The 527500-nt window shown below is 50.4% G+C and overlaps 7 long non-coding RNA genes, 1 pseudogene and 9 gene segments (V, D, J or C); 15 read left to right on the top strand and 2 right to left on the bottom strand.

Moving 5' to 3' along the window:
- Positions 1–28332: 28332 nt before the first annotated feature.
- Positions 28333–28787, top strand: LOC138423859 (uncharacterized). Its single transcript, XR_011250479.1, has 2 exons — positions 28333–28405; positions 28488–28787. It is a non-coding gene; the product is annotated as an uncharacterized lncRNA (long non-coding RNA).
- A 20992-nt stretch (positions 28788–49779) lies between these two features.
- Positions 49780–50275, top strand: LOC138423858 (uncharacterized). Its single transcript, XR_011250478.1, has 2 exons — positions 49780–49893; positions 49976–50275. It is a non-coding gene; the product is annotated as an uncharacterized lncRNA (long non-coding RNA).
- A 1645-nt stretch (positions 50276–51920) lies between these two features.
- Positions 51921–58524, top strand: LOC138423436 (histone H3.3A-like; annotated as a pseudogene).
- A 33411-nt stretch (positions 58525–91935) lies between these two features.
- Positions 91936–92408, top strand: LOC138423857 (uncharacterized). Its single transcript, XR_011250477.1, has 2 exons — positions 91936–92026; positions 92109–92408. It is a non-coding gene; the product is annotated as an uncharacterized lncRNA (long non-coding RNA).
- A 68012-nt stretch (positions 92409–160420) lies between these two features.
- LOC138423853 (uncharacterized) lies at positions 160421–160905 on the top strand. Its single transcript, XR_011250473.1, has 2 exons — positions 160421–160523; positions 160606–160905. It is a non-coding gene; the product is annotated as an uncharacterized lncRNA (long non-coding RNA).
- A 30593-nt stretch (positions 160906–191498) lies between these two features.
- On the top strand, positions 191499–426757 carry LOC138423845 (Ig gamma chain C region-like). The segment is given in 6 exon segments: positions 191499–191607; positions 191690–192013; positions 425024–425401; positions 425689–425733; positions 425858–426187; positions 426271–426757. Coding segments are annotated over 6 exon segments (1452 nt in total).
- Positions 259997–372658, top strand: LOC138423844 (Ig mu chain C region membrane-bound form-like). The segment is given in 9 exon segments: positions 259997–260106; positions 260189–260482; positions 362532–362600; positions 368442–368765; positions 368842–369174; positions 369427–369741; positions 369878–370210; positions 372185–372300; positions 372386–372658. Coding segments are annotated over 9 exon segments (1839 nt in total).
- On the top strand, positions 298639–460435 carry LOC138423846 (immunoglobulin gamma-1 heavy chain-like). The segment is given in 7 exon segments: positions 298639–298729; positions 298812–299133; positions 361613–361686; positions 458972–459265; positions 459384–459425; positions 459549–459878; positions 459962–460435. Coding segments are annotated over 4 exon segments (900 nt in total).
- LOC138423856 (uncharacterized) lies at positions 302399–326424 on the bottom strand. Its single transcript, XR_011250476.1, has 3 exons — positions 325888–326424; positions 325577–325787; positions 302399–304640 (listed from the first exon to the last, which is right to left on the bottom strand). It is a non-coding gene; the product is annotated as an uncharacterized lncRNA (long non-coding RNA).
- On the bottom strand, positions 328609–334710 carry LOC138423855 (uncharacterized). Its single transcript, XR_011250475.1, has 2 exons — positions 334604–334710; positions 328609–331987 (listed from the first exon to the last, which is right to left on the bottom strand). It is a non-coding gene; the product is annotated as an uncharacterized lncRNA (long non-coding RNA).
- On the top strand, positions 375283–386696 carry LOC138423848 (immunoglobulin heavy constant delta-like). The segment is given in 8 exon segments: positions 375283–375430; positions 378995–379315; positions 379443–379538; positions 381026–381091; positions 381335–381658; positions 381763–382083; positions 386047–386189; positions 386406–386696. Coding segments are annotated over 8 exon segments (1326 nt in total).
- Positions 427936–429565, top strand: LOC138423850 (immunoglobulin heavy constant gamma 1-like). The segment is given in 2 exon segments: positions 427936–428281; positions 428438–429565. Coding segments are annotated over 2 exon segments (333 nt in total).
- Positions 460436–460485: 50 nt separating the features above from the next.
- LOC138423849 (immunoglobulin heavy constant gamma 1-like) lies at positions 460486–464198 on the top strand. The segment is given in 2 exon segments: positions 460486–461959; positions 463048–464198. Coding segments are annotated over 2 exon segments (333 nt in total).
- Positions 464199–465175: 977 nt separating this feature from the next.
- Positions 465176–482607, top strand: LOC138423847 (Ig gamma chain C region-like). The segment is given in 5 exon segments: positions 465176–465207; positions 480806–481229; positions 481557–481595; positions 481730–482050; positions 482134–482607. Coding segments are annotated over 4 exon segments (1098 nt in total).
- Positions 482608–483525: 918 nt separating this feature from the next.
- On the top strand, positions 483526–485587 carry LOC138423851 (immunoglobulin heavy constant gamma 1-like). The segment is given in 2 exon segments: positions 483526–484133; positions 484401–485587. Coding segments are annotated over 2 exon segments (333 nt in total).
- A 13579-nt stretch (positions 485588–499166) lies between these two features.
- LOC138423852 (immunoglobulin heavy constant epsilon-like) lies at positions 499167–508227 on the top strand. The segment is given in 7 exon segments: positions 499167–499375; positions 502666–502956; positions 503075–503398; positions 503486–503809; positions 503882–504211; positions 507118–507251; positions 507344–508227. Coding segments are annotated over 7 exon segments (1695 nt in total).
- Positions 508228–520318: 12091 nt separating this feature from the next.
- Positions 520319–522564, top strand: LOC138423854 (uncharacterized). Its single transcript, XR_011250474.1, has 2 exons — positions 520319–522137; positions 522444–522564. It is a non-coding gene; the product is annotated as an uncharacterized lncRNA (long non-coding RNA).
- Positions 522565–527500: the final 4936 nt, after the last annotated feature.

The following is a 527500-nucleotide window of genomic DNA, read 5'->3' as shown; positions in this document are numbered from 1 at the left end:
TGCAAGTGTCAGACAGTTGTTATCTGTCACTTCCGAGGCAGGAGGAAACAAGCTGTTATCTTTTTTCCCCTTCTCGATACAAATTTAAAAAGAGGTTTTCTCTTACAATTCTGTGTTGCTATAATGATACCTGGTTCCACCTGAACTTAACTTTTCCCATACTTTGAGCTGACCAAGGCATTTTTCTTATGGAAATGTTTGCCGTAAGCTATGTGAATGTACTATGTATTTACCCTAGACTCTGCCTTCAAGTAGATTCTGCGTAAAGGCTCAGAACTGACTTGACAAACCAATATGCTTTACTCATGCATGGCTCTCCTGATCTATGTGAATGAAGCTATCCATTTGCTCATATCAATCATTTTATGGCCCAGGATGACTCACCTGGTGCCACGGTCATCTCCATATATCTTGTGGGTGAGGGGTCTGCTGCCATTCCTTTCTCTAATGAGTAGATTGCTAGTAGCTAGATAACATCCAGCCAAAGATGAGTAGGGTGCACTCTTTCTGCCCCCTTCTGATGTCTATGTCAGAAGCTTTCTCTCTTTTATACTTTAATAAAACGTTGGGACACAAAAGCTCTGACTGATCAAGCCTCATCACTGGCCCTGGGTTGAATTCTTCCTCTAAGGAGCCCAAGAATTCAAGCATCTTTCATGGTTAGACAACAACCTTTCCAAACAATGGTCTTTTCAAAAAAAATGATGATAAGTGATGAGTATGCATATGTCTACGAATGAAATGGGACCTATATGTCAAACCACATAAAAATATATCTTCCCTCAACATACATATAACACAACCAGGCCTTCATATGCATCAATTCTCCAACTATCAAGTCATACAAAGATGGATGTAAAATATCACAATACATTCCAAAGTTTAAAAGTGATGGATATTGACTTTCGCCCGCTGGTGCTTCTTTTTATGTCATCTCCATTATATTAGCTATGACAACGAATCATGTGCTGTGCGAAGTCACTTACATTGTGTCCAACTCCTTGGGATCATATGGACTAGGCCCCACCAGGCTCCTCTCTCCATGAGATTCTCTAGGCAAAGATACTGGAGTGGGTTGCCATGCTCTCCCTCAGGAGATCTTCCTGCCCCAGGGATGGAATCCATACCTCCCATGTCTCCTGCATGGGTATGTTCTGCATGTTCTTTACCACTAGAACCACCTGGGAAGCCCCAAGACACATGAACATCAGTGGATTTGGGGATCCACGGGGTATATACAGAACCATTCCTCCAACAAAACTGAAGAATGACTTTAAAATCTCAAACAAAACATGAGTATATGTGTTCACAAACTTCATGGAGCAAGGGTTTCTTCGATCTGAAAACTGGCGTCGATGAAGGACTGTGTGAAGAATACTTCAAAGTCTATTTGGCAAACACAGCCTACGCTGGCTATATTTAGTCCTCAGTTGAATGGAATGTCATGAGTACTGGTCATTTCAAATAAGTAGCCTGTGAAGCTGTTTACACTTATTGGGATGCGTGGTATACCACATTCACACATGTCAGTAGCATTGGTGCAAAAACGATACATTTCTCAGGGGAAGCTTCTACATGGACTCTTGGGATCAGAGCTCTAACTCATATACACATGTACTTTTCCTTTTAAAATGATTCTGCATGATAAGCAAACAAAACACTGGATGAACACCTAGACGGTGAGCTCTGTACTAAATGATTTTAAAGCCAGTAGATGGAATGAGCTGATGAGGAAGACTACAAACAAGTCATCTTCTTCAACTTGGTCAAACTGCTCATAGTCACACAAGTGAATGAAAAGTTGAGCCTGTTGTCATTAAATCTGTTTAAAAGAAATAGAATAATAAAACAAATTAGTAAATCTTATTTTCTTAATAAACGTTGTATTATTTCGGCACAGCTTTGTTACTGGCATAAATAGAATATCTACAATAATAACTTGTCACAGTGAAATGGATTCACGTTCAATATCGATTCACATCTATAATTGATGCCATAGCTGTTTGATACTATTGCTTGAATGAATGCAACTTATGTGACTTCAGAAACTACAAACACGACTAACATAATAGGTATTAAAAAACCTTGAGTGACATGAGCGTGAAGACTTAGTAGAGTTGCTCTCAAGAATAATGATACTATTATCCACTCTAGCCATAGTACTGGAATCTGTACATTAACAACCCTGCAAAAGAAACGGAAAGGATAGAATAAAAATAAAGGAACTTCATAACTATATTCCTACTGTAAACATTCAACACTATGTTTTCTTTTAAACTGACTTTCATATTTGGTCTACTGTAACCTCTTCTGTGTTCATTTTATGCTAAACTTATTGCTAACAGTAAAATTACCATAGGAGCTCTACTTAATTTTCTTTTTTTACTTGCAAAGCTAGTGACAGAGCCAGAGGCCAATATCCACATCAGACAGGAGAAACGCAATGGAAACTGTACAAAAGGTTGTGATTTTTCTGAATGTTTATTTCAGAAACTTGGAAGTGGATGACTGCAAACAATAAAACTAATAAAATATTGATACATAATATTAATAATATACAGTAGGTCATTCTTTTTTCTATGGTACCACAGCTAACTGACTGGAAGTCAGTTGTAGTAACTACTACTAACATAAGACCCTCACCGATAAGTGAAGATATATAGGAAAATCCATAATAGATCTAAAACCCATCAAAGATAAATGGTAATAAAAAAATACAGTGACAGTTTAGCTGGTATAAAAAACAGGATGATTATGAAAGCAAAGCCAACAATCATGGATAGGCCATGGAAGCCCGTGGCTGTCACGAGTGTTGACTTGTATCCTTCATCTGAGGTTGTTAAAAGTGCGTGGTAAAATCCAGAGGTTTGAAGCAGTGGTAACCTCCTGAGCAGACTGAAATAAAAAGGGTTTCCAGAATATCCTGACCATTTCCATCTACTAAGCTGTGGTGAGCTCAAGCAATACATACTCCAGAGGACAGAAGACAGACAGGTTGGGAACATGCCTACTGCACTGAGGGAGAAAGGGAATGTTGCTGCTCAGCCTAGTACAAGTGTAGAAGCAACACCTCGGTGATTCGACCTTTAAAGACTCGATACATATGAGAACGACTGGTATGAATAATCCTTCAGAAGTGCCTTCTCAGACCTCCTCCCATCATAAGCACAAACATAATGAAAACACTGAGTTTTCATGGTCTCACCCAAAATTAGACTCACTTATGACTTTGCTTTGAGAAGAGTTGAACTACTCATTGTTTAAGAGAAATGACCCTTTCTTCTCTGAAGATTTGTGACTCATTCATAGGGTGTGGTGAATAAACTGCTTAAGGATCTAATACATAAAAATGCAATAGGCTAAGCACAGAGATGTTTTTCTCCCTTTCTCAAAGGATGGAACATTTTGTATTTGCACTGACTTTATGTCTTGACTTCATGTACAATTATATATTGATTTTTTTAGTTGACATACAATAGGACTAAAAATATTGATATAATACTAATAACTCATGTTGGTATGTGTGGTTGTCACATAGGATTCACAGGAGATTTAAATACTCATAAGGGTACTCATAGGAAGTACTCATAAGTCAAGGAACTGTTATACTGGGTACTCTCATTATTACTGGGACAAGTCAGTTCCTCCGATGATGACGGGTATAACTGAAAAATTATTACAAATGCATGGGATGCGATGTCCACATGATAAATGTGTTCCCCTTACACTATTGCTTCAGGGATGCCTACTTCCGCATGAAGGACTTGCACTACAAGGGATGCCCGCTATTCCAGCTCAAGCAACAGACAGTGAAGTGCAGATCATTGTCCTTTGTTGAAAATAATCAGCACTTTGTCAACACAGGGAACATGCCGGAGGAACCCTTGGGATGGAACTCTAAAAACAGGTTGGGCCCTCTTTTTGCCAAGCCCTGCGATAAAATACAAATCAGAAAAAGAAAAACAGCATCAGTTTTGTCAGGACTTCCTGATCTTTTCTTTCTTGGTAGCAGGAAGCAGACACTGAGGCCAGAGGACTGCAGGATTTCATTGTGAACTAACGTTGGGTGGGGTGGAAGCTCATCGATCTAGTAAGAATGTGGCTCAATAAAATGGAATTTCATTCACTTCATGGACATAGAGTTCTATAATCCTTCATTAAGGAATTCAATAAGTTATACTTCCTTACACCTACACAATCTCTTGGTTTACAAGAATGTCAATTGCTAGTCCAGCACTTATACAATGAGTGTCACAGGTAGTGTTAGTGTATAAATGATGATGAGCAATGACAGGAAGTTTATTTACTCTCTGTTTGAATTCTTGATTTTTTTATGTAATTTTTTTATCTTATACTTACAGATGTGAATATTTTAGTGGCATGTATAGATACATGTTGAGTAGCGCTATGATAACTCATAGTGTTGGCACAATAATTATCACAGTTACTATGTCTTTTTCATATATTCCTTTTGAGATTCTCTTCCATTATACATTATGATAAGATATTCAGTAGTTTCCTAAACTGTACAGTAGGTCCTTGTGGCTTCTTTCATATATAGTAATGAATTTGTTAATAATTCAAACTGAAACTGGTACACAAATATTCATAGTGACATTCAAGTGTCCGTTGGTGGGAGACTGAATATGCAACACAAGGTATATTCAGAAGCTTGAACGGTATTCCACCATACAGAAAAGTACATTAAATGGTGCTGCCACTCTGCGAGACATTACAGAAATGACTCCAAAACGAACACGTGGAATAAATACATAGTTTGATTCCAATTCATGCTATGTACCCAAAAGGATTGGGAAAGGGAGCTGAAAAAATGGATACTTCTTCCGTCATACTCACAACAGCATGATTCACACTGGCAAACAAACAGAAGCAATCTAAGTGTCCGTGGCAGCCAATTCCATAAACAAACTGTGGTATACACACAATGGAATCTGATTCGGCCCTTCAAAGTCAGTAATTCTGACAATGCGACAATGTGGACAAACCTTATGGTCATTAGATTAAGTGAAATAAACCAGACCAAGAAAAGACAAACGTGCTGTGATTCCACTCATATGAGATATCCAAACAAGTCAAATCTGTCAGAAATAGCAGAGAGTGATTCCGACCGATCGAAAAGAGTTCATGTTTCATGGACCTCAGTTTCCCTTGGAAAAACTGACTTCCCGTGATATCTCCAAAACCAATTAGACAAATAATTGGAAGCTATATCCAATCAAATGAATGTAGACATAATGTTACAGTGTACACCAAACTCACTCAAACTTCTCAACAGACAAAATGCAAAACTGTATCTATGATACCTCAGCTTTGCTTAAAACTGTATCTACAGTACCTCAGTTTTGCTTACAAAATTTAACAACAGCACACTAAAGTCTATCCAAAAAAGGATATAAAGCATATATAACATCCACTTTAAAAAATTAGAAACTTAGACTGTGAAAAACCTTATTCACAAAACTTAAACACAAGCCACAGAAAAATATATTTATCAAATACATATCTGATAAAGGGTTGTACTCCAACCATACCAAAACATCTAGAACAGTCTCATAAAAAATGTATAAACCTAAACACCTGGCCTACAAAAATATAAAGATAGTAAATAAGCCTATCAAAAATACTCAAACTGGTGGAACCAGGCTCTCTATGGAGCTCTGGGGGAGGTCCCTTCCTTGTTTTTTCCAGCTGCTCATGGTCCCAAGCATCCCTGGTCTTGTGAGCATCTTTCCAGTCTCTGCTGTCTTCTCGTGGTCATCTTCCCACTACATCTGGTTCCAGATTTCTCCACTCCTGTAAGGACATCACTCACACTGGACTAACGGTCCACCTTACTCCAGTATAACTTCATATCACCAGTTGCATCTTCAGCGGCCCTGTATCCAAATAATGGCCTATAACCCAATGATCCTGTAACCAGACTCTGAAGTTCTTCAGGTTAGGGACTTAACACATCTTTGGGGGGAACAATTTCACTCATAATAAGTGAATGTAAGTGTGTCATGCTCAGTTGTGCTTGACTCTGTGTGACCCTATGGACTGTAACCCGCCAGGCTCCTCGGTCCATGGGGTTTCCCAGGCAAGAATACTAGAGTAGGTTGCCATTTCCTTCTCCAGGGGATGTTCCCCCCAGGGATTGAAATCATGTCTCTTGCCTTGCAGATGATTCTTTGCTGCTGAGCCATTGGGGAAACCCCAGTAATCCCATGGGATTTTCCAGGCAAGAGCACTGGAGTGGGGAGCCATTGCCTCCTCCACTAATAAGTAAGGACAGTCAAAGACGTGCTGGCTCCAATGCCTGGTGACAACACACCTTATCTACACCTGCAAGCACAGTGCCAAAAAAAGTAGCTGAGATTTCCTAAGCTTAAGAAAGAGACTTGTAAGTACCTAAAAAGGCTAACAAAATGGCCTAGATGACGGGTCAAAAGGGGTCCAAAACCAGATAGTGTGACAACTGGAGTCTGAAAGGTCATAACAAGCCCAAGGACTCATCAAGTAGTTAGGACAAAGGGATGCATAACCTAATATCTAATACAGATCAGAAGCTTGAGTTTTTCTCCTTCTGGTTAAGACAGAAGATAAGATGCCCTTCTCTCAATATCAGAATGGTTTCTGAAGAGACTTGATCATTCTCAGGTAAAAATTGTCCTAGTGAGTGGTAAGATGCAGAGGTGAAGTGCCAAGGGTACGTTTATGGAAAGTATTGTGCGAGCAAACACAGCACTAGAGCCAAGCGAGCTCCCAGGATGCAGTGACTTAATGATTTATTCCTCTCTCAGGCAGCAGTGTGAGTTAAGGGGTTTGGGAAAGGCAATGAGACCCTCAATATGTGGTTTCCATCTTTGTCTAAAAAGTGACCATTTCAGTGGCAACATTTTCAAGTGGGAAGGAAGAGGGAAAAAAAGTCGATATCTAATGGCTTTAACATAGAGAAGGTGATATTTAGGTTTCAGGCACCACTTTCTAGTGATGGCTCATTGCCAAGACTTGACAACATTATGTATCCCACTGGCAACGGGCAATGGGAACAGTGATGAATCGCTCTGGATGACAAATGTTTTACAAATAAAATAAAACATAAAATAGTGGACACTGAGGAATATGTCTGCCATAAGGATCACAGAAAATGTGATCTTAAAGGGTCAAGTTATAATGATCTCTGTCAGTACGATTGTTTCTTGAGCAGCCTATCGTTTCCTACTTGACACCAACTTGTTAGAAGAAAACTTGGGTGATTTGAAAACATCAAAAAAAAAAAACTTTGTTAATGTAGTTTCCAATACTAACCAAATAGTACTCTTTCTTCCTGCTCAGAACCTAAAGTTATGAAAAGGAGCTCTCCTCCCACCATCTGCTTTTTCTCAGAACCAGTCTGAGGGAGGAATGTGGCTTGTAGGCAATTAGTAAATTAGCCTGAGTAACAACAATACTTTCTGTGCTTAAATGAATCCATCTTTCCAGTGATACTACCTCGAGTAAATGTTACTCCTCAGAGTCTTTCTACACATGTTCAACTGTGCACCCCTTTTAATTGGATTAGCCCTTAAACAAGAATAAACTCATTCATGAGAAATTACTTCTGCTTCTGATTTGCTTCTATGCTGTTATTATTAACAAGCGTTAACAAGGACAAAAAATGTATCCCACTTACAGTAAGAATGAAGGTAGATTAAGTGGACACCAGCCAACATAAATTGAATTGTAAACGTGTAATAGTCAGACACGACTGAGCAACTGAACTGAACTGAACTGAATCAGATCCCAATGGATACCAGGTTGAGCTGGGCTGGTCACATTTTAACACATGTCTAGTGCAATGACATTTGGTTTTACACAGATTCTTATCTGGTTAATCCACTCTAGTTATTAAAAGCTTGACTTAAGGAGTTAAATACAGACCTAAGAATGTAATGTTAGTGACAAGAATTTGGAATCAAACAATACCTTCATCATAGCAATCAAATGTTTAACAGGACATTCTTCTGATCAAAAGTTAGATTTTAAATGACAAAAATCCATATTGCTTCATTTTTTTAAACTATGGGAAGGACATGATAGGCTTTACTCATAAATTGTTCACCTATTTAAATTAATGAAGAGAAAAACAACTAGCCAAAATCCAAACCGAAGAGTAGAATTGCAGTGAGTCAGCAGAGTGTTTGAAACACAAATAGTGTTAATTATAGAGCAATACATACTGAGAGCTAACCTTCTGATTGATTCATGACACTAGTTGAAGATTCTGAATCCATTTTTGGATTCTGAATCCATGCATGTATGAAAGTTATTGAAAGGTTTTTTTGGTAAATGAAGATCCACCAACTTTTATATTCATGGAAAAGTGATGAAGTCTTAATTTTTTATCATGAAATTATATATTACTTATAAAACAAGTGAAAAGCAATTATATATAGAAAATATCCTAAGAAAGCATATTCAACTCTTACAAAGATACCTCCAAATTAACATGTGCTTGTCCAAATGTATTCGAGTTATCCGATGACTACACTTAGCACAATTTTACATACACTGTGACTAACATAATAGGTCAGGGTTAGTATGTTTGCATATGTAGATAGAGGAGGCTTAGTCCAGAGAGTCCATTCATGGGGTAAACCATCGCTGTGTTAGACTGGACCTCTTAGTATATGTAAGTGTTGCCTGTATGCAGTCTATTGTAAACAGGGTTATTTATGTGCCTGGACATTCGTAGCAGGAAGCGGCACACACGGAATTGTGTACTGCAGGCCCACTGCCTCAGGTTTGCCTTGACGATTGCCTTGTTGACCGCCTCTTTCACATCTTTGTTCCTCAAACTGTAGATCATGGGATTCGGCATGGGAACCACTGCGGTGTAAAACCCAGCCACCACCCTCCCCTGCTCCACAGACTCTTCAGGGGGCCTCCTGAGATACATGAAGCAGAGAATCCCATAAAACATGGTAACAGCTGTCAGGTGGGACCCACACGTGGAGAATGCCTTCCTCCTGCCATCAGGAGAGTGCATGTGCAGCACGGCCGCTATGATGAGGGTACAGGAAATGAGAACCACAGAGAGGGAATATGTGAAATTAATCCCAGCAATAACAATCATGGTGCATTCTTTACTGTGGACCCTTCCACAGGCAATCTTGATAAAAGCAGGGTCAGCACAATTAGGGTTAGGTATTTAACAACACAGACTGTATCAGTTTAACAGTTATCTCAGAAAAGTAAACTGCAAGTGGTTCAATCACCATATCAAAATTATATCAATAAATAAATTCTATATACATATAAAATAAAATTCAGGTGCCATGCTTTTAAAATTATTGTCTTATTTCAGATTCTACTGCTTTTCAGCAAAAATCTATTATATGTATAATTATTTATTTTCAAATGCAATGTCATTACAATTAAAATGTCCACAAGGAATGTTTTCTCTGTTTAATACACTTCCCCAGATAAGTCTTCTGAGAAGTAAACTGCTCTGAGTACTTAGGGATGCATCTGTAGGATTAATATCATCTCGGGAATTTAAGATCCCCATAATAATATTGCTTGAAGGGAATATTATGATATAAAATGGGCTGTAGTTATAATTGCTTATAATCATTTACAAACATCAAAACCAATGTCACACAAATATCTTCGCTACATCTCTTATTCATCGCAGCACATCTAGAAGTAGCCTGGCTTCTGTAACATAAACCTGAGCAAGCCGCACGAGACTTTGGTTTGCCTCATAACTGATTCTTTTTGAAAAAGAGTGAATGAAAAATACAGAAAAATACAATTTAGGGAATGGAGCTGCTGTGAGATGAAAACGGAGCCTGCTGATAAACACAGAAATGAGACAATTTAGGGAATGGAGCTACTGTGAGATGAAAACGGAGCATCTGATAAACACAGAAATGAGAAGAGGCAGGCTGCACAGAGAGTGGTCAAAGATCTGAGGAGGTGACTTTTCAGCTATGGGCAAGTAGCCAGTTATGTAAAAACATTGAGGAAAATGAAAATACAGAAAGTTAGAAGAGGAGCTATTTTTAAAAGTGTATAAACTCTACGATTGTATCATGGCTCCCTCCAACTAGTAGCAACTCACAATTTGGAAGTTGATTAATCTCACTAAGCACTCTTCCTACCCCTGAAATTACTCAACACAGCATCATTTGTGGGAAAGATATAAAAGTCCTTTTAAAAAATTAGCATATCTTTCTGAAAAATAAGGAAACTGAAGCACTGACAGACTGAGAGGCCCTCCTTGGGTCGGACATCTGCAAACTGGCCGGACGGGAATGCAGACCAGCTAACTGAGCTCTAGGGGTGCACTCAGCAACCTTATCTCACTACTGCCTCTTTGCTAACTTTTTCTAATATTCTATTTCCCTACATTTAAAATGCAGTTTGATTATTGTCCAAAAAAGGGGGAAAGTTATCCTTTTGATAATTCATGCTTGATGAACCAGAAGAGCTTGACATGGCTATAGAGCCTGAAAAACAGAGTTCTTAGACCACCTCTATGCCTCTCTAGGTTAGGTGATCCCAAGTCCTAGGGCCAGATGACCGAAGTCACTTCTCACAGAGAGCCACTTTATTAGATAACTGTGCATCAGCTTTTTAAGCAATTAAGCATATAGAATGCATAATTTAGAAATTTTTAAAAATCACTTTCATTAACTTTGCAGGAATTTTACACACACACACACACGATACAGCAAAGGTATAATTATTTCTTCAATATAGTGGAAGACAGGGAAGCATGGCATGCTGCAGTCCATGGGATGGCAAAGAGGAGGACACAACTGAGTGACTGAACTGGGAATAACAATCATTCCCAATGACACAATACTTTCAATTCCACTCAGATACATTTTAAAACACGTGAAAATCACTGGTCTTTGTAGAGAAGACATAAAAAGCAAAACCTAAAGAGCAAAAATTCTTGTAAGTCCCTATGATAGCAAGATATTCTTATGAATTTTTATATCAACTATTAATATAGATAGTAATATTTCCCAAGTATGTAATTACAGACAATAAAACACTGGTAACAAATAAGTCCACATGTAAGGTCTTAGTCTCGTCTTCAAAACAGGGCTAAAAACTAAAGATGTGACTGCATTCATCTCTATTGCAAAGAGTATGAAATTTGCAGACCTGCCTTCAGCAGCAACAAAAAAATGATAATTCCTCATTATTTATAACAGAATCTTGAACACTGCACACATTAAGAGCATCTCCCCAAGGAACTATCCAGATAATGATGAAACACATTATAATTAAAATTATAGAAACATCTCAGGAGTAAGGGAAGTTAAGGAGGGTTAATCAGAAGAATGTTTTCTGATAACATTATGTGACCAGCATCCATAATATCATGGGTATAATCTCTCCCATCTTCACATGGTATAATAGCTGCCTCAGGAAAGCACCCTGCACCTCAGGAAAACATTCTTGGTTTGCATTATACAATGTTGCTCAGTCACTTTTTTTCTATTGTGCTTTAGTTCTAATAAGCATTATCTTCCCGGCCAAACACAGCAATGCACACCCTGTGCATCTCATGGCTGTTGAAGAGATCCCAGGTGCCTCAACAGTGCAGATCACATAGAAACATCTAGGGAGAATGAGCACAAGTAGAGGTCACTGGTGGAGAAGCTGATTGTAGTAGAACAATTTATCAGTGAACTTAGGCTTTTTTTGAAGTTAGTAGAACATCAACTTCGATGGCAGTTAGAACAGAAATAAAATCTTAACTCTGCACCATAATTAACTGCCTGTCTTTGGAAAAGTAAGGATTCTCAGTTTCAAAGTTCATCTGTAGAAAAAGGAAACTGCTGTCTCACAGTGAGGTATGAGGATTGCAAACAACATTGGGAAATTCTTAGCATAATGCCTATCTCTGATGAAGCAGTCAAAAAATTGAAATGATCTGTGAATTTTCACCTATTAACAGTTCACAAGATCTCACCACCTATTTGTAATTCTGATCAGTATTATCTCTGTGTTGAAGGGTAAAATATAAAAAACAAACAAATAAAAAAACTGTGTAAAATAATTCTGAGGCTCAGTTTCTCCACAAAATATGGATAGTAGGGGCTTCCCTGGTGGCTCAGACTGAAAAGAGTTTGCCTATAATGCAGGAGACCCACGTTTGATCCTAGAGTCCTGAAGATCCTCTGGAAAAAGGAATGGCTATCCACTCCAGTATTCTTGGTGCTTCTCTGGTGGCTCAGACATTAAAGACAGCCAGCAGATTGAAGAATCTGAATGGAAACCAAGATTGTTCATAAACTCCCATTTGTACTACCTCAGTTTTGCTGGAAAATCATGGACAGAATAATACTAGGGCAAAGTTTTCCTCTTCAGTGCCCAAGGATCCCAGACTCCTCCTTAGTTCTGTTATGCCCATCGCAAAACCTCCCAGCGACCACCTGGGAACCGATATCTGATGCAAAAGCAAGAGAGTTTTTATTACCAAGCTCGGGCTGTGGCTCCCACCATAACCGACGCAGCAGCAATAGGAAGGAGCCCTGGGTTTGGGATTACATTGCTTATATAGGGAATATACATGGGAAAAAAAGGATTTTTAGGTAGGGGAATGTCTGATTGGTCACTTTCTTTCGAAGGGTTGTGTGTTGGTTCCTGATTGGTCCCTATTGTCTAGGTAGACCACAAGTTCCTGAGCGTTAAGTCAGGAGATTTTGGTCTGGGGTCTGATTGGCTCGTAGGCGGTGGGATTTCCAAAGGCTCTTGGATTTCCAAAGGCTCTTTTCCTGAATCCTTACAAAATGGAGTTTTTCTGTTAACAAAATGGAGTAGCTTAGGTCCTTCAGTTCCTTCTCACCTTTTATGGAGATGCTACATAAGGCAAATTCATTGGCACTAGATTATTATAACTTAACTTGCACTCCCTCAAGAAAAAGAGAATTTAAAACAAGAAAGCATTGTGTGTGTGAATGTGTCTGTATGTATGTGCATGTGTTAAAGAGGGAGTGAGCAAGGAAGAGAGTCAAGGTTAAATACATTTTATACTAGAGATGCTTAACTATAAAAAAATTGATAGATATATAAATGAATGGCATCCATTTTTTAAAGTGCTTTACAGAACTATCCTGAATTTTCTGGAAATAGCAAAATTGCTTTAAATTCTCCAGAAGAATCAAGATTTGGGGAGATTATGAGCCAGAAGTGATCTTGGAGGTCAGATACTTCATCCTAAAAGTTAACTGGATGAATGACACAAAATGAGTGGTTCAGTGTTACCCACAAATTATTTTGAAAATTGGAAACTAAAACCAGGAACATGACACAACCAAGAACCTTGACATCATCGTCCTTCATGCAACACCGAAGCAAATCTCAAAAGAGTAGAGACAGTGGTTCACTTAAAAAAGAGAGAGATGACAAATATTATCCAAGTCCACCTGCCAAATCCACCTGCTAAACTCAGCCTTAAATGGAGAAAGTAGCGGCAACCACTAGACCATTCAGCTATGACCTAAGTCAATTGCCTTACAATCATACAGATTCAAGGGATTAGATCTGATAGACAGAGTTGAAAGGTTGTTGTTGAATCACGACGCAGGGATTCTTGGTCCCCGGAGGAGAAGAATTCAATCTGGGGCCAGAGACAAGGCTTGATCGCTCAGAGCTTTTGTGTAATAAAGTTTTATTAAAGTATAAAGGAGATAGAGAAAGCTTCTGACATAGGCGTCAGAAGGGAGCAGAAAGAGTGCTCCTCTCCCCTGCTAGTCTTCAGCTGGGTGTTATATAGTCACCAGCAGTCTGTTAATGAAAGAAAGGAATGTCTCAAAACTTAGAATGGCACCACTCCCCTCACCCATAAGATGTATTTTGGGATAATCTTGTCTCCAAATGGTTCATCTTGGGCCATTAATGGATTAACTTGAATCTTGAAGAAGGGCAGAGCACCATACAAATAGTGTTATTTACATAGATTAGAGAAACAATATCAGAGTATAATATACTGGTTTATCAAGTAGGTTCTGAGCCAAAAGGCGGAACCAACTTGAAGACAGAGTTTGGGGTAAATGGATAGTACATCAGCATAGCTTAAGATAAACATTTCCATAAGAAAAAGGCATTGGTTACCTTCACGTGAAACCAGATGTCACGGCAACACAGAATTTTAAGAGAAACCGCCTTTTAAATTTGTATAGAGAAGGAAAAAAAATATCACTAGTTTTTTCCCTCCTGCCGCTTAAGGGAGATAAAAATGTCTGACACTTGCAGGCTATTTCCTCCGTTTGGAGACCCCTGGCCTTCCTGCCTGTTACCCTCTCAGATTGCCTAAAGAAGTATGCATGGAGGTTCATGACATTGTACAGAAGGCAGGGATCAAGATGATACCTAAGAAAAAGAAGTGCAAAAACACAAAATGATTGTTTGAGAAGGCCTCACAAATAGCTGAGAAAAGAAGAGAGGTGAAAAATCAAAGGAGAAAAGGAAAGATATACCCATTCAAATGCAGAGTTCCAAACAGCAGCAAGGAGAGATAAGAAAACCTTCCTCTGCAATCAGAAAAAAAGCCTTCCTTGGCAAAGAAATGGAGGAAAAAAATAGAATGGGAAAGACTAGAGATCACTTCAAGAAAATTAGAGATACCAAGAAAATATTTCATGCAAAGAGGAGCATGATAAAGGACAGAAGTGGTATGGACCTAACAGAAGCAGAAGATATAGAGAAAAGGTGGCAAGAATACACAGAAGAGCTATACAAGAAAGATCTTCATGACCCAGACAACCACGATGGTGTGATCACTCACCTAGAACCAGATAACCTGGAAGGCGAAGTCAAGTGGGCCTTAGGAAGAGTCACTGCAAACAAAGCTAGTGGAGGCGATGGAATTCCAGCTGCGCTATTTCAAATCTTAAAAGATGATGCTGTGAAAGTGCTGCACTCAGTATGCCAGCAAATTTAGAAAACTCAGCAGTGGCCATGGGACTGGAAAATGTCAGTTTTCATTCCAATCACAAAGAAAGGCAATGCCTAAGAATGCTCAAACTACCGCACAATTGCACTCATCTCATATGTGAGTTAAATAATGCTCAAAATTCTCCAAGCCAGCCTTCAGCAATATATGAGCCATGAACTTCCAGATGTTCAAGTTGGTTTTAGAACAAGCAGAGGAACCAGAAATCAAATTGCCAACATCTGTTGGGAAAAAAACATTGAAAAAACAAGAGAGTTCCAGAAAAAAACATCTATTTCTGCTTTAATGACTATGCCAAAGACTTTTGACTGTGTGGATCACAAGAAACTGTGGAAAATTCTGAAAGAGATGGGAATACCAGACCACTCGGCCTGCCTCTTGAGAAAAATTTATATGTAGGTCAGAAAGCAACAGTTAGAACAACAGACTGGTTCAAAATAGGAAAAGGAGTACCTCAAGGCTGTATCTTGTCACCCTGCTTATTTAACTTATATGCAGAGTACATCATGAGAAACACCAGGCTGGATGAAGCACAAGCTGGAATCAAGATTGCTGGGAGGAATATCAATATCCTCAGATATGCAAATGACACCACCCTTATGGCAGAAACTGAACAACTAAAGAGCCTCTTGATGAAAGAGAAAGAGGAGAGTGAGAAGGTTGGCTTAAAGCTCAACATTCAGAAAACTAATGTCAGGTCATCTGATCCCATCACTTCATAGCAAAAAGATGAGGAAACAGTGGAAACAGTGATAGACTTTATTTTTGGAGCTTCAGAATCACTGCAGATGGTGACTGTAGCCCTGAATTTAAAAGACACTTACCCTTTGGAAGGAAAGTTATTACCAACCTAGACAGCATATTCAAAAGCAGAGACATTACTTTTCCAGCAAAGGTCCATCTAGTCGAGGCTATCATTTTTCTGTAGTCATGTATGGATGTGAGAGTTGGACTATAAAGAAAGCTGAGCACTGAAGAACTGTTGCATTTGAACTGTGGTGTTGGAGAAGACTCTTGAGAGTCCCTTGGACAGAAAGGAGATCCAACCAGTCCATCCTAAAGGAAATCAATCCTGAACATTCATTGGAAGGGCTAATGTTGAAGCTGAAACTCCAATCCTTTGGCCACCTAACGCGAAGAACTGGCTCATTTGCAAAGACCCTGATGCTGGGAAAGATTGAAGGTGGGAGGAGAAGGTCACGACAGAGGATGAAATGGTTGGATGGCATCACCAGCTCAGTGGACATGAGTTTGAGTGAACTCCAGGAGTTGGTGATGAACACGGAGGCCTGACATGCTGCAGTCCATGGGTTGCAAAGTGTCAGCCACGACTGAGTGACTGAACTGAACTGAACTGAACTGAGTAGAATTTACTGGTAAAAACATGGGTTATGGAGTCAACTTGTTGAATTCCCATTCTGGCTTTAACAATTTTGATCCATGCACTCTGGACAATATTTCTTTATATTTCTGGGCTTCATCATTTTTTGTGTTTTTTTTGTGTGTTTTTTTTTTTTTTTTTTTGGTCAAAATGGATTCCTTACATGGGTAGGTTTATTTTGAGGATTATGCAACAGAAAGTAGGCACTATGGAACATACTGTTCTCCATACATGTCTGTGTGTGTGTGTGTGCATGCTCAGTCATTTCTGACACTTTGTACATCCATGGACTGGGTGCTGCTAAGTCACTTCAGTCGTGTCCGACTCTGTGCGACCCCATAGATGGCAGCCCACCAGGCTCCCCCTTCCCTGGAATTCTCCAGGCAAGAACACTGGAGTGGGTTGCCATTTCCTTCTCCAATGCATGACAGTGAAAAGTGAAAGTGAAGTCGCTCAGTCGTGTCCAACTCTTAGAGACCCCATGGACTGCAGCCTACCAGGCTCCTCCGTCCATGGGATTTTCCAGGCGAGAGTACTGGAGTGGGGTGCCGCTGCCTTCTCCAGTGGACTGGGTAGTCATCAATAAATGGTAGCTATGAGTCACTAAGTAAAGAATCATAGAGAATGGCACTCAGTATATCCCTTATCATCCACCTAAATGACTCAATGGATTATGTAAGTAATAGTGCCTAAAACAGTAACACCCACACTTTTCTGGTCGCTGGTATCTCCCTCTTCTTTCTTGTCTTTTATGAATCATAAGTCTAGGTTTGGCACATGATTGCCCAAATAAGGAAGCAGAGTTTTGATGGTTGTAAATAAATGTATAATGCAGAGGTCTACATACCTCTGAAGGAAGAGCCATTTTAGAAAGAGCATCAGTGTCACGACTCTTCTGCTGAATAATGCAGGCAGGATTTATATTATTTATAGATTGATGCCGTTTCCTTAAGAGATTACACATATAGGTAAGTATTGAGTAATTGCTTTGTTAGGCAGTATTTTGCACTAAATGAGTTCTCTGGAGAAATAACAATTGGGTTCAGTGCAGCTTTGCCATGGGGCCCAACTGGTTTCTAGTGCTTTTCTCTTTTAGATTCAGTGTCAATATTTTCCCTCATACACTGGGAAGTCTACATCATAATATGGACGTCTGCCATCGATACTCACGCCATATTCTGTTACCCGTAATATTTGTCTAATCCAATTTAACACAATTTCTTCCACACAATTATCACAACTTTGTGCTACAGCCTATTACCATCTCACTTTGGGTTATGGGTTGAAAAGCTTATTTAATATCCGTATATCAAAATCTTGACTCCCAGTACTTCTGAATATGACTGAATTTGTAGATAAAGTTTTTAAAGAGGAAATTGAATTGTAATAGGTTCAAATAGTGCATCCTAACCCAAAATGACTGGTATCTTTTTTAAGAAAGGAGATTAGAACACAAAAATGCACACAGGAAAGACGGTGAGAGACACAGGAGGTGATGGCTGTCTATAAGCCAGACAGAGGCTTCAGAACGAAACCAACCCTACTAACCTTTTGATCTTGAATTACTATCCTCCGAACTGGAAGGAAATCAGTCTCTTCTGTTTAAGCCACCCCAGTCTGTGGTTCTTAGTTACAGCAGCCCTCGCAAACTAGTATGCTCTGCCTTCAGTAGACAAAGAGACTGCTTTCATATTCAAGGGGAACTTTGCTTCTTTGAGGAGTAGTATCATTTTTAATATATTTCAAACGTTTATAGTACACATTCAAAATGTGCACAAAACATAAGTTTACAATTTATTGAATTTTTTCTAAGTAAAAATGCCTTTATGACCAAACTTCTAAACCAAGTAGAAGACCAACACTACATCAGACAAACTTCTCATCTTCTTTCTGAGTCCATATTCCTCAAGTTAGACGAAACTTTATTTTTAGCACTCTGCATAGTTTGTGTCTTTTCCTGAATCTCACACAAGTGGAATAAAACGGAACACATTCTTTCACGTATAGTCTCTGGTGAAAACTCTGTTGACATCTGAACATTATGTTGATGACTGTTTTAGCTTGCTTTAACTGCTATAGTAATTATAACATAAGCATTTATTTATCACTGTTCTGAAACCTGGAAGTCTAAGATTGGCTTGGGTTCTGATGAAAGCATTCTTCCTGGTTTGTAGATGGCTGTCCTTTTGCTGTGCCCACACATCACATGGGGCAAGGGAGTGCCTTGGGCTCTTTTATGAGGGCACTAATCCAATTCATGGGCTTCCCTAGTAGCTCAGAAAGTAAAGAATATTCCTGCAATGCAGGAGTCCTGAGTTTGATCCTTGTGTTGGGAATGTTCCCTGGATCAGGAAATGGCAACCCACTCCAGTATTCTTGCCTGGAGAACCACATGGACAGAGGAGCCTGGTGGGCTACAGTCCATGGGGTCACAGAGTCGGACACGACCAAGCATGAGCAGGCACTAATTCAGTTCATGAGGGCAAAGCAAAGCCTTCATGACCTAATGACTTCCCTGAAGCCCCCGCATTCTAAAAAGCAATGGTTCTTTTATTACTGTAAGTGTAGAGATCAAGTTGACAAGATTCATTGAATCATGGAGGAAGCAAAAGTGTTCCAAAAAAACATCTATTTCTAGATTGTACTCCAACTATACCAAAAAATCTGGAATGAACAACCTCATTAAAAATGCATAAATCTGAACACCTGGCCAAAGAAAATATAAAGATAGTAAGCCAGCATATCAAAAAGACTCAAAATCACATACATTAGGGAATCGCAGACTAAAGCAACAGTGAAGCGGCACTGCACACCTGTCAGACCCAGTGAGCTCAGAAAGGGCGCGGGGGCGGGGCTTCTCTGTGGCTCAGCGGTGAAGGGTCTGCCTGACAACGCAAGACACTCAAGTTCCTTCCCTTACCCAGGAAGATCCCACATGCCACGGAGAAACACAGCTGGATCTTTCCTCAGCTAAACAAGGCTCACCTGTGACCTTAACACTACACGTCTAGCACTTAGTAAACAGCTTTGAAAAGGTGTCCAGACAAAAATTATCACACAGTTATACACAGGAGCTCTACTTCTAATAGCTAAAAACTTTCAAATACCAGGATGTCTTTGGTAGATGACTGTGTAAGCAAATTGGGATACATCCAAAGTGAAGGGGAGCAAATGCTACCCCAAAATATACCCCTTCAGCATGAGAATTAGTTGCACTTAATTAACTTTTTTTTTAAGAGGACACATGATCATCTCTGAAACCCAAGTTCAAGATGGCTCTTCTGTGAGTCACATTTACCAGAGAAATCTCATTTCAAAGGAATTCCCTGTATATATCAGATAGAAGGATGACAGTCTTGTGAAACTCTTTTTTTTTTTTTTATCAATAGGGAAAGCTAAGATGTAAATCTGTACAACAACCATACCTTTCCTTTCCTTTAGTTCTATTTTTTAATATATATTTTTTTTATTTGGCTGCAACAGGTTGACCTTCATTGAGGCAAGCCAGAAATGTAGCTACAGCATGCCGTTGTGGCATGGGAGATCTAGTTCTCGGATCAGGGATGGAACCTGGCCTCCTTCTTAAGGAGTGTCCAGTTGTAGCCACTGGACCACCAGGAAGCCCCTGTTTTGTTTTTAGGTGAAGACGGTATCTAAGGTGATATCTTGGGCCATTTCAGTCACTGACTCAGTTTCCCGAGTTTCTCCAAAGCACACACAAGGTGCACATTATCAAACTGGTCCGCAAAACAAGTAAAGGTAGTTCATACTCCAACACTGTATGCTTACAAATATGTAAATGGTAAATATCAGGTTATTTATTTCTAATTACTATGGGGGGAAAGAATGTAGTATTGATACATGTTACAACATGAATAAACATTACAAACAACTTTAGTGAGAAAATCCATACAGAAAAGGCCACCCGGGTCCCACATTCACCATGTCTGCTTCACACCCACCAAGTCTGTCCCATGTCTGAAAATCTCAGTAATGGTCTAAAGCAAAATTGGATGAGGATGGGGAAAAAGACACATTCATACAATTGGACAGTTGCCGAAAGTGGAAGTGGAGCTATGGATTACGTTACAATGTAGAAACCATATGAGTTCCTGATTTGGGAGATTACGTGCTGGTTCCACAGGAGAATGCACCCGTTTTGGATGAAACGCGTGGAGTATTTCAGGTGATGTGGCAGATGTGAGTATTTTTTTTACCATTATTAAGAGTTTCCTGTACATTTTAAGTTACTGAAAAGTAAATTATTTTTCAAAAAACCATTCAATACCACAAAAGAAAATCAGATCAGACAGGCTTGAAACTTTCTTATAGAGGCCAAGACTTACCCAGACGAAATTCAGGGGAAGTTGTGATGCTCATTGCCCTTGAAGGAGTCCACATGGAATTTACTAATAAAATTTCCCACATAACTTCACAAACAGTTGTTAGGATACATTCAGTAAAGTTGAATAATTTGGGATCAATTTACAATCATATAAAATACTACAATTTACAATCTGAATCAATATATGAAAATCAGTTGTGTTTCTATACACTAAAAACAGTCAGAAACAAAAATTAAGAAAACACTTAACCAAGGGCATAAAAGACCAGTAGTCAGAAAACTAGAAAGCACTGATAAAGAAACCAAAGAAAACAAATATTCCATGCTCATGCACTGGAAGAATGAATTATTAAAATGTCCATTCCAACAAAAGCCATCAACAAATGCACTGCAATCAAAATATAATATCTAATGGCATTTTTCATAGAAACATTCAAAGAATATTCCTAATAATATTCTACAACAACTGACGACCCTGAACAGCCAGAAAGGCTCTGAGAAAGAATGAACCTGGAGGCATCTTCCTCTCTGACTTCAAACTACGTCACGGAGCTGCAGTGACCACAGCAGTGAGGGCCTGGCACAAACACAGGCACAGGGGCTCGAGGAGAGAACAGGCAGCCCAGGAATAAAGCCACGTGTATGCGGACAGTTCATGAAAATCAAGCCACGAACGTGTGAAGAGGAAAGGACAGTCCTTTCAAGAAACAGTGGCAGGAAAACTGGCCACCTGCATGGAAGAACACCACTGGCCATCCTCTAGATCACACAGAAATCTAACTAAAAACCCACCGTTTTGCACATGGAGCTCTTTCCCCCCGAGTCTTCTGAGATGGATCTCCAGTCAGCACTCAGCTGGACACAGGAAACGTCTACTCCGTCCTCATTTTTCCCTCTTGCAGCGCCTCCCTGCTGGTGGGCACTGAGGCAAACCCTGCTCCTCTCAGCCTGGACGCAGCGCCATTATCCAGGAGCCCGAGCCTTGAGGGCCTTGAGGAGACAAAGCTCCCGCCAGCTGGTCACCGAGCCCAGTCTGAAGGCAAAGCGTCCTGCGCCCGCGGGTCAGAGGTGGGGTTGGCGCCCCCTGCGGGCCACTAGAGAAGAGCGGGCAGCCCCGCGCTCACAGACCTCAGAGGGCTCACCCAGAAGCAGCTCTGCGGCGAGCACTCAGACTGGAAGCCCAAACTGAAACAGACCCCAAAATCTCCATGACACTGCTCAACACACGGCCAGGGAACAACTGATTAAAAACCATACGGAATGAAAAGAACATAAACACAAACTTTGCAACTGACACCACATTTCAATTAAAAACTATAAACATTTTAGAAAACAACTAAAGATCTACATGGCCTTGAGTCTGGTGATGAGTTCTGAAACACAACAAAAAAGCCAATATACAAAATGTTTTAAATAAATTAATTAAAACACTGTATACAGTGTAAGTGAAGTGTATGTGTTTTTGTGAAGTTATACATTTAAAAATGTATACATTCACTCCCTTACTCAAGAAAACCAAAGGACAAAGTGTTAGGGGAGCCACTAACCAAAACCACCTGCCCGTCCTTGCCAGGCACCAGAGAAACCACTTGCAGGAGTCATCTTACAACAGGAGGTCCTGGGTAAGAACAAGGAACTAACAAGCTACCACCAACCAGGAAAGGAAAGGTCAAAGGAGACAGGAGACTCCAATCCGTAGGTCTTACCAGCCTCCCAGGGTCCTCCTTGCCAGAATCCACCTTGGATGAGTGATGTATATGCCACCAGGAAGGACCCCAATTCAGAAAGACTGGCCAGAGACAGACCAGAAACGAACCCAATGCCCGTAAAACCTGAGACTGCGAGCCACGTGGCAGAGCAGTTCTCTCAGCTTCCCTCACCCTCCCGCCCTCCGCCCAGGCAGCCCTTCCCAATAAAATCTCTTGCTCTGGCAGCACACGTCTCCTCAGACAATTCATTCCAAGTATCAGACAAGAGCCTGCTCTCAGGCCGTGGAAGGCACCCCCCCTTCCTGCATCAAAACCACAAACCAGGAAAAAATATCTTCCAAATGTGTATCTGTGCAGAAGGAAATGGCACCCACTGCAGTATTCTTGTCTGGGCAATCCCATGCACAGAGGAGCCTGGCGGGCTACAGTCCAACCACAGGGCACTTCTGAAGAGAGCAAACAGTCCAGGAAAGTTGAGGCGCTCACCAGAGGCCCCGAAGCTTTCAATGGCACACCCAGAACTATGGCTGGGCACCCCCAGCTCCCAGGCCTCTTGGTCCTGGCCTCTCTCACCAGATACGGGTGTGGGAACCAGGCCTCTCGATACTGGCCTCTCTCACCAGAGACGGGTGTGGAAACTAGAGTCTAAGGCACAGCTGAAGGCTTCCCTGGTGGCTGAGTATTAGAGAATCTTCCTGCCAATGCAGGGGACGCAGGGTGATCCCTGTCCATGCTGTGGAGCAGCTAAGCCCAGGCACCGCAACCACTGAGCCTGTGCTCTAGATCCTGGAAGCTGCAACTACTGAGCCCATGAGCCCCAGAGCCTGTGTCCCACAACAACAGGAGCCACCCACGAGAAGCCTACACCACAACTAGTGTGGCCCCTGCTCAACACAACTAGACAAAAGCCACACAACACAGACCCACAACAACAGGAGCCACTAGTGAGAAGCCCATGCACCACAACTAGCGCAGCCCCTTCTCGCCACAACTAGGCAAAAGTCACACAACACAGACCCACAACAACAGGAGCCACTAGTGAGAAGCCCACACCACAACTAGTGTGGCCCCTGCTCAACACAACTAGACAAAGGTCACACAACACAGACCCACAACAACAGGCGCCACCAGTGAGAAGCCCACACACCACAACTAGCGCAGCCCCTTCTCGCCACAACTAGACAAAAGTTACACAATGCAGACCCACAACAACAGGCGCCACCAGTGAGAAGCCCATGCACCACAACTAGCATGGGCCCTGCTCGGCACAACTAGACAAAAGCCACACAACAAAGACTCACAACAACAGGAGCCATCACAGTGAGAAGCCCACACCACAACTAGCGCAGCCCCTGCTTGTCACAACTAGACAAAAGTCACACAACAAAGATTCACAACAAAGGAGCCATCACTGAGAAGCCCACACATCACAACTAGTGTGGCCCCTACTCGCCACAACTAGACCAAAGCCACACAAGAAAGACCCACAACAACAGGAGCCACCAGTGAGAAGCCCACACACCACAACTAGCACAGCCCCTGCTCGCCATAACTAGACACAGGCCCACACAACACAGACCCACAGCAACAGGAGCCACAGGTGAGAAGCCCACACCACAACTATCATGGCCCCTGCTCAACATAACTAGACAAAAGCCGCACAACGCAGACCACAACAACAGGAGCCACCAGCGAGAAGCCCATGCACCAAAATGAGTGTAGACCCCACTCACCACAACTAGACAAAAGCACAGACAACGAAGACCCAGCACAGCCAACATTAATAATTTTTAAAAGATGCATGTCTGATAAAGAATTTGCACTCAAATTATACCAAGAAGGCTAGAGCAGACAAGCATGTTAGTACTTAGCACAGACTGAAACAGACTCCTGCTCAGAGAGGGCGCACTGCGAGTGAACAGCCATAAGAGACACCTGGCCACAGAGGGCAGTCTGAGAAGAAACAACCAAGGAAACATCTGGCCACAAGGGTAAAAAACCATGGGAAGCACCTGGCCCCAGAGAGTAATCTGATGTGAACAGCCATAAGAAACACCTGGCCACAGAGGGTAATCTGGCAGTAAAAGCCATGGGAAACACCTGGCCACAAGGGTGCGCTGACAGTAAACAACCATGGGAAACACCTGGCCACAGAGGGTGCACTGAGAGTAAATAACCATTGGAAACAGCTGGTCAGAGAGGGTACTCTGAGAATAAACAACCATGAGAGACAACTGGACACAGAGGGTACTCTGAAAGTAAATAACCATGGGAAACGGCTGGCCACAGAGTAAATAACCATGGGAAAAACCTAGCGACAGAGGGTACTCTGGCAGTAAACAACCATCAAAAACACCTGGCCACAGAGGGTACACTGAGAGTAAATAACCATTGGAAACAGCTGGTCAGAGAGGGTACTCTGAGAATAAACAACCATGAGAGACAACTGGACACAGAGGGTACTCTGAGAATAAGCTACCATCAGAGACACCAGGCAACAGAGGATAATCTGAGAGTAAAAAGCCATGGGAAACACCTGGCCACAGAGTAAACAACCATGGGTAACACCTAGCCACAGAGGGTACTCTGGCACTAAACAACCATCAGAAACACCTGGCCACAGAGGGTACACTGAGAGTAAAGAACCATGGGAAACATCTGGCCACAGAGGGCACTCTGGCAGTAACAATCATGGGAAACACCTGGGCACAAGGGTGTGCTGACAGTAAATAACCATAAGGGAAACTTGTCCACAAAGGGTACAGAGAGTAACAACCATGGGAAGCACCTGGCCACAGAGGGTGCTCTGAGAGAATACAAGTCTAAGACACCTGGCCACAGAGGGTACACTGACAGTGAACAGCCAAGGGAAACACCTCGCCACAGAGGGTAAGCAGGCAGTAAACAACCATGGGAAGCACCTGGCCACAGAGGGTACACTGGCAGCAAATAACCATGGGAAATCCTGGTCACAGAGGGTGTACTGAGAGGAAACAACCATGGAAAACTTGAAATAAGAGTACACTGACAGTAAACAACCATAAGTGAACCTGGCCACAAAGGGCACACTGAGAGTAAAAAATAATGGGAAACACCCGGCCACACAGTAAACAACCATGGGAAACACCTTGCCACAGAGTGTACTCTGAGAGTAAACGACCATAAGAGACACCTGGCCACAGAGGGTACACTGACAGTAAATAACCATGGGAAACAGCTAGTCACAGAGGGTACTCTGGCAGTAAACAACCATGTGAAACACCTCACCACAGAGGGTACTCTGGCAGTAAACATCCATGGGAAACAGCTGGCCACAGGGGGTACACTGACAGTAAACAGCCAAGGGAAACACCTCACCACAGAGGGTACGTTGGCAGTAAACAACCATGGGAAACATGTGGCCACAGAGGGTACACTGGCAGTAAATAACCATGGGAAATCCTGGTCACAGAGGGTGTACTAAGAGGAACAACCATGGAAAACATCTGGAAACAAGGGTACACTTACTGTGAACAACCATAAGAGAACCTGGCCACAAAGGGCACACTGAGAGTAAACAACAATGGGAAACACCCAGCCACACAGTAGACAGCCATGGGAAACACCTTGCCACAGAGTGTACTCTGAGAGTAAACGACCATAAGAGACACCTGGCCACAGAGGGTACTCTGACAGTAAAGATCCATTTTAAATACCTGGCAATAGAAGATATTCTGTGAGTAAACAACCATAAGAGATACCTGTCCACAGAGGGTACACTGACAGTTACCTAGCAACAGAGGGTACTCTGAAAGGAAACAACCATGGGAAACACCTGGGCACAGAGGGTACACTGACAGTAAAGAACCATAAGAGACACCTGGAGTTACCTAGGCACAGAGGGTACTCTGAGATTAAACAACCATGGAAGTTACCCAGCCACAGAGGGTACATTGGCAGTAAATAACCATGGGAAACAGCTGGTCACAGAGGGTACTCTGAGAATAAACAACCATGGAAACACCTGGCCATAGAGGATACTCTGAGAGTAAAAAACCATAAGAGACACCTGGCCACAGAGGGTATTCTGGCAGTAAACAACCATGGGAAACACCTGGCCACAGAGGGTACTCTAGAAAACCTAGAGGCAATGCGGTAAATTCTATTTCCTCCTATAATTTTCCTTCCATACATTTCCTTCTATAAATTTGTAATTATATCTCCATCTATAAAAGGACTCTTTCCATGAAACAGAATGGAGGAAAGGGCTTTTCATAGACAGCACGTTCCACATCAGTTGATACACAGGTGAGATCCCTGGGCTGAGGGAGAGCTGACCTTTCCTGAAGCTGCAGTGTTGATATCTCAGGACGGAGTGGACCAGGGTCACATGGACAGGATGTCAGTCAGAGATGGGGACACACACTGGTCTTTTCAGGCTCCGGGAGAGATAACACCACTGATGACAGCACTCACCTCCGCTGGGAAACCCGCTGTAAAGTGCACACACGCTGTGATGGTCCTCATCCCCAATCTACATCCTCACAGACGGAAATGCAGGTGTGAGGCCACAGCCTCAGGGCCACAGGGAGAGGGGGAAAGCTGTGCTCTGCTCCTCCGCTCTGCTCACTCAGAGGACCTCAGGCTCAGTCCAGGGCACGGAGACCCAGGACCTGAGAAAGCTGCTCTCAGGGGGGTTTTCAGGGGAACCTGCTTGCTGATAAGGAAATGGCAACCCACTCCAGTACTCTCGCCTGGAGAATCCCACGGACAGAGGAGCTTGGTGGGCTACAGTCCATGGGGTCGCAAAGGGTCAGACATGACTGAGCGACTTCACTTCTCTTTCACTTTCTGTTTCCTGAGGAGGGCCTTTCCTCTGACCGTGCCGCCCTCACACTCTGCACGCTGTTCACTGTGAACATTTACCCCCAAGAACCATGCGTGTCCTCTCACCACTGTGCTGGGGACTGTGCCCCCTGAGCTCCCATCTCACTGGCAGGGAAGCAGAGAGGAAGAAATAAGCCCCTGGAGGACGAGGGAGCCTGCGCGCAGTGCCAGGACAGCTGCAGCATGTCGGAGCACCGAGGAGCTCCCAGGAGCTGCCTGTCCTCAGTCCTCAGCAGCCTTGGGCCCGCAGTGTCCACCCTCAGGGAGGGGATGCTGAGCTTCACGAGTTCCTGCAGACACTCAGCCATGCACAGGGCAATGCAGGACAGGCCACTGGGAAAGTCACCATGCTGGGAAGACATCTCAGCAGAAATGTCTGCTTTGTCCACAAAAGTAATGTTTTGCTTAATTATTATTATCGATAATTACATAATAAGCATTATTAATGCTGTGTAAATTATAATCCCGTGTTTAATTAGGAAAAAAATCTCTAGAGTGATTCTTGAGGATATTTAAGCTGTTTCAGATGAATAAATAGTCACACAAGCTAAAGGAAATATAAATGTTTTGGGGAATTCTGATGAACATTTAATTGTACCCACATCCATTTGAATTCAGCAATTATTACATGTATATTTTCCCCAAAATTTTGAATATGGAGTAAGTAAACATAAGCGAATCAGAAAAGAAAACAAATAACACATCTACGTGGTCCCTGAATGTGTGGTGGGCATTTGAAGAGTAAAGGTAGGCTGCTCCATGGGATTAAACTCTCTTCCCAAAATCTGCCATTGTTCCCTGAAAGCATCTTTTTCCCTGCCAGCCCTTGTCATCATTTCATTCCTCAAAAAACCATCTGCCTGGTCTGGGGAGGGGGACCCCAGGAACGGCTTGATTTCTCAGAGGGCACAGTCAGCACCCCTTCACAGGGAGAGCCCCATAGAAAAGACCTCCATTCACTGCTTTCTGCTTTTTATACAGAGGTCCCTCCCGTATGCAAATATCCACTCAGGTCACAGGGAAGAAACAGCACCAGCTCACTTAAATTCAGGTTCCTCCTCAGGCTTGAAGAGATCTCCAGGAGTGGTGACTCTCATCTGCTCCAAGATGAACCCTCCTCTTTGTGCTCTCAGCCCCCAGAGGTGAGAGCCTCTGGATCAGACATGGGCACGTGGGAAAGCTGCCTCTGAGCCCATGGGTCACCGTGCTTCTCTCTGTCCACAGGGGTCCTGTCCCAGGTGCAGCTGCAGGAGTCGGGACCCAGCCTGGTGAAGCCCTCACAGACCCTCTCCCTCACCTGCACGGTCTCTGGATTCTCATTAACCAGCAAGGCTGTAGGCTGCGTCCGCCAGCCTCCAGGAAAGGCACCGGAGTGGGTTGGTGGTATAGATAATGATGGAGACACAGGCTATAACCCAGCCCTTAAGTCCCGGCTCAGCATCACCAGGGACACCTCCAAGAGCCAAGTCTCCCTGTCACTGAGCAGCGTGACAACTGAGGACACGGCCGTGTACTACTGTGCAAGAGACAAAGTGAGGGGAAGTCAGTGTGAGCCCAGACAAAAACCTCCCTGCATAGGGGCCCGTGCCCACCAGGGGCCGCTCAGGACTCAGTACAGAGTTGTGCCCCGGAGCAGGTTCAGAAGAAGTGTTGGACAGTGGGGGGTCTGGGGGGGATTCTCCTAGAGATTCTCTTTCCTCCTCATGCCCAGGAACTGCACCATAGACCCTCTTCTATGTCCTGGTATTTCATTGGTGTGGTTTATGTCACTCTCAGACAACTGTCTGTGTGTATATATATATATATATATATTTTTTAATATAAATTAATTTATTTTAGTTGGAGGCTAATTACTTTACCATATTGTATTGGTTTTGCCATACATCAACATGAATCCGCCACAGGCATATACGTGTTCCCCATCCTGAACCCCTCACCCTCCTCCCTCTGCGTACTATCCCTCTGGGTTGTCCCAGAGCACCAGCCCCAAGCACCCTGTATCCTGCATTGAACGTGGACTGGTGATTCATTTCATATATGATATTATACATGTTTCAATGCCATTCCCCCAAATCATCCCACCCTCTCCCTCTCCCACAGAGTCCAAAAGCCTGTTCTATACATCTGTGTCTCTTTCGCTGTCTCGCATACAGGGTTACCATTACCATCTTTCTTAATTCCATATATATGCTTTAATATACTGTATTGGTGTTTTTCTTTCTGGCTTACTTCACTTTGTATAATAGGCTCCAGTTTCATCCACCTCATTAGAATTGATGCAAATGTATTCTTTTTAATAGCTGAGTAATATTCTGTTGTGTATATGTACCACAGCTTTCTTATCCATTCATGTGCTGATGGACATCTAGGTTGCTTCCATGTCCTGGCTATTATAAACAGTGCTGCAATGAACATTGGGGTACATGTGTCTCTTTCAATTCTGGTTTTCTCAGTGTGTATGCCCAGCAGTGGGATTGCTGGGTCATAAGGCAGTTCTATTTCCAGTTTTTTAAGGAATCTCCACACTGTTCTCCATAGTGGCTGTATAAGTTTGCATTCCCACCAACAATGGGAACAATCCCTTTTCTCCACACCCTCTCCAGCATTTATTGCTTGTAGACTTTTCAATCGCAGCCATTCTGACTGGTGTGAAATGGTACCTCATTGTGGTTTTGATTTGCATTTCTCTGATAATGAGTGATGTTGAACATCTTTTCATGTCTTTGTTAGCTATCCATATGTCTTCTTTGGATAAATGTCTATTTAGTTCTTTGGCCCATTTTTTGATTGGGTCGTATATTTTTCTGGAATTGAGCTGCAGGAGTTGCTTGTATATTTTTGACATTAGTTGTTTGTCAGTTGCTTCATTTGCTATTATTTTCTCCCATCTAAAGGCTGTCTTTTCAGCTTGCTTATAGTTTCCTTTGTTGTGCAGAAGCTTTTAAGTTTTATATATATTTTAATTTTTACTTGAGGTAAGGATAGTCTTACAGAAACACACACACACACAATACTCGGCAGCAGAAATCAACCCTGGGATTTCTTTGGAAGGAATGATGCTTAAGCTGAAACTCCAGTACTTTGGCCACCTCATGAGAAGAGTTGACTCATTGGAAAAGACTCTGATGCTGGGAGGGATTGGAGACAGGAGGAGAAGGGGATGACAGAGGATGAGATGGCAGGATGGCATCACTGACTCGATGGACGTGAGTCTGAGTGAACTCCGGGAGATGGTGATGGACAGGGAGGCCTGGCATGCTGTGATTCATGGGGTCACAAAGAGTCGGACACTGCTAAGAGACTGAACTGAACTGAAGACTTTTTCTGCGCCATTCTTCTTCTGTCTAAGGAACTCAGTAAAACACTGGACTCTCATGTTAATTTCAAAACTGTTAACAAACCTGAAGGAAACATGAGATATTTAAGCATTTTTAACCTTTGTTTTGTTTTTGTACATGAAGAAGGAAGACACTCAACTTCCTTCTTCGTGTGAAACTGCACGCTTAGAATCTGGAGCGAGCGGTGTCAAAGGCTCTGGTGTCAGAAGTCTCCATGCTGCATATGCGATGATTCTCATCATTCACAGATTCTGTACCGCAAAGTCACCTACACGCTCGCTTTCATTACCGTCTTAACATAAACACTGTTACCTTGTGTCCTTATACAGACATTGACAGTATGGCCGGTTCACTGAGTCACTCAACACACACATTCCCGGTGAGGGCAATCAGGGTGACGCCATCTCGCCTCAACCTCTCTGAAGTCCACACCCATTCTGAGCTTATGTCTGGATCATTCATAAGGGGAGATACAGAGGTCCTCAGGAGGATTTGCCCCTGGGGTCAACGTGGAGCCCACCACCATGTGTCCTCTCTCCCATCACAGTGACCGTCACTGGCACAGGGACAGGAAGCAGGAGCTGTGCTGGGCTCAGCCCTGAGGAAAGACCCAAGGACTGAGAGGCCGAGGGGCTGAGCTGAGATCAGCAAGGGGAAGGAGGTGGGGGCAGGAGGTGGGGGCATTCAGGACAGGGATCCTGGGTTCTGAAAGGTGGACCTGCCCTGGGATCTGGTTCCAAGCCTCTGGTAGACACACTGCTTTCCCTCCCTTGCTCGCCAACCATGAAAATTCAGAAGGCGCCCATGGGGATCCCGGGGTGACCAGGGTGAGTGTGACCACAGCCTCTCTGGACTCACAGGGAAAGAGCTCCTCAGTGCACATGCCTCTTCAAGCTCCAGGGTAAAACCCACCCCCGGGCTGTGGGAGCTCAGCCCTCTCTGCTCACACAGGATGGAGGCCTCAGTGAAGGCAGAGCTGCTGTGTAGACGGTGAGGCTTTGGGATCTTTTCTCTGCCTGGTGGCAGTTCCCCAAAGGGGAGGCCTCGGGCATCAGACACCCATCTGTGGGGGTAATTGTGGCAGCAGGTGACTGACTGGGTTTGAGTCTTCCTGTCCCCGGGTGTCCTGTCCCAGGTGAAGGTGCAGGAGTCGGGCCCTGACCTGCTGAAGCCCTCACAGACCGTCTCCCTCACATGTGCTGCCTCTGGTTACTCCATCACGTGGTTATGGAGGGAGCTGGATCCACCAGGCCCCAGGGAAGGGGCTAGAGTGGATGGGAAGCATATATTATAATGGTGACACTCACGACCGCCCCTCCATCAAGAGCCACACTTCCATCTCCAGGGACACGTCCAAGATCCAGTTCTCCCTGCAGCCGAGCTCTGTGACCTCTGTGGACACAGCTGTGTATTACTGTGCAAGAGACACAGTGAGGGGTGTCCGTGTGAGCCCAGACACTAGCCACCCTCCGGGGGGCCCGAGACCACCAGGGGGTTTGTGGGACACACGAGCACAAGGCTGATCCCAGGAACAGGTGCCCCGGGGCTGGAGGGGATTCCTGGGAGAGACTGTGCACTCCTGTTCCTGCCCAGGAGCCCACCAGAGACCCTCCTCTGTGTCCTAATGTCTCACTGCTGGCCTTTATGTCACACTCGGCATAATGAGGGAATCTGCTTGTGTTTCTGCAGTTTTAATTTTCTGTTGAAGTAGGATGGATTTTATACATACACATTTAATACTCAAGAATTCAGGATAACTTCTGGGTTTACTTTTCTTCTCCTCAAACGATCTCAGCATACCCCAGAGGCCCATCCCCATTTCCCTGGTGAGTCTGAATCTTGAAATTTATGAATGTTCTGAAGAGACACAAGAGATTTTCAGTTGGTACAACTTTTGTTGTTTTTTGCCGGGGTCCAGCCCCAGCGGATCCAGGGTGATTCGAAGGTGGGCCGGAGTCGGCGTCCTGGAAAAAAGTTATTTAATTACAGATATAGAGGGAGATTAGAAACAGATAGTGTAGTAGGAGAATTAGTGGAGGAAGGAGGCTGAACACCTGGTTTACACAGAATACCAATCACCACCTACGTAGGCCACAGGCGTCTTTCCATTCTCCCAAAGGAGGGGAGGCACTGAGGCCTCCCCGGTCCGATCTCAGAAGCCCAGGCAGAATTAGCAGGCTTGGTGAGTACCCACATTTCAGATGGGAATTCAGCCAGGAAAACGGGGAACAAGAAAGAAATGACACGGGGGAATCAGTCTTTCCAGAAACTGATCCAATTTCTTTATTTTTCAGGTTTGTTTATACACCTTTTTGTTATACATAGGGATGAATACAGAGTCACGTGGGGGTGAGCAGACCTGACCCTTGTCACAATCAGGTGCTTCATATAAAACTATACAAAGGTCTTATGAGTTTCATCATCTTTTAGCCATGAGGTCTGCTGACATTTTACCGTCCTGTCTGATACTGGTCAGTTAACCAGAAAACTTATTTTTCCAGGGGTGATTTTTTCTTAAATCAGGCGCCACCCTCCAAATAAAGTTGCATTCCTATAGGGTGAGGGTGTAGTGAGTTACAATCAAGAAAGGAATTTACTTAACCTAAGGTTTAACATGATTAATCTTAAAGGTTAATACTTATTTCTCCTATATGCTAGTTATATTCATTATAAGGGCAGGAATATGGAGATTTAGCAGCAAATATTGGCTCAACAAATGTAAACCCTTCACCAATGTTCCCCTTAAGATCTATTTAGTCTTAAGATAGTGATAAAGTTACATTTTTACATAGCATAGTGATTTATAGTGATTTATAACAAAGTACAGTGGTCTATAATAAAAGGGAGAATTCATTAACTCAAAAAGTCTAGTATTGCTAACATCAAAAACTACTATATTTCCTTTCCTATATTCCAAATACATTGACTAATATATTCCCAGGTGCCTAAGGATATGGAGGCCTGATGGCAATCATTGACTCATCAGTGAAAAAAGCCCTATGCTAATATTCCAAACTCTCTGTGCTGTTTATGGTTGAGAGGTTGTCACACACACGAGCTAGTCTGTCAGCAGAGAGGTTTGACCTGAGACATCCTTGTCACACCCAGGGCAGGGAATTAGCAGTAATTATTGGCAGGACAAATGAAAAAACCCTTCATCAATATAATTCCTAATCAACCTACTAATGCTATACTAATAATCTTCTAACTTCTCAAAAGAGTCTGTATTTAGAAAGTTTTAAATCATCCAGTGCCTCTCACAGTTGGGAGGCTGTAAACAATCACATGCGGCCGGACGAGCCTGATGAGGCAGGCCAGAGAACCTCCAGAGTTCGTAAGCTGAAACGCTCTTGTCATGCCCAGGAATTTTTATTAACTGGAGCTGCAAGTTAACTCCTTCTCTGAGAGAAATGGTTATGGGGGAGAGCTCCCCATAAAGTACTCTGGTTTTGGGGGTAGATGCTCGGGAACAGGGGGTTTCCTGAGGCTTGATCAAGCCTTTGCGTATGCCAAGCTTCCTTCCTCATGACCTTTGCCATGGGCGGAGATCCTCACGCTGGCTCCCAACAGTTTTTGTACATGTGGAAGGAAGAGACTCACTCTCCTTCTTTCAGTGAAACTATAAAAACAGGTAGAATTCTGCAGTGTCCAGTGTTATAGGTGCTGGTGCAGAGAGACCCAATACTGCGTATTCAAACATCCTCAGTATTCAGACACCGCATTTGTAAGTTCACCTACTTTTTAGCTATTATTAGCATCATGAGACATACACCATCATTTCACGGTCATTATGGACATTTGCAATGTGGACTGTCTTTAAATCATCCAACACATGCATATTTCTACTTGAGGGCAGTCAAGTCCATCCCCTCATGTTTCATCCAATCATGTAAATCAGTCTCCTTCATGTTCACTTTACTGACATATTTTCACATCTTAGTGCTCCTTAGTTGACAATTTCCCCCTTTAAAATGACCCCGTGTGTAGTCCTCAAGCACAGGCTAGTGTCTCTAAGCACCCATTGCTGCAAGGTAACTTTACATAGAAAATATCTTTCTCACAAAGTTTCATTCAGGCACGAATGGTACTTCTGGGCATGTGACCTTGACATTGATGACTCAAATATAAATATTATTTTTTTAAATGGGATTCAGATCTCAATTTATGTTATTGGAGGTAGCCTTGGAAACTTGGTTCAGTTCCAAATACAGATGGGTATATGGAGATTTATGAACAAGAAGGAGATTGACTGGATGGAAAATGACCATGAGGAGACTTCAAGTTCAGGGGTCCTGGCTAGACTGTCTCCCAAGGATTCTTGATCCATAGACATCAGGGTGATCAGAAGCACCTGGGAGACAGCAGGTTTAATGAAATGACTCCAACATTGAGAGTGATCAGAGGTCAAGGGTAAGCGTGCTCAGTAATCTGACTTCGGTGTCTTGATAAAACTAGGAAAGGATGGACAGAGAAGCCCACAGGCCAAGACCTCGTTGAGTAACAAACTTCAGGAAGCCAGAGGGAAATGGGTCGAGGCATCCTTGGAACCTTGGGAGCCAGCCTTCTTGTCTTCATCGACCTAGTTCTCTGAAAGTCAGCTTTAATCCAAAGGAAGATGAAATCTGTCTGGTCCTTCCCCCTCCTGCTGGCATCTCTGAGCTGCGAGCACCCCGCGGGTCTGAGGAAGGTGGAGTGATGTAGTGACCTCTGTGAAGAGGGCGTCTCATGGTTTCTCCTGCCCGGGTGTCCTGTCCCAGGTGCTGGTGTGGGAGTCAGAGCAGGAGTATTGGAGGCCCTCTCCCCACCTGGTCTGTCTGTGGATTCTGCATCACACAGAGTGCTGCCTGCTGGGGCTGGATCCAATCAGTCTGAAGAGTCAGAGCTGCAGTGACGGGGTGCTTTGGTTCCAGGAACAGCACAGCATAGCGCGTATCTCTCCAGAAACCACTCTCCATCCACAGAGGCACGTCCGTCTAGCTCCATGAGGACCTAGGACACAACCCTGTGATGCTGTCCCAGGAGGTCCAGGGAGAAGTCAGACCCAACACACATAACCCTGCCTTCAGGGGCTACTCCAAGCACCAGGGGGCACTTGTGTTCATCAGGAAACAAGAGGACACTTTTCAAGGCAGGAGACAGAACGTCATGATGGGGCTTTCTCTCAGAAGCTGGGGTCTCTCCGCTGGAACATTCCCTCCCCTGCAGGCTCCTTCCACTGTCGCCCCAGAGAGCTTTCTTGTTTCTGAACCTGGGACATGATTTCATGGGGTCAGGCTGGTCTGTCTCTCCCCATCTCTCTTCGGACAGGCCTCCCAGATATATTTCCTCAGGGGGCATCTTAGGTCACTGCTTTCTGTCCCTGCTGTCAGCTTTTTCAGCATTAATTCTTCTGCTTAACACCCCGTCAGATGGATTTCCAAATCCTCTCAGGCTGAAACTCTCCCCAGCTCTATTAGATTCTGTGTCTTTCATCTGAATAGTGAGCGGTGTTTGAAGTTGGCAATTGATGTCATAGATCACTGGAGTCACTTTTTCCCCAGAAGACACTTGAAACTGTCTGGACACCAGTGAGGCTGTATGCTAACGGGTGTATTGTAGGTGGCTAGTTATGCATTTAGTAGACAGATAAATGAGAGATGAAATCCAAATGAAGATAAAAGGAAACAACGCAAACAACTGTATCCTAACAACATGGTTCACTTCAGTCTCTCAGTCGTGTCCGACTCTTCACGACCCCATGAATCACAGCAAGCCGGGCCTCCCTGTCCATCACCAACTCCCGGAGACTGTTCAAACTCCATCAAGTTGGTGATGCCATCCAGCCATCTCATCCTCTATCGTCCCCTGCTCCTCCTGTCCCCAAGCCTCCCAGCATCAGAATTTTTCCAGTGATTCAACTCTTCCCATGAGGTCGCCAATGTATTGGAGTTTCAGCTTTAGCATCAGTCCTTCCAATGAACACCCAGGACTGATCTCCTTTAAAATGGACTGGATGGATCTCCTCAAGGTCCAAGGGACTCTCAAAAGACTTCTCTAACACCACAGTTTAAAAGCATCAATTCTTTGGCACTCAGCTTTCTTCACAGTCCAGATCTCACATCCATACCTGACCACTGGAAAAACCATAGCCTTGACTAGACGGACCTTTGTTGGCAAAGTACTGTCTCTGCTTTTTAATATGTTATGTAGTTTGGTCATAACCTTAAATAACCATAAAAATTTAGTCTAATAACTCAGCGAGTAGTAAAAGCTCAGAAGTGTAAAGGTGATACGTGCATGTATAGGAAGATGTTTGAAAAAACACAAATATTCAAATAATTGCTAAATACGTTTGTAGCCCACTCGTCAGTCATCTGGTGATTCTCTGTTTTCTCTGTATGAAATCATCATGTACGTTCCCAGGTGGCTGCCATTTCCACTCCTTCCAGCTAGTGGACGAGCGACCTTTGTTTGACATCATCCCCAGCATTTGATCGCTTTAGTTGGTGATGAACAGGGAGGCCTGGCATGCTGCGATTCATGGGGTCGCAAAGAGTCAGACACGACTGACTGACTGAACTGAACTGAAAGGTGTGTAACAGTATCTCATCCTCCTGTTAGTTCATGTTTCCTAAGTGGTCAAACAGGAGATGACGAGAGGGAACATCGACATTCTAGGAATCAGCGAACCAAGATGGACTGGAGTGGGTGGGCTTAACCCAGATGACCTTTATATCTACTACTGCGGGCAAGAATCCCTCAGAAGAAATGGAGTAGCCATCACAGTCAACAAGAGTTGGTAATGCAGTACTTGGATGCAGTGTCCAAAACGACAGAATGATCTCTGTTCGTTTCCGAGGCAAACCATTCAATATCATGGTAATCCAGGTGTATGCCCCGACCAGTAATGCTGAAGAAGCTAAAGTTGAGCGGTTCTATGAAGACCTAAGGACCTTCTGGAATTAACATCCAAAAAAGATGTCCTGTTCATTACAGGGGACTGGAATGCAAAAGTAGGAAGTCAAGAAACGCCCGGAGTAACAGGCAAATTTGGCCTTGGAGGACACAATGAAGCAGGGCAAAGGCTAGTAGATTCTGCCAAGGGAACGCACTGGACATAGCAAACGCCCTCTTCCAACAACAGAAGAGAAGACTCTACACATGGACGTCACCAGATGGCCAACACCAAAATCACATTGATTGTATTCTTTGCAGCCAAAGATGGAGAAGCTCTCTACAGTCAGCAAAAACAAGACCAGGAGCTGACTGTGGCTCAGATCATGAACACCTTATTGCCAAATTCAGGCTTAACTTGAAGAAACTAGGGAAAACCACTAGACCATTCAGGCATGACCTAAATCAAATCCCTTAGGATTATACAGTGGAAGTGAGAAATAGATTTAAGGGGCTAGATCTGCTCGAGTGCCTGATGGACAATGGACGGAGGTTTGTGACAAAGTACAGGAGACAGGGAGCAACACCATCCCCAAGAAAAATAAATGAAAAAAGCGAAATGGCTGTCTGACCAGACCTTACAAATGGCTGTGAAAGGCAGAGATGGAAAAAGCAAAGGAGAAAAGGAAAGATATACCCACTTGAAGGCAGAGTTTCAAAGAATAGCAAGGAGAGATAAAGCCTTCCCCAGCGATCAATGCAAAGAATTAGAGGAAAACAACACAATGGGAAAGACTAGAGATTTGTTCAAGAAAATTAGCGCTACCAAGATGAGCTCAAGAAAGGACAGAATGGTATGGACCTAACACAAGCAGAAGAGGTGGCAAGAATACAAAGGGCTCTACCAAAAAGATCTTCCTGACCCAGATAATCATGATGATGTGGTCACTCACCTAGAGCCAGACATCCTGGCATGTAAACTCAAGTGGGCCTTAGGAAGTATCACTATGAACAAAGTTAGTGGAGGTGATGGAATTCCAGTTGAGCTAATTCAAATCCTAGAAGATGATGCTGTGAAAGTTTGCACTCAAGATGACAGCAAATTTGGAAACTTCAGCAGGGGCCACAGGGCTGGAAACGTCTGTTTTCATTCCAATCCATAAGAGGGGCAATGCCAAACAATGATCAGAACACCACACAGTAGCATTCATCTCAAACACTAGCAAAGTAATGCTCAAATCCTCTAAGTAGGCTTGAAAAATATGTGAACTGAGAACTTTCAGATCATCAAGCTGATTTTAGAAATGGCAGAGGAACCAGAGATCAAATTGCCAACATCTGCTGGATCATCAAAAAAGCAAGAGAGTTCCAGAAAAACATCTATTTCTGCTTTATTGACTATGCCAAAGCCTTTAACGGTGTGGATCACAATAAATGTGGAAAATTCTTTAAGAGATGGCAATACCAGACCACCTGACCTGCCTCTTGAGAACTCTGTATGCAGGTCAGAAAGCAACAGTTAGAACTGCACATGGAACAGACTCGTTTCAAATAGGAAAAGGAGTGCATCAAGGCTGTATATTGTCACCCTGCTTATTTAACTTATATACAGAGGACATCATGAGAAATGCTGGGCTGGATGAAGCACAAGATGGAATCAAGTTTGTGGGGAGAAATATTGATAGCTTCAGATATGCAGATGACACCACACTTTTGGCAGAAAGTGAAGAAGAACTAAAAAGCCTCTTGATGAAAGTGAAAGAGGAGATTGGAAAAGTTGGCTTCAAACTCAACATTCAGAAAACTAAGGTCATGGCATCTGGCCCCATCACTTCATGGCAAACAGACGGGGAAACAGTGGAAGCAGGGAGAGACGTTATCTTGGGGGTTCCAAACCCAAGGCAGATGGTGACTGCATCCCTGAAATAAAAAGACGCTTACTCCTTGGAAGAAAAGTTATGACCAAACAAGACAGCATTTTAAACGACGGTCCATCTAGTCAAGGCTATGGTGTTTCCAGTAGCCATGTGTGGATGTGAGCGTTGGACTGCAGAGAAATCGGAGCCCCGAAGAAATGATGCTTTTGAACTGTGATGTTGGAGAAGACTCTTGAGAGTCCCTTGAACTGCAAAAGGATCCACCTAGTCCATCCTGAAGGAAATCAATCCTGAATATTCATTGGAAGGACTGAAGTTGAAGCTGAAACTCCAATACTTTGGCCACCTGATGCTAAGAGCTGACTCATTTCAAGAGACCCTGAGGCTGGGAAAGATTGAAGGTGAGAGGAGAAAGCGACGACAGAGGATGAGATGGTTGGATGGCATCAGTGACTCCATGCGCTTGAGTTTGGGTAAACCCCAGGAGCTGCTGATGTGACGTTGGTGACGCCAGGGAGGCCTGGCGTGCTGTGGTCCATGGGGTTGCAAAGAGTCCGACACGACTGAGTGACAGAACTGAACTGAAATATTCACATGATAAAATAATATCTGTATGAAAAGACAGGGCCTTCCTGTAATGTGTCTTCAGTCCTCTCCCTAGATGAAGTGATGTCAGTGGAGCTCATAAACCAAGTGCTCCCCGAACCAAATTCTAACACTGAGTGAGCTGAAGGGAAGAGACTTCACAGGGGCCCAGAGAGACCACAGGGATGGTGGCCACACTCCATCCCCCACTTACAAGGACAGGGCTAGTCCACATGGAAATTCCTCCTCCTGCTCCAGGGTACAGTCCACCCCTGGGTTGAGGGAGCTCACATCCCTCCTCCCACAGGGCTGAGGTGTCAGGGAAGGCAGGGTTGTGGTGCAGAAGATGGGGCTGTGGGTCTTCTCTTCTGCCTGGGGACAGCTCCCCAGGGAGAGGGGCTCAGTGCAGACCTGGGTCTGTGGGGATGGCTGTGACTGCGGGTCACTGACAGGGACTGACACTCCTTCCCAGGTGTCCAGTCCCAGTTGCACAGCAGGGCCAGTGAACGAGCTAGCCAGCGGTCAGCAGCGTAAGTGCATGCTGGACTCAGACCACAGAGGTGTATAAACACAGAGCCAGGGAAGAAACCCCTCGGTGGTGATAACTGAACTGACACCTGTCTCACAGCATCAGCCATAGTCCTCTCCATGGAGACGCAGCGGGACCTCCATGCCAGCCTGATAGAAGCTGAGTCTGCTGACACCACGCAGAGACACAGGAAGATGGAAAGTTTGTGTCGTCTGTGTTCCTGCATCTATGTCTGTGGTGTCCTCAGACTCAGCTTCGACGTCAACCTGGGGCGGGGGTCCCACTGAATTTCCCGGAGAAAACTATGAATAACGCCGAGTGTGCAGTCAGCGCTCTGAGCACCACGAGGGGCATTCCTCCCCTCACTAACTCACAGGCTCTCGTAGGTGCAGTAGCTTCTGTCATTTGGGTGGTTTTACGTCAGATAGACGACACATACTAAAGGAAGGCTTCTGCTCTATAAGCAATTCCTACTTGACATCCTCAGCTCTTTTCAAGGTATGAGCCACCAGAGGTTATAAGAGGACAAGTCTTTCAAAGAGAGAGCACAATACATCTACGGAATACACAGAATATCCCTGATGAATAAAGAAGCCATCGTGAGCACCGTCTTGGTGTTCAGCCATGCCTCCTGACTGTCTCAGGGAACAAACACTACCTTTAGCTCATGGAACTTAGTGATTTTAAATCACTTTTGTCCTAAGGTATGCATGCCAGTCACTTCACTGGTCTGAGAAAGTGAAAGCTGCTCAGTTGTATCCAACTCTTTGTGGCCCCGTGGACGATACAGTCCATGGGATTCTCCAAGGAAGAATACCGGAGTGAGTAGCATTTCCCTTCTCCGGGGGATCTTCCCAACCCAGGGATCAAACCCAGGTCTCCCAAACTGCAGGCAGATTCTTCACCAGCTGAGCCACAACGGAAGCCCAAGTGTACTGGAGTGGGTAGCCTATCCCTTCTCCAGCAGATCTTCCAATCCCAGGAATCAACTCCTACATTGCAGGATGATTCTTTACCACTGACCTATGAGTTCAGTCGCTCGATAATGGCTGACGCTTCACAACCCCACGGACTGCAGCATGCCAGACTTCCTGGTCCATCTCCAACTCCCAGAACTTGCTCAAGCTTATGACCATGAGTCATACTACCATCTCATCCTCTGTCATCCCCTTTTCTTTCTTTTTTTCATCTTTCCCAGCATCAGGGTCTTTTCCAATGAGCCAGTTCTTCAAATGAGATGGCAGAAGTATTGGAGCTTCAGCTTCAACATCAGTCCTTCCAATGAATATTCAGGACTGATTTCCTTTAGGATGGACTGGTTGGAGTCGCAGTCCAAGAGACTCTCAAAAGTTTTCTCCAACACCACAGTTCAAAAGCATCAATACTTCAGTGCTCAGCACTCTTCATGGGCCAATTCTCACATCCATACATGACTACTGGAAAAACCACCACTTTACTAGATGGAATTTGGCCAGCAAATAAAGTCTCTGCTTTATAATACGCTCTCTAGGTTGATCATAGCTTTTCTTCCAAGGAGCATGCTATCAGAGAAGCTTGAACTGATCTATGGGGGAAGCCCAAACAATGAAAAAAATCACAAGCTAATGAAACAAGGAGCCCAGAGGTGGGTGGTCCCAGATTTGGGGAAGTCAGCAGTTCATGTACCGGAGAGAATGAACAACCTTCCACATGGCACACCCACATGCCAGCCCCTCCCCCAGCTGAACCATCTCATGCATGGACGTGATGACTGCATTCCCTGGTCACATGGGGACATGGAAAGGGGCTGACAGAAGAGGGACTGCTCCTCTGAAATTACCTCAGGAACCAGGAATCCCCGTGAGGTGCTTTGTCCTGCCTTCTGACTAAAACTGGGTCACCAGGATGTAGTAATCTCCTCACCACGGTGCTTTCTGAATTCCAGCCTCTTGGAAGAGCTTTGGAATCTGAGCCTAAAATAGTGCCTGCTGCGCCCTGCATCCCTGTCTCTCTATGTTAGTCGAGTCTGCCAGGCTCCTCTGACTCTTAGCGACATTCGATTCCTCCTTCAACTCACAGGTCAAGGACAACCTCAGCTGGTACCTGCTGGCTTTGCATCAAAAGGTAGTGTGTGTGGGAACTGTCATTTCCATCATTAAAGCAAGGAAATTCTAAATGCCAAAAGGTTCCCTGGACCTAACAGAGTCCTAACAGTGCAGGGCAATCCCCAGCACAAAACCAGAGAGGTGGACAACCACAGTCCAGCTGAGACCTCCCCATGGATGCGAAGCTTCTGGAGAATCACCTTCAGGGTAATTAAAACCAATTCCTGCAGGACCAGCAATAACCAGTGTGAGGATGAGAGATCCTGGGGCCACACTCCACAGCTGGTGGGATATAACTCCAGAAATATCCAGGTCTTCAAGGTGAATAATCACATTTATCCCTTCAGGACACCTGACGGACGAGGGGGAGGCCAACGCTGAGAAATGTTAACACTTACCCAGAAGTTTCATCAGGGAGACCCTCCATGGAAGAGCTCTTCCCCCAGCTCCTCCTGGGAGGTGAACAGAAACTCTTGTCTACTGCAGACCTACGGAGGGGGCAGACCTCATGGCTAAGAGAGGGGTCTGGACCAGCACACTGCAGCCCCGGAGGGAGTAGAAGGAGGGTGTGCCAATGAGGGAGACCCTGGCGATGCTCACAGCCCAGACCCAGCTCCCCTGAGTCATGGGTGTTCAGCCTCAACAATGCAGGAAGCCCCTAACCACAGGTGACCCCCAGGGACCTGGCAGAGCTTCAGTGTGCAGCCTCTTTGAGGAGGAGAAGCTAGTGTGCAGAGACCACAGCCAGACAACATCCAGGAGGCAGGGCGCTGAGGCTCTGGTACCCACGGCTGGAGACCAGGCTTGGAGCCCCTCACTGCTGGCCTCAGACCCGCTCTCTCCTGCCTGACAGACTTGGCCAGAATCCCCGTCCTGCTCTTGGGTATCTGACGTGCTCAGGAATATTTACGAAGTTTCCATCAGAGACTCAGAACAGGGGTATGCAGGTTTGTCACAGGGTCCTGCTGCAGGAGGCGTGGCTGACTCTGCAGTGGGTCTGTCTCCCCACTGACGCCAGGTCCTGAGGTCCTCGCGCAGGTGGTCAGGAGGGACGGTGAGGAGCAGGATGGAGTCTGAGGATGGATGCACCCCGAGGCCGTCCTGCTGAAGAGATGTCCTGCCAGGGGCCACGCACACGGCTGGCCCAACTTCTCTGCAGGGTGCTGTTGGGACAACCCACTCCAGTGTTCCTGCCCGGAGAATCCCATGGACAGAGGAGTCTGGTGGGCTACAGTCCGTGGGGTCTCAAAACATCAGACACAACTGAGGTGACTGAGCATGCTCACCGCCCATTCCCTGAGTGAGCACTCCCTCAGGACAGCCTCACCTGAGTCAGCTGACAAGGCCTCTGCCTTATCCTCCCCCGACATCTCAGGTGTCTCCTCTCACAGGTGGGGGCACTAGGAGCCCCTCAGGCATTGATGCTTTGAGGTGTCAGGGGCGACTGCACTGGTTTCCCACAAGAGGGCTCGTCTGGACCTTCCTGTGGGGCCCCTGCAAGGTCCAGGTGCTGCAAGAACAGGTGAGCCCAGGAGTGAATGGTAGGTGGTTGGGCATCGAGCCCCATGCTTCTGCGTGCCGCTATCCTGTGACATGATGTGAGCCCACGGGACTCCAGGAGGTGAAGGCGCCCCACGTCCTCGAGAGCCTCTGGACTCACTGTGAGTGTCAACTGCATCAGTGCACCTGCAGCCCCAGGGAGGCGACGTCCAGGTGTTCTCACAAGCTCCTTCCTTGGGGTCTCTCTACAGAGTGTGTGTGTTTATTGAGGCTATTTCTAGAGATGGTTAAAAGAACATGCTGTCTCTAGAAGAACACTCTGAAGGTAGAAACAGCCACTTGATACCAGACTAGAAACACTGCTAGGATCTCCCTGTGCGCCCAGGCAGGGGCTGCCCAGGACCCCAGTGCAGGGCTGCTGCCCAGGAGCATGTGGGGAGGGGGCTGGGGAGACCCAGAGAGGGAGTCTTTTCTTTCCACTGAAAACCATAACTGGCAGGACAAGGACTGGTGACGTTTAATATTGGGGCCTGTTGGGAATACACAGCTCAGTGAGGCCATGAGAAGCACATGTGTGTATGCCTGTGAGTGTGTGTGCGAGTGTGAGTCAGTGTGCATGTGAGTGTGTGGGTGCATATGTGTGTGCATGTCCGTGTGTGTATATATGAGTGAGTGTGGGTGTGTGTGCATGTGAGTGTGTATGTAAGTATGAGGCTGTGTATGTGTTTATCTGAGTGTGTGAATGGGTGTGGCTGGGTTTGTGTGTTTATTTGTTATTGTGAAAGTGTGTGTGAGTGTTTGTGTCTGTATATCTGTGTGACAGGGGGGTGTGTGTGACAGGTGTGTGTTTGACATGTATGTGTGTGTCTGTATGCCTGTGTGACATTGTTGGTGTGCTAGGTGTGTGTGTGTGACAGCTGAGTGTGTGCATGAAACGTGTGTGTGTAATGTGTGTGTGTGAGACACGTGTGTGCGTGACAGGTGGGTATGTGTGACTGGTGTATATGTGTATGTGTATCATAGCTGTGTGCGTGTGTGAGAGGTATGTGTGTAACAGGTGTGTGTGCGTGAGACAGGTGTGTGTGTAACAGCTGTGTGTGTGTAACCAGTGTGTGTGTTTGTTACAGGTGTGTGTGTGACAAGTGTGTGTGTGTGTGTGACATTTGTGTGTGTGACTGGTGCGTGGTATGTGTCACAGGTTGTATGTGTGTTGTGACAGGTGTTTGTGTATGTTTGTGTGACAGGTGTGTGTTAGTGTAACACTTTTGTGTGTGTGACAGGTGTGTCTGTGTGTGTGTGACAGGTGTGTGTGTGTGTAACAGGTGTGTATGAGTATATGTGTGACAGGCGTGTGTAATGGGTGTGTGTGAGAGAGGTGTGTGTGTGTAACGGGTGTGTGTGAGAGAGATGTGTGTGTGTGACCAGTGTGTGTGTGTGACAAGTGTGTGTGTTTGTGTGTGTGTGTGAAAGGTGTGTGTGTGAGAGAGGTGTGTGTTTGTGTGTGTGTGTGTGTGTGTGTGTATGAGGTGTGTATCTGTGAATACGCAGTGGTGGCTGACTTTGGGAAACCTACTGATTAGAGGTGAAGATGTCTCTGTGGCACTAAAGGCTGGTTCATGATGGGGACTGTGTCCTGTGGGACGCACCCCTCAGTGGAAGAGATCTGTGTACACAGGGGTCAGGGACCTGGCAGGCACACACGTCCTGAAACAAGGATGAGGACACAGACACCCGCCCACTGAGCGTGGCCATGGGTCACAAGACCCCTCCTTCCTGATATCGCCCATGTATTGACTGTAAAGTCTTCAGCCTCTAGAACATGCAGATGACCTGAGGTGTCCTGGGATAAATACAGATATTCTGAGCCCGGGAACATCACCGCCAGCAACACCGGCTCTGCACAGCAGTTCTGGGAGCACAGCCCTGTCCAGGGACTGGAGCTGGAGAGCCCTCCTCCTGGTGGCTTTGGCTCCAGATCGGGGTCCTCCTGGTTCTGGGGTGAAGGAAGGGACAGGGTCCAGTCGAGCGGGTTCAGGCACTACTGTCCCCTGTCCACAGGTGTGCACTCCAGGTGCAGCTGGTGCTCTTGGGGCTGAGCTGAGGAAGCCTGGGGATCAGTGAAGGGGTCCTGCGAGGCTTCTGATACACCTTCACCGACTACTACAGGCACTGGGTGCGACAAGCCCCTCAACAAGGGCTTGAATGGATGGACAGATGGACAGCAAGGATGGTGGAACAAAGTATGCACAGCAGTTCCAGAGCAGAGTCACGCTGGCTGCAGACACGTCCACCGGCACCGCCTACATGGAGCTGAGCAGTCCGAGGTCTGAGGACACGGCTGTTTATTACTGTGTGAGACACACAGTGTGAAAACCCACATCCCGAGGGTGTCAGAAACCCTGAGGGGCAGGGCGGCTGTGCTGGGAGAGGAGAGAGAGAAATGATGGTTTTCCTGACTTCTCGTCACCAAGAGTCTGGAATCTGAGAGATCAGATCATGCTCTCCTGGGACACTGGTGCTTTTGAGCAAGATCTCAAGATAACAAATATATGAAAGAAAGATGCGAGGTAAAGAGTTCCCTCCAAAGGGCTAGGGATTTTTATCCCTTTCTTAGCAGGGGTATTGAGAACTTCATTGTTCTTGGGAATGTTAGGTGAGGCATTATCTGGGAATACCTGGTTAATGTCAAGGATGGGATTCTTGTTCTGTAGAGTCTCCTGGCAAGTCCTCTGGCTCATTCTTCAGTTTTCAAAGTGGCATCGTCCTTGGGGGATCCCAAGGGTGAGTTTCTATTTCCCAGTCTCTGCCAAGCAGCCCACACATAGCATCTGGTCAGACAGCCACGAGCAGGGCTACAGAGTCGGGGTCGACAGGCACACAGGCCCCTCAGTCTGTGGCGGCACATGGTTCCTCCCAGGGACCGCGGCCTGCAGTGCCCTGTCCCCAGGGGCAGTGCTTGTGGTCACCGCATATAGGGAGCCCTGTGGGAGACACTGGCTGCTGTGAGGCTCACGTCCTAGCTGGTATCACTCTGCGGGTCATGGTGTCAACTTCCCACACGTGTGTGGCTCAAATCAACGCACACACATTCCCTTTCCAGCCACAGTTCAGAGTCTGATATCAGTTTCACTGGATTGGAATCCAGATGCGGCAGGACCACAGTCCCAAGGCTCTCAGGGTCTGAATGGATCTGAGCTCCCAGAATTCAGGTTTGGAATTCCTGTGCACCTAGGATAATGAGGTGAGCATCGCGGTCTTTGGCAGATGCTTAGATCATGAGAGGAGAGTCCTCATAATTTGGGTTGGAGTCTTTTTAAGAGTCCCCAGAGAACACGCTTGTCTCTGTCCACCAGGTAAGGACCCAGCAGGAAGGTGGTGATGTGAGCCCTGAGGGGAGCCTCATCAGAAGGCAGCCTCACTGGTGTCCTGACCTGGGGCTACCAGCCACTAGGACTGTGGGAAATAAAGGGTTGCTTACAGACCAACCACCTGAGCGCCTGTTATGCACTCTGAGAGGATACAGTCAGGGACAATCTGCTTCTTTGCCCTGTCCAGTCTAGGGCTTCACACCCGCATCCCTGGCTCTCAGCCACTTCCTTCATCTGCACAGCCCAGCAAAGCACCTTCCATCCGTGGTCACTTCTCCCAGGGCTGATGCCCTTGGCCTCCCTCTGATGAACACATTTGCGGTTTCAACTGGAGCCACATGATAATCCAGGAAAATCAGACCTCTAAATTAGTCACATTCTCCAAAGTCCCTTATGCTATGTCAGATGACATTCAGAGACTCAATGAATGATTCACACAAACACAGTCCACCTTCAGCCCTGCAAATACATCCTTCCTACAGGTCCAGTACACTTAGCAAATCCCAGAAAACCTCCAAACTGTCAACCTGCGAATTCACACTAAATCATAAGGTCAGTTATAATAAAGATTATAGAGCAAAGTTGGCCTAAATACCATCACCTCCAAGTCCCAAATCTAGTCCTATAACTCAGCTATGCATGAGGATTTGTGTTCTAAAATACAACGCTAAGGCAGGCATATCTCAGCTGCAAGGAGCTTCATTCCGTGTGAGTCAGAAAGGACCCTGGTCCCAGGTGCACGCGTGCGCAGGGCTACAGCTGTGTCTGACTCTTTGCGACCCTGTGGACTATAGCCGGCCAAGCTCCTTCTCCATGGGCTTCTCCAGGCCAAGAATACTGGAGTGGGTCGGTATTTCCTCCTCCAGGGGATCTTCCCGACCCAGGGACTGAACCCAAATCTCCTGCATTTCTTTCACTGCAAGCAGGTTCTTCACTGCTGAGCCACCAGGGAGGCCCCCTGGCCCCGACAGTGTTTAAACCCATCCATGCGAACCTACTAAGTGCAAGGTCTGGGAATAGTCTTCTCCGGCTCCTCTTGCAGCCTCTTGACCACGTTGCAGAGCATCAGGGACAAGGGACCCCACACACTCTGAGGCAGAGTGAGGTGGGGCCTCTGCCCAGAGCACTTTCAGGGGTCGGGAAACTGGATCTGGCACAGAAGACATGCTGGTGCGCAACTGCTGGGGCCAAAGCCAGACCGGGAAGGGCTTTTCATAGACAGTAGGTTCTAACTCAGTCAGTGTACAGGTCAGCTCCCCGTGCCGAGGAAGAGCTGACCTGCGCCAGACCCGAAGGGGTGACGTCTCAGGGCAGGAGAAGCCCAGGGTCACAGGGACAGGGCGTCAGTCAGAGTGGGGACACACACTGGTCTTTTCTGGCTCCAGGAGCCAGAAACAGAGCTGATGACACTGACGACAGCACTCTCCTCCCCAGGAAACCCGCTGTAAATCCACACACGCTGTGACGGTCGTCAGCCCCAGTCTACATCCTCACACCCAGAAATGCAGGTGTGAGGCCACAGCCTCAGGTCACAGGGAGACGGGGGAGCGGAGCTCTAAGGGGCTCCAGGAGCTGCCTGTCCTCAGTCCTCAGTCCTCAGGAGACTTGGGGTCCTCAGTGTCCACCCTCAGGGAGAGATGCTGGGCGTCACGAGTTCCTGCAGACACTTAGCTGTGCACAGGAAAATGCAGGCTGCCGGGCAAGTCAGCGGTGCTGGGAAGACGAGCAGGTCAGCAGAAATGTCTACTTCGTCCACAAAATTAATGCTGTTTTTAATTACTATGAACTAACCTCCCCTAGAGTGATTCTTGAGGTTATTTAAGCTACTCAAGATGAACAAATAGTCAAGAAACCAAAGGAAAATATACATGCTTTGGTAATTCTGATAGACATTAAATGTTACTCAACTCCATTTGAATTCAATGTGATTATTATATGTATATTTTTCTCTGAGTTTGCATAGAGTAAGTAAACACCAGCTAATCAGAAAATAAAAAACTAAAATAAAATAAGTGTTTGTGTCTAACAAATGGCTGGTACCTGAATGTGTGCTGGGCATTTTTTGAGTAAAGGCAAACAGGTTCATGAGATTAAAGTCTCTTCCCCAAATCTGCCTTTGTTCCCCGAAAGCATTATTTTCCTGACCAGCCCTCCATCATCATTTCATCCCACAACAGTCTTCTTGTCATGGGGATAGGGACCCGAGGAGGGGCTGAGTTCTCTGAGGGCACAGTCAGCACCCCCCTCACAGGGGAGCCCCAGAGGCAGGACCTCTATTCACTGCTTTCTGCTTTTTATACAGAGGTCCCTCCCATATGCAAATATCCACTCAGGTCACAGCGTAGAAACAAAGCACCAGCTCACTTAAATTCAGGTTCCTCCTCAGGCTTGAAGAGATCTCCAGGAGTGGTGACTCTCATCTGCTCCAAAATGAACCCACTGTGGACCCTCCTCTTTGTGCTCTCAGCCCCCAGAGGTGAGTGTCTCTGGATCAGACATGGGCACGTGGGGAAGCTGCATCTGAGCCCATGGGTCACCGTGCTTCTCTCTGTCCACAGGGGTCCTGTCCCAGGTGCGGCTGCAGGAGTCGGGACCCAGCCTGGTGAAGCCCTCACAGACCCTCTCCCTCACCTGCACGGTCTCTGGATTCTCATTAACCAGCTATGGTGTAGGCTGGGTCCGCCAGGCTCCAGGAAAGGCGCTGGAGTGGCTTGGTATCATAAATAGTGGTAAAAGTACATACTATAACCCGGCCCTGAAATCCCGGCTCAGCATCACCAGGGACACCTCCAAGAGCCAAGTCTCCCTGTCACTGAGCAGCGTGACAACTGAGGACACGGCCGTGTACTACTGTGCAAGAGACACAGTGAGGGGAAGTCAGTGTGAGCCCAGACAAAAACCTCCCTGCATAGGGGCCCGTGCCCACCAGGGGGCGCTCAGGACTCAGTACAGAGCAGCGCCCAGGAGCAGGTGCAGAAGAAGCCTTGGGTGGTGGGAGGCCTGCGGGGGGGGGGGGGGGGGGGAGGGAATTCTCCTAGAGATTCTCTTTCCTCCTCATGCCCAGCAGCTGCACCAAGACCCTCTTCTGTGTCCTGGTGTTTCATTGTTATGGTTTAAGTCACTCTCAGACAACTGTGTGTTTATATCTATTTAAAATTTTCCTTGAATCAAAAGACAGCTTTATGCAAACACACACACACACACACACACACGATACTCAACAGCTAAAATTTTTTCTCCTTTATTTTTCTTCAATCTAAGGAACTCAGTAAAACACTTGACTCTCGTTAATTTCAAAACGGTTAACTCCTGAAGGAAATATAAGATATTAAAACGTTTTATTCTTTGTTTCCTTTTTGTACATGAGGAAGGAAGAGACCCAACCTCCTTCTGCCTGTGCAACTGCACACTTAGAATCTGGAGCGAGCAGTGTGAAAGGCTCTGGCGTCAGAGGTCCCAGTGCTGCACATGCGATGATTCTCGTCATTCACAGATTCTGTACTGCAAACTCACCTACACGCTCGCTTTCATTAGCGTCTTAACATAAACACTGTCACCTTGTGTCCTTATACAGACATTGACAGTATGGCCGGTTCACTGAGTCACTCAACACACACATTCCCGGTGAGGGCAATCAGGGTGATGCCATCTCGCCTCAACCTCTCTGAAGTCCACACTCATTCTGAGCTTATGTCTGGATCATTCATAAGGGGAGATACAGAGGTCCTCAGGTGGATTTGTCCGTGGGGTCAACGTGGAGCCCACCACCACGTGTCCTCTCTCCCATCACAGTGACCATCACTGGCACAGGGACAGGAAGCAGGAGCTGTGCTGGGCTCAGCCCTGAGGAAAGACCCAAGGACTGAGAGGGCGAGGGGCTGAGCTGACATGGGCACGGGGCAGGGGAGGGGCCATCAGGACGGGGACCCTGGGCTCAGAAAGGGGGACCTGCCTGGGATCTGGTTCCAAGCCTCTGGTAGACACACTGCTTTCCCTCCCTTGCTCACCACCATGAACATTCAGAAGGCGCCCATGGGGATCCTGGGGTGACCAGGGTGAGTGTGACCACAGCCTCTCTGGACTCACAGGGAAAGAGCTCCTCAGTGCACATGCCTCTTCAAGCTCCAGGGTAAAACCCACCCCTGGGCTGTGGGAGCTCAGCCCTCTCTGCTCACACAGGATGGAGGCCTCACTGAAGGCAGAGCTGCTGTGTAGAAGCTGGGGCTGTGGGGTCTTCTCCTCTGCCTGGTGCAAGTTCCCCAAGGGGAAGGGCTCAGGCATCAGACACTCATCTGTGGGGATTATTGTGCCAGCTGGTGACTGACTGGGTTTGAGTCTTCCTGTCCCCGGGTGTCCTGTCCCAGGTGAAGGTGCAGGAGTCGGGCCCTGACCTGCTGAAGCCCTCACAGACCGTCTCCCTCACATGTGCTGCCTCTGGTTACTCCATCACGTGGTTATGGAGGGAGCTGGATCCACCAGGCCCCAGGGAAGGGGCTAGAGTGGATGGGAAGCATATATTATAATGGTGACACTCACAACAGCCCCTCCATCAAGAGCCACACCTCCATCTCCAGGGACACGTCCAAGATCCAGTTCTCCCTGCAGCTGAGCTCTGTGACCTCTGTGGACACAGTTGTGTATTACTGTGCAAGAGACAGTGAGGGGTGTCAGTGTGAGCTCAGACACTAGCCACCCTCCGTGGGGCCCGGCAACCACCAGGGGGCTTGTGGACACACGAGCATAGGGCTGGGCCCAGGAGCAGGTGCCCCGGGGCTGGAGGGGATTCCTGGGAGAGCCTGTGCTTCCCTCTTCCTGCCCAGGAGCCCACCAGAGACCCTCCTCTGTGTCCTAACGTCTCACTGCTGGCCTTTATGTCACACTCGACATACTGAGGGAACCTACATGTGTTTTGCAGTTTTGATTTTCTGTTGAAGTAGGATGGATATTTACATGCATATTTAATACTCAAGATTTAAGGATAATTTCTGGGTTTATGTTTCTTCTCCTCAATGGATCTCAGCATACCCCTGAGGCCCATCCCCATTTTCTTGGTGAGTCTGATTCTTGAAATGTATGAATGTTCTGAGAAGACACAGGAGATTTTCAGTTGCTGCAATTTTTCTTGTTTTTTTTGTACATGTGGAAGGAAGAGACTCCCTCTCCTTCTTTCAGTGAAACTGCACAAACAGGTAGAATTCTGCAGTGTCCAGTGTTATAGGTGCTGGTGCAGAGAGACCCAATACTGCGTATTCAAACATCCTCAGTATTCAGATTCCTCATTTGCTAGTTCACCTTCTTTTTAGCTATTATTAGCATCATGAGACATACACCATCATTTCACGGTCATTATGGACATTTGCAATGTGGACTGTCTTTAAATCATCCAACACACGCATATTTCTACTTGAGGGCAGTCAAGTCCATTCCCTCATGTTTCATCCAATCATGTAAATCAGTCTCCTTCACGTTCACTTTACTGACATAGTTTCACATTTTAGTGCTCCTTAGTTGACAATGTTCCCCTTTAAAACGACCCCGTGTGTAGTCCTCAAGCACAGGCTAGTGTCTCTAAGCACCCATTGCTGCAAGCTAACTTTAAATAGGAAATATCTTTCTCACAAAGTTTCATTCAGGCAAGATTGGTACTTCTGGGCATGTGACCTTGACGTTGATGTCTCAAATATAAATACTATTTTTCAAAGTGGGATTCAGATCTCAATTTTTGTTACTGGAGGTAGCCTTGGAAACTTGGTTCACTTCCAAATACAGATGGTAAAATGGAGATTTATGGAGATTTATAAAGTCTGGCACTGTTTCCACTGTTTCCCCATCTATTTCCCATGAAGTGATGGGACCGGATACCATTCAGGCATGACTTAAATCCCTTACAATTATGCAGTGGAAGTGAGAAATAGATTTAAGGGACTAGATCCGACAGACAGAGTGCCTGATGAACTATGGACTGAGATTTGTGACATTGTAAGGGGACAGGGAGCAACACCATCCCCAAGAAAAAATAAATGCAAGAAAGCAAAATGGTTGTCTGAGGAGGCCTTACAAATAGCTGTGAAAAGAAGAGATGCCAAAGCAAAGGGAAATGGGAAGATATCCCCATTTGAATGCAGAGTTTCAAGGAATAGCAAGGAGAGAGAAGAAAGCTTTCCTCAGAGATCAATGCAAAGAATTAGAGGAAAACAGTAGAATGGGAAAGACTAGAGATCTGTTCAAGAAAACTAGTGATACCAAGGGAACATTCCATGCAAAGATGGGCTCAAGAAGGACAGAAATGATATTAAGAAGCAAAAGATATTAAGAAGAGGTGGCAAGAATACAAAGAACTGTACAAAAAAGGTCTTCACGACCCAGATAATCACGATGGTATAATCACTCATCTAGAGCCAGACATCCTAGAAAGGGAAGTCAAGCGGGCCTTAGGAAGCATCACTAGGAACAAAGCTGGTGGAGGTGATGGAATTCCAGCTGAGCTATTTCAAATCCTAAAAGATGGTGCTGTGAAAGTTTGCACTCAAGATGACAGCAAATTTGGAAAATTCAGCAGGGGCCACAGGACTGGAAAACTCAGTTTTCATTCCAGTCCCCAAGAAAGGCAAAGAATGTCAAAGAATGCCAAAGAATGCATTCATCTCAAATGCTAGCAAAGTAATGCTCAAAATTCTCCAAGTAGGCTTGAACAATACGTGAACCGAGATTTTCCAGATCTTCAAGTTGGTTTTAGAAAAGGCAGAGGACCAGAGATCAAATTGCCAACATCTGCTGGATCATCAAAAAAGCAAGAGAGATCCAGAAAAAATCTATTTCTGCTTTATTGACTATGCCAAAGCCTTTAACTGTGTGGGTCACAATAAACTGTGGAAAATTCTGAAAGAGATGGGAATACCAGACCACCTGTCCTGTCTCTTGAGAAATCTGTATGAAGGTCAGAAAGCAACAGTTAGAACTGGACATGGAACATACTGGTTCCAAATAGGGAAAGGAGGCCGTCAAGGCTGTATATTGTCACCCTGCTTATTTAACTTATACAGAGGACATCATGAGAAACACTGGGCTGGATGAAGCACAAGCTGGAATCAAGATTGCCGAAAGAAATATTGATAACCACAGATATGCAGATGACACAACCCTTACGGCAGAAAGTGAAGAAGAACTAAGAAGCCTCTTGATGAAAGTGAAAGAGGAGAGTGAAAAGTTGGCATAAAACTCAATAATCAGAAAACTAAGGTCATGGCATCTGGACCCATCACTTCATGGCAAATAAATGGGGAAACAGGGGAAGCAGTGAGAGACTTTATTCTGGGGGCTCCAAACCCACTGCAGATGGTGACTGCATCCATGAAATAAAAAGACGCTTCCCCCTTGGAAGAAAAGTTATGACCGCGGGGCGGTCCTAAGATGGCGGAGGAATAGGACGGGGAGCCCACTTTCTCCCTCACAAATTCATGAAAAGAACATTTCAACGCTGAGTAAATTCCACAGAACAACTTCTTAATGCTGGCAGAGGACATCAGGCACCCAGAAAAGCAGATGATTGTCTTCAAAAACAGGTAGGAAAAAATATAAAAGATGAAAAAAGAGACAAAGGAGGTAGGGAGGGAGCTCCGTCCCGGGAAGGGAGTCCTGTCCCAGGAAGGGAGTCTTAAGAAGAGAGAAGTTTCCAAACACCAGGAAACACTCTCGCTGCCAAGTCTGTGGCGAGCCTTGGAAGCACAGTGGGTCACATAACTGGGAAGAAAAATCAATAAATAATTAAAACCAACAGATTATGAGCCCAACGGTAACTCCCCCAGTGGAGAAGCAGCGCAGACGCCTGCATCCACCACTAGCAAGCGGGGGCTGGGCAGGGAGGCTCGGGCTGAAGTGCTTTTTAAGAATCGGGCCGGAATGCCGCGAGCATAACCAGAGCGAACTAACTTGGGCGAGCAAACCAGACTGTGGGATAGCTACCACATGAAAAGCTCTAAGATAAGACACCACCAGGACCGCGCACAGAACAAAGGACGGAACAGAAACAGCCGGCTGCAGACCATCCCCCTCTGGTGACAGGCAGCCAGAGCCGTAAGGGCTGGAAGGGGACAATCACAACCCTAGAGAGACATCATCTACCAAACTGCAAGCAGGCTTTTCTGCTAACTAAGACTTCTTGGGGTTCTGGACAGTCACCATCTGCCTGAGAAGGGACGCCAGCGGTACACCCAGAAAACTGAGCAGCAGGGCCGGGAAAGGTGATAAGTCGCAGGGACCGTGCTCACCAAACACCTGAGCTACTCGATCCTGGGAAGGGCACAAAACGCAGGCCCAACCAAATCTGCGCCTCTGAGGGCTACCTGAGAGCCCAGCCTGAGCGGCTTAGACCAGGGAGGTGCATGCAGCCTTGGGCCAGCCTCAGACGGTTCCCGGCAGAGCAACGCAGAGCCTGAGCGGTGTGCGCCGTGTGCAGGGGCAGGCCCAGCGGGGCTGAGACACTGCGATCACACGCCAGGCTTATTTGTGTGCAGCATCCCTCCCTCCCCACAGCCCGACTCAACAAGTGAGCCCTACAACAACAACAAAAAAGTGTCCACCACCGCCCCCTTGTGTCAGGGTGGATATCAGACACTGAAGAGACCAGCAAACAGAAGAAGCTAAACAGAGGGAACTGCCTTGGACGGGACCCCACACTGCCCACAACACCAGAGAAACTCCCAGATAGATCTTTACCATTTTTACGACCATTCTCTTTTTTCTTTTTCGTTGATGTTGTTTGATTGTTTTTTCTTTTCTTTTTCTTCTTCTTTTTTTTTAACTTTTTAAATTTTTAGGTCCTCTGTTTCTCCTTTAATTTTAATTTTTATAACCTACTATTACTTTTCAAAAAAAAGACCTTACTTCTAAGGCAAACACTGTTTATATACATTTTTTGTGGTTGGTGTTGTGTTTTAATAATTCTCATGACTTTCTTTTTCTGTCTTCTTCTTCTTCTTCTTTTCTTTAATATTGTATTTTTGAAAAACCAACCTCTACTCTAGATTTTTCATCTTTGCTTTTTGGTATTTGTTGTCAATTTTGTACATTTAAAAACCCAATCTTCAGTACCCAATTTTACCTGAGAGTGAGATTACTGGCTTGACCATCTCTCCTCCTTTGGACTCTCCTTTTTCTCCACCAGGAGGCCTCTGTCTCCTCCCTCCCCCTTCTCTTCTCTACCCAACTCTGTGAATCTCTGTGTGTTCCAGATGGTAGAGAACACTTAAGGAACTGGTTACTGGCCGGATCGCTCTCTCTCCTTTTCATTCCCCTCTTTTACCCTCCTGGCCACCTCTGTCTACTTCCTCCCTCTCCTCTTCCCTGTATAACTCCGTGAACATCTCTGAGCGGTCCAGACTGTGGAGCACCCATACGGACGTGATTACTGGCTAGCTTGCTCTCTCCTCTTTTGATCCCACCTCATCTCATTCCAGTCACCTCTAACTATCTCCTCCCTCTTCTCTTCTCCATGTAACTCAGTGAACCTCTCTGGGTGTCCCTCAATGTGGAGAAACTTTTCATCTTTAACCTAGATGTTTTATCATCAGTGCTGTATAGATGGAGAAGTCTTGAGGCTACTGTAAAAATAAAACTGAAAGCCAGAAGCAGGAGGCTTAAGTCCAAATCCTGAGAACATCAGAGAACTCCTGACTCCAGGGAACATTAATCGATAGGAGCTCATCAAACACCTCCATACCTACACTGAAACCAAGCACCACCCAAGGGCCAACAAGTTCCAGAGCAAGACATACCACGCAAATTCTCCAGCAACACAGGAACACACCCCTGAGCTTCAATATACAGGCAGCTCTAAGTTACTCCAAAACCATTGATGTCTCATAACTCATTACTGGACACTTCATTGCACTCCAGAGAGAAGAATCCAGCTCCTCCCACCAGAACTCTGACACAAGCTTCCCTAACCAAAAAACCTTGAAAAACCACGGATACAACCCTACCCGCAGTGAGGAAACTCCATAATAAAGAGAACTCCACAAATTCCCAGAATCCAGAAAGGCCACCCCAAACGCAGCAATATAACCAAGACGAAGAGACAGAGGAATACCCAGGAGGAAAAGGAACAGGAGAAATGCCCACCAAACCAAACAAAAGAGGAGGAGATAGGGAATCTAGCTGAGAAAGAATTCCAAGTAATGATAGTGAAAATGATCCAAAACCTTGAAATCAAAACGGAATAACAGTGTTCGCAGCCGCCGCCGCGCCGCCGTCGCTCTCCAACGCCAGCGCCGCCTCTAGCTCGCCAAGCTCCAGCCGAAGGAGAACGGGGGTAAGTAAGGAGGTCTCTATACCAAGGCTCGTACAAAGCAGACTGCCCGCAAATCGACCGGTGGTAAAGCACCGAGGAAGCAACTCGCTACAAAAGCCACTCGCAAGAGTGCGCCCTCTACTGGAGGGGTGAAGAAACCTCATCGTTACAGGCCTGGTACTGTGGCACTCCGTGAAATTAGACTTTATCAGAAGTCCACTGAACTTCTGATTCGCAAACTTCCCTTCCAGCGTCTGGTGCGGGAAATTGCTCAGGACTTCAAAACCGATCTGCGCTTCCAGAGTGCAGCTACTGGTGCTTTGCAGGAGGCAAGTGAGGCCTATCTGGTTGGCCTTTTTGAAGACACCAGCCTGTGTGCTATCCATGCCAAACGTGTAACAATTATGCCAAAAGACATCCAGCTAGCACGCTGCATACGTGGAGAACGTGTTTAAGAATCCACTATGATGGGAAACATTTCATTCTTTAAAAAAAAAAATCTCTTCTTCCTGTTATTGGTAGTTCTGAACGCTAGATATTTTTTTTTCCATGGGGTCAAAAGGTACCTAAGTATATGATTGCAAGTGGAAAATAGGGGACAGAAATCAGGTATTGGCAGTTTTTCCATTTTCATTTGTGTGTGAATTTTTAATATAAATGCGGGGACATGAAGCATTAGTGAAAGTCAAAATGTTTCAGTGAACAAGTTTCAGCAGTTTAACTTTAAAAAATTATAAATAAACCTGTTAAATTTTTCTGGACAATGCCAGCATTTGGATTTTTTTAAAACAAGTAAATTTCTTATTGACTGCAACTAAATGGTGTTTGTAGCATTTTGATCATGCGGTAGATTCCATCCATTCACTTTTCTAACTGAGTTGTCCTATATGCAAGCACATGTTTTTAATGTTGTCTGTCTTCTGTGCTATTCCTGTAAGTTTTCTATTAAAATACATTAAACTTAAAAAAAAAACGGAATAACAGATAAATAGCCTGGAGACAAGGATTGAGAAGATGCAAGAAAGGTTTAACAAGGTCCTAGAAGAAATTTAAAAGAGAATCAATATATAATGAATAATGCAAAAAATGAGATCAGAAACACTCTGGGGGCAACAAACAGTAGAATAATGGAGGCAGAAGATAGGATTAGTGAAATAGAAGATAGAATGGTAGAAATAAATGAATCAGAGAGGAAAAACGAAAAATGAATTAAAAGAAATGAGGACAATCTCAGAGACCTCCAGGACAATATGAAACCCTCCAACTTTCGAATCATAGGATTCCCAGAAGAAGACAGAAAGAAAGGCCATGAGAAAATACTTGAGGAGATAATAGTTGAAAACTTCCCTAAAATGGGGAAGGAAATAATCACCCAAATCCAGGAAACCCAGAGAGTCCCAAACAGGATAAACCCAAGGCGAAACACCCCAAGACACATATTATTCAAATTAACAAAGAGCAAACACAAAGAACCAATATTAAGAGCAGCAAGGGAAAAACACTAATAGCACACAAGGGGATTCCCATAAGGATAACAGCTGATCTTTCCATAGAAATGCTTCAGGCCAGGAGGGAATGGCAAGACATATTCAAGTGATGAAAAAAATTAACCTACAGCCCAGATGACTGTACCCAGCAAGGATCTCATTCAAATATGAAGGAGAAATCAAGAGCTTTACAGACAAGCAAAAGCTGAGAGAATTCAGCACCACCAAACCAGCTCTACAACGAATGCTAAAGGATCTTCTCTAGACAGGAAACACAGAAAGGGTGTATAAACTCTAACCCAAAACAATAAAGTAAATGGCAATGGGATCATACTTATCAATAATTACCTCAAATGTAAGTGGGTTGAGTGCCCCAACCAAAAGGCAAAGACTGGCTGAATGGATACAAAAACAAGATCCCTATATATGCTGCCTACAAGAGACCCACCTCAAAACAAGGGACACACAGACTGAAAGTGAAGGGCTGGAAAAAGATATTCCACGCAAATAGAGACCAAAAGAAAGCAGGAGTAGCAATACTCATATCCTATTAAAATAGACTTTAAGACAAAGGCTGTGAGATGAGACAAAGAAGGCCACTGCATAATGATCAAAGGATCAATCCAAGAAGAAGATATAACAATTATAAATATATATGCACCCAACATAGGAGCACCACAATATGTAAGACCAATGCTAACAAGTATGAAAGGGGAAATTAACAATAACACAACAATAGTGGGAGACCTTAATACCCCACTCACACACATGGACAGATCAACTAAACAGAAAATTAACAAGGAAACACAAACTTTAAATGATACAATAGACCAGTTAGGCCTAATTGATATCTATAGGACATTTCGCCCCAAAACAATGAATTTCACCTTTTTCTCAAGTGCTCACAGAACCTTTTCCAGGATAGATCACATCCTGGGCCATAAATCTAACCTTGATAAATTCAAAAGAATCGAAATCATTCCAAGCATCTTTTCTGACCATAATGCATTAAGATTAGATCTCAATTACAGGAGAAAAACTATTAAAAATTACAAGATATGGAAGCTGAACAACACACTTCTGAATAACCAACAAATCACAGAAGAAATCAAAATATGCATAGAAATGAAGGAAAATGAAAACACAACAACCCAAAACCTGTGGGACACTATGTAAGCAGTGCTAAGAGGAAAGTTCATAGCAATACAGGCATACCTCAAGAAACAAGAAAAAAGTCAAATAAATAACCTAACTCTACACCTAAAGCAACTAGAAAAGGAAGAAATGGAGAACCCCAGAGTTAGTAGAAGGAAAGAAATCTTAAAAATTAGGGCAGAAATAAATGCAAAAGAAACAAAAGAGACCATAGCAAAAATCAACAAAGCCAAAAGCTGGTTCTTTGAAAGGATAAATAAAATTGACAAACCATTAGCCAGACTCATCAAGAAACAAAGAGAGAAAAATCAGATCAATAAAATTAGAAATGAAAATGGAGAGATCACAACAGATAACACAGAAATACAAAGGATCATAAGAGACTACTATCAGCAGTTCTATGCCAATAAAATGGACAACGTGGAAGAAAAGGACAAATTCTTAGAAAAGTACAACTTTCCACAACTGAACCAGGAAGAAATAGAAAATCTTAACAGACCCATCACAAGCACAGAAGTTGAAAGTGTAATCAAAACTCTTCCAGCAAACAAAGGCCCAGGTCCAGACGGCTTCACAGCTGAATGCTACCGAAAATTTAGAGAAGAGCTAACACCTATCCTACTCAAACTCTTCCAGAAAATTGCAGAGGAAGGTAAACTTTCAAACTCATTCTATGAGGCCTCCATCACCCTAATACCAAAACCTGACAAAGATGCCACAAAAAAAGAAAACTACAGGCCAATATCACTGATGAACATAGATGCAAAAATCCTTAACAAAATCCTAGCAATCAGAATCCAACAACACATTAAAAAGATCATACACCATGACCAAGTGGGCTTTATCCCAGGGATGCAAGGATTCTTCAGTATCCGCAAATCAGTCAATGTAATTCACCACATTAACAAATTGAAAAATAAAAGCCATATGATTATCTCAACAGATGCAGAGAAGGCCTTTGACAAAATTCAACATCCATTTATGATTTAAACTCTCCAGAAGGCAGGAAGAGAAGGAACATACCTCAACATAATAAAAGCTATATATGACAAACCCACAGCAAACATTATCCTCAATGGTGAAAAATTGAAAGCATTTCCCCTAAAGTCAGGAACAAGACGAGGGTGCCCACTTCCACTGCTACTATTCAACATAGTTCTGGAAGTTTTGGCCACAGCAATCAGAGCAGAAAAAGAAATGAAAGGAATCCAGATTGGAAAAGAAGAAGTAAAACTCTCACTGTTTGCAGATGACATGATCCTCTACATAGAAAACCCTAAAGACTCCACCAGAAAATTACTAGAGCTAATCAATGAATATAGTAAACATGCAGGATATAAAATCAACACACAGAAATCCCTTGCATTCCTATACACTAATAATGACAAAGAAGAAAAAGAAATTAAAGAAACAATTCCATTCACCATTGCCACGAAAAGAATAAAATACTTAGGAATATATCTACCTAAAGAAACTAAAGACCTCCATATAGAAAACTATAAAACACTGATGAAAGAAATCAAAGAGGACACTAAGAGATGGAGAAATATACCATGTTCATGGATCAGAAGAATCTGTATAGTGAAAATGAATATACTACCCAAAGCAATCTACGGATTCAATGCTATCCCTATCAAGCTACCAGTGGTATTTTTCACAGAGCTAGAACAAATAATTTCAAGATTTGTATGGAAATACAAAAAACCTCGAATAGCCAAAGCAATCTTGAGAAAGAAGAATGGAACTGGAGGAATCAACCTGCCTGACTTCAGGCTCTACTACAAAGCCACAGTCATCAAGACAGTATGGTACTGGCTCAAAGACAGAAATACAGATCAATGGAACAAAGTAGAAAGCCCAAAGATAAACCCACACAACTATGGACACCTTATCTTCGACAAAGGAGGCAAGAATATACAATGGATTAAAGACAATCTCTTTAACAAGTGGTGCTGGGAAAACTGGTCAACCACTTGTAAAAGAATGAAACTAGAACACTTTCTAATACCATACACAAAAATAAACTCAAAATGGATTAAAGATCTAAACATAAGACCAGAAACTATAAAACTCCTACAGGAGAACATAGGCAAAACACTCTCCGACATAAATTGCACTCTCTGACATAAATCTATGATCCACCTCTCAGAAAACTGGAAATAAAAGCTAAAATGAACAAATGGCATCTAAGGAACATTAAAAGCTTCTGCACAACAAAGGAAACTATAAGCAAGGTGAAAAGACAGCCTTCTGAATGGGAGAAAATAATAACAAATGAAGCAACTGACAAACAACTAATCTCAAAAATATACAAGCAACTTATGCAGCTCAATTCCAGAAAAATAAACGACCCAATCAAACAAAGGGCCAAAGAACTAAATAGACGTTTCTACAAAGAAGACATATGGATGGCTAACAAACACATGAAAAGATGCTCACCATCACTCATTATCAGAGAAATGCAAATCAAGACCACAATGAGGTAGCATTTCACACCAGTCAGAATGGCTGCGATCCAAAAGTCTACAAGCTATAAATGCTGGAGAGGGTGTGGAGAAAAGGGAACCCTCTTACACTGTTGGTGGGAATGCAAACTAGTAGAGCCACTATGGAGAACAGTGTGGAGATTCCTTAGAAAATTGCAAAGAGAACTGCCTTATGACCAAGCACGGAGAAGGCAATGGCATCCCACTCCAGTACTCTTGCCTGGAAAATCCCATGGACGGAGGAGCCTGGTAGGCTGCAGTCCATGGAGTCACTAAGGGTTGGACTCGACTGAGCAACATCACTTTCACTTTTCACTTTCATGCATTGGAGAAGGAAATGGCAACCCACTCCACTGTTCTTGCCTGGAGAAACCCAGGGATCGGGGAGCCTGGTGGGCTGCCATCTATGGCGTCCCACAGTCGGACACGACTGAAGCGACTTAGCAGCAGCAGCAGCAGCATGACCCAGCAATCCCACTGCTGGGCATACACACTGAGGAAATCAGAATTGAAAGAGACACGTGTACCCCAATGTTCATCACAGCACTGTTTATCATAGCCAGGACATGGAAACAACCTAGATGTCCATCAGCAGATGAATGGATAAAAAAGCTGTGGTACATATACACAATGAAGTATTACTCAGCCATTAAAAAGAATACATTTGAATCAGTTCTAATGAGGTGGATGAAATTAGAGTCCATTATACAGAGTGAAGCAAGCCAGAAAGAAAAACACCAATACAGTATACTGACACATATATATGGAATTTAGAAAGATGGTAATGGTAACCCTGTATACGAGACAGCAAAAGAAACACAGACGTATAGAATGGACTTTCGGACTCTGAGGGAGAGGGAGAGGGTGGGATGATTTGGGAGAATGGCATTGAAACATGTATACTATCATGTAAGAAACGAATTGCCAGTCTATGTTTGATACAGGATACAAGATGCTTGGGGCTGGTGCACGGGGATGATCCAGAGAGATGATATGGGGAGGGAGGTGGCAGGGGGGTTCAGGATTGGGAACTCATGTACACCCGTGGCGGATTGATGTCAATGTATGGCAAACCCAATACAGTATTCTAAAGTAAAATAAAGTAAAAATAAAAATTAAAAAAGAGAAAAGTTATGACCAATCTAGACAGCATATTAAAAAGCAGAGACATTACTTTGCCAATAAAGGTCTGTCTAGTCAAGGCTATGGTGTTTCCAGTAGCCATGTATAGATGTGAGAGTTGGACTGCAGAGAAATCCGAGCCCCAAAGAAATGATGCTTTTGAACTGTGGTGTTGGAGAAGACTCTTGAGAGTCCCTTGAACTGCAAGGGGATCCACCTAGTCCATCCTAAAGGAAATCAATCCTGAATATCCATTGGAAGGACTGAAGTTGAAGCTGAAACTCCAATACTTTGGCCAACTGATGCTAAGAGCTGACTCATTTCAAGAGATCCTGAGGCTGGGAAAGATTGAAGGTGAGAGGAGAAAGCGACGACCGAGGATGAGATGGTTGGATGGCATCAGTGACTCCATGCAGTTGAGTTTGGGTAAACCCCAGGAGTTGCTGATGTGACGTTGGTGACGCCAGGGAGGCCTGGCGTGCTGTGGTCCATGGGGTTGCAAAGAGTCCGACACGACTGAGTGACAGAACTGAACTGAAATATTCACATGATAAAATAATATCTGTATGAAAAGACAGGGCCTTCCTGTAATGTGTCTTCAGTCCTCTCCCTAGATGAAGTGATGTCAGTGGAGCTCATAAACCAAGTGCTCCCCGAACCAAATTCTAACACTGAGTGAGCTGAAGGGAAGAGACTTCACAGGGGCCCAGAGAGACCACAGGGATGGTGGCCACACTCCATCCCCCACTTACAAGGACAGGGCTAGTCCACATGGAAATTCCTCCTCCTGCTCCAGGGTACAGTCCACCCCTGGGTTGAGGGAGCTCACATCCCTCCTCCCACAGGGCTGAGGTGTCAGGGAAGGCAGGGTTGTGGTGCAGAAGATGGGGCTGTGGGTCTTCTCTTCTGCCTGGGGACAGCTCCCCAGGGAGAGGGGCTCAGTGCAGACCTGGGTCTGTGGGGATGGCTGTGACTGCGGGTCACTGACAGGGACTGACCCTCCTTCCCAGGTGTCCAGTCCCAGATGCACTGCAGCAGTCGGGCCCAGAGCTGGTGAAGCCCTCACTGACCCTCTCCTCACGTGCGCTGTCTCTGCTTACTCCATCACGTGCTTATAGTGGGAACTGGATTCGCCAGGCCCCAGGGACGGGGCTAGAGCAGACGGCATGCATCACCGATGATGGTGACACTTACTACACCCCCTCCATCAAGAGCCACGCCTCCATCTGCAGAGACACCCAAGAACCAGTTCTCCCTGCAGCTGAGCTCTGTGACCACTGAGGACACGGCCGTGTGTTGCTGGGCAAGAGACACAGTGAGGGGAAGGCAGTGTGAGCCCAGACACCAGCCACCCTCCGGGGGCTCCATGACCACCGGCTGGTGCTGCGGGCACACAGTTGTGTGTTGCGGGAGCAGGTGCAGATGGTGATTGACAGCTGGTCCCCTGTCAGGAGGCTTCCTCTCCTTGTAGCAGGTTATCTGGGAACTTCTCTGCATTCCTGACTCTGGAGTACCCCCTCAGTCCCTGAGGCAGAATGGTGTGCTGGGATAGGGGACCATATCCTCACTGCACGAGAGGCACAGTCTCTTAGGGTTGCTTCCTCTTGTCACTTAGGCCCGTTCTCGGGACATTTGGTGTAAGCTCACTAAGTCCACAGGAGAGGCTCTGTGTGACTCAGCTGTGGGGCTCAGCACAGCAGGGCCAGTGAACGAGCTAGCCAGCGGTCAGCAGCGTAAGTGCACGCTGGACTCAGACCACAGAGGTGTATAAACCCAGAGCCAGGGAAGAACCCATCTCGGTGGTGATAACTGAACTGACACCTGTCTCACAGCATCAGCCATAGTCCTCTCCATGGAGACTCAGCGGGACCTCCACGCCAGCCTGATAGAAGCTGAGTCTGCTGACACCACGCAGAGACGCAGGAAGATGGAAAGGTTGTGTCGTCTGTGTTCCTGCATCTATGTCTGTGGTGTCCTCAGACTCAGCTTCGACATCACCCTGGGGCGGGGGTCCCACTGAATTTCCATGGAGAAATCTATGAATAACGCCGAGTGTGGAGTCAGTGCTCTGAGCACCGCGAGGGGCATTCCTCCCCTCATAACTCACAGGCTCTCGTAGGTGCAGTAGCTTCTGTCATTTGGGTGGTTTTACGTCAGATAGAGGACACATACTAAAGGAAGGCTTCTACTCTATAAGCAATTCCTACTTGACATCCTCAGCTTTCTTTTTAAGGTATGAACCACCAGAGGTTTATACGAGGACAGGTCTTTCAACAAGACAGCACAATACATCTATGGAATATACGGAATATTCCTGATGAATAAAGAAGCCATTGTGAGCACCGTCTTGGTGTTCAGCCATGCCTCCTGACTGTCTCAGGGAACAAACACTACCTTTAGCTCATGGAACTTAGTGATTTTAAATCAATCACTTTTGTCCTAAGGTATGCATGCCAGTCACTTCACTGGTCTGAGAAAGTGAAAGCTGCTCAGTTGTATCCACCTCTTTGTGGCCCTGTGGACGATACAGTCCATGGGATTCTCCAAGGAAGAATACCAGAGTGAGTAGCATTTCCCTTCTCCAGGGGATCTTCCCAACCAAGGGATCAAACCCAGGTCTCCCAAACTGCAGGCAGATTCTTCACCAGCTGAGCCACAAGGGAAGCCCAAGTGTACTGGAGTGGGTAGCCTATCCCTTCTCCAGCAGATCTTCCAGTCCCAGGAATTGAATCCTATATTGCAGGATGATTCTTTACCACTGACCTATGAGTTCAGTCGCTCGACAATGGATGACTCTTCACAACCCCATGGACTGCAGCATGCCAGGCTTCCCTGTCCATCTCCAACTCCCAGAATTTTCTCAAGCTTATTATGTCCATACAGTCGGTGATGCCATCCAAAAACGGCATCCTCTGGCCTCCCCTTTTCCTCCTGTTTTCCGTCTTTCCCAGTTCAGGGCCTTTTCCAATGAGTCAGTTCTTCAAATCAGGTGGCCAAATATTGGAGCTTCGGCTTCAACATCAGTCCTTCCAATGACTATTCAGGACAGATTTCTTTTAGGATAGACTGGTTTGATCTCCTTGCAATCCAAGGGCTCTTAACAGTCTACTCCAACACAGCAGTTCAAGAGCATCAATACTTCAGTGCTCAGCTTTCTTTATGGCTCAACTCTCATAAACATACACGACTACTGGAAAAACCATAGCTTTACTAGACGGAATTTGGCAGCAAACTAAAGTCTCTGCTTTATAATGTGCTCTCTAGGATGGTCATAGCTTTTCTTCATGAGCATGCTATCAGGGAAGCCTGAACTGATCTATGGGGGAAGCCCAAACAATGAGAAAAATCACAAGCCAAAGAAACAAGGAGCCCAATGTGGGTGGTCCCAGATTTGGGGAAGTCAGCAGTTCAGGTACCTGGAGAGAATGAACAACCTTCCACATGGCACACCCACATGTCAGCCCCTCCCTCAGGTGACCCACTTCACGTATGGACGTGATGACTGCATTCCCTGGTCACATGGGGACATGGAAAAGGGCTGGGAGAAGGGGGACAGCATCTCTGAAATTACCTCAGAAACCGGGTTCCCCGTGAGGTGCTTTGTCCTGCCTTCTGACTAGAACTGGGTCACCAGGATGTAACAATCTCCTCACCACGGTGCTTTCTGAATTCTAGCATTTTGGAAGAGCTTTGGAATCTGAGCCTAAAATAGTGCCTGCTGCGCCCTGCATCCCTGTCTCTCTATGTTAGTCGAGTCTGCCAGGCTCCTCTGACTCTTAGTGACATTCGATTCCTCCTTCAACTCACAGGTCAAGGACAACCTCAGCTGGTACCTGCTGGCTTTGCATCAAGAGGTAGTGTGTGTGGGAACTGTCATTTCCATCATTAAAGCAAGGAAATTCTAAACACCAAAACTTTCCCTGGACCTAACAGAGTCCTAACAGTGCAGGGCATTCCCCGGCGCAAAACCAGAGAGATGGGCAACCACAGTCCAGCTGAGACTACCCCATGGATGCGAAGCTTCAGGAGGAGCACCTTCAGGGCAATTACTACCAATTCCTGCAGGACCAGCAATTACCAGTGTGAGGATGAGAGGTCCTGGGGGCCACACTCCACGGCTTGTGGGATATAACTCCAGAAACATCCAGGTCTTCAAGGTGAGTGTTCATATTTATCCCTTCAGGACACCTGACGGACGAGGGGGAGGGCAACACTGAGAAATGTTAACACTTACCCAGAAGTTTCATCAGGGAGACCCTCCATGGAAGAGCTCTTCCCCCAGCTCCTCCTGGGAGGTGAACAGAAACTCTTGTCTACTGCAGACCTACAGAGGGGGCAGACCTCACGGCTAAGAGAGGGGTCTGGACCAGCACACTGCAGCCCCGGAGGGAGTAGAAGGAGGGTGTGCCAATGAGGGAGACCCTGGCGACGCTCACAGCCCGGACCCAGCTCCCCTGAGTCATGGGTGTTCAGCCTCAACAATGCAGGAAGCCCCTACCCACACGTGACCCCCAGGGACCTGGCAGAGCTACGATGTGCAGCCTCTTTGAGGAGGAGAAGCTAGTGTGCAGAGACCACAGCCAGACAACATCCAGGAGGCAGGGCGCTGAGGCTCTGGTACCCACGGCTGGAGACCAGGCTTGGAGCCCCTCACTGCTGGCCTCAGACCCGCTCTCTCCTGCCTGACAGACTTGGCCAGAATCCCCGTCCTGCTCTTGGGTATCTGACGTGCTCAGGAATATTTACGAAGTTTCCATCAGAGACTCAGAACAGGGGTATGCAGGTTTGTCACAGGGTCCTGCTGCAGGAGGCGTGGCTGACTCTGCAGTGGGTCTGTCTCCCCACTGACGCCAGGTCCTGAGGTCCTCGCGCAGGTGGTCAGGAGGGACGGTGAGGAGCAGGATGGAGTCTGAGGATGGATGCACCCCGAGGCCGTCCTGCTGAAGAGATGTCCTGCCAGGGGCCACGCACACGGCTGGCCCAACTTCTCTGCAGGGTGCTGTTGGGACAACCCACTCCAGTGTTCCTGCCCGGAGAATCCCATGGACAGAGGAGTCTGGTGGGCTACAGTCCGTGGGGTCTCAAAACATCAGACACAACTGAGGTGACTGAGCATGCTCACCGCCCATTCCCTGGGTGAGCACTCCCTCAGGACAGCCTCACCTGAGTCAGCTGACAAGGCCTCTGCCTCATCCTCCCCTGATGTCTCAGGTGTCTCCTCTCACAGGTGGGGGCACTAGGGGCCCCTCAGGCATTGATGCTTTGAGGTGTCAGGGGGAATGCACTGGTTTCCGACAGGGGGGCTTGTCTGGACCTTCCTGTGGAGCCCCTGCAAGGTCCAGGTGCTGCAAGAACAGGTGAGCCCAGGAGTGAATGGTAGGTGGTTGGGCATCGAGCCCCATGCTTCTGCGTGCCGCTATCCTGTGACATGATGTGAGCCCACGGGACTCCAGGAGGTGAAGGCGCCCCACGTCCTCGAGAGCCTCTGGACTCACTGTGAGTGTCAACTGCATCAGTGCACCTGCAGCCCCAGGGAGGCGACGTCCAGGTGTTCTCACAAGCTCCTTCCTTGGGGTCTCTCTACAGAGTGTGTGTGTTTATTGAGGCTATTTCTAGAGATGGTTAAAAGAACATGCTGTCTCTAGAAGAACACTCTGAAGGTAGAAACAGCCACTCGATAGCAGACTAGAAACACTGCTAGGACTGCCCTGTGCACCCAGGCAGGGGCTGCCCAGGACCCCAGTGCAGGGCTGCTGCCCAGGAGCATGTGGGGAGGGCCCCGGGGAGACTCAGAGAGTCTTCTCTTTTCACTGAAAACCATAACTGGCAGGACAAGGACTGGTGATGTTTAATATTGGGGCCTGTTGGGAATACACAGCTCAGTGAGGCCATGAGAAGTACTTGTGTATATGCCTGTGAGTGTGTGTGAGAGTATGAATCAGTGTGCATGTGAGTGTGTGGGTGCGTACGTGTGTGCATGTTTGTGGGTGTGTATACGTGAGTGTGTGTGTGCATGTGAGTGTGTATATGTAAATATGAGTGTGTGATTGGGTGTGTGTGTGTATATTTGAGTGAGTATGTGTGTGTGTGCATGTGAGTGTGTATATGTAAGTATGAAGGTGTTTATGTGTGCATCTGAGTGTGTGAATGTGTGTGATTGGGTGTGTGTGTATATATGAGTGAGTGTGTGTGCGCGTGTGAGTGTGTATATGTAACTAGGAGGGTGTGAATGTGTGTAGTTGTGTGTGTGTGTGTGAGTATGAAAGTGTGTCTGTGTATCTGTATGTCTGTGTGACAGGTGTGTGTGTGTGTGACAGGTGTGTATGTTCCCTGTCAGAGAGGTGTGTTCACTGTCAGAAGGGTGTGTTCTCTGTTACAGGAATGTTTTCCATACAATACTCTCTCAGAGGAGTGTGTTCCATACAGTAAACATTCTGTAAGCGAAATATCAACACTGGGGTCAAGCGTCGGTGTGCTCTACAGACATGAGCCCCTGTGAGGTCTCTGTGTGGACCCGAGTCTTTGCCTCAGAGCCACGGCGCCATCCCGCATGAAGTCCAGCTTCACCTCCGTGCAGATGTGTTAAGACGTCTGCAGGTGGTTGAGCCTTTTGCAGCCCCGCCCAGGAGTGAACACCCCTTTTGCTCTATGTCATTGCCAGGACCTGGTGTGTTGTGTTCTGGGTTCCAACCATTCTAACCGTGCAGTGGTGCCTCACGGTCCTTTAAGCATGCAGTCCCTGATGGCTTGTGATGCGGAAGGTCTTTCCAAGTGCTCGTGTGTCAGCTGTCCATCTTTGGGGGCATGTTCAGACTTCACCCATTCTTCACTGGGCTGCTCACCTTCTGCTGTTCAGTGATGAGTGTCCACGTCGAGTCATCCCCTTGCAGCCGGGGGCTGGCGAAACGCTGGGGTCAGTGCCTGTAGCCCTTTGAAGCCCCCGTGTGGTTTTGTGTCTTGGAAGACTCCGTAGGCTGCAGGACTGCACACAGACTGCCCCAGCGTTGGCTTGCATGCTCCCTCTCCCAGCCCTGGAATTAGCCATTTCTCTGAGCAATTCTCTTTCTTCAGGTGTGAGAAGTTATCAGAAACCAGGAGTTTAGGGATAGTTGTTCTCATGCAACTGGGCTGACTCTGGCTGCTTGGCAGCAGAGCAAGGAAACGTGCGACAGTGTCCTGCACCAGCCACACTCGGGTCGAGCAGGGTTTCTGGATCTGGTCTTCTCTGCAGGCATTAGACCGAACTGTCAAACATACTGGCGCACCCACCGCCACCCCAGAGCTTCACGGGCCTCTCTCGCCTTCCTTCCTGGCATCTGGAACTGCCCACGCAACACCGAGAAACTTGGTCCCCATCACGTGCCACCTGGCACCTAGGGCTCGGGTCCCAGTATGCACATGCAGTGTTCTGAGCGCTCAGCACTGTCTACGTGGACACGTGGTCATTGTCGAGGCTCAGCCCCAGGGAGCACTCCTCCACCCTCGCCCTAACAGACCCCACATGTTGGGAAATTTCCCACAGGTCCCACCACATTCAGTATGCTCTTGTAAGCGGTTTGATGTCAGCAGGCATTTTTTACAGTCTATACGTCATCCTGAGATTCAGGGCCTCCTAAATGATGTTTTACATGTGTGCACTGAGTTTCATCCTTTATGCCATCAAGCTCCGCCATTTTTGACAAGGGCATAATATCGCGGGTCCACCATCCCAGGTCATACTGGACAGCGTCACCAGCCCTGAGAGTCACCCAGGCTTCATCTGCTCAGTGCCCTCCCTTGAATTCCTGGATCTGCTGACAGGTCTGTCCTGTGTGTGTGTGTGTGTGTGTGTGTGTGTGTGTGTGTGTGTGTGTGTGTGCTCAGTTGGGTCTGACCCATTCAGTCCCCATGGACTGCAGCCCACCAGGCTTCTCTGTCTGTGGGAGTTTCCAGGCAAGAGCACTGGAGTGGGTTGCCATTTCCTCCCTCAGAGGGTCTTTCCCACCCAGCGACCGGCCCCGTGTTTCCCGCGCCTCTTGTGTCTCTTACAATGGCGAGCAGATTCTTTACCCCTGCACCACCTGGCAAGCCCTGTCCTAACGACAGATTTCCCCTTTCCCGAACGGCCTAGAAACGAAGCCACACAATATGTAGGCCTTTCAGACTGCTTTCTTTCACTTTGCCATATGCATTTAAGGCTCATTCACACCAGCCATGGACAGTCCAGAAAGGAAATTGAGGAAGTGTTTCGTTTAAAACTGCATCTAAAAGAACTAACTGCCTAGCAGTAAATTTCACCAAGGAGATGAGAGACATGTGCACAGAAAACTGCAAAACCCGAGACCAAACGTAAAGCACGGGAAGGAATGAGACGCCATGCGTGTCCAGCTGTAGCTGACTCTCTGAGACCCCCTGACTGCAGCCTGCCAGGCTTCTCTCTCCGTGGAATTTTCCAGGCAAGAACACTGGAGTGGGTTGCCATTTCCTCGGGCAGGGCGTCTCCCCGACCCAGGGACCCTATTTCTCCCGACAGTCTTGACTGCAGCTGGGGCCCCGTGGAGCCCTCCCCTCCTGCGCCTCCGGTACTGACAGGTGGGGTCTTTGCCGCGCAGGCCACCTGGTGCACAGACATCTGAGCTCACAGATGGAACGGCTTCTCCACATCGTGGGACAGCAAGGCTTCCCCAAGCCACTAACATGACCAGTGAGGAGCAGGAAGCCACTGAGTGAGAGGGCAGGGTTTCCCTTAGGGCTGATGGGAGCCTTCAGGACCCGGAGCGAGGAGGTGGCTGCTCAACTGCTCGGTGTCACATGGTTAGTGTCAAGACAGGTGAAGTTCCCATCCACTAAAAACAAAAGATTCCTAGGCGACCCTTCAGGGCTCCGTAGCTCGTTCTTCTATTCTTCCCGTGCGTGTGTGGACCGCAGGCGGCCCACTCTCTCTGGGAAAGGACGCCGTGCTTGCCCCCAGCTCCAGCAGTCATGGGTGAAGCTACCTCAGCCGTTCCTGTGCGGCGCTGTGTGGACGCACTGCAGTTCACTCGGAAAGACACCTAGAAGCACGCTTGCCGATCTCAGGAGAAAGCTGCTGATGTCGCTCAGTCGCTAAGTCAGCTCGGTGAACTGCAGCACGCCAGGCCGCTTGTCCTCCACTGCTACTGCTAAATCACTTCCGTCGTGTCCGACTCTGTGCGACCCCACAGACGGCAGCACACCAGGCTCCCCCGTCCCTGGGATTCTCCAGGCAAGAACACAGGAGTGGGTAGCCAATTCCTTCTCCAATGCATGAAAGTGAAAAGTGAAACTGAAGTCACTCAGTCATGTCCGACTCTTAGCGACCCCATGGACTGAAGCCCACCAGGCTCCTCCATCCATGGGATTTTCCAGGCAAGAGTACTGGAGTGGGTTGCCATTGCTTTCTCCAAATACCTCCTAGAGTTTGCTCAAACTCATGTCCATTGAGTTGGTGATACTATCTAACCAGCTCATTCTCTGCCGCCCCCTTCTCCTTCTGGCCTCAATCTTTCTCAGGATCCGGGTCTTTTCCAATGAGTCAGCTCTTCACATTAGGCGGCTAAAGTATCACCTGAAGTTTCAGCATCATTCCTTCCAATGAATATCCTGGGTTGATTTCCTTTAGGATTGACTGGTTTGATATCCCTGCTGTCCAAGAGACTCTCAAGAGTCTTCTCCAGCAGCACAGTTCGAAAGCATCCATTCTTAGGTGCTCAGCCTTCTTTATGGAAAATGGTAACCCACTCCAGGGTTCTTGCCACGAGAACCTCACAAATGGGATGAAAAGGGTAAAGCTGTGTTACCTTTCTTCAAAACTGCCACCCTGCCTGCCGAGGTGCCTGGACCAACCTTCTTTCCACCAACAGTGACGAGCTTCTCCATTGTCCTCCTCACTGCTCAGCAGTGGGCACTGCAGGGCTGGTGGGTTCCAGCCACTCTAACAGTTGGCTAAACAGCGGCCCTGCGGGTGAGGAGAGCTCTCAGGGAGGGTCTGGATTTTCTCTGGTCCTGATGCTCTCAGACACGTCCCCTCCATACCTGTGGGGACGGACCCTCACTCTCCTGAAAGTCAACTGCACTGTGACCTTCACAGAAGGGGAGTGGTCCCACAGAGAGCACAGGTCTCGTTTCAGGCACGGGGTTCCAGACTCCCAGCCGAACACAGAAGCTCTGTCTCACACACTACAGTGGGCCGAGAGGCCCTCCCCACCCCAATGGCCCCTCCGCGATGCTCACAGGTCATTCTGTCACCTCAATAGCAGCCCGGGTGGTAGGACGACGGAAGGATGACGAAGGCCCTCTGCCTTCGGAAATGCATCTGGTGCAACACACAAGTGTCTCTCTTCCCAGTGTGCTGTCCTGGGGAAGCTGGGAAGAGTCTAAGCTACTCCATCTTGTTAACAGAAAAACTCCATTTTGTAAGGTTCTTGGAAAAGAGCCTTTGGAAATCCAAGAGCCTTTGGAAATCCCCTGACCTCACCTCACTGCGCACGAGCCAATCGGACCGCAGTCCGAAATCTCCTGACTGAACGCTCAGGAACTTGTGGTCTACCTCGACAACAGGGACCAATCAAGAACCAACACACAACCCTTCGAAAGAAAGTGACCAATCAGGCGTTCCCCTACCTAGAAATCCTTTTTTTCCATGTATACTCCCTATATAAGCAATGTAATCCAAGACCCGGGGCTCCTCCCTATAGCCGCTGCCTTGGTATCGGTGGGAGCCCCAGCTCGAGCTTGGTAATAAAAATTCTCTTGCTTTTGCATCGGATATCAGCTCTCTGGTGGTCACTGGGAGATTTCGTGACTTGGGCATAACAGCTGGAGGGGCCAGCTCAGGGTGGGGGTGTGAGACGCACCCTAAGAGACCCCGCCCTCTTCCGCTCCGGCTCTGGCCGTGTCAGCGGGGGGCGGAACGGCCTGGCCAGTCCCACCTGGCAGAGGCGGTGGCCGCAGGAGTCCTGGCACAACGTCCACCTCTTGGAAATGTCCCATCACCCACTCCCCTTGTCCATCAGGCAGCGGGCAGGCCGCTCTGCGGACACCCCCGCGTCCGTGCCTCGATGGGCCAGGCCAGGATCCCCACGAGGCCACCCCGGAACCTGTGCACTTCCCACACTGCCTCTGCTCCAGCAGACACCTCTGCTCCCTGCCGACGCCTCACACACAGCGTCTCTGCTCAGGCGGCAGGTGACCGGGGGCAAGCCCTCTGGGCCAGCACTTCGGTCTTGCAGGTCAGGAGCACCCTCTCGATCACCCCCGCAGGGGAGGGGACCAGCTCCCTTGTACAGCATTCCCTCCAGCCAAAGAAAGGATCTGCAGGACTATTCCCCCCACCCGACCTCACCCCAGCAACCCCAGCTTCTGCATAATGACAGCTTCTGTAAACCACGTGTGCAGGGAACAAAGGAGCTGGTGATGCACTGGGTGGCCACAAGTGTGTGCTCCACGTGCTCTCCACACCACGCCCTTGAGAGGGTAACAGGCAGGAAGGCCAGGGCTCTCCAAATGGAGGAAATAGCCTGCAAGTGTCAGACATTTTGTCTCCCTTAAGCGGCAGGAGGAAACAAACTAGCGATATTTCTTTTCCTTCTCTATACACATTTAAAAGGCTGTTTCTCTTAAAATTCTGTGTTGCCGTGACACCTGGTTTCGCCTGAATTAGCCAATGCCTTTTTCTTATGGAAATGTTTATCTTAAGCTATGCTAATGCACTATGTATTTACCCCAAACTCTGTCTTCAAGTTGGCTCTGCCTTTTGGGCTCAGAACCTTCTTGATAAACCAGTATGTTATACTCAGATATTGTTCTTCTAATCTATGTAAACGACACGATTCGTATGGTGCTCTGCTCTTCTTCAAGATTCAAGTTAATCTTTTTATGGCCCAAGATGAACCATTTGGAGCCAAGATTATCCCAAAATGCATCCTATGGGTGAGGGGCCTGGTGCCATTCTGAGTTTTGAGACACTCCTTTCTTTCATTAACCAGCAGTCTGTGCTTTCCTCCATTTGGAGATCCCTGGCCTTCCTGCCTGTTACCCTCTCAAGACTCGTCTCTGTCCCCAGATTGAATTCTTCTCCGGGATCCAAGAATCCCGGCATCATAATTCAACAACGACCTTTCACCCTGAGGTCCCCACTCTTTCTGCGGGGCCCACACTGCCAGGGGGACGGGGACCCTGTGTATGGCAACTGCAGGCCTGGCTTAGCGGCTGCCCTGCTGTGGGCCCCTTCACAAATCCCAGGGGCCTGGGCCTTGGCCTTTGCTGGCTCTCCCGCCACCTGTGGGCAAGTGATGTTTGCCTCTTTCTAAGGTTATGCCTGTTTCCTCCCCAGCCCACACTCAGGAGGCTGACATGGCCTCAGGAGACCCATGGAGCCAACTGGGCTGCTCAATACGGCCAGAATGGACACCGATCCTTTTCCCACTCAAACGAGAGCTGCCCTTGTCCCTGGTGGAGACAACTGGTCAGCAGGTGTCCTCCCTCACTCTGAAGAAGACAGGGTGTACACAGAAGGGTGGAAATAGTGGCCGGGTACGTCACATCTGAGCCGAGTGAACCTCCTGAGACTCCTGTCTTCTCGTGTTGTCTCTGCGGCTCATGCTCCGCATGAAGGACCAGCCAGGTGGGGAAGATGGAGACACGGTGGACAGTAGGAGCCAGGCTCCACGGCATCGGCAGCCGCTTTTCCATTGCCAGCTCATCTCAATGGCACGTCTCAGGGACTCAGAATACCGCAGGGCTGCCAAAGCACCGTTGCCCCAGATGTCACCACATAACTTCCAGGGGCACACTGCCTGCCAGAGCCGGAACAACATACACCCTGTGTTCCTGCAGCCAAAACCCCCAGGCCCGGAAATCAGAGACGCACCTTCCCGGGACATGGTCCCTGGCACGCGCCTCCCCGGCAACAGCCGCTGCTGCACAGGCCTGAAGGCAGATGCAGTGCTCCGTCCTCTACAGGGTCCAGCAGGTAGCAGGAAACACCTTTCCCGCCCGCAGGAAGTACTCCCTCTGACTGTTTCTGCAAACGGTGAAGAGGACCTGAAGGAGTCTGTAACTCCCCCAGGATGACAGCAGGCAGTGAACACAGAGCCAAGAGGAAGGGGCAGGGCTGCCGAGCAGCAGGGCCCAGAGACTTCCCGGAGCCCAGGCTCCTCCCATCAGCTCGCCTCACAGCAGGCCGATCCGCCGAGGGCCAGGAGTCGGGAACGAGCAGCGGCCTCACTGGCAGAGCCAGCAGACGAGCAGAGGGCCGACGAGAGTCCTCCCGAACCCTCAGGCCTGGGGTTTGACTCCTGTGTCTCTTACGGTGCAGAGACTGGGAGGTGAGGGGCCGACTTCTAAAGTGCTAAAGGCCACAGGCTGCTGCAGACGCTTCCTGCTTCCAGCCGGACTCTGCATGGACGGCTCAGGAGCTCATCCCCTGCAGCCATGCCCCGCGGGCTTGGCCACGGGTCTCCTGAGAGCTGGCACTCGGGCAAGGGGGCAGGGCTCAGGAGCCAGCCACTCCGTACACCGTGGGCCTCCTCCCTGTAGCGAGCGGCTTGCAGACAAGGCAACAGAACACAGACGTGAAACGGAAGGAGCCAGATCGGCCTGAGTCAGACGTGTGCTCTCCCGAGACAAGAAGGCAGAAAGCAAAACGGACAACGAGCAAAATGCTGCAGAGGGCACCCTCTGTTGGTGCAGATTCTCATGTTACGGATGGAAGCAGAATCTTGCTTTTAATTCTGCCCTGTGAGTGAGTCTCTGTCCTCTGTGGATGGCTACAAAGTTGTGTAAAAATGCCTGAAAACTTCCTCGCTCCCCTTGGGTACCAGCAGGCCCCCTGGGCCCACAGAGGCACAGGCGAGAACCATCTCCTGCCGAGAGAGCCACACAGAAGGACAAGAAGGGAACCCGGGGGCTTGTAGTCAGGCCTGGTTTCTGGTCTCACCAGCCAGGGTCAGCAAGAATGACAGAGAGCGTCCCAGAGAAGAGTGGGGAGCTTGCTCCTCAGGGGGCCTAAACGAAGCTTCCAAGCGAAAACCAAGAGGAACACGCGGTTTGCAGGTGACCTACCTGCTAACCAGAATGAGACACACGCAATCATGAACTTTTAAAACATTTTCAACTCCCGGGATGTTAAGTGACATGAGCAAGTCTGCTTCCAGTCGCCAAAGTAGAAGGAAGTGGAGCTCGCAGGGAGGAAAGAGGCCTGTGCAGGAGGGGGCCTGGCAGCCCCCACGGGCAGAGCAGGGGGCCGTGAGCCGTGTTGCAGGTGAACGTCGGCCATGCAGACCGCAGGAAGAAGGGCTGGACGTGTGGAGTGGAGACAGGCCTCTGCTCCCCTCCCCTGCCCCTCCCATGCCACCCTCGTGGACTCGGCCCTCCCCCCGCCCCTCGCCAGCCCCGCTGAACTGATGGCCAGGCTAGCCCAGGGCCTCGCCCTGTGACTGTGACTCAGTCTCTGCAGATGACCCGCGCAGGGCTGGGCACGGCCACCCAGGCACCCTCTGTTCTCTGCCAGTGTCTCCTCGGATGGCAGCGGCCTCAGCACGCGGCTCAGACCTGGCTTCCCTGCGGGGCCTCGCCTTCTCTGTCCTCACTGGCAGACATCCCTGAACAGCGCCCCCATGCTGGCGGAGGGCCGGGTCACCCTGAGGGCAGCCCTCTGGCTGCTCGGGCTCTGGGCAGTGCTGGCCCCTGCCCAGTGCTCTCGGGACCGTCCCTCATGGCGCTACATCTCCACGGAGGTGGTGATTCCCAGGAAGGAGCTGCACCAAGGCAAGGGCGCCCAGGGGCTGGGCTGGCTCTCCTACAGCCTGCGCTTCGGGGGGCAGAGGCACGTCATCCACATGCGCCGCAAGAGGCTCTTTTGGCCCGGACACCTGATGGTGACTCAGGATGACCAAGGGGTCCTGCGGGCCGACCACCCCTTCGTCCCTGAAGACTGTTACTACTTTGGCTACCTGGAGGAGGTCCCTTTCTCCATGGTCACCATAAACACGTGCTATGGGGGCCTCCAGGGCTACATGAAGTTGGATGACCTTACCTACGAAGTCAGCCCCCTCAAGCATTCTCCAGAGTTCGAGCACACTGTTTCTCAGATGGTGGCAGACGCCAGCGCAATGGGACTGATGCGCAGACCGGGCTATGAGGAGGAAAGGGGCCCTCTGCTCCCTCCAGCAAACACCACTGAAGCCCCCAGATTGTCTAGTAAGCTGTATACCTTCCATGAAGCACATATGAAAGGAGCATTGCAGTCTACTAATGCATTTTACCGAACTACAAACAACGTGTCAAAAACTGTTCAGTCCATGCTGGAGATGAGCAGTATCATTGATGCTGTTTATCGTGGTCTTCAGACAAGGTTTTATATTAGCGTCATACACGTTTATGATGTTAGAGACCCAGTCAGCACTGCGTCTCTCAGACCAGGGAGTGCATATTTCCAGTTCTATTCAAGAACCATATATTCTGTTTTTAGACCACATACAGCCGTAATCTTTAGTACAGTTGAACCCCCTGATGGTGCCTATGTTCCAAACTTACATACTTTCTGCCATGAAGGTAATTTGTTACCAATTGCTACATCGGGGAAAAATACCCTAACAACGGCTCTCTATGCGTGCTTTCTACTGGGCAGAAGCATTGGACTGTATTACGACAGTGAAGACTGTGTTTGCCAGAGAAGGACCACCTGCATTATGAATGGCTACCAGTCGCTGACAGACGCTTTCAGCAACTGCTCTTACGAGAATTTACAAAATGACCTTAGGAATGGATTAAACACTTGTATGTTTCAGACTGACATGGCATATTACAACAGATCGCTGACACGCGATCGCTGTGGAAACAGAGAAGTGGAAACTGGGGAGCAATGCGACTGCGGCTCCTTCAAGGAGTGCTATGGCAACCCGTGCTGCGACCACCTCTGTTCCTTCACTGCTGCAAGCACTTGTGACACAGAGACATGCTGCACGAACTGCACATTCTCCAAGCCCGGGACGCTCTGCAGACCCATCCGGAGCGTGTGCGACCTTCCTGAGTACTGCCGCGGGATGAGCAAGGCCTGCCCTAGAGATGTGTTTATGCAACAGGGGACCCCTTGTGGTGAAGAGGGGTACTGCTTTAACGGAAGTTGCACAGACCGCACTGTGCATTGCAAAGAAATCTTCGGCAGAGGGGCTTTGAGTGGTCCGTCTCATTGCTATAATGTAAACACAAAAGGCTTCCGATATGGATTCTGTAAAAGAATAACTTGGTCTGCTGGCTTTATAGCTTGTACACGGGAGGATATGCTTTGCGGAAGGCTGCAGTGCGCCAATGTCAGTTTTCTCCCTCCGCTGCAGGAACACGTTGGATTTCATCAAGAACATACGACACTGGGCTTGTGTTTTGGGCTGGACCAACACCGTGGGCAAGGAACAGTTGATTATGGCCATGTGAGAGATGGTACCCTCTGTGCTCCTGGAACGTACTGTTTTGACAACTACTGCAACGGTTCTCTTAGTAGAATAAACTATACGTGTCTCCCTCAGAAATGCAGCTCCAGAGGCGTTTGCAACAGTGAAGGCAACTGCCATTGCCACTTGGGCTGGGCACCTCCGCTTTGCGAAACCACGGGTGACGGGGGGAGTGAAGACAGTGGACCCCCTCCAAAAGTATTTCGATCGGTACAGCATGATGAAACAATTTTAGTCTATGTGAGACTGGTGTTCGGTCGCCTGTATGCCCTTACAGCTGCAGTCCTATTTGGTGTGGCCACAAATGTAAAAATTATCCGTACCAGTAAAATTAAGGAGCAGACAGTGAATCCTGTGTAAACCAGCCTCCTGACCCCTGCACAACTGCAGGGGAGGGAGGAGGAAGTTCTGAGAAGGAATCAGTGATAGACAGCAAAGCTGAAGTCTGCGGCAGTCAGGGGTGGGGGCAGGTATCAGGAGGGTCAGCATTCTCACACCGGGTCTCTTCGATAGGCCGCTGACCAGCACTCTGAAATAAAGCTTGAAAGCCATACATAGGTGTCCTCTAGCATTTTGTATTCCTAAGAGCCCAAACTGAGCCTGAGACTGGTCAGGAGAGACCTGAGTCAGCGGCTGGGTCTTGACCCAGAGGTGCTGGCCCCGGGGTTAACAACCCCTGTAGGGGCCACTTTACCGGGGGTTTCTCCAAATCAGTGCTCTTGAGCACTGAGGTTTTCCTCGTCTCCTAGGCACCTTCTCGTTTGAAGGACTACTCCCAGTCGAGGCCTGCTCACGCGGGCTGTGGGTTAATGGGGTGGTCTGCCACGTGTGGCAGCCCCACTGTCCTCTGGCAGCTGGGCAGGGTGGGCACCTCCCACGCCCCACCTCAGGACAGAGCAGAGACCCAGACAGTCATTTCTCACCTTTGGGTGACCTCTGGCTTTTTCTGAGGTGAACGTCATGCGTGTGTGTGCAAGAGTGAGTGTGCTCAAGTGCTGGGTGTGTCTGGCCCTGGGAGGACGTGCCCCGGGTGCCCAGCCTGGTGCCCATGGCCCCCAGGCTCTGCAGACTCAGCGCTAGAATCTAGGTGGGCTCTCCTCTTTCCCCACCATTCTTGGGTAAAGGCTTTAAACTCCTCAAACTCAAACTGGGTTCCAATACTCAGAGGTGGCAGGTTCTGGAAACCCTCTCCCGGGCCTCACAATGGCTCCGGAAGCAGGAGCCCAGGGGCCACTGGGTCTGCTGGGGAGACGCACTGCCAGCACTCATGTGTGAAGACCCTCCCGACCGCCCCAGGGTCCTCCCCGCTCCCACTGACCCCTGCCTGCAGAGCCTGGTGCAGGCGGAAGAGGTGCCCCCCACCCTGTCCAGGGGCAGGACTGTTCCCCCTTCTCCTGGTCGGGGCTGGCAGAGAGCCTGGTTTAGGTGCTTTCAACACTGGGGCACCTGCTCAGAACGTTGACAAAGCCTCCTTTGGCCCACCTGCTCCCTCCCGTACCTGAGGAAGCGAGAGGGCCAGAGACAGCTCCCTAAGGTGAAAGGCCACTCTTCCACCAAGCCCATGGGAGACAAGGTTCTTCTCCTTCCAGCGGTTCTTCCCCCATGTGGGAGGAGAAGCTGGAGAAGGCGGGCTGCGGTGGGTGAGGCATTGCAAAGTCCCACTGAGCACAGTCAGCGGCTTCGGGTCCACCCAGGGCTTTGGAAGGAGGGAGAGGACGCAGAGGCAGTCTTGTCATGTTTCCTGACCTGAAGCAGCCCAGGGGAAAGACACGTATTTGCTATTAGTTGATTCTGAAACGGAAAGCAGAAATAGAGTCCAAAATAGAAGATACCTTCCCCTGTCTCTGGGGAAGAACCAAAGAAACCTGACCAAGCAGCACGTATCAAAGAGGGTGACGGATGATGGTGATGGTGAGTGAGCCCTGGAGCCCTGGACCGGCTGGGGGGGCTCGTAGGTGAAGGTTGGGCCCACCCGGGAGGAGGTGCCCCCTAGGCCTCCCACCCCCCTCCCCCCCAGAGCCGAGCCTTCCTGACCAGCCAGGCCTCAGTGCCTCCCTGGTGGAGAAGACTCTGGAGAGTCTCTTGGACTGCAAGGATATCCAACCAGTCCATCCTAAAAGAAATCAGTCCTGAATTTTCACTGGAAGGGCTGATGCTGAAGCTGAAGCTCCAATACTTTGACCACCTGATGTGAAGAACTAACTCCTTGGAAAAGACCCTGATGCTGGGAAAAATGAAGGCGAGAGGAGACAAGGATGACAGAGGATGAGATGGTTGGATGGCATCACCGACTCGATGGACATGAGTTTGAGCAAGCTCCAGGGGATGGTGATGGACAGGGAGGCCTGGTGAGCAGCCGTCCATGGGGTGGCAGAGTCGGACACGACTGAGCGAGTGAACTGACTGACCTGAGGCCTCCCACCACCCCCCAGAGCCGCGCCTTCCCACCTCAGCACCGCCTCCTGCTCTCACCTGTCCTTGCTCATGGACGCCCGCTGGCCCCCCTGCAGGGGACAGCACTGCAGTCCCTGTGGGCCGGGGGTTGCTAGCAGCCTCAGAAGGAAAGCCCCCATGCATGGAGCCCCCAGGACTGGCCACAACACCAGTCCAGGCTAAGCAGGTAGGCGTGGACACTGGTAAGGGCCTCAGCAAGCAGCCACAGCTGCCCAGCACAGCTGCAGCCCCACGAGAGCACACGCTGGGGGCGCTCGGCTCCAGGGGCCATGCTGGCCACCTGGGGCTCCAGGGGTGACCTGGAGGGGACGAGGGGAGACATGTCCTCTGCCTGGAGCCGTGTGCGGGTGCCCACGGGAAGCCTAGGGCAGTGGCCAGGTGCTCCTGTTGTCCACAGAGGCGAGATATCAGCCTCAGAATGCAGGGCTTGGCGAGTCCTCTGTCCAGACCCAGCAGAGTGTGCGTTGTCCACTCAGCCTGAGCTCACTGTGGACCTGCCCTGGACTCCGTGCCTCTGTGCCATCCTCCCCAGAAGCCAGAGCCCTTCGCCACCTTTGGGGTCCAGCCCCGGTGGATCCAGGGAATTTGAATCGGGGACAGCATTGGCGTGAGAAAAACTTTTTATTTGTTTATTGATATAAGATTAGATTAAGAAACAATAGTGTAGTAGGAAGATTAAGTGGAGAGAAGAGGCTGATTAACTTGGGTTACGTAGAAAACCAATCAAGCTCCAGACAAGGAGCTTGCACCGTCTATGTTAGGCCGCTGGCGCCCGTTTGAATATCGGACGGAGAGTGCCCCGCCTTGGGCTCTCTCTTATGGATCTTAAAGGCCGGGACAAGTAAGTAGACATAGTGAGCCTCCACGTCCCAGATGGGAATTCAGCCTGAAATCAGAGTAAAGAGGAGACACGGGGGAAACCAGTCCAGCGACTGGCTCTCCTTCTATTGTCCTTCAAGGCCTTTTATACTTTTGATTATACATAGAGATCGATGGGTAATACAAAATTATGTAGCGTTCGCAGCCCAGAGTCTTTCTGTATATCTTTTTGTATACAAAAGGTCTCAGGTGATTTACATTATCCTCTGGCCAAGAGGCTTGTTAACACTTTTTGGCTCTCCTCCTTAATGAATGTTAATTTCATTTCCCCTAAGCGTTTTGCTTTAATCTGCATCTGCTTAAAGCGCTAAAGTTACATCTCTATAGAACAAAGGCGCAGTGGGTTATAACAAAGAAGGTACTTAACTCAAAGATCTAATGTTGCTAATACCAGGTCTACTACTTGTTTTTCTATATACCAACTATATCTAAAAATAAAGGATATGACAATTTGGCAGCAAGTATTGGCTCAACAAATGAAACCTTTAATCAGTCCTATTCTAGTGATTTTGACTCCTCGGAAGCCCCTACATTCCTAGGATGTTTTAAGCTTCCTGTGCCTCCTGTGGTCAGGAGGCCTCAAACAATCACACGCGCAGCTGTACCAGTCCTGCAGGCAGGCTAGAAAGCCATCAGAGGGGTTTTTGGATTGAAACACTCTTTCAAATGCAGAAGACTAAAGCCCTGAATTGACTTTTTCCAGAGAATGTCAGAAGAGTGGAAAAGCAGGCCGATGCTTATTTTTGGAGGGTGGATGCTCAGGAAATTCCAGGGGGAAAACCTGAGGTCTGATTAGCCTTGCCATCAGAGCTCTGCCGCATGACCTTGTCACGGGAGGAATTCCTCACGCTGGCTCCCAACACCCACCCCAGAACCAACCCTACCCACCCACCCCCAGCGCCGTCTTCTCATCAGAGCCTCTGTTCTTGTGTGGAGATCTGGCTCCACCAGCAGCTGGCAGGCAACGGTGCCTGAGCCCCTTGAGGCCCGAGTGCAGCCTGTGGAGTAATTAATCATCACAGTCGCCACGGGCTCCCTGGGCTTCATGGTGAGGACCCAGCGAGTGACGTGTGGGCACTGGGCGGGCTGCCCGGGCCACACCAAGCACTCAGTCCTCCAGGATCTTCACCAGCTCCTACCACTCTGTTCCTGCAGCCTGAGTGCCCCCCCCACCCCGAACCTGTGGCAGCTGACACACCTGCCCCGCCCGCAGCTCCGGAAAGTGTGCGCCCGCCCCCAGCGTGGCCGTGTCTGTGGAGCCAAAGCCCAGCCGTGGGATTCACTCCAGTGGCCCTGGCCCTCGGGCAGAGCACGACACACCCTCAACCTGGAGGCCACTGTCCAAGCGGGCAGTGCTCGCAGGCAGCCCGGCCGTCCAGCCGTGTTTGCAGCAGTGCTCTCTGTCCCTGCCCCACTCCAGGGGCTCTCCCTGCCCCGCACCACCTGCTCCCCCTAAAGGCTCTGCTCCTCTGCCCTGGACACAGTGCAGGCTGGGAGGTCGAGCAGGTCCAGAGCACAAGGGTTAGCACAGCATGCCAACAAAGTCCATGCCGTCACCCAGGACGTTCCTTTTCTAGCCACAGAACTGGCTGAGGAAGAAGTAGGAATCGAATTAGGAGGCCAATCCTCAAGAAAACGCTGAGGTTACCGAGTCTGTAACCGTCTGCACAGGCGAGTCCGGGCCCTGGTGGATTTGGGCAAGCTTTCAGACATCTGCAAAACTGGTCATGCCCGAGTGTAGGGATCCTGCCCTGACGCCCCGTGGCCGTGTGTGGGCCAAAAGGAGAAGCTCAGGCTGGATGATGTGGCAGCAAACAGCCAGACGTCATGAGTGAAACTCTTATTCTTGCTTGTTGTGGCTTAGACGCTAAGTCGTGTCCAACTCTTCACAACCCCATGACTGTATAGCCCACCAGGTTCCTCTGGCCATGGGATTTCCCAGGCAAGAATAATGGCGTCTGTTGCCATTTCCTTCTCCAGGGGAGCTTCCTGACCCAGGATCAAACCAGCATCTCCTGCATGGGCAGGAGACTTCTTTACCAGTTAGCCACCAGGGAGGTCCAGATGAAATTCTAGGAAGCCAAACTCTGTCCAGTTCACTGCACAGACTCGAACCAGAACCTCAGAACTCTGTACAGCTCACCCAGGGATCTCCCCCATGGGAAGCAAAGACTCACTCTATTAAGCCACCGCAAGCCCATGTGGACGCCAAGGGGGCGCCCCTGCCCCCTCCACACCTGCAGTCACCCTGAAAGGTGGTGAGACGGCTTTTCTATTTCAGGCAGGACAGGCCCTCCGTGTAGGGTGCCCCCGCCCCATGCTGGGCCTTCCTGGCACCTGTGCTTCTGTGGCACAGCTCAGCCGGTGCTCCTCAGTCATCGGAGGGCCTGCCGCAAGGGAAAGGGCACATTTTTCTCTCTTCTGACACCGACTGCATAACTTCCTAAAGATCAGCACACTCTCCCAGCTCTGGAGGGGTCTCGGCACACCTCTGCCCACTTTAAACGACTTACCTGCTGTGCACCTTTCTGTGAAATACCCTCACGTCCTTCCGATGGATGTGCTCGTGTTTCTGTCTGAAAAACATTCATGACTGTGCCTTCGACTCCCAGTAGGCAGAGAGACTTCCAAGAATCCACTGCCCTCCTGGGGCTAGAATCCTGTTTGGCTTGAATAAAATCTCCCTTCTTCTTCTTTCCTTTGAGAAATCGAGTACTTCCTGCCATATCAGTAAACAAGGATGCCACAGTCATCCCAGATGCCAGCCCTCCAAAGGTGAATTTCTGAGCGCTGAGGGCCCCCAAGGACGTGAACCATACCTACCGTCCAGCAGCCCCGGGGCTGCAGCCACTCCCCTCAGTGAGCCCTGAGGAAACTCAGGATGTGAAAACGCGGGACACTGGCCCAGACAGCGGAGGTGCTTGTGAAATGAATGCTTTCAGGGAGCCCAGACTCTCGCACCTTCCCACTCACAGCAAAGCACTAGCTCCTGAGCTTGGGTTATCCGGCTTTCTTTAGTTAGCAATACCCTTTGCACGTTCCAGCTACCTTCCCTTTGTTGCAAAGCTTCTATATCACTGGCTCCCCCACCGCCCTCTCACCCAGACATGAGGCCCCGGCTCCCTGGCAGTCTCACAGCACACCTAATGCACTCCCAGCAACCACCTCTCAGGCTCCAAAATCACTGCAGATGGTGATTCCGGCCATGAAATGAAAAGATGCTTGCTCCTTGGAAGAAGACCTATGACCAACCTAGACAGCATATTAAAAAGCAGAGACATTACTTTGCCAACATGCGTCCATATAGTCAAAGCTATGGTTTGCCAGTAGCCATGTATGGATGTGGGAGTTGGATCATAAAGAAGGCTGAGCACTGAGGAATTGGTGCTTTTGAACCATGGTGTTGGGGAGACTCGTGTGCTTTTGAACCATGGTGTTGGGGAGACTCGTAGAGTCCCGAGGACTGCAAGGAGATAAAACAAATCAATCTCAAAGGAAATCAATCCTGAATATTCATTGGAAGTACTAATGCTGAATCTGAAGCTCCAGCGCTTTGGCGACCTGATGCAAAGAGCTGACTCATTAGAAAAAATCTCTGATGCTGGGAAAGCTTGAGGGCAGGAGGAGAAGGGGATGATAGAGGATGAGAAGCTTGGCTGGCATCAGCAACTGAATGGACATGTGTCTGAGCAAGCTCTGGGAGATGGTGAAGACAGAGAAGCCTGGCGTGCTGCCAGCCATGGGGTCTCAGAGAGTCGCCCATAACTGAGTGAACAGAAACAAAACTTGATGAGATTCTAATCATGTGTAAATTGCCTATTTTCAGGGAGTTTTGGTTTAAAAAAAAATCAAAAAGAGAAACAATTTTCAGCTCCTCGCTCTCTATCACTCCAAGAGGATAGCCTCTTTCTTGTAACGCCCAGAAACTGGAAACAATTCCCATTTCAAAGATCGGCTTAATGAATGCAGCAGCACTGCCATGATCATCCTTGGAAACCTCACCTGTCACTGACGCCCATGATTCTGGTATACACAGAGGAAGCTGGCATTCACAAGTAGTCATGCTCAGTGAAACAGGACGTTCCAGGAAAAATGCAGACCACATGATTTTATTTTATAAATTCTAGAAAGTGAAAAGTAATCTGAAGTAATCCTCAAGTAGTCCTGGAGAAAAGATCAAGATTACATGGGGACAGGGACGAAGAAGAGAAGGGACAGGAAAGAGGAAAACCAGAAGCTCCTGAAAATAATGAAAGGAATTGATTTGTTCTCTCTTGATGATGGTCATGCCTACATCAGTATTTATCAGAGTGCACGTGGGTTATTGTATCAAGTACCACATTAAAGCTGTTAGAAATGCAAAGATGGATGACTTGGCATTTAGGGGTGAAAGAAAGATAATGAAATGTTAGACTTTTGAAATTACTTATAATGGGCCCTACTGTCTCCAAGTATTTTATGTAAATACAGGAAGAGAACAAAGTTCTCATGCTCAGGTAACAGAAGGGGCTCTCCAACCTCCCACAGCATCTCTGTCCTGAAGTAGTTCAGGGGGCAGCCAGGCCCAGGGCACAGATGTGGACACTGGGTCTAAGAGTCACCCAGTGTTTATCCTTGGATGCTCCAAAAGCCCTCTGCAGTCCCAGGTGCAGTGTATCTCTCCAATACGAGGGTTACAAGGCCACCTGCCTCACAGGGCTGTGTGCATGAGAAAAATGACCTGTGAGAGTTATTGCTCTGGAAGAAAACTGTATTTTCTAAATACCTTCAACACCACAAAATCCAAGACACTGGCTTGTTCTCCTGAACTCTGTCCTTTCTGCTCTCTTTCGATGACATAACTTCTTATATACTAGCAGGTCATGCAAATAGGGCCCTCCATCTGCTGAAGCTCCAATACTTTGGCCACCTGATACGAAGAGCTTATTCATTGGAAATGACCCTGATGCTGGGAAAGATTGGAGGCAAAGGGGGTGACAGACGATGAGATGGTTGGATGGCACCACTGACTCAAAGGACAGGAATTTGAGCAAACTCCAGAGATCCTGGAGGACAGAGGAGCTTGGTGTGTTGCAGTCCACGGGGCCTGAGCAAGGCAGACATGTCTGAGCACCTTTATCCATTTCGTATTGATTCTTTGTCTGAGCTCTTGTGCAAAAATGTGTAAGAGTATTTTGACATATTTAATTTTAATTACAAACAACTTTCCAAACTGAATTGTATTCAATGAAATAAGATCATTTTAAAATGTCTCACATTTAAATAACTGAGGAGTGAGGTCCCGTCTTCCTGTGACTCACTGAGCCCACAGATGCTTGTTCTGACACAGCACGCCTGTGCACAGAGGGGCCTTCCCCAGCCCTGTGTGGCCCTGAAACCTGAAGACCGGTTACATTTCCTTCCACACGAACAGGAATCGGTATGGTCTCCTCCAGACCTCCAGCTCATCAAGGCAAACCCAGGCCAGATGCTGGGCATGTGCTTGAAGGCTGTCACTGATTGCACCTGGTAAATATCAAGCTCACCTGGTTCCAGGTGTTGGATGGCACTCCTCCCCTCCCCGGCCCCACAGCGCCTGCTCACTTTTCAGGTCCAGACCAGAGGGTGCAGATGTGTGCTCTGATTCTTACTCATCCCGCTTTAGCCGAGTGTCTTATTATCTACACACAGGGAGGTCTTTCCTTATTTAATTTACTCTACTACTATTATTCAAAATCTAGAGGTAATGTGATAAATTCTATTTCCTCCTATAATTTTCCTTCCATACATTTCCTTCTATAAATTTGTAATTATATCTCCATCTATAAAAGGACTCTTTCCATGAAACAGAATGGAGGAAAGGGCTTTTCATAGACAGCACGTTCCACATCAGTTGATACACAGGTGAGATCCCTGGGCTGAGGGAGAGCTGACCTTTCCTGAAGCTGCAGTGTTGATATCTCAGGAAGGAGCGGACCAGGGTCACATGGACAGGATGTCAGTCAGAGATGGGGACACACACTGGTCTTTTCAGGCTCCGGGAGAGATAACACCACTGATGACAGCACTCACCTCCGCTGGGAAACCCGCTGTAAAGTGCACACACGCTGTGATGGTCCTCATCCCCAATCTACATCCTCACAGACGGAAATGCAGGTGTGAGGCCACAGCCTCAGGGCCACAGGGAGAGGGGGAAAGCTGTGCTCTGCTCCTCCGCTCTGCTCACTCAGAGGACCTCAGGCTCAGTCCAGGGCACAGAGACCCAGGACTCGGGAAAGCTGCTCTCAGGGGGGTTTTCAGGGGAACCTGCTTGCTGATAAGGAAATGGCAACCCACTCCGATACTCTCGCCTGGAGAATCCCACGGACAGAGGAGCTTGGTGGGCTACAGTCCATGGGGTGGCAAAGAGTCGGACACGACTCTTTCACTTTCTGTTTCCTGAGGAGGGCCTTTCCTCTGACCGTGCCGCCCTCACACTCTGCACGCTGTTCACTGTGAACATTTACCCCCAAGAACCATGCGTGTCCTCTCACCACTGTGCTGGGGACTGTGCCCCCTGAGCTCCCATCTCACTGGCAGGGAAGCAGAGAGGAAGAAATAAGCCCCTGGAGGACGAGGGAGCCTGCGCACAGTGCCAGGACAGCTGCAGCATGTCGGAGCACCGAGGAGCTCCCAGGAGCTGCCTGTCCTCAGTCCTCAGCAGCCTTGGGCCCGCAGTGTCCACCCTCAGGGAGGGGATGCTGAGCTTCACGAGTTCCTGCAGACACTCAGCCGTGCACAGGGCAATGTAGGACAGGCCACTGGGAAAGTCACCACGCTGGGAAGACATCTCAGCAGAAATGTCTGCTTTGTCCACAAAAGTAATGATGTGTTTTATTATTATTATTATTATGGATAATTAAATAATAAGCACTATTAATGCTGTGTTAATTATAATCCTGTGTTTAATTAGAACAAACCATCTCTAGAGTGATTGAGGATATTTAAGCTGTTTCAGGTGAATAAATAGTCACACAAGCTAAAGGAAATACAAATGCTTTGGGAATTCTGATGAGCATTTATTGTACCCAACTCCATTTGAATTCAGTGATTCACTGCTGGGCATACACACCGAGGAAACCAGAACTGAAAGAGACACGTGTACCCCAATGTTCATCACAGCACTGTTTATGATAGCCAGGACATGGAAGCAACCTAGATGTCCATCAGCACATGAATGGATAAGAAAGCTGTGGTACATATACACAATGGAGTATTACTCAGCCATTAACAAGAATACATTTGAATCAGTTCTAATGAGGTGGATGAAACTGGAGCCGATTATACAGAGTGAAGTAAGCCAGAAAGAAAAACATCAATACAGTATACTAACGCATATATATGGAATTTAGAAAGGTGGTAATGATAACCCTGTATGCGAGACAGCAAAAGAGACACAGATGTGTAGAGCAGTCTTTTGGACTCTGTGGGAGAGGGAGATGGTGGGATGATTTGGGAGACTGGCATTGAAACATGTATACTATCATATAAGTAATGAATCCCCAGTCTAGGTTTGATGCAGGATACAGGGTGCTTGCGGCTGGGGCACTGGGATGACCCAGAGGGATGGTATGGGGAGGGAGGTGGGAGGGGGGTTCAGATTGGGAGCACGTGTACACCCGTGGCAGACTCATGTTGATGGATGGCAAAACCAACACAATATTGTAAAGTAAAAGAATAAAAATAAATAACACACTAAAAAAAGATAAAAAAAGAATTCAGTGATTCTTACATTTATGTTTTCCTCAAATTTTAAAATATGGAGTAAATAAACATAAGCTAATCAGAAAAGAAAACAAATAAGACTTTGTGTCTGACATCTACGTGGTCCCTGAATGTGTGGTGGGCATTTGAAGAGTAAAGGTAAGCAGCTCCATGGGATTAAAGTCTCTTCCCAAAATCTGCCATTGTTCCCTGACAGCATCTTTTTCCCTGACCAGCCTCCATCATCATTTCATTCCTCAAAAAACAGTCTGCCTGGTCTGGGGAGGGGGACCACAGGAGGGGCCTGAGTTCTCTAAAGGCACAGTCAGCACCCCCCTCACAGGGGAGCCCCATAGACAAGACCTCCATTCACTGCTTTCTGCTTTTTATACAGAGGTCCCTCCCGTATGCAAATATCCACTCAGGTCACAGCGTAGAAACAAAGCACCAGCTCACTTAAATTCAGGTTCCTCCTCAGGCTTGAAGAGATCTCCAGGAGTGGTGACTCTCATCTGCTCCAAGATGAACCCACTGTGGACCCTCCTCTTTGTGCTCTCAGCCCCCAGAGGTGAGTGTCTCTGGATCAGACATGGGCACGTGGGGAAGCTGCATCTGAGCCCATGGGTCACCGTGCTTCTCTCTGTCCACAGGGGTCCTGTCCCAGGTGCAGCTGCAGGAGTCGGGACCCAGCCTGGTGAAGCCCTCACAGACCCTCTCCCTCACCTGCACGGTCTCTGGATTCTCATTAACCAGCTATCGTGCAGGCTGGGTCCGCCAGGCTCCAGGAAAGGCGCTGGAGTGGCTTGGTATCATAAATAGTGGTAAAAGTACATACTATAACCCGGCCCTGAAATCCCGGCTCAGCATCACCAGGGACACCTCCAAGAGCCAAGTTTCCCTGTCACTGAGCAGCGTGACAACTGAGGACACGGCCGTGTACTACTGTGCAAGAGACACAGTGAGGGGAAGTCAGTGTGAGCCCAGACAAAAACCTCCCTGCATAGGGGCCCGTGCCCACCAGGGGGCGCTCAGGACTCAGTACAGAGCAGCGCCCAGGAGCAGGTGCAGAAGCAGCCATGGGCGGTGGGAGGCATGGCGGGGCGGGCGGGATTCTCCTAGAGATTCTCTTTCCTCCTCCTGCCCAGGAGCTGCACCATAGACCCTCTTCTGTGTCCTGGTGTTTCATTGCTGTGGTTTAAGTCACTCTCAGACAACTGTGTGTATATATTTTAATTTTCCTTGAAGCAAAGATAGCTTTATGGAAACACATACACACACACACACACACACACACACACAATACTCACAGCTAAAATTTTTACTCCTTCATTTTCTTTTTCAAAGGAACTCAGTAAAACACTTGACTCTCATTAATTTCAAAACTGTTAACTATCCTGAAGGAAACATGAGATACTTAAACATTTAATCTTTGTTCTGTTTTTGTACATGAGGAGGGAAGAGTCCCAACCTCCCTCTTTCTGTCAAAAGGCACAGTTAGAATCTGGAGCGAGCAGTGTCAAAGGCTCTGGTGTCAGAAGTCCCCATGCTGCATATGCGATGATTCTCGTCATTCACAGATTCTGTACCGCAAACTCACCTACACACTCACTTTCATTAGCGTCTTAACATAAACACTGTCACCTTGTGTCCTTATACAGACATTGACAGTATGGCCGGTTTACTGAGTCACTCAACACACACACATTCCCGGTGAGGGCAATCAGGGTGACGCCATCTCGCCTCAACCTCTCTGAAGTCCACACCCATTCTGAGCTTATGTCTGGATCATTCATAAGGGGAGATACAGAGGTCCTCAGGTGGATTTGTCCGTGGGGTCAACGTGGAGCCCACCACCACGTGTCCTCTCTCCCATCACAGTGACCGTCACTGGCACAGGGACAGGAAGCAGGAGCTGTGCTGGGCTCAGCCCTGAGGAAAGACCCAAGGACTGAGAGGGCGAGGGGCTGAGCTGACATGGGCACGGGGCAGGGGAGGGGCCATCAGGACGGGGACCCTGGGCTCAGAAAGGGGGACCTGTCCTGGGATCTGGTTCCGAGCCTCTGGTAGACACACTGCTCTCCCTCCCTTGCTCACCACCATGAACATTCAGAAGGCGCCCATGGGGATCCCGGGGTGACCAGGGTGAGTGTGACCACAGCCTCTCTGGACTCACAGGGAAAGAGCTCCTCAGTGCACATGCCTCTTCAAGCTCCAGGGTAAAACCCACCCCTGGGCTGTGGGAGCTCAGCCCTCTCTGCTCACACAGGATGGAGGCCTCAGTGAAGGCAGAGCTGCTGTGTAGAAGCTGAGGCTTTGGGGTCTTCTCCTCTGCCTGGTGGCAGCTCCCCAATATGAGGGTCTCAGGTGCAGACACGGGTCTGTGGGAGTTATTGTGCCAGCAGGTTGCCAGGAGCCAGCACGAGGAATCCCACCCATGACAAAGGTCGTGAGGAAGAGGCTTGACAGGAAGGGTGAGTCAGGTCTCAAGGGGCCTCTGCCCGAGCATCTACCCCGAAACCAAAATCTGTCTGTTTACTGTTTGCCAAACTATGCTCTTCTGACATTAACGGGGGGCTATCCCCGACCACCTTTCTCTAAAGAACATTAACTTAGAGCTCTAGTAAATAGATTCCTGGGCATAAAAGGAGTGTCGCAGCTCAAACCCCTCTGATAGCTTTCTAACTTGCCTGACTGGTCTGTCTGGATTTTTGCAACTGTGCATGTGATTGTTTACAGCCTCCCAACCGTGAGAGGCACAAAATGCTTAAAAAATTCTAGGAAAAATCATCAGAATAGAACTGATTAAGGGTGTCATTGTGGAGCCAATACTCTCTGTCAAGCTTTAATATCCTTTGTTTGTTGTGTACCCAGGAGTGCGTTAACTGATAAAGTTGGTATATAGAAAAAACAAGTAGCAACATAGATCTTTGAGTTAAGTACTTTCTTTGTTAGAACCCACTGCACCTTTGTTCTACAGGGATGCAACTTTATTTAGTGCTTTGAGGGAGATGCAGATTAAAGAAAAACACTTCAGGGGAAATGAGATTAACATTCATTAAGGAAGAGAGCCATAAAGTGTTAACAGGCCTCTTGGCCAGAAGATAATGTAAATCACCTGAGACCTTTTGTATCCGGAAAGATATGCAGAAAGAAAGCCTGGTCTCAATAAGGGTCAGGACTGCTGCCCCTGCATGACTCTGCATCTTCCATTATGCAAAACTTAGGGTATATAAGCACCTTTTGAAAATAAAGTTATGGGGTTTTTGCACAAGCTTGGCCACCCCCATGTCAACTCTCTCTCCCTTTCTCCCTCTCCCTCCCTCTATTTTTCAGGCTGATCCCTTGAAACACAGAGGCTTGCCCTGTCTACTTATTTGCCCAGGCTTCTAAGACCCACGCGAGAGGGAGCCCAGGCGGGGCTATTCAAGTGGGCATCTGTGGCCTACGTAGAGGGTGCAAGTTTCCTGTCTTCAGACGTAATTAGCTTTCCATGTAAACCAAGGAATATCAGCCTCTTTTTTCCTCTGTTTTTACTACATTATTCTTCTCCAATTTCACTTTAAATTTCTAATTAATCTCTCATTAATCGCCGACTATGTACCTGCTTCGCATTCCCTGGGTCCACCGGGGATGGACCCCGGCAGCAGGTGACTGGGTTTGAATTTTCCTGTCCCCGGGTGTCCTGTCCCAGGTGAAGGTGCAGGAGTCGGGCCCTGGCCTGCTGAAGCCCTCACAGACCGTCTCCCTTACATGTGCTGCCTCTGGTTACTCCATCAGGTGGTTATGGTGGGAGCTGGATCCACCAGGCTCCAGGGAAGGGGCTAGAGTGGATGGGAAGCATATATTATAATGGTGACACTCACGACCGCCCCTCCATCAAGAGCCACACCTCCATCTCCAGGGACACGTCCAAGATCCAGTTCTCCCTGCAGCTGAGCTCTGTGACCTCTGTGGACACAGCTGTGTATTACTGTGCAAGAGACACAGTGATGGGTGTCCATGTGAGCCCAGACAGTAGCCACCCTCCGGGGGACCCCAACCCACCAGGGGCTTGTGGGACACACGAGCACAGGGCTGAGCCCAGGAGCAGGTGCCCTGGGCTGGAGGGAATTCCTGGGAGAACCTGTGCACTCCTGTTCCTGCCCAGGAGCCCACCAGAGACCCTCCTCTGTGTCCTAACATCTCACTGCTGGCCTTTATGTCACACTCGGCATACTGTGGGAATATCCATGTTTCTGCAGTTTTAATTTTCTGTTGCAGTAAGATGGATATTATACATGCACATTTAATACTGCAGAATTAAGGATACTTTCTGGATTTACTTTTCTTCTCCTCAAAGGATCTCAGAATACCCCTGAGGCCCATCCCCATTTTCCTGGTGAGTCTGAATCTTGAAATTTATGAATGTTCTGAGAAGACACAGGAGATTTTCAGTTGCTATAATTTCTGTTGTTTTTGTACATGTGGAAGGAAGAGACTTACTCTCCTTCTTTCAGTGAAACTGCACACACAGGTAGAATTCTGCAGTGTCCAGTGTTATAGGTGCTGGTGCAGAGAGACCCAATACTGCGTATTCAAACATCCTCGGTATTCAGATTCCTCATTTGCAAGTTCACCTACTTTTTAGCTGTTAGTAGCATCATGAGACATACACCATCATTTCACGGTCATTATGGACGTTTGCAATGTGGACTGTCTTTAAATCATCCAACACACGCATATTTCTACTTGAGGGTAGTCAAGTCCATCCCCTCATGTTTCATCCAATCATGTAAATCAGTCTCCTTCACATTCAGTTTACTGACATATTTTCACATTTTAGTACTCCTTAGTTGACAATTTTCCTCTCTAAAATGACCCCGTGTGTAGTTCTCAAGCACAGGCTAGTGTCTCTAAGCACCCATTGTTGCAAGGTAACTTTAAATAGAAAATATCTTTCTCAGAAAGTTTCATTCAGGCACGATGGTACTTCTGGGCATGTGACCTTGACGTTGATGTCTCAAATATAAATATTATTTTTTAAAATGGGTTTCAGATCTCAATTTTGGTTATTGGAGGTAGCCTTGGAAACTGGGTTCAGTTCCAAATACAGATGGTAAAAGGGAGATTTATGAACAACAGGAGATTGACTGGATGGAAAATGACCATGAGGAGGCTACAAGTTCAGGGGTCCTGGCTAGACTGTCTCCCAAGGATTCTTGATCCATAAACATCAGGGTGATCAGAAGCACCTGGGAGACAGCAGGTTTAGTGAAATGACTCCAACATTGACAGGGATCAGAGGTCAAGGGTAAGCGTGCTCAGTAATCTGACTTCGGTGTCTTGATAAAACTAGGAAAGGATGGACAGAGAAACCCACAGGCCAAGACCTCGTTGAGAAACAAATATCAGGAGGCCAGAGGGAAATGGGTCAAGGCATCCTTGTCACATTGGGAGTCAGCGTTCCTATCTTCATCGACCTAGTTCTCTGAAAGTCAGCTTTAATCCAAAGGAAGATGAAATCTGTCTGGTCCTTCCCCCTCCTGCTGGCATCTCTGAGCTGCGAGCACCCCGCGGGTCTGAGGAATGTGGAGTGATGTAGTGACCTCTGTGAAGAGGGCGTCTCATGGTTTCTCCTGCCCGGGTGTCCTGTCCCAGGTGCTGGTGCGGGAGTCGGAGCAGGACTATTGGAGGCCCTCTCCCCACCTGGTCTGTCTGTGGATTCTGCATCACACAGAGTGCTGCCTGCTGGGGCTGGATCCAATCAGTCTGAAGAGTCAGAGCTGCAGTGACGGGGTGCTTTGGTTCCAGGAACAGCACAGCATAGCGCATATCTCTCCAGAAACCACTCTCCATCCACAGAGGCACGTCCGTCTAGCTCCATGAGGACCTAGGACACAACCCTGTGATGCTGTCCCAGGAGGTCCAGGGAGAAGTCAGACCCAACACACATAACCCTGCCCTCAGGGGCTACTCCAAGCACCAGGGGGCGCTTGTGTTCATCAGGAAACAGGAGGACACTTTTCAAGGCAGGAGACAGAACGTCATGATGGGGCTTTCTCTCAGAAGCTGGGGTCTCTCTGCTGGAACATTCCCTCCGCTGCAGGCTCCTTCCACTGTCGCCCCAGAGAGCTTTCCTGTTTCTGAACCTGGAACGTGATTTCATGGGGTCAGGCTGGTCTGTCTCTCCCCATCTCTCTTCGGACAGGCCACCCAGAAATGTTTCCTCAGGGGGCATCTTAGGTCACTGCCTTCTGTCCCTGCTGTCAGCTTTTTCAGCATTAATTCTTCTGCTTAACACCCCGTCAGATGGATTTCCAAATCCTCTCAGGCTGAAACTCTCCCCAGCTCTATTAGATTCTGTGTCTTTCATCTGAATAGTGAGCGGTGTTTGAAGTTGGCAATTGATGTCATAGACCACTGGAGTCATTCTTTCCCCCAGAGGACACTTGAAACTGTCTGGATACCAGTTAGGCTGTATCCTAAGGGGTGTATTGTAGGTGGCTAGTTATGCATTTGGTAGACAGATAAATGATGGATGAAACAGAAATGAAAGTAAAAGGAATCAACACAAACAACTGTATCCTAACAACATGGTTCAGTTCCGTCGGTCAGTCGTGTCCGACTCTTCACGACCCCATGTATCACAGCAGGCCAGGCCTCCCTGTCTATCACCAACTCCCAGAGTCTGCTCAAACTCATGTCCATCGAGTCGGTGATGCCATCCAGCCATCTCATCCTCTGTCGTCCCCTGCTCCTCCTGTCCCCAAGCCTCCCAGCATCAGAGATTTTTCCAATGAGTCAGCTCTTCCCATGAGGTCGCCAATGTATTGGAGTTTCAGCTTTAGCATCAGTCCTTCCAATGAACACCCAGGACTGATCTCCTTTAAAATGAACTGGATGGTTCTTCTCATGGTCCAAGGGACTCTCAAAAGACTTCTCTAACACCACAGTTCAAAAGCATCAATTCTTTGGCGCTCAGCTTTCTTCACAGTCCAGATCTCACATCCATACCTGACCACTGGAAAAACCATAGCCTTGACTAGACGGACCTTTGTTGGCAAAGTACTGTCTCTGCTTTTTAATATGTTATGTAGTTTGGTCATAACCTTAAATAACCATAAAAATTTAGTCTAATAACTCAGAGAGTAGTAAAGGCTCAGAAGTGTAAAGGTGATACGTGAATGTATATGAAGATGTTTGAAAAAACACAAATATTCAAGTAATTGGTAAATACGTTTGTAGCCCACTCGTCAGTCATCTGGTGATTCTCTGTTTTCTCTCTATGAAATCATCACGTACATTCCCAGGTGGCTGCCATTTCCACTCCTTCCAGCTAGTAGACGAGCGACCTTTGTTTGACATCATCCCCAGCATTTGATCGCTTTAGTTGGTGATGAACAGGGAGGCCTGGCGTGCTGCGATTCATGGGGTCGCAAAGAGTCAGACACGACTGACTGACTGAACTGAACTGAAAGGTGTGTAACAGTATCTCCTCCTCCTGTTAGTTCATGTTTCCTAAGTGGTCAAACAGGAGATGACGAGAGGGAACATCGACATTCTAGGAATCAGCGAACCAAGATGGACTGGAGTGGGTGGGCTTAACGCAGATGACCTTATATCTACTACTGCGGGCAAGAATCCCTCAGAAGAAATGGAGTAGCCATCACAGTCAACAAGAGTTGGTAATGCAGTACTTGGATGCAGTGTCCAAAACGACAGGATGATCTCTGTTCGTTTCCGAGGCAAACCATTCAATATCATGGTAATCCAGGTGTATGCCCCGACCAGTAATGCTGAAGAAGCTAAAGTTGAATGGTTCAATGAAGACCTAAGGACCTTCTGGAATTAACATCCAAAAAAGATGTCCTGTTCATTACAGGGGACTGGAATGCAAAAGTAGGAAGTCAAGAAACGCCCGGAGTAACAGGCAAATTTGGCCTTGGAGGACACAATGAAGCAGGGCAAAGGCTAGTAGATTCTGCCAAGGGAACGCACTGGACATAGCAAACGCCCTCTTCCAACAACAGAAGAGAAGACTCTACACATGGACGTCACCAGATGGCCAACACCAAAATCACATTGATTGTATTCTTTGCAGCCAAAGATGGAGAAGCTCTCTACAGTCAGCAAAAACAAGACCAGGAGCTGACTGTGGCTCAGATCATGAACACCTTATTGCCAAATTCAGGCTTAACTTGAAGAAACTAGGGAAAACCACTAGACCATTCAGGCATGACCTAAATCAAATCCCTTAGGATTATACAGTGGAAGTGAGAAATAGATTTAAGGGGCTAGATCTGCTCGAGTGCCTGATGGACAATGGATGGAGGTTTGTGACAAAGTACAAGAGACAGGGAGCAACATCATCCCCAAGAAAAATAAATGAAAAAAGCGAAATGGCTGTCTGACCAGACCTTACAAATGGCTGTGAAAGGCAGAGATGGGAAAAGCAAAGGAGAAAAGGAAAGATATACCCATTTGAAGGCAGAGTTTCAAAGAATAGCAAGGAGAGATAAGAAAGCCTTCCCCAGCGATCAATGCAAAGAATTAGAGGAAAACAACACAATGGGAAAGACTAGAGATTTGTTCAAGAACATTAGCGATACCAAGATGAGCTCAAGAAACGACAGAATGGTATGGACCTAACACAAGCAGAAGAGGTGGCAAGAATACAAAGGGCTCTACCAAAAAGATCTTCCTGACCCAGATAATCATGATGATGTGGTCACCCACCTAGAGCCAGACATCCTGGCATGTAAACTCAAGTGGGCCTTAGGAAGCATCACTATGAACAAAGCTAGTGGAGGTGATGGAATTCCAGTTGAGCTAATTCAAATCCTAGAAGATGATGCTGTGAAAGTTTGCACTCAAGATGACAGCAAATTTGGAAACTTCAGCAGGGGCCACAGGACTGGAAAAGTCAGTTTTCATTCCTATCCGTAAGAAAGGCAATGCCAAACAATGTTCAGAACACCACACAATAGCATTCATCTCAAACACTAGCAAAGTAATGCTCAAATTCTCTAAGAAGGCTTGAACGATATGTGAACTGAGAACTTTCAGATCATCAAGCTGATTTTAGAAAAGGCAGAGGAACCAGAGATCAAATTGCCAACATCTGCTGGATCATCAAAAAAGCAAGAGAGTTCCAGAAAAACACCTATTTCTGCTTTATTGACTATGCCAAAGCCTTTAACGGTGTGGATCACAATAAATGTGGAAAATTCTTAAAGAGATGGCAATACCAGACCACCTGACCTGCCTCTTGAGAAATCTGTATGCAGGTCAGAAAGCAACAGCTAGAACTGGACATGAAGAGACTCGTTTCAAATAGGAAAAGGAGTGCATCAAGGCTGTATATTGTCACCCTGCTTATTTAACTTATATACAGAGGACATCATGAGAAATGCTGGGCTGGATGAAGCACAAGATGGAATCAAGTTTGTGGGGAGAAATATTGATAGCTTCAGATATGCAGATGACACCACACTTTTGGCAGAAAGTGAAGAAGAACTAAAAAGCCTCTTGATGAAAGTGAAAGAGGAGATTGAAAAAGTTGGCTTCAAACTCAACATTCAGAAAACTAAGGTCATGGCATCTGGCCCCATCACTTCACGGCAAATAGACGGGGAAACAGTGGAAGCAGGGAGAGACGTTATCTTGGGGGTTCCAAACCCACTGCAGATGGTGACTGCATCCCTGAAATAAAAAGACGCTTACTCCTTGGAAGAAAAGTTATGACCAAACAAGACAGCATTTTAAACGACGGTCCATCTAGTCAAGGCTACGGTGTTTCCAGTAGCCATGTATGGATGTGAGCGTTGGACTGCAGAGAAATCCGAGCCCCGAAGACATGATGCTTTTGAACTGTGGTGTTGGAGAAGACTCTTGAGAGTCCCTTGAACTGCAAGGGGATCCACCTAGTCCATCCTAAAGGAAATCAATCCTGAATATCCATTGGAAGGACTGAAGTTGAAGCTGAAACTCCAATACTTTGGCCACCTGATGCTAAGAGCTGACTCATTTCAAGAGACCCTGAGGCTGGGAAAGATTGAAGGTGAGAGGAGACAGCGACGACCGAGGATGAGATGGTTGGATGGCATCAGTGACTCCATGCAGTTGAGTTTGGGTAAACCCCAGGAGCTGCTGATGTGACGTTGGTGACGCCAGGGAGGCCTGGCGTGCTGTGGTCCATGGGGTTGCAAAGAGTCCGACACGACTGAGTGACAGAACTGAACTGAAATATTCACATGATAAAATAATATCTGTATGAAAAGACAGGGCCTTCCTGTAATGTGTCTTCAGTCCTCTCCCTAGATGAAGTGATGTCAGTGGAGCTCATAAACCAAGTGCTCCCCGAACCAAATTCTAACACTGAGTGAGCTGAAGGGAAGAGACTTCACAGGGGCCCAGAGAGACCACAGGGATGGTGGCCACACTCCATCCCCCACTTACAAGGACAGGGCTAGTCCACATGGAAATTCCTCCTCCTGCTCCAGGGTACAGTCCACCCCTGGGTTGAGGGAGCTCACATCCCTCCTCCCACAGGGCTGAGGTGTCAGGGAAGGCAGGATTGTGGTGCAGAAGATGGGGCTGTGGGTCTTCTCTTCTGCCTGGGGACAGCTCCCCAGGGAGAGGGGCTCAGTGCAGACCTGGGTCTGTGGGGATGGCTGTGACTGCGGGTCACTGACAGGGACTGACCCTCCTTCCCAGGTGTCCAGTCCCAGATGCACAGCAGGGCCAGTGAACGAGCTAGCCAGCGGTCAGCAGCGTAAGTGCATGCTGGACTCAGACCACAGAGGTGTATAAACACAGAGCCAGGGAAGAAACTCCTCGGTGGTAATAACTGAACTGACACCTGTCTCACAGCATCAGCCATAGTCCTCTCCATGGAGACGCAGCAGGACCTCCACGCCAGCCTGACAGAAGCTGAGTCTGCTGACACCACGCAGAGACGCAGGAAGATGGAAAGTTTGTGTCGTCTGTGTTCCTGCATCTATGTCTGTGGTGTCCTCAGACTCAGCTTCGACGTCAACCTGGGGCGGGGGTCCCACTGAATTTCCATGGAGAAATCTATGAATAACGCTGAGTGTGGAGTCAGTGCTCTGAGCACCGCGAGGGGCATTCCTCCCCTCATAACTCACAGGCTCTCGTAGGTGCAGTAGCTTCTGTCATTTGGGTGGTTTTACGTCAGATAGAGGACACATACTAAAGGAAGGCTTTTACTCTATAAGCAATTCCTACTTGACATCCTCAGCTCTCTTTTCAAGGTATGAGCCACCAGAGGTTATAAGAGGACAAGTCTTTCAAAGAGAGAGCACAATACATCTACGGAATACACAGAATATCCCTGATGAATAAAGAAGCCATCGTGAGCACCATCTTGGTGTTCAGCCATGCCTCCTGACTGTCTCAGGGAACAAACACTACCTTTAGCTCATGGAACTTAGTGATTTTAAATCACTTTTGTCCTAAGGTATGCATGCCAGTCACTTCACTGGTCTGAGAAAGTGAAAGCTGCTCAGTTGTATCCACCTCTTTGTGGCCCCGTGGACGATACAGTCCATGGGATTCTCCAAGGAAGAATACCGGAGTGAGTAGCATTTCCCTTCTCCAGGGGATCTTCCCAACCCAGGGATCAAACCCAGGTCTCCCAAACTGCAGGCAGATTCTTCACCAGCTGAGCCACAACGGAAGCCCAAGTGTACTGGAGTGGGTAGCCTATCCCTTCTCTAGCAGATCTTCCAGTCCCAGGAATCGACTCCTACATTGCAGGATGATTCTTTACCACTGACCTATGAGTTCAGTCGCTCGATAATGGCTGACGCTTCACAACCCCACGGACTGCAGCATGCCAGACTTCCCGGTCCATCTCCAACTCCCAGAACTTGCTCAAGCTTATGACCATGAGTCATACTACCATCTCATCCTCTGTCATCCCCCTTTCTTTCTTTTTTCCATCTTTCCCAGCATCAGGGTCTTTTCCAATGAGCCAGTTCTTCAAATGAGATGGCAGAAGTATTGGAGCTTCAGCTTCAACATCAGTCCTTCCAATGAATATTCAGGACTGATTTCCTTTAGGATGGACTGGTTGGAACTCTTGCAGTCTAAGGCACTCTCAAAAGTTTTCTCCAACACCACAGTTCAAAAGCATCAATACTTCAGTGCTCAGCACTCTTCATGGGCCAATTCTCACATCCATACATGACTACTGGAAAAACCATCACTTTACTAGATGGAATTTGGCCAGCAAATAAAGTCTCTGCTTTATAATACGCTCTCTAGGTTGATCATAGCTTTTCTTCCAAGGAGCATGCCATCAGGGAAGCTTGAACTGACTATCAGGGAAGCCCAAACAATGAGAAAAATCACAAGCTAATGAAACAAGGAGCCCAGATGTGGGTGGTCCGAGATTTGGGGAAGTCAGCAGTTCATGTACCGGAGAGAATGAACAACCTTCCACATGGCACACCCACATGTCAGCCCCTCCCCCAGGTGACCCACCTCATGCACGGACCTGATGACTGCATTCCCTGGTCACATGGGGACATGGAAAGGGGCTGACAGAAGGGGGACGGCTCCTCTGAAATTACCTCTGGAACCAGGAATCCCCGTGAGGTGCTTTGTCCTGCCTTCTGACTAGAACTGGGTCACCAGGATGTAACAATCTCACCACGGGGCTTTCTGAATTCCAGCCTCTTGGAAGAGCTTTGGAATCTGAGCCGAAAATAGTGTCTGCTGTGCCCTTCATCCCTGTCTCTCTATGTTAGTCGAGTCTGCCAGGCTCCTCTGACTCTTAGTGACATTCGATTCCTCCTTCAACACACAGGTCAAGGACAACCTCAGCTGGTACCTGCTGGCTTTGCATCAAAAGGTAGTGTGTGTGGGAACTGTCATTTCCATCATTAAAGCAAGGAAATTCTAAATGCCAAAAGGTTCCCTGGACCTAACAGAGTCCTAACAGTGCAGGGCAATCCCCAGCACAAAACCAGAGAGGTGGGCAACCACAGTCCAGCTGAGACTACCCCATGGATGCGAAGCTTCTGGAGAATCACCTTCAGGGTAATTAAAACCAATTCCTGCAGGACCAGCAATAACCAGTGTGAGGATGAGAGATCCTGGGGGCCACACTCCACAGCTGGTGGGATATAACTCCAGAAACATCCAGGTCTTCAAGGTGAGTGTTCACATTTATCCCTTCAGGACACCTGATGGACGAGGGGGAGGGCAACGCTGAGAAATGTTAACACTTACCCAGAAGTTTCATCAGGGAGACCCTCCATGGAAGAGCTCTTCCCCCAGCTCCTCCTGGGAGGTGAACAGAAACTCTTGTCTACTGCAGACCTACGGAGGGGGCAGACCTCACGGCTAAGAGAGGGGACTGGACCAGCACACTGCAGCCCCGGAGGGAGTAGAAGGAGGGTGTGCCAATGAGGGAGACCCTGGCAACGCTCACAGCCCAGACCCAGCTCCCCTGAGTCATGGGTGTTCAGCCTCAACAATGCAGGAAGCCCCTACCCACACGTAACCCCCAGGGACCTGGCAGAGCTTCAGTGTGCAGCCTCTTTGAGGAGGGGAGCTAGTGTGCAGAGACCACAGCCAGACAACATCCAGGAGGCAGGGCGCTGAGGCTCTGGTACCCATGGCTGGAGACCAGGCTTGGAGCCCCTCACTGCTGGCCTCAGACCTGCTCGCTCCTGCCTGACAGACTTGGCCAGAATCCCTGTCCTGCTCTTGGGTATCTGATGTGCTCAGGAATATTTACGAAGTTTCCATCAGAGACTCAGAACAGGGGTATGCAGGTTTGTCACAGGGTCCTGCTGCAGGAGACGTGGCTGACTCTGCAGTGGGTCTGTCTCCCCACTGACGCCAGGTCCTGAGGTCCTCGTGCAGGTGGTCAGGAGGGACGATGAGGAGCAGGATGGAGTCTGAGGATGGATGCACCCCGAGGCCGTCCTGCTGAAGAGATGTCCTGCCAGGGGCCATGCACATGGCTGGCCCAACTTCTCTGCAGGGTGCTGTTGAGACAACCCACTCCAGTGTTCCTGCCTGGAGAATCCCATGGACAGAGGAGTCTGGTGGGCTACAGTCCATGGGGTCTCAAAACATCAGACACAACTGAGGTGACTGGGCATGCTCACCGCCCATTCCCTGGGTGAGCACTCCCTCAGGACAGCCTCACCTGAGTCAGCTGACAAGGCCTCTGCCTCATCCTCCCCTGATGTCTCAGGTGTCTCCTCTCACAGGTGGGGGCACTAGGGGCCCATCAGGCATTGATGCTGTGAGGTGTCAGGGGGAATGCACTGGTTTCCGACAGGGGGGCTTGTCAGGACCTTCCTGTGGAGCCCCTGCAAGGTCCAGGTGCTGCAAGAACAGGTGAGCCCAGGAGTGAATGGTAGGTGGTTGGGCATCGAGCCCCATGCTTCTGCGTGCCGCTATCCTGTGACATGATGTGAGCCCACGGGGCTCCAGGGGTTGAAGGCGCCCCACGTCCTCGAGAGCCTCTGGACTCACTGTGAGTGCCAACTGCATCAGTGCACCTGCAGCCCCAGGGAGGCGACGTCCAGGTGTTCTCACAAGCTCCTTCCTTGGGGTCTCTCTACAGAGTGTGTGTGTTTATTGAGGCTATTTCTAGAGATGGTTAAAAGAACATGCTGTCTCTAGAAGAACACTCTGAAGGTAGAAACAGCCACTTGATACCAGACTAGAAACACTGCTAGGACTGCCCTGTGCGCCCAGGCAGGGGCTGCCCAGGACCCCAGTGCAGGGCTGCTGCCCAGGAGCATGTGGGGAGGGGGCCGGGGAGACCCAGAGAGGGAGTCTTTTCTTTCCACTGAAAACCATAACTGGCAGGACAAGGACTGGTGACGTTTAATATTGGGGCCTGTTGGGAATACACAGCTCAGTGAGGCCATGAGAAGCACATGTGTGTATGCCTGTGAGTGTGTGTGTGAGTGTGAGTCAGTGTGCATGTGAGTGTGTGGGTGCATATGTGTGTGCATGTCCGTGTGTGTATATATGAGTGAGTGTGGGTGTGTGTGCATGTGAGTGTGTGTATGTAAGTATGAGGCTGTGTATGTGTTTATCTGAGTGTGTGAATGGGTGTGGCTGGGTTTGTGTGTTTATTTGTTATTGTGAAAGTGTGTGTGAGTGTTTGTGTCTGTATATCTGTGTGACAGGGGGGTGTGTGTGACAGGTGTGTGTTTGACATGTATGTGTGTGTCTGTATGCCTGTGTGACATTGTTGGTGTGCTAGGTGTGTGTGTGTGACAGCTGAGTGTGTGCATGAAACGTGTGTGTGTGTAATGTGTGTGAGAGACACGTGTGTGCGTGACAGGTGGGTATGTGTGACTGGTGTATGTGTGTATGTGTATCATAGCTGTGTGCGTGTGTGAGAGGTATGTGTGTAACAGGTGTGTGTGCGTGAGACAGGTGTGTGTGTAACAGCTGTGTGTAACCAGTGTGTGTGTTTGTTACAGGTGTGTGTGTGTAACAGGTGTGTGTGTGTGACAGGTGTGTGTGTGACAGTTTGTGTGTGCCACTGGTGCCTGGTATGTGTCACAGGTTGTATGTGTGTTGTGACAGGTGTGTGTTTGTGTCTGTTTGTGTGACAGGTTTGTGTTAGTGTAACACTTTTGTGTGTGTATGACAGGTGTGTCTGTGTGTGTGACCAGTGTGTGTGTGTGACAAGTGTGTGTGTTTGTGTGTGTGTGTGAAAGGTGTGTGTGTGAGAGAGGTGTGTGTTTGTGTGTGTGTGTGTGTGTATGAGGTGTGTATCTGTGAATACCCAGTGGTGGCTGACTTTGGGAAACCTACTGATTAGAGGTGAAGATGTCTCTGTGGCACTAAAGGCTGGTTCATGATGGGGACTGTGTCCTGTGGGATGCATCCCTCAGTGGAAGAGCTCTGTGTACACAGAGGTCAGGGACCTGGCAGGCACACACGTCCTGAAACAAGGATGAGGACACGGATACGCACCCACTGAGCGTGGCCATGGGTCACAAGACCCCTCCTTCCTGATATCGCCCATGTATTGACTGTAAAGTTTTCAGCCTCTAGAACATGCAGATGACCTGAGGTGTCCTGGGATAAATACGGATATTCTGAGCCCGGGAACATCACCGCCAGCAACACCGGCTCTGCACAGCAGTCCTGGGAGCACAGCCCTCTCCAGGGACTGGAGCTGGAGAGCCCTCCTCCTGGTGGCTTTGGCTCCAGATCGGGGTCCTCTCGGTTCTGGGGTGAAGGAAGGGACAGGGTCCAGTCGAGCAGGTTCAGGCAGTACTGTCCCCTGTCCACAGGTGTGCACTCCAGGTGCAGCTGGTGCTCTTGGGGCTGAGCTGAGGAAGCCTGGGGATCAGTGAAGGGGTCCTGCGAGGCTTCTGATACACCTTCACCGACTACTACAGGCACTGGGTGCGACAGGCCCCTCAACAAGGGCTTGAACGGATGGACAGATGGACAGCAAGGATGGTGGAACAAAGTATGCACAGCAGTTCCAGAGCAGAGTCACGCTGGCTGCAGACACGTCCACCGGCACCGCCTACATGGAGCTGAGCAGTCCGAGGTCTGAGGACACGGCTGTTTATTACTGTGTGAGACACACAGTGTGAAAACCCACATCCCGAGGGTGTCAGAAACCCTGAGGGGCAGGGCGGCTGTGCTGGGAGAGGAGAGAGAGAAATGATGGTTTTCCTGACTTCTCGTCACCAAGAGTCTGGAATCTGAGAGATCAGATCATGCTCTCCTGGGACACTGGTGTTTTTGAGCAAGATCTCAAGATAACAAATATATGAAAGAAAGATGCGAGGTAAAGAGTTCCCTCCAAAGGGCTAGGGATTTTTATTCCTTTCTTAGCAGGGATATTGAGAGCCTCATTGCTCTTGGGAATGTTAGGTGAGGCATTATCTGGGAATATCTGGTTAATATCAAGGATGGGATTCTTGTTCTGTAGAGTCTCCTGGCAAGTCCTCTGGCTCATTCTTCCATTTTTAAAGTGGCATCGTCCTTGGGGGATCCCAAGGGTGAGTTTCTATTTCCCAGTCTCTGCCAAGCAGCCCACACGTGGCATCTGGTCAGACAGCCACGAGCAGGGCTACAGAGTCGGGGTCGACAGGCGCACAGGCCCCTCAGTCTGTGGCGGCACATGGTTCCTCCCAGGGACCGTGGCCTGCAGTGCCCTGTCCCCAGGGGCAGTGCTTGTGGTCACACACAGATTTTTCTGGCTCCAGGAGAGATAACACCACTGATGACACTGACGACAGCACTCACCTCCCCAGGAAACCCGCTGTAAATCCACACACGCTGTGACGGTCGTCAGCCCCAGTCTACATCCTCACACCCAGAAATGCAGGTGTGAGGCCACAGCCTCAGGCCACAGGGAGACGGGGGAGCGGAGCTCTAAGGGGCTCCAGGAGCTGCCTGTCCTCAGTCCTCAGTCCTCAGGAGACTTGGGGTCCTCAGTGTCCACCCTCAGGGAGGAGACGCTGAGCGTCACGAGTTCCTGCAGACACGCAGTTGTGCACAGGAAAATGCAGGCTGCCGGGCAAGTCAGCGGTGCTGGGAAGAGGAGCATCTCAGCAGAAATGTCTACTTCGTCCACAAAATTAACGCTGTCTTTAATTACTGTGAACAAACCTCCTCTAGAGAGATTCTTGAGGTTATTTAAGATATTCAAGATGAACAAATAGTCAAGAAAGTGAAGGAAAATATACATGCTTTGGGAATTCTGATAGACATTAAATTGTACTCAGCTCCATTTGAACTGAATGTGATTGTTACATGTATATTTTCTCTGATGTTTGCATATGGAGTAAGAAAACATCAGCTAATCAGGAAAGAAACAAATAAATAAAATAAGAGTTTCCATCTAACATATGGCTGGTACCTGAATGTGTGGTGGGCAATTTTTGAGTAATGGCAAACATGTTCATGAGATTAAAGTCTCCTCCCCAAATGTGCCATTGCCCTTTGAAAGCATTTTTTTCTGACCAGCCCTCCATCATCATTTCATTCCGCAACACTCTTGTTGTCGTGGGGAGGGAGACCCCAGGAGGGGCTGAGTTTTCTGAGAGCACAGTCAGCACCCCCCTCACAGGGGACGCCCCATAGACAAGACCTCCATTCACTGCTTTCTGCTTTTTATACAGAGGTCCCTCCCGTATGCAAATATCCACTCAGGTCACAGCGTAGAAACAAAGCACCAGCTCACTTAAATTCAGGTTCCTCCTCAGGCTTGAAGAGATCTCCAGGAGTGGTGACTCTCATCTGCTCCAAGATGAACCCACTGTGGACCCTCCTCTTTGTGCTCTCAGCCCCCAGAGGTGAGTGTCTCTGGATCAGACATGGGCACGTGGGGAAGCTGCATCTGAGCCCATGGGTCACCGTGCTTCTCTCTGTCCACAGGGGTCCTGTCCCAGGTGCAGCTGCAGGAGTCGGGACCCAGCCTGGTGAAGCCCTCACAGACCCTCTCCCTCACCTGCACGGTCTCTGGATTCTCATTAACCGGCAAGGGTGTAGGCTGGGTCCGCCAGGCTCCAGGAAAGGTGCCGGAGTGGCTTGGTGGTATAAGCAGTGGTGGAAGCACATACTATAACCCGGCCCTGAAATCCCGGCTCAGCATCACCAGGGACACCTCCAAGAGCCAAGTCTCCCTGTCACTGAGCAGCGTGACAACTGAGGACACGGCCGTGTACTACTGTGCAAGAGACACAGCGAGGGGAAGTCAGTGTGAGCCCAGACAAAAACCTCCCTGCATAGGGGCCCGTGCCCACCAGGGGGCGCTCAGGACTCAGTACAGAGCAGCGCCCAGGAGCAGGTGCAGAAGCAGCGCTGGGCTGTGGGAGGCCTGGGGGGGCGGATCCTCCTAGAGATTCTCGTTCCTCCTCCTGCCCAGGAGCTGCACCATAGACCCTCTTCTGCGTCCTGGTGTTTCATTGATATGGTTTATGTCACTCTCAGAAAACTGTGTGTGTATATCTATTTTAATTTTTCCTTGAATCAAAGACAGCTTTATGCAAACACACACACACACACACACACACACACACAATACTCAAGGGCTAAAATTTTTTCTCCTATATTTTCCTTCAATCTAAGGAACTGAGTAAAACACTTGACTCTCGTTAATTTCAAAACAGTTAACTCCTGAAGGAAATATAAGATATTAAAACATTTTAATCTTTGTTTCATTTTTGTACATGAGGAAGGAAGAGACCCAACCTCCTTCTGCCTGTGAAACTGCACACTTACAATCTGGAGCGAGCAGTGTGTAAGGCTCTGGCGTCAGAGGTCCCAGTGCTGCACATGTGATGATTCTCGTCATTCACAGATTCTGTACTGTAGTCACCTACACGCTCGCTTTCATTAGCGTCTTAACATTAACACTGTTACCTTGTGTCCTTGTATAGACATTGACAGTATGGCCGGTTTACTGAGTCACTCAACACACACACATTCCAGGTGAAGGCAATCAGGGTGACGCCATCTCGCCTCAACCTCTCTGAAGTCCACACTCATTCTGAGCTTATGTCTGGATCATTCATAAGGGGAGATACAGAGGTCCTCAGGTGGATTTGTCCGTGGGGTCAACGTGGAGCCCACCACCACGTGTCCTCTCTCCCATCACAGTGACCGTCACTGGCACAGGGACAGGAAGCAGGAGCTGTGCTGGGCTCAGCCCTGAGGAAAGACCCAAGGACTGAGAGGGCGAGGGGCTGAGCTGACATGGGCACGGGGCAGGGGAGGGGCCATCAGGACGGGGACCCTGGGCTCAGAAAGGGGGACCTGCCCTGGGATCTGGTTCCGAGCCTCTGGTAGACACACTGCTTTCCCTCCCTTGCTCACCAACCATGAAAATTCAGAAGGCGCCCATGGGGATCCTGGGGTGACCAGGCTGAGTGTGACCACAGCCTCTCTGGACTCACAGGGAAAGAGCTCCTCAGTGCACATGCCTCTTCAAGCTCCAGGGTAAAACCCACCCCCGGGCTGTGGGAGCTCAGCCCTCTCTGCTCACACAGGATGGAGGCCTCAGTGAAGGCAGAGCTGCTGTGTAGAAGCTGGGGCTGTGGGGTCTTCTCCTCTGCCTGGTGGCAGTTCCCCAAGGGGGAGGCCTCGGGCATCAGACACACATCTGTGGGGATTATTGTGGCAGCAGGTGACTGACTGGGTTTGAGTCTTCCTGTCCCCGGGTGTCCTGTCCCAGGTGAAGGTGCAGGAGTCGGGCCCTCACCTGCTGAAGCCCTCACAGACCGTCTCCCTCACATCTGCTGCCTCTGGTTACTCCATCACGTGGTTATGGAGGGAGCTGGATCCACCAGGCCCCAGGGAAGGGGCTAGAGTGGATGGGAAGCATATATTATAATGGTGACACTCACGACAGCCCCTCCATCAAGAGCCACACCTCCATCTCCAGGGACTCGTCCAAGAACCAGTTCTCTCTGCAGCTGAGCTCTGTGACCTCTGTGGACACAGCTGTGTATTACTGTGCAAGAGACAGTGAGGGGTGTCAGTGTGAGCTCAGACACAAGCCACCCCCCTGGGGGCCCGGCAACAACCAGGGGGCTTTGGACACACGAGCACAGGGCTGAGCCCAGGAGCAGGTGCCCCGGGGCTGGAGGGGATTCCTGGGAGAGCCTGTGCTTCCCTCTTACTGCCCAGGAGCCCACCAGAGACCCTCCTCTGTGTCCTAACGTCTCACTGCTGGCCTTTATGTCGCACTCGACATGCTGAGGGAACCTACATGTGTTTTGCAGTTTTGATAATCTGTTGAAGTAGGATGGATATTTACATGCACATTTAATACTGAAGATTTAAGGATAATTTCTGGGTTCATGTTTCTTCTCCTCAATGGATCTCAGCATACCCCTGAGGCCCATCCCCATTTTCTTGGTGAGTCTGAATCTTGAAATGTATGAATGTTCTGAGAAGACACAGGAGATTTTCAGTTGCTGCAGTTTTTGTTGTTTTTGTACATGTGGAAGGAAGAGACTCACTCTCCTTCTTTCAGTGAAACTGCACACACAGGTAGGATTCTGCAGTGTCCAGTGTTATAGGTGCTGGTGCAGAGAGACCCAATACTGCGTATTCAAACATCCTCGGTATCCAGATTCCACATTTGCAAGATCACCTACTTTTTAGCTATTATTAGCATCATGAGACATACACCATCATTTCACGGTCATTATGGACAATTGCAATGTGGACTGTCTTTAAATCATCCAACACACGCATATTTCTACTTGAGGGCAGTCAAGTCCATTCCCTCATGTTTCATCCAATCATGTAAATCAGTCTCCTTCACGTTCACTTTACTGACATAGTTTCACATTTTAGTGCTCCTTAGTTGACAATGTTCCCCTTTAAAACCACCCCGTGTGTAGTCCTCAAGCACAGGCTAGTGTCTCTAAGCACCCATTGCTGCAAGCTAACTTTAAATAGGAAATATCTTTCTCACAAAGTTTCATTCAGGCAAGATTGGTACTTCTGGGCATGTGACCTTGACATTGATGTCTCAAATATAAATACTATTTTTCAAAGTGGGATTCAGATCTCAATTTTTGTTACTAGAGGTAGCCTTGGAAACTTGGTTCAGTTCCAAATACAGATGGTAAAATGGAGATTTATGGAGATTTATAAAGTCTGGCACTGTTTCCACTGTTTCCCCATCTATTTCCCATGAAGTGATGGGACCGGATACCATTCAGGCATGACTTAAATCCCTTACAATTATACAGTGGACGTGAGAAATAGATTTAAGGGACTAGATCCGACTGGCAGAGTGCCTGATGAACTATGGACTGAGATTTGTGACATTGTAAGGGGACAGGGAGCAACACCATCCCCAAGAAAAAATAAATGCAAGAAAGCAAATGGTTGTCTGAGGAGGCCTTACAAATAGCTGTGAAAAGAAGAGATGCCAAAGCAAAGGACAAAAGGAAAGATATTCCCATTTGAATGCAGAGTTTCAAGGAATAGCAAGGAGAGAGAAGAAAGCTTTCCTCAGCGATCAATGCAAAGAATTAGAGGAAAACAGTAGAATGGGAAAGACTAGAGATCTGTTCAAGAAAACTAGCGATACCAAGGGAACATTCCACGCAAAGATGGGCTCAAGAAGGACAGAAATGATATTAAGAAGCAAAAGATATTAAGAAGAGGTGGCAAGAATACAAAGAACTGTACAAAAACGGTCTTCACGACCCAGATAATCACGATGGTATAATCACTCATCTAGAGCCAGACATCCTAGAATGTGAAGTCAAGTGGGCCTTAGGAAGCATCACTAGGAACAAAGCTACTGGAGGTGATGGAATTCCAGCTGAGCTATTTCAAATCCTAAAAGATGGTGCTGTGAAAGTTTGCACTCAAGATGACAGCAAATTTGGAAAATTCAGCAGGGGCCACAGGACTGGAAAACTCAGTTTTCATTCCAGTCCCCAAGAAAGGCAAAGAATGTCAAAGAATGCCAAAGAATGCATTCATCTCAAATGCCAGCAAAGTAATGCTCAAAATTCTCCAAGTAGGCTTGAACAATACGTGAACCGAGATTTTCCAGATCATCAAGTTGGTTTTAGAAAAGGCAGAGGAACCAGAGATCAAATTGCCAACATCTGCTGGATCATCAAAAAAGCAAGAGAGATCCAGAAAAAATCTATTACTTCTTTATTGACTATGCCAAAGCCTTTAATTGTGTGGGTCACAATAAACTGTGGAAAATTCTGAAAGAGATGGGAATACCAGACCACCTGTCCTGTCTCTTGAGAAATCTGTATGAAGGTCAGAAAGCAACAGTTAGAACTGGGCATGGAACATACTGGTTCCAAATAGGGAAAGGAGGCCGTCAAGGCTGTATATTGTCACCCTGCTTATTTAACTTATACAGAGGACATCATGAGAAACGCTGGGCTGGATGAAGCACAAGCTGGAATCAAGATTGCCGAAAGAAATATTGATAACCACAGATATGCAGATGACACAACCCTTATGGCAGAAAGTGAAGAAGAACTAAAAAGCCTCTTGATGAAAGTGAAAGAGGAGAGTGAAAAGTTGGCATAAAACTCAATAATCAGAAAACTAAGGTCATGGCATCTGGACCCATCACTTCATGGCAAATAGATGGGGAAACAGGGGAAGCAGTGAGAGACTTTATTCTGGGGGCTCCAAACCCACTGCAGATGGTGACTGCATCCATGAAATAAAAAGACGCTTCCTCCTTGGAAGAAAAGTTATGACCGCGGGGCGGTCCTGAAATAGTGGAAGAATAGGACGGGGAGCCCGCTGCCGAGTCTGTGACGAGCCGTGGAAGCACAGAGGGTCACATAACTGGGAAGAAAAATAAATGAATATTTAAAACCTACCTATTATGAGCCCAACAGTAACTCCCCCAGCGGAGAAGCAGCACAGACGCCTGCATCCACCACCAGCAAGCGGGGGCTGGGCAGGGAGGCTCGGGCTGAAGTGCTTTTTAAGAATCGGGCCGGAATGCCGCGAGCATAACCAGAGCGAACTAACTTGGGCTAGCAAACCAGACTGTGGGATAGTTACCGCCCGAAAAGCTCTAAGATAAGACACCACCAGGACCGCGCACAGAACAAAGGACGGAACAGAAACAGCCGGCTGCAGACCATCCCCCTCTGGTGACAGGCAGCCAGAGCCATAAGGGCTGGAAGGGGACAATCACAACCCTAGAGAGACATTATCTACCAAACTGCAAGCAGGCTTTTCTGCTAACTAAGACTTCTTGGGGTTCTGGACAGTCACCATCTGCCTGAGAAGGGACGCCAGCGGTACACCCAGAAAACTGAGCAGCAGGGCCGGGAACGGTGATAAGTCGCAGAGACTGTGCTCACCAAACACCTGAGCTACTCGATCCTGGGAAGGGCACAAAACGCAGGCCCAACCAAATCTGCGCCTCTGAGGGCTACCTGAGAGCCAAGCCTGAGTGGCTTAGACCAGGGAGGTGCATGCAGCCTTGGGCCAGCTTCAGACGGTTCCCGGCAGAGCAACACAGAGCCTGAGCGGTGTGCGCTGTGTGCAGGGGCAGGCCCAGTGGGGCTGAGACACTGGGATCACACGCCAGGCTTATTTGTGTGCAGCATCCCTTCCTCCCCACAGCGCAACTCAACAAGTGAGCCTAACAACAACAACAAAAAAGTATCCACCACCACCCCCTTGTGTCAGGCTGGAAATCAGACACTGAAGAGACCAGCAAACAGAAGAAGCTAAACAGAGGGAACCGCCTTGGACGGGACCCCACACTGCCCACAACACCAGAGAAACTCCCAGTTATATCTTTACCATTTTTACGACCATTCTCTTTTTCCTTTTTAGTTGAGGTTGTTCTTTGATTGCTTTTTCTTCTTTTCTTTTTTTTCTTTTTTTTAACTTTTTAAAATTTTTAAGTCCTCTATTTCTCCTTTAATTTTAATTTTTATAACCTAATATTACTTTTCAAAAAAAACAAGACCCTATTTTTAAAGCAAACGCTGTATATATTTTTTTGTGGTTGTTGTTGTGTTTTAATTATTCTTGTGGCTTTTTGTTTTCCTCTTCCTCTTCTTCTTCTTCTTCTTCTTCTTCTTCTTCTTCTTCTTCTTCTTCTTCTTCTTCTTCTTCTTTTCCTTAATATTGTATTTTTGAAAATCCAACCTCTACCCCAGATTTTTAATCTTTGCTTTTTGGTATTTGTTGTCAATTTTGTACATTTAAAAACCCAATCTTCAGTACCCAATTTTACCTGAGAGTGAGATTACTGGCTTGACCACTCTCTCCTCCTTTGGACTCTCCTTTTTTTTCTCCACCAGGTGGCCTCTGTCTCCTCCCTCCCCCTTCTCTTCTCTATCCAACTCTGTGAATCTCTGTGTGTTCCAGATGGTGGAGAACACTCAGGGAACTGGTTACTGGCCGGATCTGTCTCTCTCCCTGTCATTCCCCTCTTTTACCCTCCTGGCCACCTCTGTCTACTTCCTCCCTCTCCTCTTCCCTGTATAACTCCGTGAACATCTCTGAGCGGTCCAGACGGTAGAGCGCCCATAAGGAAGTGACTACTGGCTAGCTTGCTCTCTCCTCTTTTGATCCCACCTCATCTCATTCCAGTCACCTCTAACTATACCCTCCCTCTTCTCTTCTCCATGTAACTCAGTGAACCTCTCTGGGTGTCCCTCAATGTGGGGAAACTTTTCATCTTTAACCTAGGTGTTTTATCATCGGTGCTGTATAGATGGAGAAGTCTTGAGGCTACTGTAAAAATAAAACTGAAAGCCAGAAGCAGGAGGCTTAAGTCCAAATCCCGAGAACATCAGAGAACTGACTCCAGGGAACATTAATCGATTGGAGCCCATCCAATGCCTTCATACCTACACTGAAACCAAGCACCACCCAAGGGCCAACAAGTTCCAGAGCAAGACATACCACGCAAATTCTCCAGCAACACAGGAACACACCCCTGAGCTTCAGTATACAGGCAGCTCAAGTTACTCCAAAACCATAGACATCTCATAACTCATTACTGGACACTTCATTGCACTCCAGAGAGAAGAAATCCAGCTCCTCCCACCAGAACTCCGACACAAGCTTCTCTAACCAAGAAACCTTGACAAGCCACTGATACAACCCCACCCACAGCGAGGAACCTCCATAATAAAGAGAACTCCACAAATTCCCAGAATCCAGAAAGGCCACCCCAAACGCAGCAATATAACCAAGACGAAGAGACAGAGGAATACCCAGGCGGAAAGGGAACAGGAGAAATGCCCACCAAACCAAACAAAAGAGGAAGAGGTAGGGAATCTACCTGAGAAAGAATTCAAAATAATGATAGTGAAAATGATCCAAAACCTTGAAATAAAAATGGAATCACAGATAAATAGCCTGGAGAAGATGCAAGAAAGTTTTAACAAGGACCTAGAAGAAATTTAAAAGAGTCAATATATAATGAATAATGCAATAAGTGAGATCAGAAACACTCTGGAGGCAACAGATAGTAGAATATCAGAGGCAGAAGATAGGATTAGTGAAATAGAAGATAGAATGGTAGAAATAAATGAATCAGAGAGGAAAAAAGAAAAACGAATTAAAAGAAATGAGGACAATCTCAGAGACCTCCAGGACAACATGAAACGCTCCAACATTGGAATCATAGGAGTCCCAGAAGAAGACAAAAAGAAAGACCATCAGAAAATACTTAAGGAGATAATAGTTGAAAACTTCCCTAAAATGGGGAAGGAAATAATCACCCAAGTCCAAGAAACCCAGAGAGTCCCAAACAGGATAAACCCAAGGCGAAACACCCCAAGACACATATTAATCAAGTTAACAAAGATCAAACACAAAGAACCAATATTAAAAGCAGCAAGGGAAAAACAACAAATAACACACAAGGAGATTCCCATAAGGATAACAGCTGATCTTTCAATAGAAACTCTTCAGACCAGGGGGTAATGGCAGGACATACTTAAAGTGCTGAAAGAGAAAAACCTACAGTCCAGATTACTGTAACCAACAAGGATCGCATTCAAATATGAAAGAGAATTCAAAAGCTTTACAGACAAGCAAAAGCTGAGAGAATTCAGCACCACCAAACCAGCTCTCCAACAAATGCTAAAGGATCTTCTCTAGACAGCAAACACAAAAAGAACAAAAACAACCCGAACCCAAAACAATAAAGTAAATGGCAACGGGATCATATTTATCAATAATTACCTAAAACGTACATAGGTTGAATGCCCCAACCAAAAGGCAAAGACTGGCTGAATGGGTACAAAAACAAGATCCCTATATATGCTGCCTACAAGAGACCCACGTCAAAACAAGGGACACATACAGACTGAAAGTGAAAGGCTGGAAAAAGATTATATATTGCACGCAAATAGAGACCAAAAGAAAGCAGGAGTAGCAATACTCATATCCGATAAAATAGACTTTAAGACAAAGGCTGTGAGAAGAGATAAACAAGGCCACTACATAATGATTAAAGGATCAATCCAAGAAGAAGATATAACAATTATAAATATATATGCACCCAACATAGGAGCACCGCAATATGTAAGACAAATGCTAACAAGTATGAAAGGGGAAATCAACAATAACACAATAACAGTGGGAGACCTGAATACCCCACTCACACCTATGGACAGATCAACTAAACAGAAAATTAACAAAGAAACACAAACTTTAAATGATACATTAGACCAGTTAGACCTAATTGATATCTATAGGATATTTCACCCCAAAACAATGAATTGCACCTTTTTCTCAAGTGCTCATGGAAGCTTCTCCAGGATAGATCACACCCAGGGCGATAAATCTAACCTTGATAAATTAAAAAAAAAAAAAGAAATCATTCCAAGCATCTTTTCTGACCATAATGCATTAAGATTAGATCTCAATTACAGGAGAAAAACTATCACACATTCCAACATATGGAGGCTGAACAACACGCTTCTGAATAACCAACAAATCACAGAAGAAATCAAAACAGAAATCAAAATATGCATAGAAACAAATGAAAATGAAAACACAACAACCCAAAACCTGTGGGACACTATAAAAGCAGTGCTAAGAGGAAAGTTCATAGCAATACAGGCGTACCTCAAGAAACAAGAAAAAAGTTAAACAAATAACCTAACTCTACACCTAAAGCAACTACAAAAGGAAGAAATGGAGAACCCCAGAGTTAGTAGAAGGAAAGAAATCTTAAAAATTAAGGCAGAAATAAACGCAAAAGAAACAAAAGAGACCATAGCAAAAATCAACAAAGCCAAAAGCTGGTTCTTTGAAAGGATAAATAAAATTGACAAACCATTAGCCAGACTCATCAAGAAACAAACAGAGAAAAATCAAATCAATAAAATTAGAAATGAAAATGGAGAGATCACAACAGACAACACAGAAATACAAAGGATCATAAGAGACTACTATCAGCAATTCTATGCCAATAAAATGGACAATGTGGAAGAAATGGACAAATTCTTAGAAAAGTACAACTTTCCACAACTGAACCAGGAAGAAATAGAAAATCTTAACAGACCCATCACAAGCACGGAAATGGAAACTGTAATCAGAACTCTTCCAGCAAACAAAGGCCCAGGTCCAGACGGCCTCACAGCTGAATTCTACCAAAAATTTAGAGAAGAGCTAACACGTATCCTACTCAAACTCTTCCAGAAAATTGCAGAGGAAGGTAAACTTCCAAACTCATTCTATGAGGCCACCATCACCAAAATACCAAAACCTGACAAAGATGCCACAAAAAAAGAAAACTACAGGCCAATATCACTGATGAACATAGATGCAAAAATCCTTAACAAAATCCTAGCAATCAGAATCCAACAACACATTAAAATGATCATACACTATGACCAAGTGGGCTTTATCCCAGGGATGCAAGGATTCTTCAGTATCCGCAAATCAGTCAATGTAATTCACCACATTAACAAATTGAAAAATAAAAGCCATATGATTATCTCAACAGATGCAGAGAAGGCCTTTGACAAAATTCAACATCCATTTATGATTTAAACTCTCCAGAAGGCAGGAATAGAAGGAACATACCTCAACATAATAAAAGCTATATATGACAAACCCACAGCAAACATTATCCTCAATGGTGAAAAATTGAAAGCATTTCCCCTAAAGTCAGGAACAAGACGAGGGTGCCCACTTTCACCGCTACTATTCAACATAGTTCTGGAAGTTTTGGCCACAGCAATCAGAGCAGAAAAAGAAATAAAAGGAATCCAGATTGGAAAAGAAGAAGTAAAACTCTCACTGTTTGCAGATGACATGATCCTCTACATAGAAAACCCTAAAGACTCCACCAGAAAATTACTAGAGCTAATCAATGAATATAGTAAACATGCAGGATATAAAATCAACACACAGAAATCCCTTGCATTCCTATACACTAATAATGACAAAGAAGAAAAAGAAATGAAGGAAACAATTCCATTCACCATTGCAACGAAAAGAATAAAATACTTAGGAAGATATCTACCTAAAAACTTCCCTGGTGGCTCAGAGGTTAAAGCGTCTACCTGCCATGCAGGAGACCTGGGTTTGATCCCTGGGTACGGAAGATCCCCTGGAGAAGGAAATGGCAGCCCATTCCAGTATTCTTGCTTGGAGAATCCCATGGACAGAGGAGCCTGGTGGGCTACCGTCCACTGGGTCGCAGAGAGTCAGACATGACTAAGCGACTTCACTTTCACTTTCAAAGAAACTAAAGACCTATATATAGAAAATTACAAAACGCTGATGAAAGAAATCAAAGAGGACACTAATAGATGGAGAAATATACCAAGTTCATGGATTGGAAGACTCAATATAGTGAAAATGAGTATACTACCCAAAGCAATCTACACATTCAATACAATCCCTATCAAGCTACCAGCAGTATTTTTCACAGAGCTAGAACAAATAATTCCACAGATTGTATGGAAATACAAAAAACCTCGAATAGCCAAAGCAATCTTGAGAAAGAAGAATGGAACTGGAGGAATCAGCCTGCCTGACTTCATGCTCTACTACAAAGCCATAGTCATCAAGACAGTATGGTTCTGGCACAAAGACAGAAATATAGATCACTGGAACAAAATAGAAAGCCCAGAGATAAACCCACACACCTATGGACACCTTACCTTTGACAAAGGAGGCAAAAATATACAATGGAGAAAAGACAATCTCTTTAACAAGTGGTGCTGGGAAAACTGGTCAACCCAGTAAAAGAATGAAACGAGATCACTTTCTAATACCATACACAAAAATAAACTCAAAATGGATTAAAGATCTAAATGTAAGACCAGAAACTATAAAACTCCTAAAGGAGAACATAGGCAAAACACTCTCTGACATAAATCACAGCAGGATCCCCTATGACCCACCTCCCACAGTAATGGAAATAAAAGCTAAAATAAACAAACGGGATCTATTTAAAATTAAAAATTCTTCTGCACAACAAAGGAAACTATAAGCAAGGTGAAAAGACAGCCTTCTGAATGGGAGAAAATAATAGCAAATGAAGCAACTGACAAACAACTAATCTCAAAAATGTACAAGCAACTTATGCAGCTCAACTCCAGAAAAATAAATGACCCAATCAAAAATGGGCCAAAGAACTAAATAGACATTTCTCCAAAGAAGACATATTGATGGCTAACAAACACATGAAAAGATGCTCACCATCACTCATTATCAGCGAAATGCAAATCAAGACCACAATGAGGTACCATTTCACACCAGTCAGAATGGCTGCGATCCAAAAGTCTACAAGCAATAAGTGCTGGAGAGGGTGTGGAGAAAAGGGAACCCTCTTACACTGTTGGTGGGAATGCAAACTAGTACAGCCACTATGGAGAACAGTGTGGAGATTCCTTAAAAAATTGCAAATAGAACTGCCTTATGACCCTGCATCCCACTGCTGGGCATACATACCGAGGAAACCAGAACTGAAAGAGACATGCGTACCCCAATGTCATCGCAGCACTCTTTATAATAGCCAGGACGTGGAAGCAACCTAGATGTCCATCAGCACATGAATGGATAAGAAAGCTGTGGTACATATACACAGTGCAGTATTACTCAGCCATTAGAAAGAATACATTTGAATCAGTTCTAATGAGGTGGATGAAACTGGAGCTGATTATACAGAGTGAAATAAGCCAAAAAGAAAAACACCAATACAGTGTACTAACACATATATATGGAATTTAGGAAGATGGTAATGATAACCCTGTATGTGAGACAGCAAAAGAGACACAGATGTTTAGAAAGGACTTTTGGGCTCTGAGGGAGATGGAGAGGGTGGGATGATTCGGGAGAAAGACATTGAAACATGTATACTATCAGGTAAGAAACGAATCGCCAGTCTATGCTTGATACAGGATACAGGATGCTTGGCGCTGGTGCACGAGGATGATCCAGAGAGACGACATGGGGTGGGAGGTGGGAGAGGGGTTCAGGATTGGGAACTCATGTACACCCGTGGCTGATTCATGTCAAAGTATGGCAAAACCAATACAGTATTGTAAACCCAAATAAACTAAAAATAAAACATTCTTTTAAAAACTAATACAATATTGTGAAGTAAAAAAGAATAATAATAAATAACAAAATAAAAAAAGACTTAAAAAAATTCAGTGATTATTACATGTATATTTTCCTCAAATTTTAGAATATGGAGTGAGTAAACATTAGCTAATCAGAAAAGAAAACAAATACGACTTTGTGTCTGACATCTACGTGGTCCCTGATGGGTGGTGGGCATTTGAAGAGTAAAGGTAAGCAGCTCCATGGGATTAAAGTCTCTTCCCAAAATCTGCCATTGTTCCCTGACAGCATCTTTTTCCCTGCCAGCCCTTGTCATCATTTCATTCCTCAAATGACAGTCTGCCTGGTCTGGGGAGGGGGACCCCAAGAGGGGCCTGAGTTCTCTGAGGGCACAGTCAGCACCCCCTCACAGGGGGAGCCCCATAGACAAGACCTCTATTCACTGCTTTCTGCATTTTATACAGAGGTCCCTCCCGTATGCAAATATCCACTCAGGTCACAGCATAGAAACAAAGCACCAGCTCACTTAAATTCAGGTTCCTCCTCAGGCTTGAAGAGATCTCCAGGAGTGGTGACTCTCATCTGCTCCAAGATGAACCCACTGTGGACCCTCCTCTTTGTGCTCTCAGCCCCCAGAGGTGAGTGTCTCTGGATCAGACATGGGCACGTGGGGAAGCTGCCTCTGAGCCCATGGGTCACCGTGCTTCTCTCTGTCCACAGGGGTCCTGTCCCAGGTGCGGCTGCAGGAGTCGGGACCCAGCCTGGTGAAGCCCTCACAGACCCTCTCCCTCACCTGCACGGTCTCTGGATTCTCATTAACCAGCTATGGTGTAGGCTGGGTCCGCCAGGCTCCAGGAAAGGCGCTGGAGTGGGTTGGTGGTATAAGCAGTGGTGGAAGCACAGGCTATAACCCGGCCCTGAAATCCCGGCTCAGCATCACCAGGGACACCTCCAAGAGCCAAGTCTCCCTGTCACTGAGCAGCGTGACAACTGAGGACACGGCCGTGTACTACTGTGCAAGAGACACAGCGAGGGGAAGTCAGTGTGAGCCCAGACAAAAACCTCCCTGCATAGAGGCCCGTGCCCACCAGGGGGCGCTCAGGACTCAGTACAGAGCAGCGCCCAGGAGCAGGTGCAGAAGCAGCGCTGAGCTTGGGAGGCCTGGGGGGATTCTCCTAGAGATTCTCTTTCCTCCTCTTGCCCAGGAGCTGCACCATAGACCCTCTTCTGTGTCCTGGTGTTTCAGTGTTATGCTTTATGTCACTCTCAGACAACTGTGTGTATATATATATTTAATTTATCCTGAAGCAAGGGTAGCTTTAGCCAAACACTCACACACACATACACACACAACACTCAGCAGCTAAAAGTTTTACTCCTTCATTTTCTTTTTCAAAGGAACTCAGTAAAACACTTGACTCTCATTAATTTCAAAACTGTTAACTATCCTGAAAGGCAACATAAGATATTCAAACATTTTAATCTTTGTTTCGTTTTTGTACATGAGGAAGGAAGAGACCCAATCTCCTTCTGCCTGTGAAACTGCACACTTAGAATCTGGAGCGAGCAGTGTGAAAGGCTCTGGCGTCAGAGGTCCCAGTGCTGCACATGTGATGATTCTCGTCATTCACAGATTCTGTACTGTAGTCACCTACACGCTCGCTTTCATTAGCGTCTTAATATAAACACTGTCACCTTGTGTCCAGGTATAGACATTGACAGTATGGCCGGTTTACTGAGTCACTCAACACACACACATTCCCGGTGAGGGCAATCAGGGTGATGTCATCTCGCCTCAACCTCTCTGAAGTCCACACCCATTCTGAGCTTATGTCTGGATCATTCATAAGGGGAGATACAGAGGTCCTCAGGTGGATTTGTCGATGGGGTCAACGTGGAGCCCACCACCACGTGTCCTCTCTCCCATCACAGTGACCGTCACTGGCACAGGGACAGGAAGCAGGAGCTGTGCTGGGCTCAGCCCTGAGGAAAGACCCAAGGACTGAGAGGGCGAGGGGCTGAGCTGACATGGGCACGGGGCAGGGGAGGGGCCATCAGGACGGGGACCCTGGGCTCAGAAAGGGGGACCTGCCTGGGATCTGGTTCCGAGCCTCTGGTAGACACACTGCTTTCCCTCCCTTGCTCACCAACCATGAAAATTCAGAAGGCGCCCATGGGGGTCCCGGGGTGACCAGGGTGAGTGTGACCACAGCCTCTCTGGACTCACAGGGAAAGAGCTCCTCAGTGCACATGCCTCTTCAAGCTCCAGGGTAAAACCCACCCCCGGGCTGTGGGAGCTCAGCCCTCTCTGCTCACACAGGATGGAGGCCTCAGTGAAGGCAGAGCTGCTGTGTAGAAGCGGAGGCTTTGGGGTCTTCTCCTCTGCCTGGTGGCAGTTCCCCAAGGGGGAGGCCTCGGGCATCAGACACGCATCTGTGGGGGGTAATTGTGGCAGCAGGTGACTGACTGGGTTTGAGTCTTCCTGTCCCCGGGTGTCCTGTCCCAGGTGAAGGTGCAGGAGTCGGGCCCTCACCTGCTGAAGCCCTCACAGACCATCTCCCTCACATCTGCTGCCTCTGGTTACTCCATCACGTGGTTATGGTGGGAGCTGGATCCACCAGGCCCCAGGGAAGGGGCTAGAGTGGATGGGAAGCATATATTATAATGGTGACACTCACGACAGCCCCTCCATCAAGAGCCACACCTCCATCTCCAGGGACACGTCCAAGGACCAGTTCTCCCTGCAGCTGAGCTCTGTGACCTCTGTGGACACAGCTGTGTATTACTGTGCAAGAGACAGTGAGGGGTGTCAGTGTGAGCTCAGACACTAGCCACCCTCCGGGGGGCCCCACGACCACCAGCGGCTTGTGGGACACACGAGCACAGGGCTGAGCCCAGGAGCAGGTGCCTGGGGCTGGAGGGGATTCCTGGGAGAGCCTGTGCTTCCCTCTCCCTGCCCAGGAGCCCACCAGAGACCCTCGTCTGTGTCCTAATGTCTCACTGCTGGTCTTTTTGTCACACTCGGCACACTGTGGGAATATGCATATGTTTTTGCAGTTTTAATTTTCTGTTGAAGTAAGATTAATTTTTTACGTGCACGTAATACTCAGGAATTATGGATAATTTCTGGGTTTACTTTTCTTCTCCTCAAAGGATCTCAGCATACACCTGAGGCCCATCCCCATTTTCCTGGTGAGTCTGAATCTTGAAATGTATGAATGTTCTGAGAAGACACAGGAGATTTTCAGTTGCTATAATTTCTGTTGTTTTTTTGTACATGTGGAAGGAAGAGACTCACTCTCCTTCTTTCAGTGTAACTGCACACACAGGTAGAATTCTGCAGTGTCCAGTGTTATAGGTGCTGCTGCAGAGAGACCCAATACTGCATATTCAAACATCCTCAGTATTCAGATTCCTCATTTGCAAGTTCACCTACTTTTTAGCTATTATTGGCATCATGAGACATACACCATCATTTCACAGTCATTATGGACATTTGCAATGTGGACTCTTTAAATCATCCAACACACGCATATTTCTACTTGAGGGCAGTCAAGTCCATTCCCTCATGTTTCATCCAATCATGTAAATCAGTCTCCTTCACGTTCACTTTACTGACATAGTTTCACATTTTAGTGCTCCTTAGTTGACAATTTGCCTCTTTAAAATGACCCTGTGCGTGGTCCTCAAGCACAGGCTAGTGTCTCTAAGCACCCATTGCTGCAAGCTAACTTTAAATAGAAAATTTCTTTTTCACAATGTTTCATTCAGGCAAGATTGGTACTTCTGGGCATGTGACCTTGACATTGATGTCTCAAATATAAATATTATTTTTTGAAATGGGATTCGGATCTCAGTTTTTCTTATTTGAGGTAGCCTTGGAAACTTGGTTCAGTTCCAAATACACATGGTGAAATGGAGATTTATGGACTGTTGGGGTCCAGCCCTGGTGGATCCAGGGAATTCAAAGTGGGAATGGAGTCAGCAAGGAGAGACTTATTTATTAGAGATATAAAGAGATATTAGGAAAGAATAGTGTACTAGGAAAAGTAGTGGAGAAAAGATGCTGAATAACTTGGTTTACGCAGAAAACCAATAAAACTCCGAGAGAAGGAGTTTGCACCACCTACGTAGGCTGCAGGCATCTTCCCGGTCTCCCGAAGGAGTGGAGACACAAAGTGCCCCCTCGTTCAGATCTTAGAAGCCCAGGCAAAATTAGTAGGCTTGGCGAGCCTCCATGCTCCAGATGGAAATTCAGCCTGAAAAGGGAGAAAAGAACGACACGGGGGAGCCAAGCATTGGTGTCAGACCCACAACTTTATTTTCAAAAGCAGCTTATGTACCCCAAGTGGTACATAAAAAATAATGGAATATGCAGAGTTATGCAGGGGCAGCAGTCCTGACCCTTATTGAGACCAGGCTTTCTTTTTGCATATCTTTCCGTATACAAAAGGTTTCAGGTGATTTACATTATCTTCTGGCCAAGAGGCCTGTTGACACTTTATGGCTCTCTTCCTTAATGAATGTTAATCTCATTTTCCCTGAAGTGTTTTTCTTTAATCTCCATCACCCTCAAAGCACTAAATAAAGTTACATCCCTGTAGAACAAAGGTGCAGTGGGTTATAACAAAGAGAGTACTTAACTCAAAGGTCTAATGTTGCTAATGCCAGGGCTACTGCCTGTTTTTTCTACATACCAACTATATCAACAAACAAAAGAGATGAAAACTTGGCAGCAAGTATTGGCTCAACAATGGAACCCTTAATCAGTCCTATTCCAATGATTTTGACTCCTCGGAAGCCCCTACATTCCTAGGATGTTTAAACTTCCTGTGCCTCTCGGGTCGGGGAGGCCCCAAACAATCACACGCCCAGCTGTAAGAGTCCAGACAAACCTGTCAGGCAGGCTGGAAAGCCATCAGAGGGGTTTCTTATTACGCCAGGAGACTTATGACCTAAAAGCTCTGAATTAGCTTTTCCCAGAAAAAGGGGGTGGGGGACAGCCCCCTGTTAATGAAGAAGAGTAGGTGGAAAGCATAACACAGAAAGCAGGCAGACTCTGGTTTGGGGGGTAGATGCTCGAGAAAATACAAGGGACCCGTGAGGCCTGATCCCAACTTTGCATTTTGTCAGACCCCTTTCCTCATGACCTATGCCACGGGCAGGATTGCCCATGATGGCTCCCAGCAATGGACAAGAAGGAGATTGACTGGCCGGAAAATGACCATGAGGAGGCTACAAGTTCAGGGGTCCTGGCTAGACTGTCTCCCAAGGATTCTTGATCCATAGACATCAGGGTAATCAGAAGCACCTGGGAGACAGCGGGGTTAGTGAAATGACTCCAACATTGACAGGGATCAGAGGTCAAGGTTAAGCGTGCTCAGTAATCTGACTTAGGTGTCTTGATAAAACTAGGAAAGGATGGACAGAGAAACCCACAGGCCAAGACCTCGTTGAGAAACAAATATCAAGAGGCCAGAGGGAAATGGGTCAAGGCATCCTTGTCACATTGGGAGTCAGCGTTCCTATCTTCATCAACCTCGTTCTCTGAAAGTCAGCTTTAATCCAAAGGAAGATGAAATCTGTCTGGTCCTTCCCCCTCCTGCTGGCATCTCTGAGCTGCGAGCATCCCGCGGGTCTGAGGAAGGTGCAGTGATGTAGTGACCTCTGTGAAGAGGGCATCTCATGGTTTCTCCTGCCCAGGTGTCCTGTCCCAGGTGCTGGTGCGGGAGTCGGAGCAAGACTATTGGAGGCCCTCTCCCCACCTGGTCTGTCTGTGGATTCTGCATCACACAGAGTGCTGCCTGCTGGGGCTGGATCCAATCAGTCTGAAGAGTCAGAGCTGCAGTGACGGGGTGCTTTGGTCCCAGGAACAGCGCAGCATAGAGCATGTCTCTCCAGAAACCACTCTCCATCCACAGAGACATGTCCGTCTACCTCCATGAGGACCTAGGACACAACCCTGTGATGCTGTCCCAGGAGGTCCAGGGAGAAGTCAGACCCAACACACATAACCCTGCCTTCAGGGGCTACTCCAAGCACCAGGGGGCACCCAGGTTCACCAGGAAACAAGAGGACACTTTTCAAGGCAGGAGAGAAAAGGTCATGATGGGGCTTTATCTCAGAAGCTGGGGTCTCTCCACTGGAATATTCCCTCCCCTGCAGGCTCCTTCCACTGTCACTCCAGAGAGCTTTCTTGTTTCTGAACCTGGGACGTGATTTCATGGGGTCAGGCTGGTCTGTCTTTCCCCATCTGTCTTCGGACAGGCCGCCCAGAAATGTTTCCTCAGGGGGCATCTTAGGTCACTGCCTTCTGTCCCTGCTGTCAGCTTTTTCAGCAATAATTCTTCTGCTTAACACCCCGTCAGATGGATTTCCAAATCCTCTCAGGCTGAAACTCTCCCCAGCTCTATTAGATTCTGTGTCTTTCATCTGAATAGTGAGCGGTGTTTGAAGTTGGCAATTGATGTCATAGATCACTGGAGTCACTTTTTCCCCAGAGGACACTTGAAAATGTCTGGACACCAGTGAGGCTGTATCCTAAGGGGTTATTGTAGGTGGTTAGTTATGCAATTGGTAGACAGATAAATGAGAGATGAAATAGAAATGAAGATAAAAGGAATCAACACAAACAATTGTATCCTAACAACATGGTAAATAACCATACACATTTAGTCTATAAATTCAGCAAATAGCAAAAGTTCAGAATTGCAAAGTGATACGGGCATGTATATGAAGATGTTTGTAAAAACATAAATATCCAAATAATTGGTAAATACTTTTCCAGCCCACTCCTCAGTCACGTGGTGGTTCTCTGTTTTCTCTCTATGAAATCATCAAATACATTACCAGTTGGCTGCCATTTCCACTCCTTCCAGCTAGTGGATGAGCGACATTTATATTACTTCATCCCCAGCATTTGATCGCTTTAGTATTTTGTACTTTAGCTTCTCTAAAGGTGTGTAACAGTATCTCATCCTCCTGTTATTTCATGTTTCCTAAGTGGTCAAACAGGAGATGACAAAAGGGAACATCAATATTCTAAGAATCAGCGACCTAAGATGGACTAGAATGGGTGAATTTAACTCAGATGACCATTGTATCTACTACTACGGGCAAGATTCCCTTAGAAGACATGGAATGGACATCATAGTCAACGAAAGAGTCTGAAATGCAGTACTTGGATGCGCTGTCCAAAACGACAGAATGATCTCTGTTCGTTTCCAAGGCAAACCAGTCAATATCATGGTAATCCAAGAGTATGCCCTGACCAGTAATGCTGAAGATGCTAAAGTTGAACGGTTCTATGAAGACCTACAGGACTTTCTAGAACTAACATCCAAAAAAGATGTCCTTTTCATTATAGGGGACTAGAATGCAAAAGTAGGAAGTCAAGAAATGCCTGGAGTAACAGGCAAATATGGCCTTGGATACAGGATGAAGCAGGGCAAAGGCTAATAGAGTTTTGTCAAGAGAACGCACTGGTCATGGCAAACACCCTCTCGCAACAACACAGGAGAAGACTCTACACATGGACGTCACCAGATGGCCAACACCGAATTCACATTGATTGCATTTTTTGCAGCCAAAGATGGAGAAGCTCTATACAGTCAACAAAACAAGACCAGGAGCAGACTATGGCTCAGATCATGAACTCCTTCTTGCCAAATTCAGACTTAAATTGAAGAACCTAGGGAAAACCACTAGACCATTGAGTTCAGTTCAGTTGCTCGGTCGTGTCCGACTCTTTGTCACCCCATGAATCTCAGCATGCCAGGCCTCCCTGTCCATCACCAACTCCCGGAGTTCACTCAGATTCAGGTCCATCGAGTCAGTGATGCCATCCAGCCATCTCATCCTCTGTCGTGCCCTTCTCCTCCTGCCCCCAACCGCTCCCAGCGTCAGAGTATTTTCCAATGAGTCAACTCTTCACATGAGGTGGCCAAGTACTGGAGTTTCAGCTTCAGCATCATTCCTTCCAAAGACATCCCAGGGCTGGTCTCCTTCAGAATGGACTGGTTGGATCTCCTTGCAGTCCAAGGGACTCTCAAGAGTCTTCTCCAACACCACAGTTCAAACACATCAATTCTTCGGCACTCAGCCTTCTTCACAGTCCAAATCTTACATCCATACATGACCACAGGAAAAACCATAGCCTTGACTAGACAGACCTTAGTCAGCAAAGTAATATCTCTGCATTTGAATATGCTATCTAGGTTGGTCATAACTTTTCTTCCAAGGAGTAAGCGTCTTTTAGTTTCATGGCTGCAGTCACCATCTGCAGCGATTTTGGAGCCCCCAAAAATAAAGTCTGACACTGCTTCCACTGTTTCCCCATTTATTTCCCTTGAAGTGATGGGACCAGATGCCATTCAGGCATGACTTAATCAAATCCCTTATGAATATACATGGAAGTGAGAAATAGATTTAAGGGACTAGATCTGACAGACAAAGTGCCTGATGAACTATGGACTGAGATTTGTGACATTGTACAGGGGACAGGACGCAACACCATCCCCAGAAAAATAAATGCAAAAAAGAAAAATGGCTGTCTGAGGAGGCCTTACAAATAGCTGTGAAAAGAAGAGATGCCAAAGCAAAGGACAAAAGGAAAGATATTCCCATTTGAAGGCAGAGTTTCAAAGAATAGCAAGGAGAGAGAAGAAAGCTTCCCTCAGCGATCAATGCAAAGAATTAGAGGAAAACAGTAGAATGGGAAAGACTAGACATCTGTTCAAGAAAATTAGTGATACAAAGGAAACATTTCACGCAAAAATGGGCTCAAGAAAGGACAGCAATGATATTAAGAAGCAAAAGATATTAAGAAGAGGTGGCAAGAATACAAAGAACTGTACAAAAAAGGTCTTCACGACCCAGATAATCACGATGGTGTGATCACTCATCTAGAGCCAGACATTCTGGAATGTGAAGTCAAGTGGGCCTTAGGAAGCATCACTAGGAACAAAGCTACTGGAGGTGATGGAATTCCAGCTGAGCTATTTCAAATCCTAAAAGATGGTGCTGTGAAAGTTTGCACTCAAGATGACAGCAAATTTGGAAAATTCAGCAGGGGCCACAGGACTGGAAAACTCAGTTTTCATTCCAGTCCCCAAGAATGGCAAAGTATGTCAAAGAATGCCAAAGAATGCATTCATCTCAAACGCGAGCAAAGTAATGCTCAAAATTCTCCAAGTAGGCTTGAACAATACATGAACTGAGAATTTTCAGATCTTTAACTTGGTTTTAGAAAGGGCAGAAGAACCAGAGATCAAATTGCCAACATCTGCTGGATCATCAAAATAGCAAGAGAGTTCCAGAAAAATAACATCTATTTCTTCTTTATTGGCTATGCCAAAGCCTTTAATTGTGTGGATCACAATAAACTGTGGAAAATTCTGAAAGAGATGGCAATACCAGACCACCTGACCTGTCGTTTGAGAAATCTGTATGAAGGTCAGAAAGCAACAGTTAGAACTGGGCATGGAACATACTGGTTCCAAATAGGGAAAGGAGTACGTCAAGGCTATATGTTGTCACCCTGGTTATTTAACTTATACAGAGGACATCATGAGAAACGCTGGGCTGGATGAAGCACAAGCTGGAATCAAGGTTGCCGAAAGAAATATTGATAACCACAGATATGCAGATGACACAACCCTTATGGCAGAAAGTGAAGAAGAACTAAAAAGCCTCTTGAAGAAAGTGAAAGAGGAGAGCAACAAAGTTGGCATAAAACTCAACAATCAGAAAACTAAGGTCATGGCGTCTGGTCCCATCACTTCATGGCAAATAGATGGGGAAACAGTAGAAGCAGTGAGACTTTATTCTGGGGGCTCCAAACCCACTGCAGATGGTGACTGCATCCATGAAATAAAAAGACGCTTCCTCCTTGGAAGAAAAGTTATGACTAGGGGGCGGTCCTAAGACGGTGGAGGAATAGGACAGGGAGCCCGCTTTCTCCCTCACAAATTCATCAAAAGAACATTTCAACGCTGAGTAAATTCCAGAAAACAACTTCTGAATGATGGCAGAGGACATCAGGCACCCAGAAAAGCAGATGATTGTCTTCAAAAACAGGTAGGAAAAAAATATAAAAGACAAAAAAAAAAAAAAAAACAGACAAAGGAGGTAGGGAGGAAGCTCCACCCAGGAAGGGAGTCTTAAGAAGAGAGAAGTTTCCAAACACCAGGAAACTCTCCTGCTGCCGAGTCTGTGATGAGCCTTGGAAGCACAGAGGGCAACATAACAGGGAAGAAAAATAAATAAATAATTAAAACCCACAGATTACGAGCCCAACGGTAACTCCCCCAGCGGAGAAGCAGCGCAGACACCTGCATCCACTACTAGCAATGAGGACAATTTCAGAGACCTCCAGGACAATATGAAATGCCCCAACATTCAAATTATAGGAGTCCCAGAAGAAGACAAAAAGAAAGACAATCAGAAAATACTTGAGGGGATAATAGTTGAAAACTTCCCTAAAATGGGGAAGGAAATAATCACCCAAGTCTAAGAAACCCAGAGAGTTCCAAACAGGATAAACCAAGGCGAAACACCACAAGACATATATTAATCAAATTAACTAAGATCAAACACAAAGAACAAATACCAAAAGCAGCAAGGGAAAAACAACAAATAACACACAAGGGGATTCCCATAAGGATAACAGCTGATCTTTCAATAGAAACTCTTCAGGCCAGGAGGGAATGGCAAGACATGCTTAAAGTGATGAAAGAAAATAACCTACAGCCAGATTACTGTACCCAGCAAGGATCTCACTCAAATATGAAGGAGAAATCAAAAGCTTTACAGACAAGCAAAAGCTGAGAGAATTCAGCACCACCAAACCAGCTCTCCAACAAATGCTAAAGGATCTTCTCTAGACAGGAAACACAAAAAGGGTGTATAAACCCGAACCCAAAACAATAAAGTAAATGGAAACGGGATCATACTTATCAATAATTACCTTAAATGTAAAGGGGTTGAATGCCCCAATCAAAAGGCAAAGACTGGCTGAATGGATACAAAAACAAGATCCCTATATATGCTGCCTAAAAGAGACCCACGTCAAAACAAGGGACACATACAGACTGAAAGTGAAGGGCTGGAAAAAGATATTCCACGCAAATAGAGACCAAAAGAAAGCAGGAGTAGCAATACTGTAGGCCACTACATAATGATCAAAGGATCAATCCAAGAAGAAGATATAACAATTATAAATATATATGCACCCAACATAGGAGCACCGCAATATGTAAGACAAATGCTAATAAGTAAGAAAGGGGAAATTAACAATAACACAACAATAGTGGGAGACTTTAATACCCAACTCACATCTGTGGACAGATCAACTAAACCGAAAATTAACAAGGAAATGCAAACTTTAAATGATACAGTAGACCAGTAGGACCTAATTGATATCTATAGGACATTTCACCCCAAACAATGAATTTCACCTTTTTCTCAAGTGCTCACAGAAACTTCGCCAGGATAGATCACATCCTGGGCCATAAATCTAACCTTGATATATTCAAAAAAAAAAAAGAAAGAAATCAATCCATCCAAGCATCTTTTCTGACCATAATGCATTAAGATTAGATCTCAATTACAGGAGAAAAACTATCACACATTCCAACATATGGAGGCTGAACAACACGCTTCTGAATAACCAACAAATCACAGAAGAAATCAAAAAAGAAATCAAAATATGCATAGAAACGAATGAAAATGAAAACACAACAACCCAAAACCTGTGGGACACCATAAAAGCAGTGCTAAGAGGAAAGTTCATAGCAATACAGGCGTACCTCAAGAAACAAGAAAAAAGTCAAATAAATAACCTAACTCTACACCTAAAGCAACTAGAAAAGGAAGAAATGGAGAACCCCATGTTGGTTACTACGAGTGAAATGACACAGAACATACAAGACACACAAGAGACAGACAGGACACCACTCTGGCCAGAGGAACAGAACTGGGCAAACTAATTGCCGTTTATTGTTATAAAGCCCTCCTTAGGCAGAGTTCCAGACTGTGAGAGTAAGCCTTTTCAGCACAGTGCAGGTGCATACATGTTATCGTGCAGCAAAGGGGAGTGAAGTCTCTGTCTACTGCAGAGTCTGCACAAAGCCCTCATCTCCCTCTTATCCCAAGAAGGGAATGCTCCCTCGTTTGCAAGGGACCATTAAACTCAAGGCTGTATCCAGACTCTTTGGCAGAACGCCTCGTATGCAAGGACGCTCAGCCTGAGCAGAGAGACCCGTTTGCAGGCACATCTCTGCTACCCTATTAACCCTTCACCCCAGAGTTAGTAGAAGGAAAGAAATCTTAAAAATTAGGGCAGAAATAAATGCAAAAGAAACAAAAGAGACCATAGCAAAAATCAACAAAGCCAAAAGCTGGTTCTTTGAAAGGATAAATAAAATTGACAAACCATTAGCCAGACTCATCAAGAAACAAACAGAGAAAAATCAAATCAATAAAATTAGAAATGAAAATGGAGAGATCACAACAGACAACACAGAAATACAAAGGATCATAAGAGACTACTATCTGCAATTCTATGCCAATAAATGGACAATGTGGAAGAAATGGACAAATTCTTAGAAAAGTACAACTTTCCACAACTGAACCAGGAAGAAATAGAAAATCTTAACAGACCCATCACAAGCACGGAAATGGAAACTGTAATCAGAACAAAGGCCCAGGTCCAGACGGCCTCACAGCTGAATTCTACCAAAAATTTAGAGAAGAGCTAACACGTATCCTACTCAAACTCTTCCAGAAAATTGCAGAGGAAGGTAAACTTCCAAACTCATTCTATGAGGCCACCATCACCAAAATACCAAAACCTGACATAGATGCCACAAAAAAAGAAAACTACAGGCCAATATCACTGATGAACATAGATGCAAAAATCCTTAACAAAATCCTAGCAATCAGAATCCAACAACACATTAAAAAGATCATACACCATGACCAAGTGGGCTTTATCCCAGGGATGCAAGGATTCTTCAATATCCGCAAATCAGTCAATGTAATTCACCACAGTAACAAATTGAAAAATATAAGCCATATGATTATCTCAACAGATGCAGAGAAGGCCTTTGACAAAATTCAACATCCATTTATGATTAAAACTCTCCAGAAGGCAGGAATAGAAGGAACATACCTCAACATAATAAAAGCTATATATGACAAACCCACAGCAAACATTATCCTCAATGGTGAAAAATTGAAAGCATTTCCCCTAAAGTCAGGAACAAGACGAGGGTGCCCACTTTCACTGCTACTATTCAACATAGTTCTGGAAGTTTTGGCCACAGCAATCAGAGCAGAAAAAGAAATAAAAGGAATCCAGATTGGAAAAGAAGAAGTAAAACTCTCACTGTTTGCAGATGACATGATCCTCTACATAGAAAACCCTAAAGACTCCACCAGAAAATTACTAGAGCTAATCAATGAATATAGTAAACATGCAGGATATAAAATCAACACACAGAAATCCCTTGCCTTCCTATACACTAATAATGCAAAAGTAGAAAAAGAAATTAAGGGAACAATTCCATTCACCATTGCAATGAAAAGAATAAAATACTTAGGAATATATCTACCTAAAGAAACAAAAGACCTATATATAGAAAACTATAAAACTTGATGAAAGAAATCATAGAGGACACTAATAGATGGAGAAACATACCATGTTCGTGGATCAGAAGAATCAGTATAGTGAAAATGAGTATGCTACCCAAAGCAATCTACAGATTCAATGCAATCCCTATCAAGCTACCAGCCGTATTCTTCAGAGCTAGAACAAATGATTTCACAAATTGTATGGAAATACGAAAAACCTTGAATAGTCAAAGCAATCTTGAGAAAGAAGAATGGAACTGGAGGAATCAACCTGCCTGACTTCAGGCTCTACTACAAAGCCACAGTCATCAGGACAGTATGGTACTGGCACAAAGACAGAAATATAGATCAATGGAACAAAACAGAAAACCCAGAGATAAATCCACACAACTATGGACACCTTATATTCGATAAAGGAGGAAAGAATATAAAATGGAGTAAAGACAATCTCTTTAACAAGTGGTGCTGGGAAAACTGGTTAACTACTTGTAAAAGAATGAAACTAGATCACTTTCTAACACCATACACAAAAATAAACTCAAAATGGATTAAAGATCTAAATGTAAGACCAGAAACTATAAAACTCCTAGAGGAGAACATAGGCAAAACACTCTCTGACATAAATCACAGCAGGATCCTCTATGATCCACCTCCCAGAATACTGGAAATAAAAGCAAAAGTAAACAAATGGGATCTAATTAAAATTAAAAGCTTCTGCACAACAAAGGAAACTATAAGCAAGGTGAATAGACAGCCTTCTGAGTGGGAGAAAATGATAGCAAATAAAGCAACTGACAAACAACTAATCTCAAAAATATATAAGCAACTTATGCAGCTCAACTCCAGAAAAATAAATGACCCAATCAAAAAATGGGCCAAAGAACTAAATAGACATTTCTCCAAAGAAGACATACGGATAGCTAACAAACACATGAAAAGATGCTCACCATCACTCATTATCAGCAAAATGCAAATCAAGACCACAATGAGGTACCATTTCACACCAGTCAGAATGGCTGTGATCCAAAAGTCTACAAGCGATAAATGCTGGAGAGGGTGTGGAGAAAAGGGAACCCTCTTACACTGTTGGTGGGAATGCAAACTAGTACAGCCACTATGGAGAACAGTGTGGAGATTCCTTAGAAAATTGGAAATAGAACTGCCTTATGACCCAGCATGGAGAAGGCAATGGCACCCCACTCCAGTACTCTTGCCTGGAAAATCCCATGGATGGAGGAGCCTGGTAGGCTGCAGTCCACGGGGTCACTAAGAGTCGGACTCGACTGAGCAACATCACTTTCACTTTTCACTTCCATGCATTGGAGAAGGAAATGGCAACCCACTCCACTGTTCTTGCCTGGAGAATCCCAGGGACGGGGGTGCCTGGTGGGCTGCCATCTATGGGGTCATGCCGGGGTCCAGCCCCGGTGGATCCAGGGTGATTCGAAGGTGGGGACGGAGTCGGCGTCTTTGGAAAAATACATATTTAATCACAGATATAGAGAGATTAGAACTGGATAGTGTAGTAGGAAGATTAGTGGAGAAAAGGAGGCTGAATAACTTGGATTACGTGGAATAGCATCCACGCTCCAGATGGGAATTCAGCCAGAAAAACGGGAGCAAGAAAGAAGCGACATGGGGGAATCAGTCTTTCCGGAAACTGATCCGATTTCTTTATTTTGGGGTTTGCTTATATACCTTTCGTTACACATACGGATGAATACAGAGTCAAGTGGGAGTCAGCAGTCCTGACCTTTGTCAAAATCAGGTGCTTCACATAAATGTATAAAAAAAAGGTCTTAGGAATATTACATCATCTTCTGGCCATGAGTGAGACCTGCTGACATTTTATGATCCTTTCTTTCTGATAACCAAAAAACTTATTTCTTCCAAGGGTGTTTTTTCTTAAACCAGGCACCACCCTCCAAATAAAGTTACATTCCTATAGGGTGAGGGTGTAGTGAGTTACAATCAAGAAAGGAATTTATTTAACCCAAGGTTAACATGATTAGTCTTAAAGGTTAATACTTATTTCTCCTATATGCTTAAAGGTTAATACTTATTTCTCCTATATGTTAGTTATATTCATTATAAGGGCAGGGAATATGGAGATTTAGCAGCAAACATCAGCCCAACAAATGAAAATCCTTTCACCAATGCTCCCCTTAAGATCTATTTAGCCTTAAGATATGATAAAGTTACATTCTTACATAGCAAGGACACAGTGATTTATAACAAAGTACAGTGATCTATTACAAAAGAGAAAATTCATTCACTCAAAAAGTCTAGTATTGCTAACCTTAAAAACTACTATATTTCCTTTGCTATATTCCAGATACATTGATTAATATGTTCCCAGGTGCCTAAGGATATAGAAGCCTGGTGGCAATCATTGACTCAACAAGAAGAAAAAGTCCTATGCTAATTAAGACTCTCAAAATACTCCAAAACTCTCTGTGCTGTTTATGGTTGAGAGGTAGTAAACAATCATGTGCCTAGTGGCAGCAGTATGGATAATCCTGTCACACAAGCTAGTCTGTCAGCAGAGAGGTTTGACCTGAGACATCCTTGTCCCACCCAGAGCAGGGAATTAGCAGCAATTATTGACACAACAAATGAAAAATCCTTCACCAATATAATTCCTAACCAACCCATTATACTAATAATTTCTAACTCCCCAAAAGAATTTGCCTCTAGTAAGTCTAAAACATCTCATGCCTCTCAGGTTGGAAGGCTGTAAACAATCACATGTGGCCGGAGGAACCTATACAGGCGGGCTAGATAACCTTCAGAGGAGTCCGTAAGCTGAAACACTCCTGTCACGCGCAAGAATTTTTATCGCCTTGGAGCTGCAGGTTTACTCCTTCTCCGAGAGAAACGGTTATGGGGGAGAGCCCCCCGAAAAGTCAGAGGTGTAGGTGAGAGCATAAAACAGACTCTGGTTTTGGGGTAGATGCTCAGGAACAGGGGGTTTCCTGAGGCTTGATCACACCTTTGCGTATGCCAAGCCTCCTTCCCCATGACCTTTGCCATGGGCGGAGCTCCTCACACTGGCCCCCGGCAGGGTCGCACAGAGTGGGACACGACTGAAGCGACGCAGCAGCAGCAGCAGCAGCAGCAGCAGCAGCAGCATGACCCAGCAATCCCACTGCTGGGCATACATACCGAGGAAACCAGAACTAAAAGAGACACGTGTACCCCAATGTTCATTGCAGCATTGTTTATAATAGCCAGGACATGGAAACAACCTAGATGTCCATCAGCAGATGAATGGAGAAGAAAGCTGTGGTACGTATACACAACGGAGTATTACTCAGACATTAGAAAGGATACGTTTGAATCAGTTCTAATGAGGTGGATGAAACTGGAGTCGATTATACAGAGTGAAGTAAGCCAGAAAGAAAAACACCAATACAGTATACTAACACATATATATGGAATTTAGAAAGATGGTAATGGTAACCCTGTATGCGAGACAGCAAAAGAGACACATATGTATACAATGGACTTTTGGACTCTGAGGGAGACGGAGAGGGTGGGATGATTTGGGAGAATGGCATTGAAACATGTATACTATCATGTGAAAAACGAATCACCAGTCTATGTTCGATACAGGATACAAGATGCTTGGGGCTGGTGCACGGGGATGATCCAGAGAGATGATATGGGGTGGGAGGGGGGTTCAGGATTGGGAACTCATGTACACCCGTAGCAGATTCATGTCAATGTATGGCAAAACCAATACAGTATTGTAAAGTAAAATAAAGTAAAAATAAAAATTTTAAAATGAAAAGTTATGACCAATCTAGACAGCATATTAAAAAGCAGAGACATTACTTTGCCAATAAAGGTCTGTCTAGTCAAGGCTACGGTGTTTCCAGTAGCCATGTATGGATGTGAGATTTGGACTGCAGAGAAATCGGAGCCCCCAAGAAATGATGCTTTTGAACTGTGGTGTTGGAGAAGCCTCTTGAGAGTCCCTTGAACTGCAAAAGGATCCACCTAGTCCATCCTAAAGGAAATCAATCCTGAATATTCATTGGAAGGACTGAAGTTGAAGCTGAAACTCCAATACTTTGGCCACCTGATGCTAAGAGCTGACTCATTTCAAGAGACCCTGAGGCTGGGAAAGATTGAAGGTGAGAGGAGACAGCGACGACCGAGGATGAGATGGTTGGATGGCATCAGTGACTCCATGCGCTTGAGTTTGGGTAAACCCCAGGAGCTGCTGATGTGACGTTGGTGACGCCAGGGAGGCCTGGCGTGCTGTGGTCCATGGGGTTGCAAAGAGTCCGACACGACTGAGTGACAGAACTGAACTGAAATATTCACATGATAAAATAATATCTGTATGAAAAGACAGGGCCTTCCTGTAATGTGTCTTCAGTCCTCTCCCTAGATGAAGTGATGTCAGTGGAGCTCATAAACCAAGTGCTCCCCGAACCAAATTCTAACACTGAGTGAGCTGAAGGGAAGAGACTTCGCAGGGACGCAGAGAGACCACAGGGATGGTGGCCACACTCCATCCCCCACTTACAAGGACAGGGCTAGTCCACATGGAAATTCCTCCTCCTGCTCCAGGGTACAGTCCACCCCTGGGTTGAGGGAGCTCACATCCCTCCTCCCACAGGGCTGAGGTGTCAGGGAAGGCAGGGTTGTGGTGCAGAAGATGGGGCTGTGGATCTTCTCTTCTGCCTGGGGACAGCTCCCCAGGGGGAGGGGCTCAGTGCAGACCTGGGTCTGTGGGGATGGCTGTGACTGCGGGTCACTGACAGGGACTGACCCTCCTTCCCAGGTGTCCAGTCCCAGATGCACTGCAGGGCAGGGGGCCAGCATGAGGAACTCCGCCCATGGCAAAGGTCATGAGGAAGGAGGCTGGGCATACGCAAAGGCATGATCAAGCCTCAGGAAACCCCCTGTTCCTGAGCATCTACCCCCAAACCAGAGTCTGTTTTATGCTCTCCCCCATAACCGTTTCTCTCGGAGGAGTAAACCTGCAGCTCCAAGGCAATAAAAATTCCTGGGCGTGACAAGAGTGTTTCAGCTTAGGACTCCTCTGAAGGTTATCTAGCCCGCCTGTATAGGTTCCTCCGGCCACATGTGATTGTTTACAGCCTCCCAACCTGAGAGGCAAAGAGATGTTTTAGACTTACTAAAGGCAAATTCTTTGGGGGAGTTAGAAAGTATTAGTATAGTGGGTTGGTTAAGAATTATATTGGTGAAGGGTTTTTCATTTGTTGTGTCAATAATTGCTGCTAATTCCCTGCTCTGGGTGGGACAAGGATGTCTCAGGTCAAACCTCTCTGCTGACAGACTAGCTTGTGTGACAGGATTATCCATACTGCTGCCACTAGGCACATGATTGTTTACTACCTCTCAACCATAAACAGCACAGAGAGTTTTGGAGTATTTTGAGAGTCTTAATTAGCATAGGACTTTTTCTTCTTGTTGAGTCAATGATTGTCGCCAGGCCTCCATGTCCTTAGCCACCTGGGAATATATTAATCAATGTATCTGGAATATAGCAAAGGAAATATAGTAGTTTTTAAGGTTAGCAATACTAGACTTTTTGAGTGAATGAATTTTCTCTTTTGTAATAGATCACTGTACTTTGTTATAAATTACTGTGTCCTTGCTATGTGAAAATGTAACTTTATCACTATCTTAAGACTAAATAGATCTTAAGGGGAACATTGGTGAAAGGATTTTTATTTGTTGGGCTGATGTTTGCTGCTAAATCTCCATATTCCCTGCCCTTATAATGAATATAACTAACATATAGGAGAAATAAGTATTAACCTTTAAGCATATAGGAGAAATAAGTATTTACCTTTAAGATTAATCATGTTAATCTTAGGTTAAATAAATTCCTTTCTTGATTGTAACTCACTACACCCTCACCCTATAGGAATGTAACTTTATTTGGAGGGTGGTGCCTGGTTTAAGAAAAAACACCCTTGGAAAAAATAAGTTTTCGGTTATCAGCAAGAAAGGATCATAAAATCCCTAAGACCTTTTTATGTGAAGCACCTGATTTTGATAAAGGTCAGGACCGCTGACCCCCACGACTCTGTATTGATCCCCATGCGTAACAAAAGGTATATAAGCAAACCCAAAAATAAAGAAATAGGATCAGTTTCCAGAAAGACTGATCCCCCCTGTCGTTTCTTTCTTGCTCCCTGTTTTTCTGGCTGAATTCCCATCTGGAGCATGGATGCTATTCCACGTAATCCAAGTGATTCAGCCTCTTTTTCTCCACTAATCTTCCTACTACACTATCCGTTTCTAATCTCTCTATATATCTGTAATTAAATATGTATTTTTCCAAGGACGCCGACGCCATCCCCACCTTCAAATTCCCTGGATCCACTGGGGCTGAACCCTGGCACTGCAGCAGTCGGGCCCAGAGCTGGTGAAGCCCTCACTGACCCTCTCCTCACGTGCGCTGTCTCTGCTTACTCCATCACGTGCTTATAGTGGGAACTGGATTCGCCAGGCCCCAGGGACGGGGCTAGAGCAGACGGCATGCATCACCGATGATGGTGACACTTACTACACCCCCTCCATCAAGAGCCACGCCTCCATCTGCAGAGACACCCAAGAACCAGTTCTCCCTGCAGCTGAGCTCTGTGACCACTGAGGACACGGCCGTGTGTTGCTGGGCAAGAGACACAGTGAGGGGAAGGCAGTGTGAGCCCAGACACCAGCCACCCTCCGGGGGCTCCATGACCACCGGCTGGTGCTGCGGGCACACAGTTGTGTGTTGCGGGAGCAGGTGCAGATGGTGATTGACAGCTGGTCCCCTGTCAGGAGGCTTCCTCTCCTTGTAGCAGGTTATCTGGGAACTTCTCTGCATTCCTGACTCTGGAGTACCCCCTCAGTCCCTGAGGCAGAATGGTGTGCTGGGATAGGGGACCATATCCTCACTGCACGAGAGGCACAGTCTCTTAGGGTTGCTTCCTCTTGTCACTTAGGCCCGTTCTCGGGACATTTGGTGTAAGCTCGCTAAGTCCACAGGAGAGGCTCTGTGTGACTCAGCTGTGGGGCTCGACACAGCAGGCCCAGTGAACGAGCTAGCCAGCGGTCAGCAGCGTAAGTGCACGCTGGACTCAGACCACAGAGGTGTATAAACCCAGAGCCAGGGAAGAAGCCCCCTCGGTGGTGATAACTGAACTGACACCTGTCTCACAGCATCAGCCATAGTCCTCTCCATGGAGACGCAGCGGGACCTCCACGCCAGCCTGATAGAAGCTGAGTCTGCTGACACCACGCAGAGACGCAGGAAGATGGAAAGGTTGTGTCGTCTGTGTTCCTGCATCTATGTCTGTGGTGTCCTCAGACTCAGCTTCGACGTCAACCTGGGGCGGGGGTCCCACTGAATTTCCATGGAGAAATCTATGAATAACGCCGAGTGTGGAGTCAGCGCTCTGAGCACCGCGAGGGGCATTCCTCCCCTCATAACTCACAGGCTCTCGTAGGTGCAGTAGCTTCTGTCATTTGGGTGGTTTTACGTCAGATAGAGGACACATACTAAAGGAAGGCTTCTACTCTATAAGCAATTCCTACTTGACATCCTCAGCTCTCTTGTCAAGGTATGAGCCACAAGAAATATATATGAGAACAAGTCTTTCAACTAGAGAGCACAATACATCTACGGAATATGCAGAATATTCCTGAAGAATAAAGAAGCCATCGTGAGCACCGTCTTGGTGTTCAGCCATGCCTCCTGACTGTCTCAGGGAACAAACACTACCTTTAGCTCATGGAACTTAGTGATTTTAAATCACTTCTGTCCTAAGGCATGCATGCCAGCCACCAGTTATGTCCGACTCTATACCACCCATGGACTGTAGCCCATTAGGCGCCTCTGTCCATGAAGTTTTCCAGGCAAGAGTACTGGAGCGGGTTGCCATGTGCTCCTCCAGGGCATCTCCCTGACCCAGGGATGGATCCTGTGTCTCTTACATCTGCTGTATTGGTAGGCGGGATCTTTATCACTAGCGCCACCTTCCAATAATTATGTGACTCTCATTCAGCAGAAATCACACAAAGATAAGTGAACAGAGTAAACGATGAGAAAGTGAAAGCTGCTCAGTTGTATCCACCTCTTTGCGGCCCCGTGGACCAGACACGCCACACTGCCTCTGCTCCCTGCCGACGCCTCACACACAGCGTCTCTGCTCAGGGGGCAGGTGACCGGGGGCAAGCCCTCCGGGCCAGCACTTTGGTCTTGTAGGTCAGCAGCACCCTCTCGATCACCCCCGCGGGGGAGGGGACCAGCTCCCTTGTACAGCATTCCCTCCAGCCAACGAAAGGATCTGCAGGACTATTCCCCCCACCCAACCTCACCCCAGCAACCCCAGCTTCTGCATAATGACAGCTTCTGTAAACCACGTGTGCAGGGAACAAAGGAGCTGGTGATGCCCCCAGTGGCCACAAGTGTGTGCTCCACATGCTCTCCACACCACGCCCTGAGGTCCCCACTCTTCCTGCGGGGCCCACACTGCCAGGGGGACGGGGACCCTGTGTATGGCAACTGCAGGCCTGGCTTAGCAGCTGCCCTGCTGTGGGCCCCTTCACAAATCCCAGGGCTCCCTGGCTTTGCTGGCTCTCCCGCCACCTGTGGGCATGTGACGTTTGCCTCCTTCTAAATTTATGCCTGTTTCCTCCCCAGCCCACACTCAGGAGGCTGACATGGCCTCAGGAGACCCATGCAGCCAACTGGGCGGCTAAATACAGCCAGAATGGATACCGATACTTTTCCCACTAAAACGAGAGCTGCCCTTGTCCCTGGAGGAGAGAATTGGTCAGCAGGTGTCCTCCCTCACTCTGAAGAAGACAGGGTGTACACAGAAGGGTGGAAATAGTGGCCGGGTACGTCACATCTGAGCCGAGTGAACCTCCTGAGACTCCTGTCTCGTGTTGTCTCTGGGGCTCATGCTCCGCACGGAGGACCATCCAGATGGGAAGATGGAGACACTGTGGACAGTAGGAGCCAGGCTCCACGGCATCGGCAGCCGCTTTTCCATTGCCAGCTGATCACAATGGCAAGTCTCAGGGACTCAGAATACCGCAGGGCTGCCAAAGCAACGTTGCCCCAGATATCACCACATAACTTCCAGGGGCACACTGCCTGCCAGAGCCGGAACAACATACACCCTGTGTTCCTGCAGCCAAAACCCCCAGGCCCGGAAATCAGAGACGCACCTTCCCGGGACATGGTCCCTGGCACGCGCCTCCCCGGCAACAGCCACTGCTGCACAGGCCTGAAGGCAGATGCAGTGCTCCGTCCTCTACAGGGTCCAGCAGGTAGCAGGAAACACCTTTCCCACCCGCAGGAAGTACTCCCTCTGACCGTTTCTGCAAACGGTGAAGAGGACCTGAAGGAGTCTGTAACTCCCCCAGGATGACAGCAGGCACTGAATACAGAGCCAAGAGGAAGGGGCAGGGCTGCCGAGCAGCAGGGCCCAGAGACTTCCCAGAGCCCAGGCTCCTCCCATCAGCTCGCCTCACAGCAGGCCGATCCGCCGAGGGCCAGGAGTCGGGAACGAGCAGCGGCCTCACTGGCAGAGCCAGCAGACGAGCAGAGGGCCGACGAGAGTCCTCCTGAACCCTCAGGCCTGGGGTTTGACTCCTGTGTCTCTTACGGTGCAGAGACTGGGAGGTGAGGGGCCGACTTCTAAAGTGCTAAAGGCCACAGGCTGCTGCAGACGCTTCCTGCTTCCAGCCGGACTCTGCATGGACGGCTCAGGGGCTCATCCCCTGCAGCCATGCCCCGCGGGCTTGGCCATGGGTCTCCTGAGAGCTGGCACTCGGGCAAGGGGGCAGGGCTCAGGAGCCAGCCACTCCGTACACCGTGGGCCTCCTCCCTGTAGCGAGCGGCTTGCAGACAAGGCAACAGAACACAGACGTGAAACGGAAGGAGCCAGATCGGCCTGAGTCAGACGTGTGCTCTCCCGAGACAAGAAGGCAGAAAGCAAAACGGACAACGAGCAAAATGCTGCAGAGGGCACCCTCTGTTGGTGCAGATTCTCATGTTACGGATGGAAGCGGAATCTTGCTTTTAATTCTGCCCTGTGAGTGAGTCTCTGTCCTCTGTGGATGGCTACAAAGTTGTGTAAAAATGCCTGAAAACTTCCTCGCTCCCCTTGGGTACCAGCAGGCCCCCTGGGCCCACAGAGGCACAGGCGAGAACCATCTCCTGCCGAGAGAGCCACACAGAAGGACAAGAAGGGAACCCGGGGGCTTGTAGTCAGGCCTGGTTTCTGGTCTCACCAGCCAGGGTCAGCAAGAATGACAGAGAGCGTCCCAGAGAAGAGTGGGGAGCTTGCTCCTCAGGGGGCCTAAACGAAGCTTCCAAGCAAAAACCAAGAGGAACACGCGGTTTGCAGGTGACCTACCTGCTAACCAGAATGACACACACGCAATCATGAACTTTTAAAACATTTTCAACTCCCGGGATGTTAAGTGACATGAGCAAGTCTGCTTCCAGTCGCCAAAGTAGAAGGAAGTGGAGCTCGCAGGGAGGAAAGAGGCCTGGGCAGGAGGGGGCCTGGCAGCCCCCACGGGCAGAGCAGGGGGCCGTGAGCCGTGTTGCAGGTGAACGTCGGCCATGCAGACCGCAGGAAGAAGGGCTGGACGTGTGGAGTGGAGACAGGCCTCTGCTCCCCTCCCCTGCCCCTCCCATGCCACCCTCGTGGACTCGGCCCTCCCCCCGCCCCTCGCCAGCCCCGCTGAACTGATGGCCAGGCTAGCCCAGGGCCTCGCCCTGTGACTGTGACTCAGTCTCTGCAGATGACCCGCGCAGGGCTGGGCACGGCCACCCAGGCACCCTCTGTTCTCTGCCAGTGTCTCCTCGGATGGCAGCGGCCTCAGCACGCGGCTCAGACCTGGCTTCCCTGCGGGGCCTCGCCTTCTCTGTCCTCACTGGCAGACATCCCTGAACAGCGCCCCCATGCTGGCGGAGGGCCGGGTCACCCTGAGGGCAGCCCTCTGGCTGCTCGGGCTCTGGGCAGTGCTGGCCCCTGCCCAGTGCTCTCGGGACCGTCCCTCATGGCGCTACATCTCCACGGAGGTGGTGATTCCCAGGAAGGAGCTGCACCAAGGCAAGGGCGCCCAGGGGCTGGGCTGGCTCTCCTACAGCCTGCGCTTCGGGGGGCAGAGGCACGTCATCCACATGCGCCGCAAGAGGCTCTTTTGGCCCGGACACCTGATGGTGACTCAGGATGACCAAGGGGTCCTGCGGGCCGACCACCCCTTCGCCCCTGAAGACTGTTACTACTTTGGCTACCTGGAGGAGGTCCCTTTCTCCATGGTCACCATAAACACGTGCTATGGGGGTCTCCAGGGCTACGTGAAGTTGGATGACCTTACCTACGAAGTCAGCCCCCTCAAGCATTCTCCAGAGTTCGAGCACACTGTTTCTCAGATGGTGGCAGACGCCAGCGCAATGGGACTGATGCGCAGACCGGGCTATGAGGAGGAAAGGGGCCCTCTGCTCCCTCCAGCAAACACCACTGAAGCCCCCAGATTGTCTAGTAAGCTGTATACCTTCCATGAAGCACATATGAAAGGAGCATTGCAGTCTACTAATGCATTTTACCGAACTACAAACAACGTGTCAAAAACTGTTCAGTCCATGCTGGAGATGAGCAGTATCATTGATGCTGTTTATCGTGGTCTTCAGACAAGGTTTTATATTAGCGTCATACACGTTTATGATGTTAGAGACCCAGTCAGCACTGCGTCTCTCAGACCAGGGAGTGCATATTTCCAGTTCTATTCAAGAACCATATATTCTGTTTTTAGACCACATACAGCCGTAATCTTTAGTACAGTTGAACCCCCTGATGGTGCCTATGTTCCAAACTTACATACTTTCTGCCATGAAGGTAATTTGTTACCAATTGCTACATCGGGGAAAAATACCCTAACAACGGCTCTCTATGCGTGCTTTCTACTGGGCAGAAGCATTGGACTGTCTTACGACAGTGAAGACTGTGTTTGCCAGAGAAGGACCACCTGCATTATGAATGGCTACCCGTCGCTGACAGACGCTTTCAGCAACTGCTCTTACGAGAATTTACAAAATGACCTTAGGAATGGATTAAACACTTGTATGTTTCAGACTGACATGGCATATTACAACAGATCGCTGACACGCGATCGCTGTGGAAACAGAGAAGTGGAAACTGGGGAGCAATGCGACTGCGGCTCCTTCAAGGAGTGCTATGGCAACCCGTGCTGCGACCACCTCTGTTCCTTCACTGCTGCAAGCACTTGTGACACAGAGACATGCTGCACGAACTGCACATTCTCCAAGCCCGGGACGCTCTGCAGACCCATCCGGAGCGTGTGCGACCTTCCTGAGTACTGCCGCGGGATGAGCAAGGCCTGCCCTAGAGATGTGTTTATGCAACAGGGGACCCCTTGTGGTGAAGAGGGGTACTGCTTTAACGGAAGTTGCACAGACCGCACTGTGCATTGCAAAGAAATCTTCGGCAGAGGGGCTTTGAGTGGTCCGTCTCATTGCTATAATGTAAACACAAAAGGCTTCCGATATGGATTCTGTAAAAGAATAACTTGGTCTGCTGGCTTTATAGCTTGTACACGGGAGGATATGCTTTGCGGAAGGCTGCAGTGCGCCAATGTCAGTTTTCTCCTTCCGCTGCAGGAACACGTTGGATTTCATCAAGAACATACGACACTGGGCTTGTGTTTTGGGCTGGACCAACACCGTGGGCAAGGAACAGTTGATTATGGCCATGTGAGAGATGGTACCCTCTGTGCTCCTGGAACGTACTGTTCCGACAACTACTGCAACGGTTCTCTTAGTAGAATAAACTATACGTGTCTCCCTCAGAAATGCAGCTCCAGAGGCGTTTGCAACAGTGAAGGCAACTGCCATTGCCACTTGGGCTGGGCACCTCCGCTTTGCGAAACCACGGGTGACGGGGGGAGTGAAGACAGTGGACCCCCTCCAAAAGTATTTCGATCGGTACAGCATGATGAAACAATTTTAGTCTATGTGAGACTGGTGTTCGGTCGCCTGTATGCCCTTACAGCTGCAGTCCTATTTGGTGTGGCCACAAATGTAAAAACTATCCGTACCAGTAAAATTAAGGAACAGACAGTGAATCCTGTGTAAACCAGCCTCCTGACCCCTGCACAACTGCAGGGGAGGGAGGAGGAAGTTCTGAGAAGGAATCAGTGATAGACAGCAAAGCTGAAGTCTGCGGCAGTCAGGGGTGGGGGCAGGTATCAGGAGGGTCAGCATTCTCACACCGGGTCTCTTCGATAGGCCGCTGACCAGCACTCTGAAATAAAGCTTGAAAGCCATACATAGGTGTCCTCTAGCATTTTGTATTCCTAAGAGCCCAAACTGAGCCTGAGACTGGTCAGGAGAGACCTGAGTCAGCGGCTGGGTCTTGACCCAGAGGTGCTGGCCCCGGGGTTAACAACCCCTGTAGGGGCCACTTTACCGGGGGTTTCTCCAAATCAGTGCTCTTGAGCACTGAGGTTTTCCTCGTCTCCTAGGCACCTTCTCGTTTGAAGGACTACTCCCAGTCGAGGCCTGCTCACGCGGGCTGTGGGTTAATGGGGTGGTCTGCCACGTGTGGCAGCCCCACTGTCCTCTGGCAGCTGGGCAGGGTGGGCACCTCCCACGCCCCACCTCAGGACAGAGCAGAGACCCAGACAGTCATTTCTCACCTTTGGGTGACCTCTGGCTTTTTCTGAGGTGAACGTCATGCGTGTGTGTGCAAGAGTGAGTGTGCTCAAGTGCTGGGTGTGTCTGGCCCTGGGAGGACGTGCCCCGGGTGCCCAGCCTGGTGCCCATGGCCCCCAGGCTCTGCAGACTCAGCGCTAGAATCTAGGTGGGCTCTCCTCTTTCCCCACCATTCTTGGGTAAAGGCTTTAAACTCCTCAAACTCAAACTGGGTTCCAATACTCAGAGGTGGCAGGTTCTGGAAACCCTCTCCCGGGCCTCACAATGGCTCCGGAAGCAGGAGCCCAGGGGCCACTGGGTCTGCTGGGGAGACGCACTGCCAGCACTCATGTGTGAAGACCCTCCCGACCGCCCCAGGGTCCTCCCCGCTCCCACTGACCCCTGCCTGCAGAGCCTGGTGCAGGCGGAAGAGGTGCCCCCCACCCTGTCCAGGGGCAGGACTGTTCCCCCTTCTCCTGGTCGGGGCTGGCAGAGAGCCTGGTTTAGGTGCTTTCAACACTGGGGCACCTGCTCAGAACGTTGACAAAGCCTCCTTTGGCCCACCTGCTCCCTCCCGTACCTGAGGAAGCGAGAGGGCCAGAGACAGCTCCCTAAGGTGAAAGGCCACTCTTCCACCAAGCCCATGGGAGACAAGGTTCTTCTCCTTCCAGCGGTTCTTCCCCCATGTGGGAGGAGAAGCTGGAGAAGGCGGGCTGCGGTGGGTGAGGCATTGCAAAGTCCCACTGAGCACAGTCAGCGGCTTCGGGTCCACCCAGGGCTTTGGAAGGAGGGAGAGGACGCAGAGGCAGTCTTGTCATGTTTCCTGACCTGAAGCAGCCCAGGGGAAAGACACGTATTTGCTATTAGTTGATTCTGAAACGGAAAGCAGAAATAGAGTCCAAAATAGAAGATACCTTCCCCTGTCTCTGGGGAAGAACCAAAGAAACCTGACCAAGCAGCACGCATCAAAGAGGGTGACGGATGATGGTGATGGTGAGTGAGCCCTGGAGCCCTGGACCGGCTGGGGGGGCTCGTAGGTGAAGGTTGGGCCCACCCGGGAGGAGGTGCCCCCTAGGCCTCCCACCCCCCTCCCCCCCAGAGCCGAGCCTTCCTGACCAGCCAGGCCTCAGTGCCTCCCTGGTGGAGAAGACTCTGGAGAGTCTCTTGGACTGCAAGGATATCCAACCAGTCCATCCTAAAAGAAATCAGTCCTGAATTTTCACTGGAAGGGCTGATGCTGAAGCTGAAGCTCCAATACTTTGACCACCTGATGTGAAGAACTAACTCCTTGGAAAAGACCCTGATGCTGGGAAAAATGAAGGCGAGAGGAGACAAGGATGACAGAGGATGAGATGGTTGGATGGCATCACCGACTCGATGGACATGAGTTTGAGCAAGCTCCAGGGGATGGTGATGGACAGGGAGGCCTGGTGAGCAGCCGTCCATGGGGTGGCAGAGTCGGACACGACTGAGCGAGTGAACTGACTGACCTGAGGCCTCCCACCACCCCCCAGAGCCGCGCCTTCCCACCTCAGCACCGCCTCCTGCTCTCACCTGTCCTTGCTCATGGACGCCCGCTGGCCCCCCTGCAGGGGACAGCACTGCAGTCCCTGTGGGCCGGGGGTTGCTAGCAGCCTCAGAAGGAAAGCCCCCATGCATGGAGCCCCCAGGACTGGCCACAACACCAGTCCAGGCTAAGCAGGTAGGCGTGGACACTGGTAAGGGCCTCAGCAAGCAGCCACAGCTGCCCAGCACAGCTGCAGCCCCACGAGAGCACACGCTGGGGGCGCTCGGCTCCAGGGGCCATGCTGGCCACCTGGGGCTCCAGGGGTGACCTGGAGGGGACGAGGGGAGACATGTCCTCTGCCTGGAGCCGTGTGCGGGTGCCCACGGGAAGCCTAGGGCAGTGGCCAGGTGCTCCTGTTGTCCACAGAGGCGAGATATCAGCCTCAGAATGCAGGGCTTGGCGAGTCCTCTGTCCAGACCCAGCAGAGTGTGCGTTGTCCACTCAGCCTGAGCTCACTGTGGACCTGCCCTGGACTCCGTGCCTCTGTGCCATCCTCCCCAGAAGCCAGAGCCCTTCGCCACCTTTGGGGTCCAGCCCCGGTGGATCCAGGGAATTTGAATCGGGGACAGCATTGGCGTGAGAAAAACTTTTTATTTGTTTATTGATATAAGATTAGATTAAGAAACAATAGTGTAGTAGGAAGATTAAGTGGAGAGAAGAGGCTGATTAACTTGGGTTACGTAGAAAACCAATCAAGCTCCAGACAAGGAGCTTGCACCGTCTACGTTAGGCCGCTGGCGCCCGTTTGAATATCGGACGGAGAGTGCCCCGCCTTGGGCTCTCTCTTATGGATCTTAAAGGCCGGGACAAGTAAGTAGACATAGTGAGCCTCCACGTCCCAGATGGGAATTCAGCCTGAAATCAGAGTAAAGAGGAGACACGGGGGAAACCAGTCCAGCGACTGGCTCTCCTTCTATTGTCCTTCAAGGCCTTTTATACTTTTGATTATACATAGAGATCGATGGGTAATACAAAATTATGTAGCGTTCGCAGCCCAGAGTCTTTCTGTATATCTTTTTGTATACAAAAGGTCTCAGGTGATTTACATTATCCTCTGGCCAAGAGGCTTGTTAACACTTTTTGGCTCTCCTCCTTAATGAATGTTAATTTCATTTCCCCTAAGCGTTTTGCTTTAATCTGCATCTGCTTAAAGCGCTAAAGTTACATCTCTATAGAACAAAGGCGCAGTGGGTTATAACAAAGAAGGTACTTAACTCAAAGATCTAATGTTGCTAATACCAGGTCTACTACTTGTTTTTCTATATACCAACTATATCTAAAAATAAAGGATATGACAATTTGGCAGCAAGTATTGGCTCAACAAATGAAACCTTTAATCAGTCCTATTCTAGTGATTTTGACTCCTCGGAAGCCCCTACATTCCTAGGATGTTTTAAGCTTCCTGTGCCTCCTGTGGTCAGGAGGCCTCAAACAATCACACGCGCAGCTGTACCAGTCCTGCAGGCAGGCTAGAAAGCCATCAGAGGGGTTTTTGGATTGAAACACTCTTTCAAATGCAGAAGACTAAAGCCCTGAATTGACTTTTTCCAGAGAATGTCAGAAGAGTGGAAAAGCAGGCCGATGCTTATTTTTGGAGGGTGGATGCTCAGGAAATTCCAGGGGGAAAACCTGAGGTCTGATTAGCCTTGCCATCAGAGCTCTGCCGCATGACCTTGTCACGGGAGGAATTCCTCACGCTGGCTCCCAACACCCACCCCAGAACCAACCCTACCCACCCACCCCCAGCGCCGTCTTCTCATCAGAGCCTCTGTTCTTGTGTGGAGATCTGGCTCCACCAGCAGCTGGCAGGCAACGGTGCCTGAGCCCCTTGAGGCCCGAGTGCAGCCTGTGGAGTAATTAATCATCACAGTCGCCACGGGCTCCCTGGGCTTCATGGTGAGGACCCAGCGAGTGACGTGTGGGCACTGGGCGGGCTGCCCGGGCCACACCAAGCACTCAGTCCTCCAGGATCTTCACCAGCTCCTACCACTCTGTTCCTGCAGCCTGAGTGCCCCCCCCACCCCGAACCTGTGGCAGCTGACACACCTGCCCCGCCCGCAGCTCCGGAAAGTGTGCGCCCGCCCCCAGCGTGGCCGTGTCTGTGGAGCCAAAGCCCAGCCGTGGGATTCACTCCAGTGGCCCTGGCCCTCGGGCAGAGCACGACACACCCTCAACCTGGAGGCCACTGTCCAAGCGGGCAGTGCTCGCAGGCAGCCCGGCCGTCCAGCCGTGTTTGCAGCAGTGCTCTCTGTCCCTGCCCCACTCCAGGGGCTCTCCCTGCCCCGCACCACCTGCTCCCCCTAAAGGCTCTGCTCCTCTGCCCTGGACACAGTGCAGGCTGGGAGGTCGAGCAGGTCCAGAGCACAAGGGTTAGCACAGCATGCCAACAAAGTCCATGCCGTCACCCAGGACGTTCCTTTTCTAGCCACAGAACTGGCTGAGGAAGAAGTAGGAATCGAATTAGGAGGCCAATCCTCAAGAAAACGCTGAGGTTACCGAGTCTGTAACCGTCTGCACAGGCGAGTCCGGGCCCTGGTGGATTTGGGCAAGCTTTCAGACATCTGCAAAACTGGTCATGCCCGAGTGTAGGGATCCTGCCCTGACGCCCCGTGGCCGTGTGTGGGCCAAAAGGAGAAGCTCAGGCTGGATGATGTGGCAGCAAACAGCCAGACGTCATGAGTGAAACTCTTATTCTTGCTTGTTGTGGCTTAGACGCTAAGTCGTGTCCAACTCTTCACAACCCCATGACTGTATAGCCCACCAGGTTCCTCTGGCCATGGGATTTCCCAGGCAAGAATAATGGCGTCTGTTGCCATTTCCTTCTCCAGGGGAGCTTCCTGACCCAGGATCAAACCAGCATCTCCTGCATGGGCAGGAGACTTCTTTACCAGTTAGCCACCAGGGAGGTCCAGATGAAATTCTAGGAAGCCAAACTCTGTCCAGTTCACTGCACAGACTCGAACCAGAACCTCAGAACTCTGTACAGCTCACCCAGGGATCTCCCCCATGGGAAGCAAAGACTCACTCTATTAAGCCACCGCAAGCCCATGTGGACGCCAAGGGGGCGCCCCTGCCCCCTCCACACCTGCAGTCACCCTGAAAGGTGGTGAGACGGCTTTTCTATTTCAGGCAGGACAGGCCCTCCGTGTAGGGTGCCCCCGCCCCATGCTGGGCCTTCCTGGCACCTGTGCTTCTGTGGCACAGCTCAGCCGGTGCTCCTCAGTCATCGGAGGGCCTGCCGCAAGGGAAAGGGCACATTTTTCTCTCTTCTGACACCGACTGCATAACTTCCTAAAGATCAGCACACTCTCCCAGCTCTGGAGGGGTCTCGGCACACCTCTGCCCACTTTAAACGACTTACCTGCTGTGCACCTTTCTGTGAAATACCCTCACGTCCTTCCGATGGATGTGCTCGTGTTTCTGTCTGAAAAACATTCATGACTGTGCCTTCGACTCCCAGTAGGCAGAGAGACTTCCAAGAATCCACTGCCCTCCTGGGGCTAGAATCCTGTTTGGCTTGAATAAAATCTCCCTTCTTCTTCTTTCCTTTGAGAAATCGAGTACTTCCTGCCATATCAGTAAACAAGGATGCCACAGTCATCCCAGATGCCAGCCCTCCAAAGGTGAATTTCTGAGCGCTGAGGGCCCCCAAGGACGTGAACCATACCTACCGTCCAGCAGCCCCGGGGCTGCAGCCACTCCCCTCAGTGAGCCCTGAGGAAACTCAGGATGTGAAAACGCGGGACACTGGCCCAGACAGCGGAGGTGCTTGTGAAATGAATGCTTTCAGGGAGCCCAGACTCTCGCACCTTCCCACTCACAGCAAAGCACTAGCTCCTGAGCTTGGGTTATCCGGCTTTCTTTAGTTAGCAATACCCTTTGCACGTTCCAGCTACCTTCCCTTTGTTGCAAAGCTTCTATATCACTGGCTCCCCCACCGCCCTCTCACCCAGACATGAGGCCCCGGCTCCCTGGCAGTCTCACAGCACACCTAATGCACTCCCAGCAACCACCTCTCAGGCTCCAAAATCACTGCAGATGGTGATTCCGGCCATGAAATGAAAAGATGCTTGCTCCTTGGAAGAAGACCTATGACCAACCTAGACAGCATATTAAAAAGCAGAGACATTACTTTGCCAACATGCGTCCATATAGTCAAAGCTATGGTTTGCCAGTAGCCATGTATGGATGTGGGAGTTGGATCATAAAGAAGGCTGAGCACTGAGGAATTGGTGCTTTTGAACCATGGTGTTGGGGAGACTCGTGTGCTTTTGAACCATGGTGTTGGGGAGACTCGTAGAGTCCCGAGGACTGCAAGGAGATAAAACAAATCAATCTCAAAGGAAATCAATCCTGAATATTCATTGGAAGTACTAATGCTGAATCTGAAGCTCCAGCGCTTTGGCGACCTGATGCAAAGAGCTGACTCATTAGAAAAAATCTCTGATGCTGGGAAAGCTTGAGGGCAGGAGGAGAAGGGGATGATAGAGGATGAGAAGCTTGGCTGGCATCAGCAACTGAATGGACATGTGTCTGAGCAAGCTCTGGGAGATGGTGAAGACAGAGAAGCCTGGCGTGCTGCCAGCCATGGGGTCTCAGAGAGTCGCCCATAACTGAGTGAACAGAAACAAAACTTGATGAGATTCTAATCATGTGTAAATTGCCTATTTTCAGGGAGTTTTGGTTTAAAAAAAAATCAAAAAGAGAAACAATTTTCAGCTCCTCGCTCTCTATCACTCCAAGAGGATAGCCTCTTTCTTGTAACGCCCAGAAACTGGAAACAATTCCCATTTCAAAGATCGGCTTAATGAATGCAGCAGCACTGCCATGATCATCCTTGGAAACCTCACCTGTCACTGACGCCCATGATTCTGGTATACACAGAGGAAGCTGGCATTCACAAGTAGTCATGCTCAGTGAAACAGGACGTTCCAGGAAAAATGCAGACCACATGATTTTATTTTATAAATTCTAGAAAGTGAAAAGTAATCTGAAGTAATCCTCAAGTAGTCCTGGAGAAAAGATCAAGATTACATGGGGACAGGGACGAAGAAGAGAAGGGACAGGAAAGAGGAAAACCAGAAGCTCCTGAAAATAATGAAAGGAATTGATTTGTTCTCTCTTGATGATGGTCATGCCTACATCAGTATTTATCAGAGTGCACGTGGGTTATTGTATCAAGTACCACATTAAAGCTGTTAGAAATGCAAAGATGGATGACTTGGCATTTAGGGGTGAAAGAAAGATAATGAAATGTTAGACTTTTGAAATTACTTATAATGGGCCCTACTGTCTCCAAGTATTTTATGTAAATACAGGAAGAGAACAAAGTTCTCATGCTCAGGTAACAGAAGGGGCTCTCCAACCTCCCACAGCATCTCTGTCCTGAAGTAGTTCAGGGGGCAGCCAGGCCCAGGGCACAGATGTGGACACTGGGTCTAAGAGTCACCCAGTGTTTATCCTTGGATGCTCCAAAAGCCCTCTGCAGTCCCAGGTGCAGTGTATCTCTCCAATACGAGGGTTACAAGGCCACCTGCCTCACAGGGCTGTGTGCATGAGAAAAATGACCTGTGAGAGTTATTGCTCTGGAAGAAAACTGTATTTTCTAAATACCTTCAACACCACAAAATCCAAGACACTGGCTTGTTCTCCTGAACTCTGTCCTTTCTGCTCTCTTTCGATGACATAACTTCTTATATACTAGCAGGTCATGCAAATAGGGCCCTCCATCTGCTGAAGCTCCAATACTTTGGCCGCCTGATACGAAGAGCTTATTCATTGGAAATGACCCTGATGCTGGGAAAGATTGGAGGCAAAGGGGGTGACAGACGATGAGATGGTTGGATGGCACCACTGACTCAAAGGACAGGAATTTGAGCAAACTCCAGAGATCCTGGAGGACAGAGGAGCTTGGTGTGTTGCAGTCCACGGGGCCTGAGCAAGGCAGACATGTCTGAGCACCTTTATCCATTTCGTATTGATTCTTTGTCTGAGCTCTTGTGCAAAAATGTGTAAGAGTATTTTGACATATTTAATTTTAATTACAAACAACTTTCCAAACTGAATTGTATTCAATGAAATAAGATCATTTTAAAATGTCTCACATTTAAATAACTGAGGAGTGAGGTCCCGTCTTCCTGTGACTCACTGAGCCCACAGATGCTTGTTCTGACACAGCACGCCTGTGCACAGAGGGGCCTTCCCCAGCCCTGTGTGGCCCTGAAACCTGAAGACCGGTTACATTTCCTTCCACACGAACAGGAATCGGTATGGTCTCCTCCAGACCTCCAGCTCATCAAGGCAAACCCAGGCCAGATGCTGGGCATGTGCTTGAAGGCTGTCACTGATTGCACCTGGTAAATATCAAGCTCACCTGGTTCCAGGTGTTGGATGGCACTCCTCCCCTCCCCGGCCCCACAGCGCCTGCTCACTTTTCAGGTCCAGACCAGAGGGTGCAGATGTGTGCTCTGATTCTTACTCATCCCGCTTTAGCCGAGTGTCTTATTATCTACACACAGGGAGGTCTTTCCTTATTTAATTTACTCTACTACTATTATTCAAAATCTAGAGGTAATGTGATAAATTCTATTTCCTCCTATAATTTTCCTTCCATACATTTCCTTCTATAAATTTGTAATTATATCTCCATCTATAAAAGGACTCTTTCCATGAAACAGAATGGAGGAAAGGGCTTTTCATAGACAGCACGTTCCACATCAGTTGATACACAGGTGAGATCCCTGGGCTGAGGGAGAGCTGACCTTTCCTGAAGCTGCAGTGTTGATATCTCAGGAAGGAGCGGACCAGGGTCACATGGACAGGATGTCAGTCAGAGATGGGGACACACACTGGTCTTTTCAGGCTCCGGGAGAGATAACACCACTGATGACAGCACTCACCTCCGCTGGGAAACCCGCTGTAAAGTGCACACACGCTGTGATGGTCCTCATCCCCAATCTACATCCTCACAGACGGAAATGCAGGTGTGAGGCCACAGCCTCAGGGCCACAGGGAGAGGGGGAAAGCTGTGCTCTGCTCCTCCGCTCTGCTCACTCAGAGGACCTCAGGCTCAGTCCAGGGCACAGAGACCCAGGACTCGGGAAAGCTGCTCTCAGGGGGGTTTTCAGGGGAACCTGCTTGCTGATAAGGAAATGGCAACCCACTCCGATACTCTCGCCTGGAGAATCCCACGGACAGAGGAGCTTGGTGGGCTACAGTCCATGGGGTGGCAAAGAGTCGGACACGACTCTTTCACTTTCTGTTTCCTGAGGAGGGCCTTTCCTCTGACCGTGCCGCCCTCACACTCTGCACGCTGTTCACTGTGAACATTTACCCCCAAGAACCATGCGTGTCCTCTCACCACTGTGCTGGGGACTGTGCCCCCTGAGCTCCCATCTCACTGGCAGGGAAGCAGAGAGGAAGAAATAAGCCCCTGGAGGACGAGGGAGCCTGCGCACAGTGCCAGGACAGCTGCAGCATGTCGGAGCACCGAGGAGCTCCCAGGAGCTGCCTGTCCTCAGTCCTCAGCAGCCTTGGGCCCGCAGTGTCCACCCTCAGGGAGGGGATGCTGAGCTTCACGAGTTCCTGCAGACACTCAGCCGTGCACAGGGCAATGTAGGACAGGCCACTGGGAAAGTCACCACGCTGGGAAGACATCTCAGCAGAAATGTCTGCTTTGTCCACAAAAGTAATGATGTGTTTTATTATTATTATTATTATGGATAATTAAATAATAAGCACTATTAATGCTGTGTTAATTATAATCCTGTGTTTAATTAGAACAAACCATCTCTAGAGTGATTGAGGATATTTAAGCTGTTTCAGGTGAATAAATAGTCACACAAGCTAAAGGAAATACAAATGCTTTGGGAATTCTGATGAGCATTTATTGTACCCAACTCCATTTGAATTCAGTGATTCACTGCTGGGCATACACACCGAGGAAACCAGAACTGAAAGAGACACGTGTACCCCAATGTTCATCACAGCACTGTTTATGATAGCCAGGACATGGAAGCAACCTAGATGTCCATCAGCACATGAATGGATAAGAAAGCTGTGGTACATATACACAATGGAGTATTACTCAGCCATTAACAAGAATACATTTGAATCAGTTCTAATGAGGTGGATGAAACTGGAGCCGATTATACAGAGTGAAGTAAGCCAGAAAGAAAAACATCAATACAGTATACTAACGCATATATATGGAATTTAGAAAGGTGGTAATGATAACCCTGTATGCGAGACAGCAAAAGAGACACAGATGTGTAGAGCAGTCTTTTGGACTCTGTGGGAGAGGGAGATGGTGGGATGATTTGGGAGACTGGCATTGAAACATGTATACTATCATATAAGTAATGAATCCCCAGTCTAGGTTTGATGCAGGATACAGGGTGCTTGCGGCTGGGGCACTGGGATGACCCAGAGGGATGGTATGGGGAGGGAGGTGGGAGGGGGGTTCAGATTGGGAGCACGTGTACACCCGTGGCAGACTCATGTTGATGGATGGCAAAACCAACACAATATTGTAAAGTAAAAGAATAAAAATAAATAACACACTAAAAAAAGATAAAAAAAGAATTCAGTGATTCTTACATTTATGTTTTCCTCAAATTTTAAAATATGGAGTAAATAAACATAAGCTAATCAGAAAAGAAAACAAATAAGACTTTGTGTCTGACATCTACGTGGTCCCTGAATGTGTGGTGGGCATTTGAAGAGTAAAGGTAAGCAGCTCCATGGGATTAAAGTCTCTTCCCAAAATCTGCCATTGTTCCCTGACAGCATCTTTTTCCCTGACCAGCCTCCATCATCATTTCATTCCTCAAAAAACAGTCTGCCTGGTCTGGGGAGGGGGACCACAGGAGGGGCCTGAGTTCTCTAAAGGCACAGTCAGCACCCCCCTCACAGGGGAGCCCCATAGACAAGACCTCCATTCACTGCTTTCTGCTTTTTATACAGAGGTCCCTCCCGTATGCAAATATCCACTCAGGTCACAGCGTAGAAACAAAGCACCAGCTCACTTAAATTCAGGTTCCTCCTCAGGCTTGAAGAGATCTCCAGGAGTGGTGACTCTCATCTGCTCCAAGATGAACCCACTGTGGACCCTCCTCTTTGTGCTCTCAGCCCCCAGAGGTGAGTGTCTCTGGATCAGACATGGGCACGTGGGGAAGCTGCATCTGAGCCCATGGGTCACCGTGCTTCTCTCTGTCCACAGGGGTCCTGTCCCAGGTGCAGCTGCAGGAGTCGGGACCCAGCCTGGTGAAGCCCTCACAGACCCTCTCCCTCACCTGCACGGTCTCTGGATTCTCATTAACCAGCTATCGTGCAGGCTGGGTCCGCCAGGCTCCAGGAAAGGCGCTGGAGTGGCTTGGTATCATAAATAGTGGTAAAAGTACATACTATAACCCGGCCCTGAAATCCCGGCTCAGCATCACCAGGGACACCTCCAAGAGCCAAGTTTCCCTGTCACTGAGCAGCGTGACAACTGAGGACACGGCCGTGTACTACTGTGCAAGAGACACAGTGAGGGGAAGTCAGTGTGAGCCCAGACAAAAACCTCCCTGCATAGGGGCCCGTGCCCACCAGGGGGCGCTCAGGACTCAGTACAGAGCAGCGCCCAGGAGCAGGTGCAGAAGCAGCCATGGGCGGTGGGAGGCATGGCGGGGCGGGCGGGATTCTCCTAGAGATTCTCTTTCCTCCTCCTGCCCAGGAGCTGCACCATAGACCCTCTTCTGTGTCCTGGTGTTTCATTGCTGTGGTTTAAGTCACTCTCAGACAACTGTGTGTATATATTTTAATTTTCCTTGAAGCAAAGATAGCTTTATGGAAACACATACACACACACACACACACACACACACAATACTCACAGCTAAAATTTTTACTCCTTCATTTTCTTTTTCAAAGGAACTCAGTAAAACACTTGACTCTCATTAATTTCAAAACTGTTAACTATCCTGAAGGAAACATGAGATACTTAAACATTTAATCTTTGTTCTGTTTTTGTACATGAGGAGGGAAGAGTCCCAACCTCCCTCTTTCTGTCAAAAGGCACAGTTAGAATCTGGAGCGAGCAGTGTCAAAGGCTCTGGTGTCAGAAGTCCCCATGCTGCATATGCGATGATTCTCGTCATTCACAGATTCTGTACCGCAAACTCACCTACACACTCACTTTCATTAGCGTCTTAACATAAACACTGTCACCTTGTGTCCTTATACAGACATTGACAGTATGGCCGGTTTACTGAGTCACTCAACACACACACATTCCCGGTGAGGGCAATCAGGGTGACGCCATCTCGCCTCAACCTCTCTGAAGTCCACACCCATTCTGAGCTTATGTCTGGATCATTCATAAGGGGAGATACAGAGGTCCTCAGGTGGATTTGTCCGTGGGGTCAACGTGGAGCCCACCACCACGTGTCCTCTCTCCCATCACAGTGACCGTCACTGGCACAGGGACAGGAAGCAGGAGCTGTGCTGGGCTCAGCCCTGAGGAAAGACCCAAGGACTGAGAGGGCGAGGGGCTGAGCTGACATGGGCACGGGGCAGGGGAGGGGCCATCAGGACGGGGACCCTGGGCTCAGAAAGGGGGACCTGTCCTGGGATCTGGTTCCGAGCCTCTGGTAGACACACTGCTCTCCCTCCCTTGCTCACCACCATGAACATTCAGAAGGCGCCCATGGGGATCCCGGGGTGACCAGGGTGAGTGTGACCACAGCCTCTCTGGACTCACAGGGAAAGAGCTCCTCAGTGCACATGCCTCTTCAAGCTCCAGGGTAAAACCCACCCCTGGGCTGTGGGAGCTCAGCCCTCTCTGCTCACACAGGATGGAGGCCTCAGTGAAGGCAGAGCTGCTGTGTAGAAGCTGAGGCTTTGGGGTCTTCTCCTCTGCCTGGTGGCAGCTCCCCAATATGAGGGTCTCAGGTGCAGACACGGGTCTGTGGGAGTTATTGTGCCAGCAGGTTGCCAGGAGCCAGCACGAGGAATCCCACCCATGACAAAGGTCGTGAGGAAGAGGCTTGACAGGAAGGGTGAGTCAGGTCTCAAGGGGCCTCTGCCCGAGCATCTACCCCGAAACCAAAATCTGTCTGTTTACTGTTTGCCAAACTATGCTCTTCTGACATTAACGGGGGGCTATCCCCGACCACCTTTCTCTAAAGAACATTAACTTAGAGCTCTAGTAAATAGATTCCTGGGCATAAAAGGAGTGTCGCAGCTCAAACCCCTCTGATAGCTTTCTAACTTGCCTGACTGGTCTGTCTGGATTTTTGCAACTGTGCATGTGATTGTTTACAGCCTCCCAACCGTGAGAGGCACAAAATGCTTAAAAAATTCTAGGAAAAATCATCAGAATAGAACTGATTAAGGGTGTCATTGTGGAGCCAATACTCTCTGTCAAGCTTTAATATCCTTTGTTTGTTGTGTACCCAGGAGTGCGTTAACTGATAAAGTTGGTATATAGAAAAAACAAGTAGCAACATAGATCTTTGAGTTAAGTACTTTCTTTGTTAGAACCCACTGCACCTTTGTTCTACAGGGATGCAACTTTATTTAGTGCTTTGAGGGAGATGCAGATTAAAGAAAAACACTTCAGGGGAAATGAGATTAACATTCATTAAGGAAGAGAGCCATAAAGTGTTAACAGGCCTCTTGGCCAGAAGATAATGTAAATCACCTGAGACCTTTTGTATCCGGAAAGATATGCAGAAAGAAAGCCTGGTCTCAATAAGGGTCAGGACTGCTGCCCCTGCATGACTCTGCATCTTCCATTATGCAAAACTTAGGGTATATAAGCACCTTTTGAAAATAAAGTTATGGGGTTTTTGCACAAGCTTGGCCACCCCCATGTCAACTCTCTCTCCCTTTCTCCCTCTCCCTCCCTCTATTTTTCAGGCTGATCCCTTGAAACACAGAGGCTTGCCCTGTCTACTTATTTGCCCCGGCTTCTAAGACCCACGCGAGAGGGAGCCCAGGCGGGGCTATTCAAGTGGGCATCTGTGGCCTACGTAGAGGGTGCAAGTTTCCTGTCTTCAGACGTAATTAGCTTTCCATGTAAACCAAGGAATATCAGCCTCTTTTTTCCTCTGTTTTTACTACATTATTCTTCTCCAATTTCACTTTAAATTTCTAATTAATCTCTCATTAATCGCCGACTATGTACCTGCTTCGCATTCCCTGGGTCCACCGGGGATGGACCCCGGCAGCAGGTGACTGGGTTTGAATTTTCCTGTCCCCGGGTGTCCTGTCCCAGGTGAAGGTGCAGGAGTCGGGCCCTGGCCTGCTGAAGCCCTCACAGACCGTCTCCCTTACATGTGCTGCCTCTGGTTACTCCATCAGGTGGTTATGGTGGGAGCTGGATCCACCAGGCTCCAGGGAAGGGGCTAGAGTGGATGGGAAGCATATATTATAATGGTGACACTCACGACCGCCCCTCCATCAAGAGCCACACCTCCATCTCCAGGGACACGTCCAAGATCCAGTTCTCCCTGCAGCTGAGCTCTGTGACCTCTGTGGACACAGCTGTGTATTACTGTGCAAGAGACACAGTGATGGGTGTCCATGTGAGCCCAGACAGTAGCCACCCTCCGGGGGACCCCAACCCACCAGGGGCTTGTGGGACACACGAGCACAGGGCTGAGCCCAGGAGCAGGTGCCCTGGGCTGGAGGGAATTCCTGGGAGAACCTGTGCACTCCTGTTCCTGCCCAGGAGCCCACCAGAGACCCTCCTCTGTGTCCTAACATCTCACTGCTGGCCTTTATGTCACACTCGGCATACTGTGGGAATATCCATGTTTCTGCAGTTTTAATTTTCTGTTGCAGTAAGATGGATATTATACATGCACATTTAATACTGCAGAATTAAGGATACTTTCTGGATTTACTTTTCTTCTCCTCAAAGGATCTCAGAATACCCCTGAGGCCCATCCCCATTTTCCTGGTGAGTCTGAATCTTGAAATTTATGAATGTTCTGAGAAGACACAGGAGATTTTCAGTTGCTATAATTTCTGTTGTTTTTGTACATGTGGAAGGAAGAGACTTACTCTCCTTCTTTCAGTGAAACTGCACACACAGGTAGAATTCTGCAGTGTCCAGTGTTATAGGTGCTGGTGCAGAGAGACCCAATACTGCGTATTCAAACATCCTCGGTATTCAGATTCCTCATTTGCAAGTTCACCTACTTTTTAGCTGTTAGTAGCATCATGAGACATACACCATCATTTCACGGTCATTATGGACGTTTGCAATGTGGACTGTCTTTAAATCATCCAACACACGCATATTTCTACTTGAGGGTAGTCAAGTCCATCCCCTCATGTTTCATCCAATCATGTAAATCAGTCTCCTTCACATTCAGTTTACTGACATATTTTCACATTTTAGTACTCCTTAGTTGACAATTTTCCTCTCTAAAATGACCCCGTGTGTAGTTCTCAAGCACAGGCTAGTGTCTCTAAGCACCCATTGTTGCAAGGTAACTTTAAATAGAAAATATCTTTCTCAGAAAGTTTCATTCAGGCACGATGGTACTTCTGGGCATGTGACCTTGACGTTGATGTCTCAAATATAAATATTATTTTTTAAAATGGGTTTCAGATCTCAATTTTGGTTATTGGAGGTAGCCTTGGAAACTGGGTTCAGTTCCAAATACAGATGGTAAAAGGGAGATTTATGAACAACAGGAGATTGACTGGATGGAAAATGACCATGAGGAGGCTACAAGTTCAGGGGTCCTGGCTAGACTGTCTCCCAAGGATTCTTGATCCATAAACATCAGGGTGATCAGAAGCACCTGGGAGACAGCAGGTTTAGTGAAATGACTCCAACATTGACAGGGATCAGAGGTCAAGGGTAAGCGTGCTCAGTAATCTGACTTCGGTGTCTTGATAAAACTAGGAAAGGATGGACAGAGAAACCCACAGGCCAAGACCTCGTTGAGAAACAAATATCAGGAGGCCAGAGGGAAATGGGTCAAGGCATCCTTGTCACATTGGGAGTCAGCGTTCCTATCTTCATCGACCTAGTTCTCTGAAAGTCAGCTTTAATCCAAAGGAAGATGAAATCTGTCTGGTCCTTCCCCCTCCTGCTGGCATCTCTGAGCTGCGAGCACCCCGCGGGTCTGAGGAATGTGGAGTGATGTAGTGACCTCTGTGAAGAGGGCGTCTCATGGTTTCTCCTGCCCGGGTGTCCTGTCCCAGGTGCTGGTGCGGGAGTCGGAGCAGGACTATTGGAGGCCCTCTCCCCACCTGGTCTGTCTGTGGATTCTGCATCACACAGAGTGCTGCCTGCTGGGGCTGGATCCAATCAGTCTGAAGAGTCAGAGCTGCAGTGACGGGGTGCTTTGGTTCCAGGAACAGCACAGCATAGCGCATATCTCTCCAGAAACCACTCTCCATCCACAGAGGCACGTCCGTCTAGCTCCATGAGGACCTAGGACACAACCCTGTGATGCTGTCCCAGGAGGTCCAGGGAGAAGTCAGACCCAACACACATAACCCTGCCCTCAGGGGCTACTCCAAGCACCAGGGGGCGCTTGTGTTCATCAGGAAACAGGAGGACACTTTTCAAGGCAGGAGACAGAACGTCATGATGGGGCTTTCTCTCAGAAGCTGGGGTCTCTCTGCTGGAACATTCCCTCCGCTGCAGGCTCCTTCCACTGTCGCCCCAGAGAGCTTTCCTGTTTCTGAACCTGGAACGTGATTTCATGGGGTCAGGCTGGTCTGTCTCTCCCCATCTCTCTTCGGACAGGCCACCCAGAAATGTTTCCTCAGGGGGCATCTTAGGTCACTGCCTTCTGTCCCTGCTGTCAGCTTTTTCAGCATTAATTCTTCTGCTTAACACCCCGTCAGATGGATTTCCAAATCCTCTCAGGCTGAAACTCTCCCCAGCTCTATTAGATTCTGTGTCTTTCATCTGAATAGTGAGCGGTGTTTGAAGTTGGCAATTGATGTCATAGACCACTGGAGTCATTCTTTCCCCCAGAGGACACTTGAAACTGTCTGGATACCAGTTAGGCTGTATCCTAAGGGGTGTATTGTAGGTGGCTAGTTATGCATTTGGTAGACAGATAAATGATGGATGAAACAGAAATGAAAGTAAAAGGAATCAACACAAACAACTGTATCCTAACAACATGGTTCAGTTCCGTCGGTCAGTCGTGTCCGACTCTTCACGACCCCATGTATCACAGCAGGCCAGGCCTCCCTGTCTATCACCAACTCCCAGAGTCTGCTCAAACTCATGTCCATCGAGTCGGTGATGCCATCCAGCCATCTCATCCTCTGTCGTCCCCTGCTCCTCCTGTCCCCAAGCCTCCCAGCATCAGAGATTTTTCCAATGAGTCAGCTCTTCCCATGAGGTCGCCAATGTATTGGAGTTTCAGCTTTAGCATCAGTCCTTCCAATGAACACCCAGGACTGATCTCCTTTAAAATGAACTGGATGGTTCTTCTCATGGTCCAAGGGACTCTCAAAAGACTTCTCTAACACCACAGTTCAAAAGCATCAATTCTTTGGCGCTCAGCTTTCTTCACAGTCCAGATCTCACATCCATACCTGACCACTGGAAAAACCATAGCCTTGACTAGACGGACCTTTGTTGGCAAAGTACTGTCTCTGCTTTTTAATATGTTATGTAGTTTGGTCATAACCTTAAATAACCATAAAAATTTAGTCTAATAACTCAGAGAGTAGTAAAGGCTCAGAAGTGTAAAGGTGATACGTGAATGTATATGAAGATGTTTGAAAAAACACAAATATTCAAGTAATTGGTAAATACGTTTGTAGCCCACTCGTCAGTCATCTGGTGATTCTCTGTTTTCTCTCTATGAAATCATCACGTACATTCCCAGGTGGCTGCCATTTCCACTCCTTCCAGCTAGTAGACGAGCGACCTTTGTTTGACATCATCCCCAGCATTTGATCGCTTTAGTTGGTGATGAACAGGGAGGCCTGGCGTGCTGCGATTCATGGGGTCGCAAAGAGTCAGACACGACTGACTGACTGAACTGAACTGAAAGGTGTGTAACAGTATCTCCTCCTCCTGTTAGTTCATGTTTCCTAAGTGGTCAAACAGGAGATGACGAGAGGGAACATCGACATTCTAGGAATCAGCGAACCAAGATGGACTGGAGTGGGTGGGCTTAACGCAGATGACCTTATATCTACTACTGCGGGCAAGAATCCCTCAGAAGAAATGGAGTAGCCATCACAGTCAACAAGAGTTGGTAATGCAGTACTTGGATGCAGTGTCCAAAACGACAGGATGATCTCTGTTCGTTTCCGAGGCAAACCATTCAATATCATGGTAATCCAGGTGTATGCCCCGACCAGTAATGCTGAAGAAGCTAAAGTTGAATGGTTCAATGAAGACCTAAGGACCTTCTGGAATTAACATCCAAAAAAGATGTCCTATTCATTACAGGGGACTGGAATGCAAAAGTAGGAAGTCAAGAAACGCCCGGAGTAACAGGCAAATTTGGCCTTGGAGGACACAATGAAGCAGGGCAAAGGCTAGTAGAATTCTGCCAAGGGAACGCACTGGACATAGCAAACGCCCTCTTCCAACAACAGAAGAGAAGACTCTACACATGGACGTCACCAGATGGTCAACACCAAAATCACATTGATTGTATTCTTTGCAGCCAAAGATGGAGAAGCTCTCTACAGTCAGCAAAAACAAGACCAGGAGCTGACTGTGGCTCAGATCATGAACACCTTATTGCCAAATTCAGGCTTAACTTGAAGAAACTAGGGAAAACCACTAGACCATTCAGGCATGACCTAAATCAAATCCCTTAGGATTATACAGTGGAAGTGAGAAATAGATTTAAGGGGCTAGATCTGCTCGAGTGCCTGATGGACAATGGATGGAGGTTTGTGACAAAGTACAAGAGACAGGGAGCAACATCATCCCCAAGAAAAATAAATGAAAAAAGCGAAATGGCTGTCTGACCAGACCTTACAAATGGCTGTGAAAGGCAGAGATGGGAAAAGCAAAGGAGAAAAGGAAAGATATACCCATTTGAAGGCAGAGTTTCAAAGAATAGCAAGGAGAGATAAGAAAGCCTTCCCCAGCGATCAATGCAAAGAATTAGAGGAAAACAACACAATGGGAAAGACTAGAGATTTGTTCAAGAACATTAGCGATACCAAGATGAGCTCAAGAAACGACAGAATGGTATGGACCTAACACAAGCAGAAGAGGTGGCAAGAATACAAAGGGCTCTACCAAAAAGATCTTCCTGACCCAGATAATCATGATGATGTGGTCACCCACCTAGAGCCAGACATCCTGGCATGTAAACTCAAGTGGGCCTTAGGAAGCATCACTATGAACAAAGCTAGTGGAGGTGATGGAATTCCAGTTGAGCTAATTCAAATCCTAGAAGATGATGCTGTGAAAGTTTGCACTCAAGATGACAGCAAATTTGGAAACTTCAGCAGGGGCCACAGGACTGGAAAAGTCAGTTTTCATTCCTATCCGTAAGAAAGGCAATGCCAAACAATGTTCAGAACACCACACAATAGCATTCATCTCAAACACTAGCAAAGTAATGCTCAAATTCTCTAAGAAGGCTTGAACGATATGTGAACTGAGAACTTTCAGATCATCAAGCTGATTTTAGAAAAGGCAGAGGAACCAGAGATCAAATTGCCAACATCTGCTGGATCATCAAAAAAGCAAGAGAGTTCCAGAAAAACACCTATTTCTGCTTTATTGACTATGCCAAAGCCTTTAACGGTGTGGATCACAATAAATGTGGAAAATTCTTAAAGAGATGGCAATACCAGACCACCTGACCTGCCTCTTGAGAAATCTGTATGCAGGTCAGAAAGCAACAGCTAGAACTGGACATGAAGAGACTCGTTTCAAATAGGAAAAGGAGTGCATCAAGGCTGTATATTGTCACCCTGCTTATTTAACTTATATACAGAGGACATCATGAGAAATGCTGGGCTGGATGAAGCACAAGATGGAATCAAGTTTGTGGGGAGAAATATTGATAGCTTCAGATATGCAGATGACACCACACTTTTGGCAGAAAGTGAAGAAGAACTAAAAAGCCTCTTGATGAAAGTGAAAGAGGAGATTGAAAAAGTTGGCTTCAAACTCAACATTCAGAAAACTAAGGTCATGGCATCTGGCCCCATCACTTCACGGCAAATAGACGGGGAAACAGTGGAAGCAGGGAGAGACGTTATCTTGGGGGTTCCAAACCCACTGCAGATGGTGACTGCATCCCTGAAATAAAAAGACGCTTACTCCTTGGAAGAAAAGTTATGGCCAAACAAGACAGCATTTTAAACGACGGTCCATCTAGTCAAGGCTACGGTGTTTCCAGTAGCCATGTATGGATGTGAGCGTTGGACTGCAGAGAAATCCGAGCCCCGAAGACATGATGCTTTTGAACTGTGGTGTTGGAGAAGACTCTTGAGAGTCCCTTGAACTGCAAGGGGATCCACCTAGTCCATCCTAAAGGAAATCAATCCTGAATATCCATTGGAAGGACTGAAGTTGAAGCTGAAACTCCAATACTTTGGCCACCTGATGCTAAGAGCTGACTCATTTCAAGAGACCCTGAGGCTGGGAAAGATTGAAGGTGAGAGGAGACAGCGACGACCGAGGATGAGATGGTTGGATGGCATCAGTGACTCCATGCAGTTGAGTTTGGGTAAACCCCAGGAGCTGCTGATGTGACGTTGGTGACGCCAGGGAGGCCTGGCGTGCTGTGGTCCATGGGGTTGCAAAGAGTCCGACATGACTGAGTGACAGAACTGAACTGAAATATTCACATGATAAAATAATATCTGTATGAAAAGACAGGGCCTTCCTGTAATGTGTCTTCAGTCCTCTCCCTAGATGAAGTGATGTCAGTGGAGCTCATAAACCAAGTGCTCCCCGAACCAAATTCTAACACTGAGTGAGCTGAAGGGAAGAGACTTCACAGGGGCCCAGAGAGACCACAGGGATGGTGGCCACACTCCATCCCCCACTTACAAGGACAGGGCTAGTCCACATGGAAATTCCTCCTCCTGCTCCAGGGTACAGTCCACCCCTGGGTTGAGGGAGCTCACATCCCTCCTCCCACAGGGCTGAGGTGTCAGGGAAGGCAGGATTGTGGTGCAGAAGATGGGGCTGTGGGTCTTCTCTTCTGCCTGGGGACAGCTCCCCAGGGAGAGGGGCTCAGTGCAGACCTGGGTCTGTGGGGATGGCTGTGACTGCGGGTCACTGACAGGGACTGACCCTCCTTCCCAGGTGTCCAGTCCCAGATGCACAGCAGGGCCAGTGAACGAGCTAGCCAGCGGTCAGCAGCGTAAGTGCATGCTGGACTCAGACCACAGAGGTGTATAAACACAGAGCCAGGGAAGAAACTCCTCGGTGGTAATAACTGAACTGACACCTGTCTCACAGCATCAGCCATAGTCCTCTCCATGGAGACGCAGCAGGACCTCCACGCCAGCCTGACAGAAGCTGAGTCTGCTGACACCACGCAGAGACGCAGGAAGATGGAAAGTTTGTGTCGTCTGTGTTCCTGCATCTATGTCTGTGGTGTCCTCAGACTCAGCTTCGACGTCAACCTGGGGCGGGGGTCCCACTGAATTTCCATGGAGAAATCTATGAATAACGCTGAGTGTGGAGTCAGTGCTCTGAGCACCGCGAGGGGCATTCCTCCCCTCATAACTCACAGGCTCTCGTAGGTGCAGTAGCTTCTGTCATTTGGGTGGTTTTACGTCAGATAGAGGACACATACTAAAGGAAGGCTTTTACTCTATAAGCAATTCCTACTTGACATCCTCAGGTCTCTTTTCAAGGTATGAGCCACCAGAGGTTATAAGAGGACAAGTCTTTCAAAGAGAGAGCACAATACATCTACGGAATACACAGAATATCCCTGATGAATAAAGAAGCCATCGTGAGCACCATCTTGGTGTTCAGCCATGCCTCCTGACTGTCTCAGGGAACAAACACTACCTTTAGCTCATGGAACTTAGTGATTTTAAATCACTTTTGTCCTAAGGTATGCATGCCAGTCACTTCACTGGTCTGAGAAAGTGAAAGCTGCTCAGTTGTATCCACCTCTTTGTGGCCCCGTGGACGATACAGTCCATGGGATTCTCCAAGGAAGAATACCGGAGTGAGTAGCATTTCCCTTCTCCAGGGGATCTTCCCAACCCAGGGATCAAACCCAGGTCTCCCAAACTGCAGGCAGATTCTTCACCAGCTGAGCCACAACGGAAGCCCAAGTGTACTGGAGTGGGTAGCCTATCCCTTCTCTAGCAGATCTTCCAGTCCCAGGAATCGACTCCTACATTGCAGGATGATTCTTTACCACTGACCTATGAGTTCAGTCGCTCGATAATGGCTGACGCTTCACAACCCCACGGACTGCAGCATGCCAGACTTCCCGGTCCATCTCCAACTCCCAGAACTTGCTCAAGCTTATGACCATGAGTCATACTACCATCTCATCCTCTGTCATCCCCCTTTCTTTCTTTTTTCCATCTTTCCCAGCATCAGGGTCTTTTCCAATGAGCCAGTTCTTCAAATGAGATGGCAGAAGTATTGGAGCTTCAGCTTCAACATCAGTCCTTCCAATGAATATTCAGGACTGATTTCCTTTAGGATGGACTGGTTGGAACTCTTGCAGTCTAAGGCACTCTCAAAAGTTTTCTCCAACACCACAGTTCAAAAGCATCAATACTTCAGTGCTCAGCACTCTTCATGGGCCAATTCTCACATCCATACATGACTACTGGAAAAACCATCACTTTACTAGATGGAATTTGGCCAGCAAATAAAGTCTCTGCTTTATAATACGCTCTCTAGGTTGATCATAGCTTTTCTTCCAAGGAGCATGCCATCAGGGAAGCTTGAACTGACTATCAGGGAAGCCCAAACAATGAGAAAAATCACAAGCTAATGAAACAAGGAGCCCAGATGTGGGTGGTCCGAGATTTGGGGAAGTCAGCAGTTCATGTACCGGAGAGAATGAACAACCTTCCACATGGCACACCCACATGTCAGCCCCTCCCCCAGGTGACCCACCTCATGCACGGACCTGATGACTGCATTCCCTGGTCACATGGGGACATGGAAAGGGGCTGACAGAAGGGGGACGGCTCCTCTGAAATTACCTCTGGAACCAGGAATCCCCGTGAGGTGCTTTGTCCTGCCTTCTGACTAGAACTGGGTCACCAGGATGTAACAATCTCACCACGGGGCTTTCTGAATTCCAGCCTCTTGGAAGAGCTTTGGAATCTGAGCCGAAAATAGTGTCTGCTGTGCCCTTCATCCCTGTCTCTCTATGTTAGTCGAGTCTGCCAGGCTCCTCTGACTCTTAGTGACATTCGATTCCTCCTTCAACACACAGGTCAAGGACAACCTCAGCTGGTACCTGCTGGCTTTGCATCAAAAGGTAGTGTGTGTGGGAACTGTCATTTCCATCATTAAAGCAAGGAAATTCTAAATGCCAAAAGGTTCCCTGGACCTAACAGAGTCCTAACAGTGCAGGGCAATCCCCAGCACAAAACCAGAGAGGTGGGCAACCACAGTCCAGCTGAGACTACCCCATGGATGCGAAGCTTCTGGAGAATCACCTTCAGGGTAATTAAAACCAATTCCTGCAGGACCAGCAATAACCAGTGTGAGGATGAGAGATCCTGGGGGCCACACTCCACAGCTGGTGGGATATAACTCCAGAAACATCCAGGTCTTCAAGGTGAGTGTTCACATTTATCCCTTCAGGACACCTGATGGACGAGGGGGAGGGCAACGCTGAGAAATGTTAACACTTACCCAGAAGTTTCATCAGGGAGACCCTCCATGGAAGAGCTCTTCCCCCAGCTCCTCCTGGGAGGTGAACAGAAACTCTTGTCTACTGCAGACCTACGGAGGGGGCAGACCTCACGGCTAAGAGAGGGGACTGGACCAGCACACTGCAGCCCCGGAGGGAGTAGAAGGAGGGTGTGCCAATGAGGGAGACCCTGGCGACGCTCACAGCCCAGACCCAGCTCCCCTGAGTCATGGGTGTTCAGCCTCAACAATGCAGGAAGCCCCTACCCACACGTCCCCTACCCAGGGACCTGGCAGAGCTTCAGTGTGCAGCCTCTTTGAGGAGGGGAGCTAGTGTGCAGAGACCACAGCCAGACAACATCCAGGAGGCAGGGCGCTGAGGCTCTGGTACCCATGGCTGGAGACCAGGCTTGGAGCCCCTCACTGCTGGCCTCAGACCTGCTCGCTCCTGCCTGACAGACTTGGCCAGAATCCCTGTCCTGCTCTTGGGTATCTGATGTGCTCAGGAATATTTACGAAGTTTCCATCAGAGACTCAGAACAGGGGTATGCAGGTTTGTCACAGGGTCCTGCTGCAGGAGACGTGGCTGACTCTGCAGTGGGTCTGTCTCCCCACTGACGCCAGGTCCTGAGGTCCTCGTGCAGGTGGTCAGGAGGGACGATGAGGAGCAGGATGGAGTCTGAGGATGGATGCACCCCGAGGCCGTCCTGCTGAAGAGATGTCCTGCCAGGGGCCATGCACACGGCTGGCCCAACTTCTCTGCAGGGTGCTGTTGAGACAACCCACTCCAGTGTTCCTGCCTGGAGAATCCCATGGACAGAGGAGTCTGGTGGGCTACAGTCCATGGGGTCTCAAAACATCAGACACAACTGAGGTGACTGGGCATGCTCACCGCCCATTCCCTGGGTGAGCACTCCCTCAGGACAGCCTCACCTGAGTCAGCTGACAAGGCCTCTGCCTCATCCTCCCCTGATGTCTCAGGTGTCTCCTCTCACAGGTGGGGGCACTAGGGGCCCCTCAGGCATTGATGCTTTGAGGTGTCAGGGGGAATGCACTGGTTTCCCACAAGAGGGCTCGTCTGGACCTTCCTGTGGAGCCCCTGCAGGGTCCAGGTGCTGCAAGAACAGGTGAGCCCAGGAGTGAATGGTAGGTGGTTGGGCATCGAGCCCCATGCTTCTGCGTGCCGCTATCCTGTGACATGATGTGAGCCCACGGGACTCCAGGAGGTGAAGGCGCCCCACGTCCTCGAGAGCCTCTGGACTCACTGTGAGTGCCAACTGCATCAGTGCACCTGCAGCCCCAGGGAGGCGACGTCCAGGTGTTCTCACAAGCTCCTTCCTTGGGGTCTCTCTACAGAGTGTGTGTGTTTATTGAGGCTATTTCTAGAGATGGTTAAAAGAACATGCTGTCTCTAGAAGAACACTCTGAAGGTAGAAACAGCCACTTGATACCAGACTAGAAACACTGCTAGGACTGCCCTGTGCGCCCAGGCAGGGGCTGCCCAGGACCCCAGTGCAGGGCTGCTGCCCAGGAGCATGTGGGGAGGGGGCCGGGGAGACCCAGAGAGGGAGTCTTTTCTTTCCACTGAAAACCATAACTGGCAGGACAAGGACTGGTGACGTTTAATATTGGGGCCTGTTGGGAATACACAGCTCAGTGAGGCCATGAGAAGCACATGTGTGTATGCCTGTGAGTGTGTGTGTGAGTGTGAGTCAGTGTGCATGTGAGTGTGTGGGTGCATATGTGTGTGCATGTCCGTGTGTGTATATATGAGTGAGTGTGGGTGTGTGTGCATGTGAGTGTGTGTATGTAAGTATGAGGCTGTGTATGTGTTTATCTGAGTGTGTGAATGGGTGTGGCTGGGTTTGTGTGTTTATTTGTTATTGTGAAAGTGTGTGTGAGTGTTTGTGTCTGTATATCTGTGTGACAGGGGGGTGTGTGTGACAGGTGTGTGTTTGACATGTATGTGTGTGTCTGTATGCCTGTGTGACATTGTTGGTGTGCTAGGTGTGTGTGTGTGACAGCTGAGTGTGTGCATGAAACGTGTGTGTGTGTAATGTGTGTGAGAGACACGTGTGTGCGTGACAGGTGGGTATGTGTGACTGGTGTATGTGTGTATGTGTATCATAGCTGTGTGCGTGTGTGAGAGGTATGTGTGTAACAGGTGTGTGTGCGTGAGACAGGTGTGTGTGTAACAGCTGTGTGTAACCAGTGTGTGTGTTTGTTACAGGTGTGTGTGTGTAACAGGTGTGTGTGTGTGACAGGTGTGTGTGTGACAGTTTGTGTGTGCCACTGGTGCCTGGTATGTGTCACAGGTTGTATGTGTGTTGTGACAGGTGTGTGTTTGTGTCTGTTTGTGTGACAGGTTTGTGTTAGTGTAACACTTTTGTGTGTGTATGACAGGTGTGTCTGTGTGTGTGACCAGTGTGTGTGTGTGACAAGTGTGTGTGTTTGTGTGTGTGTGTGAAAGGTGTGTGTGTGAGAGAGGTGTGTGTTTGTGTGTGTGTGTGTGTGTATGAGGTGTGTATCTGTGAATACCCAGTGGTGGCTGACTTTGGGAAACCTACTGATTAGAGGTGAAGATGTCTCTGTGGCACTAAAGGCTGGTTCATGATGGGGACTGTGTCCTGTGGGATGCATCCCTCAGTGGAAGAGCTCTGTGTACACAGAGGTCAGGGACCTGGCAGGCACACACGTCCTGAAACAAGGATGAGGACACGGATACGCACCCACTGAGCGTGGCCATGGGTCACAAGACCCCTCCTTCCTGATATCGCCCATGTATTGACTGTAAAGTTTTCAGCCTCTAGAACATGCAGATGACCTGAGGTGTCCTGGGATAAATACGGATATTCTGAGCCCGGGAACATCACCGCCAGCAACACCGGCTCTGCACAGCAGTCCTGGGAGCACAGCCCTCTCCAGGGACTGGAGCTGGAGAGCCCTCCTCCTGGTGGCTTTGGCTCCAGATCGGGGTCCTCTCGGTTCTGGGGTGAAGGAAGGGACAGGGTCCAGTCGAGCAGGTTCAGGCAGTACTGTCCCCTGTCCACAGGTGTGCACTCCAGGTGCAGCTGGTGCTCTTGGGGCTGAGCTGAGGAAGCCTGGGGATCAGTGAAGGGGTCCTGCGAGGCTTCTGATACACCTTCACCGACTACTACAGGCACTGGGTGCGACAGGCCCCTCAACAAGGGCTTGAACGGATGGACAGATGGACAGCAAGGATGGTGGAACAAAGTATGCACAGCAGTTCCAGAGCAGAGTCACGCTGGCTGCAGACACGTCCACCGGCACCGCCTACATGGAGCTGAGCAGTCCGAGGTCTGAGGACACGGCTGTTTATTACTGTGTGAGACACACAGTGTGAAAACCCACATCCCGAGGGTGTCAGAAACCCTGAGGGGCAGGGCGGCTGTGCTGGGAGAGGAGAGAGAGAAATGATGGTTTTCCTGACTTCTCGTCACCAAGAGTCTGGAATCTGAGAGATCAGATCATGCTCTCCTGGGACACTGGTGTTTTTGAGCAAGATCTCAAGATAACAAATATATGAAAGAAAGATGCGAGGTAAAGAGTTCCCTCCAAAGGGCTAGGGATTTTTATTCCTTTCTTAGCAGGGATATTGAGAGCCTCATTGCTCTTGGGAATGTTAGGTGAGGCATTATCTGGGAATATCTGGTTAATATCAAGGATGGGATTCTTGTTCTGTAGAGTCTCCTGGCAAGTCCTCTGGCTCATTCTTCCATTTTTAAAGTGGCATCGTCCTTGGGGGATCCCAAGGGTGAGTTTCTATTTCCCAGTCTCTGCCAAGCAGCCCACACGTGGCATCTGGTCAGACAGCCACGAGCAGGGCTACAGAGTCGGGGTCGACAGGCGCACAGGCCCCTCAGTCTGTGGCGGCACATGGTTCCTCCCAGGGACCGTGGCCTGCAGTGCCCTGTCCCCAGGGGCAGTGCTTGTGGTCACACACAGATTTTTCTGGCTCCAGGAGAGATAACACCACTGATGACACTGACGACAGCACTCACCTCCCCAGGAAACCCGCTGTAAATCCACACACGCTGTGACGGTCGTCAGCCCCAGTCTACATCCTCACACCCAGAAATGCAGGTGTGAGGCCACAGCCTCAGGCCACAGGGAGACGGGGGAGCGGAGCTCTAAGGGGCTCCAGGAGCTGCCTGTCCTCAGTCCTCAGTCCTCAGGAGACTTGGGGTCCTCAGTGTCCACCCTCAGGGAGGAGACGCTGAGCGTCACGAGTTCCTGCAGACACGCAGTTGTGCACAGGAAAATGCAGGCTGCCGGGCAAGTCAGCGGTGCTGGGAAGAGGAGCATCTCAGCAGAAATGTCTACTTCGTCCACAAAATTAACGCTGTCTTTAATTACTGTGAACAAACCTCCTCTAGAGAGATTCTTGAGGTTATTTAAGATATTCAAGATGAACAAATAGTCAAGAAAGTGAAGGAAAATATACATGCTTTGGGAATTCTGATAGACATTAAATTGTACTCAGCTCCATTTGAACTGAATGTGATTGTTACATGTATATTTTCTCTGATGTTTGCATATGGAGTAAGAAAACATCAGCTAATCAGGAAAGAAACAAATAAATAAAATAAGAGTTTCCATCTAACATATGGCTGGTACCTGAATGTGTGGTGGGCAATTTTTGAGTAATGGCAAACATGTTCATGAGATTAAAGTCTCCTCCCCAAATGTGCCATTGCCCTTTGAAAGCATTTTTTTCTGACCAGCCCTCCATCATCATTTCATTCCGCAACACTCTTGTTGTCGTGGGGAGGGAGACCCCAGGAGGGGCTGAGTTCTCTGAGAGCACAGTCAGCACCCCCCTCACAGGGGACGCCCCATAGACAAGACCTCCATTCACTGCTTTCTGCTTTTTATACAGAGGTCCCTCCCGTATGCAAATATCCACTCAGGTCACAGCGTAGAAACAAAGCACCAGCTCACTTAAATTCAGGTTCCTCCTCAGGCTTGAAGAGATCTCCAGGAGTGGTGACTCTCATCTGCTCCAAGATGAACCCACTGTGGACCCTCCTCTTTGTGCTCTCAGCCCCCAGAGGTGAGTGTCTCTGGATCAGACATGGGCACGTGGGGAAGCTGCATCTGAGCCCATGGGTCACCGTGCTTCTCTCTGTCCACAGGGGTCCTGTCCCAGGTGCAGCTGCAGGAGTCGGGACCCAGCCTGGTGAAGCCCTCACAGACCCTCTCCCTCACCTGCACGGTCTCTGGATTCTCATTAACCAGCAAGGGTGTAGGCTGGGTCCGCCAGGCTCCAGGAAAGGTGCCGGAGTGGCTTGGTGGTATAAGCAGTGGTGGAAGCACATACTATAACCCGGCCCTGAAATCCCGGCTCAGCATCACCAGGGACACCTCCAAGAGCCAAGTCTCCCTGTCACTGAGCAGCGTGACAACTGAGGACACGGCCGTGTACTACTGTGCAAGAGACACAGCGAGGGGAAGTCAGTGTGAGCCCAGACAAAAACCTCCCTGCATAGGGGCCCGTGCCCACCAGGGGGCGCTCAGGACTCAGTACAGAGCAGCGCCCAGGAGCAGGTGCAGAAGCAGCGCTGGGCTGTGGGAGGCCTGGGGGGGCGGATCCTCCTAGAGATTCTCGTTCCTCCTCCTGCCCAGGAGCTGCACCATAGACCCTCTTCTGCGTCCTGGTGTTTCATTGATATGGTTTATGTCACTCTCAGAAAACTGTGTGTGTATATCTATTTTAATTTTTCCTTGAATCAAAGACAGCTTTATGCAAACACACACACACACACACACACACACACACACAATACTCAAGGGCTAAAATTTTTTCTCCTATATTTTCCTTCAATCTAAGGAACTGAGTAAAACACTTGACTCTCGTTAATTTCAAAACAGTTAACTCCTGAAGGAAATATAAGATATTAAAACATTTTAATCTTTGTTTCATTTTTGTACATGAGGAAGGAAGAGACCCAACCTCCTTCTGCCTGTGAAACTGCACACTTACAATATGGAGCGAGCAGTGTGTAAGGCTCTGGCGTCAGAGGTCCCAGTGCTGCACATGTGATGATTCTCGTCATTCACAGATTCTGTACTGTAGTCACCTACACGCTCGCTTTCATTAGCGTCTTAACATTAACAGTGTTACTTTGTGTCCTTGTATAGACATTGACAGTATGGCCGGTTTACTGAGTCACTCAACACACACACATTCCCGGTGAGGGCAATCAGGGTGATGCCATCTCGCCTCAACCTCTCTGAAGTCCACACTCATTCTGAGCTTATGTCTGGATCATTCATAAGGGGAGATACAGAGGTCCTCAGGTGGATTTGTCGATGGGGTCAACGTGGAGCCCACCACCACGTGTCCTCTCTCCCATCACAGTGACCGTCACTGGCACAGGGACAGGAAGCAGGAGCTGTGCTGGGCTCAGCCCTGAGGAAAGACCCAAGGACTGAGAGGGCGAGGGGCTGAGCTGACATGGGCACGGGGCAGGGGAGGGGCCATCAGGACGGGGACCCTGGGCTCAGAAAGGGGGACCTGCCCTGGGATCTGGTTCCGAGCCTCTGGTAGACACACTGCTTTCCCTCCCTTGCTCGCCAACCATGAAAATTCAGAAGGCGCCCATGGGGATCCTGGGGTGACCAGGCTGAGTGTGACCACAGCCTCTCTGGACTCACAGGGAAAGAGCTCCTCAGTGCACATGCCTCTTCAAGCTCCAGAGTAAAACCCACCCCTGGGCTGTGGGAGCTCAGCCCTCTCTGCTCACACAGGATGGAGGCCTCAGTGAAGGCAGAGCTGCTGTGTAGAAGCTGGGGCTGTGGGGTCTTCTCCTCTGCCTGGTGGCAGTTCCCCAAGGGGGAGGCCTCGGGCATCAGACACGCATCTGTGGGGATTATTGTGCCAGCAGGTGACTGACTGGGTTTGAGTCTTCCTGTCCCCGGGTGTCCTGTCCCAGGTGAAGGTGCAGGAGTCGGGCCCTCACCTGCTGAAGCCCTCACAGACCGTCTCCCTCACATCTGCTGCCTCTGGTTACTCCATCACGTGGTTATGGAGGGAGCTGGATCCACCAGGCCCCAGGGAAGGGGCTAGAGTGGATGGGAAGCATATATTATAATGGTGACACTCACGACAGCCCCTCCATCAAGAGCCACACCTCCATCTCCAGGGACTCGTCCAAGAACCAGTTCTCTCTGCAGCTGAGCTCTGTGACCTCTGTGGACACAGCTGTGTATTACTGTGCAAGAGACAGTGAGGGGTGTCAGTGTGAGCTCAGACACAAGCCACCCCCCTGGGGGCCCGGCAACAACCAGGGGGCTTTGGACACACGAGCACAGGGCTGAGCCCAGGAGCAGGTGCCCCGGGGCTGGAGGGGATTCCTGGGAGAGCCTGTGCTTCCCTCTTACTGCCCAGGAGCCCACCAGAGACCCTCCTCTGTGTCCTAACGTCTCACTGCTGGCCTTTATGTCGCACTCGACATGCTGAGGGAACCTACATGTGTTTTGCAGTTTTGATAATCTGTTGAAGTAGGATGGATATTTACATGCACATTTAATACTGAAGATTTAAGGATAATTTCTGGGTTCATGTTTCTTCTCCTCAATGGATCTCAGCATACCCCTGAGGCCCATCCCCATTTTCTTGGTGAGTCTGAATCTTGAAATGTATGAATGTTCTGAGAAGACACAGGAGATTTTCAGTTGCTGCAGTTTTTGTTGTTTTTGTACATGTGGAAGGAAGAGACTCACTCTCCTTCTTTCAGTGAAACTGCACACACAGGTAGGATTCTGCAGTGTCCAGTGTTATAGGTGCTGGTGCAGAGAGACCCAATACTGCGTATTCAAACATCCTCGGTATCCAGATTCCACATTTGCAAGATCACCTACTTTTTAGCTATTATTAGCATCATGAGACATACACCATCATTTCACGGTCATTATGGACAATTGCAATGTGGACTGTCTTTAAATCATCCAACACACGCATATTTCTACTTGAGGGCAGTCAAGTCCATTCCCTCATGTTTCATCCAATCATGTAAATCAGTCTCCTTCACGTTCACTTTACTGACATAGTTTCACATTTTAGTGCTCCTTAGTTGACAATGTTCCCCTTTAAAACGACCCCGTGTGTAGTCCTCAAGCACAGGCTAGTGTCTCTAAGCACCCATTGCTGCAAGCTAACTTTAAATAGGAAATATCTTTCTCACAAAGTTTCATTCAGGCAAGATTGGTACTTCTGGGCATGTCACCTTGACATTGATGTCTCAAATATAAATACTATTTTTCAAAGTGGGATTCAGATCTCAATTTTTGTTACTAGAGGTAGCCTTGGAAACTTGGTTCAGTTCCAAATACAGATGGTAAAATGGAGATTTATGGAGATTTATAAAGTCTGGCACTGTTTCCACTGTTTCCCCATCTATTTCCCATGAAGTGATGGGACCGGATACCATTCAGGCATGACTTAAATCCCTTACAATTATACAGTGGACGTGAGAAATAGATTTAAGGGACTAGATCCGACTGGCAGAGTGCCTGATGAACTATGGACTGAGATTTGTGACATTGTAAGGGGACAGGGAGCAACACCATCCCCAAGAAAAAATAAATGCAAGAAAGCAAATGGTTGTCTGAGGAGGCCTTACAAATAGCTGTGAAAAGAAGAGATGCCAAAGCAAAGGACAAAAGGAAAGATATTCCCATTTGAATGCAGAGTTTCAAGGAATAGCAAGGAGAGAGAAGAAAGCTTTCCTCAGCGATCAATGCAAAGAATTAGAGGAAAACAGTAGAATGGGAAAGACTAGAGATCTGTTCAAGAAAACTAGCGATACCAAGGGAACATTCCACGCAAAGATGGGCTCAAGAAGGACAGAAATGATATTAAGAAGCAAAAGATATTAAGAAGAGGTGGCAAGAATACAAAGAACTGTACAAAAACGGTCTTCACGACCCAGATAATCACGATGGTATAATCACTCATCTAGAGCCAGACATCCTAGAATGTGAAGTCAAGTGGGCCTTAGGAAGCATCACTAGGAACAAAGCTACTGGAGGTGATGGAATTCCAGCTGAGCTATTTCAAATCCTAAAAGATGGTGCTGTGAAAGTTTGCACTCAAGATGACAGCAAATTTGGAAAATTCAGCAGGGGCCACAGGACTGGAAAACTCAGTTTTCATTCCAGTCCCCAAGAAAGGCAAAGAATGTCAAAGAATGCCAAAGAATGCATTCATCTCAAATGCCAGCAAAGTAATGCTCAAAATTCTCCAAGTAGGCTTGAACAATACGTGAACCGAGATTTTCCAGATCATCAAGTTGGTTTTAGAAAAGGCAGAGGAACCAGAGATCAAATTGCCAACATCTGCTGGATCATCAAAAAAGCAAGAGAGATCCAGAAAAAATCTATTACTTCTTTATTGACTATGCCAAAGCCTTTAATTGTGTGGGTCACAATAAACTGTGGAAAATTCTGAAAGAGATGGGAATACCAGACCACCTGTCCTGTCTCTTGAGAAATCTGTATGAAGGTCAGAAAGCAACAGTTAGAACTGGGCATGGAACATACTGGTTCCAAATAGGGAAAGGAGGCCGTCAAGGCTGTATATTGTCACCCTGCTTATTTAACTTATACAGAGGACATCATGAGAAACGCTGGGCTGGATGAAGCACAAGCTGGAATCAAGATTGCCGAAAGAAATATTGATAACCACAGATATGCAGATGACACAACCCTTATGGCAGAAAGTGAAGAAGAACTAAAAAGCCTCTTGATGAAAGTGAAAGAGGAGAGTGAAAAGTTGGCATAAAACTCAATAATCAGAAAACTAAGGTCATGGCATCTGGACCCATCACTTCATGGCAAATAGATGGGGAAACAGGGGAAGCAGTGAGAGACTTTATTCTGGGGGCTCCAAACCCACTGCAGATGGTGACTGCATCCATGAAATAAAAAGACGCTTCCTCCTTGGAAGAAAAGTTATGACCGCGGGGCGGTCCTGAAATGGTGGAAGAATAGGACGGGGAGCCCGCTGCCGAGTCTGTGACGAGCCGTGGAAGCACAGAGGGTCACATAACTGGGAAGAAAAATAAATGAATATTTAAAACCTACCTATTATGAGCCCAACAGTAACTCCCCCAGCGGAGAAGCAGCACAGACGCCTGCATCCACCACTAGCAAGCGGGGGCTGGGCAGGGAGGCTCGGGCTGAAGTGCTTTTTAAGAATCGGGCCGGAATGCCGCGAGCATAACCAGAGCGAACTAACTTGGGCTAGCAAACCAGACTGTGGGATAGTTACCGCCCGAAAAGCTCTAAGATAAGACACCACCAGGACCGCGCACAGAACAAAGGACGGAACAGAAACAGCCGGCTGCAGACCATCCCCCTCTGGTGACAGGCAGCCAGAGCCGTAAGGGCTGGAAGGGGACAATCACAACCCTAGAGAGACATTATCTACCAAACTGCAAGCAGGCTTTTCTGCTAACTAAGACTTCTTGGGGTTCTGGACAGTCACCATCTGCCTGAGAAGGGACGCCAGCGGTACACCCAGAAAACTGAGCAGCAGGGCCGGGAACGGTGATAAGTCGCAGAGACTGTGCTCACCAAACACCTGAGCTACTCGATCCTGGGAAGGGCACAAAACGCAGGCCCAACCAAATCTGCGCCTCTGAGGGCTACCTGAGAGCCAAGCCTGAGTGGCTTAGACCAGGGAGGTGCATGCAGCCTTGGGCCAGCTTCAGACGGTTCCCGGCAGAGCAACACAGAGCCTGAGCGGTGTGCGCTGTGTGCAGGGGCAGGCCCAGTGGGGCTGAGACACTGGGATCACACGCCAGGCTTATTTGTGTGCAGCATCCCTTCCTCCCCACAGCGCAACTCAACAAGTGAGCCTAACAACAACAACAAAAAAGTATCCACCACCACCCCCTTGTGTCAGGCTGGAAATCAGACACTGAAGAGACCAGCAAACAGAAGAAGCTAAACAGAGGGAACCGCCTTGGACGGGACCCCACACTGCCCACAACACCAGAGAAACTCCCAGTTATATCTTTACCATTTTTACGACCATTCTCTTTTTCCTTTTTAGTTGAGGTTGTTCTTTGATTGCTTTTTCTTCTTTTCTTTTTTTTCTTTTTTTTAACTTTTTAAAATTTTTAAGTCCTCTATTTCTCCTTTAATTTTAATTTTTATAACCTAATATTACTTTTCAAAAAAAACAAGACCCTATTTTTAAAGCAAACGCTGTATATATTTTTTTGTGGTTGTTGTTGTGTTTTAATTATTCTTGTGGCTTTTTGTTTTCCTCTTCCTCTTCTTCTTCTTCTTCTTCTTCTTCTTCTTCTTCTTCTTCTTCTTCTTCTTTTCCTTAATATTGTATTTTTGAAAATCCAACCTCTACCCCAGATTTTTAATCTTTGCTTTTTGGTATTTGTTGTCAATTTTGTACATTTAAAAACCCAATCTTCAGTACCCAATTTTACCTGAGAGTGAGATTACTGGCTTGACCACTCTCTCCTCCTTTGGACTCTCCTTTTTTTTCTCCACCAGGTGGCCTCTGTCTCCTCCCTCCCCCTTCTCTTCTCTATCCAACTCTGTGAATCTCTGTGTGTTCCAGATGGTGGAGAACACTCAGGGAACTGGTTACTGGCCGGATCTGTCTCTCTCCCTGTCATTCCCCTCTTTTACCCTCCTGGCCACCTCTGTCTATTTCCTCCCTCTCCTCTTCCCTGTATAACTCCGTGAACATCTCTGAGCGGTCCAGACGGTAGAGCGCCCATAAGGAAGTGACTACTGGCTAGCTTGCTCTCTCCTCTTTTGATCCCACCTCATCTCATTCCAGTCACCTCTAACTATACCCTCCCTCTTCTCTTCTCCATGTAACTCAGTGAACCTCTCTGGGTGTCCCTCAATGTGGGGAAACTTTTCATCTTTAACCTAGGTGTTTTATCATCGGTGCTGTATAGATGGAGAAGTCTTGAGGCTACTGTAAAAATAAAACTGAAAGCCAGAAGCAGGAGGCTTAAGTCCAAATCCCGAGAACATCAGAGAACTGACTCCAGGGAACATTAATCGATTGGAGCCCATCCAATGCCTTCATACCTACACTGAAACCAAGCACCACCCAAGGGCCAACAAGTTCCAGAGCAAGACATACCACGCAAATTCTCCAGCAACACAGGAACACACCCCTGAGCTTCAGTATACAGGCAGCTCAAGTTACTCCAAAACCATAGACATCTCATAACTCATTACTGGACACTTCATTGCACTCCAGAGAGAAGAAATCCAGCTCCTCCCACCAGAACTCCGACACAAGCTTCTCTAACCAAGAAACCTTGACAAGCCACTGATACAACCCCACCCACAGCGAGGAACCTCCATAATAAAGAGAACTCCACAAATTCCCAGAATCCAGAAAGGCCACCCCAAACGCAGCAATATAACCAAGACGAAGAGACAGAGGAATACCCAGGCGGAAAGGGAACAGGAGAAATGCCCACCAAACCAAACAAAAGAGGAAGAGGTAGGGAATCTACCTGAGAAAGAATTCAAAATAATGATAGTGAAAATGATCCAAAACCTTGAAATAAAAATGGAATCACAGATAAATAGCCTGGAGAAGATGCAAGAAAGTTTTAACAAGGACCTAGAAGAAATTTAAAAGAGTCAATATATAATGAATAATGCAATAAGTGAGATCAGAAACACTCTGGAGGCAACAGATAGTAGAATATCAGAGGCAGAAGATAGGATTAGTGAAATAGAAGATAGAATGGTAGAAATAAATGAATCAGAGAGGAAAAAAGAAAAACGAATTAAAAGAAATGAGGACAATCTCAGAGACCTCCAGGACAACATGAAACGCTCCAACATTGGAATCATAGGAGTCCCAGAAGAAGACAAAAAGAAAGACCATCAGAAAATACTTAAGGAGATAATAGTTGAAAACTTCCCTAAAATGGGGAAGGAAATAATCACCCAAGTCCAAGAAACCCAGAGAGTCCCAAACAGGATAAACCCAAGGCGAAACACCCCAAGACACATATTAATCAAGTTAACAAAGATCAAACACAAAGAACCAATATTAAAAGCAGCAAGGGAAAAACAACAAATAACACACAAGGAGATTCCCATAAGGATAACAGCTGATCTTTCAATAGAAACTCTTCAGACCAGGGGGTAATGGCAGGACATACTTAAAGTGCTGAAAGAGAAAAACCTACAGTCCAGATTACTGTAACCAACAAGGATCGCATTCAAATATGAAAGAGAATTCAAAAGCTTTACAGACAAGCAAAAGCTGAGAGAATTCAGCACCACCAAACCAGCTCTCCAACAAATGCTAAAGGATCTTCTCTAGACAGCAAACACAAAAAGAACAAAAACAACCCGAACCCAAAACAATAAAGTAAATGGCAACGGGATCATATTTATCAATAATTACCTAAAACGTACATAGGTTGAATGCCCCAACCAAAAGGCAAAGACTGGCTGAATGGGTACAAAAACAAGATCCCTATATATGCTGCCTACAAGAGACCCACGTCAAAACAAGGGACACATACAGACTGAAAGTGAAAGGCTGGAAAAAGATTATATATTGCACGCAAATAGAGACCAAAAGAAAGCAGGAGTAGCAATACTCATATCCGATAAAATAGACTTTAAGACAAAGGCTGTGAGAAGAGATAAACAAGGCCACTACATAATGATTAAAGGATCAATCCAAGAAGAAGATATAACAATTATAAATATATATGCACCCAACATAGGAGCACCGCAATATGTAAGACAAATGCTAACAAGTATGAAAGGGGAAATCAACAATAACACAATAACAGTGGGAGACCTGAATACCCCACTCACACCTATGGACAGATCAACTAAACAGAAAATTAACAAAGAAACACAAACTTTAAATGATACATTAGACCAGTTAGACCTAATTGATATCTATAGGATATTTCACCCCAAAACAATGAATTGCACCTTTTTCTCAAGTGCTCATGGAAGCTTCTCCAGGATAGATCACACCCAGGGCGATAAATCTAACCTTGATAAATTAAAAAAAAAAAAAGAAATCATTCCAAGCATCTTTTCTGACCATAATGCATTAAGATTAGATCTCAATTACAGGAGAAAAACTATCACACATTCCAACATATGGAGGCTGAACAACACGCTTCTGAATAACCAACAAATCACAGAAGAAATCAAAACAGAAATCAAAATATGCATAGAAACAAATGAAAATGAAAACACAACAACCCAAAACCTGTGGGACACTATAAAAGCAGTGCTAAGAGGAAAGTTCATAGCAATACAGGCGTACCTCAAGAAACAAGAAAAAAGTTAAACAAATAACCTAACTCTACACCTAAAGCAACTACAAAAGGAAGAAATGGAGAACCCCAGAGTTAGTAGAAGGAAAGAAATCTTAAAAATTAAGGCAGAAATAAACGCAAAAGAAACAAAAGAGACCATAGCAAAAATCAACAAAGCCAAAAGCTGGTTCTTTGAAAGGATAAATAAAATTGACAAACCATTAGCCAGACTCATCAAGAAACAAACAGAGAAAAATCAAATCAATAAAATTAGAAATGAAAATGGAGAGATCACAACAGACAACACAGAAATACAAAGGATCATAAGAGACTACTATCAGCAATTCTATGCCAATAAAATGGACAATGTGGAAGAAATGGACAAATTCTTAGAAAAGTACAACTTTCCACAACTGAACCAGGAAGAAATAGAAAATCTTAACAGACCCATCACAAGCACGGAAATGGAAACTGTAATCAGAACTCTTCCAGCAAACAAAGGCCCAGGTCCAGACGGCCTCACAGCTGAATTCTACCAAAAATTTAGAGAAGAGCTAACACGTATCCTACTCAAACTCTTCCAGAAAATTGCAGAGGAAGGTAAACTTCCAAACTCATTCTATGAGGCCACCATCACCAAAATACCAAAACCTGACAAAGATGCCACAAAAAAAGAAAACTACAGGCCAATATCACTGATGAACATAGATGCAAAAATCCTTAACAAAATCCTAGCAATCAGAATCCAACAACACATTAAAATGATCATACACTATGACCAAGTGGGCTTTATCCCAGGGATGCAAGGATTCTTCAGTATCCGCAAATCAGTCAATGTAATTCACCACATTAACAAATTGAAAAATAAAAGCCATATGATTATCTCAACAGATGCAGAGAAGGCCTTTGACAAAATTCAACATCCATTTATGATTTAAACTCTCCAGAAGGCAGGAATAGAAGGAACATACCTCAACATAATAAAAGCTATATATGACAAACCCACAGCAAACATTATCCTCAATGGTGAAAAATTGAAAGCATTTCCCCTAAAGTCAGGAACAAGACGAGGGTGCCCACTTTCACCGCTACTATTCAACATAGTTCTGGAAGTTTTGGCCACAGCAATCAGAGCAGAAAAAGAAATAAAAGGAATCCAGATTGGAAAAGAAGAAGTAAAACTCTCACTGTTTGCAGATGACATGATCCTCTACATAGAAAACCCTAAAGACTCCACCAGAAAATTACTAGAGCTAATCAATGAATATAGTAAACATGCAGGATATAAAATCAACACACAGAAATCCCTTGCCTTCCTATACACTAATAATGACAAAGAAGAAAAAGAAATGAAGGAAACAATTCCATTCACCATTGCAACGAAAAGAATAAAATACTTAGGAAGATATCTACCTAAAAACTTCCCTGGTGGCTCAGAGGTTAAAGCGTCTACCTGCCATGCAGGAGACCTGGGTTTGATCCCTGGGTACGGAAGATCCCCTGGAGAAGGAAATGGCAGCCCATTCCAGTATTCTTGCTTGGAGAATCCCATGGACAGAGGAGCCTGGTGGGCTACCGTCCACTGGGTCGCAGAGAGTCAGACATGACTAAGCGACTTCACTTTCACTTTCAAAGAAACTAAAGACCTATATATAGAAAATTACAAAACGCTGATGAAAGAAATCAAAGAGGACACTAATAGATGGAGAAATATACCAAGTTCATGGATTGGAAGACTCAATATAGTGAAAATGAGTATACTACCCAAAGCAATCTACACATTCAATACAATCCCTATCAAGCTACCAGCAGTATTTTTCACAGAGCTAGAACAAATAATTCCACAGATTGTATGGAAATACAAAAAACCTCGAATAGCCAAAGCAATCTTGAGAAAGAAGAATGGAACTGGAGGAATCAGCCTGCCTGACTTCATGCTCTACTACAAAGCCATAGTCATCAAGACAGTATGGTTCTGGCACAAAGACAGAAATATAGATCACTGGAACAAAATAGAAAGCCCAGAGATAAACCCACACACCTATGGACACCTTACCTTTGACAAAGGAGGCAAAAATATACAATGGAGAAAAGACAATCTCTTTAACAAATGGTGCTGGGAAAACTGGTCAACCCAGTAAAAGAATGAAACGAGATCACTTTCTAATACCATACACAAAAATAAACTCAAAATGGATTAAAGATCTAAATGTAAGACCAGAAACTATAAAACTCCTAAAGGAGAACATAGGCAAAACACTCTCTGACATAAATCACAGCAGGATCCCCTATGACCCACCTCCCACAGTAATGGAAATAAAAGCTAAAATAAACAAACGGGATCTATTTAAAATTAAAAATTCTTCTGCACAACAAAGGAAACTATAAGCAAGGTGAAAAGACAGCCTTCTGAATGGGAGAAAATAATAGCAAATGAAGCAACTGACAAACAACTAATCTCAAAAATGTACAAGCAACTTATGCAGCTCAACTCCAGAAAAATAAATGACCCAATCAAAAATGGGCCAAAGAACTAAATAGACATTTCTCCAAAGAAGACATATTGATGGCTAACAAACACATGAAAAGATGCTCACCATCACTCATTATCAGCGAAATGCAAATCAAGACCACAATGAGGTACCATTTCACACCAGTCAGAATGGCTGCGATCCAAAAGTCTACAAGCAATAAGTGCTGGAGAGGGTGTGGAGAAAAGGGAACCCTCTTACACTGTTGGTGGGAATGCAAACTAGTACAGCCACTATGGAGAACAGTGTGGAGATTCCTTAAAAAATTGCAAATAGAACTGCCTTATGACCCTGCATCCCACTGCTGGGCATACATACCGAGGAAACCAGAACTGAAAGAGACATGCGTACCCCAATGTCATCGCAGCACTCTTTATAATAGCCAGGACGTGGAAGCAACCTAGATGTCCATCAGCACATGAATGGATAAGAAAGCTGTGGTACATATACACAGTGCAGTATTACTCAGCCATTAGAAAGAATACATTTGAATCAGTTCTAATGAGGTGGATGAAACTGGAGCTGATTATACAGAGTGAAATAAGCCAAAAAGAAAAACACCAATACAGTGTACTAACACATATATATGGAATTTAGGAAGATGGTAATGATAACCCTGTATGTGAGACAGCAAAAGAGACACAGATGTTTAGAACGGACTTTTGGGCTCTGAGGGAGATGGAGAGGGTGGGATGATTCGGGAGAAAGACATTGAAACATGTATACTATCAGGTAAGAAACGAATCGCCAGTCTATGCTTGATACAGGATACAGGATGCTTGGCGCTGGTGCACGAGGATGATCCAGAGAGACGACATGGGGTGGGAGGTGGGAGAGGGGTTCAGGATTGGGAACTCATGTACACCCGTGGCTGATTCATGTCAAAGTATGGCAAAACCAATACAGTATTGTAAACCCAAATAAACTAAAAATAAAACATTCTTTTAAAAACTAATACAATATTGTGAAGTAAAAAAGAATAATAATAAATAACAAAATAAAAAAAGACTTAAAAAAATACAGTGATTATTACATGTATATTTTCCTCAAATTTTAGAATATGGAGTGAGTAAACATTAGCTAATCAGAAAAGGAAACAAATACGACTTTGTGTCTGACATCTACGTGGTCCCTGATGGGTGGTGGGCATTTGAAGAGTAAAGGTAAGCAGCTCCATGGGATTAAAGTCTCTTCCCAAAATCTGCCATTGTTCCCTGACAGCATCTTTTTCCCTGCCAGCCCTTGTCATCATTTCATTCCTCAAATGACAGTCTGCCTGGTCTGGGGAGGGGGACCCCAAGAGGGGCCTGAGTTCTCTGAGGGCACAGTCAGCACCCCCTCACAGGGGGAGCCCCATAGACAAGACCGCTATTCACTGCTTTCTGCATTTTATACAGAGGTCCCTCCCGTATGCAAATATCCACTCAGGTCACAGCATAGAAACAAAGCACCAGCTCACTTAAATTCAGGTTCCTCCTCAGGCTTGAAGAGATCTCCAGGAGTGGTGACTCTCATCTGCTCCAAGATGAACCCACTGTGGACCCTCCTCTTTGTGCTGTCAGCCCCCAGAGGTGAGTGTCTCTGGATCAGACATGGGCACGTGGGGAAGCTGCCTCTGAGCCCATGGGTCACCGTGCTTCTCTCTGTCCACAGGGGTCCTGTCCCAGGTGCAGCTGCAGGAGTCAGGACCCAGCCTGGTGAAGCCCTCACAGACCCTCTCCCTCACCTGCACGGTCTCTGGATTCTCATTAACCAGCAATGCTGTAGGCTGGGTCCGCCAGGCTCCAGGAAAGGCGCTGGAGTGGCTTGGTAACATATATAGTGGTGGAAGTACATACTATAACCCGGCCCTGAAATCCCGGCTCAGCATCACCAGGGACACCTCCAAGAGCCAAGTCTCCCTGTCACTGAGCAGCGTGACAACTGAGGACACGGCCGTGTACTACTGTGCAAGAGACACAGCGAGGGGAAGTCAGTGTGAGCCCAGACAAAAACCTCCCTGCATAGGGGCCCGTGCCCACCAGGGGGCGCTCAGGACTCAGTACAGAGCAGCGCCCAGGAGCAGGTGCAGAAGCAGCGCTGAGCTTGGGAGGCCTGGGGGGATTCTCCTAGAGATTCTCTTTCCTCCTCTTGCCCAGGAGCTGCACCATAGACCCTCTTCTGTGTCCTGGTGTTTCAGTGTTATGCTTTATGTCACTCTCAGACAACTGTGTGTATATATATATTTAATTTATCCTGAAGCAAGGGTAGCTTTAGCCAAACACTCACACACACATACACACACAACACTCAGCAGCTAAAAGTTTTACTCCTTCATTTTCTTTTTCAAAGGAACTCAGTAAAACACTTGACTCTCATTAATTTCAAAACTGTTAACTATCCTGAAAGGCAACATAAGATATTCAAACATTTTAATCTTTGTTTCGTTTTTGTACATGAGGAAGGAAGAGACCCAATCTCCTTCTGCCTGTGAAACTGCACACTTAGAATCTGGAGCGAGCAGTGTGAAAGGCTCTGGCGTCAGAGGTCCCAGTGCTGCACATGTGATGATTCTCGTCATTCACAGATTCTGTACTGTAGTCACCTACACGCTCGCTTTCATTAGCGTCTTAACATAAACACTGTCACCTTGTGTCCAGGTATAGACATTGACAGTATGGCCGGTTTACTGAGTCACTCAACACACACACATTCCCGGTGAGGGCAATCAGGGTGATGTCATCTCGCCTCAACCTCTCTGAAGTCCACACCCATTCTGAGCTTATGTCTGGATCATTCATAAGGGGAGATACAGAGGTCCTCAGGTGGATTTGTCGATGGGGTCAACGTGGAGCCCACCACCACGTGTCCTCTCTCCCATCACAGTGACCGTCACTGGCACAGGGACAGGAAGCAGGAGCTGTGCTGGGCTCAGCCCTGAGGAAAGACCCAAGGACTGAGAGGGCGAGGGGCTGAGCTGACATGGGCATGGGGCAGGGGAGGGGCCATCAGGACGGGGACCCTGGGCTCAGAAAGGGGGACCTGCCTGGGATCTGGTTCCGAGCCTCTGGTAGACACACTGCTCTCCCTCCCTTGCTCACCACCATGAACATTCAGAAGGCGCCCATGGGGATCCCGGGGTGACCAGGGTGAGTGTGACCACAGCCTCTCTGGACTCACAGGGAAAGAGCTCCTCAGTGCACATGCCTCTTCAAGCTCCAGAGTAAAACCCACCCCTGGGCTGTGGGAGCTCAGCCCTCTCTGCTCACACAGGATGGAGGCCTCAGTGAAGGCAGAGCTGCTGTGTAGAAGCGGAGGCTTTGGGGTCTTCTCCTCTGCCTGGTGGCAGTTCCCCAAGGGGGAGGCCTCGGGCATCAGACACGCATCTGTGGGGGGTAATTGTGGCAGCAGGTGACTGACTGGGTTTGAGTCTTCCTGTCCCCGGGTGTCCTGTCCCAGGTGAAGGTGCAGGAGTCGGGCCCTCACCTGCTGAAGCCCTCACAGACCATCTCCCTCACATCTGCTGCCTCTGGTTACTCCATCACGTGGTTATGGTGGGAGCTGGATCCACCAGGCCCCAGGGAAGGGGCTAGAGTGGATGGGAAGCATATATTATAATGGTGACACTCACGACAGCCCCTCCATCAAGAGCCACACCTCCATCTCCAGGGACACTTCCAAGGACCAGTTCTCCCTGCAGCTGAGCTCTGTGACCTCTGTGGACACAGCTGTGTATTACTGTGCAAGAGACAGTGAGGGGTGTCAGTGTGAGCTCAGACACTAGCCACCCTCCGGGGGGCCCCACGACCACCAGCGGCTTGTGGGACACACGAGCACAGGGCTGAGCCCAGGAGCAGGTGCCTGGGGCTGGAGGGGATTCCTGGGAGAGCCTGTGCTTCCCTCTCCCTGCCCAGGAGCCCACCAGAGACCCTCGTCTGTGTCCTAATGTCTCACTGCTGGTCTTTTTGTCACACTCGGCACACTGTGGGAATATGCATATGTTTTTGCAGTTTTAATTTTCTGTTGAAGTAAGATTAATTTTTTACGTGCACGTAATACTCAGGAATTATGGATAATTTCTGGGTTTACTTTTCTTCTCCTCAAAGGATCTCAGCATACACCTGAGGCCCATCCCCATTTGCCTGGTGAGTCTGAATCTTGAAATGTATGAATGTTCTGAGAAGACACAGGAGATTTTCAGTTGCTATAATTTCTGTTGTTTTTTTGTACATGTGGAAGGAAGAGACTCACTCTCCTTCTTTCAGTGTAACTGCACACACAGGTAGAATTCTGCAGTGTCCAGTGTTATAGGTGCTGCTGCAGAGAGACCCAATACTGCATATTCAAACATCCTCAGTATTCACATTCCTCATTTGCAAGTTCACCTACTTTTTAGCTATTATTGGCATCATGAGACATACACCATCATTTCACAGTCATTATGGACATTTGCAATGTGGACTCTTTAAATCATCCAACACACGCATATTTCTACTTGAGGGCAGTCAAGTCCATTCCCTCATGTTTCATCCAATCATGTAAATCAGTCTCCTTCACGTTCACTTTACTGACATAGTTTCACATTTTAGTGCTCCTTAGTTGACAATTTGCCTCTTTAAAATGACCCTGTGCGTGGTCCTCAAGCACAGGCTAGTGTCTCTAAGCACCCATTGGTGCAAGCTAACTTTAAATAGAAAATTTCTTTTTCACAATGTTTCATTCAGGCAAGATTGGTACTTCTGGGCATGTGACCTTGACATTGATGTCTCAAATATAAATATTATTTTTTGAAATGGGATTCGGATCTCAGTTTTTCTTATTTGAGGTAGCCTTGGAAACTTGGTTCAGTTCCAAATACACATGGTGAAATGGAGATTTATGGACTGTTGGGGTCCAGCCCTGGTGGATCCAGGGAATTCAAAGTGGGAATGGAGTCAGCAAGGAGAGACTTATTTATTAGAGATATAAAGAGATATTAGGAAAGAATAGTGTACTAGGAAAAGTAGTGGAGAAAAGATGCTGAATAACTTGGTTTACGCAGAAAACCAATAAAACTCCGAGAGAAGGAGTTTGCACCACCTACGTAGGCTGCAGGCATCTTCCCGGTCTCCCGAAGGAGTGGAGACACAAAGTGCCCCCTCGTTCAGATCTTAGAAGCCCAGGCAAAATTAGTAGGCTTGGCGAGCCTCCATGCTCCAGATGGAAATTCAGCCTGAAAAGGGAGAAAAGAACGACACGGGGGAGCCAAGCATTGGTGTCAGACCCACAACTTTATTTTCAAAAGCAGCTTATGTACCCCAAGTGGTACATAAAAAATAATGGAATATGCAGAGTTATGCAGGGGCAGCAGTCCTGACCCTTATTGAGACCAGGCTTTCTTTTTGCATATCTTTCCGTATACAAAAGGTTTCAGGTGATTTACATTATCTTCTGGCCAAGAGGCCTGTTGACACTTTATGGCTCTCTTCCTTAATGAATGTTAATCTCATTTTCCCTGAAGTGTTTTTCTTTAATCTCCATCACCCTCAAAGCACTAAATAAAGTTACATCCCTGTAGAACAAAGGTGCAGTGGGTTATAACAAAGAGAGTACTTAACTCAAAGGTCTAATGTTGCTAATGCCAGGGCTACTGCCTGTTTTTTCTACATACCAACTATATCAACAAACAAAAGAGATGAAAACTTGGCAGCAAGTATTGGCTCAACAATGGAACCCTTAATCAGTCCTATTCCAATGATTTTGACTCCTCGGAAGCCCCTACATTCCTAGGATGTTTAAACTTCCTGTGCCTCTCGGGTCGGGGAGGCCCCAAACAATCACACGCCCAGCTGTAAGAGTCCAGACAAACCTGTCAGGCAGGCTGGAAAGCCATCAGAGGGGTTTCTTATTACGCCAGGAGACTTATGACCTAAAAGCTCTGAATTAGCTTTTCCCAGAAAAAGGGGGTGGGGGACAGCCCCCTGTTAATGAAGAAGAGTAGGTGGAAAGCATAACACAGAAAGCAGGCAGACTCTGGTTTGGGGGGTAGATGCTCGAGAAAATACAAGGGACCCGTGAGGCCTGATCCCAACTTTGCATTTTGTCAGACCCCTTTCCTCATGACCTATGCCACGGGCAGGATTGCCCATGATGGCTCCCAGCAATGGACAAGAAGGAGATTGACTGGCCGGAAAATGACCATGAGGAGGCTACAAGTTCAGGGGTCCTGGCTAGACTGTCTCCCAAGGATTCTTGATCCATAGACATCAGGGTAATCAGAAGCACCTGGGAGACAGCAGGGTTAGTGAAATGACTCCAACATTGACAGGGATCAGAGGTCAAGGTTAAGCGTGCTCAGTAATCTGACTTAGGTGTCTTGATAAAACTAGGAAAGGATGGACAGAGAAACCCACAGGCCAAGACCTCGTTGAGAAACAAATATCAAGAGGCCAGAGGGAAATGGGTCAAGGCATCCTTGTCACATTGGGAGTCAGCGTTCCTATCTTCATCGACCTCGTTCTCTGAAAGTCAGTTTTAATCCAAAGGAAGATGAAATCTGTCTGGTCCTTCCCCCTCCTGCTGGCATCTCTGAGCTGCGAGCATCCCGCGGGTCTGAGGAAGGTGCAGTGATGTAGTGACCTCTGTGAAGAGGGCGTCTCATGGTTTCTCCTGCCCAGGTGTCCTGTCCCAGGTGCTGGTGCAGGAGTCGGAGCAGGACTATTGGAGGCCCTCTCCCCACCTGGTCTGTCTGTGGATTCTGCATCACACAGAGTGCTGCCTGCTGGGGCTGGATCCAATCAGTCTGAAGAGTCAGAGCTGCAGTGACGGGGTGCTTTGGTCCCAGGAACAGCGCAGCATAGAGCATGTCTCTCCAGAAACCACTCTCCATCCACAGAGACATGTCCGTCTACCTCCATGAGGACCTAGGACACAACCCTGTGATGCTGTCCCAGGAGGTCCAGGGAGAAGTCAGACCCAACACACATAACCCTGCCTTCAGGGGCTACTCCAAGCACCAGGGGGCACCCAGGTTCACCAGGAAACAAGAGGACACTTTTCAAGGCAGGAGAGAAAAGGTCATGATGGGGCTTTATCTCAGAAGCTGGGGTCTCTCCACTGGAATATTCCCTCCCCTGCAGGCTCCTTCCACTGTCACTCCAGAGAGCTTTCTTGTTTCTGAACCTGGGACGTGATTTCATGGGGTCAGGCTGGTCTGTCTTTCCCCATCTGTCTTCGGACAGGCCGCCCAGAAATGTTTCCTCAGGGGGCATCTTAGGTCACTGCCTTCTGTCCCTGCTGTCAGCTTTTTCAGCAATAATTCTTCTGCTTAACACCCCGTCAGATGGATTTCCAAATCCTCTCAGGCTGAAACTCTCCCCAGCTCTATTAGATTCTGTGTCTTTCATCTGAATAGTGAGCGGTGTTTGAAGTTGGCAATTGATGTCATAGATCACTGGAGTCACTTTTTCCCCAGAGGACACTTGAAAATGTCTGGACACCAGTGAGGCTGTATCCTAAGGGGTTATTGTAGGTGGTTAGTTATGCAATTGGTAGACAGATAAATGAGAGATGAAATAGAAATGAAGATAAAAGGAATCAACACAAACAATTGTATCCTAACAACATGGTAAATAACCATACACATTTAGTCTATAAATTCAGCAAATAGCAAAAGTTCAGAATTGCAAAGTGATACGGGCATGTATATGAAGATGTTTGTAAAAACATAAATATCCAAATAATTGGTAAATACTTTTCCAGCCCACTCCTCAGTCACGTGGTGGTTCTCTGTTTTCTCTCTATGAAATCATCAAATACATTACCAGTTGGCTGCCATTTCCACTCCTTCCAGCTAGTGGATGAGCGACATTTATATTACTTCATCCCCAGCATTTGATCGCTTTAGTATTTTGTACTTTAGCTTCTCTAAAGGTGTGTAACAGTATCTCATCCTCCTGTTATTTCATGTTTCCTAAGTGGTCAAACAGGAGATGACAAAAGGGAACATCAATATTCTAAGAATCAGCGACCTAAGATGGACTAGAATGGGTGAATTTAACTCAGATGACCATTGTATCTACTACTACGGGCAAGATTCCCTTAGAAGACATGGAATGGACATCATAGTCAACGAAAGAGTCTGAAATGCAGTACTTGGATGCGCTGTCCAAAACGACAGAATGATCTCTGTTCGTTTCCAAGGCAAACCAGTCAATATCATGGTAATCCAAGAGTATGCCCTGACCAGTAATGCTGAAGATGCTAAAGTTGAACGGTTCTATGAAGACCTACAGGACTTTCTAGAACTAACATCCAAAAAAGATGTCCTTTTCATTATAGGGGACTAGAATGCAAAAGTAGGAAGTCAAGAAATGCCTGGAGTAACAGGCAAATATGGCCTTGGATACAGGATGAAGCAGGGCAAAGGCTAATAGAGTTTTGTCAAGAGAACGCACTGGTCATGGCAAACACCCTCTCACAACAACACAGGAGAAGACTCTACACATGGACGTCACCAGATGGCCAACACCGAATTCACATTGATTGCATTTTTTGCAGCCAAAGATGGAGAAGCTCTATACAGTCAACAAAACAAGACCAGGAGCAGACTATGGCTCAGATCATGAACTCCTTCTTGCCAAATTCAGACTTAAATTGAAGAACCTAGGGAAAACCACTAGACCATTGAGTTCAGTTCAGTTGCTCGGTCGTGTCCGACTCTTTGTCACCCCATGAATCTCAGCATGCCAGGCCTCCCTGTCCATCACCAACTCCCGGAGTTCACTCAGATTCAGGTCCATCGAGTCAGTGATGCCATCCAGCCATCTCATCCTCTGTCGTGCCCTTCTCCTCCTGCCCCCAACCGCTCCCAGCGTCAGAGTATTTTCCAATGAGTCAACTCTTCACATGAGGTGGCCAAGTACTGGAGTTTCAGCTTCAGCATCATTCCTTCCAAAGACATCCCAGGGCTGGTCTCCTTCAGAATGGACTGGTTGGATCTCCTTGCAGTCCAAGGGACTCTCAAGAGTCTTCTCCAACACCACAGTTCAAACACATCAATTCTTCGGCACTCAGCCTTCTTCACAGTCCAAATCTTACATCCATACATGACCACAGGAAAAACCATAGCCTTGACTAGACAGACCTTAGTCAGCAAAGTAATATCTCTGCGTTTGAATATGCTATCTAGGTTGGTCATAACTTTTCTTCCAAGGAGTAAGCGTCTTTTAGTTTCATGGCTGCAGTCACCATCTGCAGCGATTTTGGAGCCCCCAAAAATAAAGTCTGACACTGCTTCCACTGTTTCCCCATTTATTTCCCTTGAAGTGATGGGACCAGATGCCATTCAGGCATGACTTAATCAAATCCCTTATGAATATACATGGAAGTGAGAAATAGATTTAAGGGACTAGATCTGACAGACAAAGTGCCTGATGAACTATGGACTGAGATTTGTGACATTGTACAGGGGACAGGACGCAACACCATCCCCAGAAAAATAAATGCAAAAAAGAAAAATGGCTGTCTGAGGAGGCCTTACAAATAGCTGTGAAAAGAAGAGATGCCAAAGCAAAGGACAAAAGGAAAGATATTCCCATTTGAAGGCAGAGTTTCAAAGAATAGCAAGGAGAGAGAAGAAAGCTTCCCTCAGCGATCAATGCAAAGAATTAGAGGAAAACAGTAGAATGGGAAAGACTAGACATCTGTTCAAGAAAATTAGTGATACAAAGGAAACATTTCACGCAAAAATGGGCTCAAGAAAGGACAGCAATGATATTAAGAAGCAAAAGATATTAAGAAGAGGTGGCAAGAATACAAAGAACTGTACAAAAAAGGTCTTCACGACCCAGATAATCACGATGGTGTGATCACTCATCTAGAGCCAGACATTCTGGAATGTGAAGTCAAGTGGGCCTTAGGAAGCATCACTAGGAACAAAGCTACTGGAGGTGATGGAATTCCAGCTGAGCTATTTCAAATCCTAAAAGATGGTGCTGTGAAAGTTTGCACTCAAGATGACAGCAAATTTGGAAAGTTCAGCAGGGGCCACAGGACTGGAAAACTCAGTTTTCATTCCAGTCCCCAAGAATGGCAAAGTATGTCAAAGAATGCCAAAGAATGCATTCATCTCAAACGCGAGCAAAGTAATGCTCAAAATTCTCCAAGTAGGCTTGAACAATACATGAACTGAGAATTTTCAGATCTTTAACTTGGTTTTAGAAAGGGCAGAAGAACCAGAGATCAAATTGCCAACATCTGCTGGATCATCAAAATAGCAAGAGAGTTCCAGAAAAATAACATCTATTTCTTCTTTATTGGCTATGCCAAAGCCTTTAATTGTGTGGATCACAATAAACTGTGGAAAATTCTGAAAGAGATGGCAATACCAGACCACCTGACCTGTCGTTTGAGAAATCTGTATGAAGGTCAGAAAGCAACAGTTAGAACTGGGCATGGAACATACTGGTTCCAAATAGGGAAAGGAGTACGTCAAGGCTATATGTTGTCACCCTGGTTATTTAACTTATACAGAGGACATCATGAGAAACGCTGGGCTGGATGAAGCACAAGCTGGAATCAAGGTTGCCGAAAGAAATATTGATAACCACAGATATGCAGATGACACAACCCTTATGGCAGAAAGTGAAGAAGAACTAAAAAGCCTCTTGAAGAAAGTGAAAGAGGAGAGCAACAAAGTTGGCATAAAACTCAACAATCAGAAAACTAAGGTCATGGCGTCTGGTCCCATCACTTCATGGCAAATAGATGGGGAAACAGTAGAAGCAGTGAGACTTTATTCTGGGGGCTCCAAACCCACTGCAGATGGTGACTGCATCCATGAAATAAAAAGACGCTTCCTCCTTGGAAGAAAAGTTATGACTAGGGGGCGGTCCTAAGACGGTGGAGGAATAGGACAGGGAGCCCGCTTTCTCCCTCACAAATTCATCAAAAGAACATTTCAACGCTGAGTAAATTCCAGAAAACAACTTCTGAATGATGGCAGAGGACATCAGGCACCCAGAAAAGCAGATGATTGTCTTCAAAAACAGGTAGGAAAAAATATAAAAGACAAAAAAAAAAAAAAAAAAACAGACAAAGGAGGTAGGGAGGAAGCTCCACCCAGGAAGGGAGTCTTAAGAAGAGAGAAGTTTCCAAACACCAGGAAACTCTCCTGCTGCCGAGTCTGTGATGAGCCTTGGAAGCACAGAGGGCAACATAACAGGGAAGAAAAATAAATAAATAATTAAAACCCACAGATTACGAGCCCAACGGTAACTCCCCCAGCGGAGAAGCAGCGCAGACACCTGCATCCACTACTAGCAATGAGGACAATTTCAGAGACCTCCAGGACAATATGAAATGCCCCAACATTCAAATTATAGGAGTCCCAGAAGAAGACAAAAAGAAAGACAATCAGAAAATACTTGAGGGGATAATAGTTGAAAACTTCCCTAAAATGGGGAAGGAAATAATCACCCAAGTCTAAGAAACCCAGAGAGTTCCAAACAGGATAAACCAAGGCGAAACACCACAAGACATATATTAATCAAATTAACTAAGATCAAACACAAAGAACAAATACCAAAAGCAGCAAGGGAAAAACAACAAATAACACACAAGGGGATTCCCATAAGGATAACAGCTGATCTTTCAATAGAAACTCTTCAGGCCAGGAGGGAATGGCAAGACATGCTTAAAGTGATGAAAGAAAATAACCTACAGCCAGATTACTGTACCCAGCAAGGATCTCACTCAAATATGAAGGAGAAATCAAAAGCTTTACAGACAAGCAAAAGCTGAGAGAATTCAGCACCACCAAACCAGCTCTCCAACAAATGCTAAAGGATCTTCTCTAGACAGGAAACACAAAAAGGGTGTATAAACCCGAACCCAAAACAATAAAGTAAATGGAAACGGGATCATACTTATCAATAATTACCTTAAATGTAAAGGGGTTGAATGCCCCAATCAAAAGGCAAAGACTGGCTGAATGGATACAAAAACAAGATCCCTATATATGCTGCCTAAAAGAGACCCACGTCAAAACAAGGGACACATACAGACTGAAAGTGAAGGGCTGGAAAAAGATATTCCACGCAAATAGAGACCAAAAGAAAGCAGGAGTAGCAATACTGTAGGCCACTACATAATGATCAAAGGATCAATCCAAGAAGAAGATATAACAATTACAAATATATATGCACCCAACATAGGAGCACCGCAATATGTAAGACAAATGCTAATAAGTAAGAAAGGGGAAATTAACAATAACACAACAATAGTGGGAGACTTTAATACCCAACTCACATCTGTGGACAGATCAACTAAACCGAAAATTAACAAGGAAATGCAAACTTTAAATGATACAGTAGACCAGTAGGACCTAATTGATATCTATAGGACATTTCACCCCAAACAATGAATTTCACCTTTTTCTCAAGTGCTCACAGAAACTTCGCCAGGATAGATCACATCCTGGGCCATAAATCTAACCTTGATATATTCAAAAAAAAAAAAAAAAGAAATCAATCCAAGCATCTTTTCTGACCATAATGCATTAAGATTAGATCTCAATTACAGGAGAAAAACTATCAAACATTCCAACATATGGAGGCTGAACAACACGCTTCTGAATAACCAACAAATCACAGAAGAAATCAAAAAAGAAATCAAAATATGCATAGAAACGAATGAAAATGAAAACACAACAACCCAAAACCTGTGGGACACCATAAAAGCAGTGCTAAGAGGAAAGTTCATAGCAATACAGGCGTACCTCAAGAAACAAGAAAAAAGTCAAATAAATAACCTAACTCTACACCTAAAGCAACTAGAAAAGGAAGAAATGGAGAACCCCATGTTGGTTACTACGAGTGAAATGACACAGAACATACAAGACACACAAGAGACAGACAGGACACCACTCTGGCCAGAGGAACAGAACTGGGCAAACTAATTGCCGTTTATTGTTATAAAGCCCTCCTTAGGCAGAGTTCCAGACTGTGAGAGTAAGCCTTTTCAGCACAGTGCAGGTGCATACATGTTATCGTGCAGCAAAGGGGAGTGAAGTCTCTGTCTACTGCAGAGTCTGCACAAAGCCCTCATCTCCCTCTTATCCCAAGAAGGGAATGCTCCCTCGTTTGCAAGGGACCATTAAACTCAAGGCTGTATCCAGACTCTTTGGCAGAACGCCTCGTATGCAAGGACTCTCAGCCTGAGCAGAGAGACCCGTTTGCAGGCACATCTCTGCTACCCTATTAACCCTTCACCCCAGAGTTAGTAGAAGGAAAGAAATCTTAAAAATTAGGGCAGAAATAAATGCAAAAGAAACAAAAGAGACCATAGCAAAAATCAACAAAGCCAAAAGCTGGTTCTTTGAAAGGATAAATAAAATTGACAAACCATTAGCCAGACTCATCAAGAAACAAACAGAGAAAAATCAAATCAATAAAATTAGAAATGAAAATGGAGAGATCACAACAGACAACACAGAAATACAAAGGATCATAAGAGACTACTATCTGCAATTCTATGCCAATAAATGGACAATGTGGAAGAAATGGACAAATTCTTAGAAAAGTACAACTTTCCACAACTGAACCAGGAAGAAATAGAAAATCTTAACAGACCCATCACAAGCACGGAAATGGAAACTGTAATCAGAACAAAGGCCCAGGTCCAGACGGCCTCACAGCTGAATTCTACCAAAAATTTAGAGAAGAGCTAACACGTATCCTACTCAAACTCTTCCAGAAAATTGCAGAGGAAGGTAAACTTCCAAACTCATTCTATGAGGCCACCATCACCAAAATACCAAAACCTGACATAGATGCCACAAAAAAAGAAAACTACAGGCCAATATCACTGATGAACATAGATGCAAAAATCCTTAACAAAATCCTAGCAATCAGAATCCAACAACACATTAAAAAGATCATACACCATGACCAAGTGGGCTTTATCCCAGGGATGCAAGGATTCTTCAATATCCGCAAATCAGTCAATGTAATTCACCACAGTAACAAATTGAAAAATATAAGCCATATGATTATCTCAACAGATGCAGAGAAGGCCTTTGACAAAATTCAACATCCATTTATGATTAAAACTCTCCAGAAGGCAGGAATAGAAGGAACATACCTCAACATAATAAAAGCTATATATGACAAACCCACAGCAAACATTATCCTCAATGGTGAAAAATTGAAAGCATTTCCCCTAAAGTCAGGAACAAGACGAGGGTGCCCACTTTCACCGCTACTATTCAACATAGTTCTGGAAGTTTTGGCCACAGCAATCAGAGCAGAAAAAGAAATAAAAGGAATCCAGATTGGAAAAGAAGAAGTAAAACTCTCACTGTTTGCAGATGACATGATCCTCTACATAGAAAACCCTAAAGACTCCACCAGAAAATTACTAGAGCTAATCAATGAATATAGTAAACATGCAGGATATAAAATCAACACACAGAAATCCCTTGCCTTCCTATACACTAATAATGCAAAAGTAGAAAAAGAAATTAAGGGAACAATTCCATTCACCATTGCAATGAAAAGAATAAAATACTTAGGAATATATCTACCTAAAGAAACAAAAGACCTATATATAGAAAACTATAAAACTTGATGAAAGAAATCATAGAGGACACTAATAGATGGAGAAACATACCATGTTCGTGGATCAGAAGAATCAATATAGTGAAAATGAGTATGCTACCCAAAGCAATCTACAGATTCAATGCAATCCCTATCAAGCTACCAGCCGTATTCTTCAGAGCTAGAACAAATGATTTCACAAATTGTATGGAAATACGAAAAACCTTGAATAGTCAAAGCAATCTTGAGAAAGAAGAATGGAACTGGAGGAATCAACCTGCCTGACTTCAGGCTCTACTACAAAGCCACAGTCATCAGGACAGTATGGTACTGGCACAAAGACAGAAATATAGATCAATGGAACAAAACAGAAAACCCAGAGATAAATCCACACAACTATGGACACCTTATATTCGATAAAGGAGGAAAGAATATAAAATGGAGTAAAGACAATCTCTTTAACAAGTGGTGCTGGGAAAACTGGTTAACTACTTGTAAAAGAATGAAACTAGATCACTTTCTAACACCATACACAAAAATAAACTCAAAATGGATTAAAGATCTAAATGTAAGACCAGAAACTATAAAACTCCTAGAGGAGAACATAGGCAAAACACTCTCTGACATAAATCACAGCAGGATCCTCTATGATCCACCTCCCAGAATACTGGAAATAAAAGCAAAAGTAAACAAATGGGATCTAATTAAAATTAAAAGCTTCTGCACAACAAAGGAAACTATAAGCAAGGTGAATAGACAGCCTTCTGAGTGGGAGAAAATGATAGCAAATAAAGCAACTGACAAACAACTAATCTCAAAAATATATAAGCAACTTATGCAGCTCAACTCCAGAAAAATAAATGACCCAATCAAAAAATGGGCCAAAGAACTAAATAGACATTTCTCCAAAGAAGACATACGGATAGCTAACAAACACATGAAAAGATGCTCACCATCACTCATTATCAGCGAAATGCAAATCAAGACCACAATGAGGTACCATTTCACACCAGTCAGAATGGCTGTGATCCAAAAGTCTACAAGCGATAAATGCTGGAGAGGGTGTGGAGAAAAGGGAACCCTCTTACACTGTTGGTGGGAATGCAAACTAGTACAGCCACTATGGAGAACAGTGTGGAGATTCCTTAGAAAATTGGAAATAGAACTGCCTTATGACCCAGCATGGAGAAGGCAATGGCACCCCACTCCAGTACTCTTGCCTGGAAAATCCCATGGATGGAGGAGCCTGGTAGGCTGCAGTCCACGGGGTCACTAAGAGTCGGACTCGACTGAGCAACATCACTTTCACTTTTCACTTCCATGCATTGGAGAAGGAAATGGCAACCCACTCCACTGTTCTTGCCTGGAGAATCCCAGGGACGGGGGTGCCTGGTGGGCTGCCATCTATGGGGTCATGCCGGGGTCCAGCCCCGGTGGATCCAGGGTGATTCGAAGGTGGGGACGGAGTCGGCGTCTTTGGAAAAATACATATTTAATCACAGATATAGAGAGATTAGAACTGGATAGTGTAGTAGGAAGATTAGTGGAGAAAAGGAGGCTGAATAACTTGGATTACGTGGAATAGCATCCACGCTCCAGATGGGAATTCAGCCAGAAAAACGGGAGCAAGAAAGAAGCGACATGGGGGAATCAGTCTTTCCGGAAACTGATCCGATTTCTTTATTTTGGGGTTTGCTTATATACCTTTCGTTACACATACGGATGAATACAGAGTCAAGTGGGAGTCAGCAGTCCTGACCTTTGTCAAAATCAGGTGCTTCACATAAATGTATAAAAAAAAGGTCTTAGGAATATTACATCATCTTCTGGCCATGAGTGAGACCTGCTGACATTTTATGATCCTTTCTTTCTGATAACCAAAAAACTTATTTCTTCCAAGGGTGTTTTTTCTTAAACCAGGCACCACCCTCCAAATAAAGTTACATTCCTATAGGGTGAGGGTGTAGTGAGTTACAATCAAGAAAGGAATTTATTTAACCCAAGGTTAACATGATTAGTCTTAAAGGTTAATACTTATTTCTCCTATATGCTTAAAGGTTAATACTTATTTCTCCTATATGTTAGTTATATTCATTATAAGGGCAGGGAATATGGAGATTTAGCAGCAAACATCAGCCCAACAAATGAAAATCCTTTCACCAATGCTCCCCTTAAGATCTATTTAGCCTTAAGATATGATAAAGTTACATTCTTACATAGCAAGGACACAGTGATTTATAACAAAGTACAGTGATCTATTACAAAAGAGAAAATCCATTAACTCAAAAAGTCTAGTATTGCTAACCTTAAAAACTACTATATTTCCTTTGCTATATTCCAGATACATTGATTAATATGTTCCCAGGTGCCTAAGGATATAGAAGCCTGGTGGCAATCATTGACTCAACAAGAAGAAAAAGTCCTATGCTAATTAAGACTCTCAAAATACTCCAAAACTCTCTGTGCTGTTTATGGTTGAGAGGTAGTAAACAATCATGTGCCTAGTGGCAGCAGTATGGATAATCCTGTCACACAAGCTAGTCTGTCAGCAGAGAGGTTTGACCTGAGACATCCTTGTCCCACCCAGAGCAGGGAATTAGCAGCAATTATTGACACAACAAATGAAAAATCCTTCACCAATATAATTCCTAACCAACCCATTATACTAATAATTTCTAACTCCCCAAAAGAATTTGCCTCTAGTAAGTCTAAAACATCTCATGCCTCTCAGGTTGGAAGGCTGTAAACAATCACATGTGGCCGGAGGAACCTATACAGGCGGGCTAGATAACCTTCAGAGGAGTCCGTAAGCTGAAACACTCCTGTCACGCCCAAGAATTTTTATTGCCTTGGAGCTGCAGGTTTACTCCTTCTCCGAGAGAAACGGTTATGGGGGAGAGCCCCCCGAAAAGTCAGAGGTGTAGGTGAGAGCATAAAACAGACTCTGGTTTTGGGGTAGATGCTCAGGAACAGGGGGTTTCCTGAGGCTTGATCACACCTTTGCGTATGCCAAGCCTCCTTCCCCATGACCTTTGCCACGGGCGGAGCTCCTCACGCTGGCCCCCGGCAGGGTCGCACAGAGTGGGACACGACTGAAGCGACGCAGCAGCAGCAGCAGCAGCAGCAGCAGCAGCAGCAGCATGACCCAGCAATCCCACTGCTGGGCATACATACCGAGGAAACCAGAACTAAAAGAGACACGTGTACCCCAATGTTCATTGCAGCATTGTTTATAATAGCCAGGACATGGAAACAACCTAGATGTCCATCAGCAGATGAATGGAGAAGAAAGCTGTGGTACGTATACACAACGGAGTATTACTCAGACATTAGAAAGGATACGTTTGAATCAGTTCTAATGAGGTGGATGAAACTGGAGTCGATTATACAGAGTGAAGTAAGCCAGAAAGAAAAACACCAATACAGTATACTAACACATATATATGGAATTTAGAAAGATGGTAATGGTAACCCTGTATGCGAGACAGCAAAAGAGACACATATGTATACAATGGACTTTTGGACTCTGAGGGAGACGGAGAGGGTGGGATGATTTGGGAGAATGGCATTGAAACATGTATACTATCATGTGAAAAACGAATCACCAGTCTATGTTCGATACAGGATACAAGATGCTTGGGGCTGGTGCACGGGGATGATCCAGAGAGATGATATGGGGTGGGAGGGGGGTTCAGGATTGGGAACTCATGTACACCCGTAGCAGATTCATGTCAATGTATGGCAAAACCAATACAGTATTGTAAAGTAAAATAAAGTAAAAATAAAAATTTTAAAATGAAAAGTTATGACCAATCTAGACAGCATATTAAAAAGCAGAGACATTACTTTGCCAATAAAGGTCTGTCTAGTCAAGGCTACGGTGTTTCCAGTAGCCATGTATGGATGTGAGATTTGGACTGCAGAGAAATCGGAGCCCCCAAGAAATGATGCTTTTGAACTGTGGTGTTGGAGAAGCCTCTTGAGAGTCCCTTGAACTGCAAAAGGATCCACCTAGTCCATCCTAAAGGAAATCAATCCTGAATATTCATTGGAAGGACTGAAGTTGAAGCTGAAACTCCAATACTTTGGCCACCTGATGCTAAGAGCTGACTCATTTCAAGAGACCCTGAGGCTGGGAAAGATTGAAGGTGAGAGGAGACAGCGACGACCGAGGATGAGATGGTTGGATGGCATCAGTGACTCCATGCGCTTGAGTTTGGGTAAACCCCAGGAGCTGCTGATGTGACGTTGGTGACGCCAGGGAGGCCTGGCGTGCTGTGGTCCATGGGGTTGCAAAGAGTCCGACACGACTGAGTGACAGAACTGAACTGAAATATTCACATGATAAAATAATATCTGTATGAAAAGACAGGGCCTTCCTGTAATGTGTCTTCAGTCCTCTCCCTAGATGAAGTGATGTCAGTGGAGCTCATAAACCAAGTGCTCCCCGAACCAAATTCTAACACTGAGTGAGCTGAAGGGAAGAGACTTCGCAGGGACGCAGAGAGACCACAGGGATGGTGGCCACACTCCATCCCCCACTTACAAGGACAGGGCTAGTCCACATGGAAATTCCTCCTCCTGCTCCAGGGTACAGTCCACCCCTGGGTTGAGGGAGCTCACATCCCTCCTCCCACAGGGCTGAGGTGTCAGGGAAGGCAGGGTTGTGGTGCAGAAGATGGGGCTGTGGATCTTCTCTTCTGCCTGGGGACAGCTCCCCAGGGGGAGGGGCTCAGTGCAGACCTGGGTCTGTGGGGATGGCTGTGACTGCGGGTCACTGACAGGGACTGACCCTCCTTCCCAGGTGTCCAGTCCCAGATGCACTGCAGGGCAGGGGGCCAGCATGAGGAACTCCGCCCATGGCAAAGGTCATGAGGAAGGAGGCTGGGCATACGCAAAGGCATGATCAAGCCTCAGGAAACCCCCTGTTCCTGAGCATCTACCCCCAAACCAGAGTCTGTTTTATGCTCTCCCCCATAACCGTTTCTCTCGGAGGAGTAAACCTGCAGCTCCAAGGCAATAAAAATTCCTGGGCGTGACAAGAGTGTTTCAGCTTAGGACTCCTCTGAAGGTTATCTAGCCCGCCTGTATAGGTTCCTCCGGCCACATGTGATTGTTTACAGCCTCCCAACCTGAGAGGCAAAGAGATGTTTTAGACTTACTAAAGGCAAATTCTTTGGGGGAGTTAGAAAGTATTAGTATAGTGGGTTGGTTAAGAATTATATTGGTGAAGGGTTTTTCATTTGTTGTGTCAATAATTGCTGCTAATTCCCTGCTCTGGGTGGGACAAGGATGTCTCAGGTCAAACCTCTCTGCTGACAGACTAGCTTGTGTGACAGGATTATCCATACTGCTGCCACTAGGCACATGATTGTTTACTACCTCTCAACCATAAACAGCACAGAGAGTTTTGGAGTATTTTGAGAGTCTTAATTAGCATAGGACTTTTTCTTCTTGTTGAGTCAATGATTGTCGCCAGGCCTCCATGTCCTTAGCCACCTGGGAATATATTAATCAATGTATTTGGAATATAGCAAAGGAAATATAGTAGTTTTTAAGGTTAGCAATACTAGACTTTTTGAGTGAATGAATTTTCTCTTTTGTAATAGATCACTGTACTTTCTTATAAATTACTGTGTCCTTGCTATGTGAAAATGTAACTTTATCACTATCTTAAGACTAAATAGATCTTAAGGGGAACATTGGTGAAAGGATTTTTATTTGTTGGGCTGATGTTTGCTGCTAAATCTCCATATTCCCTGCCCTTATAATGAATATAACTAACATATAGGAGAAATAAGTATTAACCTTTAAGCATATAGGAGAAATAAGTATTTACCTTTAAGATTAATCATGTTAATCTTAGGTTAAATAAATTCCTTTCTTGATTGTAACTCACTACACCCTCACCCTATAGGAATGTAACTTTATTTGGAGGGTGGTGCCTGGTTTAAGAAAAAACACCCTTGGAAAAAATAAGTTTTCGGTTATCAGAAAGAAAGGATCATAAAATCCCTAAGACCTTTTTATGTGAAGCACCTGATTTTGATAAAGGTCAGGACCGCTGACCCCCACGACTCTGTATTGATCCCCATGCGTAACAAAAGGTATATAAGCAAACCCAAAAATAAAGAAATAGGATCAGTTTCCAGAAAGACTGATCCCCCCTGTCGTTTCTTTCTTGCTCCCTGTTTTTCTGGCTGAATTCCCATCTGGAGCATGGATGCTATTCCACGTAATCCAAGTGATTCAGCCTCTTTTTCTCCACTAATCTTCCTACTACACTATCCGTTTCTAATCTCTCTATATATCTGTAATTAAATATGTATTTTTCCAAGGACGCCGACGCCATCCCCACCTTCAAATTCCCTGGATCCACTGGGGCTGAACCCTGGCACTGCAGCAGTCGGGCCCAGAGCTGGTGAAGCCCTCACTGACCCTCTCCTCACGTGCGCTGTCTCTGCTTACTCCATCACGTGCTTATAGTGGGAACTGGATTCGCCAGGCCCCAGGGACGGGGCTAGAGCAGACGGCATGCATCACCGATGATGGTGACACTTACTACACCCCCTCCATCAAGAGCCACGCCTCCATCTGCAGAGACACCCAAGAACCAGTTCTCCCTGCAGCTGAGCTCTGTGACCACTGAGGACACGGCCGTGTGTTGCTGGGCAAGAGACACAGTGAGGGGAAGGCAGTGTGAGCCCAGACACCAGCCACCCTCCGGGGGCTCCATGACCACCGGCTGGTGCTGCGGGCACACAGTTGTGTGTTGCGGGAGCAGGTGCAGATGGTGATTGACAGCTGGTCTCCGGTCAGGAGGCTTCCTCTCCTTGTAGCAGGTTATCTGGGAACTTCTCTGCATTCCTGACTCTGGAGTACCCCCTCAGTCCCTGAGGCAGAATGGTGTGCTGGGATAGGGGACCATATCCTCACTGCACGAGAGGCACAGTCTCTTAGGGTTGCTTCCTCTTGTCACTTAGGCCCGTTCTCGGGACATTTGGTGTAAGCTCGCTAAGTCCACAGGAGAGGCTCTGTGTGACTCAGCTGTGGGGCTCGACACAGCAGGCCCAGTGAACGAGCTAGCCAGCGGTCAGCAGCGTAAGTGCACGCTGGACTCAGACCACAGAGGTGTATAAACCCAGAGCCAGGGAAGAAGCCCCCTCGGTGGTGATAACTGAACTGACACCTGTCTCACAGCATCAGCCATAGTCCTCTCCATGGAGACGCAGCGGGACCTCCACGCCAGCCTGATAGAAGCTGAGTCTGCTGACACCACGCAGAGACGCAGGAAGATGGAAAGGTTGTGTCGTCTGTGTTCCTGCATCTATGTCTGTGGTGTCCTCAGACTCAGCTTCGACGTCAACCTGGGGCGGGGGTCCCACTGAATTTCCATGGAGAAATCTATGAATAACGCCGAGTGTGGAGTCAGCGCTCTGAGCACCGCGAGGGGCATTCCTCCCCTCATAACTCACAGGCTCTCGTAGGTGCAGTAGCTTCTGTCATTTGGGTGGTTTTACGTCAGATAGAGGACACATACTAAAGGAAGGCTTCTACTCTATAAGCAATTCCTACTTGACATCCTCAGCTCTCTTGTCAAGGTATGAGCCACAAGAAATATATATGAGAACAAGTCTTTCAACTAGAGAGCACAATACATCTACGGAATATGCAGAATATTCCTGAAGAATAAAGAAGCCATCGTGAGCACCGTCTTGGTGTTCAGCCATGCCTCCTGACTGTCTCAGGGAACAAACACTACCTTTAGCTCATGGAACTTAGTGATTTTAAATCACTTCTGTCCTAAGGCATGCATGCCAGCCACCAGTTATGTCCGACTCTATACCACCCATGGACTGTAGCCCATTAGGCGCCTCTGTCCATGAAGTTTTCCAGGCAAGAGTACTGGAGCGGGTTGCCATGTGCTCCTCCAGGGCATCTCCCTGACCCAGGGATGGATCCTGTGTCTCTTACATCTGCTGTATTGGTAGGCGGGATCTTTATCACTAGCGCCACCTTCCAATAAGCATGTGAGTCTCATTCAGCAGAAATCACACAAAGATAAGTGAACAGAGTAAACGATGAGAAAGTGAAAGCTGCTCAGTTGTATCCACCTCTTTGCGGCCCCGTGGACCAGACACGCCACACTGCCTCTGCTCCCTGCCGACGCCTCACACACAGCGTCTCTGCTCAGGGGGCAGGTGACCGGGGGCAAGCCCTCCGGGCCAGCACTTTGGTCTTGTAGGTCAGCAGCACCCTCTCGATCACCCCCGCGGGGGAGGGGACCAGCTCCCTTGTACAGCATTCCCTCCAGCCAACGAAAGGATCTGCAGGACTATTCCCCCCACCCAACCTCACCCCAGCAACCCCAGCTTCTGCATAATGACAGCTTCTGTAAACCACGTGTGCAGGGAACAAAGGAGCTGGTGATGCCCCCAGTGGCCACAAGTGTGTGCTCCACATGCTCTCCACACCACGCCCTGAGGTCCCCACTCTTCCTGCGGGGCCCACACTGCCAGGGGGACGGGGACCCTGTGTATGGCAACTGCAGGCCTGGCTTAGCAGCTGCCCTGCTGTGGGCCCCTTCACAAATCCCAGGGCTCCCTGGCTTTGCTGGCTCTCCCGCCACCTGTGGGCATGTGACGTTTGCCTCCTTCTAAATTTATGCCTGTTTCCTCCCCAGCCCACACTCAGGAGGCTGACATGGCCTCAGGAGACCCATGCAGCCAACTGGGCGGCTAAATACAGCCAGAATGGATACCGATCCTTTTCCCACTAAAACGAGAGCTGCCCTTGTCCCTGGAGGAGAGAATTGGTCAGCAGGTGTCCTCCCTCACTCTGAAGAAGACAGGGTGTACACAGAAGGGTGGAAATAGTGGCCGGGTACGTCACATCTGAGCCGAGTGAACCTCCTGAGACTCCTGTCTCGTGTTGTCTCTGGGGCTCATGCTCCGCACGGAGGACCATCCAGATGGGAAGATGGAGACACTGTGGACAGTAGGAGCCAGGCTCCACGGCATCGGCAGCCGCTTTTCCATTGCCAGCTGATCACAATGGCAAGTCTCAGGGACTCAGAATACCGCAGGGCTGCCAAAGCAACGTTGCCCCAGATATCACCACATAACTTCCAGGGGCACACTGCCTGCCAGAGCCGGAACAACATACACCCTGTGTTCCTGCAGCCAAAACCCCCAGGCCCGGAAATCAGAGACGCACCTTCCCGGGACATGGTCCCTGGCACGCGCCTCCCCGGCAACAGCCACTGCTGCACAGGCCTGAAGGCAGATGCAGTGCTCCGTCCTCTACAGGGTCCAGCAGGTAGCAGGAAACACCTTTCCCACCCGCAGGAAGTACTCCCTCTGACCGTTTCTGCAAACGGTGAAGAGGACCTGAAGGAGTCTGTAACTCCCCCAGGATGACAGCAGGCACTGAATACAGAGCCAAGAGGAAGGGGCAGGGCTGCCGAGCAGCAGGGCCCAGAGACTTCCCAGAGCCCAGGCTCCTCCCATCAGCTCGCCTCACAGCAGGCCGATCCGCCGAGGGCCAGGAGTCGGGAACGAGCAGCGGCCTCACTGGCAGAGCCAGCAGACGAGCAGAGGGCCGACGAGAGTCCTCCTGAACCCTCAGGCCTGGGGTTTGACTCCTGTGTCTCTTACGGTGCAGAGACTGGGAGGTGAGGGGCCGACTTCTAAAGTGCTAAAGGCCACAGGCTGCTGCAGACGCTTCCTGCTTCCAGCCGGACTCTGCATGGACGGCTCAGGGGCTCATCCCCTGCAGCCATGCCCCGCGGGCTTGGCCACGGGTCTCCTGAGAGCTGGCACTCGGGCAAGGGGGCAGGGCTCAGGAGCCAGCCACTCCGTACACCGTGGGCCTCCTCCCTGTAGCGAGCGGCTTGCAGACAAGGCAACAGAACACAGACGTGAAACGGAAGGAGCCAGATCGGCCTGAGTCAGACGTGTGCTCTCCCGAGACAAGAAGGCAGAAAGCAAAACGGACAACGAGCAAAATGCTGCAGAGGGCACCCTCTGTTGGGGCAGATTCTCATGTTACGGATGGAAGCGGAATCTTGCTTTTAATTCTGCCCTGTGAGTGAGTCTCTGTCCTCTGTGGATGGCTACAAAGTTGTGTAAAAATGCCTGAAAACTTCCTCGCTCCCCTTGGGTACCAGCAGGCCCCCTGGGCCCACAGAGGCACAGGCGAGAACCATCTCCTGCCGAGAGAGCCACACAGAAGGACAAGAAGGGAACCCGGGGGCTTGTAGTCAGGCCTGGTTTCTGGTCTCACCAGCCAGGGTCAGCAAGAATGACAGAGAGCGTCCCAGAGAAGAGTGGGGAGCTTGCTCCTCAGGGGGCCTAAACGAAGCTTCCAAGCAAAAACCAAGAGGAACACGCGGTTTGCAGGTGACCTACCTGCTAACCAGAATGACACACACGCAATCATGAACTTTTAAAACATTTTCAACTCCCGGGATGTTAAGTGACATGAGCAAGTCTGCTTCCAGTCGCCAAAGTAGAAGGAAGTGGAGCTCGCAGGGAGGAAAGAGGCCTGGGCAGGAGGGGGCCTGGCAGCCCCCACGGGCAGAGCAGGGGGCCGTGAGCCGTGTTGCAGGTGAACGTCGGCCATGCAGACCGCAGGAAGAAGGGCTGGACGTGTGGAGTGGAGACAGGCCTCTGCTCCCCTCCCCTGCCCCTCCCATGCCACCCTCGTGGACTCAGCCCTCCCCCCGCCCCTCGCCAGCCCCGCTGAACTGATGGCCAGGCTCGCCCAGGGCCTCGCCCTGTGACTGTGACTCAGTCTCTGCAGATGACCCGCGCAGGGCTGGGCACGGCCACCCAGGCACCCTCTGTTCTCTGCCAGTGTCTCCTCGGATGGCAGCGGCCTCAGCACGCGGCTCAGACCTGGCTTCCCTGCGGGGCCTCGCCTTCTCTGTCCTCACTGGCAGACATCCCTGAACAGCGCCCCCATGCTGGCGGAGGGCCGGGTCACCCTGAGGGCAGCCCTCTGGCTGCTCGGGCTCTGGGCAGTGCTGGCCCCTGCCCAGTGCTCTCGGGACCGTCCCTCATGGCGCTACATCTCCACGGAGGTGGTGATTCCCAGGAAGGAGCTGCACCAAGGCAAGGGCGCCCAGGGGCTGGGCTGGCTCTCCTACAGCCTGCGCTTCGGGGGGCAGAGGCACGTCATCCACATGCGCCGCAAGAGGCTCTTTTGGCCCGGACACCTGATGGTGACTCAGGATGACCAAGGGGTCCTGCGGGCCGACCACCCCTTCGCCCCTGAAGACTGTTACTACTTTGGCTACCTGGAGGAGGTCCCTTTCTCCATGGTCACCATAAACACGTGCTATGGGGGTCTCCAGGGCTACGTGAAGTTGGATGACCTTACCTACGAAGTCAGCCCCCTCAAGCATTCTCCAGAGTTCGAGCACACTGTTTCTCAGATGGTGGCAGACGCCAGCGCAATGGGACTGATGCGCAGACCGGGCTATGAGGAGGAAAGGGGCCCTCTGCTCCCTCCAGCAAACACCACTGAAGCCCCCAGATTGTCTAGTAAGCTGTATACCTTCCATGAAGCACATATGAAAGGAGCATTGCAGTCTACTAATGCATTTTACCGAACTACAAACAACGTGTCAAAAACTGTTCAGTCCATGCTGGAGATGAGCAGTATCATTGATGCTGTTTATCGTGGTCTTCAGACAAGGTTTTATATTAGCGTCATACACGTTTATGATGTTAGAGACCCAGTCAGCACTGCGTCTCTCAGACCAGGGAGTGCATATTTCCAGTTCTATTCAAGAACCATATATTCTGTTTTTAGACCACATACAGCCGTAATCTTTAGTACAGTTGAACCCCCTGATGGTGCCTATGTTCCAAACTTACATACTTTCTGCCATGAAGGTAATTTGTTACCAATTGCTACATCGGGGAAAAATACCCTAACAACGGCTCTCTATGCGTGCTTTCTACTGGGCAGAAGCATTGGACTGTCTTACGACAGTGAAGACTGTGTTTGCCAGAGAAGGACCACCTGCATTATGAATGGCTACCCGTCGCTGACAGACGCTTTCAGCAACTGCTCTTACGAGAATTTACAAAATGACCTTAGGAATGGATTAAACACTTGTATGTTTCAGACTGACATGGCATATTACAACAGATCGCTGACACGCGATCGCTGTGGAAACAGAGAAGTGGAAACTGGGGAGCAATGCGACTGCGGCTCCTTCAAGGAGTGCTATGGCAACCCGTGCTGCGACCACCTCTGTTCCTTCACTGCTGCAAGCACTTGTGACACAGAGACATGCTGCACGAACTGCACATTCTCCAAGCCCGGGACGCTCTGCAGACCCATCCGGAGCGTGTGCGACCTTCCTGAGTACTGCCGCGGGATGAGCAAGGCCTGCCCTAGAGATGTGTTTATGCAACAGGGGACCCCTTGTGGTGAAGAGGGGTACTGCTTTAACGGAAGTTGCACAGACCGCACTGTGCATTGCAAAGAAATCTTCGGCAGAGGGGCTTTGAGTGGTCCGTCTCATTGCTATAATGTAAACACAAAAGGCTTCCGATATGGATTCTGTAAAAGAATAACTTGGTCTGCTGGCTTTATAGCTTGTACACGGGAGGATATGCTTTGCGGAAGGCTGCAGTGCGCCAATGTCAGTTTTCTCCTTCCGCTGCAGGAACACGTTGGATTTCATCAAGAACATACGACACTGGGCTTGTGTTTTGGGCTGGACCAACACCGTGGGCAAGGAACAGTTGATTATGGCCATGTGAGAGATGGTACCCTCTGTGCTCCTGGAACGTACTGTTCCGACAACTACTGCAACGGTTCTCTTAGTAGAATAAACTATACGTGTCTCCCTCAGAAATGCAGCTCCAGAGGCGTTTGCAACAGTGAAGGCAACTGCCATTGCCACTTGGGCTGGGCACCTCCGCTTTGCGAAACCACGGGTGACGGGGGGAGTGAAGACAGTGGACCCCCTCCAAAAGTATTTCGATCGGTACAGCATGATGAAACAATTTTAGTCTATGTGAGACTGGTGTTCGGTCGCCTGTATGCCCTTACAGCTGCAGTCCTATTTGGTGTGGCCACAAATGTAAAAACTATCCGTACCAGTAAAATTAAGGAACAGACAGTGAATCCTGTGTAAACCAGCCTCCTGACCCCTGCACAACTGCAGGGGAGGGAGGAGGAAGTTCTGAGAAGGAATCAGTGATAGACAGCAAAGCTGAAGTCTGCGGCAGTCAGGGGTGGGGGCAGGTATCAGGAGGGTCAGCATTCTCACACCGGGTCTCTTCGATAGGCCGCTGACCAGCACTCTGAAATAAAGCTTGAAAGCCATACATAGGTGTCCTCTAGCATTTTGTATTCCTAAGAGCCCAAACTGAGCCTGAGACTGGTCAGGAGAGACCTGAGTCAGCGGCTGGGTCTTGACCCAGAGGTGCTGGCCCCGGGGTTAACAACCCCTGTAGGGGCCACTTTACCGGGGGTTTCTCCAAATCAGTGCTCTTGAGCACTGAGGTTTTCCTCGTCTCCTAGGCACCTTCTCGTTTGAAGGACTACTCCCAGTCGAGGCCTGCTCACGCGGGCTGTGGGTTAATGGGGTGGTCTGCCACGTGTGGCAGCCCCACTGTCCTCTGGCAGCTGGGCAGGGTGGGCACCTCCCACGCCCCACCTCAGGACAGAGCAGAGACCCAGACAGTCATTTCTCACCTTTGGGTGACCTCTGGCTTTTTCTGAGGTGAACGTCATGCGTGTGTGTGCAAGAGTGAGTGTGCTCAAGTGCTGGGTGTGTCTGGCCCTGGGAGGACGTGCCCCGGGTGCCCAGCCTGGTGCCCATGGCCCCCAGGCTCTGCAGACTCAGCGCTAGAATCTAGGTGGGCTCTCCTCTTTCCCCACCATTCTTGGGTAAAGGCTTTAAACTCCTCAAACTCAAACTGGGTTCCAATACTCAGAGGTGGCAGGTTCTGGAAACCCTCTCCCGGGCCTCACAATGGCTCCGGAAGCAGGAGCCCAGGGGCCACTGGGTCTGCTGGGGAGACGCACTGCCAGCACTCATGTGTGAAGACCCTCCCGACCGCCCCAGGGTCCTCCCCGCTCCCACTGACCCCTGCCTGCAGAGCCTGGTGCAGGCGGAAGAGGTGCCCCCCACCCTGTCCAGGGGCAGGACTGTTCCCCCTTCTCCTGGTCGGGGCTGGCAGAGAGCCTGGTTTAGGTGCTTTCAACACTGGGGCACCTGCTCAGAACGTTGACAAAGCCTCCTTTGGCCCACCTGCTCCCTCCCGTACCTGAGGAAGCGAGAGGGCCAGAGACAGCTCCCTAAGGTGAAAGGCCACTCTTCCACCAAGCCCGTGGGAGACAAGGTTCTTCTCCTTCCAGCGGTTCTTCCCCCATGTGGGAGGAGAAGCTGGAGAAGGCGGGCTGCGGTGGGTGAGGCATTGCAAAGTCCCACTGAGCACAGTCAGCGGCTTCGGGTCCACCCAGGGCTTTGGAAGGAGGGAGAGGACGCAGAGGCAGTCTTGTCATGTTTCCTGACCTGAAGCAGCCCAGGGGAAAGACACGTATTTGCTATTAGTTGATTCTGAAACGGAAAGCAGAAATAGAGTCCAAAATAGAAGATACCTTCCCCTGTCTCTGGGGAAGAACCGAAGAAACCTGACCAAGCAGCACGTATCAAAGAGGGTGACGGATGATGGTGATGGTGAGTGAGCCCTGGAGCCCTGGACCGGCTGGGGGGGCTCGTAGGTGAAGGTTGGGCCCACCCGGGAGGAGGTGCCCCCTAGGCCTCCCACCCCCCTCCCCCCCAGAGCCGAGCCTTCCTGACCAGCCAGGCCTCAGTGCCTCCCTGGTGGAGAAGACTCTGGAGAGTCTCTTGGACTGCAAGGATATCCAACCAGTCCATCCTAAAAGAAATCAGTCCTGAATTTTCACTGGAAGGGCTGATGCTGAAGCTGAAGCTCCAATACTTTGACCACCTGATGTGAAGAACTAACTCCTTGGAAAAGACCCTGATGCTGGGAAAAATGAAGGCGAGAGGAGACAAGGATGACAGAGGATGAGATGGTTGGATGGCATCACCGACTCGATGGACATGAGTTTGAGCAAGCTCCAGGGGATGGTGATGGACAGGGAGGCCTGGTGAGCAGCCGTCCATGGGGTGGCAGAGTCGGACACGACTGAGCGAGTGAACTGACTGACCTGAGGCCTCCCACCACCCCCCAGAGCCGCGCCTTCCCACCTCAGCGCCGCCTCCTGCTCTCAGCTGTCCTTGCTCATGGACGCCCGCTGGCCCCCCTGCAGGGGACAGCACTGCAGTCCCTGTGGGCCGGGGGTTGCTAGCAGCCTCAGAAGGAAAGCCCCCATGCATGGAGCCCCCAGGACTGGCCACAACACCAGTCCAGGCTAAGCAGGTAGGCGTGGACACTGGTAAGGGCCTCAGCAAGCAGCCACAGCTGCCCAGCACAGCTGCAGCCCCACGAGAGCACACGCTGGGGGCGCTCGGCTCCAGGGGCCATGCTGGCCACCTGGGGCTCCAGGGGTGACCTGGAGGGGACGAGGGGAGACATGTCCTCTGCCTGGAGCCGTGTGCGGGTGCCCACGGGAAGCCTAGGGCAGTGGCCAGGTGCTCCTGTTGTCCACAGAGGCGAGATATCAGCCTCAGAATGCAGGGCTTGGCGAGTCCTCTGTCCAGACCCAGCAGAGTGTGCGTTGTCCACTCAGCCTGAGCTCACTGTGGACCTGCCCTGGACTCCGTGCCTCTGTGCCATCCTCCCCAGAAGCCAGAGCCCTTCGCCACCTTTGGGGTCCAGCCCCGGTGGATCCAGGGAATTTGAATCGGGGACAGCATTGGCGTGAGAAAAACTTTTTATTTGTTTATTGATATAAGATTAGATTAAGAAACAATAGTGTAGTAGGAAGATTAAGTGGAGAGAAGAGGCTGATTAACTTGGGTTACGTAGAAAACCAATCAAGCTCCAGACAAGGAGCTTGCACCGTCTATGTTAGGCCGCTGGCGCCCGTTTGAATATCGGACGGAGAGTGCCCCGCCTTGGGCTCTCTCTTATGGATCTTAAAGGCCGGGACAAGTAAGTAGACATAGTGAGCCTCCACGTCCCAGATGGGAATTCAGCCTGAAATCAGAGTAAAGAGGAGACACGGGGGAAACCAGTCCAGCGACTGGCTCTCCTTCTATTGTCCTTCAAGGCCTTTTATACTTTTGATTATACATAGAGATCGATGGGTAATACAAAATTATGTAGCGTTCGCAGCCCAGAGTCTTTCTGTATATCTTTTTGTATACAAAAGGTCTCAGGTGATTTACATTATCCTCTGGCCAAGAGGCTTGTTAACACTTTTTGGCTCTCCTCCTTAATGAATGTTAATTTCATTTCCCCTAAGCGTTTTGCTTTAATCTGCATCTGCTTAAAGCGCTAAAGTTACATCTCTATAGAACAAAGGCGCAGTGGGTTATAACAAAGAAGGTACTTAACTCAAAGATCTAATGTTGCTAATACCAGGTCTACTACTTGTTTTTCTATATACCAACTATATCTAAAAATAAAGGATATGACAATTTGGCAGCAAGTATTGGCTCAACAAATGAAACCTTTAATCAGTCCTATTCTAGTGATTTTGACTCCTCGGAAGCCCCTACATTCCTAGGATGTTTTAAGCTTCCTGTGCCTCCTGTGGTCAGGAGGCCTCAAACAATCACACGCGCAGCTGTACCAGTCCTGCAGGCAGGCTAGAAAGCCATCAGAGGGGTTTTTGGATTGAAACACTCTTTCAAATGCAGAAGACTAAAGCCCTGAATTGACTTTTTCCAGAGAATGTCAGAAGAGTGGAAAAGCAGGCCGATGCTTATTTTTGGAGGGTGGATGCTCAGGAAATTCCAGGGGGAAAACCTGAGGTCTGATTAGCCTTGCCATCAGAGCTCTGCCGCATGACCTTGTCACGGGAGGAATTCCTCACGCTGGCTCCCAACACCCACCCCAGAACCAACCCTACCCACCCACCCCCAGCGCCGTCTTCTCATCAGAGCCTCTGTTCTTGTGTGGAGATCTGGCTCCACCAGCAGCTGGCAGGCAACGGTGCCTGAGCCCCTTGAGGCCCGAGTGCAGCCTGTGGAGTAATTAATCATCACAGTCGCCACGGGCTCCCTGGGCTTCATGGTGAGGACCCAGCGAGTGACGTGTGGGCACTGGGCGGGCTGCCCGGGCCACACCAAGCACTCAGTCCTCCAGGATCTTCACCAGCTCCTGCCACTCTGTTCCTGCAGCCTGAGTGCCCCCCCCACCCCGAACCTGTGGCAGCTGACACACCTGCCCCGCCCGCAGCTCCGGAAAGTGTGCGCCCGCCCCCAGCGTGGCCGTGTCTGTGGAGCCAAAGCCCAGCCGTGGGATTCACTCCAGTGGCCCTGGCCCTCGGGCAGAGCACGACACACCCTCAACCTGGAGGCCACTGTCCAAGCGGGCAGTGCTCGCAGGCAGCCCGGCCGTCCAGCCGTGTTTGCAGCAGTGCTCTCTGTCCCTGCCCCACTCCAGGGGCTCTCCCTGCCCCGCACCACCTGCTCCCCCTAAAGGCTCTGCTCCTCTGCCCTGGACACAGTGCAGGCTGGGAGGTCGAGCAGGTCCAGAGCACAAGGGTTAGCACAGCATGCCAACAAAGTCCATGCCGTCACCCAGGACGTTCCTTTTCTAGCCACAGAACTGGCTGAGGAAGAAGTAGGAATCGAATTAGGAGGCCAATCCTCAAGAAAACGCTGAGGTTACCGAGTCTGTAACCGTCTGCACAGGCGAGTCCGGGCCCTGGTGGATTTGGGCAAGCTTTCAGACATCTGCAAAACTGGTCATGCCCGAGTGTAGGGATCCTGCCCTGACGCCCCGTGGCCGTGTGTGGGCCAAAAGGAGAAGCTCAGGCTGGATGATGTGGCAGCAAACAGCCAGACGTCATGAGTGAAACTCTTATTCTTGCTTGTTGTGGCTTAGACGCTAAGTCGTGTCCAACTCTTCACAACCCCATGACTGTATAGCCCACCAGGTTCCTCTGGCCATGGGATTTCCCAGGCAAGAATAATGGCGTCTGTTGCCATTTCCTTCTCCAGGGGAGCTTCCTGACCCAGGATCAAACCAGCATCTCCTGCATGGGCAGGAGACTTCTTTACCAGTTAGCCACCAGGGAGGTCCAGATGAAATTCTAGGAAGCCAAACTCTGTCCAGTTCACTGCACAGACTCGAACCAGAACCTCAGAACTCTGTACAGCTCACCCAGGGATCTCCCCCATGGGAAGCAAAGACTCACTCTATTAAGCCACCGCAAGCCCATGTGGACGCCAAGGGGGCGCCCCTGCCCCCTCCACACCTGCAGTCACCCTGAAAGGTGGTGAGACGGCTTTTCTATTTCAGGCAGGACAGGCCCTCCGTGTAGGGTGCCCCCGCCCCATGCTGGGCCTTCCTGGCACCTGTGCTTCTGTGGCACAGCTCAGCCGGTGCTCCTCAGTCATCGGAGGGCCTGCCGCAAGGGAAAGGGCACATTTTTCTCTCTTCTGACACCGACTGCATAACTTCCTAAAGATCAGCACACTCTCCCAGCTCTGGAGGGGTCTCGGCACACCTCTGCCCACTTTAAACGACTTACCTGCTGTGCACCTTTCTGTGAAATACCCTCACGTCCTTCCGATGGATGTGCTCGTGTTTCTGTCTGAAAAACATTCATGACTGTGCCTTCGACTCCCAGTAGGCAGAGAGACTTCCAAGAATCCACTGCCCTCCTGGGGCTAGAATCCTGTTTGGCTTGAATAAAATCTCCCTTCTTCTTCTTTCCTTTGAGAAATCGAGTACTTCCTGCCATATCAGTAAACAAGGATGCCACAGTCATCCCAGATGCCAGCCCTCCAAAGGTGAATTTCTGAGCGCTGAGGGCCCCCAAGGACGTGAACCATACCTACCGTCCAGCAGCCCCGGGGCTGCAGCCACTCCCCTCAGTGAGCCCTGAGGAAACTCAGGATGTGAAAACGCGGGACACTGGCCCAGACAGCGGAGGTGCTTGTGAAATGAATGCTTTCAGGGAGCCCAGACTCTCGCACCTTCCCACTCACAGCAAAGCACTAGCTCCTGAGCTTGGGTTATCCGGCTTTCTTTAGTTAGCAATACCCTTTGCACGTTCCAGCTACCTTCCCTTTGTTGCAAAGCTTCTATATCACTGGCTCCCCCACCGCCCTCTCACCCAGACATGAGGCCCCGGCTCCCTGGCAGTCTCACAGCACACCTAATGCACTCCCAGCAACCACCTCTCAGGCTCCAAAATCACTGCAGATGGTGATTCCGGCCATGAAATGAAAAGATGCTTGCTCCTTGGAAGAAGACCTATGACCAACCTAGACAGCATATTAAAAAGCAGAGACATTACTTTGCCAACATGCGTCCATATAGTCAAAGCTATGGTTTGCCAGTAGCCATGTATGGATGTGGGAGTTGGATCATAAAGAAGGCTGAGCACTGAGGAATTGGTGCTTTTGAACCATGGTGTTGGGGAGACTCGTGTGCTTTTGAACCATGGTGTTGGGGAGACTCGTAGAGTCCCGAGGACTGCAAGGAGATAAAACAAATCAATCTCAAAGGAAATCAATCCTGAATATTCATTGGAAGTACTAATGCTGAATCTGAAGCTCCAGCGCTTTGGCGACCTGATGCAAAGAGCTGACTCATTAGAAAAAATCTCTGATGCTGGGAAAGCTTGAGGGCAGGAGGAGAAGGGGATGATAGAGGATGAGAAGCTTGGCTGGCATCAGCAACTGAATGGACATGTGTCTGAGCAAGCTCTGGGAGATGGTGAAGACAGAGAAGCCTGGCGTGCTGCCAGCCATGGGGTCTCAGAGAGTCGCCCATAACTGAGTGAACAGAAACAAAACTTGATGAGATTCTAATCATGTGTAAATTGCCTATTTTCAGGGAGTTTTGGTTTAAAAAAAAATCAAAAAGAGAAACAATTTTCAGCTCCTCGCTCTCTATCACTCCAAGAGGATAGCCTCTTTCTTGTAACGCCCAGAAACTGGAAACAATTCCCATTTCAAAGATCGGCTTAATGAATGCAGCAGCACTGCCATGATCATCCTTGGAAACCTCACCTGTCACTGACGCCCATGATTCTGGTATACACAGAGGAAGCTGGCATTCACAAGTAGTCATGCTCAGTGAAACAGGACGTTCCAGGAAAAATGCAGACCACATGATTTTATTTTATAAATTCTAGAAAGTGAAAAGTAATCTGAAGTAATCCTCAAGTAGTCCTGGAGAAAAGATCAAGATTACATGGGGACAGGGACGAAGAAGAGAAGGGACAGGAAAGAGGAAAACCAGAAGCTCCTGAAAATAATGAAAGGAATTGATTTGTTCTCTCTTGATGATGGTCATGCCTACATCAGTATTTATCAGAGTGCACGTGGGTTATTGTATCAAGTACCACATTAAAGCTGTTAGAAATGCAAAGATGGATGACTTGGCATTTAGGGGTGAAAGAAAGATAATGAAATGTTAGACTTTTGAAATTACTTATAATGGGCCCTACTGTCTCCAAGTATTTTATGTAAATACAGGAAGAGAACAAAGTTCTCATGCTCAGGTAACAGAAGGGGCTCTCCAACCTCCCACAGCATCTCTGTCCTGAAGTAGTTCAGGGGGCAGCCAGGCCCAGGGCACAGATGTGGACACTGGGTCTAAGAGTCACCCAGTGTTTATCCTTGGATGCTCCAAAAGCCCTCTGCAGTCCCAGGTGCAGTGTATCTCTCCAATACGAGGGTTACAAGGCCACCTGCCTCACAGGGCTGTGTGCATGAGAAAAATGACCTGTGAGAGTTATTGCTCTGGAAGAAAACTGTATTTTCTAAATACCTTCAACACCACAAAATCCAAGACACTGGCTTGTTCTCCTGAACTCTGTCCTTTCTGCTCTCTTTCGATGACATAACTTCTTATATACTAGCAGGTCATGCAAATAGGGCCCTCCATCTGCTGAAGCTCCAATACTTTGGCCGCCTGATACGAAGAGCTTATTCATTGGAAATGACCCTGATGCTGGGAAAGATTGGAGGCAAAGGGGGTGACAGACGATGAGATGGTTGGATGGCACCACTGACTCAAAGGACAGGAATTTGAGCAAACTCCAGAGATCCTGGAGGACAGAGGAGCTTGGTGTGTTGCAGTCCACGGGGCCTGAGCAAGGCAGACATGTCTGAGCACCTTTATCCATTTCGTATTGATTCTTTGTCTGAGCTCTTGTGCAAAAATGTGTAAGAGTATTTTGACATATTTAATTTTAATTACAAACAACTTTCCAAACTGAATTGTATTCAATGAAATAAGATCATTTTAAAATGTCTCACATTTAAATAACTGAGGAGTGAGGTCCCGTCTTCCTGTGACTCACTGAGCCCACAGATGCTTGTTCTGACACAGCACGCCTGTGCACAGAGGGGCCTTCCCCAGCCCTGTGTGGCCCTGAAACCTGAAGACCGGTTACATTTCCTTCCACACGAACAGGAATCGGTATGGTCTCCTCCAGACCTCCAGCTCATCAAGGCAAACCCAGGCCAGATGCTGGGCATGTGCTTGAAGGCTGTCACTGATTGCACCTGGTAAATATCAAGCTCACCTGGTTCCAGGTGTTGGATGGCACTCCTCCCCTCCCCGGCCCCACAGCGCCTGCTCACTTTTCAGGTCCAGACCAGAGGGTGCAGATGTGTGCTCTGATTCTTACTCATCCCGCTTTAGCCGAGTGTCTTATTATCTACACACAGGGAGGTCTTTCCTTATTTAATTTACTCTACTACTATTATTCAAAATCTAGAGGTAATGTGATAAATTCTATTTCCTCCTATAATTTTCCTTCCATACATTTCCTTCTATAAATTTGTAATTATATCTCCATCTATAAAAGGACTCTTTCCATGAAACAGAATGGAGGAAAGGGCTTTTCATAGACAGCACGTTCCACATCAGTTGATACACAGGTGAGATCCCTGGGCTGAGGGAGAGCTGACCTTTCCTGAAGCTGCAGTGTTGATATCTCAGGAAGGAGTGGACCAGGGTCACATGGACAGGATGTCAGTCAGAGATGGGGACACACACTGGTCTTTTCAGGCTCCGGGAGAGATAACACCACTGATGACAGCACTCACCTCCGCTGGGAAACCCGCTGTAAAGTGCACACACGCTGTGATGGTCCTCATCCCCAATCTACATCCTCACAGACGGAAATGCAGGTGTGAGGCCACAGCCTCAGGGCCACAGGGAGAGGGGGAAAGCTGTGCTCTGCTCCTCCGCTCTGCTCACTCAGAGGACCTCAGGCTCAGTCCAGGGCACAGAGACCCAGGACTCGGGAAAGCTGCTCTCAGGGGGGTTTTCAGGGGAACCTGCTTGCTGATAAGGAAATGGCAACCCACTCCGATACTCTCGCCTGGAGAATCCCACGGACAGAGGAGCTTGGTGGGCTACAGTCCATGGGGTGGCAAAGAGTCGGACACGACTCTTTCACTTTCTGTTTCCTGAGGAGGGCCTTTCCTCTGACCGTGCCGCCCTCACACTCTGCACGCTGTTCACTGTGAACATTTACCCCCAAGAACCATGCGTGTCCTCTCACCACTGTGCTGGGGACTGTGCCCCCTGAGCTCCCATCTCACTGGCAGGGAAGCAGAGAGGAAGAAATAAGCCCCTGGAGGACGAGGGAGCCTGCGCACAGTGCCAGGACAGCTGCAGCATGTCGGAGCACCGAGGAGCTCCCAGGAGCTGCCTGTCCTCAGTCCTCAGCAGCCTTGGGCCCGCAGTGTCCACCCTCAGGGAGGGGATGCTGAGCTTCACGAGTTCCTGCAGACACTCAGCCGTGCACAGGGCAATGTAGGACAGGCCACTGGGAAAGTCACCACGCTGGGAAGACATCTCAGCAGAAATGTCTGCTTTGTCCACAAAAGTAATGATGTGTTTTATTATTATTATTATGGATAATTAAATAATAAGCACTATTAATGCTGTGTTAATTATAATCCTGTGTTTAATTAGAACAAACCATCTCTAGAGTGATTGAGGATATTTAAGCTGTTTCAGGTGAATAAATAGTCACACAAGCTAAAGGAAATACAAATGCTTTGGGAATTCTGATGAGCATTTATTGTACCCAACTCCATTTGAATTCAGTGATTCACTGCTGGGCATACACACCGAGGAAACCAGAACTGAAAGAGACACGTGTACCCCAATGTTCATCACAGCACTGTTTATGATAGCCAGGACATGGAAGCAACCTAGATGTCCATCAGCACATGAATGGATAAGAAAGCTGTGGTACATATACACAATGGAGTATTACTCAGCCATTAACAAGAATACATTTGAATCAGTTCTAATGAGGTGGATGAAACTGGAGCCGATTATACAGAGTGAAGTAAGCCAGAAAGAAAAACATCAATACAGTATACTAACGCATATATATGGAATTTAGAAAGGTGGTAATGATAACCCTGTATGCGAGACAGCAAAAGAGACACAGATGTGTAGAGCAGTCTTTTGGACTCTGTGGGAGAGGGAGATGGTGGGATGATTTGGGAGACTGGCATTGAAACATGTATACTATCATATAAGTAATGAATCCCCAGTCTAGGTTTGATGCAGGATACAGGGTGCTTGCGGCTGGGGCACTGGGATGACCCAGAGGGATGGTATGGGGAGGGAGGTGGGAGGGGGGTTCAGATTGGGAGCACGTGTACACCCGTGGCAGACTCATGTTGATGGATGGCAAAACCAACACAATATTGTAAAGTAAAAGAATAAAAATAAATAACACACTAAAAAAAGATAAAAAAAGAATTCAGTGATTCTTACATTTATGTTTTCCTCAAATTTTAAAATATGGAGTAAATAAACATAAGCTAATCAGAAAAGAAAACAAATAAGACTTTGTGTCTGACATCTACGTGGTCCCTGAATGTGTGGTGGGCATTTGAAGAGTAAAGGTAAGCAGCTCCATGGGATTAAAGTCTCTTCCCAAAATCTGCCATTGTTCCCTGACAGCATCTTTTTCCCTGACCAGCCTCCATCATCATTTCATTCCTCAAAAAACAGTCTGCCTGGTCTGGGGAGGGGGACCACAGGAGGGGCCTGAGTTCTCTAAAGGCACAGTCAGCACCCCCCTCACAGGGGAGCCCCATAGACAAGACCTCCATTCACTGCTTTCTGCTTTTTATACAGAGGTCCCTCCCGTATGCAAATATCCACTCAGGTCACAGCGTAGAAACAAAGCACCAGCTCACTTAAATTCAGGTTCCTCCTCAGGCTTGAAGAGATCTCCAGGAGTGGTGACTCTCATCTGCTCCAAGATGAACCCACTGTGGACCCTCCTCTTTGTGCTCTCAGCCCCCAGAGGTGAGTGTCTCTGGATCAGACATGGGCACGTGGGGAAGCTGCATCTGAGCCCATGGGTCACCGTGCTTCTCTCTGTCCACAGGGGTCCTGTCCCAGGTGCAGCTGCAGGAGTCGGGACCCAGCCTGGTGAAGCCCTCACAGACCCTCTCCCTCACCTGCACGGTCTCTGGATTCTCATTAACCAGCTATCGTGCAGGCTGGGTCCGCCAGGCTCCAGGAAAGGCGCTGGAGTGGCTTGGTATCATAAATAGTGGTAAAAGTACATACTATAACCCGGCCCTGAAATCCCGGCTCAGCATCACCAGGGACACCTCCAAGAGCCAAGTTTCCCTGTCACTGAGCAGCGTGACAACTGAGGACACGGCCGTGTACTACTGTGCAAGAGACACAGTGAGGGGAAGTCAGTGTGAGCCCAGACAAAAACCTCCCTGCATAGGGGCCCGTGCCCACCAGGGGGCGCTCAGGACTCAGTACAGAGCAGCGCCCAGGAGCAGGTGCAGAAGCAGCCATGGGCGGTGGGAGGCATGGCGGGGCGGGCGGGATTCTCCTAGAGATTCTCTTTCCTCCTCCTGCCCAGGAGCTGCACCATAGACCCTCTTCTGTGTCCTGGTGTTTCATTGCTGTGGTTTAAGTCACTCTCAGACAACTGTGTGTATATATTTTAATTTTCCTTGAAGCAAAGATAGCTTTATGGAAACACATACACACACACACACACACACACACAATACTCACAGCTAAAATTTTTACTCCTTCATTTTCTTTTTCAAAGGAACTCAGTAAAACACTTGACTCTCATTAATTTCAAAACTGTTAACTATCCTGAAGGAAACATGAGATACTTAAACATTTAATCTTTGTTCTGTTTTTGTACATGAGGAGGGAAGAGTCCCAACCTCCCTCTTTCTGTCAAAAGGCACAGTTAGAATCTGGAGCGAGCAGTGTGAAAGGCTCTGGCGTCAGAGGTCCCAGTGCTGCACATGCGATGATTCTCGTCATTCACAGATTCTGTACCGCAAACTCACCTACACGCTCGCTTTCATTAGCGTCTTAACATAAACACTGTCACCTTGTGTCCTTATACAGACATTGACAGTATGGCCGGTTTACTGAGTCACTCAACACACACACATTCCCGGTGAGGGCAATCAGGGTGATGCCATCTCGCCTCAATCTCTCTGAAGTCCACACCCATTCTGAGCTTATGTCTGGATCATTCATAAGGGGAGATACAGAGGTCCTCAGGTGGATTTGTCGATGGGGTCAACGTGGAGCCCACCACCACGTGTCCTCTCTCCCATCACAGTGACCGTCACTGGCACAGGGACAGGAAGCAGGAGCTGTGCTGGGCTCAGCCCTGAGGAAAGACCCAAGGACTGAGAGGGCGAGGGGCTGAGCTGACATGGGCACGGGGCAGGGGAGGGGCCATCAGGACGGGGACCCTGGGCTCAGAAAGGGGGACCTGTCCTGGGATCCGGTTCCGAGCCTCTGGTAGACACACTGCTTTCCCTCCCTTGCTCGCCAACCATGAAAATTCAGAAGGCGCCCATGGGGATCCCGGGGTGACCAGGGTGAGTGTGACCACAGCCTCTCTGGACTCACAGGGAAAGAGCTCCTCAGTGCACATGCCTCTTCAAGCTCCAGGGTAAAACCCACCCCCGGGCTGTGGGAGCTCAGCCCTCTCTGCTCACACAGGATGGAGGCCTCAGTGAAGGCAGAGCTGCTGTGTAGAAGCTGAGGCTTTGGGGTCTTCTCCTCTGCCTGGTGGCAGCTCCCCAATATGAGGGTCTCAGGTGCAGACACGGGTCTGTGGGAGTTATTGTGCCAGCAGGTTGCCAGGAGCCAGCACGAGGAATCCCACCCATGACAAAGGTCATGAGGAAGAGGCTTGACAGGAAGGGTGAGTCAGGTCTCAAGGGGCCTCTGCCCGAGCATCTACCCCGAAACCAAAATCTGTCTGTTTACTGTTTGCCAAACTATGCTCTTCTGACATTAACGGGGGGCTATACCCGACCACCTTTCTCTAAAGAACATTAACTTAGAGCTCTAGTAAATAGATTCCTGGGCATAAAAGGAGTGTCGCAGCTCAAACCCCTCTGATAGCTTTCTAACTTGCCTGACTGGTCTGTCTGGATTTTTGCAACTGTGCATGTGATTGTTTACAGCCTCCCAACCGTGAGAGGCACAAAATGCTTAAAAAATTCTAGGAAAAATCATCAGAATAGAACTGATTAAGGGTGTCATTGTGGAGCCAATACTCTCTGTCAAGCTTTAATATCCTTTGTTTGTTGTGTACCCAGGAGTGCGTTAACTGATAAAGTTGGTATATAGAAAAAACAAGTAGCAACATAGATCTTTGAGTTAAGTACTTTCTTTGTTAGAACCCACTGCACCTTTGTTCTACAGGGATGCAACTTTATTTAGTGCTTTGAGGGAGATGCAGATTAAAGAAAAACACTTCAGGGGAAATGAGATTAACATTCATTAAGGAAGAGAGCCATAAAGTGTTAACAGGCCTCTTGGCCAGAAGATAATGTAAATCACCTGAGACCTTTTGTATCCGGAAAGATATGCAGAAAGAAAGCCTGGTCTCAATAAGGGTCAGGACTGCTGCCCCTGCATGACTCTGCATCTTCCATTATGCAAAACTTAGGGTATATAAGCACCTTTTGAAAATAAAGTTATGGGGTTTTTGCACAAGCTTGGCCACCCCCATGTCAACTCTCTCTCCCTTTCTCCCTCTCCCTCCCTCTATTTTTCAGGCTGATCCCTTGAAACACAGAGGCTTGCCCTGTCTACTTATTTGCCCAGGCTTCTAAGACCCACGCGAGAGGGAGCCCAGGCGGGGCTATTCAAGTGGGCATCTGTGGCCTACGTAGAGGGTGCAAGTTTCCTGTCTTCAGACGTAATTAGCTTTCCATGTAAACCAAGGAATATCAGCCTCTTTTTTCCTCTGTTTTTACTACATTATTCTTCTCCAATTTCACTTTAAATTTCTAATTAATCTCTCATTAATCGCCGACTATGTACCTGCTTCGCATTCCCTGGGTCCACCGGGGATGGACCCCGGCAGCAGGTGACTGGGTTTGAATTTTCCTGTCCCCGGGTGTCCTGTCCCAGGTGAAGGTGCAGGAGTCGGGCCCTGGCCTGCTGAAGCCCTCACAGACCGTCTCCCTTACATGTGCTGCCTCTGGTTACTCCATCAGGTGGTTATGGTGGGAGCTGGATCCACCAGGCTCCAGGGAAGGGGCTAGAGTGGATGGGAAGCATATATTATAATGGTGACACTCACGACCGCCCCTCCATCAAGAGCCACACCTCCATCTCCAGGGACACGTCCAAGATCCAGTTCTCCCTGCAGCTGAGCTCTGTGACCTCTGTGGACACAGCTGTGTATTACTGTGCAAGAGACACAGTGATGGGTGTCCATGTGAGCCCAGACAGTAGCCACCCTCCGGGGGACCCCAACCCACCAGGGGCTTGTGGGACACACGAGCACAGGGCTGAGCCCAGGAGCAGGTGCCCTGGGCTGGAGGGAATTCCTGGGAGAACCTGTGCACTCCTGTTCCTGCCCAGGAGCCCACCAGAGACCCTCCTCTGTGTCCTAACATCTCACTGCTGGCCTTTATGTCACACTCGGCATACTGTGGGAATATCCATGTTTCTGCACTTTTAATTTTCTGTTGCAGTAAGATGGATATTATACATGCACATTTAATACTGCAGAATTAAGGATACTTTCTGGATTTACTTTTCTTCTCCTCAAAGGATCTCAGAATACCCCTGAGGCCCATCCCCATTTTCCTGGTGAGTCTGAATCTTGAAATTTATGAATGTTCTGAGAAGACACAGGAGATTTTCAGTTGCTATAATTTCTGTTGTTTTTGTACATGTGGAAGGAAGAGACTTACTCTCCTTCTTTCAGTGAAACTGCACACACAGGTAGAATTCTGCAGTGTCCAGTGTTATAGGTGCTGGTGCAGAGAGACCCAATACTGCGTATTCAAACATCCTCGGTATTCAGATTCCTCATTTGCAAGTTCACCTACTTTTTAGCTGTTAGTAGCATCATGAGACATACACCATCATTTCACGGTCATTATGGACGTTTGCAATGTGGACTGTCTTTAAATCATCCAACACACGCATATTTCTACTTGAGGGTAGTCAAGTCCATCCCCTCATGTTTCATCCAATCATGTAAATCAGTCTCCTTCACATTCAGTTTACTGACATATTTTCACATTTTAGTACTCCTTAGTTGACAATTTTCCTCTCTAAAATGACCCCGTGTGTAGTTCTCAAGCACAGGCTAGTGTCTCTAAGCACCCATTGTTGCAAGGTAACTTTAAATAGAAAATATCTTTCTCAGAAAGTTTCATTCAGGCACGATGGTACTTCTGGGCATGTGACCTTGACGTTGATGTCTCAAATATAAATATTATTTTTTAAAATGGGTTTCAGATCTCAATTTTGGTTATTGGAGGTAGCCTTGGAAACTGGGTTCAGTTCCAAATACAGATGGTAAAAGGGAGATTTATGAACAACAGGAGATTGACTGGATGGAAAATGACCATGAGGAGGCTACAAGTTCAGGGGTCCTGGCTAGACTGTCTCCCAAGGATTCTTGATCCATAAACATCAGGGTGATCAGAAGCACCTGGGAGACAGCAGGTTTAGTGAAATGACTCCAACATTGACAGGGATCAGAGGTCAAGGGTAAGCGTGCTCAGTAATCTGACTTCGGTGTCTTGATAAAACTAGGAAAGGATGGACAGAGAAACCCACAGGCCAAGACCTCGTTGAGAAACAAATATCAGGAGGCCAGAGGGAAATGGGTCAAGGCATCCTTGTCACATTGGGAGTCAGCGTTCCTATCTTCATCGACCTCGTTCTCTGAAAGTCAGCTTTAATCCAAAGGAAGATGAAATCTGTCTGGTCCTTCCCCCTCCTGCTGGCATCTCTGAGCTGCGAGCACCCCGCGGGTCTGAGGAATGTGGAGTGATGTAGTGACCTCTGTGAAGAGGGCGTCTCATGGTTTCTCCTGCCCGGGTGTCCTGTCCCAGGTGCTGGTGCGGGAGTCGGAGCAGGACTATTGGAGGCCCTCTCCCCACCTGGTCTGTCTGTGGATTCTGCATCACACAGAGTGCTGCCTGCTGGGGCTGGATCCAATCAGTCTAAAGAGTCAGAGCTGCAGTGACGGGGTGCTTTGGTTCCAGGAACAGCACAGCATAGCGCATATCTCTCCAGAAACCACTCTCCATCCACAGAGGCACGTCCGTCTAGCTCCATGAGGACCTAGGACACAACCCTGTGATGCTGTCCCAGGAGGTCCAGGGAGAAGTCAGACCCAACACACATAACCCTGCCCTCAGGGGCTACTCCAAGCACCAGGGGGCGCTTGTGTTCATCAGGAAACAGGAGGACACTTTTCAAGGCAGGAGACAGAACGTCATGATGGGGCTTTCTCTCAGAAGCTGGGGTCTCTCCGCTGGAACATTCCCTCCGCTGCAGGCTCCTTCCACTGTCGCCCCAGAGAGCTTTCCTGTTTCTGAACCTGGAACGTGATTTCATGGGGTCAGGCTGGTCTGTCTCTCCCCATCTCTCTTCGGACAGGCCACCCAGAAATGTTTCCTCAGGGGGCATCTTAGGTCACTGCCTTCTGTCCCTGCTGTCAGCTTTTTCAGCATTAATTCTTCTGCTTAACACCCCGTCAGATGGATTTCCAAATCCTCTCAGGCTGAAACTCTCCCCAGCTCTATTAGATTCTGTGTCTTTCATCTGAATAGTGAGCGGTGTTTGAAGTTGGCAATTGATGTCATAGACCACTGGAGTCATTCTTTCCCCCAGAGGACACTTGAAACTGTCTGGATACCAGTTAGGCTGTATCCTAAGGGGTGTATTGTAGGTGGCTAGTTATGCATTTGGTAGACAGATAAATGATGGATGAAACAGAAATGAAAGTAAAAGGAATCAACACAAACAACTGTATCCTAACAACATGGTTCAGTTCCGTCGGTCAGTCGTGTCCGACTCTTCACGACCCCATGTATCACAGCAGGCCAGGCCTCCCTGTCTATCACCAACTCCCAGAGTCTGCTCAAACTCATGTCCATCGAGTCGGTGATGCCATCCAGCCATCTCATCCTCTGTCGTCCCCTGCTCCTCCTGTCCCCAAGCCTCCCAGCATCAGAGATTTTTCCAATGAGTCAGCTCTTCCCATGAGGTCGCCAATGTATTGGAGTTTCAGCTTTAGCATCAGTCCTTCCAATGAACACCCAGGACTGATCTCCTTTAAAATGAACTGGATGGTTCTTCTCATGGTCCAAGGGACTCTCAAAAGACTTCTCTAACACCACAGTTCAAAAGCATCAATTCTTTGGCGCTCAGCTTTCTTCACAGTCCAGATCTCACATCCATACCTGACCACTGGAAAAACCATAGCCTTGACTAGACGGACCTTTGTTGGCAAAGTACTGTCTCTGCTTTTTAATATGTTATGTAGTTTGGTCATAACCTTAATAACCATAAAAATTTAGTCTAATAACTCAGAGAGTAGTAAAGGCTCAGAAGTGTAAAGGTGATACGTGAATGTATATGAAGATGTTTGAAAAAACACAAATATTCAAGTAATTGGTAAATACGTTTGTAGCCCACTCGTCAGTCATCTGGTGATTCTCTGTTTTCTCTCTATGAAATCATCACGTACATTCCCAGGTGGCTGCCATTTCCACTCCTTCCAGCTAGTAGACGAGCGACCTTTGTTTGACATCATCCCCAGCATTTGATCGCTTTAGTTGGTGATGAACAGGGAGGCCTGGCGTGCTGCGATTCATGGGGTCGCAAAGAGTCAGACACGACTGACTGACTGAACTGAACTGAAAGGTGTGTAACAGTATCTCCTCCTCCTGTTAGTTCATGTTTCCTAAGTGGTCAAACAGGAGATGACGAGAGGGAACATCGACATTCTAGGAATCAGCGAACCAAGATGGACTGGAGTGGGTGGGCTTAATGCAGATGACCTTATATCTACTACTGCGGGCAAGAATCCCTCAGAAGAAATGGAGTAGCCATCACAGTCAACAAGAGTTGGTAATGCAGTACTTGGATGCAGTGTCCAAAACGACAGAATGATCTCTGTTCGTTTCCGAGGCAAACCATTCAATATCATGGTAATCCAGGTGTATGCCCCGACCAGTAATGCTGAAGAAGCTAAAGTTGAATGGTTCAATGAAGACCTAAGGACCTTCTGGAATTAACATCCAAAAAAGATGTCCTATTCATTACAGGGGACTGGAATGCAAAAGTAGGAAGTCAAGAAACGCCCGGAGTAACAGGCAAATTTGGCCTTGGAGGACACAATGAAGCAGGGCAAAGGCTAGTAGATTCTGCCAAGGGAACGCACTGGACATAGCAAACGCCCTCTTCCAACAACAGAAGAGAAGACTCTACACATGGACGTCACCAGATGGTCAACACCAGAATCACATTGATTGTATTCTTTGCAGCCAAAGATGGAGAAGCTCTCTACAGTCAGCAAAAACAAGACCAGGAGCTGACTGTGGCTCAGATCATGAACACCTTATTGCCAAATTCAGGCTTAACTTGAAGAAACTAGGGAAAACCACTAGACCATTCAGGCATGACCTAAATCAAATCCCTTAGGATTATACAGTGGAAGTGAGAAATAGATTTAAGGGGCTAGATCTGCTCGAGTGCCTGATGGACAATGGATGGAGGTTTGTGACAAAGTACAAGAGACAGGGAGCAACATCATCCCCAAGAAAAATAAATGAAAAAAGCGAAATGGCTGTCTGACCAGACCTTACAAATGGCTGTGAAAGGCAGAGATGGGAAAAGCAAAGGAGAAAAGGAAAGATATACCCATTTGAAGGCAGAGTTTCAAAGAATAGCAAGGAGAGATAAGAAAGCCTTCCCCAGCGATCAATGCAAAGAATTAGAGGAAAACAACACAATGGGAAAGACTAGAGATTTGTTCAAGAACATTAGCGATACCAAGATGAGCTCAAGAAACGACAGAATGGTATGGACCTAACACAAGCAGAAGAGGTGGCAAGAATACAAAGGGCTCTACCAAAAAGATCTTCCTGACCCAGATAATCATGATGATGTGGTCACCCACCTAGAGCCAGACATCCTGGCATGTAAACTCAAGTGGGCCTTAGGAAGCATCACTATGAACAAAGCTAGTGGAGGTGATGGAATTCCAGTTGAGCTAATTCAAATCCTAGAAGATGATGCTGTGAAAGTTTGCACTCAAGATGACAGCAAATTTGGAAACTTCAGCAGGGGCCACAGGACTGGAAAAGTCAGTTTTCATTCCTATCCGTAAGAAAGGCAATGCCAAACAATGTTCAGAACACCACACAATAGCATTCATCTCAAACACTAGCAAAGTAATGCTCAAATTCTCTAAGAAGGCTTGAACGATATGTGAACTGAGAACTTTCAGATCATCAAGCTGATTTTAGAAAAGGCAGAGGAACCAGAGATCAAATTGCCAACATCTGCTGGATCATCAAAAAAGCAAGAGAGTTCCAGAAAAACACCTATTTCTGCTTTATTGACTATGCCAAAGCCTTTAACGGTGTGGATCACAATAAATGTGGAAAATTCTTAAAGAGATGGCAATACCAGACCACCTGACCTGCCTCTTGAGAACTCTGTATGCAGGTCAGAAAGCAACAGTTAGAACTGCACATGGAACAGACTCGTTTCAAATAGGAAAAGGAGTGCATCAAGGCTGTATATTGTCACCCTGCTTATTTAACTTATATACAGAGGACATCATGAGAAATGCTGGGCTGGATGAAGCACAAGATGGAATCAAGTTTGTGGGGAGAAATATTGATAGCTTCAGATATGCAGATGACACCACACTTTTGGCAGAAAGTGAAGAAGAACTAAAAAGCCTCTTGATGAAAGTGAAAGAGGAGATTGAAAAAGTTGGCTTCAAACTCAACATTCAGAAAACTAAGGTCATGGCATCTGGCCCCATCACTTCACGGCAAATAGACGGGGAAACAGTGGAAGCAGGGAGAGACGTTATCTTGGGGGTTCCAAACCCACTGCAGATGGTGACTGCATCCCTGAAATAAAAAGACGCTTACTCCTTGGAAGAAAAGTTATGGCCAAACAAGACAGCATTTTAAACGACGGTCCATCTAGTCAAGGCTACGGTGTTTCCAGTAGCCATGTATGGATGTGAGCGTTGGACTGCAGAGAAATCCGAGCCCCGAAGACATGATGCTTTTGAACTGTGGTGTTGGAGAAGACTCTTGAGAGTCCCTTGAACTGCAAGGGGATCCACCTAGTCCATCCTAAAGGAAATCAATCCTGAATATCCATTGGAAGGACTGAAGTTGAAGCTGAAACTCCAATACTTTGGCCACCTGATGCTAAGAGCTGACTCATTTCAAGAGACCCTGAGGCTGGGAAAGATTGAAGGTGAGAGGAGACAGCGACGACCGAGGATGAGATGGTTGGATGGCATCAGTGACTCCATGCAGTTGAGTTTGGGTAAACCCCAGGAGCTGCTGATGTGACGTTGGTGACGCCAGGGAGGCCTGGCGTGCTGTGGTCCATGGGGTTGCAAAGAGTCCGACACGACTGAGTGACAGAACTGAACTGAAATATTCACATGATAAAATAATATCTGTATGAAAAGACAGGGCCTTCCTGTAATGTGTCTTCAGTCCTCTCCCTAGATGAAGTGATGTCAGTGGAGCTCATAAACCAAGTGCTCCCCGAACCAAATTCTAACACTGAGTGAGCTGAAGGGAAGAGACTTCACAGGGGCCCAGAGAGACCACAGGGATGGTGGCCACACTCCATCCCCCACTTACAAGGACAGGGCTAGTCCACATGGAAATTCCTCCTCCTGCTCCAGGGTACAGTCCACCCCTGGGTTGAGGGAGCTCACATCCCTCCTCCCACAGGGCTGAGGTGTCAGGGAAGGCAGGATTGTGGTGCAGAAGATGGGGCTGTGGGTCTTCTCTTCTGCCTGGGGACAGCTCCCCAGGGAGAGGGGCTCAGTGCAGACCTGGGTCTGTGGGGATGGCTGTGACTGCGGGTCACTGACAGGGACTGACCCTCCTTCCCAGGTGTCCAGTCCCAGATGCACAGCAGGGCCAGTGAACGAGCTAGCCAGCGGTCAGCAGCGTAAGTGCATGCTGGACTCAGACCACAGAGGTGTATAAACACAGAGCCAGGGAAGAAACTCCTCGGTGGTAATAACTGAACTGACACCTGTCTCACAGCATCAGCCATAGTCCTCTCCATGGAGACGCAGCAGGACCTCCACGCCAGCCTGACAGAAGCTGAGTCTGCTGACACCACGCAGAGACGCAGGAAGATGGAAAGTTTGTGTCGTCTGTGTTCCTGCATCTATGTCTGTGGTGTCCTCAGACTCAGCTTCGACGTCAACCTGGGGCGGGGGTCCCACTGAATTTCCATGGAGAAATCTATGAATAACGCTGAGTGTGGAGTCAGTGCTCTGAGCACCGCGAGGGGCATTCCTCCCCTCATAACTCACAGGCTCTCGTAGGTGCAGTAGCTTCTGTCATTTGGGTGGTTTTACGTCAGATAGAGGACACATACTAAAGGAAGGCTTTTACTCTATAAGCAATTCCTACTTGACATCCTCAGGTCTCTTTTCAAGGTATGAGCCACCTGAGGTTATAAGAGGACAAGTCTTTCAAAGAGAGAGCACAATACATCTACGGAATACACAGAATATCCCTGATGAATAAAGAAGCCATCGTGAGCACCATCTTGGTGTTCAGCCATGCCTCCTGACTGTCTCAGGGAACAAACACTACCTTTAGCTCATGGAACTTAGTGATTTTAAATCACTTTTGTCCTAAGGTATGCATGCCAGTCACTTCACTGGTCTGAGAAAGTGAAAGCTGCTCAGTTGTATCCACCTCTTTGTGGCCCCGTGGACGATACAGTCCATGGGATTCTCCAAGGAAGAATACCGGAGTGAGTAGCATTTCCCTTCTCCAGGGGATCTTCCCAACCCAGGGATCAAACCCAGGTCTCCCAAACTGCAGGCAGATTCTTCACCAGCTGAGCCACAACGGAAGCCCAAGTGTACTGGAGTGGGTAGCCTATCCCTTCTCTAGCAGATCTTCCAGTCCCAGGAATCGACTCCTACATTGCAGGATGATTCTTTACCACTGACCTATGAGTTCAGTCGCTCGATAATGGCTGACGCTTCACAACCCCACGGACTGCAGCATGCCAGACTTCCCGGTCCATCTCCAACTCCCAGAACTTGCTCAAGCTTATGACCATGAGTCATACTACCATCTCATCCTCTGTCATCCCCCTTTCTTTCTTTTTTCCATCTTTCCCAGCATCAGGGTCTTTTCCAATGAGCCAGTTCTTCAAATGAGATGGCAGAAGTATTGGAGCTTCAGCTTCAACATCAGTCCTTCCAATGAATATTCAGGACTGATTTCCTTTAGGATGGACTGGTTGGAACTCTTGCAGTCTAAGGCACTCTCAAAAGTTTTCTCCAACACCACAGTTCAAAAGCATCAATACTTCAGTGCTCAGCACTCTTCATGGGCCAATTCTCACATCCATACATGACTACTGGAAAAACCATCACTTTACTAGATGGAATTTGGCCAGCAAATAAAGTCTCTGCTTTATAATACGCTCTCTAGGTTGATCATAGCTTTTCTTCCAAGGAGCATGCCATCAGGGAAGCTTGAACTGACTATCAGGGAAGCCCAAACAATGAGAAAAATCACAAGCTAATGAAACAAGGAGCCCAGATGTGGGTGGTCCGAGATTTGGGGAAGTCAGCAGTTCATGTACCGGAGAGAATGAACAACCTTCCACATGGCACACCCACATGTCAGCCCCTCCCCCAGGTGACCCACCTCATGCACGGACCTGATGACTGCATTCCCTGGTCACATGGGGACATGGAAAGGGGCTGACAGAAGGGGGACGGCTCCTCTGAAATTACCTCTGGAACCAGGAATCCCCGTGAGGTGCTTTGTCCTGCCTTCTGACTAGAACTGGGTCACCAGGATGTAACAATCTCACCACGGGGCTTTCTGAATTCCAGCCTCTTGGAAGAGCTTTGGAATCTGAGCCGAAAATAGTGTCTGCTGTGCCCTTCATCCCTGTCTCTCTATGTTAGTCGAGTCTGCCAGGCTCCTCTGACTCTTAGTGACATTCGATTCCTCCTTCAACACACAGGTCAAGGACAACCTCAGCTGGTACCTGCTGGCTTTGCATCAAAAGGTAGTGTGTGTGGGAACTGTCATTTCCATCATTAAAGCAAGGAAATTCTAAATGCCAAAAGGTTCCCTGGACCTAACAGAGTCCTAACAGTGCAGGGCAATCCCCAGCACAAAACCAGAGAGGTGGGCAACCACAGTCCAGCTGAGACTACCCCATGGATGCGAAGCTTCTGGAGAATCACCTTCAGGGTAATTAAAACCAATTCCTGCAGGACCAGCAGGAGTGAGGATGAGAGATCCTGGGGGCCACACTCCACAGCTGGTGGGATATAACTCCAGAAACATCCAGGTCTTCAAGGTGAGTGTTCACATTTATCCCTTCAGGACACCTGATGGACGAGGGGGAGGGCAACGCTGAGAAATGTTAACACTTACCCAGAAGTTTCATCAGGGAGACCCTCCATGGAAGAGCTCTTCCCCCAGCTCCTCCTGGGAGGTGAACAGAAACTCTTGTCTACTGCAGACCTACGGAGGGGGCAGACCTCACGGCTAAGAGAGGGGACTGGACCAGCACACTGCAGCCCCGGAGGGAGTAGAAGGAGGGTGTGCCAATGAGGGAGACCCTGGCGACGATCACAGCCCAGACCCAGCTCCCCTGAGTCATGGGTGTTCAGCCTCAACAATGCAGGAAGCCCCTACCCACACGTAACCCCCAGGGACCTGGCAGAGCTTCAGTGTGCAGCCTCTTTGAGGAGGGGAGCTAGTGTGCAGAGACCACAGCCAGACAACATCCAGGAGGCAGGGCGCTGAGGCTCTGGTACCCATGGCTGGAGACCAGGCTTGGAGCCCCTCACTGCTGGCCTCAGACCTGCTCGCTCCTGCCTGACAGACTTGGCCAGAATCCCTGTCCTGCTCTTGGGTATCTGATGTGCTCAGGAATATTTACGAAGTTTCCATCAGAGACTCAGAACAGGGGTATGCAGGTTTGTCACAGGGTCCTGCTGCAGGAGACGTGGCTGACTCTGCAGTGGGTCTGTCTCCCCACTGACGCCAGGTCCTGAGGTCCTCGTGCAGGTGGTCAGGAGGGACGGTGAGGAGCAGGATGGAGTCTGAGGATGGATGCACCCCGAGGCCGTCCTGCTGAAGAGATGTCCTGCCAGGGGCCACGCACACGGCTGGCCCAACTTCTCTGCAGGGTGCTGTTGGGACAACCCACTCCAGTGTTCCTGCCCGGAGAATCCCATGGACAGAGGAGTCTGGTGGGCTACAGTCCGTGGGGTCTCAAAACATCAGACACAACTGAGGTGACTGAGCATGCTCACCGCCCATTCCCTGAGTGAGCACTCCCTCAGGACAGCCTCACCTGAGTCAGCTGACAAGGCCTCTGCCTTATCCTCCCCCGACATCTCAGGTGTCTCCTCTCACAGGTGGGGGCACTAGGAGCCCCTCAGGCATTGATGCTTTGAGGTGTCAGGGGCGACTGCACTGGTTTCCCACAAGAGGGCTCGTCTGGACCTTCCTGTGGGGCCCCTGCAAGGTCCAGGTGCTGCAAGAACAGGTGAGCCCAGGAGTGAATGGTAGGTGGTTGGGCATCGAGCCCCATGCTTCTGCGTGCCGCTATCCTGTGACATGATGTGAGCCCACGGGACTCCAGGAGGTGAAGGCGCCCCACGTCCTCGAGAGCCTCTGGACTCACTGTGAGTGCCAACTGCATCAGTGCACCTGCAGCCCCAGGGAGGCGACGTCCAGGTGTTCTCACAAGCTCCTTCCTTGGGGTCTCTCTACAGAGTGTGTGTGTTTATTGAGGCTATTTCTAGAGATGGTTAAAAGAACATGCTGTCTCTAGAAGAACACTCTGAAGGTAGAAACAGCCACTCGATAGCAGACTAGAAACACTGCTAGGACTGCCCTGTGCGCCCAGGCAGGGGCTGCCCAGGACCCCAGTGCAGGGCTGCTGCCCAGGAGCATGTGGGGAGGGGGCCGGGGAGACCCAGAGAGGGAGTCTTTTCTTTCCACTGAAAACCATAACTGGCAGGACAAGGACTGGTGACGTTTAATATTGGGGCCTGTTGGGAATACACAGCTCAGTGAGGCCATGAGAAGCACATGTGTGTATGCCTGTGAGTGTGTGTGTGAGTGTGAGTCAGTGTGCATGTGAGTGTGTGGGTGCATATGTGTGTGCATGTCCGTGTGTGTATATATGAGTGAGTGTGGGTGTGTGTGCATGTGAGTGTGTGTATGTAAGTATGAGGCTGTGTATGTGTTTATCTGAGTGTGTGAATGGGTGTGGCTGGGTTTGTGTGTTTATTTGTTATTGTGAAAGTGTGTGTGAGTGTTTGTGTCTGTATATCTGTGTGACAGGGGGGTGTGTGTGACAGGTGTGTGTTTGACATGTATGTGTGTGTCTGTATGCCTGTGTGACATTGTTGGTGTGCTAGGTGTGTGTGTGTGACAGCTGAGTGTGTGCATGAAACGTGTGTGTGTGTAATGTGTGTGAGAGACACGTGTGTGCGTGACAGGTGGGTATGTGTGACTGGTGTATGTGTGTATGTGTATCATAGCTGTGTGCGTGTGTGAGAGGTATGTGTGTAACAGGTGTGTGTGCGTGAGACAGGTGTGTGTGTAACAGCTGTGTGTAACCAGTGTGTGTGTTTGTTACAGGTGTGTGTGTGTAACAGGTGTGTGTGTGTGACAGGTGTGTGTGTGACAGTTTGTGTGTGCCACTGGTGCCTGGTATGTGTCACAGGTTGTATGTGTGTTGTGACAGGTGTGTGTTTGTGTCTGTGTGACAGGTTTGTGTTAGTGTAACACTTTTGTGTGTGTATGACAGGTGTGTCTGTGTGTGTGACCAGTGTGTGTGTGTGACAAGTGTGTGTGTTTGTGTGTGTGTGTGAAAGGTGTGTGTGTGAGAGAGGTGTGTGTTTGTGTGTGTGTGTGTGTGTATGAGGTGTGTATCTGTGAATACCCAGTGGTGGCTGACTTTGGGAAACCTACTGATTAGAGGTGAAGATGTCTCTGTGGCACTAAAGGCTGGTTCATGATGGGGACTGTGTCCTGTGGGACGCATCCCTCAGTGGAAGAGCTCTGTGTACACAGAGGTCAGGGACCTGGCAGGCACACACGTCCTGAAACAAGGATGAGGACACGGATACGCACCCACTGAGCGTGGCCATGGGTCACAAGACCCCTCCTTCCTGATATCGCCCATGTATTGACTGTAAAGTTTTCAGCCTCTAGAACATGCAGATGACCTGAGGTGTCCTGGGATAAATACGGATATTCTGAGCCCGGGAACATCACCGCCAGCAACACCGGCTCTGCACAGCAGTCCTGGGAGCACAGCCCTCTCCAGGGACTGGAGCTGGAGAGCCCTCCTCCTGGTGGCTTTGGCTCCAGATCGGGGTCCTCTCGGTTCTGGGGTGAAGGAAGGGACAGGGTCCAGTCGAGCAGGTTCAGGCAGTACTGTCCCCTGTCCACAGGTGTGCACTCCAGGTGCAGCTGGTGCTCTTGGGGCTGAGCTGAGGAAGCCTGGGGATCAGTGAAGGGGTCCTGCGAGGCTTCTGATACACCTTCACCGACTACTACAGGCACTGGGTGCGACAGGCCCCTCAACAAGGGCTTGAACGGATGGACAGATGGACAGCAAGGATGGTGGAACAAAGTATGCACAGCAGTTCCAGAGCAGAGTCACGCTGGCTGCAGACACATCCACCGGCACCGCCTACATGGAGCTGAGCAGTCCGAGGTCTGAGGACACGGCTGTTTATTACTGTGTGAGACACACAGTGTGAAAACCCACATCCCGAGGGTGTCAGAAACCCTGAGGGGCAGGGCGGCTGTGCTGGGAGAGGAGAGAGAGAAATGATGGTTTTCCTGACTTCTCGTCACCAAGAGTCTGGAATCTGAGAGATCAGATCATGCTCTCCTGGGACACTGGTGTTTTTGAGCAAGATCTCAAGATAACAAATATATGAAAGAAAGATGCGAGGTAAAGAGTTCCCTCCAAAGGGCTAGGGATTTTTATTCCTTTCTTAGCAGGGATATTGAGAGCCTCATTGCTCTTGGGAATGTTAGGTGAGGCATTATCTGGGAATATCTGGTTAATATCAAGGATGGGATTCTTGTTCTGTAGAGTCTCCTGGCAAGTCCTCTGGCTCATTCTTCCATTTTTAAAGTGGCATCGTCCTTGGGGGATCCCAAGGGTGAGTTTCTATTTCCCAGTCTCTGCCAAGCAGCCCACACGTGGCATCTGGTCAGACAGCCACGAGCAGGGCTACAGAGTCGGGGTCGACAGGCGCACAGGCCCCTCAGTCTGTGGCGGCACATGGTTCCTCCCAGGGACCGTGGCCTGCAGTGCCCTGTCCCCAGGGGCAGTGCTTGTGGTCACACACAGATTTTTCTGGCTCCAGGAGAGATAACACCACTGATGACACTGACGACAGCACTCACCTCCCCAGGAAACCCGCTGTAAATCCACACACGCTGTGACGGTCGTCAGCCCCAGTCTACATCCTCACACCCAGAAATGCAGGTGTGAGGCCACAGCCTCAGGCCACAGGGAGACGGGGGAGCGGAGCTCTAAGGGGCTCCAGGAGCTGCCTGTCCTCAGTCCTCAGTCCTCAGGAGACTTGGGGTCCTCAGTGTCCACCCTCAGGGAGGAGACGCTGAGCGTCACGAGTTCCTGCAGACACGCAGTTGTGCACAGGAAAATGCAGGCTGCCGGGCAAGTCAGCGGTGCTGGGAAGAGGAGCATCTCAGCAGAAATGTCTACTTCGTCCACAAAATTAACGCTGTCTTTAATTACTGTGAACAAACCTCCTCTAGAGAGATTCTTGAGGTTATTTAAGATATTCAAGATGAACAAATAGTCAAGAAAGTGAAGGAAAATATACATGCTTTGGGAATTCTGATAGACATTAAATTGTACTCAGCTCCATTTGAACTGAATGTGATTGTTACATGTATATTTTCTCTGATGTTTGCATATGGAGTAAGAAAACATCAGCTAATCAGGAAAGAAACAAATAAATAAAATAAGAGTTTGCATCTAACATATGGCTGGTACCTGAATGTGTGGTGGGCAATTTTTGAGTAATGGCAAACATGTTCATGAGATTAAAGTCTCCTCCCCAAATGTGCCATTGCCCTTTGAAAGCATTTTTTTCTGACCAGCCCTCCATCATCATTTCATTCCGCAACACTCTTGTTGTCGTGGGGAGGGAGACCCCAGGAGGGGCTGAGTTCTCTGAGAGCACAGTCAGCACCCCCCTCACAGGGGACGCCCCATAGACAAGACCTCCATTCACTGCTTTCTGCTTTTTATACAGAGGTCCCTCCCGTATGCAAATATCCACTCAGGTCACAGCGTAGAAACAAAGCACCAGCTCACTTAAATTCAGGTTCCTCCTCAGGCTTGAAGAGATCTCCAGGAGTGGTGACTCTCATCTGCTCCAAGATGAACCCACTGTGGACCCTCCTCTTTGTGCTCTCAGCCCCCAGAGGTGAGTGTCTCTGGATCAGACATGGGCACGTGGGGAAGCTGCATCTGAGCCCATGGGTCACCGTGCTTCTCTCTGTCCACAGGGGTCCTGTCCCAGGTGCAGCTGCAGGAGTCGGGACCCAGCCTGGTGAAGCCCTCACAGACCCTCTCCCTCACCTGCACGGTCTCTGGATTCTCATTAACCAGCAAGGGTGTAGGCTGGGTCCGCCAGGCTCCAGGAAAGGTGCCGGAGTGGCTTGGTGGTATAAGCAGTGGTGGAAGCACATACTATAACCCGGCCCTGAAATCCCGGCTCAGCATCACCAGGGACACCTCCAAGAGCCAAGTTTCCCTGTCACTGAGCAGCGTGACAACTGAGGACACGGCCGTGTACTACTGTGCAAGAGACACAGCGAGGGGAAGTCAGTGTGAGCCCAGACAAAAACCTCCCTGCATAGGGGCCCGTGCCCACCAGGGGGCGCTCAGGACTCAGTACAGAGCAGCGCCCAGGAGCAGGTGCAGAAGCAGCGCTGGGCTGTGGGAGGCCTGGGGGGGCGGATCCTCCTAGAGATTCTCGTTCCTCCTCCTGCCCAGGAGCTGCACCATAGACCCTCTTCTGCGTCCTGGTGTTTCATTGATATGGTTTACGTCACTCTCAGAAAACTGTGTGTGTATATCTATTTTAATTTTTCCTTGAATCAAAGACAGCTTTATGCAAACACACACACACACACACACACACACACACACACACAATACTCAAGGGCTAAAATTTTTTCTCCTATATTTTCCTTCAATCTAAGGAACTGAGTAAAACACTTGACTCTCGTTAATTTCAAAACAGTTAACTCCTGAAGGAAATATAAGATATTAAAACATTTTAATCTTTGTTTCATTTTTGTACATGAGGAAGGAAGAGACCCAACCTCCTTCTGCCTGTGAAACTGCACACTTACAATCTGGAGCGAGCAGTGTGTAAGGCTCTGGCGTCAGAGGTCCCAGTGCTGCACATGTGATGATTCTCGTCATTCACAGATTCTGTACTGTAGTCACCTACACGCTCGCTTTCATTAGCGTCTTAACATTAACACTGTTACCTTGTGTCCTTGTATAGACATTGACAGTATGGCCGGTTTACTGAGTCACTCAACACACACACATTCCAGGTGAAGGCAATCAGGGTGACGCCATCTCGCCTCAACCTCTCTGAAGTCCACACTCATTCTGAGCTTATGTCTGGATCATTCATAAGGGGAGATACAGAGGTCCTCAGGTGGATTTGTCGATGGGGTCAACGTGGAGCCCACCACCACGTGTCCTCTCTCCCATCACAGTGACCGTCACTGGCACAGGGACAGGAAGCAGGAGCTGTGCTGGGCTCAGCCCTGAGGAAAGACCCAAGGACTGAGAGGGCGAGGGGCTGAGCTGACATGGGCACGGGGCAGGGGAGGGGCCATCAGGACGGGGACCCTGGGCTCAGAAAGGGGGACCTGCCCTGGGATCCGGTTCCGAGCCTCTGGTAGACACACTGCTTTCCCTCCCTTGCTCACCAACCATGAAAATTCAGAAGGCGCCCATGCGGATCCCGGGGTGACCAGGGTGAGTGTGACCACAGCCTCTCTGGACTCACAGGGAAAGAGCTCCTCAGTGCACATGCCTCTTCAAGCTCCAGGGTAAAACCCACCCCTGGGCTGTGGGAGCTCAGCCCTCTCTGCTCACACAGGATGGAGGCCTCAGTGAAGGCAGAGCTGCTGTGTAGAAGCTGGGGCTGTGGGGTCTTCTCCTCTGCCTGGTGGCAGTTCCCCAAGGGGGAGGCCTCGGGCATCAGACACACATCTGTGGGGATTATTGTGCCAGCAGGTGACTGACTGGGTTTGAGTCTTCCTGTCCCCGGGTGTCCTGTCCCAGGTGAAGGTGCAGGAGTCGGGCCCTCACCTGCTGAAGCCCTCACAGACCGTCTCCCTCACATCTGCTGCCTCTGGTTACTCCATCACGTGGTTATGGAGGGAGCTGGATCCACCAGGCCCCAGGGAAGGGGCTAGAGTGGATGGGAAGCATATATTATAATGGTGACACTCACAACAGCCCCTCCATCAAGAGCCACACCTCCATCTCCAGGGACTCGTCCAAGAACCAGTTCTCTCTGCAGCTGAGCTCTGTGACCTCTGTGGACACAGCTGTGTATTACTGTGCAAGAGACAGTGAGGGGTGTCCGTGTGAGCTCAGACACAAGCCACCCCCCTGGGGGCCCGGCAACAACCAGGGGGCTTTGGACACACGAGCACAGGGCTGAGCCCAGGAGCAGGTGCCCCGGGGCTGGAGGGGATTCCTGGGAGAGCCTGTGCTTCCCTCTTACTGCCCAGGAGCCCACCAGAGACCCTCCTCTGTGTCCTAACGTCTCACTGCTGGCCTTTATGTCGCACTCGACATGCTGAGGGAACCTACATGTGTTTTGCAGTTTTGATAATCTGTTGAAGTAGGATGGATATTTACATGCACATTTAATACTGAAGATTTAAGGATAATTTCTGGGTTCATGTTTCTTCTCCTCAATGGATCTCAGCATACCCCTGAGGCCCATCCCCATTTTCTTGGTGAGTCTGATTCTTGAAATGTATGAATGTTCTGAGAAGACACAGGAGATTTTCAGTTGCTGCAGTTTTTGTTGTTTTTGTACATGTGGAAGGAAGAGACTCCCTCTCCTTCTTTCAGTGAAACTGCACACACAGGTAGGATTCTGCAGTGTCCAGTGTTATAGGTGCTGGTGCAGAGAGACCCAATACTGCGTATTCAAACATCCTCGGTATCCAGATTCCACATTTGCAAGATCACCTACTTTTTAGCTATTATTAGCATCATGAGACATACACCATCATTTCACGGTCATTATGGACAATTGCAATGTGGACTGTCTTTAAATCATCCAACACACGCATATTTCTACTTGAGGGCAGTCAAGTCCATTCCCTCATGTTTCATCCAATCATGTAAATCAGTCTCCTTCACGTTCACTTTACTGACATAGTTTCACATTTTAGTGCTCCTTAGTTGACAATGTTCCCCTTTAAAACGACCCCGTGTGTAGTCCTCAAGCACAGGCTAGTGTCTCTAAGCACCCATTGCTGCAAGCTAACTTTAAATAGGAAATATCTTTCTCACAAAGTTTCATTCAGGCAAGATTGGTACTTCTGGGCATGTCACCTTGACATTGATGTCTCAAATATAAATACTATTTTTCAAAGTGGGATTCAGATCTCAATTTTTGTTACTAGAGGTAGCCTTGGAAACTTGGTTCAGTTCCAAATACAGATGGTAAAATGGAGATTTATGGAGATTTATAAAGTCTGGCACTGTTTCCACTGTTTCCCCATCTATTTCCCATGAAGTGATGGGACCGGATACCATTCAGGCATGACTTAAATCCCTTACAATTATACAGTGGACGTGAGAAATAGATTTAAGGGACTAGATCCGACTGGCAGAGTGCCTGATGAACTATGGACTGAGATTTGTGACATTGTAAGGGGACAGGGAGCAACACCATCCCCAAGAAAAAATAAATGCAAGAAAGCAAATGGTTGTCTGAGGAGGCCTTACAAATAGCTGTGAAAAGAAGAGATGCCAAAGCAAAGGACAAAAGGAAAGATATTCCCATTTGAATGCAGAGTTTCAAGGAATAGCAAGGAGAGAGAAGAAAGCTTTCCTCAGCGGTCAATGCAAAGAATTAGAGGAAAACAGTAGAATGGGAAAGACTAGAGATCTGTTCAAGAAAACTAGCGATACCAAGGGAACATTCCACGCAAAGATGGGCTCAAGAAGGACAGAAATGATATTAAGAAGCAAAAGATATTAAGAAGAGGTGGCAAGAATACAAAGAACTGTACAAAAACGGTCTTCACGACCCAGATAATCACGATGGTATAATCACTCATCTAGAGCCAGACATCCTAGAATGTGAAGTCAAGTGGGCCTTAGGAAGCATCACTAGGAACAAAGCTACTGGAGGTGATGGAATTCCAGCTGAGCTATTTCAAATCCTAAAAGATGGTGCTGTGAAAGTTTGCACTCCAGATGACAGCAAATTTGGAAAATTCAGCAGGGGCCACAGGACTGGAAAACTCAGTTTTCATTCCAGTCCCCAAGAAAGGCAAAGAATGTCAAAGAATGCCAAAGAATGCATTCATCTCAAATGCCAGCAAAGTAATGCTCAAAATTCTCCAAGTAGGCTTGAACAATACGTGAACCGAGATTTTCCAGATCATCAAGTTGGTTTTAGAAAAGGCAGAGGAACCAGAGATCAAATTGCCAACATCTGCTGGATCATCAAAAAAGCAAGAGAGATCCAGAAAAAATCTATTACTTCTTTATTGACTATGCCAAAGCCTTTAATTGTGTGGGTCACAATAAACTGTGGAAAATTCTGAAAGAGATGGGAATACCAGACCACCTGTCCTGTCTCTTGAGAAATCTGTATGAAGGTCAGAAAGCAACAGTTAGAACTGGGCATGGAACATACTGGTTCCAAATAGGGAAAGGAGGCCGTCAAGGCTGTATATTGTCACCCTGCTTATTTAACTTATACAGAGGACATCATGAGAAACGCTGGGCTGGATGAAGCACAAGCTGGAATCAAGATTGCCGAAAGAAATATTGATAACCACAGATATGCAGATGACACAACCCTTATGGCAGAAAGTGAAGAAGAACTAAAAAGCCTCTTGATGAAAGTGAAAGAGGAGAGTGAAAAGTTGGCATAAAACTCAATAATCAGAAAACTAAGGTCATGGCATCTGGACCCATCACTTCATGGCAAATAGATGGGGAAACAGGGGAAGCAGTGAGAGACTTTATTCTGGGGGCTCCAAACCCACTGCAGATGGTGACTGCATCCATGAAATAAAAAGACGCTTCCTCCTTGGAAGAAAAGTTATGACCGCGGGGCGGTCCTGAAATGGTGGAAGAATAGGACGGGGAGCCCGCTGCCGAGTCTGTGACGAGCCGTGGAAGCACAGAGGGTCACATAACTGGGAAGAAAAATAAATGAATATTTAAAACCTACCTATTATGAGCCCAACAGTAACTCCCCCAGCGGAGAAGCAGCACAGACGCCTGCATCCACCACTAGCAAGCGGGGGCTGGGCAGGGAGGCTCGGGCTGAAGTGCTTTTTAAGAATCGGGCCGGAATGCCGCGAGCATAACCAGAGCGAACTAACTTGGGCTAGCAAACCAGACTGTGGGATAGTTACCGCCCGAAAAGCTCTAAGATAAGACACCACCAGGACCGCGCACAGAACAAAGGACGGAACAGAAACAGCCGGCTGCAGACCATCCCCCTCTGGTGACAGGCAGCCAGAGCCGTAAGGGCTGGAAGGGGACAATCACAACCCTAGAGAGACATTATCTACCAAACTGCAAGCAGGCTTTTCTGCTAACTAAGACTTCTTGGGGTTCTGGACAGTCACCATCTGCCTGAGAAGGGACGCCAGCGGTACACCCAGAAAACTGAGCAGCAGGGCCGGGAACGGTGATAAGTCGCAGAGACTGTGCTCACCAAACACCTGAGCTACTCGATCCTGGGAAGGGCACAAAACGCAGGCCCAACCAAATCTGCGCCTCTGAGGGCTACCTGAGAGCCAAGCCTGAGTGGCTTAGACCAGGGAGGTGCATGCAGCCTTGGGCCAGCTTCAGACGGTTCCCGGCAGAGCAACACAGAGCCTGAGCGGTGTGCGCTGTGTGCAGGGGCAGGCCCAGTGGGGCTGAGACACTGGGATCACACGCCAGGCTTATTTGTGTGCAGCATCCCTTCCTCCCCACAGCGCAACTCAACAAGTGAGCCTAACAACAACAACAAAAAAGTATCCACCACCACCCCCTTGTGTCAGGCTGGAAATCAGACACTGAAGAGACCAGCAAACAGAAGAAGCTAAACAGAGGGAACCGCCTTGGACGGGACCCCACACTGCCCACAACACCAGAGAAACTCCCAGTTATATCTTTACCATTTTTACGACCATTCTCTTTTTCCTTTTTAGTTGAGGTTGTTCTTTGATTGCTTTTTCTTCTTTTCTTTTTTTTCTTTTTTTTAACTTTTTAAAATTTTTAAGTCCTCTATTTCTCCTTTAATTTTAATTTTTATAACCTAATATTACTTTTCAAAAAAAACAAGACCCTATTTTTAAAGCAAACGCTGTATATATTTTTTTGTGGTTGTTGTTGTGTTTTAATTATTCTTGTGGCTTTTTGTTTTCCTCTTCCTCTTCTTCTTCTTCTTCTTCTTCTTCTTCTTCTTCTTCTTCTTCTTCTTCTTCTTCTTCTTCTTCTTCTTCTTCTTTTCCTTAATATTGTATTTTTGAAAATCCAACCTCTACCCCAGATTTTTAATCTTTGCTTTTTGGTATTTGTTGTCAATTTTGTACATTTAAAAACCCAATCTTCAGTACCCAATTTTACCTGAGAGTGAGATTACTGGCTTGACCACTCTCTCCTCCTTTGGACTCTCCTTTTTTTTCTCCACCAGGTGGCCTCTGTCTCCTCCCTCCCCCTTCTCTTCTCTATCCAACTCTGTGAATCTCTGTGTGTTCCAGATGGTGGAGAACACTCAGGGAACTGGTTACTGGCCGGATCTGTCTCTCTCCCTGTCATTCCCCTCTTTTACCCTCCTGGCCACCTCTGTCTACTTCCTCCCTCTCCTCTTCCCTGTATAACTCCGTGAACATCTCTGAGCGGTCCAGACGGTAGAGCGCCCATAAGGAAGTGACTACTGGCTAGCTTGCTCTCTCCTCTTTTGATCCCACCTCATCTCATTCCAGTCACCTCTAACTATACCCTCCCTCTTCTCTTCTCCATGTAACTCAGTGAACCTCTCTGGGTGTCCCTCAATGTGGGGAAACTTTTCATCTTTAACCTAGGTGTTTTATCATCGGTGCTGTATAGATGGAGAAGTCTTGAGGCTACTGTAAAAATAAAACTGAAAGCCAGAAGCAGGAGGCTTAAGTCCAAATCCCGAGAACATCAGAGAACTGACTCCAGGGAACATTAATCGATTGGAGCCCATCCAATGCCTTCATACCTACACTGAAACCAAGCACCACCCAAGGGCCAACAAGTTCCAGAGCAAGACATACCACGCAAATTCTCCAGCAACACAGGAACACACCCCTGAGCTTCAGTATACAGGCAGCTCAAGTTACTCCAAAACCATAGACATCTCATAACTCATTACTGGACACTTCATTGCACTCCAGAGAGAAGAAATCCAGCTCCTCCCACCAGAACTCCGACACAAGCTTCTCTAACCAAGAAACCTTGACAAGCCACTGATACAACCCCACCCACAGCGAGGAACCTCCATAATAAAGAGAACTCCACAAATTCCCAGAATCCAGAAAGGCCACCCCAAACGCAGCAATATAACCAAGACGAAGAGACAGAGGAATACCCAGGCGGAAAGGGAACAGGAGAAATGCCCACCAAACCAAACAAAAGAGGAAGAGGTAGGGAATCTACCTGAGAAAGAATTCAAAATAATGATAGTGAAAATGATCCAAAACCTTGAAATAAAAATGGAATCACAGATAAATAGCCTGGAGAAGATGCAAGAAAGTTTTAACAAGGACCTAGAAGAAATTTAAAAGAGTCAATATATAATGAATAATGCAATAAGTGAGATCAGAAACACTCTGGAGGCAACAGATAGTAGAATATCAGAGGCAGAAGATAGGATTAGTGAAATAGAAGATAGAATGGTAGAAATAAATGAATCAGAGAGGAAAAAAGAAAAACGAATTAAAAGAAATGAGGACAATCTCAGAGACCTCCAGGACAACATGAAACGCTCCAACATTGGAATCATAGGAGTCCCAGAAGAAGACAAAAAGAAAGACCATCAGAAAATACTTAAGGAGATAATAGTTGAAAACTTCCCTAAAATGGGGAAGGAAATAATCACCCAAGTCCAAGAAACCCAGAGAGTCCCAAACAGGATAAACCCAAGGCGAAACACCCCAAGACACATATTAATCAAGTTAACAAAGATCAAACACAAAGAACCAATATTAAAAGCAGCAAGGGAAAAACAACAAATAACACACAAGGAGATTCCCATAAGGATAACAGCTGATCTTTCAATAGAAACTCTTCAGACCAGGGGGTAATGGCAGGACATACTTAAAGTGCTGAAAGAGAAAAACCTACAGTCCAGATTACTGTAACCAACAAGGATCGCATTCAAATATGAAAGAGAATTCAAAAGCTTTACAGACAAGCAAAAGCTGAGAGAATTCAGCACCACCAAACCAGCTCTCCAACAAATGCTAAAGGATCTTCTCTAGACAGCAAACACAAAAAGAACAAAAACAACCCGAACCCAAAACAATAAAGTAAATGGCAACGGGATCATATTTATCAATAATTACCTAAAACGTACATAGGTTGAATGCCCCAACCAAAAGGCAAAGACTGGCTGAATGGGTACAAAAACAAGATCCCTATATATGCTGCCTACAAGAGACCCACGTCAAAACAAGGGACACATACAGACTGAAAGTGAAAGGCTGGAAAAAGATTATATATTGCACGCAAATAGAGACCAAAAGAAAGCAGGAGTAGCAATACTCATATCCGATAAAATAGACTTTAAGACAAAGGCTGTGAGAAGAGATAAACAAGGCCACTACATAATGATTAAAGGATCAATCCAAGAAGAAGATATAACAATTATAAATATATATGCACCCAACATAGGAGCACCGCAATATGTAAGACAAATGCTAACAAGTATGAAAGGGGAAATCAACAATAACACAATAACAGTGGGAGACCTGAATACCCCACTCACACCTATGGACAGATCAACTAAACAGAAAATTAACAAAGAAACACAAACTTTAAATGATACATTAGACCAGTTAGACCTAACTGATATCTATAGGATATTTCACCCCAAAACAATGAATTGCACCTTTTTCTCAAGTGCTCATGGAAGCTTCTCCAGGATAGATCACACCCAGGGCGATAAATCTAACCTTGATAAATTAAAAAAAAAAAAAAGAAATCATTCCAAGCATCTTTTCTGACCATAATGCATTAAGATTAGATCTCAATTACAGGAGAAAAACTATCACACATTCCAACATATGGAGGCTGAACAACACGCTTCTGAATAACCAACAAATCACAGAAGAAATCAAAACAGAAATCAAAATATGCATAGAAACAAATGAAAATGAAAACACAACAACCCAAAACCTGTGGGACACTATAAAAGCAGTGCTAAGAGGAAAGTTCATAGCAATACAGGCGTACCTCAAGAAACAAGAAAAAAGTTAAACAAATAACCTAACTCTACACCTAAAGCAACTACAAAAGGAAGAAATGGAGAACCCCAGAGTTAGTAGAAGGAAAGAAATCTTAAAAATTAAGGCAGAAATAAACGCAAAAGAAACAAAAGAGACCATAGCAAAAATCAACAAAGCCAAAAGCTGGTTCTTTGAAAGGATAAATAAAATTGACAAACCATTAGCCAGACTCATCAAGAAACAAACAGAGAAAAATCAAATCAATAAAATTAGAAATGAAAATGGAGAGATCACAACAGACAACACAGAAATACAAAGGATCATAAGAGACTACTATCAGCAATTCTATGCCAATAAAATGGACAATGTGGAAGAAATGGACAAATTCTTAGAAAAGTACAACTTTCCACAACTGAACCAGGAAGAAATAGAAAATCTTAACAGACCCATCACAAGCACGGAAATGGAAACTGTAATCAGAACTCTTCCAGCAAACAAAGGCCCAGGTCCAGACGGCCTCACAGCTGAATTCTACCAAAAATTTAGAGAAGAGCTAACACGTATCCTACTCAAACTCTTCCAGAAAATTGCAGAGGAAGGTAAACTTCCAAACTCATTCTATGAGGCCACCATCACCAAAATACCAAAACCTGACAAAGATGCCACAAAAAAAGAAAACTACAGGCCAATATCACTGATGAACATAGATGCAAAAATCCTTAACAAAATCCTAGCAATCAGAATCCAACAACACATTAAAATGATCATACACTATGACCAAGTGGGCTTTATCCCAGGGATGCAAGGATTCTTCAGTATCCGCAAATCAGTCAATGTAATTCACCACATTAACAAATTGAAAAATAAAAGCCATATGATTATCTCAACAGATGCAGAGAAGGCCTTTGACAAAATTCAACATCCATTTATGATTAAAACTCTCCAGAAGGCAGGAATAGAAGGAACATACCTCAACATAATAAAAGCTATATATGACAAACCCACAGCAAACATTATCCTCAATGGTGAAAAATTGAAAGCATTTCCCCTAAAGTCAGGAACAAGACGAGGGTGCCCACTTTCACCGCTACTATTCAACATAGTTCTGGAAGTTTTGGCCACAGCAATCAGAGCAGAAAAAGAAATAAAAGGAATCCAGATTGGAAAAGAAGAAGTAAAACTCTCACTGTTTGCAGATGACATGATCCTCTACATAGAAAACCCTAAAGACTCCACCAGAAAATTACTAGAGCTAATCAATGAATATAGTAAACATGCAGGATATAAAATCAACACACAGAAATCCCTTGCCTTCCTATACACTAATAATGACAAAGAAGAAAAAGAAATGAAGGAAACAATTCCATTCACCATTGCAACGAAAAGAATAAAATACTTAGGAAGATATCTACCTAAAAACTTCCCTGGTGGCTCAGAGGTTAAAGCGTCTACCTGCCATGCAGGAGACCTGGGTTTGATCCCTGGGTACGGAAGATCCCCTGGAGAAGGAAATGGCAGCCCATTCCAGTATTCTTGCTTGGAGAATCCCATGGACAGAGGAGCCTGGTGGGCTACCGTCCACTGGGTCGCAGAGAGTCAGACATGACTAAGCGACTTCACTTTCACTTTCAAAGAAACTAAAGACCTATATATAGAAAATTACAAAACGCTGATGAAAGAAATCAAAGAGGACACTAATAGATGGAGAAATATACCAAGTTCATGGATTGGAAGACTCAATATAGTGAAAATGAGTATACTACCCAAAGCAATCTACACATTCAATACAATCCCTATCAAGCTACCAGCAGTATTTTTCACAGAGCTAGAACAAATAATTCCACAGATTGTATGGAAATACAAAAAACCTCGAATAGCCAAAGCAATCTTGAGAAAGAAGAATGGAACTGGAGGAATCAGCCTGCCTGACTTCATGCTCTACTACAAAGCCATAGTCATCAAGACAGTATGGTTCTGGCACAAAGACAGAAATATAGATCACTGGAACAAAATAGAAAGCCCAGAGATAAACCCACACACCTATGGACACCTTACCTTTGACAAAGGAGGCAAAAATATACAATGGAGAAAAGACAATCTCTTTAACAAATGGTGCTGGGAAAACTGGTCAACCCAGTAAAAGAATGAAACGAGATCACTTTCTAATACCATACACAAAAATAAACTCAAAATGGATTAAAGATCTAAATGTAAGACCAGAAACTATAAAACTCCTAAAGGAGAACATAGGCAAAACACTCTCTGACATAAATCACAGCAGGATCCCCTATGACCCACCTCCCACAGTAATGGAAATAAAAGCTAAAATAAACAAACGGGATCTATTTAAAATTAAAAATTCTTCTGCACAACAAAGGAAACTATAAGCAAGGTGAAAAGACAGCCTTCTGAATGGGAGAAAATAATAGCAAATGAAGCAACTGACAAACAACTAATCTCAAAAATGTACAAGCAACTTATGCAGCTCAACTCCAGAAAAATAAATGACCCAATCAAAAAATGGGCCAAAGAACTAAATAGACATTTCTCCAAAGAAGACATATGGATGGCTAACAAACACATGAAAAGATGCTCACCATCACTCATTATCAGCGAAATGCAAATCAAGACCACAATGAGGTACCATTTCACACCAGTCAGAATGGCTGCGATCCAAAAGTCTACAAGCAATAAGTGCTGGAGAGGGTGTGGAGAAAAGGGAACCCTCTTACACTGTTGGTGGGAATGCAAACTAGTACAGCCACTATGGAGAACAGTGTGGAGATTCCTTAAAAAATTGCAAATAGAACTGCCTTATGACCCTGCATCCCACTGCTGGGCATACATACCGAGGAAACCAGAACTGAAAGAGACATGTGTACCCCAATGTCATCGCAGCACTCTTTATAATAGCCAGGACGTGGAAGCAACCTAGATGTCCATCAGCACATGAATGGATAAGAAAGCTGTGGTACATATACACAGTGCAGTATTACTCAGCCATTAGAAAGAATACATTTGAATCAGTTCTAATGAGGTGGATGAAACTGGAGCTGATTATACAGAGTGAAATAAGCCAAAAAGAAAAACACCAATACAGTGTACTAACACATATATATGGAATTTAGGAAGATGGTAATGATAACCCTGTATGTGAGACAGCAAAAGAGACACAGATGTTTAGAACGGACTTTTGGGCTCTGAGGGAGATGGAGAGGGTGCGATGATTCGGGAGAAAGACATTGAAACATGTATACTATCAGGTAAGAAACGAATCACCAGTCTATGCTTGATACAGGATACAGGATGCTTGGCGCTGGTGCACGAGGATGATCCAGAGAGACGACATGGGGTGGGAGGTGGGAGAGGGGTTCAGGATTGGGAACTCATGTACACCCGTGGCTGATTCATGTCAAAGTATGGCAAAACCAATACAGTATTGTAAACCCAAATAAACTAAAAATAAAACATTTTTAAAAACCAATACGATATTGTAAAGTAAAAAAGAAGAAGAATAAATAACAAAATAAAAAAAGACTTAAAAAAATTCAGTGATTATTACATGTATATTTTCCTCAAATTTTAGAATATGGAGTGAGTAAACATTAGCTAATCAGAAAAGAAAACAAATACGACTTTGTGTCTGACATCTACGTGGTCCCTGATGGGTGGTGGGCATTTGAAGAGTAAGGGTAAGCAGCTCCATGGGATTAAAGTCTCTTCCCAAAATCTGCCATTGTTCCCTGACAGCATCTTTTTCCCTGCCAGCCCTTGTCATCATTTCATTCCTCAAATGACAGTCTGCCTGGTCTGGGGAGGGGGACCCCAAGAGGGGCCTGAGTTCTCTGAGGGCACAGTCAGCACCCCCTCACAGGGGGAGCCCCATAGACAAGACCGCTATTCACTGCTTTCTGCATTTTATACAGAGGTCCCTCCCATATGCAAATATCCACTCAGGTCACAGCATAGAAACAAAGCACCAGCTCACTTAAATTCAGGTTCCTCCTCAGGCTTGAAGAGATCTCCAGGAGTGGTGACTCTCATCTGCTCCAAGATGAACCCACTGTGGACCCTCCTCTTTGTGCTCTCAGCCCCCAGAGGTGAGTGTCTCTGGATCAGACATGGGCACGTGGGGAAGCTGCCTCTGAGCCCATGGGTCACCGTGCTTCTCTCTGTCCACAGGGGTCCTGTCCCAGGTGCAGCTGCAGGAGTCAGGACCCAGCCTGGTGAAGCCCTCACAGACCCTCTCCCTCACCTGCACGGTCTCTGGATTCTCATTAACCAGCAATGGTGTAGGCTGGGTCCGCCAGGCTCCAGGAAAGGCGCTGGAGTGGCTTGGTAACATATATAGTGGTGGAAGTACATACTATAACCCGGCCCTGAAATCCCGGCTCAGCATCACCAGGGACACCTCCAAGAGCCAAGTCTCCCTGTCACTGAGCAGCGTGACAACTGAGGACACGGCCGTGTACTACTGTGCAAGAGACACAGCGAGGGGAAGTCAGTGTGAGCCCAGACAAAAACCTCCCTGCATAGAGGCCCGTGCCCACCAGGGGGCGCTCAGGACTCAGTACAGAGCAGCGCCCAGGAGCAGGTGCAGAAGCAGCGCTGAGCTTGGGAGGCCTGGGGTGGGGCGGATTCTCCTAGAGATTCTCTTTCCTACTCCTGCCCAGGAGCTGCACCATAGACCCTCTTCTGTGTCCTGGTGTTTCAGTGTTATGCTTTATGTCACTCTCAGACAACTGTGTGTATATATATATTTAATTTATCCTTGAAGCAAGGGTAGCTTTAGCCAAACACTCACACACACATACACACACAACACTCAGCAGCTAAAAGTTTTACTCCTTCATTTTCTTTTTCAAAGGAACTCAGTAAAACACTTGACTCTCGTTAATTTCAAAACTGTTAACTATCCTGAAAGGCAACATAAGATATTCAAACATTTTAATCTTTGTTTCGTTTTTGTACATGAGGAAGGAAGAGACCCAACCTCCTTCTGCCTGTGAAACTGCACACTTACAATCTGGAGCGAGCAGTGTGAAAGGCTCTGGCGTCAGAGGTCCCAGTGCTGCACATGTGATGATTCTCGTCATTCACAGATTCTGTACTGTAGTCACCTACACGCTCGCTTTCATTAGCGTCTTAACATAAACACTGTCACCTTGTGTCCTTATACAGACATTGACAGTATGGCCGGTTCACTGAGTCACTCAACACACACACATTCCCGGTGAGGGCAATCAGGGTGATGCCATCTCGCCTCAACCTCTCTGAAGTCCACACTCATTCTGAGCTTATGTCTGGATCATTCATAAGGGGAGATACAGAGGTCCTCAGGTGGATTTGTCGATGGGGTCAACGTGGAGCCCACAACCACGTGTCCTCTCTCCCATCACAGTGACCGTCACTCGCACAGGGACAGGAAGCAGGAGCTGTGCTGGGCTCAGCCCTGAGGAAAGACCCAAGGACTGAGAGGGCGAGGGGCTGAGCTGACATGGGCACGGGGCAGGGGAGGGGCCATCAGGACGGGGACCCTGGGCTCAGAAAGGGGGACCTGTCCTGGGATCCGGTTCCGAGCCTCTGGTAGACACACTGCTTTCCCTCCCTTGCTCGCCAACCATGAAAATTCAGAAGGCGCCCATGGGGATCCCGGGGTGACCAGGGTGAGTGTGACCACAGCCTCTCTGGACTCACAGGGAAAGAGCTCCTCAGTGCACATGCCTCTTCAAGCTCCAGGGTAAAACCCACCCCCGGGCTGTGGGAGCTCAGCCCTCTCTGCTCACACAGGATGGAGGCCTCAGTGAAGGCAGAGCTGCTGTGTAGAAGGTGAGGCTTTGGGGTCTTCTCCTCTGCCTGGTGGCAGTTCCCCAAGGGGGAGGCCTCGGGCATCAGACACGCATCTGTGGGGGGTAATTGTGGCAGCAGGTGACTGACTGGGTTTGAATCTTCCTGTCCCCGGGTGTCCTGTCCCAGGTGAAGGTGCAGGAGTCGGGCCCTCACCTGCTGAAGCCCTCACAGACCGTCTCCCTCACATCTGCTGCCTCTGGTTACTCCATCACGTGGTTATGATGGGAGCTGGATCCACCAGGCCCCAGGGAAGGGGCTAGAGTGGATGGGAAGCATATATTATAATGGTGACACTCACGACAGCCCCTCCATCAAGAGCCACACCTCCATCTCCAGGGACACATCCAAGATCCAGTTCTCTCTGCAGCTGAGCTCTGTGACCTCTGTGGACACAGCTGTGTATTACTGTGCAAGAGACACAGTGAGGGGTGTCCGTGTGAGCCCAGACACTAGCCACCCTCCGGGGGGCCCCACGACCACCAGCGGCTTGTGGGACACAGGAGCACAGGGCTGAGCCCAGGAGCAGGTGCCCCGGGGCTGGAGGGGATTCCTGGGAGAGCCTGTGCTTCCCTCTCCCTGCCCAGGAGCCCACCAGAGACCGTCCTCTGTGTCCTAACGTCTCACTGCTGGCCTTTATGTCACACTCGGCACACTGTGGGAATATGCATATGTTTTTGCAGTTTTAATTTTCTGTTGAAGTAAGATTAATTTTTTACGTGCACGTAATACTCAGGAATTATGGATAATTTCTGGGTTTACTTTTCTTCTCCTCAAAGGATCTCAGCATACACCTGAGGCCCATCCCCATTTGCCTGGTGAGTCTGAATCTTGAAATGTATGAATGTTCTGAGAAGACACAGGAGATTTTCAGTTGCTGCAGTTTTTGTTGTTTTTGTACATGTGGAAGGAAGAGACTCCCTCTCCTTCTTTCAGTGAAACTGCACACACAGGTAGGATTCTGCAGTGTCCAGTGTTATAGGTGCTGGTGCAGAGAGACCCAATACTGCGTATTCAAACATCCTCGGTATCCAGATTCCACATTTGCAAGATCACCTACTTTTTAGCTATTATTAGCATCATGAGACATACACCATCATTTCACAGTCATTATGGACATTTGCAATGTGGACTCTTTAAATCATCCAACACACGCATATTTCTACTTGAGGGCAGTCAAGTCCATTCCCTCATGTTTCATCCAATCATGTAAATCAGTCTCCTTCACGTTCACTTTACTGACATAGTTTCACATTTTAGTGCTCCTTAGTTGACAATTTGCCTCTTTAAAATGACCCTGTGCGTGGTCCTCAAGCACAGGCTAGTGTCTCTAAGCACCCATTGGTGCAAGCTAACTTTAAATAGAAAATTTCTTTTTCACAATGTTTCATTCAGGCAAGATTGGTACTTCTGGGCATGTGACCTTGACATTGATGTCTCAAATATAAATATTATTTTTTGAAATGGGATTCGGATCTCAGTTTTTCTTATTTGAGGTAGCCTTGGAAACTTGGTTCAGTTCCAAATACACATGGTGAAATGGAGATTTATGGACTGTTGGGGTCCAGCCCTGGTGGATCCAGGGAATTCAAAGTGGGAATGGAGTCAGCAAGGAGAGACTTATTTATTAGAGATATAAAGAGATATTAGGAAAGAATAGTGTACTAGGAAAAGTAGTGGAGAAAAGATGCTGAATAACTTGGTTTACGCAGAAAACCAATAAAACTCCGAGAGAAGGAGTTTGCACCACCTACGTAGGCTGCAGGCATCTTCCCGGTCTCCCGAAGGAGTGGAGACACAAAGTGCCCCCTCGTTCAGATCTTAGAAGCCCAGGCAAAATTAGTAGGCTTGGCGAGCCTCCATGCTCCAGATGGAAATTCAGCCTGAAAAGGGAGAAAAGAACGACACGGGGGAGCCAAGCATTGGTGTCAGACCCACAACTTTATTTTCAAAAGCAGCTTATGTACCCCAAGTGGTACATAAAAAATAATGGAATATGCAGAGTTATGCAGGGGCAGCAGTCCTGACCCTTATTGAGACCAGGCTTTCTTTTTGCATATCTTTCCGTATACAAAAGGTTTCAGGTGATTTACATTATCTTCTGGCCAAGAGGCCTGTTGACACTTTATGGCTCTCTTCCTTAATGAATGTTAATCTCATTTTCCCTGAAGTGTTTTTCTTTAATCTCCATCACCCTCAAAGCACTAAATAAAGTTACATCCCTGTAGAACAAAGGTGCAGTGGGTTATAACAAAGAGAGTACTTAACTCAAAGGTCTAATGTTGCTAATGCCAGGGCTACTGCCTGTTTTTTCTACATACCAACTATATCAACAAACAAAAGAGATGAAAACTTGGCAGCAAGTATTGGCTCAACAATGGAACCCTTAATCAGTCCTATTCCAATGATTTTGACTCCTCGGAAGCCCCTACATTCCTAGGATGTTTAAACTTCCTGTGCCTCTCGGGTCGGGGAGGCCCCAAACAATCACACGCCCAGCTGTAAGAGTCCAGACAAACCTGTCAGGCAGGCTGGAAAGCCATCAGAGGGGTTTCTTATTACGCCAGGAGACTTATGACCTAAAAGCTCTGAATTAGCTTTTCCCAGAAAAAGGGGGTGGGGGACAGCCCCCTGTTAATGAAGAAGAGTAGGTGGAAAGCATAACACAGAAAGCAGGCAGACTCTGGTTTGGGGGGTAGATGCTCGAGAAAATACAAGGGACCCGTGAGGCCTGATCCCAACTTTGCAATTTGTCAGACCCCTTTCCTCATGACCTATGCCACGGGCAGGATTGCCCATGATGGCTCCCAGCAATGGACAAGAAGGAGATTGACTGGCCGGAAAATGACCATGAGGAGGCTACAAGTTCAGGGGTCCTGGCTAGACTGTCTCCCAAGGATTCTTGATCCATAGACATCAGGGTAATCAGAAGCACCTGGGAGACAGCAGGGTTAGTGAAATGACTCCAACATTGACAGGGATCAGAGGTCAAGGTTAAGCGTGCTCAGTAATCTGACTTAGGTGTCTTGATAAAACTAGGAAAGGATGGACAGAGAAACCCACAGGCCAAGACCTCGTTGAGAAACAAATATCAGGAGGCCAGAGGGAAATGGGTCAAGGCATCCTTGTCACATTGGGAGTCAGCGTTCCTATCTTCATCAACCTCGTTCTCTGAAAGTCAGCTTTAATCCAAAGGAAGATGAAATCTGTCTGGTCCTTCCCCCTCCTGCTGGCATCTCTGAGCTGCGAGCATCCCGCGGGTCTGAGGAAGGTGCAGTGATGTAGTGACCTCTGTGAAGAGGGCGTCTCATGGTTTCTCCTGCCCAGGTGTCCTGTCCCAGGTGCTGGTGCGGGAGTCGGAGCAGGACTATTGGAGGCCCTCTCCCCACCTGGTCTGTCTGTGGATTCTGCATCACACAGAGTGCTGCCTGCTGGGGCTGGATCCAATCAGTCTGAAGAGTCAGAGCTGCAGTGACGGGGTGCTTTGGTCCCAGGAACAGCGCAGCATAGAGCATGTCTCTCCAGAAACCACTCTCCATCCACAGAGACATGTCCGTCTACCTCCATGAGGACCTAGGACACAACCCTGTGATGCTGTCCCAGGAGGTCCAGGGAGAAGTCAGACCCAACACACATAACCCTGCCTTCAGGGGCTACTCCAAGCACCAGGGGGCACCCAGGTTCACCAGGAAACAAGAGGACACTTTTCAAGGCAGGAGAGAAAAGGTCATGATGGGGCTTTATCTCAGAAGCTGGGGTCTCTCCACTGGAATATTCCCTCCCCTGCAGGCTCCTTCCACTGTCACTCCAGAGAGCTTTCTTGTTTCTGAACCTGGGACGTGATTTCATGGGGTCAGGCTGGTCTGTCTTTCCCCATCTGTCTTCGGACAGGCCGCCCAGAAATGTTTCCTCAGGGGGCATCTTAGGTCACTGCCTTCTGTCCCTGCTGTCAGCTTTTTCAGCAATAATTCTTCTGCTTAACACCCCGTCAGATGGATTTCCAAATCCTCTCAGGCTGAAACTCTCCCCAGCTCTATTAGATTCTGTGTCTTTCATCTGAATAGTGAGCGGTGTTTGAAGTTGGCAATTGATGTCATAGATCACTGGAGTCACTTTTTCCCCAGAGGACACTTGAAAATGTCTGGACACCAGTGAGGCTGTATCCTAAGGGGTTATTGTAGGTGGTTAGTTATGCAATTGGTAGACAGATAAATGAGAGATGAAATAGAAATGAAGATAAAAGGAATCAACACAAACAATTGTATCCTAACAACATGGTAAATAACCATACACATTTAGTCTATAAATTCAGCAAATAGCAAAAGTTCAGAATTGCAAAGTGATACGGGCATGTATATGAAGATGTTTGTAAAAACATAAATATCCAAATAATTGGTAAATACTTTTCCAGCCCACTCCTCAGTCACGTGGTGGTTCTCTGTTTTCTCTCTATGAAATCATCAAATACATTACCAGTTGGCTGCCATTTCCACTCCTTCCAGCTAGTGGATGAGCGACATTTATATTACTTCATCCCCAGCATTTGATCGCTTTAGTATTTTGTACTTTAGCTTCTCTAAAGGTGTGTAACAGTATCTCATCCTCCTGTTATTTCATGTTTCCTAAGTGGTCAAACAGGAGATGACAAAAGGGAACATCAATATTCTAAGAATCAGCGACCTAAGATGGACTAGAATGGGTGAATTTAACTCAGATGACCATTGTATCTACTACTACGGGCAAGATTCCCTTAGAAGACATGGAATGGACATCATAGTCAACGAAAGAGTCTGAAATGCAGTACTTGGATGCGCTGTCCAAAACGACAGAATGATCTCTGTTCGTTTCCAAGGCAAACCAGTCAATATCATGGTAATCCAAGAGTATGCCCTGACCAGTAATGCTGAAGATGCTAAAGTTGAACGGTTCTATGAAGACCTACAGGACTTTCTAGAACTAACATCCAAAAAAGATGTCCTTTTCATTATAGGGGACTAGAATGCAAAAGTAGGAAGTCAAGAAATGCCTGGAGTAACAGGCAAATATGGCCTTGGATACAGGATGAAGCAGGGCAAAGGCTAATAGAGTTTTGTCAAGAGAACGCACTGGTCATGGCAAACACCCTCTCGCAACAACACAGGAGAAGACTCTACACATGGACGTCACCAGATGGCCAACACCGAATTCACATTGATTGCATTTTTTGCAGCCAAAGATGGAGAAGCTCTATACAGTCAACAAAACAAGACCAGGAGCAGACTATGGCTCAGATCATGAACTCCTTCTTGCCAAATTCAGACTTAAATTGAAGAACCTAGGGAAAACCACTAGACCATTGAGTTCAGTTCAGTTGCTCGGTCGTGTCCGACTCTTTGTCACCCCATGAATCTCAGCATGCCAGGCCTCCCTGTCCATCACCAACTCCCGGAGTTCACTCAGATTCAGGTCCATCGAGTCAGTGATGCCATCCAGCCATCTCATCCTCTGTCGTGCCCTTCTCCTCCTGCCCCCAACCGCTCCCAGCGTCAGAGTATTTTCCAATGAGTCAACTCTTCACATGAGGTGGCCAAGTACTGGAGTTTCAGCTTCAGCATCATTCCTTCCAAAGACATCCCAGGGCTGGTCTCCTTCAGAATGGACTGGTTGGATCTCCTTGCAGTCCAAGGGACTCTCAAGAGTCTTCTCCAACACCACAGTTCAAACACATCAATTCTTCGGCACTCAGCCTTCTTCACAGTCCAAATCTTACATCCATACATGACCACAGGAAAAACCATAGCCTTGACTAGACAGACCTTAGTCAGCAAAGTAATATCTCTGCGTTTGAATATGCTATCTAGGTTGGTCATAACTTTTCTTCCAAGGAGTAAGCGTCTTTTAGTTTCATGGCTGCAGTCACCATCTGCAGCGATTTTGGAGCCCCCAAAAATAAAGTCTGACACTGCTTCCACTGTTTCCCCATTTATTTCCCTTGAAGTGATGGGACCAGATGCCATTCAGGCATGACTTAATCAAATCCCTTATGAATATACATGGAAGTGAGAAATAGATTTAAGGGACTAGATCTGACAGACAAAGTGCCTGATGAACTATGGACTGAGATTTGTGACATTGTACAGGGGACAGGACGCAACACCATCCCCAGAAAAATAAATGCAAAAAAGAAAAATGGCTGTCTGAGGAGGCCTTACAAATAGCTGTGAAAAGAAGAGATGCCAAAGCAAAGGACAAAAGGAAAGATATTCCCATTTGAAGGCAGAGTTTCAAAGAATAGCAAGGAGAGAGAAGAAAGCTTCCCTCAGCGATCAATGCAAAGAATTAGAGGAAAACAGTAGAATGGGAAAGACTAGACATCTGTTCAAGAAAATTAGTGATACAAAGGAAACATTTCACGCAAAAATGGGCTCAAGAAAGGACAGCAATGATATTAAGAAGCAAAAGATATTAAGAAGAGGTGGCAAGAATACAAAGAACTGTACAAAAAAGGTCTTCACGACCCAGATAATCACGATGGTGTGATCACTCATCTAGAGCCAGACATTCTGGAATGTGAAGTCAAGTGGGCCTTAGGAAGCATCACTAGGAACAAAGCTACTGGAGGTGATGGAATTCCAGCTGAGCTATTTCAAATCCTAAAAGATGGTGCTGTGAAAGTTTGCACTCAAGATGACAGCAAATTTGGAAAGTTCAGCAGGGGCCACAGGACTGGAAAACTCAGTTTTCATTCCAGTCCCCAAGAATGGCAAAGTATGTCAAAGAATGCCAAAGAATGCATTCATCTCAAACGCGAGCAAAGTAATGCTCAAAATTCTCCAAGTAGGCTTGAACAATACATGAACTGAGAATTTTCAGATCTTTAACTTGGTTTTAGAAAGGGCAGAAGAACCAGAGATCAAATTGCCAACATCTGCTGGATCATCAAAATAGCAAGAGAGTTCCAGAAAAATAACATCTATTTCTTCTTTATTGGCTATGCCAAAGCCTTTAATTGTGTGGATCACAATAAACTGTGGAAAATTCTGAAAGAGATGGCAATACCAGACCACCTGACCTGTCGTTTGAGAAATCTGTATGAAGGTCAGAAAGCAACAGTTAGAACTGGGCATGGAACATACTGGTTCCAAATAGGGAAAGGAGTACGTCAAGGCTATATGTTGTCACCCTGGTTATTTAACTTATACAGAGGACATCATGAGAAACGCTGGGCTGGATGAAGCACAAGCTGGAATCAAGGTTGCCGAAAGAAATATTGATAACCACAGATATGCAGATGACACAACCCTTATGGCAGAAAGTGAAGAAGAACTAAAAAGCCTCTTGAAGAAAGTGAAAGAGGAGAGCAACAAAGTTGGCATAAAACTCAACAATCAGAAAACTAAGGTCATGGCATCTGGTCCCATCACTTCATGGCAAATAGATGGGGAAACAGTAGAAGCAGTGAGACTTTATTCTGGGGGCTCCAAACCCACTGCAGATGGTGACTGCATCCATGAAATAAAAAGACGCTTCCTCCTTGGAAGAAAAGTTATGACTAGGGGGCGGTCCTAAGACGGTGGAGGAATAGGACAGGGAGCCCGCTTTCTCCCTCACAAATTCATCAAAAGAACATTTCAACGCTGAGTAAATTCCAGAAAACAACTTCTGAATGATGGCAGAGGACATCAGGCACCCAGAAAAGCAGATGATTGTCTTCAAAAACAGGTAGGAAAAAATATAAAAGACAAAAAAAAAAAAAAAAAAAACAGACAAAGGAGGTAGGGAGGAAGCTCCACCCAGGAAGGGAGTCTTAAGAAGAGAGAAGTTTCCAAACACCAGGAAACTCTCCTGCTGCCGAGTCTGTGATGAGCCTTGGAAGCACAGAGGGCAACATAACAGGGAAGAAAAATAAATAAATAATTAAAACCCACAGATTACGAGCCCAACGGTAACTCCCCCAGCGGAGAAGCAGCGCAGACACCTGCATCCACTACTAGCAATGAGGACAATTTCAGAGACCTCCAGGACAATATGAAATGCCCCAACATTCAAATTATAGGAGTCCCAGAAGAAGACAAAAAGAAAGACAATCAGAAAATACTTGAGGGGATAATAGTTGAAAACTTCCCTAAAATGGGGAAGGAAATAATCACCCAAGTCTAAGAAACCCAGAGAGTTCCAAACAGGATAAACCAAGGCGAAACACCACAAGACATATATTAATCAAATTAACTAAGATCAAACACAAAGAACAAATATCAAAAGCAGCAAGGGAAAAACAACAAATAACACACAAGGGGATTCCCATAAGGATAACAGCTGATCTTTCAATAGAAACTCTTCAGGCCAGGAGGGAATGGCAAGACATGCTTAAAGTGATGAAAGAAAATAACCTACAGCCAGATTGCTGTACCCAGCAAGGATCTCACTCAAATATGAAGGAGAAATCAAAAGCTTTACAGACAAGCAAAAGCTGAGAGAATTCAGCACCACCAAACCAGCTCTCCAACAAATGCTAAAGGATCTTCTCTAGACAGGAAACACAAAAAGGGTGTATAAACCCGAACCCAAAACAATAAAGTAAATGGAAACGGGATCATACTTATCAATAATTACCTTAAATGTAAAGGGGTTGAATGCCCCAATCAAAAGGCAAAGACTGGCTGAATGGATACAAAAACAAGATCCCTATATATGCTGCCTAAAAGAGACCCACGTCAAAACAAGGGACACATACAGACTGAAAGTGAAGGGCTGGAAAAAGATATTCCACGCAAATAGAGACCAAAAGAAAGCAGGAGTAGCAATACTGTAGGCCACTACATAATGATCAAAGGATCAATCCAAGAAGAAGATATAACAATTACAAATATATATGCACCCAACATAGGAGCACCGCAATATGTAAGACAAATGCTAACAAGTAAGAAAGGGGAAATTAACAATAACACAACAATAGTGGGAGACTTTAATACCCAACTCACATCTGTGGACAGATCAACTAAACCGAAAATTAACAAGGAAATGCAAACTTTAAATGATACAGTAGACCAGTAGGACCTAATTGATATCTATAGGACATTTCACCCCAAACAATGAATTTCACCTTTTTCTCAAGTGCTCACAGAAACTTCGCCAGGATAGATCACATCCTGGGCCATAAATCTAACCTTGATATATTCAAAAAAAAAAAAAAAAAGAAATCAATCCATCCAAGCATCTTTTCTGACCATAATGCATTAAGATTAGATCTCAATTACAGGAGAAAAACTATCACACATTCCAACATATGGAGGCTGAACAACACGCTTCTGAATAACCAACAAATCACAGAAGAAATCAAAAAAGAAATCAAAATATGCATAGAAACGAATGAAAATGAAAACACAACAACCCAAAACCTGTGGGACACCATAAAAGCAGTGCTAAGAGGAAAGTTCATAGCAATACAGGCGTACCTCAAGAAACAAGAAAAAAGTCAAATAAATAACCTAACTCTACACCTAAAGCAACTAGAAAAGGAAGAAATGGAGAACCCCATGTTGGTTACTACGAGTGAAATGACACAGAACATACAAGACACACAAGAGACAGACAGGACACCACTCTGGCCAGAGGAACAGAACTGGGCAAACTAATTGCCGTTTATTGTTATAAAGCCCTCCTTAGGCAGAGTTCCAGACTGTGAGAGTAAGCCTTTTCAGCACAGTGCAGGTGCATACATGTTATCGTGCAGCAAAGGGGAGTGAAGTCTCTGTCTACTGCAGAGTCTGCACAAAGCCCTCATCTCCCTCTTATCCCAAGAAGGGAATGCTCCCTCGTTTGCAAGGGACCATTAAACTCAAGGCTGTATCCAGACTCTTTGGCAGAACGCCTCGTATGCAAGGACGCTCAGCCTGAGCAGAGAGACCCGTTTGCAGGCACATCTCTGCTACCCTATTAACCCTTCACCCCAGAGTTAGTAGAAGGAAAGAAATCTTAAAAATTAGGGCAGAAATAAATGCAAAAGAAACAAAAGAGACCATAGCAAAAATCAACAAAGCCAAAAGCTGGTTCTTTGAAAGGATAAATAAAATTGACAAACCATTAGCCAGACTCATCAAGAAACAAACAGAGAAAAATCAAATCAATAAAATTAGAAATGAAAATGGAGAGATCACAACAGACAACACAGAAATACAAAGGATCATAAGAGACTACTATCTGCAATTCTATGCCAATAAATGGACAATGTGGAAGAAATGGACAAATTCTTAGAAAAGTACAACTTTCCACAACTGAACCAGGAAGAAATAGAAAATCTTAACAGACCCATCACAAGCACGGAAATGGAAACTGTAATCAGAACAAAGGCCCAGGTCCAGACGGCCTCACAGCTGAATTCTACCAAAAATTTAGAGAAGAGCTAACACGTATCCTACTCAAACTCTTCCAGAAAATTGCAGAGGAAGGTAAACTTCCAAACTCATTCTATGAGGCCACCATCACCAAAATACCAAAACCTGACATAGATGCCACAAAAAAAGAAAACTACAGGCCAATATCACTGATGAACATAGATGCAAAAATCCTTAACAAAATCCTAGCAATCAGAATCCAACAACACATTAAAAAGATCATACACCATGACCAAGTGGGCTTTATCCCAGGGATGCAAGGATTCTTCAATATCCGCAAATCAGTCAATGTAATTCACCACAGTAACAAATTGAAAAATATAAGCCATATGATTATCTCAACAGATGCAGAGAAGGCCTTTGACAAAATTCAACATCCATTTATGATTAAAACTCTCCAGAAGGCAGGAATAGAAGGAACATACCTCAACATAATAAAAGCTATATATGACAAACCCACAGCAAACATTATCCTCAATGGTGAAAAATTGAAAGCATTTCCCCTAAAGTCAGGAACAAGACGAGGGTGCCCACTTTCACCGCTACTATTCAACATAGTTCTGGAAGTTTTGGCCACAGCAATCAGAGCAGAAAAAGAAATAAAAGGAATCCAGATTGGAAAAGAAGAAGTAAAACTCTCACTGTTTGCAGATGACATGATCCTCTACATAGAAAACCCTAAAGACTCCACCAGAAAATTACTAGAGCTAATCAATGAATATAGTAAACATGCAGGATATAAAATCAACACACAGAAATCCCTTGCCTTCCTATACACTAATAATGCAAAAGTAGAAAAAGAAATTAAGGGAACAATTCCATTCACCATTGCAATGAAAAGAATAAAATACTTAGGAATATATCTACCTAAAGAAACAAAAGACCTATATATAGAAAACTATAAAACTTGATGAAAGAAATCATAGAGGACACTAATAGATGGAGAAACATACCATGTTCGTGGATCAGAAGAATCAATATAGTGAAAATGAGTATGCTACCCAAAGCAATCTACAGATTCAATGCAATCCCTATCAAGCTACCAGCCGTATTCTTCAGAGCTAGAACAAATGATTTCACAAATTGTATGGAAATACGAAAAACCTTGAATAGTCAAAGCAATCTTGAGAAAGAAGAATGGAACTGGAGGAATCAACCTGCCTGACTTCAGGCTCTACTACAAAGCCACAGTCATCAGGACAGTATGGTACTGGCACAAAGACAGAAATATAGATCAATGGAACAAAACAGAAAACCCAGAGATAAATCCACACAACTATGGACACCTTATATTCGATAAAGGAGGGAAGAATATAAAATGGAGTAAAGACAATCTCTTTAACAAGTGGTGCTGGGAAAACTGGTTAACTACTTGTAAAAGAATGAAACTAGATCACTTTCTAACACCATACACAAAAATAAACTCAAAATGGATTAAAGATCTAAATGTAAGACCAGAAACTATAAAACTCCTAGAGGAGAACATAGGCAAAACACTCTCTGACATAAATCACAGCAGGATCCTCTATGATCCACCTCCCAGAATACTGGAAATAAAAGCAAAAGTAAACAAATGGGATCTAATTAAAATTAAAAGCTTCTGCACAACAAAGGAAACTATAAGCAAGGTGAATAGACAGCCTTCTGAGTGGGAGAAAATGATAGCAAATAAAGCAACTGACAAACAACTAATCTCAAAAATATATAAGCAACTTATGCAGCTCAACTCCAGAAAAATAAATGACCCAATCAAAAAATGGGCCAAAGAACTAAATAGACATTTCTCCAAAGAAGACATACGGATAGCTAACAAACACATGAAAAGATGCTCACCATCACTCATTATCAGCGAAATGCAAATCAAGACCACAATGAGGTACCATTTCACACCAGTCAGAATGGCTGTGATCCAAAAGTCTACAAGCGATAAATGCTGGAGAGGGTGTGGAGAAAAGGGAACCCTCTTACACTGTTGGTGGGAATGCAAACTAGTACAGCCACTATGGAGAACAGTGTGGAGATTCCTTAGAAAATTGGAAATAGAACTGCCTTATGACCCAGCATGGAGAAGGCAATGGCACCCCACTCCAGTACTCTTGCCTGGAAAATCCCATGGATGGAGGAGCCTGGTAGGCTGCAGTCCACGGGGTCACTAAGAGTCGGACTCGACTGAGCAACATCACTTTCACTTTTCACTTCCATGCATTGGAGAAGGAAATGGCAACCCACTCCACTGTTCTTGCCTGGAGAATCCCAGGGACGGGGGTGCCTGGTGGGCTGCCATCTATGGGGTCATGCCGGGGTCCAGCCCCGGTGGATCCAGGGTGATTCGAAGGTGGGGACGGAGTCGGCGTCTTTGGAAAAATACATATTTAATCACAGATATAGAGAGATTAGAACTGGATAGTGTAGTAGGAAGATTAGTGGAGAAAAGGAGGCTGAATAACTTGGATTACGTGGAATAGCATCCACGCTCCAGATGGGAATTCAGCCAGAAAAACGGGAGCAAGAAAGAAGCGACATGGGGGAATCAGTCTTTCCGGAAACTGATCCGATTTCTTTATTTTGGGGTTTGCTTATATACCTTTCGTTACACATACGGATGAATACAGAGTCAAGTGGGAGTCAGCAGTCCTGACCTTTGTCAAAATCAGGTGCTTCACATAAATGTATAAAAAAAAGGTCTTAGGAATATTACATCATCTTCTGGCCATGAGTGAGACCTGCTGACATTTTATGATCCTTTCTTTCTGATAACCAAAAAACTTATTTCTTCCAAGGGTGTTTTTTCTTAAACCAGGCACCACCCTCCAAATAAAGTTACATTCCTATAGGGTGAGGGTGTAGTGAGTTACAATCAAGAAAGGAATTTATTTAACCCAAGGTTAACATGATTAGTCTTAAAGGTTAATACTTATTTCTCCTATATGCTTAAAGGTTAATACTTATTTCTCCTATATGTTAGTTATATTCATTATAAGGGCAGGGAATATGGAGATTTAGCAGCAAACATCAGCCCAACAAATGAAAATCCTTTCACCAATGCTCCCCTTAAGATCTATTTAGCCTTAAGATATGATAAAGTTACATTCTTACATAGCAAGGACACAGTGATTTATAACAAAGTACAGTGATCTATTACAAAAGAGAAAATCCATTAACTCAAAAAGTCTAGTATTGCTAACCTTAAAAACTACTATATTTCCTTTGCTATATTCCAGATACATTGATTAATATGTTCCCAGGTGCCTAAGGATATAGAAGCCTGGTGGCAATCATTGACTCAACAAGAAGAAAAAGTCCTATGCTAATTAAGACTCTCAAAATACTCCAAAACTCTCTGTGCTGTTTATGGTTGAGAGGTAGTAAACAATCATGTGCCTAGTGGCAGCAGTATGGATAATCCTGTCACACAAGCTAGTCTGTCAGCAGAGAGGTTTGACCTGAGACATCCTTGTCCCACCCAGAGCAGGGAATTAGCAGCAATTATTGACACAACAAATGAAAAATCCTTCACCAATATAATTCCTAACCAACCCATTATACTAATAATTTCTAACTCCCCAAAAGAATTTGCCTCTAGTAAGTCTAAAACATCTCATGCCTCTCAGGTTGGAAGGCTGTAAACAATCACATGTGGCCGGAGGAACCTATACAGGCGGGCTAGATAACCTTCAGAGGAGTCCGTAAGCTGAAACACTCCTGTCACGCCCAAGAATTTTTATTGCCTTGGAGCTGCAGGTTTACTCCTTCTCCGAGAGAAACGGTTATGGGGGAGAGCCCCCCGAAAAGTCAGAGGTGTAGGTGAGAGCATAAAACAGACTCTGGTTTTGGGGTAGATGCTCAGGAACAGGGGGTTTCCTGAGGCTTGATCACACCTTTGCGTATGCCAAGCCTCCTTCCCCATGACCTTTGCCACGGGCGGAGCTCCTCACGCTGGCCCCCGGCAGGGTCGCACAGAGTGGGACACGACTGAAGCGACGCAGCAGCAGCAGCAGCAGCAGCAGCAGCAGCAGCATGACCCAGCAATCCCACTGCTGGGCATACATACCGAGGAAACCAGAACTAAAAGAGACACGTGTACCCCAATGTTCATTGCAGCATTGTTTATAATAGCCAGGACATGGAAACAACCTAGATGTCCATCAGCAGATGAATGGAGAAGAAAGCTGTGGTACGTATACACAACGGAGTATTACTCAGACATTAGAAAGGATACGTTTGAATCAGTTCTAATGAGGTGGATGAAACTGGAGTCGATTATACAGAGTGAAGTAAGCCAGAAAGAAAAACACCAATACAGTATACTAACACATATATATGGAATTTAGAAAGATGGTAATGGTAACCCTGTATGCGAGACAGCAAAAGAGACACATATGTATACAATGGACTTTTGGACTCTGAGGGAGACGGAGAGGGTGGGATGATTTGGGAGAATGGCATTGAAACATGTATACTATCATGTGAAAAACGAATCACCAGTCTATGTTCGATACAGGATACAAGATGCTTGGGGCTGGTGCACGGGGATGATCCAGAGAGATGATATGGGGTGGGAGGGGGGTTCAGGATTGGGAACTCATGTATACCCGTAGCAGATTCATGTCAATGTATGGCAAAACCAATACAGTATTGTAAAGTAAAATAAAGTAAAAATAAAAATTTTTAAATGAAAAGTTATGACCAATCTAGACAGCATATTAAAAAGCAGAGACATTACTTTGCCAATAAAGGTCTGTCTAGTCAAGGCTACGGTGTTTCCAGTAGCCATGTATGGATGTGAGATTTGGACTGCAGAGAAATCGGAGCCCCCAAGAAATGATGCTTTTGAACTGTGGTGTTGGAGAAGCCTCTTGAGAGTCCCTTGAACTGCAAAAGGATCCACCTAGTCCATCCTAAAGGAAATCAATCCTGAATATTCATTGGAAGGACTGAAGTTGAAGCTGAAACTCCAATACTTTGGCCACCTGATGCTAAGAGCTGACTCATTTCAAGAGACCCTGAGGCTGGGAAAGATTGAAGGTGAGAGGAGAAAGTGATGACCGAGGATGAGATGGTTGGATGGCATCAGTGACTCCATGCGCTTGAGTTTGGGTAAACCCCAGGAGCTGCTGATGTGACGTTGGTGACGCCAGGGAGGCCTGGCGTGCTGTGGTCCATGGGGTTGCAAAGAGTCCGACACGACTGAGTGACAGAACTGAACTGAAATATTCACATGATAAAATAATATCTGTATGAAAAGACAGGGCCTTCCTGTAATGTGTCTTCAGTCCTCTCCCTAGATGAAGTGATGTCAGTGGAGCTCATAAACCAAGTGCTCCCCGAACCAAATTCTAACACTGAGTGAGCTGAAGGGAAGAGACTTCGCAGGGACGCAGAGAGACCACAGGGATGGTGGCCACACTCCATCCCCCACTTACAAGGACAGGGCTAGTCCACATGGAAATTCCTCCTCCTGCTCCAGGGTACAGTCCACCCCTGGGTTGAGGGAGCTCACATCCCTCCTCCCACAGGGCTGAGGTGTCAGGGAAGGCAGGGTTGTGGTGCAGAAGATGGGGCTGTGGATCTTCTCTTCTGCCTGGGGACAGCTCCCCAGGGGGAGGGGCTCAGTGCAGACCTGGGTCTGTGGGGATGGCTGTGACTGCGGGTCACTGACAGGGACTGACCCTCCTTCCCAGGTGTCCAGTCCCAGATGCACTGCAGGGCAGGGGGCCAGCATGAGGAACTCCGCCCATGGCAAAGGTCATGAGGAAGGAGGCTGGGCATACGCAAAGGCATGATCAAGCCTCAGGAAACCCCCTGTTCCTGAGCATCTACCCCCAAACCAGAGTCTGTTTTATGCTCTCCCCCATAACCGTTTCTCTCGGAGGAGTAAACCTGCAGCTCCAAGGCAATAAAAATTCCTGGGCGTGACAAGAGTGTTTCAGCTTAGGACTCCTCTGAAGGTTATCTAGCCCGCCTGTATAGGTTCCTCCAGCCACATGTGATTGTTTACAGCCTCCCAACCTGAGAGGCAAAGAGATGTTTTAGACTTACTAAAGGCAAATTCTTTGGGGGAGTTAGAAAGTATTAGTATAGTGGGTTGGTTAAGAATTATATTGGTGAAGGGTTTTTCATTTGTTGTGTCAATAATTGCTGCTAATTCCCTGCTCTGGGTGGGACAAGGATGTCTCAGGTCAAACCTCTCTGCTGACAGACTAGCTTGTGTGACAGGATTATCCATACTGCTGCCACTAGGCACATGATTGTTTACTACCTCTCAACCATAAACAGCACAGAGAGTTTTGGAGTATTTTGAGAGTCTTAATTAGCATAGGACTTTTTCTTCTTGTTGAGTCAATGATTGTCGCCAGGCCTCCATGTCCTTAGCCACCTGGGAATATATTAATCAATGTATTTGGAATATAGCAAAGGAAATATAGTAGTTTTTAAGGTTAGCAATACTAGACTTTTTGAGTGAATGAATTTTCTCTTTTGTAATAGATCACTGTACTTTGTTATAAATTACTGTGTCCTTGCTATGTGAAAATGTAACTTTATCACTATCTTAAGACTAAATAGATCTTAAGGGGAACATTGGTGAAAGGATTTTTATTTGTTGGGCTGATGTTTGCTGCTAAATCTCCATATTCCCTGCCCTTATAATGAATATAACTAACATATAGGAGAAATAAGTATTAACCTTTAAGCATATAGGAGAAATAAGTATTTACCTTTAAGATTAATCATGTTAATCTTAGGTTAAATAAATTCCTTTCTTGATTGTAACTCACTACACCCTCACCCTATAGGAATGTAACTTTATTTGGAGGGTGGTGCCTGGTTTAAGAAAAAACACCCTTGGAAAAAATAAGTTTTCGGTTATCAGCAAGAAAGGATCATAAAATCCCTAAGACCTTTTTATGTGAAGCACCTGATTTTGATAAAGGTCAGGACCGCTGACCCCCACGACTCTGTATTGATCCCCATGCGTAACAAAAGGTATATAAGCAAACCCAAAAATAAAGAAATAGGATCAGTTTCCAGAAAGACTGATCCCCCCTGTCGTTTCTTTCTTGCTCCCTGTTTTTCTGGCTGAATTCCCATCTGGAGCATGGATGCTATTCCACGTAATCCAAGTGATTCAGCCTCTTTTTCTCCACTAATCTTCCTACTACACTATCCGTTTCTAATCTCTCTATATATCTGTAATTAAATATGTATTTTTCCAAGGACGCCGACGCCATCCCCACCTTCAAATTCCCTGGATCCACTGGGGCTGAACCCTGGCACTGCAGCAGTCGGGCCCAGAGCTGGTGAAGCCCTCACTGACCCTCTCCTCACGTGCGCTGTCTCTGCTTACTCCATCACGTGCTTATAGTGGGAACTGGATTCGCCAGGCCCCAGGGACGGGGCTAGAGCAGACGGCATGCATCACCGATGATGGTGACACTTACTACACCCCCTCCATCAAGAGCCACGCCTCCATCTGCAGAGACACCCAAGAACCAGTTCTCCCTGCAGCTGAGCTCTGTGACCACTGAGGACACGGCCGTGTGTTGCTGGGCAAGAGACACAGTGAGGGGAAGGCAGTGTGAGCCCAGACACCAGCCACCCTCCGGGGGCTCCATGACCACCGGCTGGTGCTGCGGGCACACAGTTGTGTGTTGCGGGAGCAGGTGCAGATGGTGATTGACAGCTGGTCTCCGGTCAGGAGGCTTCCTCTCCTTATAGCAGGTTATCTGGGAACTTCTCTGCATTCCTGACTCTGGAGTACCCCCTCAGTCCCTGAGGCAGAATGATGTGCTGGGATAGGGGACCATATCCTCACTGCACGAGAGGCACAGTCTCTTAGGGTTGCTTCCTCTTGTCACTTAGGCCCGTTCTCGGGACATTTGGTGTAAGCTCGCTAAGTCCACAGGAGAGGCTCTGTGTGACTCAGCTGTGGGGCTCGACACAGCAGGCCCAGTGAACGAGCTAGCCAGCGGTCAGCAGCGTAAGTGCACGCTGGACTCAGACCACAGAGGTGTATAAACCCAGAGCCAGGGAAGAAGCCCCCTCGGTGGTGATAACTGAACTGACACCTGTCTCACAGCATCAGCCATAGTCCTCTCCATGGAGACGCAGCGGGACCTCCACGCCAGCCTGATAGAAGCTGAATCTGTTGATACCACGCAGAGACGCAGGAAGATGGAAAGGTTGTGTCGTCTGTGTTCCTGCATCTATGTCTGTGGTGTCCTCAGACTCAGCTTCGACGTCAACCTGGGGCGGGGGTCCCACTGAATTTCCATGGAGAAATCTATGAATAACGCCGAGTGTGGAGTCAGCGCTCTGAGCACCGCGAGGGGCATTCCTCCCCTCATAACTCACAGGCTCTCGTAGGTGCAGTAGCTTCTGTCATTTGGGTGGTTTTACGTCAGATAGAGGACACATACTAAAGGAAGGCTTCTACTCTATAAGCAATTCCTACTTGACATCCTCAGCTCTCTTGTCAAGGTATGAGCCACAAGAAATATATATGGGAACAAGTCTTTCAACTAGAGAGCACAATACATCTACGGAATATGCAGAATATTCCTGAAGAATAAAGAAGCCATCGTGAGCACCGTCTTGGTGTTCAGCCATGCCTCCTGACTGTCTCAGGGAACAAACACTACCTTTAGCTCATGGAACTTAGTGATTTTAAATCACTTCTGTCCTAAGGCATGCATGCCAGCCACCAGTTATGTCCGACTCTATACCACCCATGGACTGTAGCCCATTAGGCGCCTCTGTCCATGAAGTTTTCCAGGCAAGAGTACTGGAGCGGGTTGCCATGTGCTCCTCCAGGGCATCTCCCTGACCCAGGGATGGATCCTGTGTCTCTTACATCTGCTGTATTGGTAGGCGGGATCTTTATCACTAGCGCCACCTTCCAATAAGCATGTGAGTCTCATTCAGCAGAAATCACACAAAGATAAGTGAACAGAGTAAACGATGAGAAAGTGAAAGCTGCGCAGTTGTATCCACCTCTTTGCGGCCCCGTGGACCAGACACGCCACACTGCCTCTGCTCCCTGCCGACGCCTCACACACAGCGTCTCTGCTCAGGGGGCAGGTGACCGGGGGCAAGCCCTCCGGGCCAGCACTTTGGTCTTGTAGGTCAGCAGCACCCTCTCGATCACCCCCGCGGGGGAGGGGACCAGCTCCCTTGTACAGCATTCCCTCCAGCCAACGAAAGGATCTGCAGGACTATTCCCCCCACCCAACCTCACCCCAGCAACCCCAGCTTCTGCATAATGACAGCTTCTGTAAACCACGTGTGCAGGGAACAAAGGAGCTGGTGATGCCCCCAGTGGCCACAAGTGTGTGCTCCACATGCTCTCCACACCACGCCCTGAGGTCCCCACTCTTCCTGCGGGGCCCACACTGCCAGGGGGACGGGGACCCTGTGTATGGCAACTGCAGGCCTGGCTTAGCAGCTGCCCTGCTGTGGGCCCCTTCACAAATCCCAGGGCTCCCTGGCTTTGCTGGCTCTCCCGCCACCTGTGGGCATGTGACGTTTGCCTCCTTCTAAATTTATGCCTGTTTCCTCCCCAGCCCACACTCAGGAGGCTGACATGGCCTCAGGAGACCCATGCAGCCAACTGGGCGGCTAAATACAGCCAGAATGGATACCGATCCTTTTCCCACTAAAACGAGAGCTGCCCTTGTCCCTGGAGGAGAGAATTGGTCAGCAGGTGTCCTCCCTCACTCTGAAGAAGACAGGGTGTACACAGAAGGGTGGAAATAGTGGCCGGGTACGTCACATCTGAGCCGAGTGAACCTCCTGAGACTCCTGTCTCGTGTTGTCTCTGGGGCTCATGCTCCGCACGGAGGACCATCCAGATGGGAAGATGGAGACACTGTGGACAGTAGGAGCCAGGCTCCACGGCATCGGCAGCCGCTTTTCCATTGCCAGCTGATCACAATGGCAAGTCTCAGGGACTCAGAATACCGCAGGGCTGCCAAAGCAACGTTGCCCCAGATATCACCACATAACTTCCAGGGGCACACTGCCTGCCAGAGCCGGAACAACATACACCCTGTGTTCCTGCAGCCAAAACCCCCAGGCCCGGAAATCAGAGACGCACCTTCCCGGGACATGGTCCCTGGCACGCGCCTCCCCGGCAACAGCCACTGCTGCACAGGCCTGAAGGCAGATGCAGTGCTCCGTCCTCTACAGGGTCCAGCAGGTAGCAGGAAACACCTTTCCCACCCGCAGGAAGTACTCCCTCTGACCGTTTCTGCAAACGGTGAAGAGGACCTGAAGGAGTCTGTAACTCCCCCAGGATGACAGCAGGCACTGAATACAGAGCCAAGAGGAAGGGGCAGGGCTGCCGAGCAGCAGGGCCCAGAGACTTCCCAGAGCCCAGGCTCCTCCCATCAGCTCGCCTCACAGCAGGCCGATCCGCCGAGGGCCAGGAGTCGGGAACGAGCAGCGGCCTCACTGGCAGAGCCAGCAGACGAGCAGAGGGCCGACGAGAGTCCTCCTGAACCCTCAGGCCTGGGGTTTGACTCCTGTGTCTCTTACGGTGCAGAGACTGGGAGGTGAGGGGCCGACTTCTAAAGTGCTAAAGGCCACAGGCTGCTGCAGACGCTTCCTGCTTCCAGCCGGACTCTGCATGGACGGCTCAGGGGCTCATCCCCTGCAGCCATGCCCCGCGGGCTTGGCCACGGGTCTCCTGAGAGCTGGCACTCGGGCAAGGGGGCAGGGCTCAGGAGCCAGCCACTCCGTACACCGTGGGCCTCCTCCCTGTAGCGAGCGGCTTGCAGACAAGGCAACAGAACACAGACGTGAAAGGGAAGGAGCCAGATCGGCGTGAGTCAGACGGGTGCTCTCCCGAGACAAGAACGCAGAAAGCAAAACGGACAACGAGCAAAATGCTGCAGAGGGCACCCTCTGTTGGGGCAGATTCTCATGTTACGGATGGAAGCGGAATCTTGCTTTTAATTCTGCCCTGTGAGTGAGTCTCTGTCCTCTGTGGATGGCTACAAAGTTGTGTAAAAATGCCTGAAAACTTCCTCGCTCCCCTTGGGTACCAGCAGGCCCCCTGGGCCCACAGAGGCACAGGCGAGAACCATCTCCTGCCGAGAGAGCCACACAGAAGGACAAGAAGGGAACCCGGGGGCTTGTAGTCAGGCCTGGTTTCTGGTCTCACCAGCCAGGGTCAGCAAGAATGACAGAGAGCGTCCCAGAGAAGAGTGGGGAGCTTGCTCCTCAGGGGGCCTAAACGAAGCTTCCAAGCAAAAACCAAGAGGAACACGCGGTTTGCAGGTGACCTACCTGCTAACCAGAATGAGACACACGCAATCATGAACTTTTAAAACATTTTCAACTCCCGGGATGTTAAGTGACATGAGCAAGTCTGCTTCCAGTCGCCAAAGTAGAAGGAAGTGGAGCTCGCAGGGAGGAAAGAGGCCTGTGCAGGAGGGGGCCTGGCAGCCCCCACGGGCAGAGCAGGGGGCCGTGAGCCGTGTTGCAGGTGAACGTCGGCCATGCAGACCGCAGGAAGAAGGGCTGGACGTGTGGAGTGGAGACAGGCCTCTGCTCCCCTCCCCTGCCCCTCCCATGCCACCCTCGTGGACTCGGCCCTCCCCCCGCCCCTCGCCAGCCCCGCTGAACTGATGGCCAGGCTAGCCCAGGGCCTCGCCCTGTGACTGTGACTCAGTCTCTGCAGATGACCCGCGCAGGGCTGGGCACGGCCACCCAGGCACCCTCTGTTCTCTGCCAGTGTCTCCTCGGATGGCAGCGGCCTCAGCACGCGGCTCAGACCTGGCTTCCCTGCGGGGCCTCGCCTTCTCTGTCCTCACTGGCAGACATCCCTGAACAGCGCCCCCATGCTGGCGGAGGGCCGGGTCACCCTGAGGGCAGCCCTCTGGCTGCTCGGGCTCTGGGCAGTGCTGGCCCCTGCCCAGTGCTCTCGGGACCGTCCCTCATGGCGCTACATCTCCACGGAGGTGGTGATTCCCAGGAAGGAGCTGCACCAAGGCAAGGGCGCCCAGGGGCTGGGCTGGCTCTCCTACAGCCTGCGCTTCGGGGGGCAGAGGCACGTCATCCACATGCGCCGCAAGAGGCTCTTTTGGCCCGGACACCTGATGGTGACTCAGGATGACCAAGGGGTCCTGCGGGCCGACCACCCCTTCGCCCCTGAAGACTGTTACTACTTTGGCTACCTGGAGGAGGTCCCTTTCTCCATGGTCACCATAAACACGTGCTATGGGGGTCTCCAGGGCTACATGAAGTTGGATGACCTTACCTACGAAGTCAGCCCCCTCAAGCATTCTCCAGAGTTCGAGCACACTGTTTCTCAGATGGTGGCAGACGCCAGCGCAATGGGACTGATGCGCAGACCGGGCTATGAGGAGGAAAGGGGCCCTCTGCTCCCTCCAGCAAACACCACTGAAGCCCCCAGATTGTCTAGTAAGCTGTATACCTTCCATGAAGCACATATGAAAGGAGCATTGCAGTCTACTAATGCATTTTACCGAACTACAAACAACGTGTCAAAAACTGTTCAGTCCATGCTGGAGATGAGCAGTATCATTGATGCTGTTTATCGTGGTCTTCAGACAAGGTTTTATATTAGCGTCATACACGTTTATGATGTTAGAGACCCAGTCAGCACTGCGTCTCTCAGACCAGGGAGTGCATATTTCCAGTTCTATTCAAGAACCATATATTCTGTTTTTAGACCACATACAGCCGTAATCTTTAGTACAGTTGAACCCCCTGATGGTGCCTATGTTCCAAACTTACATACTTTCTGCCATGAAGGTAATTTGTTACCAATTGCTACATCGGGGAAAAATACCCTAACAACGGCTCTCTATGCGTGCTTTCTACTGGGCAGAAGCATTGGACTGTATTACGACAGTGAAGACTGTGTTTGCCAGAGAAGGACCACCTGCATTATGAATGGCTACCAGTCGCTGACAGACGCTTTCAGCAACTGCTCTTACGAGAATTTACAAAATGACCTTAGGAATGGATTAAACACTTGTATGTTTCAGACTGACATGGCATATTACAACAGATCGCTGACACGCGATCGCTGTGGAAACAGAGAAGTGGAAACTGGGGAGCAATGCGACTGCGGCTCCTTCAAGGAGTGCTATGGCAACCCGTGCTGCGACCACCTCTGTTCCTTCACTGCTGCAAGCACTTGTGACACAGAGACATGCTGCACGAACTGCACATTCTCCAAGCCCGGGACGCTCTGCAGACCCGTCCGGAGCGTGTGCGACCTTCCTGAGTACTGCCGCGGGATGAGCAAGGCCTGCCCTAGAGATGTGTTTATGCAACAGGGGACCCCTTGTGGTGAAGAGGGGTACTGCTTTAACGGAAGTTGCACAGACCGCACTGTGCATTGCAAAGAAATCTTCGGCAGAGGGGCTTTGAGTGGTCCGTCTCATTGCTATAATGTAAACACAAAAGGCTTCCGATATGGATTCTGTAAAAGAATAACTTGGTCTGCTGGCTTTATAGCTTGTACACGGGAGGATATGCTTTGCGGAAGGCTGCAGTGCGCCAATGTCAGTTTTCTCCCTCCGCTGCAGGAACACGTTGGATTTCATCAAGAACATACGACACTGGGCTTGTGTTTTGGGCTGGACCAACACCGTGGGCAAGGAACAGTTGATTATGGCCATGTGAGAGATGGTACCCTCTGTGCTCCTGGAACGTACTGTTTTGACAACTACTGCAACGGTTCTCTTAGTAGAATAAACTATACGTGTCTCCCTCAGAAATGCAGCTCCAGAGGCGTTTGCAACAGTGAAGGCAACTGCCATTGCCACTTGGGCTGGGCACCTCCGCTTTGCGAAACCACGGGTGACGGGGGGAGTGAAGACAGTGGACCCCCTCCAAAAGTATTTCGATCGGTACAGCATGATGAAACAATTTTAGTCTATGTGAGACTGGTGTTCGGTCGCCTGTATGCCCTTACAGCTGCAGTCCTATTTGGTGTGGCCACAAATGTAAAAATTATCCGTACCAGTAAAATTAAGGAGCAGACAGTGAATCCTGTGTAAACCAGCCTCCTGACCCCTGCACAACTGCAGGGGAGGGAGGAGGAAGTTCTGAGAAGGAATCAGTGATAGACAGCAAAGCTGAAGTCTGCGGCAGTCAGGGGTGGGGGCAGGTATCAGGAGGGTCAGCATTCTCACACCGGGTCTCTTCGATAGGCCGCTGACCAGCACTCTGAAATAAAGCTTGAAAGCCATACATAGGTGTCCTCTAGCATTTTGTATTCCTAAGAGCCCAAACTGAGCCTGAGACTGGTCAGGAGAGACCTGAGTCAGCGGCTGGGTCTTGACCCAGAGGTGCTGGCCCCGGGGTTAACAACCCCTGTAGGGGCCACTTTACCGGGGGTTTCTCCAAATCAGTGCTCTTGAGCACTGAGGTTTTCCTCGTCTCCTAGGCACCTTCTCGTTTGAAGGACTACTCCCAGTCGAGGCCTGCTCACGCGGGCTGTGGGTTAATGGGGTGGTCTGCCACGTGTGGCAGCCCCACTGTCCTCTGGCAGCTGGGCAGGGTGGGCACCTCCCACACCCCACCTCAGGACAGAGCAGAGACCCAGACAGTCATTTCTCACCTTTGGGTGACCTCTGGCTTTTTCTGAGGTGAACGTCATGCGTGTGTGTGCAAGAGTGAGTGTGCTCAAGTGCTGGGTGTGTCTGGCCCTGGGAGGACGTGCCCCGGGTGCCCAGCCTGGTGCCCATGGCCCCCAGGCTCTGCAGACTCAGCGCTAGAATCTAGGTGGGCTCTCCTCTTTCCCCACCATTCTTGGGTAAAGGCTTTAAACTCCTCAAACTCAAACTGGGTTCCAATACTCAGAGGTGGCAGGTTCTGGAAACCCTCTCCCGGGCCTCACAATGGCTCCGGAAGCAGGAGCCCAGGGGCCACTGGGTCTGCTGGGGAGACGCACTGCCAGCACTCATGTGTGAAGACCCTCCCGACCGCCCCAGGGTCCTCCCCGCTCCCACTGACCCCTGCCTGCAGAGCCTGGTGCAGGCGGAAGAGGTGCCCCCCACCCTGTCCAGGGGCAGGACTGTTCCCCCTTCTCCTGGTCGGGGCTGGCAGAGAGCCTGGTTTAGGTGCTTTCAACACTGGGGCACCTGCTCAGAACGTTGACAAAGCCTCCTTTGGCCCACCTGCTCCCTCCCGTACCTGAGGAAGCGAGAGGGCCAGAGACAGCTCCCTAAGGTGAAAGGCCACTCTTCCACCAAGCCCGTGGGAGACAAGGTTCTTCTCCTTCCAGCGGTTCTTCCCCCATGTGGGAGGAGAAGCTGGAGAAGGCGGGCTGCGGTGGGTGAGGCATTGCAAAGTCCCACTGAGCACAGTCAGCGGCTTCGGGTCCACCCAGGGCTTTGGAAGGAGGGAGAGGACGCAGAGGCAGTCTTGTCATGTTTCCTGACCTGAAGCAGCCCAGGGGAAAGACACGTATTTGCTATTAGTTGACTCTGAAACGGAAAGCAGAAATAGAGTCCAAAATAGAAGATACCTTCCCCTGTCTCTGGGGAAGAACCAAAGAAACCTGACCAAGCAGCACGCATCAAAGAGGGTGACGGATGATGGTGATGGTGAGTGAGCCCTGGAGCCCTGGACCGGCTGGGGGGGCTCGTAGGTGAAGGTTGGGCCCACCCGGGAGGAGGTGCCCCCTAGGCCTCCCACCCCCCTCCCCCCCAGAGCCGAGCCTTCCTGACCAGCCAGGCCTCAGTGCCTCCCTGGTGGAGAAGACTCTGGAGAGTCTCTTGGACTGCAAGGATATCCAACCAGTCCATCCTAAAAGAAATCAGTCCTGAATTTTCACTGGAAGGGCTGATGCTGAAGCTGAAGCTCCAATACTTTGACCACCTGATGTGAAGAACTAACTCCTTGGAAAAGACCCTGATGCTGGGAAAAATGAAGGCGAGAGGAGACAAGGATGACAGAGGATGAGATGGTTGGATGGCATCACCGACTCGATGGACATGAGTTTGAGCAAGCTCCAGGGGATGGTGATGGACAGGGAGGCCTGGTGAGCAGCCGTCCATGGGGTGGCAGAGTCGGACACGACTGAGCGAGTGAACTGACTGACCTGAGGCCTCCCACCACCCCCCAGAGCCGCGCCTTCCCACCTCAGCGCCGCCTCCTGCTCTCACCTGTCCTTGCTCATGGACGCCCGCTGGCCCCCCTGCAGGGGACAGCACTGCAGTCCCTGTGGGCCGGGGGTTGCTAGCAGCCTCAGAAGGAAAGCCCCCATGCATGGAGCCCCCAGGACTGGCCACAACACCAGTCCAGGCTAAGCAGGTAGGCGTGGACACTGGTAAGGGCCTCAGCAAGCAGCCACAGCTGCCCAGCACAGCTGCAGCCCCACGAGAGCACACGCTGGGGGCGCTCGGCTCCAGGGGCCATGCTGGCCACCTGGGGCTCCAGGGGTGACCTGGAGGGGACGAGGGGAGACATGTCCTCTGCCTGGAGCCGTGTGCGGGTGCCCACGGGAAGCCTAGGGCAGTGGCCAGGTGCTCCTGTTGTCCACAGAGGCGAGATATCAGCCTCAGAATGCAGGGCTTGGCGAGTCCTCTGTCCAGACCCAGCAGAGTGCGCGTTGTCCACTCAGCCTGAGCTCACTGTGGACCTGCCCTGGACTCCGTGCCTCTGTGCCATCCTCCCCAGAAGCCAGAGCCCTTCGCCACCTTTGGGGTCCAGCCCCGGTGGATCCAGGGAATTTGAATCGGGGACAGCATTGGCGTGAGAAAAACTTTTTATTTGTTTATTGATATAAGATTAGATTAAGAAACAATAGTGTAGTAGGAAGATTAAGTGGAGAGAAGAGGCTGATTAACTTGGGTTACGTAGAAAACCAATCAAGCTCCAGACAAGGAGCTTGCACCGTCTACGTTAGGCCGCTGGCGCCCGTTTGAATATCGGACGGAGAGTGCCCCGCCTTGGGCTCTCTCTCTTAGGGATCTTAAAGGCCGGGACAAGTAAGTAGACATAGTGAGCCTCCACGCCTCAGATGGGAATTCAGCCTGAAATCAGAGTAAAGAGGAGACACGGGGGAAACCAGTCCAGCGACTGGCTCTCCTTCTATTGTCCTTCAAGGCCTTTTATACTTTTGATTATACACAGAGATCGATGGGTAATACAAAATTATGTAGCGTTCGCAGCCCAGACTCTTTCTGCATATCATTTTGTATACAGAAGGTCTCAGGTGACTTACATTATCCTCTGGCCAAGAGGCTTGTTAACACTTTTTGGCTCTCCTCCTTAATGAATGTTAATTTCATTTCCCCTAAGTGTTTTGCTTTAATCTGCATCTGCTTAAAGCGCTAAAGTTACATCTCTATAGAACAAAGGCGCAGTGGGTTATAACAAAGAAGGTACTTAACTCAAAGATCTAATGTTGCTAATACCAGGTCTACTACTTGTTTTTCTATATACCAACTATATCTAAAAATAAAGGATATGACAATTTGGCAGCAAGTATTGGCTCAACAAATGAAACCTTTAATCAGTCCTATTCTAGTGATTTTGACTCCTCGGAAGCCCCTACATTCCTAGGATGTTTTAAGCTTCCTGTGCCTCCTGTGGTCAGGAGGCCTCAAACAATCACACGCGCAGCTGTACCAGTCCTGCAGGCAGGCTAGAAAGCCATCAGAGGGGTTTTTGGATTGAAACACTCTTTCAAATGCAGAAGACTAAAGCCCTGAATTGACTTTTTCCAGAGAATGTCAGAAGAGTGGAAAAGCAGGCCGATGCTTATTTTTGGAGGGTGGATGCTCAGGAAATTCCAGGGGGAAAACCTGAGGTCTGATTAGCCTTGCCATCAGAGCTCTGCCGCATGACCTTGTCACGGGAGGAATTCCTCACGCTGGCTCCCAACACCCACCCCAGAACCAACCCTACCCACCCACCCCCAGCGCCGTCTTCTCATCAGAGCCTCTGTTCTTGTGTGGAGATCTGGCTCCACCAGCAGCTGGCAGGCAACGGTGCCTGAGCCCCTTGAGGCCCGAGTGCAGCCTGTGGAGTAATTAATCATCACAGTCGCCACGGGCTCCCTGGGCTTCATGGTGAGGACCCAGCGAGTGACGTGTGGGCACTGGGCGGGCTGCCCGGGCCACACCAAGCACTCAGTCCTCCAGGATCTTCACCAGCTCCTACCACTCTGTTCCTGCAGCCTGAGTGCCCCCCCCACCCCGAACCTGTGGCAGCTGACACACCTGCCCCGCCCGCAGCTCCGGAAAGTGTGCGCCCGCCCCCAGCGTGGCCGTGTCTGTGGAGCCAAAGCCCAGCCGTGGGATTCACTCCAGTGGCCCTGGCCCTCGGGCAGAGCACGACACACCCTCAACCTGGAGGCCACTGTCCAAGCGGGCAGTGCTCGCAGGCAGCCCGGCCGTCCAGCCGTGTTTGCAGCAGTGCTCTCTGTCCCTGCCCCACTCCAGGGGCTCTCCCTGCCCCGCACCACCTGCTCCCCCTAAAGGCTCTGCTCCTCTGCCCTGGACACAGTGCAGGCTGGGAGGTCGAGCAGGTCCAGAGCACAAGGGTTAGCACAGCATGCCAACAAAGTCCATGCCGTCACCCAGGACGTTCCTTTTCTAGCCACAGAACTGGCTGAGGAAGAAGTAGGAATCGAATTAGGAGGCCAATCCTCAAGAAAACGCTGAGGTTACCGAGTCTGTAACCGTCTGCACAGGCGAGTCCGGGCCCTGGTGGATTTGGGCAAGCTTTCAGACATCTGCAAAACTGGTCATGCCCGAGTGTAGGGATCCTGCCCTGACGCCCCGTGGCCGTGTGTGGGCCAAAAGGAGAAGCTCAGGCTGGATGATGTGGCAGCAAACAGCCAGACGTCATGAGTGAAACTCTTATTCTTGCTTGTTGTGGTTAGACGCTAAGTCGTGTCCAACTCTTCACAACCCCATGACTGTATAGCCCACCAGGTTCCTCTGGCCATGGGATTTCCCAGGCAAGAATAATGGCGTCTGTTGCCATTTCCTTCTCCAGGGGAGCTTCCTGACCCAGGATCAAACCAGCATCTCCTGCATGGGCAGGAGACTTCTTTACCAGTGAGCCACCAGGGAAGTCCAGCACAGGGAAGTGTGGCACAGCTCAGCCGGTGCTCCTCAGTCATCGGAGGGCCTGCCCCAAGGGAAGGGGCACGTTTTCCTCTCTTCCGACACCGGCCGCCCAACTTCCTAAAGATCAGCACGCTTTCCCAGCTCTGGAGGATTCTCAGCAAAACCTCTGCCCACTTTAAATGACTTGCATGGCTGGGCACCCTTGGTGACCTTTCTGTGAAATACCCTCACATCCTTCCGATGGATGATCCTTTGTCTCAAAAATGTGCATGACTGTGCCTTCGACTCCCGGTAAGTACAGTGACTTCTGAGAATCCACTGCCCTTCTGGGGCTAGAATCCTGTTTGGCTTGAATAAAATCTCCCTTCTTCTTCTTTCCTTTGAGAAATCGAGTACTTCCTGCCATATCAGTAAACAAGGATGCCACAGTCTCCCAGATGCCAGCCCTCCAAAGGTGAATTTCTGAGCCCTGAGGGCCCCCAAGGACGTGAACCATACCTGCCGTCCAGCAGCCCCGGGGCTGCAGCCACTCCCCTCAGTGAGCCCTGAGGAAACTCAGGATGTGAAAACGCGGGACACTGGCCCAGACAGCGGAGGTGCTTGTGAAATGAATGCTTTCAGGGAGCCCAGACTCTCGCACCTTCCCACTCACAGCAAAGCACTAGCTCCTGAGCTTGGGTTATCCGGCTTTCTTTAGTTAGCAATACCCTTTGCACGTTCCAGCTACCTTCCCTTTGTTGCAAAGCTTCTATATCACTGGCTCCCCCACCGCCCTCTCACCCAGACATGAGGCCCCGGCTCCCTGGCAGTCTCACAGCACACCTAATGCACTCCCAGCAACCACCTCTCAGGCTCCAAAATCACTGCAGATGGTGATTCCGGCCATGAAATGAAAAGATGCTTGCTCCTTGGAAGAAGACCTATGACCAACCTAGACAGCATATCAAAAAGCAGAGACATTACTTTGCCAACATGCGTCCATATAGTCAAAGCTATGGTTTGCCAGTAGCCATGTATGGATGTGGGAGTTGGATCATAAAGAAGGCTGAGCACTGAGGAATTGGTGCTTTTGAACCATGGTGTTGGGGAGACTCGTGTGCTTTTGAACCATGGTGTTGGGGAGACTCGTAGAGTCCCGAGGACTGCAAGGAGATTAAACAAATCAATCTCAAAGGAAATCAATCCTGAATATTCATTGGAAGTACTAATGCTGAATCTGAAGCTCCAGCGCTTTGGCCACCTGATGCAAAGAGCTGACTCATTAGAAAAAATCTCTGATGCTGGGAAAGCTTGAGGGCAGGAGGAGAAGGGGATGATAAAGGATGAGAAGCTTGGCTGGCATCAGCACCTGAATGGACATGTGTCTGAGCAAGCTCTGGGAGATGGTGAAGACAGAGAAGCCTGGCGTGCTGCCAGCCATGGGGTCTCAGAGAGTTGCCCATAACTGAGTGAATAGAAACAAAACTTGATGAGATTCTGATCATGTGTAAATTGTCTATTTTCAGGGTTTTTGGTTAAAAAGAAAAAAAAAAGAGAAACGATTTTCAGCTCCTCACTCTCTATATCTCCAAGAGGATAGCCTCTTCTTGTAACGCCCAGAAACTGGAAACAATTCCCATTTCAAAGATCGGCTTAATGAATGCAGCAACACTGCCATGATCATCCTTGGAAACCTCACCTGTCACTGACGCCCATGATTCTGGTATACACAGAGGAAGCTGGCATTCACAAGTAGTCATGCTCAGTGAAACAGGATGTTCCAGGAGAAATGCAGACCACATGATTCTATTTTGTAAATTCTAGAAAATGAAGAGTAATCTGAAGTAATCCTCAAGTAATCCTGGAGAAAAGATCAAGATTACATGGGGACAGGGATGAAGAAGAGAAGGGACAGGAAAGAGGAAAACCAGAAGCTCCTGAAAATAATGAAAGGAATTGATTTGTTCTCTCTTGATGATGGTCATGCCTACATCAGTATTTATCAGAGTGCACGTGGGTTATTGTATCAAGTACCACATTAAAGCTGTTAGAAATGCAAAGATGGATGACTTGGCATTTAAGGGGTGAAAGAAAGATAATGAAATGTTAGACTTTTGAAATTACTTATAATGGGCCCTACTGTCTCCAAGTATTTTATGTAAATACAGGAAGAGAACAAAGTTCTCATGCTCAGGTAACAGAAGGGGCTCTCCAACCTCCCACAGCATCTCTGTCCTGAAGTAGTTCAGGGGGCAGCCAGGCCCAGGGCACAGATGTGGACACTGGGTCTAAGAGTCACCCAGTGTTTATCCTTGGATGCTCCAAAAGCCCTCTGCAGTCCCGGGTGCAGTGTATCTCTCCAATACGAGGGTTACACAGCCACCTGCCTCACAGGGCTGTGTGCATGAGAAAAATGACCTGTGAGTGTTATTGCTCTGGAAGAAAACTGTATTTTCTAAATACCTTCAACACCACAAAATCCAAGACACTGGCTTGTTCTCCTGAACTCTGTCCTTTCTGATCTCTTTCGATGACATAACTTCTTATATACTAGCAGGTCATGCAAATAGGGCCCTCCATCTGCTGAAGCTCCAATACTTTGGCCGCCTGATACGAAGAGCTTATTCATTGGAAATGACCCTGATGCTGGGAAAGATTGGAGGCAAAGGGGGTGACAGACGATGAGATGGTTGGATGGCACCACTGACTCAAAGGACAGGAATTTGAGCAAACTCCAGAGATCCTGGAGGACAGAGGAGCTTGGCGTGCTGCAGTCCACAGGGCCTGAGCGAGGCAGACATGTCTGAGCACCTTTATCTATTTCGTATTGATTCTTTGTCTGAGCTCTTGTGCAAAAATGTGTAAGAGTATTTTGACATATTTAATTTTGATTACAAACAACTTCCCAAACTGAATTCTATTCAATGAAATAAGATCATTTTAAAATGTCTCACATTTAAATAACTGAGGAGTGAGGTCCCGTCTTCCTGTGACTCACTGAGCCCACAGACGCTTGTTCTGACACAGCACGCCTGTGCACAGAGGGGCCTTTCCTGGCCCCGTGAGGCCCTGAAACCTGAAGACCAGTTATATTTCCTTCCACACGAACGGGAATCGGTATGGTCTCCTCCAGACCTCCAGCTCATCAAGGCAAACCCAGGCCAGATGCTGGGCATGTGCTTGAAGGCTGTCACTGATTGCACCTGGTAAATATCAGGCTCACCTGGTTCCAGGTGTTGGATGGCACTCCTCCCCTTCCCGGCCCCACAGCGCCTGCTCACTTTTCAGGTCCAGACCAGAGGGTGCAGATGTGTGCTCTGATTCTTACTCATCCCGCTTTAGCCGAGTGTCTTATTATCTACACACAGGGAGGTCTTTCCTTATTTAATTTACTCTACCAAGAGCTGGTGGCTCAGATCATGAACTCCTTATTACCAAATTCAGACTCAAATTGAAGAAAATAGGATAAACCGCTAGACCATTCAGCTATGACCTAAATCAAACCCCTCATGATTATACAGTGGGAGTGAGAAATAGATTTAAGGGCCTAGATCTGATAGATAGAGTGCCTGATGAACTATGGAATGAGGTTCGTGACATTGTACAGGAGACAGGGATCAAGACCATCCCCATGGAAAAGAAATGCAAAAAAGCAAAATGGCTGTCTGGGGAGGCCTTACACATAGCTGTGAAAAGAAGAGAGGTGAAAAGCAAAGGAGAAAAGGAAAGATATAAGCATCTGAATGCAGAGTTCCGAAGAATAGCAAGAAGAGATAAGAAAGCCTTCTTCAGCGATCAATGCAAAGAAATACAGGAAAACAACAGAATGGGAAAGACTAGAGATCTCTTCAAGAAAATTAGAGATACCAAAGGAACATTTCATGCAATGATTGGCTCAATAAAGGACAGGAATGGTATGGACCTAACAGAAGCAGAAGATATTAAGAAGAGGTGGCAAGAATACGCAGAAGAACTGTACAAAAAAGGTCTTCACGACCCAGATATCATGATGATGTGATCACTAATCTAGACCCAGACATCTTGGAAAGTGAAGTCAAGTGGGCCTTAGAAAGCATCACTACGAACCAAGCTAGTGGAGGTGATGGAATTCCAGTGGAGCTGTTTCAAATCCTGAAAGATGATGCTGTGAAAGTGCTGCACTCAATATGCCAGCAAGTTTGGAAAACTCAGCAGTGGCCACAGGACTGGAAAAGGTCAGTTTTCATTCCAATTCCAAAGAAGGAAATGCAAAAGAATGCTCAAACTACTGCACAATTGCACTCATCTCACATGCTAGTAAAGTAATGCTCAAAATTCTCCAAGCCAGACTTCAGCAATACGTGAACCATGAACTCCCTGATGTTCAAGCTGGTTTCAGAAAAGGCAGAGGAACCAGAGATCACATTGCCAACATCTACTGGACCATGGAAAAAGCAAGAGAGTTCCAGAAAAACATCTATTTCTGCTTTATTGACTATGCCAAAGCCTTTGACTGTGTGGATCACAAGAAACTGTGGAAAATTCTGAAAGAGATGGAGATACCAGACCACCTAACCTGCCTCTTGAGAAATCTGTATGCAGGTCAGGAAGCAACAGTTAGAACTGGACATGGAACAACAGACTGGTTCAAATAGGAAAAGGAGTACATCAAGGCTGTATATTGTCACCCTGCTTATTTAGCTTATATGCAGAGTACATCATGAGAAACGCTGGACTGGAAGAAGCACAAGCTGGAATCAAGATTGCCGGGAGAAATATCAGTAACCTCAGATATGCAGATGACACCACCTTTATGGCAGAAAGTGAAAAGGAACTAAAAAGGCTCTTGATGAAAGTGAAAGAGGAGAGCGAAAAAGTTGGCTTAAAGCTCAACATTCAGAGAACGAAGATCATGGCATCTGGTCCCATCACTTCATGGGAAATAGATGGGGAAACAGTGGAAACAGTGTCAGGCTTTATTTTTGGGGGCTTCAAAATCGCTGCGGATGGTGATTGCAGCCATGAAATTAAAAGACGCTTACTCCTTGGAAGAAAAGTTATGACCAACCTAGATAGCATATTCAAAAGCAGAGACATTATTTTGCTGACTAAGGTCCGTCTAGTCAAGGCTATGGTTTTTCCTGTGGTCATGTATGGATGTGAGAGTTGGACTGTGAAGAAGGCTGAGCACCGAAGAATGGATGCTTTTGAACTGTGGCCTTGGAGAAGACTCTTGAGAGTCCCTTGGACTGCAAGGAGACCCAACCAGTCCATTCTGAAGGAGATCAGTCCTGGGATTTCTTTGGAAGGAATGATGCTAAAGCTGAAACTCCGGTACTTTGGCCACCTCATGTGAAGATTTGACTCATTGGAAAAGACTCTGATGCTCAGAGGATTTGGGGGCAGGAGGAGAAGGGGATGACGAGGATGAGATGGCTGGATGGCATCACGGACTCGATGGACGTGAGTCTGAGTGAACTCCGGGAGATGGTGATGGACAGGGAGGCCTGGTGTGCTGGGATTCATGGGGTCGCAAAGAGTCGGACACGACTAAGCGACTGAACTGAACTGAACTATTATTGAAAATGTAGAAGCAAGCGGTAAATTCTATTTCCTCCTATAATTTTCCTTCCATACATTTCCTTCTATAAATTTGTAATTATATCTCCATCAATAAGAGGACTCTTTCCATGAAACAGAATGGAGGAAAGGGCTTTTCATAGACAGCACGTTCCACATCAGTTGATACACAGGTGAGATCCCTGGGCTGAGGGAGAGCTGACCTTTCCTGAAGCTGCAGTGTTGATATCTCAGGAAGGAGTGGACCAGGGTCACATGGACAGGATGTCAGTCAGAGATGGGGACACACACTGGTCTTTTCAGGCTCCAGGAGAGATAACACCACTGATGACAGCACTCACCTCCGCTGGGAAACCCGCTGTAAAGTGCACACACGCTGTGATGGTCCTCATCCCCAATCTACATCCTCACAGACGGAAATGCAGGTGTGAGGCCACAGCCTCAGGGCCACAGGGAGAGGGGGAAAGCTGTGCTCTGCTCCTCCGCTCTGCTCACTCAGAGGACCTCAGGCTCAGTCCAGGGCACGGAGACCCAGGACTCGGGAAAGCTGCTCTCAGGGGGGTTTTCAGGGGAACCTGCTTGCTGATAAGGAAATGGCAACCCACTCCGATACTCTCGCCTGGAGAATCCCACGGACAGAGGAGCTTGGTGGGCTACAGTCCATGGGGTGGCAAAGAGTCGGACACGACTCTTTCACTTTCTGTTTCCTGAGGAGGGCCTTTCCTCTGACCGTGCCGCCCTCACACTCTGCACGCTGTTCACTGTGAACATTTACCCCCAAGAACCATGCGTGTCCTCTCACCACTGTGCTGGGGACTGTGCCCCCTGAGCTCCCATCTCACTGGCAGGGAAGCAGAGAGGAAGAAATAAGCCCCTGGAGGACGAGGGAGCCTGCGCACAGTGCCAGGACAGCTGCAGCATGTCGGAGCACCGAGGAGCTCCCAGGAGCTGCCTGTCCTCAGTCCTCAGCAGCCTTGGGCCCGCAGTGTCCACCCTCAGGGAGGGGATGCTGAGCTTCACGAGTTCCTGCAGACACTCAGCCGTGCACAGGGCAATGCAGGACAGGCCACTGGGAAAGTCACCACGCTGGGAAGACATCTCAGCAGAAATGTCTGCTTTGTCCACAAAAGTAATGATGTGTTTTATTATTATTATTATGGATAATTAAATAATAAGCACTATTAATGCTGTGTTAATTATAATCCTGTGTTTAATTAGAACAAACCATCTCTAGAGTGATTGAGGATATTTAAGCTGTTTCAGGTGAATAAATAGTCACACAAGCTAAAGGAAATATAAACGTTTGGGGAATTCTGATGAACATTTAATTGTATCCAAGTCCATTTGAATTCAGTGATTATTACATGTATATTTTTTCCCTAACTTTTGAATATGGAGTAAGTAAACATAAGCTAAGCAGAAAAGAAAACAAATAAGAGTTTGTGTCTGACATCTACGTGGTCCCTGAATGTGTGGTGGGCATTTGAAGAGTAAAGGTAAGCAGCTCCATGGGATTAAAGTCTCTTCCCAAAATCTGCCATTGTTCCCTGACAGCATCTTTTTCCCTGCCAGCCCTTGTCATCATTTCATTCCTCAAATGACAGTCTGCCTGGTCTGGGGAGGGGGACCCCAAGAGGGGCCTGAGTTCTCTGAGGGCACAGTCAGCACCCCCTCACAGGGGGAGCCCCATAGACAAGACCGCTATTCACTGCTTTCTGCATTTTATACAGAGGTCCCTCCCGTATGCAAATATCCACTCAGGTCACAGCATAGAAACAAAGCACCAGCTCACTTAAATTCAGGTTCCTCCTCAGGCTTGAAGAGATCTCCAGGAGTGGTGACTCTCATCTGCTCCAAGATGAACCCACTGTGGACCCTCCTCTTTGTGCTCTCAGCCCCCAGAGGTGAGTGTCTCTGGATCAGACATGGGCACGTGGGGAAGCTGCCTCTGAGCCCATGGGTCACCGTGCTTCTCTCTGTCCACAGGGGTCCTGTCCCAGGTGCGGCTGCAGGAGTCGGGACCCAGCCTGGTGAAGCCCTCACAGACCCTCTCCCTCACCTGCACGGTCTCTGGATTCTCATTAACCAGCTATGGTGTAGGCTGGGTCCGCCAGGCTCCAGGAAAGGCGCCGGAGTGGGTTGGTGGTATAGATAATGATGGAGACACAGGCTATAACCCGGCCCTGAAATCCCGGCTCAGCATCACCAGGGACACCTCCAAGAGCCAAGTCTCCCTGTCACTGAGCAGCGTGACAACTGAGGACACGGCCGTGTACTACTGTGCAAGAGACACAGCGAGGGGAAGTCAGTGTGAGCCCAGACAAAAACCTCCCTGCATAGGGGCCCGTGCCCACCAGGGGGCGCTCAGGACTCAGTACAGAGCAGCGCCCAGGAGCAGGTGCAGAAGCAGCGCTGAGCTTGGGAGGCCTGGGGTGGGGCGGATTCTCCTAGAGATTCTCTTTCCTACTCCTGCCCAGGAGCTGCACCATAGACCCTCTTCTGTGTCCTGGTGTTTCAGTGTTATGCTTTATGTCACTCTCAGACAACTGTGTGTATATATATATTTAATTTATCCTTGAAGCAAGGGTAGCTTTAGCCAAACACTCACACACACATACACACACAACACTCAGCAGCTAAAAGTTTTACTCCTTCATTTTCTTTTTCAAAGGAACTCAGTAAAACACTTGACTCTCGTTAATTTCAAAACTGTTAACTATCCTGAAAGGCAACATAAGATATTCAAACATTTTAATCTTTGTTTCGTTTTTGTACATGAGGAAGGAAGAGACCCAACCTCCTTCTGCCTGTGAAACTGCACACTTACAATCTGGAGCGAGCAGTGTGAAAGGCTCTGGCGTCAGAGGTCCCAGTGCTGCACATGTGATGATTCTCGTCATTCACAGATTCTGTACTGTAGTCACCTACACGCTCGCTTTCATTAGCGTCTTAACATAAACACTGTCACCTTGTGTCCTTGTATAGACATTGACAGTATGGCCGGTTTACTGAGTCACTCAACACACACACATTCCCGGTGAAGGCAATCAGGGTGATGTCATCTCACCTCAACCTCTCTGAAGTCCACACCCATTCTGAGCTTATGTCTGGATCATTCATAAGGGGAGATACAGAGGTCCTCAGGTGGATTTGTCGATGGGGTCAACGTGGAGCCCACAACCACGTGTCCTCTCTCCCATCACAGTGACCGTCACTGGCACAGGGACAGGAAGCAGGAGCTGTGCTGGGCTCAGCCCTGAGGAAAGACCCAAGGACTGAGAGGGCGAGGGGCTGAGCTGACATGGGCACGGGGCAGGGGAGGGGCCATCAGGACGGGGACCCTGGGCTCAGAAAGGGGGACCTGTCCTGGGATCCGGTTCCGAGCCTCTGGTAGACACACTGCTTTCCCTCCCTTGCTCGCCAACCATGAAAATTCAGAAGGCGCCCATGGGGATCCCGGGGTGACCAGGGTGAGTGTGACCACAGCCTCTCTGGACTCACAGGGAAAGAGCTCCTCAGTGCACATGCCTCTTCAAGCTCCAGGGTAAAACCCACCCCCGGGCTGTGGGAGCTCAGCCCTCTCTGCTCACACAGGATGGAGGCCTCAGTGAAGGCAGAGCTGCTGTGTAGAAGGTGAGGCTTTGGGGTCTTCTCCTCTGCCTGGTGGCAGTTCCCCAAGGGGGAGGCCTCGGGCATCAGACACGCATCTGTGGGGGGTAATTGTGGCAGCAGGTGACTGACTGGGTTTGAATCTTCCTGTCCCCGGGTGTCCTGTCCCAGGTGAAGGTGCAGGAGTCGGGCCCTCACCTGCTGAAGCCCTCACAGACCGTCTCCCTCACATCTGCTGCCTCTGGTTACTCCATCACGTGGTTATGATGGGAGCTGGATCCACCAGGCCCCAGGGAAGGGGCTAGAGTGGATGGGAAGCATATATTATAATGGTGACACTCACGACAGCCCCTCCATCAAGAGCCACACCTCCATCTCCAGGGACACATCCAAGATCCAGTTCTCTCTGCAGCTGAGCTCTGTGACCTCTGTGGACACAGCTGTGTATTACTGTGCAAGAGACACAGTGAGGGGTGTCCGTGTGAGCCCAGACACTAGCCACCCTCCGGGGGGCCCCACGACCACCAGCGGCTTGTGGGACACAGGAGCACAGGGCTGAGCCCAGGAGCAGGTGCCCCGGGGCTGGAGGGGATTCCTGGGAGAGCCTGTGCTTCCCTCTCCCTGCCCAGGAGCCCACCAGAGACCGTCCTCTGTGTCCTAACGTCTCACTGCTGGCCTTTATGTCACACTCGGCACACTGTGGGAATATGCATATGTTTTTGCAGTTTTAATTTTCTGTTGAAGTAAGATTAATTTTTTACGTGCACGTAATACTCAGGAATTATGGATAATTTCTGGGTTTACTTTTCTTCTCCTCAAAGGATCTCAGCATACACCTGAGGCCCATCCCCATTTGCCTGGTGAGTCTGAATCTTGAAATGTATGAATGTTCTGAGAAGACACAGGAGATTTTCAGTTGCTGCAGTTTTTGTTGTTTTTGTACATGTGGAAGGAAGAGACTCCCTCTCCTTCTTTCAGTGAAACTGCACACACAGGTAGGATTCTGCAGTGTCCAGTGTTATAGGTGCTGGTGCAGAGAGACCCAATACTGCGTATTCAAACATCCTCGGTATCCAGATTCCACATTTGCAAGATCACCTACTTTTTAGCTATTATTAGCATCATGAGACATACACCATCATTTCACAGTCATTATGGACATTTGCAATGTGGACTCTTTAAATCATCCAACACACGCATATTTCTACTTGAGGGCAGTCAAGTCCATTCCCTCATGTTTCATCCAATCATGTAAATCAGTCTCCTTCACGTTCACTTTACTGACATAGTTTCACATTTTAGTGCTCCTTAGTTGACAATTTGCCTCTTTAAAATGACCCTGTGCGTGGTCCTCAAGCACAGGCTAGTGTCTCTAAGCACCCATTGGTGCAAGCTAACTTTAAATAGAAAATTTCTTTTTCACAATGTTTCATTCAGGCAAGATTGGTACTTCTGGGCATGTGACCTTGACATTGATGTCTCAAATATAAATATTATTTTTTGAAATGGGATTCGGATCTCAGTTTTTCTTATTTGAGGTAGCCTTGGAAACTTGGTTCAGTTCCAAATACACATGGTGAAATGGAGATTTATGGACTGTTGGGGTCCAGCCCTGGTGGATCCAGGGAATTCAAAGTGGGAATGGAGTCAGCAAGGAGAGACTTATTTATTAGAGATATAAAGAGATATTAGGAAAGAATAGTGTACTAGGAAAAGTAGTGGAGAAAAGATGCTGAATAACTTGGTTTACGCAGAAAACCAATAAAACTCCGAGAGAAGGAGTTTGCACCACCTACGTAGGCTGCAGGCATCTTCCCGGTCTCCCGAAGGAGTGGAGACACAAAGTGCCCCCTCGTTCAGATCTTAGAAGCCCAGGCAAAATTAGTAGGCTTGGCGAGCCTCCATGCTCCAGATGGAAATTCAGCCTGAAAAGGGAGAAAAGAACGACACGGGGGAGCCAAGCATTGGTGTCAGACCCACAACTTTATTTTCAAAAGCAGCTTATGTACCCCAAGTGGTACATAAAAAATAATGGAATATGCAGAGTTATGCAGGGGCAGCAGTCCTGACCCTTATTGAGACCAGGCTTTCTTTTTGCATATCTTTCCGTATACAAAAGGTTTCAGGTGATTTACATTATCTTCTGGCCAAGAGGCCTGTTGACACTTTATGGCTCTCTTCCTTAATGAATGTTAATCTCATTTTCCCTGAAGTGTTTTTCTTTAATCTCCATCACCCTCAAAGCACTAAATAAAGTTACATCCCTGTAGAACAAAGGTGCAGTGGGTTATAACAAAGAGAGTACTTAACTCAAAGGTCTAATGTTGCTAATGCCAGGGCTACTGCCTGTTTTTTCTACATACCAACTATATCAACAAACAAAAGAGATGAAAACTTGGCAGCAAGTATTGGCTCAACAATGGAACCCTTAATCAGTCCTATTCCAATGATTTTGACTCCTCGGAAGCCCCTACATTCCTAGGATGTTTAAACTTCCTGTGCCTCTCGGGTCGGGGAGGCCCCAAACAATCACACGCCCAGCTGTAAGAGTCCAGACAAACCTGTCAGGCAGGCTGGAAAGCCATCAGAGGGGTTTCTTATTACGCCAGGAGACTTATGACCTAAAAGCTCTGAATTAGCTTTTCCCAGAAAAAGGGGGTGGGGGACAGCCCCCTGTTAATGAAGAAGAGTAGGTGGAAAGCATAACACAGAAAGCAGGCAGACTCTGGTTTGGGGGGTAGATGCTCGAGAAAATACAAGGGACCCGTGAGGCCTGATCCCAACTTTGCAATTTGTCAGACCCCTTTCCTCATGACCTATGCCACGGGCAGGATTGCCCATGATGGCTCCCAGCAATGGACAAGAAGGAGATTGACTGGCCGGAAAATGACCATGAGGAGGCTACAAGTTCAGGGGTCCTGGCTAGACTGTCTCCCAAGGATTCTTGATCCATAGACATCAGGGTAATCAGAAGCACCTGGGAGACAGCAGGGTTAGTGAAATGACTCCAACATTGACAGGGATCAGAGGTCAAGGTTAAGCGTGCTCAGTAATCTGACTTAGGTGTCTTGATAAAACTAGGAAAGGATGGACAGAGAAACCCACAGGCCAAGACCTCGTTGAGAAACAAATATCAGGAGGCCAGAGGGAAATGGGTCAAGGCATCCTTGTCACATTGGGAGTCAGCGTTCCTATCTTCATCAACCTCGTTCTCTGAAAGTCAGCTTTAATCCAAAGGAAGATGAAATCTGTCTGGTCCTTCCCCCTCCTGCTGGCATCTCTGAGCTGCGAGCATCCCGCGGGTCTGAGGAAGGTGCAGTGATGTAGTGACCTCTGTGAAGAGGGCGTCTCATGGTTTCTCCTGCCCAGGTGTCCTGTCCCAGGTGCTGGTGCGGGAGTCGGAGCAGGACTATTGGAGGCCCTCTCCCCACCTGGTCTGTCTGTGGATTCTGCATCACACAGAGTGCTGCCTGCTGGGGCTGGATCCAATCAGTCTGAAGAGTCAGAGCTGCAGTGACGGGGTGCTTTGGTCCCAGGAACAGCGCAGCATAGAGCATGTCTCTCCAGAAACCACTCTCCATCCACAGAGACATGTCCGTCTACCTCCATGAGGACCTAGGACACAACCCTGTGATGCTGTCCCAGGAGGTCCAGGGAGAAGTCAGACCCAACACACATAACCCTGCCTTCAGGGGCTACTCCAAGCACCAGGGGGCACCCAGGTTCACCAGGAAACAAGAGGACACTTTTCAAGGCAGGAGAGAAAAGGTCATGATGGGGCTTTATCTCAGAAGCTGGGGTCTCTCCACTGGAATATTCCCTCCCCTGCAGGCTCCTTCCACTGTCACTCCAGAGAGCTTTCTTGTTTCTGAACCTGGGACGTGATTTCATGGGGTCAGGCTGGTCTGTCTTTCCCCATCTGTCTTCGGACAGGCCGCCCAGAAATGTTTCCTCAGGGGGCATCTTAGGTCACTGCCTTCTGTCCCTGCTGTCAGCTTTTTCAGCAATAATTCTTCTGCTTAACACCCCGTCAGATGGATTTCCAAATCCTCTCAGGCTGAAACTCTCCCCAGCTCTATTAGATTCTGTGTCTTTCATCTGAATAGTGAGCGGTGTTTGAAGTTGGCAATTGATGTCATAGATCACTGGAGTCACTTTTTCCCCAGAGGACACTTGAAAATGTCTGGACACCAGTGAGGCTGTATCCTAAGGGGTTATTGTAGGTGGTTAGTTATGCAATTGGTAGACAGATAAATGAGAGATGAAATAGAAATGAAGATAAAAGGAATCAACACAAACAATTGTATCCTAACAACATGGTAAATAACCATACACATTTAGTCTATAAATTCAGCAAATAGCAAAAGTTCAGAATTGCAAAGTGATACGGGCATGTATATGAAGATGTTTGTAAAAACATAAATATCCAAATAATTGGTAAATACTTTTCCAGCCCACTCCTCAGTCACGTGGTGGTTCTCTGTTTTCTCTCTATGAAATCATCAAATACATTACCAGTTGGCTGCCATTTCCACTCCTTCCAGCTAGTGGATGAGCGACATTTATATTACTTCATCCCCAGCATTTGATCGCTTTAGTATTTTGTACTTTAGCTTCTCTAAAGGTGTGTAACAGTATCTCATCCTCCTGTTATTTCATGTTTCCTAAGTGGTCAAACAGGAGATGACAAAAGGGAACATCAATATTCTAAGAATCAGCGACCTAAGATGGACTAGAATGGGTGAATTTAACTCAGATGACCATTGTATCTACTACTACGGGCAAGATTCCCTTAGAAGACATGGAATGGACATCATAGTCAACGAAAGAGTCTGAAATGCAGTACTTGGATGCGCTGTCCAAAACGACAGAATGATCTCTGTTCGTTTCCAAGGCAAACCAGTCAATATCATGGTAATCCAAGAGTATGCCCTGACCAGTAATGCTGAAGATGCTAAAGTTGAACGGTTCTATGAAGACCTACAGGACTTTCTAGAACTAACATCCAAAAAAGATGTCCTTTTCATTATAGGGGACTAGAATGCAAAAGTAGGAAGTCAAGAAATGCCTGGAGTAACAGGCAAATATGGCCTTGGATACAGGATGAAGCAGGGCAAAGGCTAATAGAGTTTTGTCAAGAGAACGCACTGGTCATGGCAAACACCCTCTCGCAACAACACAGGAGAAGACTCTACACATGGACGTCACCAGATGGCCAACACCGAATTCACATTGATTGCATTTTTTGCAGCCAAAGATGGAGAAGCTCTATACAGTCAACAAAACAAGACCAGGAGCAGACTATGGCTCAGATCATGAACTCCTTCTTGCCAAATTCAGACTTAAATTGAAGAACCTAGGGAAAACCACTAGACCATTGAGTTCAGTTCAGTTGCTTGGTCGTGTCCGACTCTTTGTCACCCCATGAATCTCAGCATGCCAGGCCTCCCTGTCCATCACCAACTCCCGGAGTTCACTCAGATTCAGGTCCATCGAGTCAGTGATGCCATCCAGCCATCTCATCCTCTGTCGTGCCCTTCTCCTCCTGCCCCCAACCGCTCCCAGCGTCAGAGTATTTTCCAATGAGTCAACTCTTCACATGAGGTGGCCAAGTACTGGAGTTTCAGCTTCAGCATCATTCCTTCCAAAGACATCCCAGGGCTGGTCTCCTTCAGAATGGACTGGTTGGATCTCCTTGCAGTCCAAGGGACTCTCAAGAGTCTTCTCCAACACCACAGTTCAAACACATCAATTCTTCGGCACTCAGCCTTCTTCACAGTCCAAATCTTACATCCATACATGACCACAGGAAAAACCATAGCCTTGACTAGACAGACCTTAGTCAGCAAAGTAATATCTCTGCGTTTGAATATGCTATCTAGGTTGGTCATAACTTTTCTTCCAAGGAGTAAGCGTCTTTTAGTTTCATGGCTGCAGTCACCATCTGCAGCGATTTTGGAGCCCCCAAAAATAAAGTCTGACACTGCTTCCACTGTTTCCCCATTTATTTCCCTTGAAGTGATGGGACCAGATGCCATTCAGGCATGACTTAATCAAATCCCTTATGAATATACATGGAAGTGAGAAATAGATTTAAGGGACTAGATCTGACAGACAAAGTGCCTGATGAACTATGGACTGAGATTTGTGACATTGTACAGGGGACAGGACGCAACACCATCCCCAGAAAAATAAATGCAAAAAAGAAAAATGGCTGTCTGAGGAGGCCTTACAAATAGCTGTGAAAAGAAGAGATGCCAAAGCAAAGGACAAAAGGAAAGATATTCCCATTTGAAGGCAGAGTTTCAAAGAATAGCAAGGAGAGAGAAGAAAGCTTCCCTCAGCGATCAATGCAAAGAATTAGAGGAAAACAGTAGAATGGGAAAGACTAGACATCTGTTCAAGAAAATTAGTGATACAAAGGAAACATTTCACGCAAAAATGGGCTCAAGAAAGGACAGCAATGATATTAAGAAGCAAAAGATATTAAGAAGAGGTGGCAAGAATACAAAGAACTGTACAAAAAAGGTCTTCACGACCCAGATAATCACGATGGTGTGATCACTCATCTAGAGCCAGACATTCTGGAATGTGAAGTCAAGTGGGCCTTAGGAAGCATCACTAGGAACAAAGCTACTGGAGGTGATGGAATTCCAGCTGAGCTATTTCAAATCCTAAAAGATGGTGCTGTGAAAGTTTGCACTCAAGATGACAGCAAATTTGGAAAGTTCAGCAGGGGCCACAGGACTGGAAAACTCAGTTTTCATTCCAGTCCCCAAGAATGGCAAAGTATGTCAAAGAATGCCAAAGAATGCATTCATCTCAAACGCGAGCAAAGTAATGCTCAAAATTCTCCAAGTAGGCTTGAACAATACATGAACTGAGAATTTTCAGATCTTTAACTTGGTTTTAGAAAGGGCAGAAGAACCAGAGATCAAATTGCCAACATCTGCTGGATCATCAAAATAGCAAGAGAGTTCCAGAAAAATAACATCTATTTCTTCTTTATTGGCTATGCCAAAGCCTTTAATTGTGTGGATCACAATAAACTGTGGAAAATTCTGAAAGAGATGGCAATACCAGACCACCTGACCTGTCGTTTGAGAAATCTGTATGAAGGTCAGAAAGCAACAGTTAGAACTGGGCATGGAACATACTGGTTCCAAATAGGGAAAGGAGTACGTCAAGGCTATATGTTGTCACCCTGGTTATTTAACTTATACAGAGGACATCATGAGAAACGCTGGGCTGGATGAAGCACAAGCTGGAATCAAGGTTGCCGAAAGAAATATTGATAACCACAGATATGCAGATGACACAACCCTTATGGCAGAAAGTGAAGAAGAACTAAAAAGCCTCTTGAAGAAAGTGAAAGAGGAGAGCAACAAAGTTGGCATAAAACTCAACAATCAGAAAACTAAGGTCATGGCATCTGGTCCCATCACTTCATGGCAAATAGATGGGGAAACAGTAGAAGCAGTGAGACTTTATTCTGGGGGCTCCAAACCCACTGCAGATGGTGACTGCATCCATGAAATAAAAAGACGCTTCCTCCTTGGAAGAAAAGTTATGACTAGGGGGCGGTCCTAAGACGGTGGAGGAATAGGACAGGGAGCCCGCTTTCTCCCTCACAAATTCATCAAAAGAACATTTCAACGCTGAGTAAATTCCAGAAAACAACTTCTGAATGATGGCAGAGGACATCAGGCACCCAGAAAAGCAGATGATTGTCTTCAAAAACAGGTAGGAAAAAATATAAAAGACAAAAAAAAAAAAAAAAAACAGACAAAGGAGGTAGGGAGGAAGCTCCACCCAGGAAGGGAGTCTTAAGAAGAGAGAAGTTTCCAAACACCAGGAAACTCTCCTGCTGCCGAGTCTGTGATGAGCCTTGGAAGCACAGAGGGCAACATAACAGGGAAGAAAAATAAATAAATAATTAAAACCCACAGATTACGAGCCCAACGGTAACTCCCCCAGCGGAGAAGCAGCGCAGACACCTGCATCCACTACTAGCAATGAGGACAATTTCAGAGACCTCCAGGACAATATGAAATGCCCCAACATTCAAATTATAGGAGTCCCAGAAGAAGACAAAAAGAAAGACAATCAGAAAATACTTGAGGGGATAATAGTTGAAAACTTCCCTAAAATGGGGAAGGAAATAATCACCCAAGTCTAAGAAACCCAGAGAGTTCCAAACAGGATAAACCAAGGCGAAACACCACAAGACATATATTAATCAAATTAACTAAGATCAAACACAAAGAACAAATATCAAAAGCAGCAAGGGAAAAACAACAAATAACACACAAGGGGATTCCCATAAGGATAACAGCTGATCTTTCAATAGAAACTCTTCAGGCCAGGAGGGAATGGCAAGACATGCTTAAAGTGATGAAAGAAAATAACCTACAGCCAGATTGCTGTACCCAGCAAGGATCTCACTCAAATATGAAGGAGAAATCAAAAGCTTTACAGACAAGCAAAAGCTGAGAGAATTCAGCACCACCAAACCAGCTCTCCAACAAATGCTAAAGGATCTTCTCTAGACAGGAAACACAAAAAGGGTGTATAAACCCGAACCCAAAACAATAAAGTAAATGGAAACGGGATCATACTTATCAATAATTACCTTAAATGTAAAGGGGTTGAATGCCCCAATCAAAAGGCAAAGACTGGCTGAATGGATACAAAAACAAGATCCCTATATATGCTGCCTAAAAGAGACCCACGTCAAAACAAGGGACACATACAGACTGAAAGTGAAGGGCTGGAAAAAGATATTCCACGCAAATAGAGACCAAAAGAAAGCAGGAGTAGCAATACTGTAGGCCACTACATAATGATCAAAGGATCAATCCAAGAAGAAGATATAACAATTACAAATATATATGCACCCAACATAGGAGCACCGCAATATGTAAGACAAATGCTAACAAGTAAGAAAGGGGAAATTAACAATAACACAACAATAGTGGGAGACTTTAATACCCAACTCACATCTGTGGACAGATCAACTAAACCGAAAATTAACAAGGAAATGCAAACTTTAAATGATACAGTAGACCAGTAGGACCTAATTGATATCTATAGGACATTTCACCCCAAACAATGAATTTCACCTTTTTCTCAAGTGCTCACAGAAACTTCGCCAGGATAGATCACATCCTGGGCCATAAATCTAACCTTGATATATTCAAAAAAAAAAAAAAAAAGAAATCAATCCATCCAAGCATCTTTTCTGACCATAATGCATTAAGATTAGATCTCAATTATAGGAGAAAAACTATCACACATTCCAACATATGGAGGCTGAACAACACGCTTCTGAATAACCAACAAATCACAGAAGAAATCAAAAAAGAAATCAAAATATGCATAGAAACGAATGAAAATGAAAACACAACAACCCAAAACCTGTGGGACACCATAAAAGCAGTGCTAAGAGGAAAGTTCATAGCAATACAGGCGTACCTCAAGAAACAAGAAAAAAGTCAAATAAATAACCTAACTCTACACCTAAAGCAACTAGAAAAGGAAGAAATGGAGAACCCCATGTTGGTTACTACGAGTGAAATGACACAGAACATACAAGACACACAAGAGACAGACAGGACACCACTCTGGCCAGAGGAACAGAACTGGGCAAACTAATTGCCGTTTATTGTTATAAAGCCCTCCTTAGGCAGAGTTCCAGACTGTGAGAGTAAGCCTTTTCAGCACAGTGCAGGTGCATACATGTTATCGTGCAGCAAAGGGGAGTGAAGTCTCTGTCTACTGCAGAGTCTGCACAAAGCCCTCATCTCCCTCTTATCCCAAGAAGGGAATGCTCCCTCGTTTGCAAGGGACCATTAAACTCAAGGCTGTATCCAGACTCTTTGGCAGAACGCCTCGTATGCAAGGACGCTCAGCCTGAGCAGAGAGACCCGTTTGCAGGCACATCTCTGCTACCCTATTAACCCTTCACCCCAGAGTTAGTAGAAGGAAAGAAATCTTAAAAATTAGGGCAGAAATAAATGCAAAAGAAACAAAAGAGACCATAGCAAAAATCAACAAAGCCAAAAGCTGGTTCTTTGAAAGGATAAATAAAATTGACAAACCATTAGCCAGACTCATCAAGAAACAAACAGAGAAAAATCAAATCAATAAAATTAGAAATGAAAATGGAGAGATCACAACAGACAACACAGAAATACAAAGGATCATAAGAGACTACTATCTGCAATTCTATGCCAATAAATGGACAATGTGGAAGAAATGGACAAATTCTTAGAAAAGTACAACTTTCCACAACTGAACCAGGAAGAAATAGAAAATCTTAACAGACCCATCACAAGCACGGAAATGGAAACTGTAATCAGAACAAAGGCCCAGGTCCAGACGGCCTCACAGCTGAATTCTACCAAAAATTTAGAGAAGAGCTAACACGTATCCTACTCAAACTCTTCCAGAAAATTGCAGAGGAAGGTAAACTTCCAAACTCATTCTATGAGGCCACCATCACCAAAATACCAAAACCTGACATAGATGCCACAAAAAAAGAAAACTACAGGCCAATATCACTGATGAACATAGATGCAAAAATCCTTAACAAAATCCTAGCAATCAGAATCCAACAACACATTAAAAAGATCATACACCATGACCAAGTGGGCTTTATCCCAGGGATGCAAGGATTCTTCAATATCCGCAAATCAGTCAATGTAATTCACCACAGTAACAAATTGAAAAATATAAGCCATATGATTATCTCAACAGATGCAGAGAAGGCCTTTGACAAAATTCAACATCCATTTATGATTAAAACTCTCCAGAAGGCAGGAATAGAAGGAACATACCTCAACATAATAAAAGCTATATATGACAAACCCACAGCAAACATTATCCTCAATGGTGAAAAATTGAAAGCATTTCCCCTAAAGTCAGGAACAAGACGAGGGTGCCCACTTTCACCGCTACTATTCAACATAGTTCTGGAAGTTTTGGCCACAGCAATCAGAGCAGAAAAAGAAATAAAAGGAATCCAGATTGGAAAAGAAGAAGTAAAACTCTCACTGTTTGCAGATGACATGATCCTCTACATAGAAAACCCTAAAGACTCCACCAGAAAATTACTAGAGCTAATCAATGAATATAGTAAACATGCAGGATATAAAATCAACACACAGAAATCCCTTGCCTTCCTATACACTAATAATGCAAAAGTAGAAAAAGAAATTAAGGGAACAATTCCATTCACCATTGCAATGAAAAGAATAAAATACTTAGGAATATATCTACCTAAAGAAACAAAAGACCTATATATAGAAAACTATAAAACTTGATGAAAGAAATCATAGAGGACACTAATAGATGGAGAAACATACCATGTTCGTGGATCAGAAGAATCAATATAGTGAAAATGAGTATGCTACCCAAAGCAATCTACAGATTCAATGCAATCCCTATCAAGCTACCAGCCGTATTCTTCAGAGCTAGAACAAATGATTTCACAAATTGTATGGAAATACGAAAAACCTTGAATAGTCAAAGCAATCTTGAGAAAGAAGAATGGAACTGGAGGAATCAACCTGCCTGACTTCAGGCTCTACTACAAAGCCACAGTCATCAGGACAGTATGGTACTGGCACAAAGACAGAAATATAGATCAATGGAACAAAACAGAAAACCCAGAGATAAATCCACACAACTATGGACACCTTATATTCGATAAAGGAGGGAAGAATATAAAATGGAGTAAAGACAATCTCTTTAACAAGTGGTGCTGGGAAAACTGGTTAACTACTTGTAAAAGAATGAAACTAGATCACTTTCTAACACCATACACAAAAATAAACTCAAAATGGATTAAAGATCTAAATGTAAGACCAGAAACTATAAAACTCCTAGAGGAGAACATAGGCAAAACACTCTCTGACATAAATCACAGCAGGATCCTCTATGATCCACCTCCCAGAATACTGGAAATAAAAGCAAAAGTAAACAAATGGGATCTAATTAAAATTAAAAGCTTCTGCACAACAAAGGAAACTATAAGCAAGGTGAATAGACAGCCTTCTGAGTGGGAGAAAATGATAGCAAATAAAGCAACTGACAAACAACTAATCTCAAAAATATATAAGCAACTTATGCAGCTCAACTCCAGAAAAATAAATGACCCAATCAAAAAATGGGCCAAAGAACTAAATAGACATTTCTCCAAAGAAGACATACGGATAGCTAACAAACACATGAAAAGATGCTCACCATCACTCATTATCAGCGAAATGCAAATCAAGACCACAATGAGGTACCATTTCACACCAGTCAGAATGGCTGTGATCCAAAAGTCTACAAGCGATAAATGCTGGAGAGGGTGTGGAGAAAAGGGAACCCTCTTACACTGTTGGTGGGAATGCAAACTAGTACAGCCACTATGGAGAACAGTGTGGAGATTCCTTAGAAAATTGGAAATAGAACTGCCTTATGACCCAGCATGGAGAAGGCAATGGCACCCCACTCCAGTACTCTTGCCTGGAAAATCCCATGGATGGAGGAGCCTGGTAGGCTGCAGTCCACGGGGTCACTAAGAGTCGGACTCGACTGAGCAACATCACTTTCACTTTTCACTTCCATGCATTGGAGAAGGAAATGGCAACCCACTCCACTGTTCTTGCCTGGAGAATCCCAGGGACGGGGGTGCCTGGTGGGCTGCCATCTATGGGGTCATGCCGGGGTCCAGCCCCGGTGGATCCAGGGTGATTCGAAGGTGGGGACGGAGTCGGCGTCTTTGGAAAAATACATATTTAATCACAGATATAGAGAGATTAGAACTGGATAGTGTAGTAGGAAGATTAGTGGAGAAAAGGAGGCTGAATAACTTGGATTACGTGGAATAGCATCCACGCTCCAGATGGGAATTCAGCCAGAAAAACGGGAGCAAGAAAGAAGCGACATGGGGGAATCAGTCTTTCCGGAAACTGATCCGATTTCTTTATTTTGGGGTTTGCTTATATACCTTTCGTTACACATACGGATGAATACAGAGTCAAGTGGGAGTCAGCAGTCCTGACCTTTGTCAAAATCAGGTGCTTCACATAAATGTATAAAAAAAAGGTCTTAGGAATATTACATCATCTTCTGGCCATGAGTGAGACCTGCTGACATTTTATGATCCTTTCTTTCTGATAACCAAAAAACTTATTTCTTCCAAGGGTGTTTTTTCTTAAACCAGGCACCACCCTCCAAATAAAGTTACATTCCTATAGGGTGAGGGTGTAGTGAGTTACAATCAAGAAAGGAATTTATTTAACCCAAGGTTAACATGATTAGTCTTAAAGGTTAATACTTATTTCTCCTATATGCTTAAAGGTTAATACTTATTTCTCCTATATGTTAGTTATATTCATTATAAGGGCAGGGAATATGGAGATTTAGCAGCAAACATCAGCCCAACAAATGAAAATCCTTTCACCAATGCTCCCCTTAAGATCTATTTAGCCTTAAGATATGATAAAGTTACATTCTTACATAGCAAGGACACAGTGATTTATAACAAAGTACAGTGATCTATTACAAAAGAGAAAATCCATTAACTCAAAAAGTCTAGTATTGCTAACCTTAAAAACTACTATATTTCCTTTGCTATATTCCAGATACATTGATTAATATGTTCCCAGGTGCCTAAGGATATAGAAGCCTGGTGGCAATCATTGACTCAACAAGAAGAAAAAGTCCTATGCTAATTAAGACTCTCAAAATACTCCAAAACTCTCTGTGCTGTTTATGGTTGAGAGGTAGTAAACAATCATGTGCCTAGTGGCAGCAGTATGGATAATCCTGTCACACAAGCTAGTCTGTCAGCAGAGAGGTTTGACCTGAGACATCCTTGTCCCACCCAGAGCAGGGAATTAGCAGCAATTATTGACACAACAAATGAAAAATCCTTCACCAATATAATTCCTAACCAACCCATTATACTAATAATTTCTAACTCCCCAAAAGAATTTGCCTCTAGTAAGTCTAAAACATCTCATGCCTCTCAGGTTGGAAGGCTGTAAACAATCACATGTGGCCGGAGGAACCTATACAGGCGGGCTAGATAACCTTCAGAGGAGTCCGTAAGCTGAAACACTCCTGTCACGCCCAAGAATTTTTATTGCCTTGGAGCTGCAGGTTTACTCCTTCTCCGAGAGAAACGGTTATGGGGGAGAGCCCCCCGAAAAGTCAGAGGTGTAGGTGAGAGCATAAAACAGACTCTGGTTTTGGGGTAGATGCTCAGGAACAGGGGGTTTCCTGAGGCTTGATCACACCTTTGCGTATGCCAAGCCTCCTTCCCCATGACCTTTGCCACGGGCGGAGCTCCTCACGCTGGCCCCCGGCAGGGTCGCACAGAGTGGGACACGACTGAAGCGACGCAGCAGCAGCAGCAGCAGCAGCAGCAGCAGCAGCATGACCCAGCAATCCCACTGCTGGGCATACATACCGAGGAAACCAGAACTAAAAGAGACACGTGTACCCCAATGTTCATTGCAGCATTGTTTATAATAGCCAGGACATGGAAACAACCTAGATGTCCACCAGCAGATGAATGGAGAAGAAAGCTGTGGTACGTATACACAACGGAGTATTACTCAGACATTAGAAAGGATACGTTTGAATCAGTTCTAATGAGGTGGATGAAACTGGAGTCGATTATACAGAGTGAAGTAAGCCAGAAAGAAAAACACCAATACAGTATACTAACACATATATATGGAATTTAGAAAGATGGTAATGGTAACCCTGTATGCGAGACAGCAAAAGAGACACATATGTATACAATGGACTTTTGGACTCTGAGGGAGACGGAGAGGGTGGGATGATTTGGGAGAATGGCATTGAAACATGTATACTATCATGTGAAAAACGAATCACCAGTCTATGTTCGATACAGGATACAAGATGCTTGGGGCTGGTGCACGGGGATGATCCAGAGAGATGATATGGGGTGGGAGGGGGGTTCAGGATTGGGAACTCATGTACACCCGTAGCAGATTCATGTCAATGTATGGCAAAACCAATACAGTATTGTAAAGTAAAATAAAGTAAAAATAAAAATTTTTAAATGAAAAGTTATGACCAATCTAGACAGCATATTAAAAAGCAGAGACATTACTTTGCCAATAAAGGTCTGTCTAGTCAAGGCTACGGTGTTTCCAGTAGCCATGTATGGATGTGAGATTTGGACTGCAGAGAAATCGGAGCCCCCAAGAAATGATGCTTTTGAACTGTGGTGTTGGAGAAGCCTCTTGAGAGTCCCTTGAACTGCAAAAGGATCCACCTAGTCCATCCTAAAGGAAATCAATCCTGAATATTCATTGGAAGGACTGAAGTTGAAGCTGAAACTCCAATACTTTGGCCACCTGATGCTAAGAGCTGACTCATTTCAAGAGACCCTGAGGCTGGGAAAGATTGAAGGTGAGAGGAGAAAGCGACGACCGAGGATGAGATGGTTGGATGGCATCAGTGACTCCATGCGCTTGAGTTTGGGTAAACCCCAGGAGCTGCTGATGTGACGTTGGTGACGCCAGGGAGGCCTGGCGTGCTGTGGTCCATGGGGTTGCAAAGAGTCCGACACGACTGAGTGACAGAACTGAACTGAAATATTCACATGATAAAATAATATCTGTATGAAAAGACAGGGCCTTCCTGTAATGTGTCTTCAGTCCTCTCCCTAGATGAAGTGATGTCAGTGGAGCTCATAAACCAAGTGCTCCCCAAACCAAATTCTAACACTGAGTGAGCTGAAGGGAAGAGACTTCGCAGGGACCCAGAGAGACCACAGGGATGGTGGCCACACTCCATCCCCCACTTACAAGGACAGGGCTAGTCCACATGGAAATTCCTCCTCCTGCTCCAGGGTACAGTCCACCCCTGGGTTGAGGGAGCTCACATCCCTCCTCCCACAGGGCTGAGGTGTCAGGGAAGGCAGGGTTGTGGTGCAGAAGATGGGGCTGTGGATCTTCTCTTCTGCCTGGGGACAGCTCCCCAGGGGGAGGGGCTCAGTGCAGACCTGGGTCTGTGGGGATGGCTGTGACTGCGGGTCACTGACAGGGACTGACCCTCCTTCCCAGGTGTCCAGTCCCAGATGCACTGCAGGGCAGGGGGCCAGCATGAGGAACTCCGCCCATGGCAAAGGTCATGAGGAAGGAGGCTGGGCATACGCAAAGGCATGATCAAGCCTCAGGAAACCCCCTGTTCCTGAGCATCTACCCCCAAACCAGAGTCTGTTTTATGCTCTCCCCCATAACCGTTTCTCTCGGAGGAGTAAACCTGCAGCTCCAAGGCAATAAAAATTCCTGGGCGTGACAAGAGTGTTTCAGCTTAGGACTCCTCTGAAGGTTATCTAGCCCGCCTGTATAGGTTCCTCCAGCCACATGTGATTGTTTACAGCCTCCCAACCTGAGAGGCAAAGAGATGTTTTAGACTTACTAAAGGCAAATTCTTTGGGGGAGTTAGAAAGTATTAGTATAGTGGGTTGGTTAAGAATTATATTGGTGAAGGGTTTTTCATTTGTTGTGTCAATAATTGCTGCTAATTCCCTGCTCTGGGTGGGACAAGGATGTCTCAGGTCAAACCTCTCTGCTGACAGACTAGCTTGTGTGACAGGATTATCCATACTGCTGCCACTAGGCACATGATTGTTTACTACCTCTCAACCATAAACAGCACAGAGAGTTTTGGAGTATTTTGAGAGTCTTAATTAGCATAGGACTTTTTCTTCTTGTTGAGTCAATGATTGTCGCCAGGCCTCCATGTCCTTAGCCACCTGGGAATATATTAATCAATGTATCTGGAATATAGCAAAGGAAATATAGTAGTTTTTAAGGTTAGCAATACTAGACTTTTTGAGTGAATGAATTTTCTCTTTTGTAATAGATCACTGTACTTTGTTATAAATTACTGTGTCCTTGCTATGTGAAAATGTAACTTTATCACTATCTTAAGACTAAATAGATCTTAAGGGGAACATTGGTGAAAGGATTTTTATTTGTTGGGCTGATGTTTGCTGCTAAATCTCCATATTCCCTGCCCTTATAATGAATATAACTAACATATAGGAGAAATAAGTATTAACCTTTAAGCATATAGGAGAAATAAGTATTTACCTTTAAGATTAATCATGTTAATCTTAGGTTAAATAAATTCCTTTCTTGATTGTAACTCACTACACCCTCACCCTATAGGAATGTAACTTTATTTGGAGGGTGGTGCCTGGTTTAAGAAAAAACACCCTTGGAAAAAATAAGTTTTCGGTTATCAGCAAGAAAGGATCATAAAATCCCTAAGACCTTTTTATGTGAAGCACCTGATTTTGATAAAGGTCAGGACCGCTGACCCCCACGACTCTGTATTGATCCCCATGCGTAACAAAAGGTATATAAGCAAACCCAAAAATAAAGAAATAGGATCAGTTTCCAGAAAGACTGATCCCCCCTGTCGTTTCTTTCTTGCTCCCTGTTTTTCTGGCTGAATTCCCATCTGGAGCATGGATGCTATTCCACGTAATCCAAGTGATTCAGCCTCTTTTTCTCCACTAATCTTCCTACTACACTATCCGTTTCTAATCTCTCTATATATCTGTAATTAAATATGTATTTTTCCAAGGACGCCGACGCCATCCCCACCTTCAAATTCCCTGGATCCACTGGGGCTGAACCCTGGCACTGCAGCAGTCGGGCCCAGAGCTGGTGAAGCCCTCACTGACCCTCTCCTCACGTGCGCTGTCTCTGCTTACTCCATCACGTGCTTATAGTGGGAACTGGATTCGCCAGGCCCCAGGGACGGGGCTAGAGCAGACGGCATGCATCACCGATGATGGTGACACTTACTACACCCCCTCCATCAAGAGCCACGCCTCCATCTGCAGAGACACCCAAGAACCAGTTCTCCCTGCAGCTGAGCTCTGTGACCACTGAGGACACGGCCGTGTGTTGCTGGGCAAGAGACACAGTGAGGGGAAGGCAGTGTGAGCCCAGACACCAGCCACCCTCCGGGGGCTCCATGACCACCGGCTGGTGCTGCGGGCACACAGTTGTGTGTTGCGGGAGCAGGTGCAGATGGTGATTGACAGCTGGTCTCCGGTCAGGAGGCTTCCTCTCCTTGTAGCAGGTTATCTGGGAACTTCTCTGCATTCCTGACTCTGGAGTACCCCCTCAGTCCCTGAGGCAGAATGGTGTGCTGGGATAGGGGACCATATCCTCACTGCACGAGAGGCACAGTCTCTTAGGGTTGCTTCCTCTTGTCACTTAGGCCCGTTCTCGGGACATTTGGTGTAAGCTCGCTAAGTCCACAGGAGAGGCTCTGTGTGACTCAGCTGTGGGGCTCGACACAGCAGGCCCAGTGAACGAGCTAGCCAGCGGTCAGCAGCGTAAGTGCACGCTGGACTCAGACCACAGAGGTGTATAAACCCAGAGCCAGGGAAGAAGCCCCCTCGGTGGTGATAACTGAACTGACACCTGTCTCACAGCATCAGCCATAGTCCTCTCCATGGAGACGCAGCGGGACCTCCGCGCCAGCCTGATAGAAGCTGAGTCTGCTGACACCACGCAGAGACGCAGGAAGATGGAAAGGTTGTGTCGTCTGTGTTCCTGCATCTATGTCTGTGGTGTCCTCAGACTCAGCTTCGACGTCAACCTGGGGTGGGGGTCCCACTGAATTTCCATGGAGAAATCTATGAATAACGCCGAGTGTGGAGTCAGTGCTCTGAGCACCGCGAGGGGCATTCCTCACCTCATAACTCACAGGCTCTCGTAGGTGCAGTAGCTTCTGTCATTTGGGTGGTTTTGCGTCAGATAGAGGACACATACTAAAGGAAGGCTTCTACTCTATAAGCAATTCCTACTTGACATCCTCAGCTCTCTTGTCAAGGTATGAGCCACAAGAAATATATATGAGAACAAGTCTTTCAACTAGAGAGCACAATACATCTACGGAATATGCAGAATATTCCTGAAGAATAAAGAAGCCATCGTGAGCACCGTCTTGGTGTTCAGCCATGCCTCCTGACTGTCTCAGGGAACAAACACTACCTTTAGCTCATGGAACTTAGTGATTTTAAATCACTTCTGTCCTAAGGCATGCATGCCAGCCACCAGTTATGTCCGACTCTATACCACCCATGGACTGTAGCCCATTAGGCGCCTCTGTCCATGAAGTTTTCCAGGCAAGAGTACTGGAGCGGGTTGCCATGTGCTCCTCCAGGGCATCTCCCTGACCCAGGGATGGATCCTGTGTCTCTTACATCTGCTGTATTGGTAGGCGGGATCTTTATCACTAGCGCCACCTTCCAATAAGCATGTGAGTCTCATTCAGCAGAAATCACACAAAGATAAGTGAACAGAGTAAACGATGAGAAAGTGAAAGCTGCGCAGTTGTATCCACCTCTTTGCGGCCCCGTGGACCAGACACGCCACACTGCCTCTGCTCCCTGCCGACGCCTCACACACAGCATCTCTGCTCAGGGGGCAGGTGACCGGGGGCAAGCCCTCCGGGCCAGCACTTTGGTCTTGTAGGTCAGCAGCACCCTCTCGATCACCCCCGCGGGGGAGGGGACCAGCTCCCTTGTACAGCATTCCCTCCAGCCAACGAAAGGATCTGCAGGACTATTCCCCCCACCCAACCTCACCCCAGCAACCCCAGCTTCTGCATAATGACAGCTTCTGTAAACCACGTGTGCAGGGAACAAAGGAGCTGGTGATGCCCCCAGTGGCCACAAGTGTGTGCTCCACATGCTCTCCACACCACGCCCTGAGGTCCCCACTCTTCCTGCGGGGCCCACACTGCCAGGGGGACGGGGACCCTGTGTATGGCAACTGCAGGCCTGGCTTAGCAGCTGCCCTGCTGTGGGCCCCTTCACAAATCCCAGGGCTCCCTGGCTTTGCTGGCTCTCCCGCCACCTGTGGGCATGTGACGTTTGCCTCCTTCTAAATTTATGCCTGTTTCCTCCCCAGCCCACACTCAGGAGGCTGACATGGCCTCAGGAGACCCATGCAGCCAACTGGGCGGCTAAATACAGCCAGAATGGATACCGATCCTTTTCCCACTAAAACGAGAGCTGCCCTTGTCCCTGGAGGAGAGAATTGGTCAGCAGGTGTCCTCCCTCACTCTGAAGAAGACAGGGTGTACACAGAAGGGTGGAAATAGTGGCCGGGTACGTCACATCTGAGCCGAGTGAACCTCCTGAGACTCCTGTCTCGTGTTGTCTCTGGGGCTCATGCTCCGCACGGAGGACCATCCAGATGGGAAGATGGAGACACTGTGGACAGTAGGAGCCAGGCCCCATGGCATCGGCAGCCTCTTTCCCATTGCCAGCTGATCACAATGTCAAGTCTCAGGGACTCAGAATACCGCAGGGCTGCCAAAGCAACGTTGCCCCAGATATCACCACATAACTTCCAGGGGCACACTGCCTGCCAGAGCCGGAACAACATACACCCTGTGTTCCTGCAGCCAAAACCCCCAGGCCCGGAAATCAGAGACGCACCTTCCCGGGACATGGTCCCTGGCACGCGCCTCCCTGGCAACAGCCACTGCTGCACAGGCCTGAAGGCAGATGCAGTGCTCCGTCCTCTACAGGGTCCAGCAGGTAGCAGGAAACACCTTTCCCGCCCGCAGGAAGTACTCCCTCTGACCGTTTCTGCAAACGGTGAAGAGGACCTGAAGGAGTCTGTAACTCCCCCAGGATGACAGCAGGCACTGAATACAGAGCCAAGAGGAAGGGGCAGGGCTGCCGAGCAGCAGGGCCCAGAGACTTCCCGGAGCCCAGGCTCCTCCCATCAGCTCGCCTCACAGCAGGCCAATCCACCGAGGGCCAGGAGTCGGGAACGAGCAGCGGCCTCACTGGCAGAGCCAGCAGACGAGCAGAGGGCCGACGAGAGTCCTCCCAAACCCTCAGGCCTGGGGTTTGACTCCTGTGTCTCTTACGGTGCAGAGACTGGGAGGTGAGGGGCCGACTTCTAAAGTGCTAAAGGCCACAGGCTGCTGCAGACGCTTCCTGCTTCCAGCCGGACTCTGCATGGACGGCTCAGGGGCTCATCCCCTGCAGCCATGCCCCGCGGGCTTGGCCACGGGTCTCCTGAGAGCTGGCACTCGGGCAAGGGGGCAGGGCTCAGGAGCCAGCCACTCCGTACACCGTGGGCCTCCTCCCTGTAGCGAGCGGCTTGCAGACAAGGCAACAGAACACAGACGTGAAAGGGAAGGAGCCAGATCGGCGTGAGTCAGACGGGTGCTCTCCTGAGACAAGAAGGCAGAAAGCGAAACGCCCAACGAGCAAAATGCTGCAGAGGGCACCCTCTGTTGGGGCAGATTCTCATGTTACGGATGGAAGCGGAATCTTGCTTTTAATTCTGCCCTGTGAGTGAGTCTCTGTCCTCTGTGGATGGCTACAAAGTTGTGTAAAAATGCCTGAAAACTTCCTCGCTCCCCTTGGGTACCAGCAGGCCCCCTGGGCCCACAGAGGCACAGGCGAGAACCATCTCCTGCCGAGAGAGCCACACAGAAGGACAAGAAGGGAACCCGGGGGCTTGTAGTCAGGCCTGGTTTCTGGTCTCACCAGCCAGGGTCAGCAAGAATGACAGAGAGCGTCCCAGAGAAGAGTGGGGAGCTTGCTCCTCAGGGGGCCTAAACGAAGCTTCCAAGCAAAAACCAAGAGGAACACGCGGTTTGCAGGTGACCTACCTGCTAACCAGAATGAGACACACGCAATCATGAACTTTTAAAACATTTTCAACTCCCGGGATGTTAAGTGACATGAGCAAGTCTGCTTCCAGTCGCCAAAGTAGAAGGAAGTGGAGCTCGCAGGGAGGAAAGAGGCCTGTGCAGGAGGGGGCCTGGCAGCCCCCACGGGCAGAGCAGGGGGCCGTGAGCCGTGTTGCAGGTGAACGTCGGCCATGCAGACCGCAGGAAGAAGGGCTGGACGTGTGGAGTGGAGACAGGCCTCTGCTCCCCTCCCCTGCCCCTCCCATGCCACCCTCGTGGACTCGGCCCTCCCCCCGCCCCTCGCCAGCCCCACTGAACTGATGGCCAGGCTAGCCCAGGGCCTCGCCCTGTGACTGTGACTCAGTCTCTGCAGATGACCCGCGCAGGGCTGGGCACGGCCACCCAGGCACCCTCTGTTCTCTGCCAGTGTCTCCTCGGATGGCAGCGGCCTCAGCACGCGGCTCAGACCTGGCTTCCCTGCGGGGCCTCGCCTTCTCTGTCCTCACTGGCAGACATCCCTGAGCAGCGCCCCCATGCTGGCGGAGGGCCGGGTCACCCTGAGGGCAGCCCTCTGGCTGCTCGGGCTCTGGGCAGTGCTGGCCCCTGCCCAGTGCTCTCGGGACCGTCCCTCATGGCGCTACATCTCCACGGAGGTGGTGATTCCCAGGAAGGAGCTGCACCAAGGCAAGGGCGCCCAGGGGCTGGGCTGGCTCTCCTACAGCCTGCGCTTTGGGGACAGTGACTGGTGAGTGAGCCCTGGAACCCTGGACCGGCTGGGAGGGGCTCGTAGGCTGAAGGTTGGGCCCACCCGGGAGGAGGTGCCCCCTAGGCCTCCCACCCCCCAGAGCCGCACCTTCCTGACCAGCCGGCCTCAGTGCCTCCCTGGTGGAGAAGACTCTGGAGAGTCTCTTGGACTGCAAGGATATCCTACCAGTCCATGCTAAAAGAAATCAGTCCTGAATATTCATTGGAAGGAGTGAGGCCGAAGCTGAAGCTACAATATTTTGACCACCTGATGTGAAGAACTGACTCCTTGGAGAAGACCCTGATGCTGGGAAAGATTGAAGGCGATAGGAGACAAGGATGACAGAGGATGAGATGGTTGGAAGGCATCACCGACTCGATGGACATGAGTTTGAGCAAGCTCCAGGGGACGGTGATGGACAGGGAGGCCTGGTGAGCAGCCGTCCATGGGGTGGCAGAGTCGGACACGACTGAGCGAGTGAACTGACTGACCTGAGGCCTCCCACCACCCCCCAGAGCCGCGCCTTCCCGCCTCAGCGCCGCCTCCTGCTCTCAGCTGTCCTTGCTCATGGACGCCCGCTGGCCCCCCACAGGGGACAGCACTGCAGTCCCTGTGGGCCGGGGGTTGCTAGCAGCCTCAGAAGGAAAGCCCCCATGCATGGAGCCCCCAGGACTGGCCACAACACCAGTCCAGGCTAAGCAGGTAGGCGTGGACACTGGTGAGGGCCTCAGCAAGCAGCCACAGCTGCCCAGCACAGCTGCAGCCCCACAAGAGTACACACAGGGGGCGCTCGGCTCCACGGTCCCTGCTGGCCACCTGGGGCTCCAGGGGTGACCTGGAGGGGACGAGAGGAGACATGTCCTCTGCCTGGAGCCGTGTGCGGATGCCCACGGGAAGCCTAGGGCAGTGGCCAGGTGCTCCTGTTGTCCACAGAGGCGAGATATCAGCCTCAGAATGCAGGGCTTGGCGAGTCCTCTGTCCAGACCCAGCAGAGTGCGCGTTGTCCACTCAGCCTGAGCTCACTGCGGACCTGCCCTGGACTCCGTGCCTCTGCGCCATCCTCCCCAGAAGCCAGAGCCCTTCCCCACCCCAGAACCAACCCTGTCCACCCACCCTCATCTTCTCATCACAGCCTCTGTTCTTGTGTGGAGATCTGGCTCCACCAGCAGCTGGCAGGCGACGGTGCCTGGGCCCCTTGCAGCTTGTGCACAGCCTGTGGAGTAATTAATCATCACAGTCGCCACAGGTCCCCTGGGGGTTCATGGTGAGGACCCAGGAAGTGACATGCGGGCACCGGGCGCACTGCCCAGGCCACACCAAGCACTCAGTCCTCCAGGCTCTTCACCAGCTCCTGCCACTCTGTTCCTGCAGCCTGAGCGCCCCCCTCCACCTGCGGCAGCTGACACACCTGCCCCGCCCGCAGCTCCAGAAAGTGTGCGCCCACCCCCAGCGTGGCCGAGTCTGTGGAGCCAAAGCCCAGCCGTGGGATTCACTCCAGTGGCCCTGGGCCCCGAGCAGAGCACGACACACCCTCAAGCTGCAGGCCACCGCCCCAGCGGGCAGTGCTCTCTGTCCCTGCCCCACTCCAGGGGCTCTCCCTGCCCCGCACCACCTGCTCCCCCTAAAGGCTCTGCTCCTCTGCCCTGGACACAGTGCAGGCTGGGAGGTCGAGCAGGTCCAGAGCACAAGGGTTAGCACAGCATGCCAACAAAGTCCAAGCCGTCACCCAGGACGCTCCTTTTCCAGCCACAGAACTGAGGAAGAAGTAGGAATCGAATTAGAAGGCTAATCCTCAAGAAAGCACTGAGGTTACCGAGTCTGTAACCGTCTGCACAGGCGAGTCCGGGCCCTGGTGGATTTGGGCAAGCTTTCAGACATCTGCAAAACTGGTCATGCCCGTGTGTAGGGATCCTGCCCTGACGCCCCGTGGCCATGTGTGGGCCAAAAGGAGAAGCTCAGGCTGGATGACATGGCAGCAAACAGCCAGATGTCATCAATGAAACTCTTGTTCTTGCTTGTTGTGGTTAGACGCTAAGTCGTGTCCAACTCTTCACAACCCCATGACTGTATAGCCCGCCAGGTTCCTCTGGCTATGGGATTTCCCAGGCAAGAATAATGGCGTCTGTTGCCATTTCCTTCTCCAGGGGAGCTTCCTGACCCAGGATCAAACCAGCATCTCCTGCACGGGCAGGAGACTTCTTTACCAGTGAGCCACCAGGGAGGTCCAGATGAAATTCTAGGAAGCCAAACTCTGTCCAGTTCACTGCACAGACTCAGACCAGAACCTCAGAACTCTGTACAGCTCACCCAGGGATCTCCCCCATGGGAAGCAAAGACTCACTCTACTAAGGCACTGCAAGCCCAGGTGGACGCCAAGGGGGCACCCCTGCCCCCTCCACACCTGCAGTCACCCTGAAAGGTGGTGAGACGGCTTTTCTATTTCAGGCAGGACAGGCCCTCCGTGTAGGGTGCCCCTGCCCCGTGCTGGGCCTTCCTGGCACCTGTGCTTCTGTGGCACAGCTCAGCCGGTGCTCCTCAGATGTCGGAGGGCCTGCCCCAAGGGAAGGGGCACGTTTTCCTCTCTTTCGACACCGGCCGCGCAACTTCCTAAAGATCAGCACTCTTTCCCAGCACTGGAGGGGTCTCAGCAAACCTCTGCCCACTTTAAGTGACTTACCTGGCTGGGCACCCTTGGTGACCTTTCTGTGAAATACCCTCACGTCTTTCCAAGAGATGATCCTTTGTCTCAAAAATGTGCATGACTGTGCCTTCGACTCCTGGTAGGCAGAGTGACTTCTGAGAATCCACTGCCCTTCTGGGGCTAGAATCCTGTTTGGCTTGAATAAAATCTCCCTTCTTCTTCTTTCCTTTGAGAAATCGAGTACTTCCTGCCATATCAGTAAACAAGGATGCCACAGTCATCCCAGATGCCAGCCCTCCAAAGGTGAATTTCTGAGCCCTGAGGGCCCCCAAGGACGTGAACCATACCTGCCGTCCAGCAGCCCCGGGGCTGCAGCCACTCCCCTCAGTGAGCCCTGAGGAAACTCAGGATGTGAAAACGCGGGACACTGGCCCAGACAGCGGAGGTGCTTGTGAAATGAATGCTTTCAGGGAGCCCAGACTCTCGCACCTTCCCACTCACAGCAAAGCACTAGCTCCTGAGCTTGGGTTATCCGGCTTTCTTTAGTTAGCAATACCCTTTGGACGTTCAAACTACCTTCCCTTTGTTGCAAAACTATATCACCTGGCTCCCCCACCGCCCTCTATCCCAGACATGAGGCCCCGGCTCCCTGGCAGTCTCACAGCATGCCTAACGCACCCCCAGCAACCACCTCCCAGGCCTGCCCGTCTGCTCTCATTCCCCGGGCTTTTGTGTGTGGGGCTGCGTCTTGTCCTCTGACGCCCTGGCTCACTGTGTCCCTGCCCATGGATGCCTGGCTGCTTTCCAGCACGGAGCTCCCAGGCTGCCCCGCAGGAGGGCAGAGGCCTCGCTCCTCCCCATCCTGGTGGCCACTCCATAAGCACAGGTGCTGGGAGGGCCTGGCTCCTAACAGGGCGTCCCCACCCCCGAGGATGTAGGTAGGTGTGGCCCCCGCAACAGTGCCAGATATCCTGGTGTCAGAGGCCTCCACTGAACTTCCACTGCTCTGCACACCCAGAGGAATGTCGGCTGTCCTGGTGAAGAGGAAAAGTTAGAATTTTACATCGCCTCCTGCTCCTTCTGCCTCTGTAACTCAGCTTGCTCCTTGCAAAGTCTGGATCACACAGGTCACGTAGTCTCAGACAGTGGGGATTTGCAATACTAGGAACTGGAGCTTATCTTACGCAGCCTTGTCCTGCTCTTTGCAACTGCTCAGCCGCTGCAAACCTGCTTAATTATGTCTGTCCAGGTCAGGCTTCCCCTCCCCATCTTGACTGCTGCTCCCACGCACGGAAAACCCCGTAGTTTAATCCAGTGTATCAGCAGCTGGTGTTGCCCACAGCAGCCTGTCTATAAAAACCCTGTCACCCCTTTGTTCAGAGCTCAGAGCTTGGAGTGTTAACTGCTCTGGGCTCACCAGCATAACAAACCTGAGCTCTCCAGCCCTCTGAGTGCCGGGCCTGGCTTCTCGAGTGCTGGTTTCTGCCACACTGGTGACAGTTTTGGCTGAAGTGCTAGAGGGCCAGCCTCAGCAGCCCGCAGCCCCCCAGGCCCCTCAGCTGCCAGACTCCAGAGACACGGAGTCCTCAGTGAGGACAGAGTCTCGACCCAGTCCCCGCTCCCTTGTGGCCAGTGGACACAGCGGCCACATCACACACACGTGGCCACACTTCCTGGTCCCTCTTAAACCAGAGTCCCAGGCACCCCACTCCAGCTTCTCCCATGACACAGCTGTCACCTCTGTGCAGGGGTGCAGTCAGCTCTCCCCTGCTGTTACAGTGACTGAGAAAAGCTGTTTCCACCACTTCTGTGGGAAAGGCCCCTGGACAGTAACTGTGTGAGCAGCTAACCTGGACAGTGGATGCGGAGCCAAGGGCCATCAGCCCCTCACAGGCTGGCCCTCAGGCCAAGTCCAGCTGGGGCTGCAAGGCGGCAGACCAGGCCCTGACTCACTTGGCTGTCCAGCCTCCTTGGGCAGCAGGTGCCCCCAGCAGGCTCTGTGAGGGTCCTCAGAAGGACATGCACTACAGCCAGGGAACAGGGTAGGGCAGGTTGGTCACCAGAGACTTCCCAACCAACCACGGAAACACCCACATCACGGGCCATCTGCACCCAATGCTGGGAGGAATAGGGCCCCCCACAGCCATAGACGGGAGCCGGTCTCACATCTGGGCGGCCGTCCCCGGGCTCCAGGTGGCTGGCACATGAGCCAGGCGTGAGCCCAGCACCATCAGCAACTTCCAGCAGATGTGAGCCGAGGGCCAGGGGTGCTCGCCCTCACTGGTCAGGCCTGGGACAGGGAAACCCTGAGAGGGGCCCAGAGGGCAGCAAGGACACAACCAGAACCCCTGAGCCAGGCAGACTGCCCATGGGACCCATGGACAGATCTCAGTGAGCCCCAAGCCCAGAGAGGGGGTGCCAACCCTCGAGCCACGCAGATTGCCCGTGGGACTCATGGGCAGATCTCAGTGGGCCCCAGGCCGAGAGTGGGGCTGCCTCTTCACCCACGGGCAGATCTCAGTGGGCCCCAGGCCCAGAGTGGGGCTGCCTCTTCACCCATGGAGATTTGGGTCAGACTCACCTGCACCTTGCTCACCCTGGGGTTCAAAGCAAAAACCCACTGGAAACACAGCATCCCCACCTCAGAGACAGCTGGAGCCCACGAGGGCAGCCACACACAAAGCCGGGTAGGGAAGATTTTGAGGGTGTGTGCCGGGGTCCAGCCCCGATGGATCCAGGGTAATTCAAAGGTGGGGACGGAATCAGCGTCCTAGGAAAAAACTTACCTAATTACAGATATAGAGAGAGACTAGAAACGGATACTGTAGTAGGAAAATTAGTGGAGAAAAAGAGGCTGAATAATTTGGTTTACGTGGAATACCAATCACCACCTATGTAGGCCACAGGCGTCTTTCCGTTCTCCCGAAGGAGAGGAGGCACTGAGGCCTCCCCGGTCCGATCTTAGAAGCCCAGGCAAAATTAGCAGGCTTGGTGAGTACCCACATTCCAGATTGGAATTCAGCCAGAAAAACGGGGAGCAAGAAAGAAACGACACAGGGGAACCAGTCTTTCCAGAAACTGATCCGATTATTTTATTTTTTAGGTTTGCTTATATACCTTTTGTTATACATAGGGATGAATACAGAGTCGCGCGGGAGTCAGCAATCCTGACCTTTATCAAAATCAGGTGCTTCACATAAATGTATACAAAAAGGTCTTAGGGGTTTTACATCATCTTCTGGCCATGAGACCTGCTGACATTTTAAGAGGCTTTCTTTCTGATAACCAAAAAACTTATTTTTCCAAGGGTGTTTTTTATTAAACCAGGCACCACCATCTGAAGGTAGCAGATAAAGTTGCATTCCTATAGGGTGAGGGTGTAGTGGGTTACAACTAAGAAAGGAATTTATTCAACCTAAGGTTAACATGATTAATCTTAAAGGTTAATACTTGTTTCTCCTATATGCTAGTTATATTCATTATAAGGGCAGGAAATATGGATATTTAGCAGCAAACATCAGCCCAACAAATGAAAACCCTTCACCAATGTTCCCCTTAAGATCTATTTAATCTTAAGATAGTGATAAAGTTACATTTTCACATAGCAAGGACACAGTGATTTATAACAAAGTACAGTGATCTATAACAAAAGAGAAAATTCATTAACTCAAAAAGTCTAGTATTGCTAACATCAAAAACTACTATATTTCCTTTTCTATATTCCAAATACATTAATATATTCCCAGGTGCCTAAGGATACGGAGGCCTCGCAGCAATCATTGACTCAACAATGAGAAAAGCCCTATGCTAATTAAGACTCTCAAAATACTCCAAACTCTCTGTGCTGTTTATGGTTGAGAGGTTGTCACACAAGCTAGTCTGTCAGCAGAGAGGTCTGAGCTGAGACACCCTTGTCACACCCAGGGCAGGGAATTAGCAGCCATTATTGGCACAACAAATGAAAAACCCTTCATCAATATAATTCCTAACCAACCCACTATACTAATAATTTCTAACTTCCCAAAAGAATCTGCCTTTAGTAAGTCTAAACAATCACATGTGGCCAGACGAACCTGTACAGGCAGGCTAGATAACGTTCAGAGGAGTTCATAAGTTGAAACACTCTTGTCATGCCCAGGAATTTTTATTGACTTGGAGCTGTAAGTTAACTCCTTCTCAGAAAGAGGTAATGTGGGTATAGGTGAAAGCATAAAACAGTAAAGTAGGCAGACCCTGGTTTTTGGGGTAGATGCTCGGGAACAGGGGGTCTCCTGAGGCTCTATCTCGCCTTTGCTTAATGCGGAGCCTCCTTCCTCATGACCTTTGCCACGGGTGGAGTTCCTCACGCTGGGTCCCAGCAGGTGCGCATGTCGCCGTGAGAATACCATGATGATAGCTACTGCTATAGCCACAGTGGCTCAGGCCCTGACATAAAGCCCAACCTACACGCAGGTATGGAGCTGGGCAGTGCGTCCCCAGGGGCACTGGGCTCCCAACCAGGGTGCCTCCCCCACCAACTCAGGACAGCGAGCCAGAAGGGATGTATGGGCATGGGCCCTGGGCTTGGCCCATGGCCAGGGGACAAGGAAGGGCCCGGGGTTCCAGGCCACCTACCAAGAGCATTGAGCAAAGGTGGCTGAGGTCTTGATGAGGCAGCCATCCCAGGGAGCCCCTGACCCTTCCCCAGGACCGAGACTCCCCAGGACCAAGACTTGCCAGCAGGGCAGGGGTCCTGGCAAAGGGCCAGCCCTCCAGCCCCAGCCATGTGCACCCCCTGCAGGCGGAGGGGGCCCCTCTCGATGCCCCGGGGTGCTAGGGGGAGACCAGATCCAGAGGACTGTCTACATTCTAGCAGGGACTCTGCTGGACAAGCCAGAGCTTCCAGGCCTGATCTCAACCCACCACCCAAAATCAGCGTGGAGTGGGTGCCCAGGGGCCACTGAGGGCCTCAAGAGGGCGGTTCTCAACCATGCTCCAAGGCCTGGAGCCGTGAGGGCGCAGAGGGCATGAACCACCTGGGGAGGAGAGCCCTGGCCCTCAGCGAATGCCTCGTCCTGGGCGTCTGGGCCCCCAGCGTCAGGGCGGGGACAGGTGCAGGGTTAGGGGACGCAGCTCCCTGCACCTGCTCCCAGTCCCGCTGGAGCCACGAGGATGGAGCAGCTCAGTGCCGCCCTCAGGGCTGGGCCAGCACAACTGGGTCCAGACTCCCAGGACAGGCAGCAGCAGGAATGACCCTGCTCTGCTCCTGGGTTTCCTGGTGGGAGGCACCTGCTGGCCCGAGAGCACACCCGGCCTCAAGGTGACCGACACACAGTTTGCAGGCAGTTTGGGTTCAATCTGTCAACCCAGGAGGCTATCACTTGGCCAAGCCCAGCTCAGAGCCTCAGGACAGAGCCGGTGTGGTCATCGTCCACCTGGTGGGAGACACCTCCCACATGCTCCAGCAGGACGCCTGTGGCGCCATGCCTTCCACAAGTGCTGAGCCCGGCACCAATCCACCCACAGCCAGCCAGGCGGCCCAGCCCCTACAACCGCTCAGCCCTCTGAATGCCCCACATCCAGGGTCCCCACGCGGATGGCCTACAGCACAAACAAGGCTTTTTGCCCTTTTGCCAAGGGCTCTACTGCGGTGTTACTATAGCGACTACCACAGTGAGACATGGGGCAGCAAACACCTGCTAACCGTATGGCCGCCCAGCCCCACACGGCCAGGCCTCACGACCTGAGCTTCAGAGACCAGAACTTCAGCCTCCTGGGCCTCTCTGGGCGGATGCGGCCCATGGGCCCATGTCCAGACTCTGAGACGACTGCACTGACCCCGCAGCCACATGTCCTAGCCCAAGCTGGCCCTGACCGCTGGGCACTCAGTGCGCCCCCAGACGGGGTCAGGAAGAACAGAGCCCACACTGGGCAAACCGTCAGGTCAGGTTTCCCAGGGGCAAGACCCTAGACACCTCCAACCCTGCTGGGAGCTCAGGGAAGCTGACAGCAGTGGATGCTGGAGCTGGGGCTGTACTCAACTGCATAGGAGCTCGCCAGGGAGCAGGCTGTGAGGGATTCATGCAGAGGCAGCATCTCCCAGCATGCTGCCAGATCCAAGGTAGGGGAGTCCGGATCCGGCCCTGGCCTGCAGGGGCTCGCGGGGCCTCTCACATGTAGAAAGGGCGTGCAGGCGCTTGTGCAGTGTCCAGAGATTTTGGCCAGGGCAGGCACTGCAGCAGAAGCCGAGCCAGTGGCCAGCCTCTGCGGGGAGTGCCCGTGGGAGCCGCTACACCTAAGTCTCCCCCCCAGCCCTGCGGTGTGGCCACCCGCCCTCCAGGTCAGCCTGGGGAGCTCAAGATGGACTGGCGTCCCTACCTGCCAGGTTCCTGCGCAGGACGCTGTCCACGGCCACCCTGCTCTGGCCTCTGCGCAGCTTCTGAGTTTCCCCGGCGTGCCACCACTGGCCTGAAGAGGATCAGAGTGCAGGCTCAGCAGGACATCAGACCTGGGCTCAGAGAGCCACTTGGTCCAGGGCGCACTCAGCCCTGCACCTGGAGGAGGGTCCTCCATGGCCACAGGGTGGGCTGGGCAAGGAGACATCACAGGCCACCCTGCTATTGGGCCGTCCAGACCTGAGTCAAGACTCGACTCTCAGAATTCTCCCCACCACGGGGCCTGTCCAGACCTGGGTCAAGACTCGGTTCTCAGAATTCTCCCCACCACGGGGCCTGTCCAGACCTGGGTCAAGACTCGGTTCTCAGAATTCTCCCCACCATGGGGCCTGTCCAGACCTGGACCAGCTGACAGCTCCCGAAGACTCCACTCCCACCAGACAAGACCAAGGGGGTGCTGAAGGCCAGCAGCTGGGGTTTCTGATGCCGGCTGCATCATGGTGGTAGTTATTATAGTGGCTATGGTTATGGTTATGCCACAGTGACACTCTCTGGGACAAAAACCCCCGCCCCTGAGGGTCCACGAACAGGAATGCTGTAGGCTGTGTTTGGGGCACCGCCTGCCCTCCTGACCATTGGACTGCACCCTGCAAGCCCCACCCCTGCTGACTCAGGGCAGCAACAGCCTGAGGAAGGGTCCTGGGCCAGGCGCTGGGCTGCTGAGACCCAGACAATGAGACCCCCAGCAGCTTCCCGCCCCTGACCCTGGAGGAGCTTCTGCAGGCCTGTGACAGGCTGGGGACCGACCCCGTGGGCCCCGTCCATGACAGCTCCCGAGGGATCCATGCCCATCAGACGGGACCAAGGGGGCACTGAAGGCCAGCGGCTGGGGTTTCTGATGCCGGCTGCGTCACGGTGGTGATGATAGGTATGGCTGTAGTTACTGTAGTGTCGCTACCACAGTGACACTCTCAGTATCAGAAACCCCTGCCCCGAGGTCCCAGACCAGGAAGCCTGTCCTCCAGGTCCAGGGCACCGCCTGCCCTCCTGACCATCGGACTGCACCCTGCAGGCTCTCACCCTGCTGACTCAGGAAAGCAACAGCCTGAGGAAGGGTCCTGGGCCATGCACTGGGCTGCGGAGACCCAGACAGGAGGCCCCCAGAAGGTTCCCGCCCCCTGACCCCGAAGGAGCTTGTGCAGGCCAGAGGCCGGCTGGGGACCGGATCCTCAGAACCCTCCCTGCCATGGGGCCCGTCCAGACCTGGGTCAAGACTCAGTTCTCAGAATTTTCCCCACCACGGGGCCTGTCCAGACCTGGACCAGCTGACAGCTCCCGAAGGATCCATGCCCATCAGACGGGACCAAGGGGGCGCTGAAGGCCAGCAGCTGGGGTTTCTGACGCTGACTGTGTTATGGTGGTAGTTATTATAGCGATTATGGTTATGCCACAGTGACACTCTCTGGAACAAAAACCCCGGCCCCTGAGGGTCCACAAACAGGGAAGCTGAAGGCTGTGTTTGGGGCACCGCCTGCCCTCCTGACCATTGGACTGCACCCTGCAGGCTCTCACCCTGCTGACTCAGGAAAGCAACAGCCTGAGGAAGGGTCCTGGGCCAGGCGCTGGGCTGCAGAGACCCAGACAGGAAGCCCCCAGCAGCTTCCCGCCCCTGACCCTGGAGGAGTTTGTGCAGGCCTGAGGCCAGCTGGGCCTCTGCTGGGACACCATGGCCTCAGCCACTCATAGCACCTGTCATGGGTGAGCAGCGGGCCAGGATCAGACTCAAAGGCCCACACTCCTGGGTCCTGTCCTGCCCGGCAGCCCAACCTTGTCACAGAGGCCCCGGGCCTGGAGGCCAATGGGGATTCCAGGCAGCCCTGGGTCACCACGGAGCTGAGGGGAGCGACACTGTGAGAGGAGATATAACCAAACCGGCCCCCAGGTACCCGACCCCGGGCCAGAGGTCAGAGAGCAGAGTGCAGCCCGGCCCACACTGCCTCAGACCTGGGGTGAGACAGCAGAGCCCAGCGGTGCCTCATCTCCAGGTCCTGGAGCTGGGCAAGTGGGAGACTGTGTCCCCACCCTCCTCCATGTCTCCACAGTCACCGGCCAGAGCTGCCTCCAGTGTCCTGAGCTGCCCAGGGTCGTGTCCAGCCCCTGCGGACCCCGCATAGACACCCAGGAGGCTCAGAGCCACACTGTCCACAAGTGTCTGCCAGGACCACAGCCCCCCATGCCCTGCCTGCTGCCCAGGGCTGACCACAATGCTGACTCACAGGGAGCGGACCTGGAGGACCCCATGGGGGGCAGGATCGAGGCAGCACTCAGGCCCCATTTCAGGAAGGGGCCCCGGGAAGACCACCCTGAAAGAGGCCCTCGGGCCCTCCTCCCAGCCACGGGGGAGCCCCAGGGCCATCTCATGCTGGGGGACAGTCTCTCATGCAGGTCCTCCTCAGGAGCCCCACAGCGTGGCCCCTCCTGGTGTTTCCACCTTTACCCCAGCTCTGGGGTCTCAGCCACCCCAGGCAGCCCTAGGGCCCGGCCCACAGCAGGACCCCCAGGAGCCCGAGGCCCCTGTGGGCTCTACGTTCAGGTGTGTCCACAGCCTGAGCCTACCCACCATCACCCTGAGCCTGTCTGCAAGAGGGTCTGGACCCCGCTCAGGGCAGAGGTTCAGGGCGGCACTCACCAAGCTTCTTTCCTGGGTGCGGGCCACGTGCCAGACCTCAGCACCAGCATGGTCTCTCCAGGGAGGTGGCTTGACACAGCCGGGCACCCCGGCAGCCTCTTCTCTGTGTGGCAACGCCTCCCCCTGCCTCCGCCCCCAGACAGGAAAGCCCTTAAGCCCCAGGCAAGCTCCAGTGACAGCTGCTCGCTGAGTCTGACTGCAAAGCCCCTTCCTGCCTGGCTTCCTGCCCTGCCCCACCCCCCACACAGGCCTGGAGGTCCGCAGAGAATTCTAGCAGAGAGCCAGACTGCCCTGCCCAGAGGCAGGGTGCCCTCCACTCCTCCCCTCGCTCACCATCCCAGGTCCCTGCACGGGGCCTGGGCGGGGGCTGCAGTCAGGTGCAGGCCTCACTGCAGTCCGTGAGCGAAGACGCCGAGCATGACAGGGAGGCCGGGTCTCCCTGCTCAGGCTGGTCTGGACTCAGTCAGAGTGACTTCCTGGAGGAGGCAGCACTTTCAGCTACAGTTGGAGGGAAGGAGCATCTAGGACTCGGTAACAGGACACAGGGGTGCACAAGGGCCCAGGGCTCTGCCTGCACCAGCCCAGGGAGGGCAGGGAAACAGCTCAGGGGCTGGCGGTTCAGGGCTCTGACACCCTGCGCTCAGCCAGGAAGGGCTCCAGCAGGCAGGGGCTCCTTGGCCCCAAAGCTCTCAGTGCTCCTGACCCTGTGCAGTGGGGAAGGCCTGAGGGTCACACAGAGGCCCCCGACACCTGCTCCAGGTCCCTAAGATCCACGCGCAAAACTCCAATCCCCAGGGTCACCCAGAGTCTCACTAAGACGCAGAAAGCGGTGCAGCAGTCCAGGCAGGGCGCACCCAGGAGGCCCCGGGCTGCTGGCCCGCAATGCCGGGGACCCCGGAGAGCCCTCACAGCTCCCTCCCTGGTCACACTGCCATCCACCTGGAGCTCGACAAGGACCACTGGGAACGCCCTCCTTGGATCCTGAGAGCCGCTGTTCCCCTCGCTGTCAGTCACCAGGGTGCACACCCTCAGGTCCTGGCCGGTCACAGGCCCCGGCCTCCTCTCCATCCACCTTGGCCCAGGCCAAGCACCGGACATTGCCACACCCACGGCCCCAGCTCCGGATCACACTTTGCCTGCTCACTCCCCTCTCCAGTTCCGTCCCTACAGTCCCCCTGCCCCCAACCCTGCACCTGTACCCTCCCCACCCCACCCCCTCACTTTTCCCTCCCTGAACCCCCTACACTGCTACTCCCCCCCTCTGCCCTGGCCCTGGGGTCTCCTCACCCAACTAGGTCAACCTGAAACCACACCCGAGCCCTGAGCTCCCTTCCGCCCAGCATGGCCCACGCCAGACCCCTCCACCCACAGCTCCCGTCCTTCGTCTCTGGGGCCGATCTTCCTCACACCCACCAAACACCCATCCTCCTCTCGTCCTTCCCAGTGCAGCCCAGACCCCTCTGCCCCTAGGGGCATCCACATGACCCTGGTATTCGCCGTGAAATGCACTGAGGTCCAAGGGCAGGGCTTCCAGAGTGCAGCTCACTCTCCGCCCATCCTGAGACGCAGAGGCAGTGTCTGGGATGAGCAGCCCCTTTGCCCACCAACTAAGGACAGCAGAGCAGAATTCAGACACATCCTTGGTCCCAGTGGTGAAGAATTGATGCTTTTGAGCTGTGGTGTTGAAAGGTTGTTGTTGAATTACGACGCCGGGATTCTTGGCCCCTGGAGGAGAAGAATTCAATCCAGGGCCAGAGACGAGGCTTGATTGCTCAGAGCTTTTGTGTAACAAAGTTTTATTAAAGTATAAAGGAGATAGAGAAAGCTTCTGACATAGGCATCAGAAGGGGGCAGAAAGAGTGCTCCTCTCCCCTGCTAGTCTTCAGCTGGGTGTTATGTAGTCACCAGCAGTCTGAAAGAAAGGAATGTCTCAAAACTTAGAATGGCACCAGGCCCCTCCCCCATAGGATGTATTCTGGGATAATCTTGGCTCCAAATGGTTCATCTTGGGCCATAAAAGGATTAACTTGAATCTTGAAGAAGGGCAGAGCACCATACAAATAGTGTTATTTACATAGATTAGAGGAACAATATCGGAGTATAACATACTGGTTTATCAAGTAGGTTCTGAGCCAAGAGGCGGACAGACTTGAAGACAGTTTGGGGTAAAGGCATAGTACGTTAGCATGGCCTAAGGTAAACATTTCCATAAGAAAAAGGCATTGGTTAACTTGAGGTGAAACCAGGTATCATTATGACAACACAGAATTTTAAGAGAAACCTCCTTTTAAATTTGTATAGAGAAGGAAAAAATATCGCTACTTTGTTTCCTCCTGCCGATTAAGAGAGATAAAAACGTCTGACACTTGCAGGCTATTTCCTCCATTTGGAGACCCCTGGCCTTCCTGCCTGTTACCCTCTAAGTGCTGGAGAAGACTCTTGAGAGAGTCCCTTGGACTGCAAGGAGATCCAACCAGCCCATCCTAAAGGAGATCAGTCTTGAGTATTCATTGAAAGGACTGATGCTGAAGCTGAAGCGCCAATACTTTGGCCACCTAATGCGAAGAGCTGACTCATTGGAAAAGACCCTGAAGCTGGGAAAGATTGAAGGCAGGAGGAGAAGGGACAACAGAGGATGAGACGGTTGAATGGCATCACCGACTCAATGGACATGAGTTTGAGCAAGCTCCAGGAGACGGTGATGAACAGGGAAGCCTGGCGTGCTGCGATCCATGGGGTCACAAAGAGTCAGACACGACTGAGTGACTGAAGAAACTGAACATGACTTCAAAATAAGCAAAGCAGCACCTACACACAATCAGACCAAACACAAGAGGCGAGGGATCTGTCACTGCCCATAAAACCCTGTTGGAGAGAAAAATGTGATCCAAGAATTTTATGCCCTCCAAAAAAGCAACTAGTACTGAAATATATTTTCCACAGGCATCAACTTGGGAGAGTGTCTCCTTGAGGTCCTTCACGATTGAATGAATTTTATGTTTATGTATATATATATGTAGAGAGAGAGAGTTATAAGAAAATATAATATTATCTTCAATAGTCTATACTGTTCCTATTGAACATATATATGCAATGTGCATGCATATACATATATTTCATATTCAATATGTATAATATTGTTCAGCTGCTAAGTTGTGTCTGACTCTTTGTGACCCCATGGACTGTAGCCCCACAAGCTCCCCTGCCCTTCACTATCTCCCAGACCTAACTCAAATTCATGTCCATTGAGTTAGTGATGCTCTCTAACCATGTCATCCTCTTATGCCCCTGTCTTTTTGCCTTCTATCTTTCCCAGCACCTGAGTCTTTTTGTATACACCAACTCTTGGCATCAGGGTTACAAAGTAGTAACCCTGGGAGCTTAAGCATCAGTCCTTTCAATGAATAATCTGGGTTGATTTCCTTTAGGAAGACTGGTTTGATCTCCTTGCAGTCCAAGGGACTCTCAAGAGTCTTCTCCAACACCGCAGTTCAAAAGCATCAGTTCTTCAAAACTCAGCCTTTTTTGTGGTCCAACTCTCACTTCTGTACATGACTACTCAAAAAGTCATAGCTTTGACTACATGGAACTTTTGGCAAAGTGGTGTCTTCTTTCTAATATGCTGGGTTTGTCATAGCTTTCCTTCCAAGGAACAAGTGTCTTTTAATTTCATGGCTGCAGTCACCATCTGCAGTGATTTTGGAGCCCAGGAAAATAAAATCTGTCACTGATTCCACTTTTTCCCTTCTATTTGCCATGAATTGATCCTACCAAATGCCATGATGTTGGTTTTTTGAATGCTGAGTTTCAAGCAGCTTTTTCATTCTCCTTTTTTACCATCATGAAGAGACTAGTTCTGCCCCGAGTTTTGCCATTAAAGTGGTATCGTCTTCATATCTGAGGTTAATATTTCCCCAGAAATCTTGATTCATCCAGTTCAGCATTTCACAGGACATACTCTGCATAGAATTTAAATAAGCAGGGTGACAATATACAGCCCTGTTGTACTCCTTTCCCAGTTTGGAATCAGTCTGTTTTTCCAAGTCATGTTCTAATTGTGGCTACCTGACATGCATACACATTTCTCAGAAGATAGGTAAGGTGAATTTTCCATGCTTGTTGTGATCCACACAGTCAAAAGTTTTAGCATCATCAATAAAGCAGAAGTAGATGTTTTTCTGGAATTCTCTTGCTTCCTCCATAACCAATCAAATGTTGGCAATTTAATCTGCGGTTACTCTGCCTTTTCTAAATCCAGCTTTTACATCTGGAAGTTCTTGGTTCACATTCTGTTGAAGTCTAGCTGAATGGTCTAGCGGTTTTCCCTGTTTTCTTCCATTTTAGTCTGAATTTGGTAATAAGGAGTTCATTATCTGAGCCACAATCAGCTCCTGGTCTTGTTTTTGTTGACTGTTTAGAGCTTCTCCATCTTTGGCTGCAGAGAATACAATCAATCTGATTTCGGTGTTGACCATCTGGTGATGTCCATGTGTAGAGTCTTCTCTTGTGTTGTTGGAAGAGGGTGTTTGCTATGACCAGTGCATTATCTTGGCAAAACTCTATTAGTCTTTGCCCTGCTTCATTCCACATTCCAAGGCCAAATTTGCATGTTACTCCAGGTGTTTCTTGACTTCCTACTTTTGCATTCCAGTCCCCTATAATGAAAAGGACATCTTTTGGGGGTGTTAGCTCTAAAAGGTCTTGTAGGTCTTCACAGAACCGTTCAGCTTCAGTTTCTTCAGCGTTACTGGTTGGGGCATAGACTTGGATTACTGTGATACTGAATGGTTTGCCTTGGAAATGAACAGAGATCATTCTGTCGTTTTTGAGATTGCATCCAAGTACTGCATTTCGGACTCTTCTGCTGACCATGATGGCTACTCCATTTCTTCTGAGGGATTCCTGCCCGCAGTAGTAGATATAATGGTCATCTGAGTTAAATTCACCCATTCCAGTCCATTTTAGTTTGCTGATCCCTAGAATGTCGACATTCACTCTTGCCATCTCCTGTTTGACCACTTCCAATTTGCCTTGATTCATGGACCTGACATTCCAGGTTCCTATGCAATATTACTCTTGACAGCATCGGACCTTACTTCTATCACCAGTCACATCCAAGCTGGGTATTGTTTTTGCTTTGGCTCCATCCCTTCATTCTTTCTGGAGTTATTTCTCCACTGACCTCCAGTAGCATATTGGGCACCTACTGACCTAGGGAGTACCTCTTTCAGTATCTTATCATTTTGCCTTTTCATACTGTTCATGGGGTTCTCAAGGCAAGAATACTGAAGTGGTTTGTGTAATCAAATCCCTTATGATTATACAGTGGAAGTGAGAAATAGATTTAAGGGACTAGATCTGATAAATAGAGTGCCTGATGAACTATGCACGGAGGTTTGTGACATTGTACAGGAGACAGGGATCAAGACCATCCCCATGGAAAAGAAATTCAAGAAAGCAAAATGGCTGTCTGGGGAAGCCTTACAAATAGCTGTGAAAAGAAGAGAAGCGAAAAGCCAAGGAGAAAGGGAAAGATATAAGCATCTGAATGCAGAGTTCCAAAGAATAGCAAGAAGAGATAAGAAAGCCTTCTTCAGCGATCAGTGCAAAGAAATAGAGGAAAACAACAGAATGGGAAAGACTAGAGATCTCTTCAAGAAAATTAGAGATACCAAGGGAACAGTTCATGCAAAGATGGGCTCGATAAAGGACAGAAATGGTATGGACCTAACAGAAGCAGAAGATATTAAGAAGAGGTGGCAAAAATACACGGAAGAACTGTACAAAAATGATCTTCAACCCAGATAATCACAATGGTGTGATCACTCATCTAGAGCCAGACATCTTGGAATGTGAAGTCAAGTGGGCCTTAGAAAGCATCACTACAAACAAAGCTAGTGGAGGTGATGGAATTCCAGTTGAGCTATTTCAAATCCTGAAAGATGATGCTGTGAAAGTGCTGCACTCAATATGCCAGCAAATTTGGAAAACTCAGCAGTGGCCACAGGACTGGAAAAGGTCAGTTTTCATTCCAATCCCAAGGAAAGGCAATGCCAAAGAATGCTCAAACTACCACACAATTGTACTCATCTCACATGCTAGTAAAGTAATGCTCAAAATTCTCCAAGCCAGGCTTCAGCAATACATGAACTGTGAACTTCCTGATGTTCAAGCTGGTTTTAGAAAAGTCAGGGGAATCAGAGATCAAATTGCCAACATCCGCTGAATCATGGAAAAAGCAAGAGAGTTCCAGAAAAACAACTATTTCTGCTTTATTGACTATGCCAAAGCCTTTGACTCTGAAGATCACAATAAACTGTGGAAAATTCTGAAAGAGATGGGAATACCAGACCACCTAACCTGCCTCTTGAGAAATCTGTATGCAGGCCAGGAAGCAACAGTTAGAACTGGACATGGAACAGGCTGGTTCAAATAGGAAAAGGAGTACCTCAAGGCTGCATATTGTCACCCTGCTTATTTACCTTATATGCAGAGTCCATCATGAGAAACGCTGGGCTGGAAGAAACACAAGCTGGAATCAAGATTGCCAGGAGAAATATCAATAACCTCAGATATGCAGATGACACCACCCTTATGGAAGAAAGTGAAGAGGAACTAAAAAGCCTCTTGATGAAAGTAAAAGAGGAGTGAAAAAGTTGGCTTAAAGCTCAACATTCAGAAAATGAAGATCATGGCATCCTGTCCCATCACTTCATGGGAAATAGATGGAGAAACAGTGGAAACAGTGTCAGACTTTATTTTGGGGGGCTCCAAAATCACTGCAGATGGTGACTGCAGCCATGAAATGAAAAGACGCTTACTCCTTGGAAGGAAAGTTATGACCAACCTAGATAGCATATTCAAAACCAGAGACATTACTTTGCCGACTAAGGTCCGTCTAGTCAAGGCTATGGTTTTCCCTGTAGTCATGTATGGATGTGAGAGTTGGACTGTGAAGAAAGCTGAGTGCCGAAGAATTGATGCTTTTGAACTGTGGTGTTGGAGAAGACTCTTGAGAGTCCCTTGGACTACAAGGAGATCCAACCAGTCCATTCTGAAGGAGATCAGCCCTGGGTGTTCTTTGGACGGAATGATGCTAAAGCTGAAGCTCCAGTACTTTGGCCACCTCATGTGAAGAGCTAACTCATTGGAAAAGACTGATGCTGGGAGGGATTGGGGGCAGGAGGAGAAGGGGACAACAGAGGATGAGATGGCTGGATGGCATCACAGACTCGATGGACATGAGTCTGAGTGAACTCTGGGAGTTGCTGATGGACAGGGAGGCCTGGAGTGCTGCGATTCATGGGGTCGCCAAGAGTCAGACACGACTGAGCAGCTGAACTGCACTGAACTGAAGTCTAGCTTGAAGGACTTGGAGCATTACCTTGCTATCAGGTGAAACGAGAGCACCTGTACAGTGGCTGGAGCATTCTTTGGTGTTGCCCTCCTTAGGGATTGGAGTGGAAACACGATTTCCAGTCCTGTGATCACTGCTGAGTTTTCCAAATTGGCTGACATATTGAGTACAGTACCTTAACAGCATCAGTTTTTAATATCTCAAATAGCTGGGCTGGAATTCTGTCCCCTCTACTAGATTTGTTCCTCGTAATTCTTCCTAAGGCCCATTTGATTTCACACGCCAGGATATCTGGCTCTAGGTGAGTGACCACACCATCTTGGTTGTCCAGGTCACTAAGGCATTTTGATATAGTTCTGTGTATTTTAACCACTTCTGCTTAATGTCTTCTGCTGCTGGTAGGTGTTATTTGAGATTTTCTTGTTTTTCTATGAAGGCCTATATCACTCTGAACTTCCCTCTAGAAACTGCTTTTGCTGCATCCCATAGACTTTGTATGTGTTTTCATTGTCTTTTGTCTCAAGATAGTTTCAATTTCCTCTTTGGTTTCCTCGTTGACTCATTGGTTTGAGAGTAGTATGTTATTTAGTCTCCATGTAGTTGGTGTTTTCTCATTTCCTTTTCTGTGGTTGGTTAATAGGCTCATGCTGTGTGATCAGAAAAAGTACTCGAGATAATGTCTACACTCTTAAATATTCTGAGGCTTGTTTTCTGCCCTAGTTTGTGTTCTAGAGAATGTTCCTTGTGTATTTGAAAAGAATGTATATTCTGGTTTTTTGGATGCAATATCATGAATGTATCAGTCAAGTCTTACTGTTCTATTTTGTACCATTTAGAATCTCTGTCGTCTTACTGGTTCTCTGGAAGATCTGTCCACTGGTGTCAGTGAAGTGTTAAAGTCTCCTATTGTTGTGTTCCCATCAATTTCTCCCTTATGTCTGTTAGTATCTGTTCCATGTATTGGGGTGCTCCTGAATTGGGTGTGCATATGTTGATGAGTGTAAAATCCTCTTATGGTGATTCTTTCATCAGAATATAGTGTTCTTCTTTGTCTTTCTTTAGGTCTAAGTTCTAAAGTCTATTTTGTCTGATATGAATATTGTGATTCCTGCTTTCCGGTCATTCACATTTGGGTGGAACATCTTTTCCACTCCCTCGGTTTGAATCTGTGTATGCCCTTTGTCCTAAGGCCAGTCTCTTATAGGCAGCACGTCGCCAGCTCTTCTTTTTTATCCAGTATGCATTCTAATACATCTGGTAGGAGCATTTAGACCACTGATACTTAAGATAATTATGAAATATATGTATTTATGGCCATTTTAAACCTCATTTTCTGATTGGTTTTATATATTTCCTTTGGTCCTTTTTTTTTTCTTTTCCTCTTGTGGAGGTCCATCTAGTCAAGGCTATGGTTTTTCCAGTAGTCACGTATGGATGTGAGAGTTGGACCATAAAGAAAGCTGAGTACTGAAGAAGTGATGCTTTTGAACTGTGGTGTTGGAAAAGACTCTTGAGAGTCCCATGGACTGCAAGGAGACCCAACCAGTCCACTCTAAAGGAGACCAGTCCTGGGTGTTCTTTGGAAGGGATGATGCTAAAGCTGAAACTCCAGGACTTTGGCCACCTCATGCGAAGAGTTGACTCCTTGGAAAAGACTCTGATGCTGGGAGGGATTGGGGGCAGGAGGAGAAGGGGACAACAGAGGATGAGATGGCTGGATGGCATCACCGACTCGATGGATGTGGGTTTCGGTGAACTCCAGGAGTTGCTGATGGACAGGGAGGCCTGGCGTGCTGCGATTCATGGGGTCACAAAGAGTCGGACATGACTGAGCGACTGAACTGAACTGAACTGTGGTTTGAAATTTTCCTTTTATTTTATGCTATTGTTGCATTATCTTTTGGGGTTTTGTTAATCTACTGTATTTTTTTATTTGTGGTTGCCCCATTTTTAAGTATTAGTTAGTGAGTGAAGTGCAGTCACTCAGTCGTGTTTAGCTCTTTGTGACTCCATGGACTGCAGCCTTCCAGGCTCCTCCACCCATGGAATTTTCCAGGTGAGAGTACTGGAATGGGTTGCCATTTCTTTCTCCAGGGGATCTTCCCAACCCAGGGATCAAACCCAGGTCTCCTGCATTGTAGGCAGATGCTTTAACTTCTGAGCCACCTGGAAGCCCTTCCTGTATTGAGTATATTAACCCTTCCTATACCTACTCACTTTAGACTGATAGTTATTTAGCCTCAATCACATCCCAAAAAGTATTTATATTTTCTTACTCTCCTTTTCCATATTTGATGACTTTCATGTCCTTTTTTACATCTTCATTTTTATCCTTTTTGATCATTGTGGTTATTATTACTTTTCATAATCTTTTTTTATTTTTTAAAATATGTATACTGGTTTATTTAAGTGGTTTACTTTCAGTTGTGATTTTCGCATTCTTATAGCTTCTTTCTTATTTTCTATTTAGAGAAGACTTTTAATATTTCCTTAAGGATAGGTTTAGTATCGCTGTGTTCTTTCAGTCTTTGCTTGTATGAGAGATTCTTTATCTCTCCTTTCTGAATGATAATCTTGCTGGGTAAAGTACCCTAGGCTGCAGGTTTTTTCATTTCAGGACTGTGAATATATCTTGCCTTCTGGCCTACAGAGTTTCTGTAGAGACATGGGCTGATGGCATTGCAGAGGTCCTTTGTTTTCCTCTTGCTGCCTTAGAATCCTCCCTGAATCTTTAAATATTGCCCCTTTTATTATAATACGTCTTGGTGTAGGTCTGTTCAAGTTCATCTTGTTTGGAACCCTCTGTGCTCCTGTATCTGGATAGCTGCTTCCTTCTTTAGGTTTGAGAAATTTTCAGCCATACTTTCTTCAAATACTTTTCAATCCCTTTTTCTCTTTCTTCTCCTTGTGGATTCTCTATTATGCATAGATTTGCACACTTTATATTATCCCACAGGTCCCTTACTCTTTTCTTTTTAATTTATTTTAATTGGAGGCTAATTGCTTTACAGTATTGTGGTGGTTTTTGCCATACACTCGCATGAATCAGCCAAGGCTGTGCGTGTGTTCCCCATCCTGACCCTCCCTCCACCTCCCTCCCCAGCCCCTCCCTCTGGGTCATCCCAGTGCACCAGCCCTGAGCACCCTGACTCATGCATCAAACCTGCACTGGTGATCTGTTTCACATATGATAATATACATGTTTCAATGCTATTCTCCCAAATCATCCCACCCTCACTTTCTCCCACAGAGTCCAAAAGTCTGTTATTTACATCTGTGTCTCTTCCTGTCTCGCATATAGGGTCATCGTTACCATCTTTCTAAATTCCATATATATGAGTTAATACACTGTATTGGTGTTTTTCTTTCTGGCTTACTTCACTCTGTATAATAGGCTCCAGTTTCATCCACCTCATTAGAACAGATTCAAATGCATTCTTTTTAATAGCTGAGTAGAATATGTACCACAGCTTTCTTATCCATTCATCTGCTGATGGACATCTAGGTTGCTTCCATGTCCTGGCTATTGTAAACAGTGCTGCGATGAACATTGGGGTACACGTGTCTCTTTCAGTTCTGGTTTCCTCGGTGTGTATGCCCAGCAGTGGGATTGCTGAGTCATATGGCAGTTCTATTTCCAGTTTTTTAAGGAATCCCCACACTCTTCCCCATAGTGGCTCTACTAGTTTGCATTCCCACCAACAGTGTAAGAGGGTTCCCTTTTCTCCACACCCTCTCTAGCATTTACTGCTTGTAGACTTTTGGATCGCAGCCATTCTGACTGGCATGAAATGGTACCTCATTGTGGTTTTGATTTGCATTTCTCTGATACTGAGTGATGTTGAGCATCTTTTCATGTGTTTGTTAGCCATCCATATGTCTTCTTTGGAGAAATGTCTGTATTGTTCTTTGGCCCGTTTTTTGATTGGGTCACTTATTTTTCTGGAACTGAGCTGCAGGAGTTGCTTGTACATTTTTGAGATTAATTCTTTGTTGGTTGCTTCATTTGCTATTATTTTCTCCCATTCTGAAGGCTGTCTTTTTACCTTGCTTATAGTTTCCTTCATTGTGCAAAAGTTTTAATTTTAATTAGGTCCCATTTGTTTATTCTTGCTTTTATTTCCATTACTCTGGGAGGTGGGTCATAGAAGATTCTACTGTGATTTATATCAGAGAGTGTTTTGCCTATGTTTTCCTATAAGAGTTTTATAGATTCTGGTCTTCATTTAGATCTTTAATCCATTTTGAGTCTATTTTTGTGTGTGGTGTTAGAAAGTGATCTAGTTTCATTCTTTTACAAATGGTTGACCAGTTTTCCCGGCATCACTTGTTAAAGAGATTGTCTTTTCTCTATTGTATATTCTTGCCTCCTTTGTCAAAGATAAGGTGTCCATAGGTGCATGGATTTATCTCTGGGCTTTCTATTTTGTTCCATTGATCTATGTTTCTATCTTTGTGCCAGTACCATACTGTCTTGCTGACTGTTGTTTTGTAGTAGAGCCTGAAGTCAGGCAGGTTGATTCCTCCAGTTCCACTCTTGTTTCTCAAGATTGCTTTGGCTCTTTGCGGTTTTTTGTATTTCCATACAAATTGTGAAATTATTTCTTCTAGTTCTTTGAAAAATACCATTGGTAGTTTGATAGGGATTGCACTGAATCTATAGATTGCTTTCGGTAGTTTACTCATTTTCACTATATTGATTCTTCCAATCCGTGAACGTGGCATATCTCCCCATCTATCTGTGTCATCTTTGATCTCTTTATTCAGAGTTTTATAGTTTTTATATATAGGTCTTTTGTTTCTTTCAGTTCAGTTCAGTTGCTCTGTCGTGTCCAACTCTTTGAGACCCCATGAATCGCAGCACGCCAGGCCTCCCTGTCCATCACCAACTCCTGGAGTTCACTCAGACTCACGTCCATCGGGTCGGCGATGCCATCCAGCCATCTCATCATCAGCCATCCCCTTCTCCTCCTGCCCCCAATCCCTCCCAGCATCAGAGTCTTTTCAAATGAGTCAACTCTTCACATGAGGAGGCCAAAGTACTGGAGTTTCAGCTTCAACATCAGTCCTTCCAAAGAACACCCAAGACTGATCTCCTTTAGAGTGGACTGGTTGGATCTCCTTGCAGTCCAGGGGACTCTCAAGAGTCTTCTAACACACCACAGTTCAAAAGCAGCAATTCTTCAGTACTCAGCTTTCTTCACAGTCCAACTCTCACATCCATACATGACCACTGGAAAAACCATAGCCTTGACTCGACGGACCTTTGTTGGCAAAGTAATGTCTCTACTTTTCAATATGCTATCTTTGTTGGTCATACCTTTTCTTCCAAGGAGTATTTGCCTTTTAATTTCATGGCTGCAATCACCATCTGCAGGGATTTTGGAGCCCAAAAAATAAAGTCTGACACTGTTTCCACTGTTTCCCTGTCTATTTCCCATGAAGTGATGGGACCAGATGCCATGATCTTCAGTTTCTGAATGTTGAGCTTTAAGCCAACTTTTTCACTCTCCACTTTCACTTTCATCAAGATGCTTTTTAGTTCCTCTTCACTTTCTGCCATAAGGGTGGTGTCATCTTCATATCTGAGGTTATTGCTATTTCTCCCAGCAATCGTGATTCCAGCTGGTGCTTCTTCCAGCCCAGTGTTTCTCATGATGTACTCTGCATAGAAGTTAAATAAGCAGGGTGACAATATACAGCCTTGATGTACTCCTTTTCCTATTTGGAACAAGTCTGTTTTTCCATGTCCAGTTCTAACTGTTGCTTCCTGACCTGCATACAGGTTTCTCAAGAGGCAGGTCAGATGGTCTGGTATTCCCATCTCTTTCGGAATTTTCCACAGTTTATTGTGATCCACAGAGTCAAAGGCTTTGGCATAGTCAATAAAGCAGAAATAGTTGTTTTTCTGGAACTCTCTTGCTTTTTCCGTGATCCAGTGGATGTTGGCAATTTGACCTCTTGTTCCTCTGCCTTACCTAAAACCAGCTTGAACATCTGAAAGTTCACGGTTCATGTATTGCTGAAGCATGGCTTGGAGAATGTTGAGCATTACTAGTGTGTGCTGCTGCTGCTGCTAACTTGCTTCAGTCGTGTCCGACTCTGTGAGACCCCATAGACGGCAGCCCACCAGGTTCCCCCGTCCCTGGGATTCTCCAGGCAAGAACACTGGAGTGGGTTGCCATTTCCTTCTCCAATGCATGAAAGTGAAAAGTGAAAGTGGGGTCACTCAGTCGTGTCTGACTCTTCTCGACCCAGTGGACTACAGCCTAGCAGGTTCCCCCGTCCATGGGATTTTCCAGGCAAGAGTACTGGAGTGGCCTGCCACTGCCTTCTCCACTAGTGTGTGAGATGATTGCAATTGTGTGGTAGTTTGAGCATTCTTTGGCATTGCCTTTCTTGGGGATTGGAATGAAAACCGACCTTTTCCAGTCCTGTGGCCACTGCTGAGTTTTCCAAATTTGCTGGCATATTGAGTGTAGCACTTTCACAGCACCATCTTTCAGGATTTGAAATAGCTCAACTGGAATTCCATCACCTCCACTACCTTTGTTCATAGTGATGCTTTCTAAGGCCCACTTGACTTCACATTCCAGGATGTCTGGCTCTAGGTGAGTGATCACACCACCGTGATTATCTTGGTCGTGAAGATCTTTTTTGTACAGTTCTTCTGTGTATCCCTGCCACCTCTTCTTAATATCTTCTGCTTCTGTTAGGTCCACCCCATTTCTGTCCTTTTTGTTTCTTTAGGTAGATATATACTCAAATTTGGAAAACTCAGCAGTGGCCACAGGACTGGAAAAGGTCGGTTTTCATTCCAATCCCCAAGAAAGGCAATGCCAAAGAATGCTCAAACTACCACACAATTGCAATCATCTCACACACTAGTGGAGAAGGCAGTGGCAGGCCACTCCAGTACTCTTGCCTGGAAAATCCCATGGACGGGGGAACCTGCTAGGCTGTAGTCCACTGGGTCGAGAAGAGTCAGACACGACTGAGTGACCCCACTTTCACTCTTCACTTTCATGCATTGGAGAAGGAAATGGCAACCCACTCCAGTGTTCTTGCCTGGAGAATCCCAGGGACGGGGGAACCTGGTGGGCTGCCGTCTATGGGGTCTCACAGAGTCGGACACGACTGAAGCAAGTTAGCAGCAGCAGCAGCACACACTAGTAATGCTCAACATTCTCCAAGCCATGCTTCAGCAATACATGAACCGTGAACTTTCAGATGTTCAAGCTGGTTTTAGGTAAGGCAGAGGAACAAGAGATCAAATTGCCAACATCCACTGGATCACGGAAAAAGCAAGAGAGTTCCAGAAAAACAACTATTTCTGCTTTATTGACTATGCCAAAGCCTTTGACTCTGTGGATCACAATAAACTGTGGAAAATTCTGAAAGAGATGGGAATACCAGACCATCTGACCTGCCTCTTGAGAAACCTGTATGCAGGTCAGGAAGCAACAGTTAGAACTGGACATGGAAAAACAGACTTGTTCCAAATAGGAAAAGGAGTACATCAAGGCTGTATATTGTCACCCTGCTTATTTAACTTCTATGCAGAGTACATCATGAGAAACACTGGGCTGGAAGAAGCACCAGCTGGAATCACGATTGCTGGGAGAAATAGCAATAACCTCAGATATGAAGATGACACCACCCTTATGGCAGAAAGCGAAGAGGAACTAAAAAGCATCTTGATGAAAGTGAAAGTGGAGAGTGAAAAAGTTGGCTTAAAGCTCAACATTCAGAAACTGAAGATCATGGCATCTGGTCCCATCACTTCATGGGAAATAGACAGGGAAACAGTGGAAACAGTGTCAGACTTTATTTTTTGGGCTCCAAAATCCCTGCAGATGGTGATTGCAGCCATGAAATTAAAAGGCAAATACTCCTTGGAAGAAAAGGTATGACCAACAAAGATAGCATATTGAAAAGTAGAGACATTACTTTGCCAACAAAGGTCCGTCGAGTCAAGGCTATGGTTTTTCCAGTGGTCATGTATGGATGTGAGAGTTGGACTGTGAAGAAAGCTGAGTACTGAAGAATTGCTGCTTTTGAACTGTGGTGTGTTAGAAGACTCTTGAGAGTCCCCTGGACTGCAAGGAGATCCAACCAGTCCACTCTAAAGGAGATCAGTCTTGGGTGTTCTTTGGAAGGACTGATGTTGAAGCTGAAACTCCAATAGTTTGGTGACCTGATGCATAGGGCTGACTCATTTGAAAAGACCCTGATGCTGCAAAAGATTGAGGGCAGGTGGTGAAGGGGACAACAGAGGATGAAATGGTTGGATGGCATCACCAACTCAATGGACATGGGTTTGGGTAGACTCCATCAGTTGGTGATGGACAGGGAGGCCTGGCGTGCTGCAATTCATGGGGTCACAAAGAGTTGGACACAACTGAGCGACTGAAGTGAACTTAACTGATTCCTGAGTATTTTATTCTTTTCATTGCAATGGTGAATGGAATTGTTTCCCTAATTTCTCTTTCTGTTTTCTTATTGCTAGTGTATAAGAACGTAAGGGATTTCTGTGTGTTACATTTATATCCTGCAACTTTACTACATTCATTGACTAGCTCTGGTAATTTTCAGGTGGAGTCTTTAGGGTTTTCTATGTAGAGGATCATGCCATCTGCAAACAGTGAGAGTTTTACTTCTTCTTGTCCAATCTGGATTCCTTTCATTTCTTTTTCTTCTCTGATAGCTGTGGTTAAAATTTCCAAAACTATGTTGAATTGAAGTGGTGAGAGTGGGCATTCTTGTCTTGTTCCTGACTTTAGAGGAAATGCTTTCAAATTTCACCATTGAGGATAATGACTGCTGTGAGTTTATCATATATGGCTTTTATTATGTTGAGGGATGTTCCTACTATGCCTGCTTTTCGGAGGGTTTTTTATCATATATGAATGTTGAATTTTCTCAAGGGCTTTCTCTGCATCTATTGAGATAATCATATGGTTTTTATCCTTGAATTTGTTAACGTGATGTATCACATTGATGGATTTGTGAATATTGAGGAATCCTTGCATCCCTGGGATAAAGCCCACTTGGTCATAGTGTATGAACTTTTTAATGTGTTGTTGGATTCTGCTTGCTAGGATTTGTTGAGGATTTTTGCATCTGTGTTCATCAGTGACATTGGCCTGTAGTTTTGTGGCGTCTTTGTCAGGTTTTGGTATTAGGGTGATGTTGGCCTCATAGAATGAGTTTGGAAGTTTCCCTTCCTCTTCAATTTTCGGGAAGAGTTTGAGTAGGATAGGTATTAGCTCTTCTCTAAATTTTCAGTAGAATTCAGCTGTGAAGCCATCTGGTCCTGGGCTTTTGTTTGCTGGAAGATTTGTGATTACAGTTTCAATTTCTGTGCTTGTGATGGATCTGCTAAGATTTTCTATTCCTTCCTGGTTCAGTTTTGGAAAGTTATACTTTTCTAAGAATTCATCCATTTCTTCCATGTTGTCCATTTTATTGGCATAGAATTGCTGATAGTAGTCTCTTATGATCCTTTGTATTTCTGTGTTGTCTGTTGTGATTTCTCCATTTTCATTTCTAATTTTGTTGGTTTGATTCTTCTCCCCCTTTTTTTTTAATGAGTCTGGCTAACGGTTTGTCTATTTTATTTATCTTCTCAAAGATCCAGCTTTTGGCTTTGCTGATTTTGGCTATGGTCTCCTTTGTTTCTTTTTCACTTATTTCTGCCCTAATTTTTATGATTTCTTTCCTTCTGCTAACCCTGGGGTGCTTCATTTCTTCTTTTTCTAGTTGCTTTAGCTGTAAAGTTATGTTATTTATTTGATTTCTCTCCTGTTTCTTGAGGCAGGCTTGCATTGCTATGAACCTTCCCCTTAGCACCGCTTTTACTGACTCCCACAGGTTTTGGGTTGTTGTGTTTTCATTTTCATTCTTTTTATGCACATTTTTACTTCTTTTTTCATTTCTTCTGTGATTTGTTGGTTATTCAGGAGTGTGTTGTTCAGCCTCCATGTGTTTGTATTTTTAATAGTTTTTTTCCTGTAGTTGACATCTAATCTTACTGCATTGCGATCAGAAAAGATGCTTGAGATTATTTCAAGTTTTTTGAATTTACCAAGGCTAGATTTATGGCCCAGGATGTGATCTATCCTGGAGAAGGTTCCGTGTGCACTTGAGAAAAAGGTGAAATTCATTGTTTTGGGGTGAAATGTCCTGTAGATATCAATTAGGTCTAACTGGTCTAGTGTATCATTTAAAGTTTGTGTTTCCTTGTTAATTTTCTGTTTAGTTGATCTGTCCATAGGTGTGAGTGGGGTATTAAAGTCTCCCACTATTATTGTGTTATTGTTAATTTCCCCTTTCATACTTGTTAGCATTTGTCTTACATATTGTGGTGCTCCTATGTTGGATGCATATATATTTATAATTGTTATATCTTCTTGGATTAATCCTTTGATCATTATGTAGTGTCTTTCTTTGTCTCTTTTCACAGCCTTTATTTCAAAGTCTATTTTATTGGATATGAGTACTGCTACTCCTGCTTTCTTTTGGTCTCCTTTTGTGTGAAATATCTTTTTCCAGCCCTTCACTTTCAGCCTGTATGTGTCCCTTGTTTTGAGGTGGGTCTCTTGTAGACAGCATATATAGGGGTCTTGTTTTTGTATCCATTCAGACAGTCTTTGTCTTTTGGTTGGGGAATTCAACCCATTTACATTCAAAGTAATTATTGATAAGTATGATCCCATTGCCATTTACTTTGTTGTTTTGGGTTCGAATTTATAACCCTTTTCTGTGTTTGCTGTCTAGAGAAGATCCTTTAGCATTTGTTGGAGAGCTGTTTTGGTGGTGCTGAATTCTCTCAGCTTTTGCTTGTCTGTAAAGCTTTTGATTTTTCCATATTTAAATGAGATCCTTGCTGGGTTGTAAGTTATTTTCTCTCATCACTTTAAGTATGTCCTGCCATTCTCTTCTGGCTTGAAGAGTTTCTATTGAAAGATCAGCTGTTATCCTTATGGGATTCCCTTGTCATCCCCATATTTGTTGTTTTTACCTTGCTGCTTTTAATATTTGTTCTTTGTGTTTGACCTTCATTAATTTGATTAATATGTGTCTTGGGGTGTTTCGCCTTGGGTTTATCCTGTTTCGGACTCTCTGGGTTTCTTGAACTTTGGTGCCTATTTCCTTCCCCATTTTACGGAAGTTTTCAACTATTATCTCCTCAAGTATTTTCTCATGCCCTTTCTTTTTGTCGTCTTCTTCTGGGACTCCTATGATTCAAATGTTGGGGTGTTTAACATTGTCCCAGAGGTCTCTGAGGTTGTCCTCACTTCTTTTGATGCTTTTTTCTTTTTCCCTCTCTGCTTCACGTATTCCCACCAGTCTATCTTCCACCTCACTTACCCTGTATTCTGCCTCGGTTATTCTACTGTTGGTTCCCTCCAGAGTGCTTTTGATCTCAGTTGTTGCATAAATATTCATTATTGATTGACTCTTTTTTTATTTCTCCTAGGTCCTTGTTAAACTTTTCTTGCATCTTCTCAATCCTTGTCTCCAGACTATTTATCTGTAACTCCATTTTGTTTTCAAGATTTTGTATCATTTTTACTATCATTACTCTGAATTCTTTCTCAGCTAGACTCCTTATCTCCTCCTCTTTTGTTTGTTTTGGTGGGCTTTTATCATACTCCTTTGCCTGCTGAATATTTCTCTGCCTTTTCATCTTGCTTAGGTTGCTGTGTTTGGGGTGGCCTTTCCTCTTACTGCTTTCATAGGGTTTTTCTGTTTTTTGGGGGGAGGGGGGGTTGGCTTTCTGTGTGCTCTTTATATTGGATGCCTTTCACTAGTCCATCTTCCAGGTCACTTATTCTTTCTTCTACTAGATTCATCCTGCTATTCATTGCCTTGAGCTCAGCATTCGTCTCAGCAAAGGAATTTTCTAATTTTTCTTGCTCCTCCTTGAGTTTTTAATTCCTTTTAACAGTAATCTGCCTTTCTGTTGATAGCCTTTCATAATTCCTTCAGTATTTTCATTACTTCCTTTTTGAACTTGGTGTCCTTAGGCTCAAGAGGTCTGTCTCATTATCTGCTCCTTCTGGGGAATTCCCTTGGTCTTTTAGGTGGGAGTGGTTTCTCTGATTCTCATGTTACTCATATTTCTCCCAGTCTGTGAATTTAGGAAAAACAGTTGTCTACTGTGGTCTCTGTTGGCTACTTTATAAGGAGCAGCCTGCGTAGGTCTAACATACTTTGGTGCCAAGGCTGTTTCTCGTGCGAATGCCTGCTGTCCCTCTCCACAGCGTGTGCAGGCCATCAGGCATCCCCTTGGCAGGAGGTGTACACTGGGCATTGGGCACGGTTTCCACTCTGCTCTGTGGGTGTCACAGCCCTGTTGGGGGAAAGTCTGTGCCCTAGCTGTTGGAGTAGAGGCCCTCAGGTCTGTTTCTGAGCTGCAGTTATGGTCTGTGGTGGGAGGTAGGTGTGGCTGGAGCACCGCCGCTGGAGAGAACCCACTGAGCATCCCTCTTCTGGAGCTGCCTGTCCGGCAGTGAGTCGTGCTGCATTGCCTGTCACCCGATGTGACAGCTCACAAAGCACACTGCTGCTGGCACTGCCCCTGGCCCCGCCTCACTGCTGGGGATGCTGGCAGCCTGCCCTGGTGTCCCCCAGTCATCATTTTCACAAGGCCACCAGCTCAGATCCACTGAAGGCAGGCTCCAGGAACACAGTGGTTGTGTGCCTGGACCTACCGTGGAGGCAGCTCAGAGCCAGACCCAGCCCAGTATTGGCACGCACACATCTACACAGCCCACAGCTACCAAGAACAGACCTTTCCAGCTTCTGGAGAACCTGCTGCCCATCCGGATGACCTACAGCTGCTGAGTTCACAAAGACGGCCATGGTGATAAATTCACAGCTGCGGGAGGAGATCTCCGCCCTGCTTCCTAAGTCAAACAGACCCTGGGGCTCAGCTATGGTTGCCCACCTCCATGAGCAGGCAACCCACTGTGTCTGCTCCTGGAGCCTGCCGAGGCAGCAGCAGCTGAGATGTACACTCCTGAACATGCCACTGTGGTCCTGTTGAGTGCACCCCAAAAACTGCCAAGGTGCTATCCTATTGATCGCATCCCAGAGCTTACCAAGGTGGTGTCCTGTCAGGCGAACCCTGGAGCCCACCACGGTGGTGTCTGATCAGGCACACGCTGGAGCCCACCATGGTGGTGTCCAATCAGGCACACCCTAGAACCCCCCAAGGTGGTGTCCTGTGGGGCATATACTAGAGCCCTCCAAGCTGATGTCCACACCCTAGAGCCCACCAAGATGGTGTCCTGTGGGGCACACCCTGGAGCCCACCAAGGTGGTGTCCTGTGGGGCACACCCTGGAGCCCGCCAAGGTGGTGTCCTGTGGGGCACACCCTGGAGCCTGCCAAGGTGGTGTCCTGTGGGGCATATACTAGAGCCCTCCAAGCTGATGTCCACACCCTAGAGCCCACCAAGATGGTGTCCTGTGGGGCACACCCTGGAGCCCGCCAAGGTGGTGTCCTGTGGGGCACACCCTGGAGCCCACCAAGGTGGTGTCCTGTGGGGCACACCCCAGAGCCCGCCAAGGTGGTGTCCTGTGGGGCACACCCTAGAGCCCACCAAGGTGGTGTCCTGTGGGGCACACCCTGGAGCCCACCAAGGTGGTGTCCTGTGGGGCACACCCCAGAGCCCGCCAAGGTGGTGTCCTGTGGGGCACACCCTAGAGCCCATCAAGGTGGTGTCCTGTGGGGCACACCCTGGAGCCCACCAAGGTGGTGTCCTGTGGGGCACACCCTGGAGCCCACCAAGGTGGTGTCCTGTGGGGCACACCCTAGAGCCCACCAAGGTGGTGTCCTGTGGGGCACACCCTGGAGCCCACCAAGGTGGTGTCCTGTGGGGCACACCCCAGAGCCCGCCAAGGTGGTGTCCTGTGGGGCACACCCTAGAGCCCATCAAGGTGGTGTCCTGTGGGGCACACCCTGGAGCCCACCAAGGTGGTGTCCTGTGGGGCACATCCCAGAGCCCGCCAAGGTGGTGTCCTGTGGGGCACACCCCAGAGCCTGCCAAGGTGGTGTCCTGTCGGGCACACCCCGGAGCCCGCCAAGCTGATGTCCTGTGCAGCACAAGGGGAACAAGGTTGCTGAGGCATGTCTTGCCCAATCATTCACATGCCTCTCACCAATGGTGCTTTGCTTCTAAGGCAGGCCCAGACTCCCTCCATGTACTCCCCTGATTGCAGCCATACCACACTCCTGCCCCTTCAGGCTGTCTCTGTGCAGCCAACACCACTTTCTCTTCCTGAGTCCTCTAAACCCCAAGTTTCATCCCGCAGTTCCTGCCACACACCTCCTGCCACAGGGAGCTGGTATGGTCCAAGCAGAAGCAGCACCACCAGCATAAAGGCAGCTGGCCATATGTAGGCTGATTGTGGTGGGTCAGTTATGGTGGAGGACAGTGCAGGGGCGCCTTTGGATGTGAAAGCCAATTCATCACCATGCCTTCAAGGGGGACCTTCCTGTTGTGTGAGCCAAGTGTGCCATGTTTTCTGGTTCTGTCCGTCCTGAGACCTCATCCACAGGACAGCCACTTTTCCCAGCATGGTGTGGGTGGTCAGTCAAGACCCCATGGTCACTGGGAGCCTTCCAAGAATTCCAAGGGTGCTGGACTCTTCTCCTGGCCCCTCCCTTTACCATTGGCTGGAAATTTATGGTGGCAAGAGTCTGTGGGAATGATGAAGTTCACAGCAGGAAAGAACCTCAAAATCCAAGTCATGACCACCCTCATGGGAAAAGCTGGCAAACTACCTCAAACACGCATAAGACTAGGCAAGGCAAGCTAATGCATGCAGAGAAATTCATGCAAATTCCTGCAAACTAATGAGTGTGAGCACATCCAGGCAAGCGAGTGCACACAGCAGTGACCAGGCCACCTGCTTGGTGCCCCTCCCTGACCTATAGGGGAGGGTGAGTGTCCACAGCCTGGGCCCCACCTAGGGCTTTGGGTCCCCCTGGGGACTGTTGCCCAAGCATTGGCCTTGGCCTGATGCATGTAACCTTAGGGCAAAGGAGGGTTCGTGAAGGGGGCATCATGGTCCCTGAGACCCTGCCAAATGTGTAGTCACTGTACTGAAGGGATGAGCATGTCCCACTCTCGGGGGATTCTCCCCTGGGGTCTGAGCCCAGGGGGCTCCTGCCCTGTCACTGAAAACCCATCCACATTGCTCACATCCTTTCCCCGGCAGCTCCCATGGCAGCCAGTCTCCAGGCAGAAAGAAGAGGCTAAGAGAAGGCACTCAGAAGCAACTCTGCCTCCCCGGAATCACCCAGAGGAGAGCATTCCCGGGTCCCGGGTCCTGTGGGTGAAGCATCGCTCTGAACACGGAGGGGTGGAAGCAGCGGGGCTCCCCTTCCTGCATGAACAGCCAGGCTGCATAGGGGCGACTTGCTGCCGCTCTTCCTACCTGCCACAGGGCAGGAGAGAGGGCCTGTCATGCTTCCAGCCATGGCAGCTGCCCCATAGTCCTGAGGGAGTGGCCAAGATGTCCTCAGAGACACAGCCTGCCCCCACACCCTCAGCCTTGAGCAAGCTCCCACCCCGCCCCCTCACTGGTGAGGAGGCCACCAGCCTTGGTCGTCCCAGTGAAGGTCGGCCTCCGTCACCTGCAGCTGGAGGTGTCCTTCCCATGCAGTCCCACGGGAAGGGCCCAAGAGCCCTTGTAGCTCACTGGCTCTTTTCAGAAGCAATGGCATGGATGTGCCCTGACTCTAATGAAGCAGCTGTGTGACCAGGGCAACCTTTCCTCCTGCCTCAGTCTCAACTGGACTCCACACTCTGCTTAGGGCAGCCCAGTCAAGAGACACCTTCACAGCCTCATGCTCCAGAGTGGGGTAGGTCACCCACCCTCCAGAGCGGTGTGGGCAGAAGACAGGAGGCTGACTCAGCATGGCCAGTGGGCCCGGGTCCAGCTGCTCCACCACGGAGATCCAGACGTGTCGTCTGGCAACTTGCTGCCGGTAGCATCATGTCCTTTCTCTGGTTTGAGGAGGGTGGGGGCAGGACGGGGTCCCGGAACTCAGCCATGGGATGCCGTAGAAGGAGCCCAGCCTGGGCATGAACATGGCCAGCTGCATGGTCTGCAAGCTCTGGACCTGCCACCCCTGCACTTACCCAAGCTCTGCACACCATTGCTGGGAAGAGGCAGTTATGAGGTGGAGAGGGGAGGCAGGTCAGACTTTGAAGGGCTCAAAAAGTCAAAGCCATATCCTGTCACTTGTTGGGGCCAGACAAGGGCAGGGCTGCCGCCCACACAGGGCCCACGATGCTGCGACCTAGCTGGTCCTGTGCCAGCAGGGCCCTGGCTGCCCGGGGCTGGAGATGCAAGCCCAGTGAGAGGGGCTGGCAGGGCACCATGGGCACCTCCCCTCCCCCAAGCAGGAACCAGAGACACAGGAGGGCCACAGCAGTTGTTTCCTGGAGGGCCTGGGGCAGCCACATCCCCCATTTCCTGAAAGGGGGACGCGAGGCCCCAGAGCCAAAACCAGGTCTCTCAGCAAGGCCCCCCATCCTTCAGCCTCTTTGCTGGGCACACAGGTGGTGGTGGTGGTTTAGTCGCTAAGCCCCGTCTGACTCTTTGTGACCCCATGGACTCTAGCCTACCAGGCTCCTCTGTCCACGGGATTCTCTAGGCAAAAATACTGGAGTGGGTTGCCATTCCTTTCTCCAGGGGATCTTCCCGACCCAAGAATCAAACCTGGATCTTCTGCTTGCAGGCAGATTCTTTACTGACTGAGCGATGGGCACCCAGGCGGATGAATTGAAGCTTAGCTGGCAGTCCAAGTCCCTTTAAGGAGTGGGTGCACTGTCTCGCTCACGCTTTCCTTAAGCCTGTGCAGCAGGGCATCTTGCCTGAGAACTGGCCTTTCTTCAGGAGCTGATGATCACGCAGCACAATGTCTTACTCATAGAAATGCTTCTCTGAGGCTCTATGTTAATGCTTATTGAGTCTTGCCTGGGAACCTATTTCTCAAGACTTGTGTCCCTGATTACACAGCAACAGCATATATCTCACCCAGAGATGTTGCCCAGAACTCCCTGGCTAATCTTGTACTGAAGTTAGCTCAGGACATATGCCTTGGGGAAGGGTCTGGTGGAACTCTTACAACCTTGAGGCTTGCTTCTTACCTGTTCTCAGCAGCCAGTTGAGAAATAAGACTTAACCAGGCCGGTATTCTCCTACTCTCTTCTGATGTCTGTCAGAAGCTTTTCTGTCCCTTTCACTTCAAGTAAAATTCTACACAAAGCTCAGGTGACTGAGACTGTCTTTGGTTCCAGAGTTAAACCTTCCCCTTCAGAGACCACAAAGGGGACCAGCGGCACCACTCACCAAACACTTCAAGCTATCACAGGCCACCTTAAATCCAACTGCAAAAACTGCCAGCCATTCTCCTCTGGGCACAAGGCCCAGCCTCTAGCCATGGCCTCAGCTGGACTTAGACACAGAGAGACTTCCCAACATGCTGTCCACTCACCCCCTCCCTCAGCAAGCCTCCAGGGCACGGTCATTCCCCCTAGTCCAAGCCATATCTGTGCCCTTCTCTCCCACCCCCAACAGTGGTCCAAGGGCGAGCATGCCCACCACGCTCACACCTGGCCCCCCGAGGGCCCACCCATGGCTCCTGACACCCATGCCCCAGCTCTGGTGCTGTTGAGGGCAGACCCCCTCCCCTCCAGCCCCTAGGGTGCATGCAGGTCTGGAAGAGCAGCAATCCTCTCCTTGAAACCATCATGCCCCTCCCCTCGCACCTGCCTGCCTGCCAGGGGCATTTAGAGCTGAAACTCCTCCCCGAGGACAGCAGCCTGCGGAGAGGGCAGGCCCCAGCCCTGGGGGCACCCCGTGGTCCAGCATGCAGTGCAACCTCAGCCCCTTGACGCTGCTCCCATGGAGGCCAGTGAGAGGTGAAGTTAATAAGGGGCTTCTGCCAGCTTCACAGCCACGGCCAGAGAGAGCCCCTGACAGACCCCCGGTGCCAGCAACCCAGAGGGCCAGCAACAGCCCCGGCCCACCCCCCCACCGACTGCCCCCATGGGCCTTTCTCCAGCTGAGAACACAGCTCCAGTGTGGGTTGATGCAAGACAGCTCGAATCTCCCCTCATTTCCAGAAGAGAAGGGACCCAGCGCAGGCCACCTTCGGCACCGTGAGGATCATTAACAGTGACAGACTCTGTGTGTCCAGCCCAGGAATGGCCCTGGGGATCAGTGGGCAGGGCTCTCCAAGGGGCTCGGTGGCCGACCCCCCGGCCCCAGCTCGCCCGTGGCCAGCCCTCAGGGTTTTGGCCAAGCCAGGAACTGGGTGGGGCCACAAAAACTGACAGCTTTACAAAAGCCCCTGAGCAGAGCGGCCCCAGGGAAATGGGGGGATCTCACTCTGAGGGTTCCCTGTCAGGGCACGTGGGGTCAGGTCAGCCAGGAGCCTGAAGGCTCTGGAGAAGAGCCACCTGGGCTGAAGGTGGAGGAGCCTCCCAGGTGGGCACGGAACAGGGCCCAGCCCAGGCGAGGGGCCAGGTCCCCAAGGCCCGGGTTGTACGGAGCCTAGGGAATCAGGGGTTGGGGCAGCGAGCCTCAGGAGGAGCAGGGAGCATGTGACCTCACGGGAACAAAGCAGGTCAGGAGTCAGCAGATGCTCCAATCCCAGACCAGGGGCCTGAGGCAGGCAGGTGCTTCGAGGGTGGGGGGCAAGTGTCTTCAGGAAGACAGACTTACAGCTCCCGGGGGCTTCCTGGGGGCTTCCTGGGGACCCTGAGTGGGTTTCCATGCCCCCCAGCACAGGGCCAGCCCACTGTGACTATGCTGACTTCCATCTCTGGGACCAGGGTGCCCTGGTCACCGTCTCCTCAGGAGAATCTCGTGTCCAGTGACCAAGTCAGGGGACAATGGGACTTGGGTGGACTGGGGATGGGAGTCAGGGCCAGCAAGGAGGCAGTGTGTGTTTTTGTAGAAAAGAAGCAGCAGAATAGAAGCTACGCTGCTGGGACTCGGGTCTCTGGGGCCAGCGCACCCCGGTCACCGTGTCCTTGGGCAGTGTCTCCCTTGCAGTGCTGCCTGGGCCTCGGGCAGTTCCCTGGGTCTGTGCAGCCCCACCATGCCCGGAGCAAGGCAGGGTCCTGGTCTAGTGGGGTCCTGCCCTTGGATCTGCCAGAGCCCCTGGAGGTGAGGCAGCTGAGGCCTGAGAGGAGGACAGGAGCTGGCTGGGTGGGAGGAAACGTGGGCAGAGCCCGACGGGGTCAGGGTCTGTGTGGTGAGGGCAGGGGAGGCCCCTGGGCCTGACCTCCCAAGGGTTCATGTCTTGGGGACAGCCGGGACGGCGTCCCTCATCATTGCTTTTGACTCCTGGGGCCAGCGCGCCCCGGTCACAGTCTCCTCAGGTGAGACGGCTCTCTGCCCGCTCGGTCCTGGGCTGGGAAAGAAGTCTCCAGAGGCCCCTTGGTCTGTGGCAGACCCTCTGTGGCCCCTGGGGGATCTGCCTCTGAGGCCGTTTGCCTCTCTGCCCTGTTGCGGTGGTGCCTCTGCCTGTGGAATGTGGCCAGGCAGAGTGGGCTCTGTGGACCTGGGGGCCTGGCTTTGCATGGGAGCAGAGGCCGCCAAGCCTTGGGTTTTTGCACAGCCCCTAACGGGGCCCATGGCACTGTGACTATATCGACTACTGGGGCCCAGGACTCCTGGTCACCGTCTCCTCAGGTGAGTCCTCCCCAGCCTTCTCTCCTCACTCTCTCTGAGTTTTGGTGCACTTTGGGGGAAATCGAGGGTGTCGGGTCTAGAGGGCCTGGGACGGCCAGGGGTCTGAGACGAGGAAGGCCCAGGGGCCCAGGCTTACAGCAGCAAGGAGCAGAGGCTCCAGGCACCCTCTCCTCCTGGGCTCTGTAGCCAGGGCTTTCTCCGAGGGCCTCAGCCACCCTTGGGCTCTGGACTCCCAAGGTCCCAGCTGTGCTGGCCTCGTGAGGCCACATGCGAGGTGGTCCGGAGGCCTCAGCCGGCCACGAGCTCGTGCTTGGGGCCCCAGCATCACTGTCACAGCGTAACGACTGGCTCAAGCACTGGGGCCAGGGACCCCGACGCTGTCTGCTCAGCTGAGCCCTCCCCACCCCACTTCACTGCACCTGGGGGGGCCTGGGGTGTCAGAGATCCAGGGGCATTCTGGAGGTCAAGAAAGGGAGCTGGGGAGAGGGTCCCCGCCCCAAGGACACTGCAATGTGGGTATGAGGCGGCTCCTCTGGCGGGTCTGGCTGTCCGCCTTGAGCAGGACCGGGGGCTTCCGTCGCTGTCTGGGCCAGGTGGCTGCTCAAGGCTGGACTTAGGTGTCTGTGGGTCGCGGTCAGCTGGCCCGGGCAGGCGCTGGTCTGGCCTCTGGGGGCCAAAATGGGACATAGTGTCTCTGGCCCAGTCAGGTGGGGGCGGGGCCGGCAGAGGGCCACAGGCAAGCGACTTTGACCAGCGGCTTCCCTGTGGTGCCTGGAGATGGGGTGGGGGCCCAGGTGCCTCGAGCCTTGCCAGGCTCCCGAGGTTTTTGTTGGGCGAGGCTGGAGATAATCGCCACTGTGACTACTACGGTGTAGATGTCTGGGGCCGAGGACTCCTGGTCACCGTCTCCTCAGGTAAGAGCGGCCATACAGAGCCTTTGCTTTCTCTCCTATTCGTGGGATTTTTCTGAGCATCACTGGTCCTCTGATGTGTCCTTGTCCCCTCCTCCCCGGGGGGACTGGGCAGACTGGCCAGGAGGGACCAGCTGCCCTATGCATTTCAGAGTCTCTATCTTCTGATGGCTTTAAAAAACCAGAATCTTGCTGGCATTCAGAGGGGGCTTGGGCGGGAAGGGCCACCAGTGGGGGAGTCCCAGGCCTCCCTTGGCAGCAGGGCAACTTGCTGTGGTCCTAGCATCTGCGGAGGAGCGTGTCTGGATAACTTAGGGCCTCAGGAGCGCCGCCCGTAGCGGGGGCAGAGAAGGCCCTCCTCGGGTGAGGTGTGCTCTGCACTAGACTGTGTTTAAAATTCTTTATTGGGCAGGAAGAGAATTGTCTAGGTGAGGACGGACACGCAGTGTCCCGACCGCGGCAAGAGAGGGGAGGCTGGGGAGGTGACGGGCGCTGGGCTTTGTGAGGCCACTGTAAGAGAAAGAAAAGCTGTTCGCCAGAGGAGGTGTGCTTGCGAATACCAAGACAGGGCATCTTCAAAGCGACTCCTGATAGTCTGGAAAATTGAAACTTTAAAAAGAGAGATGTTTAAAGTATTTTAAATTTTTATCATTTAATTAACAACTGCGAATCATGGCTTTGGAGAGTTGAGTAAGAGTTTGGCTGAAAAGTACTAACTAGGTTCCATCAGCCCTCGGCCCCAATTCAGGGCTGTTTTGAGAATAATAAATTCAGCTTATTTTTTTAATGTAATTGGTGGTGCCGAGTTAGTCAAGATGGCCACGGGCCGGACTGACCACCTGCAGCAGGTGGCAGGAAGCTGAGAGTCTGTTTTTGGAAGCAAGAAAAAACAGTTGGTAAATTTATCGCTTCTGGTTTCCAAAAGGTGGTTTGCGGCTGGTTTTGCCCAGCCCCACAGAACCGAAAGTGTTCCACTGAGCACAACAGCACCTGGCTAATTTGCATTTCTAAAATAAGGCGCAGATGCTGACCGAAACTGGAAGGTTCCTCTTCTAACTATTTGAGTTAACTTCAGCTTTAGCTTATCAACTGCTCACTTATATTCGTTTTCAAAGTCGATGTTTAAGAAATTCATCTGTCTCAGGCGCATTGTATCAGCGCATTGCTGCACTCTTTGATGAGCCACTCCTTCAAGGTGGTTGAGCTGAGGCCGTGCCCACGCCGCGCGCACTGTGGGTGTGCTCACAGTCGCAGCTGGCCGGCTCCCTCCTGGCGATGAAGCAGCTTTCTCAGTGCGGCGCCTTCGCTGCAGGATGTTCAGGGCTGCCTTTCGGGCACCCATCCCAGGACAGCCTTGGGGTGAAGCGTGGGCATTCGCCGTGAGTTACTCTGGTCACACTACTAGCCGGGGGTCTGAGAGGGTGCCCAGTGGGGTGGGAGTCAGCAGGGCCCGGGACCGTCTGGAGGGACAGTCTCTGCTCTGAGTCCCCAGGCTCGCCGAGGCTGGGGGGTCTCCTGGGACTGCCCGCACCTGGGGATGCGCGGGTCAGGTCATGAGTTAGTGCAGGGAAGGGATTCGGAGGAATCCGCCCAGGTCAGAGAGCCCACGGGACATGCCAGGGACCAGGCGCCGAGCTGTGAGAGGCAGGAGCCGATGCAGGCAGACTTGCTGCCCGGGGCGTCTGCATGAAGTGTTTTTGTTTCTACTTGAAAGGAATCTATACCTACTGCCTGCGACGCTGGGGTGCTTCACACCCACGGGGACCACTTCCCGCGCCCACACTTAGGTGTTCAACGCACCTTTGGAGTTCAGACGGTCGCTGTGTGTAGAGAGTATCCTCTTTCTCAGCAGAACTTTGTAATAAAGACAGAATTGGGAGCAGGTTCAGATAAGAGGCATTTCCCGTGGTTTTTAATGAGGACATTTGCCAGAGAGCAGTTAGTCACCAGGACTCTTTTAGACTCAGGGCAGGAACTCAGGCCCACAGCACGTACCCAGACAGCCAGGCCCCAGGGACGTGTGCCCAGGCTCTCCCCTCCCAGAGAAGCCGCGCTGCCTGCTCAGCAGAGACAGGGCCTCTGTCTGAGGGTGGCAAGCATGCCTCAGCCTGTGAGATGCTCTAGGGAAGCTAAAGTCGCCAGCAAGCTTTTCACCCAGAGTGGAGGGTGGCGGTGACTGACGGCTGGGAGAAGGGCCAGCTGGGCCTGGTGTGGGAACGGAGGCATTGGCCGCCCAAGGGAAGGGGTGAGAGGGCTCCCAGGAGGAGAAGCGGGAAGAGGCTGGGAGGGGTGAGCCCAGCTGGGCAGCGTCCGCAGACCAGGGGCTTTAGCCAAGGCCGAGGCCCAGAATCTGACCCTTTCTCATCAGAACTACTGGGCTTTCACATCTGTGAGGGCAGCCCTGGGCCACCGACAGCAGGTGAGCTAGGCTGAGCTGTGCTGAGCTGAGCTGAGCTGAGCTGGGCTGCGCTGGGCTGAGCTGTGCTGAGCTGAGCAGGTGAGCTGGGATGAGCTGTGCTGAGCTGAGCTGGACCAAGTGGGTGAGCTGAGCTGGGCTGAGCCAGTCTGAGCCAGGTTGAATCGGGTTGAGCTGGGCTGAGCCGGGTTGAGCTGAGCTGAGCTGAGCTAGGTTGAACTGAGCTGAGCTGAGCTGGGCTGAGCTGGGCTGAGCTGAGCTGGGCTGCGCTGGGCTGAGCTGGGCTGGGCTGAGCTGGGCTGAGCTGGGCTGAGCTGAGCTGGGCTGCGCTGGGCTGCACTGAGCTGGGCTAAGCTGGGCTGGGCTGAGCTGAGCTGGACAGAGTAGGTGAGCTGAGCTGGGCTGAGCTGGGTTGAGTGGAGCTGGGCGGAGTGGGTGAGCTGGGCTGAGCTGGGCTGCACTGAGCTGGGCTGCACTGAGCTGGACTAAGCTGGGCTCGGCTGAGCTGAGCTGGGCTGAGCTGAGCAGGTGAGCTGGGATGAGCTGTGCTACGCTGAGCTGGACAGAGTAGGTGAGCTGAGCTGGGCTGAGCTGGGTTGAGCAGAGCTGGGCGGAGTAGGTGAGCTGGGCTGAGCTGGGTTAGGCTGAGTTGAGCTGGGCTCAGCTGGGCTGAGATGGGCAGAGTGGGTGAGCTGGGCTGAGCTGGGCTGAGCTGAGCTGAGCTGGGCTAGGCTGAGCTGGGCTGGGCTGGGTGGAGTGGGTGAGCTGGGCTGAGCTGAGCTGAACTGGGCTGGGTTGAGCTGGGCAGAGTGGGTGAGCTGAACTGAGCTAAGCTGAACTGGGCTGGGTTGAGCTGGGAGGAGTGGGTGAGCTGGCTGAGCTGGGTTGAGCTGGACTGAGCTGGGCAGAGTGGGTGAGCTGGGCTGAGCTGAATGGAGTGGCTGAGCTGGGCTGAGGAGGGGCTGGGTTGAACTGGGCTGAGTTGGGTTAAACTGAGCTGAGCTGGGCTGAGCTGAGCAGAGTAGGTGAGCTGGGCTGAGCTGGGCTGGGCTGGGCGGAGTGGGTGAGCTGGGCTGTGTTGAGCTGAGCTGAGCTGGGCTGAGTTGAGTTGACCTGGGCTGAGCTGAGCTGGGCTTGGTTGAGCTGGGCTGAGCTTGGCTGAGCTTTGCTAGGCTGAGCTGGGCTGAGCTTGGCTGAGCTTTGCTAGGCTGAGCTGGGCTGAGCTTTGCTGGGCTGAGCTGGGCTGGGCTGGCCTGAGCTGGCCTGAACAGGGTGGAGTGGGTGAGCTGGGCTGAGCTGGGCTGGGCTTGGTTGAGCTGGGCTGAGCAGGGTGGAGTGGGTGAGCTGGGCTGAGCTGGGCTGAGCTGGGCTGAGCTAAGCTGAACTGGGCTGGGTTGAGCTGGGCGGTATGGGTGAGCTGGGCTGAGCTGGGCTGAGCTGAGCTGAGCTGGGCTAGGCTGAGCTGGGCTGGGCTGGGTGGAGTGAGTGAGCTGGGCTGAGCTGAGCTGAACTGGGCTGGGTTGAGCTGGGCGGAGTGGGTGAGCTGAGCTGAGCTAAGCTGAACTGGGCTGGACTGAGCTGGGCAGAGTGGGTGAGCTGGGCTGTGTTGAGCTGAGCTGAGCTGGGCTGAGTTGAGTTGACCTGGGCTGAGCTGAGCTGGGCTTGGTTGAGCTGGGCTGAGCTGGGCTGAGCTTTGCTGGGCTGAGCTGGGCTGAGCTTTGTTGGGCTGAGCTAGGCTGAGCTTTGCTGGGCTGAGCTGGGCAGAGTGGGTGAGCTGGGCTGGGCTGGGTTGAGCTGGCCTGGGCTGGGTTGAGCTGTCCTGAGCTGGGTTGAGCTGGGCTGAGCAGGGTGGAGTGGGTGAGCTGGGCTGAGCTGGGCTGAGCTAAGCTGAACTGGGCTGGGTTGAGCAGGGTGGAGTGGGTGAGCTGGGGTGAGCTGGGATGAGCTGGGCTGGGCTTGATTGAGCTGGGCTGAGCTGGGCTGAGCTTTGCTGGGCTGAACTGGGCTGAGCTGGGCAGAGTGGGTGAGCTGGGCTGGGCTGGCCTGAGCTGGGTTGAGCTGGCCTAAGCACGGTGGAATGGGTGAGCTGGACTGAGCTAAGCTGAACTGGGCTGGGTTGAGCTGGGCGGAGTGGGTGAGCTGGGCTGGGCTGGGCTCGGCTGAGCTGGGCTGAGCTGAGCTGGGCTGAGCTGGGTTGAGCTGGGCTGAGCTGGGCAGAGTGGATGAGCTGAGCTGAGCTGGGCTGAGCTGGGCTAGGCTGGGCAGAATGGGTGAGCTGGGCTGAGCTGGGCTGGGCTGGGCTGGGCTGGGCTGGGCTGGGCTGGGCTGGACTGAGCTGGGCTGGGCTGGGCTGGGCTGGGCTGGGCTGGGCTGGGCTGGACTGAGCTGGGCTGGACTGAGCTGGGCTGGGCTGGGCTGGGATGGGCTGGGCTGAGCTGAGCTGAGCTGAGCTGGGCTGAACTGGGCTGAGTTGGTTTGACCTGGGCTGAGCTGAGCTGAGCTTTGCTGGGCTGAGCTGGGCAGAGTGGGTGAGCTAGGCTGGGCTGGGTTGAGCTAGGTTGAGCTGGCCTGAGCTGGGCAGAGTGGGTGAGCTGAGCTGAACTGAGCTGAGCTGAGCTGGGCTGAGCTGGGCTGGGTTGAGCTGGGAAGAATGGGTGAGCTGGGCTGAACCAAGCTGAGCTGAGCTGGGCTGAGCTGGGCAGAGCTGGGCAGAGTGGGTGAGCTGGGCTGGGCTGGGTTAAGCTGGCCTGAGCTGGGTTGAGCCGGCCTGAGCTGGACGGAGTGGGTGAGCTGGGCTGAGCTGGGCTGAGCTGAGCTGAGCTGAGCTGGGCTGAGCTGGGCTGAGCTGGGCTGAGCTGGGCGGAGTAGGTAAGCTGGGCTGAGCTTGGCTGGGTTGAGCTGGGAAAAATGGCTGAGCTGGGCTGAGCTGGGCTGAGCTGGGCTGGGCTGAGCTGGGCTGAGCTGGGCTGGGCTGAGCTGGGCTGAGCTGGGCTGGGCTAGCCTCGGCTTAACAGGGGTATGCTGGGTTAACCACGGTGGGCTGAGACTGGGCCAGCAGAAGTGAACCCACTGAGCTGGCTTGACTTGGGCAAATTGTTGAGATGCTTTGGGTCCATTTAACCTCCACTGAGGCTGGTGGGTCTAGATGGACTGAGCTGACCCCACTGGACTGTCCTGGTCAACAGTGGGCTGACCTCAGTGATCTGGTTGTGCTGAGGACTGGGGGCCTGAGTGTATCAGTCTTCTTGATGACCCCAGACCCCGGGCCAGGTCCCAAGTGGCTGAGCCACAGGTGGTGAGGGTGGGCTGGCAGGGCCGAGTGTGCCCTCCGCTCCCCTGTCCCAGAGAGAAGGTGGAGCTGCCCACACCCCCGACCAGCAAGACGCCTCTCACCCCCGCTTCTCTTGTGTCCTCTCTCGGGTCCCCAGAAAGTGAATCTCACCCGAAAGTCTTCCCCCTGGTGTCCTGTGTGAGCTCCCCGTCTGATGAGAACACGGTGGCCCTGGGCTGCCTGGCCCGGGACTTCGTGCCCAATTCTGTCAGCTTCTCCTGGAAGTTCAACAACAGCACGGTCAGCAGCGAGAGGTTCTGGACCTTCCCCGAAGTGCTGAGGGACGGCTTGTGGTCGGCCTCCTCTCAGGTGGCCCTGCACTCCTCAAGCGCCTTTCAAGGGACGGATGGCTACCTGGTGTGTGAAGTCCAGCACCCCAAGGGAGGAAAGACCGTCGGGACCGTGATGGTGGTCGCTCCAAGTGAGTCGGGCCTGTCCTGTGGTTGGGTGCGGGGGGGAGGGTCCAGGCCCCACTGACCCCTTGTCCTTCTCTGCAGAGGTGGAAGTGTTGTCCCCCGTCGTGAGTGTCTTTGTCCCGCCTTGCAACAGCCTCTCTGGTAACGGCAATAGCAAGTCCAGCCTCATCTGCCAGGCCACTGACTTCAGCCCCAAACAGATCTCCTTGTCCTGGTTTCGTGACGGAAAGCGGATAGTGTCTGACATTTCTGAAGGCCAGGTGGAGACTGTGCAGTCCTCACCCACAACATACAGGGCCTACAGCGTGCTGGGCATCACGGAGCGAGAGTGGCTCAGCCAGAGCGCGTACACCTGCCAGGTGGAGCACAACAAGGAAGCCTTCCAGAAGAACGCGTCCTCTTCGTGTGATGCTAGTGAGTGCGGCCCTGGCTGGGGGGTGCTCACCCGCAGGTCTGCAGACACCACCCCAGACGCGCCAGCTGCTCCCTGAGCCTCGGCTTCCCAGAGCGGCCGAGGGCAGGAGGGGCTGTGCAGGGTGGCTGGGGGCCGGCGCCCCTCCAACAGGGCCCCAGGCTCACAAGGGACTCGGCCAAATAGGCCCTGCTCTTTGGGCATACCTCTCCCTTCACCTGATTTCACTCCAAACAACTCTCTCCCACCTCCAGCACCACCGTCTCCCATCGGGGTCTTCACCATCCCCCCATCCTTTGCCGACATCTTCCTCACGAAGTCAGCCAAGCTTTCCTGTCTGGTCACAAACCTGGCTTCCTATGATGGCCTGAACATCAGCTGGTCCCATCAGAATGGCAAGGCCCTGGAGACCCACACTTATTTTGAGAGACACCTCAACGACACCTTCAGCGCCAGGGGCGAGGCCTCAGTCTGCTCGGAGGACTGGGAGTCCGGAGAGGAGTACACCTGCACAGTGGCCCACTTGGACCTGCCCTTCCCAGAAAAGAGCGCTATCTCCAAGCCCAAAGGTAGGCGCCGCCCCGCCCCGCCCCGCCCTCCACCCCAGACTCTCCCACAGCTTCCGGGCTCTGAGGACAGCAGGCAGGGCCAGGAGAGGACCCACGCTCCCCAATCTCACCACTGTGCCCCCCTCCCCCACCTCAGACGTCGCCATGAAACCGCCGTCCGTGTACGTGCTGCCTCCAACGCGGGAACAGCTGAGCCTGCGGGAGTCAGCCTCCGTCACCTGCCTGGTGAAGGGCTTCGCGCCCGCGGACGTGTTCGTGCAGTGGCTGCAGAAGGGGGAGCCTGTGGCCAAGAGCAAGTACGTGACAAGCAGCCCGGCGCCCGAGCCCCAGGACCCCAGCGCGTACTTCGTGCACAGCATCCTGACAGTGACCGAGGAGGACTGGAGCAAAGGGGAGACCTACACCTGCGTCGTGGGCCACGAGGCCCTGCCCCACATGGTCACCGAGCGGACCGTGGACAAGTCCACCGGTAAACCCACCCTGTACAACGTGTCCCTGGTCATGTCTGACACGGCCAGCACCTGCTACTGATGCCTGGTCAGAGCCCCCAGGTGACCGTCGCTGTGTGCATGCATGACTCTAACCATGCTGATGCGTGAGATGTCGCCTTTTATAAAAATTAGAAATAAAAAGATCCATTCAAAAGATGCTGGCTGTGAGTGAGCAAAGCGCTCCCTGCTAGGTCTGTGGCTGTCTGCCCTCACCTTGCAGACCACCCTCCATCATCCGCACCCCTCCTCCCCACTCGCTTCCAACCCACGCCCAAGAGCCCCGGTGCTCCTTGCAGGATGCTCACAGCAGGCCGAGCCCATGCTCACTGCGCCTCTAGTCACTTCCATGCCCACACTGGGGGCACACGGGTGTGCAACACACACACATGCACACAGTCACACACATACGTGCAGAGAGACACATGTGCACGCACATGGACAGAGACATGGGCACGCGTGACACAGACATGTATGTGATGGACCTGGGTGAGCAGGCACACACACAGACATGGACGCATGAACATGTGGACACACAGACACACATGCACTCGCACACTCACACCGAGCACACACAGTCACAGCCACTCACAGGCACATGCACGTGGGTGCTCACACGTGTGTGTGAGGACAAGCCACGGACATGTAGACATATATGCACAGATGTGCACATGCTCACGCACACACACGCACACACTGTGCACACCCAGGCTTGCACACTCGGACCCCAGCCCTTGCACACCCGTGGCCACTCACTGCCCTGTCTGGCAGGGTCCCTCTGCACCACACCCACACTCTGCTTGCCCCTCTGTCTCAGCTTGGAGGTACCCCTGGGAGCCGGCCCAGCCTGGACTCCTCCACAGCCCCCAGCCCCAGCCCCAGAGCAGGGTGCACAGAGGGCCACTCTGGGCCTGGCCAGAGGCAGCTCCTCAGGAAACTCAGGGCCCATGTCCAGGAGGGATGCTTCTCCCAGTCCAGGCCCTTGTGAAGGTGGCAGGGCCCCAGTTCTCCTCTTTCCCTGTGAAGAGACAGACTCAGGCACGTCCTGACAGAGCGATCCATGCCTGGGAGGCCCCCCTTGGAGCAGGCAGCTGCAGGGCCGCACGTGAACCTGGAGTGGTGGGCACTGAGCCGATGGGCGAGGGGGTCTCCTCTGCCGACCACACCAGTGCCCCTTCAGGCTGACTCCCGACCTCCCCTACACCCCTGGCTCTCTAGGGACCAAGGGCCCGTCAGTGTAGTGGCTGCAGACCTAGGTGACTGTCCTAAGCCTTTGTCCCAGCATCACTCTTCCTGGGCCTCAGATGTCTATCTGACCTCCTGATCCCACAGCTGTGAGTCCTGCAGTCCAGGCCCCAGCCAGGGCCCCACATGGCCTCTCTCATACATGCCATGGCTCCAAGACAGAGAGAGATGGAGGCCAGAGGGATGGGCCCCTTGGCACAGGCGGCCATCTGCCCCCAGGGCTTGTCCTCACTGGCTGGGGAGCCCACCCCAAACCACCAGAGACAGGATGCCCCACCACCACTGTCAGCCCCCCGTGGCCCCATGTCCTCCAGAGGAGTCAGGACCCTGGGGCCACCCCCTGCCTCCAGCTCAGTGAGACCCCACCCTGGTGTGTGCATGTGTGCGCTGTCTCGCTCTCTACCACCCCGGCGCTCCTTGGGCCAGGCACTCGGGGTCACTGCTTGGCTCAGCCTCAGCCACGCTCTGCCCCTGCTGGCTGTAGAATCAGGTGGCCAGGGGCCTACCATGCCTGGCCAAGATGCTGCCTGACAAGGCCCGGAGCTCCCAGCTGCCCCGGGGGTGCCGGGGAGGCAGGCACACGCCCGCTCACCTGCTCGCTTGCTTCTGCAGTCCCACAGCCCTTCTGGCGAGTCAGCGCGGCCGAGGAGGGCCAGGGCGGGCTCTGCGGGCAGCTCAGCCATGCTGACCCTGTGCCCTGTCTCCCGCAGAGGGGGAGGTGAGCGCCGAGGAGGAAGGCTTCGAGAACCTCAACACCATGGCCTCCACCTTCATTGTGCTCTTCCTCCTGAGCCTCTTCTACAGCACCACGGTCACCCTGTTCAAGGTAGGCCACCTGGCCCCTGGGAGGGGGTGAGGCCACAGGCCCCCAGTGCCCCCGTACCCACTCACGCTGTCTCTGCCACCCGCAGGTGAAGTGACGGCCGGCCAAGGACACGGGGCACCAGAGATGGAACAAGGGGGGCTGCCTTGGGGCCGGGCCCCTGGCCGATGTGGCTTGTTCGCTTGTACTGAAATCTTCCCCGCATCCTCTCCAGCTTCAAGCTGTAAGAAACTGGCTTTTCTCAGAGCGGCTGAGTGCCATGGCCAAGCATGGAGCCCGCAGTTATAGGCCCCACCTGGCCCTGCTTTGCAATGTCGCATTTGTGGCCTTAAAATAAACAAGGATACTTTATCTTATGAAACTGCTTCCTCGTGATGGATTTTTTCCCCCCAAGCCACACTCCTATGTGCCACATATCCTGAGTGCTGAACCCATTACTGGCGGGAAAGGGACGTGTGTCTCCTCCCAGGCCCGTGGTGCTACGCAGGGGCCATGTCTTGGGGCTGATCCAGATGGAGGAAGATGGCCGAGCTGCAGAGGATCCCAGGACTGGTTTCCCAAGGTGGCCTGAGCTGGGGCCACTGTGTGCATCCATGGGGACCCTGCCACGAGCCCCAAGGACACCCTGTCCCTCTCTGCCACCATTCCTGGAATCCCAACCATGGGAGGGCTTGTCCAACCTCAGGTGCACGTGGTGTGTGCAGGAGGGACTCAGGAGGAGGGCCAGTGTGTGTGCAGCCACGCTGCACCCTGCGGGAGCGTGAGGCTTCGCCTGCCGGCCAGAAGACGGTAACTGGAGGGTGAAAGGAAGTCTCAGGTGAAGCTACAGGGAGGGCGCAGGACTGGAGAGGCATGGAGGAAAGGCCTGGAAAGAGGGGGCAGCTGGCAGCAGGGCAGGGGAACAAGGAATTAGCCCTCGGAGATAAGCTGCGGGGGTCCAGGTAGAGGCTGACAGGGGCGGCGGCACGCTCAGGCCCTGGGGAGGTCCAGGCTAGCTGTGGCAGCAGCATCCAGGGTAGGGTGGGCAGTGGGACCAGAGACGAGGCCCCGGGGGCCAGAGGAGGGAGCCAGGTGAGGGTGACCTGGCTCTCCAGGGAGGCAGCTTCAGGGGGCCTGGGGCTTCCCAGGACGCCTCTCGCGGGGCTGCCAGGCACCTGGCAGTGACTGTCCAAGGGAGTGGGAGTGGACCTGGTCCCCAGAGAAGGCCGCCTCCCAGCAGTAGGCTCCTGGAAGGCGTTTCTGGTTAAATGGTGGCCTTCGCTGCCGGGGTCCAGCCCTGGTGGATCCAAGGTAATTCGAAGCGGGGACAGAGTAGGTGAGGAAAAAACTTATTTATTTACAAATATACGATTAGATTAGGAAGAAATAGTGTAGTAGGAAAATTTAGTGGAGAAAGAAGGCTGAATAACTTGGCTTACAGGGAAGGCCAATAAAGTTCCAGACAAGGAGCTCGCACTGTCTACGTTAGGCCACCGGCGTCCTCTTGAATAGCGGGGGGTGCCCCGCCTTGGGCTCCCCCTCGTGTGGATCTTAGAAGCCGGGGCAAGTAAGTAGAGATGGTGAGCCTCCACGCCCCAGATGGGAATTCAGCCTGAAATTAGAGTAAAGAGGAGACACGGAGGAAACCAGTCCAGCGACTGGCCCGGCCTCTATTGTCTAGGAAGGCCTTTTATACCTTTTTGATTGTACATAGAGATCAATGGGTAACACAAAGTTATGCAGCATTAGCAGCCCAGACTCTTATCAAAACCAGGCTTTTCTCTCTGCATACCTAGTTGTATACACAAGCCTTAGGTGATTTACATCATCTTCCGGTCAAAAGGGCCAATTAACATTTTACAGCCTTTTTTCTGATAAAGGTTTGTCAACTAGAAGACTTATTTGTGTTGATCTTCCCAGAGTCTGGTGCCACTCTCAGAAAGCACTAAATAGAGTTACATTCTTATATAGCAAAGGTACAGCAGTTTATAACAAGTGAAAGGAGAACAGTGATTCACAACAAAAGAAGAGTAATCGACTCTAAAGTCTAGTGTTGCTAACATCAAAACTACTATATACCTTTTTCCATATCCTGATTACATTGATTAACATCCTCCCAGGTGCCTAAAAGATAAAGATTATAGAGGCCTGGCAGCAATCATTGAGTCAACAGTGAAATCCGTCACCAATATGATCTTTAGCTCTTTAAAAAAGGCTCTGTGTCTTTAAGATACTTTAAGCTTTGTGCCTCTCACAGTTGGGGGCTGTAAGCAATTTGCAAGCTATAAGAGGTCCGGGGGAACCTGTTAGGCAAGCTAGAGAGTTATCAGAGGGGGTTTTAAGCCGAGACATTCTTTTGCAGGAGGCTGAAGCCCTGAATTAACTTTTTCCAGAGAGCGTCAGAAAAGTAGAAAAGTACAATAAGGCAGGCAGATTCTTATTTTGCGGGGTACATGCTCAGGAAATACCAGGGGGAAACCCTGAGGCCTGATTCACCTTGCCCATCAAGGCCTCTGCCACATGACCTTGTCACGGGTGGGATTCCTCATGCTGGCTCCTGGCATTTTGTGGCCCAACCCATCAGACAGGGGAACATTGGGTGAGGGGCTCCACGGCACGCAGGGCGCCTCCAGCGGGGGGGGCGGGGGCGGCTCTCACGCAGGCCGAGGGGCTCAGGCCAGGACCCATAGGATTGTCTGAGGGCCGTGACCACCAAGACGCACAGGCAGGTGTGAACCACAGGAGCTGGCTGTCTCCCAGTGAGATGCAGGACCCATGGACCAGGCGTCAGCGGGGCTGGCTCCTGGGGCTCCACGGGGAGCGCGCTCCTGCTCCTCTCAGTTCGCAGCGCCTGTTTGAATGTATTTCACTCAGAGCCTATCAACTGCTCACTTATATTCGTTTTCAAAGTCAATGTTTAAGAAATTCATCTGTCTCAGGCGCATTGTATCAGCGCATTGCTGCACTCTTTGATGAGCCACTCCTTCAAGGTGGTTGAGCTGAGGCCGTGCCCACGCCGCGCGCACTGTGGGTGTGCTCACAGTCGCAGCTGGCCGGCTCCCTCCTGGCGATGAAGCAGCTTTCTCAGTGCGGCGCCTTCGCTGCAGGATGTTCAGGGCTGCCTTTCGGGCACCCATCCCAGGACAGCCTTGGGGTGAAGCGTGGGCATTCACCGTGAGTTACTCTGGTCACACTACTAGCCGGGGGACTGAGAGGGTGCCCAGTGGGGTGGGAGTCAGCAGGGCCCAGGACCATCTGGAGGGACAGTCTCTGCTCTGAGTCCCCAGGCTCGCCGAGGCTGGGGGGTCTCCTGGGACTGCCCGCACCTGGGGATGCACAGGCCTGGCTTCTACCGCCAGGCCAGTGGGCAGGTCACAAGTTAGCGCAGCGAAGGCATTCGGAGGAATCCGCCCAGGTCAGAGAGCCCACGGGACATGCCAGGGACCAGGCGCCGAGCTGTGAGAGGCAGGAGCTGGTGCAGGCAGACTTGCTGCCCAGGACGTCTGCACAAACCCCCTCAACTTAACATCTGGTTACTTCTTGATAAGCCCAACATAAATTGAAAGTAGTTTGAAATTCCATTTAATGTGCTTCACAGGCCAACAACCAGGGCTTATCTTTGCCTGCCTTAAAAGGCTCAGAACACTTACATTAACTGACACTTGGGTAAAATCATCTAACTCAAGCCTTGTCATTGCTCCATTGCTCAGTCATGTCCAGATTTTTATGACCCCATGGACTATAGCACACCAGGTTTTCCTGTCCATCACCAACTCCCAGAGCACGTTCAAACTCATGTCCATTGAGCCGGTGATGCCATCCAGCCATCTCATCCTCTGTCATCCCCTTTGCCTCCTGACCTCAAACTTTCTCAGCATCCGATTCTTTCAAATGAGTCAGCTCTTCACATCAGGCAGCCAAAATATTGGAGCTTCAGCATCAGTCCTTCCAATGAATATTCAGGACTGATTTCCTTTAGGTATTGACTGGTTGGGTCTCCTTGCAGTCCAAGGGACTCTCAAGAGTCTTCTCCAACACCACAGTTCCAAAGCATTGATTTCTCAGCACTCAGCCTTCTTTATGGTCTGTCACAACCATACATGACCACTGGAAAAACCGTAGCTTTGACTAGACAGAATTTGTCATCAAAGTAATGTTTCTGCTTTTTAATATGCTGTCTAGGTTGGTCATAGCTTTCCTTCCAAGGAGCAAGCGTCTTTTAATTTCATGGCTGCAGTCACAGTCAGCAGTGATTTTGGAGAACAAGAAAATAAAGTCTGACACTGTTTCCATTTTTTCCCCATCTATTTACCCTGAAGTGATGGGACCGGATGCCATGGTCTTAGATTTTTGACTGATGAGTTTTAAGCCAGCTTTTTCACTCTCTTCTTTCACCTTCATCAAGAGTCTCTTTAGTTCCTCTTTGCATTCTGCCTTTAGAGTGGTATCATCTGCATATCTGAGTTGTCAATATTTCTCCTGGCAATCTAGATTCCAGTTTGTGACTCATCCAGCTGCGAATTTCATATGATGTACTCGGCACATAAGTTAAATGCGCAGGGTGACAATATACAGCCTAGACACACTCCTGTCCTGGCTTTGCGCCAGCTCACTGCTCCATGGCCAGTTCTAACAGCTGCTTGTTGACCCGCATCCAGGTTTCTCAGGGGGCAGGTGAGGTGGGCTGCCATTCCCATCTCTTTAAGAGTTTTCCACAGTTTGTTGTGATTCACACAATGGTTTTTACATAGTCAGTGAAGCAGAAGTCGATGTTTTTCTGGACTTCTTTTGCATTTTTTTTTCTATGATCCAGTGGATGTTGGCAATTTGATCTCTGGTTCCTCTGCCTTTTCTAAATCCAGCTTGTACATCTGGAAGTTCTCAAGCCTATGTTATTAATGGAAAGTGCAGATCGTCTGGTGTAATTTACTGAATACTGAATGCAAAGAAAGAAAAAAAAAACAGAGCGGTTGTCAGGGTCCAGGGTGGCTGTGAGTGTGAGTTTCTCACCCTCCTGAGCACTGGAGGTCTTGGCTGCAGCCACCGCACTGCCCAGCTTCCACAGCAGAGGACAGACTGCATATCGCCAGGTGGGAAAGATCGAAGTCCGAAATTCGAAGTGCGGTTTCTCCTGAGCGTGCATTGCTTTCACAGCATCATAAAGTCAGAGTAAACACTGAGTCATGAGTCAGGGACCTTCTGTATGAGACGGGTTTGTTTTTACATCAAGGGGAATCAGTCTTCAACCCCTACTCTGTGACACATGAGGTCTATTTGTCTGAGTTCCTCAAGTGACCACTGCCCAGCCTGCTCAGGTTGACTTTCCCTAAAGACTGTTTCTAGGAGACTGTTTCCCTGCTGTCCAATGACTCAGGTGCTTCACATCCACAGGGACCGCTTCCCGCGTCCACACTTAGGTGTTCAGTGAAGTTTGGGGTTCAGATGGTCGCTGTGTGCTAGAGAGTATCCTCTTTCTCAGCAGAACTTTGTAATAAAGACAGAATTGGAAGCAGGCTCAGATAAGAGGCATTTCCCGTGGTTTTTAATGAGGACATTTGCCAGAGAGCAGTTAGTCACCAGGACTCTTTTAGACTCAGGGCAGGAACTCAGGCCCACAGCACGTACCCAGACAGCCAGGCCCCAGGGACGTGTGCCCAGGCTCTCCCCTCCCAGAGAAGCCGCGCTGCCTGCTCAGCAGAGACAGGGCCTCTGTCTGAGGGAGGCAAGCGTGCCTCAGCCTGTGAGATGCTCTAGGGAAGCTAAAGTCGCCAGCAAGCTTTTCACCCAGAGTGGAGGGTGGCAGTGACTGACGGCTGGGAGAAGGGCCGACTGGGCCTGATGTGGAGACGGAGGCACCGGGCACCCAGGGGAAGGGGCAAGAAGGCTCCCAGGAGGAGAAGCGGGAAGAGGCTGGGAGGGGCGAGTCCAGCTGGTCATCGTCCGCAGACCAGGGGCTTTAGCCGAAGCCATGGGTCCGGGATCCTACCCTTTTGCGTCAGAACCACTGGGCTTTCAGGTCTGTGAGGGCAGCCCTGGGCTGCCCACATCAGGCTTGAGCTGGGCTGAGCTGGGCTGGGCCAGCCGGGTGAGCTGGACTGAGCTGAGCTGAGCTAGGCTGAGCTGGGTTAAGCTGAGCTGAGTTGGGTTGATCGGGGCCGAGTTGAACTGGGCTGAGCCAGGTTGAGCCAGGCTGGGCTGAGCTGGGTTGAGCTGAGCTGAGCTGGTCTGAACTAGGTTAAGCTAAGCTGAGTTGGGTTGATCAGGGCTGAGCTGAACTGGGCTGAGGTGGTTTGAGCTGGGCTGTGCTTGGCTGAATTGGATTGTCCATGGTGGGCTGAGACAGGTCCGGCAGAAAGGCACTGCCTGGGCTTGACTTGGGCAAGCTGATGAGGTGCTTTGGGCTTGCTTAACCTCTGCTGAGCATGGTGGGTCTAGCTGGACTGAGCTGGCCATGCTGGACTGTCCTGGCCAACACTGGGCTGACCTCAGTGATCTGGTTGTGCTGAGGACTGGGGGCCTGAGTGTATCAGTCTTCTTGATGACCCCAGACCCCGGGCCAGGTCCCAAGTGGCTGAGCCACAGGTGGTGAGGGTGGGCTGGCAGGGCCGAGTGTGCCCTCCGCTCCCCTGTCCCAGAGAGAAGGTGGAGCTGCCCACACCCCCGACCAGCAAGACGCCTCTCACCCCCGCTTCTCTTGTGTCCTCTCTCGGGTCCCCAGAAAGTGAATCTCACCCGAAAGTCTTCCCCCTGGTGTCCTGTGTGAGCTCTCCGTCTGATGAGAACACGGTGGCCCTGGGCTGCCTGGCCCGGGACTTCGTGCCCAATTCTGTCAGCTTCTCCTGGAAGTTCAACAACAGCACGGTCAGCAGCGAGAGGTTCTGGACCTTCCCCGAAGTGCTGAGGGACGGCTTGTGGTCGGCCTCCTCTCAGGTGGCCCTGCACTCCTCAAGCGCCTTTCAAGGGACGGATGGCTACCTGTGTGAAGTCCAGCACCCCAAGGGAGGAAAGACCGTCGGGACCACAAGGGTGGTCCCCAGAGGTGAGCTAGGCTCTGCCCATGGCCGAGGCTGGGCGGGGCCAGGGGAGCCCAGCCCACCCCTCCTGCTTGCAGCCCCCCCCCCCAGGGCACAGTGCACTCTGACTTCACCTGCCCCCTGCTCCCCTAGTTTCTGCACCAACTCTGACCCCGACCACGCTAGCACCGTCTCTGAAATCCAGGTCAGAGGGCTCCAGCAAAGCCGTCACCACTCAAAGCAGCCCAGGTGAGCAGCCCCATCCGTGCACAGCCCACGCACATCCATGCATACCTGTCTGCCCACCCCTCCACTGCCATCTTCAGGCAGCCCTCCATGACTTCTCCGTCAAGTCCTTAAGTCACGCCTTGAGCCAGGAAGGTGGGGCAGTGAGCTCAGGGGCACCGACTGTGGGCCAGGCCTGGGCTAGGCACTGGCAGATGCCACCTCAGGCCTCTGTGTGGCCCTCAGCCCCTCATGGATGGGTGAGGTGCCCAGATCACACTGGGAGGAGCATGGTGAGAGGGAGGCCCACAGGCCAGCTCTGGACTCCCCTGGTCCAGCCCATGTGTGGAACTGAGTGTGAAGCTGAGACCCTCACAGAAGCAGTGCCGCCTACCAGGCTGCCCTGCCCCCACCTGCACCTGGCACCAGCTTCTCTGAGTGCCGGGTGCCCAGCTGGGGCCCAGAGTCACCCCTCACCCTGGTGCACCCCTGGCCCAGAGCAGGAGCCGCTGGAGGGAGCTGGGCCGTTCCCTCACCAGCCCCTGGGCTGCTGGCGACCCTCCAAGAGGCCACCATGGCTGTGATGTCTCCCTGGGCGGCCCCCAACCCAGCCTGTGGGCCATGATGCCCACAGTCTAGGGCAGAATCTGCCACCGATGTGCACGACCCCTGGGTGTGGGCTGACCTGGTCAGGCACACAGGGCGGGGCAAGTCAGGAGAGAGGTGGGCCCTGCAGATTAGAGGGTCACCTCGGGGTCGGGGGTACTGTGCACAGCCCAGCCCTCCCCGAGCATCAGCCTTCAGCCCTGACCAGGCTGCTGCAGCCACGCCACCCGCCCAGCAGCCTTGAGGAAGGCGGCCGAGCTCCATGAGCACAGGCTGAGCCCTCCTGCTCTGGGGCTAGACCGCCCTCCCATGCGGAGTGTCCCTCCTGGGACCCAGGGCCTGCTGACCACATGAGCCCAGCCCTCCCCTCAGGGCGTGGCTCCTGACCCAGACACAGTGCAGCTTGAGCACAGCCTGGAGGCCAGATGCATCGTGAAGCCAGATCCCTGCAGCCGGGGCTGCCTGTCCAGCTCTGCAGCCGGGGCTGCCTGTCCAGCTCTGCAGCCAGGGCTGGCCTGTCCAGCTTAGAGGGATGAACCGGGAGGAGGGACAGACAGAAGCCCTGTGTGGTGGCAGCACAGCTTCAAACATCTGCTCTCTGGGCCTTTATAGAAAAAGTTGCTGACCCCTGGCTGTCAGAGACCCATGGCCAGTGGCTCACGAGTCCTTCTCGCCATAAGCTGTGCTGCCGATGGTCACGAGGGCGGCCCCCAGGCACTTAGCGTAGAGACTCGCAACCAGCAAGCAGGCAGCCAGGGTCCCACCAGGACCAGAGCAGAGCCGCAGACGCTGACAGAGGCGACCCCCAGGCGACGGCCAACCCTAGGGCTGAGGATGTTGGGAGGCCTCAGCCCCGGCTGTCTGTGGCACCTGGAGGAGACCCTGACTCCCCCCGCTCTTCACAGTGCCGGCCACCAGCCACAGCCAGACAGAAGCCCGGACACTAGCATGTCCAAAGGACCCCTGCAGAGGTCAGTCCCTTGGGACAGAGGGGGAGAAGGGCAGAGTGCTTTCAGGGGCACCGGAAACAGCCTGCTTGCGAGAGAGACCCCAGGCCAGTGGTGGGCGGACCCCTGCCCTCTGCACTGCTGGAAGCAACAGAGTCCAGGGGTCTATCGGGAGAGGGCGGGCCTGGGGCTGGGCGGGTGCCACTGGCCAGCCCTCAACCCCCCTGCCCCCCAGCCAAGACAACACCTCTCCTCGCCTCCCCACAGAGTGTCAGAACCACACCCAGGCCCCCAGCGTCCGCCTGCTGCCCCCGCCCCCGCAGGGCCTCTGGCTTTTGGACAAGGCAGAGTTCACCTGCCTGGCCACAGGGGAGGCCCTGCAGGATGCCCACTTCTCCTGGGAGGTGAACGGGCAGCCCCATGGCGGGGCCGTGGAGGAGAGACCCACCTCGCACATGAACGGCTCCTGGAGCCAGAGCAGCCGCCTGGCCCTGCCCAGGTCCCTGTGGGCCTCTGGCTCCAACATCACCTGCACACTGAGCGGCCCTGGCCTGCGGTCACCAGTGTCCCTGACGGCACAGAGAGAGCATGGTGAGGGCAGCCACGGGCCCCGCAGCACCCGGACCACCTCCTTCCCCCGGGGACCCACCCCCTGGAGCTCCAGCTCACGAGCATACCATGGCTTCTCCCCACAGCTGCCTCAGTGCCCTGCAATCTGACCCTCCGCACTCTGACCACGCCTGGCCCCTTCTCCCCTGCCTGGCTCCTGTGCGAGGTGTCCGGCTTCTCACCCATGGACATCCTCCTCACATGGCTGGAGGGCCAGCAAGAAGTGGAGCCTTCCCAGTTTGCCACAGCGCACACCACAGCCCAGTCTGGGCATGCCTCATTCCACACCTGGAGTGTCCTACATGTCTCCAGCCCCCTGGACCATGTGGGGTCCACCTACACCTGTGTGGTCAGCCACGAGGCCTCCCGGACGCTCCTCAATGGCAGCTGCAGCCTGGACACTGGTGGTGAGTCACATGGGCCCAGGGCTCCATCTGAGCGGCCAGAACACAGGGCAGGAGGTGGAGGGGCAGCCCCAGAGGTGCCGGGCAGCAAGGACTCGGCCGCTCCGTGTCGGGGGCCCCAGGGCTCTGGAAGCCTAACAGCTGCCCTGCTGGCCCCGGACACATGTCCACACGCTGCATGCCGGTCCAGGAAGGGCGAGAGATGTTGCCCACCCCCCACAACCCAAGCAGCCATTTCCCACCAAGATGCGCCCGCCACAGGGCACAAAGCAGGGGCCTGCCCTGGGCTGGGGGTGAGGGCGGCCATCCTCAACAGCTGCCCTCTGGGGGCGTCCAAGGCTCCCCAGCTCCCAAGCCCCCCAGCCTTCGAGGAGCCCAGTCAGCACCCGAGAGGCCAGGTATGCCCAGGCCTGGGGGCTGGACTTGGGCTCCCAGAGGGGTCTGGTTCGCACACACCCACAGCAGCCCCTGACCGTAGGCCTCCTGGAGGAACACAGGGCCAGGTGCCACAGAGGAGGGGGTCTGGGGGCCCAGAGCTCTCCCTCCCCTCTGAGGTGTCCTCCCCCAACACCGCAGCATGCAGCCCAGCCCCGCAAGACTGCGGTGGACACACCAGTCAGGGAGGCGGCAGAACTCACGGGCCGGCAGGCGTCCAGGCCGCCCAGTGCAGGGGCTGGCAGGGAAGGTGTCCGATGGGGCCCAGAGGCAGTGGGCACTGGGAGAGAAAGGCTAGGCTTACCCAGGGTCCGGGACCTAGCCTGCAGGCCTGAGCTGCTGTGGGCCCCACGCCGAGTGGGGCAGACGTGCAGACCACAGCCAGGCCCTGACACCTCGAGAGAGATGGGCTTGGCAGGCTGCACCCTGAAGGCCACGCAGGGTGCCCGGGGGGCCACCAGAGCATGCCCATACGCACCCCCACCACGCACCCCACAGCAGGCCCCCCACCCACTCCCCCGCCCCACACACCCCGTAGGGCCTCCTCCTGTAGACCCAACCCACCCCCACCCCGGACCGGCCGCCTGACAGAGCCCGGGCACTGCACAGCCTCGAGTCACAGGACACTCTGCACCGGCCTCCCCCAGAGGCTTGACCCAAACCTCCCACTTTCCTGTGGGGACCAAAGCTATGCCCAGCAGCCAGAGCCATGCCCTATACAGGGCGAGTGGCAGAGGCTGTGGGAGGCCTGGCCAGACCCCAGGGCCCCTGGAGGGGTGGAGGGAAAGCCCCACTCCAGGGGGCCACAGCCGGCACCAGCCCCGGCCCCAGAGCTGACCAGCAGCCGGGCCTTCCTTGGTGGGCCCTCCTCCAGACCAGAGGAGGATGGCCAGAGCCGCTCCCTGTAAGGCAGCCGGGTCTCCACAGCCGGGACGGCAGCTCCTCCTCGCTGGGCCAGCTACCCTCCAGCTCTAGCAATGCTGCCTGAGGGGCCTGCTGCTTTCCTTGAAGGACTCCCATGCCCTTCCCATCCCGCCCCGTCCACCTGCATCTGAAGGCTACCCCTCTGTCTCGGTTCCAGGCCCAGCCCACCACCACTGCCCTCTTCTCAAAGGAGGCCACTAGCAGCTTGGCCCAGGCCTGCAGCTGCAGTGGTCATTTTCACAAAGTAGCAGCTGGAAGGCTCCCCCTGGGGCCCCTGGCCTCTGCTTCCTGCTCCTGCTCTGGGGCCCCAGGCTCCTCAACCACTGGCCCCGTCTCCCGAAAGCCTGCATCACCCCGGCCCCCCAAACTGAGGCCGGGGCCCTCTGCCCTCTGTCATCACAGAAGCCAAGCTACCCGCCCAAGTCCTGTGCCCCTCGAATCGGCACCTTCTGTCCAAAGACCCCACCCCAGTCCTCCTGCCCAGGGCTGTCCCCTTCAGCCCACTCTCCTCTCAGCTGCCAAGGCGGCCTTCCAACACCCATCACAGCTCTGCTCCCACTTAGGATGTAGAAGCTTGCAGGTCAGCCACTCATGTGGTAGCAAAAGGTCAATGCCAAATAAACCATAAAAATCATGTTTATTTAAAGTCTCAAACGAGCCGAGGACTCAGTGTCCAACTGGCCCAAATTCCTAGGTCAGAAGAGGCTGCTGGCAGTTATCCTCATCCTCAACACAGGTGGACAGAGGCCTGGACATCCGTGAGACAAGAGGGACGTGAAGGAACCAGCCAGGGTTTAGTTCCCACACAGGCTGGCCCAGGATGTGGGTACAGGCAAGCCCCTGAAAAATCCCCTCGGCCCACTGACCCTTCACCCAGGGATTCTGCTGCAAGCAGCCCCTGAGAGCAGGTGGGGCCACAGCCGGAGAGGCCCAGGCTCAGAGCCATTCCCACCAGGAGGAGGAGCCTCACCCCACTCCCATGCCGGGAGCCAGTAGCCAAGGAACCCACCACCCAGCCCAACTCAACTCCTGGTGAAAACACAGCTCCTCAACCTCCCTGCCCAACAGGGGAGAGTGTGCGCTCACTCCTCGGGAGTATACACGCACCATCGACTTCATGCTCACTTTATGTCTGTGCACCATGTCCGGCGCGCAATCAAGACACCCTCGGCGTGCAAGGAAGCAGAAAACCTTCACCTGCAGTCAGAATGAAAACACCAAATAGAGCTAGACCATGGGTGACCCCGATCTCGGAGCTGAAAACGATTGCCATTGTGCTCTCGGCTTAAGCTCTGTGAGTGGCTCCTGTTGCCTTGAGAAAAGCAACCTGCCCCGCGGTTTCATGGGCTCTTCCCAAAGGGTTGCCCGCTGGCACGTCCTGCCCCAACAGAGACGGGTGAAGGGGCGTGACCTTGCTCTCCTGCAGTTCTTCTCAATGTGGCTTCTCCAACCCGAACTCTTTCCCGCCTTCTCATCCCATGTGTCTGAGAAGACCTCCCTGACCTCCATAGCTGGGCCATGGGGCATCCAGGGGGTCCTGTCATCGCATTTAGCCACCTCACCGACCCCCAGACCACTCACCCCTGCATCCCGTGTGTCTAGAACAGGTTCCTTCAGGTTCTCCATGGCAAAGGGCTGCTGCCTTTGAAAAATTTTCCAATGAATCATGGATCCATACCTTTGTAGAACACAATATGACCTCATTAGCGGAAAACTGAGGCAGACAAAGACCAAGACGCACCGCTCTCCCACCACTAGATTCCACAGAGGGCGAGCAAGCTTCCACGCCCACTTCTGTGCCGTGGCCAGTGGCTCCTGGACGGCAGCCCTGCAGACCCCACCCCCCGCAGCTCTGGTCAGGCTCAAGGCGGACCTCCAGGGAATGAGTGCTCAGGGAAAGAGGGACTAGGAAGTGCGGGCCGGGTGATGGGTCCCGGGACTTAGCACTTCCTCCCTGCCCCGGGCCCTCCCACCGGACTGAAGCACGGCTCCACACGAGGGTTCTGAGCTGGCCGGCCCATCCTGCCCCGGCCCCAGGTCCAGCAAGACTGACTTCTGATGCACAGACTCGGCCCTGGCTTAAAGCCTCCAGCTCCCAGCCTCGGCCTGTCCTGGCCTCCTGTGCGGCCCCTCGCCAGCTCCCCACTGCAGGACGCAAGGCTCCCGTCCACTCTCCCGACTCAGAGCCCTCATGACACCGTTCCTCCTGCTGGAACACCAGCCCGGCCTCACCTTTCACCCTCACACAGCAGCTGCTTCTGCGAGCGGCTGTCGCTGCAGCCTGCAGGGTGGGACCTGAGGATCCATGTCGGCATTGGGGCCGCCTACCCGCCGCCCACACTCATGCTGGCAGGAAGGCCGGCTTCAGGCCGTCTACCCCACCGTGCTGTGTGCCCCATCCAGCTCTGTGCCTAGTCAGGCCCTGTGGCCCCTCTGTGCCCCGTCCGTGCCCTGCAGGGAGAAGGTTGTTCACATGGGGCCCCAGTGCCAGTGGTGCCGTGTGGGGGCCTGTGGCCGTGCCCCTCGGGCAGACCCCTCGTGGTCAGCAGCCTGCCGTGTGCTGGGGTGGGTGTGGGCGAGGCCTCAGCAGCGCCCGCTCCCCCGCAGGCCTGGCCACCTGGCCGCCCTGGAGCCAGGACGAGAGCAGCGACGACAGCGCAGATGCAGAGGACGCCAGCCCCCTCTGGCTCACCTTCCTGGCCCTCTTCCTCGCCACTGTGGTCTACAGCGGCTTCGTCACCTTCATCAAGGCAGGTGGCCCAGGCAGGCGGGGCCCTACGTCCAGGGCCAGGGCCCCTAGGGTGGGCCAGGGTTTCTGAGGGAGCCGCTCCCTCAGCCCTGGAGTAGGACAGGTGCTAGGACCCACTTCCCAGGGCCATGGGGAGGTGGGGCCCCCAGCTCGGCTGGCCAGGGGCCCTGGGCCTGGGGGCCCCAGCCCCTTCCTGACCCGCAGGCTCTTGCTGCAGGTGAAGTAGCTCCGGAGAGCAGACGCTGGCTCCACATGGAAGGACCTGGCCTCCACGCTGCCTGCTGCTCCCGGAGGGCAGAGGAGCCCACGCTGGACCCCACCCTGCGCACAGAGGCCTTGCGGCCCCACACTCAGTCCACCACAGAGCCCAGCCCCCAGCCCAAGAGGAGGGCATCATGGGGCAGAGCGGAGGCCCCCGGCTGGCCCTGCAGCCCCAGAGCCAGTGGTCTCGGCTGCAGCCCCTCCACCTCCCCGCCCACCATCTGCCACATAAAGAGCCTGGTCCTCCCTCCTGCCTCCCATTTCTGTGGCCCAGCCCTCAGACCTTCCAGGGGAGAGCACCCAGGAGGCCAAGGGCAAACACCTGGGCAGGTCCACGCACACAGGAGAGGCGGGCAGGGTCGGGCACACAGCAGGAGGCTGCCTCGGGAGGAGGATGCCGAGCCTGCTGCACTGAAGGGACTGGGCACTCCAGCTGCGTGTGTCCACACCTGCGCACACGGGTGCGCACACACGCAGCCCTCACACGTGTGCACCTACAGGTGGGGCCGCACCCTGCACACAAGCACGCCTACAGGTGTGCAGACACAGACAAATGCGAGGCACATGCCTGTGGGCACACATGCTAAGGTCTGCACACACATGGGTTCACACTCAGAGACACGAAAGCACATGTGCCCACACACCACTCAGGTGTGTGTGTGCACGCCCACACACAGGAGATGGCCCTAAGTGGTGGGAGTGGGAGAGGCTGGGCACACAGAGTCCCCATCACACGGGGAGGAGGCACCCCTCACGCCCCTCACGGAGGGCAGAGTGTGGAGGAAAGTGCTGCCTGAAAGGACTTGGAGAAGACGCTGGCACTGGCCAGCTCCTGGTCACTCCTGGCCCTCCTGCCACTGTCCAGAGTTCCCGCGGCAGGCAGGTGTGACCCTGGGCCCAGGCAGGGAGGCCAGTGTGGCAAACACCCTTCCTCGGTGCTGGCCTCCGGCGGGTCCTGTCTGGCCTCCCCTCTCAAACCAGGAGGAGGGCGTCCTGTCTCTGGCCAGCCCCGTGCTGGACACGGTGTCGCTCCTCTTGCCGGCTCCAGACTCTACACCATTCATTCCCCTGCTCACGGGCTGGTTCCCCTGCTCACTGCTTGGTTCTGATTCTCCCTGCTCACAGGTCAGTTCCCCTGCTCACTGCTTGGCTCCCCCTGGTACTGGTCTTCCCCCTTGGCCCCCATCCGGCCCCCACACCTGGCATATGGCCAGCAGCACCTGTCCGCAGCTCCTGCTCGTCTCTCATCCTAGTCACGGACCTTACTCCGTGTGTCAGGCCTGGAGGTCAGCAACACATCTCACTCCCAATACTCCCAGCACCACAGTTCTAGAGAGCAGGCCGACCCGCCCTAAGGACACCAGTCCTGATCCTGCAGCCTCCAAGTCAGGGCTGAGCTTGGCCTCTGAGACAGGACAGGGGCCTGGGACCTTGGCCTGGAGCCATCCCCAGGCCCTCACAGGAGGAGGCGGGGGCTGGCCGAGCAGGAGGCCTGAGAGGCGGACGCAGGACACAAGTCTGCCGACTCTGAGGGTGCAGGAGGGGCCGTGAGCTGGGTTGCAGCTCTGAGGGCGAAAGGGCTGATGCAGAGCCTCCCTGGGGTCTCTGGAGGGCAGGCAGCCATTACCATGCTCACCAAGGCCCAGCGAGGCTGTTTCAGACTAGTCCCCTCACCGTGTAGGGAGCAAATGTTTGCAGTGATTTGCTGCAGCCACAAAAATAAAGACACCAACTGTCTCTCCAGATCAGCCCTTCCCACCCAAGGCCATTAATTGCTCCAGGCAAGGCTGTGTGTCCTCCCGGCCAAGGCCCCTGTCCTCCCAGGGCTCAGGTGCAAACCCTGGGAACTGATTCCCTTCCTCGTGGCAGCCCATTCCAGGGGAGCCACAGACCTTGCCCTCTGCCTGTAACCTCCACCAGGAAGCCACACTTGCCGCCGTGGCAGACCTGCTGCCCTGATGGGGGCAGTCGCCATGCCTGTGGGTCCTCGGGGGCTTCCTCCGGTCAGCCACCCACCCACTGCCCTGTGCCCTCTGCAGCCCTCTCCTTCCGGCAGTGAGCAGCCCTGTCTCAAGATCTCAGATGAGGCCTCAGCTGGTCCACAGCCAGAAAGTGCCTCGCAATTATCAGAAGCTCATCTGCAGGTCCTGGGCTCCTTGTGGTACCCCCTCCCTGCCCGGCCTCCTGTCCTGCTGCCCCTGCCTGCTCCCTTCCATGCTGAGCTCTTTGCTCCCCCCCTTCCTGCACATTCTACGGGTCACACACTCATCACACCAGTAGGTCATCTTTCTATCCCAGAAAGCGAACCCCAAGAGCACAGGGTCTCCTGATACTCCGTGTGAGCAGAGACCATGTGTGGCAGATGCCAGCAGGTACGCATGGAGAGACGGAGACCAAGGGCCACCATGTCCCTGCCTGACCAGAGTGTCCCCATAGTGACAGCCCTCCTCAGACCGCCCCCTCGCCCACTCTTCCCATCTCAGTGAGTGACCACCTGCCAAGTGGGCCCCAAAGGACACCTCGAAGTTGTCTCCAAAGCTGGGCTGAAGCTGCTCCCCAGCCCACAGCCAGCAGGGTCTTTCCAACCCTACATTCATCGGGCAACCCCTGCTCAAACCCCACCGTGGGTTCCTGTTACATCAGAAATGGGATAGGGCTTCCCTGGTGGCCCTGCAGTTAAGAATCGGCCTTGCTTCAAAGGGAACATGGGCTCAACCCCTAGTTGGGGAACCAATAGGCCAGGCAGCAACTGATCCCACAGCACAAACAGAAAGTCCACGGGCTTCAGCGAAGACCCGAGGCAGCAAAATAAAACATAATAATGCGAGAGAATGAAATCTAAAATTTCGCATCTGGAGCCCACGCTGGCCACGCACGCTGCTCACAGCCATCCACACCTGGTGCCGACTTTCCGCATGTGTCCCCACCTCTGGGGGCCCTAGGGGCTGCCTGCCCCAGCCTGGACAGTGGGACTGGCAGTTCTAGCACCTGCAGCCACTGAGGCCTGTGTGAAGGGAGGAAGCAACGTCTGGCCAGAGGGCTGAGGGTCTCAGAGCCTCCAAGGAAGACTCGCTCGTGGGCCCCAAGTGGCCGCTCCCCAGGAGCCCCTGTGCAGCCTCATGCCACCCCCCACGGTCCCCAGGCCTACGCTCCTGGCCCCACCCTCCCAGGGGCTCAAGCCCTGGAACCCCACCTGCAGGCCCTGGGAGGCCGGGAGGGCTGTGGGGCCCCAAGGCCCACAGATGTGACCCCTGAGCCTGCGGGCGCCAGTCTGAGCCAAGAGGTCTGGACTTGAGCTCTTTTTTGTCCAACAAACACTTTCACAGAATGCCTCAAAGCACAGCGTGAAGTGAGCTTTCACCCACAAGCTCCCCACATCCCTCCTAGTACCAAGCTCCCCTAACCACAGGAAAGCGCACCAGCCGCTTGCCAGCAGACTTCCCCTTTCATCTGCCCGGAGGCCTATCTGAACGAGGCAGGTGCCCCAGGGCCTCCGCTTGGCCAGCATTTCCCTTCCCGGCACTACCACGGCCCCAGGCTCCACTCTGCCGTGAGCAATGGGGCCATTACCCTCTCACTCTGCAGCCCGCCTGCCTGCACACCCTCCTCCAGGGCCATGAACGTCTGTTCCCAGCCGAGGCAGCAAACAGCAGCCATCCGCCCTCCCTCACCTAAATCAAGGCCTGACAAGCCTGGTGCCAGGGTGTGGGAGCCACTTCTCAGCCACCTGCACAGGGTTCAGCTGCCCGCCCATCCCTTGGTGTTTGAGGGGAACAGTCTCAGCCAGTCCTGCTCCCCAAGGCTTGTGGACCGAGGCCTCCCCAGACCTGGGTGTGAGCCCACCTGCACACTCCAGCCAGGGCCCACGTCCGTTCCTGGCCCACGGCCAGGCCCATGTTGCTGAGTTTATTCTGGATGACTTGTGGTGGGACAAGACCTCAAAAGAGAGCCTGGAGATGGAAGAGCAAAGAATCGGGACCCCTGCTCTCACCATCAGGACAAAAGCAAGGTCAGGACCAGCAGCATCAATGCAAATCAAAACTCAGACCAAAGGAAACGATGGGAGACTATTTACGTTCTGCTGGGGTAAACAGGCGTTTTCTCAGAATGACACCACGGCCAGGAACTTTAAAAATAACATTGATAGATCTGCTGACAGAGAGAGAAAAATTTAATCTATAAAGAGAAACTCACAGTAAGCAAAGTTAAATGCTATGAGAGACAGAGTGGCTGAAGTGTGCGACCTAAAAAAGTCTGTATCAGTCAGGGTTCTTCAGAGAATAAATGTCTGAGACAAACAGGTGAGTGCACACATGGGCATCGCTAAAACATACAGGGGAGAGAGATTTTAAGCAACTAGCTGCCCAGAGACCGAGGGAAGAGGTGGTGCTACAGCTTGAGTCCAAAGCTATAATCCCTTCTTCCTTGGGGAACCAACTGATTAGATGAGGCCCACCCATGTGGAACAATCTGTTTTATTCAACATCTACTGATTTAAATGTTAAGCACATTTTTCAAACACCTTCATCCTTTCAATTAGTGTTTGATCAAATATGTGGGTCCTGTGAACTGGTCAAGTTAATCCACAAAATTAGCCATCACACAGTCCAACTAAATAAACGTTGAAATAAAACGAACGGGAGAAACTTCAAGTAAAAGTTTTCAATGGAAGGTAGAGTGGGAGGCCATTTCCAGCGGGTTGTAAACAGCAAATAACCAGTAAAACACAGGAAACTGTCAAAATTCACAAATAACCAAAGAAAACTGGCTTTCAACAATGAACCACCCATGCGAATGGCAGCTATTCATGTAGACCTACTGCGTGCCACACAGGTGTTGAGATGGAAACACACGCGGTGTGACCACATGTGGTGCCGCTGCCTGACAGGCTACAAATGACACAGTTAGGAATCAGCCAGCACCTACGAAGGGCATGGGGCCAGGCAAGGACGGGCACCCCAGTGCCTGGCACGGTCTTAGCAGAGGCAGGCTGTGTGCAGGTCTGGGTGGCACATCCGGGCACAAGGAGCAGAAGGAGAAAAGGACCGAGGAAGACACATCTTTCAAGTACAAGGGGCGGTGGGAAGGCCAGCGGGGCCAGCTGAATAGATAGGAGCCTGCGGAGGAGGGGCCAGAGCAGCCAGGCCACATGGGGCAACTTTCGAGCGTTAGACTTTGTTCTGGGGTGACGGGAAGCCCCTGGAGGCATCTGGGTGGGGCGGGGTTTTCCAAACTATCACTGGAAAGCAGGCTGTGCAAGAGGGACGGGGGAAGTTCAGGAGTCCTCAGGATCTGTGCAGAGGTCCTGACAGAAATGTAGGAGGAGGTGGGGGATGCGGAGGGAAGAGAAGCCCTCAGATCAGGAGTGAGCCTAGAGGTTGAGCCACGGGTCTGCAGAGAGAGGACTGCTCCCATTGGGCCTCCTGCCTCACAGCATGAATGCAGTGCCATTTGCTGAGTGCCAGGAAATAGATGGGGAAACAGTGGAAACAGTGTCAGACTATTTTTGGGGGCTCCAAAATCACTGAAGATGGTGACTGCAGCCATGAAATTAAAAGACACTTACTCCTTGGAAGAAAAGTTATGACCAACCTAGATAGCATGTTGAAAAGCAGAGACATTACTTTGCCAACAAATTTTCGTCTAGTCAAGGCTATGGTTTTCCCAGAAGTCATGTACGGATGTGAGAGTTGGACTGCGAAGAAAGCTGAGCGCTGAAGAATTGATGCTTTTGAACTGTGGTGTTGGAGAAGACTCTTGAGAGTCCCTTGGACTGCAAGGAGATCCAACCAGTCCATTCTGAAGATCAGCCCTGGGATTTCTTTGGAGGGGTTGATGCTGAAGCTGAAGCTCCAGTACTTTGGCCACCTCATGCAAAGAGCTGACTCATTGGAAAAGACCCTGATGCTGGGAGAGATCGGGGGCAGGAGGAGAAAGGGACGACAGAGGATGAGATGGCTGGATGGCATCACCAACTCGATGGACATGAGTTTGGGTAAACTCTGGGAGTTGGTGATGGACAGGGAGGCCTAGAGTGCTGCGATTCATGGGGTCACAAATAGTCGGACATGACTGAATGACTGAACTGAACTGAACTGAGGGTCAAAAATTCTCCTTTCAGCAATGTGGGTGTGAGCTGCCTATCAGAGGTCCAGGAAGGGATGCTGGGTGGGAGGTTGTGGGAGCCAGGACTTTGGGGCTCAAGATGAAGTCAGAGGTGGAGGAGCTGGGCTGGGGCCCTTAGTTCACAACAGAGTCAACACAAAGAGCTGCCTGGAGGTCACGGGGAGCAGGGGCAGGGATGGAGGGGAGGCTGCAGGGTGAGGCAGCAGCCTGAGAGGGAGGGTAACAAGGCAGAGCCCCACCCTGTCCCTGCTCCTGATGGGTCTGGTCAGAGGCCAGGGGAGTGTAGTGGGCTCCCAAGTGCAGTCTCTATAGTGAGGTGGCCAGGATGTGGTTGGACTAGGTGGGCTCAAGACCTGAGAGCAAGGTCTGCAGACACAGCCTAGCCATCCCGCTCTCACCAAACACAGAGCTGGCCTGTAAAGCTCAACATCTGCTGGGCACAGATAAACTGCTGAATACCAAGGCCATGATGCCTAGTCCTCTGATAGCACTGCAAATGAGGAAGACGTCTCAGACAAGGGGGTAAAAAAAATACCCGTATATGACTCAAGGGTTAAGTCAAGAGCAAAATAAATTACTTAGTAAATTGACATTGGTAAAAACTAAGAAGTCTGGCCACACCGAGTTTTAGGATGTAGATCCAGAGAATCTTTCAAGCATTGCTTCTGGGAAGTCAAATTGGGAAAGTCAGTTTGGAAGAAAGCTTACCATTGACTTCAAATGTTGCATGTTTTGAGCAAACCCTTGTTTCACTCCAGGAAAGACATGCAATGTATAGTTGGGCCAGATAGGGCTCTTTTAGGAGTCCTGGACCACTGTGAGCAACACAGAGTAGAGAGTGTGAAGAGCTAGACTCTGCACAACTGCGGGAGAAGCTAGGAGATAAAAGATCTGCACGCCCACTGTAGAGTCATGGAGCTCACCAACCAAAGGCCTTGAAGGCAGTTGATGACAAGGTCTGAGGAGGGCTCTTGCCTCTGAAACGGGCAGAGGGTCTGAAGGTGCCACACTTCATCAGGGCAGGCAGTTGGAAAGGAAATCTGTCTAACGTAACCATTTGGAACTCTGGAGTCTACTGAAGGCTTCAACTTCCAGATGAAGACTTGGTGGCACACTGATGAATTTCGGTCAGGTGCAGAAGCTAACCAGTCCCCAGCTGCAGCCACATGGCAGGCAGCTGGACATGGGTTCCTGGAAAAACTTGCACATAGCTTACAGGGGCCAGGAACTGGGCAAAAAGGATGCAGTCTTCCAAATATCAGAGATCTATGCTGCAGCTGCTACTTCCGATCGCAGTGTGTGTGTGTACTCAGTCCTGGCCAACTCTTTGCAACCCCATGGGCTGTAGCCCATCAGGCATCTCTGTGCATGGGCTTTCCCAGGCAAGAATACTGGAGCGGGTTGCCATTTCCTCCTCCAGGGGGTCTTCCAACCCAGGGGTCAAGCCTGTGTCTCCTGCCCTGCAGGCGGGTTCTTTACTGCTGAGCCACTGGGGAAGCGTAGAGGTGTTTATAAAGAGGACGGTGGCCTCTGTTGTTTTACCTTCCCCCAGTTCTGTAAGTCCCTCACCCCTGGCTGAGGTGGCGTGAGGGGCTGGAGCCCTCTTTTCCCCAACCCTTACCTTTATTCTTCCTGTTTCCCTTTTGGGAACCATCAAAGACTAAGACATTCAAAGGCAACAATGTATTTAGGGAAAATTACAAAGTGGACATGCATGTCCAGGAATGGCACAGGCTCAGAAAACACCTGAGAAGATGGTAACTCACACTTCAGGATAGTCATTGGCACAGAGGCAGCCTACAATAATAAAAAAGAAAAGAAACCCAAAACAATAAACCAAAACACTAACAAACAAATTTCAAACCCTGGAGTGGCAATAAAGGGATCTGATTTCCAGAGTCACCACATTATTATTTTCAATTGCCAACCTTTCAACCAAAAAATTACAAAGCATACAATAAACAGGAAAGTATGGCAACTCAAATGAAAAAATTAATCAACAGAAAATGTTTCTGAAAAAGATTTGATGGCAAGTCTATTAGATAAAGTCTTTAAAATGGCCATCTTAAAGATTCTCAAAGACCTAAATGAATACGTGAAGAAAGTCAAGAAAATGATGTCTAAACAAAATGAAAATGTCAACAAGGAGCTAGAAAAATTAAAAAGAAACCAAAAAGAAACTCTGAAGAAGAAATATGGAGAATAACTGAAATGAAAGATTCAAGACAGATTTGAGCAATGATTCTTTGAGAAAAAAGAATCGTTGAGCTAGATGGTAGGATAATGGAATTACCAATTTCTGTATGAGGAACAGAAAGAACAAGATTGAAGAAAAGCAAACAGAGGCTAAGAGACAGGAGACGCCAGGCAGAGACGCCGAGTGGACCACCACACACCATGGTAGTCCCAGAAGAAGACAGAGAGAGTATTTGAACAAAAGGACTGAAAACTTCTGAAACTTGATGGAAGACATGAATATAAATATCCAGGCAGCTCAATAAGCTCCAAGTTAAATGACCTCAGAGACCCATACCAAGACACATTGTAATCAAATTTCAAAAATCAAAGGTAAACACAGAATCTTGAAGGCAGTAAGACAGAAAGAAACTTATCACATATAAGGGCTTCTCATAAGGTTGTAAACATATTTCTCATCAAAAACATTGGAGGCCAAAAGGCAGTCAGCTAATATATGTGAAGTGCTCAAAGAAAAAGCCAGCCAAGAATTCTGTATCTAGCAAAACTGTCCCTCAATAGTGAGTAATAAGTTAAGACATTCTCTGATAAAAACTGAGTGAGTTGATGACCATTTAACCTGTCTGCAAAAGTGTCCAAGGGAGTCCTGCAGAGCGCAGCGAAAGAACACTACACAGTACTAGAAGCTGTAGGAAGAAGTAAGCATCCTGGAAAAGGTAAATACATGGGCGAGTACAAAAATTTGTATTTTTATAACTGGAGTTTGTAACTCCACATAGTAGTAGCAGTGTTAGTGTTCAGCCATGTCTGACTCTTCACAGTCCCACAGACTGTAGCCCACCAGGCTCCTCTGCCCATGGGATTCTCCAGGCAGGAATACTGGAGTGGATTACCATTCCCTCTCCAGAGGATCTTCCTGACCCAGGGATCAAACCCCGGTCTCCTGCACTGCAGGCAGATTCTTTACTGTTTAGGCTACAAGGAAGAATGTAACTCCACATACTGTTTTCTATTTAATACATGATTTAGGACTAGTAAATTTTAATTAGTCTAGAAACTAATATTACTGAGACTTTGACTTATAATTCCACGTGCTCTTTATCATATAATTTAAAAGAGTCATGGCTCCTAAACTAATACAATATCATATATCAATTAGATCTCAATAAAGCAGGGAAAAGAGAGACTAATACATTTAAAAGAATTCTTACATTGTGTGTTGAAATATACAATGTGCAAAGATGTGATTTTGTGACATGGACAATCAACTGAGGGGAAGAAGAGTTTGCATGTTATCGAGGTGGTTGTTGTTCATTGCTGTTGTTTACCATTGTTGTTCAGTCCCTCGGTGTGTCCGATTCTTTCAGACCCCATGGGCTGCAGCACACCACTCTTCCCTGTGTTGCACTATCTCCCAAAGACTGCTCAAACTCATGTCCATTGAGTCGCTGATGCCATCCAACCATCTCATCCTCTGTCACCCCCTTCTCCTCCTGCCCTCAATCTTTCCCAGCATCAAGGACTTTTCCAATGAGTCAGCTCCGCACATTAGGTGGACAAAGTATTGGACATTCAGCTTCAGCATCAGTCCTTCCAATGAATATTCAGGACTGATTTCCTTGAGGATTGACTGATTTGATCTCCTTGCTGTCCAAGGGACTATTAAGAGTCTTCTCCAGCACCATTGTTCAAAAGCATCGATTCTTCAATGCTTAGCCTTCTTTATGGTCTCACATCTGTACATGAATATTATGGAAAAACCATAGCTTTGAATATACAAATATATATTCCAAATATATATGGAGTCCCAGAAGAAGAAGACAAAAAGAAAGACCGTCAGAGAATACTTGAGGAGATAATAGTTGAAAGCTTCCCTAAAATGGGGAAGGAAATAATCACCCAAGTCCAAGAAACCCAGAGAGTCCCAAACAGGATAAACCCAAGGCGAAACACCCCAAGACACATATTAATCAAATTAACAAAGATCAAACACAAAGAACAAATATTAAAAGCAGCAAGAGAAAGACAACAAATAACACACAAGGGGATTCCCATAAGGGTAACAGCTGATCTTTCAATAGAAAGTCTTCAGACCAGGAGTGAATGGCAAGACATACTTAAAGTGATGAAAGAAAATAACCTACAGCCCAGATTACTGTACCCAGCAAGGATCTCATTCAAATATGAAGGAGAAATCAAAAGCTTTACAGACAAGCAAAAGCTGAGAGAATTCAGCACCACCAAAACAGCTCTCCAACAAATGCTAAAGGATCTTCTCTAGACAGGAAACAAAAAGGCTGTATAAAGCCAAACCCAAAACAATAAAGTAAATGGCAACGGGATCATGCTTATCAATAATTACCTTAAACGTAAATGGGTTGAATACCCCAACCAAAAGACAAAGACTGGCTGAATGGATACAAAAACAAGACCCCTATATATGCTGTCTACAAGAGACCCACCTTGAAACAAGGGACACACACAGACTGAAAGTGAAGGGCTAGAAACAGATATTTCACACAAAAGGAGACCAAAAGAAAGCAGGAGTAGCAATACTCATATCCAATAAAATAGACTTTAAAACAAAGGCTGTGAAAAGAGACAAAGAAAGACATGACATAATGATCAAAGGATCAATCCAAGAAGAAGATATAACAATTATAAATATATATGCACCCAACAATTATAAATATATAGGTGCACCGAAATATGTAAGGTAAATGGTAACAAGTATGAACGGGGAAATTAACAATAACACAGTAATACTGGGAGACTTTAATACCCCCACTCACACCTATGGATAGATCAACTAAACAGAAAATTCACAAGGAAACACAAGCTTTAAATGATACAATAGACCAGTTAGACCTAATTGCTATAGGACATTTCACCCCAAAACAATGAATTTCCCCTTTTTCTCAAGTGCACACAGAACCTTCTCCAGGATAGATCACATCCTGGGCCATAAATCTAGCCTTGGTAAATTCAAAAAACATTGAAATCATCCCAAGCATCTTTTCTGGCTACAATGCAGTAAGATTAAATCTCAATTACAAGAGAAAAACTATTTAAAATTCTGATATATGGAAGCTGAACAACACGCTGCTGAATAATAAATCACAGAAGAAATCAAAAAAGAAATCAAATTATGCATAGAAATCAAATTATGCATAAAGAAAATGAAAACACAACAACCCAAAACCTGTGGGACACCATAAAAGCAGTGCTAAGGGGAAGGTTCATAGCAATACAGGCGTACCTCAAGAAACAAGAAAAAAGTCAAATAAATAACCTAACTCTACACCTAAAGCAACTAGAAAAGGAAGAAATGGAGAACCCCAGAGTTAGTAGAAGGAAAGGAATCTTAAAAATTAGGGCAGAAATAAATGCAAAAGAAACAAAAGAGACCATAGCAAAAATCAACAAAGCCAAAAGCTGGTTCTTTGAAAGGATAAATAAAATTGACAAACCATTAGCCAGACTCATCAAGAAACAAAGGGAGAAAAATCAAATCAATAAAATTAAAAAAGAAAACGGAGAGATCACAACAGACAACACAGAAATACAAAGGATCATAAGAGACTACTATCAGCAATTATATGCCCATACAATGGACAACGTGGAAGAAATGGACAAATTCTTAGAAAAGTACAACTTTCCACAACTGAACCAGGAAGAAATAGAAAATCTTAACAGACCCATCACAAGCACGGAAATTGAAACTGTAATCAGAACTCTTCCAGCAAACAAACACCAAGGTCCAGATGGCTTCACAGCTGAATTCTACCGAAAATTTAGAGAAGAGCTAACACCTATCCTACTCAAACTCTTTCAGAAAATTGCAGAGGAAGGTAAAGTTCCAAACTCATTCTATGAGGCCACCATCACCCTAATACCAAAACCTGGCAAAGATGCCACAAAAAAAGAAAACTACAGGCCAATATCACTGATGAACATAGAAGCAAAATTCTAGCAATCAGAATCCAATAATACATTAAAAAGATCATACACCATGACCAAGTGGGCTTTATCCCAGGGATGCAAGGATTCTTCAATATCTGCAAATCAATCAATGTAATTCACCACATTAACAAATTGAAAAATAAAAACCATATGATTATCTCAATAGATTCAGAGAAAGCCTTTGACAAAATTCAACATCCATTTATGATTAAAACTCTCCAGAAAGCAGGAATAGAAGGAACATACCTCAACATAATAAAAGCTATATATGACAAACCCACAGCAAACATTATCCTCAATAGTGAAAAATTGAAAGAATTTCCCCTAAAGTCAGGAACAAGACAAGGGTGCCCACATTCACCACTATTATTCAGCACAGTTCTGGAAGTTTTGGCCACAGCAATCAGAGCAGAAAAAGAAATAAAAGGAATTCAGATGAGACATGAAGAAGTAAAACTTTCACTGTTTGCAGATGACATGATCCTCTACATAGAAAACCCTAAAGACTCCACCAGAAAATTACTAGAGCTGGTCAATGAATATAGTAAAGTTGCAGGATATAAAATCAACACACAGAAATCCCTTGCCTTCCTATACACTAATAATTAGAAAGTAGAAAAAGAAATTAAGCAAACAATTCCATTCACCATTGCAACGAAAAGAATAAAATACTTAGGAATATATCTACCTAAAGAAACAAAAGACCTATATATATAAAACTATAAAACACTTGTGAAAGAAATCAAAGAGGACACTAATAGATGGAGAAATATACTGTGTTCATGGATCAAAAGAATCAATATAGTGAAAATGAGTATACTACCCAAAGTAATCTATAGATTCAATGCAACCCTATCAAACTACCAACGGTATTTTTCACAGACCTAGAACAAATAATTTCACAATTTGTATGGAAATACAAAAAACCTCGAATAGCCAAAGCAATCTTGAGAAAGAAGAATGGAACTGGAGGAATCAACCTGCCTGACTTCAGGCTCTACTACAAAGCCACAGTCATCAGGACAGTATGGTACTGGCACAAAGACAGAAATATAGATCAATGGAACAAAATAGAAAGCCCAGAGATAAATCCACGCACCTATGGATATCTTATATTTGACAAAGGAGGCAAGAATATACAATGGAGAAAAGACAATCTCTTTAACAATTAGTGCTGGAAAAACAGGTCGACCACTTGTAAAAGAACAAAACTAGATCACTTTCTAACACCGCACACAAAAATAAGCTCAAAATGGATTAAAGATCTAAACATAAGACCAGAAACTATAAAACTCCTAGAGGAGGACATAGGCAAAACACTCTCTGACATAAACCACAGCAAGATCATCCATGACCCACCTCCCAGAATATTGGAAATAAAAGCAAAAATAAACAAATGGGACCTAATTAAAATTAAAAGCTTCTGTATAACGAAGGAAACTATAAGCAAAGTGAAAAGACAGCCTTCTGAATGGGAGAAAATAATAGTAAATGAAGCAACTGACAAAGAATTAATCTCAAAAATATACAAGCAACTTCTGCAGCTCAATTCCAGAAAAATATACGACCCAATCAAAAAATGGGCCAAAGAACTAAACAGACATTTCTCCAAAGAAGACATATGGATGGCTAACAAACATATGAAAAGATGCTCAACATCACTCATTATCAAAGAAATTCAAATCAAAACCTCAATGAGGTACCATTTCACACCAGTCAGAATGGCTGCGATCCAAAAGTCTACAAGCAATAAATGCTAGAGAGAGTGTGGAGAAAAGGGAACCCTCATACACAGTTGGTGGGAATGCAAACTAGTACAGCCACTATGGAGAACAGTGTGGAGATTTCTTTAAAAACTGGAAATAGAACTGCAATATGACCCATCAATCCCACTGCTGGGCATGCACAGTGAGGAAACCAGAACTGAAAGACACACGTGTACCCCAATGTTCATCACAGCACTGTTTATAATAGCCAGGACGTGGAAGCAACCTAGATGTCCATCGGCAGACGAATGGATAAGAAAGCTGTAGTACCTATACACAATGGAGTGTTACTCAGCCATTAAAAAGAATACATTTGAATCAGTTCTAATGAGGTGGATGAAACTGGAGCCGATTATACATAGTGAAGTAAGCCAGAAAGAGAAACAACAAGATAGTATACTAATGCATATATATGGAATTTAGAAAGATGGTAACGATAACCCTGTATGCGAGACAGCAAAAGAGACACAGATGTATAGAACAGTCTTTTGGACTCTGTGGGAGAGGGAAGGGATGGGATGATTTGGGAGAATGGCATTAAAACGTGTATAATATCATGTATGAAATGAATCGCCAGTCCAGGTTCGATGCAGGATACAGGATGCTTGGGGCTGGTGCACTGGGATGACCCAGAGGGATGGTATGGGGAGGGAGGTGGGAGGGGGGTTCAGGATGGGGAACACGTGTACACCCGTGGTGGATTCATGTTGATGTATGGCAAAACCAATACAATATGGTAAAGTAATTAGCCTCCAATTAAAATAAATAAATTTATATTTAAAAAATAAAATAAATCCAACTTGTACATTCTCAGTTCATATACTGTTGAAGACTAGCTAGAAAGTATTTGAGCATTACCTTGCTAGGATGTGAAATGAGTGCAGTTGTGAAGTAGTTTGAACATTCTTTAACATTTCCCTTCTTTATGATTGGAATGAAAATCAAACTTTTCCAATCTTGTGGCCACTCTTGAGTTTTCCAAATTTGCTGGCATATTGAGTGCAGCACTTTCACAGTATCATCTTTTGGGATTTGAAATAGCTCAGCTGGACTGCCATCACCTCCACTAGTTTTGTTCCTAGTGATGCTTCCTAAGGCCCACTTGCCTTCACACTCCAGGATGTCTGGCTGTAGGAGAGTGATCACACCATTGTGATTATCCAGGTCATAAGGACCTCTTTTGTACAGTTCTTCTGTGTATTCTTGTCACTTCTCCTTAATATCTTCTGCTTCTGTTAGGTCCATACTATTTCTGTTCTTTATTGTAACCATCTTTGCATGAAATGTTCCCTTGGTATTTCTGGTTTTCTTGAATAGATTTCTAGTCTTTCCCATTCTATTGTTTTCCTCTATTTATTTGCATTGTTCACTTAAGAAGGATTTCTTATCTCTCCTTGCTATTCTTTGGAACTCTGCATTCAGTGTTTCAGAGCTCCTTTGAGTTTTTGAGTGTCTCCTGAGAAGGCATGGATCAGCAGTAGCCTGCCACTGGGACAGGAGCTCTGGTTGCAGCAGACCTGGGAGGCACAGCCACCATAAAGCCAATGAGCAGACAACCCACAAACAAGAGAACAATTATACCAAAGACGTTCTTGAACTGTTGTAAAAGTTCCAGGAACAACAACGGATTTCCCAAACTGAGGGTCTGGCAAAGGAACTGAGAACCCCAAGAGAATTTGAAGGCCAATGGATTCGATTATAGAACATCCGCAGGACTGGAGAAACAGACTCTTGGAGGGCAGAAACAGAGCCTTGTGAGCACCAGGACCCAGCAGAAAGAAGCAGTGACCCCACAAGAACCTGAGTCAGACTTGTCTATAAGTGTCCAGGAGTCTCCAGCGGAGGTGTGGGTCGACAGTGGCCTCTCACAAGGTCAAGGACACCGAATACAACAATCCAGGGAGCCACAGGGTGTGCTGACAAAAAAACCTTTTGAAGGAGGTAGCCATTATCACCATTGCCCCTACCATAGCTGGGGCTCACGCCACACTACAGGAAGGGAAAACAGCCTCACCCACCAACGGAAAATTGGATTAAAGATTTACTGAGCACCATTCAGTCAGGTTGACAACTCAGGCATGTCTGACTCTTTGCGACCCCAGGGACTGCAGCACTCCAGACTTTCCTGTCCATCACCAATCCCCAGAGCTTGCTCAGACTCATGTCCATTGAGTTGGTGATGCCATCCAAGCATCTCATCCTCTGCCATGCCCTTCTCCTATGGCCTTCAATCTTTCCCAGAATCAGGGTCTTTTCTGATGAGTCAGTTCTTCACATCAGGTAGCCAAAGTAATGGAGCTTCAACTTTAGCATCAGTCCTTCCAATGAATATTCAGGACTGATTTCCTTTAGGATGGACTGGTTGAATCTCCTTGCAGTCCAAGGGACTCTCAAGAGGCTTCTCCAACACCACAGTTCAAAAGCATCAATTCTTCAATGCTCAGCTTTCCTTATAGTCCAACTCATCTCCATACATGACTACTGGAGAAACCATGGCTTTGACTAGCAGGACTTTTGTGGGCAAAGTCATGTCTGCTTTTTAATATGCTGTAGAGGTTGGTCATAGCTTTTCTTCCAAGGAGCAAGTGTCTTTTAATTTTGTGGCTGCAGTCACCATCTGCAGTGATTTTGGAGCCCAAGAAAATTAAGTCTGTCACTGTTTCCACTGTTTCCCCATCTATTTGCCATGAAGTGATGGGACTGGATGCCAGGAACTTAGTTTTGTGGATGTTGAGCTTTAAGCCAGCTTTTTCACTCTCCACTTTCACTTTCATCAAAAGGCTCTTTAGTTCCTTTTCTCTTTCTGCCATAAGGGTGGTGTCATCTACATATCTGAGATTATTGATGTTTCTCCCGGCAATCTTGATTCCACCTTGTCCTTCATCCAGCCCTGCATTTCACATGATGTACTCTGCATGTAGGTTAAATAAGTAGAGTGACAATATATAGCCTTGACATAGTCCTTTCTCAGTTGGAAGAAGAGCAAATTACTGAGCATGGCCCCACCCATCAGAGCAAGACCCAGATCCCCACAACCAGTCCTTCCCATAAGGAAGCTTTCACAAGCCTCTCAGCCTTATCCACCAAAGGACAGGCAGAATGGAAACCACAGATACAGAAAACTAAACAGACTGATCCCTTGGATCACAGCCTTGTCTGACTCAATGAATCTATGAGTCATGCCATGTGGAGCCACCCAGGACGGAGGGGTCAGGGGTCATGGTGGAGAGCTCTGACAGAATGCAGTCCACTGGAGAAGGGAATGGCAAGCCACTTAGGCATTCTTGCTTTGAGAACCCCACGACCAGTATGAAAAGGCAAAAAGATATGATAATGAAAGATGAACTCTCCAGGACAGTAGGTGCCCAATATGCTACTGGAGAAAAGTAGGTAAACAACTCCAGAAAGAATGAAGAGATTGAGCCAAAGCAAAAACGACACCCAGTAGTGGATGTGACTGTGATGGAAGTAAAGCCTGATGCTGTAAAAAAACAATATCACATAGGAAACTGGAATGTTAGGTCCATGAATCAAGGTAAATTAGAAGTGGTCAAACAGGAGATGGCAAGACTGAACATCAACATTTTAGGAATTAGTGAACTAAAATAGACCAGAATGGGTTGATTTAATTCAGATGATCATTACATTTACTACTGTGGGCAAGAATCACCTAGAAGAAATGAAGTAGCCCTCATAGTCAACAAAGAGTCTGAAATGCAGTACTTGGGTGTGAGCTCAAAAACGACAGAATGATCTCTGTTTGTTTCCAAGGCAAACCATTCAATATCATGGTAATCCAAGTCTATGCCCCAACGACTAATGCTGAAGAAGCTGAAGTTGAATGGTTCCATGAACACACACAAGACCTGCTGGAACTAACACCAAAACAGACGTCCTTTTCATCACAGGAAACTGGAATGCAAGAGTGGATAGTCAAGAGGTGCCTGGAGTGATGGCACATTTGGCCTTGGAGTAAAATGAAGCAGGGAAAAGGCTAACAGAGTTTTGCCAAGAGAACACACTGGTCAAAGCGACTCTACACATGGACACTGCCGGATGGTCAACACCAAAATCAGATTGATTATAATCTTTGCAGCCAAAGATGGAGAAACTCTACACAGTCAGCAGAAACAAGATTGGGAGCTGACTGTGGCTCAGATCACGAACTCCTTATTGCCAAATTTGGACTTAAATGAAAGAAAGTAGGGAAAACCACTAGACCATTCAGATATGACCTAAATCAAATCCCTTATGATTATACAGTGGAGTGACAAATACATTCAAAGGATTAGATCTGATAGAGTGTGTGAAGAGCTATGGACGGAGGTTCATAACATTGTATAGGAGGTAGTGATCAAAACCATCCCCAAGAAGAAACGCAAAAAGGCAAAACGGTTGTCTGAGGAGGCCTTACAAACAGCTGGGAAAACAAGAGAAGTGAAAGGCAAAGGGAAAGAGGAAAGATATATCCATCTGAAAGCCGAGTTCCAAAGAATAGCAAGGTGGAATAAGAAAATATTCCTAATGATCAATGCAAAGAAAACAAAGAATATGCAAAGAACAGCAAGGAGAGATAAGAAAGCTTTCCTAAGAGATCAATGCAAAGAAAACAATAAAATGGGAAAGACTAGAGATCTCTTCAAGAAAATTAGAGATACCAAGGGAGCATTTCATGCAAAGATGGGCTCAATAAAGGACAGAAATGGTATAGACCTAACAGAAGCAGAAGATATTAAGAAGAGGTGGCAAGAATACACAGAAGAACTGTACAAAAAAGATCTTCATGACCCAGATAACCACAATGGTGGTATCACTCTCCTAAACCAGACATCCTAGAGTGTGAAGTCAAGTGGGCCTTAGGAAGGATCACACAAACAAAGCTATTGGAGGTGATAGAATCCCAGCTTAACTAGTTCAAATCCTAAAATATGATGCTGTAAAAGTGCTGTGCTCAATATGCCAGCAAATTTGGAAAACTCAGCAGTGGCCACAGGACTGGAAAATGTCAGTTTTCATTCCAATCCCAAAGAAAGGCAATGCCAAAGAATAGTCAAACTACCGCACAATTTCAATCATCTCACACGCTAGCTAAGTAATGTTCAAAATTCTCCATGCTAGGCTTCAACAGTATGTGGACCAAGAAATTCCAGATATTTAAGCTGGATTTAGAAAAGGCAGAGGCACCAGAGATCAAGTTGCTAACATCCTTTGGATCACGGAAAAAGCAAGGGAATTCCAGAGAAACATCTACTTCTGCTCACTGACTATGCTAAAGCCTTTGTGTGGATCACAACAAACTGGGAAATTCTTCAAGAGATGGAAATACCAGACCACCTGCCTTCTGAGAAGTCTGTATACAGGTCAAGAAGCAACAGTTATAATCAGACATGGAACAACAGACTGGTTCCAAACTGGGAAAAGATTACATCAAAGCTGTATATTATCACCTTGAATATTTAATTTTTATGCAGAGTACATAAAATGTACTCAAAATGCCAGATTGGATGAAGCACAAGCTGGAATGAAGATTGCCAGGAGAAATATCAATAACCTCAAATATGCAGATGACACCACCCTTATGGCAGAAAGAGAAAAGGAACTAAACAGCCTCTTGAAGAAAGTGAAAAAGGAGAGTGAAAAAGCTGGCTTAAACCTCAACATTCAGAAAATGAAGACCGTAGCATCATTCATGGCAAATAGACAGGGATATACTGAAACCGTGGCAGATTATATTTTCTTGGGCTCCAAAATCACTGCAGATGGTGATTGCAGCCATGAAATTAAAAGACGCTTGCTACTCGGAAGAAAATCTATGACCAACCTAGACAACATAATAAAAAGCAGAGATATTATTTTACCAACAAAAGTCCATAGAGTCAAAGCTATGGTTTTTCCAGTAGTCATAGATGGATGTGAGAGTTGGACAATAAGGAAAGCTGAGCATGAAAGAATTTATGCTTTTGAACTGTGGTGTTGGAGAAGACTCTTGAGAGTCCCTTGGACTGCAAGGAAATCCAACCAGTCCATCCTAAAGGAAATCAGTCCTGAATATTCACTGGAAGGGCTGAAGCTGAAGCTGAAGCTCGAATACTTTAGCCACCTGATGTGAAGAACTGACTCACTGGAAAAGACCCTGATGCTGGGAAAGATTGAAGGCAGCAGGAGAAGGGGATGACAGAAGATGAGATGGTTGGATGGCATCACCAGTTCGATGGGCATGAGTCTGAACAAGCTCTGGGAGTTGGTGATGGACAGGGATGCTTGGGGTGTTGCAGTCCCCGGGGTTGCAAAGAGTCAGACATGACTGAGCAGCTGAACTTGATTGCATTCAGAAGAGTATATATTTCCTTTTCTCCTTGCCTTTCACTTCTCTTCTTTTTTAAGCTATATGTAAGACTTCCTCAACAACCATTTTGCCTTTTTGCATTTCTTTTTCTTGGGGATGGTTTTGATCACTGCCTCTTGTACAATGTTATGAACCTCCGTTCATAGTTCTTTAGGCTTCCTGTCTATCTGATCTAATCCCTTGAATCTGTTTGTTACTTCCATTGTATAACCATAAAGGATTTGATTTAGGTTCAGTCCAGTTCAGTCACTCAGTCATGTCCAACTCTTTGTGACCCCCTGAATCGCAGCACGCCAGGCCTCCCTGTCCATCACCAACTCCCAGAGTTCACTCAGACTCACATCCATCGAGTCAGAGATGCCATCCAGCCATCTCATCCTCTGTCGTCCCCTTCTCCTCCTGCCCCCAATCCCTCCCAGCATCAGAGTCTTTTCCAATGAGTCAACTGTTCGCATGAGGTGGCCAAAGTACTGGAGCTTCAGCTTCAGCATCATTCCTTCCAAAGAAATCCCAGCTGATATAAATCGTTAGTGTTCTTACTTAAAATGCTAACTGCAGTCTCCTTGATAGCCACAAAGAAAATAGCTCTAGGACATTAGCAAAAGTAAATGAGAAAGAGACTTGAATGCTCTACTACAAAAAATCTAAACACAAAAGAGCATGGTGATGAAAGAAATGAAGCCAAAGGAAAAGCTGTAAGGCACACAGAAAACAAATAGCAAATTGACACAAGTAAGTCTCTCCTTATCGGCAATTTCTTTACATGTAAACGATTAAACTCTCCAACAAAAGACGCCAAATTGCAGAAAAGATAAAAGACACATTCCAATTATGTGCTATTTTTTTTAATAAGAGACTACTTTAGAGTAAAAGACACAAATATATTAAAAGTGTAAAGATGGGAAAAGATACTCTATGCAAAAGAGAGCAGAGGTAGCTGAACTTATATCAGATAAAATAAACTTTAAATTTGGAAAGTTTACAAAAGACGAAGAACATTGTATGATAATACAAGACTCAACGCAGGAAGAATACGGAACAATATAAACTCCGACTCGCTTTGTGACAGAAGCAAAGCACGCAAAAGGGAACCTGACAGAACTGGAAGGAGGACGGCCGCGCCTACAGCTAGAGACTCCGACACTCCCCACTGGACGTGGACATGCGCTCTAGTAAGCTCTGGGGGTTGGTGGCGGACAGGGATGGACAGGGATAATGGACAATATTGCCAGGAGATAAGTAAAGAAACAGGATTTTATCAACTCAACTAACTTGATTTAACAGATCCTCAAAACACTCCACCCAACGAGAGCACACACATTCTTCTCTAGCACGTGAGGGACCTTTTCCAAGATAGACCATATGTTAGGCTACAAATTAAAGCTCAATCGATTTTTTTAAATAGATTTCATACAAAATATCTTCTTTGATCTCAAATGGGTGAAGTTAGACATCAATAACAAGGCTAAAGCTGGAGAACAGTGTGGAGATTCCTTAAAAACTGGAAATAGAACTTCCATATGACCCAGCAATCCCACTGCTTGGCATACACCTCAAGGAAACCAGAATTGAAAGAGACACACGTACCCCAATGTTCATTACAGCACTGTTTACAATAGCCAGGACATGGGAACAGCTTAGATGTCCATCGGCAGATGAACGGATAAGAAGTTGTGGTACATAGACACAATGGAATATTACTCAGCTATAAAAAGGAACACAGCTGAGTCAGTTCTAATGAGGTGGATGAACCTGGAGTTATACAGAGTGAAATAAGTCAGGAAGAGAAAGACGAATACTGTATATTAACTCATTTATATGGAATTTAGAAAGATAGTACTGACGACCCTACATGAAGAGCAGCAAAGGAAACACAGATGTAAAGAACAGACTTTTGGACTCAGCAGGAGAAGGTGAGGGTGAGATGATTTGAGAGAATAGCATTGGAACGTGCACATTACCATGTAAATGACCAGTGCAAGCCCAATGCATAAATCAGGGCACACAAAGCCAGGGCTCTGGGACAACCCAGAGGGTAAGGTGGGTAGGGAGAGGGAAGTGCGTTCAGGATAAGAGGAACACATGCCGGTTCAGGTCAGTCACTCAGTCGTGTCCAACTCTTTGTGACCCCGTAGACTGCAGCACACCAGGCTTCCCTATCCATCACCAACTCCCAGAGCTTACTAAAGCTCATGTCCATTGAGTCGGTGATGCCACCCAACCATCTCATCCTCTGCTGTGCCCTTCTCCTCCCACCTTTAATCTTTCCCAGAATCAGGGTCTTTTAAAATGAGTCAGTTCTCCGCATCAGGTGGCCAAAGTATGAGAGCTTCAGCTTCAGCATCAGCCTTTCCGATGAATATTCAGGACTGATCTCCTTTAGGATGGACTGGTTGGGTCTCCTTGCAGTCCAAGGGACTCTCAAGAGTCTTCTCCAACATCACAGTTCAAAAGCACCAATTCTTTGGTGCTCAGCTTTCTTTATAGTCCAACTCTCACATCCATCCATGACTACTGGAAAAACCATAGCCTTGACTAGACAGACCTTTGTTGACAAAGTAATGTCTCTGCTTTTTAATATGCTGTCTAAGTTGCTCATAACTTTCCTTCCAAGGACCAAGTGTCCTTTAATTTCATGGCTGCAATCACCATCTGCAGTGATTTTGAAGCTCCCAAAAATGCAGTCAACCACTGTTTCCACTGTTTCCCCATCTATCTGCCATGAAGTGATGGGACTGGATGCCATGGTCTTAGTTTTCTGAATGTTGAGTTTTAAGCCAATTTTTTACTTTCTTCTTTCATTTTCATCAAGAGACTCTACTTCTTCTTCACTTTCTGCCATAAGGGCGGTGTCATCTGCATATCTGAGGTGATTGATATTTCTCCCGGCAATCTTGATTCCAGCTTGTGCTTCTTCCAGCCCAGCATTTCTCATGATGTACTCTGCATAGAAGGTAAATAAGCAGGGTGACAATATACAGCCTTGATGTACTCTTTTTCCTATTTGGAACCAGTCTGTTGTTCCACGTCCAGTTTTAACTGTTGCTTCCTGACCGGCATATAGGTTTCTCAAGAGGCAGGTCAGGTGGTCTGGTATTCCCATCTCTTTCAGAATTTTCCACAGTTTGTTGTTATCCACACAGTCAAAGGCTTTGGCATAGTCAATAAAGCAGAAATAGATGTTTTTCTGGAACTCTCTTGCTTTTTCGATGATCTAGCGGATGTTGGCAATTTTATCTGGTTTCTCTGCCTTTTCTAAATCCAGCTTGCACATCTGGAAGTTCGCAGTTCACGTATTGCTGAAGCCTGGCTTGGAGAATTTTGAGCATTACTTTACTAGCATGTGAGATGAGTGCAACTGTGTGGTAGTTTGAGCATTCTTTGGCATTGCCTTTCTTTGGAATTGGAATGAAAACTGACCTTTTCCAGTCCCGTGGCCACTGCTGAGTTTTCCAAATTTGCTGGCATAGTGAGTGCAGCACTTTCATAGCATCATCTTTCAGGATTTGAAACAGCTCAACTGGAATTCCATCACCCCCACTAGCTTTGTTCGTAGTGATGCTTCCTAAGGCCCACTTGACTTCACATTCCAGGGTGTCTGGCTCTAGATGAGTGATCACACCATCGTGATTATCTTGGTCATGAAGATCTTTTTTGTACAGTTCTTCTGTGTATTCTTGCCACCTCTTCTTAATATCTTCTGCTTCTATTAGGTCCATACCATTTCTGTCCTTTATTGAGCCCATCTTTGCATGAAATGTTCCCTTGGTATCTCTAATTTTCTTGAAGAGAGCTCTAGTCTTTCCCATCCTATTGTTTTCCTCTATTTCTTTGCATTGATCACTGAGGAAGGCTTTCTTATCTTTCCTTGCTATTCTTTGGAACTCTACATTCAAATGGGTATATCTTTCCTTTTCTCCTTTGCTTTTCACCTCTCTTCTTTTCACAGCTATTTGTAAGGCCTCCCCAGACAGCCATTTTGCTTTTCTACATTTCTTTTTCTTGGGGTTGGTCTTGATCCCTGTCTCCTATACAATGTCACAAACCTCCGTCCATAGTTCATCAAGCACTCTGTCTATCAGATCTGTCTCTTAAATACACCAACAAATGGGATAACCTAGATGAAATGGGGAAATTCCTAGAAACACAAAACCTATCAGAACTATGTTATGGAGAAACAGAGTAGCCCCATGAGCAGTAAGAACCTGAGTCAGTGGAATCCCGTGAGATCCCAATAGACATGATGGCTCCCTGGTGAACTCCACCAAACATTCAAAGAGGAACTAATACCAACCCTCAAACTTTTCCAAAGTATTGAAGCGGAGGGAGCCTTCCTCAGTCATTCTATGAGGCAGCATAACCCTGATACTAAATCCAGACAAGTGCATAGGAGAAACCTATAGACAAATATCCTTTATGAACATCGATGCAAAAATCCGCAACTAAATACAAACAAACAAAATTCATTAGCATATCAAAACAGTTGTACACCCTGACCAAGTGGGGCTTAATCCTCAGAGCCCAAGGACATTTTTAACAAACAGAGATTGGTCAGTGTAATGCTTCTCTCTTGCTCAGTCGCGTCCGGCTCTTTCATGGACGGCAGCACGCCAGGCTCCCCTGTCCTTCACCATCTCCTGGAGCTTGCTCAAGCTCATGTCCATCGAGCCAGTGATGCTATCCCATTCTCTGTCATCCACTTCTCCTCCTGCCCTCAATCTTTCCCAGCATCAGGGTCTTCTCCAGTGAGATACAGGAAGCACAGAGAGTCCCAAGCAAGATGGGCCCAAAGAGATTTCACACCAAGATGCATCATAACTAGATTGCCAGGGACGTCCCCGGTGTGGGGAGCCCCCCCCCACCAGATGCAGAGGGCCCGGGTTAGACCCTAGGTCAGGGAACAAGATCCCCAATGCCACAACTCAGAAGTTCACGCGCTGCAAGTAAAAGATCACTCTTGCCACAAGCAATCCAAGAAAATGAAAAGAATAACGTGAAAAGACACATGGAGCCCAGTGTTCATAGCAGCACTGTTCACAGCAGGCAAGGTGTGGAAGCAACCTAAGTGTCTATCAGCAGAGGGATGGGTAAGGAAGCTGAGGTGCACACGACGGAACATCACTCAGTCGTAAAAGAAGAGGGTGATTTTGCCACAGGGAGCAACAAGCACGGGTCATGCTAAGTGAAATAAGTCATGGAGAAAAAGAAATACAGCATGTTGCCAGTTCACATGTGTAGCCTGAAAGTTAGAGCAGATGAATGCGTGCAGCAAAACGGAGACAGACTCACAGATGCAGAAAGCAGCGAGGAGAGACGTAGAGGGGAGGCACGCTAGGAGCATGGGGCGAGGAGGCACAAACCACCATGTGCAAAGCAGGCAAGCTGCAAGGGTCTATCGCACAGCACAGAACACAGGGCCGGCATTTTACAGTAACTGTCAACGGAGTATAGTCTGTAAGAACAGTGGGCTGCTCTGTTTATACCTACACTAATACAGTACTGTACGCTAGCTAGAGTTTAATTTACATACATGTATTCTTGGGCTTCCCTGGTGGCTCAGCTGGTAAAGAATCCTCCTGCAATGCAGGAGACCTGGGTTTGATCCCTAGGTTGGGAAGATCCCCTGGAGAAGGGAACAGCTACCCACTCCAGTATTCTGGCCTGGAGAATTCCATGGACTGTATGGTCCATGGGGTCTTAAAGAGTCGGACACAACAGAGCGACTTTCACTTTCATTTCACATGTATATTTAACATATATATGCAAATTTAATATCAAAATAAGAGACCATCTTATCAGTCCACCTACGTTCTTGGGATCGATCCATTCTTTGTGGGGCACTCGTGGTCTGTGCACACATGACTCCAAGACCTTGGGCCATCAGGCTACAACAATGAACATGATTTATGCCCTAAAACATGAGGTCATGGGATGGTAGCCCAGAATGCTCTTGCAGTCTGCAAACTGCTCACCTGAAGCGGCTTTGCCGCCCACGATGCTTCCTTCTGCTCATCAGGCAGAGGCTGTTCCATGTTTGGGCCCAAGGCCATCGAAGCTGCTGTCCACGGCGCTCCCTCGGTCCAGCCAACTGCTCCAGCTGCTGTCCATGGTTCTGCTTTTGTTTTTCTGCACAACATAATGCTATTTTTAAACAAACAGACTTTTTTTTTTTTTTTTAATAGTTTTAGGTAAACAGATACATTGAACAAGAGGTATACTCCAATTCCACCTGCAGGTACGCACAGTTTCAGCTATTATTAATATCTTGAATCAGTGTTCTTCATTTGTTATAACTAAATAAATGCTTTCAAACTGTGGTGCTGGAGAAGATTCTTGAGCATTCCTTGGACTGCAAGATCAAACCAGTCAATCCTAAAGGAAATCAATCCAAATATTCATTAAAAGGACTGATGCTGAAGCTCCAATACTTTGGCCACCTGATGCAAAGAGTTGACTTAATGGAAAATATGCTGATGCTGGGAAAGATTGAGAGCAGGAGGAGAAAGGGATGAGAGGATGAGATGAATCAATGGACATGGTTTGTGCAAACTCCGGGAGCTGGTGACGGACAGGGAGGCCTGGTTTGCTGCATCCACGGGGTCACAAAGAGTCAGACACGACTGAGCTACTGAACAGCAACAACAGTTTCTTACAGCGATTAAACCAAAATCAATATGTCACTTAACTAAATCCATAGTCAATGTTACGGTGCTACAATTGTTACCTTACGGGTAGAATTCTTTGAGTTTTGACAAATGCACGATGCCATTTGCACCCAGAAGTCTGCAGGCTGCTGTCCATGGAGCGGCCTGGGTCAGATATGCTGTCTAACCTGCTGCTCATGTGGCCACCACTTCAGCATCACACAATATAACCTTACTGCCCTCACGACCCCTACTTCACCCACGCATTTCTCACCCCTCCCTTGCAAGACCCTGGCAACTGCTGATCCGTAGTCTGTCCCTATAGATGTGTCTCTGAGTTTGAATCACAGAGCATGTAGCCTTCTCTAGCAATAGGCATGTAAGATTCCTCCATGTGTTTTTGTGGCTTGACAGCTTATTCATTTTTCATCGACTTCTTTTGTGACAGTGTCGTCTGTATATAACTGATCTATAAAATGCCTGCCTGTGCTTGATGCGCACATGGCTTTGGACACGCGCACACACCTGTGAGACCATCACTGCAATCAAAGTCTGGGCTCACCCATCACCTCTGAAAGTCTGCCCTTGGGCTCACTGTTTAGGAGGCATGTGTGTTTGAAGTAGACTTAACATGAGACTGTCTCTCTGACAAACGTTGAGGCACACAGTGCAGTTATTAACTGCAGGCACTGAGTCATATGGAGGATCCTGGAATTCAACTCATTCTGCGTAACTGGAGCTACACCCATTGAAACAAAGGAATCAAAGGGTGTCACGACAGGAATCTGTGCGACACGGGGGCTCCCCGGGGGGCAAGCGGCTGAGACCCTGCGTTTCCAGCATAGGGGTGCGGATTCACTTCCTTGCAAGGAAACTAATTCTATATGCTGCTCCATGAGGCCAACAAAACCAGCGAGACTAAGATAAAAAGATAGGAAAAAGAGGAACAGAGTAACTACTAGACAGAAGGGAAGCTACCAGTAGTGTGCACAATGGCGAAGGGTCGATTCGCCAAAAGCAGCTTGTTTCTTTCATTGCACAGTCCTACTGCAGTGTCCTGATGCACTGCAAGTAATTAGCCCACTCACCTACTGAGGAAAGGGAAGAGGAACTAAAGAGCCTCTTGATGAAAGTGAAAGAGGAGAGTGAAAAAGTTGGCTTAAAGCTCAGCATTCAGGAAACTGAGATCATGGCATCCGGTCCCATCACTTCATGGGAAATAGATGGGGAAACAGTGTCAGACTTTATGTTTTGGGGCTCTAAAATCACTGCAGATGGTGACTGCAGCCATGAAATTAAAAGACGCTTACTGCTTGGAAGGAAAGTTATGACCAACCTAGACAGCATATTGAAAAGCAGAGACATTACTTTGCCAACAAAGGTCTGTGTAGTCAAGGCTGTGGCTGCCATTCATGGGGTCACAAAGAGTCGGACACAACTGAGCGACTGAACTAAACTGAGCTGAACTGAGGAATATCCCGGTTGCTTTCAAGTCTGGGAAAATATGAATAAGGTATCCATAAACACTTAGCACCTCTAAGTATCTGTGTGCAGGTTCTAAGGAGGACATGAGTTTCAGCTCATTTGGATAAATATCTAGGAGTGCAGCTGCTGAGCAGTATGGTGAGGTCATATTTAGATTGTTAAGAAATTGCCAGACTATCTTCCAAGCTGGCTGCTTTGCTTTGCATCCGAGAGTGGATGAGAGCTCCTGTTGTTCTGCACCCTCACCAGCACTTGGAAACGTCAGGTTCCCGTTCTTTGTTCCCAGACTCTCACCGTCGGAAGTTGTGCAGCGGCGGCTGAATCTGCGTCTACTCACTGCGTTCAGCCCTGTGTTTAGCCATTGTGGCCTAACCCGCATCTCTGATGGCAGCTGAGGTGGAGCATCCTGTCACTCAGGAGTGACTGTAAGTCTTCTCTGGGGAGAGGTCTGCACAGATCTTCTGCTCACTTGTAAGTCGGGGTGTTTGTGTCTCTGCTGTTGGGCTTTAACCATGCTCTGCCCGTTTGGGAATTAAGCCCTTTGTAAACCGTGAGTTTGGCATGTCTACCCCTTCGTGGCCCATCTTTTCATTCTCCTGACCATGTCTTTCACAGGCAGACATGTTTCTTTTTTTAATATAAATGTTTTTATTTTAATTGGAGGCTAATCACTTTACAATATGGTTTTGGTTTTGTCATACATTGACATGAATCCCCCACGGGTGCACACGTGTTCCCCATCCTGAATCCCCTCCCACCTCCCTCCCCATCCCATCCCTTTGGGTCGTCCCAGTGCCCCCACCGTGTCTCATGCATCAAACCTGGACTGGCGATTCGTTTCACACATGATCATATACATGTTTCAATGCCATTCTCCCCAGACACATTTCAATTCAATCAAGTTCAGCTAATGAATTTCTGTTTTTCACTAAGTGGGCATTTGGTATTGGGTCTAAAACTCGCTGCCAAACCACAGTCCCCTGGTATTCTGCTGTTCGCTGTGGGATCTCTAGCGTATAAAACGACAGTTGGCTTTGTGTTTTGCACGCGGGTCAGCGAGTTGACTCTGTGGCGGGGTCAGGGTTACATTCTCTGCGGGTGGGTGGCGCTGCTTCAGCGCTGTTTGTTTGGAAAGACCACCCCTTGAGCATCCGGCTTCCCCAGTGGCTCAGCAGCAAAGAACACACACACAACACAGTAAGCACAGGAGGCGCTGACATCCACACGAAAGAGCAGAACTAAGTCACTCTGGAACATGCAAGATCTCCAAAACTTACCCCAGACACCCTCTCTCAGGAAGCTAAAGCAGACAGCCCTCAGAGCAGAACCCTCCTCACAGGCTCCCTGGGGTCTGCAGTCCAGGCGTCCACACACAATGCCCGATGCACTGAGAGGCCAAGCAAACTAAAGGGTCGGAGTTTGGAACAGAGAGAGGCTCATTGCAGGGCCATGCGGGTGGAGGAGGTGGCTCATGTCCTAAGCAGCCCTGAACTCCCCGTTTCGGCAGCAGAGGGGAGGTGATGCAGGGGACGGATCAGTTGCGCATGGTCCTCTGACCCATGGGTGAGTGGCAATGTGGAGGTGTCACAGGGGTGGACGCTGCCGGCCTGGGCCCCAGGAGGCCTGCGACTCTGCACTCATGCAGGGGACGGATGAGTTGCGCACGGTCCTCTGATCCATGGGTGAGTGGCAATGTGGAGGTGTCACGGGGGTGGATGCTGCCGGCCTGGGCCCCAGGAGGCCTGCGACTCTGCGCTCGTGACCGTCGTGATCATCAGGCTTGCCTGGTGCTCGTGCTCATGCCACTGCGAGGCAAAGGTCATTTCTGAGCTGCAAGCAATTAGAGAAGCAAGCATAGAACTCCCCACTGACCATCTCCCACCAGGAAGGGCAGGGCGACTCCTCAGAGCACAGCAGGGCTTTGGCAACCAGAGGCCGCTGGACGGTGTGCAGGGCCAGCCTGACTTGCGTGTCCCCCGCGCCCCGCCCCCCACCTGCCTTCCTGAGTGCCCTGCTCTAGGAGATTGCAGTCCCCCCGCTCTGTCTTGTCACTTGCCTAGAGCCTAGGCCCTTGGTCGAGGTCTGTGGAAGCCCAGTGCCACCACGCTGTGGGATTCAACATGAGTGCCGTGTGTGTGCGTGTCTCATGCGTGTGCTCACGCGTGCACATCTGTGCCAGTGCGTGTGCATGCACGCGTGCGAGCATGTTCCTGACCTGCTGGCTGCTCTCCCAGTCGATCTGTCCTGCCGAGTCACAGGGCCCAACCAGGGAACCCCATGTAGGTGGGGTATTCCCACCCAACAAGAGCAAGCCCCTCCCCAGACCTGAAGGCCACTAGCAGTCTGTGGAAGGAGGCGGCTTCAGCCTCCCCCACAGTTCCCTACAGCTGGTGCCTCCAACAAGCTGACCCACCCGTAGTCCAGGAGGAGGGGGTCAGAGACCGCCTGAGGAGGGCAGTGGGCAGGTGGGGGAGGCAGGGAGGAGTCCAGAACCCGCTGCCCCTGCCCCGGGGAGATGCTGGGGTCTGGCCAGGAGCTGACCCCAGAGGGAACCACGGGCGGCCTGGTGGGATCTCCTGAGCAGACCACGGCAGGCGTCAGCTCAGGAAGACGGCCCACTCCAGCCTCAGGGGCCGACGCTGAAGGGGGCGGCCACCCCTCCCTGAGCCCCTTGAGGGCTTTTAGAGCCTTCTGTTTTGTGGAGTCAGATGGACAGGATTCCACGTGTTGCTCCCAGGTGACCCTAAGGGTGGCATGTGAGGGGACCTGCAGGCCGTCCATAAGGCCGGGACAGGCCGAGGCTGAGGCTGCTCTGGTGTCCAAGGGTGGAGAGGGCGGCCTGGAAATCGAGTCAAGAGGGACCACGTCACTGGTATAGTTGCCAGGGAGATGGGGGTTCAGAAGGGAAAATACATGTTCTGTACACCTGGAGGTCACACCTGGGGGTGGGGGGAGTCACATCCAGGGACACACGGGGGTCACTCAGAGAGGGAAACACATTTTCGTACACCTAGAGGTCACATCTGGAGGGTCACGTCCAGGGTCACACCAGGGTCACAGCAGACAGCTGCGGTGGTTCAGATAAATATCTGTTAAAGAGGAGGGCTGCCTTCGTGGGGTGCCTGGGAGTTTGGCTTCTGGCTGCGCTCACATACCAAAGTCCACGGACGCTCAGTCCCCTCGCACGGCATGGGGTGGCACCCCCGTGCGGCCCCGCACGTGCCCCCCAGGCCACTTGTGATGCCTAGTGCAGTGCCACAGCTGCTAAGGTGCCAGCACACGGCCAGTTCAGGCCTCCTTCTTGGAACTTTCTGGATTTCGAATATGTGTTTAATCCACAGTTGTATGAGAGAATGCAGAGGGCCTGCTGTGCTTGCCTGATCAGCAGACAGCCTTCCGATGGGTCTCCATTCTTCATCGAGCGGCCCCCCCACCCCCACCCGCTGCAGGGCAGGGTCTCATCAGCTGCAGGGCACAGTTTCAGCTTCCATGTGATGAGGACCCAGGGCCGGCCGGGGTACCATGGGGGCCACAGATGGGCAGGTCGCCCGGCGGTCACTTTACGTGTATGGATCCCGCTGAGCACCCCGGACTCCAACAAGTCATACAGTGGTCTACAGGGGTCACTCCCAGAGGCGGAGGGCCAGATGCATGGGAGAGTCTGTGCTCAAGGGGCGGGGAGTGCGGCTGGAGGAACCGCTGGAGGCCTTCCACAGGGGCCTCATGAACATTCTCACTCACTACACTCTGGACCAGGATGTGCAGAGACAGGAACTGACCGGAATCCCGGCCTGACACAAGCATGCACTCTGTCCGGGGATGCGGCCGCCAGCCGGGGACACCCAGCACCCCCACAGGAAGCAGCCCAGGACGCAGCCCCCTCCCTGTGGGCCAGGCCTGCAGGACCGCCATCTCTAGCAACAGCCCCGGAAGCCCCACCCCGCAGTGACATCCCCCCACAGCCCAGGCTCCATCAACACCGCACGGCTTCCTGGGCTTTGTCCTCGCTTCCCACTGAGGACCAAGCAGAGAAAGATGGACAGGACGTGGCCCAGCCTTCACACTGGGGTCCATATCTTGTCAGCCGTCCAGCTTCCCCAGCCCTGCATCCCCCATCAGGACCCCTGAGGGCCTCTTTTTCCTATAGAGAAGCTTTCCACGCACAGAAAATAGTTTAACATACATGATTTAACATACGTGATTACATGCTAAAACTCTTCAGTTGTGTCAAACTCTTTGCAACACTGTGGACTGTAGCCCTCCAATTTCATCTGTCCGTGGGATTCTCCAGGCAAGAATACTGGCATGGCTTCCGTGCCCTCCTCCAGGGGATCTTCCTGATCCAGGCCTCGAGCCTGTGTCTCTCACGCCTCCTGCACCAGCAGGCGGGTTGTTTAGCTCTAGTGCCACCCGAGAAGCCCCAACCTGCCAGCGCACACATTGTCCACCGAGAATGCTACAGGCTCTCACACGCACGTGATCTCGCTCCCACGCAGTTAGCAAGTCGCCCAAATACACAGAGGCGAGCCACCGAACCACCACTCCCATGAAGCCCAAGCCCTGGCCGCAGCAGCTCGGAAGAAGCAGCCTCTGCTTTTCCCCTTAAAACGTCCCCAGTGCTTCAGGAGACACAGATCTCATCACAGCAGCTCAGGGTCGCAGTGACGAACAGCGCCAGCGTATCCTGAGGCCTGATGCAAACAGGGACAGAGATGAAGCTGGCGGAGCAGCCTGGGCAGGGGAGGCAGTTGCCAGCAGACACGAAGGGAGATGGGGTGAGAGGGCAGCTGCCGAGCAGCCTCGTGGGCAGGCAGGGTCCTGCTTGACCGCAGCCCGGACACTCGAGGAGGACCTCGCGTGATTGGTCACACAGCTGAGGATGCAGGCAGCCCTGGAGGGCATCCACACCACACACGAAGAAAGCCAGGCTTCCCTTGGAGACTCTGAGTGGGTGCTCCCAGCCCCAGGGCCAAGCAGCTTCTGCACAGATGATCCTCAGCCTCCGTGGGGCCAGCTCACCTGCCGGCGCCCCGCCTCCTCTTATTACGATTCCGTCAGCCTTTGATTTCCTGAGAGGCCGCAGTCCTCGCTGAAGGGCCTCGAGGGGCTTCTGTTTCCTGGGTTAAACCTCAATGTGCACAAGAATGAAAAGTCCTTCCAGAAACAGAACCTGAGGGAGGGACAGGCACCGCGCTCTGTCCTGGGAGCAGCAGCCGTCGGGATCTGGGGAGGCGGGTGTGAGGCCCGGTACCCGGCAGCCACAGGGCAGACAGGAAGGAGGTACAGAAAAGAGGGTTCAGAGGGGTCGGGTCACGCAGGTGCCTTTACAGCAGGTTGAGTCAAGGATGAGCCAGGTCCCAGACACGGTGGGGACTCACAGCTGGGCTGAGGGACACCTGAAAGGCTGACTCCTCTGCTGTGACATCCCAACCAGGACTCAGCCGCCAGGAACACCTCAAAGCCTCTCTCTGCTCTCACCGTGAGGCGGCTTCTTCTCTCATGGTGAAGACCCGGACTTCGCCACGAGGCTCACGGTGTCGCAGCACTCAGCGAACGGCCGGCCTCACCAGCCCTCTCCAGTAAAAGGGTTTGTCTAGAAAGAATGCGGCCTCAAGACCTGCTGCGCACACTGTGCATTTGATAAAGCCCAGGCCTCGAGCACCCGCATCCCATTGTCAGCCGCCACCAGCCACAGCAGCTTGCCCCAGCTGCGTGGGCACAGAAATGTCCTGCAGGGATTCCCAAGAGGGACTGACCCTCCTCACCAAACGCACAGCAGCAGGGGACCAGGAGGAGGAAACCAGCACCCTCCGTGCCCTGGGCCACGTGGCAGTTTGTCTCCCCAGAAACCTGGGCGACAGGTGGGTGGACCCCACGGGCCTGACCCTCTAAGCCCAGACATTGTCAGGCCTTTTTCCAGACTCATCACTTGTGGTGAGCTGAGCAGGTTATGATATATGTGGTTCGTGAGCAATGCAGACGCCTGTGACTACAGCTTGCAGGCCCAGTGACCGGAGGCCAGGACACTAACACGGATCAGACCCACATTCCGCAGCCCCTCCCCACAGTGCTGGCCAGGTGGGGGCGGGCCTGAAGCAGCACAGCAGGCAGGCTGCCCACCAAGCATGGAGGGGTGGCACCCTGCCCCCCGCACACGGCACGTCTGGGGTGGGGGCTATGAGGGCTCCTGGAATTCCGGACCCCGGGCCTAACGCTGAAGCCATCAGACGGCACAGCCACACTGTCCAGGGCGGCCCAGGAGCCCAGTGGGCTGGGAGGCCCAGAGGGCTCAGGTGCGGGGCCCAGGCCCCAGGCTACAGAGCAGCAACAGGCCCTGCAGACGGTGAAGGCCCGTGACCCTGGGGTTCCCACCGCTCCCCTGGGTCCCAGGGCCTCTCTCACCCGCCTCCACACAGATACCCACACCAGGCACCTCAGCCGCATCTGGACTCCCCCAGGCCCTCTGAGGCAGAAACACCCAGAAGAAAAGGGAACCTCAGGGAGCAAGTCTTGCCACCAGGTTTCAATCCCCTTCGCACGTTTGCAGGACTAGGGGCAGGGCGTTCACACCTCTGGGGGCCACGTCACAGGTGCTAGGGAGCAGGGCTGCAGACACAGCGCACAGATCCCAGGAGCACACGTGTCTGGGGCCAGAGCAAGGAAGGGGCCCGGAGCCCCGGGCTGCAGGGGAGCCCCCTGCACGGCCCCCACCATGGGTGAGTGGGGACCCTGAGGGTGAGCACACAGGGACAGGAATGAGAGCCCTGGAGGGAGATCGGCCTCGGGACCCCCGGAGGGGCTGGAGCAGCCGAGTGGGCCTGGGGGAGGCAGCTGCCCCTAGTCACCATGCGGGATGAGCGCAGGGACGGAACCCGGGCAGGGGGCACCGGACTAAGAGCGCTGCTGCCCGGGGCTGAGGAGCTCAGGGGGGCTGTGGGCCGTCGAGGAGCAGGACGGACTGGAGACGGAGGGGAGGGCTGCGCATGACCAGGGGCTCTGGAGGCCAGGGCTGGGTGGGCATGAGGACCAGCCAGGATGGAAGGAGGGTCTGATCTGAGGAGCAGGGAAGGGAGAGGACCCCAGGGCAGTGACGGCTCCTGGACAGGCTGGTGGAGCCGACGTGGGTCCCAGGATAGGGCCATGTGCGGGGACTGTGGGTCCCGACTGGGCTGGGGCTGAGCACAGCGGCAGAGCTGGGGGCAGGACTGCAGGGCCAGCTGGGTTCCATGTCCACAGCCGGCAACACAGGGCTGAGCCCACCGCCCCCCAGGACGCAGGGGGCTGACCAGAGCCCAGGGCCTGAGGACCAGCAGCGGGAGCTGGAGAGAGGCAGGTGACCCGAAAACTGGAGGCAGCAAGGGGCCAGAGGAGAGTGTGGGTGGAGGGATAGAGAAGAGCGGAGAGTAAGGGCAGGACCTCCGCCAGGAGGGGCCCGGGCGGACAGAGCTCCTCCAAGGGAGGGCTGCCTGGAGGCCGTGTGGGCACCTGGCAAGTCCAGAGATGAGAGCTGGACCCAGGAAATAAAGGGGTGACGAGTGGAGCTGGGCAGGGGTGAGGGCTCCCAGAGGGGCCAGAGGGGCAGGAGAGGCTGAGGGGGCAGCCCAGGGACAGGGGGCAGCAAGGCCACCAGTGAGCAGGGGCTGGGAGAGCAGGGAGAGCCCTGGGGCTTTGGGGGAGCAGGTACAGGTTATGAGGGTGAGCTGGGGTTAGGAGGGCAGGGGACCTCTGGTGTTTGGGGAGCAGGTACAGCTTGTGAGGGTGAGCAGGGCCTGGGAGGACAGGGGGAGCCCTGGTGCTTTGGTGGGGGGGGCCAGGTACAGCTTGTGGGTGAGCAGGGGTTAGGAGGGCAGGGGGCCCCTGGTGCTTTGGGGGAGCAGGTACAGCTTGAGAGGGTGAGCAGGGCCTGGGAGGACAGGGGAAGCCCTGAGGATTTGGGGGGGTGGGTACAGCTTTTGGGAGTGAGCAGGGGCTGGGAGGGCAGGGAGAGCGCTGGGGCTTTGGGGGAGCAGGTACAGCTTGTGGGCGAGCAGGGGTCAGGAGGGCAGGGGACCTCTGGTGTTTGGGGAGCAGGTACAGCTTGTGAGGGTGAGCAGGGGCTGGGAGGGCAGGGGGAGCCCTGATGCTTTGGTGGGGGGGGGCGGCAGGTACAGCTTGTGTGTGAGCAGGGGTTAGGAGGGCAGGGGGCCCCTGGTGCTTTAGGGGAGCAGGTACAGGTTATGAGGATGAGCAGGGGGCTAGTAGGACAGGGGGTGTCCCTGGTGTTTGGGGGAACAGGTACAGCTTGTGAGGGTGGGCTGGGGCTGGGAGAACAGGGGGTGTCCCTGGTGTTTATGGGAGCAGGTACAGCTTGTGAGGGTGAGCAGAGGGCTAATAGGACTGGGGAAGCCCCTGGGTTTTGGGGGAGCAGGTACAGGTTATGAGGGTGAGCCGGAGGCTGGGAGGGCAGGGGGCACCTAAGAGCTTTAGCAGAGCACGTAGCGCTTCTGAGGTGAGCAGGGGCCTGAAAGGACAGGGGCGACCCCAGAGCTTTGGGTGAGCAGGCATGGCTTGTGAAGGTGGGCAAGGGCCTGGGAGGACGGGGGAGCCCCCGAGAGCTTTGGGGGATCGGGTACAGCTGTAGGGGTGAGCAGGGGCCTGGGAGGACGGGGGAGCCCCCCAGAGCTTTGGGGGGTCGGGTACAGCTGTAGGGGTGAGCAGGGGCCGGGGGGGACGGGGGAGCCCTCCAGAGCTTTGGGGGGTCGGGTACAGCTGTAGGCGTGAGCAGGGGCCTGGGAGGACGGGGGACGCCTGGCGCTCAGGGAGCAGGTAGGGCTTCTAGGGGTGAAAGGGGCAGGGAGGGCAGGGGACTCTCTGGGGTGTCTGAGGGGAGAAGGTGGCGATTGCACAGGTGAACTGGGCTCTGGGAACGAGCAGCTGGCCGGCTAGTGTTGAAGTCGGAGGCAGAGGGTCTGAGCTAAAGGGAGCCCTTTTGCTGCAGGGTCGGGGATAGCAAGGCCAAGTGCAGAGGAAAATGAAGGATGCTCTGGCCTGAAGTGGGAGGGCTTCCCGATGAGAGCAGGTGGCCTCCATTCACAGGCCCAGGGTTCCCATTGTGTTGCAGCCATCTCTGGGGACTCAGGGTGGATGGGGGTCGGCCAAGGCAAGGGGCAGCTGCCAAGACAGGGGACAAGGCTGGGACTACATGAGGCTCTTCCTCGAGGTCTCAGACGGGCAGGGGCCCGGGGAGCTGACCAGGCTCTTCCTCGAGGTCTCAGATGAGGCTGCAGGCCCACAGAGCTGACCAGGCTCTAGGGACAGCTCAGCCGGGGGCTGGGGCCCGGGTAGCTAACCAGACTCTTCTTCGAGGTCTCAGATGAGGCTGCAGGCCCACGGAGCTGACCAGGCTCTAGGGACAGCCCGGTTAGACGGGCTGGGGCCCGCAGAGCCACTCAGTGCTGGAGGTGCAGGCAGGGCCCAAGCAAGGCCCCCACAGTGCTGAGCGCGGGGTGCACCCAGGAAGATCAGGGCCTGGAGGGTCTGGTGAGGAGGAGCCGGGCAGCCAGGAGTCTGGAGCAGGGGCCGAGGGCCAATCAGGGGAACCAGGTGAGGGACGGGGCCAGAGACACATCTTTGGGAGCCTGGTGGGACCAGGGTTGGGAGGGGACAATCAAGGAAGAGAACTCAGAGACAGGGTCCAGGATCAGGGCTGGGATGTGAGCCCAGAGCGCCTGTGCAGAGCTGGCCCCAAAGTCACCGGCCTGCAGGGCTGAGGCCAGGCCGGACGGGGGCTGGGGGCAGAGCAGGATGAGGGGGACAGGCTCCTCCAGGCTGAGGGAGCAGGGGCCACGGGAAGGGCCAGGCGCCCAGAGGAGGGAAGCAGCCCTGGGCTCTAATCCAGGAGCCCACACTCACCAACCCAAGCTGTGTCCAGACATCCCAGCTGCAGCGCACAGAGCTGGGTGGCCACTATGCCGGGCAGTCATCAGACCCTGGAAGCAGATGGTGGCTGGGCTCAGAGGTGCCCCAGGCCTGGGCACCTGAGGTCCTGCTGGACCCTGCATTCACCCAGCCTCCTCTCTCACAGCCTCTACCACACCTCCGAAAGTCTACCCTCTAGCATCCAGCTGCGGGGACACGTCCAGCTCCACCGTGACCCTGGGCTGCCTGGTCTCCAGCTATATGCCCGAGCCGGTGACCGTGACCTGGAACTCGGGTGCCCTGACCAGCGGCGTGCACACCTTCCCGGCCATCCTGCAGTCCTCCGGGCTCTACTCTCTCAGCAGCGTGGTGACCGTGCCGGCCAGCACCTCAGGAGCCCAGACCTTCACCTGCAACGTAGCCCACCCGGCCAGCAGCACCAAGGTGGACAAGCCTGTCACTGCAAGGCCTCGGGTCCTGCAGACAACGCCAGGGTCACCTATCCGTACTGTAAGACCCACGACCCAGGGTATGTGAGCCCCACACTCCCGCCTGCAGGGGCCTCACCCCAGGGGTGCTGGGAACCAGGCCCAGCGTGTCAGGGGAGGCCCTGTCTGTCTCTCTCCTGAAGGTCTCGCAGGCTTGGGGAGGGGTCGTCTGGAGTTTCCACAACATCCAGGCTGCTGCAGGCTGGATGACACCTCGGCTCCTGGCCCCACAGAGGCAGGCCCTGGGCTCGGCTACTAAAACGTGTCCCTCCCCTAAGCCCAGCCCTTGGCTTCCTGCCCTGGTAATCCCAGTCTGCTCTCTCTGCAGAGCCCAAAGGTGAACAGAAACCCTGCCAGTGTCCCAAATGCCCAGGTAAGTCAGCTGGCATCACCCGCTGTCTGACAGTGGCAGACAGCGCTCACGGGCAGCCGGGTGGAGAACGCACACCCAAAGGAGGTTTCCCAAGTGCAGAACCCCCACCGTGCTTTCTCACCAGCCACAGAAACTCTGGGAGGACTGTCTGTCTTCATCTTCCCACCGAAACCCAAGGACACCCTTACAATCTCTGGAACGCCCGAGGTCACGTGTGTGGTGGTGGACGTGGGCCAGGATGACCCCGAGGTGCAGTTCTCCTGGTTCGTGGACAACGTGGAGGTGCGCACGGCCAGGACAACGCCGAGAGAGGAGCAGTTCAACAGCACCTACCGCGTGGTCAGCGCCCTGCCCATCCAGCACCAAGACTGGCTGCGGGGCAAGGAGATCAAGTGCAAGGTCCACAACAAAGGCCTCCCGGCCCCCATCGTGAGGACCATCTCCAGGACCAAAGGTGGGCCAGGTGGGCGGGCCCAGGAGGGTCCCGTGGGCCAATCAGAGTGATTCCTGTGCTAACAGGCTTGTCTGTCCCCACAGGGCAGGCTCGGGAGCCGCAGGTGTACGTCCTGGCCCCACCCCGGGAAGAGCTCAGCAAAAGCACGCTCAGCGTCACCTGCCTCATCACCGGTTTCTACCCAGAAGAGGTAGACGTGGAGTGGCAGAGAGATGGGCAGCCTGAGTCGGAGGACAAGTACCACACAACCCCGCCCCAGCTGGACGCCGACGGCTCCTACTTCCTGTACAGCAGGCTCAGGGTGAACAAGAGCAGCTGGCAAAGAGGAGACACCTACGCGTGTGCGGTGATGCATGAAGCTCTACGGAATCACTACAAAGAGAAGGCCATCTCTAAGTCTCCGGGTAAATGAGCCACACGCCGCTGATCTAGTGAATGTTCCCTCATCCACCCGCCCCTCCCCTCCAACCCCGGGCTCCAGGTCCAGCCAGGACGCCCTAGCCCCTCCCTGTGTGCATGCCTCCTGGGCCGCCATGAATAAAGCACCCAGGCCGCCCTGGGACCCTGCAACGCTGTGCTGGTTCTTTCCGAGGCAGAGCCCTGGTGACCGCCAGGCCTGCGGGGGGTGGGCTGAGCCCACTCTGGGCCGCTTGGTTCAGCATCTGTGGGGGCGCTGACCCCTCTCCGGGCCAGACACACAGTGAGTGGGTCCAGCAGGCCCCCTGGGGGCTGCCCGAGGCCTCGGAGGGGCTTGGCCAGAGGTGCAGCTCCACGGCCCCCTCCAGCCACCACATTCTGGGCCAGACTCTGGGCAGGAACGGGGGAAGCCCCCGACACCTCAGGGATTGAGGCCCAACGCTTCCCGCCTCTGCTCCAGCCCACGCTGAGGGGCAGGGCCGCGGCCTTGTCCCCAGGCCCCTGTTCCTGGGTGCCCAGAGTCCGTGTGTCCACTCTGGGCCTGCCTGGAGCCAGACTGGCCCAGGGGGAGGTCCTGCTTCACCCTCAGGCTCCCGAGGTCAGGCGTCGTCGTCGGCCAGTAGCTCTGCCTGGCTCTCTCTGCCCCGGGGCCAGGCCTGTGTGCCCATGGGGAGGTCGTCCCTGTGCCTGAAAAGGGCCCAGGCTGGGAGCCCTGAACGTCCAGGGCAGGGACCTAGCTGCTCCCTGGGGACACTGAGCCCAGAGCCCCAGACACCAAGCCCCAGCCCCGCACGCACACGAGACAGCCCACACCCAGCGTCCTCCACACGCACTCAGGCGTCCACCGGCACACAAGCACGCTTCACCCCCGTCACACACCCACATGCCTGCACACACTCAGGTCTCACGCTCCGGGACCCATGGAGTGATCCCACGGGCCCAGACCCAGAGCTGGGTCTCATGAGCCCTCCCTGTGGACATCAGCTGGTCCCCATCCTCCAGCACCCTTGGGCTGCTCAGCGGCCCTTTCCCACGCTGACCACACTGACCAGGTCAGACATCCTTCCTCACCTCCCCTGGGGCACCCACGCCCCTCCCTCGCAGGCTGAGACCCCCCCTCAGCCCCGCGTCCTGGCACCCTCACCCCTCGGGCGCAGGGACACAGCCCGGCACTGTCTGCCCTCCCTCTCGGGGACAGAGCCCAGGCACGTGCGCTCTGCTGAGCCTCCGGGCTCCAGGCCTGGCCCCCAGGGCAGAGGAGGCCAGGAACTGAGCCTCTGTCCTGCGGGGAGGTGGGGTCAGGGCCCCAGCTCAGGGCACAGCTCAGGATGGGAGCAGGACCCCACAGGCCAGGCCCAGACAGTGGCCAGGGCTGGAGGGCTGGGGCTGGGGCCCAGAGACTGACCTCAGGTGACCCCTGCCCGGCCCATGGGGGATCACACCGCCATCCCCCCCGCCGCAGAGGGAGCCCTGCCCCGAAGCCCCGATGGCCCTGCCCAGCCCCCCGTGGGCAGACACAGCACTGACCCCCCTCCCTGTGCAGATCTGCTGCTGGAGGAGGAGAGCTGTGTGGACGCCCAGGACGGGGAGCTGGACGGGCTCTGGACGACTATCTCCATCTTCATCACGCTCTTCCTGCTCAGCGTCTGCTACAGCGCCACTGTGACCCTCTTCAAGGTGGGGGCCCACCCTGCTGGGCCCTCGGGCCCCCTCTCTGTCCCCAGGGTCCCCGCAGAGTCCCTCCCTGCCCCTCACTGCCCACTCACTGTCTACTCATACCCCTGGGGGAGGCCCACGTGGGATCCAGTCCTTGCTCACCCTGTCCCCCCACAGGTGAAATGGATCTTCTCCTCAGCAGTGGAGCTGAAGAGGACGATGGTCCCCAACTACAGGAACACGATTGGGCAGGGCGCCTAGAGCTCCGGTGGGTGGAGGGGCCACGTCCAGCGCCCGGTGCTGCTCAGTTTCAGCCAGGCCTGCTCCTTTGCGCTCTGACCCAGCCAACCTCTGACCTCTCACCCAGACTCACCCACATCTCCACTCTGACGTTGCAGCCATGGCAACCTGCCCCGCCCCCCTGAGACCCGAGTGGAAAACAGGTGGTGACCCCACCGAGCTGGTGGACGCCGAGGGCCTCTGGGAAGCCTGCAAGACACCAGTGGGCTGCGAGTCCCCCACCAGGAACACACAGGTCAGAGTTCAGCTCTGCCTGGAGGAGTAGGAGGCTGGGTCCAGGGCTGTCTGCACAGGGCGCCCGCATCTTGCCCAGGCCTGGATCCAAACCGCAGGTCCCTGGGGGAGGAAGCTGAGTCCCCACACCGTATGCACAGGGCCCAGCCCCCGCATCTTGCCCAGGCCTGGATTCAGACCACAGGTCCCCGGGGGAGGCCCCTGCGTCAGATCCCTGGGAACAGCTTACCTGCAGGGGCCCAGCCTCCCAGCAGGCAAGCTCCTGGGAGGACCACTACCGGTCACTCAGGTCACCTCCACCGAGGACGCTGCTGGGAGCAGGGCCTGGGCCCACAGAGGCCGCAGGAGCCCCGGTGGGGAAGGGGTGACGTCCCGCCAACGGGCCGCCTGGAGACGGGCCTGGTGACCGGTTCCCAGTGGACAGAGCTGGAGGGGCTCCCAGGACACAGGACGGCAGGGCAGCCAGTCCATCCGGTGGCCAACAGCCTGACACTCCCCCAGGAGCTCGGCCTGCACCGAGAGCGGGGGTGAGAGGTGAGACCAGAGACCCACAGAGGCCCAGCCCCGGGCCCCGGGCCCACCCCGCCTCTCGGGACAGACTCTCCCGTCATTGCAGAAATGTGCATGGGCTTCTCTGGATGGGAGGCGCTGCCCCAGGACTGGAAGGACCACAGCCCTGGGACTTGGGAAGCTGCTTCTGCGAATGTGGTAGCCTGCTCTTTGCTGTCTCTTTATCTCTTTAACGACAATAAAGCATCTTTACTTCGCCTAGCTCACCGGCCAGTCTCCGTATGTTGACACGCCTTCTCCCTTTGAGGAGTCCACAGCCTGGCTGCCCCATCCCCACTGGCCCCGGGCTTCCTGCCCCCACCACCTGCACCCAGGGTCCCTGGTCCCATCCCTACCTGACTCATGGGTGCCTGACCCCCACCCACGACCCGCCCCTAGGGCTCCACTCTGCCTCCCAGGCAGAGGCCAGCCTGGCACCAGGGGAGCCACAGACAAGTGCCCCGTGTTGGGTGGTCAGCACAGGAGGCTGTAACAAACACCGCAGGGGGCTTGGACCACAGGCGTCACCACTCACACCTTGGAGCCTGGGACCCCGGATCCAGGAGTGCAGGGCCAGCTCCTGCTGAGGCCTGTCTCCGTGGGGTGTAGATGCCGTGTCCTCACGGGCGCACCCCTCTGTGCCTGTCTGTGTCCTCACCTCCTCTTAGAGGGTCTCCAGTCAGACTGGACGAGGGCCCACCCTCGGACCCCAGCTCACCCTCATCACCTCTTCAGAGACGCCGCCTCCAAAAGCAGTGACGCTTGAGGTCTGGGGGTCAGGGCTGCAAGATTTGAATTTGGGGTCACAGTTCTGCCCCAAACAGGCTGGCTGGTGCCGGAAACCCAGAGCAGAAGGGGATCAGTGAAAGCCGGCCAGGAGGGGCAGCTGGGGGAGGGGTGCCAGAGGGGCCTGGGTCAGTGCTCAGGACACACTGGCCAGTGAGCAGGGCCTCAGAGGGCGCTGGGGACACTGTGCTCAGCCTGGGCTGCACGGAGGTGATGGCTGTGCCACAGGAAAAGCGGAAGGGGCCCAGGGCTCCAGAGAGGGACCAGGAAGGGTGGCCGCCTGCATGCGATGAGGCCTCTGTGTCCACCAGCCGGCCTGGATGCAGGATGCAGTCAGGACTCCATCCTCACAGACACCGGGGACCGAGGAGACTGGACCCTCCCCAAGGGCGGAGGAGGATCCTGCTCAGGGACAACTCCAAGAAGGGGGCCAGGGCCTGGGAGGGTGCTGGCCGTGCTGGGCTCTCTCCGGAGGGCATTTTCAGGGAGCTGAGTCATCATGGGGGCATGCTAGTGTTTGCCCAAGACTTTCGGGGGGAAGGGAGTGTTGTGCCCAGAGTCCGAGTCCCCAAAACTGAGAGAATAAGACGTCCACAGCAATGCAAAAGCATGAAGGGGTTTATTGCTGGCTAGGGCTCAAGTCTCATCCAGCATAGTGGAGTCTTGACGAGAGCCCCGAGCTCTGAATCACATCTACCTTTATACAGACGGTTCTTTGTTCTTGTAACCGCAGAGCTGATTGGTTAAACCGCACGTGTGTGCGGGCCTTTTAACCTCGAATCCCTATCCGGATTGGCTCAGGTCTGGCGCGGGTGGGGTCTACGGGGATTTTTTCTGATTGGTCGAGCTACACTGCCTGCGGGAGTTCCGGGTGCCTCAGCTTTCCTAGAGACTAAGCCTCAGGCCTCGCCTGCCCCTTAGAGCCTGTCCTGGCTCCAGTTTGGTCCTGACATTCCCCCCGTCTTCAGCTACATAGAGGAATCTTCCTCTTTATTTTGGGGCAGGGCCTGATACTGTTGCCTCAGTACCATCAGTTGGACGGTATTGACGCAGTCTTTTACAAAGGCAACAAGCTTATTTATTATGCATGGACCAAAAGTAAGTATTAATAGTAGCACTATTAGAGGGCCCACCAGGGTGGAAATTAGTGTTGTTAACCACAGGGACTGTTGGAACCAGGACTCAAATCAATTTTGAGACATTTTTCCTTTTTTTTTTTTTTTCTCTTTTGATTTAGCCCTTCTCTTATCTTGGCCAGGGACTCCCTGATTACCCCTGAGTGATTCACATAAAAACAACGTTCTTCCCCTAACACAGCACATAGGCCCCTGAGAGACCTCATACTCAAGATACTTTCTGGGAATTGGGGTGGAGGTCTCTTTCTTCTGTAACTTCTTCCTGCTGCGCATGGGCGCAGGCCTGCCTAGCAGAGCAGAAGTCTCTCTACCTGATCTAAGTTGGGGTTTTCCACATCTGAAACCAGCTTTTACCCTTGTAGTTGCAGCAATTTAGTTGGCCCCGCTCAGAGATGAAGTAGACAAGGGCCAAACAGGAGACCTAACAGGATGGTCATCTCTGGTCCCCAGAAACAGAAGGCAGCATTTGGGGTGAGGGTTGCAGGGTTTGTGACCCCTTCTGATTGGTTGGTGGTGAGGCAACAGAGCTGTGCTCCAGGAATCTTGTGTTCAGTCTGAAGTCGCCATCTTCCACCTGGGTGGGGGCTCAAAGACACTGCTACGCATGTTTCTCTGAGTAGGAGCCGGGACTCCGTCTGGAGGCTGCACCAGCCTGTGATGGTTTCTGTTTTCGTATCCCCGCCCTTCCCTGAGTAGCGATTGTTTGAATCCAAGCTTTGGAATTCAGGGAAGGCCAAGGAGGCTGAACAAAGTCTATATCCTACAGATAAGAAATGGAGAACACAGAACAGATCTGCACTCCAGAGCCCCACAGAGTCCCGCTCAGTTTGAATTTTAGGGAACTAGGCAACAATGACTATGATAACTTCCTGTCCAAATGGGGCACAGGACTGCCCCAGCTTGGAGCAATACAAGCTCTAATCTGGAAGTACACCCATAGCATCACCTAGTTATTTCCCAGGATATCTGAACCATAGCTACTCTATTTTGACTTTTAATTGTAAACTATTTTTTAATAGCCAAAGCAGATTTCACCGTTAATGACGTCAGTGTTTCTCTAGATATGAGAAGATGCAAGAATTGGGACTCATAAAATCTTCTCCTGAAAAGATCTAACTATCTGAAGGCCTGTTCTGCCAGTTTTCCCAGAGCACAGAGTGCCTCATTCCTGATTTTCACCCTGAACTCCTTTCAGGGGCGTGAAAGTCAGCAGTTGCAGCGGCCGTGATTTAATCTTTGTGGATGCAGATGGCGAGTGTCAGTCTTCAGTTGGCAGAGCCCCTTTTTGCTCATAAACTTGACCATGATTATGAGGGGGCACTTCATGACCATTTTATCCCATGGTGCTGAGAATGTCCATTCTCAGGTTTGGCAAAGATTCTGTTGACAGGCCACTCAATGTGCTGTTACTGGATTAGGCCATAAAACAGTATCTAAAATTCTCTGGACCACCTGTCTTATTAGCTTCTTGGTCCAGGAAAATATTCCCTCTTGTTGCTTCTTGCCATATGTAGAGTTACACTGTTACCATCACCGATCTCTTATGGGGCTGCATATCATTCTATTAGAGGCCTCATGCACACATTTGACAGTGTAAGAAACAGCAATTTTGTAAGACAGGGGAAATACAAATAACATAGCCAGCAGTATTAGTAAAGTCACAAGTAAGACTTATGTTCAGAACTTCCATTAGATGTAGCCCAGTATATCTTCAGGTCATCTGACTTAGTCTGCCCTGTAGAATCTTTATCTTCCAGGGAAATTATATATTGGCACCATCTATAAGGTACATAGTCCAGTTTTTTAGTGTTACTAGACTGATCATCTTTAGTATGATTTACTTATTTATGTATCTTTTTTAACAGAGGAGACTTTAAACCTAAATTATTGTAGCCTGGTATTATCTATATAAATCCATCCCATAATTATGGGAGATTTTTTTCTTCTTTGTGGAAACTTTTCTTGTTCTGATTGAGCTTGGGTAGTAGCAAAAAGCTCAAATTTATAGCCAGAGTCAGAGCAGGCATTATTAATTGGCCCGGTGAGGGGATCTCATCTAGTAATACCATAGTGACCTGAATATGACTATAATTTTTAGGTAAATTTTCTCAGGGCCAACCAGTTAGAGTCTGGTAGTAATTTACCGAGGGAACCCAGAACTAGACAGAGGTAATTGGCCACAAACCCAACAACTGGATTGGTTTTTAAAAGTAGTATAGGATCAGGCCTATGATAGAAAAGCATCTGACTTATATGCAAAGGTCTAAGCAGTCAAGGAAACATAAATGATCATACGAATCAGTCCCGAATCTCGGGGAAACTGTCTCCCTCTGACGTCGTCGTCTTCTCATCCTGGTGTCGTGTAGTTTCTCCTGGTAAAAAAGTCCTTCCATCCAGGTTGGAGACAGTCCCTTAAATTATGTCTTTTCCCAGTCCTGGTTGCAGGTCATGAGGCATCTGATCTTCATCCAAAGATAGATTACTGAGATAAGCTTCAGAAACAAACTTAGGGTGTTCTTCAAGAATTCAATTAAATTTTACATCAATATCACATAACAGCAAAGAACTGTCTAAGAGATGAGTCTTACTAGATGCAGACCTCCATTAACAAACTGGGATTTAACGTTTTGAAATATCTTTTTCTCCTTATAGTTACCCTTATTTTTATTAAATATAACCAAATTAAGGCTAGTTTATTTGCAAAATAGGTCTGTTCTCACTGATTTTGGTCTGATGATTTTTATAACCATAATCGATTATAGGCTTTTTATTTTGCTGAAACATTTATAGAGTCTCAGACTGAACTTTTAAAATAAAACAGGGCTGGGAAACTCACACCAAAGGCTTATCATAGATTCTGCCTAACAAATCTAGGTGAATTTTTCCCTTTTTAAGGTCTCAAAAATTTCTTGAGATTTTTGTATCCATGAGATAACCTTCCTAACTCATTTGATGAACTTACTGGAAACCTAAGAACTTCCAATTTTTAGAGGAGTCAGAAAATATAATTGTTTTGTTTATAATGTTTAATTTTACCAAAGTATTGTCATAATTAGTTTGAGAGGAAGATTTTCCCTACTTCCTGAAAACATAAGATTTAAACCCATAATTTTTCAGATAGAAACCATAAAAGTTATAAGCATATTTACTGGTTCATTCAGTCCTCTTGCTAACTTTTGTGAAGTCATCAGGTTTTTCATTAAAATACCAGGACATATCAGAATGTTAAAAACTCCATATAATTTCTAGGATATCTGTATTAGTTAATTTACCATACATTATAACATGAGTGGATTTATTACTCATTTGATAATCTTTTCCATGTAATTTAACCAACCAAATAAACACAGTTTAATATCTCTCCTTGGGATGTTCCAGGGGCCCTCTGAAGCACCCCAAAGTTAGCTAGAGATATAAAAGCTCATATCTCATTTACATTTTTAGAAGTTTCTTCACTTGAGGTAATTTCCTTGTTGACAAACTTGTAACAGATATAATATTTAACTTATATTAATCCTAGGTACAATGAAAATATTCTACTGAACGTTAATTATTTTAAGACATGTCTGTATTAGATAGGTCAACAAACAAACATTAATATCAGGTATTTAACACTGAATATTTCCCAGTTCACATGAACCTGGAATTTGTTGTTTAATTTAGAATTACTTGATTTGTAAGTGCTTACCCCCTTTTTTTAAGCCAAATAAATAGAGCTCATGTACATATTAACCACAAAAATATTACCAAGACATATTTAGACAGACACAGTGCAAGATCTGGCTTTAAGTCTTTTATTTTTCTCTTTTTCCTCAGTGTCAGGAGTTAGAGATGGTCTAGATAAGTGTTCCTGAGAGCCCTGGTCTCAAGGCACAGGGAAAGAAAATCAAGTTCTAACAAAATGGCGGCAGTCTAAACCACATGGTGGCCAGACAAAGCAAAATTTCCTTCTCCAGGGGATCTTCTCGACCCAGGGATCGAACCCAGGTCTCCCATATTGTAGACAGATGCTTTAACCTCGACTCCACCACAGAAGCTCTTAAATACAAAAATATAGTCTCTCAGGAAACCTCCTATAGAGACACAGAACTTCAGATCTAAGCACTAACATCAAAGATTTCAAGGGAGGAAAGGAAGCCAGGTGGAAAGAAGAAGGGGGAGGAGGCAGGAGAGGGGGGCAAAGGGGGTGGCCTTACAGACGTCTCCTGCCACCTACTGATGCCCAGGCGTTACGGGACTTTTCCCGGGGCCTCCAGAGAAGGGAGGACCGGAACTCGGCCCTACCAGAAATCAGACCAGAATTCGAGTTCTATGCCAAGAGGAGGTGATCAGTCTCCAATCCTCAGCTCAGGCTGAGGGCCCTTCGACCAGATTCCTGCACCCAGGACCGGGGGAGGGACTAGAAAAACAGGGAAGGATAGGAAGGGTTAAGGAGAGGAGATAGAGAGGGAAGGGGAGAGGGGTCAATAAAGTCTCTTGTTCCTTACCAATCGGGGCACTCTGGCCAGTTGTCCAGGTCAGGAGGAGACCAGGGACAAAAGGGTCCTGGTTGCGGCCACTGGGTCTGGTCCATTGGCAGGCAAGCTGGCCCCTGAGTGCCCCGAGTGGTCAGGATGTCAGTCTCGGCTTTTTCACCAATAACGATAGATTTTGCGCCCTAGATCTGAAATCAGAGAAATGGTCAGTCATAAGGGACAAAGGAGCAGAAGTCGCTTGCCCCATGATTACAGAGAAGAACACAGGAGACAAAATGAACACACAAAGAGCAGAGACAGTGCCGGCACTCACACAGACACGACAGACAGATAACAAATGCACGTCGGCCGAGAACACAGCACTAGGTCTTCCTGGGCCCCCCTGAAACTTCCTTTCCCTCGAGGTAATCTTACCAACAAGGCGTCCACAGAGCCAGCCGCCTCCCCAGCATGATGCTGGGCCTCGGCCTTATGCTGGTCTTAACCAGAGAACAGAGCCAGCCGCCTCCCCAGCATGATGCTGGGCCTCGGCCTTACACTGGTCTTAACCAGAACTAATACCGGTGCTCAGATACCTCTCCTCCTAGTGAGAAATTATTCTTCCCAGTTAAAGGGATCCCAGACGAGACCCCAAATGTTGTGCCCAGAGTCCGAGTCCCCAAAACTGAGAGAGTAAGACGTCCACAGCAATGCAAAAGCATGAAGGGGTTTATTGCTAGCTAGGGCTCAAGTCTCATCCAGCATAGTGGAGTCTTGACGAGAGCCCCGAGCTCTGAATCACATCTACCTTTATACAGACGGTTCTTTGTTCTTGTAACCGCAGAGCTGATTGGTTAAACCGCACGCGTGCGCAGGACTTTTAACCTCGAATCCCTATCCGGATTGGCTCAGGTCTGGCGCGGGCGGGGTCTACGGGGATTTTTTCTGATTGGTCGAGCTACACTGCCTGCGGGAGTTCCGGGTGCCTCAGCTTTCCTAGAGACTAAGCCTCAGGCCTCGCCTGCCCCTTAGAGCCTGTCCCGGCTCCAGTTTGGTCCTAACAGGGAGGTCCTGCCGCTGGACAGCCCAGGCCTGGGCCCAGCAAGACCGGCTCCAGACAGGGAGCTGCCATCACGTCAGCATGACCGCATCGCCCCAAGGCCCTCGGAGGTGCCGATCCAGGCTCCTGTGCGTAGAGGGACAGACAGAGGACTTCACCCATCACTCTGAGGACCAGACGTAAGACCGGGTGCTGGGAGGGGCCAGCAGGATGGCCACGGGGTGGACACCACGGTCCAGGAAACCATCTGGCCCTGGGGGACCCAGCCAGGCAGTGTGAGCCTGGGGTTCCCTCTGTCTGCTGGCTCTTGGGTCTCCCCCACACTCTGCTTCTCCCACACACTAGTCATCTAAGCAAGGTGCTGACCATCCAATCGGCCATCCAGCCTGCCCAGCCCTGGGCCCTGCCCCTCACGTCCATCTCCCAGACCAACAAACGACCTCTAACTGGCCTGTTGTAGCCATGCATTCTGGGAAGCAGACTCACTCAGAAGGACACAAACCCGCCTCCCCAAATTCCCTGAAGCTCGTCTGAACAAAGGGAAAAGAAAGCTACCATCAAAGTTAACCCGTGATTCCTATGCCTTTAGCCTAAGTAGTTAGCAGTGGACAATTATCAATAGGCCTGTGGTCATACCCCAATAAGCATAATAGAATGTATGATTCTATTCAGTTACACAGATAATTAGGGTGTCCTTTTAGGCCATGGAGAGTCTAGGTACGAGCCCTAGGGCTCCTCCTTCTGGGGGCCTAGTATTCCAGCTGGTATGCCGTTTCCATTGATACTGGGCATAGAGCTCCAAGTCCACAGTCCAGCTCAAGATGAAGTCCTGCTTTCAAGATGGAGCCTGCTCTGTTTCCTCCTTCAGGCCCAGCCCTCAGGAAGGCCAGGGTGGTCAAAGGGAGGGCTCTCCACAGGCCTTCTAACTGAACACAGTTCCAGCCTGGCCGTATTCAGTTCCTAAGAGCACCTGTCTGTTCTCGCTTACAAGTTATTCAACATGGGAGGAACCTCTTCTACACTATAAGAAACACTTCTTGGAGGTGCCCATAAGCCAATACTGTGAGAAGCCTGGAGACCACAATTAGAAAAGACTTGCTCAGCAATGAAGACCCAGTGCACTCAAAAATAAATAAATAAGTACATAGTTTTTAAAAGAGGACTGGAAACTTCTTGATTTAGATGGTGTAAGAAACCGTCAGGTGCGTGTCATCTCCTTGGTTCCATCTCATCTCAACAAAAACTTGAACCGACAGACAGTAAACCCTTCAGCGCGTCACAGCTCTCGGGCAGACCGCGTGACGGCTCTCAGACAGCTCCGTGCCACAGTTCAGTTTCAGTTAGAGATAGCAGGAAAATACATCCACGAGGGATGAGGGCATGCCAACCCAAAGACACGAAGAGAAGAGAGAGCCCTGTCCTTTGGCTCCTCTCTTTATAGGTCTTTTCCTCCCCCGGGCCTGCCCTATGCAAACTGGGCTGTTTGCTCTCCGGAGGTCCTGACTCTAGTCCTGGGCCTTCCTTTGTTCCCTTTTCTCGGGCTTTTCCGTTCCTCGTCTTTTCAGTTCCGTTCAGTTCAGTCGCTCAGTCGTGTCTGACTCTGCGACCGCATGAACCGCAGCCATTTTGGACTCCTGTTTCTTATACTAACTACCCAACAAAATGAAGCATGCAGGCTATATGTAACACCACCTGGCCTTTATGTCAGTTGGGGGATGGAGAGAAACGGCCCAAAAGTGGGTCTTGAAGTTATAATACTGTCTTGCTACTGGATCTATGTTGCCACAGTTGGGAAAATGGACTGAGGTTCCCTAGGATCAGGCCATCTGGTCTCTTCACCAGAATCCTGCTCTATGCAGCTCCCTTAATCAGAGGCCTCGGAAGTCAGAGAACCTTCCCAGCATCCTAGATGGTCATCATTTAACCTCACAGGACTCTCCAAAGGGAAAAAGGGAGACCAAGTCTCACCTACTCTACACCCCTAATTCTGCACCCTTCACTGAGCAACCGTTACCAAGTCCAAGCTCGATATTCTCACTGCACAAGCCAATAAATCCAAGAATGACTTTGTTCGGAAAGCTGGCGTACTGAGAAGATGTCAGGCTAATGTCTCAAAATAATCGTCTCATAGGGGTGTTGATGCCCGGTTCTTTCACAGAACAAGGGTGTGGAGGTGAGGAAGCAGAGGACATGTCAGTTCAGTCCCTCAGTCGTGTCCAGCTCTTTGCGACCCCAAGGACTGCAGCATGTCAGGCCTCCCTGTCCATCACCAACTCCTGGAGCTTTCTCAAATTCATGTCCATTGAGTCAGTGATGCCATCCAACCATCTCATCCTCTATTGTCCCCTTCTCCTCCTTCCCTCACTCTTTCACAGCATCAGGGTCTTTCCCAATGAGTCAGTTCTTCACATCAGGTGGCCAAAGATGAGAGGGTAACAGGCAGGAAGGCCAGGAGTCTCCAAACGGAGGGAATAGGCTGCAAGTGTCAGACATTTTTATCTCTGTCTTAAGTGGCAGGAAGAAAGAAACCAGTGTGATGTTTTTTCCCTTTCTCTATACAAAGTTAAATAGAGGTTTCTTTTAAAATTCTGTGTTGCCTTAATGACGCCTGGTTCCACCTGAACTTGACTTTGCTCAAGCCTTGAGCTGACCAGGGCATTTTCTTATGGAAACGTTTGCTTCAGCTATTTTGAACGTGCGGTGTATTTACCCCAGACTCTGTCTCCAAGGCTGTTCCACCTAAAGGCTCAGAACTGACTTGACAAACCAGCACATTATATTCACACATTGTTCTCCTAATCTACATTAATGAAACTAATTGTTTGTATGGAAATCTTCAAGATTCACGTCGATCGTTTTATGGCCTGGGCTGGCTCCCCTGGTGTCAAGGTCATCTCAGAATGCATGTTGTGGGTGAGGGGCCTGCTGCCACTCTCTGAGTTTTGAGACATTTCCTTTCTTTAATTAGCAGACTGCCGCATCACGGACTCGATGGACGTGAGTCTGAGTGGACTCCGGGAGTTGGTGATGGACAGGGAGGCCTGGCGTGCTGCGATTCATGGGGTCGCAAAGAGTCGGGCACGACTGAGCGACTGAACTGAACTGAACTGAACAGAACGGAGCAGCTAAATAACACCCAGCTAAAGACTAGTGGGGGAGGGGCACTCTTTCTGCCCCCTTCTGGTGTCTATGTCAGAAGCTGTCTCTATCTCTTTTATACATTAATAAAACTTTATTACACAAAAGCTCTGAGTAATCAAGTCTCGTCTCTGGCCCTGGGTTGAATTCTTCTCCTCTGGAGGTCAAGAATCCCAGCGTCTTTTGCGGTTCAGAAACAACCTTTCAAAGTATTGGAGCTTCAGCTTCAGCATCAATTTTTCCAATGAATATTCAGGACTGATTTCCTTTAGGATTGACTGGTTTGATCTCCTTGCAGTCCCGGGGACTCTCAAGAGTCCTCCAACACCACAGTTCAAAAACATCGATTCTTCGGTGCTCAGCTTTCTTTATGGTCCAACTCTCACATCCATACATGACTACTGGAAAAGCAGTTTTGACTACATGGACTTCTATTAGCAAAATAATATCTCTGCTTTTTTAATACACTGTCTAGGTTTGTCATAGCTTTTTTTCCAAGGAGAAGGTGTCTTTTAATTTCATGGCTGCAGTCACCATCTGCAGTGATTTTGGAGCCCAAGAAAATAAAGTCTGTCACTGCTTCCATTGTTTCCCCATCTATTTGCACAGTAAAAAGATCACAAATATCTCCTAGAATGGCCAGCCTCAGGGAGGGGGTCCGTTATTTCCTTCCTTCCTATACCACCCAGAGGTGGACAGGTCAGGACATCCCCCTGACCACAGGCACTTTGGTTTAACACTCAGGCAGTGGGGTGGGGTTCCCCATGCTGTTTTAAGTCACTTCAGTCATGACTAATTCTTTGTGACTGTTCAGGTAGTTAGAACAGGGAAAAGGGGTCCAAAATGGCAGCGGCTAAAAAACACGGGAAAAGCCCATGAAAACAGAACAAAGGAAGGTCCGAGGACTGGAGTGAGGACCTCAGGTGGAGCAAACGGCGCTCGCGGCTAGCCCAGTTTACAAAGAGCAGGCCCAGCGGGAGGAAAAGCACGTAAAACAAGGAGCCCAAGGGCCGGGGCCTCGCCCCTGTGCTCGTGCGTGCTCTCTCTCCCTCTCCCTCCCTCTCTCTCTCCTACTTGCATCTTTTGGGTCAGCATGCAAATCCCATGGACAGAGGAGCTTGGTAGGCTGCAGTCCATGGGGTCACACAGAGTCTGACACGACTGAGCGACTTCACTTTCCCTTTTCACTTTCATACATTGGAGAAGGAAATGGCAACCCACTCCAGTGTTCTTGCCTGGAGAATCCCAGGGATGAGGGAGCCTGGTCGGCTGCCGTCTATGGGGTCACACAGAGTAGGACACGACTGAAGCGACTTAGCAGCAGCAGCCCTTGCGCCTTGAGGATGTATTGTCCCTTTATTTTCTGAATAAAACTGAGCAGTAACACGGATCTGTCAGAGAGCTTAGAGCTACAGCGTGGTCTGTCTGAGAGCTGCGACACGCCGAGGGCTTTAACATCCATCACTTCAGATTTTTGTTGTGATGAGACGAAACCAAGGAAGTTACACACTCCCTTGACATGACCCTATGGACTCTAGCCTCCTTTGTCCATGGGATTCTCCAGGCAAGAATACTGGAGTGGATTGCAATGTCCTCCTCCAGAGGATCTTCCTGACCTAGGGATGAAACCCAAGTCTCTTACACCTCCTGCACTGGCAGAGGTATTCCTTACCACTAGCACCATCTGGGAAACCCGGGGTTCCCTAATGCAGACCATTATGTGTGGACAGTATCATTTTAGTGAACAGAAGCAACAGGAAGCAAAAGTCAAAGAAACAGATCCAGCCTAGAGTCAGTTCTTCCCTGTAACACAATCCCAAAGCCCACCTCCCCATGACCCTCTGTACCTGCCCTTTCCCCAGGATGAAAAAGGAGGACTCACTAGGCTAACACATACTGGGACTTCCTATCACGCAGCCTCGGGGAGAATGTGCCCTCTGGGGATGTGGCAGATGGCAAAGGTACAGAGGACACAAGCTCTTCTCCCTCACCATTTAGCCCTATACAGACAAACTCTGGGCCAAATGTCTGAAGACTCTAGTAGGTTCACTGAAGTATTTCAAGTCTGATTGAACAGAAAGGATGTCCAAATAGTACTATCTACTTATCTACCCAAGAGGAGGAGCAAAGGATTTGGACAGCAGCCCAATGGCGCACTGACCAGCTCACCAGGGACGATCCCAAAATTTATAACAGTGGTGAGAGTACAATCCCAAATTTGGAGCCCACTTGAGATATAATTCCTGGGGGTGGGGGAGGGAGGAAAAAGAGCAGGAACCACTGGTCCATGCCAATCAAAGGGACAAGAAAGTGCATTAGAAGGCCAGTCAACTGGGAAAAGGTCAAGGAAGTGACCCAAGAGAAAGAAAAAAGATGGCTCTTAAACCTACAAACTCCTATGCCCCAGCAGCTAGAGGCGACCTTTAGGGTATTTAATAATTGAGATCAGACTGAGGAGGAGGAAAAAACTGTCGTGAGTAGAGGCAGGCTAGAGCTCAAGCTGAATTGATAGCCTGGCCACAGCCATGCCCTGCGACCCAGGAAGACCCAAAGGACAGAAGAAGTCTCAGCCACCCATTCAGAGGTAAAAGCAACAGGAAGAAATGCTTCCAGTGCAAGTCAACCAGCCACTGGGCTCATGAGCACCAGAAGAGGCGACCTGGGCCATCAGTTCAGCTCAGCTCAGTCGCTCAGTCATCCGACGCTTCGCAACCCCATGGACCACAGCACGCCAGGCCTCCCTGTCCATCACCAACTCCCAGAGTTTAGTCAAACTCATCTCCAGTGAGTCGGTGATGCCATCCAACCATCTCATCCTCTGTCGTCCCCTTCTCCTTCTGCCCTCAATCTTTCCCAGCATCAGGGTCTTTTCAAATGAGTCGACTCTTCGCATCAGGTGGCCAAAGTATTGGAGTTTCAGCTTCAACATCAGTCCTTCTAATGAACACCCAGGACTGATCTCCTTTAGGATGGACTGGTTGGGTCTCCTTGCAGTCCAAGGGACTCTCAAGAGTCTTCTCCAACACCACAATTCAAAAGCACCAATTCTTTGGCGCTCAGCCTTCTTCAGTCCAACTCTCACATCCATACATGACCACAGGAAAAACCATAGCCTTGACTAGACAGACCTTTGTTGACAAAGTAATGTCTCTGCTTTTTAATATGCTGTCTAAGTTGCTCATAACTTTCCTTCCAAGTAGCAAGCATCTTTTAATTTCATGGCTGCAGTCACCATCTGCAGAGATTTTGGAGCCCAAAAAAATAAAGTCAGCCACAGTTTCCACTGTTTCCCCATCTATTTGCCATGAAGTGATGGGACCGGATGCCATGAACTTAGTTTTGTAAATGTTGAGCTTTAAGCCAACTTTTTCACTCTCCTCTTTCACTTTCATCAAGAGGCTCTTTAGTTCTTCTTCACTTTCTGCCATAAGGATGGTGTCATCTGCATATCTGAGGTTATTGATACTTCTCCTGGCAATCTTGATTCCAGCTTGTATTCCTTCTAGTCCAGCATTTCTCATGATGTACTCTGCATATAAGGTAAATAAGCAGGGTGACAATATACAGCCTTGATGTACTCCTTTTCCTATTTGGAACCAGTCTGTTGTTCCATGTCCAGTTCTAACTCTTTCTTCCTGACCTGCATATAGGTTTCTCAGAAGGCAGGTCAGGTAGTCTGGTATTCTCATCTCTTTTAGAATTTTCCACAGTTTGTTGTTATCCACACAGTCAAAGGCTTTGGCATAGTCAATAAAGCAGAAATAGATATTTTTCTGGAACTCTCTTGCTTTTTCCATGATCCAGCAGATGTTAGCAATTTGATCTCTGGTTCCTCTGCCTTTTCTAAAACCAGCTTGAACATCTGGAAGTTCACGGTTCACTGTAGTACTGAAGCTTGGATTGGAGAATTTTGAGCATTACTTTACTAGTGTGTGAGATGAGTGCAACTGTGCAGTAGTTTGAGCATTCTTTGGCATTGCCTTTCTTTGGGATTGGGGTGAAAACTGACCTTTTCCAGTGTTGTGGCCACTGCTGAGTTTTCCAAATTTGCTGGCATCTTGAGTGCAGCACTTTCACAGCATCATCTTTTAGGGGTTGAAATAGCTCAACTGGAATTCCATCACCTCCACTAGCTTTGTTCATCGTGATGCTTCCTAAGGCCCACTTGACTTCTCATTCCAGGGTGTCTGGCTCTAGGTGAGTAATCACACCATCGTGATTATCTGGGTCGTGAAGATCTTTTTTGTACAGGTCTTCTGTGTGTTCTTGCCTAGGACATGCACAGTCTGAAAACAGACAGGTCACTGGACATGGAACTCTCTTTGACCCCAGGAGGAGGGGGATCCCTCTGCTGAGATGGCCATGCTGGATGGCTGAGGGGTGCTGTGGTTTAAGCCCAAAAGACATCTCCATCAAGGAGCCCCAGGTGTCCCTTGATGTGGCAGGTAATAAGATTGATTTACCAATTGATACACCAAAGAAATTCTCACACTGTTAAGAAAGTTCTAGGACCCACACAGATCCCCAACCTGGAGGTCCAGCACAGGCACTGAGAACCTCCAGGGAATTCTACTTTGGAGCCAGTAAGAGACTGAGCTAGATGTGCCTGTGAGTGTCCACAAGTCTCAGGTGGAGGCATGGGTCAATAGTTTGGCCTCAAGCCAAACAACAGGGAGGGAACTCAGCTTATCAATAGAAAATTGGATTAAAGATTTACTGAGCATGGCTCTGCCCATCAGAACAAGACCCAATTTCCCTCACAGTCAGTATGTTCCAACAGAAAGCTTCCATAAGCCTCTTATCCTTATTTATCAGAGGGCAGACAGAATGAAAACCACAATCACAAAACACTAACCAAACTGATCACAATGGATAACAGCCTGGTCTAATTCAATGAAACTATGAGCCATGCCATGCAGGGCCAACCAAGATGGATGGGTCATGGTGGAGAGTTCTGACTAAACATGGTCCACTGGAGAGGGGAAGAGCAAACCACTTCAGTATTCTTGCCTTGAGAGCCCCGTGAACAGTATGAAAAGGCAAAAAGACAGGACACTGAAAGATGAACTCCCCAGGTCAGCAGGTGCCCAATATCCTCCTGAAGAAGAATGGAGAAAATAACTCCAGAAACAATGAAAAGAGGGAACCAAAGTGAAAACAAGGCCCAGTCGTGGATGCGACTGGTGAAGGACGTAAATTCCGATGCTGTAGAAAGCAATATTGCACAGGAACCTGGAATGTTAAGTCCATGAATCAAGGTAAACTAGAAGCAGTCAAACAGGAGATGGCAAGAGTGAACATCAACATTTCAGGAATCAATGACCTAAAATGGACTAGAATGGGCAAATTTAACTCAGATGACCCTTATATCTACTACTGTGGGCAAGAATCCCTTAGAAGAAATGGAGTAGCCATCACAGTCAAGAAAAAAGTCTGAAATGCAGTACTTGGGTGCAATCTCAAAAATGACAGAATGATCTCTGTTCTTTTCCAAGGCAAGCCATTCAGTATCACAGTAATCCAAGTCTATGCCCCAATCACTAATGCCAAAGAAGCTGAAGTTGAACGGTTCTATGATGGCCTACAAGACCTTCTAGAATTAACACCAAAAGACGATGTCTTTTCATCATAGGGGATTGGAAGGCAAAAGTGGGAAGTCAAGAGATACCCGGAGTAACAGGCAAGTTTGACCTTGGAACACAGAAAGAAGCAGGGCAAAGGCTAACAGTTTTGCCAAGAGAACGCACCAGTCAGAGCAAGCACCCTCTTCCAAAAACAAAACTGACAACTCTACACATGGACCTCACCAGATGGTCAATACCAAAATCAGACTGATTATATTCTTTCCAGCTGAAGATGGAGAAGCTCTATACAGTCAACAAAAACAAGACGGGAAGCTGACTCTGGCTCAGATTGTGCTAACTGCAAAATTCAGACTTAAGTTGAAGAAAGTAGGGAAAACCACTAGACTGTTCAGGTATGACCTAAAGCAAATCCCTTATGATTATACAGTGGAAGTGACAAATAGATTCAAGGGATTCGATCTGATAGAATGCCTTAAGAACTATGGATGAAGGTTCATGACATTGTATAGGAGACAATGATCAAGACCATCCCCAAGAAAAAGAAATGCAAAAACACAAAATGGCTGTCTGAGGAAGCCTTACAAATAGCTGAGAAAAGAAGAGAAGCAAAAGGCAGAGGAGAAAAGAAAAGATATACCCAGCTGAATGCAGAGTTCCAAGGAGAGATTAAGAAAGCCTTCCTCAGTGATCAATGCAAAGAAATAGAGGAAAACAATAGATTGGGAAAGACTAGAAATCTCCTCAAGAAACTTAGAGACATCAAGGGAACATTTCATGCAAAGATGGGCCCAAGGAAAGACAGAAATGGCATGGACCTAACAGAAGCAGAAGAGATTAAGAAGAGGTAGCAAGAATACACAGAACTATACAAAAAAGACCTTCATGATCCAGATAACCACAATGGTATGATCGCTCACCTAGAGCCAGAAATCCTGGAGTCTGAAGTCAAGTGGACCTTAGGAAGCATCACCACGTACAAAGCTGGTGGAGGTGATGGAATCCCAGCCGAGCTAATTTAAGTCTTAAGGTTGATGCTGTCAAAGTGCTGCCCTCAATATGCCTGCAAATTCGGAAGACTCAGCAGTGGACACAGGACTGGAAAAAGTTAGTTTTCATTTCAATCCCAAAGAAAAGCAATGCCAAATAATGTTCAAACTACCACACAATTGCACTCATCTCACACAGTAGCAAATAATTCTCAAAATTCTCCAATCCAAGCTTCAACTGTATGTGAACCGAGAACTTCCAGATGTTCAAGCTGAATTTAGAAAAGGCAAAAGAACCAGAGATCAAATTGCCAACATCTGTTGGATCATCAAAAAAGCAAGTGAGTTCCAGAAAAACTTTTATTTCTGCCTTATTGACTATGCCAAAGCCCTTGACTGTATAAATCACAACAAACTGTGGAAAATTCTTAAAGATCAGAATACCAGTCCACTTTACCTGCCTCCTAAGAAATCTGTGTGCAGGTCAAGAAGCAACAGTTAGAACTGGACATGAAACAAAGGACTTTCTCCGTATTGGGAAAGGAGAATAATAAGAGCGCATGTTGTCACCCTGCTTATTTAACTTCTGTGCAGAGCACATCATGCGAAATGCCTGGATGGATGAAGCATGAGCTGGAATCAAGATTGCCGGGAGAAATATCAATAACCTCAGATATGCAGATGACACCACCCTTATGGCAGAAAGCGAAGAGGAAAGAAAGAGCCTCTTGATGAAAGTGAGAGAGGAGAGTGAAAAAGCTGGCTTAAAACTCAACATTCATAAAACAAAGATCATGGCATCCAGTCCCATCACTCCATGGCAAACAGATGAGGAAACAATGGAAACAGTGTCAGGCTTTATTTTCTTGGGCTCCAGGATCACTGCAGATGGTGACTGCAGCCGTGAAATTAGAAGATGGTTGGTCCTTGGAAGAAAAGCCGCATGAAACCCAGACAGCACATTAGAAAGCAGAGCCATGGCTTTGCCAACAGAGGTCCACACAGCAAAAACTGTGGTTTTCCAGTGGTCATGTATGGATGTGAGAGTTGGACCATAAAGAAAGCTGAGCATTGAAGAATTGATGCTTCTGAACTGTGGTGTTGGAGAAAACTCTGGAGAGTCCCTTGGACTGCAAGATCAAACCAATCAGTCCTAAAGGAAACCAGTCCTGAATATTCATTGGAAAGAATGATGCTTATGCTGAAGCTCCAATACTTTAGCCACCTGATGTGAAGAACTGACTCCTTGGAAAAGACCCTGATGCTTGGAAAGGTGGGAGGAGTAAAGACCCTGATTCAAGGCAGGAGAAGGAGACAACAGAGGATGAGACGGCTGGATGGCATCACCAACTCAAAGGACATGAATCTGAACAAACTCTGGGAGTTGGTGATGGACAGGGAAGCCTGGCTTGCTGCAGTCCATGAAATCACAAAGAGTCGGACATAAGTGAGTGACTGAACTGAACTGAAGGCCTATAACATTCTTAATATACAATGTGTGTATTAGCAGGTTAACGTGTTTTCTGTCTATAGAAAGCTTCTCTATAGGAAATGTGATGTGATTTCCTATAGAGAAATTAGGGATGTGATGGGGTCTGCAAGGCTGGGAAAGCTGGATGGCTGACAAGGTATGGATCGCAGAGTGAAGGTCGGGCCATGTCCTGTCCAGCTTTCTCTGGTTGGTCCTCAGTGGGAAGTGATGACAAAATCCAGGAAGCCATGGGGTCTTAAGGAGACTGGGCCGTGGGAGGGAGCACAGAGTGGTGGCAGGGTTTCCTGGGCTGTCGACAGAGACAGAGGTCTGACAACGTGCAGGTCTGCGGTGGAAGGAAAGGACTGCGTCCCAGTCTGGCTCCGGTGGCGGTGCTGGATGTTCTGGGCTGGTGGCTGCCTACATAGGTCATTGTTCTGAGACTGTTAATGGTCTGGCCTTGGCTCCAGCGTCTTACGAAGAGGAATGTTCATGAGGCCCCCTGGGATTTAACCTGGGCAAGTTGGCCCCTCCACCTCCTGCACAGATCTCTGGGCATCCCCCCTTCCACTGGCCAGGAAGAGATCTCCAGTGAGTGTTGACCTGTGAGGGTGGAGCAGACCAGGCTGTGGCCTTGGCCTGGTATGAGGCTCTCTCCTGGTCTCGTGTTCCATGTGAACCAGACCCTTGGTGTCTCTGGACAACCTCAGAGTTGCCCAACCCTGGGTGTTTTACCCTCGATCCCTGCAGGCTGCAGAGTTGTGTCAGCATCCATGGGATGTGCTCTCCCAGCATGGACGGCGGCTGTGAGCAGGGTCTTCACTGAAAGTGGACTCTCCTGTCAACACGGTCTGGGCACTGTGTACTGGGCACGAGGCCACCCTGCCCTGATGTATGGTCTACACGCTCAACCACCCTCAGGAGGCCCAGAAGGCTCCTGCCCCCAGTTTCCTCCTTAGGTTCCTTTTCTAATTATTGATCATTTTCCTCCTGCTGGTGGCCACCCCATTCTCCTTCCTGTGAAGCCCCCCTGGTCACATGTGTTTCTGCTCATTGGGTGCAGAGTGCTCTTTGTATCTGAAGGAACCCTGCCCTTGGGCACGTGTGTCCATCTCTCTGCCCTGTTTCCGTGGGGCTCCAGATGCCCTCACTTGCTCTCCAGGCCATCTAGGCTGGCTGGTGGGACAGGGCCTAAAGACTGGCTGCTTTTGCCTGAGCTCAGCGGGTGGATGGGTTGGGTGGCGACTAGGCCCACCTTGATTCTGTGTAGCTGTATTTCTGTGGCCTCAGCACCAAGTGACTGACCCCTTAGGGTATGCCCATTGGGAGTGAGACTGTTGTTTGACCTTGTTGTTTGACCTTCGTGTAGGGAGGGGCAGTGAGTCTGAGCTGGAGGCCAGCAGAGCAGATGTGGTGGAATCTGAGCTTGGGTTTCTGTGGGCATCAAAGTATTTGAAGCAGGACAAACTGTCCTGCTTTGTCCACTTGCTTGAACTCAAGTGTCCTGGCTGGACACTTGGGTCCTCGGGGCCAGGTTCACTCCTCTGCCCCCTTCCCTCTGTCCTTTGTCCACATCCTCTGGTGGGGGCACCACTCACTTCCAAGGGACCACAAGCACCTAGCCCAGAGTTCATTCATGGGATTTTATTTTAAGGGAACTTTACTAGAAAGAGTCAGGAGAGAGAGGTCACACTGATTCCACTGGTGGGGCCATCTGTCTCCTACCTCAAATGCCCCCTAAGATACCTGGACCCCAAGGCATCTAATTAGGGGGATGAGGGTAATGGTCCTTCTGTGGCTCCTTCAGGCTGGCACTGGACTCCTGGGCTCTGCCTACCTCGGGCCATGAACTCTGCCTGGTGAGTCCTGCTGCCGCCTGGTTGGAATCTGCGGCAGGGAGTGGGTGGGACCCTGCACCACCATCATCGGGACATGGATGACTGTGATCTGGAGGAGGCAGGTCTTTCTACGAGAATGAGTAGATGTGGGCCAAAGGGGAGAGGAAGAGAGATAGAGGTCAAAGACCCTGCAAGGAGTAGGATCCAGGAGAACCTGGACCCGCTGAGAGCCATCTCCGTGAGGTGATGCCTTAGATGAGAAGCCCTGAGTATCTTTATGGACTTGACCTGTCCCGTTTACCCCAAACCAGCATCGCTCATTTAACATGGTGGCAATTCACCCCAGGCAGAAGCTGGCACGTGGAGGGCCATCCCAGGGGTCCCTGTACACAGGCCACAGGGGAATGGCAGGCATGGGTCTGGCTCCCTCTTCTGATTAGCCTCAGTTGGGGCCAAATAAGGGGTTATCCAGGGTCTCCTAACAACACGATGGCCCCAGTAAAGCCCAGAAGTCCTCTCCCCAACGTGGGGTGAGACCTTCAGGGACGATCAGAAAGGCATGTGGGTCAAACACCATCAGACCAGCATGAGAGAGCCCCAGTACCAGGTGTGAAGCGTCCCCCAGACCCTAGTAACTGTGCAGCACGTAGAGGGGAGAGGCGCAGTGGGGAGACCGGGACCGAGAAAGCGACCCCTGTCAGACAGTCCAGCTGCTCAGTCGTGTCCGACTCTTTGCGACCCCATGGGCTGCAGCACACCAGGCCTCCCTGTCCATCACCAACTCCCAGAGCTTGCTCACACTCACGTCCATCGAGTCAGTGATGCCATCCAGCCATCTCATCCTCTGCCGTCCCCTTCTCCTCCTGCCCCCAATCCCTCCCAGCATCAGAGTCTTTCCCAATGAGTCAACACTTGGCATGAGGTGGCCAAAGTACTGGAGCTTCAGCTTCAACATCAGTTCTTCCAATGAACACCCAGGACTGATCTCCTTTAGATTGGAGTGGTTGGATCTCCTGGTAGTCCAAGGGATTCTCAAGAGTCTTTTCCAACACCACAGTTCAAAAGCATTGATTCTTCACTCAGCTTTCTTTATGGTCCAATTCTCACATCCATACATGACGGCTGGAAAAACCATAGCTTTGACTAGATGGACCTTTGCCAGCAAAGTAATATCTCTGCTTTCTAGTGTGCTGTCTACGTTGGTCATAGCTTTTCTTCAAGGAACAGGTATCTTTTAATTTCATGGCTGCAGTCACCATCTGCAGTGATTTTGGAGCCCAAGAAAATAGCCTGTCACTGTTTCCATTGTTTCCTCATCTATTTTGCCATGAACGCCATGATCTTCATGTTTTGAATGTTGAGTTGTAAGCCAGCTTTTTCACTCTCCTCTTTCACTTCCTCTTTAGCTCCTCCTCACTTTCTGCCATGAGGGTGGTGTCACCTGCATGTCTGAGGTTATTGCTGTTTCTCCTGCACTCTTGATTCCAGCTTGTGCTTCTCCACCCAGGCGTTTCCCATGATGTGCTCGGCATAGACGTTAAATAAACAGGGTGACAATGTACAGCCTTGATGTTCTCCTTTTCCAAATTTGAACTAGTCTGTTGTTGCTTATCTGGTTCTAACTGTTGCTTCTTGACCTGCATACAGGTTTCTCAGGAGGCAGTTAATGTGGTCTGGTATTCCCCTCTCTTTAAGAATGTTCCAGTCTGTTGTGAAGCGCCCATTCAAAGGCTTTAGTGTAGTCAGAAAAGCAGAAGCAGTGAAGTGCTGCCGCATTCCCGGGGGAGCTCACGTGTGGACATCACACACAAGCCTTGGCCTAGCCAGCACCTCACAACAGGCACGTGCAGTGCTATAAACGGTCTCAGCTATTACACAGTCACTATTTGCAAAATGTGGGGCAAGAGATCCGGAACACTCCACCTTGGCCAGTTTTCTCTCTCCTCGTGGGTGGTTTAGCTTTATTTTATTTTTATTTTTTATTGAGCTGTATGAGCTGCTTGCACATTTTGGAAGTTTATCCTTTAGTGGTCACGTGATTTGCAAATATCTTCTCTCATTCTGCAGGTAGTATTGTTTTGTTGATGGTTTTCCATGCTGTACAAAAGCCTTTTAGCTTAATTAGGTCCCATTTGTTTATTTTTCTTTTTATTTCTATTACCCTAGGAGATGGTTACAAAAAGATGCCACCTTGATTCATGTCAGAGAGTGTTTCGCCCATGTTTCCCTCTTTCCCTTTGATAGCCCCCCATCTCACACTTTTGTCTTTAATCCATTTTGAGTTTATTTTTGCCCATGGATCTAGAGAATTTATAAGTTCATTCATTAGAAAGTAACAATCCAGTTTTTCCAGGACTTATTCAAGAGACTGACTGTCTTTTCTCCGTGTTATACTCTTGCCCCCTGTGCCACAGATGAATTGACCGTAGGTGGGTGGGATCATTTCTGGGCTGTCCACCCTGTTTCTTTGATCACTGATCTATAACTTCGTTTTTGTGCAAGCACCGTAATGTTTTGATGACTGTAGCTTCGTGGTTTACTCTGAAGCCAGGGAGCCCGATGCCTCCAGCTCCATCTTTGTTTCTTGAGATTGCTTTGACTATCTGGGGTCTTTATGTCACCCAGCAAATTTTTTAAAGTTTGTTTTGGGTCTGTGAAAATTGCCATTGGCCATCTGATAGGTGTCACAGTGGACCTGTAGGCTGCTTTGGGTAGAAACGTCACTGGCGACCATCGATTCTTCTGATTCAAGAGCGTCTTTCCATCCGCTTGTTGCCTCAATTTCTTCATCAGCGCCATAGCTTTCAGAGCAGAGGGATTTTCTCCTCAGTTCAGCTCAGTTCAGTCCAGTCGCTCAGTCGTGTCCGACTCTTGGCGACCCCACGAACCACAGCAAGCCAGGCCTCCCTGTCCATCACCATTTCCCGGAGTTCACTCAGACTCACGTCCATCAAGCCCATGATGCCATCCAGCCATCTCGTCCTCTGTCGTCCCCTTCTCCTCCTGCCCTCAATCCCTCCCAGCATCAGAGTCTTTTCCAATGAGTCAACTCTTCACATGAGGTGGCCAAAGTACTGGAGTTTCAGCTTTAGCATCATTCCTTCCAAAGAAATCCCAGGGCTGATCTCCTTCAGAATGGACTGGTTGGATCTCCTTGCAGTCCAAGGGACTCTCAAGAGTCTTCTCCAACACCACAGTTCAAACGCATCAATTCTTCGGCGCTCAGCCTTCTTCACAGTCCAACTCTCACATCCATACATGATCACAGGAAAAACCATAGCCTTGACTAGGGAAGGTTTATTCCTAGGTATTATTCTTTTCGATAGGATGGTAAATGTGATTTTTTCCTTAAATTCTCTTTATGGTATTTCATTGCTGCCATATAGAATGCAACAGATTTCTATGTATTAATTTTGTACCCATAAATTTTATCCAATTCATTACGGAGCTCTAGGAGCTTTCTGGTGCCTTCTTCAGCATTTTGCATGTGTTAAATTATGTCATCTGCAAACAGTGACATTTTTCTTACTTGCCATTCTAGACCCCTTGTATTCCTTTCTCTCCCCCTGTCCCTGTCCCTAGGGCTTCACTATGCTGTGCTGTAGGTCCTTGCTGGCTATCTACTGTATATGCAGTCGTGCGGATATATTAACACCAGACTCCTCCTTTATCCCTGGGATGTGGTGGGTTGGCCAGGCACAGTGCATGAGGGAGAGCAACACCGTGACGGCCGGGATTCCCGCTCCTCCCCTGGGTGCAAGGGCGCTGTTTAAGCCACCCCACCAACACACAAGACGTACCTCAGCCGCGTCTGGACTCCCCCAGGCCCTCTGAGACAGAAAACACTCAGAAGAAAAGGGAACTTCAGGAAGCAAGTCTCGTCACCAGGTTTCATTCCTGTTCTTAGTCTTCGCGGCACTGGGGGACGGGCCCTCACACCTCCCGGGACTGGTGCCCGAGTCCCAGGGAGCAGGGCTGCAGACACAGCGCACAGATCCCAGGAGCACACGTGTCTGGGGCCAGAGCAGGGAAGGGGCCCGGAGCCCCGGGCTGCAGGGGAGCCCCCTGCACGGCCTCCACCATGGGTGAGTGGGGACCCTGAGGGTGAGCACACAGGGACAGGAATGAGAGCCCTGGAGGGAGATCGGCCTCGGGACCCCCGGAGGGGCTGGAGCAGCCGAGTGGGCCTGGGGGAGGCAGCTGCCCCTAGTCACCATGCGGGATGAGCGCAGGGACGGAACCCGGGCAGGGGGCACCGGACTAAGAGCGCTGCTGCCCGGGGCTGGGGAGCTCGCGGGGGCTGTGGGCTGTTGAGGAGCAGGACGGGCTGGAGACGGGAGGGGAGGGCTGTGCATGACTAGGGGCTCAGGAGGCCAGTGCTGGGTGGGCATGAGGACCAGCCAGGATGGAAGGAGGGTCTGATCTGAGGAGCAGGGAAGGGAGAGGACCCCAGGGCAGTGACGGCTCCTGGACAGGCTGGTGGAGCCGACGTGGGTCCCAGGATAGGGCCATGTGCGGGGACTGTGGGTCCCGACTGGGCTGGGGCTGAGCACAGCGGCAGAGCTGGGGGCAGGACTGCAGGGCCAGCTGGGTTCCATGTCCACAGCCGGCAACACAGGGCTGAGCCCACCGCCCCCCAGGACGCAGGGGGCTGACCAGAGCCCAGGGCCTGAGGACCAGCAGCGGGAGCTGGAGAGAGGCAGGTGACCCGAAAACTGGAGGCAGCAAGGGGCCAGAGGAGGGTGTGGGTGGAGGGATAGAGAAGAGCGGAGAGCAAGGGGCAGGACCTCCGCCAGGAGGGGCCCGGTGGACAGAGCTCCTCCAGGGGAGGGCTGCCTGGAGGCCGCGTGGGCACCTGGCAAGTCCAGAGATGAGAGCTGGACCCAGGAAATAAAGGGGTGACGAGTGGAGCTGGGCAGGGGTGAGGGCTCCCAGAGGGGCCAGAGGGGCCAGAGGGGCAGGAGAGGCTGAGGGGGCAGCCCAGGGACAGGGGGCAGCGAGGCTGCAAGGGAGCAGGGGCTGGGAGGGCAGGGAGTCCCTGGTGTTTGGGGGAACAGGTAGAGCTTCTGTAGGTGAGCAGGCAGCTGGGAGGGGAGGGGGAGCCCCTGGTGCTTTGCTGGAGCGGGTACAGCTTGTCGGGGTGAGCAGGGGCTGGGAGGGCAGAGGGATGCCCTGGTGCTTTAGGGGAGCAGGTTCAGCCTGTGAGGGTGAGCAGGGGCTGGGAGGGTGGGGAGATGGCCTGGTGCTTCGTGGGAGCAGGTACAGCCTGTAAGGGTGAGCAGGGGCTGGGAGGACAGGGGTAGCCCCTGGTGCTTTGGGGGAGCAGGTACAGCCTGTGAGGGTGAGCAAGGGGCTGGGAGGACAGTGGGGGCCCCTGGTGCTTTGGGGGAGCAGGTACAGCCTGTGAGGGTGAGCAAGGGGCTGGGAGGACAGGGGAGCCCCTGGTGCTTTGAGGGAGCAGATACAGCTTGAAAGGGTGAGCAAGGGGCTGGGAGGACAGGGGGAGCCGCTGGTGCTTTGGGGGAGCAGGTACAGCTTGAAAGGGTGAGCAAGGGGCTAGGAGGAAAGGGGGAGCCCCTGGTGCTTTGGGGGAGCAGGTACAGCTTGGGAGGCTGAGAAGGAGCTGGGAGGACAGGGGAGCCCCTGATGCTTTGGGGGAGCAGGTACAGCCTGTGAGGGTGAGCAAGGGGCTGGGAGGACAGGGGGAGCCCCTGGTGCTTTGGGGGAGCAGGTACAGCTTGGGAGGGTGAGCAAGGGACTGGGAGGACAGGGGGTGTCCCTGGTGCTCTGGGGGAGCAGGTACAGCCTGTGAGGGTCAGCAGGGGCTCGGAGGGCAGGGGGGGCCCTGGTGCTTTGGGGGAGCAGGTACAGCCTGTGAGGGTGAGCAGGGGCTAGGAGGGTGGGGATATGGCCTGGTGCTTCGTGGGAGCAGGTACAGCCTGTAAGGGTGAGCAGGGGCTGGGAGGACAGTGGGGGCCCCTGGTGCTTTGGGGTAGCAGGTACAGCCTATGAGGATGAGCAAGGGGCTGGGAGGACAGTGGGGGCCCCTGGTGCTTTGGGGGAGCAGGTACAGCCTGTGAGGGTGAGCAGGGCCTGGGAGGACAGGGGGTGCCCCTGGTGCTTTGGGGGAGCAGGTACAGCCTGTGATGGTGAGAAGGAGCTGGGAGGACAGTCGGGGCCCCTGGTGCTTTGGGGGAGCAGGTACAGCCTGTGAGGGTGAGCAAGGGGCTGGGAGGACAGGGGAGCCCCTGGTGCTTTGAGGGAGCAGATACAGCTTGAAAGGGTGAGCAAGGGGCTGGGAGGACAGGGGGAGCCGCTGGTGCTTTGGGGGAGCAGATATAGCTTGAAAGGGTGAGCAAGGGGCTGGGAGGACAGGGGGAGCCCCTGGTGCTTTGGGGGAGCAGGTACAGCTTGAAAGGGTGAGCAAGGGGCTAGGAGGAAAGGGGGAGCCCCTGGTGCTTTGGGGGAGCAGGTACAGCTTGGGAGGCTGAGAAGGAGCTGGGAGGACAGGGGAGCCCCTGATGCTTTGGGGGAGCAGGTACAGCCTGTGAGGGTGAGCAAGGGGCTGGGAGGACAGGGGGAGCCCCTGGTGCTTTGGGGGAGCAGGTACAGCCTGAGAGGGTGAGCAAGGGGCTGGGAGGACAGTGGGGGCCCCTGGTGCTTTGGGGGAGCAGGTACAGCCTGTGACGGTGAGCAGGGACTCGGAGGACAGGGGATGTCCCTGGTGCTTTGGGGGAGCAGGCACAGCCTGTGAGGATGAGCAAGGAGCTGGGAGGACAGGGGAGCCCCTGGTGCTTTGGGGGAGCAGGTACAGCCTGTGAGGATGAGCAGGGCCTGGGAGGACAGGGGGTGTCCCTGGTGCTCTGGGGGAGCAGGTACAGCCTGTGAGGGTGAGCAAGGAGCTGGGAGGGCAGGGGGAGCCCCTGGTGCTTTGGGGGAGCAGGTACAGCTTGAGAGGGTGAGCAAGGGGCTGGGAGGACAGGGGGAGCCCCTGGTGCTTTGGGGGAGCAAGTACAGCCTGTGAGGGTGAACAGTGGCTGGGAGGGCAGGGGGAGCCCCTGGTGCTTCGTGGGAGCAGGTACAGCCTGTGAGGGTGAGCAGGGCCTGGGAGGACAGTGGGGGGCCCTGGTGCTTTGGGGGAGCAGGTACAGCTTGTGAGGGTGAGCAGGGGCTGTGAGGGCAGGGGGTGCCCCTGGTGCTTTAGGGGAGCAGGTACCAGCTGTGAGGGTGAGCAGAGGCTGGGAGGGTGGGGAGATGGCCTGGTGCTTTGCGGGGGCAGGTACAGCCTCTGAGGGTGAGCAGGGGCTGGGAGGACAGGGGTGTCCCTGGTGCTTTGGGGGAGCAGGTACAGCTTGAGAGGGTGAGCAAGGGGCTGGGAGGACAGGGGATGTCCCTGGTGCTTTAGGGGAGCAGGTACAGCTTGAGAGGGTGAGCAGGGGCTGGGAGGGCAGGGGGATGCCCTGGTGCTTTGGGGGAGCAGGTACAGCCTGTGAGGGTTAGCAGGGCCTGGGAGGGTGAGAGGATACCCCTGGTGCTTTAGGGGAGCAGGTACAGCTTGTGACAGTGAGAAGGAGCTGGGAGGACAGTGGGGGCCCCTGGTTCTTTGCAGGAGTATGTACAGCCTTTCAGTGTGATTAGGAGGTTGGGAGGCCAGGGGGCACCCCTACTGCTTTGGGGGAGCTGGTACAGGTTATGAGGGTGAGCAGGGGGCTGAGAAAGCAGGGGGTATCTCAAGAGCTTTCAGGGAGCAGGTATAGGTTATGAGAGTGAGCAGGGGCTGGGAGGACAGGGTGAGCCCCTTGTGCTTTGGGGAAACAGGCACAGATTATGAGGGTGAGCAGGGGGCTGGAAAAGCAAGGCGTGTGCCTGGTGCTTTGGGGGAGCAGGTACAGCCTGTGAGGGTGAGCAGGGGCTGGGAAAGCAGGGGGATGCCCTGGTGCTTTGGGAGAGCAGGTACAGCCTGTGAGGGTAACCAGGGGGCTGGGAGGACATGGGGTGCCTCTGGAGATTTGGAGCAGTTATAGCTTGAGGGTAAGCAGGAGGCTGGGAGGACAGGAGGTGCATTGTTGCTTTGGGTGAACGGGTACAGCTTGTGTTGGTTAGCAGGGGCTAGGAGGACAGGAGGTGCTCCTGTTGCTTTGTGGGAACAGGTGCAGCTTGTGGGTGAGCAGGGGCTGGGAGCACAGGAAGTGCCCTTGGAGATTTGAGGGAGCAGGTACAGCTTCTGGGGATAAGCAGGGGGCTGGGAGTTCAGGGAGCTCTCCCAGGGTATTAGGGGGGCAGACAAAGATGGTGCAGCTGAGCAGGCGCTGCGATGTCACGCCCCTGCCGAGGACCTCAGCTGACCGTGTGTGTGCTCAGCACACCAGTAGGAAAGGGTCCTAGGGTGCAAGCGGCCGTTTGTGCTATGGGGCCAGATTCAGGGACACTGGGCAGTGCAGGCCCTGCAGAGAAGATGGGCGCAAGAGCGCAGCCGTCCAGAGCTGAGTCCAAAGGGCTGAGACGGGGTGTGGGTGGTGGACGAGGGCGAGGAGTGGGCGTCAGGGAGCAAGGACACAGCGCTGGGAGAGCCCCGGCCACAGCTGGTGAGGCGGAGGGCTGAGGCAGGGGTGCGGGCCGCCCCTCAAGCTGACGGGGGTGCGGTTTGGTGGAGGGTCTGCGTGAAGAACAAAGCAAGGGGGAGCAAACACCCGAGAGGAAGGGCTCTGGGGCTGCAGGGAAGGGGCGACCTGAGGGCACCGGGTGGGCTGCACTTCCTGGGCCGAGGGTCCGCCTGTCCCAGCAGCCTGTGTGGCTCAGGAGCCAAGGTAGGGCCGGACCTGGCACGGTGTACTTGACAGGGCGGTGCGAGGGGGCAAGGAAATACAGGGCGCCCTCTCAGCAGTCAGACAGGCTACAGGCCCAGGGAGCTCACCAGGCTGGGGGAGCAGGGGCCATGGGTCACGCCAGGCTCCAACAGGAGGGAAAGGGCCCTAGGGCTCTAATCCAGGAGGCCACACTCACCAACCCAAGCTGTGTCCAGACATCCCAGCTGCAGCGCAATGAGCCAGGTGGCCACCATGCCGGGCAGTCGTCAGACCCTGGAAGCAGATGGTGGCTGGGCTCAGAGGTGCCCCAGGCCTGGGCACCTGAGGTCCTGCTGGACCCTGCATTTACCAGCCTCCTCTCTCACAGCCTCCACCACACCCCCGAAAGTCTACCCTCTGACTTCTTGCTGCGGGGACACGTCCAGCTCCATCGTGACCCTGGGCTGCCTGGTCTCCAGCTATATGCCCGAGCCGGTGACCGTGACCTGGAACTCTGGTGCCCTGACCAGCGGCGTGCACACCTTCCCGGCCATCCTGCAGTCCTCCGGGCTCTACTCTCTCAGCAGCGTGGTGACCGTGCCGGCCAGCACCTCAGGAGCCCAGACCTTCATCTGCAACGTAGCCCACCCGGCCAGCAGCACCAAGGTGGACAAGCGTGTTGGTGAGAAGACGACCCCTGGGGAGGGTGTCCACTCCAGGAGACCAGGGTCAGCCCCTCTGCCCTAAGCCCAGCCCATGGCTTCCTGCCCCTGGTAACCCCCAATCTGCTCTCTCTGCAGAGCCCGGATGCCCGGACCCATGCAAACATTGCCGATGCCCACGTAAGTCACCCAGTCTCACCATCAACCCTGGACGTGGTCAGGGTCTGGGAGGGCCACAGGCGAGGCTGTGGGGCCAAGAGGAAATCTGCCCAGGGGCTGACACCTGTTATGTCTTCCCCAAAGCCCCTGAGCTCCCCGGAGGACCGTCTGTCTTCATCTTCCCACCGAAACCCAAGGACACCCTTACAATCTCTGGAACGCCCGAGGTCACGTGTGTGGTGGTGGACGTGGGCCAGGATGACCCCGAGGTGCAGTTCTCCTGGTTCGTGGACAACGTGGAGGTGCGCACGGCCAGGACAAAGCCGAGAGAGGAGCAGTTCAACAGCACCTTCCGCGTGGTCAGCGCCCTGCCCATCCAGCACCAAGACTGGACTGGAGGAAAGGAGTTCAAGTGCAAGGTCCACAACGAAGGCCTCCCGGCCCCCATCGTGAGGACCATCTCCAGGACCAAAGGTGGGCCAGGTGGGCGGGCCCAGGAGGGTCCCGTGAGCCAATCAGAGTGACTGCTGTGCTAACAGGCTTGTCTGTCCCCACAGGGCAGGCCCGGGAGCCGCAGGTGTACGTCCTGGCCCCACCCCAGGAAGAGCTCAGCAAAAGCACGCTCAGCGTCACCTGCCTGGTCACCGGCTTCTACCCAGACTACATCGCCGTGGAGTGGCAGAAAAATGGGCAGCCTGAGTCGGAGGACAAGTACGGCACGACCACATCCCAGCTGGACGCCGACGGCTCCTACTTCCTGTACAGCAGGCTCAGGGTGGACAAGAACAGCTGGCAAGAAGGAGACACCTACGCGTGTGTGGTGATGCACGAGGCTCTGCACAACCACTACACACAGAAGTCGATCTCTAAGCCTCCGGGTAAATGAGCCACACGCCCCCGCACCAGCAAGCCCTCACCCAGCCCGCCCTCCCCGGGCTCCAGGTCCAGCCAGGACGCCCTAGCCCCTCCCTGTGTGCATGCCTCCTGGGCCGCCATGAATAAAGCACCCAGGCCGCCCTGGGACCCTGCAACGCTGTGCTGGTTCTTTCCGAGGCAGAGCCCTGGTGACCGCCAGGCCTGCGGGGGGCGGGCTGAGCCCACTCTGGGCCGCTTGGTTCAGCATCTGTGGGGGCGCTGACCCCTCTCCGGGCCAGACACACAGTGAGTGGGTCCGGCAGGGCACCTGGGGGCTGCCCGAGGCCTCGGAGGGGCTTGGCCAGAGGTGCAGCTCCACGGCCCCCTCCAGCCACCACATTCTGGGCCAGACTCTGGGCAGGAACGGGGGAAGCCCCCGACACCTCAGGGATTGAGGCCCAACGCTTCCCGCCTCTGCTCCAGCCCACGCTGAGGGGCAGGGCCGCGGCCTTGTCCCCAGGCCCCTGTTCCTGGGTGCCCAGAGTCCGTGTGTCCACTCTGGGCCTGCCTGGAGCCAGAGTGGCCTGCGGGATGGCCCTGCTTCACCCTCAGGCTCCCGAGGTCAGGCGTCGTCCTCGTCGGCCAGTAGCTCTGCCTGGCTCTCTCTGCCCGGGGCCAGGCCTGTGTGCCCATGGGGAGGTCGTCCCTGTGCCTGAAAAGGGCCCAGGCTGGGAGCCCTGAACATCCAGGGCAGGGACCTAGCTGCTCCCTGGGGACACTGAGCCCAGAGCCCCAGACACCAAGCCCCAGCCCCGCACGCACACGAGACAGCCCACACCCAGCGTCCTCCACACGCACTCAGGCGTCCACCCGCACACAAGCACGCTTCACCCCCGTCACACACCCACATGCCTGCACACACTCAGGTCTCACGCTCCGGGACCCATGGGGTGATCCCACGGGCCCAGACCCAGAGCTGGGTCTCATGAGCCCTCCCTGTGGACACCAGCTGGTCCCCATCCTCCAGCACCCTTGGGCTGCTCAGCGGCCCTTTCCCACGCTGACCACACTGACCAGGTCAGACATCCTTCCTCACCTCCCCTGGGGCACCCGTGCCCCTCCCTCGCAGGCTGAGACCCCCCCTCAGCCCCTCGTCCTGGCACCCTCACCCCTCGGGCACAGGGACACAGCCCGGCACTGTCTGCCCTCCCTCTCGGGGACAGAGCCCAGGCACGTGTGCTCTGCTGAGCCTCCCGGCTCCAGGCCTGGCCCCCAGGGCAGAGGAGGCCAGGAATTGAGCCTCTGTCCTGCGGGGAGGTGGGGTCAGGGCCCCAGCTCAGGGCACAGCTCAGGATGGGAGCAGGACCCCACAGGCCAGGCCCAGACAGTGGCCAGGGCTGGAGCTGGGGCTGGGGCCCAGAGACTGACCTCAGGTGACCCCTGCCCGGCCCATGGGGGATCACACCGCCATCCTCCCCGCCGCAGAGGGAGCCCTGCCCCGAAGCCCCGATGGCCCCGCCCAGCCCCCCGTGGGCAGACACAGCACTGACCCCCCTCCCTGTGCAGATCTGCTGCTGGAGGAGGAGAGCTGTGTGGACGCCCAGGACGGGGAGCTGGACGGGCTCTGGACGACTATCTCCATCTTCATCACGCTCTTCCTGCTCAGCGTCTGCTACAGCGCCACCGTGACCCTCTTCAAGGTGGGGGCCCACCCTGCTGGGCCCTCGGGCCCCCTCTCTGTCCCCAGGGTCCCCGCAGAGTCCCTCCCTGCCCCTCCCTGTCCCTCCCTGTCCCTCCCTGCCCCTCACTGTCCCTCTCTGTCCCTCTCTGTCCCTCTCTGTCCCTCTCTGTCCGTTCATTTTCCCTTCACCATAACCTTGAGACAGATTGGGGTCATTTCAGAGGGCGTCTGAAGAGTCTCTGTGCCGCACGCCTCCCTTCATGTCAGTGGGGAGAATTCAGCAAGGGTGGAGTGCTGGGTGAGAAATGAGGCTTGCGGCGCTCACGAGCAGTGACGGGGCACTGCTGCTCCCTGAGAACTGCGCGGACACCGTTTTCCATCGCAGGAGAAGTGGGCAAGGGAAAACGGCCTCTTGGTCTCTCTTGAGTAAATGTCGCGTTTTGGTCATCAGTCCCTCCCCCAGTGAGGCTAGAGGAGTTTACTTCTCCCTCTCGATGGTCAGGTCAGGACTGTCATAGACTCCGATCACCTTCCTGTAAAAGCTTGCTTTTTGTGTGCAGAGAGCCTGTTTTAGCTCGGGGGTCCTCAGCTCACTGAGCTCGCGGGGCAGGGGTGGGCTCGGGCCGGCGCCGCCTGTTCGGGAGCGCATCTCCGGCTGCTGTCGCACAGCTTCGTTGCTAACAAGACCGCTTAGTCTCGTGGTTAGACCAACCTGCTTTCTCGAGTAATTGTTAATTTACAGGAGTTTCCTGTATTTTTCAACTTATAATCCCCTAGTCAGATAACTCTTTAATCACCTATTCTGCCCCTTCATTTTCTCCCTATCAATCTCAGCAACCCATCACTGCCCTCACTGTCCTTAAACTGTCCCTTAACTGACCAGACTGTCCCTCAGTGTCCCCTCAGAGTCACCTCCCTATCACCTCACTGTCCCTCTCTGCCCCTCTCTGCCCCTCTCTGTCCCTCTCTGCCCCTCCCCGTCCCCTCTCTGTCCCTCTCTGCCCCTCACTGCTCCTCTCTGCACCTCACTGCTCCTCACTGCCCTGGGGGAGGCCCGCATCGAGGTGTCTCTGCTCACCCCGTCCCCCACCCCGTCCCCCCCGCCAGGTGAAGTGGATCTTCTCATCAGTGGTGGAGCTGAAGAGGACCATCGTCCCCGACTACAGAAATATGATCGGGCAGGGCGCCTAGAGCTCCTGTGAGCAGAGTCCAGGGTGGCCACAGAACCATCTGGACAGCGTCCATTATTTCGAGCATCAACCTGCACCAGGCCTGCTCCTTCACGCTCTGACCCAGCGACCTCTGACCTCTTGGCCAGCCTTGCCCGCATCTCTACCCGCAGGCCTCATGGTCACCAAAACCTGCCCCCATCCCCGGAGACCCGAGTGGACAGCAGGCATAGACCCCACCCGAGCTGATGGACGCCGAGGCCCTCTGGGAAGCCAGCAAGACCCCAGTGGGCTGCGAGTCCCCCACCAGGAACACACAGGTCAGAGTTCAGCTCTGCCTGGAGGAGTAGGAGGCTGGGTCCAGGGCTGTCTGCACAGGGCGCCCACATCTTGCCCAGGCCTGGATCCAGACCGCAGGTCCTGGGGGAGGAAGCTGAGTCCCCACACCGTATGCACAGGGCCCAGCCCCCGCATCTTGCCCAGGCCTGGATTCAGACCACAGGTCCCCGGGGGAGGCCCCTGCGTCAGATCCCTGGGAACAGCTGTCCTGCAGGGGCCCAGCCTCCCAGCAGGCAAGCTCCTGGGAGGACCACTACCGGTCACTCAGGTCACCTCCACCGAGGACGCTGCTGGGAGCAGGGCCTGGGCCCACAGAGGCCGCAGGAGCCCCGGTGGGGAAGGGGTGACGTCCCGCCAACGGGCCGCCTGGAGACGGGCCTGGTGACCAGTTCCCAGTGGACAGAGCTGGAGGGGCTCCCAGGACACAGGACGGCAGGGCAGCCAGTCCATCCGGTGGCCAACAGCCTGACACTCCCCCAGGAGCTCGGCCTGCACCGAGAGCGGGGGTGAGAGGTGAGACCAGAGACCCACAGAGGCCCAGCCCCGGGCCCCGGGCCCACCCCGCCTCTCGGGACAGACTCTCCCGTCATTGCAGAAATGTGCACGGGCTTCTCTGGATGGGAGGCGCTGCCCCAGGACTGGAAGGACCACAGCCCTGGGGCTTGGGAAGCTGCTTCTGCGAATGTGGTAGCCTGCTCTTTGCTGTCTCTGTATCTCTTTAACGACAATAAAGCATCTTTACTTCGCCTAGCTCACCGGCCAGTCTCCGTATGTTGACACGCCTTCTCCCTTTGAGGAGTCCACAGCCTGGCTGCCCCACCCCCACTGGCCCCGGGCTTCCTGCCCCCACCACCTGCACCCAGGGTCCCTGGTCCCATCCCTACCTGACTCATGGGTGCCTGACCCCCACCCACGACCCGCCCCTAGGGCTCCACTCCGCCTCCCAGGCAGAGGCCAGCCTGGCACCAGGGGAGCCACAGACAAGTGCCCCGTGTTGGGTGGTCAGCACAGGAGGCTGTAACAAACACCGCAGGGGGCTTGGACCACAGGCGTCACCACTCACACCCTGGAGCCTGGGACCCCGGATCCAGGAGCGCAGGGCCGGCTCCTGCTGAGGCCTGTCTCCATGGGGTGTAGATGCCGTGTCCTCACGGGCGCACCCCTCTGTGCCTGTCTCTGTCCTCACCTCCTCTTAGAGGGTCTCCAGTCAGACTGGACGAGGGCCCACCCTGGGACCCCAGCTCACCCTCATCACCTCTTCAGAGACGCCGCCTCCAAAAGCAGTGACGCTTGAGGTCTGGGGGTCAGGGCTGCAAGATTTGAATTTGGGGTCACAGTTCTGCCCCAAACAGGCTGGCTGGTGCCGGAAACCCAGAGCAGAAGGGGACCAGTGAAAGCCGGCCAGGAGGGGCAGCTGGGGGAGGGATGCCAGAGGGGCCTGGTTCAGTGCTCAGGACACTCTGGCCAGTGAGCAGGGCCTCAGAGGGCGCTGGGGACACTGTGCTCAGCCTGGGCTGCACGGAGGTGATGGCTGTGCCACAGGAAAAGCGGAAGGGGCCCAGGGCTCCAGAGAGGGACCAGGAAGGGTGGCCGCCTGCATGCGATGAGGCCTCTGTGTCCACCAGCCGGCCTGGATGCAGGATGCAGTCAGGACTCCATCCTCACAGACACCGGGGACCGAGGAGACTGGACCTTCCCCAAGGGCGGAGGAGGATCCTGCTCAGGGACAGCTCCAAGAAGGGGGCCAGGGCCTGGGAGGGTGCTGGCCGTGCTGGGCTCTCTCCAGAGGGCATTTTCAGGGAGCTGGGTCACAGTGGAGAGGTGCCTTGTCAGCTGGGGGCCATGCTAGTGTTTTTCCAAACCTTTCAGGGGTCGGAAAGGACCTTCCACTGGACAGCCCTGGTCCTTGCCTGCTTTGTCAAGAAAGAATTCAGACGAGGTGGCAAAAGGTAAAACTGAAAAGTATGTTAAAAAAGAAAAGTACACGTGGAAAGACACCAGGGCAAACTCGAGAGAGAGCCCCACGTCCGGGAAGCTTGGCGGTTTAGTCGTTAAGTCATGGCCAACGCTTGGGGTCCCATGGACTGTAGCCTGCCAGGCTCCTCTGTCCATGGGATTTCCCAGGCAAGATTGCAGGCAAGAATGGGTTGCCATTTCCTTCTCCAGAGGATCCTGCCAACCCAGGAATCAAACCCAGGTCTCCTGTATTGTAGGCAGATTCTTTAAGAATTGAGCTACAAGGGGCGGCAGTGTTCCGGATCTTTGTCTGCCTTCAAGCCAGTCATCTTGCTTTGCCCACAGCTGCCCGCAGGCTAATTTGTCTCAGGACCCTCCCCTGGGTGTTCACCGGCCCTCAGCCAAGCTGGATCTCAAAGTGAAGTTCCGGGAGGAGCAAGACTCATTACGGCCTGGCGTTATTCCCTGGCTTTTGACCCACGAGGAAACTTTCCGCACCTGTGTAGAATTTCACATGTCCCCAGAAGGAGCAGAGATCCCTTAATTCTTTACTCAAACACGGTTTGGCCCCTCTTTGTCGATTGTTGCCATGACTATTTCCTTAACATCTTTACAAGAGACAAAGATGGCCTGTTTACCCTCTTTTTACCAATGCTGTAAAGAACACTGTTGCATAGGAACCTGGAATGTTAGGTTCAAGAATCAAGTGGTCAGCAAGGAGACAGCAAGAGTGAACATCAACTTATTAGGAATCAGTGAACTAAAATGGATGGGAATGGGCAAATTTAAATCAGATGACTATTATATCTACTACTGTGGGCAAGAATACCTTATACTAAATGGAGTAGCCCTCATACTCAATGAAAGAGTCTGAAATGCAGTACTTGGGTGCAATCTAAAAAAAAAAAAAAAGCAGAATGATTTCAGTTCATTTCTAGGGCAAACAATTCAGCACCACAGTAACCCAAGTCTATGCCTCGACCATCAGTGCTGGAAAGGCTGATGTCGAATGGCTGAAGACCTACAGGGCCTTCTAGAACTGACACCCAGAACAGATGTCCTTTTCATCATAGGGGACTGGAGTGCAAAAGTAGAAAGTCAAGAGATACCTGGAGTGACAGTTAAGTTTGACCTTGGAGCACAAAGAGAAGCAGGGAAAAGGCTAACAGAATTTTGCCAAGAGAACAACACGCTGGTCAAGCAAACACCCTCTTCCAAGAACACAAGAGATGACTCCAAACATGAACATCACCAGGCGGTCATACCAAAACCTAACTGATTATACTCTTTGCCGCTGAAGACAGAAAAGCTCTATAAAGTCAAAAAAAAAAAAAAAAAACAAGACCTGGAGATGACTGTGGCTCAGATCATGAACTCTTTATTTCAAAATTCAGGCTTAAATTGAAAAAAGTAAAGAAAACCACAGGACCATTCAGGTATGACCTAAATCAAAAGCCTTATGATTAAACAGTGGAGGTGACAAACACATTCAAGGGGTTAGATCCGGTAGACTGAGAACATGAAGAGCTATGGATGGGAGCTCATAACACGGTACAGGAGGTGGTGACCAAGACCACCCCAAAGAAGAAGAAAGGCAAGAAGGCCAAGCGGTGGCCTGAAGAGGCCTCACACACAACTGAGAAAAGAAGAGAAGTAAGGGGCAGAGGAGAAAGGGAAAGATACACCCAACTGAATGCAGAGTTCCCAAGGGGAGATAGGAAAGGCTTCTCAAGTGAACAGTGCAAAGAAATAGGGGGAAACAATAGGATGCGGCAGGCTAGAGACCTCTCCAAGAAAACTGGAGAGATCAAGGGAATATCTCACGCAAAGAAGGGCTCAATAAGAGACAGAAGTTGTGTGGGCCTAACAGAAGCACGAGAGGTTAAGAAGAGGCGGCAGGAATACACAGAAGAGCTGCACAAGAAGGGCTTTGCTGTTGTTCAGGAGCCAAGCCATGCCCAGCTCTTGGTGACACCGCAAGCTGCAGCACGCCAGGCTTCCCTGTCCTTCACTGTCTGGGAGTTTGCTCAGACTCACGTCCACTGAGTAAGTAAGGCCACCCAACCGTCTCACCCTCTGCTGCCCCCTTCTCCTCCTGCCCTCAGTCTTTCCCAGCACTGAGTCCGCTCTTCTCATCAGGTGACCAGAGTATTGGAACTTCAACATCAGTCATTCCAATGAATATTCAGGGTTGACTTCCTTTAGGATTGATTGATTTGATCTCCTTGCTGGGCACGGGACTCTTAAGAGTCTTCTCCAGCAACACAATTCAAAAGCATCCATTCTTCAGTGCTCAACCTTCTCTATGGCCCAACTTTCATATCGGTACATGACTACTGGGAAAAAAAGTCTTAATGACCCGGATAACCATGATGGTGTGATCACTCACCTAGAGCCAGACAGCCTGAGAATGAAGTCAAGCAGGCCTTAGGAAGCGTCGCTATGAACAAAGCTAGTGGAGTTCCAGCTGAGCTAATTCAAATCCTAAAAGATGGCACCATTAGTGCTGCACTCAATATGCCAGCAAATTTAGAAAACTCAACAGTGGTCACAGGCCTGGAAAAGGTCAGTTTTCATTCCAATTCCAAAGAAAAGCAACGCCAAAGAATGTTCGATCATACAGCTGCACTCATTTCACAGCTGGTTAGGGTATACCGCAACTCCTTCAAGCCAGGCTTCAATAGTAGTGAACAGAGAACTCCCAGATGTGCAGTCTGGATTCAGAAAAGGCAGAGGAACCAGAGATTAAATTGCCAACATCCGCTGGACCATAGGAAAAGCAAGGGAATTCCAGAAAAACATATACTTCTGCTTCGCTGACTATGCTAAAGCCTTTGACTCTGTGGATCACAGCAATCTTTGGAAAATTCTTAAGGAGATGGAAATACCAGACCTCCTTACCTGCCTCCTGAGAAACCTGTACGCAGGTCAAGAGACAACAGGTAGACCTAGACAGGAAACAACAGCCTGATTCGAAATTGGGAAAGGAGAACATCAAAGCTGTGTGTTCTCACCCTGCTTATTTAACTTCTATGCAGAGTATATCGTGCACATTGCTGGGCCGGAGGAAGCACAAGCTGGAATAAAGATTGCCAGGAGATATATCAGCTACCTCAGATATGCAGATGACACCACCCTGATGGCAGAAAATGAAGAGGAACTAAAGAGCCTCTTGATGAGGGTGACAGAGGAGAGTGAAAAAGCTGGCTTCAAATTCAACATTCAAAACACAAAGGTCATGGTATCCGGTCCCATCACTTCACGGCAAACAGGTGGGGGAGAAATGGAGACCAAGGCAGATTTTGCTTCGTTTCTCTTGGGCTCTGAGATCACTTTGGCCAGTGACTACAGGCGTGAAATTAGAAGACGCTTGCTCCTTGGCAGAAAAGCTATAACAAACGCGCTCACTGTTCAGCTGCTCAGTCGTGTCTGACTCTCTAACCCCGTGGACCACAGCACACCAGGCTTCCCTGTCCTTCACCGTCTCCAGGAGCTTCTCAACTCAAGTCCGCTGAGCCGAGCATGCCGTTCAATCATCTCATCCTCTGCGGCCCCATCTCCTCCTGCCCTCAATCTTTCTCAGCATCACTGTCTTTTCCAATGAGTTAGCTCTTCACATCATCTGTCCAAAGTATTGGAGCTTCAGCATAAATCCTTCCAATGAATATTTAAGGTTGGTTTCCTTTAGGATTGACTGGTTTGATCTCCTTGCTTCCAAGGGACTCTCAAGAGTCTTCTTCAGCACCACGGCTCACTCAGCCTTCTGCAGGGTCCAACACTCACATCCATATATGACTACTGGAAAAACCACAGCTTTGATTAGATGGATCTTTGTTGGCAAGGTGGTGTCTCTGTTTTTTAATATGCTGTATAGGTTTGTCACAGCTTTCCTTCCAAGGAGCAAGCCTCTTTTATTTTCACGGCTGCGGTCACCATTCACAGTGATTTTGGAGCCCAAGAAAATAAAGTCTCTCACTGTTTCTGATTTCACACCTATATCTGTCATGAAGTGATGGGGCCAGATGCCATGATCTTGTTTTCTTTTAATGCTGACTTTTAAGCCAGGTTTTTCACTGCGCTATGATCCTCATCGAGAGGCTCTTTAGTTCCTCCTCACATTCTGCCATTAGAGAGGTGGTGTTTACATATTTGAGGTTAAGCCCCTGATGTTTCTCCTGGCAATCTTGATTCCAGCTTGAGCTTCATTCAGCCTGCCGTTTTACCTGATGTACTCTGCGTGGAAGTTAAGTAAGCAGGGTGACAATATACTGCCTTGGTGTTCTCTTTTCCCCATTTTGAAGCAGTTTGCTGTTCCCTGTTCAGTCCTAACTGTTGCTTCTTGGCCAGGATGTAGGTTTCCTGAGAGGCAGGTCAGGTGGTCTGGTATTCCCATCTCTTTCAGAATTTTCTACAGTTTATTGTGATCCACAGAGTCAAAGGCTTTGGCATAGTCAATAAAGCAGAAGTAGATAGTTTTCTGGAACTCTCTTGCTTTTTCAATGATCCAATGGATGTTGGCAATTTGATCTCTGGTTTCTCTGCCTTTTCTAAATCCAGCTTGAACATCTGGAAGTTCTCGGTTCATGTATTGTTGAAGCCTGGCTTGGAGAATTCTGAGCATTACTTTATTAGCGTGTGAGATGAGTTCAACTGTGCGGTAGTTTGAGCGTTCTTTGGCATTGCCTTTCTTTGGGATTGGAATGAAAACTGACCTTTTCCAGTCCTGTGGCCACTGCTGAGTTTTCCAAATTTGCTGGCATATTGAGTGAAGCACTTTCACAACATCATCTTTCAGGATTTGAAATAGCTCAACTGGAATTCCATCACCTCCACTAGCTTTGTTCATAGTGATGCTTCCTAAGGCCCACTAGACTTCCACTCCAGGATGTCTGGCTCTAGGTGAGTGATCACAACATAATGGTTATGTGGGTCGTGAAGATCTTTTCTGTAGAGTTCTTCTGTGCATTCTTGCCACCTCTCCTTAATATCTTCTGCTTCTGTTAGGTCCATACCATTTCTGTCCTTTATCGAGCCCATCTTTGCATGAAATGTTCCCTTGGTATCTCTAAGTTTCTTGAGAAGATCTCTAGTCTTTCCCATTCTATTGTTTTCCTCTATTTCTTTGCATTGATCACTGAGGCAGGCTTTCTGATCTCTCCTTGCTATTCTTTGGAACTTGTCATTCAGTTGGGTATATCTTTCCTTTTCTCCTTTGCCTTTTGCTTCTCTTCTTTTCTCAGCTATTTGTAAGGCCTCCTCAGACAACCATTTTGCCTTTTTGCTTTACTTTTTCTTGGGGATGGTCTTGATCCTTGCCTCCTGTACAGTGTCATGAGCCTCCATCCGTAGTCCTTCAGCCGCTCTGTCTATCAGATCTAAGCCCTTGAATCTATCTGTCACTTCCACTGTACAATTGTGAGGAAGTTGCTTTAGATCACACCTGAACAGTCTGGTGGTTTTCCCTACTTTCTTCAGTTTAAGCCTGAATTTTGCAATAAAGAGGTCATGATCGGAGCCACAGTCAGTTCCCAGTCTTGTTTTAGCTGACTGTATGCAGCTTCTCCGTCTTCACCTCTGAAGACTATAATTAATCTAATTTCAGTATTGACCATCTGATGATGTCCATGTGGATAGTTGTGGCTTCTGTGTTTGGAAGAGGGCGCTTGCTATGCCCAGTGCGTTCTCTTGGCAAAACTCTGCTAGCCTTTGCCCTGCTTCATTTGGTACTTCAAGGCCAAACTTTCCTGTTGCTCCAGGTGTCTCTGGATTTCCTGTTTTGCACTCCGGTCTCCTGTGATGAAAAGGGCGTCTTTTTTTTGGTGTTAGTTCTCCAGCATCCTGTAGGTCTTCATAGTACCTACAACATCGGCTTCTCCAGCATTAGCGGTGGGGCATAGACTCGGATTCTGTGATACTGAATGGTTTCCCTTGGAAACGAAGAGAGATCCTTCCGTCATTTTTCAGCGTGCACCCAAGCACTGCATTTCAGACTTTTCTGGACTATGAGGGCTACTCCATTTCTTCTAAGGGGTTCTTCCACACAGTAGTAGTTGTGATGTAGCGGACTACGTTCACCCTTTCTGGTCCATTCTGGTTCACTAGTTTCTAAAATACTGATGTTCATTCCTTCCATCTCCTATTTGACCACTTCTAATTTACCTTGATTTATGGACCTAATATTTCAGATTCCTACGCAGTATTGTTCTTCACAGCATCAGACTTTATATCCGTCACCAGTCACACCCACAGCTGGGTGTGGCTTTCGCTCTGGCTCGGCCTCTTCACTCTTTCTGGAGCTGTTTCTCCGCTCTTCTCCTGTAGCATGTTGAGTGCCTTCCAACCTGGGGAGTTCGTTCTTCCAGTGTCCTATCTTTTTGCCTTTTCGTATTGCTCATGGGGTTCTCAAGGCAGGAATGCTGAAGTGGTCTGCCATTCCCTTCTCCAGTGGACCACATTCTGTCAGAACTCTCCACCATGACCCATCCATCTTGGGCGGCCCTACACAGCATGGCTCATAGTTTCATTGAGTTAGACAAGGCAGTGATCCATGTGATCAGCTTGGCTCATTTTCTGTGTCTGTGGTTTTTATTCTGTCTTCCCTCTGATGTATGCGGCTAAGAGGCTTGTGGAAGCTTCCTGGTGGGAGGGACTGGATGTGGGGGAATCTGGGTCTTGTTCTGATGGGCAGGGCCACGTTCAGCAAACCTTTAATCCGATTTTCTGTTGATGGCTGGGGCTGGGTTCTCTCCCTGTATTTTGGTATGAGGCCAGACTATGGTGGGGGTAATGGTTGTAATGGCGACCTCCTTCAAAAGGACTTTTGCCAGCAACCCCCGCGGCCCCCAGGACCTTGGTACTCAGTGCCCTTGACGCTGTGGCAGGCCACTGTAGCCCATGCCTCTGCCAGAGTCTCCTGGACACTCAGAGGAAAGTCTGGCTCCGTCTCTTGTTGGGCCACCACTCCTTTCTCCTGGGTCCTGGTGAGCACAAAGTTTTGTCTGTGCCCTACAAGAGTTTGTTTCCCCAGTCCTGTGGAAGTTCTGTAATCAAATTCCACTGGCTTTCATAGCCAAATTCCCTGGGGGTTCTCAGTCCCTTTGCTGATCCCAAGGCTGGCGAGTCTGCTGTGGGCCCAGAACTTCTGCCGCAGTGCAAGGACTCATTTCATATAACCCTTCCCCAGTTTGTGGGTCGGCTGCTTGGCAGCTTTATGGTGAGGCCAATGGTGACCTCCTCCAAGAGGGTTCAGGCCACATGCAGTGCCTGCCAGATCCGCTGCACAGCACCGTCCCCGCGGCAGCCACTGCTGGTCCGTGCCTCTGCAGGAGACACTCGAACACTCAGTGGCAGGTCTGGCTCACTCTCTCATGGGGTCTCTGGGTCCTGGTGTGCACAAGGTTTCGTATGAGCCCTCTGAGCGTCTCTGGCAGGTATGGGGTTTGATTCTAAACACAATTCTGCCCCTCCTACTGACTTTTGGGGGCTTTTCCTTTGCCCTTGGATGCGGAGTATCTTCTTGGTGGGATCCAGCATTCCCCTGTCAACAGCCGTCCAGCAGCCAGTTGCAATTTTGCAGTTCTCACACATCCTTCTAGACTGTCACCTTGAGACCCAAGCCATAGGAGACTAGTAAGACAGGCGGTCCAGAGACTTCCCGTTCAGCCAGTTCAGCTGCTCCGTCGTGTCCGACTCTTTGCAACCCCATGAATCGCAGCACGCCAGGCCTCCCTGTCCATCACCAACTCCCGGAGTTTACTCAAACTTATGTCCATCGAATCAGTGATGCCATCCAGCCATCTCATCCTCTGTCGTCCCCTTCTCCTCCTGCCCCCAATCCCTCCCAGCATCAAGGTCTTTTCCAATGAGTCAACTCTTCACATGAGGTGGCCAAAGTATTGGAGTTTCAGCTTCAGCATCAGTCCTTCCAATGAACACCCAGGACTGATCTCCTTCAGAATGGACTGGTTGGATCTCCTTGCAGTCCAAGGGACTCTCAAGAGTCTTCTCCAACACCACAGTTCAAAAGCACCAATTCTTCGGTGCTCAGCTTTCTACACAGTCCAACTCTCACATCCCTACATGACCACTGGAAAAACCATAGCCTTGACTAGACGGACCTTTGTTGGCAAAGTAATGTCTCTGCTTTTTAATATGCTGTCTAGGTTGGTCATAACTTTCCTTCCAAGGAGTAAGTGTCTTTTAATTTCATGACTGCAATCATGATCTGCAGTGATTTTGGAGCCCCCCAAAATAAAGTCTGACACTGTTTCTACTGTTTCCCCATCTATTCCCCATGAAGTGATGGGACCGGATGCCATGGTCTTAGTTTTCTGAATGTTGAGCTTTAAGCCAACTTTTTCACTCTCCACTTTCACTTTCATCAAGAGGCTCTTTAGTTCCTCTTCACTTTCTGCCATAAGGGTGGTGTCATCTGCACATCTGAGGTTATTGATATTTCTCCCGGCAATCTTGATTCCAGCTTGTGTTTCTTCCAGTCCAGCGTTTCTCATGATGTACTCTGCATAGAAGTTAAATAAGCAGGGTGACAATATACAGCCTTGACGTACTCCTTTTCCTATTTGGAACCAGTCTGTTGTTCCATGTCCAGTTCTAACTGTTGCTTCCTGACCTGCATATAGGTTTCTCAAGAGGCAGGTCAGGTGGTCTGGTATTCCCATCTCTTTCAGAATTTTCCACAGTTTATTGTGATCCACACAGTCAAAGGCTTTGGCATAGTCAATAAAGCAGAAATAGATGTTTTTCTGGAACTCTCCTGCTTTTCCAATGATCCAGCGGATTTTGGCAATTTGATCTCTGGTTCCTCTGCCTTTTCTAAAACCAGCTTGAACATCTGGAATTTCACGGTTCAGATATAGTTACTATATATTTACTACCTATATATAATAAGGTCTAGTCCAGTAACAATACATTGAGTGGCCTGTCAATGAAATCTTTTCCAGAACCAGGAATGAGCATTCCTAGCACAGTGGGATGAAATGGTCATGAAATGCCCCCCAAAACTTGGTCAAATTCATGACCATGAAGGGACCCTGCCAGCTGGAAACTGGCACTTGCCAACTATCTCTACAGGATTGATTCATGAACCACTATAGCTGCTGACCTTCAATACCCTCTGAAAGGAGTTCAGGGTGGAGATCAGCAAAGAGGATCTCTGTGCTCCGGGAAGACTGACAGACCAGGCCTTCAGATAGTCGGGTCTTCTCAGGTAAGGATGTCTATAAGCCCAGATTCTTTCAACTTCTCATACCTAGAAAAACACTAAAATCATTAATGGTGACATCTGTTTGGGCTATTCAGGAAAAAATTACAATTAGAAGTCGAGAGGGGAGCACTGTGGCTCAGACATCCAAGGTAATATTACAGGACACTATGGGTGTGATTTGACACAGCTCCTTGCACTGCTGAGAGCTTCAGTTTTATGAGCTGCATCAGCCTTGAGGCCACCAGCCGTTCTCAAGACAACACCAGCTGGCAGCTGGTGGCTGAGCCTCACATTTTCAAAGTCTCGTCTAGCACCTATTTCATTTGAGACAGTGAAATTGCTTTAGTCCATATATTAGCATAAAGAAGAAACAAACAGTGCCTATTATTTATGTGTTGATACCAAATTAAAGGTTAAAACCTGCTTAGATAAAACCAGACAACTGGCCACCTGGCTACAAGTCTCTTTGAAATACCAGGTCCAGACTGGGTCTCAGGCTTACTCTCTTGAGAAGAAACGAGACTGGTTTTGTCGACTAACCTCCAGATTGTCCAACTACTTCTAACTGGACCTGCTAAACCCACATGCATCACAGTGGGCTAATAAACAAGGACATTAGAAACGTGTCTGGCAAATGGCTCCATTCCTTTGAACAGGATTGATCCAGGCTCTGACTCTGCGGCATCACAATCAAAACTCTTACCAAACATGACTGACTTACTCCTGCCAGGCCCCTGGCTAAGTTCTTACTCCTACCAGAGCCCCTGGTCACAGTATATTTTTTTACTGACTTCTGATCCCGTCCTCATTTAATCCACATGCTCAGTCTGTTCTCTTCGAGCACTACAGTCTTCCAGGCAAGATGACAGTGATGCAGAGATTCCAGCAACTCATCGGAACAGATTCTTTCAAAATAACAGCAGAAGTCACCCTTGGCCCCTTAATAAAACAAGGCAGAAACTCTGTGACCCCCAGCTAGGTGTCTGTGAACGCATGCCAACCTGAAGAAGCTACAGAAGACGGACCTTCACCCTTCATCTTCCAAATAAACATTTCTTGGGGTTCTTGTCTCTCAGAGGGATTTGAGGTAGTAGAGAAAACAGCCCCAAGGCTGAGCAGGTGGAGTTTGCCAAGCACAGTAGGTGACTTGCTGACACTCCAAGGACAAAGCTAGTGGCAGGAGCTGAGCTCGGCTGGGACAGAGACAAGAGGGCCCCATCGATGGGACGGGGAGCCTCCCCAGCTGCACTTGTGCAGGAAGGTGCCTTGAGGGTCACGAGGCGGGGGGGAGGCACCACCGCATAATAAATGCTATCAAGCCTCCTGCTACCCATGCACTGCAATCTTTCTTGGTAAAAAGATCCACACGCATAAGGGCAGGGCCCAAGGACAGGTCAAGTGTGAGGAAAGAGGTGAGATAATCAGCCAGAGGAGAACAAAACCCAGAAGAACTGCCCCGTAGACATGAGTCAACACACACGTGAGTCAACACACACGTGAGTCAACACACACAGGAGTCAACACAGACATGAACCAACATTGTCATCAGTCAACACAGACATGGGTCAACACACACACAAGTTAGCAACCTCTTCACTGCGCTCCTCCCCGTTAGGGAGGACGCCCGCACTCCTCCCCGTTAGGGAGGACGCCCGCACTCCTCCGCGTTAGGGAGGACGCGCACACCCTTTCTTTCCAGGCTGGTCTCTGCCTGCTCTGCCTTGAATAAATAAGCCTCTTCTCTGCGTGCTTTCCACACGCTGTGCTCTGTCTCTAATCATAAACTTCACACCTGTATTTACAGTGTTTGCCTCCTCGGAACATTCGTGCTTTCAAATGAGGCGAGAGCCAGGAGACCCTTCCTTCTGGTCCGCAGCCCCTGGTGCTCTAGCTGCTGGGACTCCGGGATTTCATCCAGGCTGTGCAGGTCCAATTCCAGGGCAGGGAACTAAGCTCCTGCTTCAGGACCGCTCCCTGCTGTCTCTCTAAGGAAAAGACCTCCACCCACAGCAATTCCAGGGTAGGGCCTATGGTGTCTCCCAATCCCTACTGCTCTATCGATGGGACAGCCAGCGTGCACATGGGGTCTAGGGTGCCCTGCAGCATTTCACGGCACTAGGAACAGAGGGACCCTGTCGTCCACATGCAGGGAGGCCACTGTGCCCACAGCCAGTAGTGGAGGGGCTGCACCGTGTCTCTCAGTTCGACCATCACTTTGGGCCCCGGTGACCACCATGACTCTGCCAACAGGCAACAGCTATGGCCAGGAGAACAGCTGCCCTCTGACCATAGATGCTGTTCCGGCCTCTGCCAGATATCAGAGCCATAGAAGAGGGCAGGGGGAGGAGGTGGGCAGAGTCAGGACCCAGACGAGGACAGTGGTCTAGAGGGAAGCCCACGCGGGCTGGGGGCCCAGACCCGGCCCGAGGCTGGGCCACACGCTGGGCACGACACCTCCCACAGGGCTGCAAAGGAGCCCACCAGGGCTGGGAGGCCCAGAGGGCACAAGCGAGGGGCCCAGACCCTGGGCTGTGGTGGTTCAACCAGGCATAATCCCAGCGGAAGGTGGAAAGCCGTGACGGCTGGGGTTCCCACTCCTCCCCTGGGTCCCAGAGCACTGCTCAAACCACCCCACTCACCCACAAGACGCAACTCGCCACATCTGGACTCCCCCAGGCCCTCTGAGGCAGAAACGCCCAGAAGAAAAGGGAACCTCAGGAAGCAAGTCTTGCCACCAGGTTTCAATCCGCTTCTTAGTGTTTGGAGACTTGTGGGCAGGGCGTTCACACGTCGGGGGACTGGTGCCCGAGTCCCAGGGAGCAGGGCTGCAGACACAGCGCACAGATCCCAGGAGCACATGTGTCTGGGGCCAGAGCAGGGAAGGGGCCCGGAGCCCCAGGCTGCAGGGGAGCCCCCTGCACGGCCCCCACCATGGGTGAGTGCGGACCCTGAGGGTGAGCACACAGGGACAGGAATGAGAGCCCTGGAGGGAGATCGGCCTCGGGACCCCCGGAGGGGCTGGAGCAGCCGAGTGGGCCTGGGGGAGGCAGCTGCCCCTAGTCACGGTGCAGGACGAGCACGCAGGGGCTGTGGGCCGTCGAGGAACAGCACAGGCTGGAGACGGGACGGGAGGGCTGCGCATGACCAGGGGCTCTGGAGGCCAGGGCTGGGTGGGCATGAGGACTAGCCAGGATGGAAGGAGGCTCTGATCTGAGGAGCAGGGAAGGGAGAGGATCCCAGGGCAGTGACGGCTCCTGGACAGGCTGGTGGAGCTGGCGTGTGTCCCAGGGCAGGGCCACGTGCAGGGACTGTGGGTCCCAACTGGGCTGGGGCCGAAAGCAGTGGCAGCAACAAGGAGCAGGGCTGCAGGGCCGGCCAGACTCCGTGTCCACAGCGGGCAGCAAAAGGCTGAGCCCACCGCCCCCCAGGACGCAGGGGGCTGACCAGAGCCCAGGGCCTGAGGACCAGCAGCGGGAGCTGGAGAGAGGCAGGTGACCCGAAAACTGGAGGCAGCAAGGGGCCAGAGGGGGGTGTGGGTGGAGGGACAGAGAAGAGCGGAGAGCAAGGGGCAGGACCTCCGCCAGGAGGGGCCCGGTGGACAGAGCTCCTCCAGGGGAGGGCTGCCTGGAGGCCTCGTGGGCACCTGGCAAGTCCAGGGACGAGAGCTGAGCCCAGGAAATAAAGGGGTGAGGAGTGCAACTGGGCAAGGGTAAGGGTTCCTGGAGGGGCCAGAGGGGCAGGAGATGCTGAGGGGGGCAGCCCAGGGACAGGGGGCAGTGAGGCTGCAAGTGAGCAGGGGCTGGGAGGGCAGGGGGGCCCCTGGAGATCTGGGCAAACAGGTGCAGCTTGTTGGTGAGCAGGGGCTGGGAGGGCAGGGCGTCTCCCTGGTGTTTGGGGGAACAGGTACAGCTTATGGGTGTTCAGGGGCTGGGAGGACAAGGGGTGTCCCTGGTGTTTGGGGGAGCAGGTACAGCTTATGGGTAAGCAAGCCTTGGAGGACTTGGTGTGCCCCTGGGGATTTGAGGGAGCAGGTACAGCTTGTGAGGGTGGGCTGGGGCTGGGAGAACAGGGGGTGTCCCTGGTGTTTGGGGGAGCAGGTACAGTTTGTGAGGGTGAGCAGGGCCTGGGAGGACAGGGGAAGCCCTGAGGATTTGGGGGGTTGGGTGCAGCTTTGGGGAGTGAGCAGGGGCTGGGAGAGCAGGGAGAGCCCTGGGGCTTTGGAGGAGCAGGTACAGGTTATGAGGGTGAGCTGGGGTTAGGAGGGCAGGGGACCTCTGGTCTTTGGGGAAGCTGGTACAGCTTGTGAGGGTGGGCTGGGGCTGGGAGAACAGGGGGTGTCCCTGGTGTTTGGGGGAGCAGGTACAGTTTGTGAGGGTGAGCAGGGCCTGGGAGGACAGGGGAAGCCCTGAGGATTTGGGGGGGTGGGTGCAGCTTTGGGGAGTGAGCAGGGGCTGGGAGAGCAGGGAGAGCCCTGGGGCTTTGGAGGAGCAGGTACAGGTTATGAGGGTGAGCTGGGGTTAGGAGGGCAGGGGACCTCTGGTCTTTGGGGAAGCTGGTACAGCTTGTGAGGGTGGGCTGGGGCTGGGAGAACAGGGGGTGTCCCTGGTGTTTGGGGAAGCTGGTACAGCTTGTGAGGGTGGGCTGGGGCTGGGAGAACAGGGGGTGTCCCTGGTGTTTGGGGGAGCAGGTACAGCTTATGAGTGAGCAGGCCTTGGAGGACTTGTTGTGCCCCTGGGGATTTGGGGGAGCAGGTACAGCTTGTGAGGGTGAGCAGAGGGCTAATAGGACTGGGGGAGCCCCTGGGTTTTGGGGGAGCAGGTACAGGTTATGAGGGTGAGCCGGAGGCTGGGAGGGCAGGGGGCACCTAAGAGCTTTAGCAGAGCACGTAGCGCTTCTGAGGTGAGCAGGGGGCTGAAAGGGCAAGGGGTGACCCCAGAGCTTTGGGTGAGCAGGCATGGCTTGTGAAGGCGGGCAGGGGCCTGGGAGGACGGGGGAGCCCCCCAGAGCTTTGAGGGGTCGGGTACAGCTGTAGGGGTGAGCAGGGGCCGGGGGGGACGGGGGAGCCCTCCAGAGCTTTGGGGGGTCGGGTTCAGCTGTAGGCGTGAGCAGGGGCCTGGGAGGACGGGGGACGCCTGGCGCTCAGGGAGCAGGTAGGGCTTCTAGGGGTGAAAGGGGCAGGGAGGGCAGGGGACTCTCTGGGGTGTCTGAGGGGAGAAGGTGGCGATTGCGCAGGTGAACCGGGCTCTGGGAACGAGCAGCTGGCCGGCTAGTGTTGAAGTCGGAGGCAGAGGGTCTGAGTTAAAGGGAGCCCTTTTGCTGCAGGGTCGGGGATAGCAAGGCCAAGTGCAGAGGAAAATGAAGGATGCTCTGGCCTGAAGTGGGAGGGCTTCCCGATGAGAGCAGGTGGCCTCCATTCACAGGCCCAGGGTTCCCATTGTGTTGCAGCCATCTCTGGGGACTCAGGGTGGATGGGGGTCGGCCAAGGCAAGGGGCAGCTGCCAAGACAGGGGACAAGGCTGGGACTACATGAGGCTCTTCCTCGAGGTCTCAGACGGGCAGGGGCCCGGGGAGCTGACCAGGCTCTTCCTCGAGGTCTCAGATGAGGCTGCAGGCCCACAGAGCTGACCAGGCTCTAGGGACAGCCCGGTTAGACGGGCTGGGGCCCGTAGAGCCACTCGGTGCTGGAGGTGCAGGCAGGGCCCAAGCAAGGCCCCCACAGTGCTGAGTGCGGGGTACACCCAGGAAGATCAGGGCCTGGAGGGTCTGGTGAGGAGGAGCCGGGCAGCCAGGAGTCTGGAGCAGGGGCTGAGGGCCAATCAGGGGAACCAGGTGAAGGACGGGGCCAGAGACACACCTTTGGGAGCCTGGTGGGACCAGGGTTGGGAGGGGACAATCAAGGAAGAGAACTCAGAGACAGGGTCCAGGATCAGGGCTGGGACGTGAGCCCAGAGCGCTGTGCAGAGCTGACCCCAAAGTCACCGGCCTGCAGGGCTGAGGCCAGGCCGGACGGGGGCTGGGGGCAGAGCAGGATGAGGGGGACAGGCTCCTCCAGGCTGAGGGAGCAGGGACCTCGGGAAGGGCCAGGCGCCCAGAGGAGGGAAAGGGCCCTGGGCTCTAATCCAGGAGGCCACACTCACCAACCCAAGCTGTGTCCAGACATCCCAGCTGCAGCGCACAGAGCTGGGTGGCCACTATGCCGGGCAGTCGTCAGACCCTGGAAGCAGATGGTGGCTGGGCTCAGAGGTGCCCCAGGCCTGGGCACCTGAGGTCCTGCTGGACCCTGCATTTACCAGCCTCCTCTCTCACAGCCTCCACCACACCCCCGAAAGTCTACCCTCTGACTTCTTGCTGCGGGGACACGTCCAGCTCCATCGTGACCCTGGGCTGCCTGGTCTCCAGCTATATGCCCGAGCCGGTGACCGTGACCTGGAACTCTGGTGCCCTGACCAGCGGCGTGCACACCTTCCCGGCCATCCTGCAGTCCTCCGGGCTCTACTCTCTCAGCAGCGTGGTGACCGTGCCGGCCAGCACCTCAGGAGCCCAGACCTTCATCTGCAACGTAGCCCACCCGGCCAGCAGCACCAAGGTGGACAAGCGTGTTGGTGAGAAGACGACCCCTGGGGAGGGTGTCCACTCCAGGAGACCAGGGTCAGCCCCTCTGCCTGCAGGGACCCCACCCCCAGGGGTGCTGTGAACCAGGCTCAGCGTGTCAGGGGAGGCCCTGTCTCTCTCCTGATGGTCTCGCAGGCTTGGGGAGGGGGTCGTCTGGAGTTTCCACCAGGTCCAGGGTGGCCGCAGGCTGGTCGACGTCCACACGCCTGGACCCACAGAGACGGGCCCTGGGCTCAGACCTGCCAAAACCCATCCCTGCCCTAAGCCCAGCCCATGGCTTCCTGCCCCTGGTAACCCCCAGTCTGCTCTCTCTGCAGGGATCTCCAGTGACTACTCCAAGTGTTCTAAACCGCCTTGTAAGTCGGGAAACCTTTTCTCCATCCAGCAGATGGGGACAGCACCAGGAGGACTCAGGGTGTGGGGGTGGAGGGGGACGGCTGCCTTAGATGAGTGAGACCCCGACGCTAATCCGCCATGTCTCCACCGCCAGGCGTGAGCGGACCGTCTGTCTTCATCTTCCCCCCGAAACCCAAGGACAGCCTCATGATCACAGGAACGCCAGAGGTCACGTGTGTGGTGGTGGACGTGGGCCAGGGTGACCCCGAGGTGCAGTTCTCCTGGTTCGTGGACAACGTGGAGGTGCGCACGGCCAGGACAAAGCCGAGAGAGGAGCAGTTCAACAGCACCTTCCGCGTGGTCAGCGCCCTGCCCATCCAGCACGACCACTGGACTGGAGGAAAGGAGTTCAAGTGCAAGGTCCACAGCAAAGGCCTCCCGGCCCCCATCGTGAGGACCATCTCCAGGACCAAAGGTGGGCCAGGTGGGCGGGCCCAGGAGGGTCCCGTGAGCCAATCAGAGTGACTGCTGTGCTAACAGGCTTGTCTGTCCCCACAGGGCAGGCCCGGGAGCCGCAGGTGTACGTCCTGGCCCCACCCCAGGAAGAGCTCAGCAAAAGCACGCTCAGCGTCACCTGCCTGGTCACCGGCTTCTACCCAGACTACATCGCCGTGGAGTGGCAGAGAGCGCGGCAGCCTGAGTCGGAGGACAAGTACGGCACGACCACATCCCAGCTGGACGCCGACGGCTCCTACTTCCTGTACAGCAGGCTCAGGGTGGACAAAAGCAGCTGGCAAAGAGGAGACACCTACGCGTGTGTGGTGATGCACGAGGCTCTGCACAACCACTACACACAGAAGTCGATCTCTAAGCCTCCGGGTAAATGAGCCACACGCCCCCGCACCAGCAAGCCCTCACCCAGCCCGCCCTCCCCGGGCTCCAGGTCCAGCCAGGACGCCCTAGCCCCTCCCTGTGTGCATGCCTCCTGGGCCGCCATGAATAAAGCACCCAGGCCGCCCTGGGACCCTGCAACGCTGTGCTGGTTCTTTCCGAGGCAGAGCCCTGGTGACCGCCAGGCCTGCGGGGGGTGGGCTGAGCCCACTCTGGGCCGCTTGGTTCAGCATCTGTGGGGGCGCTGACCCCTCTCCGGGCCAGACACACAGTGAGTGGGTCCAGCAGGCCCCCTGGGGGCTGCCCGAGGCCTCGGAGGGGCTTGGCCAGAGGTGCAGCTCCACGGCCCCCTCCAGCCACCACATTCTGGGCCAGACTCTGGGCAGGAACGGGGGAAGCCCCCGACACCTCAGGGATTGAGGCCCAACGCTTCCCGCCTCTGCTCCAGCCCACGCTGAGGGGCAGGGCCGCGGCCTTGTCCCCAGGCCCCTGTTCCTGGGTGCCCAGAGTCCGTGTGTCCACTCTGGGCCTGCCTGGAGCCAGACTGGCCTGCGGGATGGCCCTGCTTCACCCTCAGGCTCCCGAGGTCAGGCGTCGTCCTCGTCGGCCAGTAGCTCTGCCTGGCTCTCTCTGCCCGGGGCCAGGCCTGTGTGCCCATGGGGAGGTCGTCCCTGTGCCTGAAAAGGGCCCAGGCTGGGAGCCCTGAACATCCAGGGCAGGGACCTAGCTGCTCCCTGGGGACACTGAGCCCAGAGCCCCAGACACCAAGCCCCAGCCCCGCACGCACACGAGACAGCCCACACCCAGCGTCCTCCACACGCACTCAGGCGTCCACCCGCACACAAGCACGCTTCACCCCCGTCACACACCCACATGCCTGCACACACTCAGGTCTCACGCTCCGGGACCCATGGGGTGATCCCACGGGCCCAGACCCAGAGCTGGGTCTCATAAGCCCTCCCTGTGGACATCAGCTGGTCCCCATCCTCCAGCACCCTTGGGCTGCTCAGCGGCCCTTTCCCACACTGACCACACTGACCAGGTCAGACATCCTTCCTCGCCTCCCCTGGGGCACCCACGCCCCTCCCTCGCAGGCTGAGACCCCCCCTCAGCCCCTCGTCCTGGCACCCTCACCCCTCGGGCACAGGGACACAGCTCGGCACTGTCTGCCCTCCCTCTCGGGGACAGAGCCCAGGCACGTGCGCTCTGCTGAGCCTCCCAGCTCCAGGCCTGGCCCCCAGGGCAGAGGAGGCCAGGAATTGAGCCTCTGTCCTGCGGGGAGGTGGGGTCAGGGCCCCAGCTCAGGGCACAGCTCAGGATGGGAGCAGGACCCCACAGGCCAGGCCCAGACAGTGGCCAGGGCTGGAGGGCTGGGGCTGGGGCCCAGAGACTGACCTCAGGTGACCCCTGCCCGGCCCATGGGGGATCACACCGCCATCCCCCCCGCCGCAGAGGGAGCCCTGCCCCGAAGCCCCGATGGCCCTGCCCAGCCCCCCGTGGGCAGACACAGCACTGACCCCCCTCCCTGTGCAGATCTGCTGCTGGAGGAGGAGAGCTGTGTGGACGCCCAGGACGGGGAGCTGGACGGGCTCTGGACGACTATCTCCATCTTCATCACGCTCTTCCTGCTCAGCGTCTGCTACAGCGCCACTGTGACCCTCTTCAAGGTGGGGGTCCACCCTGCTGGGCCCTCGGGCCCCCTCTCTGTCCCCAGGGTCCCCGCAGAGTCCCTCCCTGCCCCTCCCTGTCCCTCCCTGTCCCTCCCTGCCCCTCACTGTCCCTCCCTGTCCCTCCCTGCCCCTCCCTGTCCCTCTCTGTCCCTCCCTGTTCCTCCCTGTCCCTCCCTGTCCACTCCCTGTCCCTCCCTGTCCCTCTCTGTCCCTGGGAGCTAGCCAGTGATGTCCAGGCTGCACTCACCCCACTCTCCCCGGCAGGTGAAGTGGATCCTCTCATCTGTGGTGGAGCTGAAGCAGTCAATCACTCCCAACTACAGAAACATGATCGGACAGGGCGCCTAGAGCTCCTGTGGGCCACGTCCGGACCACCCCAGACCCGGCTGGACCACCCCTTTCCGCTCGTGACTCTCAGCCTGTGCCAGGGCTGCCCCATTGCCTTGTGAGCTCGCTAACCCCCGAGCTCTCGGCCATCCTTCCCTGCACCTCAGACTCCGGCACTGTAGCCGCCACTGTCTGCCCCAGCCCCCCTCAAAGACCCAAGTGAACAGCAGGTGATGCCCCAACCTGAGCTGATGGACGAAGAGGGCCTCTGCGCAGTCTGCAAGACACCATTGCCACCAGTTGCCCTACGAAGAGTGCATGGGTCCAGGGCTGTCTGCACAGGGCGCCCATCTTGCCCAGGCCTGGATCCAGACCGCAGGTCCCTGGGGGAGGAAGCTGAGTTCCCACACCGTATGCACAGGGCCCAGCCCCCGCATCTTGCCCAGGCCTGGATCCAGACCGCAGGTCCCTACGGGAGGTAGCTGAGTTCCCATACCGTATGCACAGGGTACCCATCCTGCCCAGGGTGGGATCCAGACCACAGGTCCCTGGGGGAGGCCCCTGTGTCAGATCCTTGGGAAGAGCTGTCCGACAGCTGCCCTGCTGACCAAGCTCCTGGGAGGACCACTACCGGTCACTCAGGTCACCTCCACCGAGGACGCTGCTGGGAGCAGGGCCTGGGCCCACAGAGGCCGCAGGAGCCCCGGTGGGGAAGGGGTGACGTCCCGCCAACGGGCCGCCTGGAGACGGGCCTGGTGACCAGTTCCCAGTGGACAGAGCTGGAGGGGCTCCCAGGACACAGGACGGCAGGGCAGCCAGTCCATCCAGTGGCCAACAGCCTGACACTCCCCCAGGAGCTCGGCCTGCACCGAGAGCGGGGGTGAGAGGTGAGACCAGAGACCCACAGAGGCCCAGCCCCGGGCCCCGGGCCCACCCCGCCTCTCAGGACAGACTCTCCCGTCATTGCAGAAATGTGCACGGGCTTCTCTGGATGGGAGGCGCTGCCCCAGGACTGGAAGGACCACAGCCCTGGGGCTTGGGAAGCTGCTTCTGCGAATGTGGTAGCCTGTTCTTTGCTGTCTCTGTATCTCTTTAACGACAATAAAGCATCTTTACTTCGCCTAGCTCACCGGCCAGTCTCCGTATGTTGACACGCCTTCTCCCTTTGAGGAGTCCACAGCCTGGCTGCCCCACCCCCACTGGCCCCGGGCTTCCTGCCCCCACCACCTGCACCCAGGGTCCCTGGTCCCATCCCTACCTGACTCATGGGTGCCTGACCCCCACCCACGACCCGCCCCTAGGGCTCCACTCCGCCTCCCAGGCAGAGGCCAGCCTGGCACCAGGGGAGCCACAGACAAGTGCCCCGTGTTGGGTGGTCAGCACAGGAGGCTGTAACAAACACCGCAGGGGGCTTGGACCACAGGCGTCACCACTCACACCCTGGAGCCTGGGACCCCGGATCCAGGAGCGCAGGGCCGGCTCCTGCTGAGGCCTGTCTCCATGGGGTGTAGATGCCGTGTCCTCACGGGCGCACCCCTCTGTGCCTGTCTCTGTCCTCACCTCCTCTTAGAGGGTCTCCAGTCAGGCTGGACGAGGGCCCACCCTGGGACCCCAGCTCACCCTCATCACCTCTTCAGAGACGCCGCCTCCAAAAGCAGTGACGCTTGAGGTCTGGGGGTCAGGGCTGCAAGATTTGAATTTGGGGTCACAGTTCTGCCCCAAACAGGCTGGCTGGTGCCGGAAACCCAGAGCAGAAGGGGATCAGTGAAAGCCGGCCAGGAGGGGCAGCTGGGGGAGGGGTGCCAGAGGGGCCTGGGTCAGTGCTCAGGACACTCTGGTCAGTGAGCAGGGCCTCAGAGGGCGCTGGGGACACTGTGCTCAGCCTGGGCTGCACGGAGGTGATGGCTGTGCCACAGGAAAAGCGGAAGGGGCCCAGGGCTCCAGAGAGGGACCAGGAAGTGTGGCCGCCTGCATGCGATGAGGCCTCTGTGTCCACCAACCGGCCTGGATGCAGGATGCAGTCAGGACTCCATCCTCACAGACACCGGGGACCGAGGAGACTGGACCCTCCCCAAGGGCGAAGGAGGATCCTGCTCAGGGACAACTCCAAGAAGGGGGCCAGGGCCTGGGAGGGTGCTGGCCGTGCTGGGCTCTCTCCGGAGGGCATTTTCAGGGAGCTGAGTCATCATGGGGGCATGCTAGTGTTTGCCCAAGCCTATCGAGAGGGAGGGAGGTCCTGCTGCTGGACAGCCCAGGCCTGGGCCCAGCAAGACCGGCTCCAGACAGGGAGCTGCCATCACGTCAGCATGACCGCATCGCCCCAAGGCCCTCGGAGGTGCCGATCCAGGCTCCTGTGCGTAGAGGGACAGACAGAGGACTTCACACATCACTCTGAGGACCAGACGTAAGACCGGGTGCTGGGAGGGGGCCAGCAGGATGGCCACGGGGTGGACACCATGGTCCAGGAAACCATCTGGCCCTGAGGGACCTGGCCAGGCCACATGTACATGAGGCCTCTCTGCCAGCAGGCTCTTGGGGGTCCCCCACACTCTGCTTTCCCCACACACTAACCATCTAACCAAGACACTGACCATCCAATCAGCTGTCCAGCCTGCCCAGCCCTGGGCCTTGCCCCTCACATCCATCTCCCAGACCAACAATCAGCCACTAGCTGGCCCAGCCATCAGGAAGGCTAGGGTAGCCAACTCGGGCACTGGCTCTCTGGCCTCCTGGCTGAACACAACCCCTGGCAAGGCGACCCCTGATCCCCTGGAGAACTGACCCCCCACACTACCTTCCAGGACTCCCATGCTGCCTTCTCAAAAGCCACACCACAGGGCACCCCTCCTCACAGTTTCCCTCTGTCGATTTAAAAACATTCACAACCTAAAAGTTAAGAGTTATGTTTAATTGGGTGGGAATTTTTAGGACTTCAAGCCCGGGCGCAGCACCTCAAGCATCCTGAGAGAACGGCTATGAGGAGAGGAGGGGAGGGGCCAGCATGTAGAAGGTTGCAACAAAGGGCAGGCGATCTGAATGTCAAAAGGTTATTGTTAATTAAATAAAATTGGAAGCCCAAGTTAAGGGACTTAGCAATTTTCTGTATGCCTGAAGATACAAGAGTCTGGGTTTGCTGACATGGTTCCTTTCATACGCACCTCAGCTATCCTGGGGCCAGCATCCTGTGATTTCACACCCTGCGGTCCCTAAGACTCACCACCGGGAGTGGCTGCAGCCTGCGGGCTTCTAGGAGGCAAGTGTTCTTCTCGCTCCTGAGTGCCCTCCCCCAGTGGCTCACACTGGAGGGATGCAGCCACAGGTGACTGTGGCATTCTCGTTTACTGATGTGGCAGGAAACACGCCATTTCTCACCCCCACCTCTGCACATTCCCCATGCCCCTCAAAGCCCAGTGGGGGTGCCTGCCCTTGAGCCGCTCCAGCTGTGCCCACATGAGCCTGAGGTCAGCCTCCAGCTGCCTCCTCACCCCAAGAGACTCCAGAGTAAGAGCCCCGGGTCACACCCGCCACTGTGCCGCCTGGTGTACACACACCTCCATCTGCGTCTGCACACAGAGACACACACACAACATCAGCGTGTTACCACATGCACACACACACACACACACGCACCCCCGCCAGTGTGTCAGCTGTGCACACACACCCCCGTCTGCGTACACACACACACACAGTGTGTCACCTCCTGTATACACACCCCCACCTGTGTCTACACACACCCCCATCTGCATCTACACACACCCCCATCTGCATCCACACACACCCCCATCTGAGTCTGCACACAGAGACACACACACAACATCAGCGTGTTACCACACGCACACACACCTCCATCTGCGTCCACACACACACACACGCACCTCTCAGAATGTCACCTCACGTACACACACCTCCATATGCATCTACACACACACACACACACCCCTCCACAGTGAGGCCCCCTGCCCCAGCCTCCTGCCTTGTCCCATGGGAATCATCTGAACTCTGAAACCTGATGTAGCCTCAGTGGTGTGGTGTCTGTGGTGTGGTGTCCCTGGGGAGCCCAGGCTGTAGAGTGGTCAGTGTGAGTGGGAGAGCGAAAGAAGAGGGGCAATGGACTGAATGTTTCCCCCGAGATCCTGTGTTGAAGTCCTCAGCCCAAATGCGATGCCACTCAGAGGTGGGGCTTTGAGAGAGGATGTGGTCCTGATGGTGGAGCCCTTTGGGAATGGATTGCCGTCCCTGTTGGGACCCCCAGGGCTCTCAGCCCTCCTGCCTCAGGGCACAGCAGGGAGCTGCCACCTATGAACCAGGAAGCAGCCCCCACAAGACACCGAGTCTGCCAGCACCGAGACCTTGAACTTCCTGCCCCAAGAACAGTGAGAGCATGTCTGCCATCCACACGCCTGTGGTGCCCGGTCAGAGCAGCCAGACCCACTAAGACAGGAAACTCCTGGCCAGATGCCCCCACCCCAGGACCCAGCTGGGTTGGCAGAGCAACACTTGGGCTACTGAGATGGGGGAGGGACCCACCACAACCTGGGTGTGGGCACGTGAGACCCCATGCACTTGCTACCAAAGCCCCACCGTGAGCTCAGCCTGCATGGGGGGGCCCGGGGACTGGCCAGGCCCGGGAGTGAGGTTCCTGTGGCATCCTGGCGGGGGCTGTCCTGGCCCACAGGCTCCTGGCACCGCAGTTGCCAGGGCACCAGGCAGCCCAAAGCCGCAGGGTCAGTCAGCCTGGTGGGGAGGGGTGGGGAGAGCAGGTGGGCCGCCCCCAGGAGGCTCTTACAGGCATCCCCAGATGTGTCTGGACCCCTGAACAAGCGAGGGAGCCAGCACGGGCACCCATCTGCCCACTGCCCCTGTGGGCTCGCTAGACTGCTCTGCAGGCTGGGGTCACTGGGGCCAAGGCCTGCCCAGACCCACCGAATGGCCCAGCTGCGGGCTGTGGCTAGGGGCCAGTAAGTAGAGGTGTCGGTCACAGCATTAGCGTAACTTCAGGCTGGGGGTTAGTCCCACCATCACTACCTCCGGGCTCCCTTCAAACGTAGGCTGCAGAGGACCAAGCCAGAGGAGAGGCCGAGGGGGGATCAAGCCAGTGAGGAGCCAACAGCATCAGGGGCACAGACAGACCCGGCAGGGCACAGTCACGGGACAGGGCTGACACACCAGCTCGCAGGCAGCTGGCTTCAGGCTCCTTGAGTGTGTCCTCATCCTGGGGGCACGCTGGTGACTGTCCCCACGGCTCACCACGCACCCCCTACAGCTCTGTCCCTCGGTGCAGTGATGCTCCCCTCCCACCGGCCTTGCCTCGGCTGCAGGAGCGTGCACGGCAGCATCCGTCACAGCCCACACCTGCTCCGTCCCTCCACCCTGACAATGGCAAGTTCCAGAAACACCTGCTCCTTCAGCCTGGATCCCAGGACAGAGAAGCCCAGACAGCGTGCAGGAGACACGACTGCAAAAGAGGAATATGGCCTCTGACACCGCAGCCTGCTCACCTGGGGCCGGTATGGTGGCCTCCTGGTGAGAGCTGGCGACACAGTGGCCCTCGGACGCCACTGAGCAACGTACGCTCAACGAGTATAAACACGTCTGACGTGTGCAGAGTCCTGACTGCTCCAGAGTTTTCAGAGACTGTCAGGGTTGTCAAGAGAAACAGAGCCAACAGGACAAAGATGACTCGTGCGCCGCACAAATCCATAGGACACAGCCACACGCAGACGCACGCGCAATGAGAGGCGGAGCTGGGAGCACAGCGAAGCGCGGCCCGGGCATCGGCGACGCACGCGTGTCGACGCACAGGGACGACGGGCTCTCTTCCGAAGGCCTGGCTCTCTGCTAGCACGGGGCTGACAGGCAGGGCTCACACGCGCGGGGCAGGCCAGTGGGCTGGAGGCTCAGCCAGGAGCGACTGCTGCTGTCCTGAGGAAGAAGCCCTTCCTCCCCGAGGAAGCCTCGGCTCTGTTTTCAGATCCTTCACTGGTCACATGAGGCTTGCCCATGTCGCAGAGGGTCAGCTCCCTTACTCAGAGCCCTTTGGTTGTAGACGTTAACCACGTGTACAAAACCCCTTCACAGCAACACCCGGACTAGCGTCAGAATGAATCGCCTCACTGAGTGGGCGTGTGAGACTGACCGTCACAAGGGCCTGATCTCGTTTGTGCCCACGGCACCCCACGAGGCCGGGGCACTGCCACTACCTTACCACTGAAGAAAGGGAGCACCTGCGGCCCCTGTCCGTGGGGACCCCCTGCCTCTGGCGGGAGGGAGGTGCCAGGGCTTCATCTACGTCTTCTGAGCCCAAAGCTCACGTTGTCGCCATTGTCCACACTGCCTCTTACAGAGACCCTGGGAGGCCCTCCCGGTCAGATTCCTGCCCTCGGGACAGGCTGCCTGAGGGCATCCATCCAGCCGGGAGGCTTTCAGAGAGAAAGAAGCCCTGGAAGGCCTGTGAAGGTGCGTCTGTTTATCTGCTGCACAGCTCCTCCCCAGACAGCAACTCTGCCATCAAGCCAGCCCCCGAGTGTCCCTGATGGATGACACAGGCGTGGCCTCTGACCTCAGGAAAGACAGAGCAGGGCAAAGCCAGGTGTCGAGTGAGCTGTCCCACAAGCACCAACGTGAGGGCTGCCACGGCCAGTGCTATGAAGGGGAAGCTGGGGCAGGAGGCCCTAGAGCCAAGGAAACAGCCCCTTCTGCGGGGTCAGGGCAAGCTTCCCAGGGCACGCCCTGGAGCAGAGCCCTGGGGCAACGGCGCGGCTGCCTTGGGTCTGCTGGTCAATGCCTGGTCTCCCGCCCTCCAGGCCACAGGACTTCCTGGACTCGGGCTGCGTGAGGCCACTTGGGAGGACATCGCAGTGACCTGCTGAAGAGCAGGTTTCGAAACACGGTCTGAGGACGAGCGGACACACAAAGGACACTCCTCACAGGGCAACTCACTCTCTAGTGGGCCACACCCAGTGCAAAGCAGAGTTCACAGTGCCGCGTGCATACAGCTGAATCAGGGGTGCAGAAATGAGTTGATAGCGGCTTCCCTGGTGGCTCAGATGGTAAAGCGCCTGTCTACAATGCGGGAGAGGGAAGATCCTCTGGAGAAGGCAGTGGCACCCCACTCCAGTACTATTGCCTGGAAAATCCCATGGACAGAGGAGCTTGGTAGGGTACAGTCCATGGGGTCGCAAAGAGTCGGACACGACTGAGCGACTTCACTTTCACTTTCACTTTTCCTTGGTGGTGCAATGCAGGGGACACAGGTGAGCTCCTTGGTTGGGGAACTAAGATCACACACGCCGTGGGGAACTTTGCCCGTGCACCACAACTGCTGAGCCCGCGTGCCACGATGAAAGGCCCCACGCCAAGACTAAGAGCAACACAACCGAATAAATGAATGCCTTCTGGAGGGGCTTTCCTCACAGCTCAGCAGTAAAGAATCTGCCTGCCCCTGCAGGAGACGCGAGTTCCCTCCCTGATCCAGGAAGATCCCACATGCCCCGGCCAACTAAGCCTGGGAGCCGCAACTGCGGACCCTGCGCTCTGGAGCCCAGGGGCCGCAGCTGCTGAAGCCCACGCACCTTAGTGCCCGCGCTGCACAGCAGAAGCCGCCGCAGTGAGAAGCCTGCGCGCCACCTCCAGAAAGCAGCACCCGCTCACCGCAACGGCAGAGGCCCAGCACAGCCAGAAGTAAAGAGATAAAAATGCGTTAAGAAAGGAGTCTACAGATGGGAGGCAGGGAAGAAACAACTCTCCTTCCAAAACAGAGAATTTGCATTGCCATCGATTATCCATGGCTTATGGAGTTATAAAGTAGCTCAGAGACCGCGAAAATCGTAGAGCCCTCTAGGATCAGACAGCCTTGAAGGGTATGCAAGACAGCACCTTGCTTTCCACAGAAAACACAAGAAGCAGCCCTTTGGCCCACTGCCAAGTCTTTCACAGTTTCTCCTACTAACATGCACAACAGAAAGAGATCCAGAATAGAGAGAGAGCTCCTGCAAACCAATCAGAAAATCAAACACTCTGGCAGAGAAGTGGTCAAGAGAATTAAACAGAGGTTTCACAAAAGATGTCCAAACAGCCCTCAAACGTTTGAAAGGAAACATGCCGGTTACCAGGGAAATGAAAGTGAGAACCCACATCAGAGAAAGTTGTTCTGATTCCAGCACAGGTGGGGCAGCCTGGCCCAGACTAACCCCTTGCAACTAATAACTATAAGCCGTGGGAGGAAAAAGAACTATCTGAAAAAGGATCTGAAGGCACTGGGGAATGCCCAAAAGACACTGGAGACCCTCTGAAATGTTAGTCTGAGGAGGTACCTGTGGCCAGGCACCAGGTGTGGCTAGGATACGAGCAGGAACCGCAGTCGGCACAGCGTCGCATCACAGGACGCAAGGCTGCATGCAAGGGCAGCTGGGGCTTGAGGAGAGGAGTCCAGAAAAGGAGGGAGCCACAGAAAGGGAGCCCCAGCCCTGCAGCGCACTCTGCCCAGATCTCAGCTGGCCCCTTCCCTGCGCATGTGTGGGGAAACTCCAAAGGGCCTGGGGGAGGCACCAGCAGGAGCTCAAAAAGGACTGAGGCGACCTGAGCTGCCGCCAAACACAGGAACGGTGCCAGAGCAGACAGACTGGAGCTAACTGCCTCCCAACAGAAAATCAGTCCTTGTCTGAGGAAGAGCGCACAGTCCATCGCCTTTGTTACGTTCAATCTGCAGCACCAAGCACACACTCAAAAGTCACTGCTTGTGCAAAGAAACAAGGAAATGCGACCCACAGTCAAGACACAAGGTTGTCAATGGAGCAGATAATCTCTACAGAAAATGTTCAGACTATTTACAAGAACCAAATCAAAATTCTAGAACTAGAAGTACAATTCTGAATTTTTTAAGTCACTTGATGAGCTTCACAGCAGATTGAAGACGCTAAAAGAAAGGTCAGAAAACTGCATTTCGGTATAGAGGTATTCTGTATTTATTATAGATATTCTAATGTGTTACATACGTAAAATACATTTTAAATAATATATAGATACACATTGAATCTGTACTTTATATATCAATAAAATGTTTTTAATCCAATTCAAAGAACACAAAGAAAAATATTGGGAAAAATAAAGAAAAGAGACTCAGTGTCCTGCAGGACACTGTGAAACACTTGAAAACACGTAAAACTGGATGGAGCCCTAGAAAGGGACAAGCGATAGAACGGGGCGGGAAAAGGTTCCCAATGTGGCCAAAGTATCAATTCACAGATTTAAGAAGCTCAGCCAGTTCCTAACAGTAAGTACGATATGATGTGCCATGTGGAGGCATATTGCTCAGGCTGATGAAAACCAGAGATGAAGAGGGTGCCTTGAGAGCAGCCAGGGAAATGACACGAATGTACAGGAAGCAAGTCACGTCTGGCTTCTCACAGGGAGAAGCGGCCACCAGAAAACAGTAGAATGGGGAGTTTCAGCCAGAATTCTGCATCCAGGGAAAATACCATTGCGAAATGAGATGAGCATATGATAGACATTTAAAGACACACAGGGCCTGAGGAAGCGCATTTCCAAGAGGCCTGCAGTAAAGGAAAGGCTAACAGAGAAACTTTGTGCTGAAAGGAAATGGCACCAACTGAAAACTCAGACCTACAGGATGGAAAGAGGAGCTTCAGAGATGGCACAGATGCAAGTGCAAAAAATTATCTTTCTTCTCTTCGTTTCTTGAAAAGATAATTGATTGTTTAAAAATCACCAACAGAGGTACCACTTCACACCAGTCAGAATGGCTGCGATCCAAAAATCTGCAAACAATAAATGCTGGAGAGGGTGTGGAGAAAAGGGAACCCTCCTACACTGTTGGTGGGAATGCAAACTAGTACAGCCACTATGGAGAACAGTGTGGAGATTCCTTTAAATATTGCAAATAGAACTACCTTATGACCCAGCAATCCCACTGCTGGGCATACACACCGAGGAAACCAGAATTGAAAGAGACACATGTACCCCAATGTTCATCGCAGCACTGTTTATAATAGCCAGGACATGGAAACAACCTAGATGTCCATCAGCAGATGAATGGATAAGAAAGCTGTGGTACATATACACAATGGAGTATTTCTCAGCCATTAAAAAGAATTCATTTGAATCAGTTCTGATGAGATGGATGAAACTGGAGCCGATTATACAGAGTGAAGTAAGCCAGAAAGAAAAACACCAATACAGTATACTAACACATATATATGGAATTTAGGAAGATGGCAATGACGACCCTGTATGCAAGACAGGGAAAGAGACACAGATGTGTATAACGGACTTTTGGATTCAGAGGGAGAGGGAGAGGGTGGGATGATTTGGGAGAATCACATTCTAACATGTATACTATCATGTGAATTGAATCGCCAGTCTATGTCTGACACAGGATGCAGCATGCTTGGGGCTGGTGCATGGGGATGACCCAGAAAGATGTTATGGGGAGGGAGGTGGGAGGGGGGTTCATGTTTGGGAATGCATGTAAGAATTAAAGATTTTAAAATTTAAAAAATAAAAAACTAAAATTAAAAAAAATAAATAAATAAAAATAAAAAAAAAATAAAAATCACCAACAGTGTGTTATGGGGGTTTTAATATGTATGGACGCAGTGTACATGACGATAGCGCAGAGGATGAGTCCATAAATGAAACCAAAGTTTTCACAGATCTAATGACTTATGTGAGGTAGCAAATATTTAATCTAAGTTCACTGTGGTGAGTTTGGAATGCACAGTATATAGTCACGAAAACCATAATGCAAAGAGACTCATCTAAAAAGTCAACAAGGGAACTAGAATGGAAGGCCAAGAAGTACTTATCGACCCAGAAGACCGTAAGAAAGAAGGAATACATCTGACAGACAGGCTGTAGAGGCGTTCCCATAAGACTGGAGATGTGTAGTGGGAATCCCTAATAATGTACTTTCACAGCCTTGAGAAATCCCACAGAAATAGGATCTGGAAAAACAGCAGATATTAAGAAACTGTGGAATGATTAACTTTCAAACCCCAAGGCCAGACCCGGAGGGAGTATGACTGGCATCATGAAAACATGGACCTTGGAACACTGGGTCGGTGCCAGGTGTGAACGCTGCCTGTGAACTTGCTGATTGTGCCCGAGACTAGACCGGAGGAGAACGGCCTGGGGTGTAAACAAGGAGACCTGGACTACATCAGTGTCGCCCAGGACATTCAGGAGGACATGATTAACACAGCATGTGTCTTGAGAAAGATAGGGTTTGAGAAAGTCTTGAGGTCTGCAATTAGGAATAAAAGCTGGACTCAGAGTGTACTCTGCCTGCCAGTCCAACAGAGGCTGCAGGTCCCCTGACCCATTGCACCAGATTTCGTATCCTGTCTTCATTCTCGTCGCTCGCCCCTGGACCATTAGGGCAACAGAGATGAAGCAAGTATGCCCGTCCCTCCTGCCATACTATTGTGCAGTGCTTTTCACACATGTGACCTGACTATTTGTGGACAGTGAAATCAAATCAGAGAGCTACCTTTTTTAATAAAGAGTGAAAAACCTTTATATGGTTTCACAATAAAGGTTTTTAAATAAAAAACCTTTTGTAATAAATAAAGAAAATGAGAAAAATCTATGCATTGTATACAAGACTAAATATTTTCGTGAAACTTTTGTTTCAGTTACATAAATAAATATACATAACATATGTTATATATAAATAATGTTGGGCTTCCCTGGTGACTCAAACAGTAAAGAAACTAGCTGCAGTGCAGGGGACCTTGGTTCAATCCCTGGTCGAGGGGAAGATCCCCCCGGAGAAGGAAATGGCAACCCACTCCAGTATTATTGCCTGGAGAATTCCATGGACAGAGGAACCTGGCAGGCTACAGCCAACAGGGTTGCAAAGAGTTGGACACAACTGAGCGACTAACACTTTCACTATTCGTTCATAAATAATGTATGCATGTGAATTACATTAAAATGTGAAACAAGGACTGTGGTCGAAACAGCTTGAAAGATCATCATTTAATAGATTATTGGAGGTCCTGGCCAATGGTACATGACAAGAAAAAAGAAACGGCTGTTTCGATTGAAAGGAAAGATGTGAAATAGGTATTATTTGCAGATGATATGCTCATTTCCAAGGAAAAGCCAACACAATCAGCAAACTGTTAGAACTAACAGGAAAACCAGCACAATTCCTGGCAAGACCAGTTTACCAGGAGTGGTCACGCTGTTCCACGTCAGCAAAGCCTGCTGGAAACTGCGATCGAAAAGGCAGCACAAGCCACAGCAGCTCAAGGAAGAACCAGAAAAGAAAGTCCCAGGTCTTTTAAGGGAAAAGTCAGATTCCACTCAAGGGCATGAAAGAAATCTGAGTGGCTGGAGAAATACACCAGTCAAGAAAGGGACGGCTTATTAAAGCATCATTTGTCTCCCAGACTAAGAGAAACAGTGTATGCCAAATCAAAATCCCAGCTGAGCTGGTTGGCTGGTGGGTTGGTGGGATCCATTCACAGCTTAGACCACTTTGAAACATAAAGCAAAGAATGGAGGGTTTGGGGGAGACTGTCCGCCTCAGTGCTAGCACATATCCCTGACCGCCACTGAAAATGGCGGTCTCACACACAAATGAGCAGACCCGAGGGCGAGGAGAACACTCGGAAACAGCCTGGCCGCGCCTAGGAGCTTGGACTGCAGTGAGTGTGGCGCTGTCGGGCAGCAGGAAAGCTTCTGAGGTGACCGCGGAAACCGGCTTCTTCCATGGAGAAATTCAACCTGCATTTCTACTCCACAGCAGTTGCGAGGTGAGTGGGTGGGGGGGGAGCCTGCTGGAATCCAACACTTACATCAGAAAGGCCAGCTTGAAAGCTGGAAGGAAAGGACTGGCCGAGGCTGGCAAAGAGTAGAGGCAGCATCTCCCTGGTGCCGTGTGCATGCCCCCAGCACTCCACAATGGGACCTTGTCTGGATATGAGGTCTCTGCAAATGTCATTTGCTTAAGGACCTTGAGGTTAGTTCACACTAGATTTCAGAAGCACATCAAGTCCAACGGCTTAAAGCAGGAGGAGCTGACACAAAGGGCAGATGGCCGTGTGAGGATGGAGGCCAAGACTGGATGCCACCAGGCACTGAGAGAGGCAGGAGGGCTCCTCCCCTGGAGCCTTCTGGAGAGTTCAGACTCCCAGAACGTGAGGGCCCATTTCTCTGGCTTTAAGCCGCCAGCTATGTGGCCTTTGTTGCGGCAGGCCCAGGAAGCTCACACAGCAGCCCCAAAAGTGCAAGCTGCAGGGTAAATGGCCGACGAAGCGGTCATGTGGAAATCGATAATTTCTGTTCAACAAAAAGGATTCAATAAGCAGCATTAACAGCCAAGGGATTAACCAGGAGAAGCCTATCACAAGTTGAAAACTAGCAAGGGGGAACTTTGCTGCTGGCCCCCCGGTTAAGACTCCATGCTCCCAATTCAGGGGGCCTGGGTTCGATCCCTGGCCAGAGAACTAGCTTCCACGTGCCACAACTAAAGATCTCACGTGCCACAACTAAGCCCCAGCACAGCCAGATAAACATATATATTGGCTGGGCACCAAGGCCTCTGCCCTGAGTGTCCACAGCAGGAGAGAATGAGCAAAGGGATGCCGGGGTAGGCCCAGGCAGACAGGCCAAGCCCCAGCCCCACTCACACAGTGAAGGCTGCAGGGCCTGACACCACCTGGCGGGAGGCTCCCCAGTGGGGCTCTGGCCTCCCTGTGGTTTCTCTGAGAACCCTGGGTCCTTCCAGGGAACTCAGTGTCCTCCTGTCCACCTCCCATGCACCATCTGTCCCTGGGGCCAAGGGGGGAGGGGTGGCACAGGCCAGAACAATCTGTTCTGGGGTCCTCGGGGCCCCAGCTCTGTGCACTGGGTCCACCCCCAGGCATCCAGCTGCCCCTCTGGGGTCTTCTGCCCTCCAAGGGGACCAGGCCTGACAAGGCCTCTGGCATGCAGACCTCCAGCCCAGGACGTCCTGGGTCCAGGGGACAGGGTCCTGTAGCCCAGGTCCATGGCAGGGAGGCAAGGCTGACACTCAGCCATCACCAGCTGAGCCACATTGGTGAGCATCTGCGGGGGACCAGCTGCCCCACAGGTCAAAGGTCACCGCTGTCCTCACACCCTGGGCGGACAATGGCAGCCCAGGGGGCACGGTCCACCCCAGGCTCCAGGGAAGCTCATGTCCAGCCTTCCCCAGGCCAGGCGGGCTGTCGCTCCCCTACCTACACCCAGCTGGACTCACGGCCCCGCAACACTCAGCCAGGGCCACCCCAGTGGGCCAGACTCCAGCCTGCTCCTCCTGGCAGTGTGCCCTCGGGTAGCCCCAGGATCCACCGCAGGCTCTGGGGCCACCAGGCCTCGACCTCTCGCTCTCAGGGTGGCCTCGGGGACAGCGGTGGTAGTGCCCGCTGCCCTGTCCCTTCCTGGCTATCACACGACCACAGTGCATGCCAAGGGCTCACCAAGGCAGCTGGTGGCATTGAGGAGAGAGGCCACGAGCCAGCAGCAGAGGCCAGGGGGTGAGGCCACAAAGAGGAGCCTGGCCTGGGACCCGCCATCACTCAGTCGACTTCCCAAGAACAGAGAGAGAAGGGAAGTTCCAGGGCTGCTGAGGCCTCCGGGGGTTCCCAACCCATTTTTAGCTGAGAGCAGTGAGGCAGAGCTCCCCCAATCCCCGCCCAGGCCCTACCATCTGGATGTAAAAATATCAGCAATGAGTCTTAACGATTCACCTCACCCAGGAGCCTATCCCGGGATCCTGCAGATGGCCACCACTGGCCAGACGGGCCACATCAGCCATGGAGACATGACGGAGGACCCAGCACCTCGGGCGCCCCAGTTCTTGGAGCCACCCAGACCCTGCTGGGGGAAGATACCTGAACTGCCTGCCATGGGAATGCAGCCTCCAGGTCACTGCTTGTCTCTCCACTGTCCACTCCCCGCATGGGGACACAGGAAAGGGAGAAAATGCTCGAAGCCGACCTGGAGGAGACAAAGGGGTCGAGATTCTCAGACAGGTCAGGGCCAGGGCAGGGACCACACACAGGGCGTGGAAAGTGGGCTGAGCGTGAATCTGTCCACAGCCAGCCAGGACAGTGGCGGCCAGCCCAGGATCGAAAGCTGCCGGGGTCAGTCCACATGCCAGGCAGCACAGCAGGAGTGCTGCACCCACATCGTCCGGCCTGAGCCACCCTGACCCAGGTAGGCCAGGCAGGGCTCCTCTGGGCCAAGTGCGGCTTAGTGGATGGAGCTACAAGGAGGGAGACGAACCATCCCAGCCTCAGCTGGGCCTCACTGGCCATATGGGCTGTCTTCAGCCACGTGGGACTATGCACTGAGCTGAAGGGAGCTGGGCTGCTTGGAGTCAAGGTGATCCAGGGTTAAGCTGGGTGGACTGAGCCAGGTGGCTTGGAGAGATGCCGTCCTAAAGGAGCCAGGGTAGCCTATCTTGGCTGTCCTAGGCCAGGCTGGCCCAGCTGAGCAGAGCTCAGGAGTCAGCTGTCCTGGGTTGGCTGAACTGGGCTGTGCTAAGCTGAACTCGGTGGACCTGGACTTGACTGGACTCAGCTGGACTGAGTTGGGCTGAGTCAGAAGAAACTGGGCTCAGCTGAGTACAGCCGAACTAGAAAGGCTAGGTGGGTAAGATGGGCAGCCCAGACCTATCTGGGCTGGTGGGCTGAACAGGGCTGAGCTGGGCTGAACTGGATTGAACTGGCTTGAATAGGGCTGAACCAGGTTGAGTGGGGCTGAACTGGGCTGAGATGGGTGGAAAAGGGTTGAGCTGAACTGAACTGGGTTGCGCTTGTTTGAACTGGCTTGAACAGGGCTGAACTAAGCTGAACGGGGCTGAACCAGGCTAAGCTGAACTAGGTGGACCTGGACTTGACTGGACTCAGCTGGACTGAGTTGGGCTGAGTCAGAAGAAACTGCGCTCAGCTGAGTACAGCCGAACTAGAAAGGCTAGGTGGGTAATATGGGCAGCCCAGACCTATCTGGGCTGGTGGGCTGGGCTGGGCTAGAATTTCCTCTAGTGAGTTTGCCTACCCTGGAGGGGTGGGGCTGAGTGCAGATTGGCTGGGTTGAGCTGTATCAAACTGGGCTGAGCTAGGTTGAGCTGCACTGTGCTGGGCTGAACAGGGCTGAACTGGGCTGACCTGGGTTTAGCTGGGATGAACTGGGCTGAGCTGGGCTGAAAAGGGTTGAGTTGGGCTGAACTAGGCTAAGCTGAGTTGAATAGGGTTGATCTGGGCTTACTTGGGCTGAACTGGGTTGACCTGGGTTTAGCTGGGATGAACTGGGCTGAGCTGGGCTGAAAAGGGTTGAGTTGGGCTGAACTAGGCTAAGCTGAGTTGAATAGGGTTGATCTGGGCTTACTTGGGCTGAACTGGGTTGAGGTTGGCTGAACTGGGCTGAACTGGGTTGAGCTTGGTTGAACTGGCTTGAACAGGGCTGAACTAGGCTGAACCAGGCCGAGCTGGGCTGAACAGGGCTGAGCTGGGCTGAACTGGATTGAACTGGCTTGAACTGCCTTGAACAGAGCTGAACTAGGCTGAGCGGGGCTGAACTAGGCTGAGCGGGGCTGAATTAGGCTGAGCAGGGCTGAACCGGGCTGAGCTGGGCCGAAAAGGGTGAGCTGGGCTGAACTGGATTGAACTGGCTTGAATAGGGCTGAACCAGTCTGAGTGGGGCTGAACTGGGCTGAGATGGGTGGAAAAGGGTTGAGCTGAACTGAACTGGGTTGAACTTGTTTGAACTGGCTTGAACAGGGCTGAACTAAGCTGAACGGGGCTGAACCAGGCTAAGCTGGGCTGAAAGGGGCTGGGCTGAGCTGAGTTAAACTGGGCTGAGCTGGGTTGAACTGGGTTGAGCTGAGCTGAATAGAGCTGAGCTGGGATGAACAGGGCTGAACAGGGCTGAATAAGGCTGAGGACGGCTGAACTAGACTGAGCCAAGCTGAACAGACTGAACAGGGGTGAGCTGGGGTGAACATGGCTGAGCTGGGCTTGGTTGAGCTGAGTTGAGCTGAGCTGAGCTGGGCTGAACAGTGTCGAGCTGGGCTGAAATGGCCTGAACAGGGCTGAACTGGACTGAGTTGAGCTGAGCTGGGCTAAACTGGGCTGAGTTGGGCTGAACTGGGCTGAGCTGAGCTAAACTGGGGTGAACAGGAATCAACGGGGCTTAGCTGGGCTGAAATGGGTTGAGCTGGGCTGTACTGGACTGAGTTAAGCTGGGCTGAACTGGGATGAACAGGGTTGAATTGGGCTGAACTGGGATGAACAGGGCTGAATAGGCTGAGCTGAATGAACTGGGCTGAGCCTGTGGGGGGCGCTTCAGAGGGGGCTGAGAAGGGCCTTGAGGGATCTTCATCCTCTCTCAACGGGACTGTAGTTGGAATTCCCTGGGGGTCCACAGGCAGAGAACCAGGGGGCCTGGGCTGTTCAGGGGAAGAATGGGGTGAGGGGGCAGCCGTGATGGAACAGCTCAGGGACCTGAAGGGCTAATCCACTGGCTTCAGGGAGCAGGGCCCAGAGGGCAGCAGGTGTATCCACCCACAGGATGCCCACAAGGACTGGGGTGATTTCTGGGAAGTGAGGGGCCTTTGGATCCCCAGGGGGATTTGAGTTAGGGTTGGGGGTGGGGAAGCAGCCTGGTGATTCCTGGGCATCTCTGACCCAGGCCAAGGCTAAGGGTGGGCAGAGGGGACAAACTCGTGGTTGCTGGGGTTCTCAGGGTCCCTAATCTCCAACAGGGGTCTGAGTAGGGGCAGAGGAACAGCCTGGTATCTCCTGGAGGTCTCTCCGGTCCCCAGGCACTGACAGGGGTCATGGGCTCTGAGCACCCACCTCCAGGAGGTGGGTTGGCACCTCCACTCAAGTGTCCTGTGTCCAGGCACTCAGGCCAAAGGCAGTGGGGTCCCTGGTGGGGTCAGGAGGTGGAGCACAACTGCTCACTGGAAAGGTCCCTGGAGGGGTCAGGAGGTGGAGCAGAGCTGCTCGCTGGGGGGGTCCCTGGAGGGGTCAGGAGGTGAGAAAAGGACCCAGAAGAAGCCATCTGTCCCTCAAGGCTGGAGCAGAGTCCCAGTGTTCCCTGAGCCAGACCACCCCACCTCAGCTCCACAGCCCACCCCGGGTGAGCAGTCAGACTGGCACATATGGGTGACAGTCCTGAGGCCAGCGCTGACCTGGTCCTGTCCCCACAGTCTCCAGCCAGCATCCATCCATCTACCCCTTGAGGACCTGTTGCATAAAAGAAACCTCTGTGGCCCTGGGCTGCCTGGTCAAGGACTACTTCCCAGGGTCAGTGGCTGTGACCTGGGACACAGCGCCCCTGGACGGGAGCACCCTGACCTTCCCTAGCATCCAAATGGCAAACTCCAGTCTCTACGTCACCACCAGCCAGCTGACCGTCTCGGGCGAGCAGCCCAAGCAGTTCACCTGCAGTGTTTTCCACGCTGAGACTAACACCACTGCCATGAAGACCGTCAGCACTGGTGAGCCAGGGCTGGGGCAGCTGGGAGTGGGGGGCGGGCCAGCCAGGCTGGAGGAGCAGGGAGGAGAGGCTGGGGGTCTCCGGGAGACCAGCCCCACGCCTGCCTCCTCTGCCCCCAGAGTGCGCCAAGAACTTCAGCGACCCCTCGGTGAGGCTCTTCTACTCCTCCTGTGACCCCAGCGGCGACACCCACACCACCATCCAGCTCCTGTGCCGGATCTCCGGCTACACCCCAGGCAAGATCAAGGTCACCTGGCTGGTGGACGGGCACGAGTCCAAAGAACTGTATGCACAGCCCGGCCCCGAGATACAGGAGGGCAATCTGACCACCACCTACAGCGAAGTCAACATCACACAGGGCCAGTGGGTGTCCGAGAAAACCTACACCTGCCGGGTCAACTATTACGGCTTCAACTTCGACAACCACGCCCGCAGGTGCACAGGTACGGCCCTCACCTTCGCCAACACTCAGACACCAGGGGCTCAGGGAGGAGGGTGGTCAACCTCACACGGGCCCCTCTTGCACACAGCCGAGTCCGAGCCCCGCGGCGTGAGCACCTACCTGATCCCACCCACCCCCCTCGAGCTGTACGTCAACAAGTCGCCCAAGATCACCTGCCTGGTTGTGGACCTGGCCAGCACGAATAACTTGAGCCTGACCTGTTCGAGGGCAAACGGGAAACCTGTGCACGCAGACCCCCTCGACATCAAGCATCAGTTCAACGGGACGATCACCGTCACGTCCACCCTGCCGGTGAACGTCATTGACTGGGTTGAAGGCGAGACCTACTACTGCAAAGTGAGCCACGGCGACCTGCCCAAGGATATCCAGAGATCCATCTCCAAGGATGTTGGTGAGTGGCAGGCTCAGGGGAGGTAGGTGGGCCTCCTGAGAGAAGCCTGGCTAACCACACACCTGTCCGCAGGCAAGCGTGTGGCCCCCAAGGTCTACGTGTTCTGGCCAGACAGAAAGGAGCTGGAGAATCAGGAGGAGCTCACCCTCACCTGCCTGATCCAGAAATTCTTCCCCAAGGACATCTCTGTGCGGTGGCTGCGTAACAAGGAACTGATGCGGGAAGGCCAGCACACCACCACGCAGCCCGACAGGGCCGACAACAACAGCCTCGCCTTCTTCGCCTACAGCCGCCTGGCGGTCCCCAAGGCCAGCTGGAAGATGGACGATGAGTTCACCTGCCAAGTGATCCACGAGGCACTGCCCAAGACTAGGACCCTGGAGAAATCGGTGTTCATTAACAGCGGTAAATAATGCCCACCCTCCCACCTGCCCCTCTCCCGGGGCAGGGGAGGGGCCAGTGGGACTTTCTGTCCACCGTCAATAAACACTCTGGTGCCTGCTCAGAGCCCTGGGCATGCCTGTTCTTGGGGCTCATGGGCTGTGGGTCAGGGTCAGGGGGGATGTCCCAGCACAGAGAAAGGGAAGGCTTGGCAGGCAGGCAGGGCTGAGGCAGGGCTCTGTCCAGCATCACTCTCCATGTCGAGGCCCTCCCTCTACCCCACTATGAATTCTGCCCACTCAGCAAGTTCTAAGAGCCAGAGGGCGGTCCTAGGGGAGGGACCACAGAGGCCTCAGCCTTTTCTGGGGGTCTCAGACCCCCAGGTGGGGGGCCTCCACCCGAGGCTCCTGCCAGCCCCTCTGGACACAGATAAGCCCCCAAGCTCCCAAGTCCAGCTGCTCACACAGAGGCCCTCCAGATAGAGAAACAGGTCAAGTCAGACCCGCACACAGGCGCCAGCATGCGGGTCCCTCCACTGTCACCTCCGGGGCACAAACAGGCCAGCTGCGCACGTGGGCTAGTGTGGGGTCTGCTTCTCTGCCCCCCCCGAACTACCCCCTACCCATGCGGTCCTGCTGGGCTGGGCTCCGCGTCCAGTGCCCCATCTTGCTGCTCAGCCTCACTCCACTCTGAATCGGTCTGGGTCCCAAGCACCCTCAGGCCACCATATCCACTGGTGCCAAGGCTCCACACCCATCTACTGCCAGCCACAGGCAGCATGCCACACACTCACAAGAGGCCCATCCTCTCACCCAGAACATACCCTCACACCCTCTCACCCAGGCCACACCCTCTCACCTTCTCATAACCTCACACCCTCTCACCCAAGCCAGACCCTCTCACTCAGGCCACACCCTCACACCCAGGCCACACCCTCTCACCCAGGCCACACCCTCTCAGGCCACACCCTCACACCCAGGCCACACCCTCTCACCCAGGCCACACCCTCTCACTCAGGCCACACCCTCACACCCAGGCCACACCCTCTCACCCAGGCCACACCCTCACACCCAGGCCACACCCTCTCACCCAGGCCACACCCTCTCACCCAGGCCACACCCTCACACCCAGGCCACACCCTCTCACCCAGGCGACACTCTCACTCAGGCCACACCCTCTCACCCAGGCCACACCCTCTCAGGCCACACCCTCTCACTCAGGCCACACCCTCTCACCCAGGCCACACCCTCTCACTCAGGCCACACCCTCTCACCTTCTCATCCAGGCCACACCCTCTCACTCAGGCCACACCCTCTCACCCAGGCCACACCCTCTCAGGCCACACCCTCTCACTCAGGCCACACCCTCTCACCCAGGCCACACCCTCTCACCCAAGCCAGACCCTCTCACCCTCTCACCCAGGCCACACCCTCTCACCCAGGCCACACCCTCTCACTCAGGCCACACCCTCTCACTCAGGCCACACCCTCTCACCTTCTCACCCAGGCCACACCCTCTCACTCAGGCCACACCCTCTCACCCTCTCACCCAGGCCACACCCTCTCACTCAGGCCACACCCTCTCACCCAGGCCACACCCTCTCACTCAGGCCACACCCTCTCACCTTCTCACCCAGGCCACACCCTCCCACCCAGGCCACACCCTCTCACTCAGGCCACACCCTCTCACTCAGGCCACACCCTCTCACCCAGGCCACACCCTCCCACCCAGGCCACACCCTCTCACTCAGGCCACACCCTCTCACTTAGGCCACACCCTCACACCCTCTCACTCAGGCCACACCCTCTCACTCAGGCCACACCCTCTCACCCACTCACCCAGGCCACACCCTCTCACTTAGGCCACACCCTCTCACCCTCACACCCAGGCCACACCCTCTCACTCAGGCCACACCCTCTCACCCAGGCCACACCCTGTCACCCTGGACCCTGGACCCTCCCTTGCCCCACGTGGTTCCCTGCTGTGGTCCCAGCCTCCCAGGCCAGCCCTTCTCTGTCAGTTGCACCCCACAGATGACCAGCTGGATGCACAGACACATGGGAGCACACACGGACACACACACTGACACACATGGACACACACTGACACACATGGACACACACAGACACGCGGACAGACATGGACACAGTCACAGAGACACGCATGTGGGTGCCCGTGTGGACAGCACACAGGCACCGCCGCACGCACACAGAAAGCACCACGTGCACAACCCACACCCTGAAAGGAGCCCAGAGTGCAGGCTGTGCTGGGAGAGGAGGGGCCCAGCCCCGGGACAGGACGGGCAGAGGGCTGCGGGCAGCTCTGGATCCCCACAGGTTGGGCAAGGTCCACATGTCTGGGCACAGCTCTCGGGCGCCCCTTGTGATGATCTGTTGACTCCAGGGGCCATCCCGGGTCCAGGCTTCTCCTGAGGGCTCCAGGCAGGGAGGCCTCCCTTCCCCATGCTCTTTGAGGGGCCCCCAGGCTGACGAGAGTGAGGCTGAGCAGGAATGGGACCCAGGGAGCCGGGCTAGGCAGCCACGGGCCATGCAGCTGATGGAAGAGGACACTCCCCGGGCCAGGGGCCACCACCTGCCGTGGAGCAGGAGTCGGGGTGGGACAGAGGTGAGGAGACCACAGGGTCGAGTGCAAGTGACCAGCAGTCAGCAGAAAGCTGTGCAAAATGGTGGGAGACAAAACCCCAACCACCTGGGGGTAGAAGGATGGACGGCAGGGCCCGGACTCCCCCACGCAGCTGCCCGCGGCTCAGGGGCCTCTGCCCCCATGGCCAGGCCAGCTGGAGGGGCCAGAGGGGAGGCCACCCGGACCAGGGCACCAGGCCCAGCTCCCTCCACTCCCTAAAGGTGGCCAGGCCTGTCCTCCCCACCTTGACGCCAGGCCAGGGGGCTGACCACCGCTGCCCACAGAGCTGGCGCTCGAGGACCTGTGTGCGGAGGAAGCTGAGAGCGAGGAGCTGGAGGAGACCTGGACCAGCCTCCTTGTCTTCATCGTGCTCTTCCTGCTCAGCGTGAGCTATGGCGCCACCGTCAGCCTCTGCAAGGTGGGCACGGACGCCCCACTTCCGGGCGGGGCGCCCCGAGAAGGGGAGCCCCAGCTGGGCTCAGAACCCGCCTCACATGTGCCTTCCCCCAGGTGAAATGGGTCCTGGACGCCATCCTCCAGGGGCAGCCCCAGGGCTCCCAAGACTACACCAATGTCACACAGCGCCCGCTGCCTCCTGGCGTCTGAGCACCCCTGCGGCTGCCAAGCTGCGCTGGGAAGGAGAAGGGAGCAGACAAGCACTGAGGGCCTCAACGACCAGCATGCAGGCGTCCAGACAGTCCAGCCCAGCCTCAAGGTCACGGCAGCAAGGAGGCCCATTCACAGCTCCCACACCCACCCTACTTAGGGAAAAGTCCCAGGAGAGCATCTGCCCCCTCCAGGGACCTGGGCTGGGAGTGGACACTGACCACCCTAGGCTCCTCCCAGGCCCCTGCGGTGGGGACCACATCCTGACTAACAGAAACGCCCCCAAAACACAGGGAGGGCCTGGAGCTCACAGCCCACCCCATGCTCAGAGTCCAGAGCCCACCTAAGACTCAAGAGCCCCAGTCCAGCCCAACCAGCATCTGAGTCCAGCCCAGCCAAGCCAAGAGCTCCCTCCCCAGCCTCTGTCCTACCTCCTTGCCCCAGGTCCAAGGGCCCTGCCCCCCACCCCTGCCCTGTCCCCATGTCCACCCTCCCTGCTGCCCACCCCCAGGCGCTGGGCCTGCAGAATAAGGGGGCAGGGAAGCCCTTCTGGGGAGAGCTGTGGGGGCTGCAGGCAGGGCCTCCAGAGTGGGAGACAGGTCCCACAGCACAGGGGCGTTACCCCCAGGGCCTGCCCCGCGGCCGGCTCAGCCCAGGCAAACAGCCCAAACACCCCACTCCCACTCAGCCCAGCAGCCCCCCCAAACCTCCCCCGCTGTGGCCTTGTCTGACCTCTCTCCCCTAACTTTTCCGAGTAAAGTTCATTAAAGTAAAAAATCCCGTGAGCATACTTCAGGGGAGGTGCCTGTGGTCCCATGGAAGTGGGAGGCGCCTCCACCCAAGGAGGAAGGCGAGGAGCAGAGAGAAGCAGGCAGAAGGCAGCTCTGGGTCCCGAGCGCCCGAGTGTCCAGCCAGGCCTGATTCAAGCACCCTCTGATGCCCAAAGAGACCCTGCCTCAGCCTCCACCACACCTGCTCCACTGGCCTCCAGCCCAGACTCACCACCCTTCCCCATGCGGAGGTCAGACAACAGTCCCACTCCCAGCCGGCAAACCCTAAAGGGTCAGTCATGGTCAGCGCTGACAGGAGAGACCATTCATGGTGAAGGCCCTTCTGAGAGCCGCCATCCATGCTAGGAGACCACACCCCATGGACACCAACATAGACCAAGCAGCCTGCAGGGATCGAGGGTAGAACACCCAGGGTTGGGCAACTCTGAGGTTGTCCAGAGACGCCAAAAGTCTGATCCAAATAGAGCGTGAGACCAGGAGAGAGCCTCAAGCAAGGCCGCAGCCACAGCCCTCGCCGTGCTCCAGCCTCACAGGTGGGCGTGACGCACTTGCACAGACCCGTACGGCCTCAGGAGACAGGCCTGAGACCAGACCCCACCTGCAGGGCTCTCTCAGCCAAGGCCAAGTACCCTCCGCCCTGTCCCCTGAGCTGGGACTCCTGAGGGCAGAGTGGGCTGTCTTCTCTCTCTGACTTGCACCCAGACCATGGGACCTACTGGGGACCCCAGAACGAGGGCCACGAGGGCTCAGCCCTGTGAGCTGGGCGTCACCACACACTGGCCACACACGCCTCCCCAGAGTCAGGAGGGAAAGGGGTGAGGCAAGAGAGAGAGGGCCCTGGGCTGAGCAGGTGGAGTCTGCCAAGTGCCGTGATTCCCTGAAACTCCAAGGGCAAAACCAGTGGCAGGAGCTGAGCTCTGCTCAGGTAGAGACAAGAAGACCCCACCTATCACTCCTGAGGTCAGGGAATCCTCCCCAGCTGCACCTGTGAGGGAAAGCTCCTCCAGGGTCACAAAGGGAGAGTGTAACCCGTAATCAGTGTGGTCAAACGTCCAGTTAGCCTCTGCTAGAATCTTCCTCAGTAAGAAATGCATATGCATATGGGGAGGGCCCAAGGACAGGTCAAGTGTGGGAAAAGAGGCCAGATGATCGGCCAGAGGAGAAAAAACCCAGAAGAACTGCCCCATAGACACGAGTCAGCACACACACGGGTCTACACACACGTGAGTCTACGCGCACATGGGTCAGCACACACGAGTCAGCACACACGCGAGTCTATGCACGTGCGAGTCTACTTACATGTGAGTCAGCGTACATGTGTCAATGTACACACGAGTCAACACACAAGTGAGTCAACACACATGTGAGTCTACATACGTGTGTCAACACACACGAGTCAACACACGAGTCTATGTACGTGTGAGTCTACATACGCGTGAGTCAGCATACACGTGAGTCTATGTACATGCGAGTCTACTTACATGTGAGTCAACATACACGTGAGTCTGTGTACACGTGAGTCTACATGCATGTGAGTTAACACATGAGTCTGTACACATGGGTCTACACACACGAGTCAGCACACGAGTGAGTCAACACACACGCGTCAACACAGACATGGGTCAACACACACAAGTTAGCAACCTCTTCACTGCACTCCTCCCCGTTAGGGAGGACACCCGCACTCCTCCCCGTTAGGGAGGACGCCCGCACTCCTCCGCGTTAGGGAGGACGCCCACACTCCTCCGCGTTAGGGAGGACGCCCACACCCTTTCTTTCCAGGCTGGTCTCTTCCTGCTCTGCCTTGAATAAATAAGCCTCTTCTCTGCGTGCTTTCCACACGCTGTGCTCTGTCTCTAATCATAAACTCCACACCTATATTTACAGTGTTTGCCTGCTTGGAACATTCGTGCTTTCAAATGAGGCGAGAGCCAGGAGACCCTTCCTTCTGGTCCGCAGCCCCTGGTGCTCTAGCTGCTGGGACTCCGGGATTTCATCCAGGCTGTGCAGGTCCAATTCCAGGGCAGGGAACTAAGCTCCTGCTTCAGGACCGCTCCCTGCTGTCTCTCCGAGGACAGTGGCAGGCAACCCCTGGAGTGGGGCTGGACGGTGAGTGCTCTGCCAAAAGCAGGGCTGCAGGGAAGGACAAGAGGAAGGGTTACGCCAGCCAGCTGGGCTCTGAACCAGTGGCCCTGCTGCACGAGCCCTCCCAGCAGCAAGATGCCAGCTTCTCAGGGTCCCCTCTGTCCCTCCTCCTCTTCTTTCTCCATTAACCCACCACTGAACGATGCCCCCCCCAGAAATTATGCCCACATCCTTAGCCCTGGAACCCATGAGTGTGACCTTATTCAGTCTTTGCAGATACGATTAAAGGATTTTAGGATGAGATTGTCCACGTGGGCCCTAAATCTAACGACAAGAGTCCTTACAAGGGACAGAGGAGGAGAGGTCAGACTCAGGGTGGGAGGTCATATGAGGACAGGGGCAGAGATCGGGGCGATGCCTGGGATGCCCGGGGGGTTGAAAGCTGGAGGAGGTAGGAAAGCAGGGCAGAGCCCCGCCCACACCTTGATCTCAGGCATCTGGCTCCAAGTGAAAGTCACTCAGTTGTGTCCAACTCTTTGTGACCCCGTGGACTATACAGTCCATGGAATTCTCCAGGCCAGAATACTAGAGTGGGTAACCTTTTTCTTCTCCAGGGCCTCTTCCAAACCCAGGGATCAAACCCAAGTCTCCCTCTGGCTCTAAAGCATGAGATTAAATTTCTGTTGTTTTGAGCCCTGCAGTGAGGACTTTATCATGGCCTCAGGACCCTCACTGCCAGCCAGCAGGCCTTGGCCATGCTGAGGCCCCTCCTGCTTCTGAAGAAGCCCAGAAGGACTCGTCCAGTCCCAGCTCTTTCCTCTCCAGCCTGGACCGACATTGAACAAGTCCCTGACTCCCGAAGGTGCTCAGTGAATCTTACCAACAGTGCCCACTAGGACTCAGACCCTTCCCCCAAACCCTGTGGCTCTCAGTCCTGTAGACCCCACGTCCATCCGTCTCAAGTCCAAGCTCTTCTTTCTGCCCAAAGCTCCATGCCCATCTGTGACCTTGGTAGGGTAGTGTTGCCTGTATGTGGGCACAAGATGCTGGAGAGGGCAGCCCCCAACCCCCCACCACCTTCCTCTGCTTCCTGCATGCCTGCCAGGCCACACGTGACCACACATCCTGAGGCCTGTCCCTCCAGCTCTCTCGGGGACAGCGCCAGAGGACATGAGGGACACAAGGACCCCCAGAAGGCACAGAGCCCTGGGCACTTGAGGGCCGGCAAGAAGAAGGATTCTCGGAGCCAGCCATCCACGATGCAGACACCACTGGTACAGTGGGCGTGGGGTGGACCAAAGGCCAGCCAGCAGCCTGGGAGGAAATGTCCCTTGTGGGTGGCACTATGGGTGACCCAGGGTTCATGACAGACCCCAGAGCCAGGGTGTGTGTGCCACCTGGCATGCCGCCCTGGGCTCCCTTTCCTCCATCCATTTCCTCCTACCCTCCCGGCCCCACCCCTGCCCCAGGGAAAAGCCGGTCTCCCCCTGAGGCCCAACATCTCCACCTGCCAGCCGCCCTCCCCACAATGGTATTCTTCCCGGGAGGGGACTGTTGGTCCCTGTACTGCTCCAGAACCTTCTGTGTGTGAAGAAATGAAGGAACAGGGCTTCCCTGGTGGTCCACTGGCCGAAAATTCACCTTGCAGTGCAGGGCACACCAGTTCGACACCTGGTCCAGAAAGATCCCACCTGCCGCAGAGCAACTCAGCCCGTGAGCCACAACTACCGGGCTCTAGAGCCCAAAAGCTGCACCTGCTGAGCTCACCCAGAGCCTGTGCTCCACAGGAGAGAGGCTGCCACAGCGAGAGCCTGTGCACCACAGTCAGAGCAGCGCCTGCTGTCCACAACCAGAGAGAGCCCGCACACCACAACCGAAGACCCAGCACAGCCAAAAGTTAAAAAACAAACTTTATAAGAAAACAGATGCAAACCAAACCCCTCAGCCCACTGTGTGCCCAGGCAGGGGCCAGCTCCAGAGGGCCACCAGAGAGGCCAGGCAGGGGCCGCCTCCTGGGGCCACCAGGGAGGCCAAGCGCCTGGGCAGCTGGAAGGGCAGCTGGTGGGAGAGTCCTGGGCAGGAGACAGGGCGGAGGCAGCAGGGATAGGAGGCCAGCCACCCCCACCACACAGGACTCCAGACTCCAGACAGGGGCGACCCCCACACCCCCGCTCCAGCTCCAGTCAAGGACCCCGCCGCTCCTGGAGGAAGAGGAAGGGTTGTGGCCAGGCTGGAGAGGCCCCACCCCCACAAGCTGCCCTGCACCCTGACGGTCTAGGAGGCCTGCTCACTGGGGTCACCCTGAAGGGCCTGTCCCTCGGGGCGCCAGCCCCTGCTGACCCGTGCGGCCTCCTCCCCCTCCAGCCTCACTTCTTCTCCACTCTGGGACCATGTCTCCCTCAGTGATCCGTGGCCCCTGACTCTGGCTACTGTGGCCCCTGACTCTGGCTACTGGCCTCGGCTTCTTCCACTGTGGCCTCGGCTTCTTCCCACCTCGGCCCCCGGCACAGCCCCATGGACAGCCCCCGGGGGCCGTGACCCCCCACCCACGGTGCCTGCCTCTGCACCCACAAGGTCTCAGGCCAGGGTCAAGCTCCTGGGGTCCCACAGTCCAGGCCACACACACCTGGCCCCACCACAGCCAGACCACAGGCCAGACATGACGTGGAGGCAAGCGGCCGCAACTGGCGGGACAGGAAGTGGGTGAGTGACCCCACCTATGGGGTCACGCAGCCGATCCCAGCCTGCCCCTCACAGCATCAGCCCCACCAACAGCCCAAATGGCCCAGAGCGGGGCAGGGTCAGCTGAGACTACACAGCCATCAGGAGGGCCTGGACAAGGCCTAGGCCTCTACCCACTCCGGCGCCTCAGGGCGGGCAAGCAGACGGACCTGCGGCGCGGGGCTACATGGCCAGGAGGCAAGGGCCCCTCCCAGCCACACGGGCCCTTGGGCAGCCATGAGCAGGTGGGTCCCAGAAGCTGCTGGGTGTCATCTCCTCTGTAGTTGGGCATTCTAGGGCCTCCTGGGGTGGGAGGACAGAGGACAGGCTCCAGAAAGAAAGGCAGACCGCCGCCCACCAGACACAGAGCAGGGTGCTGCACACAGCAGGCAGAGCTGGGCTGGGAGCTGAGAGCTGGACTGGGCTGAACCGGGCTGGGCTAAGCGAGCTGAGCTGAGCTCAGTTAGGCTAAAATGGACTGAGTTGGGCTGAACTGGGCTGAGCTAGGTGAGCTGAACTGAACTAGGCTGAACTGGGCTGCACTGGGCTGAGCTAGGTGAGCTGAACTGAACTGGGCTGAACTGGGCTGCACTGGGCTGAGCTAGGTGAGCTGAACTGAACTGGGCTGAACTGGGCTGCACTGGGCTGAGCTAGGTGAGCTGAAATGAACTGGGCTGAACTGGGCTGCACTGGACTGAGCTAGGTAAGCTGAACTGAACTGGGCTGAACTGGGCTGAGCTAGGTGAGCTGAACTGAACTAGGCTGAGTTGGGCTGAACTGGGCTGAGTTGGGCTCAATTAGGCTAAAATGGACTGAGCTGGGCTGAACTGGGCTGAACTAGGTGAGCTGAGCTGAACTAGGCTGAACTGGGCTGAGCAGGGCTAAGCTGGGCTGAGCTGTGTGAACTGAGCTGAACTGGGCTGAAATGGGCTGAACTGGGCTGAACTAGCCTAGGCTTGGCTGAGCAGGGTTGAGCTGGCCTGAGTTGGGTGAGCTGAGATGAACTGGGTGGAACTGGACTGAACTGGACTGGGCTAGACAAGCTGAGCGGAACTGGGCTGAGCTGGGCTGTGCTGGGTGAACTGAGCTAAAATGGGCTGAACTGGCCTAAGCTGGGCTGAGCAGGGTTGAGCTGGCCTGAGCTAGGTGAGCTGGGTGGACTGGGCTGGACTGGGCTGAACTGAACTGAACTGGGCTGGGCTAGGCAAGCTGAGCTGAACTGGGTAGAGCTGAGCTGAACTAGGCTGAGCTGGGTTCAATTAGGTTAAAATGGACTGAGCTGGGCTGAACTGGGCTGAGCTAGGTGAGCTGGGCTGAGCTGAGCTGAACTGGGCTGAGCTGGGTTAGGCTGGACTGAGCTGGGCTGAACCAGGCTGAGATGAGCTGAGCTAAGCTGGGCTGAGATGAGCTGAGCTGGGCTGAGCTGGGCAAACTGAGCTGAACTGGGCTGAAATAGGCTGAACTGACCTAGGCTGGGCTGAGCAGGGTTGAGCTGGGCTGAGCAGGGTTGAGCTGGCCTGAGCTAGGTGAGCTGGGTGAACTGGGCTGGACTGGGCTGAACTGGACTGAACTGGGCTGGGCTAGGCACGCTGAGCTGAACTGGGTAGAGCTGAGCTGAACTAGGCTGAGCTGGGTTCAATTAGGTTAAAATGGACTGAGCTGGGCTGAACTGGGCTGAGCTAGGTGAGCTGGGCTGAGCTGAGCTGAATTAGGCTGACCTGGGCTGAACCAGGCTGAGATGAGCTGAGCTAAACTGGGCTGAGATGAGCTGAGTGGGGCTGACCTTGGTGAACTGAGCTGAACTGGGCTGAAATGGGATGAACTGGGTTGAACTGGCCTAGGCTGGGCTGAGCAGGGTTGAGCTGGCTTGAGCTGGGTGAGCTAGGCTGAACTGGACTGAACTGGGCTGAAATGGGCTGGTCTAGGCAAGCTGAGCTGAACTGGGTAGAGCCGAGCTGAGCTAGGCTGACAGAGCTGAGCTGGGCTAGGTTGGGCTGAGCTGGCCTGAACTGGGCTGAGATGAACTGAGCTGGGCTGAGATGGGTGAACTGAGCTGAACTGGGCTGAGATGAACTGAACTGACTTAGGCTGGGCTGAGCAGGGTTGAGCTGGCCTGAGCTAGGTGAGCTGGGTGAACTGGGCTGGACTGGGCTGAACTGGACTGAACTGGGCTGGGCTAGGCACGCTGAGCTGAACTGGGTAGAGCTGAGCTGAACTAGGCTGAGCTGGGTTCAATTAGGTTAAAATGGACTGAGCTGGGCTGAACTGGGCTGAGCTAGGTGAGCTGGGCTGAGCTGAGCTGAATTAGGCTGACCTGGGCTGAACCAGGCTGAGATGAGCTGAGCTAAACTGGGCTGAGATGAGCTGAGTGGGGCTGACCTTGGTGAACTGAGCTGAACTGGGCTGAAATGGGATGAACTGGGTTGAACTGGCCTAGGCTGGGCTGAGCAGGGTTGAGCTGGCTTGAGCTGGGTGAGCTAGGCTGAACTGGACTGAACTGGGCTGAAATGGGCTGGTCTAGGCAAGCTGAGCTGAACTGGGTAGAGCCGAGCTGAGCTAGGCTGACAGAGCTGAGCTGGGCTAGGTTGGGCTGAGCTGGCCTGAACTGGGCTGAGATGAACTGAGCTGGGCTGAGATGGGTGAACTGAGCTGAACTGGGCTGAGATGAACTGAACTGACTTAGGCTGGGCTGAGCAGGGTTGAGCTGGCCTGAGCTAGGTGAGCTGGGTGAACTGGGCTGGACTGGGCTGAACTGAACTGAACTGGGCTGGGCTAGGCAAGCTGAGCTGAACTGGGTAGAGCTGAGCTGAACTGGGCTGAGCTGAGCTGAGCTGGGCTGAGCTGGGCAAACTGGGCTGAAATAGGCTGAACTGACCTGGGCTGGGCTGAGCAGGGTTGAGCTGGCCTGAGCTAGGTGAGCTGGGTGAACTGGGCTGGACTGGGCTGAAATGGGTTGAACTGGATTGAATTGGCCTAGGCTGGCTGAGCAGGGTTGAGCTGGCCTGAATTGCATGAGCTGGGCTGAACTGGGCTGAGATATGTGAGCTGAGCTGAACTAGGCTGAGCTGGACTAAGCTAGGCTAGGCTGAGCTAAGTGGGGATAAACTGGGCTGAGCTGGGCTGAGCTGGGCTGAGCTGGGTGAACTGAGCTGAAATGGGCTGAACTGGGTTGAACTGGCCTAGGTTGGGCTGAGCAGGGTTGAGCTGGCCTGAGCTGGGTGAGCTGGGCTGAACTGGGCTGAACTGGACTGAACTTGGCTGAACTGAGCTGGTCCAGGCAAGCTGAGCTGAACTGGGTAGAACTGGGCTCAATTAGACTAAAACGGACTGAGCTGGACTGAACTGGGCTGAGGTAGGTAAGCTGAGCTGAACTAGGCTGAACTGGGCTGAACTAGACTGAACTAGACTGAGCTTGAAAGGTTGTTGCTGAGCCGTGAATGATGCCGGAATTCTTGGCCTCCAGAGTAGAGGACTTCAATCCAGGGCCAGTGACGAGGCTTGATCTCTCAGAGCTTTTGTGTGATAAAGATTTATTAAAGTATAAAAGAGAGAGAGGCAGCTTCTGACATAGACATCAGCAGGGGGCAGAAAGAGGGCCCCCCTGCTAGTCTTTAGGAATGAGTTACATGCCTATCAGGAGGCTGTTAATTGGAGAAAGGAAATGTCTCAGAAGTCAGAGACTGGACCAGGCCCCTCACCCACAGCACGCGTTTTGAGATGACGTTGACACAAAGTGAGTCATCCCAGGCCATGAAATGATTGACATGAATCTTGAAGAAAGGCAGGTTTCCAAGCACATGTGTGGCCTGGATAACATAGCTTAAGACAATATCTGCATGGGTAAAATATACTGGTTTGTCAGGTTGGTTCTGAGTCTTAGGTGGAACTGAGTTGAAGACAGAGTATAGAGTAAATGCATAGTTCATTAACATAGCTTAAAAACATTTCCATAGGAAAAATGCATCAGTTAGCTCGAGGTTTGAGCAAAGTTAAGTTCAGGTGGAACCAGGTGTCGTCATGGCGACACGGAATTTTAAAAGAACCTCCTTCTAAGTTTGTACAGAGAAGGGAAGAACCTGAGGCCTGTGTCTGCTTCCTCCTGCCGCTGGAGAGAGAGGAGAAGCATCTGACCCTGCGGCCTGTGTCCTCTGGAGAGCCCTGGCCTTCCTGCCTGTTACCCTCTCAGTTGGTCTAAACTGGGCTGTTCTTGGCTGAGCTGAGATTAACTGGGCTGTACTGAGCTGGGCTGAATTGGGTTGAAATGGTCTTAATTGAGTTGACCTGGGCCGAGTTGGGTTGAGCTGGGTTAAAATGGACTAATCTAGGCTGGGCTGAGCTGGGTTGAATGTGGGTGACTGGGCTAGTGCCTGAGTTGACCTGGAGGCGTGGGTTGAGCCCTCCTGTCCAGCCAGATAGCACCCCGTGTTTCCTGGGGGCACACAAGGGCCATGCAGCCCCAGGGTGCACCTCTGACTCTCCCCTGTGCCTTCACCTGTTGACAGGAAGGGGACTGCGAAAACACAGGTATAGCCCACGCCCTCTGTAGGGGCCATCCAGGGGGCAGCCCTGAAGGACTGATTTGTTACTAGGCTTGCAGCCTCAAAACCCTCGTAGTCCATGGAAGCCAACTGCTGGTTTAGAACGGGTGGGGGGATTCGTCGGGGCGGGGGCGGGGGGGTAGTGTGACCGAGACACTACCCAGGGAGTGGGAGTGGGACACAGAAGGCAGGCTTCCCCCTCCCCACCAGAGCCCCAGGACAGGCAAGCTGAGCCCCCACAGACTCAGCTTCAAACCCAGGCTGCTGTCTCTGCTTAGCCCACTCTCTCCTTCTCACGATCCCCCACACCCTGGGGCAGGGCAAGCTGGGCCCACCACACAGAGGGCAGCTGAGGCTCCTACAGTGCCCACAGCCTCAGCTGGTCAGTGAGAGAGCCCTGTGTCAGCCAGGACCCCCCACCCGGGAGTGGTCTGACCCAGAGGCCCTGTCTGAAGAGCGTGTGTGGTCCCCATCCTCAGAGCCCTGAGGGGCATGCTCAGAAATGGCTCGCCTGGACTCAGGTGGGCACTGCCGACCCCAGGGGCACCTCGTACAAGCTGTGTGACCTTGGGCCAGTCACTCACTCTCTGTGTAAAGGAAAGGTGGCCGTCGCCCTGTGTTTGTGGGGCTGTCAGGGGTCCGGTCAGCAGAGGGCTGCTGTCTCACAGTGAACCCTGTGTTTCAGAGAGTGAAGCCTGCCCCAGCATCTTCTCACTGAGCCTTCAGAACGATGACCCAGCTGGGCAGGTGGTCATCGGCTGCCTGGTCCAGGGCTTCTTCCCATCGGCACCCCTGAGCGTGACCTGGAACCAGAGTGGCGACAACGTGTCCGTCAGGAACTTCCCCGCCGTGCTGGCCGGGAGCCAGTACACCATGAGCAGCCAGCTGACCTTGCCAGCCAGCCTGTGCCCAGAAAACAAGTTCGTGACCTGCCAAGTGCAACACCTCTCCAAAGCCAGCAAGACCGTGGACGTGCCCTGCAAACGTAAAGGTCAGAGGGGAGGCTAGGGTGAGGCCCCGCCCTCCCACCGCAACTCAGCGTGGACCATTTTCCTGTGGGCGCTCTACTCAGACAGGAGGGGATTGAGCCCCCAGTGGGCGTGCCATGAGGGGCCTGGGCTGGTGCTGGAGGCCAGGGGAGGCGGGCAGAGGGCTCACTGACCTGACCTGCCTCTCTTTCAGTTTGTCCGTGTTGCGTGCCGAACTGCGAGCCCAGCCTGTCCCTGCAGCCCCCAGCCCTCGAGGATCTGCTCCTGAGCTCCAACGCCAGCCTCACGTGCACGCTGCGTGGCCTGAAAAGCGCCGAGGGCGCCAGCTTCACCTGGAGCCCGACAGGCGGGAAGACCGCCGTCCAGGGGCTGCCCGAGCGCGACTCCTGCGGCTGCTACAGCGTGTCCAGCGTCCTGCCGGGCTGTGCCGACCCCTGGAACAGCGGACAGACTTTCTCCTGCTCTGCCACCCACCCCGACTCCGAGAGCCCACTGACCACCACCATCAAGAAAGACCTAGGTGGGCCTGGACCACCACGTGGGCGGCTGGGCACACTCCAAACACAAGACACGCCCCCCCCAGCCTGCCCCTCCCTCTCCAGCCCTGCCCACCCCTCACAGAGGGAGACTGAGGCACGGGGGGCCCAGGGCACAGGGGCGCGCTCCTCGATGTACGACCCCTGACCCCTGACCCACTCTCTGCCCTGCAGTGAACACGTTCCGGCCTCAGGTCCACCTGCTGCCGCCGCCGTCGGAGGAGCTGGCCCTCAACGAGCTGGTGACGCTGACGTGCCTGGTGCGGGGGTTCAGCCCCAGGGACGTGCTGGTGCGCTGGCTGCAGGGCAATCAAGAGCTGCCCCGCGAGAAGTATCTGACCTGGGGACCCCTGCCCGAGCCCGGCCAGAGTGTCACCACCTTCGCCGTGACCAGCGTGCTACGCGTGGACGCCGAGGTCTGGAAGCAGGGGGACACCTTCTCCTGCATGGTGGGCCACGAGGCCCTGCCCCTGGCCTTCACCCAGAAGACCATCGACCGCCTGGCGGGTAAACCCACCCACGTGAACGTGTCTGTGGTCATGTCAGAGGTGGATGGGGTCTGCTACTGAGTGCCCCCACCCCCAGCCCTTGAATAAACTCCACGCTCGCCTGAAGCAGCTCCGCGCTTCCCTGCGGCCGCCTGTCTGTCCGTGCTCCTCCTCGGGGTCTGCACACACTGGGAGGGGGCAGGTCCCACGAGGAAAGCCACAGCGCCAGCCCTCTCCAGGCCTCGGCGGCCCCTCAGCCTGGCACTGGACATGCCTTCACGGCTGTGCACGTGTGTGTGTGTGCACATGGGTGTGAGCACAGCAGTGAGGGCTGAGCTAGGGCTGACCGTGCGAAGCAGACACAGCCTGGTGGGTTCTGGGAGCAGGGGCCCCACGAAAGTCCCCGCGGTAGGGAAGGGGTGACGCGGTCACTTGTAGTTCCGGAAGCTGCCTCTAGGGGCAGCCGGCAGGCACGAGCCAGTCAGAGCGGGGAGCCTGCCGACCAGGGACTGGAGGAGAAGAGGCTCAGGGAGGGCCGGGCACCGGGGCCCCGCGCCACCCTCCGCACAGGAGAGCCCCTGACGGAACGGAAAGGGGCCACCCCCGCCCGGAGCACAGCTCTCCCCACCCCGCCCCCACCGCTCTGCACGTGTACTCAGGGGCGCACGCACACGCACGCACACGCACGCACACGCACGCTCTCGTGTATGCACATGCTCTCTCACACGCACACACACACGCGCACGCGCACACGTGCACGCCTGAGCCCTGCAGGTGCAGGAAGTTGGCAGCCCAGACCCAGCTCCAGGAAGGCTAGGGGAGTCCCCGCCCAAGCGCCCAGAAGGTCCCCAGGCCCAGCTCCACTGCCCCAGGCCCCTCCTGGCCTCAGCACCCCCTGTCTGTCCAGCTGGGCACAGCTCAGGGACCCACTGCGGAAGCCCAGCACCTGCTCCCTGCTTGGCCCCCAGATTCACGTCTCCCATCCCTTCCTGAGCCCAAGTGTGGCCCAAACCATGGACAGTATGGCGGGCAGAGGGAAGGGTCAGAAGAGAGCTCCTCCACCCAGGGACCCTCGATAGCTTCTGCTCGGAGCTCCGGGCAGGAGGGGAGCCTGGGGAGGCGGAGCCCAGGAGGACAGGCCATGGCTGCTGTGGGGCGCCTGCTCCAGGGCCCCCCGAGGGGCAGCTGGGCCCCTGCTCTCGTCCAGCACCTTCAGGGCCCGCCTAGGGGACATGGCCTTCTGGCTGCCTCTCTCCTCCCAGGGCCAAGGTGGGCTGGAGCCCCCTGCCAATGCTGGCCACTGCCCCCTCTCAAGGGCCAGTCCCCAAGGGCAATGGGTGAAGCAGTGGGGAAGTGCTGCGGCAGAGAAGGTGGACCCGCTGCCCAGAGCCAGGACCTGGCCACAGGAGGAGCTTTCTGGAGAGACGGGGAGGAGGGAGGGTCAGCAGACGAGGGTGGAGCCAGCAGACAGCACAGAGAGAGCACGTAACGGACGCAAGGGTGGACAGACAGGTGGACAGGAGGACGGACGGGTGGACAGACGGACCAACAGGTGGGTGGATGAGTGGATGGCCAGACAGACAGATGGGTGAGCAGATGGACAAATGGATAGACGGAGAGCTGGGTGTATGGAGGTTGGGTGGGTAGGTGGATGGATGGACGGGTGGGAGGGTGAAAGAGGCGACAGGTGAATGGGTGGGCAGGTAGTGGACGGATGCAGAGGTGGGTGGATGAATGGATGGATGCCTGGATGGGTCAGCTATGACAAGCAGGCCCAGATCCCACTTAACAGGCAAGGCCTAGGCCTGGGACCCCGAGCTCGGCTTTCACCTGGGCCTTCCTTGTGTTCCATGTAACTTTATCAGCCATTTCCTGGGAGAGCAACCGAGGCCCTGGGTCTTGTCCACCCAGCCCCTGGCCCAGCGAGAGACAGACCGAGCTCCGTGTCCCAAGCTGGAGCATCCTGAGGGTGTGTGTGGCTGGCCTCTGGCCCCACCCAGGGCCCAGGCCAAGAAGGTCCAAGCACAAGGGCTTGCCGAGGACACAGGCGAGGCTGGGAGTCGGGAGACCATGGCCTTTAACTCTCCTTGGGGCATCAGAGCCGTGCCCACCCTCCTGCCCTGCCACGTCTCTCCCTGAGGGGTCCTGAGACCCCAGAGGCGGGAGCCCCGTGGGTGTCTTCAGAGCTGCAGGGTCCTGGCCCCTCCCTGGGCGGCTGCAGCCTCAGTCCTGAGACCGGGCACTGGCTGCCCGTGTCCCCTCCGGAGAGTCGGGGCAGGGGAGGGCGCTGGCCTGGCCCCGCCCGAGCAGGCGCAGGCCTGGCAAAGCCTCTGTGTCTTACAGAACCTCAGCCCTGGCTGGTGCTGGACCTGATGCAGGGCAGCCCCGAGGAGGACAGCCTGGAGGACAGCCTGTGGCCCACGACCGTCACCCTGCTCACCCTCTTCCTGCTGAGCCTCTTCTACAGCACAGCGCTGACCGTGACGAGCATCCGGGCCACACCGGACAGCCGGCAGGTCCCCCAGTACTGAGCAGGAGCCAGCCGGGCAGGTGGGCAAGGAGGCAGAGCCTTGGGCTGAGGGGTGGGAGTGCCCAGCCTCACCAGAGCTTGACTGTCCCTCCCCAGTGGGAGACTGGCCTCAGAGGGGGATGGTGCCTGCACAGACACTAAGGGCTTGTGCAGGCCGGGGGCAGACCCTATGTGCCCCTACAGGGCAGGGCACCCGCTTCCCTGGGTGTGGCCTTCCCTGGACTCAGCCAGTGTACAGCAGGCAGGCCATGCTGGGGACAGGGCATTGGCAAGGACCCTGCCCACCTCGGGAGGCCACCAGGCCCTGACCCCTCTCGTGTTGGCAGGAAGGAAACTTGAGGAGCCTCCAGAGAGCCCAGCTGGATAAAAGGCATCAGTCCCGGTCAGAAGCCACAGCCCCACCCACAAAGGCCTTCCTTTCTGGTGCAATAAATTATCCCAAAGGCAGACGTTTTCAGACTCTGAATGAAGGGAGGGGAAGAAGGGGGGCAGAGGCTCTGGAGACACAAATGCCTGTCTCATGGATGAAGGAGGGTCTCAGATGCATGGATGGATCATGAGCTGATTCTGCCCCAAAAATATTAGGCAAAGACTAGAGCTGTGCTTCATCAAACAGAGTATAATGTAAGACCTCTATAATAATTGAACTCAAGTTCTTGGCCCTGATCACTGAGCCCTGGTCCTGATCACTGGGCCCTGGTCCTGGTCACTGACTCCTGGTCCTGGTCACTGGGTCCTGGTCCTGGTCACTGAGTCCTGGTCCTGATCACTGAATTCTGGTCCTGGTCACTGGGCCCTGGTCCTGATCACTGAATTCTGGTCCTGGTCACTGAACCTGGTCCTGGTCACTGAGTCCTGGTCCTGATCACTGGGCCTGGTCCTGATCACTGAGCCCTGGTCCTGGTCACTGGGTCCTGGTCCTGATCACTGGGTCCTGGTCCTGATCACTGAGCTCTGGTCCTGATCACTGGGTCCTGGTCCTGATCACTGAGCTCTGGTCCTGATCACTGGGTCCTGGTCCTGATCACTAAGCTCTGGTCCTGATCACTGAGCCTGGTCCTGGTCACTGAGTCCTGGTCCTGGTCACTGAGTCCTGGTCCTGATCACTGAATTCTGGTCCTGATCACTGGGTCCTGGTCCTGATCTCTGGGTCCTGGTCCTGATCACTAAGCTCTGGTCCTGATCACTGAGCCTGGTCCTGGTCACTGAATTCTGGTCCTGATCACTGGGTCCTGGTCCTGATCACTGGGTTCTGGTCCTGATCACTAAGCTCTGGTCCTGATCACTGAGCCCTGGTCCTGGTCACTGGGTTCTGGTCCTGATCACTAAGCTCTGGTCCTGGTCACTGAGCCCTGGTCCTGGTCACTGAGCCCTGGTCCTGGTCACTGGGTCCTGGTCCTGATCGCTGGGTCCTGGTCCTGATCACTGGGCCTGGTCCTGATCACTGAGCTCTGGTCCTGGTCACTGAATTCTGGTCCTGGTCACTGAGCCTGGTCCTGATCACTAAGTTCTGGTCCTGATCACTGGGTCCTGGACCTGATCACTGACTCCTGGTCCTGATCACTGGGCCTGGTCCTGGTCACTGAGCCCTGGTCCTGGTCACTGGGTCCTGGTCCTGGTCACTGACTCCTGGTTCTGATCACTGAGTCCTGGTCTTGATCACTGAGCTCTGGTCCTGGTCACTGAGCCTGGTCCTGGTCACTGAGTCCTGGTCCTGATCACTGAGCCTGGTCCTGGTCACTGAGTCCTGGTCCTGGTCACTGAGTCCTGGTCCTGATCACTAAGCTCTGGTCCTGATCACTGAGCCTGGTCCTGGTCACTGAGTCCTGGTCCCGGTCACTGAGTCCTGGCCCTCACCGCTGGGCCCTGACCCTCACTTGGCCCTGGCCCCCATCAGCGGGTTCTAGCCCTCATATTCTGTCCATTCATCAGGAAGCCTCTGTTCTTTGGCTTCATCACTTGATCTTAGATCCTGAGCCCTAGTCTCACCCGGTGGGTCCTGGATCTTAAACTTTATAAAAAGTGACTCACATGGAGGAAGAAGAACCTCCCAGGGACCCTGAGTCTCCTGGAGATCCTCTTGGTCTGAACACAGAATGGAAATGAGGTGATGCCCCATCACTGACTTCACCTCTTCCAGGGTCCAAAGGTGTTTGTAGATGCTAGGTCACCTTGATGGAAAGAAAATTGGCCCAGGGCCCAGGGTACAGGAACCAGAACCCCGTCCACAAGGGTCGCCAGGCAGAGTTACCAGAGGGGGAGGGCTTGGGTGCAGGGGTGGGGGAGGATGGGGGAGGCAGTGGTGTTTGTGTCCTCTTGTTTTCCTCTTTCTTCTCAAGCCTCCTGCCTCTCATCACCTGCTGAAACATTCAAAATAGCTCTAGGTGGCTACTGAGTCATTGCGAGCACAGCCCAACCCAGGTGTCCCAGCCAGGCTACTCTTCTGAGAATCGGGCCCCTAAACCGAGACTTGGCCAGGTGGGCCTGGGGCCTGGGCCCGGGGCCAAAGCCCAGGGGAGTCCTGGGGGTGGGGGGGCAGTGAGTTCCCCAAGGCCTGGAGAGGGCCCTGTCCCCTCCCCCACCAGCCCCCATGGGCCTAGGATCAGCCAGGGTCCTCCCAAGGTCAGCTGGGGGATAGCCTGTTATCTGATAACAGGGGATATCCTGGCTATCAGCCATCACTGGCTAATAGCCAATATCAGCCTAGAATCAGCCAGGATAACCAAGGTCAGTCTAGGGTCAGTTGGGATCAGCCAGGATCAATCAGGGTCAGGTCTTAGAAAGCCCAGGGTCAGCCAAGATTAGGCAAAGTGTCAGTGGGTCAGGTCAGTTAGCTCTAGGTCAGTCAGAGTCAGCTAGGGTCAACTCAAGGTCAGTCAGGGTCAGCCACCAGTCGGACAGTGCCAGGCCAGGGTCAGGCAGGGTTCCACCAGGATCTGCATAGATTATTCTGGCATCCACCTGGGTTGGGCCAGGTCAGAGTGCTCTTGCACTCAGGACCCTTCAGGGTGTGGGTCCCATGCTGGCTGAGCCCACGGCAGAGCCAGGCCCAGGTACGGGGCCCAGCCCTGGGGCCCAGCAGTGACTCTGCCTGTCCCAAATCACACGCACCCCATCCCTCCTCTGCCCTCTGTGGGCCCTACAGCCAGGGGTGGACGGTGGGCTCAGCCCTGGGACCCCCGCAGCTTCCCCCAGACCACAGACCAAGAAAGGAGCAGCCCACAGGGCGCACGGCAGGGCCCCCCCTCTCTCACACAGGGCCCCCCCCTCACGGCAGGGCCCCCCTCTCTCACGGCAGGACCCCCCCTCTCTCACACAGGGCCCCCCTCTCTCACGGCAGGGCCCCCCCTCTCACGGCAGGGCCCCCCTCTCTCACGGCAGGACCCCCCCTCTCTCACACAGGGCCCCCCCCTCTCACGGCAGGGCCCCCCCTCACGGCAGGGCCCCCCCTCTCTCACAGCAGGACCCCCCCCTCCCTCTCGCACATGGGCTCAGAGGCATGGGGGGGGGGGGGCCACAGCGCCGGGGTCAGCGAGAGCGGCGGGGCTGCAAGAGACAGGCGGGAGAGGTGTGAGAGACGGGGACAGAGGGACAGAGGCGGGAGAGGCAGGAGAGACGGAGGAGACAGGGACAGAGGCAGACAGGTGCGTAGACCAACCAAAGAGAAACAGAGACGCCAAGAGAGGAAGAGACAGAAAGGGCCTTGAGGTGGGCACAGACCTCTGTGCAAGCCCCTCACACACTCACTCACACTCACCCACACGCTCCTCACCCCAGGCCCTTGGGGCGCCTGGAGCCCCGCTCAGGCTCACTCAGGCCCGGTCATGTCCTTCGGGGCTGAGGGCCTGCCAGGTGTCTGCGTCCACTGGCACCGCTCACTAGCCATGTGCCCCTGTCCTGCCTCAGGGGTCTCTTCTGGGAGGTGGGCACGTGCCCTCTGCCCAGGAAAGGCCCCGCACACACATACACGGTGCAGGGTCAGCCAGGATCAGCCAAGGTCAACCAGGGTCCACCAGGGTCCTGCCTTAGAGAGCCCAAGGTCAGCCAGGATTCGGCAAAGGTCAACCTGGGTGAGCCAGTGCGGGAGCCCAGGGTAGGGTGGGGGCAGAGGTCAGACAGTGCCTGGGAGCAGCCGATGAGCCCTGGGTCAGAGGGGGCTCTGAGCGCACGTGGGCAGTGCGGCTCAGGGACCCTCCTGCTCCCCTGGGATTAAACCCCCGAGGTCTCTGGGATCCTTGGCCCTCCGCCCTGGGCGCTGACCTCCAGGCCTCAGGGAGAAGCCCACAGGCCTGTCTGGGCCCCGAGCATCAGCCTGGCAGGGGGGACACCATCTGGGGGAAGGCCCGGGGACCCTGGGGCACTGGGGCCTGAGCCCCTAGGCTGAGACCCGGGCTGATGCGGGGCCCCCTTGAGGGGCTGACACCATCTAGGGGGGTGGGAAGTGCTGGGGACCCTGGGGCACTGGGGCCTGAGCCCCTGGGCTAAGACTCGGGCTGGTACAGGGCCCCCTCAAGGGGCTGACAGCCGGGGCTGGAGGCCGCTGCCCCCTGGGCGGGCTCTCATAGGTCCTCATCAGCCAGCCCGGCCTGAGGGTGGTGATGGATGCTGCGAGGCCAACAGATGGGGCTCTTGGGGCCATTTCCAGGTGGGGGCCCGGGAGGGGCCGTGCAGGAGCTGGGTTCTGAGAGAGTGTCTGACCCGTGAGCAGCCGGGGGGATAATGAATGGGGTGGGGGAGCAGTGAGGAGGGGCAGCAGGGCTGGAGAGGCTGGGGGGCTGGTTTACTCTGATGGCCCCCAGGTGCAGGCGTGAGCAGCTGGACCCCTGTCCCCCGGGCAGCCGAATGGGGAAGGGACCCAGGTCCAGGCAGAGACGGGGATGTGGGGCGGCGGCCGCATCCCATCGGGGTTCACGGAGGGCTCCCACTCCTCCAACCTTTCACGTGTCACTGGGAACCTTCTGGAAGGAGAGGCACCCTCAGCTACTGTGTGGCAAGTGCAGGGCACAAGGCGCCCTCCCATTCTTCACAGTTTCAGAGCAGCCGCTCAGTCCCCGGGGCCAGAGGCCCATGTGGAGCTGCACCGCGGCCCTTCCACCAGGCAGCCGTGGCCTCCACACCACTCCCTCCCCTCGGCTACACGACCTCTGCGGCCACGGCCCAAGTTGCTGGCCAGGCGGCCAGGGCTGAAAGGCCCTCCGGTCTGCCCATCACCGTCGCCGAGGCCAGGGGACACCCAGGCCTCCGCCAGCACCAGCCCCTCAGAGGCAACCTCCCTCCAGGCCAGTGATGCTCTGTGGCCACCAGGAACTGGGCCTGGCTGCAGCCTCTAACACCAGTGGCGGAGTCGGTGCCCAGACCCTGTGGGCCCTCCCACTGCCCAGGG

The sequence above is a fragment of the Ovis canadensis genome, chromosome 18 (assembly GCF_042477335.2).
Source record: "Ovis canadensis isolate MfBH-ARS-UI-01 breed Bighorn chromosome 18, ARS-UI_OviCan_v2, whole genome shotgun sequence".
In the NCBI taxonomy this organism is placed as follows: Eukaryota; Metazoa; Chordata; class Mammalia; order Artiodactyla; family Bovidae; genus Ovis; species Ovis canadensis.
The sequence above is the reverse complement of the archived record's forward strand: the minus strand, read 5'-3'. Positions and strand labels throughout refer to the sequence as shown.